The 569,431-nt window shown below is 40.3% G+C and overlaps 3 protein-coding genes and 1 long non-coding RNA gene across 4 annotated transcripts; 2 read left to right on the top strand and 2 right to left on the bottom strand.

The window, feature by feature from the left end:
* Positions 1 to 21,199: 21,199 nt before the first annotated feature.
* LOC134227623 (uncharacterized) lies at positions 21,200 to 44,214 on the bottom strand. The gene is made up of 4 exons (XM_062709237.1): positions 44,148 to 44,214; positions 21,955 to 22,138; positions 21,783 to 21,886; positions 21,200 to 21,657 (listed from the first exon to the last, which is right to left on the bottom strand). The coding sequence occupies exons 1-4, from the start codon at positions 44,197 to 44,199 to the stop codon at positions 21,242 to 21,244; spliced, it is 756 nt and encodes a 251-aa protein (XP_062565221.1). The 5' UTR covers positions 44,200 to 44,214; the 3' UTR covers positions 21,200 to 21,241.
* A 35,052-nt stretch (positions 44,215 to 79,266) lies between these two features.
* LOC134220553 (uncharacterized) lies at positions 79,267 to 365,276 on the bottom strand. The gene is made up of 16 exons (XM_062699640.1): positions 364,878 to 365,276; positions 348,282 to 348,454; positions 336,410 to 336,509; positions 299,406 to 299,516; positions 264,563 to 264,964; positions 263,389 to 264,172; positions 208,234 to 208,324; positions 207,314 to 207,532; positions 206,531 to 206,663; positions 129,326 to 129,911; positions 128,634 to 128,810; positions 99,242 to 99,606; positions 99,051 to 99,143; positions 80,877 to 81,054; positions 80,772 to 80,783; positions 79,267 to 80,696 (listed from the first exon to the last, which is right to left on the bottom strand). The coding sequence occupies exons 1-16, from the start codon at positions 365,263 to 365,265 to the stop codon at positions 79,727 to 79,729; spliced, it is 4,782 nt and encodes a 1,593-aa protein (XP_062555624.1). The 5' UTR covers positions 365,266 to 365,276; the 3' UTR covers positions 79,267 to 79,726.
* LOC134220554 (uncharacterized) lies at positions 270,503 to 271,441 on the top strand. Its single transcript, XR_009981948.1, has 3 exons — positions 270,503 to 270,584; positions 270,645 to 270,712; positions 270,773 to 271,441. It is a non-coding gene; the product is annotated as an uncharacterized LOC134220554 (long non-coding RNA).
* Positions 365,277 to 445,829: 80,553 nt separating the features above from the next.
* Positions 445,830 to 449,167, top strand: LOC134221950 (uncharacterized). Its single transcript, XM_062701115.1, has 2 exons — positions 445,830 to 447,540; positions 447,648 to 449,167. Exons 1-2 carry the CDS (start codon positions 445,830 to 445,832, stop codon positions 449,165 to 449,167), a joined length of 3,231 nt encoding a protein of 1,076 aa, XP_062557099.1.
* The last annotated feature ends 120,264 nt before the right edge of the window (positions 449,168 to 569,431 follow it).

Below are 569,431 nucleotides of genomic sequence, written 5' to 3' on the forward strand. Positions count from 1 at the left end.
AAACACGCAAGTTCTATCAGAAGCTCAACGCATCCCGCGTTGAGCTTCTGATAGAACTTGCGTGTGACGGACGAACGTGTGGTGATCGAAAGGCGGAAGCAGCAATACGAGGAACATTTGAATGGCGCTGAGAGTACAGGCAGTGAAAGTCAAAGCAGCGGAGGAGATGACTACGTCAGTTCAGCGGACAATGGAAGCCAACCAGCCCCCACCTTGAGGGAAGTTAAGGATATCATTCAACAGCTAAAGACCAATAAAGCAGCTGGTAAGGATGGTATCGGAGCTGAGCTCATCAAGATGGCCCCGGAAAAGCTGGCCACTTGCCTGCACAAACTGATAGTCAGAATCTGGGAAACCGAACAGCTACCGGAGGAGTGGAAGGAAGGGGTTATATGCCCCATCTACAAGAAAGGCGACAAGCTGGAGTGTGAGAACTTTCGAGCGATCACCATCCTTAATGCCGCCTATAAAGTGATGTCCCAGATCATCTTCCGCCGTCTGTCACCATTAGTGAATTAGTTTGTGGGAAATTATCAAGCCGGCTTCGTTGACGGCCGCTCGACAACGGACCAGATTGGCCAGCGTGGCGATTTTTTTTCATAACGATTTTCTAAGATTTTTTTTTGCATTTTTTCGGGATGTTTTCAAGATATTAAAAGAAAAATCTTTTGAATTTCGCATAAAAAATCTAATGAACTTCTCCAGAAAAATCTATAGGTTTTTCCATAATTTGGAAAATATTTTCGAGCAATCTTTGGAATAACCAAGAGACGGTCTTTGTAATACTTAAATAAAATTGTTTGGAATTTCAGCAGAAAAATCATCGCAATTTGCATGAGAAACTTCAGAATTTTCTTAAAAAATGTTCTTAACTTCTATAGGAAAAATTTCAGAAATTTACGAAAAGTTCCTGTTGAATTTCTGTTGAGTATTCTTTGAAACGTTCACAGAAAATTCTTGATAATTGTAGGAGAGTGCGGTTGGTAGAATAGGTGTTCATCCGTTGGCTTTCTCAGTCTAGAATAATAAAGATGGCTAGCTTGGCATGGCCAACAATAAAATAGTAAATTGTTAAGAATTTCCGCGGGAGACCAAAGAGTTTTCAAGAAAAAATCTCGAGAATGTTCACGAGAAACTGTCCGTAAGTTTAACGGAAACTTCTTCAGAATTTCCATGGAGGATTGTTCAAAATATCTCCACGAAAAACTATTGGGTTTCTACGGGAAATTCTTTGTACATTAGACGTTCGATAACTGAAAGTAATTCAACTGCAATGCTTTCAACAGCATTTCGATAGTTACATCAGTTTTGCAGTTATCGGACAGCTGAGCTTCAAAACTATGATAATGTCGATGATAGCTGCATAGCGCTGAACAATCAGGTGCACTTCTATTCTAACGCCGTCTGACAATTATTTGCCGTCTTGAATGCGTCGCAGTTATCGAACGTCATTGGCTAACTGAAACGAAAACATGTTGCAGTCAAGGTTGCTAATAATCGGATCAAAGAGTAATCGTGCTGACAATTTGAACGATGTAGATAGCCAGACCTCTTGTGACTCAGGTTATCGTTATGGCAACGAAACGGCTGTTAATTTTCTTCTAGCGATCAACTCTTGCCACTCACGGTGAAAGGTATGTTTAGCACGGTTCACTCACCCTCACTATAGTTCATCTATCTGTCAAAACTTTCGCCATATAGCAAGCTGTGAAAATCAAACCTAGTCGCCGAAAAAGTGTAACACAATAATCGCGAGTTTTATTCTCACATAATCGTCTGAAAATCGATCATAATGAGTGCGAAACGCGTGCTTCAGAGAGAAGTGATACTGAACGCTGTGGAAGAAATTGTTGGAGCGGATGGAAAAACTGTCCGGTACCGTTGCAATGCTAGCACCGATGAAGACCAACCATGTCATTATGTGCAAAGTTCTTTCGTTCCTGGAAATTTTAAACGCCATTTGCTTACCATTCATCCGGGTGTCGCTAGAGAACTCGGATTTATCGTGAACGATGACCCTCCGGCTAAGAAACCAAGATCGTCGAAGTTATTGGTGGAAACCTCCGTGAAACAAGTGCTCCTTGGTACGTTGCAAATGGCAACAGGAAACCATCTGCCGTTGTGGTTCTCAGATTGGTCTTTAACAAAATCTCTTGTCGCTCCTTTGTGGTCTGTTTCAAACATTAAAATGTCAAGAGAAAAACTTGCAGAGTTGATTGGCAATGCAGCCGTACTTCTTCGGAAAGTATTTGCAAGAGAGCTTGAAGGAAAAATGGTTTGCTTAAAAATAGATTCGGCATCCCGCAAGGGCAGGTCTGTTTTTGGGATCAATTTGCAATACATCGACGAGGACGGGGCCGTTTGCATACGGCATCTAGGTAAGAATTTAATATTATCGGTTTATACTGCCCATTAAAACATAGTTGTTTCATGTTTGCTTGATTTCTTCTTCACCAAGGGCAATTATGCATACTCAAATAATCATGTATAGTAACTCCAGTTTTTTTTGTCAGCGGGAGCTAGATTTCTTACACAAGATAGTACACCAGTGATGACAATAACTTTTTTTTGCCAAAACTTCCGTAGATCTTTTATGCTTACTCGATAGTTAACTCTGCAGCTAGTTTTAGCTAAATATTTCTTCATTTTTATTGTAGCTTATTACCGACATCTGATTAATAAATATTACTTCTTCAATACTTCAATACTCCTATGCCAATACTGGAAGACTGTCTTAAAACATTTCAATTTTAACTAATGCATGTCGTAACGGCAACGGCGACTTGTGGAGACGCATGGTGATTATCTCCCAAAACATTTTGTTTGGAAAATGTAAGAATGCCGGCGAGTGCGAATATTCTGATTATTCTAATCGTGGCCTGTTACCAGCGATCGAATCGAATTTCATAAATTAAACCAATAAATCAATGCAATGCATTGAATGAAGATTAGATATAGGACACTTGATTTCATTTTTTTTATATCGAGCACATTTCATGATCTAAGGGGTCCTTAACCTAGCGGTAAGATGCGCGACTATAAAGCAAGATCATGCTTAGGGAGGCTGGGTTGGATTCCCGGTGCTGATCTAGGCAATTTTTGGTTTGGAAATTGTTTCGACTTCCCTGGGCATAAAAGCATCATCGTGTTGGCCTCATGATATCTTCTTCTTATTGGCATTACATTCCCACACTGGGACAGAGCCGCCTCGCAGCTTATTGTTCATTAAGCACTTCCACAGTTATTAATTCCGAGGTTTCTAAGCCGGGTTACCATTTTTGCATTCGTATATCATGAGGCTAACACGATGATACTTTTATGCCCAGGGAAGTCGAGACAATTTCCAATCCGAAAATTGCCTAGACCGGCACCGGGAATCGAACCCAGCCACCCTCAGCATGGTCTTGCTTTGTAGCCGCGCGTCTTACCGCACGGCTAAGGAGGGCCTCATGATATACGAATGCAAAAATGGTAACTTGGCTTAGAAATCTCGAGGTTAATAACTGTGAAAGTGCTTAATGAACACTAAGCAGCGAGGCGGCAATTTCCCAGTGAGGGAGGTAATGAGACGAAGAAGTAGAAGATGCCAATAAGAAGAAGAAGTAGAAGATGCCAATAAGAAGAAGTAGAAAAATAACACATTTCTTTCAAAAATTACAAATTTTAAGAATCTCGAGAGGCTATCATTTATTTATTCATTTATTTCGCATGCCTGTGATGTTTGAAGGGGCTTGTGCTTGTGCCAAGTAGTGCCCACCCTTGGTTCAGCTAATGCTTAATGGCAGCCCTTATTTTCCACCTTTAAATGTGCAAAAACGATCATTAAAAAAATGAAAAACGATCTGCAAATAACATCTGAATGTTCCAAGGATGTTAACGATCATTCAATAATTTGCGTTCGATCATTTAGTATTTTATAAATAACACATTCCAGAAACTGAATTTCAAAATATGTTGTATGATGGACTTCTAGTGATGGACTTCTTCTTGAAATCACAATTTATTTCTGACAAAATTATGCACATTTTGTTTTCAAATATTCTAGCAACCACACATTCAGAGCATAAGGAAATTTTGCCTCTATTGAATTCTTTTACAGCTCTACACGAAATGGTTGAACGTCAGACGAAAGAGAACTTGCAAAAGGTAATGCAAGAAGAACTGGAATTGGTTGGTGTTGGCTTGGAACAAGTGGTAACAGTTACTCATGATAACGGTGCTAACATGATTGCATCCGTCAAATGTCTGAAAGCTGTTTTGTCTCATCGTGAAGAAGATGACGATGAACCATTGTCCGCTGTTCTTCAAAATACACGTGATTTACTGCAGAGTGTAAAGGAGGAAGACTCTGAGAATTTGAATACTTCTGAAGAAGAGGTAATCGATGATGACGAACAATGTCCTGAGGTTGAAGGATTGGATGATCAACTTTCAGACGATTTCGTCGATGGAGATGGAAATGACAATTTTTCATTAGATGATACAGAGGAAGATGAAGACATGGACATACTTGAGAGCATAAGATGTGGAGCACATACTGCACAGCTGGCGGTTTGGGATGTTGTAAAGCCATACAAACGCAGACTCAACGAGATCAACAAGATATGCATAAAGATGCGTCATAAGGAGTTCCAACATCTATTCAAATTCTACAAGAAACCAGTTCCGCCGAAAGTCAATGAAACGCGGTGGAATGTCTGGCAGATTTTGCTGAAATATGTGGAATCCTTGAAAGACCAACCAATCTTGAGTATGCTTAGGAATCAGGACTCTTCACTTGGTATACTCACCATGATTCTTCGCTTGGAAGTTATTACACACATTATTTTTATTTACAGATTTTTCACGTCACTGGAGCTTCATTGAAAAATTTTGTCAGGCATTCGATCCAATGTTTGTTCTAACTACGCGGCTTCAGAAAAATCATGTGCCTCTCTCACAGTTTTACATAGAGTGGCTAACGTGTATGGCGAAGTTGAAGGTTCTGAAGAATAACTCTCTTGCAAATAAACTTTTGAAGGCGATGGAGTCAAGGCTTTTGAAACTAAGTACGAACATGGCATTCAAAGCATGTTTGTATTTGGATCCAAGATTCAATTACTTGGGATCAAAACGTATTTCTAGCGAAGACAAAGAGGCTGTTCAGGTAAGCTGAAGCAATGGATTTTGTACAGTATGACGTGAATTTAATTCATCAAAGTCACTATACATTCACAGAAATATCTCTTGGTCCTGAATAAGCGGTTGGATCAATTGCTGAATACCGAAGAAGTTCAGGAACAATCAATAAATCATGGAGGAAACGAGTTTCAAAACGACATTGTTGAAGATTTTTTGGCTGAGTTGTTTGAAGAGGATACAGAGCTATCTGTGCCTGAGCGACAAGCTGCTGATACTTTGCTCGCAGAAATAGTCAAACTCGAATCCAGGCCAAAAGTCAATATTACTACAATCAACAGAGCCGATACTTCTAATCGTTCAACGGAACCTCAACCTGGGACATCAAAGGACAACATAGCATCCGTTCAGCATAATGCGAATACTGAATTTGACCTCATTCAATACTGGAGAAAGAAAAAAGCTGTATGTCCTCGCCTGTGGGGCCCTCCTTAGCCGTACGGTAAGATGCGCGGCTACAAAGCAAGACCATGCTGAGGGTGGCTGGGTTCGATTCCCGGTGCCGGTCTAGGCAATTTTCGGATTGGAAATTGCCTCGACTTCCATGGGCATAAAAGTATCATCGTGTTAGCCTCATGATATACAAATGCAAAAATGGTAACTTGGCTTAGAAACCTCGCAGTTAATAACTGTGGAAGTGCTCAATGAACACTAAGTTGCGAGGCGGCTCTGTCCCAGTGTGGGGATGTAATGCCAATAAGAAGAAGAAGAAGAAGTCCTCGCCTGTATCGCCTCGCGCAAGTTATATTAGCTGTCCCTTCAACACAAGTGACAGTTGAAAGGCTGTTCAGTCAGCTAAAGTTTGTTTTAACTGACTCTAGATTGCGTCTAACTGACAGAGCGATCAAGGATCTGATGCTGCTGAAAATGAATCAAGATTTGCTTCCAATGGTAGTAGATCAATTACTGGAAATGGGTATAGTGTAAATATAAAAGCGCAGTAACAATATTTAAAGCATAGTTTCTTAAAGCTATGGGAGTGGATAGTTGCAGGAAATATAAAATGCCCATTTTTTATTCCTAACATGATTTTTGGATCTTTTCTTTAGAAATTCATATGAAATATCACGCACAAACAAAAGAATCGTTAAATTGGAATCTAGGGTTTGTATTTGATAGAAAAACAAATAAAACTGCGGAAAACAATGAAATGAAATATAGAGAGCATAACTCTCTCTCTCTTCTCTTGACTATCTATTATTCCAGAATAATTTGAACATAATGGACCTAACCCTAGATTCCAATAAAATTCCGCACTTGGTGGGCGAGTGACTGCATCATCAATTCCTTCCCATCCCCAATGACCGTGAGGACGTAGCCAGCGCCGTTATCGACCATCTAAAATACTAGGGCTCTCGAACTGTGCACATTGAGCTTGGAGAGCAAATCCCATGCTTCCATCCATTGGTTCCCTGTGCAATTGCGATTGCTCTGGTCGATCACGGAGTAGCAACTATGAAATGCACGGTCATCATGCTCATGCTTAATAATTTGAACATAATGGACTGAGATGAGCTCAATCACATTTCCGAATGTCATTTCCAAATCCGATTCGTTCGAATCATTTTCCCATTCCATTCTGCGGGCGTAAACAAAAATACGCGCCAACTTTCGCTCGAAGCAGCGTTCAAACACAAACAAGAAAATGAGTGTACCTCTAGGCCTTCATGGACTAATGTAATTCTACAATGATCTGTATGATTTCTTATTTTGAACAAGTCTCTAGCTCCATTGTTGATCTCCAACATTTGCTTCCGGTTCATAACACAACACCCAAAGGCGGAAACCCGAAAAAACCCAAAAATTGTGTTCGTTAGTCTCACGAAGCTAGTTGGTATTTTTTAGATTTCACACCTATATTAAATTAACTGATTCCAAAATTTGATTATGGTAGTTTGTTGAAGTTAACACTGTAAAGCATCTCCCTTTATACCTTTAAGGCATGGGCTTCCGGAAGTACTTGAGTAGTATATGTTGGATAACAATTTTAACCTCAAAATGAATTTAGCGTTCCAAAATTCTCTTTGGTGGGAAATTCGAACAACATATTAGGTTTTGTTCGCCATTTGTATGGGGGCCCGCCACCTTGCAACGATTTGCCCTATTGGTCCATTAAAAAATCCTCTACAAGCAATACAAAGCAGCAGCAAAATGCGACCAGCCAGCTAAAGAGAAAATGTTTTATTAAAACCCAAAACGTTAGTTCTTCTGATACGGCGGAGTCTTAGCGAATGTTGCACTTGCGGGAATATCTGCCTTACTGCATTGTGGACTGAGCATAAACACACTATCGAAGTGTTAATGCACGATTAAGCAGCATAAATTAAAGCAGATTAGCATAACTTTACTCTTAGAAACATTACACTACGATATATGTACGGTGATTGAAGTATTATTGATAGTATCGTTATGAGTGAGAATCAAACGAACGTCAAAATCATTGCGATAGTTTCAATTCAAAATGATTCAGCCGATGAACATTCTCATCTGAAAGAAAATTATTGTGAGCAGTTATACTTGAAGTTCATCAAAAGAAACAACAAAGAGATCTCACACCGTGAGACGAATTCATCTAAATTTGATTGGATAAATGATCTAGTCACCATGTGGAGATTGAATACTTTGTTTCACAGAACACCGAACAGAATCGTAGTGACATCATGATAATTATCGTGTATCAACAACCTTGGTTGCAGTTATTGAACGACTAATGTATTGTCAATAAGAAATTGTTAATTTACAATGTCATGAAAACTCATATGTGAATATGTACGTTATGTGGAAGATATTGATTTGGAAAATGTATTGGAGGTAACCACTTTCCCTTCGATGGGACTCGAACCTATGCGTCCAATTTGGGAATCTCGAGCTCGTTCAGTAGCCGCTAAGTTGCGAAGGCCGACGGAGGTCCTTCGTAGCTTAGTTGTTTAAAGCACCAGTCTAGCGTACTGTAGGGTCATAGGTTCGAGTCCCATCGAAGGGAAAGTGGTTACATCCAATACATTTTCCAAATCAATATCTTCCACATAACGTACATATTCACATATGAGTTTTCATAACATTGTAAATTAACGTCCAAGTCGGGTGGTTTAATCCCCGGAAATAGGCAATTACCTTTGATTGAACTGAAGAAATTGTTGGAAAATCCCATTGGCCGAAAGCGACAGACGGCCGAACTGGTGATTTGGCCCAAATAGTAGTTTGCCCTAACAGGTCGTTTAGCCGAATAGGTCATCAGCCCAAAAATGCTGTTTGGCCGAAATGGTCGTTTAGCAGAATGGAATATTTGTCCGAAAATATAGTTTAGGCCAGCGGTTCTCAACCTTTTTCTTGAAAGGTACCCCTTCAAACTTATGCATTAATTGAGGTACCCCCTCTCAAAAGTAGGCTTCCAATCCTTTTGAAAAAATAATCCCGAGGCCTTTGAAGGGAAGCTCCTTCCAGCTTTTGAATCCCTTTAAAGTAGGTTTCCACGCCTCTTGATTAAAGGCTTGCAGATTGACTTCCGAGCCTCTTGAAGACGAAAGGAGGCTTCCTTTGCATCTTGAAAGGACGCTTCTGAGCCTCTTGATAGTATGCTTCCAAGCCTCTTGAAAGAAGAATTCCGAGCTTTTTGAAGTGAGGCTTCCGAGCATCTTGAATGCAGGCTAACGAGCCTCCTAAAAAGAGGCTTACGAGCTTCTTGAAATGAGGCAACCTAACCACTTGGAAGGAGGCTTTCGAGCCTCCCGAAAAGAGGGTTCCGAGCCTCTCGAAAAGAGAGTTCCGAGCCTCTCAAAAGGAACCTTCCGAGCCTCTTGGAAAAAGGCTTCAGAGCCTCTTGGAAAAGGCTTCAGAGCCTCTTGAAAGGAGGCATCTGAGCCTCTTGAAGGGAGGCATCTGAGCCTCTTGAAAGGAGGCATCTGAGCCTCTTGAAAGGAGGCATCTGAGCCTCTTGAAAGGAGGCTACTGGGCCTCTTGAAAGAAGGCTTCTGGGCCTCTTGAAAGGAGGCTTCTGAGCCTCTTGAGAGGAGGCTTCTGAGCCTCTTGAAAGGAGGCTTCTGAGCCTCTTGAAAGGAGGCTTCTGAGCCTCTTGAAAGGAGGCTTCTGAGCCTCTGGAAAGGAGGCTTCTGAGCCTCTGGAAAGGAGGCTTCTGAGCCTCTGGAAAGGAGGCTTCTGAGTCTCTTAAAAGGAGGCTTCTGAGCCTCTTGAAAGGAGGCTTCTGAGCCTCTTGAAAGGAGGCTTCTGAGCCTCTTGAAAGGAGGCTTCTGAGTCTCTTGAAAGGAGGCTTCTGAGCCTCTTGAAAGGAGGCTTCTGAGCCTCTTGAAAGGAGGCTTTTGAGCCTCTTGAAAGGAGGCTTCTGAGCCTCTTGAAAGGAGGCTTCTGAGCCTCTTGAAAGGAGGCTTCTGAGCCTCTTGAAAGGAGGCTTCTGAGCCTCTTGAAAGGAGGCTTCTGAGCCTCTTGAAAGGAGGCTGCTGAGCCTCTTGAAATGAGGCTTACGAGCCTCTTGAAAGGAGGCTTACGAGCCTCTTGAAAGGAGGCTTACGAGCCTTTTGAAAGGAGGCTTACGAGCCTCTTGAAAGGAGGCTTACGAGCCTCTTGAAAGGAGGCTTACGAGCCTCTTGAAAGGAGGCTTACGAGCCTCTTGAAAGGAGGCTTACGAGCCGCTTAGAAGAAGGCTTCCGAGTCTCTTGGATGAAGGCTTGCGAGCCTCTTGGAAGAAGGCTTCCGAGCCTCTTGGAAAAAGGCTTCCGAGCCTCTTGAAAGAAGGCTTCCGAGCCTCTTGAAAGAAGGCTTCCGAGCCTCTTGAAAGGATCTTGAAAGAAGGCTTACGACCTTTCTGAAAAGAGGCAACCTAACCACTTGAAAGGAGGCTTCCGAACCTCTTGAAAAGAGGCTTCCGAGCCTCTCGAAAGGAGCCTTCCGAGCCTCTAGGAAAAAGGCTTCAGAACCTCTTGAAAGGAGGCATCTGAGCCTCTTGAAAGGAGACTTCCGAGCCTCTTGGAAGGAACTTGAAAGGAGGCTTTTGAGCCTCTAGAAAAAGAGGTTTTTGAGCTTCTAGAAAAGAAGTCTTTTGAGCTTCTTGAAAAAGGCTTCCGATCCTCTTGAAAGAAGGCCTCCGAGCCTCTTGAGGAGGCTTCTGAGCTTTTTAACAGGAGGCTTACGAGCTTCTTGAAAGGAGGCAACCTAACCACTTAAAAGGAGGCTTCTGAACCTCTTGAAAAGAGGGCTCTCGAAAGGAGTCTTCCGAGCCTCTTGGAAAAAGGCTTCAGAGCCTCTTGGAAGAAGGCATCTGAGCCTCTTGAAAGGCGGCTTCTGAGCCTCTTGAAAGGATCTTGAAAGGAGGTTTCCGAGCCTCTTGAAAGGAGGCGTTTGAGCCTCTAGGAAAGGAGGCTTTTGAGACTCTAGAAAAGAAGTCTTTTGAGTTTCATGAAAAAAAGGCTTCCGAGCCTCTTGAAAGAAGGCTTCCGAGACTCTTGAAAGAAGGCTTCTGAGACTCTTGGAAGGAGTATTTTGAGCCTCTTGAAAGCGACTTCCGAGGAAGCTTCCGAGCCTTTTGAAAGGAGCCTTCCGAGCCTCCTGGAAAGAGGCTTCGGGACCTCATGGAAGCAGGCTTTTGAGCTTCTTGAAAGGATGCTTCTGAGCTTCTTGAAAGGAATCAACCTAACCACTTGAAAGGAGGCTTTTGAAGTGCCCAGGAAGCTTCCGAGCCTCCTGCAAGGAAGGATTCTTACGAGCCTCTTGAAAGGAGGCATTCAAGCTGCTTGGAAGAGGGCTTACGAGAAGCGTAGAAGGATGCTTCTAAACCTCTTGCAACGAAGCAAACGAGCTTTTTTGAAAAAAAAAACATTTTATCCATTCGACGTTTTGTTCGTTTGATCTTTTGTTCCGCAGCCCTTCATACATTGTGCTGATTGTGGAAGGCAGGATTCAATTGGGATTTATTGATCGCATTGCATATTATGTACAATATGAATTTTTGAAATAAAAAATTTATCAATAAGTTTTGATTGCAAATGTAATACGTCCGCCATTACGCATTTTTGTCCGAGGTACCCCCTAGGGCCAGCGAAGGTACCCCCAGGGGTACATGTACCCCAGGTTGAGAACCGCTGGTTTAGGCCAACAGGTTATACGGCCAAATGTCAATAACTGAACGGGTAATTTAATCCAAAATATCCATCCATTTGGCCTAATGACATTTACGCCTTTTCAAGCTAATTGTCAAACGACCCTTGAACGAAATTTTGTAACCTCTCTACTTTTTAAGTTGATACTGGCGTTTAAGCCAAAAGCCATCTAGCCAAATCCCATTAAGCCGAATTGATGTTCGGATAAACGTCTTTTTGGCAAAATGATCAATTCAGCCGAACAACACTCTTTCTACAGAATGACATTTTTTACCAAACGGCATTTTTGGTCAAATGATCTATATTCGGTCAAACGACTTTTTCATCCAAACGGCAAATTCAGCGAAATAGTTAGGGTAAACAACTTTTTACAAGTCTGCCAAAATTTTCTAAAAATAGAAAGGCCACGGAATTTTGTTCAATGGTCAATAGACAAAAAGACCATTTCGCCATTTCTGACCATATTACCCGTTCTGTACGAGGATCAGTCATTGAAATTTGGCCGTATTACCCGTTGGACCAAATGACTTTTTCGGCCAAATGGTTCATTCTGTCAAAAAACTATTTCTGCAAAATGGCATTTTTGGCCAATGATCGTTTCAGCCGGACAACCTGGTAGAGCAAACGACTTTTTCGGCCAAATTGCCAGTTCGGCCGTCTGTCGCTTTCGGTCAATGGAACTTACCAAGAATTTATAATCGAAAATAGAAAGAATTTTCTGAAGAAATCCAAAAAAATCCTTGATAATTCCGAGCATTTTTCCTATGTTTTAATGTTGGCTAAATGCCAAACTAGCCGTTTAGTGACGAACTTCTTCCTGCGAAAAAATCACTCCAATAAAGGATAAAAAACTAACCGTATTATATAATCTAGATTGGGAAGTCAACGTAGAGCAAAAGAGATCCAGTCACAATTTTCTGTGTGAATTTCAAAGAATACTCAACAGAAACTCAATAGGAACATTCCGTGGATATTCCGAACATTTTCCTATAGAAATTTGGAACAACTTCTCTGAAACTTGATTATGCATATGTACAACATGTGATAGATTTAGTTCGGAAAAGGTATTGGAGGGTAACCGCCCCTTCGGTGGGGTTTGATCCCACGACCCCAGTTCGCATGACAGGTGCTTTCCCTACCGTCTACGGGGGTGTCATTGGGCCAAAATGTGGTATGCTCCAAATAAATGTTACAAAGCTCTAGTAGTTAACATTGGAATCAAGTTCGAATTAGTTTGGTACAAGCTTGAACAATAAATTTACCACTGTGTTGGGGAAAAATAATAAATGAGAGAAATTCTTCAAAGTTATATGTTGTTTAAAATTGGCCCATTCTCACCCCTCACAGGGGGTGACATTGGGCCAAATACAATAAAGTTCAGCGGTGACGATGCAACGATTCAATCGTTCATTAAAAATAGTTGCCTACATTAAGGCGCTTACCAACAATGTATGGCAAATCAACCAAAAGCTTGGATCAATCTCACCCCTTTTTAGCGCGCATTGCTCGTTGCTACGAAAAACCAGAACCGCTATGAAAATATTTATAAAATTCGATAAAACAACAACAGATTATCGTAACATGATAACCAGGTATCCATCGATCTAAAAACTAGTTATGTAATAGATTTGTGGGTTATTACTGACACTATTTTAATACGGGTTCATTCGATCAATAGTTTTACATTCAAATTCCAAGCACTATGGTACGAGCACAATTAGTTCTTGGAATTTGTTTTGTGATTTCCTAGACGTGAATTTTAATATAATTTCGAACCGTTTGAAGTTTTCATCAAAATTCGTAACAGTTTCTGAGATATTAGGAGTTGAAATATTTTTCGTTTTGGCCCAATCTTCCAATCTTACCCCCTAGGCCCAATGACACTCCGAACGACGGTACTAAGCTACGAAGGACCTCCGTCGTCCACCACAGCTTAGCGGGTACTGATGAAACCAAATTCCCAGCACCAGGTACCAGCCGATCTCTCGCAATACATTTTCAGAACTAACTCTCTCAAATGTATTTTTGTACACATGTCAACCAAGTAGGATGAGTATTTAGTATTGTCCGGCTCCTACACACTTGCTTCATCAGCAACGGCGCTCAATGAAGTAGGGTTGTGTGAGGTTGTGCCAGTTTGGTCGTCAGATCCCAACCCGACCACACAAGCGAAGAGAGATCGCCACTCGAGTTCAGTACATTCAAAGTTAATTGCCTATATGCCGGGTATTAAGCCACCCGGTGTGGAAATTAATTACTATGTCTGAAACTTGATTATGCATATGTACAACATGTGATAGATTTAGTTCGGAAAAGGTATTGGAGGGTAACCGCCCCTTCGGTGGGGTTTGATCCCACGACCCCAGTTCGCATGACAGGTGCTTTCCCTACTAAGCTACGAAGGACCTCCGTTGATGAAACCAAATTCCCAGCACCAGGTACCAGCCGATCTCTCGCAATACATTTTCAGAACTAACTCTCTCAAATGTATTTTTGTACACATGCCAACCAAGTAGGATGAGTATTTAGTATTGTCCGGCTCCTTGAATGTACTGAACTCGAGTGGCGATCTCTCTTCGCTTGTGTGGTCGGGTTGGGATCTGACGACCAAACTGGCACAACCCTACTTCATTGAGCGCCGTTGCTGATGAAGCAAGTGTGTAGGAGCCGGACAATACTAAATACCTGGGTGCTGCGGATAGAGCCGCTTTTCTGCGCTCAAGCGAGCAGAGGGATATTTTGAAATCACTCCCATAAACAAAATTATTTTGCAGTTACTTGGCTGTCAAACAGTTCCCACTCTTCGAATTTCTCTTTCCACGCTGCATGAGGGCGCACAAATGAGCTAGACTCTACATGACTTTACGATTGTTTACATACATTCATGATCCAATCAGCTGCTGAATCTCGTGAAATTTCGTAACGAGTGCTTTTTAATTGCATTCCCACTAATTTTCCACTCGAAATATAATCTGAGAATATTTGTTACAAAGAATACAAAACTCAAACAAAGTTTATTTTTATTTTTTCCCAAAATAATAACAATACTTCTCAATATTGGATCAGAAACGAACATAACCACAATCTTCAATGTTTGGCTCCGGCACAATAGAAAATTTTGGCTTCAGTTTGACAACCAAATCGATTCTATCCGCACCACCCAGCTAAATACTCATCCTACTTGGTTGACATGTGTACAAAAAACAAATTTTCGCAAAAGGTAAGTGAGGAGTAAAAATGAAGAAACAAAGTTGGTTCAATCAAAAGCATCATCGACTGGACACTGACTGGATGTTAATTTCAGTTAATTTGTCATCAGCTTAGATTGCATTGTCGCACGTCTCAGGTTCAAAGTTAATTGCCTATTTCCGGGGATTAAATCCCCGGAAATAGGCAATTAACTTTGATTGAACTGAACCTGAGTTGCGTGCTCTTGCCTACGCAATGCGGTCGGGTCTGAGCTTGACGACCGACTGGCAAATGCTTACACAACCTCACTTGATCAGTACAGTTGCTGATGAAGAATGTGTACAGCCGCCAGACATTCTAAATACTCACGCTCCTCTAATGTGAACGTGTACTGTACACATGTGGTAGTGTTGGCTTGAGAAATGGATTGCGAGTGATTTGACTATGCGTCCAATTTGGGAATCTCGAGCTCGTTCAGTAGCCGCTAGGTTGCGAAGGCCGACGGAGGTCCTTCGTAGCTTAGTTGGTTAAAGCACCAGTCTAGCGTACTGTAGGGTCATGGGTTCGAGTCCCATCGAAGGGAAAGTGGTTACCTCCAATACATTTTTCAAATCAATATCTTCCACATAATGTACATATTCACATATGAGTTTCCATAACATTGTAAAACAACGTCCAAGTCGGGTGGTTTAATCCCCGGAAATAGGCAAATTAACTTTGATTGAACTGAACCTGAGTTGCGTGCTCTTGCCTACGCAATGCGGTCGGGTCTGAGCTTGACGACCGACTGGCAAATGCTTACACAACCTCACTTGATCAGTACAGTTGCTGATGAAGAATGTGTACAGCCGCCAGACATTCTAAATACTCACGCTCCTCTAATGTGAACGTGTACTGTACACATGTGGTAGTGTTAATGGATTGCGAGTGATTTGACTATGCGTCCAATTTGGGAATCTCGAGCTCGTTCAGTAGCCGCTAGGTTGCGAAGGCCGACGGAGGTCCTTCGTAGCTTAGTTGGTTAAAGCACCAGTCTAGCGTACTGTAGGGTCATGGGTTCGAGTCCCATCGAAGGGAAAGTGGTTACCTCCAATACATTTTTCAAATCAATATCTTCCACATAATGTACATATTCACATATGAGTTTCCATAACATTGTAAAAAAAAAAAGCCGATTTTCGTCTATCTTCCAGGTTAATTCTAGAGAAAAGTGGAGTGAGTCCAAGATGATTTTTACCACAAACTACTAAACATTATCCAGAAAATTGCATGATTTCGTCTTGTCAAACGAAAAGTACGAACCCTGCATAGAAATATATTTTTTGGGATATATCATTGTCCTCAAGATACCTTTAAAAAAATGTATGTACAAGAACAAGCTTGGTCTCCGTTTAAAAACTATTCGTAAATTGAAAACAAAAAGATTTTAATAAGCCTCAAAACTCAATTACAAACAGGTTTCAAACATCTTCCAGGCCAAATATTTTCAATTGCGACTATACGTGGCGATGTTCCAGGAATATTCTGACAAAGAATACACAGTTGTGAAGTCAAGATGCGTCTCTGGCGAGCCCAAGCTACTGTGACATTACTTAGTAATGAAATGGCGAGTAAACCTTATCAAAATTCACATCAACGCAACTATTTTTCCCTGAAACCAACAGCTTTAAGGAGGAAGTAAAATTGGCAACCAGCAATCACGTGTTTCAAGTGAGTGTTTGTGCAGCCGCTCGGTATTGCACTACCACAGTTATAATTTTGCTGCAGACGAAAAGAGACAAACGACACACTGCCGATGGTGGTTCGATCGGAAACCTCTTCCCATTGTCCATTTGTTTCTTGAGTCTTAAAGGATCAAGCTCCCTTTCTTCTTTATGAATGCTTTTGGTTTAGATCACGCTTAAAGTACATGGCTAATAACATTGCAAGAATAACAATAGAGATAAGTCGGAAAGAGCTCACCGAAATCCATTTGTTACATTTGGCCAATCAATCGGTGGATAATCTTCCAATCTTCTCTCCTAGTGCCTGTTTCAGGTTCCGACTAATGCGTGCCTCATTTGAACTTGATCGCCTATCCATAACTGACTGGTCCATCTCTCTCTTGCACAGACACGGGTAACACTCAATAATGAGCATTGCTTCAGATATTGGCTGCATACATTTGCGAGGGCGATTTTCACATCCGGTTCTATACACAACGCCGGTAGAGTTTCCCTAATTCTCGGTTACTTATTCAAAAGGACGAATGTGATTTTGTAAACAAAGATTCAAAGGTCGATTTGTCCAATCTGATGGCACTCCCACACTAATCAACACCACCAACAGGTAGCCGAAGGCTTCCCTACCTGTTTGTGATGATGGTTTGCGTGGGAGTGCCATCAAATTGGACAAATATACTTTTGAATCTTTGTTTACAAAATCACATACGTCCTTTTGAATAAGTACCCGAGAATTATCGATTTCTTAGTAACTTTATCTCTGGAGTTGTTTGTTCCGCCAAATTCGGTGCTGTAATTTTCAAATTCGTTTCTTATATTTGCCTATCACTTGTCCATCCTGATTATTCAATATTTAATAGAAGCCTTTGGCTAAATCATTTACCAAACATTAGTAAGGTTGAAAGATTCGGATTTGATTTTTTCTAAGTGAAGAATTTTTTCTCCACCATCTCATTCCATGAAAATGGTCAACCACTACTCCATTACTAGCATTTGTCAATAAATACCAACGGTTCAGTAAAATTTGATTCTAGGTTGAATAGAATCGAAAAAACTGAAATGACTGAAAATTTAAAAAATCTGTTTATTTTATCTTATAATAGCTGTATCTCAGAAACGGTAGCACTTAGAAAAAAATACTGTACACTTTTTCCGATGCAAATTTGACGCACTTCAATAAAATCGGGTCGATGAAAACCTAAAAAATATATTTCTACAATTTTTTGAAAAACGAACTAATTTAAAAAATTATAACTTTTTTGTCCATCATTTCTCCATTATGACTCATAGTGCAAAACAATACATATATTATCTGCTACAACATATCAAAAAAAAAGATATCAAAAAATAAGAGATTGAAAAATTCGTTTTCGCAGTGTATATTTTTTCACATTGCCTCAATGGTTACCTAAAACTATGCCGAAAACATCAAAACGATCGGACAAGCCGTTTTCAAGTTATTTTTTTTTAAGTGTTCAAGGTGTTTTTGCTTAGGCCCTTGTCAAAAGTTAGGCTAGAGTCAAAATGGCAAACCAATGCACAATGGGGAAATCCGATTCCAAAGGTGGAAAAAATTGATAACTTTCTTCACGAACAACTTACAGAAGAGATCAAGAGCTTATTCGAAAGATAATTTTACAAAGAATTCAGTGAGTGCTGTTTCATGGACGTGAAACGCTTCTGTATGCAGTTATCGAGCTCGTTTTGCCCTAATGCCCCATATATCGCGAGTTTCCAAACTATTTGTCATTTTATCTTTAAGACATTGTTCTAAAATTGTGTTTATCTCTTCACTGTGGATCCACAGAAGGGCACTAAATATATTTTGTTGGTAAAAGTTGGATATTTAAGGGATTTTGGGGTCAAATAAGCATCAAAGTGCATTTTATGTGCAATTTTCATGTATTCTGTAAAAAATAATAATATTTACAGATAAGTGTTGATATTATTGTTTCAAAGTGTTGAACAGATATTGACAAATGTTTGCCGAACAAAAATTAATGAAGTAAATCGTTTCACAAATGTTTTATTTGGTTATTTAATGAGTAAAAAACGATTTTTAAAAACTTTTGAATAGCACCGATGCCAAACATTTCCAAACCATACCCGATAGAACAACTAGACAAGAATAGTCATATGTTATGAGTCTTAATGTGATCATAGATAGGAGGTGATGGGAGATACTCTTTTTTCTTACCTGTTTGCCCAAATTCCCTATGAAACAATATAGCTCAATGATTCTGAGCAAGGAAATGATGTAGTAATGTTAATTTAATTGATATTTTCCAATTATATAACGAAAATACAAATAATCATATAATTCATTAAAAATATTGAATTATAGGGGATTTAGGGGTCATACAGCTCATATAATGTAATTTTTTATACAAAATAAGATAACTTTTCTCACGAGCGATTCACAGATAAGGTTAAGGGCTTACTCGAGAGCGAATTTTCCAAGAAATTCAGTGAGTGATGTTTTATAGACATGAGGCACTTCTGTATGTAGTTATTGAGCTGGTTTTGCCCCAATGTTCAATACATAAAAAATATTCATATTTTGGTACTTTCATCTTTTAAAAATTACATTGAACTTCTGTTTTCCTCTTCATTGTAGATCCATACATAGTACTATACATATTTTATTGGAAAAAGTTGGAAATTTAAGGGATTTTGGGGTCAAATAATCATCAAACTGCATCTATGTGAATTTTTCATGTATTCTGTAAAAAATAATAATACCCAAGAAATCATTTGCACTATATTACGTCGAATGATCATTTAGGGTTAATATACGGTGATTTAAAAACTTGTAAGCATTGATGTAGCTCTACATATGGTCAATTTTGGCGAAATCTACAGCCTATTGATTATTCAGATATTTACAGATAATAGTTTATATTATTGTCATAATTTTTTTTAACAGAAATTGATACCATAAAAAAACAAATATCCAATATATTTACTCTTATCTAGTTGTTCAAACGGGTATGGTTTGGGAATGATTGACATCGGCACTTTTCAGAAGCATTTAAAAAATCGGGTTTTACCCAATAAATCACAAAACAAAACACTTGCGAAATGATTTACTTCATTAGTAATTGAAAAATGAAAAATTCACGTAAAGTGCAATTTAATGCTTATTTGACCCCAAAATCCTTTAAATTTTCAACTTTTACCATCAAAGCATGTATAGTGCTTTTCTATGGATCTATAATGAAGAGGAGAACACTTCTTTAGTACAATACTTAGAAGATAAAATCACGAAAAATATGATAAACTGTGATGTATGGGACATTGGGGCAAAACTAGCTTAATAACTACATACAGAAATGTCTCACGTCTATAAAACATGTCTCACTGAATTTCTTGGAAAACTCCCTTTCGAATAAGCTCTTAATCCTCTATGTGTGTCGTCCGTGAAAAATGTTATACTATTTTGAATAAAAATTACATTAAATGAGCTGTATGACCCCTAAATCCCCTATAATTCAATATTTTTAATGAATTATATGATTATTTGTTATTTTCATTATATCATTGGTAAACTATGAATTAAATTAACATTACTACATCATTTCTTTGCTCAGAAACATTAAGCTATATTGTTTCATAGGGGAATTTGGGCAAAAAGGTAAGAAAAAAGAGTATCTCCCATCACCTCCTATCTATGATCACATCAAGACTCATAACATATGACTATTCTTCTCTAGTTGTGCTATCGGGTATGGTTTGGAAATGTTTGGCATCGGTGCTATTCAAAAGTTTTTAAAAATCGTTTTTTACTCATTAAATAACCAAATAAAACATTTGTGAAACGATTTACTTCATTAATTTTTGTTCGGCAAACATTTGTCAATATCTGTTCAACACTTTGAAACAATAATATCAACACTTATCTGTAAATATTATTATTTTTTACAGAATACATGAAAATTTCACATAAAATGCACTTTGATGCTTATTTGACCCCAAAATCCCTTAAATTTCCAACTTTTGCCAACAAAACATATTTAGTGCCCTTCTGTGGATCCACAGTGAAGAGATAAACACAATTTTAGAATAATGTCTTAAAGATAAAATGACAAATAGTTTGGAAACTCGCGATATATGGGGCATTAGGGCAAAACGAGCTCGATTACTACACACAGAAGCGTTCCACGTCCATGAAACAGCACTCACTGAATTCTTTGTAAAATTATCTTTCGAATAAGCTCTTGATCTCTTCTGTAAGTTGTTCGTGAAGAAAGTTATCAATTTCTTCCACCTTTGAAATCGGATTTCCCCATTGTGCAATGATGCAAATTATGTTTTTTTCATCACAAAGATTGTATATGCAAAATTTCAGAGAAATAAAAAAATACAGAAATAAATCGACCTTCGATTTCACAGAGAATTGCTCTATAGCAAATAAATGACAGTATCTGCTTTCTGACAATAGATACGTGGGGGTGCTCACATCCGAATCTCCTCCCTGCATTTTGGCAAAAGCATTCAGGTTTGGGTTTCTGGGAAATGGTTTTCTACCGATTATCATACAATCGTTATTCCATGTATTATGTCTGTTTGTCAATGGTAATAGCTTATAGCTTGGGAATCCAGACAAAAATGTATATTATGTCCTCTAGGTTCGCAAATGACTGTCGAGCTTGCTGAATTTTTTCACCTTTTTGTAATTTGACTTAATATGGTTCTTGTTGACACATACCATACCAAACAAATAGTTTAAATTTTGATAACATTTAGATATTATAAGTTATGCCTGGGGATTAAATGTATTCGCGTAAACAAACTCGAATTATAGAAAATTAAACAATCCTTCCTCATGATTTTCTTTTTAGTAATCTTGTGTTATCGGTGTATGTCATCGTCTAATAAAAGGCAAAAATGCAAGCAAAAAAAAGTATTTTTAGCTCCTAAATAGTCATCAAAATTATATTTAGACTTAAGTGTTTTAAGCTCATAGAATTGTTTATTAATTAAGAAGAAATCTATGCCATATTTCGCAAGACTCGCAGCACCGTGTGTGTGACGGCATTTCGCCTATAATTTAATAATAAAGTGCTCCATTAGCCCTTCGCCTGTGAACTCGTGAAACATGGCACGTACCGAGGACTCGTAGCAGTGCATAGATAAACCTCTTAACCCCAACAGTAGTCTGCCCAGCCGGTAGCACGAGAAGGGTAGCAACGATGACGGCGAAGGCAAAGTACAACCAATCCCCCTGATGCTGGACACTGCTAGCGGTGTTGGCATTGGGGACAGTGGCCGGTCGGTGGTGCTTGCTGAAGCGATGATTTCTCTGGTCGGATAGCCCAGCGACGATGATACCATTGCCGAAGGAAGAGGTGGAGGGCCAACGATGCTCATCTGTTGCATGCTGTAGTGGCCTAAGGCGATCAGCGCCGTCTCGGATGTGCTTTCCAGTTGTTGAACTTCTTTAGCACTCAAGGCGTATTCTGGGAAGAAGAGAGATTAAACGATTGGTTTGAAAGATTTTCTGGCTGAATTGTTTTAGGAAAAGTTTCTGTCATTGACGTGTTTTGGTAGTATCAGAATTGCTCAATGGGATGCAAGCATTTACCTTTTCGACAAAGTATGATTGTTTCCAGCAGAGAAAGTTCGATTAGGTCCACTCGGAGTGCTTTTGTATGCTGCACAATGGACCGTAGTTGTTCATCGGCACATCTGCTTTTGAACGGTAATATATTTGGATACGGTATGAATGAGATTATCTAAATATTGATCCAACAAACCTTTCCACGATGGAGGATATATCGATGGACCAGTTGGCAACTCGTAAGATGAAACATTCGAACCACACGTGCTGCAAAATTCGATTCTGTTGCTCCCGACTAAACGTCGCGAAGCTTTCGTTTGCTCGAGCCTGACGAATGCATGCCGCAAGCACTTGTATCAGTATTTGAGTAGGGATATTATCTGTAATTATAGATTAGACAAATTAGATTCGGTTATTTTTTAATTAGATTAGGTTGAAAATGATCGATATACATAAAAACTTTTCAATATGCAATTCAAATACTACTTAAATGGGAATCTTAAAGCAGTAAATTGATACAGATACGGTAAATTCTGACACAGTGGAAACACTCAAAATTTTCATAAATGTTTTAAAACTTTCTATATTTTTTATTTAATTCTAAGCAGAAACTCTGATCTTTTCGCGATTTTCGCGGGAGTGCATAAGACACAAATAGTGAAAGTTTGGCGAAAATCAGTGATAAAATGGGTGAAAACGCTTAAGTTTTTATTGCTCAGAGTGCACCTACCGGCATTTATAGAACTATAGCGAGTTCTTCCCGCATAACATTAATTGGCATTTTTGCCTTTCTCGTATACTAAGTATACGGTAAAGGCTATATAATCGCTCCAAAAACAAACTTTTTATAGAAGGCCCGGAGACCCATAGTGTTATATACCGATCGACTCAGTTCGACGAATTGAGGTGATGTCTGTGTGTGTGTGTGTGTGTGTGTGTGTGTGTGTGTGTGTGTGTGTGTGTGTGTGTGTGTGTGTGTGTGTCTGTGCGCACCCACCCAAAAAAAATGTCACTCATTTTTCAGGTACTTATCCTTAACCGATTTACTCGCAACAAGTTGCATTCGACGCAGGACCATTGTTTCCTATTGAAAATTGCTCAGATCGGACTATGGGCTCGAAAGTTATGGCCAAAACACCACCTTTTTTTTATAGAAAAAATGTCACTCATTTTTCAGGTACTTATCCTTAACCGATTTACTCGCAACAAGTTGCATTCGACGCAAAATACTCTGTCATTGTTTCCTATTGAAAATTGGTCAGATCGGCCTATGGGCTCGGAAGTTATGGCCAAAATACCACTTTTTATAGAAAAATTGAGTAAAAAATTGTCACCGATTTACTCGCAACAAGTTGCATTCGACGCAGGATACTCTTCCATTGCTTCCTATTGAAAATTGGGCAGATCGGTGATTGCTCAAGAGTAATGGCCAAAATACTATTTTTATAATGCACGAGAAAGGCACCATTACCGCTAGGTGGATTAATCAGGGTTTTTTTTTATAAATCCGAAGGTTTTTAGTTTAGTTCAAAACTACCAAGAGTGACATCTGGAAGACATTACATCCTGCTGTGGAGCGTTTTTTTATTCCAAGGAGACGCTCGGTGTTTCACTCTAGAAGACTTGTGCGGTGGTAGTATTACGAACCTATCTCATTAGTGCGAAGGAGGCGCACGGTACGTGAGGAAGATACTTGTGCGGTGATAAAAGAACGAACTTTTTTCGTTAGTAAGGTACAGTGGGGCAAGTGGGTAAAGGAAATCGTATAGTTCATGTTCATCAAGTAATAAAAGTTTATATAATATTGAAATTGATCATATTTATGACATAACGAATCATCTATCCAATCTTTATATGCCTGCGAACAAGATTTTTGAAAAATACATTTAGGATACAAAATATTTGGAAACCAGAAAATCTGTTTGAATTTTTCACTTACCCCACTTGTGGTGTAAGTGAAAAAAATATTTTAAACGATGACTTTTCAATATAAGACCACATTTTCTGTTCATACATTTCGTGCAAATGATAATTATACTGAACAAAGCGTTCTGTTGTGATGCTTTTTGATTCTTCAAAAAAGACAAAGGACACTAGAGTGCCTTCATTAAATGTTTTTTATTTATTTTTTGTTTTCTTTACTTGAACTTTTTAAAACCCAACATTTCATCTCTATTTGTGTCGAGCATTCCTTTCTATTTCAGGTTTATAGTTAGATAATGAACCTTGGCGATAGTATTGTTTTGTGCATGCAGATAATAATGAAATAATAATCAAACATGGAATCATCAGTATTGTGCTTCAAACAATCCACAGATTTCAGTAGAAGTCTACATTAAAAAAATAGCTAAGTCTTCTAAATTTCGACTATATAAATAAATCATAGTTGTTGATATATCTGCAATAGTAGTGGTTCTTGTATTTAAGCTCCATTAATACAATTTTTTTCACAAATTTCAATCAAACATGGATTACTTAATAGGTACACTGACACGATTTTCACTTTCGGTTCTGATATAGTATTACCACGTATCACCAGAAGCCTTCGAATGAGTTTAAATTGGTATCATTTGTTCATATATGCTTAACAGAAATTATTTGTGTTTAAAAAAAATGGAGAAATGCATTCAGTGTGGGGAAATTTTCACTTGCCCCACCCGTGGTGAAAAACAGGCAAAGTCATAAAATATTTTTTCAAAATTTTTGATGTTCATGTGCGGTGATAAAAGAACGAACATTTTTTGTTAGTACCTACGAACGCAGTGCTCGGTACGCAAAGGGAAAAAACTTAAAAACGAAATACAGAACTTATCGTGGGTTTAAAGAGAGATTTACGCAGTAGAAATGGTCGGGTTTCATATTTTGTAAATGCGAACCCGATTAGTAAATTTCCTTCAAACCCGGACCCGACCCGAACCCGGAATAAAAAATCCCCGACCCGTACCCTAGAATTTTTGCATTCTTAAACCCGTATCCGACCCGAACCCGACTTAATATAGTTATTTGAACCCGAGCTGTTCCCTAACTAAAGTTTTCCCGGGAAATTCAAACTAGATATTTTCTAATTATCTTCAAATCAAAAAGGATGTAAGTCCAAACAATAAACTAGCCTCACAATTAACAAAATTGAATAAACTAAGGGAAACTATTTCATTCCACGTCGAACAGCCGTGAGAGACGGTCGTTTTCTCCACGGACAGTCGGTTTTCCTCGGGTTTTCCTGGACAGTCAGGTTTTTGCCGTAGGTTTTTTTTCAGTGGAAGTGCAGTAGATTGCGTCAATTACGCAAGGAAGTTTTTTCGTTATTAATCGGCGTCCATCCGCAAGTGAATAATTCATCGCCCCACACCGTCAGTACCACGTTTTGAGCAAAGCCAACAAAAATCGTCATCCCCGATCGCTCGTTTCAACCGCCGGCGTCCCGCCACCCCGCGGCGTCCAACAGTCCAGCTGCAGCGCTGAGCGAGTGGTCGTCCGTCCAGTCAAGTGTGAGCCGCAACAACCGGCGTTGGCGACATTGTAGTATTAGAGATAAGTATAGAAAGTTTCTTCTGCTGTTTTCCCCTTCCCACAATCTTTTCGATTAGTTTTTTTTTATTCTCTCGTCTTTCCCCTGTATTTCAAATCATTATTTTTGTGTTAGTTGTTTTTTTCTCTCTCCCAGTAGTAAGTGTTAATTTTAAATAGTGTGTGCCTCGCTCCCGCGGGTCACTTCGTGTCCGCAATGAGCGAAGGCGAGAATGGCGGGGGTATATTGTACTCCCAGTCTGATGGTACCATGTTGCATTCTAGTCTAACGGAAAATAAGAGAGTAGACACTAGCAACGCTGTTTCCCCTACGATTCCCCGCCACAAGGCCTACCCTCCCAACTCTAGTGGGCCATACGTTGTTTTTTTCCGATCCAAAGGCAAACGATTGAATATCAGTCAGATCAGTAAAGATCTGGAAAAGCGATTCTCGTCTGTCACAACCATTGACATGGTTGGGCCTAGTAAGCTGCGCGTCACTTGTTCTGATCGCAAACAGGCCAACGAGATTGCCACCTTTGAGCTCTTCACTCTAGAATATAAGGTTTATCTTCCATCAGCAGTGTGTGAGATCGGGGGAGTGATCACAGAGGGAGCATGACTTGCGATGATTTGAAACAAGGTTGCGGCCTTTTCAAAAATACTTCCCTGCCTCCTGTTAAGATACTGGACTGCAAACAAATGTATTCAGTGTCGCAGGAGGGGAAGAATCTAGTTTATTCGCCTTCAGACTCCTTCTGTGTGACCTTCTCCGGGTCCGCATTGCCTGATTATGTGGTGATTGGAAAACTTCGCCTACCTGTTCGGCTGTATGTACCGAAGGTAGTGAAGTACTGTGTTAATTGCAAGCAGCTGGGACACACCACTCACTACTGCCGCAATAAACCTCGCTGTGTATCGTGCGGAAAAAGCATGAGGATGGCGCGTTCAAGACGACGTCGAAATGTGTTTATTGCATCGAAGGCCATCCAAATGCTCTCGAAGCTTGCCCAACGTACATACAGCAGCGAATTCACCAGAAACGGTCTCTTCAGCAGCGTTCTCGACGAAGCTACGCCGAGATGCTGAGGAAGGCCGCTTCACCGGTTGTTTCTGACACCATCTACTCGTCTCTTCCTTTGGACGATCAAGGCAGCTCTGACTCTGAAGTTGGAAATGGGGTTCCCTTTGTTTTCAAAGGCTCAACGAGGAAAAGAGTAAAACAGAGCCAGCGACCCTCGAAAAGCCTAGAAAACAGCCTAAAAGTGAGTCCCATTCCAACATGGTCAAATCAGAAGCGGCCGGAAATGCGCAGAAACGTTAGATTTTTGTGGTTTCACATCAGGATGAACGAGAGTTTCCTCCACTCCCGGGAACATCTAGAATCCCAGATGTCCCAAGTTTTTCACATTTTCCACCAGAAATAGAGCATAGAGAGCGAACCAATGTTCACGCTTTCTGGCATCGTGGAACTCATCCTCAACTTCTTTGATGCTTCCGACCCCGTGAAGAACATGGTCAAAGCCGTTCTTCCTATTCTGACTCCTCTCCTGAAGCAGCTGGCTTCAAAAATGCCCCTCTTCGAGTCATTCGTATCCTTCGATGGCTAACTTAGTCAATAAGGGTAACATGATTTCGATTCTACAGTGGAACTGTCGAAGTATTCTTCCCAAATTAGATATTTTCAAATTTTTAGTTAACAAATTACAATGCGACGTTTTCGCTTTGTGTGAAACATGGCTAACACCAGATGTGAACCTTCATTTTCCGGATTTCAACATAATTCGTCGCGATCGGGCAAATCGTTATGGAGGGGTGCTGTTAGGGATCAAAAAACAACACTCCTTCTATAGAGTCGATCTTGCCCCGATGTCAGGCACCGAAGTCGTTGCATGTCAGGTGACTATCCGAGGAAAAGACCTCAGTATCGCCTCGATATATCTTCCTCCAAACACCGCGATATCTCGCAGAGATCTCTCGCACATCTGCTCGGTTATGCCCGAGCCACGGTTGCTCCTGGGAGATTTTAACTCCCACGGAACAGGCTGGGGGGAACTGTACGACGACAACCGTTCATCAATGATATACGACCTCTGCGACGACTTCAATATGTCAATTTTGAATACAGGAGAAGTTACACGAGTGGCTCCTCCAGCAAGAGATAGCCGTCTAGATCTTTCCATTTGTTCGAGCTCATTATCGTTGGACTGTACTTGGAAGGTGGTCCAAGATCCCCATGGTAGTGATCATTTGCCGATCGAAGTCTCGATTTCCAATGGACGTAATCCATCTGTTTCTATCGACCTCTCATATGACCTCACAAAGCACATCGATTGGGGAAAATATGCGGAGGCCATCATTAATGGTGTACAGTCGATAGATTCGCTTCCTCCGCGACAAGAGTACGAGTTTCTATCACAGTTGATCCTTGACAGCGCTCTTCAGGCACAACGCCGGCCGGTGCCAGGAGCTTCGGTTCGTAGGAAACCACACAGTCCGTGGTGGGATGTCGAGTGTACACAACTTTATCGCGAGAAATCTGGCGCGTTTAAAGAATTTCGGAAACACGGTTCGATCGTACTTCACAAACGATATATCGCGCTCGAGATCCAGTTCAAGAAGCTGGTCAAAGTGAAGAAACGCGGATATTGGCGCACTTTTGTTGAAGGTTTATCGCGCGAGACTTCAATGAAAACTCTGTGGACCGTCGGGAGAAGAATGCGCAACGCGTCGTCCGTAAACGAAGATCGTGAAAGCTCGTCGCGGTGGATACTCGACTTCGCAAAAAAAGTTTGTCCGGATTCGGTGCCGGTGAAGAAAGGGTCACGTGATTCTTTTGCTAACAGGGATGATATAGATCGCCCGTTTTCGATGATTGAATTCTCGCTTGCTCTCCTTTCATGTAACAATTCCGCTCCTGGGATGGATAGAATCAAGTTCAATTTACTCAAAAACCTCCCAGACGTCGCGAAGAGGCGCTTATTGAGCTTGTTCAATCAGTTACTGGAGTGCAACATTGTTCCGGATGATTGGAGGCAAGTGAGGGTAATAGCCATCCAGAAGCCCGGAAAACCCGCGTCGGATTGTAACTCGTATCGCCCCATCGCGATGCTGTCCTGTCTTCGGAAGCTGTTGGAGAAGATGATTCTCTTCCGGCTAGACAAATGGGTTGAATCGAATAGTTTGTTGTCAGATACACAATTTGGTTTCCGTAGGGGAAAGGGAACGAACGACTGTCTTGCGCTGCTTTCTTCAGAAATTCAGATTACTTTCGCTAAAAAAGAGCAAATGGGCTCAGTGTTTATGGACATTAAGGGGGCTTTTGATTCAGTTTGCGTTGATGTCTTATCTGACAAACTCCACGCGTGTGGACTTTCAACACTTTTGAACAACTATTTGTACAATTTGTTGTCAGAGAAGCGTATGAGTTTTTCTCATCGTGACTTGACAACTTCACGAATTAGTTACATGGGTCTCCCCCAGGGCTCATGTTTAAGCCCCCTTCTTTACAATTTTTATGTCAGAGACATTGACGAATGTCTCATGGAAAATTGCACGTTAAGACAGCTTGCGGATGACTGTGTTGTACTTATCCGTTTCGGGGCCAACCGCAGTTGATCTGCAAGGACCATTGCAAGATACTCTGGACAATTTGTCTACTTGGGCTACGAAGCTGGGTATCGAATTCTCTCCGGAGAAAACTGAGATGGTTGTCTTTTCAAAAAAACATAAACCGGCAAAATTCCCGCTCCAACTGATGGGTAAGACAATCACTCATAGCATGTCTTCAAAATACCTCGGGGTCTGGTTCGACTCGAAATGTACTTTCGGGAAGCACATTGTGTATCTGACACAAAAATGCCAGAATCGGATCAACTTCATGCGATCGATAACCGGAACATGGTGGGGAGCGCATCCCGAAGATCTTATAACGTTGTATCGAACAACCATTTTGTCGGTCCTCGAATATGGTAGTTTCTGCTTCCAGTCCGCGGCTAAAACACACATGTTGAAGCTTCAACGGATTCAGTACCGCTGTCTCCGTATCGCGTTAGGATGTATGAATTCGACTCATACGATGAGCTTGGAAGTACTCGCGGGAGTACTGCCTCTGACAGATCGTTTCGCGGAATTATCGCTCCGGTTCCTCATCCGCTGTGAGGTTCTCAATCCATTGGTCATTGACAACTTCGAGAAGCTGCTCGAACAAAACCCTCAATCTCGATTTATGAGTATTTACCACTGGTACATAACGCTGGAGGTAAGCCCTTCTTCGGTAGATACCAATCGTGCTAACTTCTTAGACTCCTTCAGTTCCTCTGTAATTTTTGATCTGTCCATGAAACAGGAGGTTCATGGAATACCAGACTTCCTTCGTCCGGAGGTCATACCTCCATTATTTGCAAGCAAATACGGGCACGCCAGCGAGGAGAGAAGCTTTTTCACAGACGGGTCAAAAATGGATGACTCCACTGGTTTCGGTGTTTTAACGTTTTTCATAGCGCCTACTTTAAGCTCAAAGAGCCTAGCTCCGTATATACTGCTGAGCTAGCAGCTATACACTATTCTCTCGGGCAGATCGCATCCCTACCTCCTGACCACTTTTTCATCTTCACCGACAGTCTAAGTTCCTTGGAGGCTGTTCGGTCAGTGAAAGCGGTTAAGCACTCAGCGTATCTCATGAATGGGATACGGAAAGCTTTGAGTGCTTTATCACAACGGTCTTACACAATCACCATGGCTTGGGTCCCTTCTCATTGCTCGATCCCGGGAAATGAGAAAGCGGACTCTCTGGCTAAGGTGGGCGCTATGGAAGGTGATATTTACGATCGGCAAATCACCTTCGATGAATTTTTCTCATTAGTTCGTCAGGAAACCTTGATCAGTTGGCAACAAAAATGGACAAATGGGGAGATGGGTAGATGGCTGTATTCAATTCGCCAACAGGTGTCGAAACGGCCATGGTTCAAAAAATTCGGACGAGACTTCATTCGAACCATGTGTCGTCTAATGTCCAATCACTACTCTTTAAATGCACATCTTTTTCGAGTGGGGCTCTCAGAAGGCAATCTCTGTGTTTGCGGCGCAGATTATCAGGATATTGACCATGTCGTGTGGGCGTGCGAGGAGCATCGTGGCCCTAGATCCGCGCTAACTGAACATCTTCGGGTCCGAGGAAAGCAGCCAAAGCCTATTAGGGAAGTGCTGGCGGGTCTTGATCTCGAATACATGTCCCTTGTCCACCAATTTTGAAAGTTACTGATGTTAGATTATAATTGTCGTCCATCCATCCCTTTGCTGTCGTAATTCCTTAAGAATGTCTTCCTCTTGTTGTACATCATCTCAATATCTGTCGTTAATCCCTCCCGTATGTCTTCCTCTCATCGTTGTCTCCCAAAACAAAAGTTTGTCTCGTTACAGATTTGAAACATTGCCAAGGATTTCAACTGTGTAAACATCAGCATTGTAATTAATTAAGCACCCTAAATTCCCTTCCTTTCCTATTGTATAATTGTATTCCCTAACCTCGACCAAACCGCGAGTCTTTCGGTTCCCCAAAACTAACATTATTGTATAAGAATCATGAAAAACTGTACTCTAAAACATGAATTCGGCTCCGTAACGCTTAACGGCAAATGAGCCTTCCAAATAAATGATAGTTTAAAAAAAAAAAAAAAAGGAAACTATTTGGAATTTCAGCGGAAAATTCTTCAGAATTTCCATTAGAAATTCTTTGGAGCTTCCATGGGAAATTCTTCGGAATTTCCACGGGATATTGTTCCATTTTTTTACGGGAAATTGTTCGGATTGGTTGTAGAACAAAAAGGTCAAAAGGTCGAAGGGCAAAAAGTCGAAGATCAAAAGGTCGAAAGGTCAAAAGGTCGAAGGGTCAAAAGTCGAAGGGGCAAAAGGTCGAAACATAAAATCTGTTTCAAAAGGCCGAAAGTAATAAGGTCGGAGGACAAAAGGTCGAAAGATATAAATTACGGTTGCAGATAGATTTCCGGGAGAAATCCCGAAGAAAAAATCTCTTAACTATTTTCCAGAGAGTTCCTGGAGGAATTTTCGGAAGAATCTCCGGGGCGTGAGTATGAGGTGTTTATCGAGGGCTTTCATGTGAGCTTCTGAAGAAATTCAAAGGGAATATCTGAAAATAACTCGAAGTAAATAATGAAGAGATCTTGGTGGAATTTCAAGAATAAGTTCGGATAGAATAGATAGATAGTTTACAAAGGAATTTCTGAATGATTTTCTGGTGGACGTTCTGGGAAAGGAGATGTGGATATTTCGAAGGAAATTTCTAAGTGAATTGTTGAAGAAATCACCTAAGAAATTTGGGAGTTTTTGGCATTGGCGTAACTAGCATCGATACCTGGAGGGCCTATAGCCCTTTCATACATTTTCTCTATTTTCAGCTTTTTTTTTAAATTATCGAACATTTTACCACCTCATTAATGGTAATGTAATAAATCCGGTCCAACCACCTGAGGCAATTGTGGATCAATCACACTCATCCATATTGTCTTTTTTCAAGCACGTGCTTTCTATCATAGCCCACAGTATCGAATTGTGTTTGTTTACCTGCCGATGATTGCTACAACGACTCAAATTGATGGCGTGTGGCTATTGCATCTAAGTGTCGGCTTTGTCCCGCACGCTCAAAGAACAATATGTGATGTGATGGCCGTCAGGTTCCCACCGAGGCAGTGAATATGTTTGCATATTTCTATAAATATTCTATCTATCTCAAATGAAACAAAAAATAATGCAATACTCCTCCAGGTATTCCGACGGGATTCCTCCAAGGATTCGGATGAGAGTCCTTCAGTGATTTCGATGGGAATGTTCCAAAGATTCCGACGGGAATCTCCAGAGATTCTGAAGGCAATCCACCAGGGATTCCAACAGAAGTATTCCAGGGATTCCAAATCCTACCGGAATTTTCCAGGGATTCCGTCGGGAATGTTCCAGGGATTCCAATGAGAATCTTTTAGATATCTTCCAGGAATACCGACGGAAATATTTCAGGAATTTGAAACGGGAATCCGAATGGAAAACTAACGGTAATGTTCCAGATATTTCGTCGAAAATTCTGCAGGAATTCCAATGTGAATGTTCCAGGGATTTCGTAGGCAATGTTCCGGGCATGTAGAAGCAAATCGTCGAAGATTTCCGAAGCAATCTGTAGAGGGATCCCGAAGCAAATCGTCGAGATGTTGAAGAGATGTTGAAGCAAATCGTTGACGGATTCCAAAGAAAATTTTTGATGGATTCCGAAGCAAATCATCGAAGGATTTCGAAGCAAATCGTTGAATGATTCCGAAGCAATTCGTCGTGGGACTCCGAAATAAATCGTTGTGGGAGTCCGGCAAATGCTGGGTAAAGCGTACCATTGGTACTTCGCGTACCTGAAGGAATAAAATAGACCCCATCTCGCGGTCCTTAGCCTCTTACCCAGCAACTCCTATCCCTACCTCCCCGCGGTGCTGGCCGGGATACGAGCAACCTTAGGGAAGATCGGGTAACCAACCCCGGTGGGAACTATGGTGGTATGCTGACAGGGAAGGGGGCTTTGCTCATCTCCGGAGGTGCAAATCTTACTGAGCGTCTGTTCTCCATGTCAGGATCGGCTCACAACAGCGTCTGTTCTCCATGTTAGGGTCGGCTGATTATCGTCCGAGTGCCAGCGAGGGACTCTAAGTGAAACTGTGCACCATGGTCCACCGGAAATAAGGAGGAATGGTCCTCCGGAAATTTAAGGGGTTTGGTGTCAGGCCCTGCAAGCCAGCCTTTAAAAAATCATAAGCAACGAACAATCAACAAGAGAGTACGGACCGGAACCATCGGCGAAGACCACTGCGACGAAAAGGGACTAGCGATTGGAAACTCGGTTCGTGGAACTGCAAATCTCTCAACTTCATCGGGAGCACACGCATACTCGCCGATGTGCTCAAGGACCGTGGATTCGGCATCGTAGCGCTGCAGGAGGTTTGTTGGAAGGGATCAATGGTGCGAACGTTTAGAGGTAATCATACCATCTACCAGAGCTGCGGCAGCACACACGAGCTGGGAACAGCTTTCATAGTGATGGGCGACATGCAAAGGCGCGTGATCGGGTGGTGGCCGATCAACGAGAGAATGTGCAGGTTGAGGATCAAAGGCCGGTTCTTCAACTTCAGCATAATCAACGTCCATAGGCCACACTCCGGAAGCACTGATGATGATAAGGACGCATTCTACGCGCAGCTGGAACGTGAGTACGACAGCTGCCCAAGCCACGACGTCAAAATCATCATAGGAGATTTGAACGCTCAGGTTGGCCAAGAGGAGGAGTTTAGACCGACTATTGGAAAGTTCAGCGCTCACCGGCTGACGAACGAAAACGGCCTACGACTAATTGATTTCGCCGCCTCCAAGAATATGGCCATTCGCAGCACCTACTTCCAACACAGCCTCCCGTATCGGTACACCTGGAGATCGCCACTGCAGACAGAATCACAAATCGACCACGTTCTGATTGATGGACGGCACTTCTCCGACATTATCGACGTCAGGACTTATCGTGGCGCTAACATCGACTCTGACCACTATCTGGTGATGGTTAAACTGCGCCCAAAACTATCCGTCATCAACAATGTTCGGTACCGACGACCGCCGCGGTACGACCTAGAGCGACTGAAGCAACCTGATGTCGCCACTGCATACGCGCAGCATCTCGAGGCAGCGTTGCCGGAAGAGGGTGAGCTCGATGGGGCCCCTCTTGAGGACTGCTGGAATACAGTCAAAGCAGCCATTAACGACGCAGCGGAGAACAACGTCGGGTATATGGGTCGAAGTCGACGGAACGATTGGTTCGACGAAGAGTGCAGACAGATTCTGGAGGAGAAGGACGCAGCGCGGGCGGTCGCGCTGCAGCAAGGTACCCGGCAGAACGTGGAACGTTATAGACGGAAGCGGAGACAACAGACCCGCCTTTTCAGGAGAAGAAACGCCGCCTGGAAGAAGCGGAGTGCGAGGAGATGGAACAGCTGTGCCGTTCTCAAGATACACGCAAGTTCTATCAGAAGCTCAACGCATCCCGCAAAGGCTTCGTGCCGCGAGCCGAAATGTGCCGGGATAAGGATGGGAGCATCTTGACGGACGAACGTGTGGTGATCGAAAGGTGGAAGCAGCACTACGAGGAACATCTGAATGGCGCTGAGAGTACAGGCAATGAAAGTGAAGGCAGCGGAGGAGATGACTACGTCAGTTCAGCGGACGATGGAAGCCAACCAGCCCCCACCTTGAGGGAAGTTAAGGATGCCATTCAACAGCTAAAGACCAATAAAGCAGCTGGTAAGGATGGTATCGGAGCTGAGCTCATCAAGATGGGCCCGGAAAAGCTGGCCACTTGCCTGCACAAACTGATAGTCAGAATCTGGGAAAACGAACAGCTACCGGAGGAGTGGAAGGAAGGGGTTATATGCCCCATCTACAAGAAAGGCGACAAACTGGAGTGTGAGAACTTTCGAGCGATCACCATCCTTAATGCCGCCTACAAAGTGATATCCCAGATCATCTTCCGTCGTCTGTCACCATTAGTGAACGAGTTCGTGGGAAGTTATCAAGCCGGCTTCGTTGACGGCCGCTCGACAACGGACCAGATCTTTACTGTACGGCAAATCCTTCAAAAATGCCGTGAATACCAGGTCCCAACGCACCATCTGTTCGTTGATTTCAAGGCGGCATACGACAGTATAGACCGCGTAGAGCTATGGAAAATTATGGACGAGAACAGCTTCCTGGAAAGCTTACCAGACTGATCAAAGCAACGGTGGAAGGTGTGCAAAACTGTGTGAAGATCTCGGGCGAACACTCCAGTTCGTTCGAATCGCGCCGGGGACTAAGACAAGGTGATGGACTTTCGTGCCTGTTGTTCAACATTGCGCTAGAAGGTGTCATGCGGAGAGCCGGGTGTAACAGCCGGGGAACGATCTTCAACAGATCCAGTCAATTTATTTGCTTCGCGGATGACATGGACATTGTCGGCCGAACATTTGCAAAGGTGGCAGAACTGTACACCCGCCTGAAACGTGAAGCAACAAAAGTTGGACTGGTGGTGAATGCGTCAAAGACAAAGTACATGCTTGTGGGCGGAACCGAGCGCGACAGGGTCCGCCTGGGAAGCAGTGTTACGATAGACGGGGATGCCTTCGAGGTGGTCGAGGAATTCATCTACCTCGGATCCTTACTAACGGCTGACAACAACGTTAGTCGTGAAATACGAAGGCGCATCATCTGTGGAAGTCGGGCCTACTACGGGCTCCAGAAGAAACTGCGGTCGAAAAAGATTCGCCACCGCACCAAATGTGTCATGTACAAGACGTTAATAAGACCGGTAGTCCTCTACGGACATGAATCATGGACAATGCTCGAGGAGGACTTGCAAGCACTCGGAGTATTCGAGAGACGGGTGCTTAGGACCATCTTTGGCGGTGTACAAGAAGACGGTGTGTGGCGGCGAAGAATGAACCATGAGCTCGCCCAGCTCTACGGCGAACCCAGTATCCAGAAGGTAGCTAAAGCCGGAAGGGTACGATGGGCAGGGCATGTTGCAAGAATGCCGGACAGCAACCCTGCAAAGATGGTGTTCGCTTCCGATCCGGCAGGTACGAGACGACGTGGAGCGCAGCGAGCGAGATGGGCAGACCAGGTGCAGAACGACTTGGCGAGCGTGGGGCGTATTCGAGGATGGAGAGATGCGGCCTCGAACCGTGTATTGTGGCGTCAAATTGTTGATTCAGTGTTATCTGTATAGATGTAGACTAAATAAATGAAATGGGAGTCCGAACTAAATCTACGAGGAATTTCGAAGCAAACTGTCGATGTATTCTGAAGCGAATCATAGAATAATTCCGAAGCAATTCGTCGAGCAAAATCCCACGCTCTTGGCCCATGTTCTGTCTCTGGGATTTTGAAGCAAATCATCAAAGGGATTTCGATCGTCGAGGGATTCCAAAGCAAATTATTAAGGGATTCCGAGGTTAAACGTCGAGAGACTTCAAATTAAATATTCAAGTGATTCCGAAGCAAACCGTCGAAGTATTCTGAAACGAAGCGCCAAGGAATTCCGAAGCAAATCTTTGAATGACTGCGGATGAATTCCGAAGAAAATCAACGCAAGATTTTGAAGAAAATCCTCCATGAATTATGATGGGTATCCCCCCCCCCCCATTCTCTAATCGACACCAGTGTGAATTCTTCTGGATTCCGGTTGGAATACTTCGATGATTCAGAAAGGAATTCTATAGAGATTCCAATGATAATTCCTATTGGATTCTGATGAGAATCCTTCTCGAACGCGGACACCTTCCTACATAACCGGTACCAAATATTTTTTCATAAAAAGTTCCTAATTTTGAGAAAACCCGAGAATCCAGAGGAATTCCTCCGGAAGTTCCTCCAAGAATTCATCCAGAAGTTTCTCCAGGAATTCCTCCGGAAATTCCTCCAGTAATTCCTCCGGAAGTTCCTCCAGGAATTTCTCCGAAAGTTCCTCCAGGAATTCCTCCGGAAGTTCCTCCAGGAATTCCTCCGGAAGTTCCTCCAGGAATTCCTCCGGAAGTTCCTCCAGGAATTCCTCCGGAAGTTCCTCCAGGAATTCCTCCGGAAGTTCCTCCAGGAATTCCTCCGGAAGTTGCTCCAGGAATTCCTCCGGAAGTTCCTCCAGGAATTACTCCGGAAGTTCCTCCAGGAATTCCTCCGGAAGCTCTTCCAGAAATTCCTCCGGAAGTTCCTCCAGGAATTCCTCTGGAAGTTCGTCCAGGAATTACTCCGGAAGTTCCTGCAGGAATGCCTTCGGCAGTTCCTCCAGAAATTTCTCCGGAAGTTCCTCCAGGGATTACTCCAGAAAGTTCTCCGGCACTTTCTCCAGGATTCATATGAGTTACTACATAAATTCCTCCATGAATTCTTTCAAAAATTCCTTCAAACATACATCCTAAATTATTGCCAAGTATTTCTCCGATAATGAATTATTGGCAGTGGCTGATTCACTACCCGCCGCTGCCACATCCAGGTGGTATAGTATATGTGTAAAATAGCCAGCATTAGTTAACCGCCGGAAATTTGTATGGCGAAAAACATCTAATGCGGGTTTTCTCAAAATTAGGAACTCTTTATGAAAAAATATTTGGTACCGGTTATGTAGGAAGGTGTCCGCGTTCGAAAAGGATTCTCATCAGAATCCAATAGGAATTATCATTGGAATCTCTATAGAATTCCTTTCTGAATCATTGAAGTATTCCAACCGGAATCCAGAAAAAATCACACTGGATTCCTTTTAGTGTCGATTAGAGAATCGGTGGAGGATATCCATCATAATTCATGAAGGATTTTCTTCAAAATCTTGCGTTGATTTTCTTCGGAATTCATCCGCAGTCATTCAAAGATTTGCTTCGGAATTCCTTGGCGCTTCGTTTCAGAATACTTCGACGGTTTGCTCCGGAATCACTTGAATATTAAATTTAAAGTCGCTCGACGTTTAACCTCGGAATCCCTTAAAAATTTGCTTTGTAATCCCTCGACGATCGAAATCCCTTTGATGATTTGCTTCAAAATTCCTGGAGGAACTTCCAGAGGAATTAATGGAGGTTCTTCCAGAACAATTCCTGGAGGACCTTCCAGAGGAATTCCTAGAGGACCTTCCAGAGGAATTCCTGAAGGAACTTTCAGAGGAATTCCTGGAAGAACTTCCAGTGGAATTCCTAGAGGCACTGCCGAAGGAATTCCCGGGGGAACTTCCGGAAGAATTTCCGGAGGAACTTCCGGAAGAATTCTTGGAGGAACTTTTGGAACAATTCCTGGAGGAACTTCGAGATGAGTATGTACTTCGAGGAACTTACGGAAGAACTTGCTAAGGAAATCCTGGTGAAAAACATCTTCGGTAATTCCAGTAAGACGTCATATAGGAATCTTAGAGGGAACTCCTGATTGCATTTCTAGTGGAATCCAGGGATGAATTTTTGAAAGAACTCCTGGGGACTATTATATCAAATAACTGTTATACCATTATATCAAATGAATAAGTAAAATAAAAATAACTATTCATTCAAATAAATTTATCCTCATTTAAGTAACTCTGCTATTTTATTTCTCAAGAAAAAAATTGTCAGTTTATAGATTGGAACTAAACTTACTGTAAAATGTATAAAATAATTAAACATCTTGTCGCAAATTCAACTTTATGAAACACAATTTCCATGATTCTACAATTTACTCATTATGGATTTTTTTTCTAGAACGAGTTCTAGAACTGGAACTAACTTCCTTGACAGATAAAAGAATTCCTAAACATAATAATTGTTCAATCAGTTGGATAATTATTCTGCTTCCAAAACAACTATCCATACATCCATAATCACACAATTTCAATCATTGCTGATGATACTCTAAGAATATGTAATCAGCTGTTTCAGATGTTCCTTGAATTGTATAATAGTATATTTTGTGTTACGTAAGACTGTCAAACAACTATGACAAGCTGCTTTTTTATAGTTTTGCTACTAAATTCGTTATAAGCTCATAATGATAATTTAAATTTTTTTTTTTCATAATCATCTTTAAATCAAATATGAAAATATTACGCAGCACATGAAGGACCCCTCGCTTGTACCATGATCCGAACATATTCAAAATTAACTAAAATCGTACAAAAAATTGAATATATTTTATTGTGTACGTACTATTGAGGTAAAATTTTTTTAAGTCATTGATGATTTTTTCCTACTTTTAATCAACGTCTGTTCTTTCGAGTAGCGCATATTTATATAATTATATTTCATCTGATAATATTTCATTCTAGAATTTTCCCTTTGTTTAAACATAGGGTATTTTCAGTGATTTTGAGCGAAAACAAAAATTCGGGGGAATAGAGGGTTAAGTCTGTATACAATATAAGATATAATTCGTATGAACATTCTATGATTAAAATAATGAAACCTCTAATCTATGTCTACTTGACTATTTGTCCTGTCCATATTTTGTCTTTTAGATCTTTTGTCCTTTCGACCTTTTGATTTAGAGTTATTTATTTCATCCTTTTTTTTTCTTCAACCTTTTGTCTCAAAAAAATTCTTTGGATTTCAATGAAATAATTTTTTAATATATTTTTTTAATTTTTCACAGGGATAGTTTGCGGATAAAGCTAATTGCCCAAAAAGCCAAAAAAATCGATTGGTCGAATAGGATATTTGGCAGAATATACCATTTGGCCGAAAATGTAATTCGAACGGGTCAAATGGCCGCAAATGCCATTTGCTTAACGGGTCTAAAACGTCAACCCGTGCGGCCAAATGGTCCATTCTGCCAAATATCCCATTTGATCAAACACCTTTTCCAACCAAAGCATCAGTTCAGCCGTATGTTTTCATTTTCATTTATTTAGTTAACATCTAAACAGATAACACTGAATCAACAATTTGACGCCACAATACACGGTTCGAGGCCGCATCTCTCCATCCTCGGATACGCCCCACGCTCGCCAAGTCGTTCTGCACCTGGTCTGCCCATCTCGCTCGCTGCGCTCCACGCCGTCTCGTACCTGCCGGATCGGAAGCGAACACCATCTTTGCAGGGTTGCTGTCCGGCATTCTTGCAACATGTCCTGCCCATCGTACCCTTCCGGCTTTAGCTACCTTCTGGATACTGGGTTCGCCGTAGAGTTGGGCGAGCTCATGGTTCATTCTTCGCCGCCACACACCGTCTTCTTGCACACCGCCAAAGATGGTCCTAAGCACCCGTCTCTCGAATACTCCGAGTGCTTGCAAGTCCTCCTCGAGCATTGTCCATGTTTCATGTCCGTAGAGGACAACCGGTCTTATAAGCGTCTTGTACATGACACATTTGGTGCGGTGGCGAATCTTTTTCGACCGAAGTTTCTTCTGGAGCCCGTAGTAGGCCCGACTTCCACAGATGATGCGCCTTCGTATTTCACGACTAACGTTGTTGTCAGCCGTTAGCAAGGATCCGAGGTAGACGAATTCCTCGACCACCTCGAAGGTATCCCCGTCTATCGTAACACTGCTTCCCAGGCGGGCCCTGTCGCGCTCGGTTCCGCCCACAAGCATGTACTTTGTCTTTGACGCATTCACCACCAGTCCAACTTTTGTTGCTTCACGTTTCAGGCGGGTGTACAGTTCTGTCACCTTTGGAAATGTTCGGCCGACAATGTCCATGTCATCCGCGAAGCAAATAAATTGACTGGATCTGTTGAAAATCGTACCCCGGCTGTTACACCCGGCTCTCCGCATGACACCTTCTAGCGCAATGTTGAACAACAGGCACGAAAGTCCATCACCTTGTCTTAGTCCCCGGCGCGATTCGAACGAACTGGAGTGTTCGCCCGAGATCTTCACACAGTTTTGCACACCATCCACCGTTGCTTTGATCAGTCTGGTAAGCTTTCCAGGGAAGCTGTTCTCGTCCATAATTTTCCATAGCTCTACGCGGTCTATACTGTCGTATGCCGCCTTGAAATCAACGAACAGATGGTGCGTTGGGACCTGGTATTCACGGCATTTTTGAAGGATTTGCCGTACAGTAAAGATCTGGTCCGTTGTCGAGCGGCCGTCAACGAAGCCGGCTTGATAACTTCCCACGAACTCATTCACTAATGGTGACAGACGACGGAAGATGATCTGGGATATCACTTTGTAGGCGGCATTAAGGATGGTGATCGCTCGAAAGTTCTCACACTCCAGTTTGTCGCCTTTCTTGTAGATGGGGCATATAACCCCTTCCTTCCACTTCTCCGGTAGCTGTTCGGTTTCCCAGATTCTGACTATCAGTTTGTGCAGGCAAGTGGCCAGCTTTTCCGGGCCCATCTTGATGAGCTCAGCTCCGATACCATCCTTACCAGCTGCTTTATTGATTGGCATCCTTAACTTCCCTCAAGGTGTGGGCTGGTTGGCTTCTATCGTCCGCTGAGCTGACGTTGTCATCTCCTCCGCTGCCTTGACTTTCACTGCCTGTACTCTCAGCGCCATTCAGATGTTCCTCGTAGTGCTGCTTCCACCTTTCGATCACCACACGTTCGTCCGTCAAGATGCTCCCATCCTTATCCCGGCACATTTCGGCTCGCGGCACGAAGCCTTTGCGGGATGCGTTGAGCTTCTGATAGAACTTGCGTGTATCTTGAGAACGGCACAGCTGTTCCATCTCCTCGCACTCCGCTTCTTCCAGGCGGCGTTTCTTCTCCTGAAAAAGGCGGGTCTGCGGAGCAAAAAAAATCTGCCCAGACAACCAGAATGCATGCATAATTGAATTGTTTTTCTGTTATGCGACGCCTTTGCGCACAAATTTCATCGCATAATAGTCGCGAAAACGCTTTTTACGTACAAAAGTGGAGGCGATATATATGTATTTCTTATCCGACGTTGCACGGTAGTGTATGCGATATGCACGATTTTTAGGCGAGTTTGTTCGTTATACATTGCGATGTAGTTTGTGATAACAAACTATGTTTGACAGATAATCCGATTTCATTTGGGTTTGTTTGCAGGAATATGCGATGTCAACAAATGAAGCTTGAATAAACTCGTAAAATAGCCTACTGTGCGGGAAAAGATATAAATGAACTGATGAAATTCGCACCACAATGCGATTTTGATGAAATATGGATCGGTAAGCGATGTTAATCGTGCATTCTTATGCGATGTGTGGTTGTCTGGGTCCGCTTCCGTCTATAACGTTCCACGTTCTGCCGGGTACCTTGCTGCAGCGCGACCGCCCGCGCTGCGTCCTTCTCCTCCAGAATCTGTCTGCACTCTTCGTCGAACCAATCGTTCCGTCGACTTCGACCCATATTCCCGACATTGTTCTCCGCTGCGTCGTTAATGGCTGCTTTGACTGTATTCCAGCAGTCCTCAAGAGGGGCCCCATCGAGCTCACCCTCTTCCGGCAACGCTGCCTCGAGATGCTGCGCGTATGCAGTGGCGACATCAGGTTGCTTAAGTCGCTCTAGGTCGTACCGCGGCGGTCGTCGGTATCGGACATTGTTGATGACGGATAGTTTTGGGCGCAGATTAACCATCATCAGATAGTGGTAAGAGTCGATGTTAGCGCCACGATATGTCCTGACGTCGATAATGTCGGAGAAGTGCCGTCCATCAATCAGAACGTGGTCGATTTGTGATTCTGTCTGCAGTGGTGATCTCCAGGTGTACCGATACGGGAGGCTGTGTTGGAAGTAGGTGCTGCGAATGGCCATATTCTTGGAGGCGGCGAAATCAATTAGTCGTAGGCCGTTTTCGTTCGTCAGCCGGTGAGTTCAGCCGTATGTCCAGTTCGCCAATATTACTAAATGACCTTTTCTGCCAAACAACCATTTCGGCCAAACGCCATTTTCGGCCACATGGCCAGATGACATTTTTTTCAGGTGGGTTTCAATCAAATGACACATTTGACCAAACAACTTTTGACATTGTGGTCTTCAGCCAAACAACCTTTCCCATCGTTTGGCCGAAAGTCATTTGGTGGAAACCCTAATGCCACTTGGCCGAATAAAACTGTTGTTAGGTCGAAAATGGTTCGGCCGAAAATGTCAGTTGGCCGGAAGCGATTTAGGGCCGAAAGGGATATACGATCGAACTAGCAACACGCAACAGATCATCATGGCGTTTGGCAGAAAGGGTTATATGGCCAAAATTATCTACCCATTAGGCCAGATGGCCCTTTTTGGCAAACGATTAGTTCAGACAAACGTTTTTTTTTCGGACAAATAACCAATTTGGAGAAACGACTTCCTCATTTCCATAAGAGTTTCATTTGAGTTTCTTAAAGAAGTTATTATAAATTCGCACGGATTTTATTTAATTTCCAAGGGAAACTCTTTGAAGAATCCTTGTAAATTTTCTACATATATGCATTTCCACTCTTCAAAACATCCACAGAATTTTTTTTCAATATATTGATGGAAATTTGCTCCAATAAAATAAGTTTGGAAATTCCAATTTCAATACAAATTTTTTCAGAGTTTACACTGGGAGTTCTTCTTAGTTTTTATGAAAAGCTTTGAAATATTGTAAGGAACTTTAAAAAAAATGATTTCTACGAGAAATTCTCTGAAGCTACACGGGATTCTGATTCGGGGATATCAATTGAGAAATTCTAAGGGAATTCAACTGGTTCTTCGGAATTTTTACGGAAAATTTAAATTGGCGTGGAAGAATTATAGATTAGCGGCTTGACAGATTTTAAACGGCTACACGGCTGTACAAAGTGAATCAAAATGATTTTTTTGAATTGTAATAATATTTACCGCGATAAAATCTCATTGGTCCATTCCGGCTTGTCAACAATTTTTTAACCCAACCCAAACCATCTTACAATTACTACCCAACTTTTGAACTAGCATTTGGCTGACATTCTCTTTAATTTTAAAAAGTACATGGAATTGTTCTTCTCGTGGAGTGGAACTATTTATTCAAACATCGGCATAAAAGTGATGTATTACGGAAAAGTGCGGTTCATTCGTTTCTGGCTCATGTATTTAGTGTGCTCCAGAAATTTGAGTTATTCTGGATAAAAAATGTCTGAGCACAAGCCGGTTCAAGTTTGTATAGATATTGGTATGAATTAGTAATTAAATGTTCATTAAACTTTAACTCCACAAAAAACAAGAAGATACTAATCCTCGTTCCAGTAATTACTAATTGATTTGAATCTAGGTTGTAAATATTCGACCATAATAATTAAACTTATAGATGTACTTGGTAAATATATGTATATCACTTTAGCATGTGGTATTCAATATTCTTGTATCAAGTAAACTTTCATATTTTTCTAGTGATACTTAACGATCAAATATGTTGTTCAATGCTTGCTAACGTAGTAACCACTCACCTTCAGTAGACAGTTCCGTAGACGACCTGGACATCACTGGCCTCTTCAGCATTATCCGAGAGTGTAGTTTCCGATTTTTTCTCGGTCCGCGTTCATCCTGTACGGCCGCAGCGTTCATCCCCACGAAGAAGCACTTTTGCAGTCTGCAAAACGGGCACCAATTTCTACGAGCTTTATCCACTGAACAACCTCCCTGCCCAGCTGGAGTAATGTAAACCCGGATGTTTATATTCGCGGCTTATGGTGGACTTCTATACTTTACTCACATATACAAGTGTAGAATGCCCGTTTCCTGATGCTGCGTTTGAAAAAGCAAGAGCACCCATCGCAGCAGATGGATCCATAGTGCTTACCGGAACTCCGATCACCACAAACCCTACAGAACATGGCGGAAGCCATATTGTCTTTGATTTGATTGCTCCTTTCGACGTACAACGCGAGGTCACCTTTCGCGCCAACCAGGATATGGCGCATCCTGACCGTTTGACCACCGTTTATATAGATTTATCGGCGGAACCTTCAAGTGCCCACTAAACTGCCAATCGGACGTGGTGTCCTTTCTCTTTCCGCATATATGTGTTAGCATGACTTATTTATTTCGAGCCGCAGCGACATTCGTTTTGCCTCTTATCAAGAAAAGAAAATCTGAAAATCTTTGCACCATGCCTGACATGTTTGCCCATCGACACGTTTCATTACTACCGAATGGAAGAAAGCATTCTAGTCCTGACGTCCCCCAGCGCGCTTATCGGTGCGGTGAAGCGCGTGAGGGAAGCGCTTAGGCAAATAATAGGGAAAATGGTCAAGTCATTTTGCTGCTGCTGGCTCCCCAGCACCAGCACAGGGTGGTGGTTTTGTATAGTTACCACACAAAGACGACATTCACCGGCCCGTGTCTAATGCCGACAATCACTGAACTCCGAGGATGCTTGTCGTATGTTAAACATAATTGACAACAACTCCTTTAACGGTTGACAGGACTTTGTCTGACGAATTATGTGACTGTGGAGAGCGATAAAGGAAGTTGGTTTTTGTTGGCGAATGCGATGGTAGTTGGGTTGGAAGGGTGTTACCGTGACACCGTTTTCCAAAAGTTCGAAGTTTTTGAGTACAACACGGACTGTGTTTGCAAACCATTAAGCATCCGATCCCACATAGGGACGTTCTGATATTTCCGGAATATGGGAATAGAGAAATTTACACAAAAAGGTCTTCTACAATACCAACGAAAATTTGTTCGAATTTGCATGGAAATTTAGATAAATTTCGTGTGGAAAATCAGAAGAATTTATTGTAAACATGAAAGAATTTTTGGTGACTTTTTCTAAATTTCACAGAAAATTTTTGGTATTTTTGCTGGAAATTCTTCTGAATGTCCGCTAGAAGGTTTCCCTCCTAATTTCCCAACAAAAAATTCAAAAAGTTACGGAATATTCTTTTGAAGTTTCACAGGAAACCCAGCGTTATTTTCAACAAACTCCTCAAACGAAGAAATGTTTCCGAATTCGTACGGAAAATTCATCCAATATACCACGGGATTTTTTTTTTCGAATTTCTACGGGAGATTATTTCGGGAAAACTATTCCAAATTTCCTCTGAAAATTCTACAGCCATAAAGCCTACAAAGGTCAGAGGACAAAGGACAAATGACAAAAAAGGACAAAGGAAAAAGATCAAAGGGCAATGATATGGTAGCTTATTTAAATCAAATTCGGTCTTTTAATTTTATTTATTATTATTGATACATTTGAAATAAAACGTGCATCTTGAACGTTTTTCCTATGATAGTGTGTTCATTAGGGTGAGAATATACGAACATAACACATTTCTAACTTTGAAGTGGAAGGAAAGTGCCACAAATCGCATGTCGCAATCAATTTCCACCGTTTCATATTCTATTAGCGCCTTGATCAGATCATCTGTTGGTGATAATCGACGTTGCTTGTCATCGTTGTTGGCTGGTTGGCTTTGCCATTTCCCCATCGGTCCCACGCTGTGTGTATATTGGATTGTATAAACAGATTGACTGTAGTCCACTGCACTGGTAGTACGAGCAGGCATAAATACTTACCTCTGTTCTGTTCCGCCGGACAGCTTATGGAAGGAGAACACGCGCTCACCACCGTTAATAGGCAGGACTGATTGTACCGGAGTGGCGACGCCGCCGTCGGTTATTTATGTGATTGAAATCATTTTAACTACCCGTGCCGTGAAGTGTCATGTATTGTGAAGCTATGAATCGTTCCTTCTCCACATGATTCGCCGCTGAAGGATCACCAAGTGTGTAGTGTTTCATCGCGATAGTGATTTAACGAGGGCATTAAGTATCCATTGGTTTTTATGGAGACGATTACTGTACGACGGCATGATTGTTATGAGAGCAACAGGACATTAAAGAATTGATAGATTTTTTTAGTGTAGGGATAAAGGGTTGAAGCTCGAACGTTAATTAGACAGGAAAACAAAAAAGTTTCAAAAATATATTCTCTGGTTTGTTGATTTTTATCGGTGATGAAAAATACACAATTTCCGTTTTTTAATAACGTTTCGGCTTACTCCATTTATGATGGCTGAGTGGAGTAAGCCGAAACGTTATTTAAAAACGGAAATTGTGTATTTTTCATCACCGATAAATATCAACCCCACCAAAAGTTTAAAACATATTTGCCGCCCGAAGCTTTAAAACGGCCTGCGAAAATCAGGTTTAAAATTTTTTCTTGCAAACGCCTAACGAGATGATACAGCGTCATCAAATCTCCTTAGGATCTGTCCATATACCACGTGGACAGGTTTTGATGATGATGATGATGATGATACTACCATCTATTGTAGCAAGGCACCTGCCGATAGCACTGGCCATATCTGACAAACGATTTGATCATGATTATATTATTGTTTGTATTTCATCAAACTCCTGTATGAAGGGCCAAAAATGGGTGGGGTGGTTCCATAAGCAGAGACACTTATGCGAATCCACGGGATGAATAGAGAATCTCCTTCCAGAAGAAAGTTAGTACAGACAATAATATAACCTAGCCCTCGTTTCCCAGATTGACCCAATAGATGGGGAGAAGAGCCCGCCCTTTATCCACGAGATGTTAACAATAGGAAGTTGGCGATACTCTTCCTATCCAAATTGCTTCAATCGGGTGCCCTGATGGTTTTTTTTTGTTTGTTAATAATCATATGATTTCAAAATAATTTGCTAAATATATATAATATATATATATATAATGGAATTCTCTCACCAAGTTTCAATTCGCATGTCCTGGATGAAGGAGGACCTTTCTTCAACACCAGCTAGTTTTGGATATATGCTGTCTTCAGAGATAGAAAACCGATAGTTCGGAATATTTTTCATTCTGGTTCAGAGATCGATAAATAGACTTCTGGGTTTCTGAAAAGATGTAATAAAAAGACGGATGGCAGTATCATAGATAATAACATGAGCGTTTTGATTAAAATGAATGTGTATATTAACGATGCAGGATTATTTCCATACTTAAAAATAAGTTCCTGGCTTTTTGGCAGCACGCACGCGGCTAGAAGTTTTTCGGCCGACGTGATTTTTTGTTCGGTTTGAGGATACATTTCTAACTTGGAATGGATTAGAATTGGATTTAAAATGAATCTGGATTGAACTTACATTAGGTTTGGATTGGGTTTCGAACGGATTTGGATTCAATTTTGGATTTTGTTTGAATAAGATTAGGAATGAATAGAAATTGGATTGGATTTGAAATGAATTCGCAATGCATGTGGATTGAATTTAAAAAGGATTTGGATTAGGTTTCGATTGTATTTAGAAAGATTTCAAAATAGAACTGGAATAGATTAAAATTGGCTTCAGATTGGATTTGGAATGGATTATAATTGGATTTGGAATGGATTTCATTGCATTTGGATTGACTTTAGATTAGTTTTGGATTGAATTTGATTTAGGTTTAATCTGGAGTATATTAGGAATGGTTTTGGGTTGGAATTGGTTTGGACTGGAATTGGGTTTGGTTTGGAATTCAATTAAACTTTGAATTGACTTCGTATTGCATTTGAATTGGATTGGCTTTGGAATGAATGATTGGATCAGAATTGGATTTGACTTGAATTTGAATTGGATTTGGAATAGGTTTGAATAGGATTTGGATCGAATTTGAAAAGGATTTGGATTATATTTGAATTGGATTGGAATGGGTCTGGAGTAGATTTAAAATGGATTAGAATTTGATGGAATGGATATGAATGGATGGCTTTGATTAAAGTTCAGTTGGAATTGAAATAGATCGGATTTGGATTGGATTATTGAATTTAAAAAAACATATAGATCGGATTTGGACAAGGTTAGTATTGGATTTGGTCCGAATTTGATAACATGTGGCTTGGGTTTGAAATGAAAAGGGATTGGATTTGGATAAAATTCGGAATAAGCTTAGCTTAGCTTATACTGACTGTACATATTAATGGTTCCTACTCCAGATTGAATAAAAGGAAGATATTCATCAAATAATACTAAATAATAAAATAATAATATCAGTAATTGCACGAATATTCCAATAAAAACTAATCCATAGAGTTCGTATATATTTGCTGTGCGGCCCTCAATACTGGTTGAGACATTGAAGAAGAAGAAAAGACTCAGAAAACTTGACAGATTACTCCTGAATACCACCGATTACAATGTGTTCATATACGGAAAGTGATTCAGTAATCTAATCCTTCTTGCACATTAATATTGTCACAATGAGTTAAATAAATTTAAAACAAAACTTTTTTAAACCACCTTCGTCCAGCAGTGATTTTTAAAACAGATATCGCTTCTTACATTGACTTTTTCAACTAACGAAATATCTTGATCTAACTGTATCTGTAACTGTTGATAATATTCAGAAAATGAGAATGCTGACTTTTTATATTCCATAAAGCAAAGTTTGTTTCGTATTTTTTTGTAATGGATACGCATTGGATACGAAACATATTGAATCTTATGGAATGATCGGGTGGATTTGACGACATAAATGGTGGTAGACACGATTCCCGAGCTAGAGCACATAGCTATCGCATTATTCGTTGAAGAATTCATACTACATATTACGATAGGAATAATTTAGAAAAATTCTATACTATTGAACACCATGTCGGTGCACAAGGACACAAAAATGAAAGCATATAAATAATAATCTAACTCTGAATCTGAAAACAAAAAACATGGCATATGAATATTATAAACATTTAGTATTCAATGCAAGATTTAATGCATTTGCTATAATGATTAAGGTTGATATAAATTATGAAAAAATATAAAAACTTGCCGAAGTTGTTCTTCATACCGTCACATGCATTACCAAATTGTATTCCTTCCTAACCATTTTCGTCCAATGGTAATCTTGTCATGATATCACCCCAAGTGCACCTTGTAGGTATTTGTTCATTCATCAACGCAGTCCATCGGTCGAAGAATTTTTTGAGAAGGCTGTTCCAAATGGTTTATCCTTACGTGCCGCTAGCATGCCTTTGGTGCGGTTATTCATATCCTACACATACACCTTGTCGATTGTTGGTAGAGTAGAGCTTCTACTTATTGACGAAATAGAGTTTCTTCGTGTTTTGCTATCTCCGGTGAAAAATTTGTGAGCAGATCTCCACTTTTCTTCAATATTGAATTTAAAATTGACATAACATCAGCACGAAAATTTTCACGTCCGCTTGCAGCCATAGCATACTACGTTTTCCCATATACCACGTGGACAGGTTTTGGTCCGTTTTAGATACCCCATCCCCAAGTGTGGAGAACTGCTCATATAAATCTTGAAAAAATGTATGTACGCTGGACATTCGTCATTCACCCCCTACCAAATACTGTCCACATGGTATATGGACAGCCCCTTTTAAGATTATTTTCATTTTTATTTTTTTAAGCAGCATTGATATTTCAATGCATCACGTTTCTCAGTATTTCCGTAGATCTCCGATAGCTTGAACAGTAGCTTATTCATAAACCCTTTAACTGCCGGGACGAATTTTGACAACTTAAAACCGCTCATTCTCAGTCAATTTCCAACTAAAATGCAAGCGGTTTCAAACAAAGGGAATAGTAGTTCCAGAAAGTAGGTGGGTAAAATGCACAGGATGACATTCCCTCTTTTAGAGGGGGTAGTTTTGAAATGTGGCATAAGTCATTTTTTGAGCAAATGTTTAGTATTTTGAAATTTTTAACGTCATAGCAGATTTTCTAGTATACATACATTACTGCGCAACAAATTATGGAAAATTTTCTATCTTCAATATGAAACCAAAAATGAACTGAGGTTTGGGGTCTCTAGTGACTCCTGGTGAAAGAATTTTTGAAAAACATTGGAACGCGGCTTCAAAATCCATGACGCAAGTTTGCATGGAAAATTAGGGATGTTCAAGCAAAGAGAAATGTCAAACATTGCTGGTTGACAATAATTGTCTAACTTACGGGGATTAACAACCCGGCACTACATTAATGTTTCTTCAGTATTTTCGTCGTTTTTCGATTAATTTTGATTCAGTTTTTTCGAGAATAAAGCTTTGAACAATTTCAGAAATGTGAACTGGTATGCTACAGTAAGTATTACTACAGATGTTTTAGGTTCTCCAAATTCTTCTTCTTCTTCTTATTGGCATTACATCCCCACACTGGGACAGACCCGCCTCGCAGCTTAGTGTTCATTAAGCACTTCCACAGTTATTAACTGCGAGGTTTTTAAGCATTCGTATATCATGAGGCTAACACGATGATACTTTTATGCCCAGAGAAGTCGAGACAATTTCCAATCCGAAAATTGCCTAGACCAGCACCGGGATTTGAACTCAGCCACATTCAGCATGGTCTTGCTTTGCAGCCGCGCGCCTTACCGCACGGCTAAGGAGGGCCCCCAAATTCTTTCTCCAAATTATCTGGAGCTTAGATCGTTTGATTTTCCAGGTAAACTACAGCTGGTATGGAATCTGTTAACTGTTTATGTCCATACAGGCTCACCGAGTCCAAGACGAGTCCCAGACAACCAGAATGCATGCATAATTGAATTGTTTTTTTTTTGTTATGCGATGCCTATGCACCCAATTTTCATCGCATACCAGTCGCGAAAACGCTTTTTACGTACAAAAAAGAAGGCGATATATATGTATTTTTTACGCGACGTTGCACGGCAGTATATGCAATGTGTGCGATTTTTAAGCGAGTTCGTTCGTTATACATTGCGATGTAGTTTGTGATAACAAACTCTGTTTGACAGATAATCCGATTTCATTTGAGTTTGTTTGCAGGAATATGCGATGACAACAAATGAAACTGGAATTAAGTCGTAAAATAGCCTACTATGCGGGAAAATTCATAAATAAACTGATGAGCTTCGCACCTCAATGCGATTTTGATGAAATTTGGATCGGTAAACGATTTTATTCGTACATTATTATGCGATGTGTGGTTGTCTGGGTTGTTAGTTTCTCAGTTAGTTTCTTTCATTAGTTCTTACAATATTTTTTTGAACAAATGCGATGCGAATTTAAATTTAATTCATTATACCATGTTGTTCAATTATTTACCCTCCTAACTAATTGAAAATCATTAGGAGGTATTTTTCATAGCATTAGTAAATTAATTTTGAAAAAAATCATCGAATATTATGTCTTTGGGAAAGTGTTTGTGTGAAAGGGCATGATTTTTTCTGTCCATTGCCGATTAAAACAGCTGCCCGCCTCTGCCCCATCGCATAATCGCCATATGTGAAAAATACCATAAATTTTCCTTGTTTCCACGATTAATCGTCAATAATCATTTTTTCTAATTGGATCAATGCCACGAATCGTGTATTTTACCAATATCTATGATTTTGAATAATGTCCAATAGTAAAAGTGTTGAAAAAGTACAATTATTGATCAAATTTCATTTTTTGGTCTTACTTCTCAAAATAAGCAAATAAATCACAGTAGGCTCGAGAAATTTGAAATTTTTAGCAAGGTTAATCGAAATTAAGTGATAAGCAACTTCTCTGAAGAAATCACACTTTAAAACGCTGTTTTGCCAAATTGATGTATGGGACTTTTATGCGATTATCGCTAAAAATGGTTATACCGTTCTCTTAAAAAAACGCTATTGACCAAAATGTCGGCATTGATGCATTTTGAAACTTCGCTGAAGATACCCATGGTCAATTTAATCATTTCAATGACTGAGAGGTTTATTCCATGTTTGAACCAGGGCTGCCCCATTGTGCGACACTTCAAACTTTTCAGGATCTCGTAAGTAACTTAAAAAACGCCATAGTTTGTTGGTAGGGTAACACTGACTATTCGATGGCCACGGAACAGATTCCGGAAATCCGGAATTTCCGGTCAAAAATGGCCAATATAAAACTACAAAACAAATTAGGCTACCGACACCTCAAACTTTTCAGAATCTCATGAGTAATTTAGAAAACGCCTTAGTTTCTTGGTAGGGTAAAACTGGTCATGCAATGGCCACGGAACAAGTTCCGGAAACCCGATAATTCCGGTAAAAAGGCCAAAACAAATCAGGCTTCCCACACCTCAATCCTCTCAGACTCAGGGATGCAAGATACATTTTTTTAAAGTCTGTATCAATCTCAGCAAAATGTCTGTATGGAGTTGAGTTTAGGAAAAAAAATTAAAAAATCATATGCTTTTTTGACAATGTAGAATATCGAGGTTTCAATAATCAAAAAGTCGGTGTAAGACTGATTCGAGTCAAGTACGAGATACTGAAGACAAGCAAGATTACTGTTGAGGTTGAAATACGTTTTTTGGAAGTTACGGTAAATATACAATACAGTTCCGAACGCAACTTTTTTTGTGTTTTTTAAACTAAATCCTTTTGGCTTCCGAACAGAATCTTTTTAGACTTCGGAATCCCAAAAGGATATCCCTTGTGCAGAAACTGAAACAAAAATTTCGTTCAGAAGTCCAACAAGGTTCCGTTCAGAAATCCAAAAGAATTCTGTTTTGGAGCAAAAAAAAAATCGTTCAGAAATATAATAAAATTCCTTCCTGAATCCTAGATAATTTCGTTCGTAAACCCAGAGATAGGCCTTGTTTTGGGTTTAGGAACCGATTTTTTTGGGTTTTTTGAACGGAGCTCTTTTTGGCTTTTAGAAAGAACTCTTCTGGGTTTTCAAATCGATTCTTTTTGCGCTTCCTAACAAAATCCTGTTGGAGCTTCGGTAGGAGATCCCATAAGTATTCTTATCAGAATATCTTGCCCAGAAGCAGAGAAATATCCCGTTCTGAAGAATTGTTCTTTCAAAAGTCCAAAAGTATTCCATTCGGAAGACCAAAAGTATTCCGTTAGGAATTCTAGAATGATTTTGTTCAGAACCTCACCTAAATTCCGTTTGGAAGTCCAAAAAGATTTCTTTGGGAAACCCAGAGTTTCCCTTCGAAAGCCCAAAATAATTTCGTCCAAAATAATCCGCACGATCGGATCTTTTGGGCACCCTAATGGAACTCTTTGGGGCTTTTCAACATGATCATTTTGGGCTTCAGAATGGATTAATTTTGGACTTCTGAATGGAATCTTCTTAGGTTTCTGAAAGGAATCAAAGAATCTTTCCGTTTGAAATTCTGAAACGATTCTGTTTGGAACCCAAAAAGGATCCCGTTCAGAAACCAGAAAGGCTCCGCTCGGAATTACAAATTTATACGGTTTATATACGAAACCTTATAGATTCCTATATGAAATCCCCATAGCGATTTTCTTTGAAACCCCAAAATGGTTTAATTGGAAAGTCCTGTTTGGCAGCCCAAAGTTTTAAAAACTGAATGTCTGGAAAAGTCTGTAACTTCAATCAAAAGTCTGTATAATGTCTGTAATCTATATGATGTCTGTATGCAAGACCAAATGTCTGTATAAGTACAGACATGTCTGTATGTCTGGCATCCCTGTTCAGTATCTCATTAGTAATCCAGATAACGCCATGGTTTCTTGGTATAGCAAAACTGGCCATGTGATGGCCACGGAACAGGTTCCGGAAACCTGAAAATTCCGGCACAAAAGGCTAACATAAAACTACAAAACAAATCAGGCTCAATCCTCTCAGAATCTCATGAGTACTCTAGAAAACGCCATAGTTGCTTGCTTGGGTAAAACCGACCATGCGATAGCCATGGAACAGGATCCAGAAACCCGGAATTTCCGGTACAAAAGGCCAACATGGAAGTATAAAACAAATTAGGCTCCCGACACCTTAAACTTCTCAGAATCTCATGGGTAATCTAGAAAACGTCATTTTCATGTTTGGATGTATAACTTTGGCCAGTTATTAGATCTATCGCAGCATTTCCCGTATCCTTAATGTACAAGCGCATCTCGAATTACTTCAATACTGTTGATAAGCAATTCAGTATCGGCTTTGATACAGTTCTTGTTTTGTTCTCTCAAGAGGATCATGATAACTTCTTTGGACCCTTCACAGAGAGCAATCTCATTGAAGGCGCGTCCCTTATCAATAAGAATTCAATCCTTTCTTGAGAAAACAAAACAGTAATACTGTTATTTGCCCAAGCCACATCTTGCTTTTACAATATCAACATTAGAGCACCACACCTGGGATTTGGCTATATGTAGAAAATTATTTTTAGCTAAAAAAAATTGTCCGACAATGAGAATTTCCAGCGAAAAGTTAAGTTAACTAGGTACAACAACTTATAGCCCTAGCTCGAAAAATGGATTAAGCTAGGGCTCGGTTTGGTAGATCTTACTCCGTAAGACACTATACGTATGTAAAAGTGAACTATCCAACGTTACAGGAACTACTACTACATAGAACTACAAAAAAAAATCATCGATAACCCTCAAACTTTTCATAACTTAATGATTAATCTAGAAAACAAAAAATTAAACTAGAAAATATAGTAAATTGTTTGTAGGGTAGAAATTGCCATGCGATGGAAACGGAACAGGTTCCAGAAACCCAGTATTTCCAGTGGGAAAACCTACATAGAACATCAGTATAAATCAGTCTTGAACTTCTGAGAATTTCTTCAGTAACCCAGAAAATTACAAAAAGAAATACTGGTGATTTTATTGCCCCGGAACAAGATCCGATGTCCCTGGAAAGCCCATTCCGATAGCCTAGCGAGGCCTTTGGGTACCGGATATACCGGGTTCCCGGGACCACCAAGAAACTATGGCGTTTGCAAAATTCACAACAATTTTTATGGTTTGTGCTCGTAAGAACGACACGACACTCATAAGGAACGCGACGCGAGATAAGACATAACACTTATAGTTGTTACAATCGTCAACAAGTTTGTCCAACATTGACAATGGACATTGCACTGATGATGGGTGACATCGCACCCGAAACCGGTCGACAGATAAGCTAAATTTTAACTTGTTGACGATTGTAAGAACTATAAGTGTTATGTCTTGTCTCGTGTCGCGTTTCTTATGCGTGTTTGCAAAATTACTCATGAGATTCTAAGCAGTTTAAAGTGTCGGAAGCCTAATTTGTTTTGTAGTTTTATATTGGCTTTTTTCTACCGGAAATTCCGGGTTTCCGTAACCTGCTCTCTGACAATCGAATGGCCAGTTTTACCCTACCAAGAAACTATGGCGTTTTCTAAGTTACTTACTTGTGAGATTCTGAAAAGTTTGAGGTGTCGTAAGACCGATATATTCCGTGATTCTATGTTGGCCTTTTATACCGGATATTTCGGATTTCCGGAGCCTGCTCGGTGGTCATCTGGAGGCCTATTTATGTGTATTTAGTCATTGTTGTCAACCATTCAAATTGACCATTGATACTAAAACATCTGTTATGACGTTAAAAATTTCAAAATACTGAACATTTGCTCAAAAAATGACTTATGCCACACTTCGAAACTCCCGCCTCTAAAAGAGGGAAGGTCATCCTGAGCATTTTACCCATCTATTTTCTGGAACTACTCCACGGCGTGTGTATGGGGGACCTTTATGACAAAAAAATGAGCATCGCCAAAACTTTCACTACGTGAAAATATAGCTCTTAAGCTTTCATTTCGTGACTATTTGAAAAAAATCTATCGAGGGGAATCGAACAACTTTTTTTTTCTCCCTGAAACGGATCTTTGTAGTTGGAAGACTAACGATTATTATTTATCGCGTCCTATTTAAAATGAGATTCCTGGATTTTTTTATTCCAATAATCGTACATAAACTCAGGGGTACCGAAATTACCATGTTATAGTCTAAATTAATAGTTTGTTGGAGCTCAAGCGTCAAAGTGCATGACGAAGCCGAACTCGATATATTTATGTTATCCCCTGCATACAGCTAAGAAAGGCTTGGATGAAGATTATGCTCTGCATCGTCATCTTATGCACATATACACCCAATTCTTTCCCAAATATATACCAAAATTGAAACTTTGGTGGTAAATTTGATGGTAAAAAAATGGTAACTTGGCTTAGAAACCTCGCAGTTAATAACTGTGGAAGTGCTGATTGAACACTCAACTGTGAGGCGGCAATGTCTTAGTGGGGAATGTAATGCCAAAACGAAGAAGGAGAAGTAATGTAGATACACATAATTCACTTTTTACACTTTTTTCTGTCGTATTTTTGATTGTGTAACTTCAATTTATCACTAAAAACTATCCAACATGCTCATAGAAATCCTTAATACCTCATTCAAATAGAAATCAGATTTCAATTGATATACGGTAAACAGATGAGCGCAAAAATGAGTCATGCTAAGTGCACAATAAAGGCAAAAATGGAAGTAAATTTCTAGCTTTTAGTTTAAAATAAAATCTCTTCTGATTTCAACAAAAAGTGACATGGGTATAAAAAAACTTAAAAATATGTACTGTATTTTATCCTAGAGATCATATCGCTGCGATGCATAGTTGATGAGAACGAGTGATTCATCCAGACAAGCAAATTCATTTTACTACAAATGTTGTGGCAAACATGCAACTTTCTATGATATTGCACTGCGTGAGCTTGAAGAAATACTCATTCGAAACGATTATTTTCACTCGAAATTCATTACCAATTTAAAAATTAGTCCACTTTTCATTGTGTTGTCGCATTATTGCTATTTTGCTTTTGGCAATCACTTTCAATAACGTTCAATTATTTGGTCAAGCCGAATACCACCATCATAAAACGCAAACATAAAACCTGGACGATCAGAACCACGGTAGTTTTAGAAGTTTTTGGAGAAGAGTTTGAATTTTTAGACACAAAAATAGTGCTGAAGGGATGACTCTAATAAAATCTAAATTGCCTAAGAGTTCAGAAAAGTGCATGCATGCATCAAATGCATCTTCTTCTAAAAAGACACTTATTTTCATGACTCTTGGTACAACCACCAGACTTTGAAGTAATCGATGAGCTTTACTTTTATTCATCTATCTAGTGGAAAAAATCTAGCTCAACAATGATCAGAAGAGTAATTTAGAAAAGCTTTACTAATTATTAAGCCCCGTTAATATTTATAAAAACTCCATAGAATAAAATGTATTCCTTACTTTCAAAACCAAAAATATCTTTATAAAACCATCCCACATAGAAATGCCGAGGAAATGTGCAACATAAACATTTCCTAGACCGAACCGGGAATACAACTCAGCCACCTGCAGCATGGTCTTGGCATGCTTATCTCGGTAGGTTAAAATAGTTTTATATTATCTTGGAAATGTTATAAAAAATCATTAGGTTTTCAGAAATCGTTATGTCTTGAATGTTGGAATCCTGTCGTTTTTTGAGCTCAAACAATCAATTTGAAATTTCTCAATTATCTGGAATAATTTCTACGAATTTCGCTAATTTTCATTTAAATCCAAAAAGTATAAAATTGAAACTAAACAAACACTGTTAAACATATTAGTGGGTTCAACCCTTGCGAAGCAGTATGTTTGCTAGCCAAATGTTGAACTTAATAATTTTGGCTCCGTCATGCTTTTCCATATTTGAGCCTTTAAAATTAGGTTCAAAATAAAAGAACATGAAGAATATTCATTCCTTGCATTTAATTCATGAAAAATAGTTAAAAAAATAAATAAATGACGAGTCAACTCGTGAGGGACTTGTTACTGGCAGCTGGTATTAGATTAGAATGCAGGTTCCATTTGGAAAGGAAAAAAAAGTTTTTCGGGACCCCCCGGTAGATTTTTTCAAAATACCCAGGAAATGAAAGATAAGAAGCTATATTTTCACGTAGTTGAAATTTTAGCCATGCTCATTTTTTTGTGATAATATTGTTCTACTGAACACGCCGTGACTTCCCTCGATCACAGCATTTTAGTTAAAAATTGACCGATAACGTTGTCAAGATTCGTCCTGGCAGTTTACTCTACTTACCCACCCACGTGTTGAATGACGTTTGAGCCATTTTTTATTTGCACGATGAACGAACCAACGGGGTCCATATTAAAAAGGGTCAATTTACCGGGGGTCCACTGTATTTGATCCATGAAGTAATGTTTTTTTTTCATTGTTGTAATAATTAAGCATTATTTAGCTATTTTGTATTCATTAGTGAACAAATAAAGACAAATAAAGCGCTTATTCAGCCAAAAAAGACTTTTTCGGCAAAAAACTAGCTTATTCAGCTTGAACTATTTGTTGGGTACGGCTTCGTCCCTGGGATGGGTGATATTAGTCACGTTTGGCCAATAATACAAGCCCATTTTGTCAGCGGTTTGATTTATTGATCATCTCTTCTTTTTTCTTCGTTTCGGGTTGTTACATGAGCACAAAATATCTAAATACATTAATATAAATATTCTCTACACAGCACGGGATGATATATCGGTATGTATGTTCATTGTTCTTTTATATTTCCTCTGGATTTTATTTGCTACTCGGGAGTAGAAGAAACTACTATACAAAAGGTATACAGCTTTGCTTTTACATTTAAAAACTGAACTACACTCAGTTTGGCCGTGATTCAAAATTAAACTTTCGTTTCGTCATCATCGTTCGTCAACGTCATAGATCTTACAGAGTATTTCAACAATTTATCTTCTACAACTTTGTATAAAGCTTTCGTTCAAACTCTTCGAATGAGTGAAACATAATTATTCAGTAGAAATTCAACAGGTTTCGTAACGGGTCTCAGGAGCTCAAGTTAACAGTTATTCAGGTTGTTGCTCGAAGAGTGGATCAACATTTATTAACAGTCTGTCTAGAATTTAAAGTGTGGAAGGGAACATCACACCGTATGATTAGTTTCGTATGTTTCTTACAAAGCTTCGTTTTATAAGTGTTCAAGAATTTTTGTTTCGCTTTTCTAGCTTACACTTCACGGGCAAGTTCTAAATGTTAGAATACACACGCTTTAAAAGAAACCGGACGTTTTTCTTTTAAGAGGGATTTATAGTATTTGGATAACTTATTTTCAGACTGCATCCAATGGCTAATATGAGGCTGTGACTAGAATCGTTAAAGTTGTAAACCTCTGTGTACGTTGAATGATTGTTGATGAAGTGAATTCAAGTGACTGTGAAAAAATAAAAATTTAAAGATAATTTTTATATGGCATAAAGTTTGTTTTTTTTACAATTCAGACGATTCTATTCACACATCTTCATGTACGTTAACATAGCTTAGTCTAGTAACAACGGCAATACATCTATGCACAATTACATACACATAAAAGTAGAGCTTCACTTGAAACTAATCACATAGATGTCATATGAGAGCGATTTTAGCCGAAGAAACTAACCCAAATAGCAGCGCTGTTCTTAATCATAAACAGTTTTTATTTAATGATCGATTATTATCGTACTGCAAACTCAATCCATAGGAGATTTGAAATGTTACGAAACAACAACAACAATCAATTTGAAAGATAATTAATGAACTCTTTTAGTGGAATGTCTTAATCTGTTATGAGACGAGTTAGTACTACTCCACAACGTGGTGGAATTAAATGGAAGACAAGATAACGGCGAAATTGAAAACCATTTCAAAACAAACGGTACAATATTTCACACAACATAGTTAGAGCAGCTTCAACATCTGTTCTATGTGATAGTACTATCTCGTCTTTAACAGGTGACTGAAGTTGTTGGTTTTATGAAATGCAAATTTTGAAGATTTTTTCATGGAAACTTCGAAGATTTCATCGTGAAAATTTAGAATAATTCCTCGTGGAAATTCAGAGAATGCGCTGGCAAAATTTAGGAAAATTTTCCGTTTAAAATTTCAAAATTTCCCATGGGAACTCAAAGGGTGTGATTGATTTGCGATTCACGGCAGTATGTCATCCAACAAATCGTTCATGAAATTCTTCCACGCGAGTGCTAAGATTGATAGGATGAATATTTGTCTGATATTTAAGAATTGTATAAGACAGATACAAACATTAAATTTATTCTAAGTCCAAGAACTCTTGGAAGGTACGAGGTGGGAGGAATAAAATAATAAAAAGAAAACGAAAAAAAAGTCTGAAATGAAAATTATTCCACGAGAAATTTGAATTTGTACTTAAAAAATATTAACAATAAAAAATGTTTTCATTCTTAAAAAACGCGTTGCTTTCCATAAAAAATCTAAATTCGTCATAAAAAATACTCAATAATTAAATCAAAATTGATAATTACAATTCTTTAAGTATATAGAAAATTTAAAAAAAATCATAAATTTATTACAAAGAAAAAAGAAAAATGGCAGATCATGAAAAATATTATCGATGCTATCAATTAGTTGATTCTCTTATTAGGGCCAAGGCGTGCCTTACGAATTTACGTTTTTGTCTGCGTGTGCGTATCTCATTGGTGTCGATCTTGGTTCCGCCGTCCGATGCTGACTGGCTTCCAGGATGTTGAAAGCTTTCAATCTTCTCCGCTTCTTGCCCGGCTACCGTGGGGTGGAGGGGTTGTTCGTATTGACATTCAACGATTTGGTTTTGCTAACGAGAGACCAGGTCGTTCAGCTTGATCTCTGCATGGCAGGGCAGTGCGCCGTTGCGCTTGTAGAGCAGGCCGGTTCGAGGTTATTCGGCTGCTCCACAGTGATGGACTCCCCATGATATCGTCAATAACAATGGGGCAAAGTAGAGGAGATAGAATACATCCATATTGGCCTCACTCCAGCGGCTACCCGGATGTGATCGGACAGGGTTTTGTTGTGCAGGGCTCTGCACGTGGAGGCTTCGTACTGCGCAAAGGTGAAGCCTAATTTTGTCCAGAACTCCCAACAGATTTTCGTGGTTGAGGCGATTAAAGGTTCCTTTTTTTTATTTTAGTGATTTTCCCAACGATTACCATATACAGGGACTCTTGGAATTTGTCTACCTGCTCCAGAATGATGCAAAGTTTGATATTATGGTTTTCCAGAAGGAATTCTGCCTGCCTCCTTGTCTACCTTCTTATGTATCGGTTTAGGACATAAATTTGAAAACAATGATGCCCTGCCAGATGTTGCACACAGTCAGATCCCCTTTTTGGAACCTGTATTAAGATGCTCAGTATCTAGTCAGCCGTAAAAGTTGATGAATTTGGAACTAGAGCGGTGTATGTTTCGGAAGGTGGCAGCGTAGATGAGCAACGGACGACCTTTAAGAATGGTTTCCTCTAAAACCTGCAAGAGCAACCTGGGTAAGCAGCGCATTCTGTGGAGGGAAAGGGACCATATCAATTGGAGAGCATGGCCTCCTTTGCGGTGTCTCACGACGTCTGGATGAAGCGGGCGTCAGATCGGGGATGCCGATATGGAACGCAACAGGTCAGTTATTCACCCACGGTGTTCCCCTGACCGTTATTAACAAAAATATCTACATCAAAACTTTTACCTGGAGCTGAATTCTGGGGCTATATTGCGTCTCTGGACGAAGTTTTAAAAAAATCGTAGGGCCCGTTTTGGAGTTACGCCCTTTTTAAGACGTAACTGCATGATTTTGAAGAAAATCAATATAATATCTCGTCAAATGCATATTTTTCAACTTCCAATGAGTCGTCAACAATAAAAGTAGTGTGCTGATATACCAGTTGTATACTACAAGTACATCATAGCTTTTATTCAATTTTATTAAAAGCAGTAGGCATATCCTTGTCGAAAATGTGTTTATTAAAATTGGTATCGATAACGGAGGTAGATTATCATCACTCTCCCTGGTTTCGAAAATTCCAGATCAAAACCAAAGTTTGAAAATCTGAAACTCGTACATTTTAGGCTAGTGGTGACAATCAGCTACAAGTGCTGTCTTTGGATCCACACCTGCCTGAAAAATTCGAACCTTATTGATATGGAACAGCTTATTAAAATGAATGCTGTCAAAAACGATTTGGAGTACATTATTACAGGTGCCCTCAACCTGATAATATGAATAATGGCCTATCCCTAAATAAATTCCTGCCTACATTGTGAGGCAAAATAAACTCGAGACCGGCGTTCCCACGACAATTGGAAATATCCATGATAACTGCGGCCGCGATAAAGGTTCTAATGGATATCGGAAATGTCGGGCATGCTACATAAAAAAACATCTCATTCCCGACAAGGACAGTGATTCAATATTGATGAACTGTCCTCCTCTTTCACTTCACAGTGTAATAACGAACTGGGCAGATGTCGGACACCTTAAAGTTCCTTAAGCGTACAAATAGCTTCACTGGGCATACCACGATCTTCTTGGTACTGTGTACATTTTTGAAAAAGGGCGGATTTGATAAATTTTGTTGACGTAAGTATGAATGGAGCTTTAGTTAAGAACAAATTAGGTTACTGCTCCTTGAATCCATATCAATATCAATCAAAAACAAAGAATTGAAATTGCGTTGTTTCTCATTTTTGTAAGCAGCAGTAAGCATGCACGAGAGCATTAAAAAATGACACAGATCAGGTCGAAATCATCCATTTTGCGAAAGTTATTGGTATATGAGCAGTGACAGGAAATGTCATTTCGATGTCATGAGACTTATTTGTTAATAACTTTTTTCACATGGTATGTATAATTGTGTTCTCATTTAAACATGTATTCCTTAGAGGACCTTCAAACTTTTTCTAATATGTCATTTCTCTAAATCTGAAATTGGCGGCGTTATTGGAGCATGTTAATTATAATGGAACAAATACCCTATGTTAATAACATCTGTCGTTTTTGTTTAACGGTTTTGAAGCATTTTCAAAATGTTTTACAATTCTTGCTTTTCATATGAAATTTTCACCTGGATTCTATGTCGCAATTGATAAGCTCGATGTTTCTTGGGAAAGTTTGGATCTTCCGAAGACCTCCACATATCATATCACAAAGTTTCATACAAAAGGATTTTTTAATTCATTCGGCCATGCGCAGGGATGGCACAATGAGCATATATCGGTTTTCGTCCACAACAACTTTAACGGCACATGTAGCACCATTACTTTGAACATCAGAACATCCAACTCTTGGAAGCGGAAATTTATTGCAGAAAAAAGGACATGTGTACATTTAATATTGTCCATTTAGGGTCTGTCTCAATTGGATAATTAAACTGAAATTAAACTTAAAAGTGACATTTCAATAATTACCAAATAACCCTGCTCGCAGAGCAAGATTACTTTTGACAGATATCGAATCATTTTCCATCGATGTCCTATTGGAATTGCTGGGTAGCACCAGCCATTCTTATAACGGGGTGATTTTTTAATTTTCGAACTGTCACTTTTAAGTTTAATTCTCCAAATGAGACAGACCCTTATTATTTAAACGTAAAGAAATAATCATACTTAGTTGGCTATAGAATGTAGGAAAAGATGAAACTAATCTTAATTTTTAAATGTTCTTTGGTAAATCTCATTTTGCTTATTGTCGTAGTCAACATTTTTGTATTTAATTCTATTGGTTGTAACTAGTAATGAACTTAATTTAAAAATTTAAAAATCACTTAAATAAAAAAAAAATATTGGTTGTAACAAAAAACTATTTTTATCGCTTACGACACCTTGGAAGTTGAGAAATATGTAATTGACGAGATGTTATACACAGAGTTCTGTTTTTATACGATTTTGTTTCGGTTGTATCTTTAATCGTGTAACTTGAATTTACGACGAAAATCCATGCAACATGTTTCTAAAACCCAAAAATAATCCAGAGAAGAATCAGATGGTTATTCATATACGATAAACATTTTAGATGGAGGCAAAACTGAACAAAAGTAAATCGTGTTGAAACAGAATCCTGTGCATTTCTTTGATAAATGTCAGTCACGGCTTAGAAAGGGCGTAATTCCAAAACAGGCCCTACGATTTTATTAAGACTTCGTCTAGAGATGCACTATAGCCCCAGAATTCAGCTCCAGGTATAAGTTTTGATGGAGATTTTTTTTTGTTAATAACGGTCAGGGGAACACCGTGTCACCGACTTGGATAGCTGAAATGTTGGTTCGAGCACTTCGATTAGCTTCTCCATGTTTCAACCAGTATTTTTTCAAGAAATCGTGAAATCCAAAGAGACCCCCGAGGCCGATCGGCTTTTGAAGAATGTGTTGTCTGTACGAATGTTGTAGCAACTATTCTGTAATATATTGCCACGATCCTCATAATCCTGGAGCGGATTAACAAGTTGGAAGTTATTTGTTGTTTATCGACGGCGGAAGGCTTTTTTGCTGTTTGAATCACGAGGAGGCCTAGGATCCCTAGGGATCAAGGGATTTTCAGATAAGGTTGTCGATCTCATAGAAGAGCGGTACAAGTATTTCACACCTGGAGTCCTACATAGCGGAGCTTTGTTTGACCCCTTTCGGCTAGTTGCTGATGTGAGGTTAGGATACACTTTTATCTCCGCTGCTGCTTCTCAGCGTAATCGATAAGATCATGGTGGGTTCGATTGGCCATGTACTAAACCATGGGCTACCTTAGCATTTAATTGCGGTGGGACATCTGGACGACTCCGATTTGACTGATTATGATGATGATGCGCTATATTAGTACAGCAAAGCTCTGTTATGCGGAGTGAGCTCAACGATTTGACCGTATTCTCTTTTGCGGCGGGTCTCACTATCAACGTCAGCAGGAGCAGGTCGTTGAATGTCAACGGGAGCAACTCCTCAAACTTTGCGTGGTGGAGGTCGGGGGTCGAATGCTTTCAATATCTTAAACTGCCTGATAGCGTCGGATGGCAGAATTGGGATCGACATCAGGAGCACTAGTTACGCGCCAGAGATTGAAATTTTCTACTCTATTGTGAGAAAAAAAAGGTGTAGTCTAAAATTTACAATTCAGACTGCGGAGATGTCTACGGTTTTATTGTTTGGGCCTTGTGAGCCTTGGGGCTTGAGTGGGCCTTGGGCCTGGCTGGCAGTGATGCTATGGAAGAAAGCTGTCTGTTTTAAATAGTTCTACAGTCAGATTTAATCCGGGAGTTAGAAAGTGCTAGCTCTACTGCAGCTCCAGTGACCCATTTCAGACTAGTCCGAGGTCACTTTTGCTTACAATAAGCCTCGCCCTTGGCCCCGCCTGTTTATGCTACCATTATTGATTGGATAATGGATCCATAAACAAACTTCCGGATTATTCAATCCATCGCGTATTTTATTTTGATATCATTGGAAACATATAGCGTTGGAAACATATAGCAAGAATACAATGAAACAATCTCACCAAATTAATCCATTTCTAAAAAAATGGGAAAGACTTTTAGCTCCTATGAAGATTCCACATTATACACATTTTTGTCACGTATATTTCTTAGAATAAATCACAAAACCGCACTTTTTCCATCAGAACACTCGCGCGCGTTGCGGTATACCTATCCGGTAATTTAAGAAACGTAAAACCGGAAAAATCTCAGGGTAGCACCAGCCGAAATAAAAACTTTAAGATATCGAAGACGAAAATTCTCTGTCAGAAAATCAAACACAGTCGAGCGCACGCAAGGCTTACTTCGATCTCCACATAAAATCCATCAAGTACCGATATCAATATTGCCACATATTGTCAGAGCTTACACGTGTCTGTAAGCAAGAGTACCCATAATATTCGTGACCTGATATCGTATGTACACAGTATTTTTATGTACATGATCGCTTTTCCATTAAAATATCTCTTAGTGCAAAATTAATGATCTAGAAATAATATATTTTGTGCCAAAATAAAGAATAGCGATGCATAATGTTCAATATTGAATAAAAATACTAAATTCGTTCGAAAACAATTTTATTTCGCCTCTTCAATATTTTTGGAAAGTTTAATTAAAACAGTTTTAAAAAAATGTATCGGCCTAATCGTGTACTAATGAATGGCGCACAGACGATTTTGTTAGTGATTGATTTTCGAAGAAAAAAATGTAACAAAATGCCTAATATGTATTTTTATCTTTTGGTATACTGCCGCTAACCGCAAGTCGAGCACATCTGTATATGGAGGCCCATATACAGATGTGCTCGACTTGCGGTTAGCGGCAGTATATGTCCCATACTGTTTCTTTCTAAAAAGGTAGTATTGTTGAACACATCATAAAAAATCACGGTGTGTTTAACAATAATCGAAGATTTTGGCCGTTAAACTTCCGACGAATTGCATATTAATCAGAAAATGTCAGATTTAGGGGTCTAACATACCATACCGTCTATCCAGGTTTTCGAACCAACTAGTTGCAGCAGGTGTGATCTCGAGCCACTCAATGGATATTTCAAATCTTGTATTGATCAAGCATGCATTCTAATTTAATATCAACATGATAACATTGTATTTTATTATTCTACTAAACATAATATGATTCTCTGTTATTACACTTACGAAAATGACGAACAACAAACTGCTTCCAGTTATCTTAAAACTATGAACATCTATCACATTGAAGTTTCTTCGGCGGTTTTTGACGCAGTGTGTACAACTAAAATCGTGCCAATTGAATGGACCACCCGGCTGCCATACAGTTAGGTACTTACGTATCTAGTAATAATCATTCCCTTGCCATTATCATTGATTTTTCTGTTTTTTTCTCTGACGATAAATTAAATTGTTTTTTTTTTAGGATTGTCAAATTGCTTCATGTTGTTACTATTCTTATGGTAGCCTACATTTTCCGCGCATTGATGACTTATGAACGATCGGTTAACGGCGAAAGGTACTTGGCATGGTCTCTGTTCGATAAACTCGTTTATGATTTCCGCCCTTCAGCTTTGGTGTTCTCGAGTGGGGGCTACTAGTGGTGCACAAAATAAATATTTGCATTTAATTTTACATTTTTATCAATAGCCGCGAGGCGGCTGGCCTCCAGCCATCGAATAGGTCGGGAAATCAATATTATTTACTCTAGCATCAAGATTCTCGATAGACAAACCAAAGCAGAGTCGGCATACTCGCTGATGACGGTGTGTGGGCGAATCTGTAATCAATGTTCGAATAGCATTCTTATCCGAAGGACGTTTTCCCGAATGGCTGACGATTCTTCTGTTTGAATTTAACGCACTGCCTGTCCTGGGATCTACTTCCGAACCACAATTTTCTTCCGAAGTTTTTTTTTTCTATTTAACTAAATGATGCGTTGTTTAGCGAATCCAGCGCACGGAATTCTGCCGTTTATAATTCGGTCATTCATAATAGCACCATTCAATCAAGATTTGTTTGGACATTTCAAGCTGGCGGTGCTCGACTCGAAGGCAGGAGCAAATGTATGTTGGTGGTGCGTCCAATTTTAGTACGGATATTGATTTCAATTTGTTTTATCTCCCTTCTCACCGCGACCGCAGATTTGTTTTCGGTCGAATTGTTTGCACACCAGTGTTTATTATTTACTTGGTTTGGATTTTTATCACTTAAAAAAAGTTCGGTACTTCGGACGATAATAAACATGTTGGATTTTTAAATCGTGTACTGGTGTATTGGTCGAATCAAATATTAATTGTATCAGACCCGCCCAACGTTTCTAAGCCGCCACGGGACAAATTTCAGAATTTAATTATAATACTTAGATCTCGCAAGCCTAGTCACTTTTAGTGGTGAATTGGACCAGATCAAAGGATCTTTATTCTAAGTGATAGCGCAGTGACCACTTCAACCACGTGGGTAGCACACTTGTATACAGGACCGATTTGCGTTGAAATGTTAATTGCATCTACTAGTGAATATGCAGTGAACCCATACTATCTTGATAGATGTGTCGGGAAGGAAAATTTGTGTTTGTTGAGTAAATTATGGGGTGCTTTATTTGACAATATAGAACGATTCCACATGTCAACAAAAATGTTCTGATATCTACATAAAAGTGAATTCAATTATTCCACAAAGAACACATCTGTATCGTGGAATAATTGAAACACATCTCGTCTGGGAATTCCTCCCAAATTTCTCTGATAATTCTTCTTGAGAAAATTCCCCTGGAAATACTTTCATGAATTCCTTTGGCAATTGCTTCGGGAGTTCTTGTAATTCCTCCGTAAACTCCTCTAGAAATTCCTCCCGGAATTCATCTGAGTATTTATCCGGGAATTTCTCTGGTAGATCTTCCAAAAATTCATCTGGAAATACTTCCTAAATTTCTCTGGTATCTGCTCCAGAAATTCCTCTGGGAATTCCTTCGGGCATTCTAAAAATCTATCTTTAAATTCCTGTGCTTTTCCAAGAACTCCATTGGGATTCCCCTGGTAGTCCTTCCAGAATTCACAAAGGAATTCCCGCAATAATTCCCAGATTTTCCGAAGGAATTCCCTAGAGAATTCTCAGAGTAATTTGGGAAAAATTTCCTGAGCAAATGCAATTTGAAAGGAATTCCTGAAAGAATTCGTCTGTAAACCACCCCCACTATTTTCTCTAGGAATTCTTTCTGAATTTTTCTGGCATTTGCTCCGGGAATTCCTTTCAAAATTCCTCTGAAAATTAATCAAAGAAATTATTCAAGAACTGCACGGGGAATTCTTCGGGAATAATTCTTACAGGAATTCTCGGACAAATTGGGTTCTTAAGCCCTAAAAATTCTGGTGATATGTTTGTTTGTGTTTGAGACATTTTAAGGCAAATTTTAGGCTGTGCAACTTCTGTTGCAGCCCATTAGGGTCTTGCCGACATTTCTCACCAACACGAACGCACGGTTCGTGGTTGCAAACAATTCCATTTGATTTTGCCGTGACAGCTGCTCGTGGTTGCAAACAAACTGAGTAAAAGTGTGAGTGAAATGTGCGTGTGCGTACACGCTCACAGAAAGCCTAATAACGTCAGGCCCCTAGATTAACTGTCAATGGTTGGGTCAAGTGCCCTGTGGTGTTTTGCTAGTGCGTTTGAATCATATTATTCCGTACGTCAAATAAGACCGAAAATGTCAGAGAAGCATTTTCCATCTTTTTTTTTATTTCAAATTAAACAATGTTCCTTTCAATTTTTGAGTCGAAAGAAAAACTGACGCGTTCAGGATGATTACCTTCATCGTTCTCTGGACGAAAATTGAATATCGATTCTTCATTTTAGGACCCACGGAATTTCAGGAGAAGTTCCTAAAATTTCACAAGGAGTTTAAAGAATTTCCGCAAGAATTCCCAGAAGAATTTATCATCGCAGATGAATTTGGTAGGAATTTTCTGAGCAAACGCATGATAAATTTAAGAGGAATTCCTTCATGAATTATTTTCGTGACTCCACTATGGATTCGTCTAAGAATTCCTCCTTTGATTCTTCTGTACACTACTCCCAAATTTCTCTAGGAATTCCTTTAAAAATTCATAAGAGAATGACTCCTCTCTGGGAATTCCACCCAAACTTCTCTGAGAATCCCCCATGGAAAGCAATTACCGAAGAAATTCCCAAAGAAATTCCCGAAGAAATTCCCAAAGGAATTTCCTGAGAAATTCGGAAAGGAATTCCTAGAGGAATTCTCAAAGGAATTCGCAGAGGAATTCACAAAGGAATTCCCAGAGGAATTCTCAAAGGAATTCCCAGAGGAATTCTCATAGGAATTCCCAGAGGAATTCTCAAAGAAATTCCCAGAGGAGTTTTCAAACGAATTTCCAGAGGAATTCCCAAATAAATTCCCAGAGGAATTCTCAAACTCCCAGAGGAATTTCCGAAGGAATTCCCAGAGGAAATCCCAAAGGAATTCCCAAAGAGATTCGTGAAGAGATGGCCGAAGGAATTCTCAAAGGAATTCCCAAAGGAAATCTCAAAGGAATTCTCAGAGGAATTTCCAAACGAATTTCCAGAGGAATTCCCAAACAAATTCCCAGAGGAATTCCCAAACTAATTCCTAGAGGAATTTCCGAAGGAATTCCCAGAGGAAATCCCAAAGGAATTCCCAGAGGAATTCCCAAAGAGATTCGTGAAGAGATGGCCGGAGGAATTCTCAAAGGAATTTCCAGAGGAATTTCCAAACGAATTTCCAGAGGAATTCTCAAACAAATTCCCAAAATAATTCCCAGAGGATTTTCCAAAGGAATTCCCAGAGGAAATCCCAAAGGAATTCCCAGAGGAATTCCCAAACAGATTCGTGAAGAGATGGCCGGAGGAATTCTTGAAGGAGTTTTCAGAGGAATTCCTGGATAAATTCTCGAAGTAATACCCGGAAAAATTTCCGAAAGAACTCCTGAGCGATTATCCGAAGGAATTCCTGGAGGAATTTGCGGGGGAATTTTCTGAGGAATTATCGGAGGAATTTCCGGCGTTTTTTCAGAGAAATGCCTTTAGACATTTTCGAAGGAATCATCGGAACTTCCGCAGGAGTAATTCCTGGATATATTTGCGGAAGTACTTATGGACGAATATCCGGAGGTTTTTCTGGAAAAATTAGCGGAAGAAGTCTTGGAGGAATATCCGAAGAATTTCCGAAGGGATTCCTAGAGGATTCTGGAAGGATTCCTGTAGGTATTTCCGGAGGAATTCGAGGGTTCATTTCCGGAGGAAATCCTGGGGAAATTTCCAGAGGGATTCGTGGAGGAATTTCCAGGAGAATCCATAAATGAATTTCTGAGGAAACTCTCGAAGGAATTTCTAAGATACCTTCTAGAATTCTTAATGAAGCTCCCGGTAGACTTTCTGGTGGAATCCCTAGAAAGATTATAGGAGGAATTCGTAGAGGCATTCGCGGAAAAATTCTTGGAGGTGTTTTCGGAGGAATTGATGAAATAATTGCAGGAAATTCGTTTAAGGAAACTCCTGGAAAAAATCCAGGGGCACATCTCAGAGGATTTTCTGGAGATATTCCTGGCGAATTGATTGAAAAAATCCTGAGAGAACTCGCGGAAGTCTTTCTGGTGGAATTCCAGGAGGGATGCCAAGAGAGATTTCAGGATAAATTTCCGGGAGGCACTTGCGGAAAAATTCTTTTTGGTGTTTTCGGAGGAGATGTCGGGGAAATTGCAGGAAGAATTCCTGGAGGAATGTTTAATGGTAGACCCGGAAGAATTCCAGGATGAATTTCCGGTGGAGGTGTTCGTAGAAAGGAAGAAAGGAAGGAAGAATTCCTGGAGGAATGTTTAATCGTAGACCCGGAAGAATTCCAGGAGGTATTTCCGGTGGAAGTGTTCGTAGAAAAATTCATAGAAGTATTTCCGGAGAAATTGCCGGAGACTCGTTGAAGTAATTCTCGGCGGGATTTTTGAAGTGATTATCGAAGGACTTGCTGCAGGAATTGCGGATTATGGGAATCCCGTCACGAAATCCTGCGTAAATATTTCTTCATGAATAGCGACGAACATCCTAATTTTTGAAAAAAAAAAAAACGCTATAACAAAGATTTAAAAAAATCTTCAGTATGTTCTCCTGGATTTCTTTGCTGATTGCTTCCAAAATGAAAACAAAAACAAACTGTCAGTCTTAGCCGGGAGCCGTATTCTGAAAAAGTGACGTAAACGCCATTTTCCAAAAATAGTATCTACGAGTAGTATTCATCGAGTTCTTTAACATAAAAATGGAAAACATGTATGTTTTAATTTGACGCATTCGTCACTTTTTCAGATTACGGCAGAGCGTTTTTTTTAATATCCTTGGGAAACTTTTCTGAATTTTCAAAGGAAATTTTTCTGATTTTCAGCAGATTTTTTTTAGATTTCCAAAGGAAATTATTTGGAATGGGTCAAAATAATTCCAAAAAAAGGATTTCAATGTGGAAATTATCAAAGAATTTGCAATTGTAAGTATTTTTGAAGCATTTGCAGCTGGAATTTTCTTAGAACTCAAGAAAATTTGGTAGATTCCAGTGGAAATGAGCTCCTCATGGAAATGAAAAAGATTTTCTTGTGAAAATTCGGAAGATTTTGCCGAAGAAATTCAAAAGAAGCTTCGGTAAAAATCAGAAAAAAATTGAACTCTTTTTTTTTCAACAAAAATTATTTGTGTTTCCAACGGAATTGCTTTAAATTTTTAAACAAACTTCCTATAAAAATTTCTTCGGAGTTCTAAGGGAATTTGTTCGGATTTTATGCTGGAGATTGTTTTGTTCGTAGTAGTTTCCAAGCTATTTTTTTTAGAGAGATTCAACGAGAGATTATTTTTAATTTCCACGAGAATTGTTTTCGGAATTCCAGCACTTCATAAGGATTTTATGACGTAATTACAAAGTTCTTACAGGAAATTTCGTTCCGGGATTTTTACTGAAAATCCACAAGAAATTCTTTTGAAGTTTGTTCTTTGGATTTTTTCCTGGATTTTTGTGAAAACTGAACTTTTGCGAAATTGTAGCAGCAGCAAAATTGTCGGCAGCTTAATGCCAAAAACCATCGACGGCGGTGGCGTGGTACGGCGGAAATTTGTTTGTTTTTATATCATGTGTTACGTATTACATTCCAAAATTCTTTGTGGCAATTGTGAATAAGGTCAAAATCGTTTAACTTTTTCAGGATATAAATAGGATCTAAAGATACGCTTTGCGTTCATTGATTTATTGTTGTGTAGTTTTCACACCGCTATTATAATTCACCAAGTTTTGGCGTAAACTAATAAAAATCAAGAAACCACGTGTTCGGGAGCTAAGCTCCCTCCCCCCGTGTGGCTTATCTTGGTCATTTTCCAAACTCCTCCCTCCCCCCATACATCACGTTGTTCCTGGACAGCCCCAAACCCCCAAATCGATCTCGAAATATGGTTTGGGACATGACGCCAGCTAAGCAACATAAATCGAACACGGTTCTTGAAGTTTTCGCGAGGTAGTCGAATTTTCATTGACAACATCGAATCCAGTTCATCCATTGATGCGACTGCGAGAGCTATTAGTGAAATATCAGTTGTTGCAGATGACATGTTGAGAATTTTCTGTAATATAGGAGGAATAGGAGGAATATAAATTTTTCAAAGATTATCTGGTATTCCTTCAATAGCATGTTTCATGGACAGATCGTATTTAGAAACTGTCGTTGGTGGAGTGAACTCGAGGTGGGTTATAACATGGAAGACAAAGATCGGACGATATGTAGTTGAGATAAACTCTCAGAAATCTTGACGGACGAATTAGTTTAAGCATACAATCAAAGTTTTAGAGAGACAAGTGTGCTACTTGTTCCACATTTGCTCAGTATTCTAAGCTAAGTAATGGAACTTTGAAAGAGTAACTCCTTCCAGCAGTACTACTAAAGCTCGATCCACTTAGTATTTGGCCGTTTCTTTACAACTACTGCGGCGCCTCTGGTGGCCGTACCGAGAAGTAAAATACATCACATCGTTGCGGAAGGTTTGTTTAATTTATGGTGAAAGTTTCATCAGTATTGATGTTCACGTTCAAAAGTTATCGAAAATGGAACGTGAGATATGGGAACAAATTTTGCACACTCACGTTGGAAATCCAACATGATAAGGAAAAATGATTTCAAAGTATCTAAAATTAGCGAAATTGACTGTAAAAACTGTCAAATGTTATCGGGAAACACTATTGCTGGATCGCGTAGCACAAAACAATCGTAGAAGTGGAACATACGACCAGAAACAACAAGTGAAAGTCTGCAGAGCAGTTCGGAACCATTTTGGGATTTCCTTGCATGATTTAGCGAAAAAGTTCACTGCGCCGAACAGCACAGCTCAAATAATCTGTCGGCGTGAAGGTTTCAAGTCGTATGATGTCAGTAAGCGTCCCAACAGGACCCTGAAACAGAACCTGGTTGCCAAACATCGCGCAAGAATGCTGGTCGAGCAAGTTCTGACGAAATACAATTGATGTATTTTGATGAGCAATGAAATTAATATTAAAATTGACTTTCAATTCCCGGGACACAAGTTTTACCTTGCCAAACGGAATTGTAATGCCCCAGGAAAATTCAAATATGTATATGCAGGCAAGATTGCCCACAAATTTATGGTATGTCAAAGCATCTGCAGTTGTGGAAAGAAAACTAAAGTTTTCGTCACTGGAGCGACCATAAATGAGCAAATATACAAGGAGGAGTATCTTCAGAAGCGATTTTTGCCATCAATTCAATCACACGACTGTCCGGTGTTGCTTTGGCCTGACTTAACAAGCTGCCATTACAGACGGGATGTGATAGAATGGTATGAACCGAATGATAATGACGTTATTGAAAAAAACTATCAACGCACTAAAATGCCCAAATTTTCGTCCCAACGAAAAATATTGGGCAATTATCATAGGGAAACTTGAGAAATGGTGCAAAACAATCAGAAAACCATCTTATATGGAGAAGTGGTGTGAAAAAATGACAGATTAAGTTGACCGTTCTACTGTGCAAAAAAAAACGAGTGGTATTGAGAAAAAAGGCCGAGATTTCATCCGAAATGCCAATTAATCATTTTTCGATATTTTTTCCTTCAAAGTTTATTAAATTCCCTGTATAATAAAACTTGATCCACCTTTTTATGAACTTTTTCGGCAAAGAAATGTCTAATTCGTGCGGCCAAATTCTAAGTGGATCAAGCTTTAGACTCATATCATGCGTTAAAAGCATACAGCCAATGGCTGAAAATCTCTATAATGAAGAATAAAAAAGGGCAATATGCAAACGACGATATTGAATTCTTTTCAATTTGATTAGGTGGCACTCAGATGCTGAGAGACATTAGCATGAACATGATCATCATGATAGTACATTTCGTAATTACTACTCAGTGCAAGACCATGCTGAGGGTGGCTGGGTTCGGCAATTTTCGGATTCGAAATTGTCTCGACTTCCCTGGGCATAAAAGTATCATCGTGCTAGCCTCATGATATACGAATGCAAAAATGGTTACATTTACTTAGAAATCTCGCAGTTAATAACTGTGGAAGTGCTTAAGGTCACTCCTCACGGAATCCAAGTTTCAAAGTGCTCGCGTTTTCGGGGGCACACCACTCGATACGAAAGCAACGCACAACTGTCATTTTTATTATTTCACGCATGCTGCGACGCAGCAAAGCTAAATCAACAAAAATGACAGTTGTGCGCCGCCTCTGTATTGAGTGGTGTGACCCCGAAAACGCGAGCACTTTGAAACTTGGATTCCGTGAGGAGTGTCCTTAAGGTGATTTTCCAATATTTTTTTCAAGCGCACATGATGAAAGAACAATGACGCGTATGGGGCTGAAATAATGGTAGATCGATTGCTTAGTTATGCTGAACAATCATAATTTGAGTTTCGGCACTGTACGAAAACTATTCCGCCAGATTTGGGCTTTTTGAAATGTATGTAGATAAACGTGTGGTGAATTTGAAATTCATTACGGGCTTCATTCTATAATCACCTTAATGAACACTAAGCTGTGTGGCCGCTCTGTCCCAGTGTTGGGATGTAATGCCAATATGAAGAAGAAGAAGTACTCAGTGATTAACTAGAACTTGCGAAATTGTACAGTGAACCAAATGAATGGGGCTTGGGTCTAGCTATCCATTCTCAATGTACTTACATTTCTGAAGCTCATATCGGGACTGCTTTGCGATTTGGGCGTAACTTATTTTGTAAACAAACATTGCTTCATGGATTCCGGAGAATGCAAGCGTTTTCATCCCAAACTAATTCCCTTATCTAGTAGAGGAATGCTTAATCTGTCGGATCCATACCGTGGTTTCCTCATGGAATGCTGGTTTAAGCAGGAATTCGCCTTCCAATGTTTGTTTACAAAATAAGTTACGCCCAAATCGCAAATCGGTCCCGATATATTTGCTATCAATAACGGTGCCGGCGACGTCCTTGTGGTCATATAGATATGAGAGAATTGTTAGTCCGACTCTCGTCACTATTAATAGAAACCAAGTATTGCGACTAGAAACGCTCTGTTTCACCACGATTGTTCTGGGAAAGGGTATTGAATTCGTTGCAAAGGATATTTTATCTACATCTCACATTCCTTCCTATCGAACTGGCGTGCCAAACGAAACCACGAAATATTACCTTACCGACGATACGATTTATTAACTTACTGACCGCACAAAACAGGAAAAAAAAGATTTCGGATGATCACGTGATCGTTCTGTGTGCTGTTTAAACGCAATAAAATGCGTACTAATTAGTTTCGGCCGCACAGAGCCGGAATTGATCTGTGTGCTGTTTTAAACACGATATAATGCACCTTTTTATACGAAAAACGATGGATCGCGAACTAATTAATTTCCTCACCGACCGCGCAAATCCGAACAAAATCATCCGCATCTCGAAAATGTTCCGCGTTCTAAACGAAACACGGTTGTTCGCGCACTTGGTGGAACTCAGTTGCTGAGAGGAAGCAGAAAGAGCCGTAGGGGAAGAGGCCCCATATCGGCCAGGAAAAATGCCCTATGGCAGTGATCGCCAAAGTGCGGCCCGCGGAAGGAAGGATTTCTGGGAATAAATTATATGTGACCCATTGATAAGCATTACATGACAGCATAAGCTTTTCAATATTCCTAATATTTCGGTAAAGTCGGAAAACTGTCATTATGATGCTGAAGCACGATGTATATATCGTGAAAAGTTTTATAATTATACAGCTAATATACTTCGATGTTATTGCTCCGGGTTATGATATTTGTATTTTATCGCAGATTTAAGTGAAATAAATGTTGAACTACAGGACAAAATAATATTGTGATTCACTGCTCCGTAAAAATAAGAATGCTTTTATTTTTTTAAATAAGTTAACTTTTGGCAAAATTGAACTGAAATATTGTTGGATTATTACCTCCAGAAAATACGTTGGCTGTGGATTTTGTTCAGAATACCATTCGAATTCTTTTCAGAATCGCAATCAGATTCAGTTCAGAACCTTCAAACGGATGACGTTCAGAATCTCAAATAGAATCCTGCACTCTATTCAAAATTTCAAACAAACTCCGAAAGAATTTTGTTCTGAATCTAAACTGGAGTTCTGTTCAGAACCACGAACGGATTCTTTTTAAAATTCAACGGATTTTGTTTAAAATTCCTAACGAATTCTGTTCATAATTCCAGACAAACTTTGTTTAGAATCTCGAAAGAATTTTGCTTAGAATCCTGAGTTAAAGCTTATTAAAATCTCGAGCGGATCTGCTCAAAATACTGATAGGATTTTCAGATCCCCTTCGTTATTTACTACGGCAAGTTAATGTAAACAATAAACCTCGAGCACAAATAAAACAAAAGATCGAAATTACAGAATCGAACGACATATGAGCAGTTGGGAAAACAGCTTAAATATTTTTTTACCAGCTAAGCTGAAAAGATGTAATGGCGAAAAAACAACTTCTCCTGCTAATTCCGCTACTACTAGACCTAAAAGTCAGCTATGGCGATAAAACTAGTAGAATGAATTGTCATTACAAGTACATATATTTTATTTGAAAGAGATCACAGAAATAAAATATGTTGTTCAAATATACAATATTCTGTAATATGCATTATGAACTGAAAAACAAATGTTGCAAATATACTGCGGCCCGCTTCAACAACTCATAATGTCAATGCCGCTCTTTATGGACAGCATGCTGGGGACCACTGCCCTAGGGGGATTAAGTTATAATGTACTACGCGTCTCCATGCACTGCCCATACCAGAATGCTTATTCGCCGACGCGTGGTTCGTTGTTCCCCAGCAGCTGCCAGCTTGCCTCATGAATTTTACGACAGCGAAATATCACCACGTTTTTGAATTGTGAATGCTATCAATATGATTGAGATTTTCTACAATTTTTAGATGGCATCAGTTAGCTATTTTGTTGTTTTACAATTGCATGAGGTAAAAATACCAATGAAAATCATTACAGCTAAGACATTGATGCAGTTTTTGCTTGGCTCGGGCATATTGCCCCTTCTTTCCTACTCTGAAACAGAGAGAATAGTCGCTCTATAGAGTATCGCTCTATCGACGAAAAAATACCTACGTCGAAAAGGGTGCTCAAATAGTTTGAATGGATCATCAATGTGTGTATGGTATACCAGTAAACATAGTCCAGATGGTTAGAGAGTTTTTTGTCAAATGGCTTATGTGTCCGGCACTGGGGGATCTCCCCCTACTAAGGTTATTGACTCAATACAGTAGCTAGCGAAACTCTATTTGTCTAAGGGAACCAATAAGCAATACTGATTTCAATCAATTTCAATTATGCAGCTTTCGTGGTATGACTAATTTTCATTGTGCATCTTTTCCGCTGGTCTGGACATTTACCTATTTGTACATTATTTGCTTTAATTGTAATAACCGTAACGTGAAATTGAAACCTAACTCATTCTATTGGCAGGTTAAATAAACATCAACTTCCAGCAGCAGTACTGGGTACGAACAACATATGTTGAAAACAAATCCATCCTACTCTTTGATCACTTACCTTCCAGTGAACCGTATTGTGTTCGAATATCGGAAATATAAGCGTTGACGTCGTTCTGAATAAAATTTCTCTTTCTACCGACAGTACAGTAAACGGAGCACTTTCATCACAACCGCATTACATGGTAACCGCACTGCCCGTTTGGTTTGGCGTGGGAAAGTTCAATAAACAAATCATATGACTGTATGTATTTAGGCAGAGAAATTCCTTGATGTACATATAATTGTATTTTTTCCATGCGTCTTATTTGGGTTCAGGAGAAGCAGCTACCATGGGCGATGTAGATGTGTTAATTAGTATTTTCTACATTTGTATATAATATTGTTGACTGGCAATTATTTTATGCAATGAACATTATTATAAATTGGCCACAGTTCAAGGGTGTGCCAGAGGCAACTAACAGAATATGAAGCCATAGAGCTCTCATCTTTCAATTTGAGCTAGGAAAATTTCTTTACTGAGAGTTTTCGAATTGGCAATGGCGTTAAGATTGAACAAATTGATTTTAAAAGCGTAAAAAGAGCATTTTGATAGACGTTGTTCATGAATTTGCTGGAATTATTTACAGCTTTTAGCGATATACTTGTTGTCCGTGCGTATGTTGCAATGATTTCTTTTCCTTCGAATCAATCCTATCGCTATTTCGGTAAAGTTAGATGCATGGCGCATTTTACTCGCTCCCGTTAGGCTATTGGGTAGAGTACTTCTTCGACTGCCTCATTGATGTCGAAAATCAAAAGTGTGACAAGTAGCCCCATTTGACGTTACACAAAATGCTCCAAGAACAGTACATTTTTAGCCATTTTCCAGAGAAAAAATGTACAACAATCAAATGGAAATTTGCACTGGTACTAGTTCAGAACCGTGAACAGGACCACCGTGAAACAGTATCGAGTGAAAACCAAAGTACCATTCGCCGTTGGATTTGTCTAAGCTCGGTATCGAACCTCATCGCTCCAGACTGCTGAATGATCGAGGATAGCCAGACCGCAAACGGTCCAGCTCCGTTCACCTCAACCCCAGAGCCTCGATGCTCAGACAAAGCTCCTTGCCGTTGTGGATCGAGGTCCGCGTTCGCGTCTTATCGTTCACATCAGAGGTCAGACTCGAGGTGCTATTGCTACTGGTGTTTGTGTGGTTCAACAGAAACGACTGCGGAGATATGGGGATTTCTTCGATTTTCTCCAAGTCCTGTGCTACGCTGGCAGATTGCTGCTTGTGGATGGCCCTCTGCTGTTTGGAACCCAAGGATATGGAGGTCGTGGATGTAATGGAGGGCACTGATGATAGAGTTCCCATACGAGCCAGCTGTTCTTTGTCGATCGATATGGAAGAGATGGTGTCAAGTGTTGCTTTTTGACTGGTAATCATCGCCGACGAAACGTCATCTTTGTCTAGGCTGAATTGGCGCCTGAGGAAACGCGTCGAACCCGGTTTACTGGAGCAGTCTATGCGATTTATTTGGTACCCATGATAGCGGTTGTCTATACACTGGGAGAGATTGCTTTCACTAGGGCTGAGACACTTATAATAGTTATATGGTGAGCTCAGATCCATAAGTTCTTCGATTCGTTTGATCAATCTGGTTGAGGTCGTACCAGGTGGAGAAGGATTCAACCGGTTGAAGCTGGAGTTGGCACTGAGAAACGCTGTGTCGGTTACGATCTCGGACAGTTTTCTTGCCTGAGGGCTCGGCAGTGCTGTTTTGGATTGGAAATCTGTCATATTGAGTGTGCAGTTGTTGGCGTTGCTCGAGTTGGAGTCAATCGAAAATGATTGCGCCAAGTGTGGATTGTCGCACGCTACTGGTGGAGTAATTTCTACCTTCACGTCTATTGACTCGCCCGCCACAGAGGGAGAGTGGCTGGACGAATGATTGGCGGTGGAACCGTTGTGGCTTCCCGATGCCACCGTATACTGTTGTTGATTATTTTGTTCCGACTGGAACAATGATTTTCGCAGGATTGCAATGTCCAATCTAGAAAAATAAAAAATCAATTTGTTTATATGGCATCGGAATGCAATTAATATTAAACAGCTTCCAAGAGCTTACCCATGTGATTCTCTGCCGATTGACAGCATGAAATGATTGAGCAAATTTAAATCCCACTTGAATTAATGAATTTTTAATTGCAATCCCCCCCCCCATCATACTTACCCAATAGGTGGAGGTGGTGGAAGCACTTTGTCGAAGCCCTTTTTTCCGAGTAACCAGTAGGTGTGCATTTTTCCCTTACCCTTGATTTCGATTGGCCCACGTGGCTCGATTATGTATCCTCCGGCCTGCTCCAAAAGGTTGCAGGTCTGTTGGGACATGTGAATGCGCCACGAGGATCCTGTGGAAATGGTGGAAAATGTGACACCAATTGAATGGAATTGTAAATGTTTTTGAATGTGCGTTCACATTTTATTGAGATGGGGATGGTGATGCGACGGATATGTGAGAATATGGCAGTGAATCGTGCGGTTATGCTTTTGTGATTTTTTTGTGTGGGGTGATCCGTGAAACAATTGAGCAGCTGTTAATTGGATCATTAGTGGAATTAAATCGTGATAACCTTCATCAATTGCAAAGTTATTGGTGTTTCAATGATATTTTTTTCGAAACTATTTTGTTTATTCTAAAGAAAAAAGGTAGGTTGTTATAGTTGTTATGCAACATTGAAATGATGATTTCATTTTGAAACCCCAAAAACCCTGTAATACTCAAGTTTCGTGCACGATGTTGAAACGTGTCACTGGATGCGCAGCCTATGCGATGGCGTATTGGGGAGCGCCCTTACCGATACGACTGCCTGATGACGACTGACAAATATTGTTCTTCTCGGAGGCATTCCTCCAACGTACCAAGATAAATGGCAACCGAACAATGCAACGATCATTGGATTCACGACACGGACAAATAGACAGAATGGACTCACTGTGAGATGGACACGCAACGACAACAACAATGAGTAATGAGAAATCTAAAAATGGATTCTGTGTGGATTCTGGCTGGGACTGGTCTCAGGATTCTGGCTGCAGAATACCACAGTAGATCTCGGCACAGTAGCGGTTTAGTAACACACACTGAAAACCAAAACTACCCAAAAGTAGGTTGTTTGCACTCAAAACCGTGGTTTGGGCCAATAACCCAAATTTGAGTAAAATGACTTTTCTGGCACTAGGTAGTTTGCCTTTAATCCCACGTAAATAATTTACCCAAAGCTGAGTTTAATTTATCCAAAGCGGACCTTAATCAACCCAAAACAGAGAATATTGAATTTACTCAAATTTGGGTTATTGGGCTGAGCAACCTCGGAGAGGTGTTTGCATCTTGCTCTAGTTTTGATAGCAATCATGGGAAAGAAAGGGAAAACTACCCAATTTTGGGTAAATTTTTTCTGCGATATTCTCATCAGTGCGTATATTGAACTCAAAGTTTGGGTTGATTTATCTGTCCGTGCAGAGTGCCTACCAAATAAAAGGTTCCCCCAAACACACGCGATGCGACAGTCGTGACGCGATTCTATCGCTCGGCGACAGCGATTCTGTGGCCGTTGGTATGGAAGCGTAAATAGAACATTGCTTGCAGCGACCCAACGATAGAACCGCGGCGAGTAGTTGTTGCCGTCGCGGCGATGTAATCGCATAGGTCTGGAGGAGCCTAAAGACAGGAATAAAAAAAAAGTAGTTACGAATGGACAAATCCAGCGAAGTAAAATAAATGCAAATATAGGGTAAATCTGGGTGAGATGCCGCTTCGGTATAGATGCCGCACTTCAGAGATCTGGTAGAACGGACTTGATTTATTGGCACAAATGTACGTGAGAGTATGTCTTTTGTAGCAAAAACAATAACGTAAGTAGTAACTGCTCATTCTTATCAGTCAAAAAAGTAATATGATGGTTATACACTTTTATTCATGCCGCGGAGGTTATAATATTTATTTTTTAATAAAGATGTTTTGAATGGTTTTACGAAAATTGTCACGTATCCACATGTTTATAGCATTAGGGGAATCCTCTTAAAAGCTTGTAGGTTAAGTTTGCAAGCAGTTTACTTTTGAGTGAACATTATAGTGATGTAGCGTCTATCTCTTACAATCGGTATAGAAGCCGTAAAAAAAATTAGTGTGATATGCCGCAATTAGCTATTATTGGTACATTAATGAGACATTATTATTAAGTGGGAAAACCATGTGGAATACGAAGACCAAGATATTGCAAGGGATTAGGAGAAAATCCTGCCCAGAAAACCCAGTCCTGGGAAATTAATTCCTTTCTTTAAATTTCTTTCTTTAATTACATGCTCCAAAATTAATGATATTTGCACAAGTTACGAGTTCGGCTTAATCTCTGTCATTTTATATTGATATCATGCACGCTCACTACTGAAAACATAACAATAATGAAAAACAAATCGATTTGCGCCCCAATCCTTTGTTTTTGATTATTATTATATTAATATGGGTACATGTTACGAAATAAAAGAGCAGATACACTACGAAAGAAAACCAGGAATCTAAGAACATTGCTTCGAAGAATATAAGGCCATCTTAGAATGCTAGAAAAGTTAGAAAGTTGATACAGAAAAACGAAGTGTTTTTGTCGATGTGTGTAATTAATTGCTGCAGAAAAACAATATAATAAAAGCTTAATAGGGTTTTATGCTCGATATCCTCGACTGTGTATTGTTACACAGTAGAAATAGGAAATTGTTCACGTGATGAATTTGTTTGTTTTTGGGTTGAAATACAAATAAAAATGATTATGCTTTACTGAAAAATATCGTTCAAAAAATATCGCAAAAAGAAATTAATAATTATAATTATCCAACATTTTCCACGTGTGGCACCTCACCCGGATTTGACTTTTTTTTGTAATGTAAATAAGTACAGTCCGATTATTATTATTATTTGTAAATTATTTATACACTAATGTAGTTTGGTCCCCAAACTGTCAAAAACAATAATAAGAGTTTCGATATCACGGATTTTGTAGAAATATCGATTTTTAAAAAGGTGTGGTATCTTACCCGAATTTACCCTAACCAAAAAAATAGTAATTTTTGATTTTTTTTGTTCACCTTGGCCGTGTTCTTTGTCTCACTGCTAGGCGCATGCAAAGAGACGAAGAACAGAAATTGAAATACTTTTATTCATAGTTCATAATTACAACTCTTCGATAACAATACTATTTTGTAATTCTGACGACTTTTTGTTGTCACGGTGCCTCCTAATAAAAACAAAATTAAATGATTTTGTTTGTTTTCATGAAGAAATTTCAAGTGAATGAAACGAATTTTCATAACAATAACATCTTGGACCCTTAGCGCCCTTGGCGAAACCTTGTAACGGTTTATTCCGGTGGAGTCATCATAAAATATTGGAAAAGTTAAGCGAGAACAAATTCCGCTTAAAAACTTGGCTTTTGCGCCAATTCCTCGAAAGGAATTGCCAAGTTTCATTTTAATTTGCCCAGCTTGCTAGTCGGCCACGTCGTGGTCCGAAAACCGTTATTGCGGAATCTGTTCTCTACACTTTCAATTTAACAATCGAGCCACAATCACTTTATTCATTCCTCAAAACTATTCCGATTCAAACTATCTCACCACATTTATACACAAAATTGAGTTGACTCAGCAACTCCAAAGAACCGACCGCATTGCGCTGCGAATTAATAACAAACACTAATTTTCCGATCGCATTTACACAATTTCACTTTAACTTACGTCGGTTCCAGTTCTGCGTATGATACCATTCGCCCCTCTCAGCCACACCACATGTTGCAAAATTATTTAATTATGTACTCTTAAAATTTCGGTTGTAGTGACAACTACAAGTCCCAACCGAATCCTGCTGACCGTTGGTGGTGGGCGGGTATGCGATACGATGACGAGAACACGGCCTGCTGCGAGCTGCGATCAGCCAGATGATCGACGGCAAACGATGCGATGATCGCCCGATGCGAATCCATCCTACCCATGCTTGGGTTTTCGGCTGCAGCTACTGCTGGTCGATATTAGCCTATCGACGGGAACTTTCTGACCTCGATGTGACGAACGGCGGCTCTTTTATAGTGCATAGGTAGTGAAAATGCGCTCTACATTGCTCGGTGGCAACGTTTGAATCGTTTGTATTTTTTCAGGCTATTGACATCCTATTGTTTAGCCCATCGCCAGATCGTATCCAGGATGTCCCGGGCTATATTTTTTTTTTCATAATGCATTTCAATGATGACAGCGGTCTATGTCTATTGATGATGATGACACCGCGCTTGTCACCGGCTCGTATTTTTTATTTACTTAATGAGGATGGGCAAAATTGCACTGTGGCTTAAAATTGAAAATTCTTTAAACAAAACTGTTACAACCTTTATTAGGTGCTCTTTTTTTACTAATGAAAAAATACATGCAAAATTTCCATTCAGACAACATTTTGGATCTTACATAAAAGAAGTAATATTAAAAGGTTTAGTGATTAAAAGAAGCTATTAAAAACAGTCAACATTCAGCAGTGTATAAGATCTTGGCACTTGAAAGTTTATTTTTATATCTTTATATCTAGGCTGGCTCACCTCTGCACTTGAAAGTTATTATGGATTGCAGAAAATCTCGCGGGTTTGAAATATTTTTTGGGATATTTTTTTTTTTTTTGTGGTTAAAATTCAGTTTTATTTTGTCATTATATGTACAGTTTTTACAATTGTAGTTCAGCGTTTTCAAATCAATTTAAATCTAATTGGAACATTAAAGCATCTACATCAATTCTATCGTTACACTCGTTAACAAAGACGATGTACTTCACAAACAAGCGGAGAATTTCCACTCGCGCAGCTCTTCCAATTCCTGGCAAAACAGGTCTCATGAGGTCCTCGAACGACAGTCGCCTCCAACCATTCGTGTAGCCGGCTAGCCTCTGCTGTAGGACCGTCCAGGCCGGGCCGACACGAGTGCAGCTACAGAACTTGTGCTGGAGCGTTTCAGGTACCTGTATGTCACAGTGTTGACAGTTCTCGTCCGCCACCCGTTGCATCACGTGCAGAAGCTTCCGATGTTCGATTTTCCCATTCACCAGCAGGTAAAGTTTGGATCGCTGCGATGAGGAAAGCTCTTTAATCCCAATATTTCACCACGCGCCTGGTCAGTCAAGCGCTGGACTGTTTCGTTCCACCTTTGGCAGTTCGCTTTGCTGGACAAAATGCCGGTGGATCAGATCAGTGGAGGGGTTTTGTAGGATATGGTGGGGAATTTGGGATTAATTTGATAGGATCGATTTTAGGTCAGGATTGTCTATAGAAATTGCGAGGCAAGGAATTGCGTGGAATAGAAGGGATTTATAATAAGGAACGGAGTCGATCTCTTTCAAGTGTCTGTTGGCGGCCAGACTACGGCTTTTGCATGCCAAAACATGCAAATTCAAACCGCCGTGCTCCTTCTTGCGTATCAACTGCATAATGGGAACGCGCGCAGCCATTCCTCTCCACAGGAATGTCCCCATCGTTGCTGTTATTTTCGCTGTGTGGACACCAAGCGGAGGCAGTACAGCCGAAAGGTACCACAGTCTCGATGTGCCAAACGTGTTCAGCATAATCACCCTCTGGTGAAGAGTTAGTGTGCGCAAGGACTGCAGCCACATTTGCTGTGAAAACTTGCCCGCCAGCGCATCCCAGTTGAGTGTAGTCATCAGCCTGATTGAGTTGGCGAAGGTAACACCCAGAATCTTGACTACGTTGGCTGTTTGCAGCCACTGGGTACAAATTTCGTTACCTTCGAAAACGCCAACGTTCACTGCAACCGTCTTCCGCAGATTCAATTTTGCGCCGGCGGCAAGCCCAAAGCGACGAAATATTTCATTCATCGCTTCTATTTGCCACGATGACGTCACAACCACGCTAATATCGTCGGCGTAGGCAACGAGTAGCTCATCCCCACACTTATGCTCAAGCCTACACAGCAGTGGATGAAGATATAGTACGAACAGGTGCATGGACAGACCACCTAGGGGGTCGCGTTGCCGTACCGACAGTGTGACCTCGAACGATCGAGAGAGGTGCCCATTGATGAGCAACCGATATGTGGATCGACTGGCAATGTTCGAGAAGAGAGAAATGAGTTCTTCGTTGAACCCGAGCGACCGCATGGTTTCGAAGAGGAACGAGTGCCGCACCCGATCGAAGGCGTTCTCCAGATCGAAGCTGATGAGCTTACCGGCGCGACGGTGGTGATGGAGATTGGCGATCCGGTCTTTCAGAGCGAGAGTGGCCTGGAAGATGTTTCGCTCTGCGTTTGAACATTTCTGTCCGTTGCTTAGGACGCGGTGGGCCTGCATAATTCGTTCCATCCTGTTTTTCAGGATGCGGGAGAGCAATTTATAATCGCTGTTGAGCAGCGTTATGGGCCGGTACGCTCGGGCTGTGTTGTCGCCTCCCTTCTTCTTCACCAACACGATGACGCCCTCTACGAAGGCATGGGGGAGATTTCCGTTGAGTGCTTCATTCATAAGCATGTTCAACACACGGTGGATGACATCGAACATCCGGAGATAAAATTATCGTGGGATCCCGTCGGCACCGGGGATCGTTTGGGTGCGCTCGCCCTGATAGCAGACAGAATTTCTGCTGTTTGTATCTCCTCCATGCACGCTTCGTTTAGTGGGTCGTCCGGTGGGATAACACGTTCGCAAGCGAAATCGTCCCCGTTGTTGGCATTGCCGTCATTTTCTGCTGTTTCTTCTGAGTAGAGGCTCGAGAAAAAAACAAACAGATTTGCCTCGATTGCTTAAGGCTCGAAGATGATTTTGTCTTCTCCCGTCTGTAACTGTATGATCGTGGTCTTCCGTCTTCTATCTCCCAGTGGGAAGATTGACATTGGCTCCCCTGCCACTTGCGTCTCGTTACGCATGAACACGTGGGAGAAATTACGCTGCAGTGCCAACATTTCTCCACTCTCCTTTCAGCCGGTTGATGGTGGTTATGGTTTGCGGCTACAGATAATAGCCGAGGTGCTGATGCGCGTCATGGAATTCCTCGAAGACGGTTCGAGATTTCCACTTGAAAAAGGATTTAATTTTTTGACTTACCATACGACAGCCACCATTCCATCCACGACCCGTAATTTCTGCGCTGCCGGGTTCAATATAGTCTCTTATTTCGGAACTCGGCAACGTTTTCTTCGGTTAGAAGATGCGGTCGAAGAGCCCAGAAACCGCGCCCGGGCTCATGTCCCAGTGGAGGGAGACAGAGTCTGAGCGTTAGCGCTTTGTGGTCTGTAAAACAGCAAACGTGCGTGTAGGCGGACTGCAATTTGTCGCGAAGACCGCGGCTCACGTATATCCGATCGAGGCGAGATCGCGCGTTTCGACAGACATACGTAAAACCGGCATCACGTGGACATAGCTTCTCCCACACATCATATAGCTGCAGCTGCTGTACAGCGGTTTTAAGAGAAGGACTGGTGTTCGGGCTGGACGAATCGCACGCGCGCAGCACGCAATTGAAATCGCCAGCTACGATGACGTTCTCGGCGTGGTGGCGGAGATAATAGGCAAGCGTGCCATTGAAGAACTCCTCTCTAGCAGCGCGCTGAGCAGTGCCGGAGGGAGCGTAGACGTTGCAGATCGTTGTGTCGTGCACTCGCAGCGCGATTAGTCGGCTGTCCAGGCTCTTCTCCACGTGAGTGACATGGATGTGCTCCTTCACCGCAACAGCTGTGCCTCTCCTCGTGTGGTCCACATTCGCGAAAACGACAAAGCCAGGCAAGGAAAGCTGTTCGTTCTCGACTTCCTGCAGACACACGATATCGAGGTTTTGGCTGCTTATGAAGGTTCGGAGTGCGTTCAGTTTTGTGGGGTTCGTGATCGTGCCGATGTTGATGGATGCGAGGTTGTAAGACGTGAGAGCCATTTATGGAAGAAAGTCCACATCCTGCTCGTCGTCACCGTCGTTGCATCGCTGTTTCTTGCCGGGCGGGCGTCCTCGGCTTCGGCTGCTTCTCGTCGATGTGGATGAATCGTCCGTGTCGTTGCCGGCGGTTCGGTCTTTCGCTCGCAACGCGTTTGCTGGCTTTTGAATATGTCAACCAAGACCACTTCAGCGGTCTGTGGTTGTGTGCGCAACGACGACGACGTGCTGCGCGCGATTTGTGTTTGCAACGGGTTGGGAGACACCGTTCGTGCAATGGGCGCAGTCGGCTGGCTTGCAGTTGGATTTATTGAGCCAGACGGTTCGGTCTGACTCGACGGCTGTGGCAGCTCGGGGAAAGCCTCCAGCGATGCTGGTGGTGGAGCGACAGAACGCTGACCGACCGGTTTGGCGCTCGGGGGTTTTGCACCGTTCGCCTTCTTCGGTGGTAGTCGTGGCCCAGTTTGCTTTGCAACGTTCGACTAGCAGCTTTTGTTCTGGACACACGATATGCCAGTATGCGCTTGCTCTTTGCAGTATTTACAAGAGACGATCTGCCCCTTGTAAACAATGTAGGCCTGCTGTCCATCGATCGTTACCCACGAATCGATGTTTCGATGGACTAGCATTCGGGCCGACCAAATGCCGAGCGGTATCCCACCGAACTCGAACCCTTCTCCCCATGTTAGCTCTCGCAGCGAAAACACTTCTCCGAACGCACTCAAGAATTTCACGATTTTTTCTTCGGGGACGTTTTCTGGCAGGTCGTGCACTTTAACCTCTACACATCCATCTTCCATGGTGATGCGAAGCTTGTATTTTTTCCCCGCGTGCTCCACTTCATGCTTCTCGTCATGTTCTTGCACTATTCGTTGTGCGAGCGCCAGGTTGTCAACCTTGACGAACGCACATTGTTCACCTCTGTGGCACTGTAGTCTCAACACTTCTTCTTTCTTCAGGCCGACTACCGTGCGGCAAAAGCCGTGAACCTTTTCGAATGACGGCTTCACCGGGAAACTCGAATAGTCAATACGAAAAGTATTTTCTCGCCTCATCGCGGATCACTAAAATGCGCGACGCGGCACAGACGGAATCGAACTTTAACCACTGTAAACGATCACTTGACTTTCCAAGAGCGCAATCGGAAACACGTCTGCACGTCTCAGAAGCTGAGCGGTAACTGATATTTGCAAAATGTTTATGGAACCTTGAAAAATCGGCTGTCTATGAAGGACATCTCCAATAAGCCTCTGTTATCTACTGACGAAAACAAATCGTTGGATGTGAACACGGTGACCCCTTGCAGCTTCACAGTAGCGGTACACTTTTATGGCACTTCGAAATTTGGTCAACTGGTTGATAATGGTTGTTAATCTATAGGGTAAAGATGAATCATTCCAAACCAATTTGGGTGTCAATTGTCCTCGCTTTTATAAAATATGACGGTTCCAGAAGTTCTTCGGTGACCATGGAACTAATCCAATCTATGCAATATTGGTTTCAAACTTCATGATTGAATGATTCTGGCGTTGAAAATTATTTTTGAATAACATAAATAAATTTTTCAAAAATTCAATAAAAGTGGCCATTATGACAACTTTTTCGAGAATTTTTTATCCACCACCTCCAAAAGATCCGATTTTGATTTTAATTTATCCTGCAAAATTAAAGTAATATCAAAAATAGCGTTTTTTGGAATTTTAGTTCTAACAATTAATTACGATTTCTACAAGTGAAATTTTTACTTCAGTGTGTATTTTTTTCACAAAGCACATTTAACTCCCTACCATTCCTAAGAAACTTTTATCTTTATAACGAAGGGTTTCCTAGGTACAGTATATCGAAGACAATGATATCCAAAGCACATACGCTCTTCCTAAAAGTTGCTCTCGAATCAAAAGTAGCTTTCCTCATGTCAAAGCACTTATACTGAATTCTTGGCATAGTTTCGTCAAAATCGGGTCGGCTCGAGTCAAATTTCAACATTTTATGGCCGGTTTCGATTGGAAATTGTCAGATATTGAAGTAGTTTACCCCGGTAATAACAAAAGATAATGTTCTCTTGTTTGGGTTCAATAATGGCTGACTAAACTCGAACGAGCTCCTTATCATTATTCAAGGATGTTATCGATCATTTAGTAATTTGCGTTCGATCATTTAGTAGTTTGTCAATAACTCATTCCAGAAGCTGAATTTCAAAATGTGTTGTATGGTGGACTTCTAGTGCGAAGGTTTTTCTACAGCTCTGCCTAATGGTTCGTTGTTAGAATTCAACTAATAACGGAGTTATAGCACTAGTTACAGTAACTTTAACTAAATGATTGGAATTTTGTTATCATTTAGTCTATGTTACTGAAACTATAGCTATAGCTCCGTTACTAGTGGAATTCAAGCAAAGAACCTTTAGACAGAGTTGTAGAAAATCTTTAGCACTAGAAGTCCACCATACAACACATTTTGAAATTCAGCATCTGGAATGAGTTATCGACAAAGTACTAAATGATCGAATGCAAATTACTAAATGATCGATAACATCCTATGGCCTAAACCATTTTCACCAATATTGACTAGGTAAAGAAGAGTGAGGACGAACAAAAGAAAAATTTGCATCACACTACTTGCAAAAAAATCTATCTCTGGATTCAAACCAAAATCTTTCAGTAAACTTTTGTTGGTGGAGCTTCTTGAATTGTTAAGATTCACTGAGCGGTTGCCTAATCTGGTCTAACATCGGTCAACCACCGACTCATCTAGCTTCAGCTGCTTACCTCGCGTTCAAGATGCTCTTTTTTGACACCCGCTGATGTTGGATTCGGGCTTGACGATCCCTCCCCAGGCCATCTGCGAGTTGTGGGGCTTGCCTAGGATGTGATGGGGTTTGACAGTTTTTTTTATTATCAGACTAAGGCCGGAGTGGCCTGTGCTGCACATAAAAGACTTCTCCATTCTGCTCGGTTCATGGCTGCACTTCGCCAACCACGCAGTCTGCGGAGGGTCCGCAAATCGTCCTCCACCTGATCGATCCACCTTGCCCGCTGTGCACCTCGCCGTCTTGTTCCTGTCGGATCGTTGTCGAGAACCATTTTCACCTGATTACTTTCCGACATTCTGGATACGTGCCCGGCCCACCGCAGTCTTCCGATTTTCGCGGTGTGAACGATGGATGGTTCTCCCAACAGCTGATGCAACTCGTGGTTCATTCGCCTCCTCCACGTACCGTCCGCCATCTGCACCCCACCATAGATGATACGCAACACTTTCCTTTCAAAAATTCCCAGTGCGCGTTGGTCCTCCACGAGAATCGTCCAGGTCTCGTGTCCGTAGAGAACTATCGGTCTTATAAGCGTTTTGTAGATAGTCAGTTTGGTACGGCGGCGAACTCTATTCGATCGGAGCGTCTTGCGGAGTCCAAAGTACGTACGATTTCCAGCCACTATGCGCCTCCGAATTTCTCTGCTGGTATCGTTATCGGCAGTCACCAGTGAGCCCAAGTACACGAATTCTTCAACCACCTCGTTTTCGTCACCACCGATAGAAACTCGTGGTGGGTGGCTTACATTGACCTCTCTTGAGCCTCTTCCTACCATGTACTTCGTCTTCGACGTGTTGATGACTAGTCCAATCCGTTTAGCTTCGCTTTTCAGTCTGATGTAGGCTTCCTCCATCCTCTCAAAGTTACGTGCCAAGATATCAATGTCGTCGGCGAAACCAAATAACTGGACGGACTTCGTGAAAATCGTACCACTCGTGTCAATCCCTGCCCTTCGTATTACTCTCTCCAAAGCGATGTTGAATAGCAGACACGAAAGCAGGCACCTTGCCATAACCCTCTACGCGTTTCTAAGAGACTCGAGAATGCTCCTGAAACTCGAACTACGCACATCACCCGATCCATCGTTGCCTTGATCAACCGTATCAGTTTATCCGGAAATCCGTTTTCGTGCATTAGCTGCCATAGCTGGTTCCTATGGCTTCTCATAGAACTTCCGTGTGTTATTCGTTCGCCTTCGTGCGGTGTTGCAGCAATCTCGCCCATGCTGCATTCTTCTCTTCCACTAACTGTTCACATTCGCCGTCATACCAGTCGTTTCTCTGATCCGGGGACACCGTGCCAAGTGCAGCGGTTGCGGTGCTACCAATGGCGGATCGAATATCTCTCCAGCCATCTTCAAGAGACGCTGCGCTTAGCTGCTCTTTCATTGGAAGTGCCACTTCCAGCTGCTGCGCGTATTCTTGGGCTAGTCTACCGTCTTGTAGCCGCCCAATGTTAAGCCGCGGCGTCCGACTTCGACGCGTGTTGTACACCGTCGAGAGTTTTGAGCGCAGGCTTACTGCAACGAGGTAGTGGTCGGATTCAATATTCGCACTGCGGTAAGTGCGTACGTTCGTGATGTCGGAGAAGAATTTACCGTCGATTAGAACGTGGTCGATTTGGTTTTCCGTTACTTGATCAGGTGATTTCCATGTGGCCTTGTGGATATTCTTGCGGGGGAAGAAAGTGCTTCGGACTACCATTCCGCGAGAGGCTGCTAAGTTTATGCATCGTTGGCCGTTGTCGTTCGATACGGTATGCAGACTATCCGGTCCGATGACCGGTCTATACATTTCCTCCCTTCCTACCTGGGCGTTCATGTCACCGATGACGATTTTGACGTCCCGCAGTGGGCATCCATCGTATGTCTGTTCCAGCTGTGCGTAGAACGCTTCTTTCTCGTCGTCGGGTCTCCCTTCGTGTGGGCAGTGCACGTTGATGATGCTATAGTTGAAGAAACGGCTTTTAATCCTCAGCTTGCACATCCTTGCGCTGATTGGCTGCCACCCAATCACGCGTTGGCGCATCTTACCCAGCACTATGAAGCCGGTTCCCAGCTTGTTGGTGGTGCCACAGCTTTGGTAGAAGGTAGCCGCTCGATGCCCGCTTTTCCACACTTTCTGTCCTGTTCAGCAAATTGTAACATATGGAGAATTTAGGTGATGCACGCGAATGGAGGCATGTTGAGGGTAAAAGCGAAACATTCTGCAAAGACAAATAAAACACGTCTAGTTCGGCTCACATGCAGATAACATGTCTTTATTTACAATTGATGCTTCTAAAGAAACACAGTAGCTCAGATCTCTAAATCTTCATTAGAGTCTCTCTGGATATGCTACTGCCAGCAGGGGTTCCCTATCTGGCTACTACACAAATCTCCTGCAGCGCTACGACGTCGAAGTTGCGGGGATGTAATTCATCGTAGATCATCCTGTCGCAGCCTGCGAAACCTAGCGACTTGCAATTGCATGTTCCAAGCTTCTAATCGTGATCCTTTATTCGTCGCCTAGGTCTCCAGGCGGCTTATTGGGCCTGCGCACACCTACTGTCTCGTCGGAGGGCCGTCGTGTCAGGGCTGTTTATCGTCCCACCTAACACCAGGACTTGGGCTTGTGCGCTTTGAGCGGCACACGGTCGCTTTGGTGGGGCCTACTTGCGGATACATGCAGCTTTTTATAGAGGTTTAACAGGGCCCACTGTCAAACCCCACCACATCCTAGGCAAGCCCCACAACTCGCAGATGGCATGGGGAGGGATCGTCAAGCCCTTGGACATAGTCCCTGCTGCCATCGTAATCATGACAGATAAATCATCTCAAAATTTAAGTTCAAAATACTTACTAATGATAATATCGCATCAAATTATATTAAAAATTAAAGTAGTTTTTCCTATCTTTTTCATGATTGTTGTCAAAAATAGGGATGTAGAGTATATATTAGAAATCGTTAATATGCAATTCAATTTAATAAAACCAATTTACTACTTGTTTGTTGCGTTGAATAATCAAGTTTTCATTGCACTTGTAAACATTATCTAAGTATATTCTAAGTAAGGTATTGCTATTCCAGAGAAAACTTTCCTCTTTCCGGCTCAATTTATAAACTACCGCAGCTGTCACTTTTCTTTAATGTTTTGCATGGCATTCTACGATGACGACACCAAAAATCAGGTTTTAGTTTCAGTGTTTCGAATATTTTCAGGCTTGCGGTAGAACTTTGACAGCTGCGGAAAAACTTTATGGAATCCGCAAAATGGAAAATTTTGAAGAGATCCGCAATATTCTGAGAATAAAATTCAGTTTTGCAAGTGAGTTTGACGCAAGCAGACGCGAATAAAAATTGTTCATTATTGATGGAAAGCGATCAAGAACTCGAGCTCCTAGGTGAGCTGTTGGAAGACGGACACTATAATGCCCCTTATTTGTTAGGCTTTCCGGAAGACCTTGGCCTTTTGGCTAATAGTTCGAAAACAATACAACGTGGGGTAAAATGAGCAATATTTTAGTTTCTTTAGTCGTGCGGTGGGCAAAAATAACTCCACTCGATTCCCTGGAAAATTCTAGATCAGACTAGTAATGTGGAGATTATTAGTAAGCAATTTGAGGAATATGAGAACGTGAGGCAAAATCAGCAAGATCTCATTTCCCAGCATCGAGATATTAAATTTATTCGCGTTATGGACAATTTTTTTCCCATTGTGCATTGTATTGGGCTAGTGTACTAGGGCCAGATCTGCTCACTATTTTCAAAAGTTTTTCAGATATAAAGTGCCCCCTCCCCCCATTAAATTAGACAACTTGAAAAAAGCCTCCAGGTTAGATTTACCAGATAAAGTTATATTTAGAACAACATTTCAAAAGGGCGTAACAGCCAAAACTTAATCATTTCAGAAGAACTGGAATAATAACATGTTGGCTGTTTGGTTGTTCGCTTATCAAATGTTGGTCTAAATTTGATCTTTTGCTACAATATGGTAATATTTTTCGATTCAGATTCGTTCAACATTGAGAGTATGCGAAACCATACTTATGTCGGAACGAAACTAAATATGAAATGTGCGTGTTGATACAAAACGAGCTTGAGGTCTCATCTGACTTGAAATCTAGCGAAGCAAAACGAAACATTTTTCCACAGTGTTTTTTTATTTAGACCGTTTTATGCAGTAGGAATTAGAATAGGTATAACATTTTTCGTGATACATGATTTTTGAATAACGGAATGATTTGAAACTCTTAGTAGAGAGATACATTAGTTAGTTTCTCCGTTATAGTATTGCGATAGCGAAACCAACGCAAGGACCATTTTTTGAACCTGGGTGGTCAGTAAAAAATCTTCTGAAATCTCCAGAGAAGAGGAGATTTCTTCGATTTTGCCCTACAACCTTTTATTAATCGTTTATTTTAGCAATTGAAGAGCAAGATCAGTGCCGTAAAGGAATTTAACCCAGGTGAACCGAAAGGTCTGGAACACTTTGGGAAGTGATCAATTCTTGAAACCCAGGCCAGAATACTATTTTACAACTACTTTTTTTTATTTTTTGTGGAAAGTTGTTAATAATCAATCCGCCCAGGGTCAAAGAAAGATCGTCTATGAAGTTTGCATTCAAAATCAGTCATTTGCAGCTCTATTGACATACCCATAGGCTATGAAACGCACCTGATATTATTTTGCTTACTGATTACTGATCTAAGTATTTGGAAGAAGTTGCTGCTTTTGACTATGTGTCAGTCTAGAGTCAGAGTGTTGTGCCACACCAATTTTGCTTTCACAATACCATAGAAACTTATTTGGTAATAGTTTAATTTCGTTAAAAGCCGTTTTCCAGACCAAATTTTCAAAACGAAGGGAAATGGCAAAATTAAACGTCGCAAAATTCCCCAGAATTTTGTTTGAAGCCATCTGAAATGGATTTTTTTTAAATACCGCATATTTTTTACTCTGTAAGTTCATTTTATCAAAAGGAGGGCATTCTTGAGTAAAAGCAGGACGGGAGGACGTTATATGAAAAAGGAGGACATGTCCTCCCAAACGAGATTTAGATGTTAGAGACTGATCGTCTGAATGCATGAATTTTACTGCACATAATAGAAGCATTAGTCGTTAATATGTTCTTTATTATCTATGACTTTGTCATTGCCAATAGGGGGCTTAGACAATGTTGACTGTGATTTGTGAGCAATGTCTTCCAGTATAATGAACTCGCTTTGAATTGAAGTTTTCTGCATATTTTTGGCGAATATAATTATGTTTTGATGTAACAGCGCCGTATGAGCCAAGGCAACATGCAAGCACATAAAGCTTTAACTTTTCGTTTGCATCCGAGGTGTTCGTTAGTTAGATTCGTGCTAACAAAGACTCAAGCACTAACCAACGCAACGTACGAGCTTGCGGATCGATAATTAATTTTATCTTGTTAATTATTTCCGGCTGCGTGATTTATGTCGCTGTGAACAAGCGTTGTCGCCGATATGCATAACAGCCCACAGCCGATTGATAACGCTAAATGTCACGCTTGATAGGCTCTGGTATTGCTGGCCAACCCGTGCGTCCCACGTGAGGTTAAATATGAACAGATATCAAGGTTACTTACGTCCCAAAACAAACGTGTATCAGGAACAAGTTTTTTCTTCACAAGGTTTCACGTAACTGGGACAATCATTCAGATCTTTATTAAATGGTTTCAATTGACCCTTTAACGATTTCGTTAGTTAAATTTTGTCCGACTCGTATACAGGTCCCAGGAAGCAACTTAATCCGGTTCCATTTAGTTGCTTGACAGCCTGGGAAAATTGAGTCGTCAGGTTTAATGATATCTATCATGGCCATATTACGGTTCGACGGCAGATGAACGCTAGGCTTAGACTAGTCCAACTGGAATGTTAGTATTGAGTGATGTTTCGGTCTACCACAAGGCAATACATGTGGATCGGAATTTTCTCATTATTTAAATAATGGTCAACAAATCGAACTTATTTTCTTCGAGGGATTTTTCACAAAAATCATAATCATTTCTGATTTGAATTGAATATAAAATGTTGCTCATTTAATGTTTCCTTGCAGAAAGAATTGTTCAAACAAACCATATTTTAATGAATAAAGTAATAAATTACATTGGCATGTACTTGCATCTTTGTAAACCGGAGTACCTTATGCATAAGTACGCCTTTTATGCACATCACAGGCGATAAGGCGTGCGTGGCCCAGAACTATACAAGATTCGGACGATTAACCCGATGTTCAATAAAGGTAAGTATCATATTCTTGGCATAAATAGACACGATGTTTATGGACAAAAATTATTTATTGTACTTTTTCAATTGTTAACCAATAGAATTTTGAATATTATCATTTCTGAACCAACCTAGGCAAGATAAACGGGAATGTTTGAAAACATGATTGATGAGGGTAGTCGTGGATTCAGATTCGAGCATAGCGCTGCTGCCGCGCACCTTTGGGCTCGCTCGTCGAGAAGAGGGAGTTCTGGTTCCTGGAGACAGCAAATTGACGTACTCCAGCCGAGAAAGTTGAGATCTTTTTTTCTCAGTAGGTGCAACGGTGGGGCAACGATTTGACTTTCTGACTGAAGTGTATGTTTAGATATATTCCTTCCAATCAGTTATCCAATTTTCTATTTCCGTTTGATAGATTTTTCCGTTTGAATTCGTTGGGGAATATTGGTTGAAAATGGTAGCTTTTGACAGAGAGCCAGCTGTAGGCAAGTAAATGATTGAAATTTTGCTTCAGCATATTTTGAAAGACGAGTTAGGAAAACAAGCTTCTTGGGATTGAATTTAGATTTTCTATGTGGCTTCTAGGTTATTTAGTCTGGAGCAGGATATCTAAACTATGGCATTAAAACAAACTCATTTTCCAAGATGGTGGTTTTGCTTAATAATTACTTCTATTTATTGTCTAGAATATTTGTTTTTAATCATTGTAAATAATCTAATCGGTTTTCTCATCTATGCTGCTGAATTGACTACATTTCAAAACGAAATAGGTTGTAAATTAGATCTCAAAATGCGTTTGTAGAAACGAAGCAACAGGCCACAATAATTACCCCCGAGCTACTATTTCGATGTTGATCCAGATGTAAATCCACATTCATCACGCTAATCACTCAACCACCGAAGCCGTTATTAATATCAATTTAGCAACGCCGGGTATACATAATGAATTGGACTCCTTTTATGAAATTCTTGATGGTTCGCGGCACTTTAAGTCTCCAACGTGATGAAATTTATTACTTGGTTTCACCGAGGCAACATCATCGTCGTTTAGATACAATGAAAACGCTGTTGAGTAGGTATTAGGCTGGAAAATTGTTTATACCGAACTGGGAAAATATTTTGCCCAGACTTTAGGTCGTCGTGTCTGGCGATGACATTGTGTGTCAAGGGGATAGGGAAATCAAGTGCGTGCGGAATTTTATGGTGATGATGACGAGTGGGATGAAAAATGGCAGTGAATGATTTATGGCAGATGGTGCTGGATGGAAACAGCCGGCATCCGGGGCAATGTTCAGCACTTAAAAAAGGTCAGGTACGTGAACTTCTAAAAGTTTAGAACAACTCCCCGCGCACTGTGTCTCTTTTCAAACCAATCCGTCAAATTGGGCGGAACGTGACTGGGCTCCGTACCTGTTGACTCCATGCGGGAAGCCGTGTTGACCGTGTCACCAAACAGGCAGTATCGGGGCATTGTCAACCCGACGACACCGGCACAGCATGGACCTGTTGATGGTCGGTTAAACAAATAAATTTCATTTTGTAGGAACGTCGAAAAATAAATTCCCCCCATAGTGTAGTGATGTCAAACTGGTAGCCATTACCTGTATGTAATCCGATGCGGAGCTGCAGTGGAACACCCGGCAGGTGGCGAACCTTGAAATTGCCGCTCTGGTGTAGCAGGTCCAGCGCCATCGTGGCAATTTGTTCTGCATGGTCTGGCGTTCGCACTGGCAGGCCCCCCACAACCATGTAGGCATCGCCGATCGTTTCCACCTTGTAAACGTTGTAGGCGTTGATGGTGGCATCGAAGCAGGTATAGAGGTCGTTCAGTAGGTCCACCACCTGGACGGGAGTGCAGTGGGCGGATATCGTCGTGAAACCAACGATGTCGCTGAAGTAGATTGTTACTTCGGAAAACTCTTCCGGTTCGACGGCGAGTCCCAGCTTGAGGCGTTCGGCTACGGAGCTGTGGAAAAGTTATGATGGTGTTTATTAAAATGTAGAATGAAATATTTGGGAGTATTTGTATAATCATTGCATAAAATTGGTTAATCATTGATTGAACATAGTGCACATTTCTCCTTGAGTATTTTTTTCTGATGATACACTCGATTTTACGAATATACGATGAACGTGATGTGCAAAAATCTCGTGTTATAGTTATTATAATGTTTTGTAGATATGATTAAATTAAATTGGAATAAAATTCTAAGAGCTCGTGATATTTTTATTTTTGAAGTAAAATCAATTGTAATTCCATTTGAAAATTAATTTTTATTCTAGTAATATGATTAACCCCTCTGTTTCCGAGAAAAACACCCTTACGATAACAACAGGGTAAAATGATCATAACATTGTCAGTTTTCCACCGATTTTGACGATTTTGGTTGCTACGGGTTCAAGAACTTATTATGTTTTCGATGCATGTCACAAAGAATCGATTTGTATTTCTAAAGTTTGTATATATTGAAGCTATATATTCAACCAAATAAAGATTTCTTGTGTCCTGATCCTGACTGATGAATTTCGTTGAATATTCAAAGAATATTAATTAACTACGTTACAGGACATCTTATGATTTGATCCCGGAACAATTATTCCGGAAACAGGTTCCCGTGGGGCCTATAGAGGCAACAAACTCAATCAGAATAAACCCTGGCAATATGGAAATCAAAATTCATGAAAATGTTTCGGAAACATGATCTTTTGAGTAATTAGGTCATATGATGGTTTGACAACGGACCGGTTATCCTTAAACAGGTTTCCGTTGGGTCCAATTTGGCAAACTTATTGAGAGGAAACCCTGGCAATCTTTTTTTTCTTCAATAGCTTTACATGACAACTGGAATTTGACCTACTTTACAGCAATACTATTAGTATTAGGACAGTATGGCCCATAAAAAATGCCACAGTTTTTTTTAACTCGTGCTCGTGTACTGTTCTACTTTTTATATAAATGTGTGAAAGTAAACGTATCATGAAAAAAACATTTGTATCTAGTGAGCGTTTTCATGAAAAAATTGAAACTATGTAACATAATCTCTCAACTATGTAACTGCGTAACTATGATTTTGATATTGTCGCATTTTTTAAGGGCCATACCCAAGTAACATTTTAAGTTTTATTACGCTCTTGAAGACCATAATTTACTCCTCAAGAGTGTTATAAATCCAGCATAAAACCAAAATGTTTCTAGGGATACTGTATATCCACAGTAAATCAATTCAAAGTTTTTCTACGCTGGTCAATTGCATAACTGTGTGTCTTGTGTAGTAAGCAAAAAGGATACACTATGCCCAGAGGGTTGAGCACATTTCTCACTCGAAGCATCTTAGACTAAGAATCGAACTTGTCGTCTGCGGATTGCTAATTCTACGCTTATACTCACAAAGATAACTGGGGACCCAGATTCAAATTCAAGGAATTGTTTCGAAAACATGTTTCCATACGTAGTAAGGCAATTATATGGTTTTCTACAAGAACGAAATATATTTCCATGGAACCTTCTGGATTTAATATTCTGTAACCATTACTGTTATTTAGCTCAATGCGAGTTCGTCCTTATTCGATATTGAAGATATCATTATGTTATCATGTTATGGAACCTGTTTCGGCTGTCATTCATTCTATGGTCTCAACTCTCAACTACTTCCAAAACATGTTTCCGAAGCATTCCCAAGAATGTTGATACCCATATTGCCAGGGTTTCTTCTAAATGAGTTTGTGGCCACTATAGGGCCCATGAGATGCTTAGGACTTTGCAATAGCCATCGAGCAAGTAAGTGCAGTGCGTGTTTTATTCGTCGGGAAAATAATAAAATATCTATTTGGTGTCGGTGGCTCATGTGCATGTATTGCGATTTTCTCCTGTCGAAACAAGCGCGATCTTCAATAGTTTGCTGTAGCCATCGGGCTAATAAGTACAGAGTGCTGCGGTTCCTTTCTGTCGTCCAAAACGCGATTCTCCTCAGTTTTCATATGCCACCGGACGTGCATGGTTTAACTTTTATCTCGTGGCGAGATAGCGAATTAGTGTTATTTCCCATCCCATAGATCCGAAGGCCTACCAAAGTGGACCCAGGTAAAATATCATATACAACTAACACAATACCACATCCCGAGACAATAGTTGAGATGCAGAGGTGTTCTCGGTCTCTAGTAGCATCCTTCCCTTCCTATATGACCATAAGGACGTGGCCGGCGCCGTTATTGATTTTAAATATTTGAGCTCCCGAAACGTGTACATTGAGAGTGGGTAGCTAATCCTAAGCCCCATTTATTGTGTTCTCTGTACAATTTTGCAAGCTCTAGTCCTCTTTAGCCGTGCAGTAAGATGCGCGATTACAAAGCAAGACCATTTTTTTTATCTATTGTGTTTATTTGACAGGCTCAGGCGTGTATAACACTTAACGGAGCCGAGACTTTATGATATTTACAATCGATATCATCTTATTATCAACAGTTAGTAAGGGGAAAGGGTATAGACCAAGATACTCGTGGCGACTCAAGGTTAGATTGCGTAATTTCAGGACGGACTAGGTTGGGATTTAGGTTTGAGGTATTTCAGCTGCTCATCCGGGTATTTGACGTCAATAACGGTATGGCGTAGCGTCGGGCTCGAGTTGTGGTTCGTCAGGGAGCATCTTCCGGATGGCCATAGCTTCGTATTACACAGAACAATAAGACAAAAACAAAAACGAGAAAGAAAAAGATAGGGAATTAGACTTTTATGTCAGACGAGCAAAGAAAGGCATAGATGGCCTGCATATAAACCACATCGCGATCCCCCAAAACACCTCTTACTTCCCTGTAGGGTTGTTTACCTCGGGCCACAAGGGTATCCAATAGTTGCTCTCTGGAGGCGTCGTTTTCCGAGCAATACCAAACTACGTGATCGATGTCATCGTAACCGGCTCCACACCTACATAGGTTGCTATCAACCAGGTTTATTCTATAGAGGTGTGCGTTTAGTGAATAGTGATTGGACATAAGTCTCGACATCGTGCGAATGAAGCCTCGGCTTAAGTCCTCACCTCTGAACCACGCTCGCGCAGAAACTTTAGGAACTATGGAAAAGAGCCACCGTCCAAGTTCATTGTGTGACCAAATCATTTGCCAATTTTGAAGAGTACTCTGACGGACTAATGGGAAAAACTCGTTGTTCGAGATTTGTCTATCATAAACTTCACCTTCCTGTGCGCCCACCTTTGCTAGCGAGTCCGCCTTCTCATTGCCATAGATTAGGCAATGGGATGGGACCCATACAAAGGTAATCTTGAATGATCTTTCGACCAAATCACGCATCTGCTCTCTTACAGTTGTAAGAAAGTAAGATGCGTGCTTAACAGGTTTCATGGACCGGAGTGCCTCGATAGAAATAAGACTATCCGAGAAGATGAAATAATGGTCTACGGGCTGATTGGAAATTATCCCCAAAGCGAAATTAATTGCTGCCAGCTCAGCAACATAAACCGAACACGGTTCTTGAAGTTTTCGGAAGGTGGTTGAATTTACGTTGAAAACACCGAAGCCAGTGGATCCGTTAATGCGAGAACCATCAGTGAAATATCTGTTATTGCAATTGACATGTTCATATTTTTCAGAAAAAATGGAAGGGATAGATATTTGTCGAAGATGATCTGGTATTCCTTGAATAGCGTGTTTCATGGACAGATCGTATTCAATTGAGGAACTGTCGTTGACGAAGTGAACTCGAGGTGGATTATAACATGGAAGACAGAGATCTGACGATATGTAGTTGAGATAGACTCGCAGGTATCTTGAACGATGAGCCAGTTCAAGCATATTATCGAAGTTTTCTAATACAAGTGTGTTACTTGTTCCACATTTGATCAGTATTCTAAGTGAGAGCTCCCAGTAACGGTGCTTTAAAGGAGTGACTCCAGCAAGCACCTCCAGGCTCATGTTATGCGTTGAATGCATACAGCCAAGGGCAATACGCAAACAACGATATTGAATTCGTTCCAATTTGATTAGGTGGCACTCAGCTGCTGAGAGGAAGCAGAAAGAGCCATACTCTAAAACAGAGAGAATAGTCGTTTTATATAGTTTGATGAGGTCTTCCGGGTGAGCGCCCCACCATGTTCCGGAGATAGAGCGGAGAAAATGGATCCTTTTTGGGCATTTCTCTAACAAATAATCAATATGGGTATTCCAGGTACACTTAGAATCAAACCAGACCCCAAGGTATTTTGAAGATAATGATTGGTTTATGTCATCTTTCAACAGCTTTAGTTTCAGTTGAGCAGGGTACCGCTTCTTGGTAAACACAACCAATTGAGTTTTTTGCGGAGAGAACTCGATCCCTAAATGTCTGGCCCAAACAGTCAGGTTATTTAGGGAATTTTGCAATGGTGTTTGCAGGACTTCTGCACATGAACCTCTTAGAGAGATCACGGCATCATCTGCAAGTTGTCTAAGCGTGCATTGTCCTTCCAAACAATTGTCAATATCTTTAACATAGAAATTGTAAAGCAAGGGACTTAAACATGAACCTTGGGGAAGGCCCATGTAGCTATTTCTGGAAGTTGTCAGAGTGCCGAGAGTAAAGTTCATGTGTTTTACTGACAACAAATTGTACAAGAAATTATTCAAAATAACGGGTAATCCACTACTGTGCAGATTTTCCGACAGTACTTCTATGGAAACAGAATCAAAAGCGCCCTTAATATCCAAGAAAACTGAAGCCAGTTGCTCCTTGTGCGCATAGGCCAGCTGTATATCTGAAGAGAGCAACGCTAGACAGTCATTTGTTCCTTTACCTTTTCGAAACCCGAATTGAGTTTTTGACAGTAATGCATTTTGTTCGACCCAATGGTCAATTCTTGAAAGGATCATTTTCTCCAATAATTTTCTCATGCATGATAGCATGGCAATCGGTCGGTATGAATTGTGATTAGACGCTGGTTTCCCAGGCTTTTGAATAGCTATTACTTTGACCTGGCGCCATTCTGGTGGTACGATGTTGTACTCCATGAAACAGTTGTACAGGTCAAGTAATCGTCTTTAGCGATATCTGGGAGGTTTTTAGAAGATTGAATTTGATATTATCGCATCCCGGAGAAGAATTGTTTGATGAAAGAAGAGACATAGATATTTCCAGCATTGAGAATAGTCCACCCAAATAATCAGGATCAAGCGTTGATTCTCGAAATAGCGGTTCAGCTGGTACGGGATCGGGTCAGAGTTTTTTTTTGCAAAGTTAAATATCCATCGATTGGAATATTCTTCACTCTCGTTGGTGGAAATGCGGTTCCGCATGTTGCGGGCCGTTTTCCAAAGTGTTGTCATTGAGGTTTCTCGTGATAGCCCCTCGACAAAACGTCGCCAGTAGCAACGTTTTTTAGCCTTGAGAAGATTTTTGAGCTTTCTTTCAAGCCTCTTTCAATACTCTTCGAAAAGCTCAGACCTTCCGTGTTTACGGAAAGCCTTGAAGGCATCAGATTTCTCGGAATACAACTTAGTACATTCATCATCCCATCCAGGAGTGGCTGGTCTTCTTATGACAGATGTACTTGGAACGCGTCGTTTCTGAGCTTCTAGTGCGCTTTTATGAATCAATTCGGTAAGGAATCGATACTCATCCAGTGGAGGAAGAATATCAGTTGATTCAATACCAATGTTTACCGCCGATGCAATTTTTGCCAGTCAATGTTTTCGTGAGGTCGAAAGGAACATTAACTGGCACTGATCGTTGATAGCCGCTTTTGATTGTGGTGACTATCGGCATGTGGTCACTACCATGGGGATCTTCGATTACCTTCCACGTGGAATCTAATGATAGTGAATTAGAGCATAAAGACAGATCTATTCGACTTTCCTGACCTTGAGGTCCTATTCGAGTTACTTCGCCTGTGTTCAAAATATTCAAGTTGAAATCGTCGCACAAATCATAGAAAATAGGCGCTCTGTTATCGTCTCTAGTTTCGCCCCATGCAATACCATGTGCATTCATATCACCCAGTATTAAAACTGGGGATGATAAAAGAGAGACTGCGCTCCAAAGATGCCGACGATTAAGTGAGGCATTTGGGGAATATACACTGAAGCTATGCAAAGGTCTTTATTCTTTACATTTACTTGGCAAGCGACGATTTCTAAACCATTAACAGTCGGAATGGGAATTTTGTAGAAAGTGTGACATTTTGATTCCCAAAGAACGCCACCATAATGATCATTCCGATCTTGGCGAATAATGTTAAAATCGTGGAAGTTGATTTCATCTTCAGAAGAAAGCCATGTTTCACAGAGTGCAAATATATCGCAATCGGAGTTGCGAATTAAAAACTTAAACACGTCCAATTTATGTTTCAGACTATGACAGTTCCACTGCAGCACAGTGATTGTATCTTGTATGGCCGTATTATCCATCGAAAGATACAAGTCCTGCAAGAAGGGCCATGAAACAGTCAATTGCTTCAGATAACTTTCAACTGTTGGAATAAAGAGGTCAATGATTGGCCTCAATGAATTCGGAATATTGAACAAGTTCAAAATACGATCCACAAGATCCTTAAAGGATATCAATACTCGCTTGGACGAGATTCTTTTCTTAGAAGTGCGAGTAGCAGTTTTCTGCTCAGAGATATTCCTTACCTGATGTTTCTTTGTAACATCAGTTTTAGGCAATGGCGGGAATGTCTTACTGCAACATGGGTCAAAAGGAGCAGTATAGACAGGCTGCTTCGGAATTTTAAATAATCCCCCATTACCATCAGATTTCGGCAAGCTTCTAGGGATGATTTTGTTTTCTTACGGCGCAATCCTGGGAAGACAGTTTCTTCCTCTTTTCGGGTACGTGTACCTCCGCAGAATCATCCATATCGGCTACGTCAGAGTCCGATTCGTCTATGGAAATGACATCATAAAATCACTTACTTGAACGGCAGCTGAAATAGCAGCCGTTGCGTTGGCAGTTGCGGATGTGTCTTGCGACTTCACCATTTCTGCATACGACTGCTTAGAGCGCTGTACTAATGAACGCTTAACTTTTGGGTGCGCTTTTTGTACACCGGACATTCTTACAAACCATGGGGAGGGTCCATGCCACAATAAGCGCACTTTGTAACTTGTTGTTGGCAGGACTCCTCCCTATGCCTTTCAAAACATTTGCCACAACGGGGCTTGTTGTCGCAAAACTCGGCAGTGTGCCCCAACTGTTTGCAGTTGGTACAATTGAAAACTCTGGGTACAAAAGACGCACCGGAAACAACATATTTTCGATATCTACATATTTTGGGAGTATCGAACCGGCAAACGTTACTCGTAGCGAACCTGACTTCGAATATACTTTTTACCATCTACCATGGCTGCTGAATGCAATTCCTTGCAGTCCAGAATATCCACGGTAGATTGCAGGGCATTCTTTAAACGGCCTTTTCCTGCAAGCACATCCTTGCAAGTCAGGCTCGCTGCGTTAATTACGCCTTCAATCTCGACCTCCCGCGAGGGCACATAAACCAAATATTCCACATTATAGTTCTGGTCTTTTGCGATAGCATTTGCATCCTGGTATGTAGGTGCGGTTACACGTAGTTTGTTCCGATTGATTTGATGAAAATCAGTTTTCGGAAAACGACGCGTCAAATCACGTTTGATTCCTAGGAAATCAATACTTTTCACTTTCTGCCGAAAGTAAACAACCCAAGGCCCAGGCGAAGAAGCCTGGTAGAATCGCGTGCGAACGACATTGTCTTTGGGAGGCGTTTCGCCTCCGTTTTCTTCGTCCATGAAATGTAATACAAAATCCCCCAAAAAAAATAGAAGAGAAAAAATAATACTAATAGGTTTTAATTATAATAATAACAAAACAAACACACACACACAAAAAAAGAAGAAGAAAAAAAATTCAAAGTTTTTAATAATAATTCAGGCAACCTTTTTTGCGTTTCGTCCCACTCTAATGCAACGGTGCCACCCTTGCCTAACGACAGGCAGAGCACACAAAAGCTTCACCACTGGTGCGTGGATGAAAGTTAAACGAATGCAAAGAGACAATGGGATACAATCTTTTTACTTATGTCGAATTCGTTTTTAAAAAGTTCCAACCTAGGTTGGAACCAGTTCCAACCTAAGTGCTGTCAAAGTGTTTTTTTATTCGCTCAGGTTGGAACTAGGTTCGCACTAGTTCCAACCCCAAAGCTGTCGGGTTCGCACTGTGTTGTTTCACGGTTTCGCACCGGGTTCACCAATACAAATGCACTTCAACTGTCAAAACCACGTGGGTGGGTGGGACTGGGCGGAATAAACAAGCAGAAGGAAGAAACGAAACTGTCTGTTCATTAAAATAAAATGCGCATTGAAAATCTTTTTTTTGTTGGGGATTTTGTGATATATGTAATTGTAGTTTTAAATTAAATTAATCCAGTACTGTTGTCTAGATTCAGTTTTAAAAATAATTGTTAGGGAAGTTATGTATTCATAAGTTCATTCAGGTTTTCTTCACATTTTGTGTCCTAAATTAGGTCGGTGGATGGAATTAGTTTGGGAATTCCCTTGAAAGCCGTTTACAAAATCCACTAGGAATTGTCAGAAAAATATAATTGAGGAATACCGAATAGAATTATTTCTTATGAAATTCTTCCAAAACTCTTTCGTGCTTTCTTCAGACATTCTTTCAGTAATTCTTTCTTGAATTTTCAGGCATTCCACCATATGTTTTCCAAGGGATCCTTTCGAGATGAATTCCTTTGGAAATTCTTCTATGTAGGAATATCTTTGAATACTGTTCCAGGATTTTCTCTTGAAGTTGCTTCAGGAATTAATTTGGAAATTCCTACAATAATTCCTTCAGGGAATCCTTCTGGAATACAGGAACTTACTCGAAGTTTCCTTCAGGAATTGCTCCGCAAGTTTCGTACATAAATTCCCTCCGGGAGATTCTTGAAAATCAAAAATGCACGGGGCCCGAAATCCGGCGGAAAATTTTCCCGAGGTGTGAGGCTACCTTTATCAGGAGAGGTAGCTAGGTAAAAAAAATTAGCGAATCCTGGAGAATTTTAATTTCATGCTTTTGAGTGTTCTCCAAAAAAAAACTTTTGTAGAAACAGATGAATTTTTGTAAAATATAAAATCTCTTTTACATGAATTCTATACGGAATTCTTGATATAAAAAAACGGGATTATTGAATATAATTAAATAGGGGAACTTTTCCGACCTCCATCTCACTGAAAATAAATATATTCGTCGCCTCTTTTTGTCAACATGCGTGCTCACAGCTGAAAAGGATCACAAAAATAATAATCAATCCAAATTCCTTTCCATTGCTTTGCTTTTGATGGGATGAATATCGGAGCCATGAGATGAATTCCAGGAGCAGTTCCCCTATTTCTTCTTCTTCTTCTTATTGGCATTACATCCCCAGTTCCCCTATTTATATCCGCCCAAAAGTTAATTCCACTATCCGCAAAAATCAGTTCACGCACTTGAACATATTTATTTATTTATCATGATCTGATTAGTCAAGGCCAACGCACTGCCAGTGCACTGGATGTCCGCGATCATCTGGATCATATGTTTCGAATCAAAACAAACACGATGCTACGCACACCAACATATCCAATGACAGATGGAACTGAAAATGTTTTTTTATTCAGGGTTCGGGTTGGCACTGACCCAGGTTTAAAAACGAATTCGACATTAGCCTGTTTGCTGCCTACCCGAGTAGGTAGCTTTGTCGATGACGACCTGATGCTGATTGATACTGATCGTCGTCGCAGCACTTGATGAAAAAAAAAACCAAACTAACGAGACTGCAATAGCATCGCTAGAACAGCTCGCTTCCTTAACTAGTCGGCTGGATAAATCACCTTGTAACTAGCTTTACACTCGCGTAGGCAACTTAACGATATAAAAACAACCCGCCGAATACTAAACGGGGAAAAAAAAACTCTAGCGGTATAAAGCGCGTCACGTGATGAGACACGGGAGTAAAATACGTCCGGCTCGTCCAGAAACACGACAAGGAATGAAAGCAAGACCATGCTAAGGGTGGCACCTCATTTTCCACTTTCGAGACATGGCTTACCAAATCCGGAATTCCAGCGTCCAGGTTATCTTAAGCGGTTTTGTGTGGCATGGATCGGATAGAGCAGCGGTTCTCAACATGGGGTACATTTACGCCTGGGGGTACCTCGCACAAAAAAGCGTAATGGCGGATGTAGAACTAATTCAACAAAAACTTATTGGTAAAGTTTTTAATATTTTTGATTCTAAAACTTGGTATGGCACATAACATGCATGACGATCAGTAAATTCAAGTCATTTGAATCCTGCCAGCACAGTGTATGAAGAGCTGTGGAACAAAAGATCATTTAGACAAAACGTCAAATGATCAATTTTAAAAAACAACCTTCAATGTAATTTACCTGATCGAAACAAAAGGTTAAGGTTAAATAAGATGTTAAGAATATGCTTTTGAACTTTTGAAGGCTCGGAAGCCTCCTTTCAAGAGGCTCGGAAGCTTCCTTTCAAGAGGCTCGGAAGCCTCCTTTCAAGAGGCTCGGAAGCCTCCTTTCAAGAGGCTCGGAAGCCTCCTTTCAAGAGGCTCGGAAGCCTCCTTTCAAGAGGCTCGGAAGCCTCCTTTCAAGAGGCTCGGAAGCCTCCTTTCAAGAGGCTCAGAAGCCTCCTTTCAAGAGGCTCAGCCTCCTTTCAAGAGGCTCAGAAGCCTCCTTTCAAGAGGCTCAGAAGCCTCCTTTCAAGAGGCTCAGAAGCCTCCTTTCAAGAGGCCTCAAGCCTCCTTTCAAGAGGCCTCGAAGCCTCCTTTCAAGAGGCTCAAGCCTCCTTTCAAGAGGCCTCAGAAGCCTCCTTTCAAGAGGCCTGGAAGCCTCCTTTCAAGAGGCCTCAGAAGCCTCCTTTCAAGAGGCTCAGCCTCGTTTCAAGAGGCCTGGAAGCCTCTTTCAAGAGGCCTGGAAGCCTCCTTTCAAGAGGCTCAAGCCTCCTTTCAAGAGGCCTGGAAGCCTCCCTTCAAGAGGCTCAGAAGCCTCCTTTCAAGAGGCCTGGAAGCCTCCTTTCAAGAGGCTCAGGCCTCCTTTCAAGAGGCTCGGAGCCTCCTTCAAGAGGCTCAAGCCTCCTTTCAAGAGGCCTCAAGCCTCCTCTCAAGAGGCTCAGAAGCCTCCTCTCAAGAGGCTCAGAAGCCTCCTTCAAGAGGCCCGGAAGCCTCCTTTCAAGAGGCTCAGAGCCTCCTTTCAAGAGGCCCAGAAGCCTCCTTTCAAGAGGCTCAGAAGCCTCCTTTCAAGAGGCTCAGAAGCCTCCTTTCAAGAGGCCTGGAAGCCTCCTTTCAAGAGGCTCAGCCTCCTTTCAAGAGGCTCAGAAGCCTCCTTTCAAGAGGCCTCAGAGCCTCCTTTCAAGAGGCCCGGAAGCCTCCTTTCAAGAGGCTCAGAAGCCTCCTTTCAAGAGGCCTCGGAAGCCTCCTTTCAAGAGGCTCAAGCCTCCTTTCAAGAGGCTCAGAAGCCTCCTTTCAAGAGGCTCAGAAGCCTCCTTTCAAGAGGCTCAGGCCTCCTTCAAGAGGCTCAGAAGCCTCCTTTCAAGAGGCTCAGAAGCCTCCTTTCAAGAGGCCTGGAAGCCTCCTTTCAAGAGGCTCAGAAGCCTCCTTTCAAGAGGCTCAGAGCCTCCTTTCAAGAGGCTCAGAAGCCTCCTTTCAAGAGGCTCAGAAGCCTCCTTTCAAGAGGCTCGGAAGCCTCCTTTCAAGAGGCCCGGAAGCCTCCTTTCAAGAGGCTCAGGCCTCCTTTCAAGAGGCTCAGCCTCCTTTCAAGAGGCTCAGAAGCCTCCTTTCAAGAGGCTCAGAAGCCTCCTCTCAAGAGGCTCAGAAGCCTCCTCTCAAGAGGCCTGGAAGCCTCCTTTCAAGAGGCTCAGAAGCCTCCTTTCAAGAGGCTCAGCCTCCTTCAAGAGGCCTCGGAAGCCTCCTTCAAGAGGCCTCAAGCCTCCTTTCAAGAGGCTCAGAAGCCTCCTTTCAAGAGGCCTGGAAGCCTCCTTTCAAGAGGCTCAGAAGCCTCCTTTCAAGAGGCTCCAGCCTCCTTTCAAGAGGCTCAGAAGCCTCCTTTCAAGAGGCCTGGAAGCCTCCTTTCAAGAGGCTCAGGCCTCCTTTCAAGAGGCCTGAAGCCTCCTTTCAAGAGGCCTGGAAGCCTCCTTTCAAGAGGCCTGGAAGCCTCCTTTCAAGAGGCCTGAAGCCTCCTTTCAAGAGGCTCAGAAGCCTCCTTCAAGAGGCCTGAAGCCTCCTTTCAAGAGGCCTGGAAGCCTCCTTTCAAGAGGCTCAAGCCTCCTTTCAAGAGGCTCTCAAGCCTCCTTTCAAGAGGCCTCAAGCCTCCTTTCAAGAGGCTCGGAAGCCTCCTTTCAAGAGGCTCGAAGCCTCCTTTCAAGAGGCTCCAAGCCTCCTTTCAAGAGGCTTGGAAGCCTCCTTTCAAGAGGCTCGGAAGCCTCCTTTCAAGAGGCTCGGAAGCCTCCCTTCAAGTGGCTTGGAAGCCTCCTTTCAAGAGGCTCGAAAGCCTCTGCCATCTGCTTTAAGCTAACTTTCCTTTCTGATTGAAGTATCAAGATTATTTGTAGGTTTGTTGTGGACGTTGTGGAGGAAGCCTACAATATTTTGATACGTATTAAAATTGCATAATTTTCGCGCGTCTTCATTAATAAATCATAAATGCGAACGGTGAACATATGCAAACTTGTGCATTTAGACCAAAACTGTTTTTATGACGCTAATAAACTGGCAACAAGGCCCACTTTAGACGAGATTCACACGAAAAAAATAAATAAATATGTAGCACTGCACGGTATTATCTGTCACAAAATCGAGCTTGTTTTGTCGCTGACACATCAACGTCAACGCGTCGATGGCTCCAAATTGAAGTGCCATGAATGAGGAGGAAACGAGAGTTTTGATTATGAAAGTGTCAATAAATATATTGCGTTGCCTAGTAGTGACAAGTGATTGTGTATCCAGATTTCCCCAGTCTTCGGTATTACATTGGCGACGAGGAAAATGTGAGTACACTTGTATAATAATTGGGAAATGCACAAAGTATTGCAAAATTAATGCAAGCCCTTAAGGCTCTATAAACCGTAATCAATTTGATGATGAAGATGATTTTGTTCTCATTCGCACTAATACTAATGCAATTTTAGCCAAAATTCAATATTTCACTGATATTCACCAACTTACCTCTGTCAACGTATATTCATGGTATTTTCATATGAATTTTTCACTCACCTAGCCAATTAATTATCAATTAATTGACTGAAAAGCGCTTAAAACTGCTTTTTTCCTAGACAAATTTTCGTATACTAATTATACACACACCAACTCCGAACGATCGAGACACACACATACACATGCACTCAGTTTTTCACTTGTTCTTTTCTCGTCGTTTTCTTGATTTTATCACAACTAAACATAATTCACTACCTAACTTTCACTTTTGTCTTTGATGTTGAACACCAATTTCTTCACTTCATGTCGAAAAACCAACGAAAACTGCTTTAAAAAATTTGAAGTGAGAGACAAATTTGACGGCCGTATTGTGAATGTTGCAAAATTCGGAACACCCAAATTCACTACCGCATTAGGTGAAATAGTGCGCTCAAAATCTCGGCAAAGCAACTTAGAAATATCAAAACAATACATCGAATATGCTAGTCGACACGCAAACAACTTTATGCGTATACAAGAAAAGAATCATCATTTCATCGTTGCCAGATTTATTTGATCAAATAATTATTGCGGTTTGTTTGCGAATTAATCAAATCAACCAGAAAAAAAGAAAAGATTATGCAAGCTTCTGTTGGCAGGGTGGAGAATGGTTGACATTTAATTTTACCGTACCATTCATCCTACCATGCAGTCAAAAAAAACAAAACTACGGCAGCCGCAGCAGCAGCCACGACCAAGCAGACGACAGCACATACTTTTACTATTTTCTCCCCCCACAATCAATGTTTTCGTAGAATAATTTCTCAACGTATAGGCGGTTTTGGTGGCAAATATACATTTCATTATTCCTTACACATTTTACAGATTAGAACTAGAGATGGGCGCTCCGCTCAGGAGCTGTTCCAAAGATTCGCTTCCTTACATTGAGCTGATGAGCCATGGATCTTTTTTAAAGAAGCCCAGCTCAGCAGCTCACTTTAAATTGATGAAGTCATTGTCAAACACGCGCCTAGAGAAACTCCCTCGAGCGTACGCACTTGAGTACGCGCGCTGTTGTATTTTGTACAGCACAAACGAAAATACCACGCTCGCGGTACACTACACAAGCGAGCTTGTATGAGCATTCCAGTGCAGTACCGCGCACGTGCTGATCGTTTATTATTTGCACCTCCAGCACCATCAAGCCAAGCGACAACACCATCTAGCCAAGCAACAGAAATCATTTCTGCTGCAGAGAGGAATAAGAAATACACAAGCAAAAATAATCTAGCTTGCCGTCTATTTCTTAACCCATACCCACATACTCGGCGCTACGAACGGACACACAAAAGATACCTATAGTACTCTTGTAGTGCGGTAGCGAACGAACCGTACCAAGCAAAAGATCCGAAGATCCGAACAACTCTCAGTTCCGCTCATGTCGTCGTCCAGCTCGAAATTGCTGTGACATGGAAGCGAGAGCTGCGCCACCAGCTCAGATCCATGCGACACGGATCTCGATCCGGATCAGTCGCGACCGATTCTAGCGAGCGAACCGTGTGGTTCAAACGAACCGAACTGGGAGCTGTGTCTTGCACGGAACGGATCTTTTACTTGCGACGGCTTTTCCCGCCAGCATACTGCTACATGTGCACTCGGTTTGTTTGTAGCACCGTGCTCTGTATTTTTTTACTCTCTTGTTTTTATTTCTCTCGAATTTCGGGAACCAATATAGATGAATGGGCTCGCTTGTATGAAAATGTCAGCTACGCATGGTTAGAAGGGTTAGAAGCGCGCGCAAACAAGGCATTGATTTACTGCACCCAGTATGAAGAGAAAACTTATGACACGTGATATGGTTCATATACATATCAGAGATTAGGGACTGAATTATTCAAATTAACGATTTGAGAAACGTCATCAACAAAATGTAACTTAGAATTATGAATAGAAAATAATGTTGAGTTAGTTTTTGTATAGAAATAAATGTGATGGTTCTAAATGAACTCCTAGACTTCAAAACTAGACGGTCAGAAAAAGCGTAATAAATGTTATTAATTTAAAATTGTCGGTTTTTCAATAGAAATTATTTCCTCACTGTAGCTTAACATTTTAAAAATTTCAAAGTGAGGTAAATAGATGAATGATGAATGAATGAATAAATCAATGAATGACATAAATTTTTCAAATTTTTGAGCAATAATTTAAATAATAATATTGACAATGTTTTAATATATGTAGCATTAATGAACTGAAGAGCTGATACAAGGAGCTGACTCTTTTCAATGAGCTGAACGGATCTGATCCGCTCACTGCAATGAGCTGTTTTGCCCATCTCTAATTAGAACTATTAAATCAGTATCTGTGGCTAGCACTCTTTCAAGGCTGTGTGCCAGTCTAATTCAACTCGATTCTGTTCTATTTGCACTGCGCACAAGAAAGTGTGGATGAATGGCACGAGACTCACGCAGCAGCAAACAAACAGTCTGCGGATGAAGAATAAAAAAGACTTAATTTCATCTTACATTTATTTAGGAAACTGTCTCAGTGTGCTCGACTGCTCAGTGCACGAAATTTTACCGGATAAAATGTAAATATTCGGAGAATCAAAGTGTTTTATTGTCGGCGTAGCACCAACTTAGAATTCGGAAGTCGGGACTTCTGAACCGAACTTTCTTCCGAAGTTTTATCTGTCAAACTAGTTGATGCGTTGTTTAGCGCATCTTTAGGCGAATCCAGCGCACTACTTCCGAAGTTGGGAAAGTAGCCTGTATCTGGAGAAAAATCCAACTTCGGTATAAAAAGCGGTATAAATTTGTTCCGGATAGACAATACTGTACTTTCCCCAACACTGTATGTTGAAAGCCCAGTGGTGTACGAAGAAATTTAAAATAAGTTTCCATATAATAATAATTTCATAAATGCTCAAAAATAAACATTTTGTTGCATCTGGCAACATTATGTAGCAGCTGACAAGCTTTTACCACCCCATTTCCACCCACCTCAAATTTTCGTCACTTTTTCGTACAAATTGCCTCACCAATACTAACAAGCGATAACGTCATTAATTTTCAAAACAGAGTTACGGAGTCTTGAGCCTTAATGAAAATATTAAAAATTTTGGCTAGACCATGCAAAGGCTTGACGGTGAAAAATTTTAAACTCCACGGTTACCATGGCAACTGATGATTTTGCAACCGATAGAATTGCCGTCAGTTCATGATTAGGTTTGAAAGCAAGGTTAGTGTGTACCTCATGTTCTGGGATCGAAAAGATCGTAGTAGACGAAGGTCGGAAGTAGACGTATTTTTTCTGACAGTGAAATTTTTCTTCTTGATAATGAAGAATAGTTTAGCATTTTGAGTTTTTTTTATCAAAAGTAATAAAAAGAGTTCTACGGGAAGCTTGCTGCAGATGGTTGATCAAGACAAGGATATCAAACTTATTTAGTTAAAATCCAAGCCTTCCATAGCAGGAACCATCCACATGAAGCAAATGCAGTCATGCATACAATGGACTAGACATGAAGAATGCCGGACATTTGAACGTTTGACGGGCCAGCTTTCCAATCCGATGTTAGTAACAGGCCTGATGTACGACAGGGATGACGGTAACAATGACGTTCCATTCTCAAATAAAGTAAATTTGGTAAGATGTGTGCTTCTCCTCCATCAGTGAAAAGGTAAGTCTTCATTACCATTAGCTTTTGCACTCATAAACTAAACCTAAGCCGCACACCTCTCATAGACCAGAGTTTGTGACTGCTATATGAATGCCTAGTCAGTTAGAAGTAGATGCAACCGAATCGATAGATAAATGTGCTGCTAGGGTAAGAGTGTTGTCTGGGTAATTGGTAGCGTGATTTTTACTTTAAAAAACCCTGATTAATCCACCTAGCGGTAATGGTGCCTTTCTCGTGCATTATAAAAATAGTATTTTGGCCATTACTCTTGAGCCTATAGTCCGATCTGCCCAATTTTCAATAGGAAGCACTGGTAGCAATAGGAAGCAATAGTATCTTGCTTCGAATGCAATTTGTTGCGAGTAAATCGGTTAAGGATATGTGCCTGAAAAATTAGTGACATTTTTTTACTCAATTTTTCTATAAAAAAGTGGTATTTTGGCCAAAACTTCCGAGCCCATAGTCCGATCTGACCAACTTTCAATAGGAAACAATGGAAGAGTATCCTGCGTCGAATGCAACTTGTTGCGAGTAAATTGGTTAAGGATAAATGCATGAAAAATGAGTGACATTTTTTTCTGTAATAAAAGTGGTATTTTGGCCATAACTTCCGAGCCCATAGTCCGATCTGACCAATTTTTAATAGGAAACAATGGCAAAGTGTCCTGCGTCGAATGCAACTTATTGCGAGTAAATCGGTTAAGAATAAGTACCTGAAAAATGAGTGACATTTTTTTTGGGTGGGTGCGCACAGACGAACACACATACACACACACACACACACACACACAGACATCACCTCAATTCGTCGAGCTGAGTCGATCGGTATACAACACTATGGGTCTCCGGGCCTTCTATAAAAAGTTTGTTTTTGGAGCGATCATATAGCCTTTACCGTATACTTAGTATACGAGAAAGGCAAAAATATATTTTGGCCATAACTCCGAATCCCATAGTCCGATTCCGCCAATTTAGGATAGGAAACAATGGGACAAGATTCTGCGTCGAATACAACTTGTTGCGAGAAAATCCGTTAAAGATAAGTACCTGAAAAATGAGTGAGAATTTTGTACGTGTTCTTATGTACAAAAATGAATTTTGGCCACAACTTCGAAACCCATAGTCCGATTCGGCCAATTTTCAATACGAAACAATTGGGCAAGATTTTACGTCGAATGAAACTTGTTGCGAGAAAATCAGCTTAGAGTAAGTGCCTAAAAAGTGAGTGAGAATTTTTCCTATACATAAATATATTTTGGCCATAATTCCGAAGCCCATAGTCCGATTGGGCCAATTTTCAATACGAAACAATGGGACAAGATTCTACGTCTAATGCAACTTGTTGCGAGCAAATCGGTTAAGGATAAGTGCCTGAAAAATGAGTGAGATTATTTTGCGCACACACATACACACACACACACACATACACACACACATACACACACACATACACACACACACATACGCACACACATACACACAGACATCACCTCAATTCGTCGAGCTGAGTCGATCGGTATATAACACTATGGGTCTCCGGGACTCCAATCAAAAGTTCGTTTTTGGAGCGAACATATAGCCTTTACGTATACTTTGTATACGAGAAAGGCAAAAAGGGATATTTCTGGAAATTTAAAAATTTAAAAAAAAATACAAAAAGACTGCAGATTTGATTTGCCGCCTTAAATGGCAATATTACAGCTTCTGTTTAAGCCCAAAAGAGTTCAAATCGGGTCATAGACGGCTGAGATATTGGTGTGACAATTCTTCATTAGTAGTCTGAAAATATGTCTCATATTCGTATTTCACAGGTATCTCTGAAACCGAATTTCCGATTGCAGAAAAAAAATAATGGATCCAATGACAAAAACATAGCTTTCGTTTAAAGATAAAATCGCACAAATCGGTCCAAGGACGACTGAGATCTTGATGGGACATATTTTACCAATGTGTGAAGTTGATACGTCTAATGCTTTATGTTCGTATTTCAGAGATATCTCCGGAACCCAATGTCTAATTGCAAAAACAAAATGGGTTCAATGGCAAAGTCATAGCTTTCGTTTAAAGATAAAATCATTCAAATTTGTTTACAGACGGCTGAGATATTCATGTGACATTATTTTGTTAGTTTTCTGAAAATACACTTCATGTTCGTATTTCTCACATATCTCTGGAACCAAATGTCCGATTGCAAAAAAAAATTAAACTTGTACAATGACAAAGTCATAGCTTTCGTTTAGTGTTAAAATCGTGCAAATCGGTCCACGGACGGCTGAGATCTTGATGTGACATTTTTGTAACGCACACACATACGCACACACGCACACACACAGACACACGCACACACACAGACACACATACATACATGTGCTCAGTTCGTCGAGCTGAGTTGATTGGTATATACGACTTGGGTTTCCGAGCCTCGGATAAAAAGTCGGTTTTTCAAGCGATCTTTATACCCTTCTTAGGATGTAAGAAGGGTAAAAATGGTATAATTTTCGATCCCACAGTCCGATATGGCCAATTGTCAATAGGAAACAACGGGACAGGATTCTACGTCGAATGCAACTTGTTGTGAGCAAATCGGTTAAGGATGTGTGCCCGAAAAATGAGTGACATTTTTTACGCGATTTGTTCGTATGAATTTGTATTTTGGCCATAACTTTCGATCCCATAGTTCGATCTGGCCAATTTCAAATAGGAAACAATGGGACAGGATTCTGCGTCGAATGCAAATAGTTGCGAGCAAATCGGTTGAGGATGAGTGCCCGAAAAATGAGTGACATTTTTTACGCGATTTTTTTGTATGAATTTGTATTTTGGCCATTACTTTCGATCCCATAGTCCGATCTGGCCAATTTCAAATAGGAAACAATGGGACAGGATTCTGCGTCGAATGCAACTTGTTGCGAGCAAATCGGTTGAAGATAAGTGCCCGAAAAATGAGTGACATTTTTGACGCAATTTTTTCGTATGAATTTGTATTTTGGCCATAACTTCGGATCCCATAGTTCGATCTGGCCAATTTCAAATAGGAAACAATGGAACAGGATTCTGCGTTGAATGCAAATAGTTGCGAGCAAATCGGTTGAGGATGAGTGCCCGAAAAATGAGTGACATTTTTTACGCGATTTTTTTGTATGAATTTGTATTTTGGCCATTACTTTCGATCCCATAGTCCGATCTGGCCAATTTCAAATAGGAAACAATGGGACAGGATTCTGCGTCGAATGCAACTTGTTGCAAGCAAATCGGTTGAAGTTAGGTGCCCGAAAAATGAGTGACATTTTCCACGCGATTTTTTCGTATGAATTTGTATTTTGGCCATAACTTCGGATCCCATAGTCCGATCTGGCCAATTTCAAATAGGAAACAATGGGACAGGATTCTGCGTCGAATGCAACTTGTTGCGAGCAAATCGGTTGAGGATAAGTTCCCGAAAAATGAGTGACATTTTCTACGCGATTTTTTCGTATGAATTTGTATTTTGGCCATAACTTCGGATCCCATAGTCCGATCTGGCCAATTTCAAATAGGAAACAATGGGACAGGATTCTGCGTCGAATGCAACTTGTTGCGAGCAAATCGGTTGAGGGTAAGTGCCCGAAAAATGAGTGACATTTTTTGAGTAGTTTTGCGCACACACACACACACACACACACACACACACACACACACACACACACACACACACACACAGACATCACCTCAATTCGTCGAACTGAGTCGATTGGTATATAACACTATGGGTCTCCGGGCCTTCTATAAAAAGTTTGTTTTTGGAGCGATCATATAGCCTTTACCGTATACTTAGTATACGAGAAAGGCAAAACCGTGCAGATTAATTTTAAGTAAAAACATGTCTGCGCAATCCGATATCTGAACCACGCCGCAAAAATCGAAACTGCGTTTCAGAACAAATATACTGATCTTCACTAATATTCTTGTACAAACTAAAACAAAAACATAGTCAAACGAGGTTCAATTTCAAAACCAATTTTCATTCCTAAATTTAAGCGAAAACAAGAAAAAATTATAGCTATCAATATCCAAATCAGCTTTATTGAATTCACTTCATTCATGCTTATTCATGGGAATGGATGAGCGAAAACATAACTTTTATAAGAGACTGCATAAGACTTCATAAGATAGGACATGCATTTTAGATATTATTCATCATATCATCATATCACAGCTAAATCCTTAAAAAATAAATAAAATTGTAAGTGTGATATTGAGGAAAATTATGGGATATCATACTTTCATTGAACATAGTGCGTTGATGTAGAGTTTCATTCTTGGAAATCTAAGCAAAATTATTTTAATCACATTTCACAACATTTTATATATACCTAGGTATGGCGTGCCAAATAGGTACTAGAAAATCAAGATTGAATTGAGCATGAGCATGAGCATGATTGACCGCCCACGGTTGCTACTCCGTTATTGCCAGGTCAGCTGAAATTACACAGAGAACCAACAGATGATGTTTGGGACTAACATCTTCCTCAATGTGTAAAAACTGGTGACCCAAAATCAAGCAATACCAGCGCCGGCCGTGTCCGAATGCAGGTCAATTGGGGAATGGGTAGGAAAATGATGACGTGATACTCGCTTTGATGGAAGCCGACGAGTCATCTGCACTTCCACGAGAAATCACTGGGATGTTGGAAATATAGGGTAGGAAATGTAGCAGGGTTCGTTTTGGTAAACGGTTTGCCGTGTGTAACGTGTAGTTTGATGGAGTTTAAACAAAAACACAATTGAACGCGCACTAGTTAATCGATTTATTGACCGCACTTAGCAGAACAAAATATTTTGATGATCGCGCGATCGCTCTGCGTACTAATAGAAACACGATAGAACACGCACAAACTTTTTATTTGTTCATTAATTTAATTTTAATTACCCGCACAACGCAGAGCCAAATATATCAATGATCGCGCGATCGTTCTGCTTATTAGAGGAAACCCGATCGTACGCGCACTAATGTTTCATTTGCTAATTAATTTATTTACTCACACAAAACAGAACAAAATATTTCGAAGATCGCTTGATCGTTCTGTATTTGTTAATTAATTTACTCATTCGCACAACGCAGAACAAAACATTTAGGTGGCCTGCAATATTTTCAACATATAAATCGCGGTATGAAAACGTACACTCGATTTTTTGGCAGCATGGAAAAGTAGTAAGACGTCAGTATGTTCAGAACTATTATCCTACCGTACATTTGTCATTTCATGTTCTACTCTGTTATTTACAAAACAATTTGATATATACAAAAGTGAGAATTGTTGAAAGACTCTTAATAAAAATATCTAGCATTTCTATATAGAGAACAATTGATCTGATTTTTTCTTGTGTATTAGTTAATGTTTGGATTTGTAGAATTGCCTATGAAATTCACTACCGGTTTATATGAAAAAAAAAACAAGAATCTTTGTGTTCAGGCGCTGTAAAGAGTATTTTAATTAGTTATTAATTGAGCATTTCAACATTTCAAAGCGTTTTTCAGATTCCAGTGGAAAACCTTCTCGAAAATCTTGGAAGTCCGCCAAAATCTAATACATCTCGAGTGCAACCTTTCCGAAAATGTCTGCTTATTTACTAAAATTGATTTTCTGTGAAGATATTTGAAGCGATATATGAACATTATATTGAAAAATTAGGAAAATAGTAACATATTTGTTTGTAAGGTGATTATGCGTCCAAACATTTGATTTGTATACCATTATCTATAGCACACAACTGTTCTAAAAAGTATTAAATTTGCGTTTCTAAGCCCTAGCTAAATAATATGTGTTAGACCAATAAAACAAACACATATGGAATCAAAAATATTACAATATTACAATAGAAATTTATGAAATATACAATCTATAACTTGAAATGTATACCTTAATATCGAAATTTTTTATGTATTTAGAAGCAGTACTGAACTTATTTGAGCAAAACACTTATTTAGCTAGTCGACTCGTTCAAGCAGTGATTTACAACATTTACTTCCAATCGCTTTTTTTTAAACAGTTGACTAATTTGTTTAGGTTAGGTAATTTGTGAAGCCTTTGAATGCACCCAAATCTTAAAAACTTTTAGGTACCTATTATCATATTTTTACATTAAAAAAAACGTATTCTGATCAGGCTATTACACTTATATTGCTTTAGTTGATTGGAAGAAGCAATGACGGTCTGCCGTAAAGTGAAGTAGTTGATTCAATATCTGTAACTTCAAGTTAAACGAAGCAAAGATTGAAAAACGAATTACGAATAATGTTGTGAATTTCCGTCATCGTGACCAACCTATTCATTTCAGCTGCGTGACAATCTACAAAATTTGTTGGGTGAAACTTATGTTCCCAATATAATACGAGAAACGTTATGCACCATTTTGATCCACTTTGATGTGTTTAATCTCAATTTTTCCAAACTATGGGAGAATATTATGATTTTGAGCTTTGTTTGGTATGATCCTAGCAGAAATAAACTGTATGATAAAAGACGCTTTTGGTAAAATGGCTATTAAACAGTGTCATTAACATGCATGAGTAAATCATAGTAAAACAGACCGTCACAATCTATATTAGCACTACTGTATGTTCTACGGTTGGGCTTGCAAGCAAAGGCGTCAATACGAAGACGGCAAGTTCGATTCTCGATAACGGTCTAGGATTAAATTAGAGAAGGGAGTAAACACACACACATATACGACAAAGAATAAAATAGAGAACATGAATAAAAATAAAATGATACTTATGTGGATTATTTGCAGTTGCTGCTACGTTTTCGTTTTCAGCCACCGATAAACCTGGCAATGGTGGTGGGCGGATTGGAACTGTTACAGGATACTGCACCACTGCTGCTAACACGAACACCGAGTCCTCCGTTGAAAATGATTTCTTTATAGTTTCTGGTGGAATAGAGCTGGTTCTATTGTCGTTGTTCCCGCTACTGCTGTGTCTGGCGTTTGTCCTGCGAAGAAGGCTCACTTCTGGAGGGGTCATTGATTCTTGATGTCCAAAAGCAACCGCTCTGCCATATTTTTACAGCACGTAATTACCGTCGATCTAACGGTAAATGTTCTCATGTAATATTCTTTATCTATCACCTTATCTCATCTGGATCAGCAATTTGCGAAAACTTTAAAAAAATCACTTTTAATTGAAAAAGATAAAATTTTAAGATATTTGACGGAACGTGAGATTTTTACGTCCGTCCTCAATCATCGCATACTGTGATCTCTCAAACTAGAAAATCAAGATTGAATTAATAAAAAAGTCCCCATAATATGAGATAGGAATATCATCACATAAGAGATAGCTCACATTGCTTCGTGTAATGCCGTTAAAAACGGTGATGATCAAAAATAAATTCGTTTATGAATCATACGTAAATGTGACAGCTTCATTCACAATAAGTTTGAAGCAATAGGTTGATCCGATGTTTCGATGGAGTAATTTCCGAATACAACTAACTTTGATTCAACCAACTGTTGACTGTTATTGTCTTTCCTCAATATTCCTATTTTCTCGATAAAATTTTCTGTGATTGTAAAATTACATATTGGTTTTCGCTTATTACTAAGGGCATATATTAATATGAGTACATAATTTCAATTGGGATCGCATAAGGGGAAGGGAAAATTAATATATTTTATATTCTTTCTCGTTTCAGAGAGCGAACAATGGCGCTTAAACCTAGGCTAATTACCCGAGCAGCACAAGTCAGACTAAAATGGTTGTTGCAACTTGATAGTGACCAAATCTAGTCGCATATCCGTTGCAGTAATCTATGTGGGACATGTGTGCTACTTGGGTAGCCAGGGCAAGTTTAATAGCTTCGCCCCATCCCAGGACAATTAACAATGGAGTGACAAAAATTTCTTAGCATGGTCACTCCCAACGTCTGTTTAAACGCATTATATCATTTGCTTATGATGATATTCCTAAACTATTTTCCCGACCAACCATCCAACTCCTTGACATCTATGAGGGCGTCGGTGAGTCGCTGGCCTCTCGTTAAGTAGATGTCATATCATCATTTCCTTCCCTTCCTTAGTAACAGAGAAGATGGGCGTGGCCGGCAATGGTAGCTTTCATGCTTTATCATTTTTGACCCCCAATTGGGTTGCTATTAAATCCCAAATAGTAATCCATAAGCAGTTGAGGTAAGAAAGTTAAAGAAAATACTTGACAGCTATCAGTATGCAATCTACGAAATACTCTGTTACAACGCAACGCAAAGCAACGCAACCTCATGTTCTGGGATCTGTAATTCTGTTGGACTAATTATGTAACTGTAATAGGATCCAGTTTGGCAGTTACAAAGGATCCAGTTTGCTTTCGATTTTTTTTTTTCTGTAAGTGATCGTGTTTTATAGTGCTATGTATTTCATTTTTGTGAAAAGGTGAAAGTGCTAGTGGGTAATGAAATTTTTATCAAACAATTCGCTGCTATACGTCCTGGCCCGGATGTTTTCTAAAAGATAATTTTGAGTAAAACAACATATTCGAATCAATTCGTTTTTCATTCAACACGTCCACACAATATTTGTGATTGATGTACTGTAAAGTTAGTAAAAAAAATACGAGAAAGGCAAAAGTGTTACTGTAAGTGACAGATGTTTGGATGAGATATTATGTGTTCATGGTGGATACACGAATAAGTTGTTGAATGGAAATTCTATTAGATGCATTTGAAATTGACGATAGATTTATTTTGTATGACGTTGTCATAGTTAGTTTCACGTAGAATGTCAAATATTTACTACAGCTTTGAAACACAGTTTCGTCAATGAAAAAAATAGAAGGCGGTTTTCGTCATAATATCTGCAGGCGGTGTTCGTCATAATTTGGAAAAGGCGGTTTTCGTCACCATTGAAAGAAGGCGGATTTCGTCATTAAAAAAATAGAAGGCGGTGCTCGTCACAATTCGATGAAAGCGGTTTTCGCCATAAACAGAGAAGGCGGTGCTCGTCGTAATTTAGATAAGGCGGATTTCGTCAATCAAAAAATTAGAAGGCGGTTCTCGTCATAACATCTGAAGGCGGTGTTCGTCATAATCTGGAAAAGGCGGTTTTCGTCACCATTGAAAGAAGGCGGATTTCGTCATTAAAAAAATAGAAGGCGGTTTTCGTCATAATATCTGAAGGCGGTGTTCGTCATAATTTGGAAAAGGCGGTTTTCGTCACCATTGAAAGAAGGCGGATTTCGTCATTAAAAAAATAGAAGGCGGTGCTCGTCACAATTCGATGAAGGCGGCTTTCGCCATAAACAGAGAAGGCGGTGCTCGTCGAAATTTAGATAAGGCGGATTTCGTCAATCAAAAAATAGAAGGCGGTTCTCGTCATAACATCTGGAGGCGGTGTTTGTCATAATTTGGAAAAGGCGGTTTTCGTTATTAAAACAAAATAGATGGCGGATCAGATAAGGAGGTATTTGTTATAGTCAGACATGGTAGGTCTTTGCATTATTGCAACACGGCGATGTTAAAAAAAAAAGAGTTTGACGATACTGTGGAAGCGAATTTCGTCATACACTGATGGATGGCGGTTCTAGTCTTTTGATAGAAAAGAAACATTTTTTATCACTAATGAAGCTTTTTGTTCTTTAAAAAAAATACTGAAATTGTAAAGTATTCGAGTTTAGCAAGGAATGTATGGAAGCGCAATCTTGAATATTATTCTGAATCTGAGAAAATACAGGGGCATCATGAGAAACACTCAAAATTGCTTCGTTTTGGTGCCTCACGTCTCTAGGGGCATTTCAAGCCGTATCGTAGACTTATCTATGAACGTCATTTGTTTCGTCAGATAGTAGAGTAAATAGTAGAGATTTGTTGCTAAATGAAGATGAAATCTTCAGTACAAGTTTGAAAAGAAGCGATCGAAAAATGCAGGAATTTATGAAACAAATTTCACATGTTTTCGTTCAGAATGCCAATCAGAGCATGGGAAACGTGATTGGATTGATATAAACAATAATTTTGTTATCAAAATAGGATTTACTATTATGGACTAGGTTTAGCTGGGGAACAGCAGCTTTTACATCGTATAATTCCAGTATGCACGTGCAAAACGTAGGCATGTAAGGGGTTCATAGTCATCCAGTTAGATCGGCGTCAGTCCTGAAATGTGAAAGTGTTTTCCATTGTGCCAACAAAAAAAATGTTGGAAGAATTTATACGAACTTGGTTGACCTTATGGAATAAAAATATAAATGTATGCTGATGAAGCGTTTGTTTAATTCTTTTTACTTAAATGTCATTGAATTGATTAAAAGATCGTATACAATTGAAAGATCTAAATCTAAATCTAAAGATCTGATCTGTTTTGGTGTTCAACTTAATATTAAAATTAAAAAAATAAATAAATAAAGAAGAAGAAATCTGATCCGTTTTTATCATCACTAAGTCATGAATGAGGAGGAAACGAGAGTTTTGATTATGAAGGAGTCTAGCTATGAAAGTGTCAATAAATATATTGCGTTGCCTAGTAGTGACAAGTGATTGTGTATCCAGATTTACCCAGTCTTCGGTATTACAGTGTCAAACTCAAATAATTTTGTTTTGATGTTCCTGATGTCGGAAGTAGGTAAGTTCGGAAGTAAAACTTCGGAAGTCGGAATACAATTTAGTGCTGGCCAGAGCTGGCATTTCCTCACACACTGTGCACAATGAGGAGATTTTAATACACACCACATAGAGTGACGCTGATACTCATTGTGTAACAAAGCCGACACGGTGAGTGAGGACGAAGGCGAAGAGTGAGAAAATCATTCCGGTGAGAGTTGGGCCAACACAAAGTTGTGCCACTTAGTGCAATATTTTTGGAAACGATATCGTTTTCTATAAAGCTTCCAGATTTTTTTTGGAACACAAACATATTTCGCTTTGAAAAATTAGTTAACTACGTCTCAGTTAGAAAGGGCGTTTTAATAAAGTATGGTGCTCCATGCTAAAATTGACGAATAAGGATTGAAACAAAAAGAATAAGAAGAAACCAAAAGATGGTATTTGAAAGGAATGGCACGGGAAAGCAAACGGTGGAATTTTTAAAACGCTTCTCGAAAGTTCTAGAAGCAATTTAGATAAAAGCGTTTAGCAGTACGGGGAATTTCACCGAGTCATTTTCTTTTTCAAATATCTTACGGCTTCTTCTTCTTCATGCAACCTTATTCGCTTAGAGACAGAAGGGAAATTTAAACTGATTATTTTTAGCTTGGCGTGAATCATAAATCTTTTCTTAAACTATTTTACACAAAACTGTGCAAAATAGACAGTGTTTTGCTATGAAATTGTATGAACACTTTCATACGGTCGTGAACATTATTTTGAAGGTTGTAGACGAAATAACTTCATTTAAGGTGTCGTTCAAATAATAAAGGTGGATCAGTATTTCGACGACAAACACACAAAACCCATTGGCAGGGAAGTTTTCTGTTTCCTGTTTTTGTTCCGAATTTATAACTTTTATATTTACCAAGATTACCAAGATTGTATTTAGAAATCGTCTTGTCAGTAACTTATTTTTAACCAGGTGGGGCGGAATAATGTTGGTAGTACAAGGCTTCTAAATAGTTTTGCCCACAGACATCCCAAAAGCCAGCAAAAACAAAAATATCTTATTACGCATAAATAGTATCAACAACTACGTTTAAATTTCTTTGACAATGTTTATTCTCATTAGGGGTATTCACTAAACGGCGTAGGTTGCTGCGTATCTGTTTATAGAAATGTTTCATGGGCGATTTGAAATATGTCCCTTATGATTGTGCGTGAAACATTTCTATAATCAGATACGCAGCAACCTACGCCGTTTAGTGAATACCCCTATTCTGTTTGATTCACCGTTTTGTCAAAACTCATTGAGGAACACGGTGTGTATGTTAGAGTAGGAGCTTATTGCTTAGTAAAAAACTATTAATAATATGATGCACCGGTTCTTCTTCGTTATGATACTTAAGAAAAGTGACGATAACTAAAAAATACAAAATCAAGCAACGAGTAGGTATTATTCGAATTTATCTATTAAGCTGTTCCAGTGACAATATGTGAATCCATGTGACAAATGTAATAAACACTCCAAGGGTTGCTACATCACGTCTATTCGGACCAAAGTAGGTTCATGAGGTTGATTATTTTGAACTCTGCAACCGACTCTACGTACCTTGGAAGCATCCTGTTAAGCAATTGTTCAGTCTTTTTGCGTTCCATATCGAGCTGCTCGGTTCGCTCCCGGATCAGCTCCTCCAGGTTGTTGGAATACTTCTCCAACATTTGAAACATGGTGTCCACGAAGTTCACCTTCCGGCCGTGATTTAATTGCTTAAATCGTTCACAGATCCTGATATTGGGAAGGAAAATAACGAGATGTGTTATGTGGTGAAGAACTTGATTATCAAAATATAACATTAAAAAGATAATATGTAATATTAACTATCACAACAAAATGTGAGTGAGTGAGGTAATTTACGAATGAAATAAATCGTAAATACAAAGAAAACATTGAAGTTATACTGAGTGTTTAATAGAGTTGCAGGAAAAATAGGAATACTTTGTCTATACGTAGAAATGGGCATAATGGTTTTGGTATTCGAAATGTGTTCTGAAATTACAGAAACAGTTTAGAATAATTGAATCGTTCGTTTGAAAAACTACATAAGTGACTTTAGAAAAAAAGCATTAAAAATTGCTAATACATGAAACCAAATCTTGTGATTTCTTATTAGGTGCAATAAACGCTTGAAAAGTTAAAAGTGGATGTTCTAAAATTTTAAATACATGCAGTTTCACAATCAAACGGTTCAATTCGGAATAATATCGCAGAGGTAAATATGTATGCTAATCATTATATCGTACATCACGAAATCAGGTCTCATTTCGGGGCTTTCGGCCCAGCACTGCCGCATGATGTTGATTGCTTCCGGTGGGGCCGCTCCCTTCGACACGGACGGACGTATGAGTGGGGGTGGTTTTTTGATTTTTGCTATGATTTCTTCCGGCGACAGAGACAGCATGCAGTACGGTTCTCCCCGAACGACCACTTCCTGCATGATGATTCCGAATGCGTATACATCGGCGGACTGTGTGCCTCCCCTGGGATAACCCTTGGTGGCCCGGAGGGCTTCCGGTGCCGTCCAGAGCAGATCCTTGGCACTTTTCGACACGGGGGTAATACCTTGCGCTTCGTAAAAGTTCAACATGCCGTAATCGGTGATTTTGAGTACCCACCGGGCGTCCACCACGCAGTTACGTGAAGATAGCGTTCCGTGGACTCGGATCGGTGAACCATGAAGGTAACGCATTCCTCGTACCAGATCCGTCAACAAACTCAACCGAAAAGACCAATCGAGCTTTATGTCATCCATGATGAGCACATCCTGCAGCGAACCACGCGAACAGTGTTCGAACACCAATGCCGTTCGGGTGGGTTCATTCAGCCATCCTGAAATTTAATGGAAAGCAATAAAGCGTAAGTTGAAATAAATTTTTAATGATGCTGGCGTGGGGCAATGGAAACAATTTAATTTAATAATCATCGATCACCCCGGGCTCGCTGGTTACGTGAATTTATGATAGGGGGTCGCAAGGCAAAGTTCGAAGGGCGAACGGTCGAAAGCACAAAGACCTCGTAGTTGAATTGAACAGCAATTTTTTTTTTCAAAGGAGGTGTACGTTCGAAAGATTAATAAATTTATATTGATTCCACTGTAAGCCAATTAAGTTTTAATTATTCAATTAATTTTCCAAACACTCACATTTATTTAGTAGGGTTTTGGTCACCGTGAATTTTTATATCTTTGGGTTGTTGATTTTTTTCGGTGAAAAACGACACACACAATTCCCGTTTTTTAATAACGTTTCGGCTTACTCCATTCAGCCATCATCAGATATTGAAAAACAATTTTCAATATCTGATGATGGCTGAATGGAGTAAGCCGAAACGTTATTAAAAAACGGGAATTGTGTGTGTCGTTTTTCACCGAAAAAAATCAACAACCCAAAGATATATATACTCGCATTTATGCTTTTGATTTATTTTATTCAGTTTTTTTATCATTATTTATTAGTATTTAGTAGAAAAAGTCGTACGGCTGAGTTGCCGAATAATATGGAGTTTCGAACAAAAAGAAAAGGCTTTCGAACTCACTGGATTTGAAGTCATTCGGTATGGTATGGCCCACCTTTAAAGGTATGGCCCACCTTTAAAGCAAGCGCCAGTAGAACACCAAATAGGGAGTGAGTGCTAGTAATGGACCCCGTGCGTATAATGGACCCCCTAAACAAAAACCAAAAGTTAACGCTGGAATCAACGATTTCCTACAAACTTCCATTGGATAAAGTTGCTTCACTTATCAGGGTAGTAGTTCCATACAATTGTTTTACACTGGGAGACTAAAATTCAGTTATATTAACTAATTTATGAATGTAGACGCGCTAGAGGGTCCATTACTAGCACAGAAGGGGGGGTCCATAATAGGCAACAGGAACATGTGGAAATGGAACATGTAAATCAAATGGGGGGACCATAATACGTATGTAAACAAACTCGATGTTGCGTATTATGGACCCGGGGGTGGCCATAATAGGCAACCTGGCTACATAATTTTAAAATACATATTTTAGTAGTAAAAATGAATGTTTTACCATGTTTTATGTACGAAACGCGATGCTGATACCTGTTGCTTGTCATATAGTGCTGCAGAATGGCAATTTGTCATGAGTCTTACTCTAGCGAAGCGATTGAATTAAGTTTCTGTTGTTAAAGGGTCCATTACTAGCACTCACTCCCTACACTAACCCCACATATATGGCTCACTTTGTAACAATAATTAGTCACTCCAATTTGCGTGTTGGTTAAATGGAAATGACTCATATTAGTGTGTGACCCATGATTGTCGGGTCAGTGTACTTCAATTGAGATCATCTTATACCTATTTTTCAAAAATATTCGAGGAGTATAAATATAAAAAACCCCACCACATCCTAGGCAAGCCCCACAACTCGCAGATGGCCTGGGGAGGGATCGTCAAGCCCTTGGACATAGTCCCTGCTGCCCACAAATTATTTTATATTAGGGGGAGATCCCCCAGTGACGGACACATAAGCCATACAATGAAAATCTAACTAACTATACGGATTATAATGATATGGAAATGCTAATATCATCTTCCAAACTTGGACGTACATGTTCATGATAGAATTAGAGGCGAAAGTATAGAATTGATAGTTCCGTTAGGATACGGCAGGCATGAAGAATGTTTGTATAGAAGTCGTTTTGAAAGCGAGCGGAGGGCAATATTTGTGATGGCATATATCACACGACCTTCCTTCTGCCAAGCTCCCGTATGAAGGGGGAGGGAAGAATACGGATTATGTTAACTGTTATACCATATACATAAAGTATGATCATTGGTGATTCATACAAACTATATATGAGCATTTGAACACGTTTTGCGACGATGTATTTTAATAATGAATTTTGGTGGAAATTTTCACCTTTCAGAAAAGCGTACCCTAGTACCGGACACTATCAGTGTAGAAAACCTGGTTGCAACAGTGGAAGCCTGTGAGATTGGGGATTTCATGTACTACGCTTCATTGAGGTACGAGCTGGTAGAAAGACAACCGACGACGTTAAAACTGGACTGGGCGAAGTACACTCGTAGCAATCCGTCGCCCAACCTTCTGGATTTTAGCTTATGGGTACGCTCCGTGGCTGAGGACGCCAGCGTCGTATCGTTTTCTGCAGGAAAATATGTTCGCCCTATAGCTTCAAAAAGGGATAGCTTCCTGAACCTTCATTCAGAAGAGAATAATCTATTGTCAAGGAGATCGTCGAACACCGCTACATACAACAAAATGACTCCAAAGGATCTTGGCAAAGAGTGCGTGGAATGCAAAGAACATTGTTCGACTTTATCGCAGTGCAAACGGTTCAAGGAGCTTGGCTACGATTCAAGATAAGCGGTAGTGCGAGAGTTCAGAATATGTAGAATGTGCATACGGAGGCATAACGGCCCATGCAAACAGAAAAGCGTATGCGGTACCAACGGATGCACTTACCAACACCATCCACTTCTTGACGATGAAGGAAGGCAATCATCAACTAGGTTCTCTGGGCCTGCGACGTCCCCGTACGTTCATGGGAATCAATGTACCAACACCAGCTGTAATGTACATCAAGGGCAGTCTGAAACCCTCTTTAGATTCGTGCCGGTTCTCCCCTTTGCCTTCATCGATGACGGCTTCAAACTAACACTAATGGAACAAAGCTTGGCGGACGAATTAGGGATTCAACGTCCTACAAGCTTGTTTTGTCTGCGATGGACTGGCATCTACAGAACAGAAAACCGTTCTCAAAGGGTCAACTTTCAGATTTCTAGCGTTATAAATCCCAGCAAAAAGTTCAATCTCTGCGAGATACATACAGTGCTAGAGAAAAAGTACCAACATCTAGAAGGGTTGCCGGTGGAACCGTCGCGGGAAGTCAGTCCACATCTGCTCATAGGATTGGATTATGCAAGCTTGGGCAACGTGACAAAATGTCGTGAAGGACGGATAAACGAGCCTATAGCTGTAAAAACACGCCTAGGGTGGAGTGTTTATGGATGCTGCTCTATGACAAGAAACGGCATCGGTCATTCTAACCATCACTGCGTTCAAATTTGTGAATGTGAACTCAAATCAAATAACGAGTTAGTTGCACGAGGCCATGAAGCAGTATCTCTCGCTGGAAAGCCTTGGCATTAACAAACCGTCCAAGCTGATGCTGTCAAATGGTGACCAGAAGGCGAAGGAATCGCTGCAAACGTTAACTAAACGCGCGAACGAACGATACGAGTTCGGTACAATTTTTTGTTATTTTGTTCAGACCGCATCGTGCTTTCGTGCTGTGCGGTTCTTTCTCTCTTTGCGGAAGGAAGTTTTTAATACTACCCGAAGCTATTTTAATTTCAACGGTGCTTCTTAGCGCTATTTGTACCCACTGATCCCGTTACGATCTTTGCAAGGACCCGTGCCTTCGTTTTACGTTGGACCCGTTTGCGGAAGTAAAATTCCGACAAGCGGTGGTAATCCTGCAGGGACACCGTTCTGGGAAAAAACCTCTTAGAAGGTCACGTCTCCACGCTCAGCAATGAGTATTAACAAAAACAAGAGGAAGGGGAGTCTCTGAATTCTCCACTTCCTTCAAAGAAACAAGGTTTCAAGACCGTCCTGCCCAAGCGCGGAAAAAATAGAAGGAAGCTGGAGAATTCAGATATTCCTTCTAACTCTAATATCGGAAATAATTCTTCTCCAATCGAACTGAGCAATCAGTTCGATTTGATTAATGATGAAATTGAGCAAATCGAATCTACCTCTAGCCCAGGTGATTCGATTCATGCGAAAAAGCAAAGGATTCCGCCAATTGTGGTATCTGTTGCCGAGTTTTCTGGCTTCCGGAATGAGATTTTGAGTAACCTTCAGGGGATCAAGGTTTCATTTCAGATTGCTAGGAAGGGTGACTGCCGCGTTTTGCCGGGATCCTTTGACGATCGCAAACGTCTTCTTCACTATTTAACTGAGAAGCGCCATAAATTCTTCACATACGACGACAAAACTGAGCGATTGTTCAAAGTCGTCTTGAAAGGTCTCCCCAGTGATGACAAATCACTGGATGAGATTAAATTGAAATTTCTCAATTACTTCGATTTTCACTAGTCCAAGTAATTAAGATGACAAAGAAATCCCATTCTAGTACTTCCCAGAGGGGCCTTTCTCAAGAATTTTATTTAGTTCATTTTAACAAAAGTGAACTAAATAATATGAAAAAGTTGGAAAATGCCTGTATTATGTCTCATGTCCGTGTTACATGGGAACATTTCCGCAGGCTTGGGGAAATTTCCAAAACCCTACCCAGTGCCGTAAGTGCCAAAAGTGGGGTCATGGAACCAAACATTGTCACATGGATGCTAAATGCATGATTTGTGGTGGAACCTCTCACGCCAAGGACGCATGTCCTGTGAGAGAGAAGATTCCAATAAATTTAAGTGCGCAAACTGTGGGGCAATCATAAATCCAATTTCTGGGAATGCCCTTCACGCAAAAAAGTTTTGAATTCCCGTGCAAAATTGATGACGGGAAATTCCAATCGGATCGCAGATTCGACGGGTAGAAATTTTTCAAACGCTCAATTTTCGAAACCAGTTACCGGTCGAGCAATTCATACCCACCACAATTCACAAACAAATTTTGCCGCTCGTCAACGGGTAGCAAGCACTTCAGTAAATTCCAATTTTTCCAATGTACCTACGTATGCAAACATCGCTGCTGGTAGACCAAATTTCTCTTCTCAAAATGAGGTTTATACCCATGTCCCAACGGAAATTAACGGTCATGTTGCCGATTCAGGTAGCATGACTGCTTCCGATTTTGATTTTTTAACTGAACAATTGCATCACATGATTGATGCAATGTTCAAAGCAAATACCATTCCTGAAGCTGTTCAGGTTGGTATAAAGTACACACAAAAAATTGTTATCGGACTCCGTTTCAATGGATCCAAATAATTGTGTGAAAGTTCTAAATTGGAATGCCCGCTCTCTAAAGGGTAAGGAAGATGAATTATTCAACTTCCTTTCAGTTCATAATGTGCATATTGCCATTATAACTGAAACGTATTTAAAACCAGGACTCTCCATTAAAAGAGATCCAAACTATTTTGTCTACAGAAATGATCGTCTTGACAGCGCCTGTGGTGGGGTCGCCATTGTCATTAATAGACGTATCAAACATAAATTATTTTCTTCGTTTGAAACCAAAGTTTTTGAAACCTTGGGAGTTTCTGTTGAAACAAATTTTGGACAATTTTCCTTCATTGCAGCCTACTTGCCTTTTCAATGCAATGGGCAGCAAAAGAATTTGTTGAAAGCTGATCTTCAAATTCTGACTCGCAACAAATCAAAATTCTTCGTAATTGGTGACTTCAATGCCAAACACCGTTCATGGAATAATGCTCAAAGCAATTCCAATGGTAAAATTTTATTTGAAGATTGTTCTGCGGGATATTATACTATTCAATATCCCAATGGACCAACTTGTTTTTCTTCCAGTCGAAATCCTTCTACAATTGATTTAGTTTTAACGGATTCAAGTCAGCTGTGTGGCCAATTGGTAACTCATGCTGACTTTGACTCTGATCACCTTCCTGTGACATTTGAAATCTCACAAGAAGCCATTTATAATCCAATCAGCTCTACTTTTAATTATCATAGAGCTGATTGGGATTTTATATAAAACGAATATCGATAGGAATATTGATGTTGATATTCCTCTCGATACCAAAAGTGATATTGATAATGCTTTCGTATCTTTGACAAATCTAATTGTCGAAGCCAGAGGCATTGCAATTCCTAAATGTGGAATTTAATTCAACTCCATTTTTATTGACGACGATCTTCAGCTACTGATCCGTCTTAAAAATGTGAGACAAACGCAATACCAAAGAACTCGCGATCCCGCGTTGATAGTTAGTTGCCGAGATTTGCAAAATGAAATTAAAAAAAAACGTTTAATACCAAATACCAATTTTGAGAATAATATCTCGAAGTTGGATCCCAGTTCGAAACCCTTTTGAAATTAACAAAAATTCTTAAAAAACCTCAAAAGCCAATTCCAGCGCTTAAAGAGGGAAATAAAATTTTATTAACAAATGGCGAAAAGGCTCAAAACTTGCTCAGCAGTTCGAGAGTGCCCATAATTTTAGCCTAGGTCTCACTAGTCCAATTGAGGATCAGGTTACACGGAGCTTCGAAGACATTCTCAATCAAGAGAATGTTTTTGACCCTTCGTTGGGAACTAATTTGGATGAAGTGAGATCTATTACTAGAAAATTTAAAAATATGAAAGCCCCGGGTGATGATGGTATTTTCTACATACTTATCAAAAACTTCCTGAGAGCTCGTTATCCTTTTTGGATAATTTATTTAACAAATGTTTTCAATTGGCATACTTTCCAGATAAATGGAAAAACGCCAAAGTTGTTCCAATTTTGAAGCCGGACAAAAATCCAGCTGAGGCTTCTAGTTATCGCATAATCAGTTTGCTTTCTTCAATAAGCAAACTGTTTGAAAAGATTATTTTAAATAGAATGATGGTTCATATTAATGACAATTCTATTTTTGCTGATGAGCAATTTGGTTTTCGCCATGGGCATTCAACCACTCATCAGTTATTAAGAGTTACGAACTTAATTCGGCTCAACAAATCTGAAGGATATTCGACTGGAGTTGCTCTTCTTGATATAGAGAAAGCATTTGACAGTGTTTGGCATGAAGGTTTGATTGTAAAATTGATGAATTTTAATTTTCCTCTGTACATCATTAAACTGATCCAATATTATTTATCAGATCGCTCACTGCAGGTAAACTATCAGAATACTAAATCTGATAGATTACCTGTAAGGGCTGGTGTCCCCAAAGGCAGCATACTGGGGCCCATATTGTATAACATTTTTACTTCTGACTTACCTGATTTACCACAAGGGTGTCGAAAATCTTTGTTTGCAGATGACACGGGCCTTTCAGCCAAAGGGCGAAGCCTTCGTGTCATTTGTAGTAGATTGCAAAAAAGTTTGGATATTTTCTCCACTTACTTGCAAAAATGGAAAATTTCCCCGAATGCTTCCAAAACTCAGCTTATAATTTTCCCACATAAGCCGAGAGCTTCTTATTTGAAACCTTCTAGCAGACATATTGTCACTATGAATGGGGTTCCAATTAATTGGTCTAGCGAAGCTAAATATTTAGGACTTCTGCTAGATCAAAAATTAACTTTTAAAAATCACATTGAAGGCCTTCAAGCCAAATGTAACAAATATATTAAGTGCCTATATCCACTTATAAACAGAAAATCAAAACTTTGTCTTAAGAACAAACTTTTGATTTACAAACAAATTTTAGACCTGCCATGTTGTATGCTGTGCCAATATGGGCTAGTTGCTGCAATACCAGAAAGAAGGCACTCCAGAGGATTCAAAATAAAATTTTGAAAATGATTCTGAAGTTGCCTCCGTGGTATAGTACCAATGAACTTCATAGAATTTCTAATATTGAGACATTGCAACAAATGTCCAACAAAATAATTTCCAATTTTAGACAAAAATCGTTGCAATCTTCTATTGCAACGATTATCTCCTTGTACCCTTAGTATAAAATAGGTTAAGTTTAGTTTAAGTAGAAAACATTGTAATTCCTACATGGTTCAATTCAACCAGAGGAAAAAATTCTAACTGCTAGAGGCAATTGATAATAATAATAACTAAAAGCGTAACATAGCAAATAAGGATGATAATGTTAAGAAAACACGGAACACCTAGTCTAAGAGATGAATGCATGTATTAGATAATTAGCAAATAAAATTAGTTAAAAAAAAAAAAAAAAAAAAGTTATTTTGTTTGTTATTTTTACTCTGATTTCTCCGTTGCTGCAAGCGAGAAATTGGGGTAGAACCTTGTCCAGGAACGAAATCTAAGCCGTCAATAAATGGTCCTGTTCCTCCGCGGTTCGAAGAAATGCCCTGACGAGTGCTAAACCACTGTGGTTGTCGTGGATCAGCTGCAGATTCTTCAAAAAGACCAGATGGAGCAACGTAAAATCAGTAGCATTGTTCTGTACTGTAGGAGATACAGTCATTTCTGAAATCCTTACTCGTTGTCTTACGTTTCTTCTGTAGTCAATCGTTTTACTAGCCTCATGAGGAATGTTTATGTTTGAACGTGAGATAAAAGGGTTGTTTGCTGCGGAATTAGCCAGCCGACGACTTACATCTGGTTGCTTATTGACTAGCGTTTCGATCTCAAGTTCGTCGTCATAGTAGTCATTCCCCGCATCCGAAGTCAAATGTCTGGATCTTTGAGCTCTCTGCAAGCTGCGCTGTTCAAGTGCGTTGACTGGGGCCTTCTCCAAGCCGGCATCTACCGGAGTCGTCACCGCATTTTTCCGTGTCTTCCATCCATTGCTGCACTTTTTCCACGTTTTCCTACAAAGAATGCGGATTGCTGACCGGCGATGAAGTTTCACTCTCCAGCTCCTGTAGCAAGCTATACTTCTGCTCTAAATACTGCAATTGGCACTTCCTCTCTTTTTCGAGTTTCTTCAGCTGTAGTTCAATTTTCCTTAGTTCGCTACGCCTACTTGATTTTCCAACAGATTTCTCTGATGCTACGACGTTAGGGGGTGGAGTTCGATGCAGTTAGCCATTGCTGGTTCCTTGGATCCCTCGGGCACTTCTTTCAGCTGGAGTCACTCGGGGGTTTCAATTTTGAACACACTTGCACAACATGGGCACGACAAACTTAGGTCTTCAACTGATTGACTCACTACGACACACGTGAAATGGTACCACGAATTACATTCATCGCACTGTACCATAGCGAGATTATCTGGTTCGTTGCAAAATCCGCTGACTCGGTTTACGCAAACGCGCCGCGGGGGATTTCGTCTGACATAGAGAGGTTTTGACTGCATAGGGGGATTGTTTCTAATTCGCTGGATTTTTTCTCTTCGGTGCACAGATTTGCGCTTTAGTGGATTTCGGAATAACACCTTTTGCAGTACTCACCGTTTCGGTAACGTTTACCTGGTTGTTGGGAGAGGACACAACTTCAACCGCAGACTGATTCCCATTTCGGGTTTGGAACTTATTTCGATACTACCGCATCTGCCTGATCTTTAAGAACGGACTGTGCGATATTTTCCATCTTCCTCGTAGTCTCCGGAAAATTATCCGGACGGTTCGCTTTGTTCGTGACTACTCCACCTGTCGTACTGCCAGCCGGTGCTATCGATCGTCGCGTTTGGGAACCACCGCTCGAATGCTTACTCGCCATTCCACTCTTATTAGAAACACAGACTCTTATTAGAAACACAGATTTTTTGTTAATTTCGTTTGTTATTTTTACTCTTATTTCAATCAAGTTCATATCATGTTTTGTTATCAATATCACGTATTACTGTTACAGAGCTGGCATTTCCTCACACACTGTGCACAATGAGGAGATTTTATTACACACCACAGAGAGTGACGCTGATACTCATCGTGTAACAAAGCCAACACGAAGACGAAGACGAAGAGAATCATGCCGGTGAGAGCAGGGCAAGCACAAAGTTGTGCCACTTAGTGCAATATTCTTGGAAACGATTTCTTTTCTATGAAGCTCGCTGATTTTTTTCGGAACACAAACATAGGGACACGGCAGGTATTTCCGTCCATCGTCGTAGGGGCTAAAACCAACGAAAGCAACATCCAATTGGTAGAACTCCACTATAGCAGAACGTTTCTCCTGAGCTTACGGTTTGGTATGGATGAGTTTGGCAGAAAAGTGTCTCTTTTATTGGTTTTCGAGACTATGACGAAAAGACGAAAATGCCTGACTTAACCCTACTTAGCTTTTGAAAATTATTTAACTAACGTCTCAGTTAGAAAGGACGAGGTTTTAATAAAGTTTGGCGCTCCATGCTAAATTGGCGAATAAAGATCAAATAAAAAAGATTAAGAAGAAGAAGCTAAAAGATGATACATATGTATTTGGAAAGAATAGCACGGGAAAGCAAACGATTAAATTTTGAAAACGCTTCTCGAAAATTCTAGAAGCAATTTAGATAAATGCAGTTAGCAGTACGGGGAAGAACTTTCCTTATCTTCTTCTTCTTCTTCTATATACACAAAAATGAATTTCTGTCTGTCTGACCCTTATAGACTCGGAAACTACACTACCGATCGGTGTGAAAATTTGTATGCAGAGGTTTTTGGGGCCGGGGAAGGTTCTTATAATGGTTTGAGACCCCTCCCTCTTTTGGAAAGGGGGGCTCCCATACAAATGAATCAGCAATTTAAGCATAACTCGAGAACTAATCAGACAATAAATCAATTTTAGACGAAACAAAGTTCGTCGGGTCTGCTAGTATTGTATAAAAACACATAATTTCGATTTTGAATTTTATTCTGTGATATTGCACTGATGAATTTGTGAGAAGAGTTTTATAAATTTCGCCGAGTACTTTCCCGTGCTATTTTTTTCTAATATCTTTCGGCTTCTTCTTCATGCAACCTTTATTCGCCTGGAGACGGAAGGGGAATTAAAACTGTTTATTTTTAGCTTGACGTGAATTACAAATCTTTTCCAAAACTATTTTACACATAATTGTGCCAAAAAAAACAGTGTTTTTCAATGAAATTGTGTGAAAACTTTTATACGGTCGTGAACATTATTTTGAAGGTTGTAGACAGCAGGAGTACATTGGGCATGATGCTAACATCAAGAACAAATTTAGCACTGAAATGAAATAATGGAACTTTAAATAAGTTCAATGTTTTCCGTTTTGTTCCGAATTTAGACCCTTTATGTTTACCAGGATTACCTGACGGAAATTGTATTTAGAAATCGTCTCGTCAGTAACTTATTTTAAAGCAGGTGAGACGGAATAATGCTGGTAGTCAGGGATTGAATCCTAAAGAGAAAGAGCAAGTCTTTCACTTATCATCTTTGTATACATATACGGCTTTGGGACAGAATGCCGAAAGACAAAAGGTCGAAGGACAAAAGGTCGACGAACAAAAGGTCGAAGAGACAAAAGGTCGATGGGACAAAAGGTCGAAGGGACAAAAGGTCGAAAGGACAAAAGGTCGACGGGACAAAAGGTCGAGGGGACAAAAGGTCGAATGGACAAAATTTAAAAATCTATAATTCTGTATACATGAAAAATCCTAAATATACAACAAGTCTGAAAACATGTTTCTGAAAAAAAATATAGCTTATTACATTTCCCAGAGATTTCTCCTTCTTTATTTCATGGGCAGTTCTTCAACCAATTTACAGTGAATATTCAGCAGCCAGGGCGAGCATTGTATGATTTTGATTAGTTCTCGGGGCGAGAACTAAAGAATTAATACTTGTTAGATCGTGCTCTTGTAACACGTGTCGCTTCGAGTGCATGAATGAGTGAAATACGTTGGTTTTAGTATCTTTGATTCAGTGTCGTATAATTATTTATTTCGCCAACGCGACTTCCTATACATTCCTATACATTACATTCCGATGTCGATCATGGATAATCAGAAGATTGTCAGTCTCTTGTATAAATGTGTGTCAAATTCATTTTCCACTCATCATCATGTATTAGATGGGGATGTTATTGGTTTTAATTCAATGTGACGTTGTTATTGATTTTAAATAAGAAATAAGCACTGAAGCATGTACACAAAGATTGGCCTTAAGCCGTACATAACAGTTTACATTATGCACCTTATTTGGTTATTCAACCGTACGAATCATTTTAATTAACACTCAAACATGCGTGATGTTGTATTTTGTACAACATTAACGAAAAAACCTAATGGTACAGAGCATGAACGATCCTGCATTAGTGTTCCAGGATATAATCATGATTGTACATTTGCAAGCACTCAGAGTATTCGAGAGACGGGTGCTTAGGACCACCTTTGGCGGTGTACAAAAAGACGGTTTGTGGCAACGAACCCAGTATCCAGAAGGTAGCTAAAGCCGAAAGGGTACGACAACTACCCTGCAAAGATGGTGTTCGCTTCCGATCCGACAGGTAAGAGACGGCGTAGAGCACAGCGAGCGAGGTGAGCAGACCAAGTGTAAAACGACTTGGCGAGCGTGGGGCGCATTCGAGGATGGAGAGATGCGGCCTCGAACCGTGAGTTAACGTCGTTGCCGACCGGACTTTGTGGAATTCCATCGACGTTCCCATCGGTGTCAGCATTTTGGAGTTGGCAACATTGAGGCGCATCAGCAGAACCAGTCTGTAGGTCGGCTATCTGAGTCGCTCAAAAAGGTATCTTATATTACATTTTCCTTGTGCTAAATTTGTTGAAAACATGGGCCAACCTGACCCTTATTTGGCCAAGTGTCACCTCCGATGACGGTACTTATATCATAGTTTTCCTTTGTATTGTTCTCAATACTATGGCTTTTCATTTTTAACCAATTTTGTAATTTCGACCTTTTGTCCCTTCGACCTTTTGTCCTTTCGACATTTTGTCCCGTCGACCTTTTGTCCATTCGACCTTTTGTCCCGTCGACCTTTTGTCCCTTCGACCTTTTGTCCATTCGACCTTTTGTCCTTCGACCTTTTGTCTTTCGACCTTTTGTCCTTCGACCTTTTGTCCTTCGACCTTTTGTCATAGATTCACATATACGATATGTAGCATACCGCGAGAAACTTTTTTCGCAAGCTGCCATGATAGAGAACTGATTCGGGATGTTATACCCCATGATAAATTTCTTTTAGAAAGCTCCAAATGCGGGGAGCACTGGCTCTGAAGATGCATTTCAACTTGTTCTACACAGCTGTGCAGTTACCAACACGAAAGGAGCGAAAACAAGGCGAGAATCACCATTTTTCTGTGTGGGTTGCCTATCCGATTTTGTTTTTCCGCACTTGCATACAAGTTTGATAAATTTGTTATCATGGCTTGTTGTGATTCGGAATAGTTTTTGCCTCTCTTTTATCGTTGTTCGTTATCTATTGAGAGCGATTTCTGCAAACCCTCCTGGTAGTGCTTCTTAATAGTTTTGCCCACAGACATCCCAAAAGCCAGCAAAAACAAAAATATCTTATTACACATAAATAAAATCAATAGCCACGTTTAACTTTCTTTGACAATGTTTATTTTCATTCTGTTTGATTCACCGTTTTGCCAAAACTCATTGAGGAACACGGTGTGTTTATTTCATTATTTATCCTCAACTCTTCGTGTCTGACAAATGCATTCGATGCAGAGTAGAAACACAAAGAGGACTCATTGCGTTGTAGAAGAGAAAGAATGAGTGATAAGCGAAACACACTCTCTGCGGTCTTTTTGAGGAGTGCAAAAGACACGCACATTTCGACTACTCTGAGGAGTATGCCAGCCCTGACTGTTAATGAGCTATTATCGTCTACCCGGGATCAACACTACGTGGACGACATGCTGATCAGTGCCGAAACGGAGGAGAAAGTTGGGGAAGAGGCCCCAAAACGCCCCCCCCCCCCTCAAGCAAAACGCCTTTTGTGGTTTTCCTCATATTTACTGTCATTAAGATGTCCGTAACAAAACTAGATCTAAAATTATGTAGGTTAGGCGAAAAAAGTTTCAAAATAGTGTATGGGAAGGTCGGAAAATCGAAAATTTCCACATTTTGAAGAAACATCTAACATTTTGGCAAGGCAAAACGCCCTAGTGGCACTAACCTACAAAGTACTTGCGTCTCCACCCTCCATCCATACCAGAATGCTGATTCGCCGACGCGTGGTGCTTCGTTCCCTTTTTAAATGTTAATATTATCATTTTTGACAATTTTTGAATGGCATGAACTAGCTATCTTGTTTAACTGATACATAATGTAAAAACACCCATGAATAGCGTTACAAATAAGACAATAAAGCAGTGTTTGCTTAGCTGGGGCATATTACCCCCTCTTCCCCTAGTACAACTTGCTGCAGATGTAAAAATGATTCACGAATCAGCAGACTTCGAGATGCGAAACTGAGTGTCGAACTCAATAGCGGTATTTGCTGCACTCGGCGGAAGGGTAACCGAGGTAAAAAACTTGAGCATTGGAGAGACAGACATCACACCGAACCGACAAAGCGTGAAGTCCTTAAAACACTGATGATGGTCTTTGACCCAATTGGATTAATCCGCCATTTTCTAATGTTCCTTCGAAGTCTTCTGCAGGAGATCTGGCGAGCCTCCATAGATTGGGATGAAGAGATTCACGACCCCCGCTTTGAGAAATGGCTATTGTGGCTGAAGGTTCTTCCTCGGGTATTGGATATAATGATTCCCCGCTGTTGCCGGAACCTGACATCTAAAGGAGAAGCTACTGTCATCCAAATGCATACTTTCGTTGATGCCAGCGAAAATAGTTTTGCAGCTGCGGTATATCTACGCTTTCAAGAGGGAGACAACGTGGATATAGCATTAGCTGGAGCAAAAAGGGAAGCGGCGTCTAAATTTCCTATCAATACCGCGCTCCTAACTTCAAGCTCCTGTTATTGGAGTTAGGCTGGCAGATACAATTTGAGGATCTCTTTCGATTACGATTGATCGTTTTCTGGACAGACTCCAGGGATGTCATGTGCTGGCTACATTCAGATCATCGCCGCTACCAGTCAGTATGTAGGAGTGCGGATCAGCGAAATTTTAGAAACAACGGAACTGCGGGAATGGCGATGGGTTCCGACAAAAATAAACTCGGCGGATGACGGGACCAAGAAGAAAAGCATGCCCGATCTAAGTTCGAGTAGCCGCTGGTTTGGTAAACCTGATTTCCTGAAACATTCTGAGGAAAAATGGCCAGCAAATATGCATTCTGTCACAGTAAGAGCTTCGCCCAAATCTACACCTCCACTTCCACGTTCACGAACCGATTAACGATGTTTAAAAAAATTCAGCCAGTGGTTCTTTTTGCTGAGGACTACGGCCTATGTCTTCAGACATATGCGGGAGAAAATTCGTAATACTCCTAAAACTTACGGACCACTTACCCGTAATGAGATAACCGCAGCTGAATGTTATCTGTTCCAAGTGGCCCAAAGAAGTGTTTACGGAGAAGATATAGCCACAGTTTTCACAGTAATCTCAATACAAACTTTAAATGACGTGTACACAATCAAATTACATCCAAATTTGCTAAAAATTTAGGAGGATTATTATTCAAAATGGCAAATGTAAGCGTTTAAGCATCGGGGAGCAAAAAAGTCAAATTTTGAATCACTCTGGTGGGTACGTTATAATGCGCATAACTGCAATATCTGGCGTACAGCCTCGATCTTCTTTCCTCCGAAAAATCGAGTTTTGTCTGTTCTGCGCCCGTTTGTATCGTGTCTTGATCGCCCTTTTGCGGTGTTGCAGCAATCTCGCCCATGCTGCATTCATCTCCTCAACTAACTGTTCACATTCGCTGTCCTACCAGTCGTTTCTCTGATCTGTTTTAGAAGCATCATTTTTTGGGAATTTATCTGTCTACATATGTCTAAGAACATGACAGTGCAGAGTTTTACTAAGCTTCAGATAAAATGTGCATAAAAATAATGTGCATAAAAATACCAGAATTAAGATGATAATTGGGTGTCGTTGGATTACAATAAAGCTGAAAGCAATAATTAATCTGGGTTGTTTCTAAAAGTGGCATTCCAGCATGTCACAACCCGTACCATACCATTGGCGACTGTAACTTTCTCGTAGGCTATTCTTGCTGCTCAAGAGCAATTCAAATAGCCCTGCTACCCGAAATGTGTAGGAGAGTTGCATATGCTCGGAACGATTGCCACTAGTGGCTTACATGTCTGGTATGAAAGCCTTAGGTTGATAGATAGATTTGCTGCAATATTGTGACTTTGAACGGCTAAGCTGTCGCTTTGAATGGGGTGCTGAACTAATAACTCTGCGAAGCCGCATATCATCGTTATTCAGATCATATACTATTATGTGCAACGTATGCGGTTCGGATTCATTCCGATAAAATGGGGTTTTTGTCGTCAAGTTTGGGCGTACAGCCATTTATTTGAGTGATTGCGAGAGATGCTGTTTTTATCGAGACACTCATTTATACAATGTCACCTGTGGAAAATTTTCAATCAGTTGATATTCTCCTCTAGCATAGTTGAAAGGCTGGCAACGCATACATGAGAGCGTAGTACCATTAAGAAATAGAAGACGTGGTCCGGTTGGGCAGAGCCGCGTTAGAGTCAAATGTTGCTTCCATAAAATATGAGATCGCAGTTTAGTGTGGCAATGTAGTTGCATATCTGGAAGCTGGAGAAACTTGCTCCATCGACAGAGAAAGTTGGGCGAAATTCATTTCGAATTCCAGCTGCATTTGAGTAATGTGTGCAATATACGGGTGATGCTATTTGCCAAATGTCTGACGTGATTGTGGAACATTTTAGAGCCGAATGGACGTTATGATTCCCACGCAGTTGTGGATTTAAGAGAAAGTTTAGAATGAAACTGTTAAAGGGGATGAAAAAATTATTCGTGGGAAATATTGTGCTTTAGGGTGTTCCAAGAAACTTACCCTTATTTTTGAGGCATAAACAAGTTTGCAAATTAAACAGCTAGCTATTTATTTTTAAAATAAAGGATAAATCGGAGTAAGTACATACACGATTTGGTATCACCCGGTCAAAGTAACAGAGTATGTGAGCAACAATGAGCATGTGTATCAAAGTTTTGTCGCCAAAACTTTTTTTTTTTCTAAATTTTCTTCCGAAAATTGGCACAACATTTACTTAGACATTTTTTCCAATCATTTTCCCCGTGAATTCAACGTGAATTCTTTATCTGTTTTATGTTTCCTATAACTCAGCTGGATCAACTATTAATTGTTGCATCTGGTGGTGCATCCTTTATCACACCACTCCATAAAATCTTCGACAATCTGCCGTGGTTAGTTGCATTGATAATTGATATAACATCAGCAAGAACGTATTTTTCGCAAGTTCATGAAGAACATAACAGTTAACTGCGAACAACATCTTTATCGAGAGAGAAGTCGAGAAAAATATCGGACCGAAAATTTCCTATAACATCCATCATCATCCTATTGCTGAGCGCAGCCGATGGCTATATTCGTCGATTTAAAATCGAATCAGTAACCAGTTTGAACAAATTTCCGTGGATGCAATTTCATTGTGGGTACCGTTTTGATAGCTAAAAGTGTTATTTTTAATTTGATTTCCCAATCCAAAATCGACACACTGTTCAAGCGAAACATCTCAATTTACCCAAGTTCGAACCAGCGCCAGTGTACAATATAAATTCAATTAAAATTGGAAAATTGCTTTCCAACCAGTCATTGGTGCCACTCTCGGTTCAGGAATTCGGCCAAGTACGGCACTCGACGCATCTAGCGGGATGGATACATAGCTCAAGAGGCGAGCCCGGCTCAATGACTACAAGAGCATGAAAAAGCGAACAAGCAAAAAGGTTACAGCACTTTATACACTCATTTTTTTTCCCGGCGTGGTGCGGGTGTACCAAAAAGTGTCCAGTCCAGTGCAGTGCACCGTGGATGGGAAACCAGTCCACAGTTCCCAGCAGTGATATAATCAGATTGTGCTGTTCTGTCCTAGTCAACACCAGTCGTATCTACTTCAAACTCGGAGTCTCTTAGTGGCTAGTTGCTGTAATGGGGATCACCAGCAACGACCGAGTAGCCGACTGACTGGAACTGTAGGGAAAACTAGCCATCCATCAGACTGTGTTGTGCCATGAATCGAATAATGTTACTGTTGCCAGTTCAAGATAATGACCGATTACTATTCACATGCTGGATAATTTTTTCTTTGCAAATTAATTTTCAACACTAATATTTTAGCAAAAAAGCAGATGGATCTTCGCTCGGAGCATTTGTGCGGAAGATAAAAATTGAAAATTCGAAAACAAAAAATGATGTCAGTATTGAAAAACCATACAGGATTCACGGGTCGGACGATGATAAATAACCATTTGATTTGAGATTAGGTGGAACGCATGTTGAACATTACCCAGTCATAATTTTGTTTTGTTTTGATGCACACATTTGGAGCATGAAAATAGACGCAAAATAGGCAATATGACTTATTCGACTAAATAACCTATTCGGCAATATAACCTATTCGGCAAAATGACCTGTTCAGCCGAATGAACTATTCGGCCAAATGACCTATTCGGCAAATAACCTATTTTGGTCAAATGACCTGTTCGGCCAAATAACCTATTCGGTCAAATGATCTTTTCGGCCAAATGACCTGGGACGACTCACTTGTCACTTCGCACTACTCATTTCTAAAAACGTCTCACTTCTCACAACTTATTTCTCACTTCTCACTGTAAAAAGTGGGAAGAGCGATAAAGCCTCTCTTCGCAGTGAGAAATGATAATCGATAAGTGAGAAGTGAGACGTCAAATTCAGGCCTATTCGGCCAAATGACTTTCGGCCTAATGGTTTGTTCAGCCAAATGGTATATTCGGCCAAACGGCCCTTCTCCAATTGAAACTTCAATAAATATAACTTTAAACATACATGACGGTTGTTTCTACATCAAATATGGTTTATTTTTACTTTAGGCACTGTTTTACATATTGATAAATTATCATTTTTTTTCTGTGTGAAACTGCTTCGATGCTGCCTCCCATACGGATAACACCTCTGGAATTCGAAAAGGGGTTTCAATTTGTATATGGAATTGAACTTACTGATGGTTTTGCGGTGAGCTGTTGTTGCTGTGTCGCCTGTGCCTGAGCCTTTTCGACTTTATTACCGTCTAAAAAACAAGCCCGCGCTTGTCGTACCACAGTGGTAACTCGAATTTACTTATATCGTAATCCTGAAGCCGCCTATTTGTGGTCAGTCTTTTACCCTCATCACGTAACGAAGTACGAAAGCGACAGTTCAGAAAAGTCCCTTCCAATAGAAGAACGATTGACATTGATTAGCTCATTAGTAATGTTTTGATGGCGGAAAAGTACGGGTCGAACGACCCACAATTTCATAGTTTACGTTAGAACCATCACACTTTCACACTTTTTGGATGATTTAAAGGCAAACAACGCAAATGTAAAGCACTTCACTGTGAATTTTTTGTTATCGTTATATTTAGCCTATATTCTATACATCATTTAAAAAGTATTTTACCAGTATTAATACTCTTGTGATGAGGTCCACGACGTTAGGCATAAGTACGTTAGGCATAATTCTGTCTTGTTTATATCATAGGCTGTTCTTTGCGTCATTTTATGTCTATCATTCATTACGCCTAACCTAATTATGCTTATCGTACGTTATGCCTAACGCCCTTATGTCCATCGTAGTTATGTGTATCCAATAATCGTTGCATTGTTCGGTTGCCATTTATCCGGGTAACGTTGGAGGAATGCCTCCGAGAAGAACAAGTTGTCAGTCGTCATCAGGCAGCCGTGACGGTAAGGCGCGCACCCCAATACTCCACCGCATAGGCTGCGCATCCAGCGACTGACGAGGGTTTTTGGTGGAGGGGCGGGAATCGAACCCATGACCATTCGCTTTTAAGGCGAACGTGTAGCCAACTACGCTACGGGACCCCCCTCTTTTAACCGTTAAAACGATCAAAATGATATCAATATGAGTTATAAGGACGGTTCAAAAAATTGATTTTGCTCCACAGTGCTCATCTGATTCTTTACCGTGTTCTGAGTCTCCTCTGAAAATTTGAGCTCATTTGGATTAAAACTGATTTAGCACAAGCCGTTTCAAGTTTGCATGCAAATTAGTATGGGGAAATTTATTTTTTCATTATACTGTTAATGACGCTTCCCCATCAAGCGCAGGTTAAAAGAAAACCTACATAGCTAAAAGGAATACTCAACAGCTTTCACTCAGTGAAAGCTGCATCTCAATTAATCGTTCCAATAATTAGTAATCGAATTTAATCTATACTGTGGTTTTCTGGAGCTAATTGCATAACTCATCAACAGGCAACATTGCTGCTCGTGGCGCGAAAGATAGCACACACAAATTCAGGCTACTATGTTGCACTGCACATTTCAGTGATGCCTTCAAAGAAGTTTAACGATCATAACTAAAGATTCGCAATCTGTCTTAAAATCGATTACTAATTATTGGGGCGATTAATCAACATGCGGTTTTCGTTGGGTGAAAGCTGTTGAGTATTCTTTTTAGCTATGTAGGTTTTCTTCTAACCTGTCATTGTCATTATCAGTATAATGAAAAAATAAATTTCCCCATACTAATTTGCATGCAAACTTGAAACGGCTTTTGCTAAATCGAAAATCCAAATTTTCAGAGGTCACTCAGAACTTGGTACACTCAGGCAAATAAACTTAGGATTTTCATAAGTTGCAACTTATGCATAGCGACTTTTTCAGTTTCATTGAAGCCTTGTGAATTCCATTATTCTAACTTATGATTAACATAATTGCTATTATTGTGAAAAAAATGTTCGGTTAATTATAATAACAACGATGTGCAAGTGGACTCCATTCGTTGACAAATACGTTTCAAGTCCAATTCAAATTTCTTGCATTTTTTTTCTGATGAGAAAAAAATTATATCTTGAAAAAAAGAAAACGACTCACATTAATAATAAAATTTCCCATTACAAATACTTCCAAATTTCATGTCATTTCAACTGTAAAACTCAAAAATTTAAGTTATGGATTACATCAACATCGTTTATAATACTTATAATGTTTGATTATTATTTTCATAAGTCCTAGTAGTTGGAATCTGATTTCCCCTTCGGAATCATAAACCAAACTTACGATTCTCAAATGTAATCATTGCGGCGCCAAATCATAAGTGGTTTTTATGAAGTCCCTAAGTTGTTTTAGCTGGGTGTAAAGAATCAGATGAGCACTGTGGAGTAAAATCGATTTTTTGAACCACCCTAATGAGTTATTGAAATTGGGCGATTCCAAAACAACAAAATTAGTTATTGTTTCGCTTTAAAAGCAAAGCTTGAGGTTGTTTATTATCATTGTGTTTATTGTGTTGTGGTTGTTTATTATCAAGTGAAATTTATCCATTCTTTTCAAAGAAACCACAAAAACTAGCGACCGTGATTTTTGATCACGAACAAAATACTGCCATACTTTTCGTCTTTGCTCTGCCCATATAAAAATGCATGCGATAAGTTCGCGGGAGTGTGGCTTTTTTGGTAGGCTCAAATGCACTCTTTTTTTTACTCGCGATGCAAGTATTTTCATCCCTGCTAAGCAGCCAGATACATTTTGTAAATTTACGTGTATTTTGATGGACAAATTTGGAGCATGAAAATGAAGGTAAAAATAAACAAACGTGCTGTAATTTTAAAAATAATCAATTTAAAATAAGACAATCGATTAGAAACAAAACAGATATTTTTGAAATTTTAATAAATATCAATTTATATTTACAAGACGGTTATAATTACATCAAAAAAAGTTTAATTTTACATGTCGTAGTATCGTTTTGAGAATATTATTTTTCCTCCGGCCGTTCGTGATCGTCTTGAATGGAAAATTTGGGCCCAGAAAATCTACGACTGTTGCAGTTGCATGTTGGTTCACAGTGGTCCATTTCATAGCCTCGTCCGTAACGTTTAAACGGGATGGCACGAATTTCCATTCGATAATATTTCACCTAAACGAAATTTAACAAACTGGTGGTAGCTACAACTGTCTGAAAGAAACCAAACTAATACCGATGTTGAGTCTGTCCACTAGAATGATTAAAATTTTGACATTTTTGCTCCCCGATGCTCGAACGATTGCATTTGCCATTATAATAGACCTCCTAAATTTTTAGCTAATTTGGGTGTAATTTGATTGTGCATACGTCATTTGAAGTTTGTATGAAAATTACTATGGAAATCGACACTTATCAAATATTTAATTAAAATTATGTCCTACTGGTCTTCGAAAGGTCAAGGGAGGGGGGATAATAAAAACTAAATATTAAAATGAGAAAAATATTATTAAACTCCTTGAATTTGATAGAGAACGTTTTGGAAATCTTCAAAAACATCCGATTTTTTTTGTTTCCCTCTTAAAACATTATTTTTGGGCAAAAAAGTCCGAGGGGTGGGGTGAAGGGGTGAACATAATTGTTTTTGCCTTTCTCGTAGAACAAAGTTTTTAAATTTTTGTATCGCGAATACAATAGGTTGTCAAACTGAAGCCAAAATATTTCTATTGTGCCAGAGCCAAACATTGAAGATTGTCATTATGTTCGTTTCAGATCTTATAAAAAATAAAATAAGAATAGACTTAGGTTTCGTATTCCTTGCAAGAAATATTTTTACAATATATTTCGAGTGGAAAACTAGTAAGAATGCAATTGACCTTTCCCGTCAAAAAAAATTATTCACTCAATCGAATCTTTGGATTTTCGTTCGAAAACAAAAACCGAAAAAGTGATGCCCGTGTCAACCGGACAGAAAAATTCACCCGATGTTCGTTCAAAATCGGGCACATCTATATCTATATACATAAAAAAGAATTTCTGTCTGTCTGAACCTTATAGACTCCGAAACTACTGAACCGATCGGCGTAAAAATTTGTATACAGAGGTTTTTGGAGCCGGAGAAGGTTCTTAAGATGGTTCGAGACCCCCCCCTTTTGGAAAGGCGGGCTCCCATTCGTCGGGTCTGTTAGTTTTAAATAAACAGCACTTTTTCGATTTTAAAAATAGTTAGAGGCTTCAAAAAATATGGATTCTTTGGAAAAGTTGACCTTAAAAAAGCCAAAAAATCGACTGAGACAATAAAGCGAGATACAATTTTTGACGGGAACGGTCATGGAAAGAGAAATTCGAAGAGCGGGGAAGGTTTGACAGCTAAGACACTGCAAAATGATTTTGCTCATGGGAGTGATTTCAAAATATCCCTCTACTCGTTTGAGAGCAGCAAAGCGGCTCTATTCGCAGCACCCAGGCTATACATTCGCTCCAAAAACAGAAGAAGGCCCATACTAATCGACTCAGTTCGACGAATTGAGGTCTGTGTGTGGAAGTGTGTGTGTCTCATTTTTTAGGCACTTCTCCTTCTCCTTAACCGATTTGCTCGCAACAGGTTGCATTCGACACTGAATCCTGTCCCATTGTTTCCTATTGAAAATTGGCCAGTTTGGACTATGGGCTCGGAAATTATCACTCATTTGTTAGGCACTTGCAATGTTGCTTGCAATATGTTGCATTTGACGCGGAATTTTGCCTCATTGTATCCTATTGGAAATTGGCCAGATCGGACTATGGGCTCGGAAATTATGGTCAAAATAAACTTTTTTGAAACAAAAAAACGCGTACGAAAGTGTCATTCATTTTTCCGCCACTTATTCTCCATCGATTTGCTCGCAACACGTAACATCGGACGCGGAATTATGTTCCATTTACGAGGATTTATCTTCAACCGAAAGACTTTAAGGATTTATAACGTAATGAAAGACTTTTGCATTCGACGAGGAATTCCGTATTTTAGTTTCCTATTAGCTAGATCGGACTATGGGTTCAAAGTTTGTGGTCAAAATACATTTTTTATACGCAAAATACGTTTATGAAACTCATTATTTTTTTGCCCTGTTATCTTTAATGATAAACACCTATCGATGGGTTTTCAAGACCTTTTGAAGTTTTATTAGGACGTTAATCGGTGCAAGCGATTCTTCGGTGACTTAGGAGAGATAGAGGATTACGAGTTCTGCAGTATAGTCCACAGAACCTAACTAGTTACCCAGTACCGAACAACTTTATCGCAGTATTGATGTGAAGCATATTTTTGCACCACGCTTTGCTGTGGTGAAAACTCGGGAATAAGTTTGTAAATGTTTCTGGTCGATTTTTACCTTAAGGAAAATATAGTTTGCTGGGACGCGGAAAAATCTATCGGTGCATTAAACTTTCCATGTATTCCAATAAATTTGAAAATGAAAAAGAAAATTATATAAATTTTCGGTGAACGTTTTTGTGATGCAGATTGCAATATGTCGAAGCATTTGCAGTTTCTACCTGATGCAAACAAACGCTGATCAAACTGATCATTCCAGAGGATATTTCCACGACATTTGTTAATGTCTTCAATCTGGCATTAATTCTGAGTATAGTTTACGTGAACAACAGTTAATTTACTCCCCTTCTATGTTCAATGAATCAGTGTTTCCTTCTTTATTTCTATTGGTTATGATCATATATTTTGTTCTATGTACCTACATTTAACTTAAGTTTTTTCGATTGGAGCCATTCATTTATTTTATCTAGTTCGATTTTCATATAATGATACGCTTCATTGAAATGATTCGCAATTCATGTCATCAGCAAACATCTGAGTAATTCTCGCTGAGACCGGGCCACTATTTGCACGAGGTTCCAAAAATGCATGAATTTATGTTCATTCGAAAGCTTTCGGCGAGTATATAAAGGATCAGAGTTAAATAAATTACTTAAAACGATGGATCCTTTATTTATACACGAAATCACTTTTATGGACCCGTCGATGTTTGTCAATTCTTGTCTAAAAACTGTCATAACTCCAACATTTCTCAACCGATCTTAGGGCTTAGCATATCGTTGGAAAGAGGAAGAGTGTGGCCTCAATAAAGGCAGCCGTATTGAATTTGGCCGCCATCTTGGATTTATTTTTGAAAACTTTTATTTCACTAGGTTTCCAACCACCAATTTTGAATATTAATACATCGTTGGAAAGCTTAGCCTATATTGTGCTTTTTATCTGAAAATATGATTATTTATTATTAATATAATGCTGCGACGTCAGTTCCATGATTTCATACACTATTCTACGCCAAATATGTTTTGAAAATAAAGAGCATATTTTGTTTGGAAGGCTCAACATTTTTGAGCATAACGGAACCGTATTCAAGTTATTGTATTGAATAATTCAAGAATCTTGGTATTGATGATTATAACATTAGAGTTATTCTCGATTATGCTGAATTTATTTTTCATCAAAAAAAAGGTGAGAATAGTGAAAAAAGGTCTTGATTTTTTTGTATAATCAAATCAAGAAGCAAAAAATCTTTTTTTCATGATTAAAATATTTATTTGCTGGAAGATGAAAATGACAATGACTGGAAATTTTTGTATTGAAGATAAATCCATGGATATCATGACTGAAAAAGCAATAGTGAAAATTGATCTTTGAGCTTTGCTGTATATTATGATAAGTAGAATAAAAAAATCTTACGTGTTAGATTGTTTGTTTTCTCGTGTTATTTAATTCGAACTTATAGAATTATAATTTTGTAACTACAGTAATATCCCGATTTTATCATTTCGGGTGATGGGACAACATCGGGTCAAAAAACGTGATAAAATCTGGCCAAAAACGTGATAATCGAGGAGTGACAAAATCGCGTCAAAACTGTATATAATTTAAACTTAATGAATACTCTTATATTAAAAAACCCAGATTAATCCACCTAGCGGTGATGGTGCCTTTCTCGACCTTCGTAAAATGTGTTTGCTTGAAAGTAGATGAGCTAGTAGTTAGGAGTAAAAAAGAAAAACTTCTTTGTCCGATCTATGAAAATCGGATTATTTTAAGCAAAGATATTGTAGATCCAGTTGAAAACGCGAGATCTCGGTTCGATTTTCAACTTGATCTACAATATGCTAATAAGAATTTCCACATTTTTTTTTCTTTTCCAATCTTATTGATGTACATACCCCTGTTTTATGTTACCCAGTTATATATTTGAAGGATGTTTGGATGTTTGTTAAACTGAAGCTCTGACTATACAAAAAGAAAACGAAAATGTCATTCCCATCAAGCGAGCGGAGGGCAATATTTGTTATGATATAAATCTCATGACCGTCCTTCTGCCAATCTCCCGTATGAAGAGGGAGGGAAGTGTATCAGTGTGGAATCATCCGATAGTTCGTTTCCGGAGAGAAATTATAGCCTTTCTGTACAACTTTGTAGCACAAGAAAGGCAAAAAGTATTTTGGCCATAATTTCTAAGGTAATAGTCCAAGCTGGCCAATTTTCTATAGAAAATAATAGAATAGGATTCCGCGTCCATCAATCGATTGAGAGTAAGTGCATTAAACATGATCTAGACTTTTTTACGCGCTTTTTTATAACATAAAGCATTTTGGCCATAATTTTTGTGCCCATAGTCCGATCTTCCAAATTTTCAATAGAAAACATTACGACAGGATCCCGCGTCGAATGGAATTTGTTGCAAGTAAATCGGTTGAGGATAAGTCCCAAAAAAGTGAGCTAAACTTTTCGCACTTTTGGTGCGCGCACCGCACACACATGCATACACACACAGAGACATCATCTCAGTTCATCGAGCTGAGTCGATTGGTATATAACACTATGGGTCTCCAGGCCTTCTGTAAAAGTTTGGTTTTGGAGCGAACATATAGCCTTTTCGTATACTTTGTAGTGTTTCGGCCATAACTTCCGATCCCATATTTCGATCTGGCCAATGTTCAATAGGACACATTGGGACAGGATTATGCGTCGAATGCAACTTGTTGCGAGCAAATAATCTGAAGATAAATGCCTAAAAATGAGTGACATTCTTTACGCGATTTTTTCGTAAAAGTTTGCATTTTAGCCATAACTGGCCAATTTTCAATAGGAAACAATGGGACAGGAATCTGCGTCGAATGCAACTTGTTGCGTGTAAATCGATCAAGGTTAGGTGTCCGAAAAATAGGTGACATTTTTTTGTGATTTTTCTATTGAAAAAAGGTAGTTTGGCCATAACTTCCGATCCCATTGCCCGAAAAATGAGTGACATTTTTACGCGATTTTTACGTATAAATTTGTATTTTGGCCATAACTTCCGATCCCATAGTCCGACCTGGCCAATTCTCAATAGGAAACAATGGGAAAGGATTCTGCGTCGAATGTAATTTGTTGCGAGCAAATCGGTTGAGGATACGCGATTTTTACGTATAAATTTGTATTTTGGCCATAATTTCCGATCCCATAGTCCGACCTGGCCAATTTTCAATAGGAAACAATGGGAAAGGATTCTGCGTCGAATGCAATTTGTTGCGAGCAAATTGGTTGAGGATAAGTGCTCGAAAATGAGTGACATTTTTTACGCGATTTTTACGTATAAATTTGTATTTTGGCCATAATTTCCGATATCATAGTCCGACCTGGCCAATTTTCAATAGGAAATAATGGGAAAGGATTCTGCGTCGAATGCAATTTGTTGCGAGCAAATCGGTTGAGGATAAGTGCTCGAAAAATGAGTGACATTTTTTACGCGATTTTTACGTATAAATTTGTATTTTGGCCATAACTTCCGATCCCATAGTCCGACCTGGCCAATTTTCAATAGGAAACAATGAAACAATGTAATTTGTTGCGAGCAAATCGGTTGAGGATAAGTGCCCGAAAAATGAGTGACATTTTTTACGCGGTTTTTACGTATAAATTTGTATTTTGGCCATAACTTCCGATCCCATAGTCCGACCTGGCCAATTTTCAATAGGAAACAATGGGAAAGAATTCTGCGTCGAATGCAATTTGTTGCAAGCAAATCGGTTGAGGATAAGTGCCCGAAAAATGAGTGACATTTTTTGCGTCGTTTTGTGCGCACACACACACACACACACACACACACACACACACACACACACACACACACACACACACACACACACACACACACACACACACACACACAGACATTACCTCAATTCGTCGAACTGAGTCGATTGGTATATAACACTATGGGTCTCCGGGCCTTCTATAAAAAGTTTGTTTTTGGAGCGATCATATAGCCTTTACCGTATACTTAGTATACGAGAAAGGCAAAAATGGTAAAATTTTCGATCCCATAGTCCGATATGGACAATTTTCAATAGGAAACAACGGGACAGGATTCTACGTCGAATGCAACTTGTTGTGAGCAAATCGGTTAAGGATAAGTGCCCGAAAAATGAGTGACATTTTTACGCGATTTTTTCGTATGAATTTGTATTTTGGCCATAACTTTCGATCCCATAGTCCGATCTGGCCAAATTCAAATAGGAAATAATGGGACAGGATTCTGCGTCGAATGCAACTTGTTGTGAGCTAATCAGTTGAAGATAAATGCCTGAAAAATGAGTGACATTTTTGAGTAGTTTTGCACACACACACACACACAAACATAGACATACACACACACAGACATCACCTCAATTCGTCGAACTGAGTCGATTGGTATAAAACACTATGGGTCTCCGGCCTTCTATAAAAAGTTTGTTTTTGGAGCGATCATATAGCCTTTACCGTATACTTAGTATACGAGAAAGGCAAAAATAAATAAAAAAAGAAGCAGGAAATAAAAACTGCAAAACGAATGTTGAGAAAACTTGAGAAGAAAATTATTTTCGAAATCTTTAGTGTAACACCTTTCAAAAAACTTCGCACTGTTTTATACAGATACGTATGTTTCCTCTAACAGTAAGGTTATCAGTTCTCCGTAGAGCTTGAATATTTTGAAACTCGACCACAACATCCATTGACGTTAAAAAATTTCTATCCAAATTCGAGTGCAATAAGTATTAAAGCCCCTATGTCAATAATAATAAAAAATGCCTAAGTGACAATTCCTCTTATTGCATCAATGAATTAGTAAAAAATGCGCTGGAAAAAAAATCTTCTACGTACTTCAAATTTATACCAATACAAGACCTCTTTTCACTATTCTCGCCTTTTTCATTGGTGACATGTTAGGGAAAATAAATAAAGAATAATCGAAAATAACTCTACTTTACTTTTATAATAATCAACACCAATATTCTTGAACTATTAAATCCAACAACTTGAATGCGGCTCCATTGCGCTCAAAAAATTTGAGACTTTCAATTCATTGATATGCTCTTCATTTCCAAAACATAGAATAGTGTATGAAATCAAGCAACTGACGTCGTAGTATCTTCTTTTTAATGTCATTAATGTATATGATAAACAATAGTGGATCAAGTACACTTCCTTGTGGAACACCCAATTCAACCTGAATAGCTTCTGAAAGTTTTCCTCTATAAAGAGTTTCTTGTTGCCTCCCTGTTTAATAACTTTTGAACCATTCCAACACCAAACCTTTGACACCAATTTTCGCTAGAACCATTATCAACTTATTTCTGTCTATTGCTTCAAACGCTCTTTTTAAGTCAATGAACACTGTCAGAATCACTTTATTATTTTCAATTGTTTGTTTCCTCTTCAATAGTAGCAGGTTGAAAACCGTCTCACATGAGTGATTTTTTCTGAATCCTGATTGTTCATTAATCAAAATTCTTTTATTCTCGATAAATTCACAGAAATGTTCTTTTATCAGAAGCTCCAAAACTTTCTCATGGAGTGGTAACATAATAATTGGTTTTCGGTCAGCTGGGTCTTTAGACTGAGCTGCTTTAGGTAACTACAAATGATTTTTTCCACATCGACGGGAACTCTCCCCCACGGTGCCCCGGTAGACCGTTATTATAAAATAAAAATGTCCATCAAAACCAAGTACAGGGCTCGATTCCTGTGGTAATTCTGCACCTCTGGACCAATTTAAAAAAAATCCCTAGGAGGAATCTCGAGAAATCTTGATGTGAAGTTTTTATTTAAGAAATTTCAAAAGAATCTATATTTTAATTCAAAAATAGCCGTCTCTCTTCAAAGCCGTCTATCTTCAAGAATGCTGTGTTCAAAACCATTCATGAATTCACGTGCAGGCTGCAGATTATTTGTTGAATGCCATTCAGATTAAAGTTTGTATTTTTTTATTGTATTCACAAATGTATTCGAGCATCAGAAGTAAAGATTGGAGTATGGAAGAAATTGATGAAAAAAACCAACAGCTTAAATATTTGTTTAAAGTAGTGTAGTTGTTTAGCATTATATAACAGGTTAGATCTTCGGCAGATGCTGTAACAATTGAATTGAAGGAGCTTTATTATATTCTGAGATTTCCCCGCAAAAGGATCATCGGACTGGTAATGACTGCAAAGATGGCGGTAAGGAAAACCTACGAGTGAGCTCGGCATATAGAATGAGATCTCGAGAACCAATTAAAACATCATGAAAAATGCACAAGAGAAAGAAAAAAAATTACAAGCTTTGTGCATATTCTTTTGGATTTTCGGTTACGACAAAGGAATATTCAATTTTTGAACTTTTACAAACACTTTAAAAAGGAAACAAAATGAACCTTTGTTTATCTCCGTCACTACACATCTAGTTCGGAATTTTTGATACGATTTAAAAAGTTGCTCGAGAAGCGCCATGTTGAGTAAATTTATGGGTGAACCAAGTACAGATGAGGAATCAACAAATTGCATAGAGTTCACTAGAATCCCGATCTTTCGAATTACGGCATTACTCTGCTTAAACATTAACAATTTTCTAATTAATATTTCAATCAGCAGTTTCTGAATGATTTCAAAAAAGTGTACGCAAGATACAGCCTTTTTAAACACGAGCATGGTTTTGAAGCAATTGATGGCTTTGCTACCCGGGCAGAAGTGATAAACAAAATAACAAAACATGATATGGATTTGATTGATATAAGAGATGATAGAACAGGCAACAATATCAAAAAATTGCACCGAAATATATTTTAAATATCAAGATATGCTATGGATAAGAACAAACTAATGGCACACGATATTGATCACTTCTTACAAATAGCATAATTTGATCTTCTCATGATATTTTAGTGCAAATTATTGATATTGTGGTCTGATCTTTTATCTCTTATATCAATCATGTCCATATCTCAGTTTGCTATCCTATCAACATTTGATATTATTGAGCTATTTTCGTCTACTCGGGTAGCAGCTGGAAAAAGCCGCAGCTTCCATTCACGTCAAAGTACCATATCTTGAATTATCATGTTTCTGAGTTCTGTAGAGGTACCGGAATAGGTTTTGGCTTACATATCAAACATGCTTTTTCTAGTCCGTTGATTAGAACTTTGACGAGATTTGGCAGCAAAGATCGGTTAATAAGTGCTGTGATCGAGTATAACAGCTTCTAACTACTGTTATTCTACACGAACTCTGGTCTTACTTCTCTCCATTATGAACATGAACAATAAATTAAAATTAATTTTTACCTTTGATTCTATTAAACATTGAAAGCAACACTTATACTAAACCCGAGCAAGTTAGCCATACAAAAACATACTTAAGTCAATTTGGTAAGATAAGTCAGCTGTAAATATTTATAGTTCTAATAACGGCAACGCGTGCTTAGGGCCATCTTTGGCGTTGTGCAAGAGAATGGTGTGTGGCGGCGGAGGTTGAAACAAGAGCTCGCCCAGCTCTACGGCGAACCCTGTACCCAGAAGGTAGCTAAAGCTTGAAGGGTACGATGGGCAGGGCATATTTCAAGAATGTCGGAAAGCAACCCTGCAAAGCTGGTGGTTACTTCCGACTGGCAGGTTAGAGAAGAATTGAAGGACATCTATCTAGGTGGATTAATCAGGGTTTTTGGTGATATTTTTGGATTCATATATGGATTCTTTTGAAATTTCTTAACTAAAACTTCAAATCAAGATTTCTCGAGATTCCTCCTAAGGATTTTTTTTAAAAATTGGTCCAGAGGCACAGAATTACCATAGGTATTGAGCCCTGTACTTGGTTTTGATGGACATTTTTATTTTATAATAACGGTCTACCGGGGCACCGTGTCCACGCAACAGTGATTTGTTTATTACATCCAAAAATCTGAACCTTATTACATCAAATGCATTCCACATGACTCTAGTATTTAGGTTATTCACACATCCACAAATCTTCAATCTTTTCACAGCAGTTTCCAATTCAATTTCCATTTAAGCCGAATAAGCTAGTTTTTTAGCTGAAGAAGGCTATTTTAGCTTCAATAGCTTTATAAGCACTTCAATCGCATCATAACCACTAGGTGAATTATTCTGTTTTTTAATTGTAAATACTAAATGTTCTTCACTGTCTCTTCGTTGACTACTGCCTCCTATCCATTGTTGAATGAGTAGAGTGCATAGAACTAGACGGTAGGGCAGGAATTGGCGTGGCGGCAGTGTGTAAGTGCCACTGGACGATGATAGTAAACTCATGTCCAGCATTTCCTAGACTCGAGTGTTTTTTTTAATGCACTGTAGCATGTCTGATGGTACCACACGGACAATGTCAACTATAGTTGTTATTCAACGGATCCGAGATGGCTTGTCTTTGGGTACAACATTGGGTCGTGCGCAATAGAAATGGCATGTGCTGAAGATGTCTGAACTGTCCATGAGTTGCACGGTAGAATTCGACATACCCATTTTAAACGATTCCACGTTTATCTACTACTTCATATGAGAGAACCAAGAATTTCCCAGAACAAATTCTCCAGTCGAAATTCGTTTGTAAAAAAATAAATTTAAATATTTTATTTTATAAGTATCTACAACATAGAATAGAGATATGAAGAGCTACAGGATGCGAAAACGATCAATGAGAATATTACATCTTGTCTAGTAGAATATCTAAGCAAAAATGTCAGAATTATTTTATTATCCAGCTGCTTATGAAATACCATTAGGTATATAATTAGAAGGAGCATGTCTTATAAATGAGACAAATGATGCTCGATACTATTCATCAATATTTAGTGGAACGTTTGACTCCCACTATACATCGTGCATTTCAATTAGTGAGAGAATCATACAAGCATTGCTGTTGGTAAGGTGATTTGATTTATATAACCAAGCAAAACGTACAACAACCTCAAATACACAGGCAGTCCAACTCAGCAGTAGTGCTTCTATTCTATCCATCCACGAGTAATATAACCTCATACAACCTGTCTACGGTGTGGACATTTGCCAAGCGGTCTCCATTTCGCATCTTGCCGGCGGCGGACGGCGAGACAATGGGATGCATAATTACATCAATTTAAAGACGATGACAGCCTTTGAGGAAAATGCAGTGACTTTTGCCACTGGAACCGCCCCCTCTCCGGCCGTAATTTAATTACGATTTTACTTGCCATCAGCACCCAAGCACGCTGACTTGTCTGAATTATTGAAAAGTGTATACTATTCATCAACCACTCGGCCCACCCACCAAACCATGCGTCTTCATTACAGCGACCTCCTACGCGGTGGTGTACAAAATGAGCCGGGTGCCGATCATAAATCACGTTGACTGAGATAAAATTTGGTTTCTTCAATAAATAGTCAAAAATCAGAGGAAGGGATGAATTATTGAATAAACCATATTTCATCTTAGTCATTAAATTATATGGACGGCGGACATTTTTATTATAAAAGTTTCAGCATCATAAACATTTAGGGTAAACTGGGGTAATATGCACCCCGGGCAAAATGACTTTTTGGCATTTTTAGCTCTGTTCCAGGAATATTTTTAAGAATGTTTACCACTGGATTGGTAGTTCGAGATCTTAACTACATGCGCTGTAGTAAATACTCCGTTAATCTTGCTCTTACTGAAACTTGCACAGTGAGAATGATTGACTCATCCCAGTTAGCTGTTGATTTGTTGTGGAATTTCCACGGTTTGCAGAAATCGCTCTCAATAGTTGATTCAAAAGTATAAGATTGCTAATGTCGATCCTGTTCGCGTGACTAACATCTAGGTTATTTCGACCTGGCAGCTAAAGTATCGGTACTACAGGTGTCAAACCGATGTTGGTGATGAAACCAAACCTGCATGCACCACAACATGATGCATAAATTATGGCCAATTGAAGCTTGTTGAAGCATAATTTGGCAAAATAATTTAAATGACTATAGCGCCACTAGCATTCTAGTACAACGATAAAAAAAACCTCTTCGAATCATAATAAGCCATGAAAACAAAACTATCGCACTTGTAGGGTGGGTGTACCATTCCACAATGTTTTATTTCGTCATTTTCACGATCGAAATTCAAAAACTCGAAAAGTGTTGATTTTGGATATAGGGTTTGTTCACAGAAGTTTCAAGATATTTAGGAGCGCATCTTTCGATAAAAACAGTTTGATGATTAATCCCCCTGAAAGTGAGTTGAGAAAATTATTTTTCCACCAGAATGAGATAGACACGTAGTGTCTTCGGCAAAGTTGTAGTAAATGTTAATACGAGCAACTTTGCTGAACATCCCGAGTTTCTATCTCTTATATAACAAACTTAAGTCGTTTTATGTAAAAACCCCATTAAAATCTTATTTTTCATTCTAACTCTTTCCAATGATTTTTCCCATTTTCCGTCTCTTCTACAAAGTTGTTAAACAAGCAAAATTACATGTTTTTGCTGAACATTGTAACATTCCATCTCACATACAACAAAAGTTATCTTTAAATTATACATATTTTTAGAGGTATTTCCACTTGTGATTACTCCCTTAATTGCAAAAAGTCGCAAATTTCTTCACGATATGCTGAAAATCGCTTATTTCATTTTTATACTGACATTGAAAACTTTTGTCGACAAGAGTCTTCTCGAATGCTGTGTTAAAAACTTGTAAACCTATGAAAAATCATAATATTTGAATAACTTTTGTTTTATAAGAGAGAGAAAGTTACAATGTTTAGCAAAAACATGTAATTTTGCTAGTTTGACAACTTTGAAGAAGAGACGGAAAATGTGAAAAATCATTAGAGTTAGTTTAAGTTAAAAGAATGATTTTGAGGGGATTTCCTCATAAACCATGTTAAGTTTGTTATATCAATAATATAGAAACTAAGCTTCATCGCCGCATTTGTTATAACGTGAAATGCAAAGTTTGTAATACCAAAGGAAAAGTTGTTTCCAAATTCAACAGGATTTGTATTCGTTGTTCTCTTTGTCATCGCTTTCACACTTTCAATAAAATAGTTTAGTATCTTCTGGAAGCACCTTCCTTCGACTTCTTGGCTTTTGATACAACGGGATCCAACGATATCAGTGATCAATGCATCAGTTCCTCGTTTGTCCTAAAAATTACCTGCAGCAGATGTTTCTGCTGTTTTAATCAAATAGAAACGATTCGACATGTGTGCTGTGTACATTTATTGTATTTCAAAGAATTCAAATTTCTGTAAGTATTTGTGTGATGTTGTAATTTTGCTTGTTTAACAACTTTGTAGAAGAGACGGAAAATGGGAAAAATCATCAGAAAGAGTTAGAATGAAAAATAAGATTTTAATGGGTTTTTACATAAAACGACTTAAGTTTGTTATATATAAGAGATAGAAACTCGGGATGTTCAGCAAAGTTGCTCGTATTAACATTTACTACAACTTTGCCGAAGACACTACGTATCTATCTCATTCTGGTGGAAAAATAATTTTCTCAACTCACTTTTAGGGGGATTAATCATCAAACTGTTTTTATCGAAAGATGCGCTCCTAAATATCTTGAAACTTCTGTGAACAAACCCTATATCCAAAATCAACACTTTTCGAGTTTTTGAATTTCGATCGTGAAAATGACGAAATAAAACACTGTGCATTCGTCGCTATACATAAGAACAACTATTTTATTTAAAATAAGTAAAAGGCATGTTGGTGTACTTTATATACCAATTGAACTGCTCCTTAGAACAGCTGTGAAAACCACAATATTTTTTTTTTATAATCCTCAAAATTGATTATTCCATAATAGGAACGCATGCACTAGTTGTGGCACTATTCTTAATTTTGGTTCCTTATTTGGCAAATCTCATTGTTTGGTGTTTGGCGACAGCTGGTGCAAAGGACGTCAAAAATTAATCAAAATCATTACTATGTCTGAAACTTGATTATGCATATGTACAACATGTGATAGATTTAGTTCGGAAAAGGTATTGGAGGGTAACCGCCCCTTCGGTGGGGTTTGATCCCACGACCCCAGTTCGCATGACAGGTGCTTTCCCTACTAAGCTACGAAGGACCTCCTTCGTCCACCGCAGCTTAGCGGGTACTGATGAAACCAAATTCCCAGCACCAGGTACCAGCCGATCTCTCGCAATACATTTTCAGAACTAACTCTCTCAAATGTATTTTGTACACATCATGTCAACCAAGTAGGATGAGTATTTAGTATTGTCCGGCTCCTACACACTTGCTTCATCAGCAACGGCGCTCAATGAAGTAGGGTTGTGTGAGGTTGTGCCAGTTTGGTCGTCAGATCCCAACACGACCACACAAGCGAAGAGAGATCGCCACTCGAGATCAGTACATTCAAAGTTAATTGCCTATATGCCGGGTATTAAGCCACCCGGAGTGGAAATTAATTACTATGTCTGAAACTTGATTATGCATATGTACAACATGTGATAGATTTAGTTCGGAAAAGGTATTGGAGGGTAACCGCCCCTTCGGTAGGGAAAGCACCTGTCATGCGAACTGGGGTCGTGGGATCAAACCCCACCGAAGGGGCGGTTACCCTCCAATACCTTTTCCGAACTAAATCTATCACATGTTGTACATATGCATAATCAAGTTTCAGACATAGTAATTAATTTCCACTCCGGGTGGCTTAATACCCGGCATATAGGCAATTAACTTTGAATGTACTGATCTCGAGTGGCGATCTCTTCGCTTGTGTGGTCGTGTTGGGATCTGACGACCAAACTGGCACAACCTCACACAACCCTACTTCATTGAGCGCCGTTGCTGATGAAGCAAGTGTGTAGGAGCCGGACAATACTAAATACTCATCCTACTTGGTTGATATGATGTGTACAAAATACATTTGAGAGAGTTAGTTCTGAAAATGTATTGCGAGAGATCGGCTGGTACCTGGTGCTGGGAATTTGGTTTCATCAGTACCCGCTAAGCTGCGGTGGACGACGGAGGTCCTTCGTAGCTTAGTAGGGAAAGCACCTGTCATGCGAACTGGGGTCGTGGGATCAAACCCCACCGAAGGGGCGGTTACCCTCCAATACCTTTTCCGAACTAAATCTATCACATGTTGTACATATGCATAATCAAGTTTCAGACATAGTAATTAATTTCCACTCCGGGTGGCTTAATACCCGGCATATAGGCAATTAACTTTGAATGTACTAATCAAAATCATTTTTTACAACATCACAGGTGTTATCGTATTATATGAATATGCTTTATCGATATGAACTTGGTTTTCGATAATGCTCAGGGAAGTCGAGACAATTTCCAATCCGAAAATTACCTAGACCGGCACCGGGAATCGAACCCAGCCACCCTCAGCATGGTCTTGTTTTGTAGCCGCGCGTCTTACCGCACGGCTAAGGAGGGCCCCTACTAAAACTTGCTACTTCTTAATATCATGACTACAATTCATGATTGCATGACCGAAACTTATAGAATGTTTACTTGAACTAAGGTAGTGACCGCCAGAGGCGTTATCAAAATGCTATTCGCATTTTCATAAATAAAATATCACGACTAGGAGCCATGTTTTCATGACTTTGAGTCATGAAATCATAATGTTGAGTCATGAAAAACGACGCTGAGTCCTAAAAACATGACTCAGAGTCATGAAAACATGATTAAGAATCATTAAAATATGTCAAAAAATTCCAAATTTGCGTAACGCAAACTTTTTTTTTATCTCTGTCAAGTTCATCGTCGGGTATTTTGGAATGCAGTTGAGTGTCGACGAAGCATTTGCGTAACGCAAACTTTTTTTTTATCTCTGTCAAGTTCATCGTCGGGTATTTTGGAATGCAGTTGAGTGTCGACGAAGCAGCTGGGTAGAAAAAAGTTTCTCTCGAATTCGAATCGGATAGGGGTTGAAACGTTTTAATTTCTCGTTTGTATAACCAAATTGTCCACGCCGCTGACAAGCAGCATGGCATTGCGTTCTACGTTGAATCGCGGGGATACGAACATCACATGATCTGCCGACTCTACCTTACCTACACATTCTGGACACTCCGCATAATCTGCGAAGCCAAAGCTGTGTAGGAATTTTTTAAAGCAGCCATGTTCGGACAACACCTGTGTTAGGTGGAAGTTGACCTGATCATGCTTTCTACCGACCCAGTTGACACATCCGGAATCAGTCTGTGGGTCCAAAGACCTTTTACTGTAGTGTCCCATGCTCTTTACCATTTGAGCAGCGAGGCTGCTCTCTTGACACGTCGCACCGAGTCCCTTTCGTTGTAGCACTCCACATCTTCCTCTGGGAGTATGTCTATCGGCATCATCCCAACTATAACGCACACCGTCTCATATGATATGGTGCGATATGCGCTCGCGACTCGTAGGCACATCAGCCAATGTACCATAATGAGTTTCTTCACATTGTACTCGGCATTTAGTGCTGCCGTGCTGGCACGCCATAGCGGATGATAGACAATATTACACCCGCTATCAACCTACGCACTTGATTTGATTATGCACCACCGATCTGTTGGACATCATTCGTGATAAAGATTTTATCGCCAATGAAGCTCGCTGACATGCATAATCGACGTGGCTCGTGAAGTTGAGTTTATCGTCGATCGTCACGCCCAGATGTTTAAGAGACCTCACGGAGTTAACAACCCATGCCGGTTATGCACCACCACGACTTCCGTCTTGTAATGTGCAAGGGACAGCCGCCTCGAGTTGAGCCATTTCTCCACTCTGTCAATTGCGTATGAAGCCTTCAGTTCGACTTCGCCGAGAGTGTCTCCTGTTACCTCTAGCATTACGTCATCCACGAAGCCATCGATTTTCACACCGGCCGGGAGACTTAAGCGTAATACTCCGTCGTACATAATATTCCACAGAACTGGTCCGAGAATCGATCCCTATAGAACACCCGCTGACAATTCAATCGACTTTTGACCAGCATCCGTGTCGTATATTAGCACTCTATTCTGAAAATAACTTTTCAGTATCCTGCACAGGTAATCCGGAACTCTCAATCGGTGCAGGGAATCAGCAATAGCTGCCCAGCTAGCGTTGTTAAACGCATTTTTTACATCAAGTGTAATCAATGCGCAGTACCTAATACCTCGCCTCGATCGAATTGCTTCGATGGTAGAACGGCCCTTACGGAATCCATACTGGTAGCTGGATAGGCCACCCAGCACACTCTGAATAAGCCGACAATCTATTCAGGATGATCCTCTCTAGCAGCTTTCCAGCTGTGTCGAGTAGGCAAATTGGTATATATGCCGAAAGGTCTCCCGGTTGCTTGCCGGGCTTCGGTAGTAGCACCAATTTCTGCCGTTTCCATCAATCTGGGAAGTTTCCTTCGTCCATGCATCTTTGGAGGCAGCTCCTGAACATATCTGGATCAGAAAGAATAGCGTGTCTAAGGACCAGGTTTGGAATATTATCCGGGCCTGGTGCCTTATTGAGCTTAAGTTTCCTTGCAGCTACGATAAGCTCCTCGTTAGTCACTAGCGGTACTACGTCGACTGACTCGTACGGGGTAGCGAGCCAGCTCGATGATTCATGCTTCGGGAACAACTCTTCGACTATTTTGGCCAACATTTTCGGGGAGTACATCCAAAGTTAATTGCCTATATGCCGGGTATTAAGCCACCCGGAGTGGAAATTAATTACTATGTCTGAAACTTGATTATGCATATGTACAACATGTGATAGATTTAGTTCAGAAAAGGTATTGGAGGGTAACCGCCCCTTCGGTGGGGTTTGATCCCACGACCCCAGTTCGCATGACAGGTGCTTTCCCTACTAAGCTACGAAGGACCTCCGTCGTCCACCACAGCTTAGCGGGTACTGATGAAACCAAATTCCCAGCACCAGGTACCAGCCGATCTCTCGCAATACATTTCCAGAACTAACTCTCTCAAATGTATTTTTGTACACATGTCAACCAAGTAGGATGAGTATTTAGTATTGTCCGGCTCCTACACACTTGCTTCATCAGCAACGGCGCTCAATAAAGTAGGGTTGTGTGAGGTTGTGCTAGTTTGGTCGTCAGATCCCGACCACACAAGCGAAGAGAGACCGCCACTCGAGATCAGTACATTCAAAGTTAATTGCCTATATGCCGGGTATTAAGCCACCCGGAGTGGAAATTAATTACTATGTCTGAAACTTGATTATGCATATGTACAACATGTTATAGATTTAGTTCGGAAAAGGTATTGGAGGGTAACCGCCCCTTCGGTGGGGATTTTCGGGGATTTCTCAGCTGGCGTGCTGTTAGTCCTAGCCATCACTATCGTGTATGCATCTCCCCTTGGATTGTCGTTCGCCATCCTGCACAGCTGCTCAAAGCAGGCTCTCTTGCCACATTTAATCTCGTAGTTCAGTGCTCTGCTCGCTGTCTGGAACACCCGGCGTCTCTCGACATTTTCAGCGTCTGTTCTGGCACGTCGCAACCTTCTCTTAGGTCGCAGACAGGTTCTACGAAGGTCTGCAATTGTGTCTGTCCACCAGTACGTAGGTTGTCGAGTTGTCGGGAGGTTTGGTCCTCCTAGGCATAGTCACCGTATGACCTCTAGCGTTTGTGAACCGGGATCCCCAGTTCACTGCCCACGCATTGAAGTCACCTGCTACAACTAATGGTTTTAAGGTGATTATACAATCAAGCCATGTGGTGAATTTTAAATTCACCACACGGTTTTCTACTCCTATTATCAAAAGTTCAAAGCTAGCGCAATAATTTTCGTACAATGCTGAAATTAAAGTCGATTGTTCAGCATAAGTAAGCAAACGACCTACGGATGTTTCATCCTCATGGGCGCTGTGGTTCTCTCAATTCGTGCTCTTGAAAAATCACTAGAAAAAGCACGTGGTTTCCAAGATGGCCGATTCGTGGCTTTGTTGTATAACCACCTTAAGCCAGTTAGTATTGCTGCAAGAATGTCGACTACCCTGGGAGGACAGTAGCAGCTTCAAAAGTAAACACTGTTTACCTTTGCTATGACGAAACCATCATCATCAGGTGATGATAATATCTTCTAAATAAGGTTTCGCCCGCAAATCCAGATGACCGCCATCTGAGACTTAGCCGCAATTTAACTGCCGTTTCCAGCAGGGATGCGGTATGGATCGGACAGCAAGGCTACATCAGATTTACACTCGGTAACCGACTGTTGTAGTAGCAGTTGAGCCGCCTCGCAGTCGTTAAGGGTTAGCTGTGTTACCTGCGTATCTTCTAGAGGTTGGACAGGCCTGGACACCGGTAAGATGTCTGTTGTCTGTACCACGGCATACAAAAAACAAGGCAGGCTCATCACGTATGTAAACATTCAGTTTGAATGTAAACATGTGACGTCACTGCTATCTTCGCACAAGCTGGACCGAGACGATGCTCTACGGTCTCAGCATGCTTACTTTTGTACTCCAACATGTGGCAATAAAATATGCGTCACATTCGAAGTGTCATTTTTCTAACGAGCCTACCTTGTTTTCTGTATACCGTGGTCTGCACCTGGGGGACAGATCAGACTCCTCGGTGCAGCCTGACAGGTGCGAGCTTGATGGCCTTCAGCTCCACACCTACGGCATAGCTTACTGCGATCAGGCCCTTTACAGTCATATGATTTATGACCGTTGCCAAGACACCTGAAGCAGGTCTGAAGTGGTTGTCTTATCTTACCCAAGCAGCACGCGCAACATCTTTCAAATAGGTGTTTGTTCCTAATAAATTGCATTAAAGACACTGGCAATACATCGAGACACATTAAAGCCACTTCCCAGTTTCAGAAAAAAACACAGAATGTTTCATTTCCATTTAAGTGGCGTCGCAATATTCTACCCATCTGACTTCTTTATTTATTTAATTTATTCAGACTAAGGCCGAAGTGGCCTGTGCGGTATATAAGAGTCTTCTCCATTCGGCAGTCTACGGAGGGTCCGCAAGTCATCTTCCACCTGATCGATCCACCTTGCCCGCTGCGCATTTTCACCGGGTTATTGTCCGACATTCTGGCTACGTGCCCGGCCCACCGCAGTCGTCCGATTTTCGCGGTGTGAACGATGGATGGTTCTCCCAACAGCTGATGCAACTCGTGGTTCATTCGCCTCCTCCACGTACCGTCCGCCATCTGCACCCCACCATAGATGGTACGCAGCATGGTTTCCTTTCGAAAACTCCAAGTGCGCGTTGGTCCTCCACGAGCATCGTCCAGGTCTCGTGTCCGTAGAGGATTACCGTTCTAATGAGCGTTTTGTAGATTGTCAGTTTGGTACGGCGGTGAACTCTATTCAATCGGAGCGTCTTGCGGAGTCCAAAGTATGTACGATTTCCAGCCACTATGCGTCTCCGAATTTATCTGCTGGTATCATTTTCGGCAGTCACCAGTGAGCCCAAGTACACAAATTCTTCTACCACCTCGATTTCGTCACCACCGATGCAAACTCGCGGTGGGTGGCTAAGGTTGTCTTCTCTTGAACCTCTTCCTATCATGTACTTCGTCTTCGACGTGTTGATGACTAGTCCGATTCGCTTGGCTTCCCTTTTTAGTCTGATGTAGGCTTCCTCCATCTTCTCAAAGTTACGTGCCATAATATCTATGTCGTCGGCGAAGCCAAATAGCTGGATGGACTTATTGAAAATTGTACCACTTGTGTTAATCCCTGCTCTTCGTATAACCCCTTCCAAAGCGATGTTGAACAGCAGACCATCAGACCATGTTGAAGACCATCACCTTGCCGTAACCCTCTGCGGGTTTCGAAGGGACTCGAGAATGCCCCTGAAACTCGAACTAGACACATCACCCGATCCACCGTCGCTTTGATCAACCGTGTCAGTTTATCCGGAAATCCGTGTTCGTGCATTAGCTGCCATAGCAGGTCCCGATCGATTGTATCATATGCGGGTTTGAAGTCGATGAATAGATGATGTGTGGGCACGTTGTATTCGCGGCATTTCTGCAGTACTTGGCAAATGGCGAACACCTGGTCCGTGGTGGAGCGTTCGCCCATAAAACCCGCCTGGTACTACCTCACGAACTCCGTGGCAATTGATGCTAGTCGACTGCATAAAATTTGGGAGAGTATCTTGTAGGCGGTGTTCAGCAATGTGATTGGGCGGTAGTTGCTACAATCCAGCTTATCGACGACACCTTCCATCCACTCCTGCGGCAAAACTTCCTCCTCCCAAATCTTGGTAATGACCCAGTGCAGCGCTCTAGCCAGTGCCTCACCACCGTGTTTAAACAGCTCTTCTGGTAGTTGGTTGACCCCAGCGGCTTTGTTGATCTTCAGCCGGCCAATCTCCTCCTGGATTTCCTGGAGATCCGGAGCCGGTAGAATTATGTCATGCGCGCGTTCCCCCAGGTCCATTACCATACCGCCATCTTCGTCTGCCACATCGCCATTCAGGTGCTCTTCGTAGTGCTGCCGCCACCTTTAGATCACCTCACGCTCTTTCGTAAGAAGTTTATGTCCTTACACATATCAGGCTGTGGCACGTGGCCCTTACTTGAACGGTTCAACTTCTCATAGCACTTTCATGTGTTATTAACGCGGTGCAGTTGCTCCATCTGACTTCTTGGGTGGATTAAAATTCGATGTGTTTCATATCAGAAACAAAACAGATAAGTTGCAGAATTAATATCACTTCGGTTCATTGCTGTTACGACAATGTTTCTGATATGTTGCAAAACACTTTGAGCTCAGCTGAGCAGTATTTTATTTTTGACAGTTCCCTGCATGTTCCGTATAAGGTATAAGGTACAATGAAGTTACAAATGACTTTTTTGTTTATGTAGAGCACTTGTAGCAGAATCTCCAAATAGAATTGTTGGTGTGATGGTTATAGTAGAAGGTTTTTACTTTCATTGTAGTAGCAAGATGTTGCAAATAGGCTCCACCTCTTGCGCTTTTTGTGTCACAAAGGAGTTCCAAATACGACGCGTTGTGCATAAGTCAGACCTTTAGTAAGTCACACCACAGTTGTTGTTACTCACTGAGCAACAAGAGGTGTTGCTTGGCTGGCGGTAATACCGATCAACCCATTTTCAGTTTGGCCCTATCCATTACCTTTTCGGCCTCAGCTTGAGGTACTTGGAATGAGGGAACCTGCATTCTCGCGTAGCTATTGCGTAACCGAACTGCAGATTCCTGGATCTCGACATTGCACTGATCTCGCAGAGCGTCGACCAGCTATCTGGGCTCGGTTACTTCATCCAGGCTCTTGCACTGGATGTTCGAAACTGGACATAAGGCTCTTACCCCATCACCCAAGACCTCCTCTGTCAACTTTTTGTACTCAGAGCTCTTCTGAACAGCATCCCGCTTCAAGACGAGAATCATCTCGCCTTTCCGCGTCCTTCGGATGCAGTTGACATAGGCCAGGGAGTTTATCGTTAACTCTCATGGCCTTCAAGACTTCAGCGTTGCTTTTATCGTCATTTGACGTTTCCTCCTCGCCTTCTTGGGGTTCACGACCTCCCTCCAGGGTAGGTCTTCCTCCCGGCGAGCTTCAGTGGTCCTCGTTGGTAGAGGCACTGGTTTCTCCGGCTTGGGAGGGCCGGCCTTCCGCTCAACCTTCTTCCGTCTTTCCCGCTTAGGAGCTGCAGACTTCTCGGTAGCTACTTTCAGGTTCGCCTCCTGCGTAACCTTACTGAGCTTCGGAGTCGCCCCTGTCATGGCCATCCTCCTACGGAGTTCCTCGATCTGGTTCTCTACCAACAATTTCCCTTCGGCCAGGAGGCGAATCTTCGATTCAGCCTCCTCTTTTTCCTTCGCCGCCTGGTGTTTCACCAGTTTCCGCTCCTTCACGAGTTTGCAAATTTTTCGCTCCGCACTCTTGCTGGCCTCTAGTAGGGTCCTCCCCTCAGCCTTGGCCTCCACTACTAGGGCACAGAGCGCCTGTACAGCAAGTTTCAGGTCCTTGCTGTAATTAAAACGGTTGTCCAGGAACGACATGATCACGTCTGAAACATCCGTGATCACCTCCATCGTCTGGCCACCGCGTTCCTCGTGGTTCGCCATCACTGAATTGATGACGCGGGTCAGGGTCCATCTTCAATTCGACCGGCACCTCCTCAGACACTCCACGGGGTTCTCCATCGCCTTTCCCCGGCGATCTTTCGGGACACCTCTCAAGGCCACTGCGTCTGGCGAAGAGATTCTCCTTGCCGCCAGACGCTACTCCTCCTTCGTTCGTTGATTTTGTGATTTTGGTAGACTTCATATTTATTGGGTCCCCCTTGCGGCTGCTGTCGAATCCTGCTGGTGTAGTCGCCTTCGCGATCCCATGGTTATCTATACATACCTTGCGGCATGCAGGGAGGCCATGCGAGGGTTGACACTTTCGTGTTCAGAGCCAGATCAGCGCTAGTCAGGAAAGAGCATCTGAGCCTACTCCCACTCAGCTGGCAACTGAGTGGCAAGATTGTACCGCGTGCTACAAGGCCCGCCACGGTTTTATGGGACGGAAGACAGCCTGACCATTAGCCCATTCGCCGTTTCAGGTCGGTGCCACCCGGCCTTACTAAGAGAATAGAATAACCAGACTACCAGCCCTCGCTTTCACAATATTCCAATATCCAGAGACAAAGTCCAATATCATGCAACCAGTATACCATAATCAGGACAGGATCTCACTGGGATAAACCCTGATGTGCCGATGGCACTCTCTGGGCTTGTACTTGAAGCGGCACACAGTCGCTTTGATAGAGTCTACTTACGGACACTTGTGGTTTTTAGGGAGGGATTTAGCAGAGCCCACTGCTAAACCCCACCACGTCCTAGGCAGTTCTCTCTGACTCGCAGACAGCTGGGAAGGGGTCGTCAAGCCGATGGACGTAGTCCCTGCTGCCCCCTAATTATGTCGATACACCAGTCTGTACTGGAGAACGAGCACGTTCCGGCACTGAAGGAGGCACGCCTGGAGGACTTTCTCGGTGCTCACGGTGAGGTGCCGCACGTTGAATGAATGGCGTTCATCTGCATGGACAGCCGACAGTTCACGGCTGCCTTTCTCCAACAGGCTGACAATGGCCTCCGGATGGGGTCGTTCCTGTGCGAGTCCGGTTGGCTGAAGGAGTCACAGTGCATGTTCAAAACCACACTAACTATGATCCAGCTGTTGAGGGCGAGCTATTTGCGATCATTACTAGAACTGAATTGTTTACAGAAAATGCTGTACACACAGACGGCGTACTGTTGCTTCAAGGAAGCGAATATCACCTGTGCCCAAGCCCTGAACAGTATCGCAGAACAGAAGATAGGATCAAAGTACAACGTAAGGTAACAAATAAATCATTGTAAGTATAAAAAAAGGCACGGCAAATGCTGGGTAAAGCGTACCATTGGTACTTCGCGTACCTGAAGGAATAAAATAGACCCCATCTCGCGGTCCTTAGCCTCTTACCCAGCAACTCCTATCCCTACCTCCTCGTGGTGCTGGCCGGGATACGAGCAACCTTGGGGAAGATCGGGTAACCAACTCCGGTGGGAACTATGATCGTATGCTGACATGGAAGGGGGGAGGGGGGCTTGCTCCTCTCCGGAGCTGCAAATCTTACTGAGCGTCTGTTCTCCATGTCAGGAGCGGCTCACAACAGCGTCTGTTCTCCATGATAGCACGGCTGATCATCGTCCGACTGCCAGCGAGGGACTCTAAGTGCAGCTGTGCACCATGGTCCACCGGAAATAAGGAGGAATGGTCCTCTGGAAATTTAGGGGGTTTGGTGTCAGCCCCGGCAAGCCAGCCTTTAAAAAATCATAAGCAACGAAGAATCAACAAGAGAGTACGGACCGGAACCATCGGCGAAGACCACTGCGACGAAAAGGGACTAGCGATTGGAAACTCGGTTCGTGGAACTGCAAATCTCTCAACTTCATCGGGAGCACACGCATACTCGCCGATGTCCTCAAGGACCGTGGATTCGGCATCGTAGCGCTGCAGGAGGTTTGTTGGAAGGGATCAATGGTGCGAACGTTTAGAGGTAATCATACCATCTACCAGAGCTGCGGCAACACACATGAGCTGGGAACAGCTTTCATAGTGATGGGCGATATACAAAGGCGCGTGATCGGGTGGTGGCCGATCAATGAAAGAATGTGCAGGTTGAGGATCAAAGGCCGGTTCTTCAACTTCAGCATAATCAACGTCCATAGCCCACATTCTGGAAGCACTGATGATGATAAGGACGCATTCTACGCGCAGCTGGAACGTGAGTACGACAGCTGCCCAAGCCACGACGTCAAAATCATCATAGGAGATTTGAACGCTCAGGTTGGCCAAGAGGAGGAGTTTAGACCGACTATTGGAAAGTTCAGCGCTCACCGGCTGACGAACGAAAACGGCCTACGACTAATTGATTTCGCCGCCTCCAAGAATATGGCCATTTGCAGCACCTACTTCCAACACAGCCTCCCGTATCGGTACACCTGGAGATCACCACTGCAGACAGAATCACAAATCGACCACGTTCTGATTGATGGACGGCACTTCTCCGACATTATCGACGTCAGGACATATCGTGGCGCTAACATCGACTCTGACCACTATCTGGTGATGGTTAAACTGCGCCCAAAACTATCCGTCATCAACAATGTTCGGTACCGACGACCGCCTCGGTACGACCTAAAGCGACTGAAGCAACCTGATGTCGCCACTACATACGCGCAGTATCTCATGGCAGCGTTGCCAAAAAAGGGGGAGCTCGATGGGGTCCCTCTCGAGGACTGCTGAATACAGTCAAAGCAGCTATTGACGACGCAGCGGAGAACAACGTCGGGTATGTGGGACGAAGTCGACGGAACGATTGGTTCGACGAAGAGTGCAGACAGATTCTGGAGGAGAAGGACGCAGCGCGGGCGGTCGCGCTGCAGCAAGGTACCCGGCAGAACGTGGAACGTTATAGACGGAAGCGGAGACAGCAGACCCGCCTTGTCCAGGAGAAGAAACGCCGCCTGGAAGAAGCGGTGTGCGAGGAGATGGAACAGCTGTGCCGTTCTCAAGATACACGCAAGTTCTATCAGAAGCTCAACGCATCCCGCAAAGGCTTCGTGCCGCGAGCCGAAATGTGCCGGGATAAGGATGGGAGCATCTTGACGGACGAACGTGTGGTGATCGAAAGGTGGAAGCAGCACTACGAGGAACATCTGAATGGCGCTGAGAGTACAGGCAGTGAAAGTCAAGGCAGCGGAGGAGATGACTACGTCAGTTCAGCGGACGATGGAAGCCAACCAGCCCCCTTTAGGGAAGTTAAGGATGCCATTCAACAGCTAAAGACCAATAAAGCAGCTGGTAAGGATGGTATCGGAGCTGAGCTCATCAAGATGGGCCCGGAAAAGCTGGCCACTTGCCTGCACAAACTGATAGTCAGAATCTGGGAAACCGAACAGCTACCGGAGGAGTGGAAGGAAGGGGTTATATGCCCCATCTACAAGAAAGGCGACAAACTGGAGTGTGAGAACTTTCGAGCGATCACCATCCTTAATGCCGCCTACAAAGTGATATCCCAGATCATCTTCCGTCGTCTGTCACCATTAGTGAACGAGTTCGTGGGAAGTTATCAAGCCGGCTTCGTTGACGGCCGCTCGACAACGGACCAGATCTTTACTGTACGGCAAATCCTTCAAAAATGCCGTGAATACCAGGTCCCAACGCACCATCTGTTCGTTGATTTCAAGGAAAATTATGGACGAGATCAGCTTGCCTGGGAAGCTTACCAGACTGATCAAAGCAACGGTGGATGGTGTGCAAAACTGTGTGAAGATTTCGGGCGAACACTCCAGTTTGTTCGAATCGCGCCGGGGACTAAGACAAGGTGATGGACTTTCGTGCCTGTTGTTCAACATTGCGCTAGAAGGTGTCATGCGGAGAGCCGGGTGTAACAGCCGGGGTACGATTTTCAACAGATCCAGTCAATTTATTTGCTTCGCGGATGACATGGACATTGTCGGCCGAACATTTGCAAAGGTGGCAGAACTGTACACCCGCCTGAAACGTGAAGCAACAAAAGTTGGACTGGTGGTGAGTGCGTCAAAGACAAAGTACATGCTTGTGGGCGGAACCGAGCGCGACAGGGCCCGCCTCGGTACATAATCCTATTCTGAGTCGATAAATACGTATTTAGTTTTCTTTATTAAACATCTTCAGCGTTTTGTTAGAAATGTCTAACAGAAAACGAAAAGTATCTTATAACTATTCTGTCCTATTTTTTTCAAAAGTGATGCGACTCAATATTTAAGACGTCAGGTTCAGAGTGTAAATGTAAACAGATATGAATCAGATCAGTATAATTTTGTCAAAAATGCAATGCCGTGGCGTGGCTTCCTATAGGGCCCTTGTGAAGTATTTTCAGAGCGCCTTATTAAAAGCGGATTTCTTCACTTCGGCTTAAGCCTCAAATCAGGTTTAAGCGCATGGGTGACCGCTTAAGAGTTAAGAAGGCTCTGAGGAAAATAAAATGCGACATTTTACGTTCAAACATCAAATTGACGCGAAACGCGAAACGCGGGACGCCTATCTGGATTGCGTCACTGGCTTGAAAATGGATCCTCCAAAAATGCATTTCGCATAAATTTTGGCCAAAAAAATTTGGAAAAATATTTGTAAGGCTGTATGAATTGTAATAAATTTGTAAAACGAAGTTGAAATTGCAGCGTCCTGCGAAACGCGGGACGTCTGATCACATTATTTACACAATACCGATCGTGTTGCTGCTGGTCAAAAAATTTGTTCAATGAGTGTGCAAGCGATCTGTTGATGCTGATTAGGGGAAGAGATCCCGAAACGCCCCCCAGAGGCAAAACTTTCGGGTATTCACTTATATTTAAAATGTGTGAGATAACCTAAACAAAACAAGACGTAAAATTATGTAGGTTAAGCAAAAAAAGTGTCAAAATAATTAAAAGGAATGTAGGAAAACCCGAAATTTTCACATTTTGATGAAACATCTAACATTTCGGCGAGGTAAAACGCCCTAGTAGAACTAACCTATAATGTACTACGCGTCCCCACGCACTATCCATACCAGGATGCTGATTCGCTTAACCGTCCACGCGTTTTATGTTATGTACCAAGTGGAAGCATATAGGTATCACGTCGGCCTTAGCCTGTGAATGGATGAATAAACCACAGACGTAGCGTTTTGAACAATTTCATTAAAAATCTATCGCTCTGTTACTTTATCGCCATGTCACGTGTACTATTGGCAGAAGACTATTGCGTTTAGGAACAACCCTCTAAAATTATCATTGGATGCTTGCTCAATTTCAGTTTTAATTTTTAGCACTTAACGCATTAACGATTAGTGTGTAGGTAAAGCTCGCCGAACGTTCACAAGGGCTGCCCTTTTTATAGGACGCAGGGATAACATAGGTTAAGGTCGAGATTTGGCAAAATTGTACTCTTTGCTCCGACTTTAAAGCCAGTTTTCAAAATTGTTTCGTGGCTCATGATTAGGCCACGGGTTGTTGGGCGACACAGGACACACTATGCTGTACACTTCGCTTGACAAGTATCATCACCTTCTTCCCCGAGACAATATCTCACATATAACAACAAAACGACGCGATTCAGAGCCTAAAGTACAAGTGTTGTATTTCACCTTGGAGGGGCTTTTGTTGTTCTCGGTTTCGGTGTAATGGTTTTGTCGACACTCGAGAGGTACGTTATTATGTTGGAGAGACAAAGGCCCCGGGCGGAAGAGACCTGATTACTGGAGTCCAGTGTTTCCAGCAGGAAAAGTGCCTTAGGGAGGATTGTACTGCTGACTGCACATTGAACGCTTTTACGAGCACGTGAGCGAGGGATAATAAAGGTGCTAAGTAGTACTGCAAATTAGTTATGCTGGTGTGAAGCGGAGGCCAAGTTGCCTACAACTGTGGAATCTAATATCAAAGCAAATGGAAGCATTTGCTGGGATGTTTATTTGAGCCATAAATTTCGCCATACAATAGAATGCTGAATGAAGCTTTGTGACTGACGGGGTGACAAATAACTTTGCCAGGTTTATTTCTGTAGTTTGCAATACATTCATTTGAAATCAATCAATAGATAGCAAGAATGTTTACAAAGATAAACCTGAATTGTATTTGCTAAACAATCAGTTACAGTTTTCAAGTAAATCGTGATCCAATTGTTAATTGTTTCAAAATAAATTCATTTTTTTATGAAGGAGATGAAATATTTTGTAAGCTAGGAGCTATGTGTTGAAATTCTTCCTAAATATTCTTCTGGCCTATTATCAAAAAGACAAATATTAGCCTGCTAATCATAAGAGTAAACCAAACTCAAGGCGTTAGTTGACCCTCCCTAGCTTCCGCGTATTTTTGGCATTATCATACACAATAACATTCAGCAATCTGCTAACTTTGCAACTAACGAAGCACCTTTGGTAGTATTGATCCATCCTTCTAAAACCCAGTTTCACAGTAGATCAACTTTTCATTAGCTTAACGTCTGCAACTAGGCATCTATGCTTGCTTGCAGGATTGGAGTCTGCTTCCTCGGTCGCAGGCTGCACGAGGCGTAAATCTAATTAATTAGAAATATTATGGGCTGGTAAACAGGCTGAAGCAGACAACCTAAACACACATCACCGCAATGTCAACAGCTAGCGGCTCACTATCGAATAATAAATGTTACCGTTCAATGGGTACCCACGCATATAGGGGGGCTTTCCCAGCACCAGCTCTTGTCGTTACTGTTGGTGGTGATGGTTGTATTATTGCGGTACTGTGACGGTGGGCGATATCATAAAAGCAACAATATGATAAATTACTGATGATCATATGTGTATTACATGCTAGCTGTCGAATGCCGCCTTTTGATGTGATTTTTCATACACATTTTTCCAGGGTAATTTAGTTCATGATCAATAATATCACACTGTATAGATAGATTGTATGCATTGGCATAATTATTTACAGTTCTGCTGATGTTTTTAAAAGCAATCAAATTGATAGCATGCTTGAAGCGTACCTATTCACGAGATATTTGCTTTTCGAGTAACACGAACTGTCTGCGGTGTCGGAAAACTAATTTGCTGGATAATGTTCTTTGGGATGTTTTACAAGCAGTATTTTGCGTAACAGACAACAAAGGTCAAGACGCATTTAGGATATTTTTTTATTTTTTTTTTCAAAGACGGAGAAAATATTCGTTTTGCATCTGCTTAGAACGGTAAGTTACCGTATACGGTTAACGCCATTGTCTGGTGATGCGAATAATCCAAATATGGAATAATCGTTTCAATAAACTGAACTTGAAATTGGGTCTTTTTAAATGCAGATTTCAATAGGACTTAATGTGTTCTTTTTGAAGTTATTTTTTGTTTGCACGAATAGTGCTGAGCAATCACATAGCAAATGTTGAGAGGTCTTCATCTCACAGTTATAAAACCGACTGATTTCAGTTTGACTTCCATTTATCTTTTTTACAATGAAAATTTTGCCGGACAATGAACTGTTATAACGGGTCGCCCAGTCGCGTTTCCGGTTTAAAATTGGGCGGCTTATGCGCCACTCCTGGAAGGAGACCGCCCAACAAGTTTTCGTTGCCCGGCTTGAGACCTTCTTAGGGGAAGGGTCACTTTTCTTAAAGAGAAAGCTGACTGGCTAACCTAAATGCGTCCGTCGTACTTCTCGTTTCCGAGCGGACACAACTAATCCCAAAAGATTTCCTGAATAAATTCCTCCGATTTCCGGCCCGGAAACAAAGTCATTCAGGCGGGGTTTTCCTCATCGGACCAACCCAAAAAGTTCCTGTTTCACCCCGTCCAAGATTGGAAACCGGTCAAAAGTCAAATCGGGTGACTACCCAGTAAATACAACAACAACAAAGAACTAAACTCGACCACGAAGCGACATAAAATCTTTAAAGGACATCAACTAAATACATTCAAACTGCACGCATTGTCATTTGAACCAGTCTAACGCTTTAACTTTAGATTTTTATTTCGGCTCTGATTCCTCCCATACATGAAGCTCCCAATCAAGATTACATGGATTTTAATGCACTTTCTTTATTCCTTGCATTTGCCTAGGCCTAGCATTCCCTCTGGTTTCCCTCTAACTCGCTTTATAGTGTGCGTGCAATTCCTAATCTCTACTCTCTACGTGCGTACACTCTCTTTACACCTCTTCTTCGCTATTTCTCTTCGCCAGCGGTATCTCCGGCATCTGCTTACTCCGACAAACTTCTCCGGTAATCTCTCACTCTCACCTTCTGACATGCGATGAGCTTCACACGGAGCCGTCCTCAATGGGCTACTGACGACTCACGAAAACAAATTGTTGTGCCTCTAACTGAGTCACATGGCCATGGACGACACAAACAATTATGCATGCATTTTACTCACTCTGTACTAGCTAGTCATTTGATGGGGAGGACCTACGGATGGGCCGGAGCTGCTTTAAGCACTACTCCGGGCCGGAACTCACGCCGACGGACGGCTAATTGCGTCGATGTTGCTGGTCTCTCACTCCCTCATACGGTGCGCGGGCTTACGCGTGGGCGCGGTACAAGCGCCGATGGTCCTCCTGGCGCGCAAACGAAAAGTTGATGCGCCGTCGGTACTTTGCTTGACGATGACGACGACAACGGCGATTTGCTGCTATGCCGTAGGAGGACGATGAAACGATGGAAAATTGATGGTGTTTTCGGTGGTTGATTACGGTGATTTGCGGTGGTTGGCTTCGCCTGCCAAAGGTGCGCAATAGACGGTTCGCAACCTTCTCCGGCCAAGTGTACCCCGGGAACCTTTGTAGCCGTTGCGTGGGGTCAAAAACGGTCGTAATAATAGGGGGTAGTGTGTCGGCTTCACCAATGCTGCCACGGACCTAATTTGCAAGACACAATAGCACATACGCACGAAGTTGGAGACACTATCTAACATATTACAAATTCAATGATTTACCTCTTCTAACACGGATCTGCACTTGCACAATTTTCTCACAAGATAGACGATACTGAGCTTTACTAACTTATGCTCTACTAGAGGGAAACAAAGAACGTATATTAGCTAACAACCTACAAAGAAACTATGTCACATTTCACCTTAAAAAACACACTACGGCACGGATCAAAAGTGACCGCTTTTGCCTCTTCCACGGAACGGAACAAAGTGAACGATTCTGAGTTGGAAAATTCCTCAGATACCGCGAAATTTTAGACATTGTCTCCAGAGTTCACGAAATTCAACGAAGTTAAAATTTGCGAACCCGAGCATCAAAAGAATTTATCCACGAAATCCCTCAAAATCGTGCAACTTGTAACGGGCTACCGTTCCCACAGACGATTCAAATTAGCCAGTAAGCTTGCTCGCTAAGAACCGTGCCAGGCGTGGAATGCCGGACAAGCCAAAGGTCAACGCAACAAGACCGGCGTGCGGGTCGTTGGCCGCAAGCCACGCGCTACTTTTGGCGTCATGATGCGCTATATGCTGGCTAAACCCCATGTGTTTCTTTGGTAGCTGACTATAGGGAACTCATAAGACTCAATTCTTAGCGTAGGTAACTCAATGGCGTACTTCTTCTAGACTATTCTTGCGGTGATCCAAGACAAAGGTTTATTTCAAAAGACGCAACTATACATGTAAAGTTTTATAATTTAAATAAATAACAAAATAAATATATTTACAAAGATAAACTAAACATTGCAATAAATAAATAAACAAATATGGCGTACTTGCTACAACATTCCCCACTAAAAGTACGAAAATTTGATTGGCATTTGAAAATGGAGATGAAAATTGCCAATCAAATTTTCGTAGGCCAAGCAAGACGCATTGGATTAATAACTTTTGATTTTCGGGGTCATATAAGATCATCGTCAACCGAAGTCGACTCCTTCTCAATTTACAGCACAAGTTCCTATTGGTACTGGCTGCCACTGACCATCAGCGACGTGAGTCTCCGGTCTCCAGCAAAAATCTAGTCATTATCTCTCCGCTACGCTCACTAATAGAAATATGAAAAGGGGTGGCCGAAAAAAAGCTTGAAAGTCTGTGAAAAGCAAAAACAGAGTCTATGGAAGTTACTTGTTTTACAGTCTATGATGATAGATGACCTCATTCATACACATAAATTCTCAAAATTCAACATTTAAACGGCTTCAACTCTAGAGTCGTGCACAACTCTGAGCAAGCTCACATAAAATACTGAAACATTATTCTACACCAGGACTACGCCGATATACAAAATAACATTTACGAAACATTCACATACATGTGAATAAAACTAACAAGTCAGAATGGTTGCCTCTCACCCAGCACGTAGCGAGCAACGCGAGACACCAACTTTCTTGCCAAAACAGGGTCCGTTTCTATTTACGATTCGCATGCACGGAGTCTTTCATCCGCAATATACGCTCACCATAACATAGAAACTCAAATTGCTTCTTAAGAGTACTTTCTACGCCTAGAAATATCCGGCTATAAAGTACTCCAAGAAAAACACGCAAGACGCAAAATATCAATCATTCACTCATCTCACGCACTCACATATGCATCAGAATCCAACTCCAGTTGAACTCCGACACGCGCGCACTCATTCTCTCTTAAGACCGGTCTACCAAACATATAATGTCAACATCAAAAGAGGACTGTAAAAACTCAGAAAGTGAACAAAATATAGTGCAACCATAACAGTTCGCAAACGGGAAAGCCATGCTTTTCCCAGAAAGTTGGTGGAAATCTGCGATGGAGCAGCCAGCGATGGAAATCTTCAGGAGAGTGAACCTCTAGTTGTTCCAAACCTATCTGGTGTAAGTTGTTTTGTTTTTATATTTACAGGTAATCGGGAAAAACAAATCTGCGGTGAAATAGCGTCGGACAACATGGACGAAGGAAAGGAGATAGAAGAAAAGGCAAACTAATATGAACCTGCAAGGTTGAATGGACGAGAACAAAAACGAAAACCTGATGGACGAAGGAATGATGGATAAACGGTACGGGAATATTTACTTACTGCGTCGGACGGAAGACCAACACAAACTACCAAAACAGGCAGCAAATAAGAACTAATGGACGATAATCTAAACAAACAAAGGACAAACTACGTTATAAGGATGCTTAAAAGGACGATACGGACTATTACGAATGAGGAAGGGACAAAATTGAGAAAAAAACGGATTTACTTCAATCGACAAAACGGAACTACGAAAGACTAAGCATAAATAATAAATAACGTAAGTAATCAAACAACAAAGAATAACAATTTTTACTTTTAGGATATTTACAACGCTGGCTCCTCCTTTACGAAGTAACCAGGAGAATAAATCCAGTCGTTACCCGAAGGATGTGAACGACCAGAACGAATCCAAGTGGATATCGTGAGTGGTTTTAATATTTAATTAATTTAGGCTAAGTACTAATCTAATTTAAGTGATAGGGAAATAGGCTAACTAACAAACTAATATTTACATATTTACAGCTCACTGGAGAGTGAGAAAGTCTAAATCGGGAATACGCGTCTTCAATGTCTCAAATCGTGGTTTGTTTAGGAAATTTCTGCCCGAGTTACGGTATTTTCGCGAAGCTTAGTTGTTCGTAGTTACTTTCAGAAAGTTGCATAGCTTTTTAAATTGTCGTAGTTTTAGGCTCAGTCGGTACCCTCAGTGCTAGTCAGTCCAAGAACCTCCTAAACACGAGTCCGTCGATCTGTCCGTAGATGTTATGACCCCGTAGGTGTTTTCGTTCATCGGTGAATTGTCGCTCTAAAAGAGGTACATAGCTGGACAAACATTTCCGCTTACGGAATACACGGAGGGGAATGCAACTTCTTGAGTCGATTGGCGAAGTAAACTCCGATTCTTTTACCGGAATCGTCCTCAAGTTCGTACGTATTTGTACCCAAAACCTTCCTAACCACAGCAGGCTCATATTTTGGGGCTAGCTTTTTGCAGAACCCTTTGCCCTTGTCTGAGAGCTCAAACGTCTGCTTCAGGACCTGTTCTCCTTCCCTGTACGCAGGGCAGCTTGGATTTGAGCGCAAGTTGTACGCTTTGGCGTGCCTCTTGTACGCAGCTGAAAGGTTGGTTCTTATTTCCTCAAACAGTTTTTTCCGCCTATCGCAGACAGCATTCTCCTCATCGTCGCCATCTTTCGGTTGATGGTTGTCCCGTATCCTTCCGTATTCTCTGCCGTCGGAGACTTGATTACGTCCAAAGACAGTGAAATAGGGGCTGTATTTTGTCGAATCGTGGACAGCAGTTCTAATGGCGTTCGCGATGGATTGGATATCATCTGCCCAGTGTTTGTGGTCCTTCTTCAGCGTCGCACGGATCGCCGTAGTAATGACCCTGTTTACTCGTTCCGTATTGTTTACCTGAGGATGGTAGGCCGGCGTTAACCAGTGGTTCACGTGGTATGCTTCCAATAAATCCTTGAACCGCTTAGAGACAAATTGGGAACCATTATCGGTGAGAATGATTTCTGGAACACTAAAGAGTCGGAAAATCATGTTTTCCACGAATTCAGCAAGCGAGTTGGCCTTTGCTTCACGGAAAGGCTGGATGAGAACGAACTTACTGAAGACATCAGTGGCCACCAAGGGACATGTGCTCCTATTCTTCCCCGAGGGTGGCAGTGGCCCAACGTAATCCAGGGTTACAAACTGCCACGGGTACTCTACTGGCTTCTGTGCTCCCATCGGCGGCGTCACGTTCACATTGCCCGATTTACTGATCTGACATACTAGGCATTCTCTGCAGTATTTCTTAATCTCCCCATTCATTTTTGGCCAGAAATACCCTTGCTTAATCGCGGCCAACGTCTTTTCGTACCCGAAATGAGCCTTATCATGCTCTCTTTTGATAACTTCCTCCTTCTGCGATTCGGTGGGGAGTTGCTTCCACTCGAACCTAGGGTCGCTCACCCGGTCTTTACCTTAACGTACCGGTACACCACGCCGTCTACGATTCGGAAGTCTTTATACTTCGTCGGGTTGCTCTGAATCTCCTCCATCAAATCCTCATATTCAGCGTCCGGTTGTGAAGCCGAGATGACGTCGATTTCTACTGCTCGAGACAGGCAATCGGCAGTGATATTTGCCTTTCCTTTCCGATACAGCAAGTCGAAGTCGTACGCCTGTATCCGGAGTGCCCACCTCAACAGCTTCGCGTTTCCCGTCTCTGCTCCCACGTTAAACAGCCACAGCAGACTGCGAGCGTCCGTGATGACGCGGAACTTGGTTCCCTCGACGTAGTGTCGAAAGTGATGAATGGCCGATAGCACTCCCAAGCATTCTTTCTCCACCGCGGAGTATCGTCGTTGCGTCTGATTCAGCTTCTTGCTGAAATAGCTGATTACCCGCGTCTCTCCGTCCTGCTCTTGGACCAAAGCTGCTCCCACTGCGCGATCGGATGCGTCTGATTCGATGGTAAATGTTTTAGTAAAATCAGGAGTGCCTAAAATGGGTGCTGAGGTCAGCACCGATTTCAATTCGTTGAACCCGTTTTCTGCCTCTTTGGTCCATATTACCTTCTTGTTTTCCTTGGTCAAAAGGTCCGTGATTGGAGCTGTGATGCGGCTGTAGTCCTTGATGAACCGCTGATAGAATCCGGCCAGACCCATAAGACGACGAATGTCTTCCTGATTCCGCGGTCGTGCATAGTCCAAAATCGGCTGGATTCTGGAAACATCTACCGCTAGCCCGTCCTTGTTCAAAAGGTACCCAAGGTACATGACCTGTTTCCGACAGAAACGGGATTTTTCTACAGAAATTGTAAGTCCTGCTCGGTTTAGTCTTTCTGCCACTATTCTCAATAATCGAAGATGTTCTTCAAACGTCTCGGAAGCGATGACAATGTCATCTAAATAGACAAAAACGAACGGTTCAAGGTCGAATCCGAGCGCTTTGTCCATTAGACGTGACATCGTAAAAGGTGCGTTCATCACTCCGAACGGCAGCACTTTGAACCGGAACACACCTTTCGCAGTACGGAATGCAGTATAGTTTCGACTACCTTCTTTCAGAGGGATCTGAAAGTAAGCGTCTTTTAGATCGATCACTGTGAAGTATTTGGCTTTACCCAATCGTCGGAATATGTCTTGCATATTCCGCATTGGGTAAGAGTCTTTTACTGTCAGTTTGTTGATCTTTCTAGAATCCAAACACACCCGTACTTTTCCGTTTTTCTTGCGGACAGGAACAAGTGGATTCGTCCACTCGCTATAGCACTCCTCGATGGCGTCAAGCTGTTTGAAGCGTTCTACCTCCGCATTTATTGCTTCTTGTATGTAGGGTGAACACTTGTACATTGGAGGGTTTCGAGGTTTCACTCCATCCTTCAAGACAATCTCGTGTTCGATTAGATGTGTCCTCCCGAGTTTGCCTTCTGACGTCAGCTCAAACTTTTTTATCACGTCGATCAGCTGCGCTCGTTGTCCATCCGCTAATGCAGGCTCCGTCTCGATATTCTCCGGATCGGCTGCTGTTTCCGTCGGTCCTTCGTAGACTGGAATGTCCAGGGTCTCATCGCTCTCTTCATGTTCTATCGTCGGTAGTTGGTTTGATGGTTCTATCGTATAGCAGATGGCTTCACTATCGCTCGGAGCGGTGATTTCGAGGGTTTCCGGACCATTTCCAAGGTCGATCATCGGTCGTATGCCGAAAGCTTCCCAGAAATCTGCTCCGAGTATCAGCTGTCGCGAGATTTCCGGAACAACGATTGTAGGAATCACTTTGGTCATGTTTTTGAACGTGAATGGAATATTAACATATCCCAGACACCTGTAATTGGAACCATCTGCGGTTGAAACTCTGATCGACGCTGGTTGAAGTTTCAGTCCGTATCTGTCGACTACTTCTCTTGAGTTGAGGACACTTATCCCTGCTCCAGAGTCCAACAGCGCTTCCCAGTCTGTATCGAAAATCTTTACTCTAATATGGGGACACTTGCCGACGCGAATCTTAATATGGTACACTTCTAGTAATGGATCGTATGGTAGGTTTGTCGCAGCTACTTTGGGAACTTCTTTCGTTGTTTGGATGTTCGCGTTCCCAGACCGACATCCTTCTATTCGTTTCCCCGCTGATCGGTACCTCGGACTTGGTTCCTGGAGCAACGCTCACAGTTCCGAGTTGTCCTTCCTAAATTACCGCAGCCGTAGCAAAATACCACTTTCGGTCTGTTACATTGCCTCCATCCGTGTCCATGAGTTTGACAATTCCAACACATCATCGGCGATGTAGCTTGATTGCCTTCTTGCTGTTCTTGACCGCTTTGCTGTTGGCCGTGTCTCTCGAAGCCAGTGCTTTGCCTCCGACGATCTCCTCTTCGTTACCACGTTGACCGGTACTGAACGGTCGCTGTCGTAATCGCTTTCTTCCGCTTCGATCTGGTTGATAGGCCGCCGAACGTTGCTGTCGTTGGCATGATACTGTAACTGCGGGTCGGCTGCGTCGATTCTGTAGTTTAGTCTCGTAAGTTGCTGTAGGTCCTTCACCTCTACGATCGAGATTTTGGAGCGATAATGCTGCCGCATGTTGTCCCACACTATCTCGAACTTTCTCCGCGTCGACAACGGCCGGGACAGCATTTTATTCAGCTTCTCAATCTCCGTTACGAACGCTATAAAGGACTCGCCTCTCTGCTGCTTACGTTCGTGAATTCTCGAACGGATCCCTTGATCCTTGTTCGGATTCCCAAATCGGTAGACGATATTAGCTTCAAAGACATCCCAAGTGACCAATTCATCCACGAAGGTAAAGAACCAGTCAGAAGCTGCGCCTTCGAGAAGCATGTGGATGTCACGAAGCAAAATGTCTCTCGACACACCTTCTCGTTCGGCTAACTTCTTCGCTTTATACAGGAAGTTCTCGATCGGCATGCCCCTAGGTTCGCCCGTGAATCGGAGCTTCCATTTCTCGATTCGGTTGTGGTTAATTGGTTCCCGAGGACGTTGCCCGCCATGCTGTGAACGCGCCCAACCTCGATGTTGCGGAATGTTGTCCCTGTAACTCTCATCGTCGCTTGACTGTGAGCTGTCTCTTGGCGGTTGATGTCTTCTGTATCGGTGTCCATCCTCACTAAGGCCCAACGAATCCTGGTGTGGCTGAACTTCACTTTGCCAATAGCTGTTCCGCGGGTCTCTCTGCCTCGGCAGTTCTTGTCGTTTTTCGTTCATTCCTATTTGCCTCTGGTGTTCCTCGTTCGAATGCCTAACCCGATTATCCTGACCATCCCCAGAAAACTTACTCATCAAACACTGCATCATGGCTTTCATTTCATCCCATTCTTGACGCGAGACCACAAACTTAGAATCCTGTGTCTGCCCTGTCCCCTGGTTGATTTGAACGGTTTCTTTGTGAATGGCACCCTTGGAATAATCGAGCGATTTGCGAGGATTATCGAGAAAATGAGAACCGTCCTCTGATACCACTGGTCCTCCTACTGCTCCACCCCTAGTTTGACCACTCGCTTCCTCATCATTACTATGAATGATTTTATTAATTTGCTGTTTGTATGGTGAAAGCGAGGGACCAAACTGGAAGTTCTGCATAACAGTCTCGACTCTTCTTATTAAATCTCTCCGCAATTTCTTCTCCTCGTCGTTCCTAGCTACCGCTCGTTTAACCCGATACCAGTAGTGGATCACTCGAGATTCAAGTTTAATTTCTACTCTCCTTTCCAATGCCTTAGATAAATTTTCGATTCTACCTTCAACGTGTGCCGCTTCCTCGCTAATGGAGTAGGGCGAACGATAGTTGCGTCCATCTTTCTGATCTTCCTTGAATAAACGTCTCAATGTTCTTTGCCTTCCAGACAAATCAAGCTTAAAAACTTCTTCTGGTTGTTGTCGAATCGCGAGCTCATAATCGATCTCCTCAGAGTTGAGATCTTCGGCTCTGGGAAAAACTTGATTCATATTGAAATAATAGTAGAAAATTCACACCAGAAGAAAATGACACTCCACAAAGATCTACCGCAAATATGTAGTTAAATGAATTAAGTCTAGTATACGTTTCGAGTTACCTTTTAATGATTTTCCAAATTCAAACAGAATAATATAATAAATAACACTCAGCAATAAATAATATAGAACAAGAAAAATAAATTGTGAAACAAAAATGTAAATAACATATAATAAATTAACAATAATGTAACAAATATGTAAGTTTATTGAAATAAACGTGAATAATATATAAATATGAATACAGAAAACAAAAATATCATATATTCAACAAAAATTTCCGAAATTCGAGTTCCCTTGCAACACAATTTCCACTTTCAACATAAATATGTGCTTTTATATGCAACAAAAATACAAACTTAAATATAAAAGGTTATTTTACAAACAATCAGCTACAAAAAATCTCTAAAAAGCCTTGTTTTGTTGGGCGCCAGATATAACGGGTCGGCCAGTCGCGTTTCCGGTTTAAAATTGGGCGGCTTATGCGCCACTCCTGGAAGGAGACCGCCCAACAAGTTTTCGTTGCCCGGCTTGAGACCTTCTTAGGGGAAGGGTCACTTTTCTTAAAGAGAAAGCTGACTGGCTAACCTAAATGCGTCCGTCGTACTTCTCGTTTCCGAGCGGACACAACTAATCCCAAGAGATTTCCTGAATAAATTCCTCCGATTTCCGGCCCGGAAACAAAGTCATTCAGGCGGGGGTTTTCCTCATCGGACCAACCCAAAAAGTTCCTGTTTCACCCCGTCCAAGATTGGAAACCGGTCAAAAGTCAAATCGGGTGACTACCCAGTAAATACAACAACAACAAAGAACTAAACTCGACCACGAAGCGACATAAAATCTTTAAAGGACATCAACTAAATACATTCAAACTGCACGCATTGTCATTTGAACCAGTCTAACGCTTTAACTTTAGATTTTTATTTCGGCTCTGATTCCTCCCATACATGAAGCTCCCAATCAAGATTACATGGATTTTAATGCACTTTCTTTATTCCTTGCATTTGCCTAGGCCTAGCATTCCCTCTGGTTTCCCTCTAACTCGCTTTATAGTGTGCGTGCAATTCCCTAATCTCTACTCTCTACGTGCGTACACTCTCTTTACACCTCTTCTTCGCTATTTCTCTTCGCCAGCGGTATCTCCGGCATCTGCTTACTCCGACAAACTTCTCCGGTAATCTCTCACTCTCACCTTCTGACATGCGATGAGCTTCACACGGAGCCGTCCTCAATGGGCTACTGACGACTCACGAAAACAAATTGTTGTGCCTCTAACTGAGTCACATGGCCATGGACGACACAAACAATTATGCATGCATTTTACTCACTCTGTACTAGCTAGTCATTTGATGGGGAGGACCTACGGATGGGCCGGAGCTGCTTTAAGCACTACTCCGGGCCGGAACTCACGCCGACGGACGGCTAATTGCGTCGATGTTGCTGGTCTCTCACTCCCTCATACGGTGCGCGGGCTTACGCGTGGGCGCGGTACAGCGCCGATGGTCCTCCTGGCGCGCAAACGAAAAGTTGATGCGCCGTCGGTACTTTGCTTGACGATGACGACGACAACGGCGATTTGCTGCTATGCCGTAGGAGGACGATGAAACGATGGAAAATTGATGGTGTTTTCGGTGGTTGATTACGGTGATTTGCGGTGGTTGGCTTCGCCTGCCAAAGGTGCGCAATAGACGGTTCGCAACCTTCTCCGGCCAAGTGTACCCAGGAACCTTTGTAGCCGTTGCGTGGGGTCAAAAACGGTCGTAATAATAGGGGTAGTGTGTCGGCTTCACCAATGCTGCCACGGACCTAATTTGCAAGACACAATAGCACATACGCACGAAGTTGGAGACACTATCTAACATATTACAAATTCAATGATTTACCTCTTCTAACACGGATCTGCACTTGCACAATTTTCTCACAAGATAGACGATACTGAGCTTTACTAACTTATGCTCTACTAGAGGGAAACAAAGAACGTATATTAGCTAACAACCTACAAAGAAACTATGTCACATTTCACCTTAAAAAACACACTACGGCACGGATCAAAAGTGACCGCTTTTGCCTCTTCCACGGAACGGAACAAAGTGAACGATTCTGAGTTGGAAAATTCCTCAGATACCGCGAAATTTTAGACATTGTCTCCAGAGTTCGCGAAATTCAACGAAGTTGAAATTTGCGAACCCGAGCATCAAAAGAATTTATCCACGAAATCCCCCAAAATCGTGCATCTCATTCCCACAGACGATTCAAATTAGCCAGTAAGCTTGCTCGCTAAGAATCGTGCCAAGCGTGGAATGCCGGACAAGCCAAAGGTCAACGCAACTTCAAAAGACCGGCGTGCGGGTCGTTGGCCGCAAGCCACGCGCTACTTTTGGCGTCATGATGCGCTATATGCTGGCTAAACCCCATGTGTTTCTTTGGTAGCTGACTATAGGGAACTCATAAGACTCAATTCTTAGCGTAGGTAACTCAATGGCGTACTTCTTCTAGACTATTCTTGCGGTGATCCAAGACAAAGGTTTATTTTAAAAGACGCAACTATACATGTAAAGATTTATAATTTAAATAAATAACAAAATAAATATATTTACAAAGATAAACTAAACATTGAAATAAATAAATAAACAAATATGGCGTACTTGCTACACTGTAAGCAAACCAATAACTATTATAACAGAACTTTTTTTTTAGATTTAACAATGTTTTTGATATTTTATTGTTTTGACTGGTGAATTTAAATTGGCTCAAAGCCTTTATTGGAAAACTCTTCAATTTATGAAGTTGCTTCTGGATTCCGTTAAATCCAGAAATGTTAACACTTTTCATGCAATTACGGGACGCATAGAATACATTAGGAAAGATCCATTAACTATAGTTATATATATATATATATATATATATATATATATTATATATATTATATATATTATATATATACGTATACGTAACGCAAAAATTGGGCATTTTCAACCCTCCCTCGCCCCATGTCACACTTTTTGTATGAAGCATCTAAAAATTTTGCATGGGTCGTCACACTTCGACCCCCCCTCTAAGCATTACGTCATTTGTGGACGCTCCCTTATTTAATCACTCTCATCTTTGCCGGATTGGTGAGTCCCACTTGTGTTCTTCCTGTCGCTTTGACGAAGTGTGTTTCTATCACACCTTGAATGTTATATATTAGGGTGGTTCAAAAAATCGATTTTGCTCCACAGTGCTCATCTGATTCATTACCATGTTCTGAGTGCCCTCTGAAAATTTGAGCTCATTTGGATTAAAACTGATTTAGCACAAGCCGTTTCAAGTTTGCATGCAAATTAGTATGGGGAAATTTATTTTTTCATTATACTGTTAATGACGCTTCCCCATCAAGTGCATGTTAAAAGAAAACCTACATAGCTAAAAGGAATACTCAACAGCTTTCACTCAGTGAAAACCGCATCTCAATTAATCGTTCCAATAATTAGTAATCGAATTTAATCTATACCGTGGTTTTCTGGAGCTAATTGCATAACTCATCAACAGGCAACATTGCTGCTCGTGGCGCGAAAAATAGCACACACAAATTCAGGCTACTATGTTGCACTGCATATTTCAGTGATGCCCTCAAAGAAGTTTTACGATCATGACTAAAGATTCGCAACCTGTCTTAAAATCGATTACTAATTATTGGGACGATCAATCAACATGCGGTTTTCGTTGGGTGAAAGCTGTTGAGTATCCCTTTTAGCTATGTAGGTTTTCTTTTAACCTGCGCTTAATGGGGAAACGTCATTAACAGTATAATGAAAAAATGAATTTCCCCATACTAATTTGCATGCAAACTTGAAACGGCTTGTGCTAAATCAGTTTTAATCCAATTGAGCTCAAATTTTCAGAGGACATTCAGAACATGGTGAAGAATCAGATTAGCACTGTGGAGCAAAATCGATTTTTTGAACCACCCTATTATATATATTACCTATATCGATTGGTTCTAGGTGATCTTTCAGCCCATAGCCGAGCAACGAATTCATCTGAGTGCACCCAACATCGCCTCTTCCTCAGTTGGTAAATTGTTGCCACTAATGAATCCTCAACGGATTTTTAAACAACCGTCCAAACCTGGAGGTGTTCATTACAAACAGCCCATATTGGATCACAGCTCTCCAGAAGGTGAAAAGCGTCAACACTGGTTACAGAGAACGACCTTTGGAGGAGGGTTATAGTCCACAAGCCAAAATTGTAAATAATAGAATTCTAGACACTATCTCCAATTGATATATTGATTTCATTCCAGTTACAATGTTTCCCACATTAGTATTAATCTGTCATCTATATGGGACAGTTCTGGCTTTAGGGGCAGTATGGGTGTGTGAGACTGAACAGCGCTGTATCTAAATCACCGTCAATCTGATGGGCAAAGGCAAACGCAGTCCTTTTGTGTGGATTAGTGCGTAAACAATATTCTCTCTTCGTAGATCACGGCAATGTAGAAGACAATAACAACGTTGGGTCGACTGAGACTAAGAGATAAAATAAGGGAAGAGAAAACTAATTATTTATTATTTAGTGAATATATATCAGCTTCCACACTGATATTCTTCCCTCCCCCTTCATACGAGAGTTTGGCAGAAGGAAGGTTGTGCGACATGTGCCATCACAAATTTTGCCTTCCACTCGCTTCCAAATCGACTGTAAAAAATTGTTCATGCCTGCCTAGGATAAGGCATATCAATTATCAATTCGGAATACGGAACTATCAATTCTATGCTTTCGCCTCTAATTCTATCATGAGGGCTAAGCGGATCTTGACGCGCAAAGAAAGCTAAAGACAGAGGCGAGGTCTTGTTGGTGAAAACTGAGCGAACTGCAGCCGCCTTCAGTGGACAGGTGCTATCGGTGCTTAGAGTTGGGGCACAAGTCCTACAACTGTAAGGGCCCATACCGTAGCAACCTGTGTCGTCGTTGTGGTGAGGAAGGGCACAAGGCGGAGGAATGCGATAAGGCACAAAAGTGCCTCATCTGCGCCAGCAAAAAGCAAGCCTGTAACCACGTTATGGGTGGGTCTTCGTGACCCATCGGAGATAAAAATAAAAATAAGCCGTGCAAGTAACACAGCTGAATCTTAACCACTGTGCAACTGCCCAGCAGCTGCTGTGGCAGTCTTTCTCGGAGTCGAGGATTAATGTCGCCCTCCTGTCCGATCCGTACAACGTCCCTGTCGATAACGGCAATTGGGTGGCGGACGGGTCTAGGATGGCGCCTATTTGCACGACGGGACGGTACCCGATCCAAGAGGCGGTGCACTCCTCTGCTGAGGGTGTCGCAATAGCCAAGATCAATGCTGTATTCTATTGTAGCTGCAATGTAGCACCCATTAGAATAGGTGGCCACTAGAACAGTTGAACCAGATGGTCGATAGGCTATCGTCTGACCTAGTGGGTCGTAGGCTGGTCGTCATAGCAGGAGATCGTTGCAGGGGTCAATCGTTGCTAGAGGCGCTAGCGAAGCTCGACGCAGTGCTAGTCAATGATGATTCCAATAGCACGTTCAGAAGGAACGGGGTTGAGTCATGAATTGACGTAGCGTTTGTTAGTCTCGGTATGGCACCAAACTTGAACTGTAGGGTGGACGAGGGTTCCACCCATAGTGATCATCTAGCAATTCCCCTTAAAATCAACTACGTCGTGCAACATCCGAGATCCGGGGATCCCTGTCAGGTCCGTGGGTGGAGGACAAATCACTTCGACAGCGAAGTTTTTACCGCAGCTCTGGGATTGGAAGCCACTACTGATGGTCTAAACGGGGATGCGTTGGTATCTGTCCTATCTTACGCGTGCGACGCCACTATGCCGAGAAATGGCAGACGCCCTGGTTGAGTGCCAAGATTGTGGCCTTTCGACCAACCTGCCTCAAGGGTAGACGAGGGATGCAACGTACCCGCACCGAGGATAAAAGAGCGGATGGCCGTGAAGTGTTTTGAGCTACGAAACTGGCCTTTAACAAGGTCATCAAAATCAGTAAGAGAGCGTGTTTCGACAACCTATGCGAAGGAGCCAACGCGAATCCGTGGGGTGACACCTACAGGACCGTTCGGGGTGAAGTGATGGTCAAGACCAAAGGAAGCTCTTCACCCCGAACGGTCCCCGGATAGGCTGGCGAAGATTATCGAGGTACTCTTCCCGTCCTGAACCACAAGTCCCTGGCCTCCTGCACTGCAAGGCAATATAGGTGCGGTCGAAATGGTGGCTCCGGTGACGAACGAAGAGTTACTCGCGGTGGCCAAATCCCTGGTAACGAACAAAGCTACAGGTCCTGATGGAGTTCCGAGAATCGCTTTCAAGACAGCAATCATAGCGAACCCGATCATGTGCAGGGTAGCTATGCAGAGATGCCTTGATGCGTGTAGATTCCCTGAAAGGTGGAAAAGGCAGAAATAGAATAATCTGTCTTATAGACAGGATCATCCTCAACAGACTGACCCCGTACTCAGAGGGTACGAACGGCCTGTCAAGTCCACGTTGGACGCTATTAACTCGGTGGTAAAGACCGGCGAGATAGCGATCCAACAGAAAAGGCGCGATATTCGATACTGTGTGTTAGTGACACTTGATGTGAAGAACGTATTCAACCGGATTTTGGAAAGCTATTTCCAGAACCGTGTACTATTATACGAGACCGATGCTGGTCAGAGAAGCGTGCCAATTAGCGCAGGAGTTCCGCAATTATAAAACATTATGTATGACGGGGTTCTGAAGCTAAAGTTTCCTCCTGGTGTTAAGATCGTCGGCTTCGCCGGTTACGTAACCTTGGAGGTCTACGGGGAGTCAATTCCTGAGATAGAACTGAGCAGCACGGTGAGCGCTAGAGGCCTGGAGCTCGCTCACCATAAGACGAGGGTGGTTATCATCAACAACCGCAAGTCGATTCAACATGCAGTGATTCACGTATGTGAAGTGGCGATCGCATAAAAGCGGAGTTTGAAGCTCCATGGGGTCGTAATAGACGACAATCTGACCTTTGCCAGCCATGGCGACCATGCATGCAAAACGGCTTCGACTGGTGTTGCGGCATTGTCTAAGATGATGTCCAACAGTTACAAGGTGTGTGCCAGTAGACGTAGGCTACTGGCAGGCTTTGCCGTATCTATTCTTAGGTACGGCGGCCCATTCTGGGCGAGAGCTCTGGGGGCAACCAGTTACTTGCGGAAGCTGGAGAGCACGTACCGTTTGATGTGTCTCAGAGTGATATCTGTCTACCGCACGATATCACACGATGCAGCCTGCGTGATTGCGAGCATGATGCCAGTCGGGCTAGTCATCCGGGAAGACGAGGAGTGCTTCGAGCTACGTGGCACCAGAGGAGCCCGCGAACGTGACTTCGGTTGTCAGATGGCAGCGCGAGTGGAATAACTCTTCTGAAGGTAGGTAGACCCAACATATCGAGCTGGGTGGGAGACCTCATGGGGAAGTTCACTTTCATCGGACACAATTCCTGTCAGGCCATGTCTGCTTCTGGCAGTAACTCCACAGGTTTGGGCATGCGGAGAGCCCCGTCTGCCCAGGTGTTGATAAAACTGCAGAACACATACTGTTCGTATGTCCTCGTTTCGATGTCGAAAGAGAGCTATGCTAGACGTTTGCGTTCGATGAGTGACTGTGTGAGCGTGAATGAGCGAGTACATTCAGTACTGCATATCCCCCAGAAGTAATGCTGGGAGACAGTTCCAGGGAAAACCAAGGTATTAGCAGAGAGGGTTACTCAAGTGATCTTCCGCTACTTGGGTGGGTTTATTGGGTCGGCCTTCTGTTAACCTCATCCTTCTATTCTATAATCCGCCTATAAAAATAAAATAAAAAAAGCCAACACGATGATACTTTTATGTTATGTTATTTGTTATGCATATATATCACACAGCAGAGACAGCAGACCCGCCTTTTTCAGGAAGAGAAACGCCGCCTAGAAGAAGCGGAGTGCGAGGAGATGGAACAGATGTGCCGTTCTCAAGATACACGCAAGTTCTATCAGAAGCTCAACGCATCCCGCAATGGCTTCGTGCCGCGAGCCGAAATGTGCCAGGGTAAGGATGGGAGCATCTTGACGGACGAACGTGTGGTGAACGAAAGGTGGCAGCAGCACTACGAGGAACCATTTTTTTTTTTTTACAAGAGAGAATGCATTTACACACTAACCCAGTACACGTGCATTGTAGTTGCCAAACTACCACACGGAAGTGTACTGGAGTGTCGGACTCGACCATACCGGTAATACCGACTAAACTCCCTTGGGCTCCACCATCGTTTCCCCCAGGAACTACCTCCCAGTACTACTTCTGGGGGATGGCAGTACTAAACGTACTCGCTCATATCGCTCACACAGGCACCCGTCCCATGCGAGACTGACTTGGATGCTCGCACACCATTCACATCATTTGAGTCTTACTTGGATGCTCTCCCGGGCGCTCCGCTGCCATGCCTCGAGGTGTCAATAGCGGTAACTGCCTGGGCCTACAGATAATACGCTACAACACTCCTGCCTCAGCACGAGCAGATCAATCACACCACTGCCGAAGCAGACCACACGCTACCCTGCCGAAGCAGGGACACTCCCCATGCACCACATGTGCACAACTGTAGGTGTGTGGGTACAACCCACTGCTACCCTGCCGCCGAAGCAGCTTCTCCAAAGACCATTCGCTCCATGTGACCCTTATTCGGGTGCTCACTCTAACACTCCACTGCCATGACTCGAGGTGTCGATAGCGGTATGTAGGGACCAATCAACGATACTACGCTACGTCACTCCTACCTCAGCATGTGCAGTCCATACTCAGACTTCTGCTGTGCTTCGAGGTGACAATAGCGGCGACGCGCTATGACACTCCTGCCTCAGCACAAACAGATCACTCACTCCCTGCCGAAGAAGCTCACGCGCTACCCTACCGAAGTAGGGACACTCCCCATGCCAATTGGCACTCCCTGAGCTTGTGCTTTTGAAGCGGCACACAGTCGCTTTGATAGAGTCTGATTACGGGCACTTGTGGTTTTTGGGAAGGGATTTTAGCAGAGCCCACTGCTAAATCCCACCACGCCCCAGGCAGTTCTCCCTGACTCACAGACAGCTGGGTCCATGGTCCATGCTGTCCCTGCTGCCCCCACGAGGAACATCTGAATGACGCTGAGAGTACAGGCAGTGGAAGTCAAGGCAGCGGAGGAGATGACTACGTCAGTTCAGCGGACGATAGAAGCTAACCAGCCCCCACCTTGAGGGAAGTTAAGGATGCCATTCAACAGCTAAAGACCAATAAAGCAGCTGGTAAGGATGGTATCGGAGCTGAGCTCATCAAGATGAAAAGCTGGCCACTTGCCTGCACAAACTGATAGTCAGAATCTGGGAAACCGAACAGCTACCGGAGGAGTGGAAGGAAGGGGTTATATGCCCCATCTACAAGAAAGGCGACAAACTGGAGTGTGAGAACTTTCGAGCGATCACCATCCTTAATGCCGCCTACAAAGTGATATCCCAGATCATCTTCCGTCGTCTGTCACCATTAGTGAATGAGTTCGTGGGAAGTTATCAAGCCGGCTTCGTTGACGGCCGCTCGACAACGGACCAGATCTTTACTGTACGGCAAATCCTTCAAAAATGCCGTGAATACCAGGTCCCAACGCACCATCTGTTCGTTGATTTCAAGGCGGCATACGACAGTATAGACCGCGTAGAGCTATGGAAAATTATGGACGAGAACAGCTTCCCTGGGAAGCTTACCAGACTGATCAAAGCAACGGTGGATGGTGTGCAAAACTGTGTGAAGATTTCGGGCGAACACTCCAGTTCGTTCGAACCACGCCGGGGACTAAGACAAGGTGATGGACTTTCGTGCCTGTTGTTCAACATTGCGCTAGAAGGTGTCATGCGATGGGCAGGACATGTTGCAAGAATGCCGGACAGCAACCCTGCAAAGATGGTGTTCGCTTCCGATCCGGCAGGTGCAAAACGACTTGGCGAGCGTGGGGCGTATCCGAGGATGGAGAGATGCGGCCTCGAACCGTGTATTGTGGCGTCAAATTGTTGAGTCAGTGTTATCTGTTTAGATGTAAACTAAATAAATGAATGAATAAATAATATATCACACATCCATTGTCTTCCATTTAAAATGCTGATTCTGAAAAGGACCGGTTTATGCGCCTGAATACACATCCGCTGGCGATTGTTGAGGATGGCTGCTCGATGCTTCACCACGATTTACTGAAAAAATCACTTGAGTACTGTTGATGAAGGCCACACGTCGATAATTCTGCAGCAACTCGCCGACGAGCACCACCAGCATCGACATCAATGGTGTTCTCTCGCGTAATTGGCGGTTTGCTGTAGATGATCGTGTGGGCGTCGTCAGCAACATCATCAAGATTTCGAAATTCGTCCAACAATGATGGCCGCTGGCGGTGGTTGCTCCAGAAATCTCGTAGTCGGTTGGAGCAGTACCAAAGCGAAATTTTGTCGCATACTGATAGTGATGCAAAGGCACACTTAATCGGTCCTTTTTCAGGACCATCATTTTATGAAAAAAGGTTTTGTTTGCCGTATTAAAATTGTCGCACAAGTGGAATTTTTTCGCAAAATTCTTACTTTCGTTTTATTCCTGTTAGTCACTGGAAAGGGGCATTTAGTAGTTGCTACAGAAATTTATTCACAAAGATGGCGTCTGTAGCAAATATGCGGTAAATTATTGAGTGGCTGTCGTCGGTGACAACCGAATTGAGCAAGTGCAATTTTTTTCTCTCATTTTCACTCGCTGCCGACAAACCTGCTTTATTAAGATTTTCAAACAAAATCTATTGAGCGCTGCCGATGGTGATGGCGACCGCACGATGATTTCCAGCAAAACCGCAAACGCGCACGGAAAAGCAGATTTGTGAATTGACTTGAAACGATATCTTCGCCGGTAGCGGTCCAAGTAACATCTGTGATGGCCCTCGGCGGTGGATGAAGAAGAATTTTTATGCTGATAACAGATTACGATCTGATTGTAAAGTAAATATTTTACATTTCACATTATTTCTAGACCAACATTTGAAAAGGGCGTAACAGCCAAAATTTATTCCTTCTGATTCCTGGTCTACATATATAGCTATATATGTAGACGAGGAATCAGTAGACATAAGTTTTGGCTGTTACGCCCTTTTCAAATGTTGGTCTAGATTTGTAACAGGAGCGGCCGAAACAAAATGATACGATACGATACTAATGTTGCCAAGATAGTCCGGGCGGTAGCCTGTTACCAGATCCACCTGACTTTTGTAGTGCGCCACACGGTTACCAATGAAATCGGGTCGGAACCGCGAACTCTTTCTGTTGCGAACAAACCACAAACCTCTTTGAAGAAATCCGGCTTATGCGCCAACACACTAGAAGGAAGTGATGCGGAACTGCGATTAGGTAGGCCTGTCTGGCTGACTTTCTCTCGCGGGTTTTGGACGAACGAAGTCAACTACTCACCAACTGACCAAAAGGCAAATAACGAACTTGAAAGGAACCTGAATAAAAAAAACTAAACCTTAAACTTTGGATCTCGGTTGGAAGGAATTAAAGCGTGAGTATAACTTTTGATTTCGATTATCCATTGCTCCCCATATATTGCTTGTGCCACCAATTTTTAGACTATTGCGAAAATTGTTGATGACAGCTTTACTTTCCCTCAATCATAGTACTCAATGAAATCTGCTACGGTTGATAAACAATTAACCGTACGTCGGTCAGGAAACGGTTGTGTTTGCAAAAAAAAACAATTATCAAAACTACAAGTCTTAAGCTTATGGTTATATATGTATATTATGGTCTTTTATGATTTTGATATATCAATCAAGCATTTCAATACAATAAGTTTCTGCAAACAATTATGAAAATATAATTAAATACTTTTATTTTCAATTCATCCATAATTCAGTATAGCGAATATGTTGTCGATTACGATAGTCCTTTTATGTAGGGACGGAACCATCTAGATCTAAACAGGTGCAGGTGGAAAAACTCGGGAAAGACGCAACCCAACACTTCCTCTGCTATAACAGCTGATGACGAAGTTCTGAAATTTCGGAGGCAGTGCTTCTGGTGCCAATCAGATCATTTGGCGTATCGATAATAATTAGGCCCTTGTCGGAGCATACGGATCGCTAAAATATGATAATACATATAACGCAAAATTATCATATTGTCTATCAATAAACCAATAATCTCCTAAATCTTCATTGATCACTACCGCCTATGAATACAGTATTCTGATTTGACAAGCAAAAAATAGGGAGTCAGTCAAAACAAATGCTAAAGTATTAATCAAAGCAATCTTACATTTCTGATTATGAGGGATTATGATTATGATGATCGGGTGGATGGTGATTGGTGAGCTTGCCTCGCGAGGAAGATTATGGCTGATGACTTACGATTTTGTGGCTTCTGGGTCTCAACGTGGCAAGCGTCTCCCGTACTGAAGGTTTATTCTTCAAGCGACACAAACGAGCTACTGAGCCACCTGATAATAAACTGACTATTACCTTAATTAATTTTCATGTGACAACTCTTTTGCGATTTATTTTTAGCACTTGATTTCTAGCTGTCTTCAACTACCGATCACCGTAAGTAAGAGGCATTGATTTTTTATCCGTGTCTATTTATAATCTACGGCATGAATACCGTAGAAGATAACAAACAAAAGCATTTGCCAACTGATGAGGCTTATCAGATCATTAGTTTGTTTACTTACATAATTTGATATGAAAATAACTGTTATACGCGGCACGAGTAGGGTTGGTGTCTCAACTAGAAAGGGTACGCTCAGAGTATATGTAATTAAGAGTGGTGACACTGTCAGAATTGTAACAAAATTCATCTGTCATTCCCATACAAAATCGTGTTCCAAACAAGCAGGAGACCTGTCAAATGCGGCACATGTCGCCACTGTTTATTACATACACTCTGGGTACGCTAGTGAGCAGCTACCGTAAAGGTAGTGTTCCTAGCCGCCAGTTAATAGCATCAGTATGGAACACAGGTTACCAAATCAAACTGTAACAAATCTCGCCTAAGAACCTAAGTAACATTTTTTTTCATGAATTAATTTGAATATTGCAATCATGAGCATGAGCATTATGACCGCACAATTCGTAGTTGCTACTCCGTGAATGGAGTCATATAGGAATGAAAGGATTATTAGTCCGACTCTCGTTGCTACTAGAGACCGAGTATACCTCTGCATCTCCACGATTGTCTTGGGATAGGATATCGTTTTAGTTACAAAGAATAATTTATCTGGATTCATTTTGGTAAGCGATGCGATATATGGGATGGAGAACAACACTAATACGAGTTAAAAGTTAGAATATGCACGCCCGGTGGCAAATGAAAACTGAGGGGATTCGCGTTCTGGACGACTGCACGGAAGCGCAGCACTCTGTACTCAATTGCTCGATGGCTACAGCAAACTATTAAGAAACGAGCTTTTTTTTACCACGCACGACATGCGCATGAGCCACCGAACACAAGATAGATATTTTATTTGTTTCCCGACGACTTAAACACGCACTGCACTTACTTGTTCGATGGCTACTCTTATCACCGCCCGCGCAATGTAGAACACAATATTTCGGTAGATCGCGCGATCGTCCTGCTATCCGGAACAAGAGAAAACAAGCACTGAGCTGATGAATTTTATTATCGGCCAAGAGAACAAGAGAAAACAAGCACTCTTAATTTGAATATTGCAATCAACAGACAAATATTAAAGCTTTTGATTGCAGTACTCAAATAAATTCATGAAAAAAATGTTACTTAGGACCTTTTGAAAAGTTGAGCGAGCAATTCTTATTGCACTAAGAAGTTTTACGTAGTATACGTCGAGCGGTCGTGTCTGGTACACAACCTTTCTATTTTTTGTGAAAAGTTTAAATTTTTTTGAGGAAAGTTTTGTAGTTTTGATTGCTAACATTGATTTGTTTTTGGAAATTTTGTATTTTTTTCAATGAAACATTTTTATTTATTTATAGAAAATCCTCCTTTTATAATTTTTGCTTTAAAAATGCTAATTTATTTTTGTTCTTAGGGGACTTTTATATTTATTTATTGCTTATACCCTGATTTACGTACGCTTGTACGCTGCGCACCTAATTCTTGTTTACAAATGAACTGTGTTTTAATGAAACACTTTGCTACACCCAGTTTCCAAAAAGAAAGCACATTCTTTGGCCCTAACTTAACCGTATCAGAATGTGTCGGCCTAGAGGACTCATTCTGGTATGGTGAATTTATTGCAGAAGTATGTTGTTCTTCACTCTGTTTTTGGCCCTACGGCGTTAATTTGATCCCTGACAGAAATATTTACCATCGCTCCTTTGCTCGATTCTCTGAAATGAAACCTAATCATTTTATCGACATTCTTAGTCAACATCATAAAGCTTCGAAGCTTGGAAACTGTTCAAGCCACTAATTCAAGATTCATTCACATTCTGTTGATTTAAAAACTCGGCCGCAAAACATGCTAAAAAAAATTTCATTAGTCATTTGTTATTCTATGTTTAAATGGAAATTGAAATTCATGAAATTTGTGCATGGGCCTTGTGAATAAGATTTGAAATATTTGGAGCGACATACTCCTAGAGATTCATATTTTGTTAATCAATCTCATTTGTATTTAAAAAATCATTTAAGGTGAAGAACTGGATTGACCACAATTATTATTTCCGTCGCTATACCTACATCCACTGGAACCATTATTGTTCAAACCCAAGCTAGTGTTGTTATGGTCTTTTAGACGTGATACCCCCCAAGAAATAACCGTTTATCATCTGTGTAACTGTTTGCTCATTGGACATAAATCACCGCATCAATAAGCCTCGATAATAACTCACCTATTAGCGGATTAATATTCTCATGCCGTAAGCCATGTGCCACAACGAGCAGATCCATTGCTTTTGCTCTGAGCTCCTGCGAGGATGACGAACCGGTGGCGGAAGGGATTTCCTTTAGCTGCACTAAATCCCCCTGAAAGGTACGGGATAAGACAATAAAAGTAACAATAAAGAAAGATCAGATAAAATTGATCACCATTGTCGCACCGTTGCGTTTGTTTTTGGAACAGTTGAAATGTATACGTCGCCAAGGTAGACTAAACATGAAAATCATTATTATTTGGTAGGGAGGAATTCAGTTCTTGAATAAAAAATGACAGAAACAGATACATAAAAGAAAATGAGTTATAAATTATTATTCCAGAATTTTGACATACATATTTATAACAATTTTCTACTTTTTTAAGGAACATGTATTTAGCGATCTCTCAGGCTAGACGACGCAGTATGGTTGCGAATTTGTACGACCAGTTGACCATCCTCAGATCCAATCACACCCAACCAACCAACCAAGCCATCGGTGGAAAAAAGGTTTAGGTATACGGAACCGATAAAAGCCACGTGGGTGGAGAGAAGGATAAATGGGAGAGTAGCTTTTGATACATAATTGATTAAAATAGCTTCTTAACGAAGCGTCTCCACAGTAGGAAACCTTCGCTGCGCAGACACCCTCGACAAGAAAGACAAATATGTAATATTGAAAATGGAACTTTTAAGATGATAAGCTACAGGAAATGGGATCTTGGGAGTTGTGGTGGAACTGTTTCGATTAGAGATACTTACGTTATATCGAGCTTTAAACTCCAGTGCCCCGGCAATGGTGGTGTTGTGTCGCACCATAGTATCACTACCGGAGCCCGTTTTCGGTGGAACAGGAAGACCCAAATTTTTCAATGAGCCTATCGACCCTTTCAGGAGGTCCGGTTTTTCCACTTCAGGTCCTCCAAACTCCTGCAGCTGCTGGAGCCAGCAGCACAGCATTGCTTCGATACCTTCGTCAACCTGTGGATGCGAATATGGCGATGAGACATGGGTCTGTTTATTGAAGGAGGGGGGACGAGTCGGTTTTGTGGAGGAACGTTGTTGAAAAATGAAGAGCGTGGGCATTGTCTTTTCATCTAGAAGAGAGACATTGATGCCTGCCATCTATAAGCCACCACAGGCAATGAACCTCACTAAAGCGGAAATGGGCAGCAAAATAGATGACACAAAAAATAAAAAAATCAATATTGAAATAGATTCCTACCGATTTCTACGTTGATTCCCTTATAAAGAACAGAATATGAGCGGAATCGAATATGCGGGTATGTGGTATTGTTCAAAATTATTCAGTGCTTCTTACTTCGAGTCCTTTCTATGCAAAAGTGTGCACTTAAGTAAGTGCCACATATATTTACATAGCAGGGAATATCTCAATTGCATCCCTAGAACCTGGGGCTTTTAGATGGCTTATTCAGGTTGAACAAGCTCAAATGAACGATAAGGATATTGTTTATTATACCAGAAGTGACATTATTTTTTTTTATATATTTATCATTGTTGTCTGTACCTTCTTTTGATAAACTTTTAAATACACACCATTTCACGGTACGTTGATCCTTGAAACGAACTCGAAACAAAAACAATTCCGCTCATCAACGAAAGGGACACCGGAGTTACCTCCTTGTCAGTTAGGATTGGTGGGCACACAGGGGATTACTTACCCTTCTCATGTCGACCGGAAAGACGAAATCCGATGGCGAAAGAACGATTTTGTTTGGTCCCTTGGAGAGCCGGTTTTTCAGAAGATAGTTCCTGTTAGGAAGACAGAATAGAGTATGTGAATGCGAGAAAAGCAGTATCAATAATCGGTGAATCAAGTTTTTTTTTACCCATATTCAATATGGTTTCTACTTCTCTGAATTATTTTTTGTCTAGGTAGCTCCGAATATATTCAGGCCTTCATAATAGCGTGTACGATCAATCATTATACGTGAAATCAGCAAATAAGAAATGGTAAATACAAACAACTTAGTCGTTCTAAAATATTTCCCACATCCCCATGATTATACTATCACAATATACTAGCCAAGTACCTACTCGGAATGAATAATGAATAGGGGAACTGTACCGGTTTTGGCCATGTTCCTAATTTGGCCAATTTTGCGAATAACTCCAAAAATAAAGCAATTCAGAAGGGTTTTATTAGTTCCAACCAGTCTTCACGAAAACATGAGCGGCGCTGAGCTTGTGTGCAGTTTTTGCCAGTGCATGTTCATCCTGAGCGCGCGCTCTCTTTCAAGCTCGTGTTCACCGTCAACATTGAACATGGGTGCGAAAAATGAACGCGGTGCGGTTCAGCTCAGGCTCGAGCTCAAGCTCAAAACTTGGGCTGTGTGTTCAGGCTGTGTGCTCATGGAGCATGCTGTGTGCTCAGACTGTGTGCTTAGGCTGCTGTAAACTGAGGCTGTGAGCGTAGGTTGTGGGCCGAGCGTGAAGCATCACGATTATGCGGCAGTGCGGCACGTTTCATATGCGGCGCGGCATATATAGTTAAGGTTGAAGGCAAAAAATGATTCGGAGCAGGATGCCTTTATTGGGGCCTTGATTCAGAGTTTGTAGATGACAAGATATAGTTTAAGCATTTGTAGATAAACATGGCAGCATTGATTATTTTACGATATAAGTAAAATATACAATATTTTATTGCTCTATGTTAAACGATATACAAGATTTTATTGCTTGAATATTTTTCAAATGTGTGCATCTGACCTTGATAGAAATGAGTAGAAGTATGCGCAAACCTAAATCTCACTGTACAGAATATTTAAGATTTATTATTCATATCATGAATATCTATTTTTGTTTTTCATGAAGATTTATCAGAAGCATTTGAAAACTACTTTCTAAAAACTGGTCTATATGGAAGCATTGGTGGTTTTTTTCTTTATGATTCTTCTCTCGGTTGTAAATCCCTTAGTATGTGGAGAGCGTGTTATGTTTTATTTATTAAAGATTGTAGAAAATAAACCGAAGCTTGGAACTAACTCACTTTCACATAAAAAAATAAGTGTGTTAGCAAAGATACACATAATATTATTATTTCTGTTATTAAAACTATTAAACTCAATTGGGGAGATGAATGAAACGCATACAATCTTTCCAGAAAAACGAAAAACGTAAAAATGTTCAATAAACGGCAAAAAAAATAAATAAAAGCCCCCAACATGTTTCGGTCCAGTCTAAGATGTTTTCGGGGGGAAAACATTCTCGACACTCTGGGCATAGTTTATTCATTGTGTTTACCGCAAAAGATAAAAAATACACCTTCATTCAATGGCAGGCAAGCTTTCAATTAATAACTGTAGAATGTAAATGCTAATAGAGAACACTAAGTTGGGAACTAATAAAGAAAATAACAGTTGGAATAAAAATCCATTGAGGAAGAGAAGAAGAGAAGGGTCAACCTATTTTATTTTACACAAACTTTCTACAAATTATATTGAACATATTGAATAGTAGAGCGGAGGATCAGTTGGACTGTACCCCCAATTTCCGTCCGCAACGTTTATAACTCGGCCGTCTTCCAAACACATGACTTGATTTTTTGTACATCACTAGAAATCTGCAGATGCTAACTGCGTACTAGAATCCAAGTAATTCAGTTCTAATGCGCCCAAGAAATAAGCTTTGCGGACGGGAATGGTTGGTGCTGCCCTAATGGTCCGATAGCCTAATACAAAAAGTCCGTGATTTAAGATTCTTGCAGTTTTCAGTAATTCCGGTTTCACACGGATACTTAATCTATCGTTATGTAAATGCTTCTGATCGTTGTTGTTTGCAAAAGTGTTGGCCAATATCGGGAACTTGTGCGGCATTTTAAAATATGACCGTGTGCCTACTCGTTTGAATCAAATACACTGAAGTCAGTTTTCACACGGACAATACGTATATCCCGAAAACCGCATAAAAAACGACTTAATCGAAAACAGTTTTTTTTTGCGATTTCCACTTATACAATGTAAATCCACGTAAAAAGCGACCCCAGTATACACATTCATAATAATACTATTTTTACTTGTGTTAAGAAGTGTCAGTGCAAGTTAGTTGGACTTGAAAAGCAAGTTATATCAAACTAATATATCGAAATTTTCACCTTTTTCGATGTCGAAGAAGAAGGAGAAAGGTAATTTTTAAAAATACATATGACACAAGAAAGCAACCACATTCAATTTGGAACTCTAAAAGTAATTTATTTAAAAAGTCATAGCAGTGCGGGGTTGGACTTCTTTATACTGTATAATGAACATACAATTTTGATTTTTTATTTTATTTTGTTTTATCACACTTGATACATAGAATAAGAAAATTCCAACTCCGAACTGCTAACCGTTTCAAAATAAATTGATTTTTGAATTTTCGGGAAGAGTTTTTAAAATTTCTTCGTATGCTTTCCGGTTCATTTTTTTAATAGCATCTTTCTGCTTCTCTTTCATGCAACATCAAAAAGCCAATACCTCAGCAGTATGAAACAATTGAATAGATCGATTTTAAACTGCTGTACTGCTCTAGGCGTCAACTGCCCAGATATCAAAATTATTTTCTCACTGAAAATATATAAGAAATTCCTCAAACAATGATGGTTATTTAAAATATGACTGAAATATACTATCACCTGAAAAGGCGAAATACTTTAAAATAGCTTTCTTTTATGCTACACAAGACGTTGAAGTTTTGACAAACCAAACCGTGCATCAATAAACAAATGTTCAGTTTATCGCAGAAGTTAACATAATTTTCTTTTTACTTTTACTTATCATAGAACCAATGAAATTAAATTCTCTAAAACTAAAGTTTTATATGAACATCAAAATCCATACCAAAATGATAAGCCAAGCTCAAACCAATGTATGTGGATTGGAGTGGAGCAAATGTTTTGTACCGTGCTCAAAGCGGCGCTCACAGCCGCGCTGAAAACATCAATGTTCGAGCGCCGCTGTGAGCGCGATGCAAAACATGAGCATCCAGCCTGCGCTCGTGTTCATGTTCATTTTTACGAGTGCACGTTCGAGCCCGAAGCGAATGTTCATTCGAGTGCGGCAGCATGCATAAACATCTGAGCGGGGCTGCACCTTGAAGACTGGTTCCAACAAGAGATATATCCCTCACTATTCAACGCTGCTTTCAACTGATCGATTATTTTGGAAAAAATATGTATTTTTCAGGGTTGGCCAAAATAGGCACTAAGTTGGCCAAAACCAGTACACTTCCCCTATATCCTTCGGATATTGTGCTGACGACTCGAATAAATTGTACAACGAGCTACCTTCGCCAGTCGCTTCGCTGGTACCAGTTAATTAGCGCCTAATTGGTGCAAAAATTACATCTTTTCACCACGTTTGTCTACTTTTGCTTGGCACATCAACGGGTTTACTCCATTCTGTCTAGGTTTTATCCTCGCCTTATGGCAATTAGTAACCGGTACATCATCATTTAAACCCAATGAACAATTTCAAAACTGTTGAACTTACTTCACACGAACCCATTTGAGCTACAGTTTTCGAGCAGTTAACCGTCGATGTGAGTTACGAAAGTTAACGACTTTTAAAATAGAAAAAAAGGGAGATTCAGTTTTTATAGGTGGTAATTGAATCGTTTGGCATCGAATGTGGCGAACATATCAACAAGCATATTCGGAAATCTTTAAAAAAAAGTTTTGGTGAAAATTATTTATTGGAAGTGTTTAAATTCCTGTTTCATAAATTAAATAAATTAAATAACTTACAAACATATATCACAAATTTGGAGACTTATTTATTTTACCTGCTCTACATACTGGTGCAACGGCGCTCTGATATGCAGAGTAAACTTCTCAACGCCCGTCGCATCGGACGGTTTAACCATGTTGAAAGGAATTACAATATTTTGATTGTCAAATAGCGTCAGACGGCGGTACCATAATCGATATAGGTGCACGGACCAGGAAGGCAAAGGGCTAGGCAAGGGCTAAGGCGAGTTTTAGAAATATCTGGAAAAACAGACAGATCCGAATTTTCAATTCCAACGTAAAATCTGTGCTGATATACGCCTGTAAAACGGGGAAGTGGTGTTTGGCCGAAATCCATTCGGCCGAAAGCCATTTGGCCTAAAGTTATTTTGTCGAATGCCACTAGGATGAACAAACCATTAGGCCGGAACCCATCTGGTTGAAAGTCATTTGGCCGAACGTGTCATATGGCCGAATAGATCATTTGGCCGAAGAAGTCATTTGGCCGAATAAGTCAGGCATAAATCAATAAAAAAATTCTTTCCTACCCTGCCGTAATCTGAAAAAGTAACGTATACACCATTTCCCAAAAATGGTGTTGACGAGTACTACTCATCGAGCTCTTTAACAGAAAAATGGAAAACATGCGTGTTGTAAAATGTCGGTTACGTCACTTTTCCAGATTACGGCAGTACCGCATTAAGCTACAATTCGTAAATTAAACATCTAATATTGAGCAAAAAATTTGAAATTGCATACAAAAAATCAGTTAAGTTAGACTTTGTATGCGAGAAACAGGAATATTAAATTCAATAATGTTTCAATCGAGAAATATTACCCTGAAACATCCACAAACGTTGTTTTCGTTGTACCCTATAAAATCATGTGCATTGCAGCTGCAACTATCCGCAACTTTCTGAGTTTCAAGCAGTTGAAGCTGCATTAAATTGCCTTCCAGCTAACTTTCCATTAGTAATTCTTGTAGAGACCGAGCTACTTCTTACACGTGGTTCATACAAATGCCCATAAAAACAATCTAAAGGATTGACTGAGTATTCGTTGAAACCGATTCGAGCTCTTCAAATAGTTGGACTAATAATTATTCATGGAATCACTTCCAGTGACCCATTGTATTTTTTAATTCTGTAAATCCTTAACTCGGCGTACAAAATTATGTCCCGTATTCTGTTCAACAGATTGAGACCGCTTGAAGAGTCCTTCGTCGGCGAATACCAACCAGGTTTTCGTGAGGGCCGATCAACGACGGATCAAATGTTTACCTTGAGACAAATCCTTGATAAATTCCGGGAGTACAACTTGCAGACACATCATCCGAATGAATTATGGCAAATTATGCTACAACATGGTTTTCCGGCGAAACTGGTACGGCTGATTCGTATAACGTATATATATATCAAGTGCAAGTAAGTTAAATATCGACATCATTTGTTACCTTGGATAGATTGAAGCAGGGTGATGTATTCTCTTTCAATATAGCGCTCGAGGGAGCGGTTTTTTTCCTTGTTGGGTATTTTAGTCACTGCGACCAGGGAGCGGTTAGGAGAGCTGGTGTGCAAAGAAGCGGTACCGTGATAATGCAAATGCTCCTGGGACGATATCGATATTATGGGAATTGATCGCCGTGCCGTAGAAGAGGCTTTTGCGCCTTTTAAGAGGGAGACAGCGAGGATTGGACTCACGACCAATACCAACAAAACGAAGTACATGGTCGCTGGCAATCAACGTGGGTTCATTAGTGGTGGTGGTAGTGAAATGGTGCTAGATGGTGCAAATTTGAAGTGGTAGAAGAATTTCTGTATCTTGGAACATTAGTGACGTGCGATAATGATGTTACCCGCGAGGTGAAAAGGCGTATTGCAGTTGCAAATAGGGCTTATTACGGACTTCGTAACCAGCTTAAGTCCCGTAGTCTGCAAACGAAAACAAAACTCGCGCTGTATACTACTCGGATTCTTCCGGTGGCTTTATACGGCCATGAAACATGGACGTTAAAGGAGGCTGATCGGAGAGCTTTCGAAGTGTTTGAGTGTAAGATGTTGTGGAAAATACCCGGCGGTAAACAGGAGAACGGTATCTGGCGGCGTCGCATGAATTACGAGTTGTACCAGGTGTATAAAGGGCTGGATATTATTATGCTTATACAACACGGCCGACTACGGTGGGCTGGACACCTTGTTCGTATGCCGGAAGAACGAAAGTGAAGATAATATTTAGTAGAGAACCCGAAAGGGACCGCAGGCTTCGTGGAAGGCCGCGTACACGATGGCTTTTTGCAGTTGAAGTGGACCTGAGGGCGCTCAATGTTCAGGGCCACTGGAAGCGATTGACACAGGATCGAGTCCAGTGGAGAAGGATACTCCATTCGGCGTAGGTTCATCGAAGAGCTGTAGCCAATCAAGTATCAAGTAAGTACCTGGAGGTATTTTCGGTTTGATTTCATTAAAAATTCTATTTAAGATTCAAAAGTAGTTCAGTAGAAATTTCTGGAGCGAATTCTCCAGGGAGAATTTCAGGAGATTTACTGAGGAAAAACTGGTGGACATGCTAAAGAAATATTCGTAGAAAATCTAAATTTCTGGATGAACTCACGGGGAAAATTTGTAATAAATCCTGGAGGAAGTTCCGGACGAAATCCTGAAGGAAGTTCCGGATGAAACCCTGGAGGACCATCCGGACAAAATCCTGGAGAAACTTCCAGATGAAATCCTGAAGGAACTTCCGGACCAAATTCTGAAGTAACTTTCGGACAAAATCCGGGAGATACTTCCGGACGAAATCTTGGGGAAACTTCCAGATGAAATCCTGGAGGAACTTCTGGGTGAAATCCTGGAGGATCTTCCGGACGGAATCCTGGAGAAACTTCTGGGAGAAATCCTGGAGGATCTTCCGGACGAAATCCTGAAGGAACTTCCGAACGAAATCCTGGAGGAACTTCCGGAAGAATTCCTGGAGAATGTCCGAAGAAATATCTGGAGGAATGTCCAGACATTGACGTAACTAATGAAAAAGTCTAGGGGGGGCTAACTTTTTTTTTAAACTTTTCCTTTTTAACATTCATAACACAAAAAGTTGACCATTTTCGCCTCGATTCAACTGATGTATATTGTTGGTCAACCAGATATCAATGGACGACTTAAATATTTCAAATGATGTTCATCAACGCTCAGCCCTGTTACAAAAATCTAGAAATCTCGTAGGATTTCCAAAATCCTTGGTAGGTTCGCTCGCCTTAAATAGAATGTGAAGTACGATCCTGATTTTTAAAGGATTTTTTGATTTGATTCGAACCTAGAATACATTATAAATTTAATATTGGATAAATTAGTTGGTTAAACTCTTTGCGCCAGCTTTCAATTCAGGGGCCTGACAATTCCTACGAGCTTTCAAATGGCGATCTGGCCACAAGAAACTACCCGAGCAGAATTCGCTATCAAAATATTATCAAGATGATAACAAATTGAGTTTTTGATATCATAACAATGACATATTTTGAATTGCATGAATAGAATTGCAGAGTACTCTAGCAAATATAATATTTTGATAACTGAAAATAATAAATAGAGTCCGTATTCTATAAACAGCATGAAAACATATTTGAAATACACTTATTACGTGACAGCTTAAAGCGGGAGGAGAGGTCTGTCATTTTTACGTTCCTATGAATGAAAAGTTATTGAAGGAAATCTAACATTGGGAAAGGGTGGTTGAAAAGTCTAGAAAAATATCATATATAATAAAAGTACGATCCATGAATCAAAATAGAATGAAATTGGAATATTTTGTTTTGTTTTTTCTCGATATAGTCATTATCATAACGAAAACTCATTATGCAAACCGTAGAAAATATGCCCAATATCAAAATAAGTTTTTTTTTTGTTTTCCGTGATATCAAAAATTGTCGAGTCGAGTCAAGTACGAGACACTGAAGACGACCACACAGTTGTGGTCGAAATACGTATCTGCAAAGATATCGAAAATTAACTGGTGGAATTAAATGGAGAGTACTTAATTCGTCTTAGACGGTTGAATACATTCCACTAAAAGAGCTTTATATATATTTTCCAAAAATTGTTATCATTTTGTTTATTTGGATACAACATTTAGTTCTCAACTTTTGATGTGATAACTATTAACTCGACCACAGGGTCACCAAAATTTGATATTGCAAATGAAAGTATCAAAATATCAAAATAAGTTTTCAGTTTGTTTTCATTCTCTGCTCGGGTAACCTCTCTTTTCTGTTAGAATAACTTCTAGGATGATTTGAAAAAATCAGTTTTACATAGTAATAAAACTTATTGGTCGTTAATTTTCAATTTAGTTAAAAAAATTACAACAAATTAACTTATAGAAGCATTTGTTTACACATAGGAACATTTAACACATCTTTTCTCTCAGTAGGTCTGTTTCACGCCTACTGAGACATTTTCACTGGTTTCATTGCTGCAGCGACAATAGAGAATTAAATAGTATGGGGAGTTTCTAAAATCTATCGGAAAGAATACAAAGTTCTTTCTTATTAAACTTTTAGTTACCTCTACTTGAAATCTAAAAGTTTTATCGAACCTTTCTCAAGAAGCCTACAGTGATAAATAAAACGCGCTGCAGCTTTTAGGATTGGTATTAGTTAAGAAGGTTAAGATCATACGCTCGATTTGGATAACAATTACTCACAAAACCTGGAAAAACTTGAAAATCTATAATATTGACGATGAGGTATTTCCTTTGGTATTTCATAAGTTATAACGTGTTTTGAGAGGTCCAGATTGTGTCGTGAGCAAGCCTTATAACAATTGCTCGAGGTTCAAAAGCTTGAGCGAATAGATTCAACTTTCTGTAGTGCTTCGAAGATAGGAATTTGATAATAAAGACAATCCTTTCTCTGCATTTACCCCCGTATATAATCAGTGGACTAGATATGTGCAATACTTATACAAAGTAACACATTTTCTAGGGGGGGCTAGCCAGATCCTAGGTGGGGCTATAGCCCCCCCTAGCCCCCCTGTAGTTACGCCAATGTGTCCAGAGGAATTTCTTGATGCCCATGGAACTCGTGGGAAAAAAATTTCTGAAGAAACCGTTGATGAACTTCTTGTGATAAAAAAATGTCGGAGAATATTTGTCGTTTAAAATTAGTCCCCGCCGCCAATCATCAACGGCGTGACGCCGCTACTGCAGCTGAAAATGATTCATACGCCACCGCCGGTAAACTTTCAATCGGCGCACAAGTATAATAATTTCTCACTTCTGACTCCCCACTTCGCAATATGAAAAGTGGGAAGAGTGAAGAAAGAAGAGATTTGCCTCTCTGATTCTATCACAATCGCCCGAATGGCAAACGTCTGAATTTAACACATGCCCGAATTTCATTCGCCCGAAAAGATCAAATGCCCGAGACAATCATTTGCCCGAATGGACCACACGCCCGAATAGACTATTCACCCGAATTGTTAATTCAGCAGAATATTTTTTTTTCCGAAGAATAATTTCCCATAGTTGCTAAGCATAATCAAAACATATATGATCGCTTTTTTTCTCTCCATATTTTGCATTTGCTTGAATAAAGGAACAAAAGTATGGGGATCCCTCTCTTTGGGGCCCTACTTAGCCGTGCGATAAGATGCGCGGCTATAAAGCAAGACCATGCTGCGGCTGGGTTTGATTCCCGGCGCCGACCTAGGCAATTTTCGTTTCGTGGCTGAGAAAACTTGGGGTTAATAACTGTGGAAGTGCTTAATGAACGCTAAGCAGCGAGGCAGCACTGTCCCATGACTTATTCGGCCAAATGGCCTATTCCGTCAAATGACCTATTCGGAAATATGACCCTGTCGGCCAATTGTCTTTCGGCCAAATGGTATATTCGGCCAAACGGCCCTTACCCAATCGGACTCATCATGGCGGGAAAGCATCAAGAAAGGAAAACTTACACCACTTCTCATTGATGCTATAAACTCGTCTGATTCTTTGATTAGCTCACTTAACTTAGGTAACCGGCTTCAAAATAAATATTATCTCGAATAAGAACATTCAAAGTTTTTGTTAGTGACAGCAAGTATCTGCAGTACAAAAGATTCGGATAGAGAGAAAAATGCCCCGCACATATTTTAATCGGTTTGAAGAAATAAATGATGATTTTATTGAAGATGTTCATGGCACAAATCTCCCAAATTGAGGTGAGCCGACGTTCTGATACCTGATACCTGATATCTCTTTAATACATGGAGTTCATGTAGCTTTCGTGGAGCTTTATATTGAGTTCCCTTTACTTATTTTTAGGGCTAAGAGTTTGAACGAATTTAAAAAATCCTTCAAAGACAACCAGTTACGCTTGCATTTGTAAAGTCCTAAGTCTGTCGAGTCTTTCATAGAGTCCTTGGTCGACTGTACAGCTGTACAACTTAGAACAATACACAATTTTATAGTTTGAAATCTATGAGTCTGTGCCATAATAATCAATAAATTGCTGTTTGTGCACTGTTTTGTAGATTTTACGTTCGTAGATAAAAGTGATATATTACATGGAGCTCAAAGAGCAATATTCCAAAGAATTTGGATACCATAGAAGTAATCTCTTCTCTTCTCTTCATTGGCATTACATCCTCCACTGGGGCATGGACTTGCCTTGTAGCCGCGCCTCTTACCGCATGGCTAAGGAGAGTCCCATCCATAGAAGTAATAATGAACTGCAAACAATGTATTTCACATATTTTAGATACTTATCTTCGGAATAATTGTGAAGTATTGCAGAGATGACGTGAAAATATTTTCGGTCACCTACTTGTATGGGGCAGGGGCCGATAGCTACTTAATTTCGGGAAAGGAAGTGGGACTGGGTCCGCCACACATTCGTAGGGACGGAATCAAAATCTGTAAGCAAGCAATAAACTGGAATCCAGCTGAACATCGCAATAAAGGTAAGTAGATCCAGAGGCTCATGACGGCGTAGGTTCCACAAAAAATAATGGCTTCCGAAAAATCTCACTTGAAAACAGGTTAAGACATCTGGACATCGCTCAGGATGGAGATCTTTCAAGTCAGCCCTTTGCACCACTCGGGGTGTTCAGGACCCATAAGTAAGTACAGTCAATCGCAAAATTGAGCATACACCTTGGATTAGATGAATTTATTAACAATTTCAAAGGCAATTAAACATTTCTCAAATTTTCTTTTGATATACATATATCAATACTGTTTTCCATTCCGTTATCAATTAGAGTATAAAAAGTTTGAAATTTTGTTTCGATGTGTAGTTAATTGAAAATTATCGCGAAAAATGGCCTATAAGATGCCACAATATTGAACTTCACCGTAATGTGAAGATATTTACAATGTATTGTAACTCGAGCAGTTCTTGCTCTAATTTCAAAACAATGAATGTTAAAGTAGAGGATATTTATTATTTCAAGCCTTGTCATGAAAAAAGAACATTAAATTACATTGATAAAGTTCATAGGAAGAGATTTCATACAAAAACATTCGGTGCATGCTCAATTTTGCGACATCTTATAGGCCTTTTTTCGCGATAATTTTCAAATAACTGCCGTAATCTGGGGAACATTTTCAAGAAATGAATAAAATATTATTTTCTGTTATTACAAGTACTTATTGTGAGTTAGGTATCTGAATATTAACTAGATTTGCTGCTGAATGATATAACATAACCTTTGGATGAAATTGTCTCCACATGTCCTGCTGATTTAGCAAACGGATAATGTGTGGTAATAAAATAATTTAGAATTTTGTTTTATTAAACATTTCAAAAACATCATCAACAATACCCCGTTTAAAGGCGGTATTTGAGGGTTAATTTATGTTAAGGAATACACGTGATTCATTGAAATACACCAAAAACAGTATTTTACTCTTAATATAGTAACCTGCTATTTGTACGACCATTTCCCCTTCTCACACAGTTATCCGCATTAACAAGAAAATCCTACGCTGATTGATGGATTTCTTTGGAATTTTCATTTCGCATTACGAAAGAAAATGTACTGCCGAAGAAATTGATTAAAAAATTGAAAGCGTCAACGGCAGATTCGAGGATTATGTTCTCGGTGTCCGATTTCTGCATGCAATAGCCGCAGCTCCTACAGTTTGGACCAATTCAATGGAATCAATATTTTTGACGAGCTTTTGTGCCTTTGGCGAACTTCTTCCCCGTTCCCATCGTATGGCCGCTCAAGTTATTCTTTTTTTTCTTTCTTAATTTTAGCAGTGCTAGGAAACAGATCAACGAATTTACCCACGGGCACCAAAGCATGATTCTTCAAGTGAAACCGGAAAGATTATTTGCTTTCGATATGGATTCCATTGCCGTACTCCTATACCGTTCTGCTCCTACGTGCACGTGATTCGTTCATCCGTAAGCGAGATTTTCTTTCATCGAGCAAATAATAATTCCATATTTTAGCTGCTTTTCACTTTAAGCGCTGATCTTTCGTTTCGATGGAGCTTTTATCTTCGCACTGCCAATAGATTCATTAGAAGTGTCTGTGGAGGCGTTCGAGTGGTGGTGATGTAGAATATACACCATTGCAATTCATTCATTGTGACAATCTTTATCAATTTCGATCTTAATTCTATCAATTTTCATGAGTTTTGATTGCAATTCAATTTTTTGTTTGATTGCTTGACTGACTACTGCTCTTTCTGCAAAGTTTCTTACGAATAAACTTCTGGTGAGTCTGCAAATTGCGAAAGATCCTATGGTCACCTCCGGGACATATCCATTGGCAGACAAAAAGGTGTAATGCGATAGCTCTTTCTTCGTGATTGCTCAGAAATAAACTTCTGAAGTCTTTGTAAAGTGGCATGGGCCTCAAGGGGGAAACGCAATGGAGTGCGGCAACGGAACGGCAACGGCAAGCGGTTTGTCGACGGTTTGTACTAAAAAAAATCCGCATCACTGCCGCAGTTGCAAAACGCAATGCATGCGGATTTGCCGGACAGGTTTCATATGACGTTTCAAGTTTTGAAGAAATTCTTATTTTTTTACAGATGATTTTAAATATTTCTAGAGACGATTTAATTTCAATTATTTGAATAAACTTTTAAATTAATTCTAGTTTATGATTCAGTGACTGCTTTAAATATATCAGAACCTCGATCAGAACAGTAGGAATACTATTTTTTGATGGCTTGAGCCGCCGGAAGTTCCTGCAGAAACTGCAGAGGCTCAGAAGTGTTGTACATAATTCCAATACGGAAGTTCCATCACCAATTTCTCCAGAAGATCCACCACAAATCCCTTCGAAAGTTCCTTCAGGAATTGCACCGGAAGTTCATCAAGAAATTATTTCGAAAGTTTTTGCTGAAATCGCTCCGGATGTTCTTTTGGAGAAACCTCCAGGAATTCCTTCGGAAGTTCCTACATGAAGATTCTCTAAAAATTTCTTCAGAAGTTCCTTCAGGAATTCCCCAGGAAGCTTGTCTAGGAATTCCTCCGGAAAATCCACCAAAAGGTTCTCAGGAAGCTCCGTTTCGTTGTACTTAATTGCGTTGAAAAAAAAACTAATTAAAGTACTCCGAAAGGTCTTGCATATTCTACAGAAAGTAGGAAATAATGTGAAAGTTTCTCTAGCAATTCCTTCGAAAGTGCCTTCACAAATTCCTTCGGGATTCCTCCAGCGCTTCTTTCGGAAGTTTCTTTGGAAGTAGCTCCAGAAATTGTTCCAGGAATTCATGCGGAAATTCCTCCAGAAATTCCTCCATAAGTTCTTCCAAAAATTCCTCTGGAAGTTCCTCCATGAATTTCTCCGTAGGTTCCCCCAAGAGAGTCGGAAGTTCCTCCAAGAGTTCCTCAAGAAATTCCACATGGAGTTCCACCAGGAATTCCTCCGAAAGCTCCTCCACGAATTCCTCCAGGAATTCCACCGGATTCTTCTTCTTAATGGCATTCCACCCCCCTCTGGGACAGGACCACCCGCAGCTTAGTGTTCATTGAGCACTTCCACAGTTATTAACTGCGTGGTTTCTAAGCCAGGTTACCATTTTTGCATTCGTATATCACATGAGGTTAGCACGATGATACTTTTATGCTCAGGGAAGTCGAGACAATATCCAATCCGAAAATTGCCTAGACCGGCACCGGGAATCGAACCCAGCCACCCTCAGCATGGTCTTGCTTTGTAGCCGCGCGTCTTACCGCACGGCTAAGGAGGGCCCCTTACATCCACCGGATGCTCATCAAGGTTCATTCGAAAGTTCCTCCAGTAATTCCTCCGGAAATTTTCTTAGGGAATCCTTCGGAAATTCCTCCAAGAGTTCCTCCGGAAATTCCTACAGAAGTTCTTCCGGAAGTTCCTCCAGGAATTCTTCCGGAAGTTCCTCCAGGAGTTCTTCCGGAAGTTCCTCCAGGAGTTCTTCCGGAAGTTCCTCCAGGAATTTCTCCGGAAGTTCCTGCACAAATTCCTTCGGAAGTTCCTCCGTAAGTACTTCTACGAGTTCCTTCGAAAGTTCCTCCAAATGATCCTCCGGAAGTTCGTCTAACAACTTCTATCTTTTTTCCTCCAGGAATTCCTCCTCCTCTTAAGATTCCTTCGGAAGTTCCTCCAGTAATTCCATCGGACATTCCTTCGAAAGTTCCTCCAGTAATTTCTTCGGAAGTTCCTTCCGGAGTTCCTAAGAAGTTCTTTCAGGAATTCATTCAGAAGTTCCTGAAAAAAATCGTTCGGAAGTTCCTTCGTAAGTTTCCCCAAGAGTTCCTTCGAAAGTTCCTCCAAGAGATCCTTCAGATGTTCCTCAAAGAGTTCCTCAGGAAATTCCTCCAAAAGTTCCTTAAGAAATTCCTTATGGAGTTCCACCAGGAATTCCTCCGAATGCTCCTCCAGTAATTCTTCCAAGAATTTCTCCGGAAATTTCTACAATTTCTACAGAAGTTCTTCCAGAAGTTCCTCCAGGAGCTCATCCGGAAGTTTTTCATGAAATTCCTCCGGAAGTTCCGCTAGATTCCTTCGGAAAATCAGGAGTTCCTTAAGAAGTTCCTTCAGGAATTATTTCAGAAGTTCCTGCGAAAATTCCTTCGGAAGTTCCTCCATAAGTTCCCCCAAGAGTTCTTCCGGAAGTTCCTCCATGTATTCTTCCGAAAGGTCCTCCTGGAATTCCTTCGAAAGTTCCTCCAGGAGTTTCTCCGTAAGTTCCTCCAGAAATTCCCCCGGAAGTTCCTCCAGGAATTCCCCTATAAGTTCATCCAGGAATTCCCCCGGAAGTTCCTCCAGGAATTCCCCCGGAAGTTCTTCCAGGAATTCCCCCGGAAGTTTCTCCAGGAATTCTCCCAGAAGTTCCTTTAGGAATTCATCCGGAAGTTCCTCCAGGAATTCCCCCGGAAGTTCCCCCAGGAAATCCCCCGGAAGTTCCTCTAGGAAATCCCCTGGAAGTTCCTCCAGGAAATCCCACGGAAGTTCCTCCAGGATTTAACCTGAAAGGCCCTCCCGATATTCCCCCGTAAGCTCCTCCTGTATATATTTGGTACGCAAATTCTCCTTGGAATTCCTGGAGGAAAATCGAGAAGAATTCCAGGAGGAACTTCCGGAAAAAATCCTGGAGGAACCTTAAGAGGAACTTTCGGGGGAAATCCTAGAGAAACTGCCAGATGAATTCCTTGAGGAACTTCCGGATGAATTCCTGGAGGAACTTCCGAAAGAATTCTTGGAGGAACTTCCGGAGGAACTCTTGGAGGAACTTTCGGGAGCACTCCTGGAGGAACTTCCGGAGGAATTTCTGGAGGAACTTCCGAAGGAATTCCTGGAGGAACTTCTGGAGGAATTCCTGGAGGAACTTCCGGAGGAATTCCTGGAGGAACTTCCGGAGGAATTCCTGGAGGAACTTCCGGAGGAATTCCTGGAGGAACTTCCGGAGGAATTCCTGGAGGAACTTCCGGAGGAATTCCTGGAGGAACTTCCGGAGGAATTCTTGGAGGAACTTCCGGAGGAATTCCTGGAGGAACTTCCGGAGGAATTCCTGGAGGAACTTCCGGAGGAATTCCTGGAGGAACTTCCGGAGGAATTGCTGGAGGAACTTCCGGAGGAATTGCTGAAGGAACTTCCGGAGGAATTCCTGGAGGAACTTCCGGAGGAATTGCTGGAGGAACTTCCGGAGGAATTCCTGGAGGAACTTCCGGAGGAATTCCTGGAGGAACTTGCGGAGGAATTCCTGGAGGAACTTCCGGAGGAATTCCTGGAGGAACTTCCGGAGGAATTCCTGGAGGAACTTCCGGAGGAATTCCTGGAGGAACTTCCGGAGGAATTCCTGGAGGAACTTCCGGAGGAATTCCTGGAGGAACTTCCGGAGGAATTCCTGGAGGAACTTCCGGAGGAATTCCTGGAGGAACTTCCGGAGGAATTCCTGGAGGAACTTCCGGAGGAATTCCTGGAGGAACTTCCGGAGGAATTCCTGGAGGAACTTCCGGAGGAATTCCTGGAGGAACTTCCGGAGGAATTCCTGGAGGAACTTCCGGAGGAATTCCTGGAGGAACTTCCGGAGGAATTCCTGGAGGAACTTCCGGAGGAATTCCTGGAGGAACTTCCGAAAGAATTCTTGGAGGAACTTCCGGAGGAACTCTTGGAGGAACTTTCGGGAGCACTCCTGGAGGAACTTCCGGGGGAGTTTTTGGAGGAACTTCCGGAGGAATTCCTAGGGGAACTTTCGGAGGAATTCCTGGGGGAACTTCCGGATGAATTTCTGGAGGAACTTCAAGAGGAATTCTTTAGGGAACTTCCGGAGGAATTTCTGGAGGAACTTCCGAAGGAATTCCTGGAGGAACTTCCAAAGGAATTCCTGGAGGAACTTCCAAAGGAATTCCTGGAGGAACTTCCGGAGGAATTCCTGGAGGAACTTCCGGAAGAATTCCTGGAGGAACTTCCGGAGGAATTCCTGGAGGAACTTCCGGAGGAATTCCTGGAGGAACTTCCGGAGGAATTCCTGGAGGAACTTCCGGAGGAATTCCTGGAGGAACTTCCGGACGAATTCCTGGAGGAACTTCCGGACGAATTCCTGGAGGAACTTCCGGAGGAATTCCTGGAGGAACTTCCGGAGGAATTCCTGGAGGAACTTTCGGAGGAATTCCTGGAGGAACTTCCGGAGGAATTCCTGGAGGAACTTCCGGAGGAATGCCTAGAGGAACTTCTGGAGGAACTTCCGGAGGAATTCCTGGAGGAACTTCCGGAGGAATTCCTGGAGGAACTTCCGGAGGAACTTCCGGAGGAATTCCTGGAAAAACTTCCGGAGGAATTCCTGGAGGAACTTCCGGAGGAATTCCTGGAGGAACTTCCGGAGGAATTCCTGGAGGAACTTCCGGAGGAATTGCTGGAGGAACTTCCGAAGGAATTGCTGGAGGAACTTCCGGAGGAATTCCTGGAGGAACTTCCGGAGGAATTCCTGGAGGAGCTTACAGAGGAATTCCTGGAGAAACTTCCGGAGGAATTCCTAGTGGAACTACCTAATTTATTAGATTTTTCTTTTCAAATTTTTTTTTATTATTATTTAATTATTAATTTATTAATTATTATTAATAATAAAATTAAAATTATTTTTAATTTTGGATTTTCATTTCCATTCAGAGGAATTTCCTTCGGAGTTGCAGGAGGTTTTCTCTTGATATTTGAGAGGAATTCTCTTGGAATTTCATAGGAATTTTTCATTAAAAATCAGTGGAATTCCCTTGCAGATTCAGAAAAAAATATCCAAAATTATCTCAAGTTAATTTTCATGGCAAATTTAGGGAAAATTTTACATGGAATTTTTTTCGGAAATCCAAGGGATCTGGGATGAGGTCCCAGATCCCTTGTATTTCCGAAAAAAAAAACTCACAATTCCAGGGATTTAATTTGGATGAATAGTGGATGTTCACTTGAAATTGGATTTACTTTTTGGATAAAGACAAGTAGAACGACGATAATATAATCATTATTGTTTCTTCGAGGTTTTCTCGATTTCCATTTTTGAAAATTTTCAAAAAATATGCGGTTTTAGTACATTCCGCATTTGCCGTTCCGCATCATTGCGTGCCGTTCCATATACTGCCGTGTATTTAAAAGTGACAGCTGCCGCATCCTGCCGTTGCCGTTCCGTTGCCGCACTCCATTGCGTTTCCCCCTTCATTGGCCGAATGGTGAATGAGAACTATTCACTCCCGAACCATATTTTGGAGCGAAGGAACCAGGAGAAGTAAGCATTTCCTTTTTTTTCTAATACTTGTTATGTGAGAGTTCTTTATCCATGATATCTTATGAACCCACACCTGATGAGTCTATTAAAGGTAATCAGCCTCATTGACTTCTAAATTGTTGTATGACATCAACAGCTCCTTCCTTTCCAGTTTTCAGGAATAAATTTCAGATGCATCACTAGCAACAAGTGACTGTTTTAATCCGGAATGAACACTCCGGGATGCTTACCACTCAAAGTATTTTTTCCTAGAAGCAACATGAAAGTATATTAAAATATTTTTATCTGGTCTTGTTTGTAAAAGTTTAATGAATCATGAGTCATGGTAGTTACAATTCTAAATTTACTAGAAAAACAAATTCTACGCGGTTTCTCCAGGCTAACTGGAGACCCCTATTAATAGTGGTAACAGAAAAATGTCAGAAGTGAAATATGGAGCGGATTTCTGCAGAAAGTATCCATTTTCTGGTAATCATTTATTGGATTAAAAATCAGATGTACATAACTTCATCTTTATTTAGTCTCTGTTTGAAACTACTAAAGAATGAAGATTTATCTATGGAAGCGAAAACTTCGCTGCCCCATTGCTCCGATTAGTGCAGCATGGGTCCAACCCTGTGAAGGATGCATTCTAACTTTGGAGGCTTTGTTCATGGTTAGGTTCATATTAAAACCTTTCCATCCGTTCATCCATAGGCACGGTAAGTTTTTAGTTGCATGATTTCCAGAAATAGGTGTTACCTGAATAATGGAATTGTTCCGCTGGATCGTATTGTTTCAGCTTTAGCTACCTTCTGGATATTGGATTCGCAGTAGAGATGGGTGAGCACGTGGTTGCCGCCGCACAGCGTTCTCTTGCACAACGCCAAAGGTGGTCCGAAGCATGCATCCCTCGAGTTCAATGTTGTAATATTAAGTACGGTTGAAGTAAAATTAAATCTTCTTCTCATCTTAGAAGCAATACTTTAAATAGAACTAACGAATGAAACTTGCAGCTCTTCATTCAATTAACAACTTTGGTCAACATTGCACAGGTAGTTCAACTTAAGTGTGTGAGGTGCATGAGAATATTCATATATTCATATTTGTATAATAATTGAAATTGTTGGTGAATATTTGTTATTACATGTCTAAGAGCAGTGATATGCTGAAATGATTAAAAACATGTACATAATTCAATGCGTTTAAAATATTGCTGTCAAAATGAGTTTCGGGGAATTAATTTGGATTCAACATTTAAATATGTTGCAATTATAAATTAGTATAGCAGGACTGATTTGGTAAGGGCATACAGCCAATGCGATTTTCCCATGAGTCGATACATTAGTTAAGCATAGGACAATGGGAAGGGATGTCTGTTATTTCATTTTATAGTTACAAAAAATAGAATGTTTGTGTAGAATAACAATTATTTACATTTGTATCGCGTAATCCACTGAACTTTTTTGGGTTATGTATCATGCCGATATGAATTAACAATAAAATTCCTTCTTGTACATTACTTCTAGTTAAAATTAAATCTGTCTTTTTTTTCTTTTCTTTGATTTTGCTTCATTACTTCGGCCGAGTGACAGTGATCTGAAAGATAAGTGCGATACACATATACTGGGTAGAAAACCAGGTTTCACTATCTCTCGGGTATTTATTCAAAAGGACGTATGTGATTTTGTAAAGAATGATTCAAACGTCGATTTGTCCAATCTGATAGCACTCCCACGCAAACCATTACCACATTCAGGTAGGAGCAGCCTCAGGTAGGAGTGGGAGTGCCATCAGATTAGAAAAATCGACGTTTGAATCTTAGTTTACAAAATCACTACGTCCTTTTGAATAAGTACCCGTGTGCTTTTGATTCATAATAAATCCATAGCAACTATCTCCGGTCAGGTAATGGAATCTTCCATTTTTCATCTTACAATCTTGAATGAAAATTAAAAGCTTTAAAAAAGGATAGAAATTGAACAAAATTTTCAGTATTTTCTATTCATCAGAAACATGAAACAATTGGAGAAGTGCTTCCTACGTAAGGAGTACGTTACGTTCTCCGTTTAAATAAAAAAAATAAATAAATGAAGACACATTTCAGCAATTCCACCTACACTCGACTTATAGACCACGGGTGACATGTATTTGCAAAGGTTTTTACAAAGCAGCTAAATGTGGTGGTGGTGGTGGTGGTTTTATAAAGCCTTTCGGAGATTATTTCCCGAATTTAATTGCCATTGCGTTCACGGAAAATGTATAGAAGTGAACATATAAACATGACAAACGATGTAAGGTTGCGACCCAGCGGCATAGGGCAATTTAATCCATGAGCTACGCAATTATTTGTTGATGAGAAAGGTTGTATAGAGCTTAGATCTGTGCGCTGTTCTTATAAATGGCAATTGTGTCTCAGCGGCGGTGGTGTCATGGCGGCGTGCCGTGATTTTTTTTGGCGATGTCCAGTGGCGTGAATCAGTGTAAACGAAAAATCATTATCGAACTGCACATCAATTGCAGACTCGACAATCAAGCAGTTTCTGACAATAATGATTTCGATAATTCCTGGATAAAGTTTTACCAAAATTTAGATCAGCTTTTCCGAGACAGACCAATATTTTTTTATATCACTCAATGGTTTTTCAAAATCGGCCAAAACCGGTTTATTCGGCCAGCACTGCTGAACTACGAGGGCTAACAATTCAACCGAGTGTCATTTAAAAAATAATGATCTTATAGGGCTTTAGCGCTGATGGGAGATATTCGGAAACAATTCACAAAGTAAAAATTCCGACAAGCAGGAAAATGGGTTTGGCCCTCTGACAACCATAGGTTGTCCGGTAGTGCTGGCAGAAATTTTTTTTTTCCGCATCGCATTTTGAATTTATATGGAGATTAGCATGAAAAAACGTACTTTTTTTCCATGTTCATAAATTAAATGTTCATAGATTAAATTCGATTACTTATTATTGGGACGATTAATCAACATGCGGTTTTCGTTGGGTGAAAGCTGCTGAGTATCCCTTTTAGCTATGTAGGTTTTCTTTTAACCTGCGCTTAATGGGGAAACGTCATTCACAGTATAATGAAAAAATAAATTTCCTCATACTAATTTGCATGCACACTTGAAACGGCTTGTGCTAAATCAGTTTTAATCCAAATGAGCTCAAATTTTCTGAGGACACTCAGAACATGATACAGAATCAGATGAGCACTGTGGAGCAAAATCGATTTTTTGAACCACCCTAATATACTGTACACCACTGACACTTTTTTGCCACTTTGCGTACTAGCGTCCGGAGAGTAGAAATGTGGTACCGCTGACGTACTTCATTAACCACAGTTTCACTTTTATGATGCCCGAGCGGCCGGTGGTAATAGCCCACAATGAGCTCACACACACGATGGTTTTTCGGCAGGATTACCGGATATTTCGCAACGTATGTGGATAGTGGAGAATCTTCTGTGCGGCCTTCCATCCCTAGCAGCACACATGTTTCACATAAGTTACTGCAACTCATATGTGACCTGATTTAGTCACATTCAAGTTGCTGCAACCATTTGTGTTGCTCGGGGCGAACCACCCCGAACTCATCCAGAAATGAAGATAGCTGTCGAATAGGACTATCTCGGATGAATTTCTATATTTCCCCGGCATATTCATCCGCTTGTGCAATCCGCCACAACGCCCTCTCCGCTCGAACAAAGTCTTCTGACTTCATCTGGTGCCTTGCCTGCATGGCTCCTCTTTTGCCGAGTCCGCAACAACTATCCATAAAGAAAAATACATTTTGCTTTCCCATTTGGAGAACCTGTCATACTCAATGCATGGTTGTACCCGCTCTACATGATGTAAGTGAATGTTTCGAAGTTCTTCTTCGGTACAGCTTGCTGATACTTCATGATGTGGCCACTCATTATCCGCTTGAAGGAGGTAGTCTGATCCTGAAAACCACCGGCTATTCGAACTTTAAGTTGGTCCCTTTCCCCACTTTGTTGCCTCATCCGGCACGTTTAATTTAGTAGGTACCCAGCGCCACTCTTCACCGATTTCCGACCGTATTTCACCGCCACATATTGCCGGTACTTCCTGGCATCGAAATTAATCCAAGAAAGCACTGTTCTGGAGTTACTCCAAAAGACCTGTGCGCCGCCGCGCCACGCCGCCGCCGCCGGTGGGTTTACTTACGCCGCCGCCGCCGACGATTTTGGGTCGGCGCGCCGCCGTTCATCATTTTGCCACGCCGATGACTAATCGCAATAAAAAAAATCAATTAACTTAAGTCGAGTCGAGTAAAGTACAAGACACTGAAGATTGCCTTACAGTTGAAGACGAAATATGTATCTGTAAAGCAATACAACATGGTGGAATTTATTGGAATAGTACTAAACTCGTCTTGTGATAGTTCATAAATGGTGAAAAAGTGGAAATCGTCAGAATTCAATTTCAAATCTACCTTACGAGATGGTGTCTCTAAGTCAGTGTGGTGAAATACTTTGTCTGGATCTGGATTAATAAATATGTTGGTTGATTAGTTTATGAGTTTGCATGAGGCTTTATCTAGTGGATTTCGTCTACCAAGTAGAATAACCCATAAAATGTTTAACTGATCTTTGGAATTCGTCTAAGCCAGGCCTTTGCTTTGGCATTTAGTCAGGCACCTAAACCTGTAGGTAACTCGCAAATTATGTAATCTTTTGTGAAGGCTTAAATACATGCCCAAAGCACCCCCATTCTTATAGGGTCTGGCATTTGTACAGGAAATTTATTGCAGTTCAAGGATATCAAGGTAGGTTAGCACATTGATTATCTTGACAATATTTTTTTATTTATTAAAATCAACCAGGCCACTTAGTTAATCAGTTTTGTTTCTTTTTTTATTTGTGTTATGAGCACAGTTGACTTATTTGGTAAACCAATTCAGCAAAATAATTGAATCCCTACTGTGAATGATTTTCTAGCTTTTTGTCCAATATAACTTTTTTAAATATTGAAATCAATGTTTGAATTTTATTGACAAAACCGTTTGATATATTTCCTTGTACATTCCTCCAAAGTTTTCTAAAAAAAATCCTAAGAAAATTACTTTAGGAACTCTTTTTTCTCCGAAAATTCCTTCACAATTTCCATTACGAATTTATTTAGGAATTTTTTTATGGAATGTATACAAAAAAAATGTTTCAGGAATTCCTACGAAAAATAAGCTAGAAATTCGTTTAAAGACTTCTTAAGGAATTCCTCTGGGAATTCTATAAAGATTTTTTTCCGAAATTGTTTATCAAGACTTTTTTTAAGCAATGCCTTCGGAAATTACTTTGAGAATTGCTTCGGAAATTCCTCCTTATGATTTTTTTTCAGCAATTATTCCATGAATTCCTTAAATTAATTCTTACAGATTACACATAAAAGATTTCATAGAAATTTTCTTAAGAAACTTCTTCCAGCAATTCCTTTAAAACATTCTTCATTCCAACTTCCAGCCGGAATTCCTCCGAAAATGATTTCACGAGTTCATTCCGAAATGCTTTCAGTAATACCTTGGTCATGTTTTAGTGTTTGTTTATTTTTTTGTTTTACTCTTTCGAAAAATCAATTAGTAACTCCAGCGAAAACTATTTCATACTCTAATTATTTTTCAAAGGATTTCAGGAAAGAAATTCCGAAAGAATATCTGAAGAAATCTACGAGGGAATCTTGGAGGCTTTTCGAAGAAACTTTTGAAGAAATCTATGGAGAAAAATCAGAAGGAATTCTCGGCGGATTTTTTTAGATTATTTAAAGAGCCTGAATCGATTTTCAATAATAATTTTCGTTGAAGCTGCTAAAAAAGTTGTTCAACGTATTTCTAAAAAAACTTCCGCAAAGAATTCCTAAAGGAATTTCCAGAGAAATCCATAAAGGAATGTCTGAAGGTATTTTTGAAGGATTTTAAAAATAAATTCCTAACAGAATTTCAGAGGAAATGCCTACTGGTATGTCTGAAATAATTCCTAGATAAATCCAGCAATTCGGGGCCCTCCTTAGCCGTGCGGTAAGACGCGCGGCTACAAAGCAAGACCATGCTGAGGGTGGCTGGGTTCGATTCCCGGTGCCGGTCTAAACAACTTTTGGATTGGAAATTGTCTCGACTTCCCTGGGCATAAAGTATAATCGTGCTAGCCTCATGATGTAAGCTGCGAGGCGGCTCTGTCCCAGTGTGGGAATGTAATGCCAAGAAGAAGAAAAAGAAGAAGAAGAAGAAGAAATCCAGCAATTCCTTCGGAATTTTTCTTAGAAATCGATTTGCAGTTTCCCTCGGAATTTGCCTCAGGGAGTCCTACAAAAACTCATCCGGAAAAGAATTCCAGAAAATCTTTCGGATTCTTTCGGATATCTTGGAATTTCCCTCAGGAATTAGTTCGGAAATTCATCCACGCATTCTTTCAGAAATTCAGGAAAACCTTGAGAAAATCGTTGAGATATTAATCCGAAAATTTCGAAATTTTTCTAAGAACTCCTTTGGTATACCTTGCAAAGTTCAAGGACGAAATTTCCTTAAGAATTCTTGAACAAGTTCCAAGAAACTCCTGAAGGATTTTCCAAAGTAACTCCTGAATGAACTTCTGATAGTCTTAGATTTCTCCGCAAATTCCTTTGGACATCCCGTCAAGATTTCGTTCAGAAACACGGAAATACCTACTGAAAATCCTTCACAAATTATTTTTGAAATATCTACAAAAAATGTATGAGGTGTTCCTTAGCAAATTGTTCCAGAATTCCTCCTAAAACTCTCTAAAAACTCCTACAGAAATTCAATTACGGATTACTTTGGAAATTTCATTTAGTTATGTAAATTTGCTTCGAAAATTAATTGAGAAATTCCAGCGGAAACACTCTTTGGATTTTTTTTTTGAAATTCCTCTAGGGTTTCCTTAGCAAGCTCTTTGTCAATTTTTCCTGAAATTACCTTAGAGATTCTTCTCTCTGTAAAAAGAGAGAAGCGTGAAGAGAGTAGTGAGACGTCTCACTACCCACTTCAGACTACTCACTTTTCACAGTGAGAAAAGAGAAATGCGGAGTGAGAAGTAAGACGTCGTAGTGATACGTCTCACTATTCACTTCGCGCTTCTTAATTTCTACAGTGAGAAGATGAAAATTAAGAAAAAGAATTGAGACGTCTCATTACTCACTTTCATTTCTCACTGTTACCTGTAAAAAGTGAGAATTGAGACGTCTATCTTTTCACTCCTCATTTATCACTTATCGTTGTAAAAAATGAGAAGCATGAAATGAATAGTGAAATGTTTCATTACCCACTTTGTACAACTCAGTTTTCACAATAAAGAGAATAGTGAGACGTCTCACTTCTCTCTCTTTATTTTTCTCTTCTCGTTGTAGAAAGTGAGACGTAAGACGACTCTCTACTCACCTCATGCTTCTCACTTTTTACAGTGTGAAGTAAGAAATGAGGAATTAGGAATGAGAATTGAGACGTCTCTCTTCTCATTCCCAATTTTTCACTTTTCAAATGTCCTATTCGGCCAAATGTCCTATTCAGCCAAATTACTCCTTTGGCTAAATAACCCTTTCGGCCTAATGACCCTATTAGCCAAATGACCCTTTCAGCCTAAAACCCGTTTGGCCAAATGACCCTTTGGCCAAATGACATTTTCGGCTAAACGACCCTTTCGGCCAAACAACCTTTTCGACCAAATGACCCTTTCGGCCAAGCGACCCTTTCGGCTAAATGACCCTTTCTGCCAAGCAACCCTTTCAGCCAAACGATCTTTTCGGCCAAATGACTTTCGACCTAATGGTCTGTTTGGCAAAATGGTATATTCGGCCAAACAACTTTCGGCCAAATGACATTGGCAAAAAGATGCAGACTAGCGAATTCTAGGAGTGTTTGAGCAGAAAATAGTGCATGGCGCAGACGAACAAATGAATCACGATTGTACAAGTTTGTACCATATTGTATTGTACCAAGCAGACAAAGGCACACACTTAAAATAAATCGCCGAATTCGGTAAAATTTTACCGAAATCTCAACAGCAGAACTGTTCGGTAAAAAATTTAACTGATTTTCGGTGATTTTGACAGTTGAGCAATGGAAAAAATTACAAAAAATCTGTAAAATAAATTACCGAACAGTTCTGCTGTTGAAATTTCGGTAAAATTTACCGAATACGGTGAAATGAGGTAAGTGTGCAGGCTGTTAAAATATGGCAGATTACAGTGGGCTGTACATGTACTGTGTATGCTGGAAGAGAGACCAGCAAAAACCCTTCCGAGAGCCTGGAAGAGGACATTGGCTCCGGGGTAGACCCCGCACTCGGTGGCTGTGTGCAATCGAGGAAGATGCTCGTGCAGCCGGTCTGCAGGGAGACTGGCGGTGTGCAGGAAGAATTTTTGGACATTTTTCCCAGGAATTCCTTCACGACATTCTCCATTTCTTTTGATTTTTTCTTAGGATCCCTTCAGATATTCATTCAAAGCTCCTTTAAAAATTTATTCGGAAATTCATTTGAAATTTTGTAAGGAATTACTTTGAAAATGTCTGTGAGGATTCCATTTAAATTTCCCTGAAGGGTTCCTACTGATTTTTTTTTGGGAATTCCTTCAGTTCTCAAAGGTTTTTCGGAAATTTCTTCAAAAATGTTGGCCGATTGCCTTCATAAACTTTTTCCGATATTACTTCAGGAAATCCTTTGGAAATTCCTTTGGAAGACTCTTTTAGGACTTCCATCGGAAATTAGTTCATTGTTGAATAAACTTCCGAATGAATTCCTGCAGGATTAGCTCTACTAAAGGAATTTCCCAAAGAGAACGTGAATGGTTTTTTAGAAAGAATACCTATACAAATTTCTGTAGGAATTCTCATAGAATTTTACGAAGGAATTTCTTATGAACTTTCTTAAAAAATGTCTGTAGAAATTTCCTAAAAAAAATTCTAGTTGCCTCCATAAATTCCTTCAGGGACTACACCAAGAACTTTTTTGGCATATTTAAACAAATTTCAGGAAAAATATTAAATTTGGTTGGTCATCCCCAGTCTTACTCAGCTAGTATTTATTTTTACCTATTTATGTAGATCATAACATTTTAACATAAATAACATTTTGAAATCAGGTATTGATTAGTGTCGCCGGCAATTCACTATTTTGAATGTGCTGCTTGATGATCGGTAAACGAATATTGCAATTTTAATTCACTGAAGTCGATTTGTATACGGGCGATTCCAACCGTGTGAATCAAAACCGCATGAATCCAAAATCCCGCATTGAAATTGATTTTTCCAGTCATTGATTTTTTAACCCACGCCGGTTCACGCCGCCGCCGCCGCCGCCGATAAAAGTTAACGGCGCGCCGCCGTGACGCCGCCGCCGCCGGGGCAAAAGTGACCACCACGCCGCCGCCGCCGATGATATGACCGGCGCACAGGTCTACTCCAAAGGAATCTCTGGCTTATAGTTATGGTGTGGTAGTCGGCAATGGATTTCGCTAATCGACTTACAATAACCGCCGCTTGAAGCTTCAACCTAGGGACTGATAGTGGCTTCAGTGGTGCCACTTTTGCTTTGGAAACTATAACCACTCGAAGGCAACGCGCGCAAATGCAGATTCACTCGCATCCACGAACACATGAGTTGCAACGATTCCAAACTTTTTCGATCGTATCCGGAGAAATAGAAACGAGGGATACGAATTTGGTTAAGCATGGAAAATTGCTAAATCCACCTTTGCCAGTTTATGAGAATTTGTGATGGGATAGGCTCATCTCATCCAACTTGGGTTCTCCACAGATCCTGAATGATCATTTTATCGTGAACGAGTAAGTTCGAGATCAACCCGATGGGATGGATCGAAGACGCTCATGACGAACTTAAAAATGCTTCGCTTCGTCGTATTGAGCTCATTAGCTGTTGAACCTTCGCAATCGCTTGGCAGCTTAACAATGTATACGAATATGCCTTCATCCGTTAACCACGCCATACAAAGAACACGTTCCATTTGGCTCTCCTTGTCGATACTGAAGTCCTTTGTAGTGACTTCCGCGCCTTCTCCTAGGCTCTGCAATAACACGTTAGAATTTGATCACCGTTCCTTAGTTGAGCTCCTGTTTGTTCTTGAACTTTCCTTACATACAAAGCCTATTTCGTCATCTCTATTTTCTGAATCACGGCTGTCTAGGTAGTCGTCCACGTAATGGTTGTCTACTATCGCCGCCGCCGCTTCCGGAAGTTCTTCTTTCAACATATTTACGTTCATGCTCTTCACGAAGTTCGCCGAATAGGGTGAGCAGGTCGACCCGAAAACATCCATCACAAACACGTCGGCCTTCCTTGCTGGATCGTTTCTGTACATAAATCGCTGTGCCTGTTGATCCTCTTACCCAATTCTCACATGGTGATACATTTCGCGAATATCACTTCGCGATCGCTAGAAAGTAGGAAATAGATGATTTGGAAAACCACAAAGCGTGTCTGAAAGACCGCTGGAAAATATATTGTGCTTTGGAAAATCACAAGGCACGTCTTGCAGGCTGCTGGAAAATGGTTTGTGTCTAGTCTAGTCTATACATACACACAGCCAGTTTGTGAAAGAATCCTGGAAAGTGATATACAGTATACCCCCGCTGATCCGACAAATCTATGGCCGGATTATCGAGGTTACTCTCGTTAATCCGACTGCCAAATCCATATAAATGAATCAAAACAAAATCACAGTACAAATTTGAAAACTGACAGCATAATGTGTTTAAATGGGTGTTTATACTTTTTAATCCGGAAAATACCGAATTAGCGAGATCCGGACTAACGAGTCATCGGATTAGTGAGGTCCGGATGAGCGGGGGGATACTGTATTCGACTACATCTAACACTTTTCTTGTCAATATTTATGTTTGAAGCACATCATAAAAGTAGTTCAAGGATACAAGCGGCCGCCTTCTGTGAAGCGTTGTTGAAAATACCTGTGAGAATCAATTGTGGAAAATGGTTTGTGATTTGGGAAACTACAATGCGTATCTGGAAGACCGATAGAAATGGTCTGTGGTTTGGATAATCACAAGGCGTGTCTGGGAGACTGCCGAGAAAATGGTTGACGATCTAGAACAGCGGTTCTCAACCTGGGGTACATGTACCCCTGAGGGTACCTTCGCTTACGTCAGGGGGTACCTCGGACAAAAATGCGTAATGGCGGATGGATTACAATTCTAAAAAAATATTGATGAAATTTTAATAGTTGTATGATTTTTTAATTCAAAGCTTTGTTTTGTACATAATATGCACAACGATTGAATCCTGCCCACCATAACCTGCACAGTGGATGAAGATCTCTGGGACAAAACATGAAAAAAATTTTCAAATACAATCTACCTGATAGAAAAAAAAAATTTGAAAAATATATTAAGAACTAGTCGACCCGGCAGACGTTATCCTACATATAGGCGAAAAACGCGTTGTGAACTTCTCATGCGAAATTTCCATACAAATCTTTATTTTCGTTTTTCACGATTTACTCAACTTTACTAATGATTTTCGCATGAGGAAAAGTCATATAAACCCGTCGAAAACGATAATGAACATAATTGCTGAAGGAATGAAGAAGATTCATCCAGCGGTTTTCGAGTAATGCGGATACGAACACAGACCATTTAATTTTTATAATATAGATATGTTTCTGAATTGAAATCTTGTTTAAATTCAAAATTTCAATTCAGAAACATACTCTTTATATATTTTTCAAAATTTTCTTGTTTTAAATGTTCATTTGAGAGACATGAAGGTTTTTTTAAATCTCAGCTACTTCGATGCAAGAGGATGGAAGCCTCCTTCTATGCGTCTCGAAAGGCTCATTTCAAGAGGCTCGGAAGCCTCCTTTCAAGAGGCTCGGAAGCCTCCTTTCAAGAGGCTCGGAAGCCTCCTTTCAAGAGGCTCGGAAGCCTCCTTTCAAGAGGCTCAGAAGCCTCCTTTCAAGAGGCTCAGAAGCCTCCTTTCAAGAGGCTCAGAAGCCTCCTTTCAAGTGACTCAGAAGCCTCCTTTCAAGAGGCTCAGAAGCCTTCTTTCAAGAGGCTCAGAAGCCTCCTTTCAAGAGGCTCAGGCCTCCTTTCAAGAGGGCCTCAAGCCTCCTTTCAAGAGGCTCAGCCTCCTTTCAAGAGGCTCAGAAGCCTCCTTTCAAGAGGCTCAGAGCCTCCTTTCAAGAGGCTCAGAAGCCTCCTTTCAAGAGGCCTGGAAGCCTCCTTCAAGAGGCTCAGGAAGCCTCCTTTCAAGAGGCTCAGGAAGCCTCCTTTCAAGAGGCTCAGAAGCCTCCTTTCAAGAGGCTCAGAAGCCTCCTTTCAAGAGGCTCAGAAGCCTCCTTTCAAGAGGCCTCAAAGCCTCCTTTCAAGAGGCCTTGAAGCCTCCTTTCAAGAGGCTCAGAAGCCTCCTTTCAAGAGGCTCAGAAGCCTCCTTTCAAGAGGCTCAGGAAGCCTCCTTTCAAGAGGCTCAGAAGCCTCCTTTCAAGAGGGCCTCAGAAGCCTCCTTTCAAGAGGCTCAGAAGCCTCCTTTCAAGAGGCTCAGAAGCCTCCTTTCAAGAGGCCTCAGAAGCCTCCTTCAAGAGGCTCAGAAGCCTCCTTTCAAGAGGCTCAGAAGCCTCCTTTCAAGAGGCTCAGAAGCCTCCTTTCAAGAGGCCTCAGAAGCCTCCTTTCGAGAGGCCTCAGAAGCCTCCTTTCGAGAGGCTCAGGAAGCCTTCTTTCGAGAGGCTCAGCCTCCTTTCGAGAGGCTCAGAGCCTCCTTTCGAGAGGCTCAGAAGCCTCCTTTCGAGAGGCTCAGAAGCCTCCTTTCAAGAGGCTCAGAAGCCTCCTTTCAAGAGGCCTCAAGCCTCCTTCAAGAGGCTCAGAAGCCTCCTTTCAAGAGGCTCAAGCCTCCTTTCAAGAGGCTCAGAAGCCTCCTTTCAAGAGGCTCAAGCCTCCTTTCAAGAGGCTCAGAGCCTCCTTTCAAGAGGCTCAGAAGCCTCCTTTCAAGAGGCTCAAGCCTCCTTTCAAGAGGCTCAGAAGCCTCCTTTCAAGAGGCTCAAGCCTCCTTTCAAGAGGCTCAGAAGCCTCCTTTCAAGAGGCCTCAAGCCTCCTTTCAAGAGGCTCAGAAGCCTCCTTTCAAGAGGCCTCAAGCCTCCTTTCAAGAGGCTCAGAAGCCTCCTTTCAAGAGGCTCAAGCCTCCTTTCAAGAGGCTCGAAGCCTCCTTTCAGAGAGCTCAGAAGCCTCCTTTCAAGAGGCTCGAAGCCGCCTTTCAAGAGGCTCGGAAGCCTCCTTTCAAGAGGCTCGGAAGCCTCCTTTCAAGAGGCTCGGAAGCCTCCTTTTAAGAGGCTCGGAAGCCTCCTTTTAAGCTGATGATGATGATGATGATACTACCATCTATTGTAGCAAGGCACCTGCCAATAGCACTGGCCATATCTGAGAAACGATTTGATCATGATTATGCTATTGTTTGTATTTCATCAGACTCCTGTATGAAGGGCCAAAAATGGGTGGGGTGGTTCCATAAGCAAAGACGCTTATGCGAATCCACGGGATGAATAGAGAATCTCCTTCCAGAAGAAAGTTCGTACATACAATATTATAATCTAGCCCTCGTTTCCCAGATTGACCCAATAGATGGGGAGAAGAGCCCGCCCTTTATCCACGAGATGTTAACAATAGGAAGTTGGCGATTCCACTCTTCCTATCCAAATCGCTTCAATCGGGTGCCCTGATGGTTATTTTTCATGTTATATACATCATACAGTTTCAATAAAAATAAAAAAATATATGTAATGGAATTTCCTCACCAGATTTCCGCGCTTGAAAAATACATCTTTCATCGTTTGTCCTGGTCCTTTCATCAGCACCATTTGTTTTGGAATAAATTGTTCTCTCCAAAATCGAGTCCAAAATATCCAAAATATCAGATGAGTTGTCCAAATCTTGAAAATATTAATCTTGAATCCTTGAAAGATGGGATAAAAGAGGGAGCAGTATCAAACGTAATAACAAGCTAGTTAATTCATTTATTCCCAAAATATCGTAAATTTATCAAAATAGGGTTATTTGATACGCGGTAAGAAACATTAAAAGTTATGATCATACAGTAAAAATTTTTTTTTTTATGTGCTGTGACTTAATATGTTTTCTAGTCCGATGTAAATCCTGAACAAGGTGTCAGAGTTTTACCTCCTTAACTCTATATTCTCCTGTGTTAGATGATCGTTTCGATATTAAGTAGATGACAGTTCATTATAGAAAACAACATTCGATGCAACAGCTAATAAAACAGCTAATATTGACCAAGAATCTCCTAAGGTTTTGGCAATTCCGGGTAGCACAATTCTACATTCTACCTACATCTTCTATCTTTTTTTTTGTCTTTATTATCGAGACTTTCAGCCCGAGGCTGGCTCGTCTCGTAACATCTTCTATCTGACCGTAACCACATATCTTGACCCCAACATTAAGGCCATCTTCAGTATCTCACAATTGACTTCAGTCTGATGCGGAAAAACGTCCCCCGGGTACCACGAGAATGCACTATGCTTGGGCAAATGAACGGGTTGCTAGGGAAACTCTTGTTAATTCCTCACGTTTCCCAGCACTGTCATCCATATCTCGAATAAGAGATGTTTTGCACTTTTTTTGCACTTGCATAACGAAGCGTACAGATTCAGTCTGGATCAATTAATACTTAAAATAATTTTCGCTTAAAACTTCTGTTTGAGTTAATTTGATTTCTATTCTCCAAAACAACATGTGGGGGACACATGCAAATTTTTGTATTGTTCATATTATATAATTTATTCATATTATATAATTTAGGGCCCTCCTTAGCCGTGCGGTAAGACGTGTGGCTATAAAGCAAGACCATGCTGAGGGTGGCTGGGTTCGATTCCCGGTGCCGGTCTAGGCAATTTTCGAATTGGAAATTGTCTCGACTTCCCTGGGCATAAAAGTATCATCGTGTTAGCCTCATGATATACGAATGCAAAAATGGTAACTTGGCTTAGACCTCGCAGTTAATAACTGTGGAAGTGCTCAATGAACACTAAGCTGCGAGGCGGCTCTGTCCCAGTGTGGGGATGTAATGCCAATAAGAAGAAGAAGAAGATATTATATAATTTATTTATGAAAATCGAAGTATATCCTCATTAATTGCAACGGTTATGCAATATGATTTTTTCTTATAATTTGTTTCTTTGAAAAACCTGTTCATTTTTTGAAAATTAATACACCATATAAGATGCGGCATGTTTTACCTGTATGCTGTTATTAATAGGAATAAATAAACCATTTAATATATGTCTACCAGATTCTTCCTTTCATATAGGAACAACGCGCAATTAACAGAGATAGATAACACTAACGTCTAGTCTTACCTCAGTTTTTCTTTCTGTCTGTCTTCATCATCATGCCGATATCATCATTGATGGCATAATACAAAAAAAAATACTTGCACTGCCAACTCGTTTATGTTTTGTCTGTTTGATGCCATTACTGTTGGCATCGATTTCTCGACAGGCCAGGTTCATTCCCATTTCTATTCTAGGTTCACTAATTCATACATTCACTCTCCTTTATCCTCCATTTCTCGAATTTGGTAAAATGCTCTTCTTATAAGTAACACCAAATCTCATTGCACAAACCCGTCGTTTAGCTTTTCTTCATTCCTTTTTCCGTTTCAACCTTATTTTCCACTAGCATACACCTTACTCAGTACTCACGCATATCCTATTATCACGCACCAATAAAATTAAATCGTACGCCCACCTCCGATATAACGCCACTAATAATCCCAAAACTTGGATTTAGATGCCTATCTTTTCGATGTTCACAAGAAAAATTTGGAATTTCCAATTTTGAAAAACTGTAATTGACAAGTTATTTTCCGGTTGAGCAATTTACACATCCGTTTTCTGTCATGGCACACTACAGTCCAGGCTCGGAAGCCTCCTTTTAAGAGCCTCAAATAGTCCTGAATGTCTTGTAGGAAGCTTGATGTACAAATTGAACTTGGATAAGAAAGTTTCCCGGGATAACGAAAGTTTCAGATAACTTTTTGGAGAGCCATAGACATCCAGATTTTCAGGCCCTTTTTTCATGTATCTTATTTTCATTTATACTGATAAAATAGAGGGTACCTCAATGAATTGAAAAGTTTGAAGGGGTACCTTTCCAGAAAAAGGTTGAGAACCGCTGATCTAGAAAATTCCAAGGTGAGTCCTGGAAACATTTATTATGCGTATCTGTCAAGGTACAATCAGGTGGTGGAATCAAATGGGATGGTGCTCGTCTTATGACAAGTGAAGACATTCCACAAAAATCTCAAAATAGTTTTCTTAACATTTATCATGGTTAACATATATTTGGTTTTAAATGTATACATATGGCGGCATTACTGCAAATGAGATTACCCGTTAAGCTAGATCTAACGAAATCTGAGAGATATGTAAAACTATCGTATGATACAAAGCTGTTCGGAAGGCAAAATATATTATTTTGAAATGTATATTGAAATTCACTGATTTAGAGGCGGAATTACCAGTTGCATCAGATATCCGAATTAAACGAAGTTAAAAAACGTTGCCAGCTTTCACAGAGCTATTAATTTGTATCTTTTGAATCTGCAGTAAGTGGATTTTTTTTTCAGAATAGTCGTTTTGGTTTTGGCCCTGGTGATTTTTTTTAAAAGTAGGCAAAAAATATTTTTATTCTAAGAGCTGGATAGACGCTGAATATCTTTAAGTAACCACCATGCCATAACCGTTTCGTATACCAAGGTTTCGTGTCAAACTTAGCTATTTGTAGGTAGTTGGAAATCAAGACGTGATTGTGGGATTTTGAATAAACATTACTAATTTGCTCAAAGGCTATTTATATTTCTGATAATTTGTTCCGAAATTTCGTATAGTCGGTGATAGAATCTTAAGAATAATGGTATATATAACCAACAGAAAGCCAATTTCACATTATTTGTAAGCGTCAATCAAAACGCGCTGCTTTCCCACTTGCCTCAGCTGGGAAACTTCGTTGCAAGTAATTTTCCAACAAACTGATTGACTTCCTGCTGCACTTTTACACCTATTATTACGTTACCCTTTATCGCCACCCTTGCACGATTCATTTTTTCACATCGACTTTCCCCATCTTTGACCTACGGCCACGTCAGTAGATTGAACTTTTCAAACTTTGTTTATTTTCCCGCGACTTTTTGTGACCCGGGTTCGGTGCCTTGCGTGGGTATGCATCACAGCATCACTATACCGCCCGCGATTCACGGTTAAAAATTGAGTTTCCTTTCCCAGAACACAGTAACTCGATAAGTAACCAGCAATGAACGAACGAATCCACCAGCGCCATCACACCTTCCGAATAACGGGAAGCACAGAACAGGGAAAATCAAGGGCAACCTTCGTTCGAACGGTCGGTATTCCTCCCATCATTGCACAGGTGGCCGACGGAGAAAGTTTGGCTCCGATCCAAGTGCTGGCTGATGTCATCGCCTGTGTTGAAAAATAAAAATCCGGGAAACAGAAATAAGGGGAGACGAGGGGGTCCCTTGCGCTCAGAGGAATAGTTAATTCGCTTGAGAAAATTCTGTTCCCTCGTTTGGTAGTTGGAGTTCAGGTGCTCTGTTTTATATGAATGAATTTTGTTTTCTGCACATTCTTTCAAGAATGTTTTTTCTGCTTAGGTTTTTTTTTCGGATACTATAAAAGTGTCGGTTAGACACTTGTAGCGGAAGCAGTGATCCAATCCACTAGCTCGAAAACTCCGTAAATCAAGGACTCGAGGGAGGTAGAATAGAGTGAAGGTAACTTCATATACATAGTGGAAAATGAAGAACTGTTGTAGTGAAACTAGCAGTGTGGCTTCATATAGATATATTTAAATTCGTATCATTGCAACACCCACTACAGTGAAGGAATTAAACCGAAAAAAAAAAATGAATTCATGCAAAAATTCTATCGGTGCTCATTTCCCTTGACTTTGGGAGGGTTGTTGTCAAGTCCTTCAAGATTTTTAATAGAATATTTTCTTTTAGGCCACTTGTCCACGCATCCGTGGCCTTGAAAAAACGAATGTGTGCATCGGCTCGACGATGCTGCGTTACCGCTTTTCCCCGATGCACTCCCCTGTTTTAAGCAAGGGACAACGAAAATCTGCCTGAAAAAATACCTCAGGGGGGACTATTGAGAATGCTCACACCTATGCTAACGCACAAGGCATTATGAAACACATAACATCGACATCTATGTGGTAGTCTCACTACCCGTCGATTGCAAACCGTTTTAGAGGCCTAAGGTCTTTATCACTGACTCACTTAGGGGAACAATATTTTTTGTGTGTTTAATTTGCATTCTTTGGCGATTTTTCAGAAAAAATCGTTTCAAGATGTGCCATGTGGACCCAGTTCAATTTTCCCAAACCGATGCATGGAATGTTTTATAAAATTCTGTTGAAGGTATTTTCGTGGGAAGAAAAACTACTGTTGGTTGAATAACCTGATCTGTCTGTTGCACGAGCTGCTGGTGGCCGATTCATTCGAACGTTCCTTTTCCTCAATAGACAGTAAGTTTGAAATATAATTTTGGAACCATCGCTGCCTAACACTTGGCTGGGACCCAATCTGTTGATTCAACGGTCGCCCCACTTTGGTATTGTTCACGCGTTGAAGTCGATTAAATCCATGTTGTTTAAATAATCTACTTTCCATAAAAGAGGCATCCATCTCCAGTACAACTTTGCTGAACACTTTAGTCTGTCAAATAAACAAATGGATAAAATAAAACTTCGTAGAAGATGATAATCACAAACAGCTTATACATTTCAAGTTATCTAGCCAGCGTCACAAAGTGGAATAATTACTTGGTAACTCGGTCTCCAACATGGTTTGTCTATTTAAGATATTTCACACCGTGAGGTGAATTTATGTCTGGAATAAAATGTTCGACTCCAGCCTAGAGCTGCAAGCCTCTTTAGTAAAGAATTTAAAAAAAATAAATCACATGTTCTAACATGGTCTTGTGTGTGTCGCTTGCTGTCCCCGATGCATCTGTCAGCCGCCCTCTCGCACTCGATTTATCTATCGTTGTCGTCATTGTCGTCTTTGCCAAAGTTCTGCTTTTGCACTGGCGGAGGCAGGGCCAGTAGGTTCACATGCACAACTCCTGATTCACGCCAATCAGGCTCTGAACATGGTGTTATAAGGCACCGGAGTCAGCCACTACATGGACCGGAGTCAGCCCTTTGCATGGACCTCACTGTTTACAAAGACATCCATGGGATCACAAGAGGCGACTTTCTACAACAGGTAGAGATAACGGCCCGGAGGGGGGACCCTTTTAATATGGAAACAAATTCTACAAAAAAACATAGGAGCAGGCGGGGCGAATGTTTTCGCAAAAAGTGGGAAGCTGCAGCGATCTCCAGTGATGTTGTAGGCAGCAGTAGCGAGTAGCAGTAGTATGGCCAAAACTGCTGAGAACCAGACAGGCCAACAGGAGCTAGGATCCGAGAATAGGGTGTCCACCCAAAAATTGGAAAGTAGGGCTGCTCAGAAGGAGCTACATCTTGGGAGGTCCAACCTGATGGAGGTGCGAAAGCGAGTCAACGAGCTTTATGACTTCGTGAAGGACAAGAACAATGTTCACACGAAGATCAAGCTTCTAGTGACGAGCATCAAGACCGCCGTTAAAGCAGCGGAACACGAACAGATCGCGCTGAAAAAGAGAGCCGAAGCAGCTGAAAAGGTGCTGAAAGAAGCTGCGGAGCATATAGCAGTTGAGACACAGCAGGTACCTAAGAGTCCCCGAATCACTCGCATGGAAAAGCGAGGAAGGGACTCGCCTGAAGAGCAGGAAGTCACGAAAAAGCAGCGGAACGTTCAAGACTTTGCCAGCGTGCTGAAGGTATGCGTCAACGATGGTGACTGCCAGACCGTGGAAAGCCAGCGCGAGAAGAGGAAGAAGCAGAAAGAGAATGTGGAAAAAAGGAAGGAGCAGAAGAAAATTTAAAATCGCCGTTCTCCTCTGGCGAGAGTCAAGGGTGACGCCCTGATCGTAGAAGCGTGCGATAAAACGTCGTACGCAGCGATCCTGAATAAGATAAGAGAGGACCCGGAGCTTGGGTGAAAAAGTGGTGAGAACTAGGTGTACCCAGAAGAGGGAGTTGTTCGAGTTGAAGCAAGATCCTATGATCAAGAGCTCGGCCTTCCGGGAGCTCATTGCCAATTCAATGGGCAGTTACGGTAACGTTAGAGGTCTGACGCAGGAAGCAGTGGTCGAGTGCAGAGACCTGGACGAGATCAGGACGGAAGACGAACTGAGGGATGCACTGACCTCACAATGCACGCTAGGCGAAGTTAAGATGACCATTCGGCTAAGGAGAGCGTACGGTGGTACACAAATAGCAGCGATACGACTACCGGTAGACACTGCCAACAAAATGGTGAAGGTGGGCAAGGTGAAAGTTGGATGGTCGGTGTGTTCGTAGAGACTCACCCCTCGAATCACCAAACAGATGGATGCTTTGGCGTTTGGACACCAGGTGCGAAACTGCAAAGGGTCGGACAGATCCGGTCTATGTAGAAAATGTGACGAAGAAGAACACGTTGCTAGGGACTGTTGAATCTTAATCATTGCGACACCGCACAGCAACTGTTGTGGCAGTCGACAACAGAAGCGACGTGGTAATTATTGCTGAGCCTTATCGAATCCCTTCAAATAACGGCAACTGGGTGGCGGATTCATCAGGGATTGCGGCTATCTAAGTGATAAGCAAATTCTCTATTCAAGAAGTGGTAGACAGCTCTAGGGAAGGTTTTGTTGTCGCCAAAATCAACGAGATCTTCGTGTGTAGGTGCTATGCACCCCAAGGTGGACTTTAGAGCAGTATAACCGGATGCTGGAGTCACTCACGGATAAGCTGATCGGCTTTAAACCCGTAATCATCGGAGGCGACTTCAATGCTTGGTCAGTAGAATGGGGAAGCAGGCTGACCTACGTGAGAGGTTACAGTTTGATGGAGGCGCTTACAAAGCTGGAAGTCAGACTGGGCAACGAAGGTACCGTTAGTACATTTCGCAGAGACAGCAGGGAGTCTATCATTGACGTGACGTTTTGCAGACCGTCGCTGGTGAGAAACATGAGCTGGAGTGTTTGTAAGGAGTTTACACTCATAGCCATCACCAAGCGATCCGGTATAGTGTTGAAACACGGCTACCGACGATTCGAAGAGAGATAAGGACTACCGGACGAAGATGGAAGATGAAGGACTTTGACGAGTTGACAGCGGAGCCACAAATCTGGAAGCAGATGAACTGACGGAAACGTTAGCGAGGGCTTGCGATGCGTCGGTGCCAAGGAAATTGGAGCCATTGGAAAGCCGACGCCCAAATTACTGGTGGAACGAATCTCTTGCCAATCTTCGTGCTGTCTGTCTCAGGGCCAGGAGACGTTTTCAGAGGGCAAGGTCTGAAACAGTAAGATAGTTTTCCGGGAAGCTAGATCGGCTTTCAAACGGGAGATCGAAGTCAGCAAGTCTTACTGCTTCAAGCAGTTGTGCCAAGAGGCTGACGCTGGTCCTTGGAGCAATGCTTATCGTGTAGCAATAACGAAAATCAAGGGTCCAGCGACGCCAGCGGAAATGTGTCCGGACAAGCTGAAGATTATCGTGGACGATCTTTTCCCGTAGCATGATTCTACGGTGTGGCCGTCTACACCGTACGATGATGAAGACCGAGTCACCATTGCCGGTATACAAGTCTCCAACGACGAGCTGTCATCAGTGGCGAAAGGTCTGAAGATGAAGAAAGCTCCGGGTCTGGATGGAATTCCAAACGTGGCTCTAAAAACTGCGATACTGGCGTTTCCAGATTTGTTCAGGATGGTGCAGCAGAAATGCCTAGCAGATGGCTACTTTCCGAATAAGTGGAAGATTCAGAAACTGGTGTTACTGCCGAAACCCGGAAAACCGCCGGGGAATAGGCCCTTATGACTATATATGATATGATACACTGAGGAAGCTTCTGGGAAGAATTATTCTTAATAGGCTGACGCAGTTCACGGAGGACGAGACCGGCTTATCGGACAAGCAGTTCGGATTCCAAAAAAGAGATCGACGGTGGATGCAATCAGGACGGTCATTGAAGTTTCAGAAAGAGCAGCCAAGAAGAAGAGGCGCGGCAATCGATTCTGCACTGTAGTAACGATTGACATGAGAAAGGATTTTAACTGTGCCAGCTCTGAGGCCATCGCCGCAGTGCTGCACAGTAAGCGGGTTCCTGACTACTTGTGTAGAATCCTCGAAAGTTAATTCCAGAACCGGATCCTAGTTTACGAAACGAATTCGGGGCAGAAGTCGATTAGTGTTACGGCGGGTGGTCTGCAAGGTTCATACTAGGCCCAACGCTGTGAAACATTATGTACAACGGAGTTCTAAAACTGAAGTTGCCCATAGGCGTGAAGATCTTTGGATTCGCTGACGATGTCGTCCCTACGATAACCGGAGAGTCGCTGGAAGAAGTAGAAATGCTGGTGGTGGAAACGACCGACGCAGTTGAAAACTGAATGAATGGAGTCAAGCTGCAGCTTGCTCACTACAAAACAGAAGTGATGCTGGTTAGCAACTGCCGAAGGATCTAGTGGATGCAGATTAACGTAGGAGGGCACGACATACCGTCCGTGTGGGCTTTGATGCATCTAGGAGTGATGATTCAACACCCATGTCGACTATTTCTGGGAAAAACGGTTAACATGGTCAGGTCGTTTGCAAGGATCATGCCGAACGCGGGTGGTTCGAAAGGCAGCAGTAGGCGTCTTCTTCCGACTACGGTGCTTATTTCTTTTGATCTTCAAGAAGATCAAGGAAATGGTAGCTCCTGGCTCTTCAAGTTTATACCTAAGCATTAAGCGCATCAAGCGAGTAGAAATAAGCACCGTAGTAAGATAAGTACCTAGATAAATTATTATACCTACGCATAGTATAAATAGTGTAAGCTGCGATCATTTTCTTCAAGTCGAGTCAAGTACAAGACACTGAAGACGGCCTTACTGTTGAGGTCGAAATACGTATCTGTCAGGATACAATTAAGTGGTGGAATTCAATGGGATTGTTCAAACTCGTCTTATGACAGGTGAACCGCAGAAAGTTGAACAGCGTGTTTCGCTTAATGGCCGTTCGAGTCGCGAGTGCGTACCGAACCATTTCGTCAAAGGCAGTTTGCGTTATCGCAGGGATGATTTCAATCTGCAATCCGCACTCTAGCAGAGGATATCGAGTGCTACCAACGGAGAGGTACCAGAAATATGAGTGAGACGGTAAGACTGGACTCTATGGTGAAGTGGCAGCAGGAGTGGGACAATGCAGATAGTGGAAGGTGGACCCACCGACTCATCCCCAATGTGTCGACGTGGGTGAACAGGGAGCATGGAGAGGTGAACTTTCACCTCATTCAGTTCCTATCCGGACGGGGAAGGGTCATTTGTCCGAAACCCATTCGGCCGAAAGCCACTAGGCCGAACAGACCATTAAGCCGAAACCCATCTGGCCTTATGTCATTTGGTCGAAAGGGTCGTTTGGCTGAAAGGGCCATTTGGTCGAAAGGGCCATTTAACCGGAAAGGCCATTTGGCCGAAAGGGTCATTTGGCCGAACGGGTCATTCAGCCGAAAGGGTCATTTTGTCGTATAGGACGTTTGGCTGAATAGGTCATTTAGCCGAATAATTCATTTGAAAAGTGAGAAATTAGGAATGAGAAGAGAAACGAAGAGAAATTCTGCCCGGCGTGTTTCAACGTAGAGGAGACTCCAGAGCACGTGTTATTCGATTGTCCGAGGTTTGCGGAAGCACGTTGAGGAATGACTGCCCTAAGGGTGGCCAACATCGCAGAGCTAATGTGTCACGATGAAGATACGTGGAATGCGGTAAGCAAAGTCGTGACGCAAATACTGTCAGAGCTGCAGCGTTGATGGAGAAGGGACCAGCAAATAAGCGTCGGTTTGGAGGGAAATCCAGCACAGTGAGCAGTGTTTGATCTCGGGTCGTCGGGGCACCAGCGAACCGGAAGTCTTCTGCCAACCGCAATCGTCGGACCAATATCGGCACTCGAACTGCCAACCTGCCGAAGAAAGAAGAAAGAAGAAGGAAATGCTTCGGGTATGTTGGACACCGCCAGTGCGGACGTCATCCACCACCGGAACTGTCGGACCACCTCTGCAACACGAAGACGAAGTTAGCGCAATGCGCGAAGGCGTACCTTGCGATAGCCGCCGGTAGTCGGGGCACCATCAGTGCGGAAGTTTCTTTTATCGGAACTGGTGGACCACCCCCGACGTCTGGGAGGGGGAGTCAGGAGGATTCGAGTGAGGAAGTTTGTGGCACGACCGCCGAGGGATCGAGACAACGTAGCAGTGGATCTCAGCAAGCCAGTCGGGGGAACTAGCCTAAGCTAGGTCACTTAAATTCGTGGAGCTGAGTCGATTGGTATATAGAACTATGCGTCCCGGAACTTCTATAAAAAGTTTGTTTTTGGAGCGAGCATATAGCTTTTACGTATACTTTGTATACGAGAAAGGTAAAAAGTTTGGACCAAGTTTAAAAGCAACGCAATTATTAAATTTCATCTTTGGAAATCTCTAACCCAGTCCCTATCTCACTAACATCCCTACGGAACCAACTGAGAGTTACTTTTCCTACCAGGTACAGGGGATAGTCACCCAGAGTCATAATGGCTGATACAAATTTATTTTATTTCTCATGTTGAATGAAAGGAAATTATTCACGGCCCTTAGGCCTTAGGAATTGGAACGATATAGTGAATTATCTTACTGGAGTATCAGAAAGAATAAAAAGTGTAACTTTCGTATACCACTTTTAAATCAATGCAAGTGAAAAATGATAATGATTTCTTTACGCAAATAACAAAGATTTCCGGTACTGGGGCACACTGTTTTAAACTGTGGACTTTTTCTCCAAAACTTATCATCAATATTCATCAACTATTTTGCATAGATTACTAGTAATTACTAAAGTTATTAATGGCTTCAATAGCTTTTAGATGTCCAGTACTAGGAAATCTCCCCTATCGAAATATCCGAACATTGGTGAAACTTTTTCCCGCCAATTGTGAAGGTGGTATGCGACATCATTGTATACCATCAACAAAGGAAATAAACTTTCGGTTCAGCTACCAAGCATCTTACGAGAAAGAATCATGTCAACTACGAAAACACATCAGATGTTGAATGAGGGAAGGGGGAGATGGTGTACGCATCTCACGCACCATTTTCCGACGAGACTGCTTTCTTTATTTAGGACCTTCTTTACTTTGTCATCGCGCTCACGCTTTATCAAACGACGCCGTGTTGTCAATACGAGACCCGATAAGTGATGCGGCAAAATTGTCTACCTCCCACAGAGTTTTTAAGATAGGTTCCACCCCGGGCAGGGCCGGATTTATGGGGGGGCCGGGGGGGCCGTGGCCCCGGGCCCCCACAAATCTTATGTACCAAAACCAACCTTTTTTGTACATTTTGGGGCCCCCACATACCGTCGGCCCCGGGGCCTCACTCCGGCTAAATCCGGCCCTGACCCCGGGGAACGCTTCAATAACTCCGCTGCTGGTCGGTCCATTGTGAAAACATTCTTTCTGCAGATATTTCGTGGGATTTCATTTCAATCCGGATCTAATCTCTGTTGTGTGTTCCACTTGATTGCACTTAATGTCTGCAAGGTATATAAGCCTATCTACATTTGCTAACAATACCCGCTCAGCAAGTCGTAAGGAATGTTTTAAATATTTGTATGAGTCGGATCTCGCTCCGTTTATTGAGGAGACAGATATTGAATGAGACATTTTTCTGGGTTTTAACCGCTCTTATAACGCGCTAGAAAACGAAAAATTATCTCCTTCTTTCCCCATAAGCCTTTACGTAATATGTGTGAGGCCCATAAGCGTTAAATAGTTGCGCAATAGGTCTGTTTTATCTTGTCTGCAATGGAACGGCATCATATATGTTGAAAAATCAGAACCCATTTCATCCAATTACAAATCGAACCTTGCCGTTATCATCTTCCTTTTTTTTAGGGATGCCTCCATACAGAATAAGCCAGACAAGTTTCCTAAAAGAAAGATATCACTCACCATAAAAAGTTTATGATCGGTTTCCCCCAGTGGATATTATTGTATCGATTGGCGGTAAATAACAACCAGCGGATAGTAAAGCTGAGCCAGAACTACGCTTTCCTATACTTACTGAATTCGATTAGGGATAATAATCCGTTTTCGAGACAAGTTGAAATAAAATTACAGATTTATTTTCCCCCGAGATGTGGGTTTAGCATCGTAGAAGAGATTATATCGTAAATAATTATGTTGTAAGTTGGAATACCATTTAAAATCATGAAGTAATCATGTGGGTTGAGGTCGAGTTCCTCGCTCCAAAGTATAGTAATATTTAGTCCGCAGCACAGTGGTAGAGCTGGTTTGAGCTATTCACAGCGGAATTCATTAATTGAAATTGATTTCGGCGACGATGGAATCAAAAAAACATTTTTCACGTCACGCGTTTCGGCTTATTATTATACAGACAACATCAGACATCTAAAAATAAACATTTAATACGAAAACTAAAAACATTTTACACAAATTTACATTCACAATTGAACTCTCACAATTCGCGAATACGACGGTGGAAAATTAATTAGTTCAGTTTGACCGAGGAAGGGAAATGGGTGCATTAGCAATTGTGAATGTAAATTTGTGTAAAATGTTTGTAGTTTTTTGTAATAAATGTTTATTTTATGATGATTGAAGAATAGTAAGCCGAAACGCGTAACGCGAAAAATGCTTTTTTGATTCCATCGTCACCGAAAAAGACAATCAATGTCAATTAATAGTGGTTGAGCACCCGCCTAGCGTACTGGGAGGTGTGGGTTCGATTCCCATCGATAGGCAGTGGATATTATTGCATATTTCATAAATATTCTCCTCCTCAAAACACATGTTATCGGTCATCAGTATCGTTTTTCCACAAAGTAAAAAGTAAGACGAAAGTCTAAGAATAGTTTGCAGGATTTGAAGTTTTTTCGCTATCAATTACCTTAAAAAGCATTTTTCATCTCAAAACGCAGTAAATCTTTCCTCGATTATCTTCACATGTATGTTATGATGGTCGGGCACTTTCGAGAAACATTTATCTCCCATTATTGACAGGGAAAAGTGGCGGAGGAGGCAAAAAGATAATTGGAAAGTTCCTCCGGATAAGACACTTGCTGACCCAACAGCAGCAGCAGCATCAACAGCACAGGCACCGGCAGAAATAGCGAAGAAAAATTATCATTATGAAATCATGATCCATTTGGTCATGTGGGAAAATGCTTTTTTGTGATTTTTCCTCTTGTTCGTTTTTCCTCACAGCACGGCACGTGTACCGATAAGAGGTCGAATTTCTCCCTCGTGGGATACTGACTCGGAGCAGCATTGTTGTGAAAGTAAAGCAGCTCTTGATAAACCGGAATATTGCCAATATTTTTCGCTTTGTCAAGTTTTTAAATCAAACTTTTTATCAACTTTTGTTTCTGAGATTTGTCTAAAATAATTCATAGAATTGTTTCTAGTGCGTCTCAACTTTCAAAACGTGTAAGATTGTAAAAGCTTAACTTAGCTTGATTGACTGTACACATCGTAATTGCTAATCGAAAAACAACAAATATGCACAGCTCACCAATTGAATAGTCTTCTTGGGACTAGAAAGCTTGGGACTAGAAAAGCGCACTGTATATGCTTTGGAGCTTCTTTAATTCAGGACCAATAACGATGCCGGCCTTGTCCTCAAAGTTAATTAGGATAAGGGGAGGGAAATTACTGAAAAGGAATAGTATGTTGACCAGCAAGGAAATCTTTTGGAACTCGCCTTGGTAAGCGACAAATTATTTGTATTGGACACCATATCCATGATGATGCAAAAGAAAAATGCAACGTGTATCTAACGTATTTTTTAATTCGGTATCTTAACCACGACTTAAACACGCACTGTACTTGACTTGACACGCCCGATGGCTACTACAAATTATCAGGACGTGTTAGGTTGTAAAAGTACAATTTTCTCAAAAGATCTGGAGTTTGATGTTCAACAGCGAAAAGATGTCAAAATTTATACAATTTTTCCTTGCATATTCAGTATAACTTTAGCTTAGCTTAGCTTTAGCTTATAGCTTAGCTTTGGCTTATAGCTTAGCTTTAGCTTAGCTTTAGCTTAGCTTTAGCTTAGCTTTAGCTTAGCTTTAGCTTAGCTTTAGCTTAGCTTTAGCTTAGCTTTAGCTTAGCTTTAGCTTAGCTTTAGCTTAGCTTTAGCTTAGTTTTGAAGCTTAGCTTTTAGCTTAGTTTTAGCTTAGCTTTTAGTTTAGTTTAGCTATTTTTAGCTAGTTTTAGCTTTAGCTTTTTTAGCCCCACCTTTTAGTTAGCTTAGCTTTTGTTAGCTAGCTTAGTTTGTTCCCACCCCACCCCAGCTTGTTAGCGAAGTTTTAGTTTTTCCCACCTGTTCAGCCCCAGTTAGCCCACTAGCTCCACCTGTTCAGCCCACCCCTGTTCCCAGCCCCTGTTCCCACCCCCACCTGTTCCAGTTCCCAGCTCCCACCCAGCCCCACCTGTTCCAGCCCCACCTGTTCCACCCCACCCCACCCCTGTTCTGTTCCCACCACTCCTGTTCCACCTGTTCCCAGCCCACCCCTGTTCCTGTTCCTGTTCAGCCTGTTCCTGTTCACCTGTTCCCAGCTCCCCAGCTCCCACCTGTTCAGCCCCACCTGTTCCACCCCAGCCTCCACCTGTTCCCCAGCTCCCACTCACCCTGTTCCTGTTCCCACCCCAGCCTCAGCTCCCTGTTCAGCCCTGTTCCTCACCCCAGCCTCCCAGCCCCACCCTGTTCCTGTTCCAGCCCTGTTCCACCTGTTCCCCACCCCACTCAGCTCCCACTCCCAGCCCCCCACCCAGCCCCACTGCTCCCCACCTGTTCCACTCCCTGTTCCACCCAGCCTGTTCCAGCCCTGTTCCCACCTCAGCCCCACCCAGCCTCCCCCAGCTCCCTGTCTGTTCCTCCCCCACCCCACCCCTGTTCCTGTTCCCCACCTGTTCCTGTTCCCACCCCCTGTTCACCCCACCTGTTCACCTGTTCCCACCCCACCCAGCTCCCAGCTCCCCCAGCTCCCAGCCCCACCCCTGTTCCCTGTTCCAGCCCCTGTTCCACCACCCCAGCTCCCCTGTTCCAGCCCTGTTCCATCTGTTCCACCCCACCAGCCCTGTTCCCAGCTCACCAGCTCCCACCCCAGCCTCACCCCAGTTCCTGTTCCCACCTGTTCCAGCCCCTGTTCCACCCCTGTTCACCCTGTTCCCAGCTCACCACCCCAGTTCCCACCCCAGTTCCTGTCTCCCAGTTCCCACTCCCAGCCTCAGCTCACCCAGCCCCAGCCCAGCCTTAGCTACTGTTTAGCTTAGTTTTAGCTTAGCTTTAGCTTAGCTTTTGCTTAGCTTAGCTTTAGCTTAGCTTTTAGCTTTAGCTTTTAGCTAGCTTTAGCTTAGCTTTAGCTTTAGCTTTAGCTTTTAGCTTAGCTTTAGCTTAGCTTTAGTTTAGCTTTAGCTTAGCTTTAGCTTAGCTTTAGCTTAGCTTTAGCTTAGCTTTAGCTTAGCTTTAGCTTAGCTTTAGCTTAGCTTTAGCTTAGCTTTAGCTTAGCTTTAGCTTAGCTTTAGCTTAGCTTTAGCTTAGCTTTAGCTTAGCTTTAGCTTATCTTTAGCTGAGGATAAACCTGTTAGAATTGAGCCCCTGAGGAAGGTCCAAAACGGACCGAAACGTTGGACAAGACAATAACAGTATTTTTTCAAGACTGAAAAGTCATCTCCGAAGCAATAATAGCACCGACCACATCCTTGTACTTTGTTACGAAAATGGAAAGAATATCCGTTCCATCAAACAGAGGATTGCCAATTTTCCTGGGTATTGACGGTTGCATTTGCCATTTTAACAATGTTTGGTTTATTTGGATGTAATTTGATTGTGCACACGTCATTTAAATTATGTATGAAAATTACTGTGAAAATCGACCGTTATATGCAGGGCCGGATTTAGGGGAGGGGGGGGGGTGGTGCCTTGGGCAGCTCGTTAACCAAGACGGACCTCTGCCTCTCGAACCTAACCCAAAAATTCCAACAAATTCCTCATGAACTCGTTGCAAGTGCAGAGGTATATTCGGCATGCAGTGGGCGAGTGATTGCATCATCATTTCCCCCCCTTTCCTACTTTGGCTTGCAGCTCAAGCTATATTTCTTTCAGAAGGTTTAAAATAACACTAGGGTCCATATATTACGCAATTTTATTCGTAATCATCATACGCGCATGTTTTCTGCCATCTTGCTAGAGTTGTTTTTTCACGCAAGTTAGGCCGTTACAAATATTTAATAAAAAATATTTCGTAGAGGTCCGTAAGGGCAAATGGGGGGGATTTTTTTTTTCATAAATGAAATCTATAAAAACTCCACGGATTTGTAAAACGGTGTTTTAAAATCATGAATATAAAAAAAATCATTCGTTGCCGGAGGCGAGCCAGCCTAGGGCTGAAAGTCTCCTTAATAAAGACAAAAAAAATATATTTCGTTGCTTACCCAAATTATTATTATTGAGAAAAAAACCCAAGGGGGAGTAAACACAATTTTAAAACACGAAGTAATTTTCTATCCAAATCAGCTGATTTTCTGAGGACACTCTGACTGAACATAATCCAGAAGCGAATGTGCTTGTGGAGGCAAAATCAATTTTCTAAACCGACCTAAAATGCACTGACTTAGGATTTAAGCAGAGGTGAACAACTACAGTCAAAATGAACTAAGGGGAACTCTTTAGCACAGCGTCACATTCTTATTTTTTTATATAAATAATCCTGCAATCATGCAATAGACGAGACTATTGTATCCCGAAGGATCACAAGACAGATTTAACAGTCCTAAACGAGTTTAATGTATTTCGTCATTGACTTATTTTAGCTAATTATTCTCCCAGACTTCGCTCGATATCGACATTGTCGCGTGAAGTATCTGAAGCAGTTTTTAATATCTTAGTCACCGGAGGATATTTAGGCCTACCTACAACCGTTCTTTTAATTAATAAAATTTGTTTCAATACTCCTCCAGTATTTTGCATTCGAGGTCAGTACATTTTGACAAGTGTAATTCATGAAAAAGAAGATCATAGTTGACCTGGCGATTTTTACAATACGTATGAATTTTTTTTGGTATACTTATCAAAAAATCGTTTTGGTTTCCCAAATTTCATATATTGCTACCAGATTTACATTTGATTTGATTGACAATAATAGTAAGTACAAATGATTTTTCTTTTGAGTTTTTTTTTCGATCGTCGATACGAAAAGTAGTGTCTTTAGTGATTTTTAGATTCAAATAGTGACTATTTAGTGACTAGAGTCAAAATAGTGACCAAGTCATAAAAAGTGACTCGCTACCAGCCCTGATGTTTTGAAAACTCAGATGTAAATATGTACATTGTGTGGAAGATTTTGATTTGAAAAATTTATTGAAGGTAACCGCTTTTCTTCGATGGGACCCACGAACCCGCTGGTCTGAGCTTGACGACTTACTGGCAAATAGCACACACAACCTCTACTTGATTAGTGCATTTGCTGATGAAGAATGTGTGTAGCCGCCAGATAGTTTCAATACTCACGCTTACTCTATTGTGAACGTGTACTATACACATGTGGAAGTGTTGGCTTGACAAATAGATTGTAAGCCCTACGGCTATGCATCCGATATGGGAATCTCGGGCTCATTCAGAAGCCACTAAGTAGCGTAGGCCGACGAAGGCTCTTTCGTAGCTTAGTTGGTTAAAAGAACCAGTCTAGCGTACTGAGGGTCGTGGGTTCGAGTTCCATCGAAGGGAAGTGGTCATCTCTAATACATTTTTCAATTCATCATTCATTCATCATTCAGAAGGAGACACATTAATCATTGCTTTTCGCTGGACAAACCATGATTTCGATGAATGGTTGAGTTGATCGATAATACCACTACCGACAATACCACTTGCCCACACCCTCCCCTTTTCTTTACTTAATCTACTATCGTCGTCTCTCTAATATGTTCCAAATTTAGCTAAAATCGGTTAAGGGGAGATTGGAAGTTATACTAAGGTGGTTGAGAGCTGAACAATGCCAGTCCCTCCTCTACCTTCCCGTTTTATAAATATCATCCCCAACCCTTATCTTCCTCTTCTTAAGAAAAAGAATGTATGTACAAAATTTGGTTGAAATCGGTACAGGGGTTCAAAAGATACACTGAATTGCTCGTTTTCTGAACATTTCCTCTTCTTCCTATACCTAGACCCCACCGCCATATGATCGGCTCCTCATAGTGAATATGTGTACAAAATTTGGTTGAAATCGGTCCTGGGGGTTGGGAGTTACACAGAATTGTACGTTTTCCAAAAATAACCCCTCCCTCTATACCCTCCTCTTTTTCCCAATGACCATGCCACTCCCTTATATTTTCCTTAGGATAGAGAATGTGTGTACCAAATTTGGTTCAAATCGGTCCAGGGGTTCATTATTTACTCTGATTTACCCATTTTCTGAACAATACCCCTCCCTTCAGACCCCTCCTTCTTTCCCAAATTACTCTTCCATATGATCGTCTCCTCATAGTGAATATGTGTACAAAATTTGGTTGAAATCGATCCTGGGAGTAGAAAGTTACACAGGATTGCACGTTTTCTAAACAAAACCCCTCCCACACACCTCCACATTTTCCAAATGACTATCCCACCATTTTTGTTAGATTCTCCTAAGGATTGAGAATGTGTGTACCAAATTTGGTTGAAATCGGCCAAGTGGTTCAGAAGTAGTTTGCGAACATACATAGACTGGTTTTTATACATATATAGAGAAGAAGAAGAAGAGAAGATATAAAGATTTATATGATTGAACGTGTTCGTATTAGGACGCGGAATAGTCGCAAAATCCGGGTTGTGAGGGTAAATGTTCCCATATTAATAACAGCCTGTATAATAATCACAACCGTCGATAAACCAAATTCAAAATCAATTTAATTATACATCGAATGTACACAATAATTAATGGAACACATTCTTCAATATTTGGAATATTATTCAAGATTTTGTTTACGTAATGTTTCAATTCACAAGAATTCGAATTATCAAAAACAAAATTATAAAACCCATTTATTTTCATTTTCCTACCTCTGATTTGTTGGTGTGATGCACTGCTAGATTATTACTAGGAAATACATCTATTTCAACGACATTGTTTTCCACTCAATTCCCAGCTAAATCAGATGTATCCTTTTGAAATTCACTTCACAACACAAAAGGCACATCACATTTTGACTATAAACATAATTATATTTGAAAAACCAACGCGATTTCCTGAAGTTTGATATATGTTTAGGTATAATAACGTCTCAATTATCCTTGTCCGTAATCCAAATTGCTTACATGGCATGCAGTATCCTCAAGGATTGCCATCTTAGATTTTTATTTCAAAATGCTTGAATATACTTTCGTTGTGAAAATCAACTCTTATGTTTGCATATCGAAAAGTTTAGTTATGACAAACATGAAATTAAACTGATTAGTTGGAAAACTACAACAAAAACTGCAATTTTGTAATCATATTGTAACATAAAAAAAATTGAATTATTCGGCATCACTGCAATCATGCCGTTACGTATACACTCGATAAATAGTATGCGTATTTTATGTTGGAAACAGTATTATTAAATAGGTACACGCATGGGTTTAACTGTTTTCGAATGTTATTTAAATGGGTACATGGCGGTAGTGATGTTTTTCAGTTCAATACTTCAAAAAATGTGAAAATGAATCATTTTTGAAGTCACCAAACTATTTTCATTTAAAAATTATATGAGCTGAGCATGATTATTCTCATGTTTCTTGATTATTGGGGGAGAAATCAATGTATTCAATATGCACATTGCCTATTGTTATTGATATAGGAACAGATACGCGGGAGATTTGCAAGATCTGGATACTTGTTCTGCTTTCGACGGTTCGTAAGTAAATTTATGAATATATTTTAACAACATTTCTTCATATAAGGTACACTGGGGGAAGTGGAAAAAGGGGGTAAGTATAAAAGTCGACTCGAAAAATTGGAATTGTACATACTTTACAGTTTTTACCACATCATAGCATCATGCAATGTTATACTTTGATGCTCACACTAATACTATGTTGAAATTTGTATAACACATACACTAACACGGTTATCGCTTGAGCTGTAATTTTAGGTTTCCCAAAAAATTGATATTTGCATTCATAAAATTAATTCTTATTTGCACCAATTGTTCTTTTTTCAAGTGAATTTATATCACAGGTGACCATTACAATACAATTAAACTAATCCCATTCAATTGGTAGTGGTTTGTACCAAGAAAGCAAATAATTCAAAGATTTTACAAGTAATGTTCTTATTACGCAATTTTTCTCTTCCCTCCAGGGTTTATTTCGATAGTTGTTAATTTTAATATGTTCCTTCTTTGTTATCATTGTGATTCTAGTGGTGATTGGACTCATATAAATGAGAAATGCCTGAATAATCCACCTATCGGTACTGATGCCTTTCACATGTTTTACATATGAGAAAAAAATATAAGAAAGTTAAAAATAGCACTGATAGGTAAATATATTGTATAATTCACATGAATTTTTACTCCTAACAAGTTTCGCCGTTGAATGCTATTTTTTTGTGAACAAATCGGTTAAGGACAAGTGCTTAAGAATAGCTGATAATTTTGTACGTGTTTTGCGCACACACATACATACAAATACGCACATACAGACATCATCTCAATTCGTTAAACTAAGTTGATTAGTTTATAACCCTGTAAGTCCCATTTTTCCTTTAAAATATTCATCTTTGGGGCGAACATATAGACTTTACGTACACTTAGTGTCCGAGAAGGCAAAACCAGCCCTCCCCTAGCTATTACGAGAACTCCTTGAGGATCTATTCCGTTAAGGTAATGAAAGTATTCCACAAAAGATATTCAGAGAAATTATCGTATTGATTTTAGTTATATGTAACTACTCATCACTATTGAAGGTCAAGGCAACATGGGTTTTCCACTTACCCCATCCCACTAGGGTAAGTGGAAAAACAACTCCTAATTTTAAAATCTATTTCCATAAATTTCAAGCGACCAAAATGGTATGAATTACCGCACAGTTGGTGCAAAATTGACTGTTTTTGATAGCCCATTTTGATTGAACGCATTTAAATCATTTAAACTGGTTTTACACTAATTCAAACATGCACTATCGGTTTTTCCTTTTCCACTTCCCCCAGTGTACCTTACTTTTATTGACAAACGCTCTATACTGTCGAATAGAGCTCGCTGTCATTTACTCAACCCAATAAAACAAAACTTTCCTTTACGAGGCATCTATGAGGGTTTTACGGGCCCCGTGCATCTTTACTAGTAAATGTTGAGCTAACATTCCTTTCCTTCCTCCATCCTTTTTTTCTGGGAAAAGTATTCAGATTTTCAACTGAAAATTCTTCCAAATTCTCTTGAGAAATTGTTTCAAATTTCCAAGGGAGATTCTTTCAAATTTCCACTAGAAATTTTAGATTTTTTAACTGAATTTTCTTAAAGAATTGTTTTGAATCTTCCGAATTCTTCTGAATTTCCAGGGGAATTTCTCCCGAAGTGGCACGGATTTTTTTTTAATTTCCATTAGAAGTTATTCCGAATTTCCACGGGATTTTTTTTTGGATTTCCATGGGATTTTTTCTTGGTTTCCACGGGATTTTTTTTTCTTATTTCAAGAGGAAGATTCTCTAACTTTCCGCTAGATTTTTTTTAAATTTACACGGAAGTTTTTTTTTTCAGAAATTTCACGGGAAGATCTTCCGAATTTCTACGAGATAATTTTCCTAATATTCGCAGGAAATTCTTCGTCGTCGGTGCACCATTCTAACGCCAAGGTTGTTTTGCCTTTCACGTATACTAAGTATATGTGAAGACTATACGTTTGCTCCAAAATAAACTTTTTATAGGATTCGCGGAGACCCAGAGTGTTATATACCAATTGACTCAGCTCGAAGAATTGAGATGATGTCTGTCTGTGCGTGTGTATGTGTATGTATGTGTACAAAAAAAAATTACTCATTTTCAGGCACTTATTCTTAATTAATTTTCTCGCAACAAGTTGCATTCGACGGGGAATCCTGTCCTATTGTTTCCTATTAAAAATTGGCCAAATCGCACTAAAAGTTATGACCAAAATGCATCGCTAGGTGGATCAGAATTTTATGAAGAAAATCCTTCACGGGTAATGCCGTGAACGTCAATAGCAAAACAAGACCGGCCCTTGGACTGCTAGAGCACACAACGAATTGAACCATGTTGACGCGTTGATGGTCGTACTATCGCGAGTGTGCGACAATTCAACCGAGGAGAAATAGATCACCGACTTACTGGTGCAGCGAGCAAATCGCAGTTCTTCATGCAACCCACGTAGAGGAAGTCAAGCAGGAAAGGAACATTTTGTTCAAAATGGCCAAATCGGCATTTAACAAGGCTTTTAGTACGAGCTAAGTGTTCTGGACAGTAAACCACCAGGTGTTCTGTCGGCGTATTAGATCAATCGAGTAGATCGATACCACAGGGAAGCTCTAATCATGCTCTTCCGTATAGAAGATGAAATGCCTCTCAGATGAACAATTCGGGTTTCGTTGAGAAGGGTCTACGTTGGAGTAGGTGGTAAATACTATGAAGGTAGCTGCTAAACGCAAGCGGCGAGGAACCAGTTGCTGCGCTTTGGTATCGCTGCATGTTGTATGTCAGACTATTTACGTATTGGGTTTTGAATTCCAAACCAGATGTATCTTAAACTACTATTGTTCCGATTCACTTACCTGACAGCGATGCTGAACACCACACTGGCGAAGATGATCGCGACAATTATCAGCACCACGATCGCTATCACGCACCAGCACAACAATCCGCAGATCCAAAACGACTCAATCGTTGCCTCAATCATCCAATCACTGTAACCCGGTTGAACCGGATGCATGCTAAATTTCTGACGGTTCAGTTGATCCTGACGCAGGATCAGAAACGGTCGCCACACTATCGTAGTCCGGTGGTGCGATATGTTCTTTAGGTCGAACACTATAAAGTCGAACTGATATTGATGATGATAGTGCGAATGCTGATATCGCTGGTCGCGTTCTATTGCTAGGATGTAATCGTACAGATAGAAATTTTCACTAAAGATTAATCTACTACCACTAGTCGTCACTGGTCGTGAACTGTTAAAGCTATTAGAAGTCTCATCTCCCGTTAGCACCATTTTTTTGTATTTCTCACTCAGAAGCACACAAAACCGCTCGATATTCATCTCCCGCCGATCGATTCCCGCTACCGAACTTTGATTCCACACTTCACTGCTACTGTTCGCCAGGAGCTCGTCTGCTGTCACTGGATTGAGATAATTTGTGTCAATAGCGCTGTCATCGTCTTGGAAGTCACAATAGCCGTCCAGGATCGTTTGACAGCGTAATTGGCTCACTGCCAGATCCTGTAGCTGGTCCAAATTTCTTGCGTCGTCGGCGAGAAAATAATTGAAATCGCACCCCGATGAGGTCAGGTTTGTTGAATTAATTAGACTTTCAAGCGAATCTCGACTTCCGGCGTTGGCTATCGAGAAAAAAGAAAAGAAAAATGAATGGTACCTTCGTGAAATTTAAAAAGTTCTTCAAAGCGATTTGAAATTCTCGTTTCGGAAATATTTTGATTTCAACACCATTACGCCATGGGTATTCTAGAAGATTTCCAAATAGATTGGATCGTAAAAAATCTAGCTGAAATAATTTCTCAAACTAATAATTGATGTTATAGTTATAAACTACAGAGCGTTGAAATTCTATTCCAAAGATGCAAAATTAAAAAAAAAAAGATTACCCAATAGATTGGAATGTTCGTTCATTTGACATTATCAACTTGAAATCGGAATTATAACAAAGCAGTGAAGCTAGGAGAAATACGCATTCAATAATAATAATTTCACTATTTAAGTAGTCAATTTACCTTCTTCCACTAATCGATTATGAGGCTGCCCGGAAGCAACATTGCCATTCGTTCGATTGTCAGCGTCATCATCAGCTTCATCGTCGACCCCGTTGACATCGAGTCGAATTTTCAACAGCCGTTCACTAATGTGCCGATAGTCGCCCAGGTCGACGCCGTGCACATGCCGCAGGGCGGATTTGAAATGTTCGGTCAGGATTGTCAGCACCAGCAGGTTGCGGCTTGTCTGGCCGCCATCGTTCCACGTTCCGTCGTGAACGATGCCCCGGTAGAGTGCGTTGTTGCTGTTGAAGATTGTCCCAATCGTGTCCAGCAGCAGAATCTTGGTTCGACGGAGCGTTTTCAGTTGATTGATTGCTTTAATTGTCTGCGGTGAATTGATGGACGAGCAAACGATTATCACTGAAAGTGGAAATATGGAAAGAGAGTGGAAATTTAGGTTTCAGCAGATTTGAATTTTTGTTTGCTGGATGGTGGGGTTAATTGGGTGTGACGTTGACGACGTTAGGAAAATAAAATTGATTTATTTAAGAGGTTTGTCAACAGTTTTAATCATGTGCGTTTGATGATAAAAAAGTACACTTGATTATTTTTTTACTCGGTTGTGTTGAAATATCCATTTAAAAATAGTATCGGGTGTGTACCTACTTGGGTGTGTATATCTTTAATTACATATTATTTATCGTCATACTTTAAAGCTGAACTCGTTAGAAGATTTGTTTACATTGTACAACAAAATTAAAAACCGATTTTTATAAGAGGTGTTGAGAATTATCACCATTTTCCTGGTCACGGCATCCCGTATTAAACCATTTTGATTGTTTCTCAGCATTGTCTCCTACTGGATAATGCCACTTTGCAGAACTGCCGCTGTTCCATCTCCGTTGTAGGTTTGTTTTGGACAGTAGACAGCGATGATTATGATCGGATCGACGCCAGTTGCGATCGCAACTCGCACGATTTCAATGAATTTTATTTAGCTGGAAGCTTGGCAGCAATCGGCAGTAGATATTTCATCATAAGTCAATGACTACGTCTTCTTTTCCGGAGCTGAAACGATTCTCGGATTATGAGAAATTGATGTCATTTTTGTTGATAAATTACTGATTTCATAGCTTTTGTACTTGATCGAGCAAGCGTTCCAATTCAGAACGCTGATCGAGTCTTCAGAGCCCATATTAGTAAGAAACTCACCTACCAGTCAAATCAACTCATTGAATCAGTTGGAGTCAGCGGACGGTTGTTTGGAAGGAAACGGTCAAGCACTAGTTTGAACGAAGGGGGGCGTGGTTTAAATCATCTTCTAACGAACAAAATTTTCCATGTCGAAAGAATCGTAAAAAAGTGGCTCCAATCCAAATGTGGATCACCTCGGGGGAGATCCGTGTACCTAATTTGTTAAGTTGCTGAGTCACCATGAGAAAAAACTCATACAATTCTTTTACAACAAATTATACAAATAGTTGATTGAAATCAGTAAAAATCTATACACGAGGAATTTAATGGACAAAACATCAACACAAATTGAAAAAAAATCCCCATAATGTGAACGATACAGATTGTTGTTTATTAGCAAAAGTGAGTTGAATTTCCGAAGAAAGCAACGCAAAGCAGTTATTCGTTTTCTCGCTCCTGCGAAAGCTGTAGTGTGTCTAGAACGACAAACCATTTGATTCAGCCCATTTACATAGCCGGAAGAGAATCATCTTCTTTAACAGCTTCCGCAGACAAAATCGCATCGCGATAGGACGATACGAATGATGATCCAACGCTTGTGTACTAGGATTTTGGATGGAGGTGGAAAATTTGGCGGAGCAAAATTAATTTATCCGACGACAAATTTATCTCACTTCGTTTCTATTCGAAACAGAAATCAGTGAAGTGAGATTGCTAGTTTATGCTTAAGTGCTTGCATTACACAAGTGGCGAAATACTCCTACCTTTAAGAACCTAGTGCTCGATTGGAACAACTGATTCGACAGCAAACGCGCTGTTCCAATTTTGACACTGAGTCTCTTTGCTATTATTCCAGTCTCGTTAGTTGTTACTAGAACAGAAAAAAACTCTCTTATTGTGATTTTGTCAAATTAGGGTACAGAACCATTTGGGCAGCACCCCCTATTCCCGTCAGCAACGTTCATTACTCGAGCGCATTACATTGCCGACAGAAAATTGCGGATGATTTTCATCAGATAGCTGTGAAGATTGTAGCGATGTAGTTTGTACACCAGGCCAACATGCCATACATTGTCAAATGCCTTCTCGACATCGAGTAAGGACATGGCGGATGTCCTCGGACATGCTCGTCCTCAGACATGTTTGTTCTGTCTGAGGACGTTGGTTACTCGGGTCAGTTGGTATACGGTTGAACGACCACGTCGGACGCCAAAGTGCTCCTCGCGCAAGATGTTATGTTGTTCGGCGGACTCGAGTAGACTGTGGTAAATTGCTTTTTCAAACAGCTTGAATAACCCTGCGAGAAGACTGATGGGACGATAACTTTTTGGAGAGGAAAGATTGTTCCCAGGCTTCCTGATGGGAATGACTTTCGCAGACTTCCAAGACCATGGGAAGTAGCTGAGTTGCATACACTGATTGAAGATCAGGGGAAAGTGTTCAAAGAATGGAGCACTCATGTGTCCCCTATCTGCAGAGGATAAAGACATTGTTGCGTTCCATTTTATTTGCAACAAACATGGAGAGGTAATTGTTGTGAACTTTTCAAACTGCGATAACTTGTATATTTCAGAAGTAAAACGCAAATCATGTCAACAGATGGTTAAGTTTATGTCTAATCTATGATACCTGATACTAATTTAACCAAAAACATCATCGGAAACCGACTACTTCTCAAAATGCGTGGCAGGCGATCATTGTCCTATAGGGCACTGCACGGACTGCTTTGTCTCTTTTTCGCTGCAAAGAAATTAGAAAACAACAAGGCCAGTAAACGTCAAATTTTATGAGGAACGAAAGTGAAAGAGATGTTTCCGTGCAGTGCCCTATTCTGTTGCAGTTTGGGACAAACGCTTATTGCGAGTTGAGTTTGTCCCAACATGTACAAGAGAGGATAGGGGCCGTACACATATTACGTAAGCAGTTGTGAGGGGAGGGGGGGGCTGTCAATATCTTACGCGCCATGTAAATAAAAAATCTTTTGTATGGAAACAATCTTACATGGGGGGAGGGGTGGTCGAAAAACCCAGAAAAATTGCTTACGTAATATGTGTACGGCCCCATAATGTTGTTGTCATTGGCAATGTTGTTATTTTACATTTCTTGCTCATCCGTTTGAGCTCGAGATTTAGAATGCTGTCAAAGCCTGGGGCCTTCATGTTTTATTTAATTATTTGATATAGGTAGGTCGTCAATTCGCCAGCTGAGATCTCCAACTCCTCCGAGAAGTCGCTTGGAATTAGATGGATATTGTTCGCAAGCTCGCTGACGGCTGCTTCATGTGGATTGATGATGTTCTGTCCAAAATTGTGTGAGCTGGCGACCTATTTCGGCTGCCTTCTCTGCAGGAGTTATCAAGCGATCCTTAGAGTCATTGTTGTCTAGTGGGATCAAAGGTGAAATGGGCCGAGGCTTGGATTTTGAAATTTTGGTTAGCTTCCAGAACGGCTTAGAACAGTCTGGGGGAGCGCGGATCTTAAGCACAGGCAGCCCAGTACGTTGGTACTGTCTGCGGGTGACATTTCGCAGACGGATCAATTCTTTGGTGAGTGTATCAATCGTTAGGGTGCTGCTTACCTTCCTGGCCTTTGGTACATTCTGCTCGCGGGCTAGGGAGAGCGCCTCCTGTATTGCGTGCAGCTGCATGTCGACGTCTTCGAAAGACACCGGATGCCGCTGGTAGTCGATGTTCTCGTCCACGCACCGTTGATACCTACTCCAGTCGACTTGGTGATAGTTACACTGGATTAGCTCGTGCCGATTCACCGAAGTTCCATCTTCGGCCACCACCGTGTAGTGTTCCGAGCTGAGCTTCTGGAAGGCAACCGGATGGGAGACGTGATTGTTCATGTTCGTGATGAAGATGTCGAGCCTCGGACCGGGTCAACCGGGTAGGGCTGTCAGGACTCTGTTTCGGTTCCGACTCCGTTCCGGTTCCGATTTGAGACGGTGATTCCCCACGATTGGTGCTTTGTGTTCAGGTCTCCAGCGATGATGAACTGCCCCTGCCGCCGAGTGAGCTTGACTATATCCCTTCATAGTTCGGCCGACGTGCCGTCGTCGACTTTGACTTGTGTGGGACAGTAAGCCACGATGAAAGTGACGACTCCGACGGAAGTGGTGACTTCCACTCCAACTAATTCGATTATTTTGAGCTTGAAATCCGGCAGCAGACGGCAGGCGATTGTCACACCTCCCCCCCCTCTGAAGCTTGTTCGATCGCACATCACCAGCCCAAAACCCGGAATTGTTGCGCTCACCTCGGGCTTCAGGTGGGTTTCGATGATGAAAGCCGCGTCAATCTCCTTCTCCTGGAGGAAATCGCTGAGCTCGACGATTTTGCTCTTGAGTGAGCAAGCGTTCCAGTTCACCAGACCCAACCTAGAAGCATTTTCAATAACGAAAAGGCCTAGAGGTAAATCTGATCAAACCGGGATTTGCAGCTTCGAAGCCGAGCTGCAAGTTAGCTGAATATCGGAGCCAGCTGCTCCAGGGTGTCGAGCGGAATCCTCGGGGGGTAGAAGGTGCTAACCTTGCTGCTGGCAGAATCCTGAGGGAGGGAGCGGCGGCCATTCGCTGGTGGACGGGCTGGATGTTGCTTTACGCTTGACTTCCGGTGGGACCGAGGCAGCAGCAGTTGCGAGTCTTCTTTGCGGTAGACGCGGCGGAAGGACCAGGATCGGCCGCCGCGGAAGCGGGATTGTCGGGAAGTTTCGTTCGTCGAGTAATGGGGGCAAGTTTCAGGCTGGAAGACTTTTTGTGGAGGCTTTCTTGCGGATTTCGCAGAACTCGATGCCGCGGTCTCCGCCATACCGGGTGCATCGTGCGTTCATGAAGCAGTTCCGCGTGCCATGGCCGAAGCGGAGACAGTTCATGCACTGCGTCACGTCACGATGCACGGGCTTGTACTTTGCCCACTCGACGACGGTGCTGTTGATGACCTTGATTTGCTTGAGGTCCTTCAGCGTGGTAGTACCGTGCTCCAGGTGCACCAGGTACTGCTGAATACGGTAGGCCCAGCTTGTTGGTCGGCTTCAGACAACTTTCCTTCAGAGGTTCCTTCAGCCCATTTTCTTCCACGTCGCCGAGGCCAAGCAGCACGACTTTGAGGGGTTTGGTCCCGGGAACGTCGTAGGTGTAAAACTGGAACCGTTTCGCATTCAGGTACTCCAGCACCTTGTCGAGGTGAGACCATCCTTCGGTCATAAATTTCACACCTTCGACGCACAGTCAAAAGGTGCACTTCAGGCCCCGGACGATCAGTTTCCGGAGGTCGGGGCGAAGGTCCGACGGGTCCCCTTTCACGAAAATCGGCAGGCACTTCTCCTTCCGCTCTGGTGATTTATCGTTTTTTCGTGGTACCCAGCAGATTTCCGGCGTCAACATCTTTGTGCGAGGAGTACTTGTTGCTCAAGAGAAGCTTTTCACTTCCATCGTCGGAAGCAACCTTCTTCGATGGACGCTTTCGCGTTCGATTCGCGACCGAATTGGCCGCGGTATCTCCCATGACGGGTCCGGGAGAACGCCAACGCGACGAAGCGAAAACGTAAACACAGCGAACGAGCGAAAAAAAAAACACTTGGAAAAAATGCGCGAGCAAAAAGCAGAAAGATGAGAAAGATGGGAAAAGATTCACGATCAAAACCGAAACTGAGCGAGCATCCAACTTTAAACTTTTGCACTACCGAACTATTTCGAAGATGATCGCGGGTAAATCGAACTTCCGTTTAGTTCGGCCGAAGTCACCTTCCCTAATCTGAGGGTCAAGGTTGCACTTCACTCTCGTTCGAGCTGCAGATTAGTGTAGAAGTGTCGCGAGCTTGTCCGAGTCGAATAACCGTTGAATGTGAGTTCAGTGACGTGGCTATATTTCTTAATTTTAATCTGTTCATTGTTTCTTTGTTAGTCTTTAGAACAAAAGTTATCTTTAGAATAAGGCTGTACAAAGTGTGTGCGTTCAAGAAGAAGCGACAGGTAAAGTGCTTAATCTGCTTGTTAAGAAAATATGTGAATGTGCTAAATGCTTGTGAATAGCCTACGGCTATATCTACTTTGCTAGCGACGCTTCCTGCTTTTCGACGCGAAGAGTGCGGCTTCTTGCAGCCATCAGAAGCCAGCGGCCCGCCAACACGCCGCTATCCCATTGCAGTGGTCATCAATAGCCACAACGTGGCCAGACTCAGCCTACGGCCCCCCGCGAAAGTCTTCATCCACGTGGAAGCGCGACTAAACCGGCATCTAGTCCCACCCTACCGCGCAACGTACCAGGAGCGCATACACCACAGCAGCACATCGTCAAATTACTGCAGCTAATCGGTGAGTCGCCTATTCCAATCGATCTTTTTTTGTGGAGTGGGGCGTCCGGTGAGGACGCCTCGGAGGAAAGTTTTTTGCCGACCATAGGTCGAGGAATCAAGTCAGATGGACAATCGTCCCGACGTCCAATAACCATTTCGGTTGAGTGGGATTAAAGATAAAACGTGTACACGTAGTTTGCGGAATACCCCCAACCCTATTGTGTAAGCCACCCGGGTGCATGGCTAGCTAGATCGGTCGCCGCATCGTCGATTGAAAACTGTGAATGGAGTAGCACAAGCAGAGTAGAAGCACGAAGAATAGAAACGCACAAATGTAGGTTAGAATTAGAAAGGTTGTACGTACAAATTGAAATAGAAGCATGCTAATATAATAAATCTCCTTGTTTTTGGCCATGATTTTTCGTAAATAAATGTTTGTTATTTATTACCAACCATACATGGAGTACCTACGTAGTTTGTTCAGTTTAAATGTTAGAAATATGGTTTAGTCACTGCGTGTCGATTAATGAATCGCCTACTTTGAGCGTGCTTACAGCGGCACACTAAGAGTTAACTTTCTGAAATCAGTATGGCGAAAGGCATCTAAGGTTCGATTTCTCAAAATTAAGCACCATCATCGAAAAAGTATTTGGTAGGTGTAGTAGCAGACACCTTCCTACATAACCGGTACCAAATAGTTTTTCATGAAAAGTTTCTATTTTCGAGAAAACCCGCGTTAGATGTCTTTCACCATACACATTTCTGGCGGTTAACTCATGCTGGCTATTTTGCGCATATACTATAGCGCCTGGATGTGGCAGCGGCGAGTAGAAAATCAGCCACTGCCAATAATTCATTAGTGTTGCGTGGCGCAAATGAATGTGGCGTCTTGCGTATTTGCGTTGTCTCTTCCATACTAGTCGCGCCTCTTGCGGAAACGGGTGGAATCTCCGATGATGAGAAAATATCGTACAGCATAAGTTGTATCGCTTGTTGGGCATGGGTGACGTCTTACCGGGATCTTTGGAGGTACAGTTCGTAGCGTGACAGTTTGGTTAGGTCGCATAAGGTAAAATACCCAGTTCAGGTGTAGGAAGTAGATGCGCTGGTTCGATCGCTTTCTTTTCAGAAATAATAAATGGACTCGCCCTAAGCGGAGTCTCACCGGGCAAACTAAAAAGGAATGTGCGGCCTCCCTTACCGGAGTGGCGCTTAAGCTGCACATTTTTCCGAGATCGGCCAGTGCCAGCTACAAAGGAATAAATTTTGGCTGTTACGCCCTTTTTCAAATGTTGGTCTAGATATAACCAATCCCGTGCATTCCTAACACGGGCATCAGTATGCTGTAGTCACGGGCCTTCGGGTCCACCGCAAGATTTTCTTGATATGCTTTGGAAATTTGTTCGAGAATTCATTCTCAAATTTCTACAGGAATTTATTCGATAATTTCTTTTGAAAATTTTCCACTCCAGGAATTCCCTTCAGGAATAATTTAGCAAATTACGCCATCAACTCATTTTGTCATTTCATCCTGGGTTTCTTTCGGAAAATCCTGTGGAGAGGCCTTTGTTAATTCATCCGAACATTACTTGTGATACTGGAAGAATTTGAATAATTCCTGAAATAATTGCTTAAAAAAAATAGAAGGAGTTCTTTATTCAATTTCGCTTTTATTAATACAATTTCCGTAGGTATTCTTGAAGGAATTTCTGAAGGGTTTTCCGTAGGAATTTCAAACAAATTTCCAATGGAATTAAAAAAAAAATCTAAAAAAAATACCAATGGATTTACCGCCGAAAATTTCTAAAAGAATTTGTAAATGGAATTCTTGAACGAATCTCCAGAAGCATTTCCGAGGTAAGAACTTTCCAAAAGAATTCTTAGGGGAATTTCGAAAGCAATTTCTAAAAGAATTCGTAAAGGAATGTTCGAACGGAATTTCCAAATTTAATCCTGTAGTAATTTCTGACATTCTTAAATTTCTGCATAAACTTCTTTGGACATTCCTCCAAGAATTCTTTTGGAATTTCTTGGGATTTCTTCTGAAAATTCTCCGAAAATTGCTGCGGTGATAAATCCAGAAATTTCTTTGGATATTCCTCATAATACTCGTACGAAAATTCAAAGAAGGAATTATAAGAAAATTTCGAAAGATTCTTCTTTTAGGATTTTTTTTCAGTACCTATAACACCTACGGAAATTGTTTTAGGATTACCTTTGGAAATCCCCTTAAGGCCAGGAATTCTTTCGAAAATTATTTTAGGTATTTCTTTGGATTTTTTAGCAATTCTTAGGGCTTCGAAGATTTTTTCGTTATATCCTTTGCGAATTCTTTCGGGAATCTTTCCTGAAAATACTTTAAAATTTCTTTTAGGAATCCTTCGTGAATTTCATTTGGAATTTTTTTTTGGGAATTTCTTCGAGAATTCCTTCAATATTTTCGTTAGAAGCTCCTTCAAAAATTTCTCTAGGATATCTTATTTCATTCTTCCATAATTTTCCGAATGAATTTTTTCAACAAAATTTCCAGAATAATTCCTGCACGAATTTTGGAAGGAATCTTACATTGAAGTTTCTGGGGAAATTTACAAAGGATTTTTGGGGGGGTTTTATCCATTTTATCCATTTTTATTATTTGGGGGGTCCAAATGAACTACGGAGGGAATTTTATAAATTATTCCTGAAGGAGTTCCGAAAAAAATTATGGAGGATTTACTGGTGAAATAGTCAAAGAAATTCCTGGAGGAATTTCTAAATGAATGTATTTTAGAAAGAATGTCAGAAGAGCAACCTGCATAGATTTGGGACAAGAATTTCTAAACAATTTTTTGAAGAAGCTAATCCGTCAAATATTCGTTGAGCAGTAGCATTTTTAATTTGACTTTATTCACTTCACTTCACAGAATTGCAGTCGATCCATCATGATACTTCTTCGGATATTTTCGAGAACTCCTTAGGAATTTACTTCAGGTGTTGCTTCGGAAATGTATTCACTAATCATTCAGGTTATATTTCATGAATTTATTCAACAGTTCGTTCGGATTAATTCGGTTAGCCACCCAGAAATTCTTTCAGGAAAATTCGAAAATTCCTTCGAAAATTCCTCCAGGAATTCCATCGTGATTTTTTTTTCTCTCTCGTCAAGGAATTTCTTCAAAAATCCTCCGCAAATAAATCTACAAATTCCTTGAATAAATTCTTCCGAAAGTTTCTCTAAAAATGTGAGTTTCTAAATTTATCTCAGAGGATTTTCTGGAAAATACCTAGACTAAATTCTGGAAGGAATGTCCAAAAAAATTCTTGGACAAATTTATTGTTGGAAATGCTCTCGGGAATCTTGTTGTCACTTCCGTTAGCAATTCGTTCGGAAACTCCTAAGGAAATTCCTTAAATTTTGTCCCAGAATTGTGGAATGGATTTTTGCTGGTAATTTCGGAGGAATTACAGGAGAAATTTTCGAGGGAGTGGAATTTACGATGGTATCCGAAGGAATACCTAAAATAATGAATGAATTGGAAGTTTTTGCAATAACATTCCAAAGAATTTCTTGAGACCTTTATAATGAATTAAACGATTGCAATGCATTTTATGAACGATAAAATTTATTTTCGTAATATTTGAAATGAATTATTGGCATTGGCTGATTTTCTACTCGCCGCAGCCACATCCAGGCGCTATAGTATATGCACAAAATAGCCAGCAAGAGTTAACCGCCAGAAATTTGTATGGCGAAAGACATCTAACGCTGGTTTTCTTAAAATTAGGAACTTTTCATGAAAAACTATTTGGTATCAGTTATGAGGGATGGTGTCCGCTACTACGCCTACCAAATATTTTTTCGATTAAAGTGCTTAATTTTGAGGAATCGAACCTTAGATGCCTTTCGCCATACTGATTTCAGGAAGTTAACTCCTAGTGTGCCGCTGTAAGCACGCTCAAAGCAGTCGATTCATTGACATTTTTCAATGAATCGCCTACTTTGAGCGTGCTTACAGCGGCACACTAGGAGTTAACTTTCTGAAATCAGTATGGCGAAAGGCATCTAAGGTTCGATTTCTCAAAATTAAGCACTTTCATCAAAAACATATTTGGTAGGCATGGTAGCGGACACCTTCCTACATAATCGGTACCAAATAGTTTTTCATGAAAAGTTTATTATTTTGAGAAAACCCGCGTTAGATGACTTTCGCCATACAAATTTCTGGCGGTTAACTCTTGCTGGCTATTTTGGGCATATACTATAGCGCCTGAATGTGACAGCGGCGGGTAGAAAATCAGCCACTGCCAATAATTCATTGATTTATCACTTGACTGATTAACGCCCCCAATTGAAGTTCTTACTACTGACACCAAATTATAAATGAACCAAATACGGTAAAAATGGTGGTGCCTCACCATTACGAGAGCTCTGGCGCCACCAGTGCTAGATGGTGCTTGTTCAAATGTGTTTGGTAGCATCTTGGAGATAACATCTTTGTCATCAATTGATAACCAAAAAAGCCAAAGCCAAAAAAGGATTTAATTCTAGTTTTTAATATAATCGTTGTCCATCGGAATCAGCAGAAGCTAATCATGCGACTACGAATCAGATATTGTGAAAGAAAATATTAAGGGACCGAAAATAAAAATCAATAACAGAATATTTTTCCCCGAAAAGAAAAATATTGAGCTCTATAAGAACGAATACCATAATCTACCAAAATTGCCGCTGTAAGGCAGCCCATAAATTTCCCCCATCAATTCTAATGCAGAGAATCACCAAATTGCGAACCTTTTACCGAAAGCAACATATCAATACCCAACCAAGCATCATCACCGTATGCCCATCGGGATGTTGTTTAGACAAACCGTTCTACATGTAACAGTAAAAGAAAACACTCTACGAGTCCAGAACCCGAGCAGAAGGATAAATATAAAGAAATAAATAATCTCAATAATGTTATTGACAACATGTCGTGTTTTGTAATAAAATCAATCGTTAAGATTTCGATACGGACTCTTAATCCTACGGGAGCTGCACGGTTCTGGGTCACACAAGCTGTCACGCCCTTGTTGGGAGCAATCAGCGTGCGTTTTTGAATGGGATGAGTGTTAGGAGTCGTGGCTGGCACCTCGTGAACTGATAAAAATTAAATTTTATGTTTCTCGATAAATCAATTACGCATATATGTACAGTAGTATACTAATGCAGTAGAAAGCAACTGGTGTTTGAAAAGCATTTTTTTTATTAGGGATTCCAAGCATTGATGGTCCATCGCCACTGACTGAATACCTAATAGTAGTTCTCCGTCTGCTTTTAGGTTATCATGTCGATCGTTTATTTTTTGTGTCTTTATTAAGGAGACTTTCAAAGTTATGTCGATCGTTTAATCGTTCTGTCTACTCTGTCTGATTCATTGCCTTCATTTCAACACAAAAGACTGTATTTGATCATCGAAATAAATAAAATAAATCGGATTTTGGATGATGTCGCTTAAACATTTGTAATATGTAAAAAATGTATGCCTACATGAAACATTCAAAGCAAATCTTTAAATAATTGATGACAGTTACTTAGTATTGTAGAATAGCACTCATTTGGATGTAATAATAAAAAAACAACAGAACAGTAGTTTCATGATTTATTACATTTTGTTTAATTAGCTTGGGTGAAAGCTAAAATAGTGTTTTCTCTGCGTCGCGTAATAAATTAAATAGTTTGATGGACATGAAATTAGAATTCTGCAAATGCAGTTTCATCTATCGCTTCATGATTTATTGAGCTATGCAACGGGGCACGGTAACATGGAATCTGATTGATCTGTTGCAATATGATTTATTGGCAAGAATGATCATGAATTAGACTATCATTTTGGTACAGAGCTTCTCATTCGACAAAAGTGAAGTACGAAAACATTTTAAAATATATCAAATGCTATATTTCTTTACAAAATATCGTTATTTTTTAATACCAACACACCGCATAGATCATAGCGCTTAACAAGTCTCAATGGATTGTTTACATGATCATATGATCGGTCCTATCTCTGTTTACATGGAAAATTCTGCCGTTTCATTGGCGCAAAAAAAAATCATCACTTGAGTTGTGCAGAAATAGATGCCTCGCATCGCGTATGAAAGCTTCTATTTTCACATTTATAGTCCTCATGTAACCTCTAGGTAGTATCAATATAAAGCATTAAAAGAAACATTGTCAGAAATTTGATAGCTTTTCCGTTCATAGACAATATAATAAACAATGCATATGGAACAAACCAGATCACCAGCAAAGTATAGGAGAACGTGAGAGTAAATCGACGATTTCCCCTTAAAAAATTATTCAACCATGCAATTTGTTTTGTAAAGAGCAGTTTTTACAAAAACTATTGCGAAATTCAACCAATAAAGCATACAATGGATGAAATCATGTTTTTGCTTTAAGTTGATGTAGTTCTAAAACACCCATTCAGCTGGAGAGTGCATTTTCTCCTTGATGGGTGGATTTTTTTCTGGGGGGTAGTACGAGCACGTGGCTGTTTTTCTTGCCGATGACTGATAGTATTTACATCTCGATGTACTATATCTCGATATCTCTCCCTAAGTCGATGGTTTTCTCGGTCCCTTCGATCTCCATACATGTAGGCTTTCTACATCTCGATAACCTCCCTATCTCGATATCTCTCTATCTCGATGTGTTCTGGTCATATTTTGTTCAGAATTCTTTCTCTCTATGTTGATATATTAAAATTTCTAGGCTACTAGACCAACTTTGAACAATATCAAATAGGGGGAATGACGGCTTTGGCAGGTTTTGTTCTATTATTGTCAGGGGGGTTTTTTATGACTGATTTTGCTCAAATTTGGCCTAAACATTCTTTGCATATCAAAGAATATTGTGGCCAAATTTCATAAAATTCGGTCGACAAAAACCCCCCTGCCAATAATAGAACAAAACCTGCCAAAGCCGTCTGTTCCCCTACATTAAAAATAAGGGATGACATTAGTTTTGTTGTCGTTTTTCATACCAACAAGCTTTTTCTGATCTAGTATCCACTTAAATGTTTCTTCCATTCCTCGATCTCTCCTTATCTCGATGGTCCCTTAAATATCAAGATGTGGAGAGGCGACTGTAGTAATTAAAAATTATTTCCCAAGAGATTTCGGCAGAATTTCTAGTTGAAAATCGGAAGAGTTCGGAAGAATTGGTAATCAAGGTGGTGAAGCCTTGAATTTGTTAACGATCGGTCATTGCGTTCAAAATTTCTGAAAGAGATGGTGTTCCAAACCAAAAAGGTTGGTGTTTTAGCTAAATGCGGAAAAGTCAGTATCACTAGTAGGTGGTTTTATTTGGATTTTCCATTGTTTTCTCATTTTTTGAGCTGAGTATAAAGATTAGTGTGCCAATGGAATGTATGAGGTAAAAATTGTCATCGAATTTCAAAAAACGACATTGCTTACAAGTTTCATTACCCCAAAATATGACCCCATGCAAAATTTGAACTCAAGTTTTTTCAAAGTCCCAAAACAATCGATTTATTTTTCAAAAAATAAATTAAAAAGTTTCATGCATTTTGAGTCCTTTGGCATCATTAAACTAAAAAATTATTTCCCCCCTTGTGAGAAAAAAAAAAGGTTTTAATTAATTTTAAGCACCCCTAAATCATGTCCAATTTGGTTCAAATTTTCATAGGGGAATATTTTTGACTACGAAAACGTTTGCGTATCGTCCGGTGTTAAAATTCGATGATAAATACAGTCGCCTCTCCACATCTCGATATTGAAGGGACCATCGAGATAGGGAGAGATCGAGGAATGGAAGTAAAATTGAAAAGGGTACTAGATCCAAAAAAGCTTGTTGCTATGAAAAACAACAACAAAACAAATGTCATTCCTTGTTGTTGGTATGTTTGTTATTGTCCACAGATGGTCTAGTAGCCTAAAAATTTGAACATATCGACATAAGGAGAGTGAATCCAGAACAAAACATGATCAGAACACATCGAGATAGGGAGGTTATCGAGATGTAGAATGCCCAAATGAATGTAGATTGAAGGGACCTAGGAAACCATCGAGATAGGGAGAGATATCGAGATACAGAACATCGAGATGTGGAGAGTCGACTGTATTTCAAAGTCCTTAAAATGTTTTAGGAGAAGAAATTCGTTTTCCTTAAAATTTTTTTTTTTAAATAACGTTAGATCTCGACGTTTCATGCATTTTTAAGTTATTTTGCATCAAAAACAAAAAATCGATTTTCGATTTTTCCTTTGGACTCCCATTGGGGAAATTTTCATGTGTAAAAATTTCAAAACATTGATGAATTTTAGGCACCCCTAAATCATGTTCGATTGAACTAAAATTTAGCATGGGATCATATTTTAAGGTAATGAAACTTGTGAGCAATGTCGTTTTTTTGAAATTCGAAAATGTCATTTTAACTGGGACCATTTATTAGGGTACATAGGTACATAGGCTCATGTCTCGGACACGCTAGGTTGCTATCGGTTTGATACCATGCCTAGTTGACCTGTAGATCGTACTCATTTCATGGGCAATTAGGAGGTTCTAGGTTCATCTGCGGGGCCCTCTTTAGCCGTACGGTAAGACGCGCGGCTACAAAGCAAGACCATGCTGAGGGTGGCTGGGTTCGATTCTCGGTGCCGGCAAATATATTATATTAACAATATGATTCACTTCGAGCTTTTCCATACAACGAAATGGCGAACCATTTGCTGGTGATAACAACATCATGTAGCGAGCAAAAAAGGAATCTAAACGTGTTTTCTTCTTGTTTATTCTAGCTAATCTTCCTGCCAATTTACAGTGACAGTCATACTGTTGAAAAGTTTTCATACGACAGTGCAGGGATGTCCATACTTTTCTGAATAAATCGATCATCAACAGATCGATTTTTTTTCTTTCACACTTTCGATAATACAGAAAAATAAATTGTGATCCGACTGCTCCAATAGAAGCTGTTCCGCATACAAGAAAATGCTTGCGGCGCGTTAGAAAATATTGATTCAATTTCTTTTGAGTCGAAAATAATTGCAAGCATTAGCTAGTTTTTCGCAAGATTTTTTATCCATAGTTGCCAGCATCCAGGTGCTAACATATATGCGTGGAAAGCAATGTTTAGTTTTTAGTAAACCACCAAACATTTGCATCACATGCGGGTGTTCTAGACAGTTCTCACTTTTCTCGAAAAATGTATTTGATGTTAGTTATAAGCAGGAAGGTATTCGCAACTTCACCTGCCAAATATTTTTTGCTAAATTTGTTTCATTTTAATAATATAATCAATATATGTTATCGTAATATTGATTCCAGAACTAATATTTCTAGTGCCTTTCATTTAAATGCTTAAATTTCCTTTTGAGTTAGAATTTCAGTTTTATATCTATGGATGGGTTTGTATCCATGCTTTCACCGAAGGCAAAATTAATAAAAAATAGTCGAGCTTTTCTCTGCATCCTCTGCAGTGATTTAACGGATTTGCAAGATTTTTCGCGATTAATTTGTCACAGGCCTAGCGGCTTCCCAATCATCAATTAGCAGTGAATCCAACAAGAATGTGACTAAAAATCTTGATCTTCTCCGATATCCAAGGATGTTATCGATCATTTAGTTATATGCGTTTGATCATTTAGTAGTTTGTCAATAACTCATTCCAGAGGCTAAATTTCAATATATGTTGTATGGTGGATTTCTAGAGCAAAGGTTTATCTACAACTCTGTTTAACAGTTCGTTCAATGAATTATTGGCAGTGGCTGATTTTCTACCCGCCGCTTCCACATCCAGGCGCTATAAGATATGCACAAATTAGCCAGCATGAGTTAACCACCATACATTTGTATGGCGAAAGACATCTAACGCGGGTTTTCTCAAAATTAGGAACTTTTCATGAAAAACTATTTGGTACCGGTTATGTAGGAAGGTGTCCGCTACTAGGCCTACCAAATATTCAATTCATCAAAAAATGAAGGTGCTTAATTTTGAGAAATCAAGCCTTAGATGCCTTTCGCCATACTGATTTCAGAAAATTAACTCCTAGTGTGCCGCTGTAAGCACGCTCAAAGCAGGCGATTCATTAATTTCACTAATAAGGGAGCTATAGCTCTAGTAGCAGTAACTTGGATTTTGGATTAAATTTTTTTTATCATTTAGTATAAGTTACTGCTACTAGCGCTATAGCTCCGTTATAAGTTAAATTCAAACATCGACTTGTTAGTTGTAGAAAAACCTTCGCACTAGAAGTCCACCATACAACACATTTTGAAATTTAGCCTCTGGAGTAAGTTATTGACAAACTAATAAGTGATCGAACGCAGATTACTAAATGATCGATAACATCCTTGCCGGTATTCAGTGCTTTGAACATAAATTTTCCAAAACAAGATGAGTTTTCTTTTCGAACCCTGGCAGAACCAAAGAAATCTATTGATATTTCACAGAGTTATGGTCATTTGAATTTTGACAAAGTGTTGCCTCCACCCCCCCCCCTTTTTGTTCAACTTTTGTATGGCATAATAAAGTGCAAATTTTTTTGCAGATGAGATAGCCATTTTGATAATAAGATCAGGTCCACAATATGGCATACTACAACAAAAGGATGTTATAGTTTTATATTTTGACGTGGTGAACACATTAGGCCGTTACAAATATTTAATTAACATTTTGTCCTACTGGTCTCCGAAAGGTCAAGCGGGGGGGGGGATAAAAAATAAATATTAAAATGAAAAAAATCAAAAAACTCCTCGGATTTGCTAAAGAATGTTTTAAAAACCTCAAAATTATCCGAATTTTATTTGGTTGCCCCCTGAAAATATTATGTTTTGACAAAAAAAAATCCGAGGGGGGGAGACAAAATAGTCCTTAAATATTTGTATCGGCCTTAAAAGAAATCATATGGACTCGGTGGCCAAACTTAGTTTCATTTACATATTGCATTATTTACTGCAATTAAAGCAATTTGGAGGGCTTTGCTTCTTAACTGTTCAAACTGATCGATTTTTTTTTGGAAAAAATGCTTTTTCAGGATTGGTCATGTTAGGCACTAAGGTGGCCAAAACCGGTACAATTACCCTCTATCAAAATCAATTTGATTCATTAACGAATTCCCCCCAGAAGTACTTGAATTATTTTCTACGTTCGTATATGTTTAAACCGTGTGATCAATTTGGTTGACTGCAAACTGAATAGCTAGTTTGCAGTCAACCAAATTCCGAATTTTCATATTGCGTTTTAGATCTAGCCTCGTTAGTTTCATGAACCCGTCTTTACTCAAAATTTTCATTTAGGTTTTAATGTCCTACTGTCAAATTTCAGCTGGATTACTGCCACATTCTAAATAAATTTGAGTGCGATTGTGTATTATGTTCATTTTGCTGATGTATTTTATGTTCATATCTTACCATGATTCAATCAGAAAAACAATCTTTGAAATGTAAGTTAAGAAATGACAAGGGATATTTCAAATAATTTTGTGAATAAACAGATGAATAAATAGATTCAAAATGTTTCATATTTGTAAATTTATTGAGTATTTTCAGAGCGTGATATCGTTTTTTCTCAGTAAAAATTAATAATAAATAATTATTTTCTTAGCTTGTCACTAAGTTAACCAAAATGTTCATCGGGAGTTGAGAAACGGATGATAAGCCGTGGAGACAAAATGTCATTCGACTATCATAATAACACTTCTTTTGTCAGTAGTTAGAAAATTGTGTTTTCGCCACGTGAAATGTCAGCAATAAAATACAAAGACATGTCACAAGCTCGTAATCTGAACTAAATGCTCGTGAAATCTATATATGCTATATATGTAAAAATGCATGAGCTCCTGTACGATATAATATGAAAATGTCTTTTTCAAATTGATACTTCCAAAAAGTATAACCAGGGACAGAAAAAGTCATTTTAACTACACTCAAATAGTTGACATCCAACACACAATCTAGTCGCCAGTATTTCACAAATTTAAATGTGCGAATGAATAGGACGGTATGTACACAGCAGGAAGCGTCGAATCTCGGTGTCAGCGTTGTTTTGTGCGGTGTCAAAATCAATCTTCAGATTAGTACATTGATATTCAATATGAAATCTCAAAATATGAATATCATTTCATACTGTAGTGCATGGATTTAACATTTTGAAGTCAGATTCTTAAAAGATATAAATCTGTTTAGTATATAAAGTAAAAAAATAATCATTCATCGGTGCAAATCAACCGCAATTCCAAATATTCATTTCAACCCCGGTAGATATTCATTTTTTACGTTCGATTATCAATCGACTGTTAAGGATTGGGTGGATAATTTGGTATGGAAGTTTGACAGCATGCTGCGAGATATTCGTGCCTGCATTGTCGAGCGTCTGATCAAAACGTCTATGCAACTGATAGTAAAACGAAGATTATCGTCCTTGAGTATAACCTTGTTTTTTTTTCTCTCAGTCGATTCTTTGATTTTTTGAAGTGTGAGAACAGAGAGCGAGTATAAAACGAGATGTGAATGCAGAATATTAAGTATTAACTTCAACAGCAACCTCTTAGCTTTCCAAATGTTTCACCGTGTATCGATATGGTGCAACATTTGATTTTCCGTTGATATTCGATTAACTTTAATCGATTATGTGCACAAAACATAAGACGTCCCTATTTCTTGTTGTGATGACATTTTGAAGTGTGTGTGTTTACCGATCCTCATATTTTGGGTAATTTCGTTTCAGCGTGTATCGATCCTTTTGGGCACGGATGGCGCCACATGCTGTGTCGCCAAAATTTCGTGAGAGTAAATCATATTGTTAATATAGTATATTTGGTGCCGGTCTAGCCAATTTTCGGATTGGAAATTGTCTCGACTTCCCTGGGCATAAAAGTATAATCATGTTAGCCTTATGATATACGAATGCAAAATGGTAACCTGGCTTAGAAACCTCGCAGTTAATAACTGTGGAAGTGCTTGATGAACACTAAGCTGCGAGGCGGCTCTGTCCCAGTGTTTAATGCCAATAAGAAGAAGAAGAAGGTTCATCTGCGTTAGACTTATTTGAAGGGTGGAGCATTCAAAAGGGCTTCGGAGACTTATAAGGGGATGCAGGGTTGCTTTTGGATTGATTTCATGCGTAGCTGACCTGGTAGCCCAATTGAACTCAACTCCCGGACAAATAAGAGAACTCAGAACATCTGGATTTGGACTAACTTGAATGAATAAGCATTCGCAAGGGCTCTAGGAATTTATATGGACAAGCTGGGTTTCTATCGGTTTGATGCCATGTGTAGATGACTTGGTAGACCAATTCCATTCATCTCCCGGACAATTTGGAGAACCTAGAACAAGATGACGGTAATCCGGAACTCGTTTCAAAACTCGATACGTACAACTCGTGGAACAGTTAAAAACCGATGATTTTTTTTAACACGAGTCGCCGAGTTAGATAAATACTATAATGAAAAATGGGATTTAATATTAAAAATCTGTACCAAAATTGTACAGTCTAATTTACTTCACATGATCATTCTTGCCATTGAATTATGTTGGTGCACACAACAATCAGATTTCATTTTATCGTGCCACATTAAATAGCTCGACAAGTCATGAAGCGATAGATGAACTAGGCTTTGGAAAACTTTTATGTCATGTCTATCGAATTATTCCATCTATTACGCAACGCATAGAATACACTATGGGGTGTCCCAGAAAATATAAGCACGGTTTTGATGCGCTCCTATTATTTCCAGATGACGTTTAAAAACAGGTGATTACTCTGCATCATTGTTTACATTTCAATTCGTCGCTCTGTGATTCACAAGCGCCATCGTAAAAACAGAGTTCAGTGTAATTGTTAGGTATTTCGTTAGCACATATTTAAGAAAAAAAAAACTAAATTGTAAATTATATTGCATTTGGAAATTGATTTTCCAAGTAACCATTCACTACCAACGCGCATATTGTTGTTGTTTTCAACCTGATGCGTACAGCTTCTTGCAAAGGATCTAGAAATGTTTTTAACCCAATTAAATTATCCACCGCAGCATTCGTAGGTATCTGCATCAGTATCGCCACTATCTCTCGAAGCAATTGCCTTGCAGCGAGTCACAAGAAAACGTGATGCTTTGCCCTCGGCGAGTAGCAGATGGTCTTAATGGGTAAAGTTCTTTCCTGAGAATGGCCATGGACGGCAGAATACGTGCTTCTCGACGAAGAAGTGAGTTGGTTTTTTTTACATGTTGACCTTTGTCTAAGTAACGATTGATTGATTGTTGAGCAATGTTATATTTGCACAAACAAGTATATGGGATGGACTTGTAATAACTTTTTTTCTGTATTCTGTACCTACTGTTTATACATAATACACATTGTGTAGAGATGTAGTTTATGATTTTGCGTTTTGTCTTTATTTCTTTGTGGGGAAAACGGTAATAAAAATGCAGAATATTAATCCGTTTTATACTCCTCAATCCTCATCCACTGAAAAAGCTATGTCGTTTTAACAAGACGCTTAGAAGACCGAGCGTCATATACTTCACTGGTGTCGGTTTTTAAGCCGGATATGTAGCGATTTATTGAAAACCACATAGATCCTGAAATTCGTGGAAAAACCTGTGTGCATTCCAAAATCCAAGTAAATCTCCTAAAACCACGTACAAACGACTTCAACAAAAATCTTTTCCCAAAAGAAGCGGATTTTATTCTTCAGTTGCAAGATTTTCTCACTAATCGATTCCTCGTGAGGTGAGCTATGTTTATATACAAAGAGGAAATTTGACGGGGAAAGTTGAAAAATCAATCATAATAGGGTGAGTTGTTAGAAAACCCAATGCGACCACACGTCGCAAAAAAAACTGACATTTAGCCTACGCCTGGCATTAAACTGATAGGAACCCAGCGCGTCCTTCAAGTTCTTGCACGCTGACACGCCGGGTTGCTATCAGTTTGATACCAGGCATAGTTGACCTGGTAGACCAATTGCATTCAACTCTCGAACAATTTAGATACCCTAGAACAGCTGCAATGGATTTATTTGAATGGTGAAGCATTCACGATCTTATATGGACACGCTGGGTTGCTATCGGTTTGATGTCAGCCCTAGTTGATCTTGTAGATCAATTGAACTCAACTCCCGGACAATTTGGAGACCTTAAGGCATCTGCGTTGAACTTATTTTAATAGTTAAACATTCACAAGAGCTCCAAGGACTTATATGGACACGTTGGGTTACTATCGGTTTGATGCCCGACGTAGATGTCCTGGTAGGCCAATTGAACTCTACTCCTGGGCAATTTGAAGACCCTAGAACATCTGCGTTAATCTTATTTGAATGCTGAAGCTCATCTCGATTGACGATTTAATGTTTCGTTTATTAGCCCGTTTGAACAGGGCTCTTCAATATAATTCAATTGTATGAGATTTGTGCAAATAATGTAACAAGAACTATCATAAGGCCTCCAATACCTCTGAAAGATTGTGATGAAGTTGCTCTAAATAAATGAAAATTTTATTTGAACCTACAGTGATCCAACATGATCATATAAATTCTGAGAACCCTTGCAAATGTTTTACCAGTCAAATAAGTCCAACGCAGATATTCTAGGGCCTCCAAATTGTCCGGAAGTTGAGTTCAATTGATCTACCAGGTCATCTACGACTGACATCAAACTGATAGCAACCCTGCGTGTCCATGTAAGTCTCTAAAGCCCTTGCAAGAGCTTAACCACTCAACCAATTCCAACGCAGATTTTCTAGGTTCTCCAAATTATCCGCTAGTTGAGTTCAATTGCCTTACCAGGTCAACTACGCATGGCCGATAGCAACCAAGCGTATCCATGTAAGTGCCCTGAAATCTTGTGAATGCTACTGCATTCTAATAAGTTTAACGCAGATGTTCTAGGGTCTTCTAATTGTCCAGGAGTTGAGTTAAATTGATATACCAGGACATCTACGCCGGGTATCAAACCGATAGTAACCCAGCGTGTCCATATAAGTCATTAGAGCCCTTGTGAATGCTTAACTATTCAAATAACGTAGATGTTCTAGGGTATCTAAATTGTTCGAAAGTTCTCCAGAATCCAGAATCCAGAATCCATGATCTTCCAGAGGTATTGTTGGCCTTATGATAGTTCCTGTTACAATATTTGCACAAATTTCATATAATCGAATTATTTTGAAGAGCTCTGTTCATATAGGCTGATAAACAAATCATTAAATCGTCAGATATGACCAGTTCTATATATAATTGCCTAAAATTTCACTTTTGGGCCACCTAGTTTTTAGAGCCATAAAAGGGGGAGGGTGCGAAGGGGAGGGTTTGCATGTACATGAAAGTATAACTATTCCCCTTGATTCTAGTGAAAATTCTAAATAAAAACCTTTGAAAACCTCCGAGATACATGGCTTTCAAAATTAAAAGTTCGTCCTGGGCATTTAAGTTAAATACTTTGAAATTTTTTGAATTTTTTGAATTTTGGAAGTCATAAAATTGTTTTTTCATTCCCTGTTCTTCGTTAGAAGCGAGCAGTTCGTTTTTTTTTGCTCTCATCTCGCGTGAAGTTTTCCTAGCGTTTTTCTTCAGTAGAAGTTTTTACACTAGGTTTTTTAAACGCGTTTTTTGCCCTGTGACTGGGAAGCAGCACACCCTGGCCGAGACCTCCGGTGTGTCTGTTAAAGGCACTTCCGGCTACGACAACCTGCCGGATCGCAAGTCGCAACTTCCAAAAGCTGCATCACCATCAGCAGCAGAAAGTGCGGCAATCGTTTTGCTACAGAAGCCCCCGTCCCCATCGTAGCAGTTAGTACGACGACGAAGCCTGCCTGCAGAGGAGTCGCCATCGACACCGGTACGCTACCTACCTACACAAGGCTGTTATTGTCGGTAAATATCTCGCCTCTTGTTTTCGGTCTCTCGCATCTTGTGAATTGGTAGTTGAATTGGCAAGTGGAACTGTGAACTGGTAGTGAATTGGCAAGTGGAACTGTGCCAAAGTTCATCAGATAAAAGTTATTTTTTTACCGTCCTTTTTTTTATCGTTATTTATTTTTTTTTTTTTTTTTTTTTCGTTATTTTTTTTTCACTATATTTTTTTTTCTTCATATTTTTTTTTTCGTATATTTTTTTTTCGTTATATTTTTTTTTCGTTATATTTTTTTTTCGTTATATTTTTTTTCGTTATATTTTTTTTTCGTTATTTTTTTTTTTATCTTTTACTCATTATCCCGCTAACTATTTATTTTTATTTTATTTATCCGCCACTTTCTTATTTTTTCCCTCTTGTTGGAATAACCGCAATATTCTGCGTGCTCTTTGTTTCGATATTGGAATCATTTTATTTTTCGTTGCGGTGATCATTCTCCGCAATGGAAACTGATGACAAAGGCGGGGGTGATTCGCAATTCGAAATTTCTGACGATGATTACATTCCATCCCCGGAATACGAGCAATTTAATGAGCGAAACTTTCCACCATTAAAGCGAACATAGCGCCGAAACCGGCTCAACTCCCGCTGAAACTGTTATCCACAAACCGGTCAACAACTCTAATCCTCCTGGGACTTTTCACCTGCCTTCGCCCGACCCTATGGATCCTAACCAGGCAAGTGGATCAACACCCCGGCGACCCCCCGCCTAAAAGCGTACCCGCCCGGATCTAAGGGCCCATTTCTGGTTTTCTTTCGGCCCAAAGGTAAACCGCTAAACAAATTGCGAATCGAAAAAGATCTGGCAAAATCGTTTCAGGGCATTATTGAAGTGAATGCCCCAAGCCGTAATAAGTTACGAGTCACTGTAAGTGATCGTGAACAGGCCAACAGAATTGCTGCCTTCGAGCTCTTTCGATTGGAATATCACGTATACATCGCAAGCAGTGAAGTCGAGATTGCAGGAGTGGTCACCGAGCCGTTTCTAACATGTGCTGACATCAAGACTGGTACTGGGGGTGTAAAAATCGAGCGGTCCCAACAGTTCAGATTCTTGATGTCAGACAAATGAATTACGTGTCAGAAGATGGCACCAAAAAACCGTCTGATTCGTATCGTGTGATCTTTTCTGGGTCTGCCCTTCCTGACCACCTTGTTCTAGGGAAACTTCGATTACCAGTGCGCCTCTATATACCGACCGTAATGCACTGTAAAAAGTGCCAGCAGATTGGGCACACAGAGACCTACTGCTGCAATAAACCACGGTGTAGCAAATGCGGTGAGCAGCATGCCGAGGGTCTCTGCAGTAAACAGCCGAAGTGTACCTGCTGTGGCGAAGCTCCGCATGAACTCACTGCGTGTGCTTGGTATATAGAGATGGAGAAACATCAAATCCGCTCAATAAAACAGCGGTCAAGGCGATCCTATGCAGAAATGCTGAAGACGCTTGCCCCAGCCGCTGTTCCATCAACCCTTCTATCGCCAGCTCAAATGTCTTCTCTTCCCTGCCCTTAGTTGATCAAGGCTCAGACTCTGGGGACGGTGAAGAATACACTGTCATCGAAACAGGGACAAAAAGAAAGCGAGCAAGGTGCAGGCCAAAACGCCAGCACGCTTTTCTAGATGTTCCTGTCGTTGAACAGAGTACTCGACCCTCCCCTGGAAAATTAGCAAGTGGTGGGAAACCCCAAAAAGTTTCTCCTATGGGGTTCAAGTTTGCGGCTGGCAATTTTCCGCCACTTCCGGGAACATCTAAAACCCCAGCTGTTCCAGTTTTTTGCCCAGAAAGCTTACATCAGCAACAAAATCATCAGGCGGTTCAACATAACCATGTTGAGGTACCCGATAAAATGACTCTTTCTGGGATTGTGGATTTCATCTTCAATACTCTAGAAATCTCTCCCGCAGTGAGAAACATTATCAACATGATAATCTCACTGGTGAAACCCTTATTGAAGCAATTGATTTCAAATGGCCTGTTCTTGATTCAATCTTATCCCTCGATGGCTAATTTAACCAACGAGGTCGGGGATAAGATCGTAGTCCTGCAGTGGAACTGTAGGAGTATTTTTAAAACCTGGATCCGTTTAAGTTTTTAGTTCACAGCTCATGCTGTGACGCATTTGCTCTTAGTGAAACATGGCTTTCTCCAGACAAAGTTCTCTCTTTCCACGATTTCAACATTATTCGCCTAGATCGAGGAGATGGATATGGAGGGGTGCTCTTGGGGATCAACAAGCTCCACTCCTTTTACAGAATAGATCTTCCCTCGATGACAGTCACTGAGGTAGTCGCATGTCATGTCACCATACAAGGAAAAAGCCTCAGCATAGCTTCTGTGTATATACCGCCGAATGCTTCTATGCGACGCAGAGATCTTAACGAAATCTGCTCTGCTATGCCTGAGCCACGGTTGATTCTAGGAGACTCTAACTCACACGGTACGGCCTGGGGGGAACTTACCGATGACAACCGTTCTTCGTTGATTTACGACATGTGCGACTACTTCAATATGATATATTTAAATAACGGAGAAGCAACACGTGTGGCACCTTCAGGACTCGAAAGTAGAATTGACCTCTCAATCTGTTCGATTTCACTAACATTGGATTGTACGTGGAAAGTAATTCAAGATCCCCATGGTAGTGATCACTTGCCTATCGAAATCTCAATCACCAATGGATCGTATCAGTCTCGCCAGATTGACGTTGCGTACGACCTCACGAAACACATTGACTGGGGAAGATACACCGAGGCGATCATCGTCGGTGAGCATTCGATCGATATTCTTCCTCCGCTGGAAGAATACCAGTTTCTCTCCGGGCTAATCCTAGACAGCGCAGTTCAATCACAGCGTCGATCTATACCGGGATCTCAAATACGTCGCCGTCCGCCTTCTCCTCTTTGGTGGGATGAAGAGTGTACTAAAGTCTATCGGGAAAAGTCCAACGCGTTCAAGGACTATCGAAAGCGTGGTACTCGAGATAATTACGATCGTTATGCCTCTCTTGAACGTAAGTTTAAGAGTCTTGCGAATGCTAAGAAACGCGGTTATTGGCGCCATTTTGTTGATGGTCTTTCGCGCGAAACGTCGATGAAAACACTTTGGGCCGTCGGGAGAAGAATGCGTAACGCGTCATCGATTAACGAAGATAGGGAAAGTTCCCCTCGATGGATCTTCGCTTTCGCCAAAAAAGTGTGTCCGGATTCCGTCAAAATTCAACGGTTCGCACGCGAAGCAACCTCCGGTCGACACGAGATGGACGCCCCATTTTCGATGGTTGATTTCTCACTTGCTCTCCTTTCATGTAATAATACCGCTCCAGGAATGGATAGAATTAAATTCAACTTGCTTAAAAACCTCCCAGACGTCGCGAAGAGGCGCATGCTGAATTTATTTAATCAATTCGTGGAAAGCAACATTGTTCCGGATGAATGGAGACAAGTGAGGTGATCGCTATCAAAAACCCGATAAACCCGCTTCGGATCATAACTCGTACCGTCCAATCGCGATGTTGTCGTGTATACGGAAGCTGTTAGAGAAGATGATTCTCAATCGGCTCGACCGATGGGTCGAATCAAATGGCTTTCTATCAGATACTCAATTTGGATTCCGCAGAGGCAAGGGAACGAACGACTGTCTTGCATTGCTTACTACAGAAATCCAACTGGCCTATTCTCAAAAAGAACAAATGGGTTCAGTTTTCTTGGATATTAAGGGCTTTTGACTCAGTTTGCGTTGACGTCCTTTCAGACAAACTCCACGAGTGTGGGCTTTCACCAATACTAAACAACTATTTGTACAACTTGTTGTCTGAGAAACATATGAGTTTTTCTCATGGAAACTCAACAACTTCAAGAATTAGTTACATGGGTCTCCCCCAGGGCTCATGTTTAAGTCCCCTTCTTTACAATTTTATGTTAAAGACATCGATGGATGTCTTGTGGGAAATTGCTCGTTAAGACAGCTTGCGGATGACGCTGTTGTCTCCGTTACAGGAACAGGGGCGGGCGATCTGCAAGGACCATTGCAAGATACTCTGGACAATTTGTCTACTTGGGCTTTAAAGCTGGGTATCGAATTCTCTCCGGAGAAAACTGAGCTGATTGTCTTTTCTAGGAAGCATACGCCAGCAAAATTAAAGCTTCATCTTAGGGGTAAGAAAATCTCTCAAGGCATTTCACATAAATACTTAGGGGTCTGGTTCGACTCGAAAGGCACCTGGGGAATGCACATTAGACATCTGTATCAGAAATGCCAACAAAGAATCAACTTCATGCAGACAGTCACCGGTACGTGGTGGGGAGCCCACCCGGAAGATCTGATAAAGCTATATCGTACAACGATCTTGTCGGTTATCGAATACGGTAGTTTTTGTTTTCAAGCCGCCGCGAAAACTCATATATTGAAGCTCGAACGCATTCAATATCGTTGCCTCCGCATCGCGCTAGGCTGTATGAACTCGACTCATACAATGCGTTTAGAGGTACTCGCGGGAGTACTTCCTTTATCAGATCGCATCGCGGAAATATCGTTCAGATTCCTCATTCGGTGTGAGGTTTTAAATCCATTGGTAATTGAGAATTTTGAGAAGCTAATCGAACGAAACTTCCAATCAAAATTTATGACACTATACTACTGGTACATGAGCCTGGAGATTGGCCCTTCTTCGAATGTTCCCCATCATGGTTGCTTCTTAGACTCCTCCAGTTCTTCTGTAGCTTTTGATCTGACCATGAGAGAAGAGATCCATGGAATTCCAGATCCTCTCCGAATGGAGTGTATACCACCAATTTTCACAAGTAAATACAGCCATGTCAGTTGCGTCAAAAAGTTTTTCACCGACGGGTCAAAAATAAATGAATCCACTGGATTTGGTGTCTTCAACGAATTGCATAGCGCCGCTCGAAAACTTCAAAATCCTTGTTCCGTATATGTTGCAGAATTAGCAGCTATACACTACGCATTGGAGCGAATTGCCTCGCTTCCTCTGATCAATACTTCATTTTTACGGATAGTCTCAGCTCAATAGAGGCTATACGTTCAATGAAACCGGTACAGCACTCACCGTATTTCCTGAGCGAAATTCCATATTGAGTGCTCTATCGAATCGCTTTTATACTATCACTTTGGTATGGGTCCCTTCACATTGCTCGATCCCGGGTAATGAGAGAGCGGACTCACTTGCCAAGGTGGGCGCTATGGAAGGTGATATATACGAGCGTCAAATCACCTTTAACGAATTTTTTCAATTTCTCGTCAACAAGCCTTGCTCAGTTGGCAACGAAAATGGGATGAAGGAGATTTGGGTAGGTGGTTACATTCCATTCTCCCGCAGGTCTCGAAAAGACCTTGGTTCAAGGGGTTGGACCTTAGCCGAGACTTTATTAAGGTAATGTGTCGTCTAATGTCCATCCACTACTCCCGAACCGCGCATCCCTATCGGGGAGGCCTCGCAGACGGCAATCGAGGCGGTGGGGGGGCGGGCTACCGGGACATCATTCCCGTTGCCGGGACCTGCCCGGATTACGGTATGGCCAGGTCCGATTTATATGCATCCCCCCGGGCCCGAGGGAAACCAGAAAATGAGGACATTAGAGATGTGTTGGGAAAGCTTGATATTGACTACATGGCCCTTGTTCACAATTTTTGAAGCGCATCAACGTCATTGTTTGATTCCCTCTCCCCATTCGTAGGGCCATGTCCACCTTGTATTCTCCCACTCCGCTCGGTAGAAACGTTTTGCTTGTATAATTGCAGTTTGTCCCTGTTCTGAACTACACCAATCATCATGGGAAGACTGCATCAACGCTACCTACGGACACCAATATAATCCCAAGCCCCAATCCCATCCAATTTTTTTTTTGTATGTACTCCTTAACCTCGACCAAGCCGCGAGTTTTTCGGCTCCCCAAAACTAACATAAGAACATAAGAAGCAAAAGATGAAATTGTAATAAAATTTCAATTGACTTTCGGCTCCGTTATGCCTTCGAGCGCTTGAGCCTTCAAATAAACGCTAAGGGAAAAAAAAATTGTTTTTAATAAAAAAAATGTGAGCCGAGCATAATTATTATCATGTTTCTTAATTATTGGGTGAGAAATTGTTATTGATATAGGAACAGATACCCTAGATAAAGTAGACCGATGATAAATTCTGATAAATATAGACTGATGGTAGGAATTTTTCGGAAATGCAAACGAACGAAACGGCAGAACTTCCGACGAAGAGATCACATCCATCATTAACTTATTCCAGGCAAATGACTGTTTCTAAAGCAGCAGATGCCTAATTCCGGGCAAACCCCTTTTGTTCGATCGCACATCGCTTCATTGTAGCGTGGTTCAGCTGAAGATAGACCTGTGCAGCGGTGCATTAAATTCACTCACCCGATGGATTTTGACATTTGAGCGGGTCGTCTTCTCGAACAAAAGTTCATTTTGCGTTCATTATGCGACCCGCTCAAACGTCATAATTTCTTGGGGGAGTTCATTTTGCGTTAGTCTATAGAATCGTGCGTGCAGTTACCGTTCAATTATTCCATCCTCGCACCAATAGCTCTGTTGCTTTATATACGGTAGAATAGACCTGTGCAGCGGTTCATCGAATTCGCTCACTCGATTGATATTGTCATTTGAGAGGGTCTTCTTCTCAAACAAAAGTTCATTTTACGTTCATTATGCGACCCGCTCAAACGTCATAATTTCTTGGGGGAGTTCATTTTGCGTTAGTCTATTGGCGCGCAGGAAATCTAATTAGATTTTAAATTTGAACGTTGTGCACACGTCCCCAAATAAATGTAAATGTTTCCGTACCAAGAGTCGCGTATAAAAGGCGATTCTGAAACCAATGTAAGGTACAGCATTCGTCGATTAAACCCACTATCGCAATGCCTTATTCCGGGCAAACGCCTAGTGTAAAGAAGGAATCACATCCATCGTTTTCTTATTCCGGGAAAATGCCTATTTAAAAAAACCTACCATCACCTTATTTTGGGCAAATTCCGACTTTTAAAGAAGTAGCCGAAGTCTTCACATATGTGTTGATGGTGCTGGTTTGCGTGGGAGTGCTCTCAGATTCGACAAATCGACGTTTGAATCTTTGTTGACAAAAGCAGATAAGTCGGTTTGAAAATTTGGTATTGAAATGATCTTATGCTAAATGACTTCATCCCAAATGACCCACTCCCTTCAAGGATATTTCATTTTCAGAGAAATGCCATATTCGGAAGATATTCTTTCATTGAAAAGTCATTTTTGTGGAAATGTCATTTGCGGGAAAATGTTATTGTCGAACATTTGCTATTATTTTTAGAAATTAGGGCAATTGGTTTTCGGGGAATTGTAAAATCTAAAGGAACATCGGATGAATTATAGAATGGGAAATTCAAATAACATGCTGGATAAAGGAGACAACTGGGAGTTGGAAGCACGTGGGGTGCCTTTGATCCAATAACGGACGGTTTTAAAGCACATTCCGATTGACACAATAAACTGGAAAATCGTTGCTGAGAAGTCCTGAAGTATGTGTGTAGAGTTGTTGGAATTCCCGTGGAAAATGGAGTGACAAATTTCGAGGAATTATACGTGTTCACGTTTTACCACCGTTAGGAATCGGGGTAGAGTGTTACATGATTCCACCGCGGCATACCGGTACTCGTCAACAATAAATTCTGTTGACAAACTAAATTTAGCAAAAAGACGCATCCACCCGTTTGCACTCGAACATCCTTGAATAAATTATACTGTCCTAGATCTCTTCTTTGTGCTCCTGGAAAGCAGGCGGTAATCTCCAATTATAGATATTATTTATTTAATTGTTGAGCGAGAAGCACTTTGCTCGGAATTGACAACATAAGTAGTTGGCGAACCGAAGCGTTATTAAATTGGCTGTAGAAAAGCACGTACTCCAAGCCGAGAATCAATCTTAAGGTCATAGTATTGTTATACAAGATTGGGGTTATCATTAGTATACGCACAAAAAAAATCTCAAGATTCTCCGCGGCAACGAAAATATATTGAGTACGAAAAAACTATAAGCTCTATGATTGGCTATACGAAATCAGCCATTTGTTGATTGACTTAGCGTTTTGATTCATTATCTTGCAACCAAGCTACAAGAACGGCCGATCAGCCAACTATTGTGAAAATCAAGAAATGTTCCTCCAATCTTTTTGTTATAGCTTAGAAAATAATTCAGAATATTAATTTAAAAATTTACTAAACACGTAGTAAAAACGATGAATGATTTTATGTGTTGAGCCGTTTTGCCCTAAAAGTGCGTTAACTAATATTCCCCTACGACAATCCCATAATTGAACATATGCCATAAATTAATCGAATGGCTCAGTGGAAACTTATATATGGGAGTGAAATCATGCGAAAATTGACTGATTGTGGAAACAACTAGTGTTTGAAAATTGAGCCCTAATGGTGATTTTGAATTTTAGATAAATTTGCAATCGATTGGTGACAAAATCATGAAAATACCCCAAGTAACAATTTCAAGACTTCATAGATTTATTTAAGTTTTTTAACGGCTTTATCGCTGCTTTGATCAATACCGCGAGATTAGCCTTATTGGAAGACTTGTAGCTATCTTCAAAATCATAATAAAACGTTCAATAAAACCACAAATGTCAAATGCTTTATGAGCTTATTAGGGCCTAATGATTATCTTGAGGACTCTAATAAAACCAATTTTGAAAACTGTCATAAAGCCGAATATATTGGTCTAAGACTTGTCTTACGCATAACCTAAATAAAACTTAGTAGTTTTAATTAGGTTTATAATGGTATTGTACAAGAACATAATGTTTATGTTGAACTTGGTGAACTATGGTCAATCGAATGGCTAAAAACAGATGTTTCTGTTCCATGTTCCCCAAATATTTTAAACAAAGAACATAAAAAATACATAAATTTTCCTAACTGAGCATTCGCATATTGAAAAACTATAAAATAATAATGAAAAAATATAAAATAATAATAATAAAATAAAACAGATATTATGATTCCAGTTGAAAATCGAATTTCGAAGTCGCGAAAAAATTCGCGTTCAACTTATAGCGCAACTGGTGCACATTATTCGCAACCAGATGCGCTATACAGCGCACCAGATGCGCAGTGATGGAACTTGCGACTAATAGGAATAAGATTGATTGTCGTAAGTTCAAAAATTCGGTTCTGAGCCGCACATATAATAATAAAAATCAAGCGAATATAGAACGATAATGTAAAAAACTAATCGTAAGGAATCGATTGCAGCAATTTTCAGCAAAATACTTATTGTATTTGAAAGTTATGCAAAATGTTATTTTGGCCGTCAAAATTGCCCATAGTGTAGTAGCAGCCATGCTGGTAGGAAAAAATAATTTTATATCGGCGTAAATCTTTTGCAAAATTTCTTGAAATGCAGCGATTATTACTAATGATTATTTTTGACAATTTATTATTATTATTGACAATTAGTAATAATCGCTGCATTTCAAGATGATTTTCAAAATTTGAAGCACGAGAAATGTTTCCTTGCAAATCGGAATGCCACCAGAGGAAAAGGCAGCATATCAATTTATTATCTACACTAATTAATTGGTCGTAAATCACAGTATTACGACGGCGCACTTGAAAAAACTGATTTTCTTACCTTGAATATTATTTTCATCCATGCCCGTGATGTTGTTTTTAATTTCATTCTTCCATTTCTATGATGATCCTTTTTCTTCAAAACAGTAACAAAAAGCTCCACGGAAAAGAAATTCCCTTTTTTGACAGCTGTTTAATGGAACTCTTATGAATAACCTTAAACTTTGAAGACGATCTCAAAAGTGGTCCACTTAGTCATAACATAATCTTGTAGCGGTCATCAAGAGGTTGTCATGTAGATTTGAGTTTTATTGCTAGTCTTGAAAATTTACTCTCCAAAACTGCTAATAGAGTGTGATAAAACCCAAAATGTTACTTGGGACGTTAAGAAATACACCCGATTCTTTTTTTACACGGGGGATGCGTGCCGTGTGAAAAAAATCCGTGTAAAAATAATCCGTGTTATTTCGAGAAACCGTGTAAAAATAATCCGTGTTATTTCGAGAATCCGTGCAAAAAAAATCCGTGCTATTTCGAGAAACCGTGTAAAAAAAGCCGTGCAAAAAATATCCGTGTAAAAAAAGTAACCGGGTCTGTGTTAAACCGGGGGAATGCGTTCCGTGTAAAAATAAATCCGTGCAAAAAAAATCCGTGTTATTTCGAGAATCCGTGTAAAAAAAATCCGTGCTATTTCGAGAAACCGTGCAAAAAAAATCCGTCTTATTTCAAGAATCCGTGTAAAAAAAGCCGTGTAAAAATGCTATCATTTTTTTGGTATCAGTATCGCTTTCATTTTTAATTATGAGAACCTAGGCACCTTAAATTATTTCCAGAAATCCGAGCATCGAAGATTTTAACTTAAAAGACAACTCAAAATCACATATTAAGCACATGCACCTTAGCTTAAATATAATTTCCTTTTATGATTCCTTGTGCTTTAAATTCTTTCATAAACATTAAATTGTTATTCGACCTCGATTTCGCGGTCCCGACAAGCCCAACCTATTTTGTTCCGCTTTATCGAAGCCGCCCCAAAATTCCATAAGTGAGGAAATCATTTTCGGATCAATCATGCACTTCCCCCGCACGCTCGGAACTTCATTCCACAGCTAATGGCGATCGGAGAAACCGAGAATTTTCATTTTCATATTTACTGCTCGGTTAATTTTTCGACTGAACCCACTAACGGAAAACGGGAAACGGAGGCTGAGTTCGAAATTTAATAGAGTGTGAAATTGGTTCGCGTTTATGATGACGTGAAAATCTTTAAAAATTATAGTCCAGCGGAATTCATTGCTCAAGTAGTGAAATTATAATTTATGGTGTATTGTCCCAGTCGCATTTTTGTTTGACTTGAGAGAAGCCATATTTTCATATTTCCCATAAATAAAGCGTTCCAAAGGTTTTAATAATGATTGCCGACCGCAATTAGGAGCACGTTCCTTTGTTAGCGTTGGATCGGAAGGATTAAAATAAAAAAATGCCTCGAGGTATGTTGACCTTCTCGGATATTGCAACAACAACAAAAAATCAGAGTAATTCACATAGCGCAGATGGCGATGAGAAGAAGCTGATCGGCTGTTAAAGTTAATTATCTTTCTAATAAAATTGAAATAAAATGGTACTCGAGGATGATTGTTTTGACACGCTGATCCATACCACGTATTTATGTTGCGTTAAAATCTCATCCACTGAAATCATTATTGAAATAAATTGCGGTGTAACTTTGAATACTTTTGAATCATTAGGTATGAATAAATAAGAGCACACACAGCCAGCATTTCGATTTGTTGAACTGATTCGATAGTACATCTCTTTGTGATACTTGTATGAAGTGATATGATAGCCTTTCGTTACAAGTTTGTCGTACTGGAGAAGTAAAAAAGCACTTACCCCGTCTGCTGATGTCACGTTCATGCAGCTTGAGCTCGTCGCCTTCCAGGACAATCCGGTAGGGGATGTGGAGGTTGGTGGCAAGTGCCAGTGGAAGCGCCCAGTTTGAGTCTGGAAGAAAGAAAAAATGATTGCTGGAATTAGTAGTATGACCGTGCATAGGATTAGAACATGTTGGAGCAAATCTAATGAAAACAATAATTGTAGTAGTTCTGCTAGTAATCTCTGAAAAATGCCTGCAAAAATATTTCCTGCTCCCAGGTCCAAGAAATTTTGTTAAGTTACAATAAGATCTCAGTTATTATTGTATAATTCATGTCGCCTTACTGTCGGATAATGTTCCATTTTACTTTATACGGTTTTATACAATTTAGTTCTACTCTACCTTATCATAAAGGGAGTGTCACCGGTTATGGGCCTAGTTGCGTTTTTTGCTCACAACTTTTTTTCCATGTCGATATTATGCACCAATGGAGAGCTAGAGACCTTAGCTATCTTTTCTCCAAAGTAAACTATATTGTTTTACCCAAATGTAAAATTAAACGCAGCTGCTTAGATGAAGTGTGAATTTATGAAAATAGAATATTTATTTGTTTTTGAAACCATTGTGACATAAAATCCATCCATTAAGTAAAATGAAAACATATGCTTGTGCAATTAGTTGCAAAAAGATGATTTTTTCAGCACGAGTTGTACGTTTATCCAACGGCTTACCGAGTTAGATAAATACTACGAGTGTTAAAATAATCTAGTTTTGCTACAAATTGCACACACAATTTTTTTAAATGACGAAAAATAGGCTCTTATTTGATAAATCTGAATCAAAACCGTCCAGTCTGATTTACTTCATATGATCATTCTTGCCAAAAAAATCACGTTGTTGCGGAGACTGCAATTGCCACACTGAATAGCTTCAAACCATTAATCGATAGATGATGTTGCCTTGAGACTTTTTATTCCATGTCCAACATACATTATCATTTATTACGCGACACAGAGAATACATTTTTTGAACACTCACCCAAGTTTTTTATATCTTTTTTAAGGAGACTTTCAGCCCTAGGCTAGTTCGTTTCCGTCTCACCAAATTTAATTGAACCAAATGTGGTCATGTAACTACTGTTCTAATGGTGGTTTTCCATTGTAAGACCCAAATAAGTAGTAGGAGAAATTGGCCATTTTATCACTCATGCACGAACTGTACAACTAGGTATTATGATCCGGAATTGCTATAACACTCACCTCTTTTAAATGTTTTGCTTTGATTTGCCGCACTTGAAAAATGACAAAACTTTGAAACTCAAACAAACTTTCACGATTTTTTTGTTTACTCGCTGCAAGAAAGCACACAAAAGTGGCCCACAACTGGAGACATCGCCCTACAGAACGAATCCCGTAGAACATAATTTAAAAGTCTATGGTTGAATTCAATTCCACGAAGGACTCTGACGAGTTCATACCAACAATGGCTTGGAAATATTTTGGTGAGAAATGCTTAATGGATGTTACAATGAAGTGATTTCCAAATAAATCCACTCCACTTGATCCGTTCACTCGCCTGCGATAGTCGATAAGGTGCTAAAAAGCACCCGACGTTCTCTTCCAAACCAACGCGCAGAATAATTTTGACACGGGATTACGTGCTTCTGGGAGATGGGTGGGAGTCGATCATTCTGTAGATTCAAATTTCAGACCGTCAAGGAAAGTGTTCAGTAAGTATAGTCTAATACTCATCCTCCTTCTAACCGATTTCTGAAATTTTGGCAAACCAATTTGGCCGAATCCTATCTGGTCGAAAGCCATTTGATCTAATTGGACATTTGGCTTAATAGGACGTTTGGCCGAATAGGTCATTTGAAAAGTGAAAAATAAGGTGCGAAACTACTTATTTCCCACGTCTCACTGTGAAAACTGAGATAGTGTGAAGTAAGAAATAACACGTCTAACTTCTCCATTCTCACTTATCACTTGTCACGGCATAAAGTAAGAAGAATGGCTCATTTGGTCAAAAGACAAATTCGGCCAATGACCTATTCTGCCAAATGACCTTTACGGCCAAATGACTCTTTCGAACAAATGACCTATTCGAACAAATGACCAACCCTAGCAGCACATATGCTTCACATAGGTTGCTGCAACTCATATGTGACCAGATTTAGTCACAATCAAGTTGCTGCAACCATTTTTGTCCTACTTGTGCTGCTCGGGAAATGGTATATTCGGCCAAACAACTTTCGGGCTAGTGGCCTTCCACCAAATGGCATTCAGCCGAACGGTATTCGGCCAAATGGCTCATCCCCTTATTTTACAATATTCTTCAAAATATCAGTTCAGTAAAATCACATACAATATTGCTATATAAGTTGAGTTCCCCTTAGGTGGCACTTTCACTTATTCATCTGTTAAATTAACTTCATGATAACAGCAAACAATAATTCAATCAATTCATTTTTAAAATGTGCATTAGGGTGGCTCAAATTAGTATGGGAAAAACTTTGTTCATTTTTTTGATGGGCCGCTCTCTTATTCGGTTCTATTTGATGCCCTGATGCTCTGGACAAAATTTCAGTCAAATCGGTCAACGTTTGGGCAGTGCTAAACTCGTTGGAAGTTTATATGGAAAAATGTATGCAGAAACATCAAAAAACAGTAAATTGCAGCTGGACTACACAACTTACGATGAAGAACTATGATACTCATTCAGATATTGGAGAATTTAATACAGAATGTTATGCAGAAAACCGCGAGAAGATTCGAGTTTGCCCGGCTAAGTTATTAGCATTTCTCTGCAGTGGGGTTTGAGCAAATTTCGTTTCTTTTACCTTTGAAAAGAAATAAATTCACCCCTACAACACTCCAGTAAAATGCTAATATCTTTGCCTAATAAACTCTAATCTTCTCGCGGTTTTCAGCATAACATTATGTATTTTATTTTACAAGAACTGAATGAGTATCATGGTTCTTAAATTGTGCCGTCCAACTGCAAGTCAATGTTTTTGGATGTTTCTGCATACATTTTTCCATATAAACTTCCAACGAGTTTAGCACCGCCCAAACGTTGACCGATTTGGCTGAAATTTTGTCCAGCGCATTAGGGCATCAAATAAAACAGAATAAGAGGCCCATCAAAAAATTTGAAAAGTGTTTTTGAGCCACCCAAATGTGCATTCTAAATTTTTGTGGGTAGAATAAGTTTAGTTTGAATTGATCTTGAGTTTGTCCGAATGTTTACATTACTCGTTTCAATCAAGAAAACTAATAAACCGCATTCATAGTTAGAAGGTACCAATGTAAACCAATGAGGCAATCTCTTACGCTTTCCTTAATACCTTAAGACCTTAAGATCCAAACACAAATCGAAAGATCTATTTGCTCTTTAGCAAATTAAACATGCTCTTAGAGATCATGTAAAGTAAATTGTATATTAATAAATTGCATGTTCCATTCCAGGCCAAAGATAAGCATCACAGAATCTAAAACAAAATTCACTCGCGTTTTCGAGAGCACACCACTCAATATGAAAGCATCGCACAACTGTCATTTTTATTATTCCACGCATGCTGCGACGCAGCAAAGCTGAAATAATAAAAACAAAAGTTGTCCGCTGCCTCCGTATTGAGTGGTGTGCCCTTGAAAACGTGAGTGAATTTAGTTTTGGATTCTGTGATGCTTGTCCTTAAGGGTATTATCGCTGTCGTCGCTGTCCAAAACATCTTTTGCTGGCGAGAATAGGGCGCTAAATGTCTATGAAGAAAAAATCCATTCAATTTGACAGGGAACCGAAGCGACAATCTTTATCTTGTAACTAAAATATCTTTTGTTAATACGCATAGCGAAAGATCTATTTGATCCTTTTAAAAATTGAACATGCTTTTAGTGATCGTTTGAATCAAATATGACTTGATTTCTTGTTTAATGCTTAACCATTTTTCTATGCATTAGCATTAGCATTTAGCATTAGCATTGTTACGGTGTAATTCGTAGATTGGACACTAGTGATACTCATGTTTTACTTTTGAGATCCTTATCTAGAATGCTATCAGAAATCAAGAAGGGGAATGGTCCTTGATTCCAGTCCTAAACAAAAATAACAAAAGCATGAGGATTACTACTCCTGGCCACGCCCATCTTCACCGTAACTAGGGAGAGGAAGGAAGTGTTGAAGTGGTACTTACTTAACGAGAGGCCACCGACTTAGCGACACCCTCATAAGTACCACGGAGTTGAATAATGAGGAGGGTATTCGTTGGGTCGTTACCCCGTAACACACCACGTAAAGGTGTCTACCCAGCGTTACGGGTGTATTTTTTTAAATTTTTAGGAACTACCCAAAATTGGAATATTGGGAGGATTTCAAAATATTATTGTTGTATATTGTTTTCACGAAAGAATTCGAAAAACGAACTTGGTTTAATACACTAAATAAAATTATTTATGCTTATCCATTTTTCTATGGATCACAAAAAGCATGAAAATCTTTGGAAAGATCTAATGACTATTCAGGCGCATAGTTAAAGACATTGTTAGATGACCTGGAATAGATTTTTTGAAGGGAAAACAATTTGGTTCTATGTGTTTACAAAGGGCATGGATAGTGTTTAAAAGAAAAAAAAATAGTCCTTTGGGTATGCGTGACGACCTTATGGCCTAAACTTTTCTCCCGGACCCATCATAGGAGACTCGGTGGCCGATTCGGTCGCGAGAATAGTGCTCAAGCGCACTGCTCTTGGAGACGCGGGTAACCCCACCAAGCAGCTTTTGCAGAGCAACGTGTTCTCGCCGTTGCCGCTTAATGACGCTGGCAATCCGCCGAAAAGGAGAAAGAAGCAGCAATCGCAGCTGCCGCAGGTGCAAACTGAGCGGGTGGAGAAGTGCCCGTCTGTTTTCGATAATGGCGATCCATCGGATTTGCGGCCATAAATCCGCCAGCTCATTGCAAAAGGGCGTCAAGTGCACGTTCCGGCTTTGCAGTAAGGGAGTCAAGGTGATGCCTGCTAATCAAGATCACCACAAATCTATCGTAGAGTTCCTACAGGTCCACAAGTATGAGATTTACACTCATCACCTCCCCGGCACGAAGCCGCTCAAGGCTTTGCTGCGAGGGCTCCACGATATGAGAAAGAGCTTATCACCGAGCCAGAAAGTAGTGGCCTCAAACCTGTCGCCGTCCACAAAATCGCTCGCCACGACAGGGCGAGAAAATACCGAGACCAGCTTTACCTGGTCCATCTGGAGCATGGCTCCATCCCTTCAAGGATCTGAAGCTGGTTGGAGTGATTAAGTACGCCGTCGTCGACTGGGAGCGATACCGGCCCGTGCATCGTGACGTGACACAGTGCACCAAATGTTACAACTTCGGGCATGGCACCCGGAATTGCCACATGGCCGCGCGCTGGAACAAGTGTGGCGAACTGCACCCGACGGATGAGTGCGACAAGATGGAGGTGGCCTGGATTCCTGGATTCCGTCGGCAGCCGGGGAATCAAACTGACCCGCCGGAAGAATCTGCTCGCTCTACACTCCGGAGCAGAGTGTAAAATAATCGAAAATTTTTGGTGAAGTCCATTTTTCTTCATTTATCAGTTCACTTCCGACACATTCATACTCGGCTCTGGACAGTCAATATTCAGTTGAATATTAGTCATTGAATATTTATGCACATTTCACAAATTGATAAGTTATCTAAAATCTGAACATGTTTCAAATGAGTAAAGTGATTTATCACACAGGACTGAATCCGATTTTCATCCGCGAAGCACTTTCAACGGTAAACATCAACATAAACAATGCTAATTATGTTTTTTTCTGCACATAGTAAACACACTCAGTGACAGTCGAATGAATGAGTTCGTGGAGTAGTCGTCTGACTATGTCATTCTATGTTTTGAATATTCATGCGATGTTTGTCAAAATTCGGACCGAAGTTGCTTCATGAAGATGAATATTTTAGGCTCTGCTCCGGAGCAGCTGATGCCGATATCGGACAACAGTCGCGGCCTATGCATAACCAACATGAACGACCACGTCTCGTAGCCGCAGCCGGTCGCCTACCAGGAGCTCAGTTCGGATCAGTTCGGTGGTGGCGGAAGTGGGCTCTTCGGTCAAGTCGACTGGGGTTGGCTCCAAAGGTGCGTGGACAACAACGTCGACTACGAGGCGCGGCCGGAAACGCCTGAAGCAATCGATCGGCAGCTACGTTCCATCAAGGAGGCAATTTCGGTGGCCCGGGAACAACATGTACCGACGGCTAGGCAACTCCCTAACCATCGATACACTCACCAAAGATTTGATTCGATTCCGAAATGTCCCTCGCAGGCAGTTTCAACATACTGGACTGCCTGAACTTAAGGCACGCTGCAATCAAATCACAAAAATTATCAAGGCCAGTATGATGGACGATTTCTCGAATAAGATCCGCACTCTACCAGATTATGCAAAGCCGTTCTGGAAAATGACCAAAATACTAAAATCCAAGCCTCGGCCCATTCCACCTTTGATCCCACTAGACAATAATGGCTCTAAGAATCGCTTGATAACTCCTGCAGAGAAGGTCGCTGAAATAGGTCGTCACTTCGTCAGCTTACACAATCTTGGGCAGAACATCATCAGTCCAGACGAAGCAGCCGTCAACGAGCATGTCAACAACATCCATTTGATTCCCAACGACTTCTCGGAGGAGCTGGAGATCTCAGATGGCGAATTGACGGCCTATATTAAATCATCGAAGAACATGAAGGCCCCAGACTTCGACAGCATTCTGAATCTCGAGCTCAGACACATGAGTGCTCCGTTCTTTGAGCACCTCTCGCTGATCTTTAATCAGTGTCTCTGGCTCAGTTACTTCCCATCGTCCTGGAAGTCAGCGATAGTCATCCCCATCCGGAACCCTGGGAAGAATCCTTCCTCCCCCAAAAGTTATCGTCCCATCAGCCTTCTCTCGGGATTATCCAAGCTATTCGAAAAAGCTATTCATCACCGGTTACTTGAGTCTGCTGAAAATCTCAACATCTTGCTCGAGGAACAGTTAGGTTTCCGACGCGGTCGGCCAACTGTACACCAGCTGACTTGAGTTACCTCAACCTCCAACGGACCAAGTGTGTCTCAAAAACATCCGCCATGGGCTTACTCGATGTGGAGAAGGCATTTGACAATGTATGGGATGATGGCCTGGTGTACAAACTGCAACGCTACAATCTTCCCAGCTACCTGGTGAAAATCATCAACAATTACCTGTCGGCAAGGACATTCCGGGTCTTAATCAGCGGAGCGAGTTCCAATGCGCACATCATCGTCGCAGGCGTCTCCCAGGGCAGTATCCTCGGGCTCCTGTTTTTCAATCTGTTCACCTCCGACATGCCAGAACCTCTAGAAGGCGTCATTCTGTCTCTGTTTGCAGATGACGGTTGTATGACATTGCCAGAATCAATATGCCAGAATGGACCATTCCCCAGAAAGTCGTTTGCCAGAATGCTCCATTCCCCAGAAAGCCATTCGCCAGAATGTACCATTCCCCAGAATGGACCATTCCCCAGAATTGCCATCCATCATCACCTATTTGCCATACACGCTTTTGCCCAGTATGCGCAATAATTCTTAACGTCATGAATTTTTGGCATAACTATGAACAGCGTTAAAAGAGAGGGTCATTTGGCATAAGGGATTTTTTTTTATAATTTTGCTTTGTTGTTGTCGATAATAGAATTGAAAATACCTAATCTGTACATAAGACGTATGCATACATAAGCCGAGTATAGCAGCTTACCTGGATTAAGGCAAAAATAGCGGATGTGATCCTTTCTTTCAAATAGGTGTTTGCCCGAATTAAGGCAATGGTGGGTGTGACTCCTTCTTTAAAAGTAGGCGCTTGCCCGGATTAAGGAAATGGTCGATGTGAACCCTTCTTTAAAAGCAGGTGCTTGCTGGGATTAAGGCAACGGTGGTTTGAACCCTTCTTTAAAAATAGGCGATTGTCAGGATTAAAACAATGGTGGATATGATCCCTTCTTCAAAAGAAAGCGCTTTTCGGGGTAAGGGTAATTGTGCATGTAATTCATTCTTTAAAAGAAGGCGCTTGCTCGGATTAAGGCAATGGTGGATGTGATTCCTTCTTTAGAAGTAGGCGCTTGTCCGAATTAAGGCAAAGGTGGATGTGATCCCTTCTTTGCAAATAGGCGTTTGTCAGAAATGAATCAATGGTTGATATGATACATTTCTTAAGAAAAAAAGGTGCTTGCTCCGATTAAGGCAAGGATAGATGTTATCCAGGTGTCCTCCTTAGCCGTGCGGTAAGATGCGCGGCTTTAAAGCAAGACCATGCTGAGGGAGACTGGGTTCGATTCCCGGTGCTTTACTTACTTACTTACGGATCCTGTACACCTCCGGTGGTGCAAAGGGCTGACTTGAAAGATCTCCATCCTGAGCGTTGCCCGGCTATCGCTTTAACCTGTTGCCAGGTTAGATTTCGGTCGACTTCTTTTATTTCTTTATTGAGGCTTCGCCGCCATGAGCCTCTGGGTCTGCCTCTGCTGCGATGTCCCGCTGGGTTCCAGTCTAATGCTTGTTTACAGATTTCGTTTCCGCCCCTACGTAGAGTGTGGCCGACCCAGCCCCACTTCCGATCACGAATTTCTGTTGCTATCGGCCTCTGGTGACAACGACGATGGAGCTCATTGTTCGAGATCCAGTTGTTAGGCCACCAGGCCCGAATTACATACCGCAGGCATCTGTTAATGAACACCTGCAGCCGTTGAGTGTTCTCCACTGATACACACCATGTTTCACTAGCGTATAACAGCACAGATTTCACGTTAGAGTTGAAAATTCGTATTTTGGTACGTTCACTTATCTGCCGGTGCCGGTCTAGGCAATTTTCGGTTTGGAAATTGTCTTGACTTCTCTGGGCATAACAGTATCATCGTGTTAGCCTCATGATATACGATATTTTTGATAAATAGTATCCACCTTTCTGAAAATTGTCTAATATGTTGAATAATCCCTTTTATGAAAATAATTATACCGCAAATCCCTTTGTAACTAAATAATGCCAAATCCACGTTATGCAAAATTACCTTCTTTATATATTCTTTAGCCATCAGTAATAATTGGAATTTCCAGTTTTACTATTTCTGGGGAATGGTACATTCTGGCAAATTACATTCTGGCAAATTATCTATTCTGGGGAACGGCTTTCTGGCACATGGTCCATTCTGGCAAATGGGTTTCTGGCAAAAATCATTCTGGCAAATGGTTTTCTGGCAAATGTCATACAATCGCAGATGACACCTCCATCGTCTACAACGGTGGAGTGATCAGAGCGCTCGTGGCAAAACTCCAACTAGGCCTGGATGCCCTGACAGAGTACCTCACCAGCTGGAAGATCTGTATCAACGCGGCGAATACCCAGGTCATCATTTTCCCCCACTCTAAATCCCCTAAACATGTTCCGCCTGGGGACTGTAAAATCATCCTCAATGGTTAATGAGGCCGACTACCTTGGCTTGACCCTCGACAGCAAGCTTATTTTCAGGCAACAGGTTGACAAGACGGTGACAAAGTGTAACGTTTTGTTGAAACTACTGTACCCTTTGATCAACCGTCGGTTGTCATTGTCCCTGAAAAATAAGCTAGCTGTCTACAAGCAAATCTAGGCATATGCGGTATTTCGAAAAATTTCGTTTCAGGTGGTTCGAAACGAAATTCCGCGGAATTTCGCGGAATTTGAGCATGGCGAAATCTATTTTTTTGATTTCGTTTCATTTCGTAAAATTGCAAAAATTTCGCTAGAAAAAACTAGCTTCTATCGAAATTTAACGGAATTCCGCGGAATTTCGAAACAAATTTAAACTTAAACCAGACTTTATATTATCAAAAATTTTGGCTGCGCCGCTGAACAAAATCGTTAAGTTGTTTTCAAAACTTTAGGTTATACAAATTTTTCTATTAACGCTTACTACATAACCCCATTCTTGGTCGACAAATATGTATGTAGTTTTCTTCAATAAACGTCTTCAGTGTTTCCAAGATTCAAATTAAAATTTGGGGATATTTTTTTTTACTATTTGCACAATATGAATGTGGAATCGATCGTGGGACGGCAGCTTGCCCGGGAGAACGTGAAGTAAAAAAAATCTATCTCGCGTAGCAGAAATTTGTTTAACCAGTGTGCAATCGATCGTGTTGATGCTGATCATGGAGAACATGTTGGAGAACGCGAAGTGATTAAACTAATGTCTGCATCGAAGAGCACAAAATTATTTAGTGCGGAATCGATAGTGTTGTAATAGAGGTGTGCGCCGGTTCGATATTCGTCGGCGACGGCGTTTGTCAGAATTTTTTGCATTTTTTCGGAATGCTTTTAAGATTTTTATTTTCAAAGAAAGAATCTTTCGCATGAAAAATTTAATGAAGTTCTCCATAAAATACTATAAGTTTTTCCTAAATCTGGAAATTATTTTCGAATTTTCCACGGGAACTACTTTGAGGTTTCGAGAAATCTAAGAAGAAATCCAAGAGAAGCTCTTTAGAATTCCTAAATAAAATTGTTAGAAATTTCAACATAAAATTCGTCGCAATTTACATGAGAAACTTCAGAATTTCCACGAGAAATTGTTTTTAACTTCTACAGGAAAATCTTCGGAAATTCACGGAAAGTTCCTGTTGAGATTCTGTTGAGCATTCTTCGAAATTTACATATACAATTCTTCATAATTGTAGGAGAGTCTGGTAGAATGGATGTTTTAACGTTGGCTTTCTCAGTCTAGAATAATTAAGACAACTAGTTTGACATGGCCAATAATAAAACAGAGAGAGAGACTCTAAGACTCTAAGAAGTTTTCAAGGAAAATTCTCTGGAATATTCACGAAAGTTCTTCGGAACGTTAAGGGGAAACTTCTTAAGAACTTTGCGTGAAGGATTGTTCAAAATGTGGATTTCAATTAAAAAAATCTTTGGATTCCAACAGAAAATAGTTCGCATTTTTTTGGACTTCTACAGGAAATTGTTTGTACAATAGACGTTCGATAACTGGAAGTCATTTAATCACAATGCTACTGCAATTCGATAGTTACATCAGTTTTGCAGTTATCGGACAGCTGAACTTCAAAACGCTTTCAAACTCGATGATAGCTGCATTAGACTGCACCATCAGATGCACTTCTGTTGCATCTGATGTCATCTGACAATCATTTGACGTCTAGAATGCGTCGCTGTTATCGAACGGCCTGTGCTAACTGAAACGAAAACATGTTGCAGTTATCGAACGACTTGTGTATTGTCCATAAGAAATTCTTGAGAAATTCAATTGGCCAAAAGCAACATACGACCGAATTGGTAATTTGGCTGAAAAAGTCGTTTGCCCTCAGCGGTCATCAGCCCGAAAATGTCATTTGGTCGAAATGGTCGTTTGACAGAATGGGCTATTTGGCCGAAAATATCGTTTGGGCCAATAGGTCATACTGCCAAATAAAAATAACTGAACGGGTAATTTAGTTAAAAATATATATCCGTTTGGCCTAATGACTGAAATTTCGTAACCTTTAAGCCAAAAGTCATCTAACCAAATCCCATTAAGCCGATTTGATGCAAACTGTTATCAGGTCGAAAATAGCCAGATTAATCCACCTAGCGTTGGTGGTGCCTTTCTCGCATTTAGATAAGACACCAACCTTATATGGGGTTTATATGGTCCGATGTACTATTTTCTTCATAATTTTATAACGCAATGGCCGATCGTTATAAAATTCAATAGTGATCAACAAGGCCCTGTGGAATGAAATTTGTTGCGAGAAAATCGGTTAAGGATTACTATACGAAAAGTTGTCTAATGTTTTGATAGCTTTTTTGCACACACACATACACACACATACACACCGCACACGGACAGACAGACATGGGCTGGCAAAAAATCATTTAACCGAATAGATCATTTGACCGAAAATGCCGTTTGATAGGAATGGTCATTGGTCATTTGGCCCGGAAATGTCCTTTCTGCAAATCTATCCTTTCTCCAAACGGCATTTAATGTCAAATAACCTATCCAGCTAAACGCCATTTTGGCAAAATGATAAATTCACGGCACTTTTCAAAGAAGGTTGCAGAAAGGACATTTTTGGGCCAAATGGCTATTTCTGCCAAATGACAACCCAGACGACCCCACATCGCATAAGAATGCACGTTTAAAATCGTTGGCCGATCCAAATTTCATCAAAATCGCATTGTGGTGCACAGATAATAAGTTTATATCCGGCACAGTAGGCTATTTTACGAGTTTATTTCAGTTTCATTTGTTGACATCCCATATTCTAGCAAACAAACTCAAATGAAATCGGATTATCTGTCAAGCAGAGCTTGTTATCACAAACTATATCGCAATGTATAACAAACAAACTCGCTTAAAAATCGTGGCATTACCTGCACGGTCGGATAAGAAATATACATATATCGCCTTTACTTTTGTACGAAAAAAGTGTTTTCGCGACTGGTATATGTTTAGTTTGTGCACTTTGGCATCGCATAACAGAAAAACAATTCTGGGAATTCTTACCGAAAGATGTTTTTGATCAGATGATCTATTCGGTTGAATGACTTTTTCGGCCGAACGGCATTTTAGCCAAATGACTTGTTAGGGCCAACAACTTTTTACAAGTCCGGCCAAATGTCTCGAAAAATCTTGGTCGAAAGATTTTGGCCAAACCAGTATTAACCTGATAGTTTCCGTTAAGCTTTCAGTTTTGCTAAATGGTACTTAGCTGGATGTTTTTTGATCATAAGGTCAGTATCGACTTAAAAGTAAAGAGGCTACGGAATTTTGTCCAATGGTCAATTGACAAAAAGTCCATTTGGATAAACGAGCGCTTATTTTTGACAATATCACCCGTTCAGTCAAATGGCCCATTCTGTCAAAAATCCTTTTCGGCTAAACGATCGTTTCGGCCAGACGACCTGTTAGGGTAAACGGCTTTTCGGTAAATTACCAGTTTACCACCCAAGATTTTCTTATCGAAAATAGAAATAATTTTCTGCAGAAATCCAAAAAATCCTTTAAAATTCTAAGCAACTTATCCGCTGTTTTAAAGTTGACTAGGCCAAACTAGCCATCTAGTGATGAACTAAACCCTGCAGAAAAATTACAAAAATCACTCCACAGAATTTTAATTGGAACTTTCTAGGGATATTCTGAATATTTTCCTGTAGAAATTTGGAACAGCTTCCCGTGAAAACTCTGAAGAGATTCTCATGTATATTCCTAACAATTTTCCTTTCCAAGGAGCTCCTCTTAGTAATTCCAAAGAGATCTCGAAAATTGTAATTCATGTCTAAAATCCGAAAATAATTTCCAAATAAATGTTTTGGAAAAACTTAGAATTTTCTGGAAAAAAATTCTCCCATTAATGTCTTGAAAATATCCAAAATGACCAATTCAGCCGAACGAAACTTTCGACCGAATATCCATTTCGGTCAAATGGCCCCTTTCGGCCAAATTACTATTTCGGCCAAAGGGCATATTCGGCTATTAAGCTTTTCGACGTTTTTTTTTCAGTCAAAGGAACTGTTCGACCAAATAACCTTATGCTAGATACCTTAGCAAAGTCTGAAAGCATAATGAGAGCATATACAAAACATATTTTGATTTTGACATGATGATGACAAAATGATTTATAATTTGTTTTCAAATATGAATCATTATGATTGAGTACATATTTTTATCTCATTTTGCTGTATGTAACTAAATAGAATGGTAGGACATCAAAATGTGTATTTATTTTGTTATCAGAAACCAATATCAAAATTAGTTTTGGATATCAAATTAAGTAAACATAATCGAAGATTTCACAACATTAAAACAAGTTATCGAATTGGTCTCAAGCTTGCTTCTACCAAATAGTCTTTTCGTTTCGGTTAAACTACATATTCGGCCAAACAACGTTCAGCCTTGTGGTCTTCGGCCAAATGGCTGTCTGCCGAACGACTCTTCAAATTCAATTTCAATTATATGTTTTTTATTTCAGCGGGAAATTCTTCGCAATTTGTACACGAAATTTTTAGCCTAGTTTTTTTTACGCAGAGCTTTCCGAAATTTTAACAAGAAATTGTATGGAATTTTCATGAAAATCATTGGCATCTTCACGAAAAATTCTCTGAAATTTCAACGTGATGTTGCTGAGATCTATCAGTAAATTAAACGGAACTTCCACTGAATCTTCTGAATTTGCACAGAAAGTTTTGCGGAATTCTTCAAATTCTAATCGGCGTGAAAAAATATAGATCAGCGGCGTGGAAAATTTAAAACCGGCGGCGCGCCGATGTAAACATGTCGGCGGCGGCGGCGCCACCTATAAAAAGCTTATTAAACGAAGCACATTGATCTTGCGTTCGATTGATTTGAAACACAGTTTTCGTCTTCTTGTTTTCAAAATAACTTCGTTTACAATTAATATTTAGTCGCTTACCAAAGGGCTTCACATGAATTGCCTTCTCAACTAACCAACTCCCGAAGCCCTCACGGAGATGCAGAGCATTCCTCGATCTCTTATCACAAAGAGTGTTAAACTAATTTTCCGCTTCTAATCCTAAATTGATAGTAAGGAGCATCGTTAGGTATTGGTCATGAATTGGAAACTCTGAAGCAAGTATACAATAAGAATAACTTTTTTAATTGATAATTAATAAATTAATAATTTAATTACATTTCCCAAGAATATTATTTAATTGGTGAGCTGTGCATATTTGATGTTTCTCGGTTAATTATGATTAGCAACTACGTTAATCAAGCTAAGCTCTTCTTTGACTATTTGCACAAAATGTAATGAACATTGCAGATTTGAGGGCATCCAGAACGGGTTGAAAGATCATCAAAATTGCTCATACTGATTATAACAGCTGTTCTCATATGCCAAGGACACACAGACAATATTTCAATCTGAAATACATATTCTTATGCATTTTAGAAAGGTGCACAAGATTCTTCTAATGAGCAAAAGTATGTTATATATATATATATGGACGAATAAGAAGGAATAAGTTTTGGCTGTTGCACCCTTTTCAAATGTTGGTCTTGTAATACCAATTCTCTATCTGCGTATACGCCTGGCAGATGTGGATACATAATTGAGTATCCCACTAAATAAAAAAATAAATCTAAGCATTCATTTTAAAAAATTTACTTAGCTCAATACTATAAAACCACGCTGACAAGGCAATATGTAGTATGCTTCAGCATAATTACATAATTCTTAAGTGAACTAAGGTTTTAAACGAAATTTGAATCCGTATATGAAAAATCCCAAAAATGCCTTATCGTCGATTTATCACAGACTGCCTCTTCTGTTATTATAACTCTATTGGTCGCAAAACAGTTATTTGACTCCGAAAAAGTGAAATCAGAATTACGTACATAATGTAAAACCAATTAATTAAAAATTCCGCGGAAAAAAATTAAAATTTCGTTTCGTTTCGAAAAATTTCGAAATAAATGAACCTTGATTTCGTATCGTTTCAAAGACTCGAAAGTAAATCCATATTTCGTTTCGTTACGATCCGAATCAACACAGACATTTCAAATTTCGTTTCGTTTCGTTTCGTTAGGAAAAAGTGTGTTATCGCATACTCTTAAGCAAATCATCCTGCCTGTGATCGAATACTTTGGATAACTTGGAAAAAACGGCTAATAAAGGCGTATCCAGTTTGGTTTAATGGACAAAATACAGCATGAATCAGTTTAACCAGTTAAATAGGGTGACCATATGGTATCCTAAAGGAGGACATGTCCTCCTTTTTCAATAAAAATCAGATGTCCTGCTTTTGCGCTAAAATGTCCTCATTTTTGAATATTTAAAAACAGTTGAACTAATAACTTTTTCTGTACAAATTCTAGTTTCATGAACAATACTGCAACAGAGATCCTTTCTCAAATTTATCGGGTTGCACACATTTGCACATTTCGCTAAAACCCACCACCTCAAACTTCAAAGCAGAGACAGAAAATGTCATTTTAAACTTCACTCAAATAGCTGACATCCAACACATAGTCAAGTTTCTAGTCCTTCCCGAATTTGAATGTGCGAATAAATAGGACGGCATGTGTACGAACAGCAGCAAGCGCCAACTCTCGGTGTCAGCGTTGTTTTGTGCGGTGTCAAAATGAATCTTCAGCTTGGCACATTGATATTCAATTTGAAATCTCAAAATATGAATATCATTTCATACTGCGGTGCATGGATTCAACATTTTGAAGTCAGATTCTTAAAATATATGCATCTTTTTAGTATATAAAGTAAAATAATCAACATTTATCGGTGCAAATCAACCGCAATTCAAAATATTCATTTCACCCCCGGTAGATATTCATTTTTTACGCTTGATTATCAATCGGCTATTGAGGATCGGGCGGTAAAAAAGGTATGGAAATTTGACAGTATGCTGCGAGATGTTCGTGCCTGCATTGCCGAGCGTCTGATCAAAACAAACACGAATCAATGACGAAGCTGCCTACTGAGCGTCTATGCCAGAGGTTCCCAAACTTTTGGATATGCGACCCACCTTGCAGAATCCCATATTGCTTGCGACCCACCAGGTACCAAATGTATTGATTTTGTGAAATTAGATAAAAATGAGTTCGCGTTAGATTGGACAAATCATAATAAATTGCTTTTTACCCCATCATTGTATTTGTCCAAATTTCGTCATTTTTTTTTAATTGGATGTGGATTGGATTTGGATGGGATTTGAATTGAATTTGGGTTGGATTTGGATTGGATTTAAAATTGATTTAGATTGGATTTGAATTGAATTTCGATTGGATTAGGATTGGATTTGAATTAGATTTGGATTGGATTTTAAATTGATTTGGATTTGATTTAGATTGGATTCGAATTGGATTAGGATTGGTTTTGGATTGAGTTTGGGGCTTAGATTTGGATTGTATAGGACTTCTTTCTACTTGCCCGAATATCGTATAACAAAAAAAAGGCCGTTGACCTCGTCAGGTTTGTTGTTCTTTAATCATCCAATCATAACTTAGATCCTAATTTAAAATATGGATTAGATTTGTGGGACAAAATAGTAACAAAATTATGAATTAAGATTTGTATTTCGCGATCACTACTGAACAGCCCACGACCCCCCTGGGGGTCGCGACCCACAGTTTGGGAACCTCTGGTCTATGCAACTGATAGTAAAACGAAGATTTCCGTCCTTGCTTCAAAGGGTCCAAAACAAATTTCTGATGATGATCCTCAACACCCCTCCCAGGACCAGAACATCCGAGGTCCACCGTCTGGCCGGGATAAAAACCTTACATGAACGCTTTGGTGAGTGTAAAGAAAAGTTTAGGATCCGTTGCTTGCATTTGGATCAGGCTCCAATTGGGCGCTAGTTCCAATCTAGGTTATCAAATTTTTATTGTAAATGTACACTAATACATAATAGTTAGGTTATCAAATTTTAAAAACACACTAGCGCCTCCTAAAAGCCGTCATGATACAGTCGCCTCTCTACATCTCGATATTGAAGGGACCATCGAGATAGGGAGAGAACGAGGAATGGAAGGAAAATTGAGATGGGCACTAGATCGAAAAAAGCTCGTTGCTATGAAAAACGACAACAAAACAAATGTCATATCTTGTTGTTGGTGTGTTTGTTTTTGCCCAATGATGGTCTAGTAGCCTAGAAATTTTAATATATCGACGTAAGGAGAGAAAATCCTGAACAATTTATGACCAGAACACATCTAAATAGAGAGATATCGAAATAGGAAGGTTATCGAGATGTAGAAAGCCGAAATGTATGTAGATTGAACGGACCGATAAAACCATCGACATAGGGAGAAATATCGAGGTATAGCACATCGAGATGTAGAGAGTCGACTGTATATTATATTTAAAAACTCAGATAACAAAATAAAAAAAAATTCAAATCGAAGCTGGAGGGCCAAGCCGGCCGATCACCGTACGTGTAAAAAAAATTGTGGAACAAAAAATGATTAAATAAAGAAGAATTTAACTTCTTTACTACACTACTACTACTTTTATTACGCGTGTAGACCTCAAGTCCTGCACTCCAGGGAAATGTTATACTATGTTCGCACTACGACCTGAATAACATGTTATTCAAATTATCGACTAAAGAAAGCTGATCAAGATAGCCGAATAACATGTTACAAGGCCCTAGTGCAAACACATTATTAGATGGCATGGGATGGAACAGTTATTGAAAGCGTATCGAATTTGATTCTACGCGTTAAATAGAGCATGAACCATTTAAAAAAGACAAAAAATCAGCTCTTTGATTACGCGTGTACACCTTAAGGCCTATAATCCAGTAAATACTTTGGATAACTTGGAAAGAACGGCTAATGAAGGCGTATCCAGTTTGGTTTAATGGACAAAATACGGCATGAATCAGTTTAACCAGTTAAACTAAGAAGTATCAACCTTTCGGTAGCGCTTGTAATGATTAAGTCCTATACTGCCCACAATCGCATATTTGTCCCATATGAATAGAAAATCCAGCAAAGATGGGACCAATATGCGATCATAGGCAGTATACTCCTAGAATTCTTGGATGACCTGGAAAGGAACAGTTATTGAAGGCGTATCTAAGGTGATCCTACGGATTCGATAGAGCATGAACCATTTTTAAAAAGAGATAACAGCCCCTTGATTGCGCGTGGGTAAAAAAACCTCACATTTTCAGACACTTAACCTTAACCGACAACTCGCAACAGTTGTAATCGACGGGGAATCCTGCCACATTGTTTCCTACTGAAAATTAATGGCCAGATTGCACTATGGGCTCAAAAGCTATGGCCAACATACTATTTCTATATATGTATGTTTTTTTTTCTAACTGTGACGCCACAATCATCGCGAATTCACACGGAATATAGCTTACTGTTATTAATATTGATCCTATAGTCTACTTTGAATAAATGATTAATTTTGTTGATTTAGTCTTCTCTTTCTGGTACCTACATACATACATATAACTAATTACTTGTAGCTATATTTACTATGCATATATGCTTCCATTGGGTAGAATATTTCGGCAGTTTTCTCCTGTGGGTTGCTTTTTTTTATCGTGAACTGATTCTATGGCATACTGGCGTATATATATACTCTCGCGGGGATTTAGTTTAGTTTACCCGGCTGTAGATGTTTGTTTGTTTTCCGCTGTGCTGATATTACTTTTATAAATATTTGCACTCGGTGCCATTGGCGGGAAGCTAATCCGTTGAAACGGTTCTTCGGGGTGATGCAGATCGTAGGTGCAATTATTGGTGCCATTGGTTCCCTCTGTAAACACTATGATACGCCGGTATAATCGTAAATTGAATTTTACTACTGTTTTATCAAGTACGAAGCCGCATGAAAGCGAACAGACGTTCAAGATTAGATAGAACTGATTGGAGTGTGTTTCATCAGCTAGCTCTGTGGTGCGGGGCATATATCGCACTGTGAAGCCGTAAATCAACAGTTTCTGTTCGCCGGGGAGTTGGAAAAGCTTATCCTGCCAGCTGCTTGCCGTACAATGGGTACGTAGATAGATGCTGCGATAAGGTTAAAAGACAGTTCTGTGGAAACACCACGCGTCTCACAATGCTCGGGTTAGTTGATGGAAATTGATTTTCCAGTTACTCGTTAGAAGAACACGACCCGTCAGCACAGCGAGGAAAACATACAAGCAGAACCATTGAAGAAGAGATATTTTCAACAATGAAGCCAAATGGATTTCGAGATGTGTCAGCAATCGTCAGCAAGGAAAGATAGGACAACGACGAAAACGAGCATCAATTTCTTGTCTCCATTTACCCCATTCGTTACCTTTGACTATGGGTCGAACGAGAAGACTTGCAGCACACACTAGTTGCAGTGAGTTTTTTTGTTCAGACCACCACCATTGACAATGCACAAGTTCAACTGCATTACAATGTTGGATGTTGATATACATGCAGAACGTCTCCATAAGTAAAGCGTGTGCTTTGGTGGCTTAGAATGTAAATGCTCTGGAAAAGTCAACATAAATATTGTTCATGTAAAATGTAGCGTTTCCGTCGTCTGACCTATCACTTGCAGCATTTCTACATTTTGTTTTGATGAGACCAAAGTATGTTAGCGTTTTACGGGGCATCATAGGAGATTTTTTTTTAGTTTTTTTTGTGGGGAACATCCTTTACCCATCAGTTTTTGCATTTCTCGTATACTTACTATGTTTTTTTCAACCAGCCGGGTTCCAAGGTCAGTCCAGCGATTCCGGTGGAGCAGGGCTTCCTGTTCACTGGTGCCCTGACTACCCGTCGCTGGTGGTATTTCGTCGCGTTCTACTCAGTCTAGTCCCCGGCGGTGGATCTAGCCTACACCGACGGAGAGTTCCCCGACAAAAGAATTTCTCCCGGCAACGATTCTCTTTGGTCGTTGCACCATTTCTTTTGCAAAACAGATGATATGTGCGATACTACCCTGTCGACCGCATTCCAAGTGCTTTCCTCTCGACACATTTCTTCAACAACGTTCTCCAAGCTTAAGCCGGTTATTTCCCTTCGTAGTGCCTCAAACCTTGGACATACGAAAACCACGTGCTCCGGCGTTTCTTCGACGTTCTCACAATTCGGACAGAACGGTGAGTTGGCATGTCCGAACCGATGCAGATACTTCCTGAAGCATCCGTGGCCCGACAGGAACTGCATCAGGTGGAAGTTTACCTCGCCATGCTTTCTATTTATCGTTCGAAATAAGAAGGTGGGTCCACCTTCCTTTCTTCGTACTGTTCCACTCCTGTTGCCATCTCGCCAATGGGTAACATCCCGGTAATAATGCATGCTGCCTCCGACGATATTGTTCTATACGCGCTTGCAACTCGTATGGCCATCAGCCGGAACACACTTTTTAGTTTTTCACGGTTCCGCTTGGTTTGCAGTGTTTTCCCCGAAGCAGGAACTCTATACCGCAGTATCGACGACGAGACACTAGCTAGCAGACGCCTCGTGCTTCTTCTTGGTCCGTCAACGTTTTGGCATGACCCTCCGATTACGATCTCCATCCGTTGGATTGCTTTGCAGTTGCTGACTAATAGCACCTCCGTTTTTTGGTGAGCTATCTGTAGCTTGACTCCATTCATCCCACTCTCGATTGTGGTTATCGCCTCCGTCACAGACGCCTCCACTTCTTAAAGTGTCTCGCCCACCACTGTTAGTGACACGTCGTCCGCAAAATCCATGATTTTTACTTTCCTGTGCAGCTGCAGTGTCAGGACTCCATCATACATCCCGTTCCAGAGAGTTGGGCTAGGTATGGAACTCTGAGGAATACCCACCGTAACACGCATCGACTTTTGCCCTTCGTTCGTGTCATATACCAGAACTCTTCTCTGAAAGTAGCTATTCAGAATGTGACACATATAGTCGGGAGCCCGTATTCTGTGCAGCGCTGCGGCAATAGCTTCAAAACTGGTGCTGCTGAACGCGTTTTTCCCGTCTATCGTAACCACTGCGCAGTATCGATCTCCTCTTCGCTTCTGTTTGGACGCTTTCTCAGCACTTTCGAGTACAGTCCGGATTGCATCCACAGTTGATACTCCTTTTCGGAATCCGAACTGCATCATTGACAGTCCACCCTCACCCTCTATACACTTCGTCAACCTGTTGAGGATGATCCTCTCCAGGAGCTTCCCAATTGTATCTATCAGGCATATCGGTCTATACGAGGCCGGATTCTCCGGCGGCTTTCCAGGTTTTGGCAGCAATACCAGCTTCTGGGTCTTCCACATTTCTGGAAAGTTACCCTCGTCCAGGCACCGCTGAAGTACCGTTCTGAACATATTCGGATATGCCAAGATCGCAGCTTTCAGAGACACGTTTGGTATTCCATATGGAGCGGGGGCTCGGGAGCCGTTTTCAGGTGCCTCGCTGCTTCTGTCAGCTCGTCATTGCACACTTGTCGATCCTCGGCAATTGCTTCCGCATCTTCGCCGTATGGTGTCGGTGGCCACGTAGTCAGGTCGTGTTTCGGGAAGAGACCTTCCACGATTTCCTTCAGCATTACTGGACACATTTCAGCTGGCGTCGATGGGCCTTTGATCTTCGCCATCACAATTCTGTACGCATAACCCCTGGGATTGGCGTCTGCTTCTCGGCATAGCTCCTTGTAGCAGTCTGATTTGCTTGTCTTGATTGCCCGTTTCAATGCGGTTCTAGCTTCCCGGAACACCATCTTGCGCTTCTCTCTTTCTGGTTCCGTCCTCGCTCTCTGTGCCCGCCTCCTGGATCTGAGACAAGCAGCACGCAGCGCACTGAGTCTATCGTTCCACCAGTAAGCTGGACGGCGATCGAAATTATTCTTATTATAAATCATGACAACAGTATTTCGCTTGTTTATATTTGCGAAAGAATATTCACATATGTGATGCTATTTAAGCAAACGATTGTACCCCGTTTGGCATAAAGTTTTTTGGCATAATGCGGTTTGGCATACTGTCGTTTGGCATAAAGTCAGGCATAAAGGCATAAAGTCGGCTATTATGCCGTTTGGCATAACGGTAGTTTGGCATAATGGTCGTTTGGCATAAGGTCATTTGGCATAATTGTTATTTGAGCTGTGTAATGGATAAGTAGGATTTGTTGAGCCATTCAGTTACGTGGTTTCCTTCATATGGGCAATACATGATAATTGGGAACGGAATTGTATGGCGTGACAAGTTGAGAATAAAGAAGCTTCCAGTCAAAACGGGACCATTTGAAGGGATTTTAAAAGAAGGGATAATTATTTTCTTTTCCTAAAGCCGAGCAAATACCTGAATTGAAGGAATTGTGGATCCTTACTTCTTTTTCGATCCTCTTACAAGGTTCACCGTGTTGGACTCGCGATTCGTTTCATCAAACTCGAACTGTTTGAAAACAGTATAGAACGATTAGATCTTGGTCCAAAACTCCCATTACATATCATGTGTTACTTTTGAAGATTGTTTAAGCTGAGTTGAGAATTTCGAAAACCTCATTTAAAGGAGGTTTTATCTCTGTTCGCCTTATATCGGGCAAATGCATTCATCTAAACAAGCCATTCTTATCCCTCACCTTAAAACCGACAAATGCGTTTATTAAAAGAAGGTATTACCAACTCTGTTCGCCTTATATCCGGCAAATGTGTTCACCTAAAGAAGGCATTATCAACTCTGTTTGCCTTAAACCGGGCAAACGCATGTATTTGAAGAAAGCGTTATCAACTCTGTTCGCTTTATATCGGGCGTATTTGCGTTCAATAAAAGAAGACATTATAAACTCTGTTCGCCTTAAACCGGGGCAACGCATTTATTTAAAGCAGGTGGTATCTTCTATGTTCGTCATATACCGGGCAAATGCGTTCATTAAAAGAAGGCATTATCAACTCTGTTCGCCTCATATCGGGCAAATGCGTTCATCTACAGAAGGCATTATCACCTGTGTTCGCCTTAAACCATTATCACAGACAAACAGACGTAACAGCTTGAACATTTAGCTGAAAAATCCATCGCTCAACTCCTCTACCACCACCTTGCGAGCATGTTACACGAAACAATGTTTCGTATGACATTGTCACCAGAAGGCGCTAGAGTGAAATGTCAAACTCGAAGGATTACGACGCTAGCGCCTCTGGTTGTGAAAGGCGTAATCAATCAAATTCAAATTGATCGTTGAAGTCATGGTCGATGGTAATTTCTCTAGTGTTACGTCTGTTTGTCTGTGCCATTATCCTCTGTATGCCTTATATTGGGCAAATGCGTTCATTAAAAGAAGGCATTATCATCTCCGTTCGCCTACAAAGGCGTTCATTTGAAAAGGCATTACCCCCTCTGTCTGCCTTATATTGAACAAATGCATTCATCCGAAGAAGGCATTATCTCCTATGTTTGCCTTATACTGGACAAATGCGTTTATTTTAAGAAGGCATTACCTCCTGTGTTTGCCATAAACAGTTACTGTTCATTTAAAGAAGGTATTATTTCCACTGTACACCTATGTTAATAGAAAGAAGGTGTTATCTCCTCACTTACACCAGTTCGTAGAATAGAACTTTTCCAGATAATAATGGCGTAGAATGATAATTTAAGTCAAAAATATTTATTAAACATAAGCTTTATTGCGTTTATCTATGTAACTCTAAGTAGTATATATTTTTATTCTAAACAAATTCTTTTCAAAGATTGTCATTTTACGATTCTTCGGTATCTGTGGGTGTTAAAAATAGTAATAGTAGAAACCTACAGATTCGAAATGTATTCGAGCTAATGGACTTTCGAGGTAATGGATCTCAGGGTACTGTCCCATCCGGAGTAATGGCATTCGGGGTACAGGGACCGAACGGTTGTATACTATTTCGCCGAAAAACTTTTCGCGGATTTTGTTTTTTCGCGGTACGACATTTCGCGGAATGTATCAACTCTCCGAAACACATTCCGCGGAATGAACCTTTTTTCCGAAAGACATTTCGCGGAATGTACCTTTTCACCGAAAATCATTCCGCGGAATGCCATTCGGCGGAGTTCAGTTAGAACAATTATCATTCAAATATTCAACGATTTTTGCCTAATTACATGAAATCCGGGCTAATTTTTTTTTTATTTAATGCAAACCCGAACCCGACCCGTACCGAGAATTTTTGCTTTCGTAAACCCGTACTCGACCTTGCCGATAATGCCTTGTTTAATAGAACGCGTCTGCCCGGTATATGGCAGAGAGAGATGTAACGCCTTTTTTTAATGGATGCATCTGCTTGGTATAAGGCGAAGGGAGGGGTAACGCCTTTTTTAAATGAATGCATCTGCCCTGTATGAGGCGAAATGAGTTGATAATGCCTTCCTTAAAACAACGCGTCTGCCCGGTATAAGGCGAAGGGAGGGGTAGCGCCTTCTTTAAATTGATGCATCTGCCCGGTATAAGGCGAAAGGAGTTGATAATGCCTTCTTTAAAACAACGCGTCTGCCCGGTATAAAGCGAAAAAAGTTGATAATGCCTTCCTTAAATCAACGTGTCTGCCCGGTATAAGGCGAAGGGAGGTGTAGCGCCTTCTTTAAATGGATGCATCTGCCCGGTATAAGGTGAAATGAGTTTATAATGCCTTCTTTAAAAGAATGCGTCTGTCCGGTATAAGACGAAGGCAGAGGTAACGCCTTCTTTAAATGGATGCATCTGTCTGGTATAAGGCGAAGGGAGGGGTAACGCGTTCCTTAAATGGATGCATCTGCTTGGTATAATGCGAAAGGAGTTGATAATGCCTTCTTCAAAAGAACGCGTCTGCCCGGTGGAGGGAGGGGTAACGCCTTCTCTAAATGGATGTATATCCAGATATAAGGCGAAAGGAGTTGATAATGCCTTATTCAAATGAACGCGTCTGCCCGATATAAGGCGAAAGGAGGGGTAACGTCTACTTTAAATGCATGTATCTGCCCGGTATAAGAAACAATTGAAATTTTAAAAAATACTTCCAAATATTCTGGGAGGCCTGCCTTAGCCGTGCGGGAAGATGCGTTTCTGCCAACCAAGACTATGCTGAAGGAGGCTGGGTTCAACTGCAACCGGTCTGGGAAATTTATCGGGTATAAAAGGTATTTAGGTATAAAAGTTTTAAAGTGTAAATCTCGTGTTTAACGATTGCAATAAAAAATGGTAACCTGGCTTAGAAACCTCGCAGGTAATAATTGTAGGAAAGAAAGGAAAGGTACAAACCGCCAAATGTCGTACCGCGAAAAGTTACAAACCGCCAAATGTTATTCCGCGAAATGTTCAACCGCGAAAATGAATTCCGCGAAAAAGATTTCGGTGATATGTTATACAATCGGACCGAACGCCATTCGGTCGAATGCCGTTTGGCCGAACGGGTCGTTTGGCCGAATAGCCAAAAAAAATTGACCTCATTTTAAGAGTAGTCCTTCTTCCTCCTTCCTTCCTCCTCATTCCTTATCCTTCTTTTTTCCATCCTCTATCTTCTTTTTTCCATCCTCTATCTTCTTTTTTCCATCCTCTTTCCTTCTTCATATTTCCTTCTTCTTTTTTCCTTCTTCCTTTTTCCTTCTCCCTTCTTCCTTCTTTCTGCCTCCTTCGTCCTTCTTTCTGCCTTCTTCGTCCTTCTTTCCTCTTCTTTCTTCCTTAGTTTTTCTTCCTTCCTTTTCCTTCTTCCTTCTTTCGTCTTCCTTTTTTCTTCTTCCTTCCTCCTTCTTAATTCTTTCTTCTTCCTTCTTCCTTCTACCTTCTTCCTCCTTCCTTCTTCCTTCTTTCTGCTTTCTTCGTCCTTCTTTCCTCTTCTTTCTTCCTTAGTTTTTCTTCCTTCCTCTTCCTTTTTCCTTCTTCCTTCTTCCTCCTTTCTTCATCCTTCTTCCTTCTTGCTTCTTCCTTCGTCCCTCTTTCCTCTTCTTTCTTCCTTAGTTTTTCTTCCTTCTTCCTCCATCCTTCTTTCATCCTTCTCTGTTTTTCCTCCATTCTTCTTCCTTTTTCCTTCTTCCTGCTTCCGTCTTTCTGCTTTCTTCGTCTTTCTTTCCTCTTCTTTCTTCCTTAGTTTTTCTTCCTTCCTCTTCCTTCTTCTTTCTCTTCTCTTCTCTTCCCTCTTTCCTCCTCCTTTCTTCTTCCTTCTCCCTTTTTCTTTCTTCCTTCTTTTTTCTTGCTTCTTCCTCTTCCTTCTTCCTTCTTCCTTTTTCCTTCTTACTTCTTCCTTCTTGCTTCTTCCTTCTTCCTTCTTCTCTCTTCCTTCTTCCTTATTCCTTCTTTCGTCTTCCTTTTTCCTTCTTCATTTTTTCTTCTTCCTTTTTTCTTCTTCCTTCTATATTCTTTCTTCTTCCTCCTTCCTTCTTCCTTCTTCCTTCTTTTTTCTTTGTTTTTACTTCTTCCTTCTTATTCCTTCCTTTTTCTTTCTCCCTTCTTCTTTCTTCCTTCTACCTTCTTCTTTCTTGCTTTTCACTTCGTAAGAAAGCGTATTTCAACTATTCGGATAAATGACCCTTTCGATCAAATGGCATTCGGCCAAAAGACCCTTAACCTTCTTCACCATCCCATCAGGATTCCCGAGTATAGAAAAAATGACACGATGAAAAGATTTTCTGGCATGCAGTGCCTGTCAATGGGCCACATGTAGTGTATCCTTTGAAATACCACGCGGGCCGCAGCAACAGGCCTAGGGGGCCGCACTTTAGGGATCACTATTTAAGTTGATTGCAGCGTCGCCCCTCTAGAATGATTTCGTTTATAGCTTGATGGCTTTCATCAAAACTCATGACAACGTAGTATTTTTACATATTTGTTCAACTTTCCCAGTAAAATGTTCTATCTATAATCGCAGCTGATTCCAAGACGAATCAGTTAGTGAGGAAATCTTGCAAATCGGACCATCGTGAGTTATTTTGCCTCAAAGGAAATGCAAACTCATTTTTATATATAGTGATTAATTATACTGCCGCTAATCGCAAGTCGAGCACATCTGTATATGGAGGCCCATATACAGATGTGCTCGACTTGCAGTTAGCGGCAGTATAAAGGTAATCAATTGTGTGAACATAGTAAATACCAGGAGTTCGATTTCAACCACCATCTTCTACAAACATAATATTGGCACTGACTGGAGTTGTGATGCGATACTAACACGAAACACTGCCACCTGCAGAGCGTAGGTAACATTTGAACTGAGAACAGGAAATCGGTTGCTTCTTGGGAGTATTATGTTTGCTTTACTTCATATTACAGTTGAAATGCAAATGGGGATTGATCCACATAGGTGTGACTCCAAAATGGTAGGTTTATCGCCTTCCGTGTTGATCGATTCAAGTTGGCATGACGTCTTCCATATTCATGGGAACACGGGATGTATGGAAAAGGAACCTTTATGTATTAGACGGTGTGAGTAAATCCATTTATGCACCATAGCTAGACAGAGTATGAGAAAATCTATATGAACCGGCAGGATACAAGTAGGTTTAAATCATATTATTATACTCCACACATGTAAAAGCTTGGTTGGAAAAGAGAAATGGATTAAGTATACATTACGGTGCCTCTAGTCTTCAAAACCCTTTGCAAAGTGTTCAGTTTCTGTGTGTAGATTATTGCCTTTTCAGATATTAGGTGAGCAGCATTTAAGGCAATATGTCGCTATAGAAAGATGGGAAGGGTTCATTGACTATGCTTTAGTAGGATTATTTGTTTCGCTCCTAATCCGGCAAGCTGATTCGTGTTGTAACCATGTCACATGGAAGGCTATTCAACAGGATAATTGATTGATTTAGGAAAGTGATCCTTTGACAGTGCTTACAAAAGCGGTAAGGAGCAACAAAAAAGAATATTCATCATATTTTTAATCCTTCGGTCGTTGTGATGAATGTATTCTTCTGCCTAGACCTTTATTTAATCAAGAAATAGAGTAGATCAATTTGCTTCTGAAAACTGTATTTCTGCCATTTCCTTTATAATACCTAGCACTAAAATACTGGCGTTTGTTATACATATAGGCAAGCCATATCTCGATACGTAAACTGTCGTTCGTTTACGCACTGTCGAAGCAAACAAAATCAGAAGATTTTATTTTTTATTTTAGTCGCCAAGCGATAGAATCGCGTCGCTTGTGTTTGGGGGAACCTTTTATGCGCAATGATGTGCCAGCAGTTCATAGGTAGTGTTCATATATACACGTGTGGAAGCATATACAGCAACGACAACTGTACTACATGTGATCCTACGGAAACTCTTGTCATGTTCATCTAGAGAAAACCTTTAAGCCAAAGAGCGGAAGAAAACGGCTCAAACCCAATATGAAATATTAATGAAATAAATTTTACGCTATCGTTCTGTAAAAATAATAGTAAAAAGAATATTAAATCTAGTTGCTACCTTAGCCCAAATTTTGCATGTCAGCTATTGTAGTTGGCAGGAATTGAATCCAAAACAGAATGAAAAAGTCTCATCTCTGTATACATATACGATATGTACTGCCACTAACCGCAAGTCGAGCACATCTGTATATGGGCCTCCATATACAGATGTGCTCGACGTGCGGTTAGCGGCAGTGTAGCATATCGTGAGAGACTTTTTTTTTCGCAAGCTGTCATGTTAAAGAACTGATTCGGGAGGTTATACCAAAAGATATTTTAGTTACTAGATAAAGGTTGTCGCTGTCGTCGCTGTCCGGAACATCTTTTGCTGGCGATGATAGGAGAGCTAAATGTCAAAAAAGGAAAATCCATACGATTTGACCCAACATGTTCCGGACAGCAGAACAAAGGGAACCGAAGCGACAATCTTTATCTACACAGTTCGAACGAAACCAGTAAATTTCCGTTTAAGTAGATGTAACAAATTGACCTCCGTGTTAAGCAACGTAAGGTTATAGGTTGTTTTAAATTTACACGTGCTGTAATTTACGAGTTTATATTTTTATAAGAAAATAAAAAAATGCGGCCATCATGGGAATCGAACTTCAATCCACAGAGTGAGAGGCCACCTCGTTAGCCACTCGTGCATTTCAACTTCTTGAATGCGAGCCGACCAAATAGTATCAAGTTAAGCGTTCTGTCGATTTGATTATTCTTCATCAGACTGAACGATAACTTAAATTTACATGACACGGAAACTTCTTCGAGACGCGAATGTTTGAGACTCAGTATACTGAATACATCACAGATTTCTCGAAGGGATGTTATAAAATCATTGATTGCGATGAAATGCTGCGTTATGAGGGCCACTTTGTACAAACATCCGAATTTTTCAATTTTATTGATGCTTATATGAATAAAATAAGCGCCAGCTGCGGTTTGCATGAAATCGAATGGGATTTGTTTTGATTTGTTTTGACAGCCACGTTCTGGCACAACAAGGTTTCCGTTAGACGCATGTAAAATTAAGTCATGTTGAATGGAAATATCAACGATTTTATCGTTTACATCACAGAAATTGAAAATTATGATCTAGTACACATTCTGTTACCAAATTTTACATTCAGTAAGGATTTCCGTCGTGGCTAATTTTCAGAATATTTTACTGTGTAGTAACTAAAATATCTTTTGTTATACCTCATGATACATTTCTTTTAAAAAGCTCCAAACGCGGGGAGCACTGGTAGTGATGATACATTTCAACTTGTTCTACTCAGCGCACAGTGGCGGAAAGCCGCACAAAACCTCAAATTTTTTTTCGTGATTTTCGTGAAGCCCATATTTTTTTTAATTTACGATATAAGGGAACTGTACCGGTTTTGGCCATGTTCCTAATTTGGCTTCTACGCTGCTTTCAACTGATCGATTATTTTGGAAAAATATGTATTTTTCAGGGTTGACCAAAACCGGTGCACTTCCCCTATATTGAATGAGCCTGTTCCAAAATTTTTTGATTGTGGCTTGTAAATTGGTGTCTTGTTGAAGTTCATTCCGTAAAGTGTCTCCCGAACAAATATGTATGGGAAAATGAAATTTGGCTAAACTTTTTTGGGAAAGATTCGAAAAGATCTTTGATCGATCGATTTGGGGCAGCAGGGACTATGTCCAAGGGCTTGACGATCCCTCCCCAGGCCATCTGTGAGTTGTGGGGCTTGCCTAGGATGTGGTGGGGTTTGACAGTGGGCCCTGTCAAACATCTATAAAAAGCTGCATGTATCCGCAAGTAGGCCCTGTCGTAGCCAAGCAAATCCATCTTCCGATTTGCCTTTTACCAACGAAAACAAGCGCGGAACACCGAAGGATAATTCGCATGTTCACGCCTCAAATACATAACACAGAATGATCGTTTATTTTCACCGTTCGAATCATCTAGAATTCCTGTCAGCCTACTGAGATTGAATTTCAAATTTCTTCTCATTAGCTTCTTAGTATGCTGGCATTTCAAATGCCAACTACGATTGAATTTCAAATTCGTTAACATTTTTTCTATTAATGTCATTTTTAAATATTTTAGTTTATTCCATTATTTTTAACATGAAATAAGAAATACGTTCCACATTATCCATCAATGTAACCAACAAATGCAAATGCATTTTTCAGACTAACTTTATTCCCCACAGGCCCCACCAAAGCGACCGTGTGCCGCTCAAAGCGCACAAGCCCAAGTCCTGGTGTTAGGTGGGACGCTAAACAGCCCTGACACGACGGCCTTCCGACGAAACAGGAGGTTTGCGCAGGCCCAATAAGCCGCCTGGAAAACCAATCATTACAAACAATATAAGAGATAATGCGACTCGATATAATCGGCAAAGACCTAGGCTACGAATACAGGATCACGATTGGAAGCTTGGAACATGGAACTGCAAGTCGCTAGGTTTTGCAGGTTGCGACAGGATGATCTACGATGAATTACATCTTCGCAACTTCGATGACGTGGCGCTGCAGGAGATTTGCTGGACAGGACAGAAATTGTGGAAATGCGGGCATCGGGCATCACCAACGAGCTTGGAACCGGCATCATAGTGCTGGGAAAGATGCGCCAACGCGTGATTGGGTGGCAGCCAATCAACGCGAGGATATGCAAGCTGAGGATTAAAGGCCGTTTCTTCAACTATAGCACCCGACGACGAGAAAGAAGCGTTCTACGCACAGCTGGAGCAGACATACGATGGATGCCCATTGCGGGACGTCAAAATCGTCATCGGTGACATTAACGCACAGGTAGGAAGGGAAGAAATGTATAGACCGGTCATCGGACCGGATAGTCTGCACACCGTATCGAATGACAACGGCCAACGATGCATAAACATCGCAGCCTCCCGCGGAATGGTAGTCCGAAGCATCTTCTTTCCCCGCAGAAATATCCACAAGGCCACATGGAGATCACCTAACCAAGAAACGGAAAACCAAATCGACCACGTTCTAATCGACGCAGTGCGAATATTGAATCCGACCACTACCCCTAGCAACACAATTCAAGTAGATTTAGTTGAAATAACTCATATATGACCATATTTGGTCATATATGAGTATCATAAACTGATTTACAACATGTGTGTTGCTCGGGACCTCGTTGCAGTATACCTGCGCTTAAAACTCTTGACGGTGTACAACACGCGTCGAAGTCGGACGCCGCGGCTTAACATTGGGCGGCTACAAGACGGTAGACTAGCCCAAGAATACGCACAGCAGCTGGAAGTGGCACTCCCAACGGAAGAGCAGCTAGGCGCAGCGTCTCTTGAAGATGGCTGGAGAGATATTCGATCCGCCATTGGTAGCACCGCAACCGCTGCACTTGGCACGGTGCCCCCGGATCAGAGAAACGACTGGTATGACTGCGAATGTGAGCAGTTAGTGGAAGAGAAGAATGCAGCATGGGCGAGATTGCTGCAACACCGCACGAGGGCGAACGAGGCACGATATAAACGGGCGTGGAACAGACAAAACTCGATTTTCCGGAGGAAAAAGCGCCAGCAGGAAGATCGAGACCGTGAAGAGACGGAGCAACTGTACCGCGCTAATAACGCACGAAAGTTCTATGAGAAGTTGAACCGTTCACGTAAGGGCCACGTGCCACAGCCTGATATGTGTAAGGACATAAACGGGAACCTTCTTACGAACGAGCGTGAGGTGATCCAAATGTGGCGGCAGCACTACGAAGAACACCTGAATGGCGATGTGGCAGACGAAGATGGCGGTATGGTGGTGGATCTTGGAGAACGCGTGCAGGACATAATTCTACCGGCTCCGGATCTCCAGGAAATGCAGGAGGAGATTGACCGGCTGAAAAACAACAAAGCCCCTGGGGTTGACCAACTACCAGGAGAGCTGTTTAAACACGGTGGTGAGGCCCTTCTTAGCCGTATGATAAGACGCGCGACTACAAAGCAAGACCATGCTGAGGGTGGTTGGATTTTATTCCTGGTGCCGGTCTAGACAATTTTCGGATTGGAAATTGTCGTGACTTCCCTGAACATAAAATTATCATCGTGTTAGCCTCATGATATACGAATGCAAAAATGGTAACTTGGCTTAGAAACCTCGCAGTTAATAACTGTGGAACTGCTTCTTGACCACTAAGCTGCGAGGTGGCTCTATCCCAGGGTGGGGATGTAATGCCAGTAAGAAGAAGAAGAATGTGAGGCACTGGCTAGAGCGCTGAACTGGGTCATTATCTTGATTTGGGAGGAGGAAGTTTTACCGCAGGAGTGGATGGAAGTTGTCGTGTGTCCCATCTACAAAAAGGGCGATAAACTGGATTGTAGCAACTATCGCGCAATCACATTGCTGAACGCCGCCTACAAGGTACGCTCCCAAATTTTATGCCGCCGACTAACCAATTGCAAGAGAGTTCGTGGGGCAGTACCAGGCGGGTTTTATGGGCGAACGCTTCACCACAGACCAGGTGTGAACCATTCGCCAAGTACTGCAGTAATGCCGCGAATACAACGTGCCCACGCATCATCTATTCATCGACTTCAATGCCGCATATAATACAATGGATCGGGACCAGCTATGGCAGCTAATGCACGAACACGGATTTCCGGATAAACTGACTCGGTTGATCAAAGTGACGATGTATCGGGTGATGTGCGTAGTTCGAGTTTTAGGGGCATTCTAGAGTCCCTTCGAAACGCGCAGAGGGTTACGGCAAGGTGATGGTCATTCGTGTCTGCTATTCAACATCGCCTTGGAAGGGGTAATACGAAGAGCAGGGATTAACACGAGTAGTACAATTTTCAATAAGTCCGACTAAGCTATTTGGCTTCACCGACGACATTGATATTATGGCACTTTGAGACATATCTTACATGGCAAATCTTATGTACCAAAACCAACCTTTTTTTGTACATTTTGGGGCCCCCACAGGCTGTCGGCTCCGGGGCCCCCTTCCGGCTAAATCCGGCCCTGTAAGCAGGTAATGTCAAAATGCACATTTTTTAACCAAAAATCGTCAATAAATTCGTGAATATTGAAAATAAGAAGAAACTGTCTTGGAAAGGTAATTTTTTTTACGGCGACGAACAACTTTGTAGAACATTTGAAAAATCTAAAAAATATATTGAAGAAAGTATCGTGATTAAACTGATTTTTTGGGGGTCGTTCATAAGTAACGACCGATATCTCGACTTCTATAGCAGATAGAAGTAAAGTTTATGTTGCAAAATTTTTCGTAGCATCTTTTCAAACAATTTTCTTGAAGACACCAATGATGTATCTTTACAATTGGAGGAAAGATAATTTCTTTCTCACTAAAAAAATCTAACTAATAAAAAAAATCCTAAATATGGAGCCTAACTTAATGAAACACTTCTCCGAAGTCAGTTAGCCTCTAAAATCAACTTTTCAAGGAAAAACCTTTTTCGATCACGAATCCCTGCGCCGACTAGTAGATCCAACTAAGAAATGATTGTTCGTTGAAGAACTTGGAACTCGGGCAGCGGATTTTCCGGAAGGTGGCCGTGAAAAAGAGCAGTGAATAGCTATCAAGAATGTCATTGTCGAAAACAGCGAGAACAAACCGGGCGAGCTGCGCACTCATCGGAAAGAGTGGATCACAGGTGCAACCTGGCGGAAGATTGAAGAGCGTAGAGATGAAAAGGCCACGATAGAGCAGCCAAGTACTAGTCCCGTCAACGGTATTCGGCTCTAGAGAAGGAAGATAAACGCTGCTGCAGACGAAAGGGAGACAGCTGCAGATACACTGGCGATATTCGTCTCTTCTACAATATGTCACGACGCCTGACTGGAGCAATGATGAAACCGAAGATGCCGGTGAAAGATCCGACAGGTCAGTTATTTACCGACCCAACTGATCAGCTTAATCGTTGGTTCAAGCAATTGGAAATACTTCTTCAAGTTTTCAAGTAACTTTATTTTTTTCGAAACTTCATTATAGTGATTTTTAGGTTAATTACAAAGTTCATTACTTAAAGTAACTTTTAACTCTCAGGACCGATTTAAACCAAATTTTATAAACAAATTTACTATGAGGAGACGATTCTTTAATATGGTAATTGGGGAAAGGGGAAGGTTCTAGAGAAACGGGTATTGTTCAGAAAACGGACAATTCAGTGTAACTTCTGGACCCCTGGACCGATTTCAACTAAATTTGGAACACACCTTATCTATGAGGAGACGATTATATGGGAGGGCCAGTGGGACAGGAAGAAAAGTATAGGGAGGGTATTGTTCTGAATCCCTGGACCGATTTCAAGCAAAATTTGCCGAGAGTTGACATTTTCAGAATATTGTAGTATTAGGTCAAACGGCATTCGCCCAGACGGCCTAACACAAAGGCAAGCCGGTACATCATCTCTATTGAGAAACAGATCACAGAGCACACACCGATTTGTATGTATGTATCGATCTAGCCTCTCGCAATAAGAATCGCAATAAGTACCGCAATAAGACATTTGAAATAATTTACTTTTCTATCCAGAACAAAGCTAGGTACGTAAAGCTAGTAATTATATAAACATGATCATATCGATTGTCAGACATGACCAGTGCTATAGGCAGCTGCCTTGCTACAATGGACGGCGGTACCATCATCAGCAATATATTTTTTTATCTTTATTAAAGAGATTTTAGTAACTAGGCTGGCTCATCTTTAAACATCAATATCATGTACTCCGAATATATCTATGATAAATTGGTTTGGGTTTAAGTATTTGGTGAGAATCATTCTTTTGGAGAGTAAAAAGGAGACAGACAAAAGTTAACCAGTTTCCGAATTGCGTATTCTATGGACCTTCCCATATCAGTCTAATAATAATATCAAAGTATTTTAAACAAAAATAATATTTCGACGAATATTGATGCAAACGAATATCTTATCAATGAATCTAAAAAAGGACCATCAGATTGTAGGCGGAACATGTGCGCCATTCATTCCCTCCCTGCTGTTCCTCTGCGGCCAAATCCCATAAACAGCCTTCAGCGAATACGTCGAGCAACACGGGAGGCGTAGATAATTCTATTATGCCAGAAATAGACAGTGCAGGACCAATCATAGACCGCAAATTAGAAATAGGAGGAACCACCTTCTAAACAACTCTAAAACTAGACCAACTGCGTAGTTTCGCTCGGGTTGAAACGACTGCTATCTGCCAGCGTCTTGCCACCTGTAGCTCCGCTTGGGTGTTTTTTTTCACCGCACATCGCCGTTTCGGAACCAACCGGATCAGATGGGGACACAAGTACCGCTGGAAGCCATTTCTCCTGATTGAAATTTATTTTTATATCCCTCCGAAGTCACGCACTGCCAGTGTTCTGTGGCTGATAGGATAGGAGGCAATCGGTAGAAAACATGCGTTGATGTGCTACTAAAATAACCCACCTCAACATCTACGGCAGTTTTGAACGGGGAAACAATTTTTATAGCTTAAAGCGATAGGTCTTTAAAGTCCTGTAGTTAAAATTTATCATTTCGTATCCAAAGCCGTAAAAATTGATTATCATGAGAAGGTAATTAACATAAAATTTCTAATTTAGAATCAAATCCAATGAAATGTTTTCAATTTAAACGCTGCTCAAGCGTCGTGTATTGTAATTATTTCCGAATTACACCTTTTCTTCCATATTGGCATTACATCCTTGTTGAAACATTTCCGCCTTATTACTTTGATATTACTATACGGAAATCAGTTTTCTAGTAAATTTAAGAATCACGCGGGCAAAATTTTGACAGCAAGCCTGGTGACACAAAACACCATTATTAACCATTGAAATTTGTATGTTATCAGAGTTTGTAGTAAAAAAATGATCCATTATAGTACACCAACGCGAGAGGTGAAAACGGAATTATACATAGTCTACAGAAAAAATTAATTTGGTAGCTTAATCCTTTTCAATAAATTTCTTTTATATACAGATATCCATTCAAACTTCAAAATGTAGAGACATTTGGTTTTTTAATCAAAAGGGAACTTTTGAATTCATAGGAACTTCACTTTTCTTGTTGTAACGCTCCTTTAATTATTCTATCGAAATCAAAAGAATTAAAAGTAAACGAACTTCCGAAATATTTAGTATACAAATAAGCCAGCTTCAGATATAATACTGCGGATTATGCAAAAAAGAAAGTCTTGAAAATCTGCTCAAACTATTCCCTAAGTTGACTTACCGGCAGCGAACAGGATTGCTTCGGTCCAATTAAACTGCTGGGAAATACTTTTGACGGCAAATGACACGGTCTCGAAGGATGGGATAAACTTTTCGGTTCTCTGGAACGACAAAGAATGGAAAATGAATAAAATTAGCGTTTGTTCGTATGTAAATAATTCAGCGGTACATCATCATCTCGATTTGTCATCAGCTGCGTCAAGCCAAGCGCCACTCATTTCCCTCGGAAACTGCTCTGGAAACTGGAATACGTTGAAAGCAGAAATTCCAAAGACCAAAAAGTCTAGGGGGTTGCCAGATTCCTCCGCATAGCGAAGGGCAGGTAATTTGAGTCGAGTCAGATCGTTCCACTTGAAGAAAATACTCCGGGGTGCTCCCTTCGTCAAGTATGAACTCCTTAATACTGATTCTACATTTCCAACAATTAAAAGTTTTTGTGCTTTCAGATACTTGGAAAAGTTATCCCTTTGGAATTCTGAAAATACCAGACTTTGAGGGCACAACAAAAATAAATCTGATGTCAAAGTTTTGATGTGTTATAAATTAAAAACAATTTCCAATTCCATCCATTTGAGATTTGTTTTCAGCACCACGTGAAGACGCACGGCTGTGATTGAATACAGGGAAAATCATTTCAGGTGGAAAACATTTTTTCGAGAGGGTAATTTTCCCTTGTTATCAATAGGACAGACTGCAATATTTTAATTGAGCTTAATATTATAGGATTGAAAGTAACAGCTCCAGGTAATTATCACTTTTATTCCTTTTCACTACAAGTTTTATTTAATTAAAGAATCTAGACATAGCCTGCCAGCACACGCGACGACACATTCATTGATCAAACGACAGCAAATGCGCATTTTTCAAGTTAGACATCCCTGCTCTGCTAACAATTCAGACTCATTGGCAATGAGATTTCATTCAAAACTTTCGTAATACTGTCTGCAATTTTTCCGAGCCCAGGTTGTTCGAAAACTTTTGATCAGTAAACAGAAGACCCAGCAATGATGCTGGGGCACAACTGCTCGCAAGGAAGAATGCAAACAACTACGCCAGTCTCACCCTCGCGGAGCAGAATAGGGCTGCCACTTAGGAAGCGAAGAGCCTTCTAAATTATGCAAAATGTGAAACAGAAACTGTGCTGAAACAATGGTTCAAGCCCACGGGAGAGTTGGTTGGTATCTTCTTTATGGTGCTTCTTACATGGAACTAGGAAAGCTTCAGTCCAACCACGCAACGGAGGAAAAGAATGGGAAAAGTCATTTGGTTTGTCGGTTTTCTCCATCATGAGCGTCATGAGAATAAGGAGGGTGATTATATAAGCGTAACCAAAACGAGAGTCGCTTGACCTCACGTAAGGAGAAGGTCTCGTTCGGCAGCACATCTATTCCGGTTCTGACCTTCATTGTTCTGCCGCATTCCGGCCAAACGATTTGAATTTTGGTAGATTTTGGTTATGTTCAAATTAGTTTAAAACTGGAGATGTAAAAGATTTTAGAGATCAAGACAAGCTGATGTAGTTTAAAAATATTTCAGTTATAAAATTTACACTAAACGAAACTGAATGTGCTCAGCTGCTCAGAAATATAAATATTTATTCTGGACTAATGTAACGGGTGTTAGGATTTTTCCTCAATTGATTTTTTGGGGCTCCACACGGAGGAATACAATTTGATTGTTTTTACTTTTGATTTATATTTGCACATTTGACATTTGACATTTGACATAGGTTTATCGGAAGAAGGGTTGAATCCAGAAAAACACGAAATAAACTTTCACGTAGACCTCTATAATGCACAGCACATTGTGAAAGGTATCTTTTCTGTCGAGGTTCCTCCAGGAATTCCTCCGGAAGTTCCCCCAGGAATGCTTGCGGAAGTTTCTCCAGAAATTCCTGCGGAAGTTCCTCTAGGATTTCCTGCAAAAGTTTCTCCTAGGATTCCTGCGGAAGTTCCTCCAGGTATGCCTACGGACGTTCCTCCAGGAATTTCCTCCTGGAATTCCTGAAGTTTCTCCAGGAATTTCCTCTGTAGTTCCTCCTGGAATTCCTGCTGAAGTTTCTCCTGAAATTACTCCAGGAATTCATCTAGAAATTCCTCTGGAAATTCCTCCAAGAATTCCTGGGGTAGTTCCTCCAATAATTTCTGCGGAAGTTCCTCTAATAATTCTTGCGGAAGCTCCTCCTTCCTTCAATATTTCCTGCGGAAGTTCCACCCGGAATTCCTGCGAAAGTTCCTTCAAGAAATCCTCCGGAAGTTCTTCCAGAAAATCCTCCAGGAATTCCTGCGGAAATTCCTCCAGGAATTCCTCCGGAAGTTTCTCCAGGAATTCCTCCGGAAGTTCCTCCATGAATTCCTGTGGAAGTTCCTCCAGGAATTCCTCTGGAAGTTCCTCCAGGAATTCCCCTGGAAGTTCCTCCAGGAATTCCTCTGGAAGTTCCTCCAGGAATTCCTCTGGAAGTTCCTCCAGGAATTCCTCCGGAAGTTTCTCCAGGAATTCCTCCGGAAGTTCCTCCATGAATTCCTGTGGAAGTTTCTTCATGAATTCCTGTGGAAACTCCTTTATAAATTTCTGCGGAAGTTCCTCCAGGATTTTTTGTTGAGGCTCCTCCAGGAATTCCACCTACGGAAGTTACTCCAGGAATTTTCCCTGAAATTTCTCATGGAATTCCTGCGTAGTTCCTCCAGGAATTCCTACGGAAGATTCTCCAGAAATTCCTGTAAAAGTTCCTCCAGGAGTTTCGGCGGGAGTTTTTCCAGGATTTCCTGCGGAAGTTCTTCCTGGAATTCGTGAAGTTCCTCCAGGACTTTCCCCTGCAGTTCCTTCTGGAATTCCTGCTGAAATTCCTCCTGAAATTCCTCCAGGAATTCCTTTGGAAGTTCCTCCAAGAATTTTTGCGGAAGTGGCTCCAAGAATTCCTGGGGAAGTTCTTCTAATAATTCCTGCGGAAGTTCCTCTAATGATTCATGCGGAAGCTCCTTCAGGAATTCCTACGGAAGTTCTTCTAATAATTCCTCCAGGAGTTCCCCGGAAGTTCCTCCAAGAAATCCTCCGGAAGTTTTTCCAGGAAATCCTCTGGAAATTCCTCCAGGAATTCTTCCGGAAGTTCCTCCAGTAAATTCTCCGGAAGTTCCTCCAGGAATTCCCTCGTAAGTTCCTCCAGGCATTCCTCCGGAAGTTCCTCCAGGGATTCCTCCGGAAGTTCCTCCAGGAATGCCTGCGAAAGTTAGTCCAGAAATACCTGCAGAAGTTCCTACAGGAATTCTTGAAGATGTTGCTCCATGAATTTTCGCGGAAGTTCCTCCATGAACTCTTGCGGAAGTTTCTCCATGAATTCCTGCGAAAAATCCTCTATGAAATTCTGCGGAAATTCCTCCAGAAATTCTTGTGGAAGCTTCTCCAGGAATTCCCCCTACGGAAGTCTACGGAAGGTACTCCAGGAATTCCCCTTGAAATTCCTCCTGGAATTCCTGCGGAAGATCCTCCTGGAATTCCTGTGGAAGATCCTCCAGGAGTTTCGGCGGAAGTTCTTCTAGGAATTCCTGCGGAAGTTCCTCGTGGAAATCCTGAAGTTCCTCCAGGAATTTCCTCTGTAGTTCCTCCTGGAATTCCTGCTGAAATTCCTCCTGATATTCTTCCAGGAATTCCTCTGGAAGTTCCTCCAAGAATTATTGCAGAAGTTTCTCCAAGAATTCCTGGGGTAGTTCCTTCAATAATTCCTGCGGAAGGTCCTTCAGGATTTCTTACGGAAGTTCCTCCAGGAATTCCTGCGGAAGTTCCTCCAGGAAGTCCTGCGGAAGTTCCTCCAGGAATTCCTGCGGAAGTTCATCCAGGAATTCCTGCGGAAGTTCCTCCAGGAATTCCTGCGGAAGTTCCTCCAGGAATTCCTGCGGAAGTTCCTCCAGGAATTCCTGCGGAAGTTCCTCCAGGAATTCCTGCGGAAGTTCCTCCAGGAATTCCTGCGGAAGTTCCTCCAGTAATTCCTGCGGAAGTTCCTCCAGTAATTCCTGCGGAAGTTCCTCCAGGAATTCCTGCGGAAGTTCCTCCAGGAATTCCTGCGGAAGTTCCTCCAGGAATTCCTCCGGAAGTCCCTCCAGGAATTCCTCCGGAAGTTCCTCCAGGAATTCCTCCGGAAGTTCCTCCAGGAATTCCTCCGGAAGTTCCTCCAGGAATTCCTCGGCAGTTCCTCCAGGAATTCCTTCGGCAGTTCCTCCAGGAATTCCTCCGGAAGTTCCTCCAGGAATTCCTCCGGAAGTTCCTCCAGGAATTCCTCCGGAAGTTCCTCCAGGAATTCCTCCGGAAGTTCCTCCAGGAATTCCTCCGGAAGTTCCTCCAGGAATTCCTCCGGAAGTTCCTCCAGGAATTCCTGCTGAAATTCCTCCTGAAATTCTTCCAGGAATTCCTCTGGAAGTTGCTCCAAGAATTATTGCAGAAATTTCTCCAAGAATTCCTGGGGAAGTTCCTTCAATAATTCCTACGGAAGCTCCTTCAGGAATTCTTACGGAAGTTCCTCCAATAATTCCTACGGAAGTTCTTCCAGGAATTCCTGCGAAACTTCCTCCAAGAAATCCTGCGGAAGTTCCTCCAGGAATTCCTGCGGAAGTTCCTCCAGGAATTCCTGCGGAAGTTCCTCCAGGAATTCCTGCGGAAGTTCCTCCAGGAATTCCTGCGGAAGTTCCTCCAGGAATTCCTGCGGAAGTTCCTCCAGGAATTCCTGCGGAAGTTCCTCCAGGAATTCCTGCGGAAGTTCCTCCAGTAATTCCTGCGGAAGTTCCTCCAGGAATTCCTGCGGAAGTTCCTCCAGGAATTCCTGCGGAAGTTCCTCCAGGAATTCCTCCGGAAGTACCTCCAGGAATTCCTCCGGAAGTTCCTCCAGGAATTCCTCCGGAAGTTCCTCCAGGAATTCCTCCGGAAGTTCCTCCAGGAATTCCTCCGGAAGTTCCTCCAGGAATTCCTCCGGAAGTTCCTCCAGGAATTCCTCCGGAAGTTCCTCCAGGAATTCCTCCGGAAGTTCCTCCAGGAATTCCTCCGAAAGTTCCTTCAGGAATTCCTTCGGAAGTTCCTCCAGGAATTCCGGAAGTTCCTCCAGGAATTCCTCCGAAGTTCCTCCAAGAATTCCTCCGGATATTCCTCCAGGAATTCCTCCGGTTATTCCTCCGGAAGTTCCTCCAGGAATTCCTCCGGAAGTTCCTTCAGGAATTCCTCCGGAAGTTCCTCCAGGAATTCCTCCGGAAGTTCCTCCAGGAATTCCTCCGGAAGTTCCTCCAGGAATTCCTCCGGAAGTTCCTCCAGGAATTCCTCCGGAAGTTCCTCCAGGAATTCCTCCGGAAGTTCCTCCAGGAATTCCTCCGGAAGTTCCTTCAGGAATTCCCCCGGAAGTTCCTTCAGGAATTCCTCCGGAAGTTCCTTCAGGAATTCCTCCGGAAGTTCCTCCAGGAATTCCTCCGGAAAATCCTCCAGGAATTCCTCCGTAAGTTCCTCCAGGAATTCCTCCGTAAGTTCCTCCAGGAATTCCTCCGTAAGTTCCTCCAGGAATTCCTCCGGAAGTTCCTCCAGGAATTCCTCCGGAAGTTCCTCCAGGAATTCCTCCGTAAGTTCCTCCAGGAATTCATCCGGAAGTTCCTCCAGGAATTCCTCCGGAAGTTCCTCCAGTAATTCCTGCTGAAGTTCCTCCAGGAATTCCTCCGGAAGTTCCTCCAGGAATTCCTCCGGAAGTTCCTCCAGGAATTCCTTCGGAAGTTCCTCCAGGAATTCCTCCAAAAGTTCCTCCAGGAATTCCTCCGTAAGTTTCTCCAGGAATTCCTCCGTAAGTTCCTCCAGGAATTCCTCCGGAAGTTCCTCCAGGAATTCCTCCGTAAGTTCCTCCAGGAATTCCTCCGGAAGTTCCTCCAGGAATTCCTCCGGAAGTTCCTCCAGGAATTCCTCCTGAAGTTCCTCCAGGAATGTCTACGGAAGGTACTCCAGGAATTCGCCCAAGAAATTCCTCCTGGAGTTCATGCGGTAGTTCCTTCTAGAATTCCTCCGGAAGTTCCTCCAGGAATTCCTCCGGAAGTTCCTCCAGGAATTCCTCCGGAAAATCCTCCAGGAATTCCTCTGGAAGTTCCTCCAGGAATTCCTCCGGAAGTTCCTCCAGGAATTCCTCCGGAAGTTCCTCCAGGAATTCCTCCGGAAGTTCCTCCAGGAATTCCTCCGGAAGTTCCTCCAGGAATTCCTCCGGAAGTTCCTCCAGGAATTCCTCTGGAAGTTCCTCCAGGAATTCCTCTGGAAGTTCCTCCAGGAATTCCTCTGGAAGTTCCTCCAGGAATTCCTCCGGAAGTTCCTCCAGGAATTCCTCCGGAAGTTCCTCCAGGAATTCCTCCGGAAGTTCCTCCAGGAATTCCTCCGGAAGTTCCTCCAGGAATTCCTCCGGAAGTTCCTCCAGGAATTCCTCCGGAAGTTCCTCCAGGATTCCTCCGGAAGTTCCTCCAGGAATTCCTCCGGAAGTTCCTCCAGGAATTCCTCCGAAGTTCCTCCAGGAATTCCTCCGAAGTTCCTCCAGGAATTCCTCCGGAAGTTCCTCCATGAATTCCTCCGGAAGTTCCTCCAGGAATTCCTCCGAAGTTCCTCCAGGAATTCCTCCGAAGTTCCTCCAGGAATTCCTCCGGAAGTTCCTCCAGGAATTCCTCCGGAAGTTCCTCCAGGAATTCCTCCGAAGTTCCTCCAGGAATTCCTCCGAAGTTCCTCCAGGAATTCCTCCGGAAGTTCCTCCAGGAATTCCTCCGGAAGTTCCTCCAGGAATTCCTCCGGAAGTTCCTCCAGGAATTCCTCCGGAAGTTCCTCCAGGAATTCCTCCGGAAGTTCCTCCAGGAATTCCTCCGGAAGTTTCTTCGGAAGTTCCTCCAGGAGTTTCTCCGGAAGTTCCTCCAGGAGTTCCTCCGGAAGTTCCTCCAGGAGTTCCTCCAGGAGTTCCTCCAGGAGTTCCTCCAGGAGTTCCTCCAGGAGTTCCTCCAGGAGTTCCTCCAGGAGTTCCTCCAGGAGTTCCTCCAGGAGTTCCTCCAGGAGTTCCTCCAGGAGTTCCTCCAGGAGTTCCTCCAGGAGTTCCTCCAGGAGTTCCTCCAGGAGTTCCTCCAGGAGTTCCTCCAGGAGTTCCTCCAGGAGTTCCTCCAGAAACTCCTCCTGGAATTCCTCCGGAAGTTCCTCCAGAAGTTCCTCCAGGAATTCCTTCGGAAGTTCCTCCAGGAATTCCTTCGGAAGTTCCTCCAGGAATTCCTTCGGAAGTTCCTCCAGGAATTCCTTCGGAAGTTCCTCCAGGAATTCCTTCGGAAGTTCCTCCAGGAATTCCTCCGGAAGTTCCTCCAGGAATTCCTCCGGAAGTTCCTCCAGGAATTCCTCCGGAAGTTCCTCCAGGAATTCCTCCGAAAGTTCCCCAGGAATACATATGTAACGTTGTCGGGATATTTTGAATTAAGGTTCAAATAAAATTCAAAAGCTTTGGACGTTTTTATTTTTTTAGGCAAAATCATTTGTAAATAAATTTGGAAATTAGTTTTTATTATTGTTTTTAAATTAATAACTTTTGACGTTTTTATCCTTTTAAGCAAAAAAATAAATAAATTGAATTAAAGCTTATTATTTTTGTGCATTAATTATTTTGTTTTTTTTGTATATATTTATTTTCTTTTGAATTTATTTAGCTTTGGACTTTTTTTTTCTTTTTAAGTAAAATAATGTTTGAATTCGTTAATCGATTCGAAATCCAAATCGAGACCAAAATATAATCAGTCTTTGCCTGACTACTTGACTGTCTTGGGTAATGAAATGTTTCGTGCGGTTTGTTTCTTGGCTAAGTGGCAAAGTGGTACACTGCTTCTGAATCAGAGAGTGCAGCAATGGCTCCTGGAAGTAAAGAGCTCTTTTTCAGCCATTTGCTTAAATCTAGGGAGGCGCCAAACTGCTATTGCCATTCGAAAATCGTTAAAGAATAAGCAATTGTCCTTCAAGGTTTCCTGTAGTATAGAACCCTTAAGCTCGTTCATTTTCGCTCGCACTAGAGGAGTAGAAGTATCGCGGTTTTTAAGTTCCAAAAAAAGAATTATAGATTTTCAAAAGGGGAACGTGTGAACCTTCAAGTCTATCAAAGATAGGTTGAGAACAGTGATTTTAAAAGCAAAGTGTTGTGAAATGAATCTTTTGGGGTCTTCCAGATAGAAGCTAGTTTCGTCAGTGCGGCTGACTATTGCGCGATTTTCCTCCGTTCTATTGGAGAATTTAAACCAGACAAAAAAGGTAATTCGTGTAGATAGATTTTAATTAGTTTTTGACTAACATTCGCCATTCGCGTTGGACTTCCAGCGCATAGGCGCGTTTTGCACGGGCTGGAATTCGGAAAGCGACCAGCGGAGTCAGTTTGGGGTTCCCGTCGATTTTTTTGACCATTCGAGCTCGTGTGTCCGCTAAGGCCCGCCTTCGAAGGTGTTTAGCTAGAGATGAGTGAAGTTTGCCAGTCAGTTGACCGAAGCTGACCCGACAGCCGCCAAAAACTGTCGTAGAATCACCCGTACCCGTACTGGGGGTGGGGGGTGTGTTGTGGTTAGGTTCCGAGAGCACGGTCCCCGTACGTCGTTAATTATCGTACGCTGGACCGAACCTGAACCAAGAGTTAGTAGCTTCCTTTTAGTCCTCGCCCGGTGAATCGGAAAGGTACGTGAAGCCGTGTCGTAAGGGAAAGTGGGCAACTAGTTCGAGGGAACGGTATTCCGGACGCTCTCGAGGATCGAAATTCGAAAGTCTTTTGTCTAGCCGCCGCTCCCTCCGCGTGTTTAATTCGGCCATTTTGCGCACGAGCTCATACCGCCATCTTGTGAAAAAGCGATCGCCCACTGGCAAGCCGCCGCAAGCTGTTTCACAAAAAATATTTTTAAGGACGCAATGATCCAATAGTAGGAAGCGATCCCAGTAAAATTATATGAATTCATGCAACTGAGGATAATAATTATATTTTTTCAAATTATCAAAATAGGCACCAATTTTGCTTTCGTTATGGAGACGCATGGTAGCTACTTCAAATAAGCATCTGAGAGATTCTCATCCTCTTGTTATTGTCCATGCAAGCTATTGTTGAAACTTCGTTTAAACCAAACGCTGACCAGGTTCTATACAAATATTACGTTAGAACTTATGAACGGAAGAAGAGAGGGGCTTCGATCGTTTTCTAACGCATCAAACGAATGAAAAAAAATGTGTATGGGAGAAATGTGATATGGAGGAAGGGAGGGCGAAAAACCCAGATAATTTGCTTACGTAATAAGTGTACGATCAGTACCCCAATCAGCGATCTTTTTTCACTTTAGCGCTGCGGCGATGTTGGAGCACTAACTGCCTGCGGGTGTTGGGAAAAACTAAAAAAAAAAACATGAATCGAATCTCGAATTAGAACACGCCGGACAAAACGTCGTGCATGATTTGACTCATCCATTTGAATTATCGCAGAAATTTTTATGTTCTGCATTGTATAAACATTGCATTCATGTTCTTTGCATAGAGCAATCGGTATCATTGCACGTGAAAAGAACAAATAGCGTCACGTGGAGAATAAAAAGTGAATTGAAGCACTTTTTGAAGTGCATTGATTTTCCGGCAATTGAGTAAAACGATGCAATTTTGCTAAAAAAGCTACTGCGCGATGCTTTCCGTTAAAGTCGCGAATGAATTTACTCGCAGGTGAGATTTTAATGACTGAGGGTTGGGAACGATTTTGCTAACAATGCTAACTGTAATGGAGTGCGAACGATGAGTGAATTTAATTTTTGATTTTCCCTAATGATGAGTTTCCATTTGCTCCCTAGTTGGTACTGACATTATTCCACTGCGGTAATAGTTTTCGTGCCGAAACATTTGTTGCAAATCGGTTATTATTAGTAACAGCGTCATAAAGCTCGGGTTGATCGCTGCATGTACGTCCGACGACCAGTAGTAAAAAAAAGTTCGAACAATTGCATTTCAATATTCTGCAAGATAGCATTTTAAGGCACCAGTTTGCTTCTATATTCAATTTAAAACTAACAATTAGATAACCTTTCGAGACGAGCCAGCTTTGGGCTGAAAGTCTCGCTAATAAAGAAAAAAAAAATGTTAACTTAGCTACACATACATCACCAAATTGGATAACCTAGGGTGGGCAGACGACCATTGTTTTGCTATTTTCCATGCTACGTTGGCGAGGGTAGTCTAAGAAGAACTCTTTCAGTTCTCCCGATATTTTAAATATTGTATCAGTAAATTCTATGCTGAAGGTTCCAGTGATCAAATTTAAATTATTCTACGAGATGTTCGGGACCATTTCACCGCACGGTTGCATCTTAGGTCATTATCCCCTAGCTCGCTTTTTATATTTTCTGCGCACCATCAGAGTTTGCAGAAGTTCCGGAGCGACGCAATTTCCCTTTCATCTGTCACGTCGACATTGCTTCAAAATTGAAGATTTTGTTCCCACGGTCTATTTCGTTCCGTTCGTTCACCTGAAATGGGCGGATGGAGGGCTTTGGTTATACGTCGCAACGTTTCCAATAGAGGAAAATCCTTGCTGTCCGTTTCGTATTACCGGGTTCCATCCTCGCCGTACCTGTGACACAGTCCGTAGTATGGTCTGTAAATGAGCGCTGAGCTTGTTATGCTAATGATGCCCGCCATTCCAAAAGGACATCGACGAAAAGCTACGTTTTCAATTTATTTTATTTTCTTCCTCTCGGCTATACATGGAGAAAGTCTTTTCAGACTTTCAGTTACACAAAGTTAAGGTTAAGGTAATTGGATGTTTACAGCATATTCTTTTGATGTAAATTATTTTGCACCATGTAAAGAAGAGTTTTTTTTCTTCATATTTTCTAAATATTAAATAAAAAGTGTAGAACATATTCATTGAATCTCTTTGTTCAGAGAACATATGATTTGTAACTTGGTTTATTATAGTAGAGACATACCTTCTTATTTCATTTAACTTCTCTTTCTATGGTAGTTATTCTAGTTTCTTTGTTCAATTCGGAACGGGAAATTACAGCATATTAATCCATCTTGGCACTGGAGCAGTCATAATTTATTCAAATTGCAAATGTTTTGGTTGTACGGAGATCATTTCAATCGACAACATTGGAAGAAGGTTTGTCCCCAAAAATGTTCGTTCTCGATTGTCCCTTTAGTTTATTGTAATGCAAAGACCCCATTGCCAATAAAATGCGAAAACAATGATGACCTGTCTTACCAACTGACTGAACATAGAGAGAATGGAATTGCTTGGTACTTCACGTGTATCGCCACCGCACCACACCTTTTTCGGTGGTTACTCGGAATGGTTGGCTTACTCTCGGAGTGTCATTTTGTAGAAAGCTTTATTGGGGTCGTTTCAGTCGAGAGCCTTTTTTTTCCCGTATGTGTGCTTCCACCGAGAAAGATCAAACGAGATCCTAAATGATGAGACCGCAAACAGCCAGAGGAAATAACAATTAAGAGGTACTTTGTTGATAGAGCGGTAGCAGTTGAGATAATGTTGTCCTCATTAATGAGATATTGTGTAATCATTCACTCAGGATGATTGTTGGATGATCATTTTTTTTTCTGTTAGAAAATGATAATTAGGTTTTAGTTAGTTAGTTAATTAGTGAGATTTCAAATCACATAACTTAGGGAAGTTAACTACTATCCATAGTTATCTAAAAATCATCATTTTTCTGATATCGATGCTTACACTTACGGACTGCTCTTATAAGTAGAACAGAAAATATATATTAGGCGCTGCTTCCCTGTTTATTATAATTAAAACAGACACCAGTTACTTAGATGTCAATAAAATTTGGAATGCCTATAGAAGATACCAGATCAAACAGTAGTCTCAAACTTACCTGCATTCGAGGACACGGCCAAAATAGAACTGGCTTGCCGTAGGTGGACGTAAGATGGGATGATAAACTGTCACAGTATCCGATTGTTGACATAGCATCCACGTCGTCACCGGATATGTACAACACCCCGGAGATGGATGAATCGGACAGCCATCTTTCGAAGCTGGTCAGATCTGTTCGTGGGAGAAATAAAATGAACCTTTAGCGTGTATCAGGAATAGAATTTCGAAAAAAAAGGTTTGATTCTCAAACAAGTGAGATGGAGCGAAGAAAAACAAACAGTTTTATCCACTGAAGGACTATGATGCCTGTCTCAAATTGAATCAGCTCCAATGTATCAGCAATCTTTTACCACTCATTTTCTCTTCAGTTAGGCCGGAACAAATAATTCCTTCTTGGATGGAAAGTGAAACATAAATCAATAAAATTTCCAATAGGCAAAGTTCATCCATTTTCTATAAGAGAGAACATCTTGTCAATGCATTTTTGAATTTACTGCTCAAATAATAAAATTTCGATACGAAATTTCAAGAGAAGAGGAAAACCCATGAAAGTAATATTTGTTCCCAAATATATGTTTTGCCTAAAGTGCATAGAACATGTTTAAGGGTAAAATAATCCGTCTTTATTTCACCCTTAAACATGTTCGAAGCACTTAGGCTTTTTCACAAATTAAAAATAATCAATTTATCAAAACATCGAAAAAAAAATTTCCGATGCTATCGGAGATGTCAATTTAATGTGGACTTGGAATGAAAAAATCCCAGCTATGAAAGACTGAGCTGCAATTAAACCCTAATCATCAAACTAGCACTATGTACGAGATAAAATGTTTACAGTATGGTTCAAGCTGGCATGGGAAAAATTCAAACAATAAGGTAGACCTTCCTAAGTTCAGCGGCGAATGGATATTGTTTTAAGGTTACTACATTTCGATGATCCACAGCAATGACGATGTACCACCGTAAATAAACTTCACTACCTGCTGCACCGCCATGCTATACATAGTTGTCCATTTCTCTGCGATGCATCATGACTAGACTTGCCAGTAAATCATTATAGGGAGCATCCATAAATTACGTAACGCTTAGAGGGGGTGGGGTTGCCCGAAGTGTGACAATCCATACAAAAATTTTAAATGATTCAAGCAAAAAGTGTGACCTAGGGGGGAGGGGTAGGGGGGTTGAAAATGTCCAATTTTTGCATTACGAAACTAATGGATCTTCCCCTAGCTGTTAAATCTATTGATGAACGTTTCTGGTAACCGCCAGTGTATCGAGAAAGAGATCGCTTATGAAGGGAAGGGTCGTTTGGCCGAATCCCATCTGTCTGAAAGACATTTGGCCGAATAGGATATTTGACCGAATAGGACATTTGGTCGAATAGAATATTTGGCCGAACATATCATTTGGCCGAATAGGTCATTTGAAAAGTAAGAAATGAAGTGTGAAAAGTGAAACGTCTCACTTCTCATTTTTTATTTCCCACTTCTGACTGTTAAAAGTGAGTAGTGCGAAGTGAGAAGTGAAACGTCTCACTACTCACTTTTCACATTTCATAGTGAAGAAGTGAGAAATGAGGAGTGTTAAGTGAGGCGTCCTACGTCTCAGCGCGAAGTAAGTAGTGAGACTACTCTCTACTTACTTCACACTACTCGCTTCTTCACAGTGAGAAATAAGAAATGAGGAAAGTGAGAGGTGAGACGTCTCACTACTCACTTCTCACTTTTCATAGTGAAGAAGTGAGAAATGAGGAGTGATAAGTGAGACGTCCCACGTCTCAGCGCGAAGTGAGTAGTGAGACGACTCACTACTCACTTCTTCACAGTGAGAAATGAGAAATGAGGAAATAGAAGTGATACGTCTTACTTCTTACTCCTTATTTCTTACTTCTTACCGTGAAAGGTGAAAAGCGCGAAGGGAGTATTGAAACGTCTCACTTCTCACTTCGCACTTCTTAGATGTAAGAAATAAGAAGTGATGAGTGAGTAGTGAGACGTCTCACTACTCACTGTAAAAAGTGAGTAGTGTAAAGTGAGAAGTTGGAAGTCTCACTACTCACTTTTCACAGTGAGAAGTATAAAATGAGGAGTGAGAAGTGAGACGTCTTATTTCTCACTGCTCACCCCTTATTTCTCACTTATTACTTCTAACTGCGTAAAGTGAGAAGAGCAAAGTGAGAAGGGAGACGCCTTTCTTCTCACTCATGACTTCTAACTTCTTATTTCCCACTAATTACAATGACAAGTGAGATGTAAGACGTCAAATGACGCTTTCGGCCGAACGACCTATTCTTCTTCTTCTTATTGGCATTACATCTGGGGCAGAGCCGCCTCGCAGCTTAGTGTTCATTAAGTACTTCCACAGTTATTATCTGCGAGATTTCTAAGCCAGGTTACCATTTTTGTATTCGTATATCATGAGGCTGATACGATGATACTTTTATGCCTAGGGAAGTCGAGATAATTTCCAATCCGCTAATTGCCTAGACCGGCATTGAGAATCGAATCCAGCCACCCTCAGCATGGTCTTGCTTTGTGGCCGTGCGTCTTACCGCACGGGTAAGGAGGGCCCGAACGACCTATACAAATGGTATATTCGGCCAAACAACCTTCGACCAAACGGTCCTTCCATACCTAAAAATGGCATGGGATGGCAGTACAGTCGCTAGAAAGAGAGGCCAAGGAACCGTTCGAAAGTGTTGATGCTCAAGCGGACAATTACGCATCGACATGTGTCCATAAAGCGATATGGCAACAAACGGTGGCCTAAAGAAAAAAAAAAAAACTGTTCGATGCCAGCGATGAAAGTTTGTCTTGATACGAATTGAATACACATAACGCCGTTCAAATTTTTCTCCGGAGGACGTGATGAGCAAGCTCCGAGGGAAAAAAATACTCCAAAGGTGTTGTAGTAGTAGTAGTAAAATCCTTCTTTATTTAATCATTTTCTGTTCTACAATTATTATTTTTCTACATGTACAGTGCTCGGCCGGCTTGGCCCTCCAACTTCAGTTTTAAATTTTTATGTTTACATTGTTATTTAAGTGTTAATATGATATATCATGACGGCCTTTAGGAGGCGCCGGTGTGTTTTTTAAAATTTGATAACGTAACTACTATGTACACTAATATTTACAATAAAAATTTGATAACCTAGATTGGAACTAGCGCCCTAATTGGAGCCTGATCCGAATGCAAGCAACGGACTCTAAACTTTTCTTTACACTCACCAAAGCGTTCATGTAAGGTTTTTATTCCGGCCAGACGGTGGACCTCGGATGTTCTTGTCCTGGGAGGGGTGTTGAGGATCATCCTCAGGAATTTGTTTTGGACCCGTTGAAGTTTGAGGTGGTGGGTTTTAGCGCAGCTCTCCCAGACCGGCATGCCATATTCGATCACAGGGAGGATGATTTGCTTGTAGACAGCAAGCTTATTTTTCAGGGACAATGACGACCGGCGGTTGATCAAAGGGTACAGTAGTTTCAACAAGACGTTACACTTTGTCACCGTTTTGTCAACCTGTTGCCTGAAAATAAGCTTGCTGTCGAGGGTCAAGCCAAGGTAGCCGGCCTCATTGGCCCATTCCACAGTCGTGCCATTGAGGATGATTTTACAGTCCCCAGGCGGAACAAGTTTAGGGGATTTGGAGTGGGGGAAAATGATGACCTGGGTCTTCGCCGCGTTGATACAGATCCTCCAGCTGGTGAGGTACTCTGTCAGGGCATCCAGGCCTCGTTGGAGTTTTGCCACTAGCGCTCTGATCACTCTACCGTTGTAGACGATGGATGTGTCATCTGCGAACAGAGACAGAATGCCGCCTTCTGGAGGTTCTGGCATGTCGGAGGTGAACAGATTGAAAAGCAGGGGCCCGAGGATACTGCCCTGGGGGACGCCTGCGACGATGTTGTGCGCATTGGAACTCGCTCCGCTGATTAAGACCCGGAATGTCCTTGCCGACAGGTAATTGTTGATGATTTTCACCAGGTAGCTGGGAAGATTGTAGCGTTGTAGTTTGTACACCAGGCCATCATGCCATACATTGTCAAATGCCTTCTCGACATCGAGTAAGGCCATGGCGGATGTTTTCGAGACAAACTTGTTCCGTCTGAGGACGTTGGTAACTCGGGTCAGTTGGTGTACAGTTGACCGACCGCGTCGGAAACCAAACTGTTCCTCGAGCAAAATGTTGAGATTTTCGGCAGACTCAAGTAACCGATGATGAATAGCTTTTTCGAATAGCTTGGATAATCCTGAGCAGGGTTCGGATTTCTCACTCACTCACGCGACAACAGATCGCTCCACCATCCATTTTATCCGGATAAATTACAGTGCGATAAACTCCGGCACAAGCGATGGTGCGAAAATTTGTTATCCCTCTTCCCATGTTTCGCGAAAATCAAATGCTGCTTACTTTGCTTCTCCGAATTGATTGCATACGACGATGCGCCACGATAAGTAGTAGGTTCAAGACAGCAGTTTTTCTATTTGCTTTCAATCGGTTCGTGTGGTGGCGTGGTTATAGTGGGCACTCTACACATTTTAAAATTGTTTTGGGTTCGAATCCCGTCGCGGAACTACATTTTTGTGAATATGCTTTTAAAACTTATCTGAAAAAGTGGCGAGGTGGAGAATTTGGAGGCCAAAAATTAAATTATCCGACAAGCCGGCGCTCGCGAGTTTATCGCCCGTCTTTCTATCCGGATAAAATATTGTGTGAGAACACTTGCTCAAAGGAGAATATGGAAAAATTGCACTCCGCTGTTTGGATCAATCCTGGGTTTTTATTCATATGAGTGAGAATTCCGAAGCCTGATCCTGAGAGAAGGCTGATGGGTCGATAACTTTTGAGGGAGGAAGGATCCTTCCCAGGCTTCCGGATGGGGATGACTTTCGCTGACTTCCAGGACGATGGGAAGTAGCTAAGCCGGAGACACTGATTAAAGATCAGCGAGAGGTGCTCAAAGAACGGAGCACTCATGTGTTTGAGCTCGAGATTCAGGATGCTGTCGAAGCCTGGGGCCTTCATGTTCTTCGACGATTTGATATAGGCCGTCAATTCGTCAGCTGAGATCTCCAACTCCTCCGAGAAGTCGTTGGGAATCAAATGGATGTTGTTAGCATGCTCGTTGACGGCTGCTTCGTGTGGACTGACGATGTTCTGCCCAAGATTGTGTGAGCTGACGAAGTGACGACCTATTTCAGCGACCTTCTCTGCAGGAGTTATCAAGCGATCCTTAGAGCCATTATTGTCTAGTGGGATCAAAGGTGGAATGGGCCGAGGCTTGGATTTTAGAATTTTGGTCATTTTCCAGAACGGCTTAGCATAATCTGGGAGAGTGCGGATCTTATTCGAGAAGTCGTTATTTTTGAGGTCCACCATTCTGGCCTTGATAATTTTTGTGAATCGATTGCAGCGTGTTTTAAGCTCAGGCAGTCCAGTACGCTGAAACTGCCTGCGAGTGACATTCCGCAATCGAATCAAATCTTTGGTGAGTGTATCGATGTTTAAGGAGTTGCTTACCTGCCGAGCCGTCGGTACGTGTTGCTCTCGGGCCGCCGTGATCGCCTCCTCGATAGCGCACAGCTGGCGGTCGATACTTTCCGGCGTCTCCGGACGCACCTCGTAGTCGACGGTGTTATCGACGCACTGCTGGAAACGCTGCCAGTTCACTCGGTGGTAGTTCCGCCGTAACTGTTGGTGCCGATTGACCGAGGAGCCCAGTTCCGCCACCACCGGATAGTGATCCGAACTGAGCTCCTGGTATACAACCGGCTGCGAGACGTGGTCACTCAGGTTTGTTACGTAGAGGTCGAGCGTTGCGTGTGCACCGGACCGACTCAGCCAAGTGGGGGAATCCGGGCTCAGGATCGTGTAGTGGCCTTCCTCCATGTCGTTGCTCCAGATGGTGCCGTTTCGATTGCCGCGACTGTTGCCCCAGGCTTGATGTTTGGCATTCAAGTCGCCGGCAATGATATACTGGCCTTGCCTCCGCGTCAGCTTGACGATGTCCCTCCGAAGGGCAGCCGATGATCCATCGCCGGCTTTGGCTTGCGTTGGACAGTACGCCGCGATGAGCGCGATTGTGCCGACCGAAGTGGTGATTTCGACACCGATGGCCTCGATGACACTGAGCTGGAAGCTTGGAAGCAGACGACAGTTGATGTTGTAGCGAAGAGCGATGGCCACACCACCTCCCCTGGTCGGCCGGTCGAGTCGCACGATGCGGAAGTCCGGGATGTTGACGTTCACCTCCGGTTTTAGGTGCGTTTCGGTGATGAACGCCACGTCTATTTCCTTCTCCTCAAGGAAATCCTCCAGCTCGATTGTTTTGCTCTTTAGCGAGCAAGCGTTCCAGTTGACCAGGCCCACCCTAGCAGCCATTTTCAATGATGAACATGCCAAGTGTGAAAACCTGGTCGAAACGGGTTTTGCAGCCGCGCAGTCGAGTGGCGAGCTGCGCGAAGATCAGCATCAGTTGCTCCGGAGTTTACAGCTGGGCAGATTCCTCCGGTGGGACGGCTTCGTTCTCCGACTGCCGACGGAACCCAGGAGGAGGGAGCGGGGGCCATTCGCTGGTGGATGGTGCCGACGATGTTGGAGCTTGGACCGATGCAGCTGCCGCTGCCAGTCGCTTGTGCGGCTGTAGCGGTGGGAGTATTGGAATCACACGACGGGGAGCAGGGATGGCTGGAAAGTTCACCTCGTTGATTACAGGAACACGGTTCTTCTTCGGCATGGTCCAGGTGGAAGCCTTCTTCCGGATTTCCAGGAACTCGGCTCGCTTTGGGCAGCCCTTTGTGGTGGCCCGATGTTTGTCGCCACAGTTGGCGCACTTGGGATCGGCCACCTCCATTTTGTCGCACTCGTCAGTCGGATGGGGTTCGCCACACTTGTTGCAGCGCGGCTTCATGCGGCAGTTCCTGGTGCCGTGCCCGAAATTGAAGCAGTTGGTGCATTGCGTGACATCGCGGTACACTGGCCGATATCGCTCCCCAGTCAACGACGGTGTAATTTATAACGCCAACCAGCTTCAGGTCCTTCCAGGTAGTGGAGCCGTGCTCCAGATGGATCAGGTAAAGCTGGTCGCGATATTTCCTCGCCTTGTCGTGACGAGCAATCTTGTGGACGGCTACTGGCTTCAGTCCGCAACTTTCAAGCTCTGCTTGGAGCTCTTCCTCCTTCATGTCGTGAAGTCCTCGCAGCAAAGCCTTGAACGACTTCGTGCCGGGGTGGTCTGCGAGTGTCGTACTCATACTTGTGGATCTCGAGAACCTCCACGACGGATTGATGATGGTCCATGTTTGCCGGCATCACTTTCACGCCCTCGTTGCAGAGCCGAAAAGTACATTTCAGTCCCTTAGTGATCAGCTGGCGCAAATTCGGCGGATCGCCCTTCACAAACACAGGCGGGAACTTCTCCTTCCGCTCTGGTTGCACCTGCGGCAACTGCTATTGCTGCTTCTTCCTCTTTTCGGCGGATTGCCGGCGTCATCAAGCGGCAACGGCGAGAACACGTTGCTCTGCAAAAGCTGCTTGAGGGGGGTTATCCGCGCCTCCAAGAGCAGTGCGCTTAGGCACTTTTCCAGCGACCGAATCGGCCACCGAGTCTTCCATGACGGGTCCGGGAGAAAATAGCGCCAACGCGACAAGCGAAAACGTAAACAGCGAAAGAACGAGAAAAAACACTTCGAAAAAATGCGCGAGCAAAAAACACGTCCGTACGTGTTGCTGTCTCGAACTGAACTGATGAACTCTCCAAAGGTGTTGTACCTGAACCAAACGTCTACTTCCACCTTTCATCAATAACTGTGCCGATTTACTGATAATATCTGCAACAATTATCTTCAATCACTCTTCGACGGAAGGTATGTTTTCGAGTGCATGGAAGTCTGCTGACATCACATACATATCGGGTCTGGCAATTGAAGAGCTACATCAGAATAAACAAAATAAAAATATTTCATTTCAATTTCATCCAATTTCACTATAAAACTTATCACTTTTTTGCTGGTCAAATTCACCTTTTTTGGGCTTGAGTTTGACCACTCGTCGCTGACGATCGACGAACGCATCGGACGAGGCCCGCAGGTGCTCCAGATGTACTTGTACAAAAAAGATGACGTTTTAGAGCAGATGCGGCCTCCAACAAACTCTAAATAGAGAAATTCATAGGGTTCAGGGTCGGCGAACACAATGGCCGCAATTAGCTCGAAATTAACTATTTGGGGGGAAGGGCCATTTGGCCGATTGCCACTAGGCCGAACGTTGTTTGGCCGGATATACCATTTGACCGAACAGACCATCAGGCCGAAAGTCATTTGGCCGAAAGAATCGTTTGGCCGAAAGGGTCGTTTGGCCGAAATGGATGTTTGGCCGAAAGGGTCATTTAGCCAAAAGGGCCATTTGCCCAAAAGGGTCATTTGGTCGAAAAGGTCGATTGATCGAAAGGAACGTTTAAGCGAAAGGGTCCTTCGGCCGAAAGGGTCGTTTGGCCGAAAGGAACGTTTAACCGAAAGGGTCGTTTGGCTGAGAGGGTCATTTGGCCGAGAGGGTCGTTTGCCGAATAGGACATTTGGTTGAATAGGTCATTTGAAAATTTGGAGTGAGAAGAGAGACGCTCAATTCTCACTCCTCATTTGTCGCTTCTCACTGTAAAAAGTGAGAAGCGCGAAGTGAGTAGTGAGACGTCTGTTTACTTTACTCTACGGAAAACTTTCGGGAATACATTTAATTTTTATTGACATTTATGGCTTTATGGCTCAAATTCAGCTGGGGTGTACTAGGTAGCAAATATATCCCCTACATGGGAAATAATAAGTAGAGCTCTTGTTAATAAAAAAAAAATTTAATTTGTTGGCGGCAACATAGTTTCCACTGCCTTATAAAGGGTTAAATCCAGTGTGCATTAAGTTTTAAAATCATATAAAACATTTTGAAACAGTTCACTAAATTGATTCATTTCCGGATAAATGAACTGAGGAAGCGAAGATCACTTCTAATGTCCAAACAATTATTTATTTTTCTTATCCATCAACAGGCTTCAGATAGCCCCAATGATTTTTTTTATTCATTTCTTTATTTGGTAGGCACTCTGTGTTTCTTAACCGCTACTGTGCCGTCATCTACTGTGGTATTCTGCTGTACAGAATCCACACAGAATCTATTTTTAGACATTCGTTGTTGTTATCATTGCCGGGTCCATCTCATCGTGAGTCCATTGTGTCCTTTTGTCCGTATCGTGTATCCAATTGCTCGTTGCATTGTTCGGTTGCCGCTTATCCGGGTACGTTGGAGGTATGCCTTCGAGAAGAACAATTTGTCAGTCGTCATCGGGCAGCCGTGTCGGTGAGACGCGCACCCCAAAACGCCACCGTTTGGGCTGCACCTCAGGCGACTGATAGCCCCAATGATGTTGGTAATAATATAAAACAAAAAAAGAGATACAAATCAGGTCAGCAAATAAAAGTAAAACAAAAAAAATAGAACAGAAATAACAATCAATAAACTACATTCATCTTCACAGTATCACGGAGACCTGTTAGAAAATAATAAAATAATGACGAAAACTTATGACGAAGCATATTACGTGTACTGTTGAAGTCGAACAGCGGTGCCACTCTATTTAAGATTCGTTGTAAGCCACTAACCCCTCCTTGCAGGCCATAATTAGTACGTTGTAAAGGCAACCGAAGAAGCTGTGCGGTAAGATGCGCGGCTACAAAGCAAGACCATGCTGAGGGTGGCTGGGTTCGATTCCAAGTGTCGGTCTAGGCAATTTTCGGATTGGAAATTGTCTCGACTTCCCTGGGCATAAAAGTATCATCGCGTTAGCCTCATGAGATACGAATGCAAAAATGGTAACTTGGCTTAGAAACCTTGCAGTTAATAACTGTGGAAGTGATTAATGAACACTAAGCTGTGAGGCGGCTCTGTCCCAGTGTGGGGATGTAATGCCAATATGAAGAAAAAGAAAGGCAACCGAAGCATTACGTTGATACAAAGCGTGCGTTGCTGAACGTTAATATCAATTCGCTCCAAGATGGCTTCACAATCAATTCGACCCTGAAGCGTGTCAGCAATCGTCATTACCCTTGCTGTATCTTTTTTGGTGCAGAGCAGCTCGAGATCTATTGAACGACAACTGCTCTCGTAGCTCGGCAACTGGAGCGGATCCCACCAAGGAAGCTTTCGAAGCGCGAAACGAAGGAAGCGACGCTGGACGGATTCTACTCTATCAGATCCATTGTTGTAGGCCGGGCTCCAAACTGCTGCACAATATATATCGGTAAAATTTTTCGCTGTTCTAAAAATAAATCCCAGCATCTTTGAAGCTTTCTCGACGATATACGACACATGCTGCTTGAATGTTAATTGCGAGTCTAAAATCCTTCAGATCCTTCACTAAATTTCACGCGCCCAATTGTCGTACCGTGCAGGTTGTAAGCGAATGTGATCGGTTGCCACTTTCGCGAAAAGGTGATGACGGAGCACTTGGTAGGATTCAGTGTCAAGCGGTTTAGCAGGTACCAACTGGCGAAGAGATCTAGTTGCTCTTGCAGATAGTAGCAGTCAGCGATTGACTGGATCAAAAGGAACATTTTAAGGTCATCTGCGTACGATAACCGCGGGCTCTTTATGATCAAGTGCGCATCGTTGAAGTAGAGTAGAAAAATCAGTGGACCTAGATGACATCCTTGTGGTACACCGGATGTTGCCTAGAAGCAATAAGATCTGAAGTCTTCAATCGCCACCATCAAATGTCGGTCGGACAAATACGACCGAAACCAGCGAAGAAGGTTGCCGCAAATACCGAATCTGTCGAGTTTTGCTATCACGATGACATGGTCTATCTTATCAAATGCGATGGTGTAATGTCAGTGTAAATGACATCTGTCTGAGCCCGTTCAATCATGCTATTAGTGATAAACGATTTCAGGCACAAAAGGTTGGTGGTCGTTAAACGTCCAGCTGTAAAACCGTGCTGATCTGAGCAGAAGTGTTGTTTGCAATGCGAGAGCAATGGTTCCATGATAATCAGCTCGAAGAGCTTCGACAACGCACTCAGCGAAGTTATGCCTTGGTGATTGTTAAAGTTACGCATACTGATTTTTTTGTGTACATGAAACATGTGGGCGTGTTCCCAGAAGGATGGAAATGCGCCGCTGGATAAAGACGAACGAAACAAGCGCTGAAGCGGTACTAATAAGCAGGAGATATGTTTCTTCAAGAACGATGCTGGAATCCCATCCGGACCCGGACTGTTCGATGATTTCAGTTGAGATGCAGCCTTGGAAATTGCATCCGCATCCACATCGAATGTACCAAGCGCTTGTCAAACCAATGGCACGTTCCCAGCAGCGAGGGTGGTTATCACTTACAGTTTCATTGTTAAATACGCTGGAGAATTTTTCTGCGAATAGACGACATGTTTCTTGGGTGGAAGTGGCCATTTCGTCATTCAGGTGCATCGAGGACGGAAACCCAGACTCCTTTCGCTGTTCATTGGCATATGAATATCTTGCTCGTATTGGAAAAAAACATCTTTGATTGGCTCGCTTGTACTCGTAATTGAGCCTGACGTAATGATCTCTAAGCGGTACTGCACGTTGCTTTGTAAACTTACGCAGGGCAGCTCGTTATGTTGATTTCAGTGAGTGTAAATGAAGTCGTTTGCCAGGGACAGTCGGTTTTCCCATCTCTCACAGTCTTTGGAACATGTCGATCATTAACGTAAGTTAAAATATTTGAGAAAGTTCGCGCCGCAGTTTCGACGTCCTCTTGTTCCAAAATACTCTCCCAATCTAATGAAGACAATAAATCATCGATACTTCGATTATCGGCTCTTGAGAAATTGTATGAAACAGTTCACTATGGTCCAGAGTACAGATTTACGCGGAAAGATGAATTTTACGCCAAAACTATATTTTTTAGAAAAAACTGTCGTTCTACAAAATTGTTCGAAATAGTAAGGCCATCATTATAGTTTTACCAGAAAATAGAGTGGCCCATCATATAAAAAAAATAGAAAATATTTTTTTATTTCTCGGAATATTGACATGTTATGTTTTAGAAAGATGTAGCACAGCTTATTCCAATCAATTTTGCTAAAAAACTTTTTCTGTAACTTTTAAGTTTGCTGATTTAGAGCAATTTTACCTAATTGGATTAGGGTGTACCTAAAAAAACAGTATTTTTGATCTACTTTTTTTTTGTTTTAGATTTCTCGAAAAAGTCGTCTTCAGGTGACTTTTAGAGCTAAAAAAATGCAACTTTTGATGGGTAAATATGCTCAATATCTTTTTCCGATCAAAAGTTATAATCGTTTTTCTGTCAAAATTACATTTTTTTCATAAGTTGATATCTCCGGTTAGGGCAGACCAAAAAAATATGTTTACACGGCATTTGAAAGATAAATTAATATTCTTTATTATGTCAAAAAATTGGGGATATGTTATTTTTTTATCTCAAGTTTTACCATTTTTACTAAAATCATGTTTTTTCAAATAAATTAATATAACTCGACAACGGAAAAAGATACAGACGATGTTCTTATAGCAAAACACGCGTTTTGAAAAGCCCCAAAAGTCTTCAGAAGATGACATTCGTGAGAAATGAAAAAATCTACAGCTCTAACACTTTTTATAAGTTTTATCATTATCATCGTATTGCAAGATTTACGAGAAAAGATGCATTTTCGGTCTGAAGCATACTTTTAAGAAACAAAATTTGTTCTACAAAGTTGTTCTGGATACTTGGGCCCTTATTATAGAGTTACCGAAAAATAGGGTGGGCCATTTTATAAAAATGTAAAATTTTCATTTTTTTATTTTGCGGAATATTGACGTAAAATGTTCTACAAAGTTGTAGCGCAGCTTTTTCCAATCAACTTTGCTATATAAACTTTTTATGTAGCTCTTAAGCTCACTTGTTTAGAGTAATTTTACTTACCAGGATTAGGGTGTCCCTCAAAAAAACAAGATTTATGATCTGCTCATTTCATTTTTTATTTTTCACGGATGTCACCTTCTGAAGACTTTTGGGGCTTTTCAAAACGCGTGTTTTGCTATAAGAATATCGTCTGTATCTTCTTCCGTTGTCGAGTTATATCAATTTATTTGAAAAAAACATGATTTTAGTAAAATTGGTGAAACTTGAGATAAAAAAATAACATATCCCCAATTTTTTGACATAATGAAGAATATTAATTTCTCTTTTAGATGCCGTGTAAACATATTTTTTTGGTCTGCCCTAACCGGAGATATCAACTTATGAAAAAAATGTAATTTTGACAGAAAAATGATTATAACTTTTGATCGGAAAAAGATATTGTGCATATTTACCCATCAAAAGTTGCATTTTTTTGAGCTCTAAAAGTCACCTGAAGACGACTTTTTCGAGAAATCTGAAACAAAAAAATTAGATCAAAAATACTGTTTTTTTAGGTACACCCTAATCCAATTAGGCAAAATTGCTCTAAATCAGCCAACTTAAGAGCTACAGAAAAAGTTTTTTTTAGCAAAATTGATTGGAATAAGCTACGCTACAACTTTGTAGAACATAACATGTCAATATTCCTAGAAATAAAATAAATATTTTCTATTTTTTTTTATATGATGGGCCACCCTATTTTTTGGTAAAACCATAATGATGGCCTTACTATTTCGAACAATTTTATAGAACAACAGTTTTTTTCTAAAAAATATAGTTTTGGCGTAAAATTCATCTTTCCGCGTAAATCTGTATCCTGGACCATAGTGCAGTTACTTCTGAAGCATTAAAATCATGCGCCGTATTATGAGCGATCGTCACAAGCAATGGAGGGTGATGAGCAACCGATTTTACCAAAGGAGCAGGAGCCTGAACTACGGACGGAGCACGATCTTGATCACTGGCAAATTTAGAAAATGTAAGACCCCTCTCCGGACTCAGACACAGGGCCGGGATGTCTGTTGGTCGGTGGCGGGAAATGCTCGACTGTGCTGAGAGGATAGGGGACTTCCAAGATACTTGAGGCAAGTGTGCATCCCGATGCTCCAACGAAGACATGGATATTATTCAGTCGATCTTAATTGCTTCCTCTACCGTCGGGAATTCGTGAAATTCGTGCTTCCTCTACCGTCGCGGGTCGTGAATGGCTGGTGATGATTTTGGTCGCCAAAAATACGCCGATGAACTGTCACCAGAGAATTCCCTAAAAAGAATTCCTTTTGGCCAGGTGGATGTGAAGAGCGCTCTTGGTTTCAATTCATCATTCTTACCTACTTTGAATGAGACGAAGGATAACGTACTAACGTCTCTACCTTTTGCTACCAGCCTTGTAACTTGAACGTCATCCGCATCTAAGCGTTTTTGGCAAGGGCAGCTACTTGCTCTGCTGAGACTTCCGGTGCGATTCTCGACAGATACAGATAAAATTTCGGTTGATTTTTAGGAACTGTCCTGATTTCCAAAGACGGAGTACCGGAGCTACCGGATTATTGAAGAAGTGTTGGTATGGAAACCGAGGGTGTGTTATCATTTACACTAAGAAGCCGTCGTTTCTTGGAGAATCGCCGTCCAACTCCGATTCGCTGGGAGGCCATAGGAGTAAGTGAATTCGAGTTGATCAAGGTAGCAAAATTATGCCGAATCCCTGATTTTAGCTCGTTGAGAATTTCGGTTTTGAGATTTTCCAGCATATCACCATGTGAATCCAACGCTTGTTGTTTACCCGCGTCATGAGCGGCTTTGACGGTATTACGAAATCGTGAATCCTTCATCAGTATGGTACATGATGGACAGAACCAAAATACTTGATAATTTTTCATTACATGCTCGAAGGCGTCAGAGGACATGCCGGTGCAACTAGGATGGAATGTAGCGGTGCAAAATCCTTGACATTTCACATGGCTCTCTGATGCATCACCAGTGCAAGAATGACAAATAATGGACATTTTATGACTTTTCGATATACCGCGACACCAGACAACTTTACATTGAAAAAAAAAACCGGTAAGAGTATGCTTCTCATATTTGTTTTTATTCCTTGTACGGTAGCCGAACAAGTCGCCGCTAGGAGAGACAACACAGCCAAATTTTAGTCACTGTTTTGCGAGCGATTTAAAATGTTGCGATAATGGTTTGATTCACATTCAATTTTCAAGTTAACTTATTGCACTGTATGTAAACGATCCAATTGAGGCGACACGCGACAATAACAGCACGATATATCACCATACTCTATCATATCAATTCCAAACTGTGTCCACGAAGAATTCGCTTCTCTCTTCCAGAGCTATTCTGAGCAATTCGTTATTGATTCGTTATTATTCATATGCAAAATTTAAACATCAGCCGAATCTATGCGGGACATCGAAATCCGTACACTTTAGCATCTCAGTATATGGAAAAGTATCTAGAAAATATGAATCAAATGCATATTAAAGGTCAATCGTTGATACAGGAGCACGAAGGCTTCTACTTTTGAAGTGTTACGCATTTACACATTAGAAACTACTAAAATTGTGATAAAATAATGAACTAAATCAACACCTCTTGAACCGAGATCTGCGCACCGTGGACGGATTTCGAATCAAAGGATAAAAATCCGTACAGCTATTTTTTAAATAAATATTTAAATTCAAGCAGACTAATTTACTAGACCACCGCTGTAAATAGTTAAATACGCACCTTGAAAAGCGATCCGTTTGATTTGTATTCTGCTAAGATTACTTTATTATTCGCAATTTACAATTAAAACACAGTTACTTTTGATGCAATTATGTTCTACACGCAAACAAATGGCGCCCAGAAACTCCACCGTTGGTGGGTTTCAATTGGTTTTTGATTTGTGCTGTTTTCAAAGCCTACTTTTCATCTCAATGGCCTAAAAGACAGTAGTCAAGTATATGAACCGGATAAGATAAATTATTTGTAAATTAATCACCTTCAATTCCCTTCAATTTATTGATATCGCATGAGGCGGACGGATTTCGGTGCTGTACGGATTTCGGTCCCCCACGGTATTGCTGGAACGAACAAAAACGTGACAGCAATTTCAAAAGCAACCATCCGCGCACATGTTTTGCTGCGATCCCTGCTCGTCCTATACGGCCATGAAGCATGACCGTTAAAAGATGCAGACTGTCAAATTCTCGTAGTGTTTGAGCGGAAAATACTCTGTTCAATACTTTGAGGGGTGATGGAAAATGGTGAATAGTGCAGACGCATGAATCACGAGTTGAACCATGTGCACACAAATGCAGACACCGGCAGGCTGATAAATTACGGTAGATCACAATAGCCGGAAGAGAGAACAGCGAAAGTGATGACGTTGCATATTAACAAATTTATCCAGGTTTCGGTTAATTTCCTCATATTTGGCAATCATTATTCTGACCCATTGCAATGTGGCCATGGCCAGAATTATAAACATGAAGTGGCACAATTATTTTATACTGTAAATTGAAGAGCAAATGATTCGTGAACTGTGTGATACAATTGGTGACATCGAAATAAACAACCGCAAGTGGTCATCGTGCTTCTGTCTATGCTCATTTCATGTAGAATATATTAAATTAAATCAGACATTGTAACGAGCCATACAAATACTCACCTCGCCAACGTCGGAAGCGCACTCGTTGCCGTAGCTCTTCAACATCGGGCTCGCCTTGATCGACAAAAAACAGTTTGACAAAATCGTGAAATTCGCGCTCCAACGCGACGACCCCGGCGCTTGTCAGGGACCGTTGAACCACCACCAAAATGTGACGGTGCTGTTGATATTGTTCGCTTCCACCCTTCTCCATCATCGTCGGATTGGCACTCGTTCCTGGCGGATCGTCAGCAGACGGGAGCTCAGCATCGTCGTGGCTGCCGTTGTATGTCGGCGAGGGCAAAACGCGGGCCTCAATTGGCTGTGAAATTCGGCAGATAGCGGCGACGAGTAGAACGGCAAAGCTCAGCACTTTTCGGCTGGTGGCGCCTCCACTTGGGCGCCACATGTGGAAAAGCGTGTTCGGATCGGTATTCTCGGTGCTGGATCGATTCAACTGATTGTTGTATTTTTATGACCCACACCAATGCGGCAGGAATTCGCTTGCCACGGGGAAATCAAAAGCCATGATGATATGATAACGATGTTTATCTGTTGCTTGTTCAAATAAAATAACGCCATGCTTTTGATTTTGAATAATTGCCTTGGATTCGGATTGCTTCTAGTGGAATGCTGTGCCTTGTTCGACCATCAGTGTTGAATAAACCGTGATTTAATCGGTAAACTATATTTTCTAAATTAATGACAAGTTGTAAGAGTAGCAAAAATATCCGTCACAATGACACGATTCTGGGACAGAAACATCACTTAAAATACGCTTACGTACCTAATCACGTAATAAAAGAAGGTAATCAACAACGAGAATGATGATGTGAATAAGAAAGACATAGATCATGTGTATGAACAGCAGAGCCCTAGCAGCACACATGTTCCACAAAGATTGCTGCAACTTATATGTGACCAGATTCAGTCACATTGAAGTCACTGCAACCATTTTCGGTCGACCTGTGCTGCTTGGGAGAGCGCCGAATTTTGATATGTTTTTGGTTTCTCAGTTTTGAACTTCAACTCGGATAAAATTTCAGTCCTGGTGGATGCTCATAATTTGACCTCACATTCCAATTCACAATAAAAATCAATCATGTCATTCTATTGTGGAAAATTATCGCATTTTCTCACCAAAATTATGAAAAAGAATTATTAAGTCTTTTACGCTTCAGTACATATTTATTGAGAATCAACAGCAATCAGCACAATCTACGTGCTTGTATTGTCGAGTGGATAACGATCACGAAGCAACTATTAAAATTTCCATCGATGGCCGATGTAAGCGAAAGTGCAATGATGATTTCTGTCCCGGAATTTGTCTGTCCCTGTCTCTTTCCGGACAATGCTTTGAATGTAGCAAAATGTTGCAACTCGTAGCTTGATTTCTAGCAGCATTTACAGTTTTCTACATGAAATACATTGTCAGAAAAGTGCCGAAAATAATGCTTGGCGCATCTGTAGAGTAAAAACATTGTGTTTTAAATCATTATTCTAGAAACACCGGTCACGTTTCTGATAACGTGATTTGTGTTCCTGATAACGTAATTCTAAAAAACATTGTCTTTCTGATAGTTCACGAATTCGAGTATGATTCGAATGCAGCTAGGAATTAGGAACTAAACTTGTCAATACCGATATACCCTATGTATGAACAATTGTACGCAGATATTTGCACCTTAATCCTCCAATCTTCATCCCATTTGATCGCACCTTCACTTTACCGCGATGTTCTCCTTCGAGGCGAAGATTGCATATAAATCGCGGTAAATTCGGAGCACCACAGTTTTCGCCCGCGCTCGACGTTTTTCCAGGAGCCGGCAGCTTTTTTACTTTCCTTTCGCGTTGATCTTGCGTGGGTTGGTTGGTATACTTTGTACCCCCGAGACAAAACAGAACGGCATCGCTGACGACGGGTAGTCTATCAGATTCAATTGTTTAAGCTTCACGGCATCCTGACAGTCATCTGGAAAAAAAGGGCGAAAGCGAGAAAATCTAGATTGAATAAAATGATGTCTTGAAGAAGGAAAAAAAACGAATCGAAAACGATTTTCCTGGCGTCGTTTGGTGTTGTTTTGCAGATAAAATGTACGTTCGAAGCGGTGAGGTGTTTAGTTGAATTTCCATATCATGTGATTTTGGGAAGCAATTTTGTTTGCACTATGGATACTATTCACGCTGGCAGTGTGAATAACGTACCTCGACTGGGAACAGATAACAGGCTTATAACATGCTGCCTTATTGAGTTATATGTTTTGCCCTTATTGTACGTTAGTACAATAAAAACCTTTGCAGCATTCCACGTCCGCAGATTGCTATTTGTAATTGTGTAAGAGTAAAATCAGCAGTGATTCAAATCGTTCGGGGCTGTCAGTTTAAATATGAATCTGAAACATTTATTTTCCCAGCAGCTTTCTAGATTCATTTTTTAGACAAGTTAACTGTCAAAAAATAAAACTGGTATAACGCTCAGTTCTATTTTCTGCAGATTTGAACCATGAATGAATCACGAGAATCAAATATGTTTTAATTGTTTTGGTGTATGAATGCGTCATTTTATCTACGGATTAATCCACTTTGCAATTACGGCGCCTTTCTTCGCCGCAACATAATCTATATAAATAAAAATGAGTTGAGATTTCCTTCCTGACGATTTACATCACGACCGGGCTGACCGATTTGAAAGATTTTTTCCCTAATCAATTCGTTCTGGGGTCCGCAATGTTTGTATATACAAAAAGTGGTTGAACTTAACGAAAAAAGGTGAAAAATTATTAAAATAAAATTTCGAGTTGACTGTTGAGGAAAGCAAAACAAACGCACGGAAATTGATGTAGAGTGCGGTGCTGCAAATAGTTCAGTATGTGACATTTACAACATAAACACCCGGGTAAAGCTGGGTATTTTCTGCTAGTTATTTCAATAAATTGAAAATTTTAAAAACATGAATGGAACACTGCTGGAGAAATCGGCGAGTTTGTTCTACTTCGCTCCAGATTCAAGCAAGAATAGTGGTCCATAAATTTGGAATGAAACTGAATCATTACTGATTTCACTCTAAAGGACAAGCTTCTCGGTATCCAAAACTAAATTCACTCACGTCATAAAGGGCATAACACTCAATACGGAAGCAACAGTTGATTCAAAAGTATAAGATCTAGGTTTCTTTGACCTGGCAGCCAAAGTACCGGTACTACAAGTGTCAAACCGAGGTTGGAGATGGAATTAAACATGCACTACAATATGATGCATAAATTATGGCCAATTGATGCTTGTTGAAGCATAATTTAGCAAAATAATTTAAATGACTACAGCGCCACTAGCGTTCTAGTTATTAGAACTTATGCTTCTACTGAAGCAACGCACAACTGTCATTATCCCAGCTTTGCTGCATCGCAGCATGCGAGGAATATTAAAACAGACTGACTAAAACTGACAGTTGTGCGCTGCTTCCGTTATGAATCGTATGCTCTTGAAAACGCGATAGTGCATTTAGTTTTGAGAGAACTTTTAACATTTCTGGAGGTCAAACAAATTTAATTTTATTCTGTTCCTGGAAGTGAAGAGGTGGAGAAAGATAATTCACCTCCAGAACTGCCTTAAATGTTTTTTTCACACATACTATTGAATGCGAAAAGTGAAATATCCTTTGTAGGGGAGCATAATCCCTTGAACTTTATAGATGTTTTAACCAACATAATGGCACGGCAAATGCTGGGTAAAGCGTACCATTGGTACTTCGCGTACCTGAAGGAATAAAATAGACCCCATCTCGCGGTTCTTAGCCTCTTACCCAGCAACTCCTATCCCTACCTCCCCGCGGTGCTGGCCGGGATACGAGCAACCTTAGGGAAGATCGGGTAACCAACCCCGGTGGGAACTATGGTCGTATGCTGACAGGGAAGGGGGGGTTTGCTCTTCTCCGGAGGTGCAAATCTTATTGAGCGTCTGTTCTCCATGTCAGGATCGGCTCACAACAGCGTCTGTTCTCCATGTTAGGGGCGGCTGATCATCGTCCGAGTGCCAGCGAGGGACTCTAAGTGAAACTGTGCACCATGGTCCACTGGAAATAAGGAGGAATGGTCCTCCGGAAATTTAGGGGGTTTGGTGTCAGGCCCTGCAAGCCAGCAAAAAAAAACTGACGCAACGAACAATTAACAAGAGAGTACGGACCGGAACCATCGACGAAGACCACTGCAACGAAAAGGGACTAGCGATTGGAAACTCGGTTCGTGAAACTGCAAATCTCTCAACTTCATCGGGAGCACACGCATACTCACCGCCCTAGCAGCACACATATTCCACATAGGTTACTGCAACTCGTATGTGACCAGATTTAGTCACAATCAAGTTGCTGCAACCAGTTTTGTCTGACTTGTGCTGCTCGGGCGATGTGCTCAAGGACCCCACGGTCGTAGGCATCTGTGAGAGGGTGCTTTATAACCCTATCATGTTTACGTAACGCATAGTATTTATGCACCCTTCAATACGTTCCAGCTTTATGCGCATCATAGCAGGCATCGCTTTCAGCGATGCCTGCTATGATGCGCATAAAGCAGGAACGTATTGAAGGGTGCATAAATACTATGCGTTACGTAAACATGATAGGGTTATAAAGCACCCTCTCACAGCATCGGCATTCGGCATCGTAGCGCTGCAGGAGGTTTGTTGGAAGGGATCAATGGTGCGAACGTATAGAGGTAATCATACCATCTACCAGAGCTGCGGCAACACACACGAGCTGGGAACAGCTTTCATAGTGATGGGCGATATGCAAAGGCGCGTGATCGGGTGGTGGGCGATCAATGAAAGAATGTGCAGGTTAAGGATCAAAGGCCGGTTCTTCAACTTCAGCATAATCAACGTCCATAGCCCACACTCCGGAAGCACTGATGATGATAAGGACGCATTCTACGCGCAGCTGGAACGTGAATGCGACAGCTGCCCAAGCCACGACGTCAAAATCATCATAGGAGATTTGAACGCTCAGGTTGGCCAAGAGGAGGAGCTTAGACCGACTATTGGAAAGTTCAGCGCTCACCGGCTGACGAACGAAAACGGCCTACGACTAATTGATTTCGCCGCCTCCAAGAATATGGCCATTCGCAGCACCTACTTCCAACACAGCCTCCCGTATCGGTACACCTGGAGATCACCACTGCAGACAGAATCACAAATCGACCACGTTCTGATTGATGGACGGCACTTCTCCGACATTATCGACGTCAGGACATATCGTGGCGCTAACATCGACTCTGACCACTATCTGGTGATGGTTAAACTGCGCCCAAAACTATCCGTCATCAACAATGTTCGGTACCGACGACCGCCGCGTTACGACCTAGAGCGACTGAAGCAACCTGATGTCGCCACTGCATACGCGCAGCATCTCGAGGCAGCGTTGCCGGAAGAGGGTGAGCTCGATGGGGCCCCTCTTGAGGACTGCTGGAATACAGTCAAAGCAGCCATGAACGACGCAGCAGAGAACAACGTCGGGTATATGGGACGAAGTCGACGGAACGATTGGTTCGACGAAGAGTGCAGACATATTCTGGAGGAGAAGGACGCAGCGCGGGCGGTCGCGCTGCAGCAAGGTACCCGGCAGAACGTGGAACGTTATAGACGGAAGCGGAGTGCGAGGAGATGGAACAGCTGTGCCGTTCTCAAGAAACACGTAAGTTCTATCAGAAGCTCAACGCATCCCGCAAAGGCTTCGTGCCGCGAGCCGAAATGTGCCGGGATAAGGATGGGAGCATCTTGACGGACGAACGTGTGGTGATCGAAAGGTGGAAGCAGCACTACGAGGAACATCTGAATGGCGCTGAGAGTACAGGCAGTGAAAGTCAAGGCAGCGGAGGAGATGACTACGTCAGTTCAGCGGACGATGGAAGCCAACCAGCTCCCACCTTGAGGGAAGTTAAGGATGCCATCCAACAGCTAAAGACCAATAAAGCAGCTGGTAAAGATGGTATCGGAGCTGAGCTCATCAAGATGGCCCCGGAAAAGCTGGCCACTTGCCTGCACAAACTGATAGTCAGAATCTGGGAAACCGAACAGCTACCGGAGGAGTGGAAGGAAGGGGTTATACGCCCCATCTACAAGAAAGGCGACAAACTGGAGTGTGAGAAGACTTTCGAGCGATCACCATCCTTAATGCCGCCTACAAAGTGATATCCCAGATCATCTTCCGTCGTCTGTCACCATTAGTGAACGAGTTCGTGGGAAGTTATCAAGCCGGCTTCGTTGACGGCCGCTCGACAACGGACCAGATCTTTACTGTACGACAAATCCTTAATAAATGCCGTGAATACCAGGTCCCAACGCGCCATCTATTCGTTGATTTTAAGGCGGCATACGACAGTATAGACCTCATAGAGCTATGGAAAATTATGGACGAGAACAGCTTTTCTGGGAAGCTTACCAGAGTGATCTTAGCAACGGTGGATGGTGTGCAAAACTGTGTGAAGATTTCGGGCGAACACTCCAGTTCGTTCGAATCGCGCCGGGGACTAAGACAAGGTGATGGACTTTCGTGCCTGTTGTTCAACATTGCGCTAGAAGGTGTCATGCGGATAGCCGGGTGTAACAGCCGGGTTACGATTTTCAACAGATCCAGTCAATTTATTTGCTTCGCGGATGACATGGACATTGTCGGCCGAACATTTGCAAAGGTGGCAGAACTGTACACCCGCCTGAAACGTGAAGCAACAAAAGTTGGACTGGTGGTGAATGCGTCAAAGACAAAGTACATGCTTGTGGGCGGAACCGAGCGCGACAGGGCCCGCCTGGGAAGCAGTGTTACGATAGACGGGGATACCTTCGAGGTGATCGAGGAATTCGTCTACCTCGGATCCTTGCTAACGGCTGATAACAATGTTAGTCGTGAAATACGAAGGCGCATCATCTGTGGAAGTCGGGCCTACTACGGGCTCCAGAAGAAACTTTGGTCGAAAAAGATTCGCCACCGCACCAAATATGTTTTGTACAAGACGCTTATAAGACCGTTAGTCCTCTACGGACATGAAACATGGACAATGCTCGATGAGGACTTGCAAGCACTCGGAGTATTCGAGAGACGGGTGCTTAGGACCATCTTTGGCGGTGTGCAAGAAGACGGTGTGTGGCGGCGAAGAATGAACCATGAGCTCGCCCAACTCTACGGCGAACCCAGTATCCAGAAGGTAGCTAAAGCCGGAAGGGTACGATGGGAAGGACATGTTGCAAGAATGCCGGACAGCACCCCTGCAAAGATGGTGTTCGCTTCCGATCCGGTAGGTACGAGACGGCGTGGAGCGCAGGGCTGGTAGCAAGTCACTATTTGCATCCAAAAGCCACTAAAGTCACTATTTTTCGGAAAATGGTCACTAAAGTCACTATTTTCGTACCACCGTTTGTAAAAAAAAAGTTCAAAGTAAACATCATTTGTACCTACCATTATCATCAACCAAATTAAATGTAAATCTGTTAGCAAAATATATAAAGTATGAAAAATTGCTCCAAGGCCGTCTTATGAAAAGGGTTCTAACCATGGACTTCGGGATCGAGAGACACACAGAAAGACCACACAGCGAAGCTTGGGCATACGTTTAGGCAACGCCATACATAAAGCGCAGGATTGTTAAACACACGAGGATTTCGCGATTTTCGCGGTGTTTGCTATTCTCGCGGATTTGATGCGAATTTACACAACGGTTGAGGCTTCGCGCTGATTTAGTTTTAGGTGGAAATTTAATAAATAAGGAGCGTAGGATTTTGTTTTCGATAGCAAAATGTCGTTGAGAAGGGTCTTCACATTTGAAGTCTATGCTTACCCAATTTTTTGGATATTTCCAAGCCATTATTGAATGCATTATACTCTTGAGCACTCGTTTAACAAGCATTATAAGGGTAAGAACTTCACTTGTTGTCATTTTTCATCGTTTCTGATTATCCATTTTTTTGTCACGTCAACTTTGTCATAATTCCGAGATATTTCTCAGTTTCTGATTGATTAACCCCTCTACGACGAACAACACAGTATGATATTGTCGGCGTAGCACCACATAAGAATTCGGACATCGGTACTTCCTAACCGAACTTTCTTCCGAAGTTTAATCTGTCAAACTAATTGATGCGTTGTTTAGCGCATCTTTAGGCGAATCCAGCGCACTACTTCCTAAGTTGGGTAAGTTGCCTGTATCTAGAGAGAAATCCTCCTTCGTTATAAAAAGCTTCCTAACTTTGTTTCTCTTAGAGGAACTTTCACTGTAATTTCTGTAGCGATGACCGCATAAATCTTTATGTAAAATTCCGTAAAAATTCCGCCTTGAATTTGGGAAATAATTTGTGGAAGGTTTTTCTTAGGAATTCACCAAACAATATCTACAGGAATCCTCGGATAGATTTCTACCGGAATTCATGAAAACATCCGATTGTATTCGAAGGAGATTTTTTTTCAGGGATTGGTGGAGAAGTTTTTATAGTAATTTACGTGCAGTTTCCACGGAAATTCCTGAAAGACAGCAGGAATGTCTACAAAATATTCTGCCTTGAATTTATGGTATGACAGAATTTCCGGAAGTTTTTGTGCTGACATTCGCCATCAGATTTCTGTTGGAATTTTCGTTTGAACTCCTGGAGAAAAATTTCACAAGGATTGAAGTATTTTCTGCACAATTTCTGAAAAAAAATACTAGAAATTTTCACAAGGTTTTCCACAGAAAATCAATTTTCGCTGAAATTTCTGAAAAAAATTCAGAGTTTTTCAAAGCAATTTCATTTTACGAAACTTGAAACTTAGGAAACTTAGGTTCGCTGAAATTCATGTTATATATGAGTTAATGTTTTTAATGAAACCGAGATCAGGGTCTCGAAAAAACAAATGTTTTTTTTTTAACAATTTTTCTTTATAAAGATTCATAAGGTTTGTGATTCCAAATAATTCTCTGTCTAGTAATTAATTAGATCATTTTATTTCTTTTTGCCGAAAAACCGTGTTAATTTTTCAACGTGCCAAAGCGAATGTTCACACGTTTAACTACATAAAAATTAGCGAAAGCCCAATCCAAAATATCGTTCTAGCACTTTGTCATACTGTCTTGCAGCTGAATCATCTATATATGGTGAAACTTTTGGGAATATATTTTGACGAGACAATATTTTTTGATCGATAGTAAAAGACAGCGCAAAATTTGTTATACTTCATTCTGCCTTTTTTCATACACAAACTGCAGTTTCACGAAAAACTTCGAGCTCATGACCACAATGCTGTAGAACTTACTTAAAAATCGTTGTTGAAATTATATGCATGGTTTAGTGTAACAACTTGTAACTCGTTACCTGATCCCGTGTGTTACAAAGGTTTACCATGTTCATATTCTTAGCCTCTGAATGTCCCAACGAATGCCTTCCTCAATATCCAACTCTGTGGTATTTATGATGGTGTCGCCAAGTCGGTTGTCCTGCTAAGCTGCTAAGATCCATCCTCTCCCTAGTTACGATGAAGATGCACACGGCCAGCAGTAGTAATCCTCATGATTTTGTATTTTTTGTCTTCTTTTGATTTCTGATAGCATTCTAATAAGGATTTGAAAAAAAAAACATGATATCCCTAGTTTCCGATCTACTACGAGTTACACATTAACAATACGAATGCAACTCAGCTCACTACCTGGTTAGTACTTCATACAAAAGTCACTATTTGGTCACTTTTTCTGCTTCTGAAAGTCACTATTTGGTCACTTTTTTCGTCATCGTTGGTCACTAAGTCACTATTTTGAACGGCATCTATCACTACCAGCCCTGGGAGCGCAGTGAGGGAGATGGGCAGACCAGGTGCAAAACGACTTGGCGAGCGTGGGGCGTATCCGAGGATGGAGAGATGCAGCCTCGAACCGTGTATTGTGGCGACAAATTGTTGATTCAGTGTTATCTGTTTAGATGTAAACTAAATAAAAGAAAAATGAATGAACCAACATAAAACAAAGTACCGAATCTTCATCTGCTCAACGTATCGAAACAAAATTTACAAGACTACTACTACTACTATTTTCTTGACTTTCTTAAGTGTATAATATGTTTAAGGACAATTACACACAATGGCCGTCCTAGAACCCCCCACCCCCCAATCACGCATTTTTTTTCCGTCGGCGGTGCTTTTCTGTCTTAGAAAAAGCAGTAGATTAACGAAATGGATGATGAAGATTTCGTCAAAACCGTGCAGTTCCGTTTTCCGGTAGACAGTCCTCGACCATTTTGGGTTGATATTGCCAGTTATTTTTAAGCAGCTGGATACTGATTTATTGATGATAGACACAGTGTACAAAACCGTACATGAACACTGTACATTAAATTTGTCTCCCGTGATGCAATGGAAGAATCGAATGGTAGTCGCAGGTTCTAATGTGCGTTATATGTGTGTGATCTGCCGCCGGAGGCGAGCGATGAAAGTTTATCGCGTGTGCCCGGACTGTTTGGAAAAGTTGATTAGGTTATACGAGAAAAAAATCCCGCGGAATTGGGATTAGGACATCTCTACACTGGAGTTCGAGGTGTACATATGGAGGTAGGAAAAAGTATTCCTTCATCGATACATGTAGCCGGAATTAAGGGAAGAAAAAATTCTAAAGACTTAGGGATACTTGCTTTCTGTGTCAAGCAGTTGGTCATCAGAGTGACTCCCGTCCTCAAGCGTGGAAGAAGTCCGGAAAGCAAGCGCAGTGTACTACGTATGCTGGAGTTGTATCTGGAAACGAAGGAGAGCGGATATCATCGGATGAGGACTTCATCGAAGTTCCTGAAGAAAATCCGAAATGAGGACACCAGAAGCAGTCGGTAGTTCATGATAACACACATTCGGAGAAAAAAAATCGTCGGAAAAAAGATGACATGACTCAATTCAACTTTCCGGTTCGGACTCCGGATCAAGTTTCGCTTCTGTAACACACCCGAAAAAGATGTGTGTCCGAAGATCGTATTATTAATTGTATTTGTATTTTATATAATATTATAATTATTTACTCTTGGCTCCGTAGAGTTTTCATTGAACAACTGAGCCTAATAAATAAACAGACTGGAAAAAAAATCTCGCATTTTTGACTGTACAAATGATAATTATTAGACTATCAGCACATAACATATGGGTAACTCTGGCTCAAAAGCTGTACCCAAGTACAGATTCAAAGGTGGTATAGAGAACATCGTAACGTCAAAGGCATTATACCAGTTCACATTCGAAACACGGAAAAAAATATAGCAAACACAACCTTACACGGTTAGATGACTTTGCCCATTAATGGGTACTGTTTTTTGTTGATATCATTTCCACCGTGAAAAAGTCACTCATTTTGAACTTGAGGAACGTACACATCTTAGTTGCTACACCGTGATTGACCAGAACAATGGTAATAGACTAGACTTTCAATGGTCAATTATGACGCCGGCCACGTCCTTAAGGTAATCGGGGATGGGGAGGAATGTTGATGCAGTTACTCGCCCCACTGCAAGCCAAGAACATCTTTGCACTTGCCACGAATTCATGCGGAATTTGATTGGAATTAGGAGGTTAGGTTCTATGGCAGAGGATCGTTTTGGTTAACGAATTGCCGATGTGATAGGAAAGAAATGATTATATATTCTTATTGATATGCAGGAAACGTGCTTTTCCGTTCATTTTCAATTCTAACAGAATTATAGAACAGCTCTTAAAGGAATAGTTAGACGGTATGGTATGGGACTCCATTTTCAGTTCTAACGATTGCAAGAACTTGAGAAGAAGGGGAACGGTTCGGCACTTCATCTCATAGCTCCTATTTCCATCCCATCAAAAACAAAGCAATGAAAAGGAATTTGGTTTGTTTCTTATTTTTATGATTTTTTTCACAAGTGAGCACCCGTGTTAGCAAAAAGAAGCGACGAGATTGGTGCTGTATTTCTTTGTTTGGCGATGAGATGAATATATGTACAGTGAGATGGAAAACGGAACAGTTCCCCTATATAGAAAGATGCAAAGTGGGAAGATAATGGAACGGGCCTGGGATTGAACCCACGACCTCCTGCGTATGAGACAGATGCGGTAGCCATATGACCACCAAGCACGTTTCATTATTCCCACCGTGAAAAATCCAACAAACAATTAAAGCTGAATAAGCTAGTTTTTTAGCTGAAGAAAACTATTTTTGGCTATATAAGCGCTTCACTTACCTTCAATGTTTGTTGGGAAGTCACCCATTCTACTTTGAAAATTTTGGTTGATTTAGTGTGATCATTACAAAATTAGGTTTGAAACAACAATTAATGTGAGTTAAATTTTGTCAGTAAATTTGCATTATTATTCAGAAGCATAATCAGAACATACATACGATATCCAATTTTTTTTGCCAAAACGTAATTTCAAAGATAAATTTCAAATACAATGAGAAGCAGCAAGCTATACGATGTCGAATCCTTCCCTTCCAATGAGCTTGACAGAGAAAGATAATCAAGTCAGACGTCAACTGAAAGCAGTTGTTTTGTTTTGATGCAGTGATGTTAAACGTTTAGGAATTAATTAAATTAAGTTACGATAATTGAAAAAATATGTTTTTGAAGTGAAATACACATGTGCACATGTTTTAAATATTGGATATTTCAAGCGACAAGCGACCAGTGTCGGCAACCGGCCACCTTCCCCTTCACATTTTGGACACCCTCATTTTAGTCTGTTCAAAGATGAATTTTCAATTTACACAGGTCATTTAAGCTAAAGCAAAGTATTATATTTTGATTGGGATGCTTGAATGAGAATATTGATTTTCAACGATATATGGTTTGAAGCGAAACGCATAATAACGCTTGTCTTTTTGAACAAATGATTTCGTTTAAATTTCATCTAAATATCGTTATTTTCGCACAGGAAACTAGTCAAACATATGCGCAGCAATCTATTCGTCATGAAGACAATCAGCGGCATTGATTTTAGTTCAGAAATCAAGAAAATGTCGCCGGAAGGGTCCAAAATATGTAGGGGTTGAAATCAAGTTGATTATCCTATTTTGCTTAATGGAAGCCTAATTTTGTAAAATTAATCCTGTGTGATACCACCAACGGGGGTGTCATTGGGCCAAAATGTGGTATGCTCCATGTATGTGACATTGGGCCAAGTACAATAAAGTTTAGCGGTGACGATGCAACGATTCAATCGTTCATTAAAAATAATTTCCTACATTACGGCTCTTATCAACTATGTATGGCAAATCAAAGAGAGGCTTGGCCCAATCTCACCCCTTTTCAGCGTGCATTGCTCGTTGCCAAGAAAAACCAGAACCGCTATATAAATATTCATAAAATTCGATAAAATAACAACAGATTATCGTAACATGATAACCAGGTATCCATCGATCTTAAAACTTTTTTTTTTTTTATCTTTATTTTTGAGATTTTCAGCCCGCGGCTGGCTCATCTCATGAGATAATATTTCACAATAATAAAATACAAGACATTCTGAATAAAATTAATTATTTTTTCTTGGATCGTGTGTTGTACACTTTCCAGTCCGAATGACATTTTTTTCCACTATCTCCAGCATCATAAGCAATAACATCACCGCACGATCTCTTTGGAATATTTTCGTCTTGAATATCGCTTGTTGTTGCCGATGCAGTAGACAATCGCCTCTTCGCGCTGGCTCCAGTACCGGACTCCTTGCCGTTATCAATTGGTTCGTCACCCTCACCGTCACTGTCGTTGTTGTTTTTATCGTCGTCCTCATAGTCGTCGTCTTCGCTTTCGCTTGCGTCGGCTTGCATCGGTTGAGAGCCGCTATTGTGTTGTTTGTTGGATGATGTTGAAGAATTTGAAACCGCCGCTGCTGGAGGACTCGTTTGCGATTGGTTTTGTTTTTGTCCAGTTACAAGCGTGGGCTCGTCATCGATAACGATACGAGATGGTATTGATTTTTCAAGCATCATTCGCACCACTCTTACACCATTTGTTACTCCCGGAAAAAAGTTCTTCCATGTCTCGTTCTGTACGGAGATAACTTTACCATATTACTTCAGGCAGTTTGATATGGTTTCATTCGGTATACTCGGAGGAAGATCGTGAATCCTTAATGTAGTGGTGGGACCATCGACGTATACTGGAATGTGGTAGAATACGCCGAGACGGTGAAATAAGTGTTTGAGGTGATGTTCCTTATGTAGTCGTACGGCTACGCCTGCGCTGTTCATTTCAACAAATACGCAGTCATTGAGGTTTTGCAGTTGGATGCTTTTCACATCAGCCATGTTGAGTTTGAGAGATTCCTCAACAAACTGCTTTACCTGGGCCAAAGGAGGGCGTCTCGGGAGGATACTGAAGTCCACAACAATGGTGTTCTTCCTGTGTGACATATTTCGCTAAATGACACTGTATTTCCGTCACAAGATACACGAAATTTGGTAGGTTAACTACGTTAACTGTGCGGGGAAACGTCTATCACGCGCGAGAGACAATTGTAATGTAATTGTTATGTAATAGATTTGTGGGGCAGACGTTCTTCTTCCCTATTATGGACCCCCCAAAATATTCCTATAATGGACACACTCGTGTTTATTTTTTATAGAATTGTAAAAAATCATCTATTTTTACTTTCCATAGCATTTCCAATGCATGTAATCAAATCATAGAACTGTAAGGTAGGTTCTCCCGATGGAATTTCATAGCAAAATGTTTACATTGTGCTGTAATAATGCAAAAATGGCTGGAGGGTCCACTATTGGTTGGGGGTCCACTATTGGGCACTTTACCCTAGTTCTTGGAATTTATTTTGTGATTTCCTAGACGTGAATTTTCATATAATTTCGAACCGTTTGAAGCTTTCATCAAAATTCGTAACAGTTTCTGAGATATAAGGAGTTGAAACATTTTTCGTTTTTGGCCCAATCTTACCCCCTAGGCCCAATGTCACCCCGAACGACGGTACCTTAAAATGAATGAGATTGATATGGTAGTATATTTGAATATTTGCTTCATTGAGAAAAAAAAAGTGACACGACTGCGTACCGCATACAAAGTGATTTGACTCAATTTTTGGGTTAATTTATTTGTCCGTGCAGGACCTAACTTTTATACCACTTTTGAGTTCCGTGTCGCTTTTCTCATGTGACAGAACGATGTTCCCCATACCAGTTATACAACTTTGGCGAGAAGCAAAGGGGGCCAACTTTTTGCTTCGGTTTCTCTTCGGAGTTACACTTATGTTATGTGCTATCAGCACGTCTGAAAATTATTCGCCAGGCATGCTGCTATGGAGCAAAGGCGAAAAGGTGGTTTTCGCCGTTGCATTCCGCTAGCTTTTGAAAATTTCTGCCCCTTGGTGCAGTCGCATAATAGACACAGTCGCATAATAGATACACAGTGACCGCATGGTTCTTAGTAAACCTTAGCGGACAGAACGAAAATCTCACGAGTGCACAGTGGCTAAAATCGTGTTTTCTTCGAGACATTTTATCAGAAAGATGACGCGCTTCTTAGGAGGTATTCAGCCTTATGATCAATCCCCCTAAAAGTGAGATGAAAAATTTATTTTTTCCGCTTTACAACATGTAAGGTATATGTCTTCGCGAGAGTTGTAGAAAAGTTCTCCTGAAAAACTTTGTCGAAGACACCAAGTTCGTAATTTCATTACTTTTGGAGATTTATTGCATTTTATGCCAACAAGTTTTGAACATGTTCGATGTATAAGCATACAATCATATGGAGACGCATGGTGCATTGGTTCATCAACTCCTTGTGGTGGGTGATTGATTTCTACCTTGCAAAGTAGGAAATGGTTTTTGATGAAACATTACTTACATTCGCTTACAACTCTACAGTTCAGGTATTAATTTAAAGTTTATTATTTCTATTTTATTATACGTATGAGGTTGACTGCCACAATTTTCCCGTTGTTAAGTTGCAGAGTTAAATCGCATATGACTAAAAAATCCAATAAAACTGTTATAACTTTTTTATTTTTAAGTTGAATTTGCCTTCTCCGGATTGGCAATCCTACGTCTTTGCTCGCAAGGCTACTGGAGTCCCCTGAGACTGTCTATATCCATACATCCACAGAACTTAAAAACTATGTCTTAAGAACAAATTTTAATTCCTGTCCTTCCTATTGCCCCCTACAATACAATGTTGAATAGTAGGCACGTAATATCATAGCCTGGTCATTAAACTATCTGTGCGTTTCAAAGGGACTCGAGAATGACCTTGAAAATCAAACTACGCTCAAAACCCGGCCATATCGGGCTCGAAAGTCGATGAATGGATGATGTGTAGGCAGGGCACGTTGTGTTCACAGCTTTCGTGCAAAATCTAGCATACGACGAACACTTAGTCTGTGGAGGAGCGTTCGCCCACCCCGCCTGGTAGTATTCCACGAACTGTCTTGCATTTGGTGCTAGTTGACGGCATAAAACACCACCATTCAGATGCTCCTCGTAGTGTTGCCGCCAGCTTTGCATCACTTCCTGCTCGATCGTAAGAAGGTTCCCATTAATGTTCTTGCACATGTTATGCTGTGGCACTTAGCCCTTAAGCCTATTGTTCATCTTTTTACAGAACTTTCGTGTTTTATTAGCGCAGTATGCTCTGTCTTTTCGGGGGCACGATCTTTCTATTGGTACTTTTTCATTCGTATAATTGTATTTTTTTGTTCCGAGTCACGTTTGCTCTAGCGCAAAATTTTTGAGACTGGTTACATCACAATGAATTCATACCATTTTGTTGATTGACATTTCGTCGAATGGGCATTTGGTCGAAGGGACATTTAGCCGAAAATGAATTTTTAGTCCACTAGAGACGTAGTACATTTGGACGAATGACGTTTGGTCGAGAGGACACTACATCGAATGAACATTTATTCGAAATCAGATTGTAGAATGAAGAATCTTCGTACACTTGGCCGAAAGACGTTTGGCCTAAAGGACATTTGGTCGAAAGTGGATTTTTGAATGGATAATCTTGATACATTCACTTGAATGGATATTTGATACTTTGATAATAATAATTGCTTTGCTCCAATAAGAATGAGGGGTTCATAAAAAGAATTAAAAAAATGGAAAACGTTAAATATTTCCGACTGGATATTGGAGAAACATTAGTCGAATAGCCATTGGGATATTCCGTTGAATGACGTCGAAAGGAAATTTAGTCGAAAGAGCATTTAGTCGAATGGACATTTAGTCAAATGTTGGAGGCGAATTTCAGCCGGTAATATGTAATTTCGTAAAATGGATGATCTGTCAATAGATTTTTGGTTAAATTTGAATAAAAAATTCATGAGAAAGTTCAATCAGCAGCGGAAGAAACGAATACGGAAGCTAATGATTCTGGTATAGAAAAATGGACTATAGAAAAATTGAAAACCTACAGAAATAGCAAAATATTAAGTAGTGATGGTGAAATACCCTTTATTCTATTTTTCGGCACAAGCTCAAAAACCAATGATATCAATGCTATTCTGCCAGTATTTCATCGTAGTCGACTTTGGAACATTTCGTTTATTGACATTTAGTTGAATAGCATTTGATGAAATGACATTTCGTCAAAAGGACGTTTAGTCAAAGGGACGCACAGTGCTTCGAACGTATGGAGTTACGGGACAAAAATCATAACTTATATTCTACATGTTCTAACTCAATGGTGTCTTTGGGAAAATGGTTGTGAACTAGTTTTTCTACTAGTTGCATTACCGACCTATGTTAAATTGATAACTGCATAAGTGGCGTAAACGCCAAGTTCAATAATATAATATGCTTCGTACAATCGAGATCCCTTTGGGAAAATTGTCACTCATGATAAAAACTAATAGCTGCGTAATTGATCTATGTTTAATAGATAATTGCAAGAATGCCGTAAACGCCAGATTTTACGATATGCCTCAAATAGTCAGGATCTTTTCACGAAAAATATGAGGTATGTTTCTAATACAACAATTGACAAATCTTCAATTGATCATCTCATATGTGACGTATACGCCAGCTCTAATGTTTTATAGTATAGAATCAGGATATCCTTAGAAATGATTTGAGGAATTGTTTTTTTTAACGACGCTATCAGAAATCCTTGTTATCATCATCATCATCATCAATTTGTTAATTTTTTTCCAAGTTCGTTTATTTGGTATAGAATCATCATTATAATGGAATTTCAGCAGCTCATCTGGTCACTTGGCGTCAGGGACGATTTGGCGTGTCGTCGTGCTCGATGAATGGTTCGACTGGGAGCACCTTCCGGATGGCCATAGAATGAAGGATGTTGGACATTGCCGCGGATTCGACCAGAGGATAGTGTTGTTTTTATTGTCGATAATTTTTAATGGAACTAGAGCCACGACAAGCAGGCTCTCATCTGAGCTCTCAACCTTCGACAACTTTTGTGTGTAGGTGCTATGTCCTGCTTCCATCAAAAGCCCATTTGTATACATGTTTTACCATCCTTGAGCTCTCTACCGAAAGTTGTTGCATAATGCTTAGCGAGCTTAGCTTACTTCGAAGCAGATTCTTTCGGATAAATCAAAGTCAATTTACAACGCCATTGGTTGTGCCGCTGTCATAACCTTTTCCTGATTTGCGTTTGAGCTACTTGATATATTGGCCGCAAATGCTAGCTCCTCAGGTTCATTATTATTGATGAGGTCTTCAACACGTTGTTTCTTTGTTTTATTTGAACATTCCTGAAACGGTTTTTAAGGTCTTCCCTTCGCGATGTTGAATGAAGACTCGGCAATTCTTTCAATATTTGTATTCGGATTGCGAGGAAGATTTACCAACGAAGACAATCAGCGAGAGTTTTGCTTCTAACATGATCAAAAGCTCTGTGACCATTTTTGATCAATCCTCAAACAAAAGAATTTGCAAAACTGCTTTAGTTCTTTTTCAAGTTCCTCGGAGAAATAATCTGGGTTATATAAATCCGACAGAAACTTCAACACATGAGCTTTTCGTTGGGACGGATCAATGGAAAGCTATTGTTTGCATATATCTATGTTATTGAGCGCAAGAGTATCACCTAGAAAATCGTTAACAGCTATTAATAGAGCAAATAAGAGCAGCTAGAATCACTTCCATTCTCTTAAGAATACTATAAGTGAGCTCTGGTGCGATTTTCAGAGATGTGTTTTGATGTACTTTTTTTAAAAAGCTGTTTGAAGTTGTAGATTATTTCTTCCTATATAACTTCATGCCTATAACTTGGAAGCTTTACTCATCACAATGATCGAAATATGTCCAACTTAAACACATTAAATTGGATCACACTTACTTGATTTTAGGCTTTCCATATCTATATTCACAGTGAAAGGTACCGTTCGAAAACTTAGGCAATGCCAAAGATGCTTTACACTAACAGGTGAAAAATCATCCACTTTCAGCGATTGAAATGTTTACAAACACGAATTGTTTTGATCGTCCCAGTGACCTCACAAAGATACTAATGCGCAACCAGCATAATTGAAACATATTTTAATATCATGGTCTACTTGATTCGACTAAATACGAGAGTCGATTTTTCCATTTTTGTCCAAGGGACAAAGCACTGTAGGACGTGTGGTCGAATGGAAATGGTTGTCTTATTATTATTCTATGTTCTATTCTTATTATATTTATACTCTTTCTTTCATTAAATTTCGACCAAATAGTTATATGATCTAATGTCTATTTGACGTATCTTTTGACCAGGCGGTTTAGATTCATCGTACTCGGTTAGAAGAATTCGCCAAAGGTAATATCCATACGGTAATATTCACCGTTTTCCTATTATTTATTCTTTTCATGAACCCATCATTCTTCAACATTCACAACATTGGAGCAAATAATTATGCTACTAATTATGGGTAATTCACTGTACTTTAAGGAAAAAATATTGATACAAATCATTTCTTCTTGTTTCTAGTGAAAAGTCGAATCTTCTTCTTTATTCCTCTCATCAAAAGTTGCACACCTCCGAAGTCACCTTCCTTGGCACATTTGTTCCACATTTTGGTCATCTGAGTCGCGTCCCGAGCTGTTTTTCTTAATATTCTTTTCTTAAGCTTCCGCTTCATTACTGTCCAAAATGTCTCGATGGGCCGGAGCTGTGTACAGTTGCGTGGATTTATGATTGTATCGATGAAATCTTCGTTATTATCGCGGTACCACTGGATGACTTCCCGGCTATAGTGGTGACTCGCCAAATCTGACCAAAACTTCACGGGACCTTTATGGGTTTTATGAAAGGTAGACCGCGGTTTTTGAGACATTCCTCCTTGTACAGCTTCGAGTCCATCGTCTTATTCGTTACAAACACTTAGGTCTTTGCTCCACAGCTGCATATCCCTTGCCAGAATCATCTGTTTTTTTTTTGCAAGTGCCGCTGCAATACAATAAATGATTCCGGATTCTAAATGGACATAGCTATACTATCATTTCGTCCAAACGTCATTCGACCGAATGTCCTACCTCTCTAGTGGACTAAAAATTCATGTTCGACGAAATGTCCTTTCGACCAAATGCCATTCAACTAAATGTCATTTGACTAAATGTCTTTCGACGAAATTGTGTAGATTCAATTAGGTCATGTGACCGTTTGGTCGAAATTAAATTTTCAACCAATAATTAACGAATTTTGGTTGGAAGTGAGTTTTATACTGAACTAATTATAGTTTAAATATTGAGTGAAAGAAAGATTATCAATGAAAAAATTAGGAAAACCATTTCCATTCGATCAAATGTCTCTTCGACTAAACGTCTTTTCGACGAAATGTCATTCGTCTAAATGTCAATCAACGAAAAGTTTCAAAAGAAGTATTGGCAAAATAGCATTGTGATAGGGCAGGATCGTAGTTTCCGACGGGTTTCGGAATTCGCAAACGGCCGGGAAACACTATTGAGGCCGAACGCCTCGTGCCTTTTCACTGGGGACAACTACACGCAAACTTTCACCTACTCAATTAGTGGGTGAAATGGTATTGTCCTCTCTTTTCTCTCAGAATTTTCCATAAAGTAATCAAAATGTTCCATTGAAAAACAAAATGTCAATAAATACATCATTATTAGCAATATAAAATTTTAAAAAAATCCAAAAAATAAATATTTTTCCTAAAAAAATAAATTAAGAAACTTTCCACAAAATAATCAATTAACGGTTTTAAAGAAGGGGCCATCAATGGAAAAAATGCTCAGTTTTATTGCTTTTTGGTATTTCTTAATGGAAATTTTCATGTTTTTTATTGCTCTTTATTGATTATTTGTGGAATTTTTTAAATATTTTGTGTAAAATTTTGTAATTGCTTATTGCTAGAACTGATTTATGTATGGAAATTTGATTTTTTTTTATTGGAACATTTTGATTTCTTTACGGAAAATTCTTCTTTTATAATTGCAATTCTTGCATTTAAAAGTGCTATTTTTGTTTTGTGGAAAAGTTTTAATTGTTTATGCAAATTTTGCATCATTTATGGAAACTTTATATTTATATGAACCGGTGCCAGCGAAAGTGGTACATGAACCATTTTTGTCGATTTTGAGTATTTTACACCAATTGCTTCTGTGAGCAAAAGTTTAGTAAGGGAATAACGAAAAATTGATTTTTTGACAACTAAATCTGGAGATATGCACTTTTTAATTTCTGGTATATATCACAATGGCAATTTCGTCTCCAGAAAAAGTGGTACATGTGCAGTTCTACCCACTAAAATCAGCTTACTGAAAAGAAAATTTGACAACATGGATGTTTTCGCCACAGATTTTAACCCTATTTTGAATTTCAAAATGGTTTACTGTAGTTTAAAATAATTTTATTAATGTACATGTACCACTTTTACCGGCAACGATTTTCGGTTTCTGTTGAATTTTGTTCCCATTAATAGTGGTACATGTGCTATTTTTTCCAACAAACTTGAAATTTGTCAAGAAACTTCACATATTTCTCATTACTACCTTTATGCACATCAGCCATAACACAGATTTGATAAATTGGTTTCGAAACGTCTGTGAGGATCGCATATGTTATATAAAGAGTCATCCTTAGTCTTTAAATTTCAATCAATGAATCATATCATATGGTCCGTGGTCCGCCGTGCGGCATAGCTTAATCTTTCTGGTATCATATGACCGCTGGACGGCTGCCATTTCCAGATGCTGCTGCTGATCCTATTGATAAGGTGCTTTCTGTCTTTGGCCTTTCAATCACCTTTGTTTAATATGGAGCTCAGTAGACTGAATACAGTTAACAGTTTTCGAAAGATTTTCACCCTTAAAAATGTCCATCGTATACTTTTCCCATGATCTTTGTTCGCTTGAAAGAATTGTACAATGCGCGTCGTTGTACTTCCTGTTTCGACGACATGTTGTAAGCAACTGAACATGTTGGACTAAAAGTGTGTGGGTGACAATTTTCTGAATATTGTAAGGATTCACATAATATAAAATTTCTCTGAAAGCAATATAGTTCTCGTAGAAATGTATTGAAGTATTGAAATTTTCATTATTTAGTGGAAGACCGTTAAACAGCAAAGTACTTCTCACTGGTGAACTGCAGGGATGACAAATCCGACGAATTGTACACCAAAGCGTCGACCGCTCCATCGATGGATGCTGTAACTCCGTTCGCCAAAGCCAAGGAGGCATCGATCTGTCTAGCCCACCTCGTTCAGTTTTATTAACACAACCAATCTTTAAAACTTCAAACTTCTAAGCCGTAGCACTTGAAAGTCACACCATGCACAAAATCATATATTTTCATAGTTCACCATAACGACAACACCAGCCGAATTGTAATAGTTTGGCGGTGATTGGCAAACACCTACTGTTTAGCCCCGCTTGTTGCAGATTTTCCTCACAAAAGAGGACAATGTGCTTGGCAATGTTTCAGATTTACATTCGCTAATAACAATACAATACAAATTTCTTCAGATTGCTAGAAGTGAGAATTGTGAAGTGAGAAGTATGGAATTAGAAATGCGCAGTAGGAAGTGAGGAGTGATAACTAGAAATTTAAAAAAAAGTAGTAAGAAGTGAAAAGTGTGAAGTGAGAAGTGAGAAGTGAGAAGTGAAAAGTGAGAAGTGAGAAGTGAGAAGTTGGAAGTGAGAAATGAGAAGTGAGAAGTGAAAAGTTGTAAGTGAGAAGTGAGAAGTGTAAAGTGGTAATTGAGAAGTGAGAAATAAGAAACGAGAAATGAGAAAAGAGAAGTGAGAAATGAGAAATGAGAAATGAGAAACGAGAAATGAGAAATGAGAAGTGAGAAGTAAGAAATGAGAAGTGAGAACTGAAGAAAGCGAAGTGAGAAGTGGAAGGTAGAAAGTAGAAAAAGTAGAAGAAAGTAGAAAAACTAAAAGTAGAAAAAGATAAGTAAGAATTGAAAAATAAGAAATTAGATGTGCAAAATGCGAAATAATAAGTGAGTAACAAGAGTGAGAAGCGAGAAATGAGAAGTTCGAAAGTCAAAGTGAGTTATGAGAAGCGAGAAGTGAGTAGTAAGTGTGATTCTTTATTCAATTGACTTGTGTGCATATCATGCGTTAACGACATAAAACATCTTTCGCACCATTTTCATACAAAAAATATATCCATTTGGTTTTTTGATAGCCCCTATATTACCAAATTGAGCTTAAGATTTGATCTCCCTAGAAATACAGTTACGTTTTTCATTTCATTACGAAACAAAGAAATAAAGCACCGAATTCGTCGTTTCTTTTTGCTAACATGCGTGCTCACTGCTGAAAAAATCACAAAAATTAGAAACAAATAAAATTCATTGCTTTGTTTTTCGTGGGATGAATATCGGAGCTATGAGCAGGGATTGAACTTATCATTTCATTATCATTTAGTATTCAGCTAATAACTCATTCCAGAGGCGGAATTCCAAAAAGTGATGTATCACGGACTTCTAGCGTTGATTCCCCTCTACAACTTTGTCTAAGGGTACAATGCTCTATGTCTAATATTAACAGCGTGAAACGCTAGGATCACTCAATATACTAAATGATAATAAGTGTTATTATCATTTAGAATATAAAGTGATACTTGCGTTTCCGCGGTGAATATTAGACATAGAGCAATGTACCCTTAGACAAAGTTGTAGAGGGGAATCAGCGCTAGAAGTCTGCCATACAACACTTTTCGGAATTCCGCCTCTGAATGAGTTATTGGCTGAATACTAAATGATAATGAAATGATAAGTTCAATCCCTGGCTATGAGATAAAGTCCAGGTGCAGTAACCACACTTTCTTCGTTACTTTGCACGAGAAAACCATCATCATTTTATTTGTAAAGCGTTTATAGTCGGACCACAAATACTAACATTGCAAGGCAAATGTCAATTTCAACATTCTTGGCCATTTTGACCTTCTCAATTGCAGAGAACTCCCTTCGAACTGTTTGCCTATTTTTTTTTTCATCTTAAGTTGGCAAAGGTTATCTTTTTGTTGACAGACTACTGCGAGACTGCTAAGCTGTCATTTGTTTCGTAAATCCCATTTGTTCATCTGGTCATGTAGGTAGATTCAGCATCTTTCATACACCTACCTACTTCCAAGCAAACCCAGATTCCAACACACCACCCGCTATGCCAGAAGCCGTCAAGGTTATCCTTTCTCGTGAAATATCTCACTCGTTACTCGTTACGTGCAAACAGATGCATACGTAATGAATCGCATAATTGTAACCTTTTCATATCGGAACGTTAGATCTGAGGCGTTAATGGTATGAGGGAAGATGGAACCTATTCGTTTCCGATAATCCTTCCGCATAACTCATCTCCTCATTAATATAGATGTGCTCGACAAGCAGGCAACGGAGCGAGCAATTGGCACTCTCGAAGAAAGTAAACTGTTGCACTTGAAAGGCCGTCCCAAGAGATATGACATTATGAGGTACGATAATGGGTGAAGACACGGTCTTGGTGTAGCCACGCAGCGCTGTCACTTGCTTTCGAATGGTGGAAATTCCGGATCCAAGGTGCGACCTTGATTCGGTTGGCATCTCCATATTAGCAAATGCCAGTCACCTAGACTACGGTCGCTCATAAATTCTATGCAAACGATTGTACCATGCATCAAAGTCTGGGTGCTAGATGCCGCCGACGATGATGCACAGTAGCAGGGGTTAGTGGAAATGAACTGGGAGTAATTTTTCATAGTGATTGTACGGAGACTCACCCCAATAGTTACGAGGAGCACACATCTATTGAAAAATCCTTATCCCATCGATGAAAAATTCATATTATTCTGTACTTTATCTCTTGTTAGTCAAATTATCTGTTTTTTTTCCTTATGCGGTATGCCTTTGCTGTACTGCGGAACCCTAAACGAAGCTTAGAGGCAGTAACCCTACCACAACATGAACACCGTGCTTTAGCAAAACTCCATCGAGATTCCTTTCATAAGCTGCAAAATGTACCACGATTGTTTTCCGCCACGTGTGTTGCCGAGCAGGTCGACGTGCACACGGTTTATTTCGCAAGAATTTACCAACGCGTGAACGTCTTTAATTATTCCAGCATGTTGCATCTGCACAATCTATGTTTACAAACTTCCTGCCCGGGATAGTCTTATTTTGCTTGCTCAAGTCATGGAAGTTCAAGCATACAACGGAATGGAACCACCAGGCCAGCCGCAACGTACCGCGCCAGGACGGGCGGCGTAAAGTTGATTACTGTTTACCTAAGCGTATTTTGATGGGGAGAGGAGTTGTGGAATTAGCTTGAGTGGATGTGCACGAGAATGATGTAAACACCTTCATATGTGGCTGCCGTAACAAATATTTTAAGTTGCATATACCTAACTGTGTTTCAATTTTGAAGTTTGGGGTTTGTTTGAGTGTAGGCTTTGTAGATATACCTAATTTATATACAAGTACAAGCATCGTGTATCATCTTTAAAGTTTAATTTTTTTTTCGCAAGTGATGGTTAGTCACTTCTTCTTCTTCTTCTTCTTATTGGCATTACATCCCCACACACTGGGACAGAGCCGCCTCGCAGCTTAGTGTTCATTAAGCACTTCCACAGTTATTAACTGCGAGGTTTCTAAGCCAGGCTACCATTTTTGCATTCGTATATCATGAGGCTAGCACGATGATACTTTTATGCCCAGGGAAGTCGAGACAATTATCAATCCGAAAATTGCCTAGATCGGCACCGGGAATCGAACCCAGCCACCCTCAGCATGGTCTTGCTTTGTAGCCGCGTGTCTTACCGCACGGCTAAAGAGGGCCCCTGGTTTAGTCGCATACTCATTCAAAGCAAATTGCGCCGTTTTTTAAATATTATGGTTTGGTATACAACCATTGGCGTAACTACAGGGGGGGCTAGGGGGGGCTATAGCCCCACCTAGGATCCAAATAGCCCCCCTTAGAATTTTTGCTACTTCGCATAAGTATTGCACTTATCTAGTTATCTGAGCTTAACTACTCAGATAATGAATTTCATTCATCTTCTCTTTTTTCACATCTGTTGAATTTGTTTATCAATATGTTACTTTTGAATTTCGAATAATGCAGTACCGATTTGCAAATTCCCGCTAAAATAATATTTTTTTGCGAAAACCACGGGGTTTGAATCCGAAGGAGAATGACAAAATCTTTCACTTATCATGTCTGTATACTCTCTAGATAGGTAGCATACCATACGAGACATTTTTCGGAATCTGTTACGATAATGTACTGATTCGGGGGCTATTACTCATGATAAAGGCCATATAAAAATTATATCAACATATGTTATTTTGCAATACTAAATTTCTAAACTAAACTAAAATTTGTTAGAAATTTGATGCAGGATGTGTTAAAAATATCTAAATTTATATAAAAAATAACACTACTTTAAACAAAAAGTTTTCAAATTATGTTACAACTTTGTCACAAAGATAACATATTCTGTAAGAATTATAACAGAATCAGATACATTATATGTTGTTTACTGTGTAGTTGAAAATTTTTACAGGTCATAATAGGTCGTAATAGAGCATGAAACTAAGCCTTTGCTAATTTGACAATCTTTTCAAATTATATCAACGTATGAGGATCTATTTGGCTTGCAAACTTCAGCATGCTTTGGTGACCGAAGAATTTCAAACAAATCCTGATTTTATCAATGAAATTTCTCAGCAAATGAGCAATATTTTAAAACTTTTGTTTTGTGGAAAACAATTATGATCTCATGCTTTCTAATATAGACCTATAAGGCGCAGGATCAAAAATGTGATACAACGTTTCATATGCATGTATCGAATTCAGGCATTTCCGATTTGTCTGGTAAAGCGTTTTAGGGATTTCGTAATGCTGCTATTTCTTGTAAATATTAAATTTTCAGTAAACAAGCTAGGCTTCTTTATTTTCGACAAAGTTTTGGCAAATCCCTCAGATTTTAAAGAGAGGTAATTGAAATTTAAATGAGAAAGAGCTTGGAATACTGTTGGATGGATTATAAAAATCCACAGACTCCATTTGCTTTGCTAAGGCTCACGCCATTTCTATTTTTTATAGGCTGAGTGTCGTGACCCACAATTTATAATGTTCAAGTCGTCAATGGATGTGTTTTATGTTAATCGGTTAATGTTTGTTTGGTCGGCCAACTTGCGAACAATATATATTAGTTGTTTTGAGCATTGAGCGAAAACTAAGTTATCGTTGTTTTGAGTGAAAAAGTAGAAAAATAAAAAAAATATAGTTAGCCCCCCTAGAATTTCCCATTAGTTACGCCAATGTAATACAACGTGCTGATTATATCTTGTTGGCGTAAGTCAAAACACGGTCTTGTAGTTGACTACTTAGTAGCTTCTTGACTCTCGAAAACCAATAAAAGATACTTTTTTGTCAAATTAATCTGTGCCAAATCGTAAGCTTAGGAGAACCGTTCAGCGGTGGTTCCCCACCTATAGTGGGGTTCTAGCAAATGGACGTTGCTTTCGTTGGTTTCAGCCCATACGACGATAGACGGAAATACCTGCAGTGTACCTGCATACATTCTTCACCAGCTCTACTTTACCACTCTAATTATACCATAGTTTATTGATTTAGAATAATTAGTGCTACTACTGACTCAAACTCAAATAAAGTATTTTCTCCTCATACTGATTTCCAGTCATTAGCGAAAACGAACTATTCTGACCACTTCTGTTGGATCTCTCTCTTTTAACAATCCTGCTTTGTGCTTTTTGCCCCTTGGTCGCAGGTCATCAATAGGTACGTAAGTGAGTGACTAGTTGTTTCACCACGTTCACGTTACGTTTAATCAGTGCTTGGATTTGCATTTAAAACTGGTTGAATCATTTTGAACATTTTGAAGAATTTCACTAAGCTGAAGAATCCAGCAAAGATACCTCTGCTGAAATGCAGTAAATCGATACCATAGCAGGCTCCAGAACCACTCATCGACCATGACCATGACGGTACATGACCAGAATGTCAAAGAATAACTCGATGCAATTGTTAAAGTTTTTAAAGTGCTTTGCTGGTTTTGTCTGTTAAGGTTGGCTTAAGTTAAGGTTGGTTAAAAATTGAGAAAAATGGGTTTGAGGAAGATATCCCAGTGCCGGACACATAAACCATCTAACTAAATTTCGTCTATTTATTCAGATTATGTTTATTGGTGTACCATATACACAAAATATGATCATTGATGATTTATACAAACCACATTTGGACATTTGAACACGTTGTAACATAAGGTTACATCCTTGGGGAAGATAGGGGAGTCATTCTGCAGAATCAAATCGGAGCGCACGTTGGAGGAAGTGGCTGAAATAAATTTATTTGTATGGATAGCGTTTGTATCGTTTCAGTTTCAAGAGGCTGAGGTTGGTATCAGTAGCACTCAATTGAAATTTTCTCACAAGATGCTGACTGATTGACTGACAAGTTTTTCCTCTGTTTGTATTAGGAAATAATTAAATAATGGGAATTAAGCCATTACATAGGGTTATGCGCTAATTTATCCATGGCGATAATTCCCGTCATATCAAATTCTAAATCACCCAATACTCCCAAATGATAATTCAAATCAACAAACTTATCACCTGGCGGGATAGAAAAAAGTGTACACTGTTATCTGAGCTCATTGAAATCACATGCCGGTGTTATTTTTTTGAAAACACTTCAATCAAACTTTGCGATCCAGATTATTTGCTCAATTCTCCTAGCAAAGTCACGCAACAGCGTCGTCAAAATCCCCGAATTTCACTCACTTGCACTACACTTTCCCACACTAGTTTTCCACTACGCACTAAATCAAAGCAATATCTATTGCTGGAATGAGAAATTATTCTTGAAAAACTCCCGAAAGGCGCTAAAATAATCTATTTTTTTTTTCGAAATTTGAATGTTTTTTTCTTCGTCGCCTTGTTTACAGTTGAAGAACCCGCCAAACTGACGATTTGAACTGAAATAATCTTTTGTAGCAAACCTGATAATACATCATACAGTCAATAAAAATCGTTTGCTTAATTAATTTTCGTTAGCATAATAACAGTAACGTCTTCCAAATACTTTTTTTTCTTCCAAACTTGTCTTGTATACAAAAAATTTCTACTATTCCGAAACATTACAAAAGGGGAAGAAAAGTCATAGTATAAATTTGACGGCAACACTACCCACGTATATGTGCAGCTCTTGTGTTATTGCGAGAAGATTGAAAAATTCGAACCGGGTCCGACGGTCGACTGTCGGAAAGCTGTTCCGCAAACGTCAAATCACTTGTTGCACGGTAAAAATTTTTGGTTTATTTTTTCGGTGTGAATGTTGATTATTAAAATCAACGAGAGTAGGCAACTTTTACCGAGTGTTACATGCCGCTATATTTTTTAAACAAGTTTTATGATACTTTGAAGGCACTTTGTCATATATTTATGTGATTTTGAAACATTTTAGATTTCTCGAATATTCTTGATATCAAGAAATATCAACACTTTTCGTACAGTGCATGCCATTTTGAAGTTTCCGACACTCAGTCTGCTTCTTCTTCTTTGCTCCGCAAAATTAGAATTTTTCTCTTTTCTCGCAATAGTCGTTCGACAGACTGAGGGATTTTATTAATAGAGCTTGCTGACGTTTACTCATCCTTCTCTTTCAAGCATGGAGAAGATAGGTTTTGTTTTCATCGGGAAACGCTTCCGAAGCGTAGTGCAGTCAAAACTTTTTTATGCGGTCTAAATGGGATTGTACTTGGATTTTTTTGAACTGGAACCGAAAACAAACTTGTTGAAGACTTTCGAAATTGACTGTTGTTATGGATGTTATTATGGATGTGGTCACTGATAGCTTGTCCAGTTATCCAAGATTTTTTTATATCCCAGAAAAAAATTGCAAACCAATCCATCTAGTGGAAATTAATGTCTTTTTGCTGTATTATAAAATGTAATAAAAATGCACGAAGCCAAAATAGAACTTTTTGGGAACATGCAAGTGTTCTGATTGTTTATGTTGACTTTTTGTAGATTTTTTGGTCAATATTTCAAGAGGTGCTGTAAAAAGCAAAGCGCATATTCTTACACAGTACGAACAAAACCTGTAAATTTCCGTTCAAGTAGATGTAACAAATCTGCTCCGTGTTAAATAACATAAAGTTATAGGTTGTTTTAAATTTACGCGTGCTGGAATTTCACAGTTCTTATTTTTATTGGAAAACAAAAAAAAAGCAGTGTGTGGGAATCGAACTGTAGTCCACAGAGTGAAAGCCTCACTTGTTAGCCTTTCGGGTATTTCTGCTTCATAATATCGGGTCGGTCAAAATGTAACAGGTTAAGCGTGTTGGTGATTCGAAAATTCTTCATCAGGCTGCACGATAGCTTAAATTTACATGACACGGAAACTCAGTAAGCTGAATGCATTAGAGATTTCTCGCCGAAATGTCCGAACATCATTGAGTTAAAGCTATGAAATGCTGCGACGGGACCGTCGTCTTATTGGCATATCCGAGAATACAAACTTGTTTTTGTTTTGTTGTCCAGTGATAATTTATTCAGAAAATCCGCGTGACTGCACTGTGCGTGATCTCATAGTTGGCGTAACAACCATTGCACTTTCGCATGTATATGAGGTGATTTAAGCAAATTTAAACATTTCAAACTTTAAACGCTTAAATGAGGTTTGAAACATGCAACGTGTCGATGTTACAGCGATTGAATTACCCAGTAAACGTATGTCAAAAATGCTGAAATTTTGAATGGTTATTACGTCATCTATGGGATCCTGGACACTGCAGTTCAATCGCAGCGATGACATTCATAGCTGCCACAGCAGCCAAAGATCAGCATCAACATGTTCAAAATTTCAAAATTACCTTATTTACATTCTACGTAATCTTACGTTAAATTGGCGGTCTTGTCTCGGATACAATCTTTTACATTTTCAACGATGTATTTTGATGATGAATTTTGGTGGAAAAATGCATGATCGAGAAAAGTGTTCTCTAGTACCGAACATTATTGCACCATGTTTATAAAGGACCAAGTTCCTGTTAAATGAGTTAAAGTGTCATTTACAAAAATAAGTTTTTTCTACTTGCTTTGACTTGTAGGTGCTAAAATGTGTAAGTAGAGCTTATTTGACTCGACAACTCAACATGTTACGGCCTACACTGTGATCAATAAATTCAAAATTCTATACAATAATGCAAAAAAATACCGCATGGTAGCTAATGCGCAACATTATCAACTGTCTTGACTCTTGATAGTATACCTTCAAAGCATTGTTTGTGTAGATTAACTACGTTAAATATTTTAAATAACTACTATAGTCTTGACCAGCTTCGACTGTTTCTCCATGTATTTCAAGAATATCATTTATTTCTAGCAAGACAGATTCCAAGCTCACAAAATTTGATAATTTGGCGGATTTTCTAAAGAGGACATAGTGGCCTCCTAGTTCTCCAGACCTGAATCTGGTGGATTTTTTTCCGTTTGATCTAACTTGCTAACTAAAATGAAGGATTATTTAATCTAGATTTTGATTTATTTCAAGGCGGATATCTTGAAATTTTGGATGAACTTGTACATGGGTTTCGTTCGTGTCAATGGTTTCGGAAGAGATATCGAGATATAGAACATCGAGATGTAGAGAGTTGACTGTATTGCAATCTGAAACTGTATTCGAACTTATTGATCACGTTACTTCATATATTAATATCTTACATTGTCGTCTTCAGTATTTGTTTCTGCTAATTTCTGTGGCTCTCTGATACTTTTTTCTTCTTCGTCATTGCCGCCACGCAGTTTTCATTAAGTTTTTCCACAGTTATTTACTGCGAGGTGTCTCACCCAAGTTACCATTTTTGCATGTGTGTATCATGAAGCTAACACGATGATACTTTTATGGCCAGGGAAGTCGGGAAAATTTCCAACCCGAAAATTCCCTAGACCGGACCGGGAATCGAACCCAGCCACCCTCAGCATGGTCTTGTAAGACGCGCATCTTACCGCACGGAGGGTCCCTTTGATGCCTTAAACAGGATAAATAATTGAAATGAAGTAAGTTTAACATAGCTTGTATAAAAATAGATGTTTTCTCACTTGAAAAATTTCAATGTTCGGACATGAGGTCAGCTGCCGGAAATAGAAATTAATTTTGCACCACAATTAAATGACATATCCAACAAATTAAAACCAGGACTAAAATTTAGCATATCTACATAATCAGAATGCGCTCGATTAATTTTCGTAAAATTGTTAATAAAATCTGGTAAAGTAAGGTGAAACACCAAAATATTGAAATTTTCTTTCAGCCGCATATTAAGAACAAAGTTTACAAGAGGATCTAATATTCCGTGCAGTTAAGAGACTTTTGAATAGCTTCCTTTTACATTACATAAAATGGTGCAGGTGCAATTTTCAATACCGAAGAAACTAGGTCTCACATTTTTGTGTGCAAACATACACACACATATACAGATATCACCTCAATTTGTCGAGCTGGTTTGATTGGTATATAACACTATGGGTATTCGAGCCTTCTATCAAAAGTTTGAGTTTTGAAGTGGTCCTATTATAGCCTTTTCGTTGCTGTTTGATTTCTTTAAGACTAAACTATCGATTGCTTGGGGGAATCAGAAGGCGAGTGAATGTGACAACTTTGACGCTTACAGTTTGACGATGATTATTATAAACGCCCTACTGTTCCAGCTTTCTTCTACAACGAACTCATTTGAAACGAGACAGCAGACCTATTTTCTGCGACGGTTTCGGGAACGCAACATCGTCATCGCGGAGGGCCATTATTCCGGACCGGAGACAGTGAATGGTAGAACTTCCATCCTCGTGTTGCGGTGACGTAGCTCAATATTTACGCAACGGTGCTGGTGTGTTATTCTGGCAGGATGGCAGCAAAAAGTACCTATCGGAGTTTTTTTTCGGAAACTTTATATTCTATACTAAATAATATATTTTTATGTTCTTTACTTTGAGTTTGTTTTTTAATCGGAGTAGCAACCATTGATATGTACAGTTAGCCTCAGCTAAGCTAACATGAGCTAAGCTTTACTTTGAGTTTGTTTTTAGTGGAGAAAAAGAAGTTCAAGTTCCAGAAGTATTTCACAAGTTGCATTGAAATTAGGAGAGAAAAGTCCATTATGCCCCCTTGAAACTGTTTAGATGTTTTCATCAATATAAACAAGTATACGGAGCCATTTCAAAGTGCAGGTGCAAAATTTACAAAAATAGCTAAATTTCATAATGATATCATATTCAAAATAACTAGGTTTCTTCATCTTCAACGGACTGTGGCAAATGGGCCTGGGGCAAAACACCCGAATGGTGGTGTGACAAGACTAAATTGCATGTGAAATAATGGTTAACGCATGTTTGTTTATTCTAGTCGATTGGACAAAAAGCTCACGGGTAAGATGAAATAATCGCAAATCGTTAAATTTAATTGATAATGAAATAATTTAGCTCAATCTTTCATTGCTGCTCGATAATGAATAATAAATATTGTTATAATTGTAATGGTCATATTCGTTAAGAATTTTCCTACAATAGATGAGTGATTGTATGAGTTAGTTTTTTCGCGGATTTTTCAAAAAGTCGTTAGGCGGTTTCTTAAGAAGATCGAGAAACACGTAAAAAGAGCGAAAAATATTTTTTTGCAATTCCTGATCATAATACCTGGTTTACAGTTGTCATTTGAGTGATAAAACGGCCTACTTTTCCATACCAACAGAATGGGTGCTTTAATGACCATTATGCAACTCAAATGGGTTGCATAATATTCATTATAGCACTCATTTGGGTGCTATAATGAAAAACCTACTTTGGGACAGTAGTTACATGACTACATTTAGCTGAATTAGTTTGGGTGAGTGTTTAAATAGTGTACTCCAAGCGTCTCGTAATAAATGAAATGGTTTGTTGGACATAACATCACAATTTTCCAAAGGCAATTGCATCCATCGCTTCATAGCTTTTCAAGCTATGCAATTTGGCACGATAAGATGGAATCTTATTTTCTCTGCCGCAACATAATTTATTGGCATGAATGATCATGTGGAGTAAATTCGATTGTACAATTTTGGTATAGATTTATCATATTAAAGCCCATTTTTCGTCATTGCAAAAAATAGCGTGTGTAACTCGTTGCAAAACTCGATTTTTTTCAGCACTCGTAGTATTTATCCAACTCGGCAAGCCTCGTTGGATAAACGTACAACTCGTGCTGAAAAAATCATCTTTTTGCAACTAGTTGCACAAACTACTATTTCAAATTTGTCGTAGTTTAAGCAAAAAGTAAAACGATTTCTTTTATGCCAGCTTCGATGCCCATTACCCATCTCGGTTCAACGTCACTCTTGCTACTGTTCTAAGGTCCGTAGTGCATGCCATAAATGTTCGTCAGCGTCAGGATTAACACAACGTCTGGGTGGTCTAACTCATTGGTCTAGAAAAGCATGATGCCAGGTTCTAGACTCGGCATCTTGGATGCCATGGAGACAACGGGTCTCCATAAGTCGATAAGAAAGTAACGCTCCCTAAATTTGATTGACAGGTCAAAAAATTGTTGTCCTGAGGGGCATCATTAACACTAGACGAGCCGATGTCCATTGGCGTAACTAACAAAAAATTCTAGGGGGGCTAATTTTTGATGTAGGATTACGTCCTTTGCGAAGATATGGAGGTAATTCTGCATATTCAAATTTGAGACCTTCGCGAAAAGTACCGATTTTCGAGATTTTAAATATCAATCGATCGACGAACTCTTCAAGATTTACCCCAACTATTAAAAGCAATCTATTAGAATGCGCTGGCCGTTGCCGAAAGTAGCAGTACTGAAGAGAAATATCTACGCAATGCTATCGTTTCGCTTCTATCAGTGATTATAAAAGCGCTTTGTGAAAAGAAAATCTGTTCTTCTTAGGCGTCGATTGCGGTCTCGGGATATCAGTGGCGGTGCTGAACTTTTATTCTTAGCGTCTTAGCGAAAAATCATAGAGTGACCGTGGACAGCAGCAGCAGTGAATTTTTAACGCAAGGTTCGGATTAACGTATGATTGCTGTGAGTGATTCGAAAAACGCATTGTTGATTGAAAATCGACCAGGACCAGCATTTTATGAAACGAAAAAGTTGATAGCAAACAATGACGTCGGTTGCATTCCCGCGGTACTGAAGAAAGTTTCCGTCAGTATCAGAATCACAAACGCTCGTCGGAGAGCAACGCTGCGGAAAAGTTGGCGTTAGTAGCAGTCAAGCTATATTTTATTTCAAAATTCGGATTTTATTTCTGTTTGTAATTGGAAAGGAACATTATTGAAAAAAATCGGTTTTTCTCAGATACACTAGAGAAGGTTAAGCCGACACGAACATACTTCAAAGGGCAAATCATAATCGATTGGCGACGCTACAGAAGTTTTTTCTCCATGGATGGCAAATCATCTGACGTTGATTTCAGAGTAGACAAAAGAAATTTTCTTTCAAAATTCTGATTTTGCCTGTGATTGGAAAGGCGCATTGTCGGTTCGTCTCAGAACCATCATTTCACAGGAGGTTGAGTGTGAGTGACGAATTTACTGTCGTCAGATTCCAGAAAAACTTTATGTGATTAGAAAGACATATGAGCTTAGTAAGATGCCTTATGTCGAATTCGTTTTTAAACCTGGGTCAGTGCCAACCCGAACCCTGAATAAAAAAACATTTTCAGTTCCATCTGTCATTGGATATGTTGGTGTGCGTAGCATCGTGTTTGTTTTGATTCGAAACATATGATCCAGGACATCCAGTGCACTGGCAGTGCGTTGGCGTTGACTAATCATAAATATGTTTAAGTGCGTGAACTGATTTTTGCAAATAGTGGAATTTACTTTTCGGTGGATATAAACAGGGAAACTGCTCCTGGAATTCATCTCATGGCTCCGATATTCAACCCATCAAAAACAAAGCAAAGGAAAGGAATTTGGATTGTTCAATTTTGTGATTTTTCTCAGCAGTGAGCACGCATGTTGACAAAAAGAGGCGACGAAATTGGTGCTGCATTTCTTTGTTTCCCGATGAGATGAATATATGGTCGGGGTTCAGCCAAAACGCATCAAGCGGCTTTTTGACTGACTTGTGATATTTTGTTCGTACAAGGACAACGGAAATCGTTTTATATCAATTCAAGCGTACATTTGCAATAGGATATCCTCATTTCTTGGATTGAGGGATATCCGATACGATTTGCGATCAATTAAATCTGCTAAACGAAAGTTTGGGCTGAAAATGGGTAATTTTTCGTTGGCGCTTGGTGCGTTTTGGCTGAACCCCGACCATATGTTCAGTGAGATGGAGATCGGAACAGTTCCCCTATTTAACTATATTCAATAATCCCGTGCACATTTTTATACCAAGAATTCCGTATTTTCCGTATTTCCGTAAGTTCATCTATTTCTGCAAAAACACAAAAACACTCAGAAGCATGTAATAAAAATTCTCCAGGATTCGCTAATTTTTTTTTCTCGCTACCTCTCCTGATAAAGGTAGCATCACACCTCGGGAAAATTTTCCACGGGATTTTGGGCCCCGTGCATTTTCAATTTTCAAGAATCTCCCGGAAGAATTGCTCAAGGTACTTCCGGGGGAATTTATGTACGAAACTTGCGGAGCAATTCGAGTAAGTTCCTGTATTCTAGAAGGATTTCCTGAAGGAATTATATTGTAGGAATTTCCAAATTAATTCCTGGAGCAACTTTTAGAGAAAATCCTGGAACAGTATTCAAAGATATTCCTAGAAGAATTTTCAAAGGAATTCATCTCGAAAGGATACCTTGGAAACAATATGGAGAAATGCCTGAAAGATATCGCCAAAAATTGAAGAAAGAATTATTGAAAGAATTGCTGAAGTAATTTCTGATAGAATTCCCGAAGAAAATTCTGAAACGCACGAAAGAGTTTTTGGAAGAATTTCAAAAGAAATTCTGCATAAGAAATAATTCTATTCGGTATTCCACAAATATATTTTTCTGACAATTCTTAGCGGATTTTGTGAACGGGTTTCAAGGGGAATTCCCAAACTACATAATTCCATCCACCGACCTAATTTAGGACACCACCTGTGAGGAAAACCTGAATGAATTTATGAATACATAACTTAACAATTATTTTTAAAACTGAATCTAGACAACAGTACCGGATTAATTTCATACTGAACCACAATAACAAATATCACAAAATTCCCGGAAAAAAGATTTTCAACGCGCATTTTATTTTAATAAACAGACAATTTCGTTTCTCCCTTCTGCTTGTTTATTCCGACCAGTCCCACCCACCCACGTGGTTTTGACAGTTGTAGTACAGTTGTATTGGTGAACCCGGTGCGAAACCGTGAAACAACACCACGGGGATGACAAGCTACGCCATCTTTGTCACATCTTTTCTGAATCACCAATACGAGTGCACTGCGAATGCAACATAAACAATTGCGAGGGTGAAAATGATATAAACCGAACAAATGCATAGACAGTACCTTGTGCAACTAGCATTCTAAATAATTGAGCAAAAAAGATGAACATTCTTAAGTTTGAAGCATGGAATCGAGTGTAAAATTGTTTTAATTGATAATTCGTTTAATTTTTCCCTATTTTCTTATGATTCTATCATGTTGCATTATTGAGTGGTATGGGCGTTTTGCATCATATTCTCCTGTAAAAACGTAAACATTCAAAATTCACGCACATACTATTGCAAAATAAATCAGTATTGGGGTAATTTGACACTGGGGGATAAATTTATCCCCCAAAAAAGAACGATCAGGCAAACCTGTCAAAATCCATAGTAAAAAAATTGGATGTCGCTCCTCTGAACAACACAGTGCGAACCCAACAGCTATAGGGTTGGAACTAGTGCGAACCTAGTTCCAACCTGAGCGAATAAAAAAACACTTTGACAGCACTTAGGTTGGAACTGGTTCCAACCTAGGTTGGAACTTTTTTAAAACGAATTCGACATTAGTAAGATAAAATGGAGTTTTATCCTTCCGAAAGAATTTCAATTTCTTTCTAATTAAAATTTTTGTTCCTTCTTGAAAACTCAAGGTTTTGCCTTTCTGGAATCTTTTAATTGATTTTCTGGAAAGAGCAGAAAAATAAAAAAAAATTACCATTCAAAGCTACAGAAAGAAATGCTTTCAGAATATCTGGATCGATACAGATATATGATACGTAGTATTTGTATCTCACTTTTTTTCGGAAGGTTTCTTTTGATTATTCTTCCAGAAAGGCCATGCATCTTCAAGAACTATGAACACGCTAGGTTTAATTAAATATACTCGCAAAACTCTGTAAAAACTTTAAAATATTAAAAGAATAAATACTTTACAATGATATGGAAATGCTAATATCATCTTCCAAACTCGGACGTACATACATGTTCATGATAGCATTAGAGGCGAAAGTATAGAATTGATACGTTAGGATACGGCAGGCATGAAGAATGTTTTTATAGAAGTCGATTTGAAAGCGAGCGGAGGGCAATATTTGTGATGGCACATATCACACGACCTTCCTTCTGCCAAGCTCCCGTATGAAGGGGGAGGGAAGAATATCAGTGTGGAAGCTGATATATCTCCACTGGCAAAAGGAAGGTGGTTTGACTTGCTCATATGCCATCGCGTGCGGAAGGATTTGCTATCGACGAGTACTGTCTCCGAATTTCTAATATGACATCAGCATTTAGTCGAATAGGATTTTTATTGCACAGTTCTGTTTTCTCATTGCGTCCGTCTCGTCGCAACCAACTTGGCTGCCTCGGAGAGAATAACTTCACGTAGAAGTAACACACACGAAATCATTAATTTAGAATAAATACTTGCTGAGAAAACCAATTTTAAATCAGAATTTATTAGAAATATGCCGGTAAGCTACACAGTTCGAACGAAACCTGTAAATTTCCGTTTAAGTAGATGTAACAAATTGACCTCCGTGTTAAGCAACGTAAGGTTATAGGTTGTTTTAAATTTACGTGCTGTAATTTACGAGTTTATATTTTTATAAGAAAATAAAAATGCGGCCATCATAGAATCGAACTTCAATCCACAGAGTGAGAGGCCACCTCGTTAGCCACTCGTGCATTTCAACTTCTTGAATGCGAGCCGACCAAATAGTATCAAGTTAAGCGTTCTGTCGATTTGATTATTCTTCATCAGACTGAACGATAACTTAAATTTACATGACACGGAAACTTCTTCGAGACGCGAATGTTTGAGACTCAGTATACTGAATACATCACAGATTTCTCGAAGGGATGTTATAAAATCATTGATTGCGATGAAATGCTGCGTTATGAGGGCCACTTTGTACAAACATCCGAATTTTTCAATTTTATTGATGCTTATATGAATAAAATAAGCGCCAGCTGCGGTTTGCATGAAATCGAATGGGATTTGTTTTGATTTGTTTTGACAGCCACGTTCTGGCACAACAAGGTTTCCGTTAGACGCATGTAAAATTAAGTCATGTTGAATGGAAATATCAACGATTTTATCGTTTACATCACAGAAATTGAAAATTATGATCTAGTACACATTCTGTTACCAAATTTTACATTCAGTAAGGATTTCCGTCGTGGCTAATTTTCAGAATATTTTACTGTGTAAGCATCTGTGTTCCTTAAACAATTTGTCCAATATTTTATGCTGTGTCAATATTAGGACCATACAGACAGTTCAGTATGCCACTAGAACTTCCTTTATCCAATCAAATTTTTAGGAATTGTATTTGTTTTCTTAGTATGTTGCTTTTATTATTTATTCAATCAGCATTGCGTCAGCATGGAACCACTGTTCCTACTCCAATTTCCTAAAGTAATGATATCTGGCGCTGGAGAATCAAGGGAGCGTACTATTTTTCGTGTAACATTCCAATCGTAAGATATAACAATTGTTCAAAGTTCGAAAATTTGTTAAAATAGATTCAATGTTTCGTAGAGAGCGAGAGATGTGAATGAAGAGAACTCATTCCTGGCAGTTACGCCTATATATGATCAGAGAGCTAGATAAGTACAATATTGGAGGCCTCCGTTCCAGGAAAGTCCCATCGCATTACATAAATTCACCTTAGGAAGCACCCTCTCATACTTTTCAGAGATCATTGTCCACATCCATGAAGCGTGTCAACTTTGTGAGAGGAGATAATCATGTCGACGTATGTCAAGACACCGCAGAAGTTTCCAAATTGGATATTGGAATCGATGCACCTGTGCTAGCAGTAGCAGTCTAACTCGAAGGAAATAATGACCATGGTCTGAGCCTGTAAGCAGCAGAGTCATTAACACCCAAACACTATTGAGGAGAATGGAGAAGAAACAATTTATGCAGTCGATGATTACCAATGTATAATTGTTTGCCTTCCTGGGATGGTCACACGGTATCCAAGTGACGAACACCAATTTTTTATTTTTTATTTATTTCTTTTTTATTTATTTTTATGTCATTGAGGACGGGGCCTTCCTTAGCCGTGCGGTAAAATGCGCGGCTACAAAGCAAACCATGCTGAGGGTGGCTGGGTTCGATTCCCGGCGCCGGTCTAGACAGTTTTCGGTTTGGAAATTGTCTCGACTTCCCTGGGCATAAAAGTATCATCGTGTTAGCCTCATGATATACGAATGCAAAAATGGTATACCTCACAGTTAATAACTGTGGAAGTGCTTAATGAACACTAAGCTGCGAGGCGGCTCTGTCCCAGTGGGGGATTTAATGTCAATAAGAAGAAGAAGAAGAAGAAGTAATTGAGGACGTGAACTATATTCAGTTCCCCAGTTTTCGTTCAGGTAGCTCATTGCGAATATTTTCGATTCTGATCGACCAACGAAGTAGATATGTGCTGTGAGCATGAGTAATTTCGAAGCGTAATTTTAAAATGAGGACCACACCATATCAAGAAAGTGTTATATTCATGACTAGACGATTCAGTATTCAAGTTTATGAGCTCTAAGAAATTTTTTATTATAATGATATGAAAACTATCATGATGAAGTAAAGAGGTTTCCGCAAACAAGAAGAAACATTATCATCAACATCAATTTCTATTCAATTTTGAATCATTACATTTCCATCGAAAGGGGTGTGAAAAGCTGATAGTTCCTACTCACCAAGTTAACACTTTTTCCTAGAAATTTTGTTCCTCTACCGTCTGTCGCCATAACGGAGCATGGTCTCGTTATCACCATATGGTAATCGCATTATGTCCTTCACTCTAGCATCGAAAAACTAAACGCAAGGGATCTCGGCACTAGTTTTTTTACTGACCACGTCTTCGTAATCTTCGCTCAAGTACTTTCTTCCTTTTTGCTACACAGTCAGTAAACATCTACAATGTAGAAGCAGAACGAGCCATCTGTGGGAACCAAGTTGAATTTTCGGTTTGGAGCTTGTTCATGAAATATGTATATTTTTACCCGAAGAATGGTAAACATGCTGCAGCTAGAAAGCAAACTCGGGCGGAAGTTGGTGGCTGTCTGGCGAGAGACAGAGAAAAAAAACTCCGTGAATTCAGTCGCGTTCCATAAATCGACGATGAAGCTGGAGGTGTACTTCAGTCACAAAATCCCAAAACATACGAAGACATATGCAAACACGACAGAACGTGCCCTTCAGCGTACGTGAATTAAAACCCGGAAAATCACTTTCCCGAAAAGTTGTCCTTCTGACTCGCTTGAGAGGACCGACAGAGAGGTAATCGTCTTCTTTCACTACGCTGCCATGACGTCCCCGATTAAAGCTTCGCGGTTTCATCATGATTAAATATACTTTCACAGTTACTAACTGCGAGGTTTTTATGCACAGTTACATTTTTGTAATTCGTGTGAAATGTAGGTAATTTTCAACTATAAAATTAAGACCAGGTCGGGAATCAAATTTTGCCACTTTCAGCGGGTTTAGTTTTGCAAGCCGTGCAAAGCTGTAAACATAGCAATAACTCTACAGCTGGTTGTTCGGTTCTTCATTACAATTGAATCTGCGCCAAAAAAAATCAAATCTTACCATTTTTGTATATAATCTTGGCATATACAATTCTGCAAGGTTTGAATACTAGAAATGCAAGATTTTTATACAGGTACTGATATAATACAAAATTGTAAGATTTAGTAGGGTTTTGGTCACCGTGAATTTTTATATTTTTGAATTGTTGATTTGAAAAAAATCAACAATACAAAAATATACAAAATTGTTAGATTTCGATACAACGATGGCATTACAATCTTCCAAATTATTACACAATTTCTGTAAGGTTCTTACGCAGAACTATAATAAAATCTGCCATCCGCTGGTAGGGTGTACACTAGGGTGGTTAAAAATCGATCTCGCTCCACAACGATCATTTGATTCTGTATGATGTTTGGATTAAAACTGATTTAGCACAGGCCTTTTCAAGTTTGCATGCAAATTAGTAGGGGAAGTGGGGGTAGCACGCCCATAGGGGTTAAAACGCGCCACCCCTGAATAAGGTTAAATATCCCCATTTTGATTATTTTCAATAGTCTATACGATAAAGCAATGAAAAATATTGCCATTGGATACATATATTTCATGATTTTTCTCTAGTTATACATGAAAAACTCGAAAAAATGATTTTTGCGTGTTTTGATGCAATTCTAGCTCGGTGGAATTTAGTCTTTCTGTCGCTGTTATACATTGATAAATTAATAATTGAGCCATGAGCCATGCTGCTTACTCGTGTTCTTTATGTTCCACACGAAATCGTCGTCAAAATGGTTTTAAAACGATTTTATGGGCCTTCAAACTTCTGAGGTCGGTGTGGGGCATTACGCCCATGCTCATTTCGTATGACCGAAACAGCTGAAACATTCGGTTAATTGCCTTAATGTAGGCAATTAAAATGAAAATCAGTACGATAAGCACATGCGCGTTTTAACCCATCCACTGGCGCATCTCACCCCGCATGGTTTCAAAATCATTTTTTTGGGTGCTTTTTAAAAATCAAATTTCTGTGCAATAAAATGGACAATTAGATATCTGTTATCGGTAGTCAGTCGCAGATATGCTGTTCTTCAGTATGCGCTGATGAAAACTGGCTGAAATGGTGGTTTTCATTGATAAAAATGGAATTTTCCTTAACGTGGGCGTCCTACCCCCAGTTCCCCTATGGGGATTTTTTTTTATTATAGGGTAAGTGTACCGGTTTTAGCCACTGTGAGGGTGAGATATATTAAGAGTTGGGAAATCCACGTTTAGAGTGCATTGATGACAGATATACAAATATCGTATAACGGTTCGGTTGCCAACACCAACTAGCAAATAGCAAGCCATGACTTTGCCTCTTCCCTCGTGGGACAACCAACGGAGTCGCACGCGCGATTGACAGCACACCCCGTGATAGCTCGTTCGGCAGAGCTAGGCCGCACATTTGGCGATCCTGCCAGGTTGTTCCTGGTTGGAAATAATTATTTTGTAAGTATCCTGTGGGCGTGATTGCGACATTTTTTCATCCGTTTCGACTTGTAATGTCGAAGACGCTCTGGAAGAGCGTCGGATTTTTAATTTGCTCATCGGTTTCGACTTGTAGTGTCGAAGACGCTCTAGAAGAGCGTCGGATTAAATGATTTGCACATCGGTTTCGGCTTGTGATGTTGAAGACGCTCTGAAAGAGCGTCGGATTGATAAATTTGCTCATCGGTTTCGACTTGTAGTGTCGAATTAAATGATTTGCACATCGGTTTCGACTTGTGATGTCGAAGACGCTCTGGAAGAGCGTCGGATTGAATGATTTGCACATCGGTTTCGACTTGTGATGTCGAAGACGCTATGGAAGAGCGTCGGATTGATAAATTTGCTCATCGGTTTCGACTTGTAGTGTCGAAGACGCTCTGAAAGAGCGTCGAATTAAATGATTTGCACATCGGTTTCGACTTGTGATGTCGAAGTCGCTCTGGAAGAGTGTCGGATTGAATTATTTGCACATCGGTTTGGACTTGTCATGTCGAAGACGCTCTGTAAAAGCGTCGGATAGAATGATTTGTCTATCGGATTCGACTTGTGATGTCGAAGACGCTGTGGGAAGCGTCGGAATGAATTATTTGCTCATCGGTTTGGACTTGTAGTGTCGAAGACGTGTCGAAGTGTCGAAGACGCTCTGGAAGAGCGTCGGATAAAATGATTTGCACATCGGTTTCGACTTCTCAACGGTTTTTACTTTAAAAAAAGTTGAAGGCGCTTTGGAAGAGCGTCAGCATAAATGATTTATTTTCTCATCGGTTTCGACATGTGATGTCGAATGGATTGAATGTTTTGGCTTGTGACGTCGCAGACGCTTTGGAAAAACGCCGAAAAAAAAAGTTATTTGTTTTCTTATTGGTTTGACTTAAACGAGTTAAAATGTCGAAAGAATTCTGGAGTAGCGCCGAAGCAAATAATTCGTTCATCGGTTTCCACTTGTAATACCGAAGGTGCCAGATTGAATGATTTGTTGTTCTTATCGGTTTCGACAGAAATGATTTTTTTCGGAATAAATGATTTGTTTTTCCCATCGGTTTTCTGCTTGTGTTGTCGAAGGTGCTCTGGAAGAGTATCGGATTGTTGCAGCTTTTGATGGTGAAGGTTGTGTAAAAGAGGGGCGGGTTCTTCGCATCATACGTTAATGTGGATCAGCAGAACACAACTATTCAAATTTTAATTTCGAAGCTGTTGTGTGAGAGTACCGGACTAATTGGCTTGAGGTTAAAGGGCATAGTATGTTTAGCGAACCACCGATATCGTTTTGATTTTCCCATTGGAAGGCCATCAAATTGTATTGGATATGGACTGCCGGATCGAATTCTATTGGTTTTGGGTTGCAATTCTGGAAATATTTGCACAAAAAAATTAGAAGGAATACAGCTGGAGGATCATGAATCTGAAATAGTTGACATTTGCAGAATGTTAATAAAAGGCTGGATTAATTAGCTTAGTAAATATGTATTTGCGTATTTGTATGTGGACTTTGATTTGAAATATTGAACTTGGATTGTTTTTGGTATTGGTTTTCAATGAAACATATGATTTTTGATAATGGGTGAGGTAACATGATTATTAGATTTGAAAATTGGAATTGGCTTGGTTGCAAATATTTAATATTATTTTAGAATCAACTTTTGGTTATAAGCTAGAGATTGTATTTGAAAGATGGAGTTGGATTAGAATATTAGTTGTGAAATTTGGATGAACAAAATACATAACCATGCAATGGCAGGCATAAAAGATGAGGAGAATGAAAAAAAAAACTTGATCATTTTATATGAATGTTTGATTTTAGTATTCCATTATAAAAACGTTCCAATGTTGGTCTGGGAATAAAACTTTGTTCATGGAATAATATTGGAAATATTTGAATTCCAATTTGAATTAGGATGATTTTGAATATAGGAATTGAGTACGGACTGGATACTGGATTGTAAAATTAGAAAAAAAAATGCGATTTAAATAGTTGTTTATGAAAATCCTAAGTCAATGGTTTTTTTTCTCTTTTTTAGTGAGAGAAGAAGGGGAATGTGAGGGTGAGATATATTAAGAGTTGGGCAATCCACGTTTAGAGTGCATTGATGACAGATATACAAATATCGTATAACGGTTCGGTTGCCAACACCAACTAGCAAATAGCAAGCCATGACTTTGCCTCTTCCCTCGTGGGACAACCAACGGAGTCGCACGCGCGATTAGACAGCACACCCCGTGATAGCTCGTTCGGCAGAGCTAGGCCGCACAGCCACCTTAGTGCCAACCCTGAAAATGCATATTTTCCAAAAAATACCGATCAGTTTCAACAGCGAAGAAGCATGATAAAAACCTCAAAAATTACTTTATTTTTGGAGTTATGCGAGAAACTGGCCAAATTAGGAACATGGCCAAAACTGGTAAAGTTCCCCTACTGATTATGGCGCTTCCTCATTACGCGCAGGTTAAAAGAAAACCTTCTTCTATGGTTCTACATTCCAACTGGAAGTTGGCCGGCTTTTCAACATAGTATTAGCATTTCCTCGGTTATTAATTGAAACCTTTTCCATGCCCGCCATTGCATGAGTATGTATCTTATGTGGCAAGTACAATGGATACACTATGCCCAGAGAGTCGTGAATGTTTCCCACCCGAAACATCCTAGACTGGACCGAGAATCGAACTCATCATCTCCGGATAGACAAGCCTACGTCTTTGCTCGCAAGGCTACTTTAGACCCAAAAAGAAAACCTACACAGCTAAAATGAATACTCAAGAGCTTTTGCTCAGCGAAACCCGCATCTTAATTAATCGTTCCAGTAATTAGTAATCAAATTGCTGTGTTAACAAACAAGCTAGGCTAGGCTAGGCTCTGGTTGTCATTTGTCTGAGCCAATTTTATGGGGATACCCCCCGCGACACCTTCCAATTCTGGACACTTCTCAAAACGACACTTCCAGAGGTCCCTCCACCATCTTATGTAATACACAAGAAAGCCACTGAAAAGTCCTTTACCGGTATGGAATATCAGATTATTATGTTATAAACTTTGAACAAAATTTGAAATCGAACAAGAATACCAAAAAATTTTATGTTTTGCCTTATTTAATACTGGTGACGGATTTCGCGCCAACTCGACCAGCGGTTGGCAGCACCATCTCAGAATCGAATGAATCTTGGAGGGCATAAAGATATGGTATTTCTAAGCCACTCTGCATACTTGTTTTTTTTTTTAAATTGTCAAGAGTAACATTTGATGAGGGCCTAATTTTTTTTCAAATATTTTTTTTAAATCGATGTAACTCTAAAATTACGAGACCTACAAAAAAGTGTTGTATGGCGGGCTGTCGTGAAATTCCTTGAAGTTTTTTGGAAAAATATCCAAAAAATAAAATATCGATTTCTACACTGAAACAAATTAGTTTTAAAATTAAAATCGATATTACAAAAAAACCTCATCGCAGAAATCGATGAAATTTTTTCTGCAGATAGGTATTTTAATTATCTAACTTTTCTGGGAATAATGTTCCTGTGACATATTTAAGGAAAAAAAGTTTTTCTAACAAAAACTTTTTTCATGTCCATATTGAGTGAAAATTTATCAGCGTGTTTTATACATACAGCGCGCTGCAGCGCCAAATATAGGTTCAGCAGCATATCATCAACTGACGACACATTTTGGACGTATAAAATTTGTTTAGGAAGCAATTTAACTTAATCCAACGTTCATGTGGACCAACATTTGAAAAGAACGTATATTTTCCTAGATTTCTTATATTTATAACTGTAAAATCTGAAACATAAAAGAGCGTTTCGTTCGAAAAGAAAATAAATCAATGGATGTAAAGATGTAAATTGGTACAGCAAAAAAAAAGTTGGAGGTTGATTTTTTTTATCAGATAAACATTTTGATTCCAAACGATAAAGCGGATAAACGCACATTCAAAAACACACATTCACAAATACGCATTCCTTCACTTTGCTGGTGCGTATACCCCAGCGAATTTATTTTTTCAATAATTGATGCCGATACACCTTTCAGTTTTCTGGAGCGAGTGCAATTTGGATTTCCAATATTTGCACAAATTTTTTGGAATTTATTGGCACTTGATTTATCCATTTTGAATTTTAAACGTAATAAAACTTCACAACTGATATTGTAGAAATAGTGTTATTGAATATAAATAGACTCTAGCAACTAATTAGGAATTTGTAAGTAGGCCTTGACTTTGGACAGCTAAATAAATGACATTCTGTCAAAGACTACGATAAAAACTGGATGTTTTATTAGCTTCTACAGATATATTCTCATTGAAAACAGTCTTTTCATAGAAATACTATAATACTATAAATAAACTATAGGGTAAAACGACCTATTATGGAGGAGTTAAGCACCGCGTCGAAACAAAATTCATTTCGAAAATTCTTTAAAAATGAACTGTTCATCTTTTTTCACATTGCAGTAGTCGAATAGGATGCTCGTTAACTCTAGTTTCGTAAATATGACGCCAATTGTGTTAACCTTATGTTGTTTTGTTTTTATCACAATAAAACAAACTACAATAAACAAACGCTGGGAATAACAATGACTGGGAACAATTAAATATCACTTAAGTTTCGTTTCCAATGTTGCCCGTTTTCAAAGCAATTATTTGTTTTTTTGTGAACCCAATTGTTTTTAAGTTACTTCGATACAAGGGGTGACCAACTATAAACTTTCGTTAGTATCCAGAAATACTAACAAATACTAGCGTCGTTTTATGGTAAGTTGATCGCCTGATTGAAACACAACGCCACCCAGCCAATACAGTCCATCCCGTTTTAGGCAACACATAATTTTCGTCTATTTTAAATTCTTAAAAAATCACTGTGCAACTGTTTTTAGTACTAATATTTTCTGAACAATCTTTGGGGCTTCCGTTTAGGTTTAATTGCATAAAAAATGTAAAAGGCGGTTTGAAAGTTTTCTAGAATTTGTAAGAGTTAGAAATCAACTGTTTCCAAAACGGGATAGCACTATGTTTCAACAACTAACTGACAAACGCCATAACAACCGAACTAGCAACCGAATCTTTGTTTGAGGAAAATCGGGACAATGAGTAATACTATCGCAAAGTTTAGAGTTTCTTGCCCCTTGCTTCGATACAAAAAGTCAAAGAAAATATAAACCCTTTTCAAATGATGGTCCACATTAATGTTAAATTATGCTAAATTGCTTCCTAAACAAATTTCCATACGTCCAGAATGTGTCGTAGGTTGATGATAGGTTGCTGAGCCTATATTTGGAAAAAGTTTTTGTTAGAAAAACTTTTTTTCCTTTAATATGTCACAGGAACATTATTCCCAGAAAAGTTAGGTAATTAGAATACCTTTCTGCAGAAAAAATTTCACCGATTTCTGAGATGAGTTTTTTTTTTGTAATATAGATTTTAATGTTTAAAACTAATTTTTTTCAGTGTAGAAATCGGTTTTTTATTTTTTGGATATTTTTCCGAAAAACTTCAGGGAATTTCACCACAGTCCGCCATACAACACTTTTTTGTAGGTTTCGTAATTTTAGAGTTACATCGATTTAAAAAAAAACCATGAAAAAAATTAGGCCCTCATCAAATGTTACTCTTGACAATTTTTGAAAAACTAAGTATGCAGAGTGGCTTAGAAATACCATATCTTTATGCCCTCCAAGTTTCATTCGATTCTGAGATGGTGCTGCCAGCCCCATAGAAGGGTTGGCGCGAAATTCGTCTGGTAGATTAATTATTATATTTGTAATATTTGTCAAGTCAGCATGGTATGAATCCAAGGAGCAGTTCCCCTATTTGTCATTATGACAAACAGTGGACTGCGGGTTTTGAAGGTATGAATCAACAATAGTAAAACAAAGAAATAGGTACAGCACCCGGCTTGTCGCTTCTTTTTGCTAACATGCGTGCTCACTGCTGAAGTAGGGTATCTGTTTCATTATTAATAACATGATCCTATATCAACAACATTCGCAAAATAGGCAATTTAGGCTTAAATTGTGTCGTGTTTTGTTGTTATCCGGCGTAAAAATCACAAATTGAGAAATAAAACAATTCGCGCCTCAATTCTTTGTTTTCGAATGGTATTGATTTGGGTACATGGTATGAATTCAAGGAGCGGTTCCCCTAAATCACAAAAATAAGAAACAAATCAAATTCGTTTTAATTGCTTTGTTTTTGATGGGATGATGAACATAGGAGATGAAGTGCCAAACAGTTCTTCTACCTACATAATGTAACTGTGGTGTGAAATCAATTTCAGTAGCCGGTAGCTGTCCTTCCGGTCCAAACACTGAGATTTTTCACGTAATCAATTCTGTACACCTGTTTTATTAAAATTATTTTAAGTCAATTGCTTCGTCTTGCTAAAGTATCAGAAAGCTACAGAAAAAGCAGAAACAAAAATTGGAGATGTCATTGAACAGGTGGGAATTTAGAGTAAGATAAGATAAAATAGCACATTTTAATATCTACAACTTTAAAAATATGAAAAATAATAATGTTCTAAATTATGTCTTTACGTTATTATTTTACGCAACAGGAGGTTGATCATATTTTAACATGATGCAAAAGTATCCGGTACTAGGGGATACTTTTCTGAACCGTGAAACAGTCCATCAAAATTCATCATCAAAATACATAGTCAAAAAACGGGTTCAAATGATCAAATATAGTTTGTATGAATCATCATTGATCATATTTTATGTGAGGGAACTGTTCCGAACTCCATCTCACTGAAAATTTATTCATCCCATCACGAAACAAAGAAAAACAGCACGAATTTCATCGTTTCTTTTTGTCAAAATGCGTGTTCACTGCTGAAAAAAATTACAAAAATAAGAAATAAATATTTTGACGTTGGCTTTCTCAGTCTAATTTAATTAAGATGGCTAGTTTGGTATAGCCCGACGTTTCGGTCCCGTGTATTGGACCTTTTTCAAGGGATAAGCTGTCAGCCGACTTATCCCTTGAAAAAGGTCCAATACACGGGACTGAAACGTCGGGCTATGCCAAACTAGCCGTCTTAATTAAATTAGACTGAGAAAGCCAACGTCAAAATATCCATTCTACCAGTTGCAATCTCCTACAATAAGAAATAAACATTGGCGTAACTACAGGGGGGCTAGGGGGGCTGTAGCCCCACCTAGAACTAAATTAGCCCCCCTAGATTTTTTGCCACTTTGCATGAATATTGTACTAATCCAGCTCTCTGATCACATAAAGGCGTAACTGCCAGGAATGAGTTCTCTTCATTCACATCTCTCTAAACGAAACATTGAATCTATTTTAACAAATTTTCGAACTTCGAACAATTGTTATATCTTACGATTGGAATGTAAAACACGAAAAACAGTACGCTCCCTTGATTCTCCTGCGCCAGATATCATTAATTAAGGAAATTGTAGTAGGAACAGTGGTTCCATGCTAATGCAATACTGATTGAATGAATAATTGAAGCAACAGACTAAGAAAACAAATACAATTTCTAAAATTTTGATTGGATAAAGAAAGTTCTAGTGACATACTGAACTGTCTGTATGGTCTTAATGTTGACACGGCATAAAATGTTGGACAAAATACTACGTACCATATGTCTGTATCGATGCAGATATTTTGAAACATTTTTTTTCTGTAGCTTTGAATGCTAATTTGGGGGATTTTTCTGCTATTTCTTGAGTTTTTGAGAGAGGTAACAAAAATTGAAATGAGAAAGAATTTGGAATTCTTTGGGATACATAAAACTCCACAGGCGTCTTACTACCCAACAAACAATGTAAGTTGAATAAGCTAGTTTTTTAGCTGAACAAGTCAAATTGTGACGAAATAAGCTCTTTATCAGCCTCCAATGCTTGTTGGGTAAGCTCATATGTCTTTCTAATCACATAAAGTTTTTCTGGAATCTGACGACAGGAAATTCGTCACTCACACTCAACCTCCTGTGAAATGATGGTTCTGAGACGATCCGACAATGCACCTCTCCAATCACAGGCAAAATCAGAATTTTAAAAGAAAATTTCTTTTGTCTTCTCTTGCATCAACGTCAGATGATTTGCCATCCATGGAGAAAAAACTTCTGCAGCGTCGCCAAGCGATGATGATTTGCACTTTGATGTATGTTCGTCTCGGCTCCACCTGTATCTGAGAAAAACCGATTTGTTTTCAATAATTTTCCTTTCCAATTTCAAACAGAAATAAAATCTGAATTTTAAAAGAAAATATCACTTGACTGCTACTGACGCCAACGTTTCTGCAGCGTTGCTCTCCGACGAGCGTTTGTGATTCTGATACTGACGGAAACTTCCTTCAGTACCGCGAGAATGCAACCGACGCCATTGTTTGCTATCAATCCATTTTTTTCATGAAATGCTGGTCCTGAAAATAGTCGATTTTCAATCCAAAATGCGTCTTTCGAATCACTCACAGCAATCAAACGTTAATCCGAATCTTGCGTTAAAAATTCACTGCTGTTGCTGTCCAACGGCCACTCGATGATTTTCCGCCAAGACGCTAATATAAAAGTTCAGCACCGCCACTGATATCCCAAGAACGCAATCGACGCCTAAAAATAACAGATTTTCTTTCCACAAAGTGCTTTTCTAATCACTGATAGAAGCGATAGTCTGAGCATTGCGTGGATATTTCTCCTAAGTACTGCTATTTTCGGCGACGGCCAGCGCATTGCATTCTAATCCATTGTTTTTAATAGTTGGGAAAAATCTTAAAGAGCTCGTCGATCGATTGATATCAAAATCTCGAAATTCGGTACTTTTAGTGAAGGTCTCAAATTTGAATATCAATATGCAGAACATGAACATTGGAGCCACGGAATGAAATTCAGGAGCAGTTCTTTTATATGGTATATGAGTAAACATAATCCGGATAGTTAGAGAGTTTTTCGTTAAATGTCTTATGTGTCCGGCACTGAGGGATCTCCCCCTACAGAACCACCTTGTCGGGCTTTATGCTGCTTTAAATTTGCAGCTCAACATATGGTTACATTATTATTATTGATCAATTATGATTTGTAATCAACGCACCAATATCACAGTGAACAATTCGATCCCGGCTTACGACACATCAATAATATTAGTGTCACATATTCACTTTCCAATCCAAACATATAATGGGTTCACCATTTGCATAGCTTGTGTTGACTGCCAATATTTTGTTCAAGTAAGCACGACCGAAACGCATAGCGTACTACATTATAAAGAGATTACAATTTATTTTCAAACAGTATATAAGTTTTCGAAAGCACACAACACATGCACCGATTCCTACCCGGAAAATCAACAAACCCATCTATTCAGCCAAATGTTGCGTGAACCATTCAAGCAAATTTAATTCCGCTACCATAAATCAAGGACTGGCGTTTTTTAGCAGCCATATTATAGTGGGCCTCCGTTCACTGCAGCGTGTTGGTGCGCACAGGCATTTTGTTGATGCTGATTTTTGCAGAATGCAAGCACCACTACAGTACTGACCCGATTTTGTCACTCCCCGATTTTGTCTACCCCCGATTTTGTCTACCCCCGATTTTATCACGTTTTCGACCCGATTTTATCACGTCCCGATTTTGTCACGTTTTCGACCCGATTTTGTCACCCCAAAAAAATTTGTCATTCTTTTTATTTTCGTAAATAATACCAAAAACAACATTGATTTTCATGAAATAACTTTCACCGCCTGTAGTTTATTACGAACGACTTCTGAGTACCTGGGAAATATTCTGAGAGCAATTTCGACAAGGAATAACGGTTACCGTTCACGCATTTTGCCTTTCCAATACATAAAATGATTCATATTTGTGGAATGAATAAAAAAAAAATGAAAATATTTTTTTTCCAATTTTGTCACATACCCTGTTTTATCACCCCAAAATTCACCAGGGGGGTGACAAAATCGGGATATTACTGTATTAAAATAGCTTTACAAGGTTCTGTTACTCGGAAGCAAAATACCTAAATAAATTTAAGATTAATTTTTAAAACGGGAAATCATATCCATGTCATCTTAACTCTTAACATACTTTAGAAATGTGGTCTACTATATATAAAGTTATGTGTATGCTTGCCTTCATATTTAGCTCATATCTAAACAGATAATGATTCAACAATTTGACGCCACAATACACTGTTCGAGGCCAAATCTCGTTTTCCTCGATTGCGCCCACGATCGCAAGGTCATTCCGTACCTGTTCAGCCTACCTCGCTCGCTACGCTCCACGTTTTCTTGTACCTATGGGATCGAAAGCGAACACCATCTTTGCAGGGTTGCTGCCTGGCATTCTTGCAACATGCCCTGCCCATCGTACCCTTCCGGCATTAGCTACCTTTTGAATACTGGGTTCGCTGTAGTGCTGGGCGAGCTCGTGCTACCCCACAGTACCCGGCGGGATTCGAACGAACTGGAGTGTTCGCTCGAAATCTTCACCTAATTTTGCATTTCATCCATCGTTTGATCAGTTTGGAAAGCTTCCCGGGAAAGTTGTTCTCGTCCACAACTTTCCAAAACTTTACGCGGTATCTACTGTCGCACACTGACTGGGGCAGCACTTAAGCAAACGCCAAATCAGCCAAACAGCATTTTTAAAGTTTCACCTCGGACTACGAACTTCTAGCCGCACCGTGCTGCCAAAACGTCAGGAGTCTTTTTTGGTATGACAATAACCCTTCATCGTTAATAGGAAAACAGTCTAATACGTTGACGCTATCATGTTATTTATAATTCTCTCGATTTCAAAAAGTAAAAAAAATATAGTTTTCAAGTGTTTGGAAGGAATTTGGATGAGTGAATATATCCTTTCAATCAAACAAAAATTATTATAAATAATACCATCTGGCATCATGTTGTCGTAGAACGTGCATAGTTTTGTTTACGTCGCATTTTCTACCGTCCCGAGAGAGAATGAGAGTAAGATGTTGAGAGATTGAGTGAAATTTTGCTTAGGCCGGGAACTAGTTTGAAGTGTGCCGGAAATGCAATCGCTATGACTGAAATGAGTGCTGCACCTCGTTAATTTAAATCAAATAAAAGCTTTTTCAAACGAGTTTTTAGCAAGAATAGCTACTTTTAAGCAGAAGTGAACCCTATTGCAGTATTGCTCGGCCCACAAAATTTAGGAAAAGTTGCTTGCTGTCTTAAATAAAATAATGCAGTCGTATGCATGTTAGGCCGGAAATGGGGTAAGAAACCCTAGTAGAAGAGTTGATAAAGTACAGTTACTGATTACATTTTATGGTCTTTTTTTTCTAAATAAACAAATAAATCATCACACCAGTCTCTCGAATTTCGAATTTTTTAGCAAGGTTCATCGAACAATTTCTCTGAAGTAATCACACTTTAATAACGCTGTTTGGCCGATTTGGCATATGGGACTTTCGGACATTTCGGCATTAATAGCATAGCATAGCATATCTGACCGCACACTATCCTGGGTTGGCTGTCGATAGGGACGTTAGATGCGCCAGAAAAACAGCCTGGGGCTTGGCATGTTTTTCATTCAACGATCCCTTTGTTCAACACCTGGCCAGGTCCTTACGATCAGTGGGGATTTGGGTGGGAAGTGTTGATTAGATACCTACTTAAGAAGATGCGGAGAACTCGCGCGACCTTCATAGGTATCTGGAGTTGGAATTTGGATGGGTTATTAAGGGGTGCTTTTCTTGGCGAAAAAGCGATATTGTAAAATGTGATGTTTTGTTCTTGAATGTAATATGAATGAATGGATTTTGGCAAAACAATTCCATTGATTTTGCATTCTGCAGCATATTTCTGAAATAATAAATTGTAGTAATATTAGAGTGTGATGTAGTGTGATGCGTCTTCAGAATCTACGTCAGCACCCAATGTTTCTGAAAGTGAAGATTATTGTCATTTGGTTAGGTAAATCGTTTATGACAAGATGATTGTTTATAAATGTTTATGCGAGATTATTTAAAATATATGGAGCTCCATGGTAATTTGAGAAAATGTATGGGAATATTAAGAATAAGTGTATAAAAACGTTAAAATTTATGAAAATCAAAGGAGAGCAAATTGATCCTTAGTGTGAAACAAACTTCACCAGCAACGCTTGTTTCAGCTTAAAAGGAAATACAAATATTTAGATCGGGATTATTTGAAAAATAGTTTACAGTGTCCCTGACCGAAGGACCTCAGCTTCAAGAAATCAGCGTCACTAGATCACCGTGTGTCAAAAATTATAAAAATACAAATGGTAAAAATTATTAAAATAAATATGTTTCTTCTATTGGGGCCCTCCTTAGCCGTGCGGTAAGACGCGCGGCTACAAAGCAAGACCATGCTGAGGGTGGCTGGGTTCGATTCCCGGTGCCGGTCCAGGCAATTTTCGGATTGAAAATTGTCTCGACTTCTCTGGGCATAAAAGCATCATCGTGTTAGCCTCATGATATACGAATGCAAAACTGGTAACCTGGCTTAGAAACCTCGCAGCCAACAACTGTGGAAGTGCTTAATGAACACTAATCTGCGAGGCGGCTCTGTCCTAGTGTGGGGATGTAATGCCAATAAGAAGAAGAAGAAGATGTTTCTTCTATTGTATTGAAAATGTTACCTTTCCTTTGTATCTTGTCAGCTCCTCCCGTTTTTCTAAAGTTTGATCATCGAACGTATTGAAATTTTGTCAGATAATAACGTCTTAGGCAAATGATGCCCTCTCGATCTTCCCGTATTTTTTTTAGTAAATTTTTAATAAATATTTTAATGAAAATGTGGAAAAATAGATATTAGAAAAAATGACAATATGAAGGGATTAAAATAAGTATATATGAAAATATTTAAAAAAAATTAATATGAACATTTGAAAATATAAATAATAATGAATATGAGTAAATAAAAATATCAAAATGGATATATGAAAATATAAATCATGAATATATGGAAATATGTTATATAACTGAAATATGAAATATAAGAAGTAAACATTGAAACAAGCAAAATTATGAGAATATAACACATGAAAGCATAAGACTAAGAAAGTGTGAAATATGAAAATAACATACAACTTTCGCACTATTATATTCACATGCTATAAAAATGAAAATATGAGAAAACGAAAGTATGAAAATATAAATGTATATGAAAAAATTAATATATGAAAATAAAAATATATGAAAATAAAGATATATGAAAATATAAATAAATGAAAACATAAACATATAAAAATATGAACGCACGAAGAAACGAAAATATGAAAACAAGATAAAATGGAAATATAAAAATTTGAACATAGGAAAATATGAATAAATGATAAAATGAGAACGTGATAGTATGAATACATATTTGAAAAATATATAAATAGAAATATGAAAATATATAAGTCAAAAATATAGTTCCTTATCAGCAGTGTATGGCAGCATAAAAATACAACATAATGAAATTATGAAAGCATAAAAATAAAAAAAAAATATGGAGATAAAAAAATAGCAAAATTTGAAAATATGGGAGTATAAATTAATTAAATATAGAACATATAAATATGGAAAATTGGAGAAAATAAATATACGAAAATAAGAAATTATTCAAATTCCAAATTAATGAAAAAATGAAAGTGAGTAAAACTCATGTTTCTTTTGAAATTACTGTCCAGATCGCTATCAGAAAGCAAGGTTGGTGTAGTCCTTGATTTTAATCTAAGACCAAAATTACAAAAGCGTGAGGATTACTACTCCGTACTACGCCCATCTGTACCGTAACTAGGAGAAGGAAAGGAAATGTTGATGTGATACTTAAAAAGAGGCTCTTCCCTCAGCGACACCCTCATAAGTACCACGGAGTTGGATATTGGGAAGGTATTCGTTGGGTCAGGATTTGCCTGTAGCTGGCAATGTGACCGTGGTAGATCTTACCCCGTAACACACCACGTAAAGGTGTCTACCCAGCGTTACGGGTTGACTTTCGGACATTTAGGCATTAATGTATATTAAAACTTCGCTGAGGACACCCATGGTCCATTTCATTATTTCAATGACTGAGAGTTTTTTTTTCATTTTTGGATAAGTGCTGCCCTAGTGCGTGTCGTATGCTTACGGTGTCTTTATAGGAAAATAATATTTTTCAAAAATAAATACCTCTACAGTAAACTAAAATGTACTATTATTATTTTTTTTACTATTTTTGGTGCAAACTCCATTGAAATCTCAAATGATAGCCGATTTAACCTCTCCAAAAATGTATAGAAAAATGACCTCCGATAGAACATTTTAAAAATGCACCTACGCAAAAGAGAAAACCCTATACTTTTGTGTAGTAGGTGTTTTAAAGATCGGACAAAAACACCGTGGCCACCTTGGAATCGATAAACAGATGGTGCGTTGGGACCTGATATTCACCGCATTTTTGAAGGATTTACCGTATAGTGATGATCTGGACCTTTGCCAACGTCAACGAAGACGACTTGATAACTTCCCACAAACTCATTCACTAATGGTGACAGACGCCGGAAGATGATCTGGGATATCACTTTGTAGGCGGCATTAAGGATTGTGATCGCTAGAAAGTTCTCACACTCCAGCTTGTCGCTTTTCTTGTAGATGGGGCATATGACCCCTTCCTTCCACTCCTCTGATAGCTGTTCAGTTTCCCAGATTCTGACAATCAGTTTGTGCAGGCAAGTGACCAGCTTTTCTGGGCTCATCTTGATGAGCTCAGCTCCGATCCCATGCTTACCAGCTGCTTCCCGAGAAGCACAAGTCAGGCATTAATGGTTACAGTAACTTGATTGTAACTGGATCTGATCACACATGAGTTGCAGTAACCTTTATAGAACATGTGTGCTGCTAGGGTTTATTGGTTTTTAGCTGTTGGATGGCATCCTTAACTTCCCTCAAGGTGGAGGCTGGTTGACTTTCAACGTCCGCTGAACGTAGTGATCTTCTCCGCTACCTTGATTTTTACTGCCTGTACTCTCGGCGCCATTTAAGTGCTTCTTCCACCTTTCGATCACAACATGTTCATTCGTGAAGATGCTCTCATCCTTATCTCTGCACATCTCGGCTCGTGGCACGAAGCCTTTGCGGGAAGCTTTGAGCTTTTGATAGAACTTGCGTGTTTCTTGAGAACGGCACTGCTGTTCCACCTTCTCGCACTCCGCGTCTTTCAGGCGACGTTTCTCTTCTGAAATAGGCGGGTCTGCTGTCTCCGCTTTCCATAACGTTCCACGTTCTGCCGGGTACCTTGCTGCAGCGCGACCGGCCGCGCTGCGTCCTTCTCCTCCAGAATCTTTCTGCACTCTTCGTCGAACCAATCGTTCCGTCGACTTCGTCCCACATAGCCGACGTTGCTCTGTATTCGACGTATTTCAGCAGTCCTTAAGAGGGGCCCCATCGAGCTTACCCTCTTTCGGCAAGGATGCCTCGAGTTGCTGCGCATATGCAGTGGCGACATCAGGTTGCTTCAGTCGCTCTAGATCGTACCGCGGTGACCGCCGGTACCGATCATTGTTGATGACGGATAGTTTTCGACGCAGTTCAACGATATGTTCTGACGTCGATAATGCCGGAGAAGTACCGGTCGTCAATCAGAACGTGATCGATTTGTGATTCTGTCTGCAATGGTATACCGATATGGAAGGCTGTGTAGAAAGGTGCTGCGAATAATCATATTCTTGGAGGTGGCGTATCTCATCCGAATCCCATCCCCTTTGAAGTCTACGTAGACTTCAAAATTTCATCATATCATCTGTGATTTTCCACGCCGATTCAAATTTCTGAAAGTAGACAAATATTCAGGCAAATTTCTAAGAATATCAAGTCGTAATTCTTAATAACTTTTGCTATGTGATTGATCAGAACAATCGAAATTGGATAGAAGCATGGGATTTGCTTTCGAACATCAATATGCACAGTACGAGAGCTCTAATAATTTTAAATAGTCGATAATGGCGCTGGCCACTTCTTCACAGTCTATCAGGGATGGGAAGGAATTGATGATGCAATCACTCATCCACTGCAAGCCAAGAATATTTCTGCACTCGCCACAAGTTCGAACGGTTTTTTTAGAATTTGGTTCTTTGGTAGAGTTTCGTCTTGGTTAAGGGATTGTCAATGTGATAGTAATGAAAAAGTTATTATTATAGGTGATGGGATTCGGCTTTACAGTCTTAAAATTGTTCAAACAATAATGTTTTAACTGCCCGACGTTTCGGCTGTGTTTGGCAGCCTTCTTCTGGGGGAAATTAGGAAATTAGTATTATTAGAAGAAGGCTGCCAAACACAGCCGAAACGTCGGGCAGTTAAAACATTATTGTTTGAACAATTTTAAGACTGTAAAGCCGAATCCCATCACTTATATTTAACAGTCGAGACATCATAGAGTTATTATTATAATCTTTATTAAAGAGGTTTTTAGCCCAAGGCTAGTTCACCTCCGAAAAATGAAAAAGTGGTTACTGGTATTATAATTGGAATCAGAAATGAGCTTTTTCGCTCATTTTGAATTCAACTGTCTACCATTTCACCTTTGAAAAAGTCCAACATAAAAGGCAGAAACGTCGGGCAAAACAAAACCTATCGTTTTGAATACACAAGACTGAGAAAGTCATAAAACTTCCAGTACAAATCTTCCAGTTGACCTCCCCTTTAAATCAATCAAATCAATCATTCTTTATGAAAATACTGCAGAAAAACATTGATTGTGAAGGGAGAAATCGGTCTTTAGCACCTTCTGAAAGTCGTCAAGCATTACTATGAAAGCTGCTGCTGCATTGTTCTTGCTTTTCATTGAGCCGAAAGCTCTGACTTGTTTCTTCATAAACGGTGAAGCCTCAGCAATTCGCGGCCAATCAATTTAGAAAACTTCGATATGCTCTGCCATTTACCTACCTCATATTATTCCATTACAACACATTTCTGAGCCCACGACAAACCTAAAACGCGTTTAGTTCGCTCACACGTGTGTAATAAATCTAAATTAAATACCCATTCGGGTAGCGAGCAATTTGCACCCTGCCTGATGAGTGGCACACAACTTGCACCGTATCGCATTCGCAGCAACCATTCCGGATGTAAATTTATCGCCGAACGAATGCACATTTGCATTCATCAGCTCATATGCAAAAGCCAGAGGAACCACATATCAAATGGAATTTTGTTTGATGTGGGTGGAGGTTTGAGGCGAACCGAAGAGAGGGTTGTTCCACAGTCCACAAATTCACAGTAAAATATTCTGAAAATTAGCCACGACGGAAATCCTTACTGAATGTAAAATTTGGTAACAGAATGTGTACTAGATCATAATTTTCAATTTCTGTGATGTAAACGATAAAATCGTTGATATTTCCATTCAACATGACTTAATTTTACATGCGTCTAACGGAAACCTTGTTGTGCCAGAACGTGGCTGTCAAAACAAATCAAAACAAATCCCATTCGATTTCATGCAAACCGCAGCTGGCGCTTATTTTATTCATATAAGCATCAATAAAATTGAAAAATTCGGATGTTTGTACAAAGTGGCCCTCATAACGCAGCATTTCATCGCAATCAATGATTTTATAACATCCCTTCGAGAAATCTGTGATGTATTCAGTATACTGAGTCTCAAACATTCGCGTCTCGAAGAAGTTTCCGTGTCATGTAAATTTAAGTTATCGTTCAGTCTGATGAAGAATAATCAAATCGACAGAACGCTTAACTTGATACTATTTGGTCGGCTCGCATTCAAGAAGTTGAAATGCACGAGTGGCTAACGAGGTGGCCTCTCACTCTGTGGATTGAAGTTCGATTCCCATGATGGCCGCATTTTTTTATTTTCTTATAAAAATATAAACTCGTAAATTACAGCACGTGTAAATTTAAAACAACCTATAACCTTACGTTGCTTAACACGGAGGTCAATTTGTTACATCTACTTAAACGGAAATTTACAGGTTTCGTTCGAACTGTGTTGTTCAATGATGGTAAATAATGGACCGTTGTGCCATTTGGCGCCATTACCGGAAGAAAATCAAATCTATGTCAAAAAACTAAACTCATTTAAAGAACTAAAATCCTATCGGTTAAAACGTTTCATGTTTGAAAATAATCTCATTTTAAGAATATTAAGTATGGTGCCACTTTGAAATAGAAATATTAAATAATGAAAACAATTCACCGTTGAATGCAGAAACAGAGAAACAGTGGATGGCGCACACACGTACATACAGCTAAAACAAATGGAGCGCTTATTGTTGTTTAGAACAGAGTGTAAAATAATCGAAAATTTTTGGTGAAGTCTATTTTTCTTCATTTGTCAGTTCACTTCCGACACATTCATAGTCGGCTCTGGACAGTCAATATTCAGTTGAATATTAGTCATTGAATATTTATGCACACTTTACAAATTGATAAATTATCTGAAATCTGAACACGTTTCAAATGAGTAAAGTGATTTATCACACAGGACTGAATACGATTTTCATTCGCGAGGCACTTTCAACGGTAAACATCAACATAAACAATGCTAATTATGTTTTTTTCTGCACAGAGTAAACACACTCAGTGACAGTCGAATGAATGAGTTCGTGGAGTAGTCGTTTGACTATGTCATTCTATGTTTTGAATATTCATGCGATGTTTGTCAAAATTCGGACCGAAGTTGCTTCATGAAGATGAATATTTTAAACTCTGGTTTAGAATTTCAACAATACAATTCCAGTTTAAAAAAGAAAATTGTTCATACAGTGTGACCGATGTAGGTACACAAGTCTGAAAATTCAAATTAAAGACAAACCTATGTTAGAATGTGAGAGAAGTTCACACTAACTTGACAAGAAAATCATTTTTTTTTGTAGAATTCATATTGTATCAGTCGAGCTCGGTGGTCTAGTGGCTACCACTTTTGCATTATAAGCAGGAGGATGTGGGTTCAATTCCAGGCTCGTCTCCTACTTTGTATTTCTATCTTAGTTATTTCTGTGTTTCGTTCTACCAAATCGACTCCTACTGTTATAACCTTCCTCAGGTCGTAGAGTTCTTTGCATCTTTCTTAAGCAGGTGTCCAACTAACAAACCTTCCCCTTCCTCAGCATTCGCAAGGACGTGGCCAGGACATATCTTGACTATTGGAGAGTGCATTGCTTCCATTGAGGAGATAGTGATTAGTCCCAAATCAATATTTGTGGTAAAGGATGAAAGTAATGATACTCTCATACAATAGTCCAGGCTTGTACCACCTACGACTTTATGCGAATTGCTCAATGCTCATGCTAATGGTAACTCATATTGTTTCGATTCTCTTCGGTAGGTACTCTTAAAATGTCTTAATCTATGCGTACTCAATAATGCTAAAATAAATCAATAAAATAAAAACCTTTTCAAAAGAGAAAATTGCTTGGATACTGTTCTGAATTTCAATTCCATTTTCTTCTGCAGATTTGCATACTCTTCAAGTATTACAATATTTTCAAATACACACCGACCATGGCAAGCAGTAAAGCATAGCACGAGCTATTTCCTCCGCCGCTGCATTCGAATTTCGCACTTCAGCTTGCATAACTCTGCTTAATTTCATTGCCAAGTGCACCGCCTCAGCAGAAGCAGCGTAGCGGTCAAAAGAAATTTATTCTCGATCATTAAAACTGATTTTCCATCACTACTGCGCCGGTTCTCTTGTTACTGAATTTGCTTCGGGGTTTGCCTCCTACTCACCATTAACTCGCTTTCTGGCGGTGTCTGGTTTCGGTTAAGCAGCGGCTGTCATCGCGCTCTCAAACAGATGAGGAAAAAAAAATCAACGAGATACAACAACCTCTTACTGACTGATAGGAAGGAGGTTTTACATCCAGACATGACAAGGTTTAACGATCGATCGTCTATTTTGGATTCGGCTGACGTTGAGCCGTCGAAACGCATGACGCAGCACCATATTCGCGCTTGCTGAAATCAAGGCAGATTTTTAAATTGACGTCGCTTTCGTTTTGAACCAGCGGAAATGGAGCAGGTCCATCATCTGTTGCTAAGTACAGTGAATCAACATACTATCAGTTCGGTGTTTTGATCCGTACAAAAAATGTTTTTCCTGAGTATTGAACGAGTATGCGGGGCAGGATCCATTTCCTAGTTAGTGTTCTAAATTATTTATTAATTTATTAATGCATGTGTGGACTAAGCACAATGTTTAACTTATTTTATTGCACTTTTTTTATTGATTGTAATTTGTTCATTTCATTTCAGTTTATCGAATGAATTTTACATTTCCCGTGTGTATGTGTGCACACTGCACAACTCAAGAGATCCAAAAACATGTTTTTGGAGTTTATGAAGGGTTTAGAAAATTGCATCTTCGATACTACCTTCACAGTCTCTATGTTGATATGTGGTGTGAGAAGTGGGTTGAATGCTCGCCGGGGTCTAAGAGGGCAGACGTAGTATCAAATTGAGTACCATGTGGCTAAACTGAGGCGTTCATACTAGATTGAGTACTCGTCTGAGCCCATAAGGGCGGATACAGCATATTCTAAGCTTTTTTCTTTCTGTTCTTTTCCTAAAGGGATATAATCAGAAAAGTATTTTTGTAAAAAGTGGTGTCTTGAATATAAAAATCATCCCTGGACAGCTTGGTCTGAGGTCTGAGGCTTCGTTTCCATTCGTATTGATTGATTTTACTCAATACAAGTTGGACTTGACGCGGAATTCAGTTTGTTATTGAAAATTGATTCAATCGCTTATTACGTTCTCATTTTAGTAAATTTTGAAAACTCATTAAACTAAAGTCTTCAACAATAAATGGATTGATTACGATCTCAGTCATAAATGTATTTGCAGTGCTAAATTTTCGTCGAAACAAAAAATAAGTTGGATGGACTATAATACGACACACTGTAGGACTATTACGATGGAATGGGCAAACCTCAGATATAATGTTGTGGTTCGACTAGTTCGATGTTTAAGCATGAGCTCCATATATTTTTTAACGGTGGCATCCGAATAAATCACTCAAATGTGGCGAACCCCAACCCACCCGACGATTTCCATCTCATTCCCTACGGTATGAATCGTAAATCTCTCATTGGTCGATTCACGCGAGCGTTTCAATCGTTTCAATGTTTATATCCGCAGCAGTCTAGACTGACTAACCGGAATTGATGTTCGGTATCTCAGTTTCCACGCGTGCCGTTCAGCGTGTTCTGAATGTGCCTCAAACCGAGCGGGAATTTTCACGGATGATTGACCATCCGCATTCGATTCGTTGACGATGATGAACCGCCGGCCATCAGATTAGCACACGGATGCGGACAGGCCGTCCAGATGATATTCCAACGAGTGCGTCGATACAGGAGCATCAGGAGCAACAGCAACGCAGATTTACATGCGGTCCAGTCAACCGCAAAACAGAAACTAATTGAAACTGACGCTGTGAATTGAAATTGGATACAGTCAATTGATTCGGAGCTCGCTGGTGCCAGTGACAAGAATGATCGTCAAACGGGATATTGCAGCTTGAGCCACCATTGATTTATCATACATAATACGAATTGATTTACTTCTGGTATGTAGATAAACATGGATAAAATAAGATTTGGAAAGAGTATTGAAAAGTGAATTTAAATTGATGTTTATGCTCTGCAGTGTGCGACCCTAAAATTTTTAATATAATCCACCCGACTTATAAAAGAACTTCCAATGGAATGCATTTCATTTCACGATAGTTTTACGAATATTATTGTTGACTATTAAACCTTTGTCACCATGAATTTTGAAGCTATGTATCGCCTTGACTAATATTCCGAAAAGTTGCTATAAATTTTTCATCGAACCTCTGAACTGTTGAAAGTAGACTTCAATTTCGTTACGACAGTCTTCAGAGTCGACTATGAGGTGCGGCCGGAAACGCTTGAATACACCGACCGGTAGCTGAGTTTCTTCGAAGAGGTAATCTCGGTGGCCCGGAATCAACAACGGCTCTTTGGGTAAGCAACACCCCAATAATTGATGCACTCACCAAAGATTTGATTCGTTGGCGAAATGTCACTCGAAGGCAGTACCAGCATACTGGGCTGTCTGTGCTTGTATTCACATGACAAAAATTATCCATGCCAGAATGGTGGAACTCAGAAATAGTGGTTTCTCCAATAAGATCCGTACTTTCCCACCCTGTGTTAACCCTGGAAATTGCCTGAAATCAAAAGGTCTTTCCGATATTTATCCTCACATAATTTAAAAGAACTTCCGGAGGAATTTTCGGAGAATTCCCGGAGGAACTTCCGGAGGAAAACCCGGAAGAACTTCCGGAGGAATTTCCGGAGGAACTTCCGGAGGAATTCCAGGAGGAGCTTCCGGAGGAATTCCCGGAGGAGCTTCCGGAGGAATTCGGAGGAGCTTCGGAGGAATTCGGAGGAGCTTCGGAGGAATTCCGGAGGAGCTTCGGAGGAATTCCCGGAGGAGCTTCGGAGGAATTCGGAGGAACTTCCGGAGGAACTTCGGAGGAATTCCTGGAGGAACTTCCGGAGGAATTCCCGGAGGAACTTCGGAGGAATTCCCGGAGGAACTTCCGAGGAATTCGGAGGAACTTCGGAGGAATTCCGGAGGAACTTCCGGAGGAATTCGGAGGAACTTCCGGAGGAATTCCCGGAGGAACTTCCGGAGGAATTCCCGGAGGAACTTCCGGAGGAACTTCCGGAGGAATTCCGGAGGAACTTCCGGAGGAATTCCCGGAGGAACTTCCGAGATTCGGAGGAATTCCGGAGGAACTTCCGGAGGAATTCCGGAGGAACTTCCGAGGAATTCCGGAGGAACTTCCGGAGCCCGGAGGAACTTCCGGAGGAATTCCCGGGGGAACTTCCGGAGGAATTCCCGGGGGAACTTCCGGAGGAATTCCCGGGGGAACTTCCGGAGGAATTCCCGGGGGAACTTCCGGAGGAATTCCCGGGGGAACTTCCGGAGGAATTCCCGGGGGAACTTCCGGAGGGAGTCCCGGGGTAACTTCCGGAGGATTCCTGGAGGAACTTCGGAGGAATTCGGAGGAACTCCCAGAGGAATTCCAGAGGATCTTCCGTAAGAATTTCTAGAGGAAGTTCCGGAGGAATTCCCTGAGGAACTTCCGGAGGAATTCCAGGAGGAACTTCCGGAGGAATTCGAACTTCCGGAGGAATTCCCGGGGGAACTTCCGGAGGAATTCCCGTGGGAACTTCCGGAGGAATTCCCGGGGGAACTTCCGGAGGAATTCCCGGGGGAACTTCCGGAGGAATTCCCGGGGGAACTTCCGGAGGAATTCCCGGGGGAACTTCCGGAGGAATTCCCGGAGGAACTTCCGGAGGAACTTCCGGAGGAACTTCCGGAGGAATTCCCGGAGGAACTTCCGGAGGAAATCCCGGAGTAACTTCCGGAGGAATTCCCGGAGGAACTTCCGGAGGAATGCCTGGAGGAACTTCCGGAGGAATTCCCGGAGGAACCTCCGGAGGAATTCCTGGAGGAACTTTCGGAGGAATTCCTGTAGGAATTCCCGGAGGAACTTCCGGAGGAATTCCCGGAGGAACTTCCGGAGGAATTCCCGGAGGAACTTCCGGAGGAATTCCCGGAGGAACTTCCGGAGGAATTCCCGGAGGAACTTCCGGAGGAATTCCCAGAGGAACTTCCGGAGGAATTCCCGGAGTAACTTCCGGAGGGATTGCCTGAGGAACGTCCGGAGGAGTTCCCCGAGGAACCGCGGGATGAATTCCCGGAGGAACTTCCGGAGAAATTCCCGGAGGAACTTCCGGACGAATTCCCTGAGGAACTTCCGAAGGAATTCCTCGAGGAACTCTCGGAGGAATTCCCCGAGGAACTTCCGAAGGAATTCCCGGATCAATTTTCGAAGGAATTCCTTGATTAACTTCTGGAGGAATTCCCTGTGGAACTTCGAGTTGCACAAAAGTTTCTATGACCCATAAGCAATCAAATTACGTTACCGTCTACGGGGGTGTCATTGGGCCAAAATGTGGTATGCTCCAAGCAAATGTTACAAAGCTCTAGTAGTTAATATTGGAATCAAGTTGTTATTAGTTAGGTACAAGCTTGAACAATAAATTTACCACTGTGTGGGGAAAAAATAATAAATGAGAGAAATTCTTCAAAGTTATATGTTGTTTAAAATTGGCCCATTCTCACCCCTCACAGGGGGTGACATTGGGCCAAATACAATAAAGTTCAGCGGTGACGATGCAACGATTCAATCGTTCATTAAAAATAATTGCCTACATTACGGCTTTTACCAACTATGTATGGCAAATCAACCAAAGGCTTGGCCCAATCTCACCTCTTTTTAGCATGCATTGCTCGTTGCTACGAAAAAACAAGACCGCTAAATAAATATTCATAAAATTCGATAAAACAACAAACAGATTATCGTTACATGATCACCAGGTATCCATCGATCTAAAATGTAGTTATGTAATTGATTTGTGGGGCATTACTGACACTATTTTAATACGGGTTCATTCAATCAACAGTTTTTCATTCAAATTCCAAACATTATGGTACGGGCACAATAGATCCATGGAATTTGTTTTGTGATTTCCTAGACGTAAATTTTAATATAATTTCGAACCGTTTGAAGTTTTCATCAAAATTCGTAACAGTTTCTGAGATATTAGAAGTTGAAACATTTTTCGTTTTTGGCCCAATCTTACCCCCTAGGCCCAATGTCACCCCGAACGACGGTACATTTGAATTGCTGCAAAAAAAGGTCTGGATGGTGCTGCATCCGGAGGATTTCCCAGAGAAACTTCCGGAGAAATACCCCCAGGAACTTCCAGAGGACTTTTGGAAGGGATCCCTGGGATAATTCCTTGAGGAACCCCTGCAGCATTTTATGGGACCTCTTGAGAAATTGCAAAGAATTGGAAAACACGCCGCCTCGCAGCTGCCACCATGCCAAGACCGCTAGCAAAAATAATCTATCATGTCGCCGCCGATAAACTTGCATTTGGCGCTCAGTTCTGTTGAGCAGTACAATCAGGAAGGAAAGTAAAGAACGCAGCTGCAGCTAGTACAAGCGTCTTTATTACTAAAAGGTATCCAGCTTTTTACGCTAGCCATAAATAAACTGTGATTGATAATTTTTGACATATGCTGTGTACAGATTTTATGGTTCTGTCTAAGTAGCCATGAAATATGATACCAAACACGCCAAATGTCAAAGTTTTCCATGTTTGTCTATTTTCTTATTTCAATTCAATCCAATTATCCTATTTTACTCCAACTAAACGCTGGTGATTTTTTGACTGAAGCAAAATTTTGTCATGCCCCAAAAAGCATAAATGGTGCAACATTCATATTGGAATTCATAGTCAGTCATAGTCAGTCATAGATCCGTGCGGAAGGTGCGGAACTCCTCGAAGGCAGGATAAAAACAAAAATGTTCAGAATTTAATGAGGTTTAATTTGTATTTTACTAAGTCCTAATTTGTTCATTTCTAGCTAAAAAATCTCTAGATTTTTCCTTTGCACTTATTGGCGGGAATATTTCATGTTCAAGATATAAAAATCTCTCACACTATTATGTTATTTTGTGCTAAGGTGCTAACCATTGACTGATCTAGTACTTTGCCGCATAGTATATCATACCAATAAGTCACAATGCTCCCCTTAAGTTTCCGGTGACAAAACGCAATGCTATACGGATAAATATGGCACGAAAACATTATGAAGATCACACTAGTGATGGTAACACTGGCTCAATGCGGAAAGCCTGTACCCTTATTCCAGCGGTCTAATCACTACCCGTAACATCTGACATATTTTCGGAGTTAAGTACTCAGTAAGGGGTGTAGATTTCAGGAACATTAGAATCATTTCTTAACACATTTTTAATTTGCATCCCATAGTATTACTGGCAAATTTGTTTAACGATTTATTTATGTCGTAATATATGTACTAGCTAATTAACTAGTCTTAGTTAACGTCTTCGAATCCGGAAATTACCGCAAAGATACAGAATCAGGTTTTGCAGAATTGTCGCAGATACAATGAGCTCACCCATCAGAGTGACACGCACACAGGATCGCGGCAAGATTATGAAGCTCGTGTCTGCTACATACTCAACTTTGCGTTAGAAGGGTAACGAAGTAACGATTGACAACGACCGACACTATTCACACGAAGCCCACATAGCCCACAATACCGGATATGGATAGAACGTCCTAGGAGAAGACTTGGAACAAGACAATGTCCGTAGACGCATGGTTTTTGCAATTTCAGTCAACGAAGATGCCACAAGTTTGGTGGGGTAACTAAATCCAGTTGGATGATTAATTCGTGCACACTTAATTTTTTTCGCCGAGATCTCAGCATTTTTTGTTTATTTTCCCGAGGTGGGCACCGCCGATTTTCAGCAAACATGATTTCTGCCAAGATCTCAGTAAAAGTGACGTTTCATTTGCTGAGATACGGTAAATATTTTCCCGAAAATCAGTAATAAACCAATTTTTCTGCCGAATCTCAGTTCTGAAATTTACTGAGGTACAGCGCTGCCCGATTTTGCCGAGCTCGAGAAAGAAAAACTTAGTGTGTGTGGGGATTTCAATTCAATCCATCTGGAATAAAGGAATTATTAAACACTACATATCAAAATTTATAAATCAAATGTTACGATTCGCAATCTCATATCAAACAATTGAAAAAGGTGAAAAATTTTGACACGTGAACTGTTTGGGACATATCCTAGGCAACTTGGATTGCGATATAAAAACTGTACACGGTAAATGTCAAAATTTATGTCACAGTTGATCCATAGCTATAATAAAAAGCTGGATAATACTGAACTGAGTGAAAAAATAACAATCGCTGATTACCATAGTTACATAATTGAATTCGAAATCATCACTATGCCAACAAGTTCTAGCTAGAATTATCATACACTTTGAGGATTTGCGTGAATATTTATAAATTGCATTTGCATATTTCTACAACTTTTTTTTTCACCTCTGGAAAACTTCTAGACATCATTGAGCCCTTTGTAAATTCATAAAGACTTCCTAGAGCCTTCGCGGACGCTCAGAAAACGATTATGTTCTAGGACCCTAGAAACCTTCATGACCACAATCATTAAACTATGATTATCTTTGAAATCCCCTAGATCAGAGGTTCCCAAACTGTGGGTCGCGACCCCCAGGGGGGTCGTGGGCTGTTCAGTGATGGGTCGCGAAAGACAAATCTTAATTCATAATTTTGTTACTATTTTGTCCCACAAATCTAATCCATATTTTAAATTAGGATCTAAGTTATGATTGGATGATTAAAGAACAACAAACCTGACGAGGTCAACGGCCTTTTTTTGTTATACGATATTCGGGCAAGTAGAAAGAAGTCCTATACAATCCAAATCTAAGCCCCAAACTCAATCCAAAACCAATCCTAATCCAATTCGAGTCCAATCTAAATCAAATCCAAATAAATTTAAAATCCAATCCAAATCTAATTTAAATCCAATCCAAATCTAATTCAAATCCAATCCTAATCAAATCGAAATTCAATTCAAATCCAATCTGAATAAATTTCAAATCCAATCCAAATCCAACTCAAATTCAATTCAAATCCCATCCAAATTTAATCCACATCCAATTAAAAAAAATTGACGAAATTTGGACAAATACAATGATGGGGTAAAAAGCAATTTATTATGATTTGTCCAATCTAACGCGAACTCATTTTTATCTAATTTCATAAAATCAATACATTTGGTACCTGGTGGGTCGCAAGCAATATGAGATTCTGCTAGGTGGGTCGCATATCCAAAAGTTTGGGAACCTCTGCCCTAGATAACTATAAGTATTTAGATAAGTTTAGCTGCTCAATATTCGAATGTACCGTTTTATAGACCTATGAATTGAACTTATCAAACAGTTTTATAGCCAAAATAATTACCTAGGCGATATGTTCGTACCATATTCATGAATAGGACAACACTTTTACTGTCCCACCCAGGAACATTCATGCGTAGGGCATGTCCTACTTATCTCACCCATTTATTGTAATCTAGCGTTCAGATCACGAGTTTTTTTTACGAAATATCATATTAATGGAGTAAAAGTGAGTTAATTTTGACATCAAGGTTCTCCTCATGATGTTGAGCTTTATCGTAATTTGAACAGGCTATTCGAAACTTATGGGTCGGAGGAGAATCTTTTTCGGAGTTTGTAGTGAAAAACATCTCTTCCTACCCTTCTTTTATCCAGAAATTAAGCGAAAATCGTGCCAACTTGAGTATTTATTTTTTCCGTTACACCGCTTTCACGCCTCACTCACTTTTAGCGAAAACTTTCTGTAAGCAGTTACAAAAAAAATTACGACCGCAACGTGATTTGAACCTAGAACATCAACAAAAATGACGATGGGATGCGTCACCAAAAGGAAGAAAGGAGTGAGTAAACAAGCAAAGCAACTTTTCGCAGCACTCGTAGTATAAGGTTGAAATGGTTATCTCTCATCACACCTTTTTTCTTTTCCTGCAAACTGATTTCTCGGCGAAAATCAGCGTGAGGGAGCATGCTCTGCTCGTGAGATAGAGTAAGATTTACAGTCCCAGGCTATAAGTGAACATTTTGTCGTCCAACGATTTGTACACGAATGATCGGATTGTGGAGTTAGATTTTCACATTTTTAACTTCAAATGTTCGCGATTTCGATTCGTGAGACATCCTTAATATGTTTGCTATAAACTCTAATCTTTTGGCGTTTGATCATAAATTGTTAAAACTCTATCAAACCTATGAAGCTTAAAAATGACTCTTCAAATCTAAAATTCAATCCCGAAAATGGTGCTCAACATTCGCGATTTCATCAAAAATCAATATTAAGAGAAGTAATCCAGTCATTCAATCATCGAGTTTTTTTTCTTATAGGCATACTCTTACCTATTTACATTGATACCGCTACAAGGTTTTCACCGCAGGTGGTTCCGGTTATAAAACGACAAGTGCATGCAATACCGTTTCGGAAATGGCACACGAGCGTTGCAAAAACTGCCAGGAATAACTTATTTTACGAGCCAGAACACGTGCACAGTTTGCGTTGCTGCTTCTGGTTTTAAAACGAAATTAGTGTGTTAAGTGGTGGATGCCATGCTATTTTATTGCTATCGAGTTAAAGCGAAACAATGGAATTCAGCTTTCTTACCAGAGTTTTAGGCAGCAGCAGTATAGCGTTTGTGGAAGCCAATTCAAACATCAGCGACCGTTCATGGGCGGTTCCTAGCCAATCGCCATCAGTATTTTGACAAGTTTCATCGCCACAAAATGTGGTGGGTATCAATTTCATCATTTAAAAATAGTGGGTGAAATGTCTCCAAAAATAAATATTTGTCATATCATAACTGATAAACACACGTGTAGGAACGTGCGGCCTTGGAAAAGGATGGACCTCAGCACAGGATGTGAAGGATGAAGGCGTAAAACAATCTGGTGTGAGCGTGTCAGATTACTTTCGTTTATTTTCTATTATATGTTCGTTTTTTATGAGGGTAGGCACAAGGTAGGTTGGGATTTACTGGCCAAATAAACGCCACAAATTCGAGTGAATCTCTGTATGAATGATGAGGAAACGAAATATAAATTAAAATAAATTGGGTGGATTTTTGTCCTTGTCAATTAAATGCACCCTGATGACATGGCACAATTAGACCTTAGTGATACCTTGCAGATGGACAGTAATAACCAGAACTGAACTCATATCGTGGAGCGTGCATTGTGGCGTCAATTTGTTGATTAAGTGTTACCGTCGTTCGCGGTGAGATTGGACTAGAAACGGGAAATGCTTCCACTCTCGATATCACAGAAACGGTTACGAATCTTGACGAAAACTTTCAACGGTTCGAGAGAATTGTATACTCATACCTCGCTTCCTGATCGAAAACCATGATAAACGAGCCGCCGAATGACAAGCTTTGGTGCCAAAACTGAATTGTCCCCTTCTACAGGTTTCCCGGGGCACCCAAACAGCTTTAGGATTCGTCATTTTGATTGGTTTGTCATTCTTGACGTATCAGAAGACTTCTGGAATGTTATCATAATGGAAGATCAGTGAAAAAGCTTGATTTAAATGAAGTTGAGGCCTCGAACCTTTTAAAACTATCGATCGGCACCGATTCTAAACAAATAGCCATATCGCACTGGATTCTAGTCCGATTTCGAATTTCAACATATGGATCCAATCAATATATTTGTGTTAATAATATTATTCTCTTTTTAATCACAACTTATCGTGATATCCACCAAAAAAATTACGGTTCCGAACCTACCTTCGAAAAAGCCGGAATATCTTCGGCTATGGTCGTTTCCATGAACAAATCGTAAAATTACATTAAATTTCTAAGGTTAAAAGACTTGTAGCTTTTCCCCTAAGACGCTCTAAAATAATTAATCAACTAAATTTCTATTTCAGGCATCCCTGGATTGTGAAAATCAAATAATAATTCACATAGTCACAAAACACCTAATTATACCCAAAATTTGCCTTTCCCAGTTATTTTGGATTTTTTGCGCCAATAAATCAAGTCTGTTCTACCAGATCTCTAAAATGCGGCATCACACCCGGATTTACCCTAGGTACATGCCACATTCCTAAATAACACTAGATGAGGAGTTTTCCCAGCGGATTTTTCCTGATTCATTAGTTTTTCCACAATTAATCTCAACTTACTTTCATCTAGGTTCCCTACGGCCCTTAGTAATTCTGTTGCACTTCTACGAATCAGTAGGGGAGAACGGTCCAAAATGCACCCCTGGGGCAAAATGGCCTCACTCATAAAATCACTCATATAATCTGTTGTAGTACACTTATGAACGAATATTTCCATTACAATTCATAATTAGCTATCCATCATTGAGCTCCTTTGAAAAAAAATAGCAAAATCCCTTCCTCAAATTTAACGATTTGCTATTCTTCCACCACATCCGTAAGATTGTAGTTCAATCCAATAAGAAAAAACAAACAACCATGCGTTTACCATCATTTTGCATGCAATTGAGTCATTTTAGATCACCATTCGGGCGTTTTGCCCCAGGCCTATTTTTAAAACATTTTTTAAATGCATTGGAAAGTGAAAACCTTATTGTTTTGAATAGGAGATCATTGTGAAATGTAGCTGGTTTTGTGAATTTTGCACCTATACGTTTAAATGATTGGGTATTTTTTGTCTACATGGGCGAAATATCGAAAAAGTTTAAGGGTGCATTTTGGACCGTTCTCCCCTACCGGGTTGTCTTGGTGGAAAAGTTAAACGCGGAAAACTTTCGGGCATCATTACGAGAAAGGCAAAGGCAAACAAACAAACAAGATGCTTCCAGGAAGCTGCACTCCGTCGTGCTCTACTGACAATAAGGTATTTCGAAAATATGCAAAAGATCAAGTGTAAAAGCTTCATGTGCTATGTAGGAAAATTATCAAATCATTAGATGTTTCGGAAGTTCCAATGTCAATTCTAAATCGTAGATGTACACTATCATGAATTTGAGGCTCAAACTTTCCAAATAGATCGAATATCGATTGGAGTTCTTTTATTATGAATGTTGATTACTAAAATAAACTTTACACAAAAGTAATATACATAAAGGGAATGCCAAAAAAAGCATAAATTTAAACTACATTTTCGCCTGAAAGTATGTGATTTCTATTGCATGATGTCACTTGTGATATGATTCATACTATAGAAATTGACATAATGCGATAGAAACTGCATAACTGCATTTAGTGCAAAACGATCCATGTACGCCCAGAATAGTGTAATTTTCCACGCCTGTAGAACTGCGTAGTACTAGTTGTGTGAATTGAACAACTAAATGCCTATAGTGATATTTGTTCGCGAAAACTAGAATCATCAAGATGTAAGTGTTTGTTCAGCTTTGAGTTTTAAGCTCGAGTGCGGGTAGCACACTTATTATAGAGACGAGTTTCTGTGACAACGATAGGGAAGAGGCCCCAAAACGCCCCCCCGATGCAAAACGCCTTTTGTGGTTTCCCTCATATTTACCGTCATTAAGATGTCCGTAACAAAACTAGATCTAAAATTATGTAGGATAGGCGAAAAAAGTTTCAAAATAGTGCATGGGAAGGTCGGAAAAACCGAAAATTTCCACATTTTGAAGAAACATCTAACATTTTGGCGAGGCAAAACGCCCTAGTGGCAATAACCTACAAAGTACTTGCGTCTCCACGGACTATCCATACTAGAATGCTGATTCGCCGACGCGTGGTACTTTGTTCCCTAGAGCCGCCAGCTAAATGGTGTTTTGCTTCATGAGTTTTCCGGCAACAGAATATCACCCCTTTTTGAAATGTGAATATTATCAATATGATTGAGATTTTTGACAATTTTTGAATGGCATCAACTAGCTATCTTGTTTAACTGATGCATAATGTAAAAATACCCATGAATAGCGTTACAAATAAGACAATAGAGCAGTGTTTGCTTAGCTAGGGCATATTGCCCCCCCTTCCCCTACACGACCAAATCGAATGATATTAGAGTTGTAACCAAATCGATCAGAACTGTGTTACTAGGGACATTTTCTCCTTCTTGTTGTAAATAATTTTGATCACAAAGTCACAAAGATGGCACATTTTTCCCCCTTTTTGCCATTTTTTTTTTGTAATTCACCTGCTTTTACAAAGTTCAATACCCGTTCGAATGCTGATTATTTCGGTTCAATCAAAGTTAATTGCCTATTTCCGGGGATTAAACCACCCGAATTGGACGTTAATTTACAATGTTATAAAAACTCATATGTGAATATGTACGTTATGTGGAAGATATTGATTTGGAAAATGTATTGGAGGCAGGGAATCAATTTTTCTGGAATGCGCGTGCGAAACAAGCGACAAAAGCGAACCAACGACAAAGCTTTGTTTTTGTCGGAGATAATAATGACAAAGATCCGAACAATTTTGTCAGCAACAAAAAAGAAGACAATCTTGTTGCTAACTTTTCAACCCATTATTTTGCATTACTTCAAGAGCAATTTTCGGTTTTACGCTATCATAGTTTCTGCTTTTATGGAAATATTCGAGAATCGAACAATGATTACAAAATTAGCATCGTATTTTCGGAAATATAAGAACATGCAAGGCAAATGATTCTTGTCATATTGTGTTCGGGTTCGGATAAAGGTTTGTCGCTAGATGCGTTTGTCAGTAACAAACTCTGTTGATGACAAAGAGTATATTGTTAGGCGTTGCCCGAATATTGATTCCCTGACCACTTCCCTTCGATGGGACTCATTATTTGAAATATTAATGATACTTTGAGATAATGCTGTAACCGTTTCACTGAAGTGTTGTTCGGTGGGGTATACTGCCGTGAATAGCATATCTGTCCTAGAGGCCTTGATAAGAAAAACGCGAATTGGCATGTGCCGCCAATCGAACCGTCAAAAAACAGCAGCCAATCGAGCAAGAGACCTGTCAAGCAGCCAAAACATCGGCTCAAATACTGAAAACGGTTAAATTCGATTTAATACCATTTATGAATAAACAAATTTTGAAAGCATTTTTCTTGTTATCAATAATATATGCAAATCAATGACAGATTATGAAATGCAATTGCTTCGTTTATTGTATTCTATTGTGATATGTTGTGAACACATTGCAAAGCGGTATGTAAAATTTTACCTGGAAAAATCATTTCTTCCTTGTCATGTGTTGTTCTTTATTGAAGAAGATTGGCTGCAGTGTTGGCAGAGTTACATTTTCTATCCGCGTTTCTCTTATCAAGGCCTCTAATCTGTCCCATCTTTGCTGGGTTTCCTATTCATATGAGACAAATATGCGATTCACGGAAGTATACCTCGTTAGGCATAATGGACGTTAGGCATAAAATTACCCAAAGAACAGCCTATGACTTAAAGAAGGCAGAATTATGCCAAACGTCCATTATGCCTATCGTTCGTTATGTCTAACGTGCCTATGTCTAACGTCCTTATGCCTAACGTTGCAGACCCGTTTGAGTGAACCCAGTATCACATAATTAACGTAAAAATAATCTAATTTGATGTAATTGACCATTTAAATTTCTTGTAATTTGTAATATTCTAAAAACATATGGATGGCATGGAATCACAGGGTCGTTGAAGCAACAAATTTCCATTCTCATTCAGTTCCTTGCTGGGGCCTATTAGCAATGGGAACACATTGGTAAAACAACATTGAGGGTGTGTGGCAGTGAAACAGCACTTGTCGTTTGCTATATAAAACAAACTTTGAAACCGTCACAGTAGGCCCAATGCAAACCACAACTGACAGTCACATTATTGGCTATAGGGCACTGCACGGACTGCTTTGTCTCTTTTTCGCTGCAAAGAAATCTGAAAACAACAAGGCCAGTAAACGTCAAATTTCATGAAGAACGAAAGAGAAAGAGATTCTTCCGTGCAGTGCCCTATTAAAGCTGTTCGCATATGCGAGAAGCGACATCTATGCATGAAGTATATCATCGCACATCACTAGCTGTTCCCTCGTTCATCGACTACCGATTCAGCCATGTATGCGACAACTTGCGTTCTTTGACATCCGTCTTCGTCAACCACAGTAAAGTGACAGCTATAAAAGGAACCTCTGCAGCATGGACTTGGCTTCTTTTATCGTCATGGAATCAACCAACAGGTGGAGTTGAAATCACCATCAAAAAGGCGTTGCAACAGAAAAATTTGGACAGCAAGTGTAGAATTTGAATTAGCAGTTAAAGTTGAATTTGTAGTTATTAAATATTTGTAGTTATTAAATGAAAAGTGGATTAAAGTTATTGGATTAGTTGTGTAAAAAAGTGTTGAAATACAGTTAGAACAATAGAACCTAACCTACTAGTGTAGTTATACATAAACTATAATAAATTGGACTATTCAGTGATTTAAGTTGGGAGAAGTGAAGAATTCGGAAATAAATCTAGTTCTTATCCGCTGTGCTAATCGACATTGGTCCTTCGAACCGGATAGCGTGAACTCCGCTAGTCCGCCAGCTAGGAATCTTCGCCAAACCCAGCCACGTGTCCAGGAGAATAGCTGTTTGGAGTTACTTATATAATTCAAGGCACATATATTGCCTTTTCAAGGTAATTATCACTCCAACAACTCTAACCTGTCCCGTTTGAGCTACGCGGTCTTCTGCCTTACAGACTCCTTCGTGAATTCCGCTAGTCTGCCAGCCAGGCATCTTCACCAAACTCAGCCACGTATCCTGGAGGTTAGCCGTTTGGAGCATTATATAATACAAGGCACATATATTGCCTTTTCAAGATTCGATCGATCCTTTATCTCCGTCTAATCCCATCATGTCCACGGAACGACGCATCAAGGGCCTCAAGACGCGCCTGAAGAGCCTTTTGACGTCGTTCAGACTCATCAAAACGTTCGTAGACGAATACCAGGAAGAACGAGATGCTGTCCAAGTCTCGGTACGCTTGGAACATCTTGTGGCACTCTGGAAGGACGTCAACGCAACTCAAATGGAGCTTGAATCGCTGGACGAAGATGGATTGGACCAGAACCTCAAGATCCGAACAGATTTCGAATCTAGTTATTTCCAAGTCAAAGGGTTCACCTCTGCTGTCCCTAGCCCCGCACCTGCTTCTCAGGCAACAACGCAACTTCCTCCGTCGTCGTCAGTACGGCTACCCGACGTAAAACTGCCCGTATTCTCTGGTCACATCGATAGCTGGTTAAACTTCCATGACCTCTTCGTCTCTCTCGTTCACTCGTCACATGAACTCTCAAGCATTCAAAATTCTACTACTTGCGGTCTTCCCTATCTGGAGACGCCCTTAAGCTCATCCAGACAATCGTCCTCAGTGCCAATAATTACCAAGTGGCCTGGAATTTGTTGGTTGATCACTATCAGAACCCTGTCCGACTAAAGCAGTCTTACGTAGACTCGCTTTTCGAATTCACGTCACTGAAAAGAGAATCAGCGTGTGAATTACATAGTCTTGTCGAGAAATTCGAAGCGAACGTCCGAGTACTTAAACAGTTGGGAGAGAGAACTGAATGCTGGGACATACTCTTGATCAGAATGCTGAGCAACAGGCTCGACCCGACTACGAGGCGGGATTGGGAGGAATATTCGTCATCGAAGGGGAATGTAACATTCAACGATCTCACGAACTTCATTCAAAGAAGAGTCACGGTGTTACAGACAATTCACAAATCGATCGATACTGTGTACCAAAGATCGACAAAAAGACCTGCCTCCCGTCCCATCGCCAGCCACGGAGCCAGTCAACCGAATTACCGGAAATGTCTCGTCTGCTCTGACTATCATCCATTGTACCTGTGTCCCGTTTTCTCAAAAATGACAGTTAAAGATAAGGAGAAGGATGTTCGACGCCACCAATTGTGCCGAAATTGTCTCAGGAAAGGTCACCAAGTACGTGAATGCCCGTCGTCAAGCACATGCCGCAAGTGTAAAGGTCGCCACCATACCCAGCTCTGTCATGGTGGAAAGTCAGTCTCTGTGAACTCCAGGACTGAAGAATCTAGTACACCGAATATTGCTTCTGTCCCTGTCGTAGAAGAAATCCCAAGAAACTCCACCGCTGCCATACCTGAACACGTTAGCTGCACTTCTTCTGGCGTGCAAAGGAAAAGCGTCTTACTGGCTACCGCGGTAGTCATTATCATCGATGACAATGGTGTCGAACATGTCGCTAGGGCGCTACTAGATTCCGGCAGTGAATGCTCGTTCATGACTGAATCGCTCGCTCAACAGCTAAATGCTAAGCGCACTAAAATCAACATTCCAATTGCTGGTATCGGTCAGTCCTCAACCAACGCTCGCTCAAAACTAAAATCAACCGTTCGATCTCGTTTTGGTAATTTTTCGACCGCCGTGGAGTTCTTGGTACTCCCGAAAGTAACAGTAAATCTACCATCGATATCCATTGACGTATCGTCCTGGGAAATTCCTCATGGAATCAAGCTAGCAGATCCATCATTCTATAATACAAGACCAGTTCAACTCGTTCTCGGGCGGACATTTTCTTCGACCTCTTCGGGGTGTCCGGTCGGATTCAACTCGGCGAATCTCTTCCGAATCTCGTCAACTCAGTTCTCGGTTGGATCGTATCTGGAGCAACTGCCAACCTTCTACCGACACAATCGATCACAGCTAACGTCGCTACAGTAGCAGATCTTCATCAACTCATGGAAAAGTTTTGGATCATTGAGGAAAACAAGGATGTTTCATTCTTTTCCGTTGAAGAAGCAGCCTGTGAGGCTCATTTCCGCAAAACAGTTTCTCGCTCTCCTGAGGGACGTTATATCGTTCGCCTTCCGCTGAAACAAAACGCTTTACTGCACCTCGGTGATAACCGCCGCTCAGCCATTCGTCGTCTGCATCTCGTCGAAGGTCGTCTCACTAGCAATCCAGAGCTGGGCGGTCACTACCGAAATTTTATGCAAGAATATGAAGAATTAGGCCATATGAAACTAGTTCGCGATTATGAAAACCCACCATCTCCCTGTTATCATCTGCCTCATCACGCCGTTCTTCGAGAAGACAGCACGACAACAAAACTTCGTGTCGTGTTTGACGCATCCTGTAGAACCACGAAGGGATCATCCTTGAATGACGCTCTCATGGTTGGCCCAATCGTCCAAGAAGAGCTCCGCTCAATCATCATGCGCTCCAGAACCCACGCCATTATGCTCATCGCCGACATAAAGCAAATGTTTCGCCAAATACGGATTGATGAAAGAGACACACCACTTCAACGAATCGTTTGGCGATCGTCTCCAGACGCAACTTTAAACACGTATGAGTTGAAGACCGTGACATATGGCACTGCTAGTGCACCCTTTCTGGCCACAAGGGTACTCCGTCAGCTTGCCGATGACGAACAACACCGCTTTTCAGAGGCCGCCGACGTTCTACGCAAGGACTTTTACGTGGACGACCTGTTCTCCGGAAGTAAGACTGTGGAAGAGGCTATCAGACTTCGTAACCAACTAGACTCTTTACTCTCTGCGGGAGGCTTTGAGCTACGTAAATGGGCTTCAAACGTGGAGGAAGTCCTAGAAGGCGTGCCCTCAGAGCACCGAGCGTTAAAGACATCAGTAGATCTCGATCGTGACGAATGCATCAAAAGTCTTGGGCTACATTGGGAACCAGCAACCGACCAACTTCGTTACAAGATCGACCTACCTTCGAGTAACGACACTCAGCTCACGAAGAGGATTGCACTGTCCCAAATTGCTCGTATTTTTGATCCACTTGGCCTAGTCGGACCCGTTATAACAACGGCCAAGTTGTTTATGCAGGCTCTATGGACATTGAAGGCTAACGATGGAAACATATGGGGATGGGACCAGGAACTTCCGCCTACCTACAAAGAACGATGGTTCAATTATATGTCTCAGTTGCCATACCTAAATGATCTCCGCATAGAACGATACATCCTTTGTTCGAATCCTTCATCCATTCAGCTCCACTTTTTTTCTGACGCATCTGAGAATGCCTATGGTACTTGTTGCTATATCCGTTCATCGAATTCAAACGGAGAAACTAAAACCGCACTTCTTACGACAAAATCAAAAGTTGCCCCGTTGAAGCAACAGAGCATCCCGCGTCTCGAACTTTGTGGCGCGCTCCTTTCCGCGGAACTGTACGAGAAGGTAACCAGCTCACTGCAGATCCCTACAGATACCTACTTCTGGGTGGACTCGACGATCGTTATTTGCTGGCTTAACTCTACTCCGTCAACCTGGAACACTTTCGTTGCGAAAATACAACTTGCCACAAAAAATGTACTTGGACCCATGTTTCGGGACAACAAAATCCTGCTGACCATATATCTCGTGGTTTGTCTGCTGAGAATCTACTCCACGACGAGCTTTGGTGGAGGGGCCCACACTGGTTAGTACTACAAAAGAAATACTGGCCTATTCAGCAAGCAATTAACTCTGCCGATAGCATCCTCGAGGCAAGAAAACCGTCTACCATCGCACTTTCCGCCGTCACAGAACCATCGTTCATTGATGATTTAGCCACCAAGTTTTCAAGTTACCATAAAATGCTACGGGTGGTGGCTTACTGTCGACGTTTCATTAATCATTGTCAGGGAAGATCGAGACCATCCAGAACAGTCATCACTGCAGAAGAACAACAGGCAGCGGAAATGAACCTGATACGATTGGTGCAGCAACAATCATTCACCGCCGAATGGAACCAGTTGGAACGGTCCCAACCAGTTGGCCTGAAATCCCGTATTCGCTGGTTTCACCCATTCATTTCGGTCGACAAGATAATTCGAATAGGTGGTAGACTAAAAAACGCGCAACAACCCTATGACAGTAAACACCAAATCTTACTACCATCCGCCCACGCCTTTTCAAATCTTCTCGTACGGCACCTACACGAAACAAATCTTCATGCTGCACCGCAAATGCTACTCAATATCCTTCGTTTGCGTTATTGGATTACTGGGGCCAGAAGTCTGGCTCGAAAGATCGTTCAAAACTGCATTGCATGCGCCAAAATGAGACCAAAACTTGTTCAGCAATTCATGTCTGAGCTTCCAAAGGAAAGAATCACCGCCGCTCGTCCGTTCACCATCACAGGAGTCGACTATTGGGGTCCAATATTGTTAAAACCAATTCATCGTAGAGCAGAACCGGGAAAGGCATACGTGGCAGTCTTCGTCTGCTTCGCAACAAAGGCTGTGCATCTCGAGCTGGTGAGGGATTTAAGCACTAGTAAATTTATTCGGGCACTCCGTCGTTTTGTAGCCCGACGTGGGCTGTGTGCTGAAATTTTCAGCGATAACGGCAAGAACTTTGTTGGTGCAGCAAACGAACTACGTCGAATCGTCCGGAGCGATCAGCACCAACAATCGATTGCGGAAGAATGTGCTGCTAAGGGAATACGATGGCGTTTCAACCCTCCCAAGGCCTCACATTTTGGAGGACTGTGGGAAGCAGCGATACAGTCTGCTCAAAAGCACTTTTTCAGAGTTTTAGGGAATCACACTCTATCGATGGAGGATATGCAAACACTTTTAGCACAGATCGAATGTTGCCTAAACTCGCGACCATTAGTTCCTTTGAGCGACGATCCTCTGGACTTCGAACCTCTCAGCCCTGGACATTTCCTTACTGGAACATCGTTGAAGTCCGTTCCAGATGTCGATGTCACCAACATTCCATTAAATCGCTTGAAGGCTCACCAACAAATACAAAAACTCCTACAGCAAATTTGGCGGCGCTGGCATATTGAATACCTTTGCACCCTTCAAACTCGCACGAAATGGATCAAACCTCCGGTAGCCATTCATCGGAACCAACTTGTGCTGCTTAAGGAGGACAACGCCCCGCCTTATCAATGGCCTACTGCTCGAGTCCTCGAAATACTGCCAGGAGTAGATGGAGTCACAAGAGTCGTTACCGTAAAAACACCTGCCGGAATATATACAAGACCAGTTTCGAAAATCAGCCTTCTTCCTATTAGTCCACCAGTAGATGCAAACGATGAACCGCAACCATAACAAAAACAATTGGAACACTACTCCAGCTGCTTCCTACGTAGTTGATTCCTGTATGCACAATTCCACAATTTCCAGCAAGGCGCTCCTAAAAATAAATAAAATAAAAGGTCCTTTTATCAAAGGATCAGGTAAGTACCTGTCCTTTGCATTTAACTTCGTTGAAACCCGCTACCGGGTCTTATAAATTGGTTCCAGAACACAAACATCAATTGACAACACGGGTTTCATCGACAATAAACCGAATCGCATCTGTAAATCATCGCCAAAGACGAAGCACCAGTCAGAACTCGATCTTCGAAGGGGCCAGGATGTTCGCATATGCGAGAAGCGACATCTATGCATGAAGTATATCATCGCACATCACTAGCTGTTCCCTCGTTCATCGACTACCGATTCAGCCATGTATGCGACAACTTGCGTTCTTTGACATCCGTCTTCGTCAACCACAGTAAAGTGACAGCTATAAAAGGAGCATGGACTTGGCTTCTTTTATCGTCATGGAATCAACCAACAGGTGGAGTTGAAATCACCATCAAAAAGGCGTTGCAACAGAAAAATTTGGACAGCAAGTGTAGAATTTGAATTAGCAGTTAAAGTTGAATTTGTAGTTATTAAATATTTGTAGTTATTAAATGAAAAGTGGATTAAAGTTATTGGATTAGTTGTGTAAAAAAAGTGTTGAAATACAGTTAGAACAATAGAACCTAACCTACTAGTGTAGTTATACATAAACTATAATAAATTGGACTATTCAGTGATTTAAGTTGGGAGAAGTGAAGAATTCGGAAATAAATCTAGTTCTTATCCGCTGTGCTAATCGACAAAAGCAATTGGGCAAGCAATAGGGCACTGCACGGAAATATCTCTTTCTCTTTTGTTCTTCATAAATTTTGACGTTTACTGGCCTTGTTGTTTTCTAATTTCTTTGCAGCAAGAAAGAGACAAAGCAGTCCGTGCAGTGCCCTATTGGGTAATGTGTCGATAACCTCATATAGTGAACCATCAAATGGCATTAGTTGTCCGAAGTATAAGTGGCTCTCACAGTGTGATGAGAATGGAAGAGATAATGCCTTCTTCAAATAAACTCGTCTATCCGGTATAAGGCCTTTCGAGACAGAAATTCTGTCCGCAATAAAGCAAGAAGAGGAGATAATTCATTTACAAGTAGCAAGTAGCCCGTTTGCCAGGTATAATAAATGATTGATATGGACCAATTATATGTTAAAGAACGAATAATAAAATTCAACATCTGGTGAAACACCCACTGAAGAAGGGACACATTTACCATTGCATTATTCCGAGCAGATGCATTCTTTAAAAAAAAAAAAAGAATCACATTCACCATTGCCTCCTTCCGGGCAAACGCATTATTTATGTTTACAAGGATTAACATCCACCATTGCCTTATATGTTTGAAGAAGGTATATAAGGACAGGAGTTTGATTCCGAAGATAGGAAAAATATTTACCAACGAATTGCAGCTTGATACTATTTCTGAAAAAAAAACTACCGTCGTCGGGGGTGACAATGGGTCCAATAGGGGTGAAAAAGGGTCACTGTTTCACGTGTTTCACGATTTTGCTCTATGACCTCCAGAGGGCTGGAGAGCGATGACCCTTTCTCACCCTCTAAACCCATTGTCACCACCGATGGCGGTACCTTAGAAAACACTGTACTCTGATATCTATTGCAACGATTAGCTCCTTGTACCCTTAGTATATATAAGATAAGCTTAGTTTAAGTTGAAAACATTGTAATTCCTACATGGTTCAATTCAACCAGAGGAAAATTCCTAACTGCCAGAGGCAATTGAAATGTATTAATAATAACTAAAAATGTAACATAGCAAATAGGGATGATAGTGTTTAGAAAACACGGAACACCTAGTCTAAAAGATGAATGCATGTATTAGATAATTAGCAAATGAAATTTGTTAAAAATAAAAAAAAAACAGATTAATCCACCTAGCAGTGATGATGCCTTTCTCGTGCATTATGGAGAATAGATCACATTTTTTCGATAATTTTGCATGTTTTTGCATTAGTTAAAATGCATTGCCACCATATCCGAAAAAAAAAAAAAATTTTTCGGTTTTGAATTTTTTTTCACCCTTGGGACCCTTGGGAAAAAACAATGATTTTTCAATAATTCCGAAATGGAATGTCCGATCGAAATAATTTTCAATAGCAAACAATGGGACCGCATTTCCCGTCGAATGCAATTTGTTGCGAGTAAATCGGATAATGCTAAGTTCCAAAAAGTGTGTCTACAAAATTTGTACACATACACACATACACACATACACACACACATATATACATACACACATACAGACATCACCTCAGTTCGTCGAGCTGAGTTGATCGGTATATAACACTATGGGTCTCCGGGCCTTCTATCAAAAATTCTTTTTTGAAGCAATCATATAGCCTTTCGGTACAACAACGAGAAAGGCAAAAACATTAATTAAGAAAATAATAAAATCATGTGTTGACTGTCATCTGCTTGGTCGTGGCTGCGGTGGTTTTGTCTTTCTTTGCACGCAGTCAAAGTATGAATGATAAAAAGAAATGTCAACCGTTCCAATCTCTGCTCCTACATATATAGTCTTTCGTTCACACCCCACCCCCGTAGATGGTAATCCTTGTTTGAATCATCACAAACCTGTTGAACTTTTCTACATCCCTGAATATATAATGAAGCTGCTGTAACTTGTAACCAAGTATTACGTGATTTTGAGTTTTTAAATTGTGCTAAATGTAGTTTGTTATTGTCACGTTCCTAAGGTTTTTTAGTGTTGGGTTAGTAATGTTAATAAATTAAAAACTAAAATTATTGTTGGTTGCGTTATTGTTTTTATAAATTTGAATTGTATAACAGTAGTTTGAGTACAAGGAGGACAGGAGGAGGAGGTACAATACGATATGCAGCCTCGCGCAAATCCTGAAACAAAAGGGGGTGGTAATGAAGAAAAAACTTCATCGTGGGAGGGATTGAGGCACAATGAGAATCTGCCATCCCTCACTTTAGTTCTGACGTTCGTGTGCTTCGGATCGAAAGAAGTAACTTTTCAAAGTGTCCTAGTGATAAAGTGAGTGGCAGAAATACGGGCGTGTGATTAAGTTCAATCAGATACGTCCATAGTATAGTTCAACTCGACTTAAGTTAACTTAAAACTAACGTAAAACAAATGACTAGTTGCGTTCAGTACTGCAATTGATGAAAGTTTTCCCGTTACCCTCACAGGACCTTCTGTGGTACCTCACGGCACAACGCCATTTTGTGTGCCAACCTACGGTTGACGAAGCACACAATCGGCTTAGTGGTCCCTAGTTGACCATTACACCTAAGCCGTAAAGGACATCTAAACGCTCTAACCGTGTGCGGCTATAATTCGCCCTAACCGTTAGAGAGGACCCCGACCCCTCTCAGCAGAGTAATTCCAGTATAGTCCTGGGCTTTGCTGATGTAAGCCAAAGAGGGAAGACGCCAGCAAGAAGCAGATCGCACCGGCAAGCCAAGGCGATCAGCTCTCCGATCCACCAGCTTTTCCTTCAGACTATTACCACCACCCCCCCCCTTTGGAGTTCAAACCAACGGATACAAGATCTTCGACGAGCGCTCGTCCACCGTCAGCGAGAACACCAGCAACGCGATTCCAACAGCAGCAGTACGTAATCAAAAGTTTTTCGATAATAGCAACACACACTTCAAAACCAATTAAAACCATAGTTTCCACCCCCAATAGCTAGTTTTAAACTAAACTGAGTAAGGTGACGATAAGCTGCACGTTGTTCTCGAAGCCCTTCCGATAACCCAGCAGTGCGCCGGCCTTGAGAAACAGTTCGAGCGGTCAATTCCTATTGAAAAGTTTACCGCGAGCTAGAGAAGAGTTAAAAACCAGTTACGTGTTATTTGTACTGCTCAAGAACGATTATTAACATACATAATATCACAAATGTTTTTGAAGTTTGATTGGTTTAAAATCTTAAACATCTTGGAAAAAAACATAAAATTGTTGGTATTGTTGGTATCGGATTTCCAAGTATCTGATTCTTTAATAGCTGATTTCTTTTAAGTATAACATTTCCTCATAACATAACAAAAGTAAACTTTTCAAAAAAAATCAGAAAATTTTAATTTTTTTCTTTAGATAGTCCTAAATAACTGGCACTAATATTATCCTAAGAATCTACCTCCGTTTATTGATTTCATGGCGTGTTTTTTTTTGGAATACATACTACTGAACGAATTCGTTACGACCTTTTGAATGAAATGCAAAACAAAAACCATGTGGAAGAAAGCCCCCTTCCCCTTGTAGTTTATCGTGGTCATTGACAATACCACCCCTCCTCCTATATGACCACGTGATTTCTGGATGCCCCCTTATCTGGGAAGGTATATGCGAATTTGATTGCGACCAACGAAGAAATTTGATGTTCTCTAACGAAACTGTTAGTAGTTAGCACATCACTCATTCGGCAAAACTAACCGCTGCAGAATCGCACACAGAATAACATGTTTTGTGGATCACATCATCGATTAAGTTGATATGTCAGCAATTATTGTTTTGTTCTGGTACGAAGGATGGATATCGACACCACGTTCTATTCATCAAATCATCCAAACACCGATCATAATACGGGTGCGTGTAAAACTTATTTCAGTCACCTACCCCAAAGCTTGTTCAAGCGGATTGGCGATGTTATTGGAAGCCCCAAAAGATTTTTGCCGCACGTAATAGGCATCTGCAGTGCCAACAGATATGATAACAGTCAGTACGGAACGACGGACGCGGACAGCGGACGACCGAAGTATGTGAACCTGTAAAATATTACACCTGTGACTTGCACCCCACTGGGTAAGGAAGAAAATATAATTCGCTAATCGCTTTGGCACCGTTCCAAAATAAAATCCAAACCAGACACGCGATCTCGACAAGTGGGAGCTCTCATGGGACTGAGTTGGTGTGGGATACACTGTGGGCTATAATCGGAATTTGCCTTGACGAAGCCGCCGATCTGCTATCTGCTGAAGACGGACGTGTGTGAGAAATCATGGTATTTCAACGTGGTGAAGTACAGGAAGTAACAAAACATGTTTTTTAATCAACATAATTCAACTTTCGTGTTCCTAGTCTAAAAGTAAATCAAATTTTTAACCCGATAAGTCAATTTTTTTCTTGGCCATCATGTTTTAAAGTTTTGATAAACATTTTAAAATCGATATCCTATATAGCTTGCTATGTGAAATAATTGAATTATGTTACAGATTTTTTCCGCACAACAATTTTAAAATTTCATCCAACAATTTGGATTCGTGTTCCATGGTGGATACTGGCGAACAGCCGAACTACATAATCCGACCACATCCTGTTTCTCTGAGTTGCGGTCGGTCGGGAGCAGACACTAATCATCGTCCCCGGAGGGCAGCTTTACTACATGTGCTTTTTCGTCGGTCATGTTAGCAGCGTAAAATATTGGAGCACTCCCGTCACGTACCCACCTTAACCGAAATTGGCGAACCAGCTGAAAGGGCTAGGCCATAGGTTTTACGGCTAGGTCATTGCCGTTTTTTGTATTCGAGAGGTGTCGGAAGTTCGGATGGTGTCCGGCAGACTGTATCTGGCACGGATTGGATGGATTTCACTTTCTCTTATGCTTTATTACTTGGATTTGTGTATATAGTCAAACCTCCAAAAGACGATGTTCTATGACTCGATATCGACTCATGAGTCCTTGGAAGCAAATTATGTCATAACAAAAAAAATCTTTGTTACTATGATGGTTCCTTCAAACAGCTTTTCAAGGATTTTCTATTCCACATCACGATATTTCCATAAGTCGATGGTCCCTTCAACTTCTACTCATTATGGTTTGACTGTAGCTTCTTGCGTGAACCACTCTTGATTGACTGCCTCTGAGGGTGGAAGCAAGGATGTTATCGATCATTTAGTAATTCGCGTTCGATCATTTAGTAGTTTGTCAATAACTCATTCCAGAAGCTGAATTTCAAAATGTGTTGTATGGTGGACTTCTAGTGCGAAGGTTTTTCTGCAACTCTGCCTTATGGTTCGTTGTTTGAATTCCATTAGTAACGGAGTTATAACGCTAGTTGCGGTAACTTAAACTAAATGATTGGAACTTTGTTATCATTTAGTCTAAGTTACTGAAACTTTAGTTATAACTCCGTTACTAGTGGAATTCAAACAACGAACCATAAGGCAGAGTTGCAGAAAAACCTTCGCACTAGAAGTCCACCATACAACACATTTTGAAATTTACCTTCTGAAATGAGTTATTGACAAACTACTAAATGATCGAACGCGAATTACTAAATGATCGATAACATCCTTGGGTGGAAGAAACGATAAAGTAGTTCAAGCAAGTGTAAGTATGCTATATATCAGATTGCTCAACATTTTGGTCATGCTTTAAGATTGTATACTACAAATAAAATACGATGACGAACTGAGATGGCTCACACCAGAAAGTAAAATGTGAAGGATGATTTGAAGCATGTGAAAATAGTTTATTAATAACATGCTTCCGGCGAATACAATTATGAAGGAATAGAGAGACGACCTATGTTTTTATCATTTTTTCCCACTAATCCAGACTGTGATGACGCAATCCGGAATAGTGAGTTGCCTAAATATTTATACTGAGATATACCGGAAAAATGTTGTGCAACGATTTGGGTTTTTCTTCTTATCGGATGGGGCTACAACCATAGCATTTTTTTCGCAACACGATAAAGTTGTTTATTTGACAACACTTTATTAACAAACTTTACATTACATTTACTACATTAAAATAACTTTTTCAAAATTTCGATCCCTGACCTTCTATCTTAGTGGTGCTAAGCATGTTGGACGTTTTTTCCTTGATTTACTTGTCACACAATAAAAATTGGGGGCAGCAGGGACTATGTCCAAGGGCTTGACAATCCCTCCCCAGGCCATCTGCGAGTTGTGGCGCCTGCCTAGGATGTGGTGGGGTTTGACAGTGGGCCCTGTTAAACCTCTATAAAAAGCTGCATGAATCCGCAAGTAGGCTCCGCCAAAGCGACCGTGTGCCGCTCAAAGCGCACAAGCCCAAGTCTTGGTGGGACGCTAAACAGCCCTGACACGAAGGCCCTCCGACAATACAGGAGGTTTGCTCAGGCTCAAAAAGCAGCCTTTAAAAACAACTATTACGAACGACATAGAAGATAAAACGACTCGATAAAATCGGCATCGACCTAGGCGACGAATAAAGGATCACGATTGGAAGCTTGGAACATGGAACTGCAAGTCGCTAGGCTTCGCAGGTTGCGACAGGATAATCTACGATGAATTACATCCCCGCAACTTCGATGTCGTGGCGCTGCAGGAAATCTGCTGGACAGGACAGAAAGTGTGGAAAAGCGGGCATCGAGCGGCTACCTTCTACCAAAGCTGTGGCACCACCAACGAGCTGGGAACCGGCTTCATAGTGCTGGGAAAGATGCGCCAACGCGTGATTGGGTGGCAGCCAATCAACGCAAGGATGTGCAAGGTGCGGATAAAAGGCCGTTTCTTAAACTATAGCATCATCAACGTGCACTGCCCACACGAAGGGAGATCCGACGACGAGAAAGAAGCGTTCTATGCGCAGCTGGAGCAGACATACGATGGATGCCCACTGCGGGTCGTCAAAATCGTCATCGGTGACATGAACGCTCAGGTAGGAAGGGAGGAAATGTATAGACCGGTCATCGGACCGGATAGTCTGCATACCGTATCGAACGACAACGGCCAACGATGCATAAACTTTGCAGCCTCCCACGGAATGGTAGTCCGAAGCACTTTCTCAAGCCTTTCTCAAGTAGTCCGAAGCACCCCCGCAAGAATATCCACAAGGCCACATGGAAATCACCTAATCAAGTAACGGAAAACCAAATCGACCACGTTCTAATCGATGGTAAATTCTTCTCCGACATCACGAACGTACGCACCAGCCGCAGTGCGAATATTGAATCCGACCACTACCTCGTTGCAGTATGCCTGCGCTCAAAACTCTCGACGGTGATCAACACGCGTCGGAGTCGTCCGCCGCGGCTAAACATTGGGCGGCTTCAAGACGGTAGACTAGCCCAAGACTACGCGCAGCAGCTGGAAGTGGCACTCCCAACGGAAGAGCAGCTAGGCGCAGCATCTCTTGAAGATGGCTGGAGAGATATTCGATCCGCCATTGGAAGCACTGCAACCGCTGCACTAGGCACGGTGGCTCCGGATCAGAGAAACGACTGGTATGACGGCGAATGTGAGCAGTTAGTTGAGGAGAAGAATGCAGCATGGGCGAGATTGCTGCAACACCGCACGAGGGCGAACGAGGAACGATACAAACGGGCACGGAACAGACAAAACTCGATTTTCCGGAGGAAAAAGCGCCAGCAGGAAGATCGAGACCGTGAAGAGACGGAGGAACTGTACCGCGCTAATAACGCACGAAAGTTCTATGAGAAGTTGAACCGTTCACGTAAGGGCCACGTGCGACAGCCCGATATGTGTAAGGACATAAACGGGAACCTTCTTACAAACGAGCGTGAGGTGATCCAAAGGTGGCGGCAGCACTACGAAGAGCACCTGAATGGCGATATGGCAGACAACGGTGGCGGTATGGTAATGAACCTAGGAGCACGCGCGCAGGACATGCGACTTCCGGCTCCGAATCTCCAGGAAATCCAGGAGGAGATCGGCCGGCTGAAAACAACAAAGCCCCTGGAGTTGACCAACTACCAGGAGAGCTGTTTAAACACGGTGGTGAGGCACTAGCTAGAGCGCTGCACTGGGTGATTACCAAGGTTTGGGAGGATGAGGTTCTGCCGCAGGAGTGGATGGAAGGTGTCGTATGTCCCATCTACAAAAAGGGCGATAAGCTGGATTGTAGCAACTACCGCGCAATCACATTGCTGAACGCCGCCTACAAGGTACTCTCCCAAATTTTATGCCGCCGACTAACACCAATTGCAAGACGAACCAGATTTTGTGTATACCGACGATGCCAAAACTTTGAAAGATCTGATAGATACTGTGGGACGAACTCCAGAACATTTTGGAGTACCTTGAGCATCTTTTATTCCTGAAAATTAATCACAGGCATAACGTTCAGGATGGCTCAACTAGTCTGAGCATTCAGAATTAACAAACAATGTGATTTAGGATTTAAACATGTCAGATTCATTTGCATGCTCTCAGAAGCGAAATCTTCAGGGTATAGTCAAAGACTATCCGGAATTTTCACGCTAAGGAAGAGAAGGATAACACACCGTCGTGGGGATAGACGGACGATGAAAGTCCAAACTTGATTTTCGCAGATGATATTGGGCAAAAAATCCAATACTGGAGGAACAATACTGCCAGTGAAGAACAAGTGGATGTGAAGCAGCAGATTTACGATAAGGTGCCGATGTGTGACACAGTTTTAGTGGAAATACACACTTAAATTTTTCCACCGATCTCGGCTGTGCAAATCTCGGTTAAAGTTCATTTGCTGGAATATTGGCTGAATGAACGTATGTTTCCGGTGGCGCCTTTGAGTGCCGCAGTGAACAAACTAATTTTTCAGCTGGTATATGCCTTAACTTTATCATTTGAAAATCATAACATTTATTTAGATTGGCAACGAACGATAGCTTCATACATTTTCGATAGTTGGTAGATTAATTATTTTCTTCATCCTGCTTAGCCGCAAATTTCTCTGTATAAAAAAATCTTCACCTCTCGGTATCGTTCGATGTACCGAAACCGCTCTCAACTTATATAGTGCAGAAATTAACGAAGCATGACGTCAAATATTTAATCAGAGATCAGCGCCACCTCATTGAAATCATGTAGCATCCGCACCGTTCTCTTTCCAGCTGCCCGGAAAACAGGGTCGAACTCAGGGAGAAAAACGTGACTGAAGAAGTTCACTGTTTGTAATAATGAAATGAACAATTTGCCCTAAACCTCATCTAAACTTCGTTCTATTTATTTCAATGCCTGTATATTGATTTGGTCTCTGTGGCAGCATGATCAATCTCGAGCAGAGTATTTCAAATTGAGGTGCAGGGCCATCTCCCGATCAGCTTACACGATCAAGTTCAAGATTTATAAACAAAAACCACCCCAACCACCACCCCCCATATGGATTCGAACTACCACGTGGCTGACTGTCTGGTCGAACGACTCGACTCGGCAGAAAACCTGTTGCACATGGCATAGGTTAGCTATATTGGAGTAATGTCTGCTGGCTATGTTTAGCAGGATATAACATTATCAACACTGACTAATAGTGGGAAAAAAAAAGTAGCGAACGATAACCGTTCCGCGTTCCGAAACCAGATGCACGGCACAGCTAGAAGATCATCCGGCGTTGAGCGGCGATGGTGTCTCAATCGACAACGAGAGCAACTAATTTTCTGGCTGGCATAGTGCCGAGCGTTTGCTTCTTATAGTTTAAATAAAATTAGCACGGGCACATGGCGGGGCAGCATGCCGCCTGTGAGCTTTGTTTTTCGGGGATCTGAAGTGGTCGTTTGTGCTGGCACGTCTGGTTGGTGGGAATTTTGGCTCTTCTATGTGTGTACTGTGATTGGAGTTATTTGCAATTTTCCTTGAGCATATTAATTTCAGCGTGCGACCTACAAGTCCGGAAGAAGCCACGTGGTTTGTTTAAATTTCACAAGAAATAAATTGTTCAAGCTTGAGTCGATCTATATATGAATTATCATCGTAATTTTATATATGTATAGTAATGTATAATTATCTAAATGAAATATCAGTATATAGATATATAAACCATGCTGAGGGTGACTCCGACTGCGTTCGATTCACGGTGCCGGTCTATGCAATTTTTGGTTTGGAAATTGTCTCAACTTCCCTGGGCATAAAAGTATCATCGTGTTAGCTTCATGATATACGAATGCAAAAATGGTAATTTGGCTTAGAAACCTTGCGGTTATTAACTGTCGAAGTGCTGAATGAACACTGAGCAGCGAGGCGGCAATGTCGCAGTAGGGGATGTAATGTCTACACTGAGAGCAGTTTTGAAGTTAAAATTATTATATTGTAGGTTTAAATTAAAAACACAACGCCACTAGATTTGTGCAGACTACATGTTGCGTTTGTATTAAACTTAATAAGCGTTTATTTTTACCATGGCCTAAAAGCAAAACAAAGCAGTCAAAATTATCAAGTTTATGATTGTTTTAACTACAACCCAGTATTAAAATATACTATGCGATTCATTTAAAATAAAAATAAATTTGCTGTTGATATACCTAATGAAAAATAGTATGTATTTTGGAAATTTGATGAAAATGGTGCTCATTTATTTTTTGTTGTTTATTTTTCTAAATTTTTATATTATTACAAAAATGTATTGAGTAAATTATATTGCACTCTCGTTTCCACTTGCATATAATTATGCAAAATGTCTCGGTTAAAAACAACAGGATAAACCGCAACATCTCGACGGGAAAAACGAACCTCCAGCGAGAGTTAGCATCGTGACAGAAATCAACGGAGAATCTAAAGAAAACAAAGGTTCTCGACAGCATTCTGGTGTTTTATCGGGAACGGAGCACTCTGCATCAGGACATTTTCAGTCTGCAACGAGCTGTCACATAAAAAATAAACACATCAAAACCCATGATCGTAGGGAGGACACTGTGTCGGTGGAATTCGGTGAGATTTAGCGGCATCAGCTATGGCACTTCCACCGGGACTAACATCGGTTTCTATGTCGGTGGTCATTTTGTCAGAGTCGCTTTAAAGACGACCGAAAAAATCTTTGTTTTGAACCAAACGAAGTAATCTGTATGATGATAAAAGCAAAGCAATTGTGTTTTTTAATCGACACTTATTAAACTGTAATTAATACTTACCATAACGCCCAGAGTAAATGCGAGTATGACGGCTGTGATTGAATCGCCAATTTTCATCACTACGGTTCATTTTTATTTTAACCGTGCGCATGGTAAAATTACCAACTGTGTTGTAATTTCAAAAACATACTCCTTTATACTAACAACATAGTGAAATAGTCATTTAAAGAGCTTATCCATAGTTATTATTACTTCAACATTGTTCTCAGTAGGGTAGGTCCCGTAGCGTAGTTGGCTACACGTTCGCCTTTCAAGCGAATGGTCATGAATTCGATTCCCAGCCCCTCCACCAAAACCCTCGTCAGTCGCCGGATGCGCAGCCTATGCGGTGGCGTATTGGGGTGCACGCCTCACCGTCTCGGCTGCCTGATGACGACTGACAACTTGTTCTTCTCGGAGGCATTCCTCCAACGTTACCCGGATAAATGGCAACCGGACAATGCAACGATCGATGGATACACGACATGGACAAAACGAACACAATAGACTCACGACGAGATGGACCAGCAACGACAACCAGTGTTGCCACATATACAGATTTTTCTGTATTGATACAGATTTTTGAGTCATATTCGGGCCAAGAATCTGTAAATACAGATTACAGATTTTCAAAAATCAACAGATTTTATACAGATTTTGAACATTCCACATTATGAAAAAATCATTTCTAAATAGAAAAGAGTGAAATAAAACATTAGATACATTAATTATACAAAATGATCATTTGCTGTGCACTTGTATTGTATCTGACGTCAAAAAGTTGACGTCTAAAATGCGTTGCAGTTATCGAAAGGCATTCGCTAACTGAAACGTAAACCGGTTGCATTTATCGACGGCTAGTGTACAACTTAATCGAAACTTAATATTTAAATTCTATGAAATCATATACAAGCATCACAACATGATTGAAGAATAATTATTGATAGAATTGTCTTAAGTTTTACAAAATATTTCCAAATTTACTAATAAAGAAATTCATTTTTGCATTTTTTAACAAATTTTATCATACAGATTTCACATACAGATTTTTGAATTAAAATACAGATGAAAAAGATTTTTTACGTCTGAAATACAGATTTGAATGTGGCAACACTGCTTGGGGGTAATGATCGACGATAAGCTCACCTTTGGTAGCCACGTCAATTACGCCTGCAAGCGTGCCTCCACAGCTATAGTGGCATTGTCCCGGATGATGTCCAATAGCTCTGTGGTTTATGCCAGCAAGCGCAAGCTTCTGGCTAGCGTTGCTCTGTCCATACTATGGTATGGGGTATGGGGTATGGGGTGCCAGCTTGGGGCACGGCCCTGCGTATTAACTGCTACAGAACGAAGTTAGAAAGTACGTATAGGCTCATGTGCCTAAGAGTTGCGAGCGCGTACCGTACCGTGTCGCACGATGCACTTTGCGTCATCACCGGTTTGATGCCTATTGACATCGTTATCGGTGAAGGCATAGAGTGCTTCGAAATGCGCGGCACGAGAGGCATTCGTAGGACTGTCAGTTTGGCCTCAATGGTCAAATGGCAGCGTGCGTGGGACAGTTCCACTAAGGGTAGATGGACACATAGGTTGATACCGGAGATAAGTAAGCTGCAGTCAACTCCACCACTTCGATCGATTCGCCGTAGACCTCCAGCGTAATATCGTCAGCGAAGCCGACGATTACCACGCCCACCGGGAACTTCAACCTCAAGACACCGTCGTACATGACGTTCCATAACACCGGACCCAGTATGGAACCTTGCGGAGCCTCTGAGGTTATGTCAACGTATTTCCAACCCGCCTCCGTGTCGTATACCAGTACTCGATTCTGGAAGTAGCTTCCGAGAATCTTGTACAGGTACTCGGGAATTCCAAGACGCAGGAGCGCATCTGCAATAGCTGCCCAACTGGCACTATTGAAAACATTCCTCACGTCGAGAGTCACTACTGCACAATAGCGAACTCCCCTCCTCTTACGCTGGATAGCTATCTCCGCGGATTTGGTAACCGACAAGATAGCGTCTACGGTCGACTTACCCTTTCGGAAGCCAAACTGGTTACTCGATAGACCATCCGCACCCTCCTGCACCAACCTGTTGAGGATGATCTTCTCGAGCACTTTCCCCGCCGTATCAAGCAGGCATATTGGTCTACATGCCGACGGATCCCCCGGTGGTTTTCCTGGCTTTGACAATAGGACCAAGCTCTGCCTTTTCCATGCTTCAGGGAAGACTCCTTTGTCCAGGCATCTCTGCATGACAGATCTGAACATCTCGGGAGCCTCAGCAATGGCCGCTTTGATGGCCAGGTTCGGAATACCATCCGGTCCTGGCGCCTTACCAACACTAAGGGACTGTGCAATCCCCGCAAGTTCCGCCACCGTTACTCTTCCCTTGTCGGCCACCGTGGCCCCTGGCAGCTCCACAAAGGGAGACCACGGACTTGGGTTGGCGTGGGAAGAGCCCCGCGATGATCCTCTCCAGCATCTCTGGAGACCGCTCTGTAGGGGCCATCGCCCCACGTGTCTTGGCCATTACGACCCTATAGGCGTCATCCCATGGATTCGCGTTGGCACTTTGACACAGGCCCTCGAAGCAGGCTTTTTTGCTTGATCTAATCTCAGTCTTCAGAGTGGATCTAGCAGCCACGAACGCCACCCGTCGTTCAAAACGCTCCTCTTCTGTGCGTGCTCGCTGCATCCGCCTCCTTGCCCGTAGGCAGGCGCGGTGCAGGTTCGCAATTGCTTGAGTCCACCAGTAAGCCGGTGGCCTCCCATTCCTAGGGTGGACTACCCTAGGCACGGTGGCATCGCATGCACGCGAGAGTACTGTTACAAGCTGCTCGCCGCTCAGACCGAGAGTATTGTGCTCGCGGCGGAGCGCTTCCTTAAACACCTCGTCGTCGAAGTATGATGTCTTCCACATACGAGGGCTAGGCTTCGCCCCTTCTTCCGTCCGCTGAATGCTGGTCGTATAGTCGATACTGTAGCGAACCTCCAGGTGGTCGCTCTGAGTGTAGCCATCATTTACCATCCAGTTCGAACTACTCGTTTGGCCAGGGCTCCAGAACGTAACGTCGATAATCGACTCGGCCCCGTTCCAGCTGTAGGTACTTTTGGTACCGACATTAGCCAAGTCCACATCCAACATGGCCAGTGATTCCAGCAGGATCTGCCCCCGTTGATTCGTGGATCGGCTTCCTCATTCCACGGCCCAAGCGTTGAAGTCCCCCGCTATCATCACCGGCCTACGCCCCGTCAAGTTAGTCGTCAAACAATCTAGCATTCGACCGAACTGCTCGATCGTCCATCGAGGAGGCGCATAGCAGCTGCAGAAGAAGACCCCGTTGGTTTTGGCAATGACGAAGCCCTCGTGTGTCGAAGACACCAACTCTTGGACTGGGTATTTCACCGTTGTCCATATCGCCGCCATTTTAGACCCATCGGTGACCCAATTACCGTTCCTGAAGGGAACCCGGTAAGGATCTGCTATGATTCTTATTCTAGATTATGTCTGTGTGTGGGTGTTTGTATGTATGTGTGTGCACAATACACGTACAAAATATTTACCTATTTCCATGCATTTGTCCTTTATCGATTTGTTGGCAACAAATTGCATTCAACGGCGAAGCTTGTTATGAATATAAAGGAATATGTATTATGGAATATATTTACCTATCAGTGATATTTTTATCTTTCTCATACATTATTTTCATATGTAAAACATGTGAAAGACATCAACGTCGATAGGTGGATTAATCAGGCGTTTTCTTATGTATATTAGTCCAATCACCACTGAAATCACAATGATAACAAAGAAAGAACATATAAAGATTCACAGTTATCGAAATAAACCATGGAGGAGAGGAAAAATTTGCGTGATCGGAACATTATCCACTTACCCCGCAGTGTTCGATATCAGGGGTAAGTGTATGATCTTTAAATTTTTTGCTTTCATCGTACAAACCACTGCAAACTGAAAGTGATTAGTTTAATTGTATTATAATGGTCACCTTTATTTGAGGTTATGGCTTTCAGTCTTCTTATGCTCAAAAACGGGTTTTACGTTCTGTTCTGTCGGCGCTCTGTTCTGTTCTGTCTGACAAACAGAATAGAAGTGGCGCTAAAAACGTACTACACGATAGTTCCTGGTGCCCGGATAAATTCAATTTCGCAGCCCCTACCGAAAAATAGAGGGGGCGATTTAACATAAAGTTGTGACAAAACGTTCTATGCTAAGACAATGTAACAATAAAACGGGACTTAGTTAACTCCTTGATAAAGGTACAATATATGTAACCGAAACGTCGGATAAAAACGTAAAACCCGTTTTTGAGCATAAGAAGACTGAAAGCCATAACCTCAAATATCACCATCATAGTCGATCTCTCCTAGAAAGTTCATAATGGTCACCTATGGTGCAAAATCACAAGAAAAAGAAACAATTTGTGCAAGTAAGAGTTAATTTTATGAATGCAAAAATTAACTTTTCGCGAAACCTAAAACGACAGCTCCAGCGTATACTGTGTTAGTGTATGTATAACACACAGTGGCGCGGTAACGTTCCGAGACGTGGGTAGGACAAACACTGGATTACCAAATCTATAGAATAGTTTTATGGAATTTCTTCGACTTTCTGGAGATCGTCTCGGATTTCAAGAGATTTTTTCGGGCATCCTCAGATAAGTTATAAAACTTCCTATGTCTATTAGGACAATCATTACATTTCCAGTGTTTATAGAACATTTCTTAAAAGCATGTATTCAAACATTTTTACAAATTTCTATAAGTGATAATAGATTCCTGTAAATTTTATAAAATTGAATGATTTCAAGCAATTGTCACTAACTTCTAGGAATTTAAACCTTCAGAGATCTTCAAAAATTTCACTACGATCTACCAGTAAAGCTTATGTTAGTTCAAAAATCTTTAAGGGTGTTCAGTAATATTTACGGGTTTCCAAAAATCTCAAGAACAATGTTACCCCAAATTTCAGGCTTTTTTTCTTTATAACTTCTAAGATTTCATGCAAACGTAGGTATATTTGTGATTCCTACAGATTCCAATAAACTCTTAGAAGTTTTCAGAATTCTTCTTCTCATAAGCCTGCTACCAGACATCCGGATATGCTACAATCATCATAAACTGCTTCATATTCGCATATTTCTGCGATTGTTCTCTCATATCCTTGTCTAGTTTCTCAACTTTTGGAGATGAGCTCAGCAGTCTAGTGACTGCCTTATAGACAAGAGGCCTGGCTTAAACTACATCACTTTTCTAGGTGAATCCTTGATCTTTAATTTCTGTTCGTCTACTTTACCAGAGTTAACGAAATCTCCTATCCATGGTATTGTGGGGATGCTGAGCTATTCTCGGTCTCTAGTAGCAACAATAAGTACACACAGACATTCCTCTCCTTTCCCAACTGACTGAAGTCGTAGGTAGTAAATACCACCCTTTATGCATATGCATCGTAGCGCACCAGTTCTAACCAGTCACGGAGAAGCAGTCATTGGCAAGTACAGTCAGTGTTACCTAAGCTTAGCAATATCCTTGTTTAGATATTCAACTTTTGATAATTCACACACGCTAAAAAAAAGCGTTCATGAATTCGTGAACTAGCGAGTTCATGGTGTATTTTTCGGGAACAACAGCCACGGATTCGGGAATACAGTCACGTTTTCTGGAACGTTCTGGAAATTATGACTGGTGTTCCCGAATCCATGAATTAAATCACGGTGTATTTTTGCTGGTTCAAGAATTCGGGAACGCTTTTTTTTGCGTGCAGTCAGTTATACAATTTCAGAAATTCTTTGAGCCTCCTTGAACTAGCAGAAATAACTACGTTCTTCCAGAAAGTTTTTAATAATTTATGAAATAGCATACTCTATTAGAAACTTTAAGACTTCTTGGAATGTCTCAATACATCATTGAGCACTTTTTGACGATTGTCCAAGTTTAACCTCTGATAAACTTTCAAACCTCAGATTAACTTTAAAAGGTTTCAATAATAGTTTTACGATCTAGAAATTTAGTAATTAGATCTTTTAGTTATCCATATAGTATGTTCTTACCATAATCATGGGTAGGACAACACTTCGACTGTCCTACCCAGGTTTTTTCATGCGTAGGACATGTCCTACTTGTCCCACCCACTCCCGGCGCCACTGATAACACAGATTTTAACAAAGTTTAGTGAAAACATTAAAGTATGTTTTTGCACAATGTTATGGTGTGGTAAAAACTGTAAAGTCTGTACAATTGAAAATTTTTGAGTCGATTTTTACACTTACCCCCTTTTTCCACTTCCCCCAGTGTACCTTATATCTCATTGACTTCAGATAGTTGAGAACACTATCCCACAGAAAACAAGCTACCACTCCTACTTAGCAGAGGCTTTGTCGGCAATGACGTTGGCCGCTTGTATGCAAAACTGCCAGAGCTGCCAATCTTCTTGATAAAGTGGTCTTCGCTCTAGCTCTGGTTTTGTTGCAGCTAGTGATTGGAAATGCGCAATAAAGACCACTAGTTCATAAAGAGTTGATCCGAGACAAACTTCGTTCGCTTGGCAATAGTAAATAGTTGCCTTCGGCAGCAGAATCACAAAACATTTATTCGCATGGTTGGCAGCCAGTGGCGTAAGCAGAGAATTGGTTCGGGGGGTTTCTGAATATTCGAAAAAAAAATTTCTTCTGAAAATGTTATCTCTGGGGGGGGGTTTATGCCCAAAACCACCCCCGTGGCTACACCACTGTTGGCAGCAGTAGCAGTCAAACAACTAAAATCATTGAATTGAAAAAAAAAATTCACTCGATTGCTGCTGATACCTTCCATACGAATTAGTTTCTGCGGTGTTCGCCTCTGATGGGCGCTCGTGATTCTGTCACTGACGGATAGTTTCAGCGATTACGATTTGCACTTTAAATAAAATTTGTCTCGGTTCAATCTTTGCTTCTATAAGGTTTTGCTACTAGAATGAACCGATATATTCTCAATAATAAGCCTTCCCAACCATAAACAGCAACAAAACCAAAATCATAATCTTGAGAGAAAATGCCACTTGACGCCAACCATGCGAATATATTTTTGCAGCGTCTCCCTCTGATACGCACTTGTAATTCTGCTATACGGACGGCAACTTTCTGCCGTTGCCAAGCGATCAATTTGCACTTTGAGCAAAATTCGTCTCGGTTCAACCCTGCCTTGCAGGGTTTCGACTTTTCGTTTCAATGAGACCAAAGTAAGCGTTTTTCGGGCCAAGGGAAAATCTTGTTTCGTTGTTTATGTTGAGGATCATCTTTCACCCATCAATCTTTTCTCTAGAATTAGCATTGGAAGATAAACGAAAATCTTGCCTATTAGATGAAAATCCTTTTTCGTTTCATTACTTTCACCTCTCACTCACTTTTCGCGAGAATTATCGCAGAACAATTACAAAATTGTATGGCCGCGCCAGGATTCGAACCCAGAATAGTAACAACAATAGCTGTGGGGATGCGCTTACTTTAGCCACACCACCACGCTATCTGTATGAAAGCCTAAAGTTATTTGTTCCACATAAGCTACTACCATTTGCATTGATGATGCCACGAAAATATTCGAATATGAAAGAAAAAGAGCAAACCAACGTTTAGCGGCAATCGAAGTGAGCGAAAAATTGTTATCACTCTCCAGGCTGTTTTTCTTTCCCGAAAAGCGATTTCTCCCCGAATACTTTCGTGAGGGAAAATCATGTGCTCCTGAGATTGAGTGAGCATTATGAACCCTGCTGCCTTGTATAGAATGGTGGTCCTATAAATAACCGATTCATTTTAAATAATGCGCCTCTCGAATCACTAACAGCGACCATTCAATAGTTTGATGATTGCCAATCGATGGTACTTCAGACACCCCCGTTGCAGAAATGTACTCCACTGCTACAGCCACCCACGACCGCCACAGACCCTATTGTAGCGAAATAGTCTACCGATAGCCCGAATGTTGCCATCCGTAGCAGAATTACAAGCGCTCATCAGAGGGAAACGTTGCGGACATTTTTTTTACGTGGATGGCGTCAGTACTAGTCAAGTAATTTTTTTTCTCAAGATTCTAATTTTGGTTTTGTTACTGTCCGGCCCCGAACGCAATTTAGCGGAAATAGCAAGATTTGTTAGGAATTATATGGGTTATCTGTCAAATTCTGCAGTTGCCGTCGTTCGTTTCATTGCATTGCTTAGACGTCTTTGATGATTGCAAATGTGCAATATCTTCTTCTTCTATATAATAAAAATGAGTTGAGATTTCTTTCCTGACGATTTAACTCGCGAACGGGTTGACCGATTTGCAAGATTTTTTCCCTAATCGATTCGTTTTGAGATTCGCAAGGTTTGTATATACAAAAAGTTGATGAATTTAACGGGGAAATGTAAAAAATCATTAGAACACAATTTTGGGTCAGCTGTTGAGAAAAACAAAACAAAAGCAAAAAATTGATCTAGAGTGCGGTGCTGCCAATAATTCATTGTGACATTTTCAATACCCGGGCAAAGCTGGGTTTCTTTCGCTAGTTGAAAATAAATTCTTTCTGTTCTAGACTTTTTTTTCATTCTATACAAAAGAACTGATCCGTGAAGAAATTTCTGCGAAGTACAAAACGCTTGGTTTATGGGCCATCTCACGAATCGGTTTTTCACATAAGTGGCGATTTCTATAGTAATTGCCTCTCCACATCTCGATATTCAAGAGACCAGCGAGATAAGGAGAGATCGAGTCGGAAAATTAAAATGGATACTAGGTACGAAAAAAGCTCATTGACATGAAAAACGACAACAAAATAAATATCATTTCTTGTTTTTGATGTGTTTGTTATTGTCACAAAGGGGTCTAGTAGCCTAGAAATTTGGATATAACGACATATGGAGAGAGAATCCTATACAAAATATTACCAGAACTCATCGGGACAGAAAGATATCGAAGTAGGGAGTTTATCGAGATGTAGAAAGTAAAAACTTATGTAGATTGAAGGGACCTTACTTGGAAGCCACGCATCTTCCCGCACGGCTAAGGAAGGCCTCCCAGATTATGTAAAAGTAGTTTTCAAAATTTCAATTACCCCTTACACATGAATTTGAAGAAGGCATTTTCCCTTCTTTCGTTTTATACCGGGCAGACGCGTTCTTTTAGAAGGCATTATTAACTCCTTTCGCCTTATACCGGGTAGACGCAATCATTTTTTTTGTGCCTTTATTAGGGAGACTTTCAGCCCGAGGCTGGCTCGTCTCCGAAGACGCAATCATTTAAAGAAAGCGTTATCCCTCCTTTCGCCGCGCAGTTGCTTCCATTTAAAGAAGGCATTGTCTTTCCTCTTTGCTTTATACCGGGCAGGTGCGATAATTAATAGAAGGGACTACCTGCTTTCTTTGCTTTATGCCGAGCGAACGTGGCCATTTCAAGAAGGCATTCTTTCCTCACTTTGCCTTATACCGACCGAATGCGGTCATTCAAAGAAAGCATTACCTTCTTTCATTTCTTGATATCACAATCCAAAGGCATTTAGACCGCATTGCATGTAATTAAGCAGAATTCAGTAAATATTTCAATGATAGTAACGGGTACAGTAGTTTCAACAAAACGTTACACTTCGTCACCGTCTAGTCAATCTGTTGCCGGAAAATAAGCCTGCTGTTGAGGGTCAAGCCAAGGTATTCGGCCTCATTGGCCCATTGCACAGGATGATTTTACAGTCCCCAGGTAGAACGTGTTTAGGAGATTTGGATGGAAAATTATGACCTGCCTCGTTGGAGTTTTGCCACTAGCGTTGGAAATGATGCATGGACTCACCATAAATTGCGTGGTTGGTGACTGGCAGATATGCACCGAGCAGAAAGAAGGTAGTTATTGCTGAGGCTATTCCATCCTAAATGTATTTTGAACTTAAAAGCAATTGGAAGAATTGACTTTGATAATGCTTTCTCACGCGAATTTCTTCATTGCCCTTACAATAACAAAGATGACCTTTTCATAATATTCAAGCCAAAGCAATGTGTACTTTATTTCCTGAACCGATCTGCCAGAAAAAGATAAGATTCATAATTGAAATTTTACCTATTCGACCTTCTATAACCCACGCTTCCGCCAAGCCGAGCACCCCGAAGCTATTTTCCCCTGCTCGGAGGAGACCAAAGTCGTTCTGGCAAACGATCACCACCACAGGTTCGGTGGTGGCGCTGCACAGATATAATATTCAGATATTTCGCGCCAGTCGGAAAAATGATGACGGCCGTCATCTGGTTCACCCGGATGTAGTGTGGAGACGACAATGGAGATGACTACGACGACGACGACAACGACGACGTCATCGTGATGGTGGTGGGCGATGGGAAAAATCAAACGACGGAAAAGCAAACACCGTGTCGTTCGGGAATCAACCGGGCTGAAACCAAAACAATAACATAGCCACACAGAAGCGCATCGCGATCGGCCGGGCGGAAAATGTGCGGTGGCCAAATTAAGAGCGGCCGCCGAATAGTTTGCTATGAATAATTAGCATGATGAAAATGTCAGCTTTTGATGGGTGGCGTTTTCCGCGGTAGACGACGCTGCAAATTGGGTTGGGCTTTGGTGTTGCGTGATGAAATTCCGTTTCAATACACATTGGATGCAAATTTTGGTTAATTGGATTTCTCTGGAATTAGTTGATGGAGTGCCGGGGGTTCTAAATTAACGAAGCGTGAACGATCGTCATTATAGACTTTTGTAAAATTTCATTAGGCAACAAATGCCGCCCCCTTCACAGATAGAAAAAGTTGTTGAAATTTACACGAAAAGTAATGACTAACCTACAATGTACTACCCTCTCTTTCCCACGACTTTTTCAAAGATTTCAATAGGAAGGAATCATCTTTGAAAAAATGCTTGAACTAAAGTTATTTGGCATAGCTGAAATTAGTGGAAAACGAAAAAAAAAAAGTATATTGAATTCAATTTTGTATATTTTTGGCGAAATCATTTTTGCCTTTCTCGTACACTAAGTTTTGTTAAAGTAGTTTTGTTCTAGCATATATTTTAGTATAGATCCTCTAAACAAATGACCTTTATGTGGTAAGTTATTTTTTTGGATTGACAACCTTATTTATTCTGCAGGGCGATTTGTATGTTTTGCCCTCCCTAAAGATTTTTTTATTGGCCACGCAAAATTTGAACAACTTTTCATAACAATGACCAAATGCTTTTGTTTTTCACAACACAAAGCCATAAATATGCTTAATGATCTGCACTGCTGAAAATGTCAACATTCCATCAAAGTTTTAAGATATTTGGATTTTTTCAGGCTTCTAATTTTTTGTAGATTTGACAGATTTGATGAAGGGTTGGCAGGAAAAATTATTTATTGCGTAGATATCATAAAAAGGGGATCAAGTCTCCCCAAATTTTAAAATTGCATGTGTTGTCGAATTCAATAACAAAAATTGTTCATGTATACGGGCAGCAATTCGAAAATTCCGCGTATTTTGAAGGAATAATATTTTTAAAACCTGAGCGCACCTTTCTAATTATATCGAAGCCAGTTCTTGGAGAGGGATCAATTTCCCTCGAATATTTTATAAGTCGATTTTTAACAGCACTCCCAAAAGTCTATTGTGTTTCAATGTCAACAATAATTTAAGAACTGTCATACATCAGTAAAGTTAGATACTAAATTTCTTAGAGAGTCTATGTGTATGTTTATTTTTGGCTGTGATACATCGAAAATCAGAAAAGAGGATCAAGTCTCCCCAGTCTCCCCTATACGTAAAGGCCATGTTCGCTACAAAAACAAACTTTGTATAGACCCGGAGAAATAAAATAGTAAAAAGTCTAGCTCACGTTTCTGGTAGGCGAAGGGGGGCCCTAGCTAAGCAAAGTTTGCTTTATTGTTTTAGTTGTAACGATTTTTGCCTCATACAACAGTTAAACAATATTCAATTTGTATGATTAACACTAGGGTTCATTCGTTGTTATTTAATTTTTCATATGACTATATCTCAGTTGTTTTTCAACTATTTTGCTCAGGTTTTTTACCAATCTCTATATCAATTCTTCTCATTTCTGGACATTATAAGAAAAAATCAGGATACATATTCATTTTAATTAAAACGCTTATGTTATTATGTATGATACTGCCATCCATCTTTTCGTTTCGTCTTTTCAGAAATCAAGAAGTGTATTTTTCAATCTGTGAACCAGAAGGATGAATATTGCCCGATTTAAACCAGGACATTTCTTGACGGATTATTAGTACCCCTGAAGAGAGCATACATGAATCTAAAACTAGTGCTATCGGCAGATGCCTTGCTACAATAGTTGGTAGTATCATCATCATCATCAAATTGTAGAAAATCTCAACCATATTGATAATATTAACATTTTATTAAAAAGTGGTGATATTTCATTGCCGCAAAACTCAGAGGCAAAACGCTAGCAGATCTTAGGGAACAACGCACCACGCACGCGTCGGCGAATCAGAATTCTAGTATGGAAAGTGCATAGAGACGCATAGTACATTGTAGGTTAGTCCCACTAAGGCGTTTTGCCTCGCCAAAATGTTAGATGCTTCATCAAAATGTGGAAAATTTCAGAACAGAATAGTTTAGAGATGGCTTTTCAGTCTTGCCAAATCAAAACACTGTTACTTAATCTTGTCCTGCATTTCTGTCCGCTTGGGACCTTCCTAAGGGACTCTAAAAGCATTTACTCAATATTTGTTAAAAAAATTTAATTTAAGCTTTTCTTGTTCTAATTATTACCAATTCTTACAGGTTTATCTTCAATTTTGGTTCTGTTTGTGTCAGGATTTCTGTTTTATTATAACATTTTCCATGTCCGAACAGACCGTTTTTAATGATATGGTAATGCTAATTCATCTTCCAAACTTAGACGTACATGTTCATGATAGAATTAGAGGCTAAAGTATAGATTTATAAGTTCCGTTAGGATACAGCAGCGATGTCAGATCTACGGAAATTTCCGTAGATTTACGGAATTGAATCGGATCTGTAGATAAAAACTACGGAAATTTGAAAATTTCTGCGGAAATCTACGTTTTTTTTACTAGCATACTTTTAGTTTCAATTGGTGTGGTTTCAAATTTAGTTTAAGTTGAGTAAACGAAATGTAACTTCCTGATATGGGTTTCTATTTAGAGGGAAACCGTTATTTTATTTAGTGATAGTTATGTCCTATTGTTCTCCGAAAGGTCAAGGGGAGATCACGGCATACAAACTGTAAACAATTGACGTCACTGCAATCGCTGCTAGGGAAGATGCATGCCAACGCTCTACGATTGAGCTTGGCCTTCTTTTGCACTCGTTCATACTGTGATAGGAATCACGTCATTTTTGAACTGTCATTTTCTTTACGAGCCTACTTTGATTCTGTATACCGTGGGGGAGATAATATGTAATAATAAAAAAATCAAACACTCCTTGGATTTAATGTTTTGAAAATTCTAGAAAAAGGGATATTTTATTGTTACCCCTTCAATTTATTAATTTCAGACAATAATAATCCGAATGGGGACTGAATTCAATTTTTAAAATATGAAAATAAAACGAAAAAATAGGCTATATGCAAAAAAATCTTAAAGTGGATTTATCGTTAGAAAAAATAGTGCATTTATACACCGAAACATTTTAATAACATTCGAATCTCTTTGATTTATGGTACTTGTAGATTTCTTCTGCATTAGGTTAACCGTATTTTACAAAGCTTTGGAAATACTAATATATATCATCTTCCAACTTGTACGGCATCTTGTACGGCAGAAACTAATTTATTGCTTTTCTCGTATACTAATTATACGCAAAGGCTATATGTTCACTCCAAAACCAAACTGTTGATAGAATGCTCGGAGAGCCATAGTTATGTGTTTATGTATGTACAGGGGTTAGACAAAAAGGTTGAGATAGGCAAAAATTTGTCAAAGTTTAAATCAGCATAACTTTGCGTAGAATGATCCGATTTTGATCAAACTGGGACCATCGGACGCGGAAACTCTTCTAGTATACTGGCCCTATGCGAAACCTCTGATTGGTCCTTGGCCACCGGTGGTGTTTCGGGTTTTCCGAGGGTATGCTAAAAATGCATTTTTTCTGCTGCTTGTCATTTTATATGACGTTTACTGCCATCATGTTTTATGCTTTCCCCAGAAACAAGAACTAATATGCTGACCAATGCTGGCTGCAGATCGAAAATCCGTTAGGTATACGCAGAGATATGGGCATTTTCTGGAAAACGATACGGGATTGGCCATACACCCTGAACAAATGTCACTTTCGCAGAACTTCCGGAACCTGTTACAAATTGGCCAAAGAGTCTTGCAGTCCTCAAAATATATCTCTAATAAAGATCCTATATTCATCGTCTTGGGAAAACATGAATTTTGACACCCATATATGCATGGTTCCAGATGGTGCTAAAACCGGCCCCTCCTGGAAGGCCCATGGAACCTGCTATAAGGGTGGCAGTGGACACTATCATTCTGGAAATGTTTCTGTAATCATCGTCTCGCAAAGCCATGAAGTCAGATACTCATATTTGCATTATTCCGATCAGTTATCATTTCATCATGTTCCCGGTACCGTTTTTACGGAAATGGCCGTATCTCTGTGTAGTTTTGATGGATTCTCGATCTACAGCCACCATTGGCCAGCATATTAGTTCTAGTTTTCGGAGAAAGCATAAAACATGATGAAAGTTAACGTCACATAAAATGACAAGCAGTGGAAAAAATGCATCTTGAACATACCCTCGGAAAACCCGGAACATTTCCGGTGGCCAAGAACCAATCAGAGGTTTTTCATAGGGCCAGTATACAAGAAGAGTGTCTGCTTCTGATGGTCCTGGTTTGATCAAAATCGGATAATTATACGCAAAGTTATGCTGATTTGAATTTCGACTTATTTTTACCTATCTCAACCTTTTTGTCTAACCCCTGTATGTATGTGCAAATGTGTGTATGTATGTGTAAGTGTGTGTATGTGTGTATGTGTACAACATTTTATTGACACACTTTTTGAAACTTAGCATTGGCTGAATTTCATTCGACGGGGAATCCTGTCCCATTATTGTTTGCTATTAAAAATTGGCTAGAATGGACTATGGGATTAGAACTTTATTGCACGAGAAAGGACTTAACACCGCTAGGTGGATTTATAAAATTTGTTTTATATAGAAGTGGATTTTAAAAAGCGAGCCATGGGCAATTTTCGTTACGATTTGAATCGAACAAACTTCTGTCAAGCTTCCATTTGAAGAGAAAGGGAAGAGTTGACGAGTTGAAGAGAGATCAATCTCTACACTGATACTCTTCCTTTCCCATTATGAAAGTCAACTTGATTTTTTTTTCTGGACGATCATTGATCGAGATTACCACTGCCTAAATGATCCATGAAGCTTGTTGCAAATAACCAATTCATTCAGTAAAATTGAACATCATATTTAAATTCTTGAATAACACTTTTTCTCTTGTGCTCTAATCCTGAAGCTATGTTTGAACAGCCGTGTTTGCAATCTTTGTGAAATTTGCGATTAACCCTCAACCAGTTGGAAGTCAGAAGGTCCCACTGATTGAAAACGAAGGAGGTAGGTAGGTAGTTCTCCTTCGAAAAATCCTTAAATAATTCATTTGTAAATTCCTCCAAAAATACTTTCCTTCAGGAGTTCCTAATAATTAAAAAAAAAAAAAATACGCCGAAAATTCCATTGCACATTTTTCCAGGAATACCTTGGGAAAAGTCATTGTAAATTTCTCCAGAAGTTTCTTCGAAAGTTTTTATGGGAAATCCTCTGAAAATTCTTCTTAAGACTTTTGAATGTCGAACATTCCTTTACAAAACTTTGGAAATTCCTTTTGTAATTCGTTCGGAGAGCTTCGTCCTAGAATTTTCTAGAGGAAATTCCAAACAAACAACTGGATAAATTTCTGAATAAATTGACGACGGTATTTTTCGGCTCTTTCAGTCTTTATGATAAGCTAAAACGGGTTTATCCTCAACTATCCAACGTTTCGGTGTTTATTACAACACCGAAACGTTGGATAGTTGACGCAAAACCCGTTTTAGCTTATCATAAAGACTGAAAAAGCCGAAAAATACCGTCGTCAATAATCAATCACAGTCGAAAGCAACAATTAATTTCTGAATAAATGGAATTTTTCGTGTAGCGATTAAAATTAATGAAATAATTTCTGAATTAATTCCTGTAGGAATTTTTGGAGGAATTCCTTTAAACATGCTTAGAAGAATTTCTGATAAAATTTCCGGAAGAATTCTTTACGGAGCTTACTAAGGTGGGAAGTTAGTGAAACTCGAAAGTAACTTCTTTAGGAGGCTCCGAAGAAGTTTCTGAATTTATTTGCGAAGGATTTTCCAAAGCAAGTCCTTTTTGTATACAGTTCAATAAATAAAATGTGAAAACGGTAGTAGCAGCGTTGGAAACAGTTACTGACAAAAATATTTATAGTAAAGTGGGGCGTCATGGTCTTTTTTTTCAAATCAATGGTTTTCGAAGCCATTCTGGGTCCTAAACAACTGTGCAGAAAATGGGCTCGTTGGTTGCTTCCTCGCTTTCCGCGTCGCATTTGAAGTTTGTATGGAAATTAGCATATTTTTGAATTTTTAGTTCTAGAAGTTTCAGTTCATCGTAAGCAAAGTAGCACATTGCGTTGAAATATAACCCAAAGGATGCCGAAAAACTTTGCCGAAGAAGGTACGTTGCTGGAACGTTCACGAAAAAAAGTTTCGCTTCGAAGATTAGGTGTTCAAACCATATGCAAAAAATCATTTATTCTGCCAGCACTGCCGAACTACGTGGACCAATAATTTAACTGAGTGTTATTTCAAAATTATTGATTTTATAGGACTTTGGAGCTAATGGGAGATATTCGGAATGATTTCACAAAGTAAAAATTCCGACTAGAAGGAGAAAATGGGTTTGGCCCTCTGACAATTACAGGTTGTCCGATAGTGCTGGCAGAAACATTGATTTCTTGCATACGGTTTGAACAATCAATTTTCGAAGCGTAATAACATTTTTGTAAGCTTTCTAGCAACGTATCTTCTTCGGCAAAGTATTTCGGCATCTTTCAGACTATAAGTTAACATATTGAGTCACGTGATTGACGATAAAATAAAGCCGCTAAGAGCAAAAATGTAAAAAAGTACGTTTTCCCATAGGGGCCATCCATAAAGTACGTCACGCTCCTAGGGGGGGAGGGGGGTTCCGAGCAGCGTGACGACTCATACAAAAATTTTGGAGTTTTAATATAACAAGTGTGACGAAGGGGGAGGGGGGGTTGAAATTCGCCAATTTTTGCGTGACGTACTTTATGGATCTTCCCATACTAATTTCCATATAAAATTAAAACGCGATGCGGAAAGCGAGGACGCAACCAATCGAGCTCATATTTGGCACAGGTGATTGGGGTCCCAGAACGATTCAGAAAAACCTTGATCTCACTTGATTGGATGATGTTTGCGTTTTTTCCATACAACTACAACAACCCCACTCTAATCTATAGCAACCTGCCATAACGAAGAGTGTGGAAGTGTGTGTATAGGGCACTATGCCTTGAACCTATTTCTTTTTGTTTTTTCATGAAAGTTACACACTTAATTTTTTTTACCGAGATCTCAGCAAAATGTTGAACTTTTACAGAGAATCGCACAGCCGTGCCCCAGCAAACATGTTTTTTGCGAGATTTCTGGCAAAATTGCTGAGAATCAGCAATTAATTTGCCGAAAATCAGCTAACAAACGCTATTTTTGCCGGAATATCAGTTATTTATTTTGCTGGCGCACGGCTGTGCGGATTTTTGCCGAGCTGCAGAAATAAAAACTGAATGTGTAGGATATAACAAGACCAGTTACTATACATTTTGACTGTTAGTGGTTTTGTAGTTCTCCAATTTCTATGCATTGAGAAAAGTTATAGACCAGTCGTTTGTGGAGGTGGTTAAAGCAATCCGGTGCCAGATTGGGCATGAAGAATGTTTCATATAAGTCGATTTGCAAGCGGAGGGTAATATTTGTGATGGTATATATCGCACGACCTTCCTTCTGCCAATCTCCTGTGTGAAGGAGGAGGGAAGAATACCAGTGTGGAAGCTAATATATCTCCAAGCCAGTGGAGATATATTAGCTCAGTTCAGCTTGACAGTTGTTCTTATACTTGAACTCATAAAATAAGCTCAGACCTCCTTAATTACAGGATATTTTAAAACTTTATTTTTAAGTATTAGAATTACACATCGAAATGATTTCATTGTTTAGCACTGAAAATCACCGATGATTGTAACTGTAGGTACATCGTAATCAACATACAGCTTTTGGATGTGTTCATGCATAAAATCCAGCAATTGTCTTCCGATATAATGCAATCAGATGATCACTAAAAATAAAATTGTAGGTATGAGGTTATCAAACGTTGATTAAAATGAACAAAATTTTACGATTCATTATGATATATGAATATGTTCACTTTTGATTTTTCAAACCATGGCATGCTGCAATGATGTTTTCTACCTCTTGAATATCAAACAAGAGGAACTCACGGACGCCGCCATTATCGATCACAAAATACTGGATAGACTCATAGCATTCTTTATATCTTTGGACATTCAAATGGCAAAACACAGAAAACAGTATGAGCTTTTACAATGCCAGTCGCTATACATTTCAAGTATTCAAAAAATATTCGCGAAGTCGAAGCAAATTCTGCTCTTCCCTCTTATGGGAAATCCCATTGCTATCTGTCAGAGTTTGAGTGAAACATGGCCGCCATCTCCTCCTCTCTGTTGCTCTACTGTAAAAACCCATAAAGAACTGTCATTGTTTGTGTGAAGAATTTTGCTTCGACTTCGCGAATACTTAGTTCAAGACAAAACGTTTTACCTTTCTCGTACAACAAAGTTGTACCGAAAGGCTATCATTTCACTCCAAAAACGAACTTTTTATGTTAGAAGGCTCGTAGACCCATAGTGTCTACTAATCGATACGGCTCGTCGAGCTGAACAAATGTCTGTCTGTCCGTGTGTATGTGTGAAATCTAAAATAAAACATTAGACAACAACTTTTCAGTAACCCTTAACCGATTTTTTCACTTTAAATTTTATTCGACAGGGGGCAAAGCCTAGTTGATCACTATTGAATTTGATAACGATCGACCGTTGCGTTCGAAAGTTATGAAGGAAATGGTTCATCAAACCATATTAGCGCCATTTTTTCCCTTTATTTATATCTATTGGTACCATATAAGGTTGTTATCTTGGCTAAATGCGAGAAAGGCAGTATCAGTAGTAATAGTAATAGTAATAGTTCATATAGTAAACTTCTTCTTCTTATTGGCACTACATCCCCCACTGGGACATTTCCGCCTCGCTGCTAAGTTTTCATTCAGCACTTCCACAGTTATTAACCGCGAGGTTTCTAAGCCAAGTTACCATTTTTGCATTCGTATATTCTGAGGCTAACACGATGATACTTTCATGCCGAGAGAAGTTGAGATAATTTCAAATGGGAACGGTTATTAGCACCCGAAAAGTAGGCAATTACTAAAGCTTTTTTAATTTTTTGCGTTTATTTGACAGGCTCAGGCATGTATAACACTTAACGGAGCCGATACTCTTTAAGGAAAGAGACATAGACCCAGTTACTCGTAGTAACTCAAGGTTAGATTGCGTAATTTCAGGATGGACGGGGTTGGGACTTAGGTTTGGGGTATTTCAGCTGCTCATCCGGGTATTCGACGTCATTAACGGTGTAGCGTAGTGTCGTGCTAGCGAGTTGTGGTTCGCCAGGGAGCATCTTCCAGTTGGCCAAAGCTCCATCGGAGGTGAACTAGCCTTGGGCTGAAAACCTCTTTAATAAAGATTATAATAATAATAATGGCCAAAGCTTTTTTTTTGTGTCTTTATTAAGGAGACTTTCAGCCCGAGGCTGGCTCGTCTCCGATGGCCAAAGCTTCATGGTAGACGGAACATTAAGACAGAGACAACAAATTCATTACTTAAGCTTAAATTGCACTATTAAGGGTATGCATGAACGGAATTGGATGGTTCCAAAATTTGTACTAGGTTTATAATCTTTTTCTATGTCTTTTTATTCTTTTTCTTCTACTTTTTCTTATTGGTATTACATTTTGCACTGAGACAAAGCCGCCTTTTTTTAATGGCCCGCCACCCCAAGCTCTAATTTGAACTTCCTGGTAATGGACGCAACTATCTCAGCTTATTAAATGGCAACAAACGAAGCAAAAAATATTTGAATAATTTAAATTTAAAAGCTGGGAAGATAAACAACTATGAATCTAAATACGAGAGTGAAAATTACTAATCAAAGTTTCATAACAGAATCCCAGTGGAGATATTCTCCTTTTAAGGGATCCAGATGAATGACAATAGCAAACGAAAGACTAAAAAACTAAATCGTAACTCAAAATAAATACATTTACATATAAACTAACTTGTTCCTAATGACTTGCTGTTAAGTTTTCATTAGGCACTTTCACAGTTATTAAGGTGAATTACGACAGAGCCCAAAAATGGCTGCCACAATGGCCTCGTTAGCAGGGACGGGAATTGTTGACATTTATTTTTACCATTCATTCTTCCATGCAGTCACAGAAAAACAAAACCACGGCTGCCGCAGCAGCAGCCACGGCCAAGCAAACGACAGTCAGCACAATATTTTACTATTTTCTCTACCCACAATTAATGTTCTTGTACAATAATTTTACAACATGTAGCCGTTTTTTTGCCTTTCTCGTTTACAAAGTATACGTAAAGGCTATATGTTCGCTCCGAAAATGAACTTTTTATAGGAGGCCCGGAGACCCATAGTGTTATATACCGATCGACTCAGCTCGACGAATTGAGATGATGTCTGTGTGTGTGTGTATGTGTGTATGTATGTATGTGTGTGTGTGCGCGCAAAACCATGCAAAAATGTCTCTCATTTTTCAGGCACCTATCCTTTACCGATTTACTCGCAACAAGTTGCATTCGACGCAGGATCTAAAATTGTTTCCTATTGAAAATTGGTCAGATCGGACTATGGGCTCGGAAGTTACGGCCAAAATACACCTTTTTTGCCTTTCTCGTACAACGAAGTTGTACCGAAAGGCTATGATTTCACTCCGAAAACGAACTTTTTATAGAAGCCTCTGAGACCCATAGTGTTATATACCAACCGACTCAGCTCGACAAACTGAGCACATGTCTGTCTGTCCGTGTGTATGTATGCTATAAAAAACATTAGACAACTTTTCGTATAGTAATCCTTGACCGATTTTCTCGCAACAAGTTTTATTCGACAGGGGACAAAGCCTTGTTGATTACTATTGAATTTTATAACGATCGGTCATTGCGTTTGAAAGTTACGAAGAAAATGGTACATCGGACCATATAAACCCCATATAAGGTTGGTGTCTTAACTAAATGCGAGAAAGGCACCACCAACGCTAGGTGGATTCATCTGGGTTTTTATATCAAAAACTAGCGCGTGAAAATTTCTCACTCATTTTTTAAGCACTTATCCTTAACCGATTTGCTCGCAACATTGCATTCGACGCGGAATCCTGTCCCATTGTTTCCTATTGAGAATTGGTTATATCGGACTATGGGCTCAAAAGTTATGGCCAAAATACTATTTTTATAACTCACAAGAAAGGCTCCATCACTGCTAGGTGGATTAATCTGTTTTTTTTTTACATTTTATCACTCCTTACCCTTTTAACTTATAAATAAGCACCCTTTCTAGGCTGTGCGCCACGCCGCCACAGGTAATTAAACTCGATTCTTTCTGTTTGCGCTGCACACCAGCCGAAACAAGAAAACTCATGCAAATACCTACCGCTTCGACGGCACGAGACTCTCACGCAGCAGTAAGAAACAATTTACCCAGGAAGAAAAAAAAGTAAAATATGTCGCGTACATTTTTATTGGAAAGCTGTTTCGGTTTGTTAGGTGAAATTTTACCGGAAAAATGTAAATAGTTGCAAATGTGAGCAAAGGTGAAAAACTGATATTTTCTTCTGCCTATCGTTTGCTTTTGCAGTTGTTTTTTTTTCTCGGACTAAGGCCGGAGTGGCCTGTACAGTAAATAAAAATCTTCTCAATTCAACTCGGTCCGTGGCACAATCAATGGTCGGATTCGTCAAATTTCACGACATAAATCGATAACTCGAAAACCATCAGTGCTAGAGTTTTGACATCTTCTGAAGAAATGATCTGCGAGAAAAGATCTATTGTTTCCATTAGGGTAGCCCTTTTGCAAATTTATTTTGGAGAAGTATTTTTTTAATCTTTTGAGTTATGAGTTCATATCATTCTACAAAGTTGTGCAGAATTTATTTCTAAGCAGTTTTACTTAATGAACATTTATTTTATCTCATGTAGGTAAAGTCTTATGACAAAATTACTAAAATTAGATAGGGTGGTCCCGAAAAAAAATAGTTTTTTGCTACATTCAAAGTTAATTGCCTATATGCCGGGTATTAAGCCACCCGGAGTGGAAATTAATTACTATGTCTGAAACTTGATTATGCATATGTACAACATGTGATAGATTTAGTTCGGAAAATGTATTGGAGGGTAACCGCCCCTTCAGTGGGCTTTGATCTCACGACCCTAGTTCGCTAGACTAGCGAACTGGGGTCGTGGGATCAAAGCCTACCGAAGGGGCGGTTACCCTCCAATACATTTTCCGAACTAAATCTATCACATGTTGTACATATGCATAATCAAGTTTCAGACATAGTAAGTTTTTTGCTTCCACTTTCATCAATACAAAATATTTTCAAAAACTGTCTTAGCATTGCTTCACGGTCTTTGGATAGCGCATCTTTTATTATAATTGCGAAAATCAGAGATACGGTATATGCGTTTCCCATGGAATAGCTGATATTTAATAATATACAACATTTGAAAAGGGCGTAACAGCCAAAATTTATTCCTTCTGATTATTCGTCCACATATATAGCTTTATATGTAGACAAAGAATCAGAAGGAATAATTTTTGGCTGTTACGCCCTTTTCAAATGTTGGTCTAGATATGATTTTCAAACAAAAGTGGACAACGATGGACAAATGAAATATTATGAAGATGATAGGCCTAAATGTACTTTCAGAATACGATTGAAGTTTTTGCTAATATTTGCTACTCGCTGCAGTAGAATGCTAAGAAAAATATCACTTTTTTATGAAAAAACGCTTATAATATGCTTGAAAATGAAGCTATCAACCATCTTATGTAACCAAAAGATGCGCAATCCAAAAACCGCGAAGCGATGCAAAGACAGTTTTTGAAAATATTTTGAATTGATTAAAGTGGAAGCAGAAACTATTTTTTTCGGGACCAACCTATCTACATTTAGTAATTTTGTCATAAAACATTATCTCATAGAATAAAATAAATGTTTATTAAGCAAAAATGCTTTAAATTAAATTCTCTACAACTTTGTAGAATGATATGATCTCCTAACTCAAATAATTAAAAAAATACTTCTCCAAAAAAAATCATAAAGGTCTACCCTAATGGAAACTTACACCAAAAATAGACCTTTTTTGCAGATCATTTCTTCAGAAGACGTCAAAACTCTATTATTTATGTCGTGAAATTTGAAGAATCCGACGTGGCTGCACGTCGCCAGCCACGCAGTCTGCGGAGGGTCCGCAAGTCATCGTCCACCTGCTCTGGATATTGGTGGATCTTGCTCGCTGCGCACCTCGCCTTGTGTGCCCGTCGGACCGCAGTCTTCCGATTCTCTCGGTGTTGCAACTGTTGCAACTCGTGGTTCGCCTCCTCCATGTACCGTCTTCCATCCGCACCCCGCCATAGATAGTACGCAACACTTTCCTTTCGAAAACTCCAAGTGCGCATTGATCTTCCACGAGCATTGTCCAGGTCTCGTGTCCGTAGAGGACTACCGTTCTAATGATTTTTTTTGTAGATAGTCAGTTTGGTACGAAGGCGAACTCTATTCGATCGGAGCGTTTTGCGGAGTCCAAAGTACGTACGATTTTCTGCCATGATACGTCTCCAAATTTCTCTCCTGGTATCGTTATCGGAGGTCACCAGTGAGCCCAAGTACTCGAATTCTTCAGCCACCCAGATGTCGTCATCACCGATACAAACTTGTGGTGGAAGGCTTATATTGTCCTCTCTTGAGCCTCTTCATATCATGTACTTCGTCTTCAAGATACTGATGGCTAGTCCAATCCGCTTGGATTTCCTATTTAACAACAATGTCGTCTGCGAAACCAAATAGCTGAACGGACTTCGTGAAAATCGTACCACTCGTGTCAATCCCTGCCCTTCGTATTACCCCTTCAAAGCTATGTTGAATAGCAGACACGAAAGACCATCACCTTGCCGTAACCCTTTGCGCCTTTCAAAGGGACTCGAGGATGCCCCTGAAACTCGAGCTACGCACAACACCCGATCCATCGTCGCCTTGATCAACCGTGTCAGTTTATCTGGAAATCCGTGTTCGTGCATTAGATGCCATAGCTGGTCTCGATCGATTGTTGCATCATATGCGGCTGCAATTAATTGTGATCAAGTGTCGGTCTTCCACCGACATTAGTCGTCTAAGCAGATCATCATGGCATAGCAGAGTGTAATTGATTCACACTTTATACAAATCCGCCCAGCCCGTTGCTGGGAGCATAGTGTGTGAAGTTTGCGATAATAAACAATGTGGGCTCGCTAGACTGTAGTAAAGCACATGTGACGACAAATCAAGTATCCGGAAGATATTCAATTTGCAAAAAAAGAATCCATCGTGGTGGAGGTTGGAGGTTGATTATTTTTCGCAAATTTCATATCAATTTGTTATGAAGATTGAATTTCTTTCGGCGATAGCAGTCTTAATAAGTAGCAAATACTTTGTTGCTCCTACATCCGACGTTTCGGTTAATTTATTTAACCTTCTTCAAGGGGTTAGGAGTATGTATTTTTGTTGGTGTGTGTAGTGCCCTACATTTAGTTGTCGTGGTTTTATAATGGCGTCCGCTTTTATTCATGCGTAGCGATTTTTGCGTACGACACTGTATTAAGTTTTTATAGCTATTTCAAAAAGCTCTCTATCCTTGGTTAAAGTTTAATTTGTACGCTTAATCGCGACACCTCGACTTCCGATGTCGATGTTCGATTTGCAATTCAATTTGCAATTCAATCTTCATAGCAAAACTTCAGTCGTCAATTCCCAGATAATGCATATCAATTTGTCCATTTCGAAACATGTGCTGTCCATATGCGCAGCCAAAATATTTAACAAAAAATGATTTTCGTACGGCAGACACTGAAGTCGGCCTTACTATTGAAGTTGAAATACATTTTCGTAAATAACAATCATGTGGGGGAATTAAAGGGAATATGGAGTACTAACTAGTGATCAGTTGTTATGTTTGTATGGTGACACATATTTCTAAGAAATTTTCGCCCACAATATATCCTTGGTCACGAGATCTTGTGAACATTGATCAGAAATATAACAGAAAACATTTTTTATAAATGGTCCAATTATAAGCACCATTACCTACCTCGATTCTACTGCCACCACGTTCGGATTATTCCAAACAACAAAACACCATTTCACCCGTCACAACATGTTGTCGCTTCTTTTATTACACCCCACGGCCCACACGTTCCACCTCGATTCAATCGTCTTTGTATGATCCTTATCAAACAATTTTACAAACACATCCCGGACACGCTGTCACCCATGTGCCCGCTTCGATAAACAATTCTAGCGCCGCCGCCCGTAGGAAGCACCAACGGCATCGTCAGCAGTGCACATTTTCCGCTTTGCTTCAGCTCGGTGCAGCCACCCATCAAATCCCCAGCCGGGAGACACAGGAAGTACAAACTTTATCCGGTGCTTTCAGCTACTCTTCGCTTATTTACCAGAGGCTTCCGTATCCGTTTCTCTGGCGAAACTCGCACCTACACACAAACCATACGGACCCACCGCTCGTCCGTCGGACCTGACCCGGCGTTAAATTGCGTTATCTTCACTTCGTCATTTGCACTTCATCTCACAGGCCATGCACGGCCAGTCGAACGGTTGGGGATTCGTAGCCTTCTACTGGTCCCCTTCTGCTTACATTTTGCTACAAACAGATACTGTGTGAAATGCTAGCCGATGGCTATATTCCACTGGCCTTGTTAGCCTCGGCAGACCCATTCCCGGGAACTGCCAATTGCAACCAAAACACTGCACTCACTGTGGTTAGTAAATAGCGTAATGGCAATACGAAAAGACGAATGGAGCAAAAAATGTATTGTAATGCTTCCTTGTCCTTATTTCCGTTTTTATATTCCCTCCGATTAACCAAGATTCACTTTGATCCTAGATGCCACTGCATATCAAATCGCTAGGGACTTATGAGGGCACAGCATCCGGGTTGTCCACTCCCGTCTATTCAACGAAATGTGGCGCAATTATCCTTTTTCCTTATTCATTCATTCGAAAATGTAGGTTTCCGAAGTCTGGGTTCACCACTGTTTATCAACAACTGTTCAAGGGCAAAGAAACTGCTGGCCAAAGCACCCCCCACCAGACCAAAACTCATTACACCGCACAATATATGATACTTTGATGATGCTCAATGGAGCTCGACAACAGCTGCTAGAGGCTATTGCTGGCTGGCTCCAATCCAATGAGTCCTGTTGATGCTGATGATGCTCCTGTGCTAAATAGCACTGACCTAGCATGGGCCTATCCTTCGCGCGGGGTTAGTCCTCGAAAAAGCACGTCCAAATCGCACCGAGTTCTCACGGCAACTGTTCGGGCTCGGGCAAGGATACATGGCTCTATGTGGCTCGCACAGATGAATCGTGCTGATGGTGGCTGCTCGTCGGGATGATACACTTAAGCAACATAACAGCTGAGGACAAACACTACTGAATGCTGGAGGCACGATGAGATGGAATGTGATGCTCTCAGGAACAAGTCCTCTCCATTTTCGCTCTGATCAATGACGCTCCGGAGATATCCTTGCCAGGGGGATATGGAAAATATTCGTTGAAAGTTTTCAAAATACATATCCGTTAAATTGTTAGTTGATATGAAATGTATTGTATAATGATTGAATGAGAAAATGATTTGAAAGAATTGATTAAAAAGAATGGAGTAGGAATAGAAAATGTATAGAAACATAAATATAGATAGTTGAGAAAAGGAAAGAAATATCACCCAAATAGTATAGAAGTACAATAAGAATAAAATAGGGATTTGAAATAGGGGAAAAGTTCCGATCTCCATCTCACTGTACATATATCCATCTCATCGCTAAACAAAGAAGTACGGCAGCAAATTCGTCGCTTCTTTTTGTCAACATGCGTGCTCACTGCTGAAAAAAATCACAAAAATAATACTTCCTTTCCATTGCTTTGTTTTTGATGGGATTGAAATGGGAGCTATGAGATGAAGTGGCGAACCGTTCCCCTATATATTTTATATTATTCTGATTATAATTGTATACTTGCGTTGCTTCTTCTTCTTCTTTTCGATAGAATTTCATCATAGAATAAGAAACCTAAATATTTTAATGGAACGGAATATTATTCCACGTGCCATTATACTTTCTGTCGGACGTGTTTGGAGGATATTACTCAAAATTCCTACACTGCAGTCGTGAGCATAACTGTCCCATCTTGACAAGAAATCCACATAAATATGGGACAGTTATGATTGCGACGGCAGTACATATTGTGCAGAAAACGTCAACAACATGCAGCCAACGTGAATCGCTTCGGTATCTGCGAATGTGACTCTCAGAGTCGTCGAATCTTCAGCACAAGAACGACTAGAACGAAGCTCGTACATTTACTTATCGGAGATGCTGGAAAACAGTGAGAGAACCAGAGCATGTTTTGCATTACTATGTTCGCGGGTACCTACATAATATATGTGCAAGCGTCACATTAACCATGTTATCCTCTTGTGTGTTTGCCATTTGTTGACGTCTATCATCAAGTAAGAGATTCGTGGCGTTATGAGGATGTCCCGATGATAAGAGGTTCCAAACAGTATTACTGTTTGGAATTTGGAATGCATAAAGAAATTTAAATCAATGATCTGTAAAAGAATAAAATGGTCTGTGTTCGTAGGACCGTGCCGTCTCGAAGCTGTTCGAACTTGTCATTATGGAACCACTGCTTTCACACTGTAAGCAACTTCTTACTGATGATCTGAGCTGATGATCAGTACGGATTTACTGTCGGTCGCTCGACCTCCACCAATTTACTGTGCCTCACGTCCTACGTCACAAACAGTCTAACAGAACAGTCTCAAACGGATGTTATTTATACGGACCTCTCTGCAGTTCTAGATAAGATTAATCACTCATTAGTTATTACAACTGGACCGATTAGTCAGATGAACTGGTTTCATTCGTATTTTTCTGACCGCCATCTGACCGTAGCTTCCCGGGCAGAAGTCATGAACAGAATAACAAAACATGATATGGGCTTGATTGATATAAGAGATAAAAGAACAGGTAACAATATCAAAAATTCGCATCGAAATATCATTTAAATATCAATATACACAGTTAGAATTTTCGTGTAAAATTACGTTTATTTTGATGCACATATTTGGAGCATCAAAATACATCTAAAATTAAGTTAGATGTTAAATTTACACGAATTGAAAATTCAATCAGAATCGTTGAATTTTACACGTTTGGTGTAATCAATGCATGTAAAATTAAATTAATTTTTATCGCCCCCTTTTGTTTTCCCATACTTATAAGATAATAAATAAAATATGAAAAAAATCACTTTTTTTTTTTATTAGTCAACAGTTTCATTATTTGAATAAATACAAATTCTATCTATTCATTCAATCATTGTGTATAACATGATGCGGTGAGATAAGCACTTCCACGCACTTTCATTTAATGAAATTGTGCATCCTGCTTCTCTGAAACAAAAAGGGGACCCGCCGGCCAAAATAAAACAGCTGTAAAATAATTAATTTTTTAATTCAGGAATTGAAATATTAGCGCAAACTATTCTTACCATACACATAGTTAATCCATCGTTTAGCCTGAACTTGTTCACGATTTATTTCATACAAATTGAATTTGCATTCTACTTGAGAATATGCTTTAGAGCGTTCGGGGACGCCATGTTGTTTCAACGTTCAAATAATGCCGATTGAAATTTACACGATCGTGTAAAATTAAAGTTTTATTGATGGAAGATTAAATGAATGTTGACTTATTTTTACATCAATTGTAAAATAAGTAATAATTCGTGTAATTTTAAATAATTTTCAGTGTTCCAAATATGTGCATCAATTTTGATGGAAATTTAAATCAAAGACCAAATTCAATTACTGTGATTTTACTACAGATCTTGTTTACACGTCGTTGAAATTTAAACATTTTTTTCTGTGTATGCTATGGATAAGAACAAACGAATGGCACATGATATTGATCACTTCTTACAAATAGCATAACTTGATATACTTTTGATATTTTAGTGCAAAATATTGATATTTTCGTCTGATCTTTTATCTCTTATATCAATCATGTCCATATCTCATTTTGCTATCTTATCAACATTTGATATTATTGAGCTATTTTCGTCTACTCGGGTTTGAATTGGGAATGCACTTCTAAAAGTCTTATGCACCATCCGGTATACCACGAGGGAGTCATCTGGGATCACTGATCTTCCTGAGCTATTTCAACGATGTACACCTCGTTATCAAATGCCGTCGCAGATGCAGATGGCCTTAAAATCTTTTTGGAAATACATCGCATCGCCGATTGTCAGCTCTTACAACTTCAACTTTGCTTCGCTGGTTGGTGCTCTCTGAACCGACTGGTGGTAAACCCGGCCAAGTGTTCTGTCATTACGTTTTCACGAAAAAAACAGCTCATTGTTTGTATCTATAGCCTTCTTGGCGCAGAAATAGAGCGAATGAGCCATGTGAAAGATCTCGGCATGATCTTAGTATTCAAGCAACAATGAGATGTGTCATTCATCGTCTACAAAATATCGAGAACTATAGGATGCATCTTCAAAGTTGCAAAGAATTTCACCGACATATACTGTTTAAAAGCTCTCTATTGTTCTCTGATGCGCTGGACTCTAGAGTACTGTTCTGTTGGCTGGAGCCCATCTTACAACAACGGTGCTGAGAGAATCGCATCTGTTCAACGCCGTTTCCTTCGATTCGCGATTCGTAGGCTACCTTTGTAGGATCCGTTTCCAAAGCCGATGTCAGCTGATCAACTTAAAGCTACTTTGCTCAAGAAGAGATGTCGACAAAGCCATTATGATCGCCGATACCCTGCAGGGACGAATCGACTGTGGAGTTATGTCGAAACAAATAGAAGTCCAGCCACGCACGCTCCGTAACAGCCATATGTTGAGGCTGCCCTTTCGTCGTACAAATTATGGCATGCATGGAGCTATTTGTGGCCTACAGCGTGTTTCCAACAGAGTGGTATCCCTCTTCAATTTCCACGTCACACCGAGCATGTTACGCCTAAGATTTTCATCGTCCTTCGTAGACATAAACAGACGAAGACAATGGCAATGCTTGTTTTAATGGTTAATACCTACGTTGTGTTATCTTTTGACAATATCTTTGCATGTAGGGTAAATCACTACTTGGGCCTATGGACCCGATTCCCGGCTCACTGCACAGAAAACTAAGGATTTATACTTTTTGCAAGCCGTAGGTTTATGATTGATAATTCTTGAAAAATCTTAAAAAATTTATTTCGCACAATACTCAATATTTTCCAACTATTTATTTAACTCCTAATTGGTCCAATTATAGAAAACAGAAGAAGGCTGCCAAACACAGCCGAAACGTCGGGCAGTTAAAACATTATTGTTTGAAAAATTTTGAGACTGTAAAGCCGAATCCCATCACATAGAAAATAAATATTTAGATTCCGAACATTCGCTCTCCGTTGCTACACCACTGAGCCGGAGTGAATCTTTCCACTTTTACAAAACTGTATTTTCATTTAAACACCTACCTGAAAATCATCACAATTCTCGATACAATCATTGCTTTAATCTGTTAATCACAACACAATAATTCTAAACTCACGCACTTTAATCTTTTCTATTTGTTCGTTTCACTAGAACTAATGTAAACATATTAGAATACATTTAAAAATGTATCCTCAAACCGAACAAAAATTCACCTCGGCCTATGAACTTCTAGCCGCACCGTGCTGCCAGAAGGCCATGAGTCTTTTTTAGTATGAAAAAAATCCTTTATCGTTCATAGGAAAACTATCTAATTAGTTGACGCTATCATGTTATTTATAATTCTCTTGAATTCAAAAAGTGAAAAAAATATAGTTCTTAAGCGTTTGGAAGTAATTTGGATGAGTGAATATATCTTTTTAACCAAATAAAAATTATTATGAATAATAACATCTGTTATCATGTCGGTGTTGAACGTGCATATTTTTGTTTACGTCGCATTTTCTACCGTCCCGAGAGAGAATGACAGTAAGATGTTGAGAGATTAAGCGAAATTTTGCTTACACCGTTAGATCAGACAACCCAAAATGAAGTTCAAACAACTCAAAATTAAGTTCATTTCACTTAATTTGGACCGTTGGTGGGGGAAGCCAATTTTGAGTTGGATGGCCGAACTCGGATTTGAGTAGTTTCCGTTTGATCCCGTGTGAAAAAGTACCTAAATATTAAGTTGTTTCCACCTAATGTTAAGTTCAAATAGGTTTAAACAACCTAAATTTGAGTTCAACCCCTTTAACCTAGCGTTGGCTTCCCCCATCGAACTGCTATCGTTGGGTGGTTTTCCTTCTCTGTTTTTGACATCAAAGGATGGAATAAAAGAGATGCCAGATCGAAAAAAACTCAAAATTTGGGTTGTTTGATCTACCCGTGTAGGCCGGGAACTGGTTTGGAAGTGGGCCGGATATGCAATCGCTATGACTGAAATGAGTGCTGCACATCGTTAATTTAAATCAAATGAAAGCTTTTTCAAACGATGTTTACCAAGAAAAGCTATTTTTAAGCAGAAGTGAACCCCTTTGCAGTATTGCACGGCCCACGAAATTCAGGAAAAGTTGCTTCCTGTCATAAATATCAAATAAATAATGCAGTCGTATGCATGTTAGGCCGGGAATGAGGTAAGAAACCCTATACTTTCTTTCAAATACTCTACATTGGGGCTAAATGTAGCCTGTTGATGTAACAACAATAAAGGACATCGTTTGCTGGTCAATTAGTAAATAATAATTAAGAGTTTTGAGACATAAACCAGACATGATAGGTAATAAATATGGTGGCTCAAGATAGAATTAGGAAAAAACTCATCAACTCAAAACTCATTCCGTTTTATTTGATGCCCTTTTGCTTTGATCAAAATTTTGTCCAAATTTGTCCCCGTTTGGCTGGTGCTAAACTCGTTTAAAGTTTGAATGGAAAACGTATGGAACAATATCGGGAACCTGTGTTCAGTAGCTAACTGGTATTATTTACGACGAAAAACTGTGAAAACAACCCAGCTTTCTCAAATTGATAACCTTTCAAATGATGAAAGTAGCCAGAAGACTAAAGTTTATCTGGCCAAGTTATTGGCATTTACCAATAAAAGTACGTGCATGCTTGGATTTTTCTAGAATTGTTTTCATAATTTTCCGATTAGGTACCCAATCGAACGTGCTACAAAAATATCTGGAAAACGATACTGTGGAAAATATGTGTTTTGAGGAGGATAATATTTATGAAATATGCAAAAATATCCACTGCCTACCAGTGGGAATCGAACCCACACCTCTCAGTTCAAGCTTTTTTTATGCATTTTAGAAGTCAAGACAAAATTTTCAAAACGACTTATCTGCTTTTGTAAACAAAGATTCAAACGGCAATTTGACGAATCTGATAACTCTCCCACGCAAACCAACACCATCAATAGGTAGGTGAAGGATTGCGTGGGAGAGCTATCAGATTCGTCAAATCGTCTTTTGAACTTTTTTTTACAAAAGCAGATAAGTCATTTTGAAAATTTTGTCTTGAAGTGTCTTTATCGTCGCTTAGAGTGAAATCAGAAGTGATTCAGTTTCATTCCAAATTTTAGAACACTATTCTAGTTTGAATATGGAGCAAAATTGAACAAACTCGCTGGTTTCCCCCAGCAGTGTTCTATTCATGTTTTTCAAATTTTCAATTGAATGAATTCATTATGTTGCTCCAAGAAAGGCACCGTAATTGCAAAGTTGATTGATCCGTAGATAAAATGACGCATTCATACATCAAAACAATTGAAAAATATTTGAAGCTCGTAATTCGTTCGTGGTTCAAATCTGCAGAAAATAAAACTAAGCGTTACACCAGTTTTTTTTTTTACAGTTGACTGGTATAAAAAATGAATCTTGGACAGCTACTAGGAAAATTAATGTTTCAGATTCATATTCAAACTTACAGCCCCGAACGATTTGATTTTACTCTTAATGCTTTTACTCACCCCTCTGGCGTCCTATACTAGCACAAGGGGTTTGACAATAGCCACCATGTCCACGGACGGTAGCTCATTACCGTCCGTTGTTATTGTACGAAAATAAACATCATGTGTTTTGTTTACTATTTGTTTTGGTTAAATCTGAAAATTGTTTTCAAAATAATTTGCAAGATTTACATCTTTGACCAAGGAATTATGTTATTTGATGATAAAATATAATAAATTTACGAATTGGAGCGAATCTACAGGTGAAATCAAGCGCTACACGAAATCATTTTTCGTAACTTGTTCTCCCGCTCCGAATCAAACAAAAGTATAGGACGCCAGAGGGGTGCATGCCAATAATAGCTTATATTATTTTTGAACAAATTGAAAAAGTGTAGCCAACAATATTTTGGATAAAATCCAGTTGCTTATAAAGGAACGATTCGGGAGAAGTACTTTTCAAAATGTATGCTGGACATATTCATGAAGATGTTTGCTACGCTGAGAAGCATCTCTTGCTGCTTTTACTCAATGCCTTCTTCTTCAATGACTCTACATTCCAACAAGAACTTAGCCGGCTTTTCAACTTAGTATCAGTATTTTCTCAGTTATTAATTGAAAGCTTTACTATGCCTGCCATTATTGCATGAGTATGTATCTTGTGTGGCAATGACCGAGAATCAATCTCTATATCTCCGGATTAGCAATCCTAAGCCTTTGTTTGCAAGTCTACTGGAGATTTAATACCTAGTACCTAGATTTAACACTAATGAATTATTGGCAGTGGCTGATTTTTTACCCGCCGCTTCCACATCCAGGCGCTATCGTATATGCACAAATAGCCAGCATGAGTTAACCGCCAGAAATTTGACGCTTAAGATATCATAATTTAGTAAATACAAAAGTACAATACAAGTTGTTGCTAACAAGTTGTACTAGCTTAGAAAAAAAACCTGAATTCATTTTCGTGGTTGAACATTTCGCGGAATAACATTTGAAGGTATGTAACTTTTCGCGGTACGACATTTGGGGGATTGCACCTTTTCGCCGAATAACCTTTGGCGGAATGTACCATTTCACGGAATGTATTATTTCGCGGAATAGGGTAAAACGACCTATTATGGAGGGATAAGGCACCGTGTCAAAACAAAATTGATTCAAAAAAATCTTCAAAAATTACCTGTAGGTCGATTTCCACATTGTTAGTTGAATGGGATGCTCGTTAACTATAGTTTCGTAAATATTACGTCAATTGAGCTGAACTTATGTTGTTTTGTATTTATCACATCATTGTATTTATCAAACTACCGCAATAATAGGACGCAGTTGCCTATCGTTGCGATATTTTTTGAAGGTCAGTCCTATTGTTGCGGTATTGCAGGTAATTCTTATGGAGAGCGATACCGCAACAATAGGACCTTAGCACTACCGCAATAATAGGCTCAAAGGATTCAAATTTTTAACGAAAAATGTTGATTTTTCATCATTTTGAACGGAATTTTGTCAAACAAAAGCTGTTCTAGTCGTTAATCCGAAGAGTTTTAGCGTATCCACAATTGTTTTTAATGCTATTATATCCAGAATGGACTACTTTAACACTACCGCAACATTAGGACATACCACAACGATAGGACGTTTTACCCTATATATAATAATAGCTTAGTGTTCATTTAGCGCTTCCACAATTATTAGGTTTTGCGAGGTTTCTAAGCCAAGTTACCATTTTTTTTGCATTCATATAACATAAGATTAACACGTTGAAACTTTTATAACGAAAAAAGTCGAGAAAATTCAGAATCCATAAATTTCCTAGACCGGGCCAGGAGATGAACCCACTTCTGCATAGTTTTGCTTGCTTCCCGCACGGTTAAGGTAGACTTGGAGAAGTAGGGGAACAGTTCGCCACTTCATTTCATAGCTCCTATTTCCATCCCATCAAAAACAAAGCAATGGAAATGAATTTGGTTTGTTTATTATTTTTGTGATTTTTTTCAGCAGTAAGCACGCATGTTGACAAAAAGAAGCGACAAATTTGGTGCCGTATTTCTTTGTTTAGCGATGAGATTGATATATGTACAGTGAGATGGAGATCGGAACAGTTCCCCTAGTTTTATGAATTTCAATTGCCTTTACAATTTTTTTACAATATCTGGCAGACGAGCGTTTCAACCGTCATCCAGTGTGGATGGTTTTCGCGTTCTACTTTTGTGCGGTGATTCACACAAAAATAGAACAATAGAACCAGTGCATTGACCGCGGTCGAAACAAATGTGTAGTGCAATTAAATTAAATGAAAAAGTGCTACAGCTGCTGAAGATGCGTGCATGTTCGTGCATGGCAGGGCTGATCAATTGTTATCAAGGGCAATGCCCTTGCTAATATTACGATTAGGCCTATGTAAATGCTCAAACACGTTCAGCGTCAGAATAATTTAGGAAAAGAGGTAAGACTTTGATAAACTGTAAACATATTTGAACATGCATCCACACAAACGCATACACATTCACATACAGATATACACAAATACACATAAGGTACACCGGGGCAAGTTGAAATGCGGGGTAAGTTGAAACGGAAGCTGTAATTCAGATAAGAAACGACCGAATGCTCTGATAATTTTTTTCAACAAACTACTCGCCTAAACGCTCCTTCTGACTGCCATTCCCGAAAGATTGCAGCTTTCAAAAGCAATCACTAACATTGTTTATTTTACGCCCTTTGCAAAATACAAACCAACTTTTTGACGTGTCAATGAAACAGGTCTCAAAACGATGTTTGTAAGAGTTTTTTCATCAAATTTTCACGGTAGGTAATCATTCAATGTTGAATAAGCATAATGATTATGATAAATCAATGAAAGACCCGTTTTAATTTTTGTATTTTGGTTGTTTGATATTGCTCTGTATGTTCAACTCATCGGAGCAAATCGAAACGCGTGGTGCGGGGCAAGTTGAACCAAACGATTCAAAACGTCATCCTCGCAATTGAAAGTATTTTTTTTTAGAATTCAACATGGTCCGTAAATACATACATTCGAAAATCATAAATTTATGAAAACATGCAAACTTCTGAACATAAATTTAATAAATTTCCGCCCATTCCGTCCTGAATGTTTAAACTGCAGTTTTGAGATTATTAATCTACTGAGCACTGACTCTCAGAAAAATAAAACATAGAATATTTGAACATTTCGTTAACTACATCGTTCACTACCCCAGCTGTTTATTTCTCTAATCGAAGAGTTTATGAGAGATGTGATGGCTGGTTAATTAATGTAGCTATGAAGAAGCCACAGCCGAATTAATCAACTGCGCAACATACAAGTGAACCAAATAATGAAGCATCCTGAATAGTAATCCGAGTGGCCACAGTAGGAGGAAATCAATTTGATAGATTTTCAGCATAAGAGTCCCATGTCAGTTTCGCTGACTTGAGTAATTTGCTGTTGAATTTATCAAACTTGTTTTACATGGAGAAATACAAAAAAATCTAATAAATTGAAAAAAAATTGGTATCTTTCCAAAAAATTGACATAATATTCTTTATCCGTATTTATCCGTGTTAATTGTCCCACAATTAAATAGACCATACTCAAGTTTATTTCTTGTGGTAGGTGATCTCAAAATCTGGAATCTGATTTTTATGAGAGTAAATATCAAGATGAGACAACAAAAATGGAATTTGTTTTCAAATTTCTAGAACAAAGCCTACTATTTTATCAGTTTTTCTTAAACCGAAGACAATCTAATTACTGAAAGAAAATCAAAATCGTCAAAAACTTACATGGGACTCTTATGCGAATCCAAGCAGAATTATAGTCACCTTTACAACCTCGTGCTTCTTTAATCTCACTGAGTACATACATTTTGTTATTAATACGGCAAAATTAGCTTACGTCTGAATGTAACGCAGTGTTTCAACTTGCCCCGATTCGCGGGGCAAGTTGAAACGATGCATATAAAAAAATAATTTAAATATAAAAAATATTTATGAAAAAGTTTGTTGTTCGAATTTCAACTTTGAAAAAACCGTTTCAACTTGCCCCGGTGTACCTTATACATACATACATTGGTGGCCATATGTATTCGTCATATTTCTATATATATGGAAACATGGCGAATACTTTTGTCTATCAGTGTAATATCCTATATCGAATAACCTATATTTTTGGAAGCGTTTGGTATGGGAGGTCTACGCTTCCTTCCTTTCCCCTCGATTCCAAGCTATTGTGTGATTTTAGGTATTCCTGAAGTAGCTCAATATCTAGGAGTCATCATCAGGATACATTTACATATGGCCAATATGAAAAGAAAAATGACGGAATTCAGAAACCGTCATTTTCCAGGATGCTTTCTAGTATTGGCTACGCAAGTATGAGATTAGATTAGATAAGATATCTGGCAGACGAGCCAGATATAATGAAGGGATTATCTCCTCGCTTTGCTTTGTTACGGATAGACGTTTTTTAGAAATAATCCTTTATTTCTTCCTCTCGTATTCATTTAAAGAATGAATTATATCCTCCCTTCGCTTTATACCGAAGAGACGCTAACGTTTAAAGAAGGGATTACCCCTAACTTCGCGTTATACCGAGTAGTCGCATTCTTTTGACGAAGGTATTATCAACTTCTTTAGCCTTATACCGGGCAGCTGCGTTCTAGTAAAGAAGACATTATCAACTCCTTTTGCCTTATACCGGGCAGACGTATCCATTTCATGGAGGCATTACCCTTCCCTTCAATTTCTTGAAAGGTCATTTGGTCGAATAGGAAATGTCCTATTCGACTAAATGATCTTTTCGGCCAAATGACCTATTCGGCCAAATGTCCTATTTGGCCTAATGTCCTATTCGGTCAAATGATCTTTTTGGTCAAATGACCTTTTCGGCCAAATGACCTTTTTTGCTAAATTACCTACTCATCCAAATTTCCTATTCGGCCAAATGACCTTTTCGGCCGAATAATCTTTTCGGCCAAATGAATTTTCCGACAAAATGACCTTTTCGGCCAAATTTCTGATTAGGCCGGATTACCTATCCCCAGGGACTCAATATTCGAGCAACGCCTAACAATATATTCTTAGTCGTCAACCGGGTTTGATACTGACAAACGCACCTCGCAACAAGCCTTTGTTAGAACCCAAACACGATATGACAAGAATCTTTTGGCTTGCATGCCCTGATATTTCCGAAAATACGATGCTAATTTTGTAATCATAGTTAGATTCTCAAATATTTCCATAAAAGCAGAATCTATGGTAGAGATTTGTGTAAAGATAATGGAAAATAACGGGATGAAAAGTTAGCATCAAAATTGTCTTCTATTTTGTTGCTGACAAAAATGTTCGGATCTTTGTCATTATTATCTCCGACAAAAACAAAGCTTTGTCGTTGGTTTTCATTTTTCGCTTGATTCGTATGCGCAACCAAGAAAATTTGATTCCCTGCCTATCCCACTAAATAGCCAAATGTCCTATTCGGCCAAATGTAATATTCGGCCAACTGTCCTATTCCAAATAATTTTTTTGGCCAAAAATCCTATTCGGCCACATGACCCATTCCAAATGATCTTTTCGGCCGAATGACCTTTTCGGCCAAACTACCTATTCGGTCAAATGTCCCAATCGGTTTTTTATTCGGCCAAATGACCTTTGCGGCCAAATGTCCCATTCAGTCAAATGACCTTTTTGGCCAAATGACCTATTCAGCCAAGTGTCCAATTCTTCCGAATATCCTATTCGGCCAGATAACCTATGTGGCCAAATGTCCTATTCTAAATGATCTTTACGACCAAAAATCCTATTCGGCCAAATGACCTTTTCGACCAAATGACCTATTCGGCCGGATGACTATCCGCCAGATGGATTTCGGCCTGATGGTTTGTTCGGCCTAGTGGCACTCGGCCAAATGGCTTTCGGCCGAATGGGTCTCGGCCAAACGACGCTTCCCCCTTTAGTTCATGGAAATCGAATTTCCGATCAGCCTCCTTTAACGTCCATGTTTCATGGCCGTATAAAGCCACCGGAAGAATCAGAGTGGTATACAGTGCGTGTTTTGTTTTCGTTTGCAGACGAGACTTAAGTTGGTTACGAAGTCCGTAATAAGCCCTATTTGCAGCTGCAATACGCCTTTTCACCTTGCGGGTAACATCATTATCGCACGTCGCTAATGTTCCAAGATACACAAATTCTTCTACCACTTCAAATTTTTTAACAGCCAGCACCATCTCGCCACCACCACCACTAATGAACCTACGTTGATTGCCAGCGGTCATGAATTTCGTTTTACTGGTATTGATCGTGAGTCCAATCCTTGCTGTCTCCCTCTTAAAAGCCACAAAAGCCGCTTCCACGGCACGGCGGTCATCCCCGATAATATCGATATCGTTCGCACATCCCAGGAGCATATGCAATCTTGTGAAAATGGTACCGCTTCTTTGCACACCAGCTATTCTAATCGCTCCCTCGAGCTCTATATTGAACAGTAGATTCGATAGTGCATCACCCTGCTTAAATCCATCTAAGGTAACAAATGACGTCGATGTTTCATCCGCAACCCTTACACTTGATTTCGATCCGTCCAACGTTATACGAATAAGCCGTATCAGTTTCGCCGGAAAACCATGTTCAAGCATAATTTTTAATAATTCATTCCGTTTCACTGAATCGTACGCCACCTTGAAATCAATAAACAGATGATGTGTCTGCAAGTTGTACTCCAGGAGTTTATGAAGGATTTGTCTCAGGGTAATTATTTGGTCTGTCGTTGATCGGCCCTCACGAAAACTTGCTTGGTACTCGCCGACGAAGGGCTCTTCAAGCGGTCTCAATATGTTGAACAGAATACGGGTCATAATTTTGTACGCCGAATTAAGGAGGGTTATTCCTCGGTAATTGGCGCACTCCCTTTCTTAAAGAGAGGGCAAATGAGGCCGTCCAACCAGCTAGCAGTCATTTCCTCGTCTTCCCATATTTTCGACATAATATGGTGCAAAACTTCATAAAGCTGCTCACTGCCATGTTTAAGAATTTCAGCCGGGAGCTGGTCCATCCCCTTATTGTTTTTCAGCTCTTTAACAGCTTTTTTAACCTCATCTAGTGTAGCTTGTCCATCGTCGCTAATATTTATTCTGCTCACCGATGCACCGTCACTTCCACTATTTAACAAAGTCTCGAAGTGTTGCTTCCACCTGGCAGACACTTCGGTTTTAACAAAAGTTCTGATTGCACAGGCTAAAATCAAGGACGTTGTGAGGAATCTTGGATATCTCATTTAAATAGAATTGTTGTTCGGTAAATCATACAGACTGCTAAACTTGAATCTAACATTCAGAAATACTAAACAGTGTATCATGGAAATGTTTAAGATTCCGTCGCAGAACTGAATCGTGATCTCGTGATTCTACTACCGACGGAAAACAATGTGCCATTACCAAGCAATTAAGTTTTACTTTGATCAAAATTAATCTTGCCTCAAGTTGTGACTTAAGAGCTACTTTCATTGATGGTAGCCAATCGTTAGTAGGGGAAATTACGGCTTTGGCAGGTTTTGTTCTATTATTGTCAGGGGGGTTTTCTGTAACTAATTATGCTCAAATTTGGCCTAAACATTCTTTGCATATCAATGAATTTTGTGGCCAAATTTCATAAAATTAGGTCAACAAAAACCCCCCCTGACAATAATAGAACAAAACCTGCCAAAGCCGTCATAGTCGGGGGTACTTCATACAAGGTGGTACCGAAGGTGGTACCACGGTCTGCTCTCCGCGACATCTCGAACGAAATGGCTCGCGCGCGCGGAAGAGCTGCTTTCTTGTAATCAATAAAGTTGAATCTGTAGCCACGCCCCTTTGGTGAGTGTTTGACGGTTACACAATATTTGCAGCCATACCGGACAACAAAGTGGCGGAACTAATTAGCCATCTTTATTGATTATAAGAAAACTGCTCTCCCCCGCGTACGTGGTATTCCATTTGAAATGTTGCGGAGAGCGGTCCCAGCATCGGCGGAGTTGCTGAACGAATTAATCGGTTCTTCTCAGGGCCACCATCCTATACAAAGTAAGAGGCGAGGCAAATATTATTCAAAGAGCAAATTAACCACTTGGCGACGCTTGTTGGTTTGGTTGGCTTGTTGCCGTCCGTAGCAGAATCACGAGTGCGCCCCGGGGGGAGATTCTATATAATATGAATTCGTATGAATGGCATCAGTGGCAGCCAAGTGAAATTTTTTTCAAGATTCTTATTTGGTTTTGTTGCAGTTTGTGATTGGGAAGGCGGATTATTTACAATCGATCGAAAGATCACTAGCTTCTGTTGAGCTAGTGATTTGAAAGCCGAATAATCGATCATCGATCAGATCAAACGGTCCTTTTAAGGGCAATAAATTTTACATGAGAGCAGAGGCGTGGCCACCTTCTGAGGCGTGGGTAGGACAAAAACTGTATTGTTGAATCTTTAGAATACTTTTACAGAGTTTGAGAGACTTTTCGGAGATCCTCTCGGATTTCAAGAGATTTCTCCGGACATCTTCAGATAAGTTATAAAACTCTCTATGATAATAAAGACAATCATTACATATCCAGTGTTTATATAATATTTCCAAGAAGTATGTCTTCAAACATCTCTTTTTCAAAATTCCAGAATTGATTATGGTTTTCTGTTAATTTTATAAACTATATAATGGTTTCAAACAATTATCACAAACTTCTAGGAATTCGAACCTTTAGAAATCTTTAGAAACATCGCTACGATCTACCAGTAAAGTTTATTATCGTCCAAGAATCTTCCAGGGTGTTCAGTACTAGTAGTAGTACAGTACAGTAGTATTTATGGGCTTTCAGAAATCTCAAGAATAATGTTATTCCGAATTTTAGCCTTTTTTCTTTCTAACTTTTAAGATATCATGCAAACGAAGGTATATTTGTGATTCAGTCAACCATTGATTAGTACAGTCAGGCTAAGCTAAGTTAGTCTAAGGTATATCCTTGTTTAGATATTCAACTTCTGTTCAATTCGCCTGTCGATCTGTCTATTCTTATGAAGTTTATGAATTAGCAGAAATAATTACGTACTTCCAGCAAGTTTCCTACAACTTTATGGAAGTGCAAAAATCTAAATACATCATTGCACACTTTTTGGAATAGTAAAAAATCCTCAAAAACTCTGAAGAGCTTTTCAGAATAGATTTCTCTTTTACAATCACGGAAATCTCCACGATTGTCAGTCCTCTGATAAACTTTCAAACCTCAGATTAACATTGAAAAGTTTAAACGATATTTTTTGCCTTTCTCTTATACTAATATGATGAGTGCGAGTTGGCTCTTGTTTCGGACGGTAGAACGAAAGTGAAATGGATTTTTGTACAACATAAACTACACAATTTATATCTTTACAACTGCTTGAAACGTCTACAAGCCATTTGGACTGAAGTGGTTTCGATTGTATTACGATTCACGTAGACATTCATTCGCACTGATATAGGATATTGCAAGGAATATAAGTCATTACGAGTTTTTATTTACACAATTTCGATTGATTTTCACTACGGTAAAAATTATCGTATACGATGCATTCAATACAATATTGTTCGACAATAATATGGCAAAGTTTGATATGGAATGCGATTTAGATTTTTGATTGACGCAAATGCGACTTTATTTGCTGTTTGTTATATGATATGTGGTTTACTGGCATTTAAAGTAAATCGATTCTTTTGATAACCATCATTATCTTAGTAAAATGGTGTTAAGCTGAGAGGATTTTCCAAAGTGCAACAACTAGTAACCAGTACACTCTTGGCGTTCAGTAAAATCTTCAAGCAAGATTCTGAATTTGGTTCTGTCAGTGATTTCCAATGCGTACCATTGAGAAAAATAACAATATAAAATTGGTCAATTGGAGACAAACTTCGATTAGTTACGCAGAACTTCTGTTAGTTAGGAAATTCAAATGCATGGATGATATCAGTAGCAGTCAACTAAAATTTTCGTTTTTGGAATTGTGCATTATCGAAGGTTTATCGGTTCTTTTAGGAACCAAAATTTTATTCAAGAGAATATTATCCGAAACTAATTTTATTAAAAGTGCAAATGGCGATGGCGACAGTTCAATCAAAATAATTATCCTTGATTACTGACATTTTAATGGGATAATACAGTAAAGATTGCAATTTAACCTGACAAATTATGCCCAAATTAGATTAAGCTCATTTAGAAGATTTTTCGAAAAATAAGAAAAAACAACAATGAAATTGATTTTTTTTTTCAAATGAAAACCCTAACAAATTAAACAAACAAAACAAAACTTCTCATATTATATAAAACTTGAGAATTTAACAATTTTGACTTAATTTCATATATATATCACTTACTTTCAAAATGTAAATTTTCAATTGTCGTAGCCAACAAATTTTATGTTTTGAATATTGCTCGAAACCAGTGTTGTCTTAAAAGTAAAATAACAATTTTGTAATATTCATGAAAAGTCCCATCTTGCTAGGTTTTTCATTTCACCTAACGGTTTTACGTAGTTTACGTCGGGCGGTCGTGTCCTGTACACAACCCTTATGATTTTTTTTAATGGAATAGGGTCCTAGAAAATGCAGCCTCAGCTCGTAACTGCTTCATTTCAAACTGTTTCCCCCTACTGACCAAACTGAAAAAGTACAACCATCTCAAGTACAGTATTGCATCCATCTATGGCAGTTCATGTCTTGGCTAAAATATAGAAGATTCCCATCTCCTGTGAAACTGAAAATACTAGCTTTTACGTTATTTTTATAGTGAACATGCGCAGTGAACATGATGTTCATTATCCTGAAAGCTCAGAAAAGAGCTTTCATGGTTATCCTGAAAGCTATTTGTGATAACATTTCGACAAAGATTCCGAAAATTATATTTATGTGTATAGTTGATAGATTATCGTGTATTGAATCTCACACCTTTCATTCATTTCTATTGATCATCTGTTTGAACAAATATTGATATAAACGAATTCAACAGCTGCATACGTTTCCAAATGCGATAGAGAAAATGATCAGTTCCCAAATGTCGTGCGAACATATAAACATGCATCCAAGGTCTCAACCTACATCATGAATGAACCGTGAAATAAGTCCACCATTCCCTGTTGTTGTCGTCTGCTTCCCAAACAACGAACCATTGAAGTAAGCCATAGTAAAGGAATCCCTCTTCTGGCGCACCGGATTCGGCCCGAATTGATTTACGAAAAGCTGCAAACCGTAAACAAACAAACCGTTTGTTGGTGTACATAATTTTCAAACCCATCGCCTTCGTCATCTTATCGCGAGGAAAAGAGCACGAGCACACATCATTCAACAATTCATTGAACATTTCTTGAAGGTGGGAAATGTAAACACATAAATATGAAATATATTTGAGATTGTAAAGCGCGGGGTGTTTACACGAAGGATTGGTGATGAAACTACAATCACGCTAATAAAAAAGTGAAAAATGTTGCTAAGGACTAAGGAAGGGACAATAGAAATGACATTTTGAAGTTCATAAGCCATGCAACAATAATTATTTTATTTATTTAAAATTTAATTATAATATTTAATAATTATAATTATTACAGTGATGTAGAGCTGTCACATGGCGGTAAATGTTTTAGTTCTTATAAATATAAAAAAATCACATTAAAGATGTGTTAATGCCAAAATGGTTTTCGCTATCAAGGCAATTTGTATTCCATGAATTCGAATTAAACCGATGTTTTACATCTTTATCTAGTACATTTCGGAGCATAAGTTATTCTTCTTATGTAATTGATTGAACCAAAGAAGCAGAAGCTCTTTGAATGCCTAAAACATTACCAGCATTTTGATAGTCCTGAGATTTCTACAGAAATCTTTGATTAAGATTAATTTTGGTGATTCGATGGCAGCTCTGGAACACCGATGAAAAATTTGGAATTTTCATTACAACTCATCACATTTCTGACGAACCTTATTAATTTCTCAGCGAAACTGGATAGGAAGACAACAACTGATAAGAAAATTATTTTGAGCTTTTTAGTGGAATGTCTTCACTTGTCATAAGACGAGTTTGTACAATCCCATTGAATTCCACCACTTAAGGTGGAATTCAATGGGATTGTACAAACTCGTCTTCTGACAAGTGGAGACAAAAACTGGCAATTAACTTGAAAATCCGGAAATTTTTGGAAACTTTCAGGAACTCCAGTAGAAACTCATTTCTTATCGTAGCTGCTAGATGCGCGGCCAAAAAGCAAGAATATGCCGAACGTGTGCTCGATTTCCGGTCAGGTCTTTGGTAGTTTCGAGTTGAGAATTGTCTTGACTTTTCAAAGCAATATCATCGTGTTATCCTCATATGATACAAATGCAAACATTACGCAAAATCTTCCGTTTTAACTCTTATTTTATATGATATCAAGTGATACGAGCTAAACTGAACAGGCTAATAGAAATCGCGCAGCAAATGTGGAAAAGCTATCAGGCAGCAAGGTGACAATTTCCAATGTGAAATGCGTAGCAAATAACGAGATACATGATGTTTGTGAAAGTCGTTAAGAAGAACGGTGTGCCTTTGATGAAATATTGTGTAATTTAAGAATTTAATTCTCCAAACATATTGCAACCAAACCATTGCCTTCCTGTGAACCAATTTACTGAATGTGGAAAAGCCGAAAAAATGTTTTACATTTTTTTCCGCTCACATTCCATACATCTATCACGGCATCATCCCAAGGAAATACAACAAACAAGCAAATAAACAAACAGTATCTCAGATGCGTGCACCACGTCGTTCCACCCACTCCTACTGCACTCCATCAGCCAGTACCGGTGCGGCGTGTGGTGTTTGTGGCGCTTTGTTTTCGTGAACAGACACGTTCGATGATTTGTTTGAAAGATCACGCCAAGATAATATCGCCAACCGTTTTTCACAGCCAGCCTCCATTCTCCACAGTTTCCACACGCCGCAATAATGGTTGAAGCCGAATTCGGGAGATTAATCAACCCACCGACCCTGATTAATGCACTTTGTGGAGGGAAGTTTTATTCGCAATCTTATCTGGAGAATGTGGCAAAGCCTCTTCAGTGGCGGTATACGATTGGAATCGGATTCATGAACTTATCTGGTTGGCTGTTCGATAATTAATGGTGCTCTACGTCTACACTCTGCGTTTGAAATTCTCGTTTCTGTCTGGTGGGGTATGTATTATCTGGTCTTTCGATGGATTACTAAAAACCAGAAAAGCCAATAAGCTACCCTAATTGTATTCACAATTTATGAACATTGGATTCTCGGTTTCCAACTGTCGTTGCGAGCCTTGCCTCCTTGTGCGAAAAATCCTCTCAATCTTCAAGACTCAAGTGTATCACTGGGGTCGCTTTTTACGCGGATGAATTTCATTAACTTCTCAATTTTACTCAATTTCTACAATATTTCAAATACAATCTGAATTTTCTTCAATTTTCGGACATTTTTAATCACAGGATCAATACAATGTTTAAATAAATCCAAAAGGCTTGAATTACCAAGAACAAACCGCGCAAAAAGTGACATTACTGTATTATGTTGCTAGATGCTGTATACTGGCATGGCAAACGACATCAGCAGGTTAGTTTCTATTGTTTCAAAGAGGCTTGCAATACTCGGACACAAGTACTTTGAGTACTGCACTTTCTTCGTCGATATCCTTACATAGTTATTTGTAGTCCGAATTTCATGATACAATCATGGAAATAATTGTGTATCGTGCTAGCGTACTTTCCGTTAATGTAAGCTCTTCTCTTATTTTTTGACCCTTCCTTCGGAAGTGTCTATAATTTCACTTTGTATGCGTTACGCAGGCGTGTTATGTATTAACCTATCAATAAACCTCTTGAATTATGAAATAAAATGTATGGCAATTAAAACAAATTCACTTTAATATTGAAAATATAATTACAACAAGTGATATGACATGAAAATATGCTTATATTACGGATTTGTTTCAAAGAAACAATTGATTTTAATTGAGGTACAGATAGAAGCATGTACCACAAAACCTTCTCAGAAAAGCAAAAACGAAAAATTTGAAGGGATTTCAAAAATTTCTTTAGTGGAAGCTAGATGACAAATGTGAGCGTGTTTTGAGATACTAATAGACCACTTATATGCATGTATGTGTGCGTATGTGTGCAAATTCCAAAATTCACTACCATATAAATCTCGCTCATTTTTAAGGTATTAAACATCATTCCTTGTCGAGTTTCTGGTCGAGCCGGACGTTTTAATACATCCGTGTCTCATCACGCGGCTTACTTTAATCTTGTAGAGTTTTTTTTACCCTTGTGCATCAAAGGGCTGTTTTTTATATCACACAATAGTCATTCCTACTAGTGCGAAGTGCAGCTGCAAGGTGATCTTTCCAGCCGACTATCGGGAAGCGGGCTGTATTGACAAAGTCATTACAGTCCCGTTAATTAGTGCCATTGCTGAAGCCAAAAGCTACTGTGACGACAACCAGCAGCAAGCGTCGTCATCAAAAGCTACCTACTCGGGAGAGTAGGCAGTAAACAGGCTAAGTGAAAAATTCCATTGTTTCGCTGTAGTCGATTCAACCACACTTCAGTGGTGCCATTTTGTGCTCTGCCTGTAGTTGGGCACGGTTGATATCGGTGGATAACAGTGGGACAAAAAGCAAAAAAGTTTGCCTGAAATATTATTATTGAATTTGTTTTTTTTGTGTTTGTGTCGTTATTGTTATTATTAGTTAATTATTATTAGTATTATTTGCTTACTTTTTTTTTCTTTTTTTTTAAATTATTTTGGGGATTTTGGGTTATATTACATGGACGAAGAAAACGGAGGCGAAACGCCTCCTAAAGACAATGTCGTTCGCATCAAGGATTCTACCAGGCTTCTTCGCCTGGGCCTTGGGTTGTTTACTTTCGGCAGAAAGTGAAAAGTATTGATTTTTTAGGAATCAAACGTGATTTGACGCGTCGTTTTCCGAAAACTGTTTTTCATCAGATTAATAGGAACAAACTACGTGTAACCGCACCTACATATCAGGATGCAAATGCTATCGCAAAAGACCAACTGTATAGTGTAGAATATTTGGTTTATGTGCCCTCGCGGGAGGTCGAAATTGAAGGCGTGATAAACGCAGCGAGCCTGACTTGCAAGGATGTACTTGCAGGAAAAGGTCGTTTAAAGAATGCCCTGCAATCTACTGTGGATATTCTGGATTGCAAGGAGTTGCATTCAGCTGCCATGATAGATGGTAAAAAGTGTATTCCAAGTCAGGTTCACTTCGGGTTACGTTCGCCGGTTCGATACTCCCAAAATATGTAGATATCGAAAATATGTTGTTTCCGGTGCGTCTTTTGTACCCAGAGTTTTCAATTGTACCAACTGCAAACAGTTGGGGCACACTGCCGAGTTCTGCGACAACAAGCCCCGTTGTGGCAAATGTTTTGAGAAGCATAGGGAGGAGTCATGCCAACAACAAGCTACAAAATGTGCTTATTGTGGTCTGGACCCTCCCCATGGTTTGCAAGAATGCCCAGTGTACAGAAAGCGCACCCAAAAAGTGAAGCGTTCGTTGGTACAGCGCTCCAAGCAGTCGTATGCAGAATTGGTGAAGTCGCAAGACACATCCGCAACTGCCAACGCATCGGCTGCTCTTTCAGCTGCCGTTCAAGTTAGTGATTTTTATGATGTCATTGCCATAGACGAATCGGACTCTGACGTAGCCGATATGGATGATTCTGCGGAGGTACACGTACCCGAAAAGAGGAAGAAACCGTCTTCCCCGGGATTGCGCCGTAAGAAAACAAAAATCATCCCTAGAAGCTTGCCAAAATCTGAAGGTAATGGGGGTTTATTTAAAATCCCGAAGCAACCTGTCCCTACTGCTTCTTTTGACCCATGTTGCAGTAAGACATTCCCGCCATTGCCTAAAACTGATGTTACAAAGAAACATCAGTCAAGGAATATCTCCGAGCAGACAACTGCTACTCGCACTTCCAAGAAAAGAATCTCGTCCAAGCGAGGATTGATATCCTTTGAGGACCTTGTGGATCGTATTTTGAACTTATTCAATATTCCGAATTCATTGAGGCCAATCATTGACCTCTTTATTCCAACAGTTGAAAGTTATCTGAAGCAATTGACTGTTTCATGGCCCCTTCTTGCAGGACTTGTATCTTTCAATGGATAATACGGCCATACAAGATACAATCACTGTGCTGCAGTGGAACTGTCATAGTCTGAAACATAAATTGGACGTGTTTAAGTTTTTAATTCGCAACTCCGATTGCGATATATTTGCACTCTGTGAAACATGGCTTTCTTCTGAAGATGAAATCAACTTCCACGATTTTAACATTATTCGCCAAGATCGGAATGATCATTATGGTGGCGTTCTTTTGGGAATCAAAAATGTCACACTTTCTACAGAATTCCCATTCCGACTGTTAATGGTTTAGAAATCGTCGCTTGCCAAGTAAATGTAAAGAATAAAGACCTTTGCATAGCTTCAGTGTATATTCCCCAAATGCCTCACTTAATCGTCGGCATCTTTGGAGCGCAGTCTCTCTTTTATCATCCCCAGTTTTAATACTGGGTGATATGAATGCACATGGTATTGCATGGGGCGAAACTAGAGACGATAACAGAGCGCCTATTTTCTATGATTTGTGCGACGATTTCAACTCGAATATTTTGAACACAGGCGAAGTAACTCGAATAGGACCTCAAGGTCAGGAAAGTCGAATAGATCTGTCTTTATGCTCTAATTCACTATCATTAGATTCCACGTGGAAGGTAATCCAAGATCCCCATGGTAGTGACCACATGCCGATAGTCACCACAATCAAAAGCGGCTATCAGCGATCAGTGCCAGTTAATGTTCCTTTCGACCTCACGAAAAACATTGACTGGCAAAAATTTGCATTGGCGGTACAAATTGGTATTGAATCAACTGATATTCTTCCACCACTGGATGAATATCGATTCCTCTCCGAATTGATTCATAAATGCGCACTAGAAGCTCAGAAACGACGCGTTCCAAGTACATCTGTCATAAGAAGACCAGCCACTCCTGGATGGGATGATGAATGTACTAAGTTGTATTCTGAGAAATCTGATGCCTTCAAGGCTTTTCGTAAACACGGAAGGTCGGAGCTTTTTGAAGAGTACTTGAGGCGTGAAAGAAAGCTCAAAAATCTTCTAAAGGCTAAAAAACGTAGCTACTGGCGACGTTTTTTCGAGGGACTATCACGAGAAACCTCAATGACAACACTTTGGAAAACGGCCCGCAACATGCGGAACCGCACTTCCACCAACGAGAGTGAAGAATACTCCAATCGATGGATATTCAACTTCGCAAAAGGTCTGTCCAGATTCCGTACCAGCAGAACCGCTATTTCGAGAATCAGTCAATGATCCCGGTTCTTTGGGTGGACCATTCTCAATGCTGGAACTTTCTATGTCTCTTCTTTCATCAAATAACTCTGCTCCGGGATGCGATAACATCAAATTCAATCTTCTTAAAAACCTCCCAGATATCGCAAAAGACGATTACTTGACCTGTACAACTGTTTCATGGAGTACAACATTGTGCCACCAGAATGGAGACAGGTCAAAGTAATAGCTATTCAAAAAGCCTGGGAAACCAGCGTCTAATCACAATTCATACCGACCGATTACCATGCTATCGTGCATGAGGAAATTATTGGAGAAAATGATTCTTTCAAGAATTGATCATTGGGTCGAGCAAAATGCATTACTATCAAATACTCAGTTCGGTTTTCGAAAAGGTAAAGGAACAAATGATTGTCTAGCGTTGCTCTCTTCAGCTATACAGCTGGCCTATGCGCAAAAGGAGTAATTGGCTTCAGTATTCTTGGATATTAAGGGCGCTTTTGATTCAGTTTCCATTGAAGTACTGTCAGACAATCTGCACAGTAGTGGATTACCCGTTATTTTGAATAATTTCTTGTACAATTTGTTGTCAGAAAAACAAATGAACTTTACACTCGGCACTCTGACAACTTCCAGAAATAGCTACATGGGCCTTCCCCAAGGATCATGTTTAAGTCCCTTGCTTTATAATTTCTATGTTAAAGATATTGACAATTGTTTGGAAGGACAATGCACGCTCAGACAACTTGCAGATGATGCCGTGATCTCTTTAAGAGGTTCATGTGCAGAAGTCCTGCAAGGACCATTGCAAAGTTCCCTAAATAATCTGACTGTTTGGGCCAGACATTTAGGGATCGAGTTCTCTCCGCAAAAACTCAATTGGTTGTGTTTACTAAGAAGCGGTATCCTGCTCAACTGAAACTCAAGCTGTTGAATGATGACATCAACCAATCTTTATCTTCAAAATACCTTGGGGTCTGGTTTGATTCTAAGTGTACCTGGAAAACCCATATTGATTATTTGATAGAGAAATGCCGAAAACGGATTCATTTTCTACGTTCTATCTCCGGAACGTGGTGGGGCGCTCACCCGGAAGATCTCATCAAACTATATAGAACGACTATTCTCTCTGTTTTAGAGTACGGCTCTTTCTGCTTCCTCTCAGCAGCTGATTGCCACCTGATCAAATTGGAACGAATTCAATATCGTTGTTTGCGTATTGCTCTTGGCTGTATGCATTCAACGCATAACATGAGCCTGGAGGTGCTTGCTGGAGTCACTCCTTTAAAGCACCGCTACTGGGAGCTCTCACTTAGAATACTGATCAAATGTGGGACAAGTAACACACTTGTCTTAGAAAATTTCGATAATATGCTTGAACTGATTCGTCAGTCAAGATTCCTGAGGGTCTACCTCAACTACATATCGACAGATCTTTGTCTTCCATGTTATAATCCACCACGAGTTAACTTCATCAACGACAGTTCCTCCATTGAATACGATCTGTCCATGAAACATGCAATTCAAGGAATACCAGATCATCTTCGAAATCTTTCCATTCCCCCTATTTTTCCGAAAAGTATGAACATGTCAATTGCAACAACAGATATTTCACTGATGGTTCTCGCATCAACGGATCCACTGGCTTCGGTGTCTTCAATGTAAATTCAACCACCTTCCGAAAACTTCAGGAACCGTGTTCGGTTTATGTTGCTGAGCTGGCAGCAATTAACTTCGCTTTGGGGATAATTTCCGATCAGCCCGTAGACCATTATTTCATCTTCTCGGATAGTCTTAGTTCTATCGAGGCACTCCGGTCGATGAAACCTGTTAAGCACGCATCTTACTTTCTTACAAACATAAGAGAGCAGATGCGTGATTTGGTCGAAAGATCATTCAAGATTACCTTTGTATGGGTCCCATCCCATTGCCTAATCTATGGCAATGAGAAGGCGGACTTGCTAGCAAAGGTGGGCGCACAGGAAGGTGAAGTTTATGACAGACAAATCTCGAACAACGAGTTTTTCCCATTAGTTCGTCAGAGTACTCTTCAAAATTGGCAAACGATTTGGTCACACAATGAACTTGGACGGTGGCTATTTTCCATAGTTCCTAAAGTTTCTGCGCGAGCGTGGTTCAGAGGTGAGGACTTGAGCCGAGGCTTCATTCGCACGATGTCGAGGCTTATGTCCAATCACTATTCACTAAACGCACATCTCTATAGAATAAACTTGGTCGATAGCAACCTATGTAGGTGTGGAGCCGGTTACGATGACATCGATCACGTAGTTTGGTATTGCTCGGAAAACGACGCCTCCAGAGAGCAACTATTGGATACCCTAGTGGCCCGAGGTAAACAACACTACAGGGGAGTAAGAAGTGTTATGCATGCTATCTATGCATTTCTTTGCTCGTCTGACATCAATATCTAATATTTCATCTTTTTTTTCAAGTTTTTTTTCTTGTCTCTGTCGTATTGTTCCATGTACCATGAAGCTCTGGCCATCCGGAAGATGCTCACTAAAGAACCACAACTCGAACACGACGCTACGATACAACGTTTTTGGCGTCAAATACCCGGATGAGCAGCTGTAATACCCCAAACCAAAATCCCAACCCTGTCCATCCTGAAATTACGCAATCTAACCTTGAGTCGCCACGAGTATCTTGGTCAATGTCCCTTTCCCCTTACTAACTGTTAATAATAATGATATAGTTTGTAAATATCATAAAGAGTCTCGGCTCCGTTAAGTGTTATACACGCCTGAGCCTGTCAAATAAATGCAATAGATAAAAAAAAAAAAAAAGGTATTAAACATCATTAGTTTTACAAAATTAGGCAGCCATAAGGCAAAATATATGTTATTATTGAACTCTATTGAGTTTCGTTCAGATCAATGACTGATTAAATTAGTTCTGGATTAATTAATATCAAGGTCTCTGGAAATTACGAGTATACATGCTGCCAGCGTTACGATAGTTTCTAACCAACCATGTTACCACATTATAATAGCTATTCAGTCCGACGAGCGCCTGATAGATAGGCAACCGGACGTACAGTGCGGAATCATTCGTTTTATTGTCACTCAACCCATGGAATCCGCCTTTTGGTAGGCAATTAATTTGTCATTTACACTTTCAATCGCCGTTGGAAGTTGAGTAGTTTTATCTCGTTTTAAATACTGGAGTCTGAAAATATTTCCTTTTAATAAAGGAAGGGTCAAAATCTCACTGTAGGTGGATTAATCTGGGTTTTTGAAAATATTTTGATACTTTCAACTGTTCAGCAAAAAGATGCTCTGTTCAACTTTGTATTAGTCTTTTTAATACCAGGACAACAATATTCAGAGTATTTTAAATTGACATTTAAGTCTATGTCCTCACGTCCTTCTGCTCATTCAACTTCTAGTTCTTTAGATATTTTCGCTTTTCTGTACGCAAGGCAATTTACGCACTTCGTCACATTTGTCTGTACTTTTCCCATTCGACGAGGATTTCGATTTCCACTTCCAAATGAAAATGGTGCCGCTTCTTGTTTTGCTGCTTCCTATTGCCGGATGTGAAATATCTTCATCACCGTGAGTACATGCAGCTTTAGCTGGGCGGTGATTTATTCAGGTGTGAACTCCGATGGGCTACGACTGATGCCATGCAAAGACACGTTGTTGGGTGCCTTTTGAAAGAATTCTATCTGTTTCCCATCCAGCGCGGGGCAGATGAATTGGAGTTCGCTCTGCAGCGCTTGAAAAGAGGATGGATTGGCTTTACCGCGTCAATGCAAGGCAACATTTTTTTATTCACCCAAATTTTTTGGCATTATCTGCACTGGTACCTTACTGTTGTAAGCTGTATGGGATTGCAACCCATTGCAATATGGAACCATCCAGAAACGGAAATGGAAAATGTGGAAAAAGTTGTATCATAGATGCATAAAGAACACATTTCTGTATTGTATGATTCAGAGGTTCCCAAAGTTTTGGATATGCGACCCACCTAGCAGAATCCCATCTTGCTTGCGACCCACCAAGTACCAAATGCATTGATTTTGTGAAATTAGATAAAAATGAGTTCGCGTTAGATTGGACAAATTATAATAAATTGTTTTATTTCCCATCATTGTATTTGTCAAAAATTCGTCAATTTTTTGGATTGGATGTGGATTGGATTTGGATGGAATTTTAATTGAACTTGGGTTGGATTTTAATTGGATTTGAAATTTATTCAGACTGATTTTGAATTGGATTTCGATTTGATCAGGATTGGATTTAGATTGGATTTAAACTAGATATGGATTGGATTTGAATTAGATTTGGATTGTATTTTAAATAGATTTGGATTTGATTTAGATCGGGATTGGGTTCAGGGCTTATATTTGGATTGTATAGGACTTCTTTCTACTTGTCCAAACATCGTATAACAAAAAAAGGCCGTTGACATCGTCAGGTTTGTTGTTCTTTAATACATCTAATCATTAGATAGATCCTAATTCAAAATATGGAAAAGATTTGTGGGACAAAATAATAACAAAATTATGAATTAAGATTTGTCTTTCGCGACTCACCACTGAACAGCCCACGACCCCCCTGGGAGTCGCGACCCACAGTTTGGGAACCTCTGGTATGATTCATCTGTTCTTTGTTATAAGTTTCAGTTTTTTTTTGTTGGTGCGTACAACCACTGCGTCCATTGAGTTGAACTTTTGTGGTAAGTTTCAGGTTAAAAGTTTTCCTAGGCGAATTTGACGGTCAAAAAATGTAATTTGTGTTTGGAGTCAAGTGGTTAAAAAATTCAGTAAATTCGGCTATTTTGCCATTGAAAAATAACTTTTTTCGCCGAATGTCATTGCTACTTCGCATATAACACTTTTTAGAGTACTTGTACGTTTTAGGGAAGAGCTGAAATTCAAAACAATAGGAAGGTTTGACAAAAAAAATTAATTACATGGTGCTCGAAAAATTATAAGATAAAACTTCACGAATCAACGTTAACGAACAAAATAAATGTCTTTATTGGAAAAGGATTTCTTCTTCTTATTGGCATTACATCCCCAACAGGGACATTGCCGCCTCGCAGCTTAGTGTTCATTAAGCACTTCCACAGTTATTAACTGTGAAGTTTCTAAGCCATTCGTATATCATGAGGCTAACACGATGATACTTCTATGCCCAGGGAAGTCGAGACAATTTCCAAACCGAAAATTGTCTAGATCGGTACCGGGAATCGAACCCAGCCACCCTCAGCATGGTCTTGCTTTGTAACCGTGCATCTTACCGCACGGCTAAGGAGGGCCCCTATAAAAGGGTTTCGCAGGGCTGTTAAATGCAGGAATGTGCTGATGGCACCTAACACCTAAATAAATTAAAATTCTTTACTTAAAAAAATAACAAAACCAACGCCAAAAAATGCTTTTTGGAAACATTGTCCAGTAAACAATACTTCATCAATATTTAGTACATGCAGAGTTTTGGAAGAAGAAGGCGAGAGGAGAGAGGAAAGCATTATCTATTGTTCACAAATACTGGAAAGTGATTAATAAAACTTTCTACCAAGTTTAATTAATTTTTAGCAAAAAAAGTGTTTGTTCATTAGGAAAATGTTCTTTAGAAAAATCCCGATAGCAATATTAAAATTTATCAAGAATGAAGGCAAATGTTTGTCCAAAATAACCGGTGTTGGTCGCCGTCGCGATCGTCGGTACAGTATGTGAATAAAAACTTTCAAAGATCAAAATCACTTGAAACTGCTTCCGGCACTGACCGGAGGTCGAAGCTCACTGACCCTCCTAGCCTCCCTAACTCGCTGAAATTGAAAGTCCCTTGAATCTTGCATACTGCGTTCCCTCCGATAGTCGACAGTTCGACACCTCCCTTACTCGATATTCTCTAAGTCGAAATAAGTCTCTAATGCATTTTCACCTCGCTAACTCCATGTTGTCAGAAACGGTTCACATGTACGATATAGGTACACGGTCTCGAACCATTTGGCCGAATAGTGAAAAATAAACTTAGATTGTGAGTAGTCAAAAGTGAGTAATGAGAAGTGAGAAGTTGTAGTGAAAAACTCGAAGTAAAAAGTGCAAAGTGAGAAGTGGAAAGTGAGTGATGAAAAGCGAAAAGTGAGAAGTGAAAAGAAAGACGAGGAAATTGAAAAGTAAGTGGGTTGAAAATGAGTGAGAAATGAGAAATGGGAACGCAGAAGTGAGATGTGAAAAGGTGAAAGTAAAAAGTGAGAAATGAGAAATTCGAAGCGAGAAGTGAAAAGTGAGAAAAAGAAAGTGAGAAGTGAGAATTGAAAAGTGAGAAGTTCCAAGTGAACTTTTTTCTTCCTTATACCCTCTTCCTTGTTCCATCTTCCTTATACTTTCTTTCTTTCTTTTTCCTTTTCCTTTTCCTTTATTTTTCTTTCTTTCTTTCACTTTACTTCTACTTAATTCCGCTTTCTTCTTTCTTTCCTTGTTAGAAAGAAGTGAGAAATAAGAAGTAAGAAGTGAGAATTGAGACTTGAGAAGTGAGAAGTGCTAAGTGAGAAGTGAGTAGCGAGCAGTGAGAAGAGAGAAGTGAAAAGTGTGAAATGAGAAATTCAAAGTTAAAGTGATAAATCAAAAGGGAAACTGAGAAGGGGACAGTGAGAAGTGAAAAGTAAATAGTAAGATGTGAGAAGTAAAAAGGGAAAAGTAAGAAGTGAGAAGTGAGAATTGTTAAAAGAGAAGCGATAAGTGTTAAATAATAGGTGCGTAGTGAGCAGTAAGAAGTGAAAGGGGAAAAGTTGGGAGTAAGGGGTAAGAGATAAGAAGTGAAAAGTGAGAAATGAGAAATGAGAACAGAGGAGAAGTGAATGATGGAAATGAAAATTGTAAAATTATTCCTTATTCTTTCCAATTTCTTTCATTCCTCCTTTACCTATTTCCTTCTTTATTCTTTCTTATTCTCTCTTCCTTCTACTTTCTTCCTTCTTCCTTTTCGTTTACTCTTTCCCTTTTTTCTAGTTCTTTCTTTCATCTTCCTTCTACTTTCTCCCGTTTTCATTATTTTTTTCCTTTTTTTCCATGTTCCTTCGTTCCTTTTTCCTTTTTTCTTCCTTCTGTCTTCTTACTTCATCCTTCTTCCTTCGCCTTTTTTTACTTCTTTTTCCCAAATTCTTACATCTTCCTCCTTCTTTCTTCTTTTTTCTCTCTGTCTTATATCCCACCACTCACTTCTCACATCTCAGCATATCGCTTCTTATATCGCATTTTTTTATTCCTTTATTTATTTGTTAGGCACTCTGTGTTACTTAACCGCTACTGTGCCGAGATCTACTGTGGTATTCTGCTGTACAGAATCCACACAGAATCTATTTTTAGATTTTCCATTACCATTATTGTTGTCGGTGCCAGTCCATCTCGTCGTGAGTCCATTGTGTCCGTTTGTCCATGTCGTGTATCCATTGATCGTTGCATTGTTCGGTTGCCATTTATCCGGGTAACGTTGGAGGAATGCCTCCGAGAAGAACAAGTTGTCAGTCGTCATCAGGCAGCCGTGACGGTAAGGCGCGTACCCCAAACGCCACCGTTTGGGCTGCGGATCCGGCGACTGACGAGGGTTTGGTGGAGGGGCTGGGAATCGAACCCATGACCATTCGCTTGTAAGGCGAACGTGTAGCCAACTACGCTACGGGACCCCCAATCATATCACAATTATCATTCCTCACTTCTCGCCTCTTGCTTCTGTTTTCTTCACTACTCACTTCCTGCACGGTGCGCCGGTAGACCGTTATTATAAAATAAAAAAGTACAGGGCTCGATTCCTATGTTAATTCTGCACCTCTGGACATTTTTTTTTTAAATCTCTAGGAGGAATCTCGAGAAATCTTGATTTGAACTTTTTAGTTGAGAAATTTCAAAAGAATCCATATAAGAATCCAAAAATATCACCAAAAACCCTGATTAATCCACCTAGACACAGACATCACCTGCCGGGTCAGAAGTAACCACCATCTTTGCAGGGTTGCTGTCCGGCATTCTTGAAATATGCCCTGTCCATCGTACCCTTCCAGCTTTAGCTACCTTCTGGGTACTGGGTTCGCCGCAGAGCTGGGCGAGCTCGTGATTCATCCTTCACCACCACAAACCATTCTCTTGCACAGCGCCAAAGATGGTCCTAAGCACGCGTTTCTGTTATTAGAACTATAAATATTTACAACTGACTTATCTTACCAAACTGACTTAAGTATGTTTTTGTATGGCCAACTTGCTCGAGTTTAGTATAAGTGTTGCTTTTGATGTTTAATAAAATGAAAGGTAAAAATTATTTTTAATTTAGTAATTATGATCATAATGGAGCGAAGTAAAACCAGAGTTCGTGTAGAATAATAGTAATTAGAAGTTGTTATACTCGATAACAGCACTTATTAACCGATCTTTGCTGCCAAATCTCGCCAAAGTTCTAATGAACGGACTAGAAAAAGCGTGTTTGATATGTAAGCATGAACCTGATAATTCAAGATGTGGAATTTTGACGTAAATGGAAGCTGCGGATTTTTCCAGCTGCTAGCAAAGCCATCAATTACTTCTTCAAAACCATGCTCGAGTTCCAAAGAGCTGTATCCTGCATTCACGTTTTTAAAACCATTCAACCTGATGATTGAAATAATAATTAGAAAATTGTTAATGTTTAAGCAGAGTAACTTACCGTGACGTAATCCGAAAGATCGGGATTCTAGTGAACGCTATGCAATTTGTTGATGCCTCATCTGTATTTGGTTCATTCACAAATTTACTCAACATGGCGCTTCTCGAGAAACTTGTAAATCGTACTTACAATTCCGAACTGGATGTGTAGTGGCGGAGATGAGCAAAAGTTCATTTTTTTCTTTATTAAAGTGTTTTTTAAAGTTCAAAAATTCAATATTTTATCTTCGTCGTTACCAAAAACCAAAAGAATATGCACACAGCTTGTTAAATTCTTTCTTTCTCTTGTGCATTTTTCCTTAATATTTTCTTCAGCTCTCGAGATGTCGATATGCCGATATGCCGAGCTCACTTTAGAAAATCATACTTTTCTACGGGATTTTGTAAAAGCGCAATGATAAAAAAGCGTTTCCTTACCACCATTTTTGGAGTCATTACCAGCCCGATGGGGCCCTCCTTAGCCGTGCGGTAAGACGCACGGCTACAAAGCAAGACCATGCTGAGGGTGGCTGGGTTCGATTCCCGGTGCCAGTCTAGCCAATTTTTGGATTGGAAATTGTCTCGACTTCTCTGGGCATAAAAGTACCATCGTGCTAGCCTCATGATATACGAATGCAAAAATGGTAACCTGGCTTAGAAACCTCGCAGTTAATAACTGTGGAAGCGCTTAATGAACACTAAGCTGCGAGGCGGCTCTGTCCCAGTGTGGGGATGTAATGCCAATTAGAAGAAGAAGAAGATGAAGAAGAAGAACCAGCCCGATGATCCTTTTGTGGGGAAATCTCAGAATTTGATGAAACTCCGTCAATTCAATTGTTACAGCATTCGACGAAGATCTATCCTGTTATGTAATGCTAAACAACTACACTACTTTAAACAAATCTTCAAGCTGTTCGTTTTTTTCCACCAATTTCTTCCGTACTCCAAGTTTGATCTTTACTTCTGATGCTCGAATACATTTGTGAATACAATAATGAAAATAATAAAAATATAATACAAACTTTAATCTGAATAGAATACGAATTTCCCAAGGTTTGGCTCATACTTAGAATGTTCTCCCCTTTGACATTCAACGAAGAATCTGCAGCCTGCACGTGAATTCATGAATGGTTCTGAACAAAAGGAATCATTCTTGAAGATAGACGGCTTCGAGCCATTAAAAAACATACCTAAGTCAGTTTGGTGATTTTAGTCAGTTGTAAAAATTTATAATTGTTATCAAGGCAACAAATGCAAACTGGTTGAAAACAATTTGGACCACTTTTTGGGCGGCTTTGAAGGTATTTTGGGGTATAATTAAATTAAATAATGAAATAAATAAAAAACTTCAAATCAAGATTTCTCGAGATTCCTACTAGGGATTTTTTTTAAATTGGTCCAGAGGTGCAGAATTACCATAGGAATCGAGCCCTGCACTGTACTTGGTTTTAATGGACATTTTTATTTTATAATAACGGTCTACCGACGCACCGTTTCCTGCTTTTCACTTCGCAACTATCACGTCTCACTTCTCACCTCTCACTCTTCACTTCTCATGTGCTACTGCACACATCTCCCTACTAAGTACTCACATCCAATTCTCAATACTCACTTCTCATTTACTCATCTCGAACATCTCATTTCTCACTTTCAACTGTTTACCTCGAAATCGCACTTCTACCTTCACTTAATAAGGAAACAATTTCGACTATTCGGTCAAATGACCCTTTCTTCCAAAAATGATCCTTTTGGCATTCGGCCAAACTTCCGAATGGAATTTAAATTTTTTTCGAATTTCGTAAATTTCGTTTGGGAATTATTTTGGGCATTTCTTGTAGAATTGTTTAGAAATTCCTTACGGAATTTCTTCAGGAAAGCTTTTATAATTTCCGTACTCCTCCGAAAATTAGGACTTCTAGGGGAACTGTCCCGATTTCCTTCTCACTGAACATATATTCATCTAACCGCGAAACAAAGAAAATACGGCACCAATTTCGTCGCTTCTTTTTGTCAAAATGCGTGCTCACTGCTGAAAAATCACAAAAATGAGAAACAAATTAAATACCTTTCCATTGTTCTGTTTTTGATGGGATGAACATCGGAGCAATGAGATGAAATCCAGGACCAATTTCTCTATTTCATTCTTTCATAATTTTCCGGAAGCATTTTTTCAACAAAATTTCCGGAATAATTCCTGCTGGAATTTTGTAAGGAATTTTACATTGGAATTTCTGGAGAACTTTACAAAGGCCTTTGGGGAGGTTAACAAAGGAATCCCTGGAGCAATATTCAAATGAGCTACAGGGGGAATTTTTATAAAATATTCCTGGAGGAGTCCTTGAAAGATTTTCAGGAGGATTTTCTGAAGAAATTTGAAAAGAAACTCCTGGAGGAATTCCAAATGTATTCCAGGTGGAATTTCCGAAGAACAACCTCAATAGATTTAAGACAAGAATTTCTGAAGGAATTGTTGAAGAAATTTGCTAATTTTCAGTGGAATTTTCAAAACAAATTCCAAATGGAATTTTTATATACTTTCTTAGATTTCTACACGAATTCCTTCAGGGACATCTGAAGGAGTTCTTTCGGGAATTCGGCTATACATTTCTCCGAAAAGTACTTCAAAAATTCAAACAGTAGTAAACCAGAACCCTGTTTTGAATCTGGAATGAGGAGTGGCAAAAAAACAAATATCATCATACTCTTCGGATATTCTCGAGAATTCCATGGGAATTTACTTCAGGGATTCTCTCAGCAAATTTGGAGATAGATCCATAAATGCATCAAGATATTCGTCTTTTGGAAATGCATCAAGAAATTTTTTATCAGGAAAACCTTAAAAGTCTTTAAGGAATACGGAGATGACTTCGTAAATACCTTAATGAATTCTTTTAAGAATTTCTTCGGAAATTGCCCAGAGCGTGTAGGGCCGAGTTTCGGACGCTAGCAGTCCACCGATATGTTGCTTGGTTAATGGTTCCAAGAACACTCCTCGGCCGAGTTCGCGTAGGCTGATGTGGGTGCACTAAGGTCCAGCCAAAAAGGGGTCCTATTGGAGGGGGCGTTGGGGTAATTTGTGGCGGTTAGTGATGAGGGACGATCGATGGTCAGGTTTAAACCATACCTGGATATTTCCTCCTATGTCGCACAATTCACTTTTCACAGATCTTCGACTTTAACTTCCTGGTTTAAGTATTCCGGATAGCTAATCGACTCACGTCTTTCTCTAGCAAAAGTTGCAAGCTAATTGCCATTTAGCGATGGAGGTCGTTCGCGCGAAAAGGCTTGACCGTTACATTTTCCCCTCATCACATTTTCGCCCTATTGATGTCCCCATTACACCACCCACCATGGCCTCCCATGTCCTTGCGTACACCTGGTGTTGAGTAGCGGAACTATACTATGCTGCTGATGTCGGCACAGTCGGTGTATATTGGGTAAGTTTCAATGGATCAATAATTTTCAAGGCATATACAACAAAAACCGAATACAAAAACCACGAAAATCTCAACAATCTTGGACAGATCAACACACCACTGGTTACATACTTCAGGAGGAATTCCGAAGGTACTTTTGAAAAAAAAAACTTCTGGAGGGATTCCTGAAGGAACTCCTGAGGGACTCCTGGATGAACTCCTGGGGAAACTCTAAAGAAACTCCAGAAGGAACTTCTGCGGGAAATAGCGGGGGAACTAGTGGAGGAAATGCGAGTGGAGTTTCTTGAAAAAACTAGTGGAGTGAACCCCTTTAGCTATTCTGGAGGAACTTCCGGATGAATTGCTGGAGGAATTTCGAAGGAAACTCCTGAATGAATTCCGGAAGGAACTACTGAAGTAATGCTGGGTAAAACTTTTGGGGGAATACCGAAAGAACTCCTTGAGATACCTCTGGAACTCGTACAAGCAGGTGGAATTTCGTAAGGATCTGTTAAAGGAATTCCAGAGGATCGCCTGAAAAAATTCCGAAAAACTTCTGAAGGAACTCCGGATGATACTACAAAAGAAATTCTGTGAGAAATTCTTGGAAGAATTCCTGAATAAACTCCCGGAGAAACATCAGGAGGAACTCCTGAAAGAATTTTGGAGGACTTCGTGTAGGAACTCCGGAGAAACTTCAGGGAAAACTTCTGGAGAAACTCCTGCGGGAACTCCAACAGGAACTCATGGGGAAATTCCGAATAAATCTCTGGATCAAACTCTTGGGGATTTGCTTGAGAAACTAATAAACAGATCCCAAAGAAACCGCTGAAAGATTTTTGGTGGAACTCCTCGAGTAATTCCGGAAGAAAATGCTGAAGATCTGGAAGAAACTTTTGCAGGAATTCCGGAAAGAATTCCAGCTGAATTTCCCGAAGGAGTTCTAGGAGGAACGGACAGCCTTCAGGATATGTGCAGAATATTCGCGGATGAATCAGACGCGGCATTCATCGTCCAGGGAACCCATCTTCGTCATGTCTGACTCTGCCAGCGTCATTTTTGCACTCCAGAGCCTAAGCACTCTTGGCACTCCTGGATCCAAAGCATCTTGGCGAACATACTACCGAACACGACTGTGCTTGGATTTCGTAGTACTTCGGAGTGCTTGGAAACATCATGGCAGATCTCCTTGCCGGAATCGGATTTCAGGGCCAGCATTTCACGTTAAAACCTGGATAAGGAAAGCCGTACGGAGAACTGGTAAAGTTGCCGAATTGTCACCACTTCCGGAACCACGTCGGCATGGACAGATCAACCCATCCTGAAACACCAGCAAACCATCTCCCGGCTTTGAACGTCCGACGACACTGCCAGCATAGCCGCTTTCATCTTTTTCTTATAATATGGTGAACTGCATGAGCTAATTTAACACAAATGGCTTCACGGGCATCCCGAGGCCAATCTCGGGAGTAAGTGCCCACAGCACGAGGCTTTCGGGCATTCCTTGGTTTACCCTAAGGCTTTAAGTCCCCACCCTTTCAGTTATTGGGAAACCCCAATTCCTTGATACTGCAGCAATGGATGAACGAAAATGCTGCATTCAATAATTCCAGGACTCTAAAGTTGATATTTAGCTTTCGGTTTTTGTTCCATTTATTTTCCGGCGTTTGGTATATCTGGATCGGTCGTATTCTCGTTCGATTTTTGACACATCAAGCTCTAATACTAATTTTTAAAAGATTCCTTAGCTTCATTCAACGCATACGTTGGTATATTTCCATCGTCCGCCCTATCGAGGTAGGCATATTTACCAGGTTTGTTTATCTGACACGTCCTGTGAAAAGAGATGGAGACTGACTTCAGGTAATTTTAGTCAAAGCCTGCGATTTCGAATTAAAATTGCATTGAACGCGAAACTTCAACTGAATATCAAATCTCCCAGCCTCCGTGAAAAACATCGGAAATGTCAGAATATAAAAGCTATTTTCCCGCACCGGAAACATCCGCCCGAGTCGCACCTAACCGCATCCACCTCCCAGATTACCATGGTGGTGTAGCAAACATGGGAGAACGAACCCACACCGAAAAGCGCGAAGCCTTGACATCACTTGACAACATAATGCATCCCATTTCAGCCCGATTTATAATTCATAAACTATTTCCTTCGGCAACGACAGCCTATGACGTGGGAGGTATGCCGAGCACGTGGAATTAAAATCGGTAATCATCATTCACCTTGGCTTTGCCCGCAGCCAGGATACGGTGTGAATTGAGTAGCTTATAGGTATGTGCGTTTACACATCCGGGGAACCCATCATGGCATTACACATTTTTCAAACTTGGATTTGATTGCACTGCAGTCAGAAAATAGTGTGTTGTATGTAATCAGTATCTCTGGAATTGAACTTTTATAAGGAAGTGTTGACATGGTAACAATAAATATCTCGCTAAGGTAAATGTTAAAACACAGTCTGAACCAGGGATGTTAATTTATTTGTAGCTCAAACCAATCACCTATAAAGACATTCATGAGTTAATCATTCGATTAACAAGTGTAATCGTTCAAGTCTTAGCATTTCAAAACGAATATGCTATCTTTTTCCATAAATGTAAAATAAACGGTGAAGGATTTTTTTTAATAGCAACGCTTGGCATAAAGGGGGTCTTAGATTTGCAAGGAAAGGCGTAGGATTACCAGTGCGGAGATGGAGAGTTCGATTCTCTGTCCGGTCTAGGATGTTTTCGTGTGGGAAATATTCTCGAATCCCTGGGCATAGTGCATCCATTATACTTGCCACACAAGTTACATACATGCAATGGCGGGCATAGAAACGCTTTCAATTAATAACTGAGTAATGCTAATAGAATACTTATGTGAAATGCAGGCTGAGTTCCAGTTGGAATGTAGAGTCATAAAAGGAGAAGAACTTGACATAAAGCTTCTTATGACGCATGGCACCAAAAATTCTGTTCAATATGATAGGTATAGTGAAATATTATTTAATAGAAAAAAAATAAAACACCAAAGATTGTGGAGAAATTTTCAGTTATGGAATTAACTCTTTTAAATTGGACATCATGTACTATTTGAGCATGCGAAGCAAGTTGCAAGGTTTTAAACTTAAAAACATTTCACTAGAATTGAGAATTTGCAACGACTTGACTTGTTTAATTTCAAATACTTTTTGTTGATTAAATAGTGCAGAAGAATCCACACATTAAATATTTGCTCTCATTGAAAATATTCCAAGTGTTATGACATTGTTTTCACAATATTAAATAACCAGTGCGAAGATGGAATTTTACGAGCGATCATTGCAGGCAGAACCTTCGCAACAGCATACCTTACCGAAGCACATCCCATCTCGCTACTTACATGTTGCCAATGGAATAATGAAGACATCGAGTTGAATCAGTCACAGACATTCAGATATATCCGTCGGGAATTTGTTCAACGAATAAAGATGCAATTACTCGTTCGCGATTGTGTGTTATAAATTATGGATAATTCAGCAAAATTTACAAAGTTGTAATTTTTTAGTACACAAAGTCCGTTCATCTGTGTCCATCATGCTTTCACTTCGAAACCCGGTTCATTAAAGCAAAACCTCGTTTATCGAGCGAGAGAAAAAGGCAACGAAAGCTGGAGGAAAATGTTTCCATTATTTTTGCTGCCTCTCCCGGGACCGTAACCGTAAACCACCAAAGTGGGGGCTAGACTGGAACATGATGTTGGCAAGGAAAGGGTCCTTACCTTTTCACTTTTCTGCCGGCACCATATCGAGAGGCGATGAAAGTCCCGAATGCAAGTGACAACTCGATTAGTTACCCATTAAACGGAGTAACTCTTGATATTTTTTTCCTTCCCACTCCTATTCACTGAAACTGCTGTAGCTGTTAATGGGATGTGCTATTCATGCGTAGGGGAGGATGAGGGAAACCCGGCCCAATCAACATCTGACTCATTAGAACATAATGAAAAACTTAAATGATTGTAACCTACACATAGAATCTTTTTAGCGTTGGGCAACGTCTTACCCGAAACACAGAGAACAGACGTTGAAGCTGCACTCGCTATGTTGTGATAACTTTTTACTGTTCATTTTGAAATAACTTTGGAATTTCGCCGCTATCCCGTGCATAATCAGCACTAGCGTCATCAAAAAATGTCACTGAGTGCTAGTGTCGTTATGCATGCAAGAGCATAGCAGCGCCATCGTGTTATCAAAATGAGATTGTAATTTGCAATGTCGACGTCGTTGGCGTTGCGGTTCGGATAGTTTGCTTACACATGTTCTGCAAGAAATTTTGTTCGAGCCTCCATGTCTGTTCTCTGTGCCCGAAAGTTCCGGGGGTCAAATCAGAATCTAAAATTCGGGACCGTCACAAAAACATTTTGTCAATTTCATTGAAACTGAAGATTATTTACGACAACCTTTTGTTAATTTAAATTCTTGCCATACCCAGTAAAAATTTCAAAACCAACAAATCCTGGCTAGTGGAGATATATCAGCTTCCACACTGATATTCTTCCCTCCCTTTTCATACGGGAGTTTGGCAAAAGGAAGGTAGTGCGATATATACCATCACAAATATTGCCCTCCGATCGCTTTCAAATCGACTTCTATAAAAAACATTCTTCATGTCTGCCCAGGGAATCAATATTCGAGCAACGCCTAACAATATACCCTTTGTCGTCAACAGAGTTTGTTACTGACAAACGCACCTAGCGACAAACCTTTATCAGAACCCGAACACAATATGACAAGAATCATTTGCCTTGCATGCTCTGATATTTCCGAGAATACGATGCTAATATTGTAATCAATGTTGGATTCTCGAATATTTCCATAAATGCAGAAACTATGATAGCATAAAACCGAAATTTTCTCTAGAAATAATGCAAAATAACGGGATGAAAAGTTAGCAACAAGATTGTCTTCTTTTTTGTTGCTGACAAAAATTTTCGGATCTTTGTCATTATTATCTCCGACAAAAACAAAGCTTTGTCGTTGGTTCTCTTTTGTCGCTTGTTTCGCAAGCGCATTTCAGAAAAATTGATTCCCTGTGTCTGCCATATCCTAACGGAACTATCAATTCTATACTTTCGCCTCGAATTCTATCTTAAACATGTACGTCTAAGTTTGGAAGATGGTATTAGCATTTCCATATCATCAACAAATCCTTTCCATGCATTCCCAACACGGACATCAGATTGATGTAAGCTACGAGGCTTTTTTCTAATCGCAAGATTTTCTTTGTGTATAAAAAGCCTTGCGCGAGTAAGCAGAAAATCCAGTTTGTGACAGTCACCGCTTTTTGCTCACTCATTTTTGATGTTCATACCCGAAGATACTGGGTGTCAAATCAGAATCTAAAATTGGGGACTGTCACGATATCATGTAAGATTTTCAACGTCAATGGCACCTTTATATTTTAATGGATTTTGGAGATCGACTCGGAAACTCTCCAGCAAGTTGTCAATTTCATTGAAACTCAAGATTATTTATGCTTAACCATTGAAAACTTCAGTTCTTGTCATACTCATCATTTCAGAACTAGTCATTCTCGTTCATGCTGTCCTTGAAACGGACATCAGGATGATGTAAGTTACGGACCTTTACACCTACCGGTTCGTTTTCTCCGGGTATAAAGAGACCCATGTTTCGCGCTTGAGGGCAGCAGGGACTATGTCCAAGGGCTTGACGATCCCTCCCAGGCCATCTGCGAGTTGTGGGGCTTGCCTAGGATGTGGCGGGGTTTGACAGTGAGCCCTGTTAAACTCCTAAAAAAAAGCTGCATGTATCCGCAAGTAGGTCCCACCAAAGCAAGCGTGTGTCACTCAAAGCGCACAAGCCCAAGTCCTGGTGTCGGGTGGGACACAAAACAGATCTGACATGACGGCCCTCCGAAGAGACAGGAGGTTTGCGCAGGTCCAATAAGCCGTCTTTGAAAACAACTATTACGAGCGAAATAGAAGATTATACGACTCGATACAATCGGCAACGACCTAGGCGACGAATGAAGGATCAAGCTCAGAAGCTTGGAACATGGAACTGGAAGACGCTAGGTTTCGCAGGTTGCGACAGGATGATCTACGATGAATTACATCCCCGCAACTTCGACCCCGTGGCGCTGCAGGAGATTTGCTGGACAGGACAGAAAGTGTGAAAAAGCGGACATCGGGCGTCTAACTTCTATCAAAGTTGTGGCACCAGCAACCGGGAACCGGCTTCATAGTGTTGGGCAAGATGCGCCAACGTGTGATTAGGTGGCAGCTAATCAACGCAAGGATGTGCAAGCTGAGGGTAAATGGTCGTTTCTTCAACAATAGCATAATCAACGTGCCCGAAGGGAGATCCGACGACGAGAAAGAAGCATTCTAGAGCAGACATACTACGGATCGGCGACATGAACACACAGGTAAGAATGGAGGAAATGTATATACTGGTCATCGGACCGGATAGTATGCACACCGTATCGAACGACAACGGCCAACAATGCATAAACTTCGCTGCATCTCTCAGGATGATACCCCGAAGCACCTTTTTCCCCCGCAAAAATATCCACAAGACTACATGGAGATCATTTAACCAAGAAACGGAAAACCAAATCGACCACGTTTTAATCGACGATAAACTCTTCTCCGACATCACGAACGTCCGCACTTACCGCAGTGCGAATATTGAATCCGACCACTACCTCGTTGCAGTATGCCTGCGCTCAAAACTCTGGACGGTGTACAACACGCGTCGAAGTCGGACGCCGCGGCTTAACATTGGGTGGCTACAAGACGGTATACTAGCCCAAGAATACGCGCAGCAGCTGGAAGTGGCACTCCCAACAGAAGAGCAACTAGGCGCAGCGTCTCTTGAAGACGGCTGACGAGATATTCGATCCGCCATTGGAAGCACCGCAACCACTGCACTTGGCACGGTGCCCCCGGATCAGAGAAACGACTGGTATGACGGCGAATGTGAGCAGTTAGTGGAAGAGAAGAATGTAGCATCGGCGAGATTGCTGCAACACCGCACGAAGGTGAACGAGGCATGATACAAACGGGCGCGGAACAGACAAAACTCGATTTTCCGGAGGAAAAAGCACCAGTAGAACGATCGAGACCATGAAGAGGCGGAGCAATTGTACCGCGCTAATAACGCACGAAAGTTCTAAGAGAAGTTGATCCGTGAGGTGATGCAAAGGTGGCGGCAGCATTACAAAGAGCACCTGAATGGCGATGTGGCAGACGAAGATGGCGATATGGTGATGGACCTGGGAGAACGCGCGCAGGACATAATTTTACCGGCTCCGGATCTCCAGGAAATCCAGGAGGAGATTGGCCGGCTGAAGAACAACAAAGTCCCTGGGGTTGACCAACTTCCAGGAGAGCTATTTAAACATGGTGGTGAGGTACTGGCTAGAGCGCAGCACTGGGTCATTACCAAGATTTGGAAGGAGGAAGTTTTGCCGCAGGAGTGGATGGAAGGTGTCGTGTGTCCCATCTACAAAAAGGGCGATAAGCTGGATTGTAGCAACTACCGCGCAATCACATTGCTGAACGCCGCCTACAAGATACTCTCCCAAATTTTATGCCGCCGACTAACACCGATTGCAAGGGAGTTCGTGGGGCAGTACCAGGCGGGTTCTATGGGCGAACGCTCCACCACGGACCAGGTTTTCGCCATTCGCCAAGTACTGCAGAAATGCCGCGAATACAACGTGCACAAACATCATCTATTCATCGACTTCAAAGCCGCATATGATACAATCGATCGGGACCAGCTATGGCAGCTAATGCACGAGCACGGATTTTTGTGTACTTGGGTTCACTGGTGACTGCCAAAAATGATACCAGCAGAGAAATTCGGAGACGCCTAGTGGCTGGAAATCGTACGTACTTTGGACTCCGCAAGACGCTCCGATCGAATAGAGTTCGCCGCCGTACCGAACTGACAATCTACAAAACGCTCATTAGACCGGTAGTCCTCTACGGACACGAGACCTGGACTCGTGGAGGACCAACGCGCACTGGGAGTTTTCGAAAGGAAAGTGCTGCGTACCATCTATCGTGGGGTGTAAATGGAGGACGGTACGTGGAGAAGGCGAATGAACCACGAGTTGGATGAGCTGCTGGGAGAACCATCCATCGTTCATACCGTGCAAATTGGACGATTGCGGTGGCTGGGCATGTAGCCAGAATGTCGGGCAGTAACCCGGTGAAAATGGTTCTCGACAACTATCCGACGGGTGCAAGAAGACGAGGAATGCAGCGGGCAAGGTGGATCGATCAGGTGGAGGATGACTTGCGGAGGGTCCGCAAGTAAACTGCATGGTTGTCGACGTGCAGCAATGGACCGAGAAGAATGGAGAAGACACTTTTGTGCTACACAGGCCACTTCGGCTTAAGTCTGAATAAACAAATAATAAAAATGTTTCGTACTCACGCGTCATTTCTCTTCGAGGATCCACGGTGAGTGGGCATGTAGAGCGGACAGAAGGATGGCGAAGAGTGCCGCTAACGCCGACGATATCCACTCGATAGCTTGCCGCTGAACCGCAACAGATTCACAAACCACCTTCATCGATGCTGTGACCGCCACCAACGCCATGCTTCTGTCCGCTCTACATGCCCACCGTGGATCGTCGAATAGAAATGACGCGTGAGCGCGAAACATGGGTCTTTTATTCCCTAAGAAAATAAAACGGTGGGTCAAAAGGCCCGTAACTTACATCATTTTGATATCCGTGTTAAGAATGCATGAACGGGATTGGCTAGATCTGAATTTTTTTAGCGGGTATGGCAAGAACTGAAGTCTCAAACATGGTTTCGTGACGGTCACCAATTTTAGATTCCGATTTGACACCCAGTACCTTCGGGTAAGACTAGGCATCCTATAATGAGAGATATGCAAATACTTTTCCAGACGATTTAGCAACGCTATTACTTTTGTTAGCAAACGCTTCCAGCACTTGCCACAGCGCAAAATGTTGAAGCTTGTACAGGGGTTAGACAAAAAGGTTAAGATAGGCAAAATTTTGTCGAAGTTCAAATCAGCATAACTTTGCAAAGAATGATCCGATTTCGATGAAACCGGGACCTTCGGACGCGGAAACTCTTCTAGTATACTGTCCCCATGCAAAACCCTAGATTGGACCTTGACCACCGGAGATGTTCCGGGTTTTCCGAGGATATGTTAAAAATGCAATTTTTCTTCTGCTTGTCGTTTTATCTGACGTTTACTGCCATCATGTTTTAAACTCTCCCTGCAGATCGAAAATTCGTTTGGTATACGCAAAGATATGGGCATTTTCGTAAAATCGGTACGGGATTGGCCATACGCCCTGACCAAATGTCACTTTCGCAGAACACCCGGAACCTGTTACAAATTGGCCAGATAGTCTAAAAGTCACCATAATGTATCTTTAATAAAGATCCTATATTCATCGTCTTGGAAAAACATGAATTTTGACACCGAAATATGCATGGTTCCAGACGGTGCCAAAACCGGCCCCTCCTGGAAGGCCCTTGGAACCTGCTATAAGGGTGGCAGTGGACACTATCATTCTGGAAATGTTTCTGTAATCATCGTCTCGCAAAGCCATTAACATAGATACCCATATTTGCATTATTCCGATCTGTTTTCATTTCATCATGTTTCCGGAACCTTTTTTACGGAAATGGCCACATCTCTGCGTAGTTTTGATGGATTCTCGATCTACAGCCACCATTGGCCGGCATATTAGTTCTTGTTTTTGGAGAAAGCATAAAACATGATGAAAGTAAACGTCACATAAAATGACAAGCAGTGTAAAAAATGCATTTTGAACATACCTTCGGAAAACCCGGAACATCTACGGTGGCCACGGACCAATCTTTTTGATAACAATTTGATCACCTGTCATAAGACGAGTTTATACAATTCCATTGAATTCCACCACTTAATTGTATCTTGACAGATACGTATTTCGACCTCAACAGTAAGGCCGTCTTTTTCTTCAAGTCGAGTCAAGTACGAGACACTGAAGACGGCCTTACTGTTGAGGTCGAAATACGTATTTGTCAAGATACAATTAAGTGGTGGAATTCAATGGGATTGTATAAACTCGTCTTATGATAGGTGAAAACATTCCACTAAAAAGCTCAAAATAATTTTCTTAACAATTTGATAACAATTTGGAATATGTTTGTCTGTCCACTTTTGGACCGAGCCGAATGGAGAAGACTCTTATATACCGCACAGGCCACTTCGGCCTTAGTCTGAATAAATAAAATAATCTATATAGTATACATATATATCTGAATACCCTATATTGAAATTGGTCACCATAAAGGGGAAATAATAAAATGGGTCCAATATTGTTCTATAAGGAACGATCCTACCAAATATAAGGTAATTTTGAGGGATCATATCAATAATGTTGGAACTGGATGGCTATATATTTTTATTTGAGGCTAACAAAATAAATGGAAGAAGTACTTAATTTTTTTCGTGTATTAACATTCACGCTTCGAAAATTGAACTCTGGGGCCATCCAGAAACCACGTGGTCATATTTTTTAAGATTTTCAACCCCCCTCCCCCCATGTGGTCTATCGTGGTCATTTGGCAGACCCCCCCCCCCCTTTGACCACGTGGTTTTTTTCAAGTACAAAAAATTGAAAAAAAACTCAATTAACTAAAACATATGGTTAATCCGATCAAGTTTTAAGATAGACGATTTCAACTGATTCAAAATCAAACTAAACCCAGCATGGGAATTATAAATTTTTCATGAATTCGAACATTTTGATGATGATATCATGTTGTAATGTGTATCAGGTATTAGGATATCTATACTATAACTCGCAATGTAATTTGTAATGGTTTAGAAATTTTCCAAAATATCCCCCTATATAATTTTTTTTATTTGTTTTTGGTGATTTTTTTAAAATAGGTAATTATGAAGTTCATCACTGAATATCCCTATAGTGTAAAAAGTATAAAAAGAACTGAAAAGTCGTACTTTTTCGGGTGTCATAGGCCAAACTTCTCTGAAGTACATATCCTCGAATGTATCAAAAATCATGTCAAGAAACAAAATGTCCTAAGACATGATATTACGGAGTTTTAGAACGACCCGATCAACCAAGTCCTGAACGATGTATCCGTGCATCGCTAAGCATCCAAGCAGGTCCATTGAGCCGATGCGATTTCATTTATTACTCAGCCTAAAAAAATTTAAAAAAATTCCATGACAATTAGGAAATTTCCAATAAAGAAATCATGGTATGAGAAATAAAAAAATATTAAATTTTCTACAAATAATGCAAAATAAACAATAAAGAATTTTTCACAAAACAAAAATAAATTAACACTTTTAAAACCAAAAATTGCAAACATAAAAGAAGAATTTTCCATAAAGAAATCAAAATGTTCCACGGAAAATACAAACATTCCATAAATAAATCAATATTAGAAATAAATAATTACAAAATTTTCCACAAAATAAATATTTTTTTATTAAATTTTTTATTAAATTATTAAATTTTATTAAATAATTAAAACCTTTCCACGAAGAAATCAATAAATAGCATTGAAAACTAAAGGAAATTTTAATTTAAAGAATATAAAAAAGCAATAAAATTGAGCATTTTTACATAGATTACCCTTCTTTAAAAGCGTTTGAAGTTCATGGAGAATTTTTATAAATTTAATTGCTTTTTAGTTTTTTTTTTAATTTTCTTAATTTTCATTGCTCTTCATTGATGTGAAAGAAACCCAGCATTGCTCAAGTGTTGCAATTGTCACAATAAACTATTTGCAGCACCGCACTCTAGATCAATTTCCGTGCGTTTGTTTTGTTTTCCTCAACAGCTGACCCAAAATTGTATTTAAATTACTTTTTTACATTTCCCCGTTAAATTCACCAACGTTTTGTATATACAAACCTTGCGGATCCCAAAACGAATCGATTACGGAAAAATCTTGCAAATCGGTCAACCCGTTCGCGAGTTAAATCGTAAGGAAGGAAATCTAATTTTTATTATTTAGAGATTTTGTGGAAAAAAAATATTTTTTTTGTTGAAAAAAATATTTATTTTGTGAAAATTTTTGTAATTGTTTATTGCTAATATTGATTTATTAATGAAAATTTTGTATTTTTTTCGTGGAACATATTGATTTCTTTATGGAAAATTCTTATTTCATAATTGCAGTTTTTGCTTGCTAGTTTATTATTGTTTTGTGGAAATTTTTCAACTATTTATGGAATTTTATATTTATTTAATACTCATACCCTGATTTCATATTGGCAATTTCCTATTTTGTTATGGAAAATTTCTATTTTTTTCTTTATTGAAGAGATTTTCAGTCCAGAGCTGGCTCATCTCTCAAAATTTATAATTCTTCATTGAAATTTTATTTTGGTATCGACTACTACAGACACTTTAGGTTATACAAAACGTCCAGGAAGTCGTAATGTTTGAACTACTTAATCATTCAAGTCCGTGAACCCAGTGCTTATAAGCCTCATTGTCATTGTGCAACTTGATGTTGACTCAAGATAATTTTGGGTACCTTGTCTCTTGAATCTCATGTAAATAGAAACTAGGATCATATGCTTATTGCATCGGATTGGGTATATACCGATGATGAGGACATTGCAAATGTCTTGATTGATCTGGTAGATATCGTGGGCTGAACTTGAGAACGTTTTGGAGTACCTTGAGCATCTCGTATGCCTGAATATTCATCACTGGCTTAACGTTCAGGATGACCCATATTATCTCAGTGCTCAGAATGATTCAAACATTTCAACTTCATTTGCATGCTCTTAGAATCGAAATCTTCCCAAGGTTTCAGATATCTGAGCTTTCAGGGTCAGTCAAATTTGAGCTCCTATATTTTTTCTGTAAAGCAAATATCTAGATGAATAATTTTGCTGAAGAAAATGGTGGCCTAGCTCTCTTATGGGATTTTATAGACAATCAAAAACGCTGGGCATATATGACCCATCCGTCCTGGAAGGGTTGAGATTTGTTTTGGAATTCAATTTCAATCGTTATTATAACACTATTTTTTAACCTACATTGTTTCAGGAATTTGGAGTGTTTTTTCTGGAACATTGCCACTTTTTTCATATCGCAGGAATCTCCTCAGTTCTAATACCCTTTTATGAATTTAAAAAGCATTTTATTTAGAATTTCATGTTGATTTTTTAAATGCAAGCTTCTCTATGTCATAACCTTTTTCATACGCACTACTAGAATTTTGTGCATTTAGAAAATTTAGGTGCATAATTAAATATTTCGATCAGTTATCCCAATTGTTCAATATCATAAAAAACTAGGCTTCTTAAACCTAAATTATTCCCTACATTTATTGCTAGGATTAATTTTAAATTTCAATATCTTCTGAATTTTCAATAATAATTATTCTGAAGTTGCAAGGGAAACCCTTCGGAATATTGACGAGAAACTCTTCGGAGTCTCCACGGAAAAATCTTTAGAATTTCAACGACATTTTTTCCGAAATTCTGTGGAAGAGTTCCGAAAAATGTCGATAGAAATTTTGAAGAACTAGAAGAATCCGTAGAAGGATCGTAAATGCATATTTACGATGAAAATTCCAATAAACATCAAATTCCGAAGAATTTCCAGTATAAATTAGAAAAAATTCCAGCTCACTTGTTTTAAAAATCTCTAAACAAAATTTCAAAATCCTGGGCAACATTTATTTTTGAAAACCCAAAGATTCTTTTGGAGATAATCCATAGACTCTTCTGTGGAAATTTCAAATAATGCCTCGAAAAAATACTTGGAAAATTAAAAAAATGTGATAGAATTCACAAAGAGCATTAAAAAGTATTCCGGAAATTTTTAAAAATATGGAAATGTTTTTAAAAATATGGAAATTTGAAAAAAAAAATATCCAAAACTAAAAATCAACAGAAATATCAAAGTGTTTCATGTGGCATTGGCTGTTTAATATCCCTTGGAAATTCAGAAGAATTTTTCTTGAAAAATGTAGAAGTCTTCTTCTTCTTCTATGGCTCCACATTCCAACTGGAAGTTGGTCTACTTTATAACTTAGTATATTCTATTAGCATTTCCTCAGTTATAAATTGAATGCTTTAATATGCCAGACAGAATTCACATGGAATTTTTATCGGAGTTTTAAGGAAAAATTTTCGGAACTTACACTGGAGATGTTTTGTTTTTTTTTTCATTAACAATTTGTAGCAAAATTGTTCATTCTGAATGCCAGCACTTTATCAGAATTGTATGAAGTAATGTCAAAGTTTTTACTGGATTTTTCCTGAATATCCACAAGAAATTCTTTTGAAGTTTTTTTCTTAAGATTTTTTCTTGGATTATTGTAAAAACATGAACTTTTTTCAAAATTGTAGTTGCAGTCCGCTGATGCAAAAGTGTCGGCGGCGTGATGCCAAAAACCATCTGCGGTGAATTTTTTTTTTTTTGTGGAAATTGAGACTGAATTGCAACCTATTTTTTCGTTTATTTTTCATGGAAATAGGATCTACGGCTAAGATGGTCAAATAACGCAGATATGCATCGGCGTTGCGACCGACGCTGCGCTACCGGTTTTTTTCGATGCACACCTACGTCCTTTTAACGCTGAGTTGAAAAGGCGCTACGTGGCATCGGCCCTAAGATGCGCTTTGCGTTTATTGATTAAATCATTAAATTTTAATGATTTGTATTTTTTACACCGCTATTGTTATTCACCAAAAGTTTTTCGTGTAAAAAAAAACCACGTGGTTCGAGGGCAACACCCCCCCCCCCCCCTGTGGCCTATCGTGGGCATTTTCCCAACCCCCCCCCCCATATATGACCACGTGGTTTCTGGACGGCCCCTCTAAACTATAGCATAAACCAAACTTGACCAAATTTTGAGTTCTTCAATTTATGTCAATTTTGAGTAAATTTTTTTGGCGTGTTAGCTCGAAGATAAAACGACGCCAGAAAATTACGAGATTAAACATCGAACAATATTCCGGATGTGTTTTTCTACTTAAAAAAAAGATCACCCCCTAGCCCCCCTTATTCACCCCCTCACTCTCTAGCTACACTACTGTACAGAGTACGGAAAGTATTTACCAATCGGATAAAAATTCGCGAGATTGCGTGATAATTAAAATTATTTAAATAAAATTATTAATCATAATCCTTAATCATTGTCAACAATTAATTTGATGGTTAATCATAATCATTAATCATTGTTAAAAATGAATAAATAATTATTCATCATCTTTAATCATAGAGTTGTATGATTTAATCATAACAAATTTAATCATTCGATTCTTAATTTTCTTATATCACGATTTCCTCAATAGGTTGAGGAAATCGTGAAATAAGAAAATTAAGAATCGTATAGGAGTTTCGCATGGACAGTTCACAACGCGAATTTTCGCCTACTATGTAGGACAACGTCTGCCGGGTCGACTAGTAAATAATAATTGTCTGTCCACTAACAGTGTTTAAATAAGCATTTTCACTAAAATAAAAGTGCAATACAAATGATTGAAACACGATTGAAGCTTCTAATGGCGAAAGTAAAACAAATTGTTTATTCGATGAAACTTTTTTTTTAAATTAATCTCAATACCTCTCAATCTGCAACAATAACAACGTTAATTTGACTCACTTTTTGACAGTTCTCAGTGCTCGATTGGCTTACAATTGCCGCTTCCGCATATCTCTCATTATAGGATCCCTAGGTAAGACGTTGTCCAACGTCAAAAATCTGCCAGTCAATCAGTCAAAATCAGTTGTCAATATACAATAGTCTACTTCTGGGGGCTGCGGATAGAGTCAAAACGAGTGTCCAAAAATCTCCAAAGTCAGCTGTCAAAAAGTATCCATCGCATCGTGAGAGGTTTTGTGCATTTTGAGCGTAGCCGAGTGAGTATAAATCAACTGATACTAATTATAGCCCATTTCGAACAAATTTCAATTTTCTGACGTCATTTAAAATATATTAACGAATTCAACGGTATGAATTGATTTAATATTCGACACATTACTTTATACAATGCAGTAAATTGACGAAATCTTTGTAATTAATTATATAAAGATAAACATAATGATAATTCAATTTGAGAAAATCGTAGCGTGTACATTGAACACTGAGAGGAAATTTGCGAGTTTCAAGCAAAATATCTTGAAAATTGAATTCGATCGAGTCCGCAGCTCCCAGGTCTACTTCACTGGCATCGCCAGAAGCTGGGAGGGAGTTCTCGATACTACACATCAAATTAAATAAATAAATACTGTCGTCATGTAACAAGTAAATTTTGAACAAGTAAAAACAATCAACGTAGGCGCCAGCTGAATAAAATAATTATTTTTTGCGTGTTATTATTGCTATATTGCCTTAGAAAATTTTCTTATCGACAGTATTGTTTTTGGCTCACACTGACAGCTAGATTTCAGATCGGCTTTGCATTCACATTTTTCTGTTTCAATCAGTTTCTCCCTCCCAGGCCAGGAGTAGCTACTTTCCTGCCGACCGCGATCGCCTTGGTCCCGTTCGCAAAAGGTAGAAAACCCACCACACAATAATTTCCACTACCGAAAAATCCGCGATGAGACACAGCACACACGTTTGGCTCGAAAGCTATCGGCACGGAATGATCCATGGTTCCTTGACAACATAAAGTATATGATCCCATAGATATGAACATGAGTTCTGAGTCTGACACCAGATTCATAAAACAATTCATTATCATTGAGTACCGAAGAACACCAAACCTAGTCCTAGCTCCAGCCATCTTCGAGCTGTACGGCGATGCGTTCTTATAACTCAAGGATTCAGTTCTTGCTGGGTCATTCCGCGCCAAGTGACCGAGAAAAAGTGAAAACTTGCAGGTGAATACTATGAATTCCAACCAAAATAGGTATATCTACTTACTTTGAGCCTACATTTCGAAAAAGCATTTGATCCGACCGTTTGAGCCGCCCCTCCGGCCAAACACTCCTCCCCGTTTTTGAAGATTTTTAAAAACATGCCATTTTAAATAATCGATATCTCCGCCCCTGATAAAGCTACAAAAAACGTTAGTACCAGTTTTCCGCTTGAAATTTTGTGAAGATTTTACAAAAAATATTTCAGATGCAAAGCAATTTTGCCAACTACATTATTTTTATTAAAAAAATAAAAAATTTTTTCTCAAAATACGTATAATTTTTTTTTTGATTTTTCAGCGGATTTGAGTTTATCAGGCAATTCCCTGTCAGAAACACTTATCGCTACAAAGTAAAATGAGCAGTTTCTGAGTTATGACGGTTTTAGTTAGGCAAACCTTCGATTTTCATTCAGCATATCGTTCAATTCGTTCTGTAAAGGTAAACAACTATGATAATGTATTTTTTTAGTTTTATTCGAATATTTTACAAAAAAAACATATTTTTGCAGCACATAATGCTTTTGAGGCCAGTGATGCCAGATTTCAACTGAATATGTTTTAATGGTTTAAAGTTATTTTTGCAATTCCTGATCATAATATCTGGTTTACAGTTCGTCTTTGATTTATAAAACAGCCTACTTTTCCATACCAACGAAATGGGTGATTTAATAACCATTATGCAACTCAAATGGGTTGCATAAATTTCATTATAGCACTCATTTGGGTGCTTTAATGAAAAACCAACATTAGGACGGTAGTTACATGACTGCATTTTGCTCGACTAGCTCTGCTGGTGGGCTACAAAGGTTCAGTTTCAATAGTTCTTAAACGACGGACATGCTTTGATTCCATTAACTTCAATGAGATCAAGTTTTGCTTCCGTAAACATCAGTTTGAAGTACTCGTGGATTACACATACTCATGCTGTATGAGTGCCTGCTGCTCCTGCTAAAACGCAATCGGGCGGCCGATGTTCGGCGAATTTGATAAATCCAATTTCGTAAAAAAAAACAGTTTTTCCTTGAAGAGAGCATATATTTCAGACAGATTCGCTAGAACCAAACGCTTCTGCTTCTGCACCTGTTTTCCTCCTTCACGCACACTTTTGTTCTATTTTTTCCCTGCCAGTTTCTTGCTTACGTCGGCCTCGCGATAGAAATCCTGAACTTTTTTATGATTTCTTGTAGGAGGGGATTACCCCTCTTAAGATTGGGACAGCACAAAATACCTTTTGTGTCAACGTATTTTTTTTCATGTTCCTTACTAAGCGTTCTGAACACTGAAATTCGTCTGAAGATAATAAAATTTTGATAATTATGTCAGAACATAAATTTATAATCAATAAGGGGTGGTTAATAAACCACGATACATTTTCAAACCCCATCTTCTTTAATTCCTTAGTACTTTGGATTGTATTTGGATTGGTTTTAGATTGGATTTGGATTGAATTTCAAACGATTTGGATTAGTTTTGTATTGGATTGAATTTGGATAGGATTTGGAACAGCTTTGGATTGGATTAGATTTGGATCTGAATTGAATCAGATTTTGATTGGATTTAGATTGGATTAGATTTAGATTGAATTTGGATCTGATTTGAATTGGATTTGTATATGATTTGACTGGATTCTGATTTGCTTTGGTTTGAATTTGGTCTAGATACGGATTGGATTTCGAATAGATTTTTCAATTGAATTTATATTGTTTTTGGATTGGACATGGATTTTGACGACCAGCACAGTTCAGCATTCATATTTTCATTTGTTTTGGATACCTAAAGAAGGCTTTTTACTTCTTAAAATTTGTTGTTCTTTAGTAATTCGTTTATTAGTATTCCAAATCTAATCATTACTTATAAGATTCAAATCTAAAAGCTGGTATAGATTTTAGGACAAAAAAGGGACTCGAGTATGAATCAAGAGTTGTCTTTCGCGGCACATCAATGATTATCCCGCGACTGCCCTGGGGGTCGATAAGTGTTTTTGACAAGAAATTGCCTGATAAACTCAAATCCGCTGAGAAATTAAAAAAAAATATACGTATTTTGAGAAAAATGTTTAATTTTTTTTTTAGAAACATAATGTAGTTGGCAACACTGCTTTGCATCTGAAATATCTTTTGTAAAATCTTCACAAAATTTCAAGCGGAAAACAGGTACTGACGTTTTTTGTAGCTTAATCAGAGGCGGAGATATCGATTATTGGAAATGACATGTTCTTCAAAAACGGGGAGGAATGTTTGGCCGGAGGGGCGGCTCAAACGGTCGGATCAGATGCTTTTTCGAAATGTGGGCTCAAAGTAAGTAGGTACACCTGTTTTGGTTGGAATCCATAGTATTCACCTGCAAATTTTCACTTTTTCTCGGTCACTTGGCGCGGAATGACCCAAATAAGATTTACTAAAGCTGCCATATCTCAGCAACGGCGCATTTTACTTTGTATCGATAAGTGTTTCAGACTGGAAAAAGTCTGTTAAGCTCGAATCCGTTGAGAAATCAAAGAAAAAAATATACGTATTTTGAGAAAAATGCCTTTTTATTATTTTGTGAGAAAAATAATATAGTTGGCAACACTGCTCAGCATTCAAAGTATTTTTTCTAAAAACTTCATCAAATTTCAAGCGGAAAACTGGTATTAAACTTTCTCGTAGCTTTATCGGGGGCTGAGATATCGATATTTGAAAATAGCATGTTTTTAAAAATCTCCAAAAACAGGGAGGGGTTTCTGGTCGAAGGGGCGGTTCAATCACCATGATCATATGGTTATTCAAAATAATGGACCAAAACTAATATGTGCTAGGTATTTTTCATTATTTTTAAATAGGTTAATTGCACGTGCTCGGTCACTTGGCGCGGAATGACCCTGCTATTAGTAACATTTTCTGTATTGAAACATAAAAAACTTGAAGACGGTTGGAAGACTCGAAACTTTCTCAATTAAATCTTTTTCGTGGAAGGTCAATTTCACTCGCACTTGCTTGAAAATCTCAGGGTAATCTGATTTTTGGATTGAGTTAGAACATCCGAAGAATCTCTTGAATCTTTCTTGAATGCTGCTACTTGGTCCCATGTGAGGAATTAGCCAATGTTATCTAATTTGATTTATTTTTTCAAAATTCTTGTGGTCCATCATTGATTCCAAATTAGTCTTTTTTCCTGCATCAATAATAATTTGTTGTCTTCTTGCTGCTACATAAATACTTTACACTCTTGTTCTGGAAACTTTGATCAATAAATAAAGTTCGGAACTTTTGTAAAACAAAAACAGAGAGGCATATTCCTAATAATGTGGAAAGCAATTATTAAAATACACAAGAAAACTTTCCTAGCTCATCAGAATGCCTTGAAAGAAATAACTTGTTGCCTCTATCCACTTATCAATCGTCGAAATGGGTCTTGCTGCTGCAAGCTTCTTTTCGATTGATAGATAATGGATTGGTCCCGCTCACATTTCTTCGAATGTCTGCCTCCTACCTAAGATGCTAAGATAAAGGTGTCTGGATTTGATTCCCGGTCCGATCTAGGATTTTTTGGGCTGGAAATTTTCTCGACTTCGTTGGGCATAATAGCATCGTCGTGTTAGTCTCATGATATACGAATGGAAAGATGGTAATATGGCTTAGGAGCCTCGCAGCTTATAACGGTGGAGGAGCTGAATGAACACCAAGCTGCGAGCCGGCGATGAGAAGTAATATTAATTTTTGCTTCATTATCTTCTGGCAATCGTATTGCATTCTCAGCTTATACATCACTCTAAAATTCTTAATGTATTTCATAGTAATGGAATTCAGCGCTCTAACCTTAGCACTTGTCCAGATGCACATCCCGAAGAAGTTTGCATCTCCTATCCCTTTCTTCTCGGGGTTATGCAACATAGTTGATACGTGATGGGTTCAAACAGAAACACCACTGCAAAACATCAACACTAAACAACATCATTTCCGGCTTAACAACGGCGGAAACCACCCTGCGGGTTTATGTTGTGCAGTCCTGGTGGGAAAACGTGATTTGGCACCTTGCCAGCAAATCATACAGCATCCACCCGGTCTTCCATCTTCATGGTGCGGCATCTCATCATCACGAGCACTGTCCTCCGTTGTGTGGATTGACGATGTCATTTACATCGTGGTAGAACAAAGTGTGGCAAGCTTCGTGGGAAATACTCCGGTGGGATGTCGCATTATTTTTTTGCCTGGAATCATTCAACACAACTCTGATCTTTCTTCTTATCAAAGTGTATCGCACAAGTAAATCTGAGAATTAAACTGTGGGTCATTCTTGCAATTTTCAGCAATGGTTATTTATGAATAGTTTAATTGGTAGCAAGTCTGCTCTGCATGCGTTTAAGTAGCTTTTGTACTATATATAGCCAGTTTTGCATCCCGAAGACAATTTTAAGCGCGACACGGTCATATCTTCGTCTAAATTCGATTTTCACCCCATAGTAGCAGAAGCGTGACTGTACACAAATCTGCTCCACGGTAACAAACGCGAAGTGTGCCGGAATAAATTTGCACTCATTTGACTTGCTTCTGCCTCGCCAACACCTGGGATTGGTTCGACAAGCAACAATCCTCCTGGCAGCAACGCGCTGAACGTGTTGTTGCTACATTTTCATTCGTAGGATTTTGCATGCCTTCTGGCGGCCGTGAGCGCAAACCCTTTACAAAGATCAGAAGGGGATGTGAATTTTGCTTTTGATGAGTTCTGCACTTCGGAAGTAATGGTAGCATACTGTGACAGTAGAGTAAATTGACCAACAGTGGATTCCCTGATAATTGCGTTATTTAATTATTGACGTTATCTTGCTATTATAACATAAAGAACGTCTTATATACATATGACATTAATGAAAGAATTCCCGTAAAACTGGGTAGATCACTTTTGCGTAAGGTGCAAGATCTACCAAATCGAGATCTGGCTTAACCCATTTTTCGAGCAAGAGCAATAAGTTGTATAAGTATTTAGTTTTCTTTTCCAATAGCTGTGTCTAAAGTATAAGGTTAGTATAGGTTCTCCGGCGTAAATTTTATTGTTTTTTTAATGACCAAGCTTATTAGCTATATTAATGTGTGTTGCCATGACTTGACTATCTGTATGTTTTTATTATGAATATTGTATTATATTGTATTTCATCCATAACATCATTGGGGCAGCAACAAGCCTGTTGATGGATAATAATAAATAACAAAATTAACGTTACCCTGCACATGGTTACAAGACTCAAATTCCTCTTGTTATGCGGCGAAAACATCTTTCTCTAGTAATTAGTTTAATGGCCTCGGAGTTATTGTAGTTTCGGATCTATGGATGTATCTACTCTTCATTCTGGTAAACAATGGTAGTACAATGTTAGTACACCGAATTCTTGTAACTGAACAAATTCTGGCTTGAGCGGAATTGGTGCTTTATTTGTGATATTTTAGAAATAAGGCAAGATTCCGATGAATGTCCAAATAACATTATTACTGTTTTAATTAATTCATAAAAGAAATAATTTATGATTGAAAAAAAAGCGCGTCTGTAATGAGATAACTCTCAAGAAGGGCCACGAGGGTAGCGAGACTTTGTCATCATTTATCTTTTCTAGAGCTTATGAGAAAAACAAAACAAACACCACTGTATCGAAACCGAAATTGCATTGCTTTTCAATAGCACTGAAGTAATTCGACATGCACTTATATACTAAGGATACGGGTAGTAATACGGTGAATTTCTGTATTGTACAACCTTTTTCAATGATTATATTGGCAAACAAATAAAAATAATTAAAAATGAAAATTATGATTTTTTGCTCCTTGCATGGTCAGTAATTACAAATGGTGGAATCATATTTTTGAAACCTAAAACAACAACTTCCATGTATTCTAAAAGATAAATATTTATAATACTCTTTGAAATTGTGATTGTTGTTTGAGAGGTCCATAATTCGTAGAGCAATTAACCCTACATAATGCAATGCCTGGCAGTACTTGCCCTCGTTTCATGTTGTTCGTATGGTGCTTTCCGGAAACAGCTTATTCGATGTATAAATTATCATCATGTTTATATCACACCTGATGGATCTTATTTGAATATCACACATCTTTGCTTCGCACTATTCGACCGATGCAGATTACAGAAGAGGGTGAGATCCCTACCCAGGTGAATGAATTAATATGTATATTAATAGCAAGGTGGCTCAGGTTCAGCTCATTTGATGTTACGTTCTATTAGACTTTATGCATATTCTGTCACGATTACAAACTAATGTACCCTTCTTTGTCCTGTTAGACAATAACTGTCCATATCTCACCCTTGGGAAAACCGGGTCACCACGTCAATATTACCTTCAAAAGATTTCACCGCAATCAACCAACTCTGAAATTACTAAAACTATAAGACTTGCTTATGATCGACGCTTGCTGATGCCAGGCCGACACAAATATTAAAATAAATAATGTCTCCCCCTTAGAATTGTTAATAATAACATGACATCAACCCTTGAACAATTCGTAGATATAATTGCAGATACAAACAATAATCATATTCACAGCTATTTAAAATTCTGCCCTAATTTACAACTATGTGGACCCGATTTTCTGTACACACATATACATGAAATTGAAAAACAGTGCAAAGTTTCAGATATTTTCGAAATTGTCACTCAGGATCGACTGGTATGCCTCTGTGAAATGCCTCAATAGGCACATTTAAATTTATTGGAATCTTCTCTCACAGAACAGGCGTCCTTGGCGTGTGAGGTTCCACCACAAATCATACCGCTAAATTTTAGCGTCCATGTGGCAATGTTTGTTCTCTCATATGGCCCTCTGATAATATTCAGTTTCTATTAATTTCAAGCTTGCCGCTCGCGGTGTCAATCGAATCTGTATCTTCATTACTTTCATCTACTCCCTTTCGCTTTGAGTAGTATAATTATCACCGAAAAAGTCAATAAATCAATTTCGATAATGTTTAGTTCTGTGACCCCACTTTTGGCAAGGAGTGGGGTTTTGGAAATTTTCCTCAGGCCTGCGGAAATGTTTTGATGTAACTCAGACATGGGACATAATCCAGCCTTTTCCAAACTTTTCATATTATTTAGTTCACCTTTGTTCAAGTGAACTAAATAAAATTCTTGAAAAATACCCCTCTGGGAAGTAACAGAGCGAGTTGTTCTTTTCATCCTAATTAGGGTTTTAGTACCGGGAGTACCGGTACCGGAATTCCCGGGAGTACCGATCAATTTTCGGTACCGAAATATCGGTACTGGCTTAATGAAAGTACCGGTATTTTCGGTACTAAGGAAAAAGTGTTGGTTAAAACTTCCGATGGTTAAAACCACATTATTTGAATGCAGAAGCTATTAAGGAAGATATTAGTTTTTTTTTACTAAAGTTTCAAACATCTGGCAATACAGGTAATAAACTATAGAGGACGATTGTCGCTGCGGTTCCCTTTGTTATCGTCCCCAAACATGTTGGCTACCTATCTGTCAAAACGTACTCATTTCTCCTTCGTTGGAATTTAGGGCCCTATCCTTGCCAGCAAAAGATGTTTCGCCAGTGACGACAGCGACAATCAATTAGGACAAACGTCATGCGTCCGATTACGTTCCTCAAGACAATCAAACCGCAACGACATCGTCACGTCTCAAAAGAATCGTCACACTTCATCAGTATTTTTCCAAATCGTCCCCGCTTGAGGCAAGGGTGTTCCTGTAAGTTCGATTACTGCACCAGAATTCGTGAAGATTGTAAGACAAGAGTTAACTTACAACGACTCAGAAAAAGCTGAAAGGAAAATACTTGTCAATGCTTCATGATTCACTAGCAACAGTTCGCCCTACTTCTGTAGACTCAGAAAGAGCTTTCTCTGTTTCTGAAAGCTTCGCTACTAAAATACGATCCCGTATGTCTGACGAAATATTGAATATGCTGTGCGTTTTAAAAGCATATTTCAAGGATAAGGACAAGCAAGACAAGACAAGTGTTGAATACATACAAAGCAATGAATAAAGTTTAAATCGTTACCATTAAATCCTGACTTTTTATTGATTTTAATGATTTTCGAAAAAAAATCTTCCAGTACCGGTATTTTCCCGGTACTCCCGGTACTGAGGGGTTCAGTACCGTAGTACCGGGACTCGTCAAAACAGGTCGGTACTAAAAACCCTAATCCTAATTAATTGAGAAATTTCAATTTCAATCTCATCCAGTGATTTATTATCACCAGGGAGACCTTTCAAGACGAATTTGAACAATCGCTCAGTTTTTTGGTCGTACGTGAAAAATTTATGCCGTTTCTCAGATAAATGATAAAAAAAAACGTTTGCGATCGTCAAAGGATCCCGGAAAAACGCGGCAGTCACCCTTCCTGGCAATCTGAAATGAAACCTTGATCCCCTGAAGGTTACTCAAAATCTCATTTCTAAAGCCAGAAAACTCGGTAACAGATACCATAATTGGCGGAATCCTTTGCTTCTTCGCATGAATCTAATAACTTGGGCTAGAAGTAGATTTGATTTGCTCAATTTCGTCATGAATCAATTAGAACTGATTGCTCAGTATAGGGTGGTATGGACTTCTAAAGTACTGTGCAAATAGATAGGACAAGTAGCAGTCAAGGAATGATTCTTCTGCTGATATTCCTTAAACAGTACGGAGCTGGCAAGGAAAATGAAAAATTTGGAATAGCAGGCGTATTGATGTGAAGAAATCACAAACCGACATCTTTCCTTGCGAAATAATGCACTGGTGCATTATTCCGCAAGCAAAGTGACGTTTTGTTTTCTCCACATTGTTTTTGTTTTTTTATTCGAAATTATTTACTGTTCTACTGTTTTCCGGTTGTGCTGATCTCCAGATGTACCGATACGGAAGGAAGTAAGTGCTGCGAAAGGCCATTTCGTCTTGGAAGCGACGAAATAAATCAGTGGCAGGTCGTCAGCAGATGGACGCTGAACTTCTCAATACTTGGACTAATCTCTTCCTTCTGGTGATCCTGAGACTTCAAATCTGGTTAATTGATTTTGATGGGGTTGCTGAATCATCTGTCGTGTGATGTTGTTAGATGGAATGACTACCTCTAACGCTCGTACCATTATGAGATATTGAAAAGTTCTCCCCATTCTGTTTTTATTTTGATTGCCATTCATTTCAGGTCAACTATATTTCCGACTGAGGTGGTCTTGTCATTGGAAAGGATGAAGTCAATTAGGCCATTCTCATTCATCAAGCAAAGAGGCTGAGCTCTCCAATCGTCGGTTCAAACTGCTCCTGGCCAACCTTTCGTTCGAATATCCTATGCAGATTTTGCTGGCATTATCTTGAGCAGCTGTCGTACTCACGTTTAGCTATCCTGCATAATGAATTATCAATATCACTGCTTTTCCAGTGTACAGTTCATGCATCTCTGTATATCACCTATCACTAATGGAAGCTGCTTCCAGCCCAGCTCGTGAGTGATATCGCTGTTCTGGTGAATGGGTTGATAACCTCCAAACATTCGCTCCAATGATCTTTACAAACACGCTGGCTAACAAGGCTGTACACCAAGTCGCTGAATTGCCGAAGAACTATATATCACAGTTTTTGCAGGCATTTGGACGATGTTCAGCCGCCCCAATAAGGGGAACAGACGCTCGATCAGATTTTCATCATTTTATTCGTTCAAAATTTGTTTGCTATGCTCAGAACTCAGCTGGCCAAACAGGCCAAGTATTGAATACCATTATTAAAAAAAAAAAACCTTCACTAGTGGTTTTTGGGAAGTCAAGGGGTGGAAATGAACAATAAATCAAGCTCTATCTGGTAAAGGGGCGAATGTCGCAAGAGAGAATTCTCTTCGTCGACTTCCCCTCTTTCGAATAAAAGTGACAAGCAGGGGATTTCTTTACAGTTTATCACCCCAGAACGCAAGTTCGGATTGTTTTCTATCGTTCTGAGGTGATAAACCGCAAAGGAATCTGTTGCTTGTCACTTTTATATAAAAGAGGGGAAGTCGACGAAGAGAATCCTCTCTTGCGACATTCGCCCTTATTCCAGATAGAGCTTGAAATATTAAAACAAGTAAAATCGATAAACTTTTCGGTTACTGTATTGGAAATTCATCAAATTTTCCTAGAAGGAAGAGGATTCATTAGTTCGAAATCCAAGAGCGTGATATTGCCTCAACGTAGAGTAAGTTGCAATGCTTGATTAGAAGACCGTAGTGTTTTCATCGAACAAAGGTAAATAAAAATTTATAAAATACATGAATAAATTAATAATATTTGATGTGTATATGCTCTTTAAGCTTGTTAGTGACTTAAGTTCTTATAAATGCCAATGTTTGTTTATGGGATTGAGGTTTACCGATATAGGATAACCGTACCCTTAGTGGAGGTAGCACGAGTAGTGGAAGTAGTGGGGTTTTAATGAGATTTTTCATAATTATACACTTTATGATGCTTTTAGTTAATGCGTCGTGCTTTAAATATCCTGTTAAATGCAACTTATCATAAGATTTCACTTGAAAAACTATTGAGAACAATGATTTTCCTTAATAAAATTGACTCCTTTGCACCTATAGTGGTGCAACTGTACCACTATGGGAACCAAAACTAATGTTAACTACCACTGAAGGAAAAGTGTACCCATTAGTGGTGCACGCAATTTTTTGTAGTTGTTGATAAATGACATCAATTTCATTTTTGTAAGCAAATTTACTAGTTTTATTTATTATTGATTAGTTTATTTATTATTGGCTAAGATGTTAAAACTGTATATTTTCAATAATTATCAATTTTAAAAAATATTTTCTTTTGTGGATCTACTAATAGCTCCACTATTGGTACCGTTACCCTACGGTAGATTTTTTGAGTTCTTTATAGATTTCCAAGACACATAGGGTCGGTGTACCAATTGTCGCCATACATAAGAACAACTATTTTTTTAAAAATAAGTAGAAGGCATGTGGGTGGATTTTTTATATCAAACGAAAGGTTTTACTTCCTGCTCCTTACAACAGCTGTGAAAACCACAATAAAATTTGTTATTATTCTCAAAATTAATTAATCCATAATAGGAGCTCATGCACCAGTTGTGGCACTATTCTTAATTTTGGTTCCTTATTTGGCAAACCCCATTGTTTTTTTATGGGACTGGCCAAATTGGGACCACTAGTGCGACAACTGGTGCAAAGGACGTTAAAAATTAAGCAAGATCAATTTTTACAATTATGCTTTGCTTGTTTTGGAGGAAAACAAAGGTGTTATCGTGTCATATGAATATACTTTATCGATATGAACTTGGTATGCGATGATTTGGCATATAAAGCACTAGTGCGACAACTGGTGCTATAGCCACGACTGGTACACCTAGCCTAGTAAAACTATTTATATTATTAACACTAGGATTAATTCGTTCAGAAAACCGTTGTAACTAAATTTTTGAATGGCTATATCTCAGTGAATTTGTAGCCGATTTTCACACGTTTTCAACATTCTCTTAGGCATATCTTCTAGTTTCTGGACATTACCAAACACTGTGTTACAATTGTCTTAGAAATTCTTTCAACTTCTCCTAAAGCTTCATAGTGAAATTTACTACCAAATTTTTAAACAAATTGTGAATTTCTCCTGGATTTTTTTAACTTTTGCATCCGCAACCTTTTTTGTGCATTAAATTGTTGGTGATGTTTTTGCTCTAATTCATTCAATTTTTGAACGATTTTTTTGAAATCTTCAGACACAAACCAAAAATTATCATAGTTTCAGAGGATCGATAGATTGAGCATGTCGGTCCAACGGTTCCGGATGTATACGGAATCCCAGTGTAGTCTGTCGGGTGACCATTTAGGACATTTTTGACTATTATGTTTGTTATTCGTACCAAAATCGTGAAGAAAATCTATTTTCGATGCTTCTGAATGAATTTGGAAGTATGATGGCCACACTGGAACCGGTTTCGAAGCTCTAACTTAGGACATATATCAGAATACTACGACATGTATCATGAGGCATCAATCATCGGCATTTTTTTGCCGAAAATTATGTTGAAACTAATTTTAGATTCTTACTACCAATTTTGATCCATTTGATCCAAACATCCCGGGACACCTGGAATCATTTCCGGAGATCCTGTGGAAGACTTGAATCCGTTTTTTGAAAAAAAAAACTTAGCATGCGACATATCAAACTTCATGATTCTTCATGACAAAAATGTAGGATAACATTTTTTAGGTCTTGATTCTACTTCTTCTACTTTTCTTCTACTTCCGGGAGAATCCGCAACCCGATTGAAGTTTGTTTTATAACTCAAGGTTCGTTACAAAATTTATTAGTTGCACGCACTTTTCGACTTTTCTAAATCAGATCGAGATAGAACAATCAAAGGTTTGCCTATAATAATTTAGAACTTTTTTGGTCATGTTTGGGGCACCCGGAAACGGTTCCGCCGTAGACCTATGCGTCGATTGAAATTTAATCGGCTTAATCGGCGACGGAGTGATAACAAAAATAGCCAGCGGTGGTGACGTCACACCTTCAGAAATTCCTTCGGAAACTCCTTCAGGAAGTTCTTCGAAAGTTCCTTCAGGAATTCCTGCGGGAGTTCAGGAATTCTTCTGGGAGCTCCTTCAGGAATACCTACGAAATTTCCTTCAAGAATTCTTCCGGATGTTCCTTCAGCAATTCCTCCAGAATTCCAGAAGTTCCTTCGGGAAATCCTCCGGAAGTTCCTTCGGGAATTCCTCCGGAAGTTCCTTCGGGAATTCCTCCGGAAGTTCCTTCGGGAATTCCTCCGGAAGTTCCTTCGGGAATTCCTCCGGAAGTTCCTTCGGGAATTCCTCCGGAAGTTCCTTCGGGAATTCCTCCGGAAGTTCCTTCGGGAATTCCTCCGGAAGTTCCTTCGGGAATTCCTCCGGAAGTTCCTTCGGGAATTCCTCCGGAAGTTCCTTCGGGAATTCCTCCGGAAGTTCCTTCGAGAATTCCTCCGGAAGTTCCTTCGGGAATTCCTCCGGAAGTTCCTTCGGGAATTCCTCCGGAAGTTCCTTCGGGAATTCCTCCGGAAGTTCCTTCGGGAATTCCTCCGGAAGTTCCTTCGGAAATTCCTCCGGAAGTTCCTTCGGAAATTCCTCCGGAAGTTTCCTTCGGAAGTTCCTTCGAGAATTCCTCCGGAAGTTCCTTCGGGAATTCCTCCGGAAGTTCCTTCGGGAATTCCTCCGGAAGTTTCTCCGGGAATTCCTCCAGGAATTCCTCCGGAAGTTCCTCCAGGAATTCCTCCGGAAGTTCCTCCAGGAATTCCTCCGGAAGTTCCTCCAGGAATTCCTCCGGAAGTTCCTGCGGGAACTCTTCCGAAAGTTCTTTCGGGAAGTTCGGAAGTTCCTTCGAGAATTCCTCCGGAAGTTCTTTCGAGAATTCCTCCGGAAGTTCCTTCGAGAATTCCTCCGAAAGTTCCTTCAGAAGTTCCTTCGAAAATTCCTCCGGAAGTTCCTTCGGGAATTCCTCCGGAAGTTCCTTCGGCAATTCCTCCGGAAGTTCCTTCGGGAATTCCTCCGGAAGTTCCTTCGGGAATTCCTCCGGAAGTTCCTTCGGGAATTCCTCCGGAAGTTCCTTCGGGAATTCCTCCGGAAGTTCCTTCGAGAATTCCTCCGGAAGTTCCTTCGGGAATTCCTCCGGAAGTTCCTTCGGGAATTCCTCCGGAAGTTCCTTCGGGAATTCCTCCGGAAGTTCCTTCGAGAATTCCTCCGGAAGTTCCTTCGGGAATTCCTCCGGAAGTTCCTTCGGGAATTCCTCCGGAAGTTCCTTCGGGAATTCCTCCGGAAGTTCCTTCGGGAATTCCTCCGGAAGTTCCTTCGGGAATTCCTCCGGAAGTTCCTTCGGGAATTCCTCCGGAAGTTCCTTCGGGAATTCCTCCGGAAGTTCCTTCGGGAATTCCTCCGGAAGTTCCTTCGGGTATTCTTCCGGAAGTTCCTCCAGGAATTCCTCCGGAAGTTCCTCCAGAAATTCTTCCGGAGGTTCCTCCAGAAATTCTTCCGGAAGTTCCTCCAGAAATTGTTCCAAGTATGTCTTGTGAAGTTCCTGCCTGAATTTTCTGAAAATTGTTTTAGGAATTGCTCGGGAAGTTTCTTCAGGAATTCTTCCAGAAGTTTCTTTATAAATTCTTCCGAAGTTCCATGGGGAATTTTTTCGAGAGATGTATGGAAATTCTTTTGGAAGATCTCTCGGGAAATTCCTTCGCAAGCACCTGCCGGAATCTTTCTGTAATTCTCCAAGATTTTCTGGGGAATTTGCTTCAGGAATTCCTCCAGAATTTACTCCAAGAATCCCTTCAGAAGAAGCTGCAGCAATTCCTCTTCGTAAAGCTCCTCCAAAAATTGATCGATTATATTCTTCAAGAATTTCCCAAATAATTTCTGGAGCAGCTTTCCGAGGAGTTCCTGGAGGAACTTTCCGAACAATTCTTGAAGAAACTTTTCGAAGAATTCCTGAAGAAACTGCTGCAGGCTCTTCCGGAGGAATTCCTGGGAAACTTCTCAAGGAATTCCTTGAATAACTTTCGAAAAAACTCCTGCAGGTACTTACGAATAAATTTTCCTAGGAATTTCTGAGAGATCTTCTGGAAGAATTCCTGATCATCCAACCGAAAAAACTCCACCTGGAACTTTGGAGGAATTCCTAAAAGTACATCAGGTAAAATTCTTGAAGAAACTTCGAAAAGAACATTTGAAGGAACTTCCCTAGCAATTCTTGGAGCAACTTTCCGAGAAATTCCTGGAGGAACTTTCGTAAGTATTCCTGTAATAGTTTCCGAAAGAGTTCCTGGTCTAACTTCTATATCCGTTTCTTCAGAAATTCCTGAATATCCTTCAGAAATTTCTTCATAAATTCCTCCGGGTGTTCCTCCGGAAGTTCCACCAGGAATTCTTCAGGAAGTGTAATTAGGAATCCCTCCGGAAGTTCCTTCAAGAGATCCTTCTTTATTTTTTTCGGAAATTCCTTCAGGAGGTCATTTATTAGTGCTACCGGAAGTTCACTTAGGCATTCCCTAGAATTTTCTGCACGAGTTCCTCCGAACGATAGACCAGGAGTTCATTCCGAAGCTTTAACAGGAATTCTTCCAGGAGATCCTCCAAGAAATCGACGGAAAGTTGCTCCAGAATTTGCCCGGGAAGTTCCTTCAAATGTTCTTTGTGAAGTTCCTTCAGGAATTCTTCCAGATATCCTTTTAGGAATTCATCCGAAGTTCCATGAGGAATTTCTACAAGAGGTACTTGGGAATTCTTTCGGAAGATCTCTCTGTAATTCCTCGGGAAATTCATCCGTAAGTACCTGCATGATTTTTTCTTGAAATTCTTCCTGGAGTTCTGTGGGAAGTTCCTCCAAAAATTCCTCGGGAAGTTCCTCCGGAAGTTGCTCCACGACCCCCCAGAAGAGTCTGTTTGCACACACATCTGTTGCGAAAAGGCAACGCGCCATCTACATTTGAAGAGTGACCAACCCACAGCATGCACACATACTATGATATAGTGCATTAAATCAAACCTGGCGCCCTTTGGAAAATTCGCTTCTTTTTTCTGGGAACTGATACAAGATGGAGGCACCCGCTATTTAACACGAGCAGCCATCGGAGTTGGGACTCACAATATCAGCGACACCTTCACATCACCGCCATTATCATCGAACCAAAATAGAAAAGTGGTGAACGACTAGTAGAATTTAATTTGAATTATTATAAGTTTCAATTGTGCTAGTTTTCAATAAAGTTTGTGCTCTAAGCGTTCAATTCAAGTATATGTTGATTGTGTGTAAATATCTGTTGAAAGAATGTCATCGGATTTGAACTAGAAGAAGAAATTGAAGTGGATAACATTACGTGCTGTGTCCCTGTTTATCTGGCGGTCAATCTCACGACGAGTGCAATTCACAGTCCTTATCGAGCTATCGAACAGAGTCTACATAAATTCTTCTAGGAATTATCCGAGAAGTTTCTCTAATAATTGCTCGGGAAGTTCCTCCAGGAATTCCTTGAAAAGCTGCTCCAGGAATTACTTGGGAAGCTCTTGAAGGATATCCCGATCAATGATTGCAGGAACTTCACAAAGAACTCCTGGAGGAATTGCTGCAGGTTCTTCCGGAGGAACTCTTAGAGTAACATCCGGAGGAATTCCTGGAGAAACTTCTCGAGGATCTCTTGGAGAAACTTCTGAAATTCCTGGAAGAACTTATGGTAGAATTCCTGCTGATTCTTACGGAGGTATTTTCCTAGGTATTCTAGAGAGATCTTCCTAAAGAATTCCCATACACCCCTCGAGGAAATTACTTATGGAACTTCGGAGGAATTCTTAAAGGAGCTTCTGTGAGAATTCCGAAAGGAACTTCCATTTAAATTCCTGTAAAAACTTCCCATAGATCACTTGAAGGAACGTCTCGAGCAATTCCTAGAGCAATTTTCAGAGGAATTCCTAAAGGAATTCCGGAGGAATTTTCGTAGAAATTCTTGAAAGAACTTCCGGAGGAATTCCATAATTTACTTCCTGAGGAATTCCTGATTGAACTTCTGGATGAATTTCTGATACAACTTCCGGAAGAAACTTTTGAAACAATTCCTGATAAAACTTCCGGAGTGATTACTTATGTATATTATACCTTAATTATATATTGAATTAATTATAATTATTGATATTTAATAATTAATTACACGAAATTTCATGTAGGAACTTTTGGGGTGATTCCTGGATGAATTTTTGGGAGAGCTATTGGATAATTTTTAATGCGTAATAAGTTTAAGCAGACTCACGCCGCTGCTGCTAGCTGATAATGATCTAACAAGCCGCCGCCGAAAAAAACTATCGCACAACGCTACTCCTGGGGACCTTCAGAGAAACTACCCAGGGGACGATATTCTACAGGAAATTTCTGAGACAATTCCTAGTATCTTTTTAGGATTTCTGGCTTTGGAGTTTGTTAAAGTTTGGGAGGAATTCTTGGGAAAATTTTCGGAGGCACTCCTTGGGGTAAACTGCAAGAGAAGCTCCTAGGAAAGAATATAGCAAAGAATTCATTGGGATTTTCCAGGGTACTTCTTGGTGGAATTTCAGGAAGTGTTCCTGGGGTAATTCCCGAAAGAGTTTCTTGTGGAATTTTCGAAAGAATTTTTGTAGAATTTTCCTAGGGAACTACTGAAGTTGCTAAGCGATTCGTCAGGGAATTTTCTGGCTTAATTTTCGATAGAGCTCTTGAGAAAACTCTCGGGGCGATCATGGGGGATCTTTCGAATTGTTTCCTGGAATTTAATGAAACTATTATAATTTTTGGATAAAATTACGAAACAATTCCTAGAAAGGGATTAATTATCTTGAAATTTTCTTGATGATGTTTTTCTGGAGAAATTTCTGCAGCAATTTGCTAACTTCGAGGAAAATTCCCAATAGAATTTGTAGGGAATCCCTGGCAGAATATTCGATAAATTGCTGGAGAAATCTGTTCGGAGTTCACCGATGAAGGCCACTAGAAACCGTTTATTTTTTAAAGGTTTATAGCTTTTAGATAACATCCGATACACTCTGCTCCAGATGTCCAAAAGATTCCGAATTGCATAAATAGTACCGGTAGCACTGCATAAATAGTACCGGTAGTAAATAGTACCGGAGGATGGTCAGTTGCGACTATTATGGCTCCTGGTGGCACTAGTATGGCATCAATGCAAATATAGCGCATCGCGAACGAACGTCGACGTTCGAACTCCCAGAAACCATCTGCAACATTGCCGGTAAAAATCCATCTAGAAGTAAAGCAACAACAGATGATTTATATAAAAAAAAAGTTCCAGGTCAATGACTCACCTGCACTATGACATTTTGCCAAATGAATTACGAATGAAAACAAAACATGTTTTTCGCCTACTTTTTCGGTTGCATTCACCATATGTGAAAATTACTTTGGTAATTAGATCACATTTTCCTTGAGAGCTGCATACTAGGCTTATGATAGGAGAAGAATTATTTTCAATGTTAGAGTTAGCAGGAATATTTGAAGTCTCCCGCTTCCTTCTATTTTTTTCGCGCTTTATCAGGACAGTATTGAAGCGTTGTTTCTTAGAAGGAAGGGGAGAATTCAGAGACTCTCCCTTCCTCTTGTTTTTAATAATGCTTATTGCTGAGTGTTCGATTGAAAGTTCAGAAAATTTCTCCTTATATTTCTTCGGACATTTTCCAGGAATGCTTCCGGAAGTTCCTCCAGGATTTCGTCCGAAAGTTTGTCCAAGATTTCGTTCGGAAGTTTCTCCAGGATTTCACCCGAAGTTCTTCCAGGATTTCGTCTGAAGTTCCGTCAGGATTTCGTCCGGAAGTTGTTCCAGGATTTCGTTCAGATGTTCCTTCAAGATTCCGTTCGGATGTTTCTTCAGGATTTCATCCTGAAGTTTTTCCATGGTTTAGTACGAAAGTTGCCTCGGGATTTCATCCGGAAGTTCCTCCATGATTTTGTCCGGAGGTTTATTCAGAATTTCGTCTGGAAGTTCCTCCAGAAAGTTCGCCCGGAAGTTGCTTCAGGATTTTGTCCGGAAGTTTTTCCAGGATTTCGTCCGGAAGTTCTTCTGAAATTAAGAAAATTATTTTGAGCTTTTTAGTGGAATGTCTTCACTTGTCATAAGACGAGTTTGTACAATCCCCTTGAATTCCACCACTTAATTGTATCTTGACAGATACGTATTTCGACCTCAACAGTAAGGCCGTCTTTAGTGTCTCGTACTAGACGAGTCAAGTACGAGACACTGAAGACGGCCTTACTGTTGAGGTCGAAATACGTATCTGTCAATATACAATTAATGAGATGAACCGGTCTATGGCCAAAAACCTCATTAATAAAGACAATAAAAAAAGATACAATTAAGTGGTGGAATTCAAGGGGATTGTACAGACTCGTCTTATGACAAGTTCTTCTGAAAGTTAATCCATAAATTCCTCCAGTAGGTCCTCCAGGATTTCGTCCGAAAATGCCTCCAGAATTTCGTCTGGAAATTCCTTCAGGATTTCGACGGAAGTTCCTTCAGGACTTCGTCTGGAAGTTCCTCCAGGATTTCGCCTGGAAGTTGATCCAGAATTTCATCCGGAAGTTTCTTCAGATATTTCTTCGTAGTATCTCCAGAAAGTTTCTCCATTAATTCTTTCGGAAGTTCTTTCAAAATTTCGTCCGGAAGTTCCTCTAGGATTTCGTTCGAAAGTTTCTTCCGAAAGTCTTCCGAAAGTTTCTTGTCCGAAAGTTCATCCAGGATTTCGTCCGAAATTTTCTCCAAGATTTCATTCGGAAGTTTCTCCAGAATTTCGTCCGGAAGTTTCTTTAAGATTTCTTCCGGAAGTTCCTCCAGGATTTCGTTCGGATGTTTCTTCAGGATTTTGTGCGTAAGTTCCTTTAGGATTTCGTCCGGCAGATTCTCCAGGATTTCGTCCGGAAATTCCTCCAGGATTTCGTCTGAAAGTTCCTTCAGGATTTCGTTCGGATGTTACTTTAGGCTCCTCCAGGATTTCGTCTGGAAGTTCCTCCAGGATGTTATCCGAAAATTTCTCCAAGATTTCGGCCGGAAGTTCCTTCAGGATTTCGTCCGGGAGCTCCTCCCGGATTTCGTTTGGAAGTTCCTCCAAGATTTCGTCCTCCAAGAAGTTCCTTCAGGAATCCGTCCGGAAGTTCCTGCAGGATTTCGTCTGAAAGTTCCTTCAGGATTTCGTAGGGAAGTTCCCCCAGGATTTCGTTCGGATGTTTCTTCAGGATTTTGTGCGTAAGTTCCTTTAGGATTTCGTCCGGAAATTCCTCCAGGATTTCGTCTGAAAGTTCCTTCAGGATTTCGTTCGGAAGTTCCCCCAGGATTTCGTTCGGATGTTACTTTAGGCTCCTCCAGGATTTCGTCTGGAAGTTCCTCCAGGATGTTATCCGAAAGTTTCTCCAAGATTTCGGCCGGAAGTTCCTTCAGGATTTCGCCCGGGAGTTCCTCCCGGATTTCGTTTGGAAGTTCCTCCAAGATTTCGTCCTCCAAGAAGTTCCTTCAGGAATCCGTCCGGAAGTTCCTCCAGGATTTCTTCTAGAAGTTCCTTCTTCAGGAAGTTCGTCCGGAGGCCTTTCAGATGATTCCTCGCAAGGTTCCAGTAGGAATACTTCCGAAATTTCTTGAAGTTATTCTTCCAAAAGCCATTTCAAAACTTCTCTGGAGTTCAGATAATTCATAGGAGCTATTACGAAATTTCCGCATGAATTCCTCCAGAGTTTTTTTTACGGATATTCCTCTTGAATGTCTACATTTTTTTCCTCAGGGAATCTCTGAAATTCTCCCTGGAGTTCCTTCAGAAACTCCTACAAAAATTCTTCCTGATTTTTTTACGAGAACTTTCCAGAAATTTCCACTGAACTTCTTTCGAATCTCACATAAAATTTCTAACGCAACTCCCAACCACCCCGGAAGTTGTTCTAGGTATACTAATAGTAATTCAATTGCGAATGCTTCGTAAATGAAATTTCTAATTAATTTTTCAATGGAATTTCTAGAGTTATACTCAAAAAAAATTGAAAAGGTAATCATGGTTGAATCACTGTACATTTTTTTGGATGAATTCTTGATTTCACGATGGGCTTCCAGAAGATATTCTCTAATGCAGGCCTGCCCAACCTTTTCAAGCCACGGGCCAATTTTTAGATTGACCATTCGCTGGCGGGCCAAGAAATATTCGGTACATATTTTTTATACATTTTCAAAATAACCAAAGTAATTTTTTTTCAGAATGGAAATTTTTTTAAAGGAAAAGCTAAACACGACATGTTTGCGTTTGAACTTTTTTTTTGTGTCTGCTTATTTTCTTTTTCTTTTTACGTAACAGGACATGGAAATGTTGACTTCTTTCCAATACTCGAAGCATATTGATTCAGAAAGTCAGAAAATATTCCGGAAATCCCTCCAGGAGTTTCCCAAAACATTCCTCCAAGAAGCCCCAGGAGAATAGTTTTGGAATGCTTCAGTAATTTCATCAGAAAATCCTCTGAAAATTATATATTTGAAGCTCTCCCAAATTATTTACAGAAATTCTGAAAGTCCGTGGTTTTTTTCCAGGTTTTCCAGAAATTCATAGAGAAATTCAAGAAGATAAAGTATTTTCAAATGTAGTTTATAAGAAACTAGTTTACCCAGCAGACGTTGTCCTGCGTCGTAGGCGATCATGAGAGTCGAGAATGTTTCTCACCCGAAAACATCATAGACCGCACCGAGAATCGAACTCGCCATCTCCGGATTGACAATCTTTCGCCTTTGCTCGCAAGGCTACTAGAGACTCAGAAAATTTGCTTAGGAATCCTAATTCTAGTTTTTCACGATTTACTCAACCTTAAGGACATAATATATACCCGTCGGAAACAATACTGAATGAATAAAATACATTAAATACGTTCTCTAGTTATGCGGATGCGGACCATTTAATTTTTATATATTAAGATTGAAAACAATCTTTTTGATTTGCCAGTTTTAAACTAAAATACCAAAGAAATCTAGGAAGAATTTCTTATATTACCGAAAAACGATTAACTTTTTAGGATGCCTCTTTTTTTCCTGATACGAAAATAAATGAAACTTGAAAGTGACAGTTCGAAAATAAAAAATCACCCAGTCATGAAAATCAGAGGTGTACTGTCCAATGAGACGGATTATACATCTGTCAAAACAATTTAATATCTTCTCATAAGACGAGTTCCTACTATTCCATTTAATTCCACTACTTTAGTGAACCTTTGATAGATACGTATTTCGACCTCAGCAGCAAGGTCGTCTTCAGTGTCTCGTACTTGATTCGACTCGACTAAGTCGAGTCAAGTACGAGACACTGAAGATGGCCTTACTGTTGAGGTCGAAATACGTATCTGTCAAGATTCTATCACAAACGCCCGAATGACACTCGCCATAATTCCACTCGCCCGAATGACAAACGCCCGAATGTAACAGTCGCTCGAATTCCATTCGCCCGAAAAGATCAAACGCCCGAAAAGACCATTCGCCCGAATGGACCATTCGCCCGAATAGGTCATATATTTATGTTTACTTCCAGATTCTATAACAACATGTTATTTTTCCTAATCATATTAAAAGAAAAGAAAAAATATACTTTTCACCTGGAATATATGAACGTACCGGTTTGTCTAGTTTTTCATTCTTTTCTGCTATTTTAGAAGTCTCTTAGCCTGCAGTGGTCGTAGGGTATCAGTGGTCGCATTTCTTTCTTCTAGTTGGAACTGTTTTGGAACGCTGTAAAACGGAGGACTTCCTCGTTTCAAAAGCGTATCCCACTTATTGTGCCACCCTAAAATGTTATTGGAAGTTCGAGGAATACTGTTTAGGGTATTTTCATAGACCGACCATAGTGACGGGGAGAAAAGTGGGTCTCTTGTGGTCTTTTTGTGCGTTGATTGGCGACCTTTCACATGAGTCCGCTACGTTAGGGATAATGTACGTTAGGCATAATGGTCGTTTGGCATAATTCTGCCTTCTTTATGTCATGGGCTGTTCTTTGGGTCACGTATAACGTCCATTATGCCTAACGGGTACACCCCATTCACATAATTCTTGCTTACTTAAAAAAATTACGTTTCTTTGGGCAATATTTTCGAACCTCCTTGAATGCCTTGGTTATATCTTAACATTGAAAAAGTGCTAAGGTAACAAACTTTTTATAGGCAAGTTGAAGTTTGTAATCCTTCCCGTATGCCGATTGTAATCCCAATCGCTGATGTTTTCTAAAAACAAAACTTTGTTGCTTGAGCTTGAGCTTGATTGACTGCTCGTAGTTGCTACTCCATTATGACCAGATCAGCTATTCTTGCACAGGGAACCAACAGATGTTTGCTTGGGACTAGCACACATCTTCAATGTACAAGTTTTGGTGATCTCAATTGTTATGTCATACTGGCGCCTGCCACGTCAGAATGCAAGTCAATGTAGGGAAGGGGGAGGAAATGATGATGCAATCACTCGCCCACTGCAAGCCGAATATACCTCTGCACTTGCCACGAGTTCATGCGGAATTTGTTGGAATTTCTGGGTTAGGTTGGAGAGGCAGAGGTCCGTCTTGGTTAACGAGCTGCCAATGTGATAGATAGGAGAAGGTAACTCATGGAATTTCTAATTGGATGTAGGAAACGAGCTCTATAGTTCATTTCCAATTCTAGCAGATTACTGTTAGAATACTCAAGTTGAAGGTATAGGAATAGTAATGGAAATGGTATGGAAGTCCATTTCCAGTTCTAGCGATTGCTAGAACATGAGAAATAAAGAGAAAGATACAAAGTAGGAGAATGGAACGGACCTGGGATTGAACCCACGACCTCCTGCGTATGAGGCAGAAGCAGTAGTTATATGACTACCAAGCCCGCTTCCCAGTCAACATTTTGATACGTATAGCAAATGATATAGGTTACCATATGCATACAAGGAGTCACGTATATAATGCACAGAACCGCCATATACGTACTAAAGTGGAGGCCATATACGTACTGAACAACGACTTGCCTGAATTTTCGTAAGCATTAATACGATCAAGTAAACTGTGAACATGAAAAAAAAATAACAAGCCCTGTCTCGAACATTCGACCTTTGGATCCAAAGACCGATACCCTACCATCTGGGATACTTAGCAACTCTTGAAAAGCAACACAATTTTGACAATCATAATGTAAGTGACAGTTTAGTAATGACAAGAGCTTCGATATTACAATTAACGATACATACTACATTTATACGATTTGAGTACTTCATTGTTGCATGTATAAAGTTGAGTTAAATCGTACATGGAATCTACATATTATTATCCCGATAATGTTCATGCATAACAACGATTACGCAGCATTCCGAATGATTCTGCGCACATATTTACGATGTTGAAATGTCAACAACAGTAATGTTTTATTTCGTTGTTTTTACCTCCGGGATATTTTTATTAAGATTTATTCTGATACAAACGAAGTGGTGCATTGATCCGAAGTGGTAACAAGCAGTGGAATAGCTCATCAGCGATTATTGGCATTTAAGTACATCGAAGGAATGGAGTAAGTGAAAATAAATTATTTCTATTTGCAAAGTTCAGTGGGCTTTGATAAACGCGCCGAAGTAAGTAGTAGTATACGTACAACGCTCATATGCGATTTGCATAACAACGCTCGTCTGTATATACGACATTTGCGATCTAATGCGATTGAACTGATATTGTTTATATTAATTTATGATTTTTTCGAATACAATCGTAGATATTCCATACTAAGCGATGATGTACGATAGAAATCATATTTTAGGCTTCTTTATTAATACTAATATACGATTGTAATATTAAATAGCACCATATGCGATAAAATTTCTCTATTCATATACGATCTGTGGTTGATTGGGTTGTTTTCTAAAAACAAAACTTTGTTTGAGGAGAAAGAAACATCTTTGAAACTTGAATTTGGGAAGACACGTTCCTCAGCAATAATCTCAGTCATCTTAAAATCCAATAGTATATACTCTGGATCTAACGTATACTGATAAATTTCGTTCCATCAATAAACAAACGGTTGTATCATACGTTCCCGTGTTTTAGCATTAATACCAAGGGAACGAATCGACGGTGTTGACCTTCGACTACAGTTCCGTAAATTATGAACACTTGAGCAAATTGTTGTGGAGCAGTTGAGAATGTTCCGTCAATTATCCAAATCTTGGCTTGTGCTTATTAAGGGTATGCGATAACACTCTTTTTCCTAACGAAACGAAACGAAACGAAATTTAAAATATCTGTGTTGATTCGGATCGAAACGAAACGAAATATAGATTTCTATCGAGATTTCGAAACGATACGAAATTAAGGTTCATTTAATTCGAAATTTTTCGAAACGAAACGAAATTTTATTTTTTTTCCGCGGAATTTTTATTAAATTGGTTTTACATTAAGTACGTAATTCTGATTTCACTTTTTCGAAGTCGAATAACTGTTTTGCGACCAAAAGAGTTATAATAACAGAAGAGGCAATCTCGCATATACCATTGACGATAAGGCAAAACCCCAGCATTTGTGCCGCTTTCAAAGAAATTCATCGTGGAGCGTGTGTTCCTGTATCTGATCAATTTTATATCAGTTCAATTTCATATCAGTTTTATATACTTAATATTAAAATAAAGAAATTGTGGGATTATTCATATACGGATTCAAATTTCGCTTAAAACCTAGTTCACTTAAGAATTATGCAATTATGCTGAAGCATACTTCATATTGTCTTGTCAGCGTGGTTTTACAGTATTGACTTAGTCAAAATTAGAAAATGAATGCTTAGATTTATTTTCTTATTTAGATACTCTATTATGTACCCACATCTGCCAGGCGTATACGTAGTGTAACTGCTAGTGACTTCCGCCGTCTATGCAGTGGACGTCCACACGTCCCAAACTAGCTCACCGTTGGGGTTCTCAGGCTTACCTTTACTTGCTCAAGGGATACACGACGTAATAGCGAATAGAAGTGGAAAATTCAACGAGAGTTCGACGCAATTGCATGCACATAGGGATAGCTTTTGAAAGAACCGAAGATTTAAAGATACATTTTTAATTATATTTTTTTTTATTTGATCCTGGGTTTTGAATTAGTGGGAGGAAAGAAAGGGTTGCGGCCTTACAAAGTTGGTCGACATTGTCATGCTCAGGTGTTTTGACATACCTGGGTACTCAATGGTACCTGCAACGGGGTTTGAAGGAGCTCCTCCCCGGCTCCGCTAGTGGATTGCTGACCGGGCTGACAGTGGTTGGTAGTTTGAAGCGACTATGCTTCTCCAGGTCCTCTGGATAGGTTGCCGACGAGGCTGTAGTCTTGGACATGTGGGAGGGCAGGGCTCGATAACTCGTTGTGTCGTACTTCCGGCTCCGCGAGGTAGGCAGCCGACACGGTCGTAGCGTTGGACACGTCGTGGGCGGAAGCTAGAGGGTTAGTTCGAGATTTTTATTTCCAGTTTCCAGGGAACGCAGCCAGCGATCTGCAGCGTTGAACACATAGGCGATTTGTCGAAGATTTTTCTCGGCTTCCCGGAGTTGCCGCCAGTGATCTGCAGCGTTGGACACGTAGACGGGGGGTCTTGAAATTCTCTTTGATACACTTTCACGGCCTCAAGGGGCAGGCAGCCGACGAGGCTGAAATGTTGTACACGTGGGCGGTATGTAGAAGCTCTCTTGGCTCCACGGGGATGCCGCCAGTGATCTGGAGCGTTGGACACGTAGACGGTGGCTTGAGATTCTTCCTAATGCACTTTCACAGCCTCAAGGGGCTGGCAGCCGACGAGGCTAAAATGTTGGACACGTGGGCGGTTTGTCGAAGCTCTGTCTCGGTTCCGCGGGATGAGCCGCGACGTTGAAAACTGCGATGATTGGTTATTCTTCGAGGTTTGTTCCCCGCTCGGTGGGATAGACAGACGGCGAGACGGTAGAGTTTAGCACGTGGAGGCAGCTTGAGAAATAGTAGAGGTTTTTTTTCCCGGAAACAATCCTCCCGACGGGTAGCAGCCGTTCCCCGCGCACACTCTTCAATATTCGGCGTTCTAGGCTCCCTTGACCAGCACGATAAGTCCTCGCTGAATCAACGCTTCACAAGGATCTTCTTTTACAGCTTTTCTCCGGTCAATCGAGAGGTCTGTACCCGATCACAGTCAAAATACGACACCTCAACTAGTCCACGATCTTTCGCTCGGCTCCCTCGATTTTTTTTCTCTGCACCCCTCATTCGACGTTTGGCTTCGGTATAGCGGAAATGGTGTTGCCGTCTTCCTTTCAATTTTGCTCCAAGGGCCGAAATAGGGAGAGGGGATAGGACAGTGGGTATACTTTAACTAGGTGAAACGCCTCGATATTGTTTCCTATGTGTATACATTAGGGTGGCTCAAAAAACACTTTTTCAAATTTTTTGATGGGCCACCCTCTTATTCGGTTCTGTCTGATGCCCTGATGCTCTGGACAAAATTTCAGCCAAATCGGTCAACGTTTGGGCAGTGCTAAACCCGTTGGAAGTTTATATGGAAAAATGTATGCAGAAACATCCAAAAACAGTGATTTGCAGTTGGACGGCACAATTTACGATCAAGAACCATGATACTCATTCAGTTCTTGTAAAATAAAATACAGAATGTTATGCTGAAAACCGCGAGAAGATTAGAGTTTATTACGCAAAGATATTAGCATTTTACTGGAGTGTTGTAGGGGTGAATTTATTTCTTTTCAAAGGTAAAAGAAACAAAATTTGCTCAAACCCCACCGCAGAGAAATGCTAATAACTTAGCCGTGCAAACTCGAATCTTCTTGCGGTTTTCTGCATAAAATTCTGTATTAAATTCTCCAAGATCTGAATGAGTATCATAGTTCTTCATCGTAAGTTGTGTAGTCCAGCTGCAATTTACTGTTTTTGGATGTTTTTACATACATTTTTGCATATAAACTTCCGACGAGTTTAGCACCGCCCAAACGTTGACCGATTTGGCTGAAATTTTGTCCAGAGCATCAAGGCTTGAACCGAATAAGAGGGCGGCCCATAAAAAAATGATAAAAGTTTTTCCCATACTAATTTGAGCCACCCTAATATACATGTTATGCAAGTATGCCGATGGTTCGTCCATTGTTACTATATTCGGTAACAGTAGATAGAGAACTGATATTACTAGACCAACATTTGAAAAGGGCGTATCAGCCAAAATTTAATCCTTCTTTTTCTTCGTCTACATATATAGCATACATTTGCTCACTAAAAGAATCATGTGCACCTTTCTAAAATGCACAAAGATATGTAGCTCAAATTGAATTTCATAGACCCATAGTCTTATATACAATCAGCTCGACAAACTGAGCTATTTTCTGTGTGTCCTTGACATATGGGAACAGCTGTTATGGTCAGTATAAACTGGAAGCAGTCATAAGTAAAAAACTTTTAGAAATTTTAATGATCTTTCAACCCGTCTTGGATTTTTTTTTTAATTCTATACGAAAATCTAGAAATGCTCACAAATCTGCAATGTTCCTTATATATTGTGCAAATAGCCAAAGAAAAGTTTATCAGCTTGATTTACAGTACACATCGTAGTTGCTAATCATGATTGGCCGAGAAACAGCAAAGCTCACAAATTAAATAATATTGTTGCGATACAAAAAAGTTATTCTTATTGTATACTTGCTTCGAAGTTTCCAATTCATGACCAATAACGATGCTAGTCACGTGCTTATAGTCAATTTAGGTTTAGGAGAGGAAAATTAGTTTAACACTGATTGTTATAAGAGATCGAGGAATGCTCTGCATCTCCTTGAGCGCTACGGGAAAGGATCCGTTGGCTAGTTGAGAAGGTAATTCACGTGAAACCCCTTGGTAAGCGACAAAATATTTATTGTGAACGAAGTTATTCTGAAAACAAGAAGACGAAAACTGTGTTTCGAATCAATCCAACGCAAGACCAATGTGCTTCGTTTAACAATCTTCTACAACACGATCGATTCCGCACTAAATAAATTTGGGCTCTTCGATGCAGACATTAGTTCTATCACTTCGCGTTCTCCCACACTAGCTGG

This window comes from Armigeres subalbatus, chromosome 3 (assembly GCF_024139115.2).
Source record: "Armigeres subalbatus isolate Guangzhou_Male chromosome 3, GZ_Asu_2, whole genome shotgun sequence".
Classification (NCBI taxonomy): domain Eukaryota; kingdom Metazoa; phylum Arthropoda; class Insecta; order Diptera; family Culicidae; genus Armigeres; species Armigeres subalbatus.

What these genes read in the sequence shown, in the direction of transcription:
- LOC134227623 (XM_062709237.1), bottom strand. Translation starts at nt 44,199, where the DNA reads ATGCTGAAGAGGCCAGTGATGTCCAGGTCGTCTACGGAACTGTCTACT. An exon ending in TACGGAACTGTCTACTGAAG is followed by an intron (nt 22,139 to 44,147) that starts GTGAGTGGTTAC and finishes CTATAATTACAG; the next exon opens with ATAATATCCCTACTCAAATA. An exon ending in ATATCCTCCATCGTGGAAAG is followed by an intron (nt 21,887 to 21,954) that starts GTTTGTTGGATC and finishes GTTCAAAAGCAG; the next exon opens with ATGTGCCGATGAACAACTAC.
- LOC134221950 (XM_062701115.1), top strand. Translation starts at nt 445,830, where the DNA reads ATGGAAAAGTTTTGGATCATTGAGGAAAACAAGGATGTTTCATTCTTT. An exon ending in TGGTGGAGGGGCCCACACTG is followed by an intron (nt 447,541 to 447,647) that starts GTTAGTACTACA and finishes CCGCCGTCACAG; the next exon opens with AACCATCGTTCATTGATGAT.
- LOC134220553 (XM_062699640.1), bottom strand. Translation starts at nt 365,265, where the DNA reads ATGTGGCGCCCAAGTGGAGGCGCCACCAGCCGAAAAGTGCTGAGCTTT. An exon ending in CTTAACAGGATGCTTCCAAG is followed by an intron (nt 99,607 to 128,633) that starts GTACGTAGAGTC and finishes ACTTTTCCACAG; the next exon opens with CTCCGTAGCCGAACGCCTCA. An exon ending in CCGCATCGGATTACATACAG is followed by an intron (nt 99,144 to 99,241) that starts GTAATGGCTACC and finishes GACCATCAACAG; the next exon opens with GTCCATGCTGTGCCGGTGTC.